Source organism: Micropterus salmoides, unplaced genomic scaffold (genome assembly GCF_014851395.1).
Source record: "Micropterus salmoides isolate LMB-PRFRI ecotype aquatic unplaced genomic scaffold, ASM1485139v1 Ms_hic_scaffold_14, whole genome shotgun sequence".
Lineage (NCBI taxonomy): Eukaryota > Metazoa > Chordata > Actinopteri > Centrarchiformes > Centrarchidae > Micropterus > Micropterus salmoides.
In genome coordinates this window covers 3,734,210-4,230,678 of record NW_024040485.1, presented here as the reverse complement: position 1 = coordinate 4,230,678, position 496,469 = coordinate 3,734,210, and the positions used below count along the sequence as shown (strand labels likewise).

Sequence of the window (496,469 nt, the reverse complement as noted above, 5' to 3'; positions counted from 1 at the left end):
GGCTAGCAGCCAACTTGAACAACATAAGGTCCGGTACCGTTGACCTGCCACACAGTCGCGCATGTTATATTACTATGCAAATGAAACACAAACAGATCCAACTCTGAATTGAGTCTGAAATTATTATTGAGTCAACAAGAATTTACTAACAATGCAAAATCTACATTGATTGCAATGGCTGATACAGCCAAAGTGATGCAGACAGTTTACAGAAGTAAAGGCTGGACTACAATCAAGCTGTTTTCAAGCGGTTCAGAGCAATGTTTTCTGTGGGAGATGCAAACTCCCTTTGGAGTGGACTTTGGGCTTTTTCACTTCACAAATCTATTACATGCACAAAAAAGATATATAGCTCAATAAAAAGAAAGAGAAAAGCCAAAAAGCTGAATATGACCTCTTTCAAATACAACAAAGCGGTTGTACATTTAAGCTATTTGGGCTGTTTAAAAAATATGTTGTTTATGATATATGGCACTAAGAGGTCTTTCACTACATAGAGCAAATAGGATTTGTTCAGTTCAAGGCAAGGCAAGTTTATTTGTATAGCACATTTCAACAACAAGGTAATTCAAAGTGCTTTACAAAAAAAAAAGCAACAGGGAAATATAAAAGAGTTTAAAAGCAACATAGGGAAATTGAAAAAATACACATTAAAATATAATAAAAGTTACAGTGCAGTGAAAAGATTTAAATGGAAAATAAAAACAGGCTGAGGGGTTGAGCAAATAATTGAGTTACAATTATTTTGAAAAGAGAATAAACAGAGAAGTACACTACTCTCTCTAGCTAGTCGGTACTCCGGTCCATAGCAATCGTTGGGTCCACTGAAACTCCAAAAACCCTCGGACACTACAGAGAAACCAGGACATGTCTCTCCGCAGGCCGCTTTGATCCAGTTATACTCTGGACCCACCTGCGCGTTTACAGGTGGACAGAGGTTCCTGCAAATCACTCAGGCGCGAGATTTAAGACCACTGTGTTCAATCTCACTCTCATTATCTTTTCACTCAATTACCTACTCATTTCTCACCGTGTAAATATTTAATTAAAAGCAATGGTAAAAAGCTAAAAACAAAGAAAAAGAAAACAGGACAGTAAAAGTTACAGTGCAGTGTAAGTTATCAATCTACTAGTTAAAGGCAGTGGTAAAAAGAAAGAGGTCTGGATGGTTCATAACGAAGCAGAAGATCGGAAATGTATTTTGGCCCTAAACCATTTAGTTCTTTATAAACTAACAGCAGGATTTTGAAATCAATTCTTTGACATACAGGAAGCCAATGTAAAGACCTCAGAATTGGAGTGATGTGATCCACCTTTTTGGTCTTAATGAGGACTCGAGCAGCAGCGTTCTGAATCAGCTGCAGCTGTCTGATGGATTTCTTGCCCTGTAAGGACACCGTTGCAGTAGTCAAGTTGACTGAAGATAAATGCATGGATTAGTTTTTCCAGGTCTTGTTGAGTCCTCTAATCCTTGATATATTCTCCAGGTGATAGTAGGCTGACTTTGTAATTGTCTTAATGTGGCTCCTCAAATTTAGGTCTGAGTCCTTGACCACACCAGTTCAATACAATCATGAGCTGTGGTGCGAACACCAACACCTGCACTCACAGTTTACCTTCTGGTAACACCTACATGAGCTGCTCACCTGAGCCGCAGTCAGGGTCAGACAAGAAGCAACATCATCAATCAAGTTGCACCTCTGTCTCAGGAGGATCAGGCCTCACAGACAGGAGAAGTATATATTTTTATGTTGGAGGGAAATAAGAGAGTGAACATGAGAATACAAGCAGTGGTAGAGAAATCCCTCATCCCTTGTGGGTAAGGTCTGTGCATCTGCTTTGTTTTTGGCAGATGTTCTGACACTTTTAGGTCACTGCTGTGACCTATCCTGTGTTTACATGTTCATAGGTTCAGTCAATGTGCAGATTACAGCTTTTGATGAAAACTGAGGGGAAATAAATGCCCCAAGAAGCTGTTTAACTGTTCAGCCATGCTACAGGGAGGAGTTTGATTATTTGGAGTATCCAATTGTGTATCTGTTTCTTTTTCTGCGTATTTAGGCTTACTTAGGGCTTTAGAGGCTTATGTTTATCTCAGAATCTATAGAAAGAAAGGACATATGGTATTAGAAAACACAGCTTGAAAAGATCTTTCATGATTTGATCTTTTTGAAAGAGGATATGGAAGTAGGATAAGCCTGGGCTGGATTGATAAATGAAATTAAATCACATTATATCTGTCTCCTTCCACAAACTTAAGTTACAGGGGAAAAAGGAGAGTATCCACACGCAAGACATTATTTGTTTTTGTGTTTTTTCTTACAGTGCAAAGACAGAACATGTGCAAGAATACAAACAATGATGCATTCCACTCTTGACCAATACAATCAGGATGTGACGATGCCCTTTCTTTGGGGCTTAAGAGATATGGGGATTTGCACACAGAAACGAGTCATTTTGATCCTCATTTTAGCAGATTTTTCAGCCACAAACTCTGGTCTGTTCAGGCCTTTTTGAAACTTAATTTTTGTCCTTTGCTTTTCTTAGTTTGAGTAAATATTTTAAAAATCACCTTTCAACTACTATTTGTACACTCCTTGCTACACTGGAGAGCAGATGGACAGCCATCAATGCCCTGTCTTCTCAGCCATTCCATCCTGTCAGCAATGCAAAGCCTGCACTTAAAAACCAGAAGCCAAGGCAGGTGGGAGCAGCATGGGACACCCACTTGAAAACCCTGAGATGTCATCGCTTCCACTTACAACAGCACGGGCTCAAGCATAGGTGTCATTTACGCTGGGGATGCTTGGGACATGTCCCCACTTTTTGAAAGCACTTGTTAAAAATGTTCTAAAAATTGCTTGCAACAAGAAATAAAAAAAATTAAATGGCTTTGAGAAAGTTTTATTTGCACAAAAGAAAACATGAAATGCAATGGAATTATTAAAGAAACATGTATTGTCCAAAAAAAGTAACATAACTGCATTATATTCTGTTATATACTGTATTTATATTTTGAAATGTCGCCTGAATTATATGTTTCCCTTTACATAAATAAATAAAGGCTGCAGCAGGCAGCGACACCGGCCTGTGCCTCCACACCACCTTCAGGAAACGCTTCAACAGCGGGTTAGTGAACACCGTCCTTCCTTCCCTTTACACAAATAAAGACCACCATAAATGCCGCCTGGGTGAGATTCACCGGCTGACACATAGGCGAGTGAGACAGGTGCTGCGCTGACAGGGGAAGTCCCTTGGACTGTTACCTGTAGTTCAACAGGCGCTGCGAATGATGCTAGGCGCGCGCACTGGGCGGAGGAAGTGGGACGTAGGTTCGTCCTCAGACCCATGGGGAGCAAAGAACCCCGAGAGTAAACACCCGTGAACGAAAGGAGCTGGTGATGCTCTTAGGCAAGAATGCAGGATTTTATGCCGCTCCCCTAGTAAGGGGAGGGAGGCAGGGGCAGACACAGTGGCCAGGAGATCCGCAGGGTGTGAGGCTGCCACACCCGTGGGCTCATCAACTTGCCGCTCCCCTGATGAGGGGAGGGAGGCAGTGGCAGACAGTATTGCCAAGGGGTCCACACTAGGCAGCTTAGCCAGACTCGTGGGCTCATCACCGCCGCCACTCAACCGGTAAGAGAAAAGGGCGGGGGACGACAGTGTTGCCGGAGATGTGGACTCCACCCAACCGTGGGAGGGGGGCAAGGAGAGAGAGGATGTGAAGCTTTGCAGCAAGTCCAGGCTGCTTGTTAGCCATTCGGCTATCACACAGCTGGCTCACAGAATGTGGGGAAGTGAGAAACAGTGGTTATAATCTCCAAAAAAAGACTGGGTCATGCAGTTTACAAGAAACATGTTTCTCCAGAGTGTCACTGTCGTCTGCCACACGCGACATCATACATGTACAGCGGACAACGCTGTCACACACCTCTGGATGCAGGAGGAGGGACTGCGCCGGTGATGCCAGCCCGCAGCTGGGCTCTGCCACAGGGGATGTGTGTAATGTGTGGAGCGGCACGCAGGGTTGCGTGTGTCCTGTCCGCACGAAGCGTAATGACCGCTTCGAAGGCTCATATGACACAGCCTGCCTTGTGTGAACCAAAGGGGGACCCCTGGACACACAGAAGGACCTGCTCGGGGAACATGAGAAGAAGAATATCTGTGTATGTGTTCTGTCCACACGAAGCGTAATGTCCGATCTCGTGGACTCATAAACAGTTTCTGTGAGGAGGTGTGTTAGTGACTGTGAACTGCTTCTTGCTTGAGCTCAAGCTGCAGATTAGCCACCTGATTAATGGCAGGTGGTACACACAGTGTGGGGAATGTGTGCTTGGTGTGCCTGACTGAGACAGGCACAGAAAGCATTTGTTCAACAACTTCCACATTAGGAGCAACTAGATTACAACACAGACCCGAACCATATCTTACCAGTTGTCTGCTCTGAGGGACGAAAGTTGGCCAGCAGATGGTCGGCTGGTCGGCTGATCCAGAGGCAGACCGCTTGTCAGCTACACATTGGCTTAAGGTTAGCTTCCTGTTAGCTCGACATTTGCCTGATATTACCATCCTGTTAGCTCAACGCTTGCTTGCCTTGCTGCAGCAACATAGCAACGTTGAGGCTACCTTCAATGGAAGTTGGAATGGGGGAATCAGGGAGCCGCTGGCAGACCCGTGAATGGAAGAAGCGGAGTCAGCAGACTCCCGCTCTTCTGGTAGAGCAGGTTGAGGGCTCCATCCAGAGAGTGGGTGGACTGCCACACTTCCTCATCCTGAATGGCAAAATTATCCTCCCCGTGCTGCCCATTCTGCGCCCTTCTCTCCCCTGAAGAGAGCCAGCGTGGGCCGGGGGGTGAGCGCTCGGTCGGCATGGTCCATGTCACGGACACCGCACACCCGTACGGATGTAATGGCGTCCCGTGCCAACTTGCTGGAAGAATTCTCTTCTTCTGATCTCCTGCTCTTTAGACAGCTCAGTGCTGAAGAAAAATGGGAGCCGAAGGCTAGGTCTTACCATTGTATTTATACAAGGTGCGGACGTAGTAGAGGCCCACACTGTAGGTGGGCGTAGCCAAACTTTTCTCAGTGAGAAAAAGAGGGTAAGACCTATACGAAATAGAACAAAACATTTCTAGTACTTTGAAATTTCAGTTTAGATCGCAATGTTGGGCTGTAAATAACATCATAGAGTACGGTCTAGACCTGCTCTTTTATGAAAAGCGCTGTGAGATAACTGTTGTTGTGATTTGGCGCTATATAAATAAAATTGAATTGAATTGAATGTTGTAGAGACACATTGAACAGAAGTTTCTCAATAAAACAATAATGATAACATTTTCCCTCTTAGCCATAAATAAACTATGTTCCCTTGTTCTTCTGTTAACTGACCCTTCACTAAGCCACGCCCCGAATTCACAGCTGGCCAATCACAGCGCAGTATAGGACTCGCACTAACTGAGGTCCGACACTTTCACGGATGTGCTCCATTGACATTAATGCAAAAAGAGTCATTTTCTAGCTTTTTTGAATGTATTTTTTTTAGATATGGTCAAACACTGTTCGTGGGGCACTAAACAATAGTTTCAGTTGCTACCCAGAGAGGTTGATAGGAGAAATACGATTTATTCTCTTTCCAAAACCAAAAATAAATCCAGAAAAATGTCGGCTGTGGATTGTTCCTAATGTAGAGTTTGCAGCAGTGAGGTAATACTCTATCTTTCCTACTCTTGAGGTGCTATTTCTTTGCACTTTTTGCACTGAGCAATACACTAGAATCTGAAGGCCGGCTGAGCGAGATCAAACAACTGGGTTTGTGTCCCACCCACTGAAACCAAGCTTTTGTCTTGTTAAACCGGAGGGGATCTCAGCTGGGTGCAGTCAGTCTTAATTCCCAACACCTGTGTGCAATTAGACCACACTACTTCAGTGAAACCTACCACTAAAGCGTCAGCGTTAGCTCCTTGTGTGAAGACCTACTTGGGTAAAGACCAGCGAGTCTACCTATGCTACAAATACACTCAGGCCATGTGCTACCACACTATTCCTGTTGTCCACCAATTACTCTTTCACTGGGTTCTTAATTTCCAACAAATGGAAATTCACACAGCTGCTACCCCCGAATCAATATGCCTCCTTCGAATACCATGCTGTCTTTGTGTTCACTCCGGTAAAGGTCTCTGTGATTGTCATATACCGTCCACCAGGACAAATGGGTAACTTTGTGGCTCTCTGGCTTCAGGAACCTTCCCAACCACTTTCAAAAGGGCTCGGGTTAAACCCTTGCTCAAAAAGCCCTCATTTGACCCAACTCAAGTTGAGAACTATCGACCAGTGTCTCTTCTACCTTTTTTATCCAAAACTATTGAACGGGCAGTATTCAAACAGGTCTCTGGTTTTAAGAGTGCCCAATCTACTGAAACGGCTCTTCTGTCTGTAACAGAAGCCCTAAGGTCAGCTAAAGCTGCAGCCCAATCTCCGGTTCTTATCCTGCTTGACCTATCAGCTGCCTTTGACACAGTCAACCACAGGATCCTGCTATCCGCTGTCTCAGCAATGGGCATCTCGAGTAAAGCACTCCTGTGGTTCGAATCCTACCTCTCAGGGTGTTCCTACAATGTTTTGTGGCACTTATCCTCCTCCCACTGCCTCTCCACAGGGGTGCCCCAAGGCTCAGTGCTTGGGCCCCTTCTCTTCTCGATGTACACCACCTCACTGAGGCTGATCATTTGCTCGCACGGCTTCTCTTACCACTGCTACGCAGACGATACGCAACTCTACCTATCCTTCCTGCCAGGCGATCCCAGTGTCTCGGCGCAGATCACGGACTGTCTATCAGACTCTTGGTCATTCCAGCCAAGCAATCTATCCACCATAACATCAAACTACTAATGACTCCGCAACCATCACTCCAACCAAGGTGGTGAGAAACTTGGGTGTCATGATTGATGACCAGCTGTCCATTTCAGACCATGTTGCTACTGTCTCTCGGTCATGCCGCTTTGCTCTATACAACATAAGGAAAATCAGGCCCTACCTCACTCAGTACGCCACCCAGCTTCTGGTACAGGCCATGGCTATCTCTCGCATCGACTATTGCAATGCCCTCCTAGCAGGTCTTCCAGCTTGTGCGGTAAAACCCTTACAAATGATTCAGAACGCAGCAGCGTGTCTGGTTTTTGCCCAAAAGGACTCATGTCACTCTATTACTCAGTGACCTCCACTGGCTCCCCGTGGCCTCCAGAATCAAATTCAAGTCACTAATGCTTGCATACAGAGTGACTACTGGGTCTACACCTATCTACCTAAACTCCATAATACAAACTTACGTTCCTTCTCAGCTGCTTCGCTCCTCCAACGAACGCCGCCTGGCTCTGCCATCCCTTCACACAAAGCAATCCCAGTCCCGGCTGTTCTCATCTGTGACACCACGATGGTGCAACAAGCTACCACACGCCATCAGAGCAGGGGCGTCCCTCTCTAACTTCAAGAAGCTCTTGAAAACTCATCTCTTCCGAGAACACTTCCTCTTATAACACCTCTAACTCCTAACCTCTAATATGCACTTCCTGTGCTCTTCTTCTTCTATCCCCTACAATGATCTTGTATTAATAGCACTTTTTGTTTTGATTGCACTTTTTGTTAACTCTTACTTGCTTCCCTAGGTATCTACCCCATTGATGTGATATGTATTGTGAGCTCTTACTAGTATTTATTGCTGCTCTTACTAGTATGTATTGTTGTTGATGCTTGTATGTTGTTCCTCAAGCCAAATGAGTAAATGTAAATGTAAATATAAGCTAACGCTAGCTAACTTTAATGTAACGTAATAGACAGAGGCAGTGCCGACAGTTTGTTGGACTTAGCAACAGTAACTAAGGGGGGCGGGGCTTAGCAAATGGTCAATTGTGTAAACTGATAATACATGTGTTTAAAAAGTTAAATCAAAAACCTGATTTCTGTCATAAAAACACAAACAAATATCCCAGCTGATGTTTTTGGATGGCAGGGGACACAGCTCCAGCAGAAGTCACCTTTTCACTACTGCCAGAGCACTCTGAGTATCTTTATTTATTTATTCTTTCTGATGTGTCCTCTACCTGTCACTTGAATGTGGTCAGATTGTGTGGCTCTGAGGGGACGTGATGGTGTGTGTTTGTGTGTATAACTGAGGGGGAATGGGTGATAAGACTGACAGCCCAGTGTGGGCAGTTGGTGGCCGTTGGAGGCTTGGCATCACTGATGTTCACAGGTCACTGGCGGAGCACGTTGTTACGGTAACAGCTAGAGGGGTCGAGAGGGTGAGCTGTCACTCTGCCTCAACCGACAACAGCCAAGATGTGTGTCTGAGACCTGCAACTATCAAGACGCTGTCAGTCATCAGGGCCAACACTTCATCTCAACACCTTGGAGGAAGTAAAAAAAATCCATCAAATGAAAGTCAAATTTATTTCCTGTGCTTTTGAGCTTTTGTTGACCTTTACTCTGTAAACAAATTGGCATGTTACGATGTTTTCTTCGAGGATTTCTTTCAGCCTTTTGCAATCTAAACAGAATTTCAAATGATCAAGCTTAGAGTTCAGCTGCTGTTAAATACATTTACTGTACACATGAGACATGAATGGTAACACCGTCAGAGTCACTTATATTTCTATTCAGTGAATCTTAAATGGTATCACAGGATTTCACATCACAGAGAGAAAAAAACTTCAGGTTGGCTTGCTTCCCACTAAAGTAAACATTACATAACTTGAATCATATAAATCTAGATCTTTTTCGACAGAATGGTTTATAAGTCAACTGTTCTCATTCATTTAAGCTTTTTCATTTTCTTAAGTTTGTATTCAAACTTTATAAGAACATGAGACTTCAAATGAGACTCCTGCTGTATTGTTAATTCTGCACTAATCAATATTTTCTTTATATGAACAATAGATCAACGAACAATGTGCAAAAAGTGGAAGTGGTGGAGACCAAACCAGAGATTATTATTCTCTTATTGTATTTGCAAAACACATCATCATCATCTAAATACATACAATAAAATGTGGATAAAACTTTTCATTGTTTCATGAAGTATAATCATAGCAAAACTATTCATTTTAAGGCATTTGTTCTCACAGTATGTATTCATTTATTTATATATTTTTTAAGTTATGGAGTGATGATTCCTGATGTGTAACAAAGCACTGATGTAAAAAATAATGCTCAAGAGTTACCTATAGGATTACTTTGACATTTTGGGAGACGCATGTATTTGAGTGAAATAAAAAGCTCGATTTGATTGGCATGTCTGTGTGTTAGCCTAGCTTAGCATAAAGATTGGAAGCAGGAGGAAACATCTAGCCTGGCTCTGTCCAGTGTTAAGAAAATGCACCTATCGTATATGCTCTGTATTTGTATTGCCTTTCTAGTCTTTGTGACCACTCAAAGCACTTTCACACCACATTGCATTCTGTTGGAATAGCCACAATTCAGGGTTCAGTATCGTTGACATGCAGTCTGAAGGAGCTGGGGATTGAACCCCTGATCTTTCTGTTAACGGGCTACCTCCTGAGCCAAAGCAACCTCTATCAGCATCTATAAAGGCGGAACTATTTCTTAACAACAGTTTATCCATCTGCCCAGCTATTCTTTTAACCTTCACAAAATCTAATTGACTATTTATTCATTTAATAGTGAAATAGTAAATGACTTTCTGGATTTCCCTGCTACATGTGAAATCCATGTCGTAACAGCAGTGAGGCCTGCTGGATTCTTTTGTCAGTGTGTGTTAGAGTCAAGTCGTCTTCAGATGACGCACACACTTACAGACACACACAAGCCTGACTGATGTCCTCAGGATAACATCACCACTCACTGTCGCTGTCACATATGAAAGAATCTTTTTTCTCCGATTATGGACGGTCCCTCAGAGCTGCCTGACAGCAAATTAGTATCCCCTGGCAGGAAGCTCTCAAAAAATTGCATTCTCTGTGGAAAGATATGCCCTATAAAGTTAATTAAAGTGCCTTTTGCGGGAGGTTTTTATTTCATAATTCACTGACACTCGCCACATGTGCAATTTAAATTTAGCTGAAGTAATACACATATTTTATGGGTACCTTCCAACCAAATAAATTTTGTCTAAAAGTTATGGGTTTTTTTTTTTACCTTGTTGGCTCCACAGGGTCCATTTTTAGTTCCATCTTACAGCTGCAAAAATATAATTTCTTGTATTTCCTGTGGATGAACGTGCCTGACTCCACCTGCAGGTGGATCACAGACTTCCTGATGGACAGGAAGCAGCACGTGAAGCTTCCGAAAACATGTCTCTTATTCCAGGACCCTCAGCACCGGTTCCCCTCAGGGCTGCGTTCTTTCCCCTCTGCTCTTCTCCCTGTAAACCAACAGCTGCACCTCCAGGCACCAGTCCGTCAAGCACCTGAAGTTTGTGGATGACACCACCCTCATTGGGCTCATCTCTGGTGGGGATGAGTCCGCCTACAGGTGGGAGATTGACCATCTGGTGACGTGGTGCAGCCAGAACCACCTGGAGCTCAACGCTCTGAAGATGGTCGTGGACTTCAGAAGAGTCCAGCCCCACCCTCCCCCATCATCCTGCGTGACTCCCCAGTCACAGCTTCTTCCCATCTGCAGCTAGCCTCATTAACAAGGCCCGGGTCCCTCACTGACACTCCGCCCCTTTCAAATATTACAAATGTCTCTGCACGTGTAAATATTATTTCATTTAATTTCGTGCACAAACCTGGCACATTGTACATATTTGTTGTCAGTTGTTGTTGTTCTACATTTTTATATTGTCAATTTACATATTTATGTATCCTGCGATGGACTGGCGACCTGTCCAGGGTGTACCCTGCCTTGCGCCCGATGTCAGCTGGGATTGGCTCCAGCCCCCCCGCGACCCTGTATGCAGGATAAGCGGTTGACGATGGATGGATGGATGGATAGATGGATATTTATGTATATTATATATTAACATTCTCTTCCGTTGGAATACGTCTGCACAACACAAACACGCAGTGATGCACATGTGTATATCTGCAATGTTGTTCTTTCTCTGCAAATAGTTCTTTAGTTCTTAAATTATTGTTATATAGCTTGCACTTGTTTATTCCATCTTTGTATATTCCTACATTTATTTATGTCAACTGTATGTTTGTTTACATGTAGCACCTTATCACCAAAGCACATTCCTCATATGTGTTAAACACTACTTGCCAATAAAGCTCCTTCTGATTGATTAATAATAATTTAGCGAGGAGAAAGCAAAGGATAAATCAGTCATTAAATGTTCCCTGTCATCCATTAAAATGCATCTTGCCTCGTCGTGCATTTACAGAAAACACACATTAAAACAATTCCTTCACACAGGAACACGCTGTGACAGTAATGACATTAATGTGCGCAGCTTTAGACACAATTAGTGATAAAACAACACTAAATGGCTGAAAAAACAAGTGTTTATTTTAGGCAGAAATTTTAGATGGAAATCTTTATCTTTCATATTGAGTGTTAATGGTGCATTTTAGCTCTATCTGCTTCAAGTTTCGTGTGTACTATGTTGGTATGCAGATAAGAGCCTCTGATGGAGCAACAGTAGAACTCAGCCAATGATTTGTTTTTCAATGTAGCACTTGAGGCAGCTCAGTACATTTGATTAAGGACTTGCATGATTTTTGTCACTTTATGTACATGGTAGAAATGCACTTATTGTAATTCGCTTTAGATAAAAGCATCAGATGAATAAATTTAATGTAATGGATGGGTGCAGCATACTTTGTTGTAGCTGAAGTAGTGTTGGTGTTAGTAGCATGTATATCAGTGCATCGTATTTTATAAGCATAATGTATCTTTTGGATGAAAAATCTGAATCTGCAAAGTAGCTGGTAACTCCATCTGTCAGATAAAGAGTAGAGGGAAAAGTAGGATACAATATTTGCCTCTGAAATGTAGTGGAGTAGAGGTAACAATTATAAAATGTACAATGTACCTTAAAACATAACTTAAGAAAAGCACTTGAATAAATGTACTTATTTTATTTGTACCACGGCAACACACTGTGAGATGGGACAAAACGCTTGCAGGAATTAGTTTTTATGATAGTTTGGGCAACAGGGTCACACAACGTGCTGCCCTTGCATGTAGGAGGTTATAGAAAAACCAACTGATGCAGCATTTAATATTCAATAATACAAAAAAATTTAGTTTTAGTTTAGTTTTTTTTAACAGTGCTCAATAAATGTCCTCATCAGATATTGTAACCCGGATTAAGGTAACTAAACATAATACGATTGGGAATGGCTATGAGGCTTGTATCCTTATAAGCTGACAGTATTAGTTTGGGTCAGAGTTTTATTTGACTTTTCTTTGCTCTTTAATTTCATATAAAGCACTGCCTGATTAATCAGATTTTATTTTATAGTTCATGATGGTTGTAGGATGATGGGATTGAAAAAATATCATCCAAAATTATTGCAGGTCAGAGGTCTGCAGCAGAGTTCACTGCAACACCTCTAGGCATGAATATAATATATATTGGGGCAGGATTCAGAAAAGTTCAATACAAAACTCCCATAGCCTAAACTCAGTAGCTATCACAGCCAGTGAATTCCAGTAACAAAGGGAGGATGACCCAAATGCAGACAACCAGATAGAGTGATAGGGTTCAGTGCTTTACTGCAGAGCTGGAAAGTGGAAACAGGAGAGCAGGAGGATGAAGAAGTCAGGTGAGTGGGGAAAGTGGTCTGAGGGCATCTGGTAGGCAGGTAGAGAATTGCAAGGAGTGGGTTTGGCGAAGAGGGAATGCGTTTTGAGATGACTGCGGCTGACTTTCGCTGACTTGATAGTCAAACGTTAGCTGCCAGTGACTGCAGGTGAAAAATATTGTCGTCAAATCAAACACAGGCAAAAGTTGGTTCCCACTTAGTGCAGCCAGAGAAAAGTGACTGCAATCGCCTTACTCACGCAAGGTTTTAATGTAATGTGACATGTATATGTTTTGCAGCACCAGCGATATTCAGACAAAATTTCTAACGAGCATGCCTTCTGTTAAGCCGTGTCAAGTCAAACACACTTATTATCTTGTGCAAATCTGATCTATAGTTGTTCCTGGATTGAACAACACGTCAAAACAAAAAATTTGGGACAATCCAACGGATTACCTTCGAGAAAAGTGTACTGTGCCATTAAAACATCCTACATTATAAGAGCATCTTGCTAGACAGTAGTCAGCAACTTAGGTATCCAGGTAATTTTTCAGTCTCTGAACCTTGTTTGAAAGGTGTCCAGGCTCCAAATAATTGTCTTTCAAAATGCATGCAATGCTCACAATACTTTTGATATGCTTCTTTCTGATTTGCATAAATACATTTGACTAACACTTTCTCCAGCTGATCTTAATGGTTAATCACTGAACCGTTTGGTGAACCTATAGATTTGAAATTGGCTTGTCAGCTGTATAAAATGTGTGTTTGCATGAACATCTAAATTACATGTAACCTTACCTAACACATGAATACTCATAATTCATGAGTGATTTCATCTCGTAACCACAATTGGTCACCCATTAAAAGGGACCTTGTATATATACACACACAACGGTGTGACCTGGCCTTCAGCTCCCATTTTTCTACAGCACTGAGCTGTCTAAAGAGCAGAAGATTTCCTGTCGGAAAAGAAGGGCCATGTCTTCTAGCAAGTCGGCCCGAGAGGGGCCAGGATGCTGCTACATCAGTACGGGTGTACAGCGTCCGTGACATGGGCTTCGTCCTGCCGGAGGACCTCCATCCTCCATGCTGGGTGCGCCTCGGACCGTAGAACGTTGGCCGAGCGATCACCCCTGGCTCATGCTGCTCGTCCTGCGACCTTCTCTCCCCTGAAGAGAAGCAGAGCCGGGCGGATCATTTTGCCGGTGAGGATGAGGTGGCGTGGCGGTCCACCCACTCTCTTGACGAAGCCCTCGACCTGTTGCTATCGGATGAGCAGGAGTCTCCCCGCTTCCCCCGTTCAAACCTCCGGTGACACTGGCCTCGACGTTACTATGTTGCCGCGGCAAGGCAAGCGATTGTTAAGCTACAAGGATGCTACTGTCAGGCTAACGTTGAGCTAACAGGTAGCTAACGGTAAGCTAACGTGTAGCTGACACAGCGGTCTGTCCCTGGATCAGCCAACCAGGGAGACCCCATTTGTCCACGTTGCACCACATTAGCTGCGGCTAATGACATCTATCAACTCGTTTCATTGCTGTCAACCCTCGTCGGTCAGAGCGGACCACTGGTAAGCTATGGGTCGAACAAAAGCTGTGTGAAATCTTGTTGTTCCTTTTGTGGAAGTTGTTGAACAAATGCTGTGTACCAGCCACACCAAGCACACATTTCCCACACTGTGAGCCAGCTGCAATTAGCTAAGTGGCTAATCTACAGCTTGAAGCTTGGGCCTTGTATGATGCTGTTCACATTACGCACATCGACGCTGGAGAGAATTGTGTTTCTTGTAAACTACATGACCTACTGTTGCACTTTACTTTCTCACTTCCCCACATTGTGTGAGCCAGCTGTGTGTTAGCCAAATGGCTAACAAGCAGGCTGGGCTTGCTGCAAAGCTGCACATCTTCTCTCCCCTTGCCCCCCTCCCTGACATGGTCAGGTGGCTGACCTGAGTCCATATGTACGCTTCCCCCACCCTCTTCCCTTGCCGGTCAAGCGGCGTGGCGATGAGCCCATGCCTCCCTCCCCTCACCAGGGGAGTGGCATAACACGGACGGGCTGCAGCTGGCCGGATCACTTTCATGCAGTCTGGCTCCGATGCCATGAGCAGAATATTTCCTCCTCGGCCCGCCACTGTCTCTACGAAGTCAGTGGTCGCCGTCACACTGCGTGGAGCCACTGCGGCGGTTGGGCATCAGGATCAGACGGCTGAGCTTGTCGCACACTTGTATCACCTGGATTTTCAAGGTGAACTGGAAGAATCGCGCTCCTCTCCCCTCCCAGAGGCTCACCTACCTGGGTGTGGTACTTGACTCCTCTCTCTGGAGAGCATGGCTCTCTCAGGGAAGGGTGGAGGCTCTGGTGGAGCTGCTCCGCCATATTGTCCCACGGGCAGTGGTGACAGCTCTGTCGATCACGAGGCTTCAGGACCTCATGTCAGCTGCTCACGCGGTGGTCCCCCTGGGCCTCCTGTACATGAGGAGGTTGCAGCGGTGGTTCAACCGCCTGCATGTCGACCCGGTGAGACAGAGACAGTGCCTGATCGCTGTTCCTCTGTCTCTCTCAAGTGGTAGGCAGTCTGTGGCAGGGCCACATGCCTCTCCACATAAACGTGCCGGAGCTCCTCACGGTGTGGAAGGTGATCCAGAGGTGACACTTCACCTCCGCTGCAACAACAACAGGACTGCAGCGGCCCACATAGGCTTGTTGAACAGAGGGGCGGACATCATATCGAGGGGGGGCCCTCGCCCAGATGAGTAGCGCCTCCATCCCGATCTGGTGGCCCAGGTCTGGCTCCGGTTCGGTGTGGCAGAGGTGGATCTGTTTTTGCCAACCGGGAAAACGCTCAGTGTGCCCTGTGGGTTTCACTGAGCCTGTGGGACATCCCCCTGCTGGGGGTGGATGCCTTCGTGCACCCCCTGTGGCCTCCCTGGCTGCTGTATGCTTTTACGCTGGTTTGGCTGATCCTGCGCCTTCTAGACCGCCCAGTTTTCAGCCTTGGCGGTGATTCTGTTGGTTCCAGAGTGCACAAGCGTGTCCTGGTTTCCCTGCCTCCAGCTGTTGCTGGTGGTACAGCCGTGGAAACTCCCCAGGAGGGGGGATGCCCTCTCTTAGGCGGGGGGCGTGATCAGGAGTTGTCCGCTTCTCGGCCAGCCTCTGTGGATCTGGCTACTGAGAGGCAGCTCCTGGAGGGTCTAGGTCTCTACCGTGAAGTGGTTTGCACCATCCAGGGGTCAAAAGCCGTCTATACTCAGTCCTCTTACTCCTCCAAGTGGTCGGCGTTCCAACGTTGGTGTTTGAACCAGGGTTGGAACCAGTGGCTTGTCTGCTGCCAGGGGTGCTTTTGTTCCTCCAGCTGCTTGTGGACAGTGGTCTGGCATTCTGCTCGGTAAAAACCAACGCTATCGCCATCTCGTCCGGTCACAAGGGTTTTAGTGACAGGACAGTGTTCGCGTTTCCTGAGAGAGGTGACACGGCCTATTGTTCCACAGTGGGATTTGGTGCTGGTCTTACACACGTAAACCCAATTTGGCTGTGCGAGGCTATTTCACAGGCCTATAATATGTCAGCTGTTTCTCGCTGACTCACTCAGTACTGAGTGTTTTGGCTGAGTGATTTTCCCTTGTGAGTGTGCGGTGCGCCCTCTCCCACATGACGGTAGGGGGGTGCGGCCACTGCTCGCGCTGGCACTGCTCTGTGCGCAGCTGACTGTTGTGATCCCGCCTACTTCTGTACAGCTGCTGGGCCACCCATCCAGTTCCGACTATTACACATGGGTCGGTCCCCTGCCTCCCGTGTCACGCCATCGGTGCTTGTGCAAACGCCGACACCAATGCTGTGGACAGCGGGTAACTGGGTGGCTCATTTATGACTCTGGGCAGGTGGGTTTTGTGCTTAGTGGTACCGTATGGGCCAGTGAGGCGTTGACTCATCCTGCTTCGCCAATAGCGATAGCCTTAGAGGGCGAAGCCTATGCGAAATAGAACTGTAGTTACGTACTGTAACTCCATCAATCCAACTGATCGATCGATATAGCGCATTGATATTGACTACCAGCTATATACAGCGTGCTAGCCTCGAAAATCCAGCTGCATTCTAACATTAACTTAGCTCTCCTTATTAGCTAGGCTCCTTGCATGCTGGCTAATGCTGGGTCTCCAACATTGACAGCGTTGTGTGATTTGTGCAGCAGGGAGAGAGAGTGATAGAGGTACGGGTGAGTGAGTGAGAGAGAGAGGGACGAGCGAGAGGAATTGCTGCGCGAATGTGCTAAGGTGCTCTGCAATCAAATACAATTTTAAATAAGCCTAGTTAAAAAAAAAATCAAAAATCAATCTGTGGCGGTCAACGTTAATATTGTGGCGGGCCGCCTCAAATAAATGAACGTATGGGAAACACTGATATATACAAGGAGAGGAGAGGCCCATGCTGTGGGTGGGCGTAGACAACTTTTCTCAGTGCCAGGGGTAAATCCAATAGCGATAGCCTTAGAGGGCTACTCACAGAATCTGGATTACAGTACATAACTACCGGTACGCCACTATATACTGTTATTACTGTTACTATTTGATGCATCGCCAACACATGTATATTAAAACTACACTGTAAAAATAATTAAATTAAATATATTTTTTAGAGGTGATGGCACTTGCTGATGTGAACCATCACATCACAGTACATTTTGTTGATGAAGCACTGATTTTGCAGGTTTTCCACACACTGCAGCAGGGATTTTGGCCCACTCCTCCATACAGACCTTCTCCAGACCCTTCAGGTTTCGGGGGTGTCGCTGGGCAATACGGACTTTCAGTTCCCTCCAAAGATTTTCTATTGGGTTCAGGTCTGGAGACTGGCTAGGCCACTCCAGGACCTTGAGATGCTTCTTATGGAGCCGCTCCTTAGTTGCCTTGGCTGTGTGTTTCGGGTTGTTGTCATGCTGGAAGACCCAGCCACGACCCATCTTCAATGCTCTTACTGAGGGAAGGAGGTTGTTGGCCAAGATCTCGCGCTACATGGCCCCATCCATCCTCCCCTCAATACGGTGCAGTTGTCCTGTCCCCTTTATGATTTCAGAAACCCCTAAAATGGACCATCCCATTTTCTGATATTGACGTTAGTTGAACGTCTTGTCTGCCCACATCATTCGCAGCGGCAGCTGCTCTAGTCCATGGCATCACACACTGATGGAGACACTGTCAGTAAGCTATCTATATTCTTAATACATTTAACTTTGCTTCATTCAGAGTTTTGCATTTATTTTACTTAAAATGAGCCATCTGATGATAGCTAGCCGATCTATCATTTCATTATCTTTATGTCATTTCATATTTTATGTAATTGTCAGCTAACACTGGTGCTTAGGCAAGAGCAGTGAAATTGAGGATTAGTTATCAAAGAGATACATTTTGACTTCAATATAGAGGGGTTTTTTTGGAAACGGAAAAACAGATAAACATAAAACAAAAACAGACATCGGTTTTTGTTTTGTTTAAAACAAAAAAAACAAAATGACTTGGTTTTTGGAAGCATCTCAGATTCATTTCAGGAGCCGAGCACATTGTTGGCTTGCTGTTATTTTGCCCTTTTTGTGCTTCTACCTATGGCTTGTACTCTGCTTACCGGCAATGGCTCTCTGCGATCCGGTTTTGTTCAGGTGTCTGCACAGCTTCATATCCCACAGGAAGCATTTCAGAATCAGAGCGTTTTGCCTGCCTGATTTTGCTGACATATTTAGATTTTGTTGATTTGATAATCAACAGAATTAATTAAGTAGGCAGTGTAGATAAATTGTACTTTTTTCTGTTTTAACTGTGTTTATTGTTGAGTATGCACAGGACGTTTTATTTTGAAAACTGACCCAAATTCTCTCTGCCGTTCTGTGTCTGACTTCCTGCCCAGTTCTGTGTGCTCTGTGCCGCTTGACCTGGCTTCCGTCAAAAATAGACTTGTGTATTCTTCACGGAGCGGAGCCGAGACCTGCATCTGGCACACTTCTTGGGATGCGCTGTGTCTGATGGTCTTCCAAGCATTGACTAGATGGACTGCGACCATCTCCAGCAGCCGCAGCGCAACGGAAAAATGCGGACACGTGGACTTAACTGTCAACTCTGAACTGTAGCAGCAGCAGGGTACGCAAATCTGCCCCTTGGCTGCAAGTTTAGGAAGCGCTTGATTTGATATGCAGCAGAGTTTTCCATAAGTGGAGCACGCATTTTAAAACGGCGATATCGTTGTCGATCATGTTCATTTAATTGTGGGAAGCTAAATGCGCCATTGTGCAGCCCTATCCAAAAGTGACCAAAACAAATCATTTGTCATTTTAATGTCAGAAACTTAAGCTGATTTCTCCAATGTCAACAAATTACACAGAAGTGTTCGCGTCAGTCTTTTCAGCAAAAGCCCCAAAACAACATTCATTCATATTGAAGCAACAAAACCTTCTAGCAGCTGTAGGAACTATGACTCTTGGCCATCGGCAGCAAAGGTGGAGGAAGTTGGGGTGGAAGCTTGGGTCAACTAAATGTCAGACATAAGCGTGTTTGTTTCCTGTTTCCTACTGACAGTCAAGGATAGTTTCTTTTAACAATTACTACCATCTTTCCTGAACCTTAACTACAATTTTATCTAACTAAAATGGAAGAATCTGTATGTCTGTACTGCGATATTCTCGACAACCGTTCATCCAATTACTTTCACACTTGGCGTGTGTATTGCACTTCTTTCATCCAACTTTTCATGAGGAAGGTTGATATTATTACTTGAGTAAAATCTTCATGTGACTTGATAGAAAGTATTTCTATTTTATTTAACTTAACATTAAGTAATAACAATATTTCATAGGGAGTTATTGTACTTTTTATTTCACTATATTTATTTCACAGCTATAGTTGGTTAATATTTACCAGATTTTACATATAAAACATATAATGATCTGATTTTACATTGTTATAGATTAACTACCCAACAGTACGTAAAGATGTTAAAACTCGCTCCACCTCAAGAAGCTACAACATTAAAATGCAGCTTACACATCCAGAATGAAAGTCAACTAAGCGCAGGGCTTGTAAAAAAGTATCTTTACATTGTGGTCATGCCACTTTTACTTAAAGAATGTGAATACTTCCTCTACCACTGCCAATGGAGAATCATATGCTAAACTTTGGATGCTGTATTGGTTTCCCACATAGTGTATGTGTAAAAATACTTCATCAACAAGCTTTGAGAATTTTAGATTGTAAAAGTCCACGTCTTCTGCATAGTGAGAACTCCTATGGCAGATCCATGCCTAAGTTCCAGTTTGGTCATAAATAATAATGATGTTCGCCTTGCTATAGAGGTCTTAACAGAGAATACTATGTTCCACTATAACTGGAGGAGGGGCCGTAATGCCAAGTGATTTTTCATTGTGTCAACAGTGTGTAAAGCCTGACTACAACATGGTTTTCTGTTGTGAAAGTCGTTGTATCCACAATGAGTGGACTTTTTACATGTTACAAATGGATGTATAGAAGCTAAGAACATGTCATTGACTTATAAAACTTACAGGTCACTTTCACCACCATATTCTGGGACACTGATTATGAAATGAACAGGACCAGTGCAGATCCTATCCAGTAGTTCAGTTCTTTGTGTGGTCTGCTGATGAGCCGATTAAAGGGGCATGCTGGGAGGCCACAAAGCCAAATGATGGACCTCCTGTGGGAATATTTGGTGCACAGCCGTGTGTCACATTAGTTTACTCATGGATTGAAGTAGAGCAATTACAAGCCCTACTGTTGCTCTCTCAATCACTGAGTCTGACAACATGGCCAAACATTATCTCCAAACAGGCTTCGCTTTGTTTCCCAGATATTTGCTTTTGGCACTGTCTGAACAAATCATACATTCAGAATAACGGAAACAGCACATACTTATCTATCCAATACAGACTGCTGAAGGGCACATCTACGACCTCGGGTTAAATTACTTTTAAATTTAAAATCGAATCAAGGCAATAATGAAGCCTTTATCTTTTCAGTCATTTCTTTGTCATGGGAAATATTGCCGGTAGAGGTGTGCGGAGTCCTTGCCATCAGAAACGCACAAGCCATCTTTCCAGCACCCTAAACAATACAATCAGGGTGTTTTTGCAACCAGCAAATTTAGTTTTTCAAAAGCCAGACATCTAAAACACCGCGTCACTGGTGACTTTCCACAAAAAATTATAGCATCTTTGTGAAGATACCTGAAAGCGACATACATTTACATTTACATGACAAGGAACTGTAGTGGCTATGTAAATAACTGTTGGCAGAAGTATGCCTTTGATTCTGTTATAGAGTCTCGAAGTCCGTAACAATTATGATTTCCATACCTTAATAAAGTGTTGTGGTGGCAGCCCAGCTGACAGTGAGTGTCCTGTTTGTTTCTCCTTTTTTCCTGCATTCTGTTTTCCCCTGTGTTTTGCGTGCCTCTCTGTGTCTCCTCCGCTCCCCTTGCTTGTGAGAGAGAGCTCTCCAGCTGACAATCCACACCTGCACCTCATCAGCAGCCTCTACTGCCTGCCACATCTGCCAGCAATCAACTCCATCCCTGCCAGTATATCAACCCTGGTTCTCCACACAATCGCAGCTTGATCGTTGTTGCTCCTGACCTGGTGCCGCAGCTTTACTCAAGCCTCTATTTCCTGCAACATCTTTGTTCCCCATTCTGCATTCCCAGTGAATAACCCTGTCTGTCTGTCTATCTGCCTTTCCCCAGGTTCACTCACCTCCATCCACCATCGTGTTAGCTGGGCTCGCCTACCTGCCCTCTCCCCTCGGGCGTCTTCCACCTCTCGGCTCCCCCCTCGCTCCTCACCAGTCTGCCTGCCACCACACTCCTTCTCCCATCCCTCCAGTCAGTTCCCCCGGGCTTCCTCTCCTCCTCGGTTCTCTGTTCCCTTTGGCTCACTCGCCTCAGCCTCCTCTGCCCTACTTGCTCCTCGGTACCCCGTGCCCGTGTTCCCCCGGCATCCACCTCTCCCTCACCTCCACTCCATCAACCCCTTTTTCTCCCTTAATAAAACCTGTTTAATCCTGAACGTTGCGTTTGGGTCTGTTCTGGCCTGACTCACAGCAATGAAGTAGTTATTTTGATCCAAACAATAATTACTATAATCATTCCGTATCCCTAACCAAGTAGTTTTTGTGCCTTACCAAGCACCTTTTGACTGATCTCATGGAATTTGTCTTTGCAAATGCCGTGAGATCAATCCTTAGGTGCAATCGAGATGACCGTGACTGACTTTTGCCAACTTGATAGTTGAACAAAATCAAAAGTTTCTACCTGCGTGAGCTTTGAGGTTTTTTTTGTATATATTGTGTGTTTATATATATATATATATATATATATATATATATAATATGTATAGCACTGTGTCATGCTGGGGCGGCGCTCCGGATTCCTCCCACCATCCAAAGACATGCGGACTCACATCATAGGACACCATGGTTTCATCTCGGTCCAGTTTCAGTCCTCAAACTTGTTTACAAAGTCAATAGAGTTTTGGATGTGGTGAGACGTGTTACCAACCAAAGGGGCTAAGATTGTAGATATGTGTTTGGCAATGTTGTAGGTGACCGAGTTGATGCTGCTGTGAAACCTCAAACCTCAAAGTTGCAATGTTGCCGTAACCAGAGCCCAGGTCAAGCTGGTAGATGACCCCTCTGTTACCCTCATTGCTCTGCCTTTTTATGATGCAGACCTTGGACACTCAACCAAGGAAGCCCCGGGAATCACGCAGGCAAAAAAGGCAGGAGAGGTTCCAGCACAGTGTCATAAAATCCCCAGTTGCAGTAGCTCCAGACTTGCCACTAGGTTTCAAGATACATTCAGACATTGTTCAGATGCAACACGATGACCCCAGCCTAGTGACTTTATTGTGTAGTGCTAAAGAGAGAGAGGGGGAGAGTGAGTTTGAGTACATTTCTGGGGAAGAGTATTTCCTGCAGAAGGGTATTCTTTATCATCAACATGGATCATCTAAGCAGCTAGTGGTTTCCAAGGTGGCCCAAGCCACCGTACTTCTCTTGGGCCACTCTGTTCCCTGGGCAGGCCACCTAGGGAAGCACAAGACCCTGGCTCGCATTAGACGGTACTTCCACTGGCCTGGTTTGCGGGCAGATGTTGCCCAGTTTTGTAGGACTTGCCGTCAGTGACAGCAGACTTCAGTTAAAGGACCGTGTAGAGCTCCACTCCAACCCCTCCCCATTGTTAGTACTCCCTTTGAGCGTCTTGGTATGGATATTGTTGGTCCCGTGGAAAGAAGCAAAAATGGAAACCGCTACATGTTGGTGATCACAGATTACTCTACTAGACACCCAGAAGTGTTTCCCCTGAAATCTGCCAAAGCAAAGATTGTGGCATTCTCCTTGGTACAGTTCTTCTCTAGTGTTGGTTTCCCTCAGGAGATTTTAACTGACTAAGGCACTAACTTCATGTCCGCACTTCTGAAACAGGTTTACCAACTTCTTGGCATCAAGGGTGTGCAAACAACCCCCTACCACCCACAGACAGACGGACTGAAGGAGCGGTTTAATCAGACCCTCAAGCAAATGCTCCGTAAGTTCGTCAATGACACTGGTTCTGATTGGGATCAATGGCTACCTTACCTCCTTTTTGTATACCGGGAAGTACCCCAGGCCTCTACTGGGTTTTCCCCATTTGAACAGTATATGGTCATGAGGTAAGGGGACCACTGACCTTGCTTAGGGAGGCCTGGGAAGGGGACCAGCTGAGGGAGGTGTTCACATCATCTCCTATGTTGTTCAGATGAGAGAGGCTACAAAAGATGGCAAAACTTGCCCAGCAGCACATGGCAGAGGCCCAGCGGTACCAGAAAGATTGGTATGATAAGTCGGCACGGCAGAGGACCTTTGTTCCAGGTCAGAAGGTCCTAGTCATGCTGCCTGCCAGTGACAGCAAACTGCTGGCAAAATGGCAGGGACCCTTCGAGGTGGAGAAACAACTTGGACCCACCACCTACCAAGTTGCTACTGCAGGCTGACCACGTTCCAGCAGGGTGGTGCATGTGAACCTCCTAAAGTAGTGGGCTGAAAGACCTGAGAGGAAGGCAGAGGTATTGCTGATCAGAGCTGTGGAGGAGGAATAGGTGGTAGATGACCTATATCTGCCCTCACCAGCCCCCACGGAATCTGACGTGGGACATCTGTCGGCTGATCAATAAAATCAGGTGAAAGCTTGATGTAATCCTCATATTTCAAGAGTACCCAGGTCGCACAAATATGGTAGAGCATGATATCGTGTTAAAAGAGGAGGCTCCAGTTAAATTAATTAATTACAAGATCCCAGAGCATTTCCTGGTGTCCCTGAAAAAAGAAGTGGGCCAGATGCTGTCGCTAGGGTTCATGGAGCGCTCAAAAAATGAGTGATGTAATCCAGTGGTGCTGGTTCCAAAAAAGGATGCTACAATACGGTTTTGTATTGATTTCAGATATCTAAACTCTGTGTCAAAGTTTGATTGCTATCCAACGGCACGTATTGATGACATGATTGAGCACCTGGGCAAAGCAAAATACCTGACCACCATTTACCTGTGCAAGGGTTACTGGCAAGTACCTCTGACTGAGAAATCCAGGGAGTTGACTGCTTTTTGCACCTCGTGGGGAGTATACCAGTTTACAGTGTTGCCATTTGGACTGCATGGGGCCCCTGTGACCTTTCAAAGGCTCATGGATCAGGTATTGTTTGGATGTTACGTGATGGGCTGCACTTTCATTTGTTTTGAGCACATTACATATTATACAAAATAAATAACTGGACACATACTTTAGTTTTAAAAACAGTTTTATTGGTTATTTGACTTAGTTTTCTATTTGGGTGCACACATTTAGTTGGCTTTGTCAATTTAGCTAATTTCAGGTTCATTATCTTTAAGTTACGTTCTGTGAAATTAATACCTTTCTTTTTTGTTACCAGTTCCTGGGGAGTTGCTGCTGGGGGTCTCTGGCTGGCTGACAGACAAAAGGATTTCCAACTGACTCTAAGCTGTTTAAGTAGGGGAATGGACAATTGGACTGCGCCATTTTTTCCTATATCATGGGTGTGGCAGAGTATTCCATTTTTGAGTTGTGTTCTTTTCTTTGCTAGTTATACTTTGTTGTTATGATTATGTGATTGATTTACCCATAGTTCATATTAGGTAGCATTGGTTTAACATGTGTTGTAGTTATTGTGGTTTGTTTATATATTATATGTTTGTCTACCCCCTTGTGTCAGAATGGCCTGATCAGCCACTATATATATATAAGTTTCCCCCATGTCTCAGTCTTGTTAGGTCTGTTTAGTTAGTTTAGGTCTATTTTGTTCAGCTTATGTTAAGGTTATGTTACCCGAGTTAAGTTCTGTTTAGTTGACCTCTTTTATGGGCCCCAGAACTTTCAATTTACTACTATCTACTTTAATAAAAATATATATTTTTTGGAAACTTACTTTCTGACTCCTCATGCCTGACAGCTTGGTCCCTCACACTGCTGATAATAGGCCTGAGTGGGGGTCCTGCTTTGTGTATTTTAGGTAGTCCATCTGCATCCCTACAATGGAGGCAGTAGAATCCATAAGGAAACGGCTACTATAAGACAACACCCTGGACAACAGAACCAGCCTCTGATCTGTAAATTACTCGACCTCTGTCTAAACACCACCTATTTCCAGTACAACGGAGGATTCTACAGACAAAATCATGGCTTTGCCATGAGCTCACCAGTGTCACATATTGTGGCTAACATCTACATGGAAGAAGTGGAGGAAAAAACCCTCAACTCCAACAAAGGAACAGCACCGAGCCATTGGTACAGCTATGTGGATGACACGGGTCAAAATTAAAAGCCAGGAAGTGCAAGCCTACACAGAACACATCAACTCCGTGGACAGTAACATCAAGTTCACACGAGAAGATGTCCACAACAACAGTTTGGCTTTCCTGGACTGTGCTGTACACATTGAAGAGGACAGGAGCCTGCAAATTGGGGTTTACAGAAAACCCACACACATGGGCCACCACCAACTGGAACACAAGCTGGGTGTCATCAGAACCCTGCACCACAGAGCGGACCACATACCAACAAGTACAAAAGCCAGAGAGAAGGAACAGAACCACCTGAAGGTGTCACAGTGAGGTGTGGTTGAGCAGGTTGGTGGATCCAAATGCAGGACACTGAATGGAGCAGGTGCAGTTCAAAAGGGTTTATTTAACAACAAAAAGCGAGCACACTTACTAAGAGCGGCTGAGTCCCAAGAAATCCAAATAAAATAATCCAAACGAAACAGGTAATCCAACAGGTACAGATCCAAGACAGACAGAGCACAAGACGAGACCAAGCAACACCTGACAGGGTAACATGAAGCTACAACAATGACCGGACAAAGACCGAGGGAAACAAGCAAGCATAGACACACACACACAAGGTTAACCAGCTGGACGGGAGCAACACAGGTGAGAGTCATAAGCGACTAATCAAGCACACAGACAATCAGAGTAATCACCAGGGAAACAGGTAGACAAGCAGGCAGAAACATCACAAGGCAAAAACCAAAACAGGACAGACAGGCAAACCAAATAACAAACTGAGAAGAGACCAAAGCGGAACAATCAAAAGAATAATAAAACCAATCAGATCAGAACCACACAACCAGACTCCCCAACAAGACACACAGATAGGATCATGACAGAAGAGGGCACTTACAGCCTGTGGATACCCTAAATGGACCTTTATGAAAACAGCCACAAAATCTATGAAGAAGACCAACACTACAGGGGATGAGGAGAAGGTCAAATGCAACAACACTGTGATTCAATATGTGTCTGGAGTATCAGAGAAACTCAGGCGGATTTTCAACAAACACCAAATCCCTGTGTTTTTTAAACCCAAGAACACGAATAGCAGGTACTGGTACACCCCAAAGACCACACACCCACTTTCATTAGTTCCCAGGAAACTGAACAAGCATTTCCTCTTGGCCTCAGGTGAAGATACCAATGATGGTCGTTCAGACTTGGCCACGGGTGGTTCTAACGACCATGACGACGGTCGTTACCACAGTCAGGAGCAACTAACTAACTAAGTACTACTAACTACAGTATCGACAATCCTAGCTAATGATCCCACAGATGTTAAATAGCTGAGTTTCCCTACCAGTCAGTCAGAACTGAAGAAGTCTCTTGGATGAGGGGTGAAATGTCTTCTACTGTTGTCAATCAAGTCCAGTTGCCCTTGACCTCAGCCTTCGTTGGATAGCTATGACCTGGATGACTGAGAACCTTCACAGACATATTTCTCTGTTATTTAGGTTGTACTACACAAGCTTTAAAATTCTTTATTGTTTTAATAAAAATATATGTGGTAATTTTCCACACTAGATTATGTAGAGACTAAATTTAATGTTACCATGAATCACCATTTATTGTGATGGCTACTGGACATTTGACAGCTGATATTACATTGTCTGTCTTTAAAGGACAACACAAAAACATTGTTGACTATTGTTATTGATTGTCATCTACATATCGAGGTGTTGCTCCCTTGTTCCATTTTCTCTCACATTTGTGACATAACAGTTCTTTCACCCAAACTGAGGCATCTTTTATAGTTAACTTTACATTTTACATTAATTACCTGCAATAATTATTACTAATTTATTTTCCTTCTCCCTTCTGTTTACTTTTACATTTAGTTTAAAATGTTGTCCTTATGTGTTTTTATGCACATTTCAAAAAATATATATAAATTATGGTTCATTACAATAAATTCTCTTTGACTTTACTATTGACTGAAAATATTAAATTTCAGATTCTGTCTATCAGTTCCAAGGACAAGTTAATCTTACCACACAGATAAAATATCAAACTTTAAAGCTGAAGAATTGCTAAGGGACATCAATCTAGTACAAGTTGAAAAGTGAAAGTGCTCCCACAAATGGTTTACATGAAATGTAGGAAAGTAATTATACAGTGTACTTCTGTGTGTGCAGGAGTATTTTCACTTTCTACCTTGTACTTTAAGATAAATAAGGAGTCAGTAGCAGAGCCTGAATAGCTTTTGAAGACTGCCTTGTTTGCCGTTCTGTTGTAAGTCTAGTTTAAACTGCGCACATCCAAACTATGACCTGAACATTTATTAATTTAGCTAAAGCTTTTATCCAAAGCGACTTACAATTGCTATATATCAGAAGTTGCACATTTCTGGAGCAACTAGGAGCTAAGTTTCTTGCTTAGGGACACATTGGTGGATGTGTAACAGTGGGGAATTGAACCCAGGTCTCTCACACCAAAGCCATGTGACTTATCCATTGTGCCATCGCCACCAAGTAATAATGAATCCAACTAGGTGGTATCATTAACTGTGATGATGCACACTTTGAGGTCTCGAATGCACCTGTGGTAAATAGGTGCATCTCTACAAATGTTAGATCACACTATATTCAATTAAAATAAGAAACTGATGAATGAAGGATGTTATTTTAAGTAAATTTAGTCAGATACATTTTATATAACAAAAATTATTTCTAATACAAAAGCAACAGTTGAACACATTAAAATATAACAAGGTTACAAATGTAAAAGTTGTTTTGTATGACTTGAAGTAATGTATTGTAACAGTAAATATAATGACCAAACCTATGTATAGGAACCCAGTGTCATAATTTGAAATCAGAAGAGTCCAGGTGTTAAAGAAAAACAAAAACAAAAGGCTGAACAAAGGATCTGGCAGGGCCACACTGGAAGCTGGGACTTCTGTGGAGCTGGACTCTGGTGCTTCACATCTGGAATGATGCTGCCATCAGCTCATTTGGCTCCTGTAAATTCAACAATGGTAGAAAGTTAATGACAGCCTCTTATATATATGCAATATTAATCTTGCTGCTGGACACCACTTTAAGTCAGCCCTTATTGTATAGTCATTATTTTGCTCTTATGTTAAATTTACTGTTGAACTGGCACTACCTGACATATTTATCGAGAACTGTAATACACCTTTGGGTTGTATCAAAAGTAATCAAAAAAAGCCTTGAATCTTGAATTTAAGCATTACATGCAGCTGGAGAGCCTAGACAAACTCAGAAGCTGCTGTCATTCAGCTCATTTCTCTACATCAGAGGTCACTAATAGGCGGACCGCGGTCCGGATCCGGACCCAGCCGCCGTCCTCTCCGGACCGCCGACCTACAGCCCATTTATTATTGAGACTTACTACCTCCTGACGGAGCGTTTCTATTTTAACCCGCGCAGCTTTTCTAGCATTTACTGTACTGGTTTAGAGGACCAGGAAACTCACAGACCAATCGCATGTGCTCCAATCCTCTCATGTGACGCTGCTCAGCCAATCAAATCTGTGCATACCGATGCTTGCGAGTCGAGTCCGCGAGATTCACCAGAGACGTTTTGGAAACACACGCGAATTGAGGAGACGAAAGATAAAAGAGATTTCACATGACTTTTAATCAAGAATGTACAGATTTTTACATGTACATTCCTCCCACGGGCAGTTCAAAACCAGAATATCTCATAGATCTCCAATATGCTAGCTGGAGCTCACGTTTCTCACTGAACAACAGAAAGTAGGAAAGTGGTAGCTCTGTAAGAGGAAATGAAAGAGAAGAGGAGGCATTACAGCTGTTCATTTGCTATGATGTGTTGAGTGTTTCTTATAAAATTGGTTAAGACTACACTTCATCACTTCAAGCTACACTTTTTATTACATTTTTTCTAAAAATTAGGCACTTTAATTTAGTTTACTTAAATTTAGAATTTATTATTTGAATAGTTATTATTTATTATCCTTCCAGTTTGATGTGAAAACTGAAATATTATTTGATTTGACAGTCCGTTGACTAAAAACGTGTTGATACAACTATAGGTTATAGTACTGAATGATAACGCAAGTTCGTCGTTTTGATGTTCCGGACCTTTGCTTCAGGAAATTTTCTCCAACTAGACCTCTTTGAAATCTAATTGAATACCCCTGCTCTACATAACTAATATTACTAACGTTACTCAACTCAGGAACATGGCCATAGTTAAGGCCCAGCTAAGTTACTTGTCTTTACCGACACGACAAGCACAACCACCGCTACTACTGTTACAGTAACTTTAATGTTACTTATCCAAATCTGACAATGCCTGTTTGGCAAGTTTACCGTTAACTTTAACGTTATATAACGTCGTAAATAAAAAGCTTAGATATAATACTTTGCATACTTATAAAATTGAAAACGATCAACTCAATCCAAACTGAAATAGGTTCTGTATCATATAACCCAACAGAAATTAATGATGCATTCAAACAGTTTTACACACATTTGTACACATCAGAACCACCGGAAAATCTTAGTAACATTGATGAATTTTTGTCCATGATTGAACTGCCCAAACATGGCCAAGAAGATCAAAATAGCCTTTATCTGCCCTTTACCCAAAAAGAAATTGAAAAAGCCCTGGGCTCATTACAAGCAAACAAATCTCCAGGAGAAGATGGGTTTCCTCCGGAATTTTACAGGGAATTTAAGGATTTACTCCTCCCACTTCTCCTGAATGTGATCAACTTGGCCTCTAAGACTCGAACACTCCCTGAATCATTCTCTACAGCCATAATTACTGTAATTTACAAAAAAATAGAGATCCATTGAAATGCTCCTCATATCGGCCAATTTCATTGTTAAATGCAGATTATAAATTAATTTCTAAAGCCCTGGCAAACAGACTTGGCCAATACCTGCCACAACTAATACATCCAGACCAGTGCAGCTTTATTTCAAAGCGCTCCTCAGCTAATAACCTATGTAGGCTCTTTAATATTATTCATTTAACAAAATCTGAAACGGAACCCAGTATAGCTGTGGCTTTAGACACTGAAAAAGCCTTTGATAGGCTAGAGTGGCCATATTTATTTAAAGTGTTAGCCAAGTTTGGGTTTGGTCCATTATTTATTAGTTGGGTTCAAACTCTATACCATAAACCTCAGGCAAAAATCAGCACCAATGGACAGGTTTCATCTACATTCCCTTTAAGCAGATCAAGTCGACTTTTTGTCTTGGCAATCGAGCCTTTAGCTGAAGCAATTAGACAAGATCCTGATATAAAGGGCTTTCAGGTGGGTCAAACAGTTCATCAAGTTAATCTTCTAGCATTGTTATTTTGTACCCTAGTAACTCTCTCTCTAAATTACAAACTGTACTAAATATATATGGTAGTATATCATGCAATAAGGTAAATTTTGAAAAAAGTGAAATTATTCCAAGTTTTGATCACTCTAAACTCCAGCGTACAAGTCAATTTAGATAGCCTTTGGACGGTATAAAAAACCTTGCAATATTTGTAGACAACAACCTCAAAAACCTATACAAATTGAATTACCTCCCACTGCTCAGTAAGATCGAAGATGATTTACGTAGATGGATGGGCTTGCCTCTCACCCTGATTGGAAGAGTTAATTGTATTAAAATGAATGTACAACCGAGATTGCAATATTTGTTTCAATCGCTACCCATTCCATTACCACAATCCTTTTTCAAAGCTCTCAATAGATATATCAGACAATTTTTATGGAATTGTAAAGTACCCCGGATATCCATGGGAAAGCTAACATGGGACTATGGCTCAGGGGAACTTCGATTACCAAATTTTCAAATCTACTACTTGGCAGCTCAAATGAGGTTCATCTCATCCCTTTATGAGGGCAGTGACGCCCCTTCCTGGACAAAAATCAGACTGCACCCCATTAAATGTATGACAGTTAGGCTTTTTTGCCAAGATATCAGCTCCACTTTAACTAGGATCACAGGAGTTAATGTTCCTGTGGACCCTGAACTTTGTTTATTGGGGAACTTTACAAGTATTCACCGTTCTCTAAACAATGCACAACTCAAATTCATTGAAATTGAAATGTGTGGCTAAGAATTGCACTGCTGTGTCATGGAAATCTGGCTCCCCTCTTCTTATTGACAGGTAGTCTGTTGAGATGAATAGCTGTATTCCCCTAGAAAAACACCTTTTTGAAAATATGGCAGCCATATTTAGACCATATCGGTACATCCCTTACTCCAAGCACTTAATGTAGTCGTTTGACCCAGCACACTGACCTTTTTTTTGTTTCTTTTTATTTGGGGTAGGGGTTTAAGGTAAACATTTTGCCTTTTGTTATGTCTTTATACTGTTGGTATAGTGACCTGTTTGTATGCATTATGTATATAAAACTGAAAAATAAAATAAAATAAAAAAGTTACAACTAACTGACGAGGTGGGCCATTAACGCTACTTTATTATTTTAATGTTACCTTCTAACAGACGCCTTCTGTTCCAATGTGTTATCACCCTAAATTCAAACACTTCTCTAATCCGTTTTGACTTTGGTGCATGATTCTTTATAAACTGCAGTTAGCAGACTCCAGTTATTTTAACATCATTACCAAAGCTGGAAGCTGGCTATTTAGCTAGTTAGGTAATGTTAGCTAAGCTAACAAGCTAACATTATGTACCCATTCCTGCTAATAATTGTAACACATAATTAAAATACTACAATTTCACTCACCAACTGGAGCACAGGCTTGTGAGGATTCTCTTTCTCTCCAGTAAATTGCACAGCCTGCCATTATTCTTCCAGTATTTGCATGAAGAAATGTCCAAAAGGCTCCAACAGAGCATAGCTGCTGAGCTCCGTGACTGATTGTATTAGCTGAGCTAACAGACAGCAGTCACTTTGCTAGCTGTGAGAGCGACAGCAGCCACCTGTCAATCAAAGCGGCCACGCCCCTAATAATGCCGAATTTTAAGGCTTAATATACTTTAAACAGGTGAGTTATAAAAAAGTCACAAAGTGCAAAATTAGCAATATACACTAAAACCATCTTTTGTACCAGGCTGTGAACATGTTTTATTCTGCTGTGAAGTTGGGCTTTTTAACATGGGGGTCAATGGAGATTGACTCTGTTTTTGAAGCCAGCCTCAAGTGGCCACTCGATGAATTGCAGTTTTAGGCATTTCTGGTTCGGCTTCACCCAGGAAAGTGGAAAGTAGCCGCTTGGGTCCCATCTGTCTGACGGCACCTGGAAGTTGCTTGACGTCCTTTTAGATCCATATTCTTTATATATCAGTAATTTTGTCATCCATGTGCAGTGGATGCAGGTGCAAGAGAGTGTTTTGTTCCAAGAGGACAGGAGATGTTTGAAACAGACAGGGTGTGTTGCTGCCACAAGACAGACATTTATATCAATCAATGTAATTGTTTCAGGTTGATTTTGTTTTGTAAGTAGATCTGATTTATTTTGCATATAGTTTGCATTGATCTGCCTGTGCCCACAGCTGATTACAAACTATCTTCACCTGTTCATCTATCTTCCACCTGAAAGCACAAATCCCTGCAGGGCCCAGGAGGCAACCACCCTATTAAGTAGTTTCCCAGACAGACATACAACAGATCAAAAGCTTGCTTGATTTTAATTTTCAGTATGAATATACTGAATAGAAAAATTACTATCAAAATATCAAAAGTTATGCTATAGTGTCAAATGCCAAAGAATACAAAATATATATTTAACTTTTCTATGTATGTAGCATGTAGGGATATATATGCATTCATTCAAGAAGATACATATAGATTTAGCATAGCTGTCTATTTATGACTTTGTCAACTTTGTGATTTTTCAGGTTTGCAATTGAGGTCCGCTTACTTCACTGGTCCACTTTAAATGAGAAATGCAAACAAGTCATGGTATGATCTGTGATAAGACCGTCTGAGTTTTTACCTCTAAATGCCTGCATTGTTCAATTTTTTATTATCCACTGTCTTACGAGACATTTATATGCATGACCCTCTAATGTCTGCTGGCATGCCCTGCAGACCAAGCCCAACATGAACCTGACAGTGCTCCATGATGATATCCAGGTAGCATGTTATTTTTTTTAACCGCTGACTGCATGATCAATAACCGAATAACATTTCCACCACATGACTTTTGTTTACAATTTTAGGACTTTTTGAGGTTTTGCTTTTGTGAGAGCAAACTGGACCAGTTGGAAAATTGAAACAACAAAGCATCCTTGCATTGGTTCTATTCAGTAATAGAACCTCTAGGTGTGAACCCGCCCTAACTGATGGTTCAGCCCTAACTGTAAGCTTTATAAAAGAGGAAAGTCTTAAATGTGGAGATGGTGCCTGCCCAGGGACAGACTGGGAGTAAAAAATTGCCCTGGAGTTTGATCCAGACTTGCCCACCAGAACAGTCAACATTGTATACTCCACCACGGCCGCCTGCTAATGCACGCACGTACAAACATGACCAGCCTCTAATAAACCACCTAATAGCATCACAGCCATTGATCACTATGGCAGTAGGCTACTACTTAAAAAAAAAAAAAACATGGCTGTAACCAGCTTTCAGGTCACCGAGGTCCGGACCTTCGTGATTATATGTAGACTAGCCTATTAATAAAACAAATTTGAATAAAAACCATTGATAACAAGCTCAACTTAAATAAAGGCTTTAGGACCATGTGGATGCAGCTGATTACACCAGGGCATCACTTTGTGTTGAAAAGTTGTGGAGACATTTAAGGCCTCATATTATAGTGGTGTGACCAAACACTTAGTCCACAAGATGTGAGAATGCACAATATTGGAGTCACGAGAACAAGACAACAAGATACTCCAATGCTATTTTGAAGAAATATTCATTAATGAAATAGGCTATTTGATTGGCGGGTCTTGTGGTCCTCCTCCAGAAGATTTTGAGCATTAAACTCTTAATTTTCTGCATTCTAGAGACATTTTCTGACATGTCTTTATATGAAGGGAAACAAAATTCATGTGGCCGATGACAAATCAGAATATAAAATATTATTGAATATGATGCAGTAATCAGTTGGTTATTTTTTTAGCCTAAGTTACTTTTGTTGGACAAGGCAGATCCGTTTCTTCTATATTTACATTGCATTTCATGCTTTTCTATTATGCAAGTAGTTCTCATAGAATTTGTATTTGTTATTTAACTTTAAATTTTCAGAAAATGTTTAGCAAATGCTTTCAAAAAGTGGTGGGGACATGTCCCCAGTGTAAATGACACCTATATGATTACACCGTCATTGATAGTCAATGTCGAGACCCGGGGAAACACATGAAGCACATGGCAACGTTGTGCACATTAACTGAGAGCACCGCTGTTTGCAGGCAGAGTTTGTGGCGATAAATACGTTTAGCGAATTTCAGGTGGGTGAAACAGGGTGAAGCTTCTCCCCATGAAGAGAGACGCTGTGCGCATTTACGCACAAGCCACAGCAGCATAACTTCATATTATCATCAGGATCTAATGTTAATATGCTGTGTTTGTCAACACATCCAAACGGTCTCACACAGGCCAGGTTCATCCACAGACACCGTTTGAGTAAAGCAGTCCTACCGATCAGTTCTGAGCTCCATCAGAGCGTCTAAACATTTCAGACGCTAAAAGTTCTGTTTCCTCTTTCAGACCTGTCAAGATTTTAACTATTTTTGTTTTGCTGCATAAATGTCCCATGATATGAACTGTGACATTACTGCGCGCATGTAAACGGGCAGAGAGAGAGAGAGAGAGAGAGAGAGATCTGCAGCAGCTCAGCAGAAATGCAATTTTTAATAGGCCTAGTAAAAATAAAAAGTCAGTGTTTATATTGAGGTGGGCCGCCACAAATAATCAATGTATGGGATAGGGCTGACCCCAAATAGTCGAAGATTCGATGGGCGGAGCCTGATTTGACTGTCAATCTCACAGTCGAAGATTCGTGGCGAAACAAGGATCATGCCAGTCTGGCAATATGGCGGAGCTCAACGTCTGATTTTACATAGAACTACTAGTTTTCTCCCAATAAGTATACAGTAAGTATACAATAATATACAGCCTATTAAAATACACATTTCAATATATAAACAAACATGTAAAAAGAATAAAACGTTCAATAAGATTTTAAAAGTGCATAAGTCAAAAATTGTAACCCTAACCCTGGGTCGTCAGTGCGCATGTGTAGGCGTAGCGTGTGTGTCTGTGTGTGTGTGGGTGTGTGTAGTGGCAGAAGAGGAACACTTGCTGAAGAGACTTACAGTAGCCCCTGCTTCACTGGTGTTGTGCCGAGTTGTCCACACCTCATGGGACTTTCGGATAATTTATCACTGTTGATAAACCACACAAATATCCATCCATCCATCCATCCATCCATCCATCCATCGTCAACCGCTTATCCTGCGTACAGGGTCACAGGGGGGCTGGAGCCAATCCCAGCTGACATCGGGCGCAAGGCCCACACAAATATATTGTTTTTAAATAGCCAGCCACTTGAAATAGACCCGCGAGGAACCGTGATGTGCACGCAGTTGTCGGCAGCAGGGCATGCATGCAAAACTCACAAGAATGACAGGCGAGAGAGAGAGAGAGAGAGAGAGAGAGAGAGAGAGAGAGAGAGAGAGAGTCTTCAAAAAGCCTCAGTTTAGCTGGAAATTTCCAGTGTAAGTTGAATGAATAGAGACTGCAGCTCTGCAGCTTCTCAAGATTAAAGCGGAGCTACCTGTTATGGCAGACTAGGTGAATGGGCTCAAAAGCAGACTCAAGTCAGGTTCAAATCCAGGAATTTAAAGTTTATTGAAACATGGCGTGAGAGCTAAGCAAAGGGCAGACCAGGGAATGGAGACCAGCGAGTGAATGAAGATAAGTGATTTCAAAAGAAACAGACAGAATATATAGCACGAGACTTGTTGCCCACAGCACAAATACCACTGAGGTAAGCTGACAATGAGTGAGTTAAAGAACCGGGTTAATATACTGTCATATCAGTTGACTATAGGCAGGACTTTACGAAACTGATTCAACTATCTGTGGCTTCGCTGTCCTCTCTGTTTAATCTTTCACCCATGAACCGGGGTGTGGCATCTTCCTCTTCCCGGTCTTAGCGTCTGTGGCCCTAAGTATAGGCTAAGGAAGGCGGTCCACCGGCCCCGAAGTTGGCCAGCCCATCTGGATTTGCCCTTCTTGACTTGTGAGCCATGGAAACAATTTGCATTTGCTGCACAGTCACACCTGACACCGCAGTGCTCTTACTACAATCCTCTCTGCATAGAGGATTCATTGTTAACATGTACAAACTTTTGCTCTGATTAATAGGATTTGAATCAGCTTGGAGCAGTACCTGTAATGCCTATGAAATGTTTCAGTCTCTCTAACATGTGATGGTCAGTGGTATCAAATTCAGCAGTAAGATCTAATAAAACCAGTACAGAGACAAGTCCTTTGTCTGATGCAATTAAGAAGTCACACAACTGATTGGTGACTGCTTTCTCAAGGATCTTAGAGAGAAAGGGAAGGTTATATATAGATGTATATAGTTAGCTAAAACCCCTGGATCAACACTGCATACATTAATACAGCTCGCAATAAAGATATCAGCTTAAGCTCACGCTGCTTGACATAATTTAAAGGCCCATATAGCCTACAGAAGTGATTCTCAAACTGTTTCATGCCCTAAACTGACACAAATTAGACCACGGACCCCCCTTTGACATGATTTTGTCTTGATGAGATTCTGGCTTTTCCATGTTTTAGTACAAAACGACATGAAAGGTTTATGAAACATGTCTGAAACCCATTTGTTATGGAATTATAGTTAAAATAAATTATTCCCCTTTTTGCTGGGGACCCCCTAGAGCCCCCTCATAGACACCTGGTCCCTGGTTCCACTTTGAGAACCACTGGCCTACAGGGACCGGTAAAGGTGGAGTGAAATGTCTATACAGGTGCAGGTCTCTAATCAGAGAAAGAAATTGCTCAGATACATGGCAGGAGGATGATGTCTGCGTACATGTGGATTCAGATTACGTAAATGCTGATTAAACACTGTGTGAGATAAAAGCTACAAATTTTCTTCAAAATCCTGGTGCAGTCCCTGCTATCAACATGCAGCTACCAGTTTTACAAAAAAAACCAACAATTATTGAGGCTCTGGCTTGATTTCTAGATTAATTTGGAAAACATTTAAATTTTATTCTTGTTTGAGAACAAAACTCAATATATTTTGATCAAAAAATGTTCACTTGTGAGCAACATTTTTCTAATGTTTTTCTTTACATAAATGTGGTATGAAGCAGTCAGGACTAAATGCAAAGCAGATTTAAACATAGACCCTACTAGTCAGTCACCATTTGTTACTTTTGAGGTTTAACTATTCATCATCGTAGCTATTTTAAAGTGATTTGATTAGTGACTTTCCAACATACTTTCTACCTCAAATTAGTTGATCTTTTCTGTCAATGATATTACCAGTGTTTAACTAAACCATTACTTAGTGTCAGTTATAAATAAATAAATGTTAGTATCCCACTTGTTTAAATATAACTGATGAAACTGATAATCAAATTATATTTTGCAGCAAATATGAATACCGTTATTATAACCAGAAGCTGAGGGAATAGATTTCTATTAGAAAGTGAAATAGCTTTTTGCACAGATGCACAGATATTTGCATGTGTTGGAGCCATGAGGCAATATGCAGGTTGACCAGAGACAATATGTAATGTTATGTTGCAGTCATTTGTGGACAAATGTAAATATTTGTCTGTAAGTGCTTTGACTACTGAAATAAAAGCTGGACTCGTGGAGTATTAACCAGGAAAGGTGACGTTGCTTGTGATAAGTGTATTTTAATGCAGGAAGCTTTCAGGGAAGGGAGATACGTTCTGATATAGTTACCAGAGGGCATCATATTAAAATCATTGTGGAGAAAGAAAAAGGTGAGTGAGGTTACTACAACTTAAATTGTAATTTCTTTAAAAGAAATTGAAAGTTTTATTTCTGATTTCAATAAATCTGTCTGTGGTCATTTGTGTAGAACATTTAGTCAGCTGATGTTGCTTTATTTTCTCCTCCACAGTAAAGATGCTGTGGAGTCTGTTGTTCATCTCTCTAATTGGTAAGCAGCTCATTTTGTGCACATGCATGTCAGCGATATTTTAATCTGTTGATAGACAGAATCAGATGTAGGGCAGAGCCAAATGTGAGTCATGAATAAAATAATAAAACAGTTAATTGTGTTTTACTACAAACTGCAAACCACCAAGTATTTAAAGATGAGATACTGAAGGATGAGTGTTCTGTGCTTACCAAGTGATATCAAAGTGATATAGCCCCCAGTGACTTCGACACGACTAAAATCGAAATATTGAAATGGGAACAGGAATTCCCATTTAATCTTCTGGCAGGAAGTGCACATAGTGACGATGGTACAAGTAGGACTAAATGCATTTCTTTATACTCATCATTTTAATTCCTCTCAAGTCATGTCAAAAAGTAGTTTTTCTGTGCTAAATATGTAAGGGCAAATGTTTTGAAGTGAATTGTTCCATTCTTTTTTTCTTCATCTACAGCTCTCTGCAACACACAATGCTTAACACTGAATGGGACAACCTACACACATAATGTCAACTTCTCCTCTGAAAGAGCTACTGATGGAAATCAAACAGAATGTTCTATCACTCTGGAACGGTCAAATAACTCCTGGTGGAGAATTGACCTACCGAGTGTCTACAACATTTCTTGTTTCACTATCTACAGCACACATGTGACAACACTGACATAAGCGGTGCTCAGATCCACATTGGGAGCTCTCAAGAGAACAACGGCACCACTAACAGCATGTAATACCTTTATGTTACTTTGAATGCCATTTCACATTATCTGGCTTTGTCCTGTCCATCCTTTAATGTATCTATGATTGGCCTCAAGGATTAGAAATGACAAACACATCTAAAGAGGTCATAAGAGAATCGAATTCTTATGCTTCCAGTGACATTTCTAACTCACAGCACCAGTGACAATAGATTAACCCATGTGGCTTGATTTTTTGCAAAAAAGATAAATGTGACAGTATCAAGCCTTAAAAATCTTGGATGTGTGGAAACTAACAAAAGGTACTTTGTGTTGGCTGTCTTTGTAGTTGCTGCATCATTTAACAACATACCAAAGACACTGGCAGAGTTTCAGGAGTGGGACCACACTTCAATGACGTCACTCCGGGCATTTCCATAAATACCCACACAACCCATCTCTTCTTCGCTCTTGCATTACACCCCCCACCCCACATTCTCCATCTGGTCTCCTCATCTCCTTCCTCTCCATGGGGTTACTCTCTGGGTGTTGGAGGTGTCTGTAGAACTTGTTTCCTTTTTTCAGCTTCCACATTTGCAAAGCAAGCACAAACATCAGTCTTCCTGCCTTAACGTACAGTATGTTTATATTTTTCTCTCTTCCAGATGTAAAAGCATCACAAACTTCAAACAAAACCATTGGAATAACTTCACATGTATTACAACCATGTCGGGGTGCTACATCACTGTCTTCTATTCAGGAAATAAACCGTTAATTCTGTGTGAAGTGATGATCTAAGTGTTCTCACCCGCAACGTTGCTTATTCACTGCAGTGCACACATACAGTAACTGTGAGAAATTAGTTAATTCTTTACTGAAATGTCTCCTTTACAGTTAAATGTGAACAAATGGGAATTAATACGCTAAGAGCAGATATAATTATGACAAACAGTAAAAATATACCCAATGCACTAAAATATTTTAGTAGAAAACAGATTTACAAAACTCTGATATTTAAATTGACATACTGTGTGTGGGCTAACTGTTCAAGCTTATCAAGGTAAAGGCACATTTTTCTGGACTATTTTTCAACAAGTGATGGCCACAGGGCTCAAGGTCTGTTGCATGATGAATTATGTGTATATAATGTAGCCTGTGTATTCTCTGGAATTTCACACCATAGAAATGAAAAACAAAATCACTTTGAAATTTGTTTATTTAAATATTTCAGTCCACATGTGCCATGTGATACAAGGAAACTGACCATGCTGTTATTCATTAATCATCATTAATCATTATGTCACATGAGGTAATTTTTATGTGCAGTTGCAGAACAACAGGTAGTGAGGACCCTGGATGCACCTTTCAGTTTTTCGCTCAAGTGTTCACTTTCTAGAAATCTTCTCATCTCATACTCTTTGTTTTTATATTCAGAAACTTAAGAAGCGTAAGAGTTGAAAGACTTGACTTGATGCCATTATCAGAGGAAAGCATTTGTCTCTTCTAAAGTGGATGACTCCTCTCTTTTTGGACCCTCTGCTCTGAAAGTCCTTGTTGTGTGTCGCCCTGTTCTCGTTTTTAGTTTCAATTCACTTGAAAAATGTAACACTGATGTTTAGTTTTTTCTAGATTCACCCTTTGTGCTGATCAATCCGTGGAAGACGTGGGAAGAGGCCCTGTACTACTGCAGGGACAATTACATGGACCTGGCTTCCATCGTTGATGAAGACACCCAGGCCTGGGCTGAGCTGGAGGCCAAGAAGGCCAACACTCCCTTTGTGTGGCTGGGCCTTCACTACACCTGCACTCTGGAGTTCTGGTTCTGGGTCGATGACCAGCGCCTAGACTTCAATCGCTGGAAACCAGAGAAGAAAAGAGGAGATTGTGGCATGAGTGGTGCCATGGAGACACGAGAGGAACATCTCTGGTTCAGCACCTCTGACCACGAGACGTTTAATTTCATCTGAGCAAAGTAAGAGAAATCAATGTTTTGTTTTTCTCAACTGCTTTAATAAAAAATTTAACGAGTGTCGGTGGTGGCATTTTTGTGTGTCACTGTAGATGCGTTCAGAAGCAGAAGTTTTTGTCTCATACAGATGACCCTGAGTACTGCAATGGATATTCTTACAACTCATGAGAGGCAATGTCGCTACTGCCACCTGCTGGTGTAGCTAATAAACTGCTCTCACATTTACAGATCTCTGTTTACAGATCTCTGTGGTACAGAGTGGACAAAATTCCACAAATGCGTAAAAAGGAAGTCACAAATGTAACGTGACCTGCAAATTGACAGGAAATGATCCGCAAATGCGCAAAAACTGTTGTGTGTAAAAATAGATCCACAAATGCATAAATAACTTTGTATGTGAAATTAAAATATGTGTGTACAGAGAAAATTGTACATAAACTCAGCAAAAAAGAAACGTCCCTTTTTCAGGACTGTGTATTTCAACAATAATGTTATAAAAATCCAAACAACTTTACAGATCTTCATTGTAAAGGGTTTAAACAATGTTTTCCATGCATGTTCAATTTACCATAATCAATTAATTAACATGCACCTGTGGAATGGTCATTAAGACCTTAACAGCTTACAGAGAGTAGGCACTTAAGGTCACAGTTCTAAAAACGCAGGACACTAAAGAGACTTGTCTACCGACTGTGAAAAACCTGCTCATCTGCGTGAACGTGCATTAGGCATGCTGCAGGGAAGCATGAGGACTGCTGATGTGGCCAGGGCAATAAATTGCCATGTCCGCACTGTGAGACGCCTACGACAGCGCTACAGGGAGACAGGAAGGACAGCTGATCATCCTCGCAGTGGAAGACCACGTGTAACAACACCTGCACAGGATCGGTATATCCGAATATCACACCTGCGTGACAGGTACAGGATGGCCACAACAACTGCCCGAGTCACACCAGGAACACACAATCCCTCCATCAGTGCTCAGACTGTCCGCAATAGGCTGAGAGAGGCTGGACTGAGGGCTTGTAGGCCTGTTGTAAGGCAGGTCCTTACCAGACATCACCAGCACCAACGCCGCCTATGGGCACAAACCCACCTTCGCTGGACCAGACAGGAATGGCAAAAAGTGCTCTTCACTGATGAGTCACGGTTTTGTCTCACCAGGGGTGATGGACGGATTCGTGTTTATCGTCGAAGGAATGAGCGTTACACCGAGGCCTGTACTCTGGAGCGGGATCGATTTGGAGGTGGGGGGTCCGTCATGGTCTGGGGCGGTATATCACATCACCATCGGACTGAGCTTGTTGTCATTGCAGGCAATCTCAATGCCTTGCGGTACAGGGAAGACATCCTCCTCCCTCATGTGGTACCCTTTATGCATGCTCATCCGGAGATGATCCTCCAGCAGGACAATGCCACCAGCCATACTGCTCGTTCTGTGCGTGAGTTTCTGCATGACAGCAATGTCAGTGTTCTGCCATGGCCAGCGAAGAGCCCGGATCTCAATCCCATTGAGCACGTCTGGGACCTGTTGGATCGCAGGGTGAGGGCTAGGGCCATTCCCCCCAGAAATGTCCAGGAACTTGCAAGTGCCTTGGTGGAAGAGTGGGGTAACATCTCACAGCAAGAACTGACAAATCTGGTCCAGTTCATGAGGAGGAGATGCACTGCAGTACTTCAAGCAGCTGGTGGCCACACCAGATACTGACTGGCACTTTTGATTTTGAGCCTCCCTTCATTCAGGGACAGATTATTCTCTTTCTGTTAGTCACATGTCTGTGAAACATTTTTCGTTTATGTCTTATGGTGTTGACTCTTTTAGTGTTCATACAAATATTTACACACATTAAGTTTACTGAAAGAAAAAACAGTTGAAAGTCAGAGGACGTTTCTTTTTTTGCTGAGTTTATTTGCTTATTGCACTGTATCTTTGTGGATATGATTTTACACAACACAAATGTGAAAGTACATGTTTTGGATAGTGAGATATTTGTGTATATTTTTTTTACAGGTCTCCGCAGTACACATTGGACAAAATTTCACAAATGTGTAAAAAGGAAGTTACAAATGTAACATGACCCACAAATTGACAGAAAGCAATCTGAAAATGTGCAAAAACTGTTTTGTGTGCAGAAGTCACTTTTTGTTGGTATGAATTTACACATTAAATATACACATTTGTGGATTGTTTTCTGTGGGTCACAGATGTTTTGTATAACTATATCACTTGCATTTGCTGCCTTCAGTATGTCTTTTGAATAGCATTTACTGTATATGTTATTTCCTCTGAATTTATAGGAAATATGTGAAAGAACTGCTTAAATTCATGTATGGGTTAACTTCTTTTGGTGGGGCACACTATGATGATGCAAACTTGCCTGTCACAATATTTGTTTTTGGAATACCAATATCAAGTCTAATTAAAAGTTTATGCATTTGAAATGAAAATGAATTCTCTTCAGGGGTGTGTCCAAGCAGTGTCTGGTGCAGCCCCATTATCCTAAACTATGACTGGTTATCTGCCTGGTCAGAGGTGGGACTCTAGTTTGAACCTACTGTTCAAAGAGCAATTTTGAATGTGCATCATCATCTTTTGTATGGAGTGAGATTGTGGAGGTAGACACTGACTGGAAAAAAGTTTGGATGATTCCTCACAGAAACCTGATGGTAAACAAGGTGAAGGAAGTGTCGTTCAGAATAATTCACAGATATTACCCTGCTAATCATTACATGGTTAAATTTAAAAGAGACATAAATACAAACTGTTCTTTATGTGATGACCACCCAGAAACGGTTGTTCCTCTTTTGGTATTGCTCACACACCAGAACATTTTGGCAAACTTCAGCAGATTCATCATTGACCATGTTTATAAAGACTTAAAGTTAAAGTAAAGAAAATATATATTTCATTATAAATGTATTAATTCTGTTGGCAAAATTCCACATTCATAAATGTAAATTCAGCAGAATTTACAAATTTTATACTTTTTATCCATGAAGTTGTGCATTATATTAATTTCCTTTCCTTTTAAAACTCCAGGGTAGCGTTTTAGTGCAGACAGACAAAAACATAGGACTTTTAGCTTTCACATTTAGCTTTCTGATTGGGTCTTATCAGTAATGCAAAATAAAAACGACAAATCTACTGACAGTGTTTCAGTTTTGGTGTTTTTATTAAAATATTTTCTACTGTGCGAATAACACCTAAAAAAACTTGTAGTGTGCATGTTGCTGAATACTACAACTCCCAGTCTGTTTTCTGCCACCACAGTGCTTCTTTCAGTAACAGTTCCACCTCGTTCTCGGTCCATGCAAAAAGATCTCTGGTGTGGTTCTTCATCTGTAGTAGTACTTTCTTCTTTCACCAAATCTTCTGTAACTGTGGAGTAGACAGTCGGCTTACCATCCTGTTAACACAGCCATACCACGACGTTAACGTTAGTCCTGCTAGTGTTTACAGCTAACAGCTTATGGGAGTTTTACTGGATCCGCTAAAGAACGCAACATAACTTTGACTTTTTATTTATCAATAGAGCCACGTTGTTGTTTCTCAGCTCTTGTCTGGTGAACAACCTGCTAGTATTTCTGAAAGCGATGTGCTTATGTTTTTTCCCCCCTCTGTCTGCAAAGGGAGTTTTTCCTTGCCACCACATGCTCATAGTGGGAATTGTTGGCTCTCTGTTAATATTATTACAAAGAGTACGGTCTAGACCTGCTCTATGAAAAGTGCAACGAGAAAATTGATTTATGACTTGGTGCATGTAAATCAAATTTAGTTGAATTAATTAAAGTAGATACGATAAATGGTAAATGTTATTCTGAGGAATGCCACTTGGAATGCTGCATTCAGATTTAATGGTGATGAATTCAGGTGAAATTAACTTCATGTGGCAGAGGCTGGTAGATTTTGAAGAAAGTCTAGTCTGTTGGAGATCTGGAGACCATCTTACATGCTTTTATCACAACATCTCATAACTTTCTTTGCGTGGGAGTCACCCTTATCTCTGGTGCAGGTATTTCAAAACGCAACATTTGATCTATACTTTTTAAATGTACTCTCTTTAAATAAATTCAGTTGATTATTAGCTTTGGTGATGTAGTGACAACTGGGCTTTTTCCTAGTCTTTCATGGGTCTTTAGAAAAACAGACTTGAATGCCCTTTACGATTTAATAAGATTCTAAATGTACAGTATAGCTGCTTTTAGATAAAATGGAGATTAGATTAAAGGTGTCCACGCTCATTTTCCCTTTTGTCCTCTGTAATCTGGTTTATCTGAAAAAGTCAGAAGGACATGAAAGCAGTTGACAAATGGTAAGAAATGAGTTGATAACTGCCTGTCAGTGTCTCTAGATAGAACATACTGTGTGGTTCATATGGTAATTGTGGCCTGAAATAGTAAAATAAATTGGGTAAAAAGGGAACTGAAAAGAAAATAACTTTATATATTTCTGTATTTCTGTCAGTGATTGAAATGTATCTTTTGGAGTTTTAAAGAAGTTGTGGAAAGTTGTGTTGCTTTGCTAAACTGAGCCTGTGAAAAGACCCATTTTATCAGATGTAGTTAAACCATTACGCCGGCTCTGCAGTTACTTCATTAACGGCAGCACGTCTGATGTAAATGTAAAGGAAACAAAGGCTGATTTACTGCCACAGTTGGTTTAGATCGAGCCTGTCTGATGTTGAAACAAAATCTAATCCATCAGTGAGCTTTTGGAAAGCAGCTCAGAGAGCATGAGAGATGCACAGTAGGTGAAGAAGAGTCAGCGCCTGCTTAGTTTAAATGAAACAAAGCCTGCGAGCCTTCAGTTCAGCAGTGGTTCTTGTTCCTGCACACAGTGTCTAGCAGAATAAGTCGAAGCTGTGGGAGAGTAGTTGTAACTTTCTCCTCCAGTCTTATCAACACACCTTCAAACTAAAACGTTATACAGCAGAGAACCATGGCTCAGACAGACGTAGGACACTGTCTTTTTTTCCAAGTTGAATATGGAACTATTTAAACTCCTCAGGTTGATCTAAGCGCTTTTGTCATTTTATATTGGCCTCTTAAGATTTTATTTCTAATAATACAATAAATTTTTACCATAAATATAAATTGTGCTTTTGATGACATATTAATCTGTATATTTTTCCAATTAATGGTTTCTTATTTCTGATACTGTCATTAGTCAATTTCACTTAGTTTATATTATTTGGACCCCTTATAGATTTTGTCATAGTAGTCGCTAATCTTCCCAAATGCCATACATTGAATATGATTTTAGATAGATAGAATTTAATTCACAGTAAGCTTTTGGGACAATACTATATGATTATTTACCACAAGCAAGTCAATTAGAACACTAAGCAACATTTCATTTGCCTCTTAAGAATATGGGTACAGTGAGGTTAATGAGCCTCACTTTTAATAAAGTACAGGATCTCCTGCAGGCTCCAGTCGCACCTTCCTGTTATGACATTCTTGACTGAAAATAGGAACCTGGAGCACTTGTTTGGCTCTGCAGGGGCAACTTGAAACACTGAACAGAAGCTGCCCACAAGCTCCGGAAACTCCACTTTGATGTGACACATGAACCAAGCTGCTCTCATGCAGAGGCAGATTATTTTGATCACTATAATCTGAATAATATTATTACTGATTTTTTAAAATATCTTTCTCATGCAGATTACTATCGAATTGAAGATCTGTATTTGTATATGTATTACATGAATATAAATCAATGACAAGGATGTCTTGGCTATTCACTGAATTTTATTGACTTTCAAACTACAGTGCAGCTGTTTCAAACGCTTTTCAAATTACTGTACAGATTAAATGACTGTACTGTGAATAATTCATACGCACTACGCAGTATTACAGAAAAGTTCTGTATATAAAATATACATGTCTGTAGTTCAAGTATAATTAGACTATAGCCTAAAACAATATTGTGTTCATAAAATATTCTTGTTTATTAGGATGTTGTGTTGTCATGTATGAAAAGACCCAAAATGAATACTGTAAGCAGACCACATGAAGCTTTTTTTAAAACAGCATTTGCATAACAATGATTCTGCCCCAAGCTTTTTGATCCATATCAGCAGTTGATCACTGAAAACCATCAGACTATTCACTAAAGTAGCACTAAATCAGCTCTACGTTGACCAGCTACAACACTAAAATGCTGCTTACACACAAAATCAGCAGACATTCAGCTGCAGTCATCATCTTACACACTCTTAGAAGGAATGTGTAAAATATTTACACAAATTATGTGTACCACTGCAGTCTACACATTTTGTGTCAATATTTAATAAAAATGTGTTGGAAGAATTCAGCTTTTTTACACAGAGTTGTGTGCAGTTATAAATCAACACAACCTGTGACTTTGTTCGCAGCATTCAACACAATATTGTGTAGACTGATCTGCTTTACACACACCCAGTGTCAGCTTTTAAAAAATAACACAATTTAAAAAAGCGTCAGCTACAGTAGCCTATTTGATTTAGCACAGCAGCCGACCCAAAGTGATTTTACTTTATTTATTTATTGAATCACTTTACTCTGTGAATTCCTAAAAAAATGCAACTCAGTGGTTATTGAACCCTCCGAACATCTCCGTTTCTCAGAGACGATATAACTAAACAACACTGATAATGCCAACCATTTAGAAGCTAGCCAGTACTTACACTATTCCTAGTATAATGTTAAATATGTTTTTGAACAGACAATTTAGCTTCACGTAGGCTAGCTAGGAAGGACGACAGACAGTGGCTGTTGCTTAGTTACGCTTAGATGCCGACTGACGACAAATGTCCACGAGCTCAAGTGCATTTCGGGAAAGAATAAAAAAGTGGACATGACGGAGAGAATTCGCGCCAGTGGTGACTGCTAGCAAGATTCTTGAGGTAAGTCGTAAGCTTATTGAAATCATTTCTTAACTTATATTTACATGTAAAATCGACATATCGTGCGGTTGTTATTTTTGCTGGTTTAATCTGGTTTCTAACAGAACTGTTGGACACTGTACTTTACTCTGTCACTCAATAATAACGTAGACGTTCGTCAATTATTAGCGTTAATAAAATGGCGCCGGGGATGGCGCAGTAAAAAAACCGAAAGGCTCAGGGATAACAACCATCATCGCTGAAGGTTTATTATTAGTTTATTTCAGACACGTTCAGACAAGTTTCCATTCCAGTAAAATAAGCACGATCTTGTCTGCATTGTTTTAATCATTTTGGTGCACTCTGTACTGATTAACGTTATGTGAAGGTAAAGTTTAGTAGCTAGCTAACCTTAGCTGATCTAAGTTAGAAGTGAGCTAAATAATGGAGAAGCCATTTGAGCAAGCTATGTAACGTCACCGTAGCGTTAACATAACTTACTTAACTTAATATTAAAATGGCACAGACACAGCAGATACGATTTATTTTAAATGAAGTGTTGTTTCTCAGCTTGCAAGATGGAAATTTAACTTTAACATTAATGTTAGTTGTGCGCCGTTTTTATGAGGGTAAGTTAAGTCGTTACTCCGTTTGGTGTGACTTGGATGTTAGAACGTTATGGCAGTACAGGTAACGTTACTGTTACTCTGGACTGTGACTGTGGACCACAAACTCTGGCATCCAAGCTCTGGCACGAGTCAGTCAGTTGTTAGGAAAGAAAACAAATCGTCTCTGACGTGCTACTAACGAGCTAACGTTAGCTCAGAATGGGCAAGTGTCTGAAATTCAGAAGGCCAGAGATACGTGTTGCGAGACGAGGCTGAGGGCAGCGGCGCTGAGGTTAGCTCAACAAGCGGACCAGTGTGCGAGTCAGTCACACTATGGCGAGCGGTAATGGAGCAGCGGCGCTGGAAGACCCGCTGCAGATTACTGGTCAGTGAATGTTACAACAGCAACAGTGAGACAGTTGTGTATGAGGCGAGGACCGTGTCTGTGTGTCGCCGTTGCGCCGCTGTTGTAGGCTAACTAACGCACATTATTAAACAAACCCATATGCGCCGATCACCAGGACTAGGAAAAAACCAAACCGGAGCCCAACTACTTATCACCGATGCTTTCAAGCCAATACATCGTGAGCAATGTACAATCCTGAATCAAATTCCTTGTATGTGTATACATGCCTGGCAATAAAGCTGATTCTGATACTATAATTTATAGTACTATATTTCAAGCAGCCTTTAGATTCTAAAACAGAACAGGATGAAAAAATAATTGGCATTTACATTAGCATATTATATTACATTACCTTATTTTAGCCAAGGTGTAACTAATGGTAACACACATACTGCACTAGTTTCATTTTTTAATATTCTATTTATTTTGTATTTTTGGCTTCATAGCATAGAGTTCGTGATGTGATTAAATATGAACGTGAGTATTAAATAATAATTTTGTCGAGCTTCAAATTCATACAGATTTGAAATTGTATGGAAGTGAAGCTGGCATTAAATTTCATCCTGGGTGGTATTAAAAAGGTCTGGTTATGATGAAGGTTATGATTGAAGAGCCTGGCTTACTATTTTTTTGCATTATGAGGCTGGAATATTTATTTTCTTCTTTCTTTCTTTTCTAACTTTGCTGTGTAAGTTAGCTAATATAGCTAATGATGTAAGTTACCTCATATAGCCATGGCTAGTTAATCTTACTTTTATTATTTACTTTTAATACATTTAAGAACATTTAGCCATCTAACGTTCATTCAGATCTGTAAGATTGTTTGTGTATGAAAGTGTAAGTTAGCTGCAGCCTCATGTTACCTAACAATAAGTGTATAGATTTTATGTTGGAAAAAAGAAATGAGCTGCTATATCAGCTAATGCTTTGTGTAAAAGTATTGTTATCAGTAAAAAGTGGCTGCTGCATTATCTGTCTAAATATTAACATTCTATTATTTCTTTATTATTCAGCAAATGGACCAATCTTTAGAGGATCCTGGGCCTCCTGGGTCTTTTGACACTGGACAACTGACCAAAACTGTACTTGTTAGTATCTATAAAGACAATACAGAAACATGCAAAAAGATCTTCCACATCAGTGATGCCCCACAACTTTTGACATTCTGTTACTCAGAATTCTCCCAACCTGTTCAGTTAGAACGGTTTTTTAAATATAACAGACTTCAATGACTACATTGACTGTGACATCACCACAGCTGTGCAAGACTATGACAAATTTCAAGTTTATGTGGCCACTGAAATCCACCTACAGATCATCAATGTTCAGCATACCCAGACTGAAAGTACTCAGGTGAGCACTGCAGTAAAACTCTCTTTAAATTATTCATTCATACTAAATCAAGCATTCTTAACAACTCTGATTTTATTTTTGCATCATAGTAATTCCTTATTAGGCCGAAGACTCACTGCCGTTACAGTCGTTCCTGACCAGGAAGGCACCTGATACAACAGCTGAATTTGAGCGCACAGGGGTGTTATCTACAGAAGGAAGGAAAAAGATAATCACTGTTTGCATTGGTGATCTCGTGGCAAAACATGGATTGTAAGTTTGTCATGTTTTAAGAACAGAAAACCTGAATCCATCTGTAACTATTACACTGTTTTGAATTTTTTTCTCAGGAGCGGGGCCTGGCATATAGGCTAAATTAAGACCCATTGAGTGAGCTAATATAAGTCAGGTTATCTGTACCTTGATTTCAAGATATAGCTATAATTAGTTGTCCATGAATATCAATAGAGATTAATGTTAATCTGGTGCGGACTGGGGCGAAAAAATGGCCCAACAATTTGTCCCACATCAGCCCACTCAGAAAGAAACATTTGTTGGTGCCTCTGGGACTTTAGAGAATTTTATTCCTTAATTCTTGAGAATTTTATGCAAGTAAAGTACACGACTCTGTTCTGCTAGCCCTCATCGCTGCTGTCTTTGAGGTCTTTCACTCATGTCAGGGCTAGTGCTGGTTTCTGAAAATCTTTACTCCAGTAAAATGAAAATTACTCCTATAAAAAAACACTGAAGTAAAAGTAAAAAATTACCATTTCACAAACCTACTCAAGTAAAAGCAGAAACGTGCAGATATCTTCTCTTTTTGGAATAAGCGTACCATCTGCTGTGCATCAGTTTCGCTTTGCTTTACTTGTTTTTTAGCCCTGCTCTAATTTTGTTATTTCTGTTTAATACAATTCTTTTACTTCTTTAAATCTACATAGAGTTATCAGTAAGATCAGTAGTAGTAGGTTAAGCCTACATATAGAGGCCAGCAGGACTGTTGTGTAATCTCTTCGTATTGGTATTAAACAAATAGCAACCAAGCAAATTAGAGAAAAATAAATAACTTCTATCAAAACAAAGCAATGCTCTGTGCAACGAGAGGATTCTGCAAATTTAGGCTATCAGTATCAATCCAGTGAGAATCTGCCTTTTTTATACAGTGCATAGCCTACATCTGCAGAGACTAAATAGGCTTTAATACGCAATTAATGGAAAAGTAAAAATGTTATCAATCATATAAAAATGTGTATACATTATGTAACTTCATGTTATTCATTTGTTTCTTATTGCCTTTCATAGTAATTTTCTTGCACATCTCATGTTTTGCCTCAAACAGCTACCCTTCCACTGCAGACAAGCTGAACGTGGCTAAATCCTTGATTGCAATCTTTCCCTCTCTGAATCTCGGAGTTTGTGGAGAGAACGAAGGATATGTACGTATTAAAATTGAATCTGGCCGTGTTTGCTGAAATAAATGAGTTTTTATTGGCAAAAGGTTGTTGCTTACAAAATTCTACTTTTCAATTAAAATGTGTTTGTAGGAGCATCTATATGACCCTGTGTCCCATAAAGGATTCATAGAAATCAAGCTTTGGAATATGAGGCGGCATCTTGAAGAGGGACAGCAACGCTATCAACGAAAACGAAAAGTTCCCTGCAGTGTTTCAGCTGGAGCATCAGTAACACAGTCACCAGCTGATGAAGACCCAATTGAATGGTTGACTATCATCAAGAGAATGAAGCCATCATCTGAGAACATCACCACCATCAAAATTGCAATGGAAAAGACCTTCAACCATCGCAGGAATTGGATAAGCACGCAGATGCCAACAGTTGGTGACATTTCCCAACAGTACCCCCGTTTCAACAGTACCCCCGTTTCATCGACATGCCATCCCTGGTAAGAATTTTATTTGACTTGCATTTGTCACCTCCTTGTCTCCTCTCTCTTCATCTCCCTCCATTTCTTTTCACAATGCTAACATCTCGCTCTCTCTCTCTCGTGTGGAACCAGGATCTCCTCGCTATGTGACACTGTTGACCAGTGAAGTGCACCAGTTTGTCATTGTTGCCAGAAACGACAAAGTTGTAATTCCATTGGAAGATGAGTGCCTTGGATAAGCTGTTCAAGTTCTACTGGGTCTACAACCTTTCGTATCCTCCCCAGCTTACTTCAGTTTTCATCTTTCTGGAGTATGTATATGACTTGCCAATGTCTAACACTGCAAGAAGATCTAAAGTCTTGGAGCTCATCAGCAAGCTTCAGGCTTTAGCCTAAATCAGCTTGTCATGTACTCTTGTCCAATATGTAAAAAGCCAGTTAGCTCTGAGATCAGGAGACTTCGCTGGCATCTTCGTGCCGTACATTCCCTATCTGACGGACAGGACTACACCATATTTTGCAGCCAAAATGGCTGTGTGTTCATACCATAACATCAATTCATATTCTAAGCATCTTGCAAGAGAGCATTCATCAGGGGATAGCTCACTAAACATGGCTACCCAGCTTTTAGAAGGAGATGTGTCAGACAACCTTACAGAGGACAATGCAGCAAATATCAGCAACAACACACATTTGATTCTTGATGCAACATCAGATTGTGAGGAGGATGCCAATTTGTGTTCTGCTAAGTCTGAGGATGCAGTGTCAGTCACCAGTCATGCTGCTACATTTGCTGCAAAGATGTACTCTTTTTCTAATGTAACATTAAGTGATGTACAAAGAAGTGTAAGTTGCACTAAAGAACTTTTGGACAGGACATCTACCACTGCTTTGCTCAAAAGCTTAGCTGTTCCAGATGACAACGAGGGGTTCGTTCATTAATGAAAGAGTTTGAGACTGCAAGAGAGTCCCTTGAGAATATAGATAACCCTTATAAAATGTCTAAATTCTTTGAAACTGAGTACTCTCTTCTTAAGCCAACCGAGATCTTCTTAGGCCACAGAGCTGAAACTATAAGAAAAAATGGTATTGCACAACAAACACTTGCAGCTGATACATTTCAGTATATTTCCATCCTTGAAATTTCAGACCCTGTATTTGCAGTCTCATAGAAGTACAGATGGAAAGATGCGTGACTATTGTGATGGTGCTCATTTTGCTAGACATGAACTATACAAAACACATCCTGATGCTCTACAGATTCAGCTATACTTTGATGATCTGGAGACAGTTAATCCTCTTGGGTCAAAAACAAAGATTCATAAAATGGGAGTGTATTTTTCATTGAGAAACCTACCCCCTGAGTATAATTCAAGCTTGGCAAACATTCACCTTTGCTTAAAGAAAGTTTTTCTGCTAACAGGTTCTGCCATATTTGCCTTGTTGATAAAACAACTTCACAAAGTGTGTTCAATGAAGATGATCTTGAAAAGAGAGACAGACACAATTACCAGCAGCATGTTGTGTTGAATGATGTCACTGTTACAGGGATCAAACAAGACTCGTGCTTGAATACTTTGGAATACTTTCATGTAACTGAAAATGTAGGGGTTGACATAATGCATGATGTGCTTGAGGGTGTTGCACCTTTGGAAGTAAAACTTTTACTTCAACACTACATTTTTGAAGAAAAGCTGTTGTGCCTGGAACAGCTGAATGAAAGGATAGCCAGCTATGACTATGGGTATTCAAACACAAAAAACAAACCAAGTGTAATCCTTAACCTGAAATCTGAGACAGCCATCAAACAAACAGCAGCACAGATGTGGTGTCTCATACAAAACTTGCCTCTTCTTTTGGGGGACATTGTTAGTCCTGAAAGTCTGCACTGGCAGTTGTTCATTTTGTTACGAGAGATATGTAGCATTATATTTGCTCCTGTTGTAACCAGAGGTCTTGCAGTGTTCCTGAAACAGCTTATCATAGATCATCATAAGAACTGAGCTGAGAACAGAGACGGTTTATGTGTCAAACACAGTTGGTGTAGGTGGACATACATACAGAACAGGGAGCATTCTGATGTTGTCAGCTAGTTCAGAAAAGGAATCAATCTTTGGAGAAGTTGTTCATTTATTCCCAAAGGTGGACAGAAACACTGTGTTGACTTTTTTAAGGATAGTTAATGTTAAATATTTTGATGATCACTTTTACTCATATGCTGTGGAAAAGATGGAGGAGTACAAACTTGTTAAAATTCCTTCTGGTGTGTCAGATTCCCACCCCCTAGATATTCAGACACATTTTTTAGATGATCAGATCTACATCAATCCAAGATACATAGTTTTGAAATAAGTGCAATGATGTAGAAGGTGTGGTTATGTCATTTTGCCCAATGAAATTGGAAAATATCTGTTCTGTCCTGTCAGATTTGTTTTACTGCTGAAATTCTATTCTATGAAATTGTATAGTTGTGTTTGCAGCTATATATTTCTGTTAATCTGGCGTAAGTTCGAATTTGTGGATCTTTTTGCCAATACGTAATAAATGTATTGATATTAAATGCGTTTGAGTCATAAATTGTGTATTCTGTTTTCATTAACTCATTTCGTGTCAAATTAACACTTTTTGTGTAGGGTTTTAGGTTTGTTTCTTTCTACACAATGTGTGTAGCCATGGACAGCACATTATGTATTAATGTTACACATGTTTACACATTTTTGTGTTCACCTTCCTGACACATTCACTGTGTTAAAATCATTAACACAGTGAATGTGTCAAAATTAACACAACAAGGGTTGTCCCAAAACTCACCCATTGATGTGTAAGAATTTAACACAGTTTGTGTAAGTTTTAACACATCCTTTCTAAGAGTGCAGATATGTACACAGAAAGAAACAGCTCTCATGTCAGTGTGTCAGCTGTGTGACTATGAGCCACATCAACACATTTCTCCACACTGGTGAAGCTTCAGTGGAACTCTTTCGCCTCCCAGTGGAGGTTCAGCTCTGACATGACACTTACATCTGCCCCCTACTACATTATAGTGTGTTGAAACCCTGTATTAAAAGTTTATGTACTGTTTATAAATTTGAAATAGAGGTTTTTAAAGTATAGTCTTACCAAACCCGTTTCTTTTCTAAAGCTTTTTCTTGATTTTCTGACTAAAAGTTGTTTGCACTCTTTGTGTCCTTACTCTATAGTATTCTGTCTCTTGTTTTCACTCTCTTTTCTCTCTCCTGCCAAAAAAATCTAACAACAGTTGTAAAAGTGTTATATAAATACATATACATTGTTGCTGATGAAGCTGGCTTTACAGTAATTTGTTTTATTCACTGTAACTGCACATTTGAATATAGAGATTATACCTATGTTGTATTATTATATCTGGAAAAATAAAAACTTTGAAAAAAAACAAATTTGACAAATGATTGTAGAGGATGTCTTCACTGATCACAACTTGATCTTGACTTATGTATCATGGAAATGATATATTCTGTAAATCTTGAGTAATGAAAGTATAATGTGAAAACTAATCTGTCTTTTACAATGCTGTAGCATACCATTTTCAGCACTTCTAAGGCGATTTGAAACATGTATCTTGCATTGTTTGTCATTGGATTCACTGATAGTTAAAACTACTAAATGTTGTGTTTTGGTGATCAAACCATATGTTCTCACATGACATTTCACGAGAAATATTTTGAATCAATGGTTTGTGTGGTGAGAGATGTTTACAATCCAAATGAATGCACAATGGCAAGTTTTGAATGAAAGACTAGCAGTGTTACAAGTGTGATGAGTTTTGAACAAAAAGTTGAAATTTTACCACATACTAGCTATAATAGTACCAACGCGATTAAAAAACTGTATCTGAGGGGAACAGAAGAGCAACAAAAATGAGTCAACAACAGTCTTGTTCTTGTCACCCAGACAGATGCACTTATCCATTTCAGGTCCTGAGTAGAGAGAGTCTGGACGGAGTTACTGGGAGGTGGAGTGGAGAGGGGGAGGAGTTTATGTAGCAGTCGCATACGAGAATATCAGCAGAGCAGGGAGGTTGAATGATTGTGAATTTGGACGAAATGACAAATCTTGGGTTTTAGAATTTTACCAAAACAGTTATAACTTTTGGTACAACAAGGTCCAAACCCTCAGGTCATCAGTCCTCCAGGTATTCTGTCCTTTCTCTCCCAAATTTCTTGTTTCTCTTCAGCTCTTCCTACCAAAGAAAAGAAAATGTCAGTTTCTCTCTGCTCTAAAGGTTTGATGAATATTTATATTGATGTATTTGTATGTAGTTCTTTCTCTTCCACTGAATGGGTCTGAAATGAACGTCACAACAGCTTTATAACTGAAATGTGAAAACTGATGCACGACACAAGAGGGCACCTTCATCCTGCTAACCAGGGATGTAGTGGAGGTTAAAGCTCCTCGGCTCACTTTGTGTGCATGTTTTAGACGTGTTTTTAAGCTGATTAGAGACTTTCTTATTGTGTCATACATCATGGTCGTTGGTGTCAAAAGCAATTATCAAGTAAAACTAATCAGAAATGACTGATATTCCTGGTGATAGATGACACCCACTACAGTTTAATGCTCAGCTCCATTTTAAATGTTTAAACATGGTTTTCTGTGTTTTCTACTACTTTCACTTTGTTCTAGCAGCTGCTGAAGTTCAGGTTGACCACGGTGTGTTTGGGTTGTGTCTCAGAAGGTTGTTCGCATTTATGCTTTTGTGTGAAGGATTATATTAACACTGATCAATAAAACTTAAATCCTTTACTGATATAATTCCTGTTAAATATTCTTTTAAATACATTCAGAAATATTTGTTTGATCCGTTTTCAGTGTGGATAAATATTCCTCCATATGTATTATACTCCCTGTTTTCCTGTCCGAGCTGCAGGGTTTTAATGAAATAGACAAACATGTAAAGTAGCTGCAGATTTCCAGCAGAAGCTCATTTCAAACTGCATGAAAATGTAACTGAATGATTATTAAAGTGTTTCTAAATATATACATTTCTAAAAAAACAACTTATAGTTGAAGGGATATTAAACATTTTATAGAAATCTCCACTTTATTTTGAGAGATATATTTGCTGTATATTTGAATTCAGTAAATACTTGTTTTCTTAATTTTACTTGGAAATGTACTTGATTTCATTTTGTTTCACAGTAACAAGTAATCTCAAATCTTTATTTGAAAACAGAAATGTGCTGCATGCTGTGGTGAGCTTGACACACTCATGCACATGTTATGGCTTTGCACTGTGTGAAGAGGTTCTGGAAGGATGTAACTGATTCTCTGTCATCAATGGTAAATGTATTCCCTATTAAATCTAGCCTACTGATTCCCTTCTGTCAAATCAGAGTTTACTCTGGAAACAAACTGTTATTTCCTCAAATGTTTTTTCCTTTTTTCTGCATTTTGAGCAGCTGTGTTTGTGTGAGAGTGAGTGATCTTTCTGCAAGGATCTTTGAGTGTGAACTTAAAAGTGTCTCTTTCACCATTTGCCATTTAAAATGCCCTGATTTCCAGTAGTCTGGCGGGAAAATAATCAACAAACTACCATTACACCTGTTTGTAACATCTGACTGCTTCTGACCAGTTTGATGTTAGCAGTCACACTGCCTCAGTTCCTCCTTTTAGGCAGAGTCAAGTGGATTCATACTTGCTTTCAGACATGTTGTAGCAATTCTCTGTCCATGTGTAGTGGAGGATTATCAAGATATCCAAAATTGTATGGGTGCCAGACAGGGGAAAAAAAACTTAATCCTAACCTGTCACTTAAAACAGTCAATTGGTAGGATAGATTAGCCCCAGTCACTAGCTACCTTTGCTACAAACACATACCAATAAAAGAAAACTACCAAACACTAATTCAGTCACTCCAAATAAAGTTGATTGTATTCAAAGTCAAACAATAACCCCCATAGTACACAAACATTTCCATTAAAGCAATAAAGAACCTGTCAGAATATATCATTCACATACAACACTAAATGTCCACAATTCAAATGATAAAGAAACAGACTAGTCCTCCAACAGACTAGTCCTCCAACTTGAGGAGGAAGAGGGTGAGTGGTGTGTGTTCAGATGTGTGTGTGTTCAGGGGAAATCAGGAAGTTAAGTCCATTGAACTCAAAACAACAGTTCAGTTTAGTTCATTTGGGTTCTGGTGTGAGAGGGACGAGTGTGTAGGTGTAGTCCAGTTCAATTCAGTTCCATTGAAGGGGGAATAAGGGTTTGGAGGTGTGTGTAGTACAGTTAAATGGGGGGCAGAAGGCAAGGTCCTGCCTATAGCTGGGCAGGAGGATAGAGTAGCCTGGAGAGTTACAATTGGGAGGATTTAGCTTTGCCGGTCCACCAGGACAAGGAAGCTCCAAGCTGCAACTGAGAAGGTTGAAGAGCACGTTAACACGGTTGTCCACACCTACACCAGGGTTCAGCACAGTTTCCCACAGTCCTTTGTTGTTCATTTATGTTCATGAAGTCTGCACAGTTCTCGGTTCCACTGCTTCTCCAACACTTCTACAGTATATGCGTCTCAATTTCACTCTAAGGCCAGGATGCCTGAAAACTGGGTTAATTCAGCAAACTTCCTCTTTCCTCTAAACTTCTCACTCCTCTGTTCTCGTCCATGCATGAAATTTTTGTCCTTCCCCCCAGCTCACAGGTGCCTAATATACCTGCACCTGCTCAAACCACACCCCTAATCAAAACCAAAAGGCCCACTCTAACACTCACCTAACTCTCTCTGCTACGTATGGCAGGGACCCTAAAAAACACCTTTATTTAATCCTGACTTGATTATTGTAACGACTTGCTGTCAGGCCTGCTGCATGCTCATACTAAAAGCCTTCAAATGGTGCAGAATACTGCAGCTAGAATCTCTGTGTGTTTTTGTTCTTTTGTCCTTCTTTTTTTTTTTTTTTTTTTTTTTTTAAACCTGTCCTACCCAGCAGCCTGGTATAGAGTATGATGAGCTGGATACCATATTGTGCCAGACAGATTTTACTTTAACAAGAGAGTGTTAATATAATCCTTTGTCTGTTTTATTATTTATTTAATTATGTATTGATTTGTCACCGGGCCGGACAGGGGGGCACAAACAGACAGCACAGAGAAAGGACAAGACCTGTAAGAGAAGGGGGATGGAAGGTGGGGACAACAGGGAAAAGCAGTGGGAAACACCAATTGCAGAAAGCAACCACCAAGCCACCCACCCGTCAAGGGCCGAGAACTCCAGGCACAAGCCCAGAACAAACCGGAGCACAGCCCTGCCCATCCACACTGCACATCCCGAAAACTAACTATATACCTCAATATCCAGAGGGGTCCAACAACTGGCCGACTGGATCTGGATCCGAGGCCAACGAAGCAAAACAGGGACGCAAACAGGTCCCTCCAAGCCAACGAGGAAATGCCTCCCCCGGACTCCAATGCACAAACTAAACGCCCAGCAGCCATTCAGAGACCCTGCCCAGGGAAAAAGCACAATGCATCAAGATGCATCGACAATCGCCCTTCAATCCCACCGCAGCCCTCCAAACCACAACCGGATCAACCCGCGCAGAGACCCCCATCCCCAGAAGCCAGGGCACCCCGCGACCCCCCAAAGCGCAAAGGACCCCAGACCGCATGTCGAATGCCGAAGAGGGCCCAGGCGAGGAGAGGTGACAACGGGCCCCCAGGCTGAGGGACACAACACCCGCCCAGAAATGAGCAAAAGCCACAAGCCTGAGTCCTCAGATCCCTATGTCAAGAGCGGGCCCCCACGCCAGGGGAGTCCAGGGGCAGGACACGAGGCCAATAAGAATCTCCCCCACTCCTTCAACCCCTCTGCCTGCCTCTGTAAATGTATTGTTTTGTGTTGGATGCATGTCATGGATTGTGAAGTGTTGTATGATGGAGTAAAGATAAGGTGTGTGGTAACTAAGGTGCAGTTAAAATTGGAGGGTAGTTGTAACACAGGCACCCCACAACTGTCAGGTAGTGGAGCCTCCCATCGTGCCCCTCCCACCCCCCAAGCCCTCTGTGTCTAATGTGTAATTAAACTTGAGGGACCCACCAAACGCCCTGCAGCCTGCCCGCCCCCCAGAGTCCTAAGGGTGTATGTTGTGAGACATGACCAAAGGGGGAAAGGTGCATGATGTGCTTGGGCTTTGCCTCTTGTGTGTTTGTTTAGTCTGTCTTTTTTCTAGGTCTCTGAGGTAGGATGGAGGTAGCGTGGCTCAGGTCCCATAAGTATGACGGCACCTGGAAGTTGCCCAACGTCCCCTCAGATCCATATTCTTCATATATCTGTAATTTTGTCATCTGTGTGCAGTGGATGCAGGTGCACGAGATGTGGTTTTGTCTTGTTCCAAGAGGACAGGAGCTGTTTGAAAGAGGCAGGGTGTGTTGCTGTCACAAGACAGTAATTTATATTAAGTTACATATTAATGTAATTGTTTCAGGCTGGTTTTGTAAGAAGATTTGATCCACTTTCAATATAGTTTGCATTGATCTGCCTGTGCCCACAGTTGATTACAAGCCATCTTCACCTGCTCCCTCCTGTGAGGGACCAGGCGGTTAGGCATGAGGAGTCAAGAGGGAAGTTCAAAAGTAAGTGTTTTTATTTACCCAAAATCATTACAACAAAATAAGTGTAAAGTTTTGGGACCATAAAAGAGGTCAAATAAACAAACAGTAACTAACACTCGGAACATAAGAAACTCGGAACATAAGAAACTCAAAAATACAACTGACCTACTACACAAGAAACAAACGGGACTTATATATTGGCTGAACAGAACAATTTTGACACACAGGGGAAGACTAACAAGAACAGCACCACTACATAACTACAAACAACAACAAAACCTACCAAAAACCTTATTCCAAAAGAAATGTATTTTTACTTAACCTTAACCCAAAATACTCAAATATAATATAAATCTAAACCCCAAAATATCTAAGGAGAGAATAAAGCCACCCCCCGGACATAACAAGCAGTGGTAGTGTCCAATTAGGCCCCCTCTCCTATAAAGCTGCTCCTGCTCCAAGCGCCAACCCTTTAAGCCAGCAGACTTCATGGATCTCTCCTGGGTGTGGCATCCAACACTGGTAAGCTCAGAAACAAAAATTAAACAAAGTGACAATCCAAAAGTAACTAATGGTGTGTGCTGCCAAAAAGATGCTTCTGTATAGTCAACAAAATAAAGCATAATGTCAAATGAACTAAGTGTCCTGTAAGTTATTTGTAACCAAAAAAATATTTGCAACTAATGTCTAATGTGTATGAGAAAGGTGTATATAAACTAATCTTAAAGAAAACCGCATAAACTCAGTGCATGAGGTTACCGCTCCCGCTCTTCAACTGGCTGTGAGGCCATGACTTTGGCCATCAGACCTCCATTTCCACCTGAAAGCACAAATCTCTGCAGGAGGCAACTATTGAGCAGTTGGGAGAAACCTCAGGAACTAAGGAGGGATCCCCGTGGTATTATCTGTGATGAGACCATCTGAGACCTTCATATTCATGACCCTCTAACGTCTACCGACCAACTCAACATGAACCTGACGCTGCTCCATGATGACTGTGCTGATCAATTATTATATAGTGTTTCCCGTAAAAGTAAATTTGGTGACCCATTTTAAAATTTTTGATTGCAGCGCATCCTCGCTCCCCACATCCTCACTCGGTCGCTCTATTGCTCTCACAAACACTGACAACAGACCCGTGTGTGAATTGAATGGTTGGTATCATAAACACTGCTGCACCAACATGTCCAACACAACGCTGTCAATGTCGGAGACCCATCTTCAAAACAGTTATTACCGAGTATGTAAGGATCCTAGCTAATAAGGATAGCTATGTTAATTTTGGAAAACAGCTGTCGAAGTTGGCACGCTGTGTAACTGGTAGTCAACAGGTGCGTTCGAGATAACTGGCTGACTTTCGGCGACTTGATAGATAGGGGAATAAAAACAGCTCCGTCAAGTCAGTGACGTTTTGCAGCACAGGTGTTCTGCCGAATTCTGCATGCCTGCCTTGAATTGCATACACCTCACCAGAGGTAAGGCTCTGTTATACTGAAAAAAGAGGTGGATGCAAAATTCTAACAATAAGGCAGCCCTTTTTTGGTTCTATTCAGGAATCGGACCTTAAGGTGTGAACCCGCCCTACGTCATGGTTCAGGACTCACCTGAGCCAGCCCTAACTATAAGCTTTATCAAAGAGGAAGGTCTTAAGCCTACTCTTAAATGTGGAGATGGTGTCTGCCTGCAGAACTGAAACCGGGGCCTGATTCCACAGGAGAGGAGCTTGATAGCTGAGGAATCTGGCTGCAATCTTACTTTTAGAGACTAGGAACCATACAGAAACCTTGCATTCTGGGAGCACCGTGCTCTGGGGGGCTAATGAGGTACTATGAGCTCTTTATGATATGATGGGGCCTGACCATTAAGGGCTTTTTAAGTAAGGAGAAGGATTTTAAATTCTATTCTGGATATTACAGGGAGGTAATACACAGAGTCAGTCCTCAACTTCCTGTGGCCCTAAAAAAAATTCTGCCATGGGGCCGTCCTACTTGACCCGTGAGCAATGTAAAAAATTTGCCATTGCTGCACAGTCACTGCAGTGCTCACTACAATACTCTCTCTGTTTTTAGCCTGAACAGAAACCAATTGTAGTAAAATACTGTGCTGGTTTGAACAGACCTCGGCGCACTAACTCAGTCCTCATGAAGTCTGATAAGACTGGGGGCCAATCTGCTGAGGCTGCCTGTGTTCCAACTGGGTCTGTGTGACTTGCTAAAGACGTCTGTGCTGGGTCTGGTACTAGCTGAAGTCTGTTTTTGAACTGGCTGATGATCCAGCATCTACTCTACTGACAAACATGCTATAGATACTAATGTTATCAGCTCTATTCAAACTGGCTCCCCCAGGTTTTCAAATGTAAAATACTATTTATACTATGACTTAGCTGAATATGTGATGCTTATAATTTACTAAAATAAGTGAATATTGCAGTCTGCCCCACTAATCAACATTTTAATAGTCAATAGTTAGTGTCAATCTCTTTCTTTCCGTCTTGCATTAGTACAGAGTTGTACTGAGAAACTAGAGAGTCATTGTCTTGGTTTAAATGATGTGCGCCTATTATGAGTGCATCATGCCATCACATCTGTGTATTGGCTTGACTGACACAGATGTTGCTGCTGGAACACTCAACGTTTTCTTTTCCGAGCTGCGGTTTATTAACTCCATTGTCCGTCTGTGTTTATCAGAAGTAATAAAAAGTTATAGAGTATACTTCACTCTAACACTGGTCAGGGACAAATTCTGGCAAGCAGCCAAGACTGAGACGACCATGAAATACTGCCCAGCTGGGTTAGCAACCCGCTTGACACTGTTCTTGATCATAAAAGTTTATTAAATCAAGGAGTTCAGCATCAATTACAAGCTCTGCAGCAGCTTGGAGAGTGACCCAACCCGATGGCCACTCTGTCTCTCTGTACATCAAACATAGCTTATATAGGATATGTTTAGTATCTGTTAGGTACCATAGAGGGGTTTGAGTCTGCAAAGTAAAAGGTCAACCCCATAGAAGGGTACAGTACTATTCTCAGGTAACAAAACAAGGGGTTAGAGGTCAAATTCTATAGAAGGGTTCAGTCCCTACCTAACCACCAATCACTGCTCTCCCCGTAGAAGGTCACTGACCCTCTGTCCTGCTGCTACAGTGCTATTTTGAACTGGTGTGAATCAAATGCATAAATATTGGATACTACAACAGACTAGAGAGAGATTGCAGGTCTCTTATCGGAGAAAATAATTTGCTCTGGTGGGAGCAGGTGGATAATTTATCCATACATGTGGATTCAGATGACATAAATGCTGATCAAACACGGTAAGTGTGAGAAAAAAGGCTAAAAAATTTTGCGGCCCCTGCATTCATCAACAAGTAGCTACCAGTGTTACAAAACACAGCCATTATAAAGGCTGTAGCTTGATTTCTAGATTAATTTAGAAAATATTTATATTTATACTTGTTTGAGAACAAAACCCAACACATTTTGATCAAAAAATGTTCACTTGTGAGCAACATTTGACATGTTTTGCTTTGAATAAATGTGGTATGAAGCAGTCAGGAGTAAATGCAAAGCAGATTCAAACATAGACCTACTAGTCAGTCACCATTTCTTACTTTTGAGGTTTAACTATTCATCATCGTAGCTATTTATTAATGAATTCATGAATGATTGTTTTGGTGAGGGCTTTATTAGAAAAATTATCTGAAATAACTTCTCAGAAAATGTACAAATAACACTACTTATAACCAGGCTGGGGTAATAGATTTCTATATGAAAATGAAATAGCGTTTAATGAATAACATCTCAGTTGAGGCAAATATCAAGGACTTGCACTGGTATTTGCATATGTTGGAGTCATGACGCATTTACTGTGAGGAATAACCAGATATAATATGTAGTGTTATATTGCAGTCATAATATGTGGACAGTGAATATTGGTCTGGAGGTGTTTTGACTACGGAAATAAAAGCTGGACTCCAACAACCAGGAAAGGTGACGTTGCTTGTGATTAGTGTATTTTCATGCAGGCAGCTTTCAGGGAAGGCAGATAAGTACGTGCAGCTGTTGCTGGCAGAGGGCATTGTTGGGGTTTTTAACACATGGTTCAGGTTTGGTTATTAGCTGAATATGAAAGATATTCTAGAAATATTAATAAAACTGTTAATACTCAAAAGTATTAATTATAATTAATAAATGCGGGGCACCACCCTGGAATCAGGGACCAATAACCAAATATGAGCCAAGTATGTTTTGTCTAAAAGATGGTTTGTCCACCTATAGATGGTAAACAGAGAAGGGTGAGCCGTGGCAACTCTAACTATAACATTATACACAAATAATCACAAGCAACGACTTCTTAAAATATAATAGAATTTATTCAACTCAAGCATAGATCAATGATCAATAATTTTAGCAAGTAAATCACTATGCAAGCGTGTGTGTGTGTTTGGGGGGTGGAGGTGAGCGATAAAGGAGGGGAAGAGACTAAAAGAGGGGGGTGGATCCGACCACGTGGGTGGTCGCAGATCCGGTTCAGAATGGTCTAGAGTACCGGCTGATTTTGGAATCAAGATGGCGGGTCAAACCATGTGATTTCAAGATCGAGAGGGCGGAAAATCTCTGTCCCCCGAGCTAAAAAATTGGAGACCTCTGATGCTACCCTGCTGTGGGTCACAGGTCTGGTTAGCTTCAGAGATCACGTGGTGTGTGCATGTGGGGTTAGTAAGCAGAAGGAGGAGAGAAAGGCACGGAGGAAAGCTATATACAATTTACCACAGTCTATCCTACAGCCACCAGCAGTGAACGTCCATTCAGCAGCAGTTGCTGGCTTTGGATTAGATAGAATGTGCAATTGTATCTGTTCTCAGACAACAGAAGCCAACACCAAAAAACATAATTTTTGTTGCAAACACTCGGCTACAACTTTATCAATGAGAGGAATGGTAGTGAACTTGCAGAGAGAGAGAGAGAGAGAGGGAGGAAGCCTACACAGTATACACACAGAGATACAGACAGTAAAGGTGATGTTGCTATAGACTGAATAGTAGTGTTAATGATAATAATTGTGATGTTAATGATTATAATAACAATAATAGGACTAGTAACAATTATTGTAGCAGAGGGTGTCGAGCAGGAACATGGGGGCAGCAGGTGACCCGCAACCACAGATCCAGACTCCACAGCTCCAGAGCCAGAAACACCTGCAGGAAGTGACAGGAGGAGAGAGGAGAGAGACGAGAAAGCACAAGACTACCGGAAAGGGGAGAAGTCGAGTTAGTAACATGCAATAATGGGATGAGTTTGCATAGAGAGGGAGAGAAAATAGAGGAGAGAGGAGCTTGGTGCATCATGGGAAATCCCCCGGCAGTCTAGGCCTATCGCAGCATAACTAAGGGATGGTTCAGGACTCACCTGAGCCAGCCCTAACTATAAGCTTTATCAAAGAGGAAAGTCTTAAGCCTACTCTTAAATGTGGAGATGGTGTCTGCCTCCTGAACCCAAACTGGAACCTGGTTCCACAGGAGAGGAGCTTGATAACTGAACGCTCTGGCTCCCATTCTACTTTTGGAGACTCTAGGAACCACAAGTAACCCTGCATTCTGGGAGCGCAGTGCTCTGGTGGGGTAGTAAGGTACTATGAGCTCTTTGAGATAAGATGGTGCCTGACCATTAAGAGCTTTGTAGGTAAGAAGAATGATTTTAAATTCTATTCTGGATTTTACTGGAAGCCAATGCAGAGAAGCTAAGACAAGAGAAATATGATCTCTTTTCCTGGTTCCTGAACAGGTGCAGCAGCATTCTGGATCAGCTGAAGAGTCTTAATGGACTTTTTCAAGGACTTTTTCAAGCAGCCTGATAATAAGGAATTGCAGTAATCCAGCCTAGAAGTAACAAATGCATGGACTAGTTTTTCTGCATCATTTTTAGACAGGATGTTCCTGATTTTCGCAATATTACGTAGGTGAAAAAAAGGCGGTCCTTGAAATTTGCTTAATGTGAGACTTAAACGACATGTCCTGATCAAAGATAACTCCAAGATTCCTCACAGTGATGCTGGAGGCCAGGGCAATGCTAACAAGGGAAACTCTATCTTTAGATAATGGATCACAGAGGTGCTTGGGCCCCAGAACAATAACTTTAGTTTTATCTGAGTTTAACATTAGAAAATTACAGGTCATCCAGGTTTTAACATCCTGAACACACATTTGAAGTTTAGCTAACTGATTAGTTTCATCTGGCTTGATCGATAGATATAACTGAGTATCATCTGCATAACAATGAAAGTTTATGGAATATTTCCTGATAATATTGTCTAAAGGAAGCATATATAAATTGAACAGGATTGGTCCGAGGACAGATCCTTGTGGAACTCCATGACTAACTTTGGCGTGCATGGAGGACTCATCGTTAACATGTACAAACTGAAATTGATCTGATAAATAGGACTTAAACCAGCGGATCCTTTAATGCCAATGAAATGTTCCAGTCTCTGTAATAGGATCTGATGGTCAATGTTATCAAATGCAGCACTAAGATCTAATAAAACCAGTACAGAAAGTCCTTTGTCTGGTGCAATAAGGAGGTCGTTTCACCAGTGCTGTCTCTGTGCTATGATGAGCTCTAAATCCTGACTGAAAATCCTCAAATAAACTATTGCTCTGTAGAAAGTCACACAGCTGTTTAGCAACTGATTTCTCCAGGATCTTAGAGAGAAATGGAAGGTTAGATCTATAGTTGGCTAAAACATCTGGATCAAGTTTGAGCTTTTTCAGAAGAGGTTTAATTACAGCTACTTTAAAGTACTGTGGTACATAGCCTGTTGACAAAGATAGCTTGATTATATCTAGTATGGAAGTGCTGACTAAGGGTAAAACTTTAAGCGACCTGTACGATGAGCTGTTCCAAACTGGCTACATCCCACCTACACCACAGCAGTCAGACGTCAGCCAAGCGTCTCAGGGGAGACGTTTGCGATCCGAGGTGAGCATACCACGGCGTCGCCAGGATCCTCGCTTCTCCAACGAAATATCCCCATCTTCCCGCAGCTCTCAGGCCTCATCCCATCAGCCAGCAAGATCAGAAATTCTCCTCTTCTACAAACCGATCCTGAAGTGGTCCGTTGCACGCCTTCAATGGTTCCTCAGAGGGAAAGGCAACTTTGTTCCATCTCTACAAATTCTACATCAATCCTCCGGCAATACCAACCACCGTGCCTCCAGTGCTTCCAGGCCTCGGCCAGCAGCGTCACGCACGACGTCACAGGGCCTCGACGGCCACAGCACGCATCTCCAGCTCCCCCTGGCAGGGATCAGGTCGTATTTCCCCATGTGCCTGCTCCCTCTGTGTCTGTGATGTCTCAGGCAATCTCTGCCTTCTTTTCATCCCTGTGCCCGCAGGCTGCACTCTCCTCCCACACACACACATCTTTTCATCCGATCATCCCTTCCTCTACCCTTCCTTTAGCCGCTCACAGCCATACAGCTTCTGCTCCTATCTCATTCCAAACAGTCGAAGCAGCATTTCAGGAGCCCAGCACAGCAACTCAAAGGGCCTCACCAATCATCGGCGGTGATCCTGAGCTTCCTACGTCTTTGACAACTGGTCTATTCTTAATCCCAAAACCCCCACCCCCCACCCCCTCCCTTACCCAACACCCGAATGTTTTTGCTTGTGTTAACAATTTTTCCCTGGCCACAGCAACTCCAGCAACTCAGCCAGCTTCAACAATCCATCAACCTTCATCTATCTCCCCCGCATTGCGCCAGCAGATTCTCGTTGGTAATTACATAGACTTAGCTCAGCTCCTACAACCATCCATAATCGACACTAGTCATCCTACGGAAATACAGACTAACCTCAGTTCAGAACAGCTCTGTCACCCTCCAGAGCTAGGGAATTAACACCTTCAGAATTTGCCCTAGCTTTTTCTCTCTTCCGCGACACAATCGAGGAGGAAGGAGTTTATGGACGATTATCTCTCTATAGTGTTAGTCATGGCTTTACAGTTCGGGGGGACAGGTTTCTATAGCTACCACGTGCATTTCACTAATCAGGCAGCCGGACTGTTCGTTAACTTTCTCATAAACGGCTACACACACGGTTTCCATCCAGGTATAGAAGTCCTCCCAGACTCTACGCACGCCTGCCACAACCTCCAGTCTGCTCTCTCAGAACCCCACATAGTCGACTCTTTACTAGCTAAAGAAGTCAAAGAGGGTTTTATGATAGGCCCATTCGACAAGCCTCCTTTTTCAGCGTTCTGAATCAGTCCTATAGGCGTCGCCACCCGGAAGTATTCCGGAAAAAAAGAATGGTTAATCACCATCACCTATCCTCCCCAAACAGCTCACTCATTCCAAGCATACACTAACATTAATCACACCATCAACTTCATCTGCATAGCAGGTCAAGGGGCTTAGCTTTCCAAAGCAGATATCACCAGCACATTCAAAGTCTTGCCCATTCACCGAGATTTCTGGCGTTTTTTCGGGGTTTGCTGTAAAGGAGCCTATAATTTTTCTCACCCCCTCGCGCAGGGCTTAATACTCTCATCAAAGCTTTTCACAAACTAGGCATCCCCCTCTCCAAAGAGAAAACCTCAGGGCCTAGCACCTCCATCGCATTCTTAGGGATCACCCTGGACTCAACATCCTTCCAGGCATCGCTGCCCGCAGAGAAAATACAGCGCATCTCTCTACTTCTCTTAAACTTTCTTCTAGCAGTCAGATGCACCAAACGTCAGCTGCTAGCCCTCTTCGGCCATCTCAATTATACCATTCGCATAATTCCACAGGCAAAATCCTTCTTGTCCAATCTCTTAACCACAGCCGCAGCTGTCCCCTCTCTCCATGATAGAGTCGTTCTGGACAAGGCATGCAAAATCGAAATGCGCCTGTGGCAACATTTCCTGGTTTCCTGGAACGGCATTTCCTTCTTCTATGAAGACTTCATCACCCAGCCTGAGCTGTACACTGACACAGCTCCTTCTGTAGGTTTCGGCGGCTACTACAGGGGGAGGTGGTTCGCCTCCGCTTTGCCCCCAGAATTCACACAATTCACACATTCCACAAACTATATCCCATCGCCGCCATTCTTTGGGGTCACAAATGGTCAAGGAAGTCCCTTCTCATTTATTCCGACAACACAGCAGTAGTTGAAATCTTAAACAATGGTTGATCTCGTTCTCCGGTCATCGCACAGTTCCTTCGCAGACTCACACTAATATCCGCCCAACATCAGTTCATCCTCAGGGCAGCTCACGTTCCCGGCTACCAAAACAGCAACGCCGATTCACTGTCTTGTTTCTCTTTCCAGAAATTCAGACACTTGGCTCCAGAATCGGACTGTCATCCCACACCAGTGCCACCGTTTTCAGCCTCAACATTCAACTAAATCCTCAGCTGAGAAACCTGTCTTACACCTCACAAGAAGCCATCATCAAGAGCCTCGTCCCCAGCACTCTCTCAGCCTACTTGACTGGCTGGAATCGCTTCAAGGCATTTCACGCCACATATCTGCTGCCATTTCCCTCTCTGGACATCATGTCCATCTTCAATTTCATCACCTATGCGCATTCCATCAAGAAAATCTGCTCCTCTACCATCCAGACCGACTTAGCAGGCATCAATTTCTTCTTCAGTATAGTCACTGGTTTCCCATGTCTGTCCACCTCTCATTCCCACATTAATTAAAGGCTTGAAGAAACAAGAATCCACTCTTGCCACTTACCTCTCACTTCAGACCTCCTCAGTCGCTGCATTCATTCTCTTCGTTCTTCGTCATCTGCCTACAATCCTTCCCGTCATCCCAGTCTGTCAGACATCACCATTCACACCTCTAACTCTCTCATTTTCACACTCCGAAGAAGTAAAACGGATCAGCTAGGAGTTTCCTTCCCCATCTACATCTTCCACCTCAGTGCTGTAGATCCTCACTTCACACAGAATTAACGGCTTTGTTCCAGGAAAGAAGACATCGATGTAGCGCCCCGACATGGTTGTATTACATGTGAAGTTATTCCACTCGTTTCGTTTGAAGTTTGTGATGTCTTTACACCTGGAAGAGAGAGAAAAATAGGAACGTACATTAAGAGGGAGAGAGGCAGAATTGATTAAAACCTGTCAAGTTAACTAATAAACGTTTTTACTTCGTCAACTAACATTAATTCGATAGTGTGAATAAATCATTTGAGTGCACAGCTCACCTTGTTTGAGAACAAAACCCAACACATTCTGATCAAAAGAAGTTCACTTCCATTAGTCAGTGTCACTTATAAATACATAGATGTTAGTATCCAACTTCTTTAAATGTAACTGATGAAAGTTATTATCCATTTAATTTTGCAGCAACACTACAGAAGCTGGAGCAATAGATTTCTAAAATGAAATAGCGTTTTGTACACAACAACTCTGTTGAGGCCAATATCAAGGAAAAGCACAGATATTTGCATTTGTTGGAGCCATGATGCACTTACAATGCGGGTTGACCAGAGACAATATGTAGTGTTATGTTGCAATAAGTTATAATATGTGGACAGATGTAAATATTGGTGTGGAGGTGCTTTGACTACTGAAATAAAAGCTGGACTCTGAGTAGCAACCAGGAAAGGTGACGTTGCTTGTGATTAGTGTATTTTAATGCAGGCAGCATTCAGGGAAGGGAGATAAGTAGGCCTACACATTCAGTTCAGTTCATTATGGAGAGAGAAATAGGCCAACAAGGTGAGTGAAGTTACTAGAACCTAAATAGCATTTTTTTTTTCACTTTTCTAATTGTATACATACATATTTTACACACACACACACATATATATATATATATATATATATATATATATACACACATATATACACATATATGTATATATATATATAGTCCTCACACAGTCTTTCTCTTAAATGTACAGTAGCCACATTTGTGCAATTTAAAAGAAACTGAAAGCATGTATCTGTCTGTGGTCATTTGTGAAAAAACTGCTGATGTTGCTTTATTTTCTCCTCCATAGTAAAGATGCTGTGGAGTCTGTTGTTCATCTCTCTGATTGGTAAGCAGATCACTTTGTGCACATGCATGTCAGCAATCTTTTAAACAGTTGATACACAGATGAGATTGTAGGGCAGAGCCACAAAAATGTGAGTCATGGATAAAATAATAAAACAGTTAATTGTGTTTAACTGCAAACTGCTCACCACCAAATATTTAAGGATAGCATTTTGAAAGATGAGTATTCTGTGCTTACTGTTGCCAGTAACTTTGACATGACTAAAATCTAAATATTGAAATGAAAGCAGGAATTCTTATATAATCTTCTGGTGTTTAACATTTCACAGGAAGTGCACAAAATGATGATGGTACAGGTAGGACTAAAAGCATTTCTTTACACTCATCAGTTTAATTTCTCTCAAGTCATGTAAAAAAAGTATAATATTTCTGTGCTAATATGTAAGGATTTATGTATGTAAGTATGCTACGTTTTGTTTTTTTTCATTTACAGCTCTCTGCAACACACAACTCCTACCACTTAATAGGACAAAAACATCCCAGAAATCAAACTACACAGACAAAAATCAACTCATCTACTCTTCTGAAAGAGCTACTGATGGGAATATGACGACATGTGCTATCACTGGGACAGAGTCAGACCCCTGGTGGAGAATTGACCTGCTGCGTGTCTACAACATTTCTTATATCACTATCTACAACACAGTTGCGTACAACACTGACATAAGCGGTGCTCAGATCCACATTGGGAGCTCAAGTGAGAACAACGGCATCACTAACAGCATGTAATACCTTCATGTTACTTTGAATTGCTTTATTTCAAATTTTTTCACAGCTCCAGTGACAAATTATTCCCAGCTGTGGCTTGGTTTCACAGAGTAAAAGATAAACCTAACAAAAGGTACTTGGTGCTGGCCGTATACTGTAAATATCTTTTTACACAGTCTGTGTGGTTTGTGCATCAATCAAAAATATACCATACAGACTGGCAGCTTAGTATACTTCATAGCCCCACAGACACTGGCAGGATTATGGGGTTTCCCTCTGGGTGTTGGAAGTGTCTGTAGAACTTCATTTTCAGCTTCTACATATCCAAAGCAAGCACAGACAACATTCTTCCTGCCCTTTCTGCCTCTTTCCTTCTTAATGTACATTCATATTTTTCTCTCTCTTCCAGATGTAAAGAAATCACAAACTTCAAACAAAACGAGTGGAATAACTTCACATGTATTACAACCATGTCAGGGCGCTACATCACTGTCTTCTATCCAGGAAATAAACCGTTAATTCTGTGTGAAGTGATGATCTACGGCACAATAACAGGTACAAGAAATGTTCTCACCCAGGTGGGCTTCTCAGCGGCACCGAGCGGTACTTACATTTTCCTCTTTAATGTACTGTGCCTTTGTCTTGCGCACAGCTGGCACTTCTCACAAGACCCAGCTCACAGCCTACTCTGTCTTGCTGACCTGGCTGGGCAGTGGATCTCTTGGTCTGTCTGTCTTGCTTGGCAGCCACTTCCAGCGCTGTGAGTGTGAAATACAGCTGTTGTGTTTATAAACATGTGTTCAGATGCACGTGCAGCAAATCAAACTCAGCTTTCCAGCAGCAACCTCTGTGGTAACTGGTCAAGATTAGTAACTCTTGACTAATGCAAAGTAGAAACCAATGGATTGACATTGATTATTGATTAGTTCAAGATCGTTTATTGTCAATCATCTATATACCGAGTAATGAACAAAATGCCTTTTCTCACGGTCCAATGTGCTAAAAACAAAGCCACAATAGCCTAATTCAACTTCCAAGACAAGACAAAACAAAAATTAGACATGCTGGCCAGCCCAAAAAAAGAAAGCCATTTATTGTTTAATGCAGCAGTCATATGTTGACTACATTAGACCAAAGTTACTGTGAATCAGTTCACTGATCACCTCACCTCCTCCTCCTCTCATCTCGCTGGAGCCTTGCACTCTGACAGAACACAGTGCGCCCACGGCATGCTCCAGGACATTGATGGTTGCAGGTCTGTGTAAAGATGTGGACGGAACGGTCTCCGATTTCCTGGTATTTGGCAGCAAGAGTCCCGTTTTCTCCAGACCGAACATTTACCGGGAACAGCCTTAAGTCCAAGCTGGGCCAGCATGGCTCTATCCCGGCTGTCTTCCCTCTCCTCTGGTGGCCACAGCACCCGCCGTGGTGCCTGGTCCTTTTTGATTAAGTAGCCTACATAAATATGCTTATTGAGCAGTAGTAGGCTACTATATCAACATAGGAAATGCTTGGTTAAAAGCAAAAATCATTAAGCATTGCATGTTAATTTAACTTGGTATTGTTTTGGACAACACTGTAAAATGTTTTTTTTAACTTTAAGAATAATTACTCTTTAAAACTTTATTGTGGAGTACATCTCTGTTATCATATAAAGGGTGATGGATATGACTACAGAATGTGACATCTGAATCCAGAAAAAAACATTCTTACTCAGTAATACATAGAATTGTTTCACTTGCTCTGTCCCTGAGATACAGTATTAGTTTGTATCTGTGTGGGGACACAAAATGACCCATCTGTAACTCTTACAGTGAACAACAACAAACATCATCACTTTTACTTTGTGTCATTTGTTAATCCACTTTTCACTGCTCTTTTTGTCTCAGCTCCTTCAAGCGCAAGAAACTTCAAATCAACAGCACAAAATGAGACCAGTATCACTCTGCAGTGGAATAAAGTGAACGACTACATCAGCTTTATTCTCCAGTTTAATGGTAGAGAGATCGACATCGCTGCACCAGATGGAGATGGACCAGTAACGTACACAGTCTCATCTCTCACTGCTGGAACTACATACACATTCGCTCTCTTCTCTGTGTTTGAGAACGTCAGAAGCAGTGGAGTCAGCATTACTGCAGTTACTGGTAAGATGTTTGACTTCATATATGTGTATTTAACCAGCCATAACTTTCCATAATTTTCATCTTGCAACTTGGGAAGCTACTGGCCAGTTAATAGTACTTACCGGCAGTAGAAGTTTTTTCCTTGTTACATTTGAACATTTTTCTTGTCCCTTGTTCATTTAATTAAGTTCATGTTGTCTTTGTTTCTTGTTTGTCCAATTTTACATTATACACTTAACATTACATTAGCTGGTTATTATTTTTACTCATTTTATTTTTATATAAATTATAAATGCACATTTCATTTTATTTTCAGTTATAATATATCATGCAACAGAAGTTTGGCTGATTTTTCAAGAACAAATTGTCATGGGGCGCTGAGTGCAGGCTGAGGACTGAGGTGTGGACCCAAATGCAGACGTAGGCGAGGTGGTTGCAGTTCAAACAAAAGATTTTATTCGAGCACAAACTAAAGTGAAACAGGCTTACATGGAGCTCAGGAAAAAAGTCCAAACAAAGGTAATCCAGAAAAATGCAAATCCAACATAAAGACAGAGTAATTCAAAACGGGGAAACAAATCAGAAATCAGAGCACAAGGCAGAACACTCAACATCAGACACAAGGACGTGACAAAGACTGAAGAAACAAGCAAGCATATATACACACACAGGAACTAACGACACAGGTGAAGGGAATTAGGACTAATCAGGCACAGCAGACTGAATAAGACAGAGTGCAACATTAAGGAAACCAGACAGGAAACTAATACAGAACAGAATAAAGAATAAACCGAAAAGACTACAAACACAAGCAGTCACAGATCCAAAAACAAAGGCAGAAGTAACAAATAAATCATCAAGACAACAATATACTAAGTAACAACAGGAACAAAGCTAGACAAAAACACCAGGCACAGAGGACTACAAAATAAAACAGGAAGTGAAGTTCACGGAACACACGAGGACAGATCTACCAAAGTAAAAATGGAAAGTAAAAATGGAACGACTGCAAAATCAGGACATGGACAGGACCAAACTAAAACATGGAGATAAAAGACTAAGGACAAAGATACAGACCATAAGTAATAAAACACAGAAGTACATCAACCAAGAAAACACTCAACATGAACTAAAGCACAGGACTAAGAACTACGATGAGAGACAAGACAGTTACTAAGAAAACTTAATGCGAATAAACAAAATAATAAACTAGACTACAAAACTCCAAACCATGACAATATCAAATAAACACAGGAAAAAAACTAACAAATAATCATTTCATCTTAAAATATTCTTCTTTCCATGTAAACAAACACCATCTTTCCAAAACATCTCTGACTCTGCGTCCTACAGCAAAACGCCCAAGTAAGTATTTGCATTACATTCATTTCATGGTCTGAGCCTTTGCTGCGAGCCCAGTTCATGAATGGATTTTCATCAGTTGATTGTAATGGATATCATTATCACCACTGTATTGTGTTTATCACGTTTCTTCTATTTGTTTTTCATTATTTACTATGTATTTACTTTGTTGCTAAAACAGAAACAAGTCTGTTATTCCTTATATTTATATTAAACCAGAAAATAATTTAAACACTGCATTACAATTGAATACATTCATAATATTATTATTATCATGTGAATTGTTCTATGTCACATGTTGTGTATTTATGTCAACAGATTATGTTCTTGTCATGAATGTGGAATTTGAGTTGTTGACTCAGCTGTCAGACTCGGACTTGCAGAGTGTGTTGGAGGAGGTGAGACTAACTGCTGTTGGGGTATTTTTTCAATGTCATGACTAGTATGTAATCACTTTTAATTTAAATAATGTACAAACTATTTTGTTCAGTATTAACATGGTTTTTCTGTGTGTGTTTGTGTGTGTGTGTGTGTGTGTGTGTGTGTGTGTGTGTGTGGCTTTTTTTAAAATAAAGGTCTTCAGACAATATGGATTGTCGCCACAGTTGTCCTTCAAAGTGTTGCGACGTGAGATCAGGAAAGACTAAATGAAATAAAGGAGGATGGATCTGCAAGTTATTTAGACTTTCCACAATTTGAATTGCTTTCCTTGAAGCGAATAATAAAAACTGATAGGAAAGACATCAGATTCCTGTGAAATGTGGTTCGACTTATTTTTTCTTACTGTATACTACTACTTAATACTTCTAATGTTATGCGGACAACTTGTTGTATGTATTGCTACTACCATTACATTGTTAAACATGTGCTCCTTCTTCGCATGAAAAAATCCAGAAACTATAAATATGCAAACTTTTTTCATTTGGAAAGTTGAACATATATTAAACTCAGATTTAAAGTTAGCACAGACAACCTTTTTCAGCAGATGAATGTAAATATGTCTTTTAGTAACAAACATCAACACATGCACCATTCTGCAGAGTGAAGCTCAAACATTCAGGTGAAGTAACAATAAAGAAAACACATTTTAGAGTGGAGGGGGACTTTAAACAATCCATTTCATTCAATTTTAATTGTTTTATGCCTTCAGGAAATCTCAAAGCGTTCCAGAAAGAGAAGACGGGCTGAGCTGGTGGAGGTGATCCAGAAGAAGCAGGCAGCTGGATTCTGCAACGGCTACTTACATTTAATGTGGTCATCGCATTTTGTGTGTGCAGTTTTGGGATTTGTGTGTATAGTTAAAAAAAACAAGCATCGTTTGTAAAATGTGTATAAGCAGTTGTGTAAAACTGTATAAAGGCAGTGAAACCACCGCTTTCCTCTTGGGAGTTTTGCTCCTCCGCTCTGCCTGGTACTCTCCAAACAACGCGCTGAAGCCTTCTGTGACATCCGGACAATCTCAACGCTGATGACGTCTTAACTGAAAACCCGCCTTGATAAGACTGAGAGATTGCATTTTCTTTTGCATTGTGTTCCACAAATATGGAGGACGGATCCTGACAGAATCAGAAATAAATACATAAATAAATAATTGCTCAATAAATAAATAAAATCCGATGCACAAACACAGTAAATAAATAAATGTAGGCAGTAATTAAATTATACAATGAGGCATAAATATATATATATATATCTTTTAATTAGCTTCATTATTAATTACCTCTCACAACTTTATTTATTGTCTGAGAAACTTATCTGAAAAGAGGCTATCAAGTCTTAATTATATGCGATGCAAGCACAACATAAAACATTACACATGTCACAATGTCCAGTTTTCAAAATAAGGTGTTAATACAACATATACAGAATGAATAATAAGATTACCGTAATTGTGTTATATTGAGTAAAAAGCATGTTACGTGTCCATTAAAAGTAATAAAAACACCAACATGTTTGAGAAATGAATTTATTCTTGAATTTTGGTTTGATGGACACACAATAGAGCAAACTACCCTAATGCTACTACCCAGTGGTCCCAAGAAATTCATTACATCAGTCTCTAGCTCTGTCGGTCTTGGTTAAATAGGTGAAATACAATTAATGGAGGTGAAATGTAATTGATGGACAGCTAAGAAATTGGAAGATAGTGAAGGCCCCTTTGGAGTCACAAACAATGGTCCCTAGCACCCTGAAGGCAAGTATGGCTGGAAAGCAGTTATATTAAAATCTAAACCTTTCTTAATCAAAAAATAGGAATTAAAACAATGTGAAGCACAAAGAGACAGGTTGGCTGAGATATCAATCATCCCATAAAACACACACTAGCTGACATGCAGTAAATATAATGACCAGCAGACACGTCAACCAATCGCAAGGGGAGCTCACAGTCAGTGGGCAAGGGGCACGTTTATCCAAAACACAGGATCAGCACTAAGCCAAACCATCAGAACTGAACAAAACAAAACAAGGAAAAGAAAACCACCAAGACAGTGACTCACTGTCTCCAACCCAAACTAAACAAAACAACTCTGTAGAGTTGTTGCATTCATATTATTTTGTACACATGGATGTAGAAAAGATAATGGAAAACAAGTTCGAATCCCACCAACTACGCAGCCGATCCCTACATGGATCTCCCCGACTAAGTTAGCCTCCCCCTAACGTTACATGGGGCTCTTCTCGTAACACTGGTCGCCACCTGCTACGCTGCGGCCAGACGCCAGCCTGACCCTGGGCTCTGTTGACAGACACACAGTGTGCCAGCTCTTCATGCAGACAGCGAAAGCATAACACACCTGGAGCTCTACAACAGGTGCCTTTCAGCCAATCACTGTGCGCACCGCTGAACTGACGGTCCGGCCAGACCAACTGCCCCACAAGGTCAGATGAACTGACACTAGCTTCCACCGGCTGCGTTTTTTTTTTCACATCTACTTTTCGTTATTTCGTCTTTGTTAATGGTAATAACCTTGGAACAGCTACATCCTGGAGGTCATTGACAATGTCTACAATAAATTAACATTCCACAGTGATCATCAACAGACGGGTTACCATTTCAGTTAAGTTCACCCTCAAAGGGACCTCCAGATGTAAAGGCAACTACTTTGGCATTAATGAAAATAAACCGACTCATAATCATCGGATTCAGCTGTCACATACTACGTTGCTTTAGGTACAGCAAATCCAGAATAAAGAGCAGTGGCACTGGTCGTGATAATGTGCAAACTATTTAAATTTCAACAAATACAACTGTTTGCGTACCTTCTCTCCTTTTAGTTGCAATATGCAAGTACTAATCTTAAAATACTTAGTAAAGTGCTGGTAAACAGAGCTGAACAACTGACAATAAACAATGACATCCTGTGGCAGCTATTCATTCATTATCGTGTATTTCTTGATTGTGATGTGCTACCAAAATAATATAGCCTTCAATATACCAGCCACATTTCATGGATTTATTTTGCATTTCTTTTACTTCATTGCATCATTTACAATAGCAAGTTGAGAAATGGGTCTATTCTACGGGTTCATCCTGCACTGTAGCAGCTATTAAAACCCAATTAATCCCGTCGGTCACAATAGTAAATGTGATTGCAATTTGAGTTTTTAACAGGCAAGTGGCTCAGGTAGTGTGTTTCTGTGAATTTTATTTAAGTCTTCTGCAGAAGGAACTCAATGGGACACACACGCATCAGAGTATCATCCAAGACACATGCCTTTGGTGTGAGAGACCAGGGTTCAAATCCCACTGTAACCCATCCACCATTGTGTCCCTGAGCAAGACACTAAACCCCTCGTTGCTCAAGAGGCGTGCAACCTCTGACCTGTATAGCAATTGTTGCTTTGGACAAAAGCGTCAGCTAAATGTAATGCAGCTTTTATCCTGTATCAGGGTAGTCCATAGGTGTAACTAGACAGTTTTTACTGGGGCATGTGCCCCTGTATCCATATGCTGTGCCCCAGTAAAATGGTCAAGGCCCCTTGGTGTCGTTTTTGGATGTGTAGGGCAAAGTCCGATCAAGTTAGCAATAAAATATATATATGCAACATCAGGTTACACCGGCTGGGCAGTGCCTTAGCAACATTAGTGGGACCCATAGGCGGAAATCATGGGGGGGGGTGTCCCCCCCTCAAAAATCGTCAGTTTAAGTAAGTTTAGAAACATTTTGAGTCCTCCCTTTCTTGCCTCACAGTGGTTTGGTCCACTGCCTGCTTTCCATCACAGGAGTCCGGTGGCAGAAAACCAGTTAAATCCTTCGGTAGTTGTGGAGCTGTTAAGCAGGCTGGCAGAGTTGTTTTATGCACTTTAAACATTGGATGAACTAATTCTTGTCTTTAATACAGTTGATGCTGAGTCATGAATAAATTAATCATGACAAAAAAGTTATGATAACCGATTATTTTCAGCCCACTCTGTTATAATAACATTACCTAGCTTATTTGGTAGCTTGTTTAACAACTTATTGGACTGGAACTCATATTCTAGAGATGCACAGATTGATCAGCTGGGGACTGAAATAGGCGGGGATTTTCTGCTTACTCGGCTCCGACAGTCACCGAGGCCGAGCAGGGTCAAATATCCAATTTTCTGCCGGTCACATTGAACGGTACAAACAGGCTGCGTGTTTCGCATGTGTGCACAGACAGTAACCTCATGTCACAGCCACACACGCAGGCTAAAACATGTCTGAGGTGCGTGGAAGTTATTCACGAGAGTCAAGAAGACGCACGCTCACTATTTACATCTGCAGAGAAACACACAGAAAGAGACGCAGTGGATATTTAAAGCAGGGAGCAGGTGAAGCAACAGTGAACACAGCTGTGGTCATTCATACCACGGCGGTCTCTATTAGTAATTAACAACAAGCCTCCTCCACAAATAAAGTCAGAGCAAAGAGAGACAGACAGGTGCAGGTGTGTGCTTCTGTGTCTGGGGAAAAGCAGGGTGAGCGGATTACTGTAGTTTGTGATTAAACACAAAAATAAATTGGAGAAATAAGAAGAATTAAAATGTTGTGCAATTTATTTTCAGCTCCTTCCAGTGAAAAAGCGAATGTTATTTAATCATTGATTATGACCAAACAACTGAGTGGACCCCAGTGAGAAAAGCTAACATTTATACTGGTGCTGATGGGGATCCTAATATAAATGAATTTTTTCAATAAATAATTTCAGGTCAGACCTTTTAAAAAATCCTTAACTGGAATGAGCCAGGAAAACTGTAATCTGTGCATCTCTTACTACAGCGACCGTAGATCCACCGCATTATGCATTATGCATTATGATGTTTAGTGGCAGATCAGTTGGCCTGCTGCTGTTAAATATTGAAAAGCCCATCTCCACCGAGGCAACAAAATCACACAAAAATTATCAATGGAAATCAAATTTATCAACCCATGGAGGTCTGGATTTGGAGTCACACTCAAAATCAAAGTGGACAACCACACTACAGGCCGATCCAACTTTGATGTAATGTCTGGCTCAGTAGTGTGTGGCCTCCACGTGCCTGTATGACCTCCCTACAACGCCTGGGCTTGGTCCTGATGAGGTGGCGGATGGTCTCCTGAGGGATCTCCTCCCAGACCTGGACTAAAGCATCCGGCAACTCGTGGACAGTCTGTGGTGCAACGTGGCGTTGGTGGATGGAGCGAGACGTGATGTCCCAGATGTGCTCAATTGGATTCAGGTCTAGGGAACGGGCGGGCCGGTGTATAGCATCAATGCCTTCCTCTTGCAGGAACTGCTGACACACTCCAGATCTCATCTCGGTACCTTATGGCAGTCAGGCTACCTCTGGCGAGCACATGGAGGGCTGTGCGGCCCCCCAGAGAAATGGCACCCCACACCATTACTGACCCACCTCCAAACCGGTCACGCTGGAGGATGTTGCAGGTAGCAGAACGTTCTCCACGGTGTCTCCAGACTCTGTCACGTCTGTCACATGTGCTCAGTGTGAACCTGCTTTCATCTGTGAAGAGCACAGGGCGCCAGTGGCGAATTTGCCAATCTTGGTGTTCTCTGGCAAATGCCAAACGTCCTGCACGGTGTTGGGCTGTAAGCACAACCCCTACCTGTGGACGTCGGGCCCTCATACCACCATCTGTTTCTGACCGTTTGAGCAGACACATGCACATTTGTGGCCTGCTGGAGGTCATTTTGCAGGGCTCTGGCAGTGCTCCTCCTGCTCCTCCTTGCACAAAGGTGGAGGTAGCGGTCCTGCTGCTGGGTTGTTGCCCTCCTACGCTCTCCTCCACGTCTCCTGATGTACTGGCCTGTCTCCTGGTAGCACCTCCATGCTCTGGACACTACGCTGACAGACACAGCAAACCTTCTTGCCACAGCTCGCATTGATGTGCCATCCTGGATGAGCTGCACTACCTGAGCCACTTGTGTGGGTTGTAGACTCCGTCTCATGCTACCACTAGAGTGAAATCACCGCCAGCATTCAAAAGTGACCAAAACATCAGCCAGGAAGCATAGGAACTGAGAAGTGGTCTGTGGTCACCACCTGCAGAACCACTCCTTTATTGGGGGTGTCTTGATAATTGCCTATAATTACTATGTAGTCTAGAGGACACAAGTTATTTATGATATAACCTATGAACTTAAGTCACACTTAAACAAATTACTTTGTGTTGTTGGCCAGAAAAATAGCAGTAAGACTTCTCTCTCTGTACACTAATCCTATACAAGTACAATTTTGGCTGTATTATTTGTGTGCCCCTCAAAAATTTCTCTTGAGAAATTTTATGTTTACTGATCCCAGCAGAAAACTGGTGAGTGAGTCGAGTCAAAGAGCTTCAGGAGAAGCTGGAGCAGGAGATCACTGAGCTGAAGAGGAAAGACGCTGAGCTGAAGCAGCTCTCACACACAGAGGATCACAACCAGTTTCTACACAACTACCCCTCAGTGTCAGCACTCAGTGAATCTACAGACTCATCCAGCATCAAGAAACGTCCTCTGCGCTACTTTGAGGATGTGACAGCGTCTGTGTCAGAAGTCAGAGACAGACTACAGGACGCTCTGAGTGAGAATTGGACAGACATCTCACTGACAGGGAGAAAAGTGGATGTTTTACTGTCACAACCAGAGCCCAAGACCAGAGCTGAGTTCTTAAAATATTCACGTGAAATCAAACTGGATCCAAACACAGCACATACATATCTGTTATTATCTGAGGGGAACCTATTCACTTATCCATTTCAGGTCCTGAGTAGAGAGAGTCTGACTGGAGAGTCAGTGGAGAGGGACAGGAGTTGATGTAGCAGTCGCATACGAGAATATCAGCAGAGCAGGGAGGTTGAATGAATGTAGATTTGGATGAAATGACAAATCTTGGGTTTTAGAATTTTACCAAAACAGTTTTTGGTACAACAAGGTCCAAACTCCCATCTCAGGTCATCAGTCCTCCGGAGTAGGAGTGTGCTGTCTTTGAAGTTAAGTTAATGGTTTAAATAAGTTATTAGTTGAATAAGTTTAAGACATTAAACACGTTAAATTAAATTACAGGGGTTCATGCCTGGTGCTGCCCTCTACTGGTCAGAGTTAATAATTCAGTGAAGCACACTTCACTTTAACACAGACAGGCAAGAAAGACAGTGCTGGATTCATGTTGCTGAATGTATTTCTGATATGCTTCTGCCTTGGAGACCATGTGCCTGTAAATGTGTAAATCATTTTCATTCACTTGCATTTGTAAGGAATGTCATGTTAGAAACATTTTTATGTTTTGGTAAAACATGTGCTCTGTTAGCTAGCAGTACAGCAGTAGCTAGCTCTGCTCTTTAATTGTTTTGTGACTTGTAGATGTTATAGTAGGCTACAGTGCTTTATACTTTGATAGGAATTGTGTAGTAAAATAGTTATGTGTATCATATGTAATCTCTGTATGCATTTGTTAATGTTTTGTGTAGCTCCCCTTCAGTTTAAATCACAAACACAAGGCGTTCCTTTGGTTACAGGCATTTATTCCGACATCGTCAAGCACGCTGTGAGAACTAGACAAAATAAAATACATAAATCATAAAATGAGTCAAATAAAATACAAAGCATTCTCATAGAGAATAATCATTAAATAAATCTTTCACAAACACAAAATAGTTTACAAACCCATCCCTTCGCAGGCTAGAAGCTGTTAAGCTTGCAGATAATTAGCTTACTTCAGATGATGCTATCACGTTATTATCACGTGAAACTCTGCTAATATATTAGCTGTAGTTAGCCTATCCACCAATGTAAACACAACGTAAAAATATACAAAGAACCCTGCATACCTCGTTGGACGCATTAACTCAAGGGGAGTAAAAAGGAACCGTCCAGCTTGATCTTCTTACTTAATAAAATCACTACACATCTCTAAACAGCAACGGAGCTACAGCCATCATCCTGCGTCGGATCGGTCAGGCGTTCTCCCTCTAATGCTAATAGAGTGCCACTAATAATGACCTGACCCCAATGTGACACAAGAATATTAGTTCCGCTATAATATGCGTTACATGTTTCTTAATTATATTCAACTTAGAAATGTGTTTTTTAAACAGAAATTATTCTTACATGAACACACTTGATCTATAGGGAACACTCAGGATCTCTCTGTAGGCATTGGTGTTCCAGTGTGGCTAGAGAGCAGGTATGTCTTCTAGAAGTTATGCGTCAAGGCTGACAATATTTTAACTGTTGTGAACATGTTTTAATTTGTCTTTATCACAGGCATTTTAAGTCACCTGTTCTCCAGACCTTGTCGGCCGAAAAGCCTGTTATGCTAAAATTCACCACAGAGAAGGCATTGGTGGTCGATAACCATGAGGTAAAAGATGCTATGGAGTACAGCTATTCTACTAGTTTGTGTGTTTATAGGTGGTCTTTGATAACATGATTTACATTGCAGTGGGCCTAAACGTCTGATCCGTAACTGGGGTGGAGTCGGAGCTGGGTTGACTATTTACTTTGCTGTTTGAGGTAAATATCATCTGTAAGGTATTTAGCAGGTATGTTTTTGTAGTATGTGTTAAATAACTGAACTAATTCAATTCTTGTAATTGTATTGTTTTGCCTGCCTGATCAACTCCTGCTATTCATGCTTGTACAGTATGTGTAATTTAGTCATCTGTGTGCAGTGGATGCAGGTGCAAGTACAACATTTCCACCACTTTACCTTTGTTTACAATTTCTGGACCGTTTGAGTTTTTGCTTTTGTGAGAGCAAACTGGAATTGGAAAATTCTAACAATAATGCCTCCCTGTTTTGGTTCTATTCAGGAATCGGACCTTAAGGTGTGAACTCATCCTACGTCATGGTTCAGGACTAACTATAAGCTTTATCAAAGAGGAAAGTCTTTGGTCTACTCTTAAATGTGGAGATGGTGTCTGCCTCCAAAACTGAAACAGGGACCTGATTCCACAGGAGAGGAGCTTGATAGCTGAGGAATCTGGCTCCCATTTTACTTTTAGAGACTAAGAACCACACAGAAACCTTGCATTCTGGGAGCACAGTGCTCTAGGGGGATAATAAGGTACTCTGGCCCAATCACAATGTTCCCCCTAAACCCTAAGAGCTGAACCCTCACAGACTTTACTGACGTCACTTGGAAAGATTGAGTGTAAGAGGCTACAAGGGCTCAAAATGCTGTAAACTGGAACGGGACAGCCCTTTGCCACTTTATCACGTTACCTTGACGACACTGAAACAAGTTGTACAATTTATTTTATGTTTTTGCCATATTTTTAAGTCCTGCAGGCTCTCGCCCTACAGAGTGGAGGAGAGGTAGCCTTCCTCGCTTCCGGGCTTCCGCTGGTAACCCCCGTGTTTCACGTCAGCCAAAGTCTGCAGAAATGCGGACTTACGAAAAGGTTCTATAAAGGGCTCAAAATGTCAGAGAGAGAGCCCTCGCACACTTGACGATTTGTCAGTGGGACAGCCCTAAGCCCTCACGGACTTCCCGGGAACATGCCTCAAAGTCTGTGAGTCTGTGAGAGGGGACATTGGGATTGGGCCTGTGAGCTCTTTATGATATGATGGGGCCTGACCATTAAGGGCTTTTTAAGTAAGGAGAAGGATTTTAAATTCTATTCTGGATATTACAGGGAGGTAATACACAGAGTCAGTCCTCAACTTCCGGGGGCCCTAAGAAAAATTCTGCCATGGGGCCGTCCTACTTGACCCGTGAGCAATGTAAAAAGTTTGCCATTGCTGCACAGTCACGGCAGTGCTCTCACTACAATACTCTCTCTGTTTTTAGCCTGAACAGCAATTGTAGTAAAATACTGTGCTGGTTTGAACAGACCTCGGCGCACTAACTCAGTCCTCATGAAGTCTGATAAGACTGGGGGCCAATCTGCTGAGGCTGCCTGTGTTCCAACTGGGTCTGTGTGACTTGCTAAAGACGTCTGTACTGGTCCAGTCAGCCAGGACTGGCTGAAGTCTTGAACTGGCTGATGATCCAGCATCTACTCTACTGACAAACATGCTATAGATACTATTGTTATCAGCTCTATTCAAACTGGCTCCCCCAGGTTATCTTTAATACATTTTCAAATGTAAAATACTATTTATACTATGACTTAGCTGAATATGTGATGCTTATAATTTACTAATTAAATAATTTAAATAATTAATTTGCTAATCAACATTTTAATAGTCAAACAAGCTAAACAATTCAATCATCTACAAGTAGCTATTAGTTTTACAAAACACAGCCATTATTAAGGCTGTAGCTTGATTTCTAGATTAATTTAGAAAATATTCATATTTATATTAGTTTGAGAACAAAACCCAATACATTTTGATCAAAAAATGTTCACTTGTGAGCAACATTTGGAATGTTTTGCTATGAATAAATGTGGTATGAAGCAGTCAGGACTAAAAAAGCAGATTCAAACATAGACCTACTAGTCAGTCACCATTTCTTACTTTTGAGGTTTAACTATTCATGACAATAGCTATTTATTAATGAATTCATGAATGATTGTTTTGGTGAGGGCTTTATCAGAAAAATGATCTGAAATAACTTCTCGTACAAATAACACTACTTATAACCAGGCTGGGGGAATAGATTTCTATATGAAAATGAAATAGCGTTTAATGAATAACATCTCAGTTGAGGCAAATATCTAGGACTTGCACTGGTATTTGCATATGTTTAAGCCATGACGCATTTACTGTGAGGAATAACCAGATATAATATGCAGTGTTATGTTGTAGTCATAATATGTGACAGATGTAAATATTGGTCTGTAGGTGTTTTGACAAATGAAATAAAAGCTGGACTCTGAGTAGCAACCAGGAAAGGTGACGTTGCTTGTGATTAGTGTATTTTCATGCAGCCAGCATTCAGGGAAGGGAGTAGCTGGCAGAGGGCATCATATTACAATTATTGTGGAGAAAGAGAAAGTTGAGTAAGTTACGATAACCTAAATTGCATTTTGGCTTTTCCAATTATATGGTGGAGCTAATTAGCAGAGTTTCAGGAGAGGGATCACACATCAATCACGTCATTCCCAGCATTTCAATAAATACCCACACATCCCATCTCCTCTTCTTCGCTCTCGCATTTTGCACCCGAACCGAGACCAAGCAACAGCGTGTCAAGCACGGTATGCTAACGCTACTATCCCACAACGTGAATTACAAGCTACTCCACCCATCCACAACTCACTGACAAAATGTTGGAGTATTGCTATTGCCATTAGACTCATACATTTTCAATGTCCATGTCAGCAGACCCTGCACCAGAAGACAAACTCTTGTCCTCCTTCTCCACGCCAGAGAGCCCGCTTTCCACAATCCTAATGCTGGCCAGGAAGTGTGTGAGTCCAGCTTTAACTCCATCTTTTCCCCGACCAGTTCTCCTCAACAATCAGGAACATTTCACCCAATGAATCCTCCGCCTCACAACAAACAGCTGATCACAGCGTTACTGGCTCCAGCGAGGTCCCAGTTTTCATAAACGATTTTGGAATGGACTATAGCCACTCTTTAGAAAAATATGAAAGAATCCTGTTTACAGAACAGACACCTGGATGCCAGCAGCCCAAGCAAGTTACTTCCACCAACCACAGTAGCCGCCTTAGTGGGGGCTTTGGCGCCGGGATGCCAGCGCCCCTGGCTGCCTACCATCAACCAACCACAGCAACCGACTTCAGTTGGGGCTCTGGGCAGATAACATTAATTTTGATCTGTCATTTTGAACCAAAGTTGTTTCGAGCGAACAGCCGTTTCGCACTAAAGTTGTTTGGTTTCACTTCTAGCAACCACAGCAGCTGGCTTCAGTAGGGGCTTAGGCACCGCAGTCATACACCTCAACAAGGATAAGTCTGCGTTATTGCTCTGCTGTTGTGGAAGTATCCCCTTCAGACCGTCTCTGAACCCCATTTGGGACTTTGGGTATGTTACCATGAGACAAGGAGGCGGAAACCAAAACTAACTGAAACACTTCTCAATTCACAATCTCACCAAAAATCCACATGTGTTAACTCCAGCATCTCTGATAAAGTGCAGCTCACAGTCCCACACAGAGCAAGGCTGGCTTCAGTTTTTACATGTTTATATAGCAAAACTCTACAAGCTACGTTACCACTCGGTCACAAACTGGCTGCCTCTCACAGTGCAACAACAGAGCTGCCTCACAGTCACATCTGACACCACAATGCTCTCACTAAAATCCTCCTTCTGTAAGAAGCCTGAATAGAAACCTCTTCTAGAAAACCCCAGACCTTGGCGCACTAACTCAGACCTCATGAAGTCTGTTAAGACTGGGGGCCAGTCTGCTGGGTCATTTGGTGGAGGAGCAACTGTTCCATTAGGGTCTGAGCTGCTTGTATCTGATGCCGGCTGTACATTTCTGGCTGTGCGCGTACTGACTGAGGCTGCCTGTACATCACTTGGGTCTGTGTGACTTGCTAAAGACGTCTGGACTGGGTCTGTGCTGGTACTGGCTGATGATTCAGCATCTACTGACAAACTAAAGCACAGCCCCTGTAAATTATAGATATTTTCTCAGCTCCATCAGGCCTATTCAAACTGGCTCCTCCGGGTTTCCTTCGAGACATTTTCAAATATAAAACACTATTTATAAAATTACTGGGCTGAATATGTGATGCTATTATTTATTGACATGTGCATCCATATTGCCCAGTCTGTCCAGCTATTCAGCATTTTAATAGTCAGTATGTGAATCCACTGCTTCCCATCATGCATTAGTCCAGAGCTGTAACTAAACTTCACTGTCTTGTTTTAAAATGATGTATGAGGAGCGCCCTCACATCCTGTCTGGACTGGTCCACAGATCTTACTTGAATGCGTGAGTTTAATTTCTCAGGCGGCTCATATGAACGCATTTCCACGTGCAACGCCGTCATCTTTCCCAGGTGCATTTTATAAACAGTCTGACAACAGGCTGCCCAGCTGGTTAGCAGCACAGACCGACAGAGAGATTCACTGCAGCTGCACATTAGGGATAAGTGCGATTCATCTGACTCGTAGAGGAGAGAACACAAGATTACCTGACAGCTGTTCACGCACTTCACTCTCATTGAGTTTTTCTGTTCTCGTGCCTAGATGGATAGTCCCTCTTCATCCTCTCATCAAATTTCTAAACATTCGCGTTCAGCTTTGACTGGAAAGTGAGGCTGGGCCATCCAGCTGCGTATGCCGGTGTCGCAAGTTGAGTCTGCTTTATCAGTTTGACATTTGTTTTTCAGTGCTGCTCCACTCAGGTGCGCTGCATAGGCTAACTAACAATGTAACAAGGTCTCGTGCAGAATGTAACAGAGTGGAAAGTTGGGTATTTGGCATTGAAATGTAGCAGAGTGAAAGAAGTTGCAAAACCTAAAAATCCTTAAGTAAATTACAGATACCGAAACAAACTTCTTAAGTACTGACCCTTCTTTAAGGGTAATTTTGGATTTATTCACGCACTTTAAAAACATTTATTAAAACCCTTTTTCTTTTCACATGTTTAGTTACAGCATTAAACTGGTAGTTCTATGTAAAATCAGACGTTGAGCTCCCCCATATCGCCAAAATGGCATGATCCTTGTTTTGCTGCAAAGCTTGACTGTGAGATTGACAGTTGAATCAGGCTCCGCCTATCGAAGAATTGAATCTTCGACTATTCAGGGTCCGCCCTACTGTACACACACACACACACACACACACACAGTATCCCGCATTCACTGATCCATCACACTAACGTTAGTTAAGTTAACTAACTCTAGATTTACAGTTATGTTAATGATAACGTTGATGCTAACTTATCTGCTACTTTCACTCACCAGGGGCCTGTACCCAGGATATCTTTTCGTTATCTGGCTTCACTAATCCTGATAATCTCCATCGGGATAAGCGGTCACACAAAGCTAGTTATCAACTCGGGAGGTCAACCCAAGGTTTCCCAATCCAGACATGAGCACATTCACATAAAACAGCCGGTGTTAGCGGCAGATGACTAATCACAGACATGAACAAGTCTACTGGCAGCAGTGCGTCATATTTTACAAACGAAGAGCAAACTGTAAAGCTGCTTGCACACTGCTCAGACAGTGCCCAACTAACACCAACATTTTAAAGTTGGCAGTAGTTGGTTTCAGTATTTAGAATGTTCAGAAAACCAACTGTCAGTTCCACACTGCCCAGACAGGAACTGACCAGACAGATTTTTGTTGCCTATTTTTTCTTGTTTAAGTCACAAGGTTGAGGCTGCAGTCACTTTTTGGCAAGTGGAAAACTACTTGTTACTTGTTGCATTGGCCCTTTAAAGGTATTCCTACAGCTTAAAAGGACTGGGTGAGCTATAATCAGCCACAACTCAAATATAACTGAAATTAAGTCATTTTGAGAACCTTTCGGTCACAATTAGTGCAGTGGAATCAGTTTTTGTGCAAAACTGTATTGGCTATATTGCTCAGTATTTCAACTGGTAATGAGTTATAATCTGTCTTTTTGGCAAGTGCAATACTACAAAACTCACTTCAACTGGTTATAAAAGGACTGGATTGGTTGGCACAGAGCAAGCAAAAATAATGTCACATGGATAAATGAGAGACACTTCCTTTATTTTATTTATAGCCAAACCAAGCTGTGAATCATGTTAATTAATGACTACAGTCTGTTTTCCAGATATAAGCAAGGGTCTGCAACAATAGGCAAATTTTATTGCCTATAATAACGTTTTGTCAGGCCTGATTACAATAAACTGGCAACACTTTAACTGTCATTAGTTTCACAAAGACATACCTTTGCTACCACGGGCAAGTAATGCTTGTTTGCACGTTATGACTGTTTGCGATAAAAGCAGCTGTAGATGTAGGCTATAGGGCGTTACAGCTTTCACATGCTGCTGTCACGGTTTGGCTCACTGCCTCCTCAGTCCTACTGTGTTCTGTCTGTTTCCCAGGCAGCTTTGCTAGTCTACCTGGTCCTTTCATCACTTTTGCCTGTCATAGATAGGCTACATGGTACTACTTAACACTTTTGGCCAGAAATTTGGCCGCTACCTCCCTATGATTTTATTTTTCTCTGTGTGTTTTGGCTTCTCTTTTTCTGTCCCTCTGACAGGCTGCAGTGTTTGCTTAAAGGCACTCGCTTTACTTGTAGGTCCTGCACACTGAATGGCCAAATGTTTCGACCATACCATTTTCACAAACAGAGGGGGGTGGGTTATCAGATCACAAGGATGAAATATGTTGTAATGATAATAATACATTTATTTATCATGTAAATACAACTAAAAAGTGTTGTTATTCATATGAGACAGTAAGTTCAGTCTTGTACTTGATTCCATTTCCAAGGGTCAACCATAGACCTTTGCATGGGCCCCCTGGGCCTTGGGCCAGGGTAATCTGTACCCTTTGACCGCCCCTGATGGCGGGCCTGCCCAAGTGAGTTTTGTGCCTAGTGTGCCTGTTGAATCTTACTTTACCTGTTTTTGCTCCTGCTACAGATACCCGCTTCAGTTCTGGAACACCAGTCTTATTTTTTTGGACCAGCCTCTCGCCTGTCTGCCCGCACTCAGCCACAGTCTCACAGAGCACCATTCCCTCCTGTTGTTCAATAAAACCCCTGTACCTGTTTCTAACTGTGGCTCCGTGTCTGCTCCTGAATCATAGACAGCCCAGCCTAACAGCTTGATGTTTGGAATCATCAGGAAAAAAGGCATTAAGCAATGTTTAACATTTTGTAAAAATACTCTCAAGACTGCTCTTAGAAATAGGCAGACATGTGCAGAAAAACAGTATTTCAAAATGTGGGATTTACTTTATTTGCGTGGCATTAAGAAACGTTATATGTTTTGTTTTAAAAGAAAAATACTCCTTGCTGCTGTTATGAGTATAATATTAGTCGGGAGTTGGGAGAGAAAGCTTTGTTTGTGGTGGGGGTAGTGAAAGTAATATAGTAATGTAACTAGTTACTTTTATCACCCACTAATAAGTAAAGTAATATTATTACTTTGTTAGGGAGTAACAACACTGCTAGTCAGTCACAATTTGTTACTTTTGAGGTTTACCTATTCACGACCATAGCTATTTATTAGTGATTTGATGAATGATTGTTTGAGACTTCCAACACACTTTTTCAGAAAGGAATTGATTTTCTCTGATTCTATTTAACACCATTAGTAAGTGTCAGTTATGAATACATAGTCAGTATACCACTGGTTTAAATGTAACTGATAAAACTGATAATCAAATTTGTTTTGCAACCCTACAAAGAACACTTCTTATAACCAGGCTGGGGGAATAGATTTCTATCAGAAAATGAAATAGCTTTTAATACACAACATCTCTGTTGAGGCAAATATCAAGGAAATGCACAGATATTTGCATCTGTCAGAGCCATGATGCACTCGACCGGAGAAAGTATGTAGTCTTATGTTGCAGTCATAATGCATGGACATTTGTAAATATTGGTCTAGGTGCTTTGACTAAAAGCTGAAAATAAAAGCTTGACTCAGAGTAGCAAAGGTGACGTTGCTTGTGATTAGTGTATCTTCATGCAGGCAGCATTCAGGGAAGGAAGTACAGGTGCAGCTGCAGCTGGCAGAGGGCATCATGTTAAAATCATTGGGGAGAGAGAAAAAGGTGAGTGAGATACTACAACCTAAATAGCATTTTCACTTTTCTAATGTTATAGAGTCACGCATTTTGTCTAAGATGTACAGAAGCAAGACATTGAAATCTTTTTTTCTGATTTCAATGCATCTGTCATTTGTGTAGAATATTTGACTTGCCTCTAATCAACTGATGTTGCTATGCTATTGTATTGCTGATGCTGTTTTCTCCTCCACAGTAAAGATGCTGTGGAGTCTGTTGTTCATCTCCCTGATTGGTAAGCAGATCACTTTGTGCACATGCATGTCAGCGATCTTTTAAACAGTTGATACACAGATGAGATTGTAGGGCAGAGCCACAAAAATGTGAGTCATGGATAAAATAATAAAACAGTTAATTGTGTTTAACTGCAAACTGCTCACCACCAAATATTTAAGGATGGCATATTTGAAAGATGAGTATTCTGTGCTTACTGTTGCCAGTAACTTTGATATGACTAAAATCTAAATATTGAAATGAAAGCAGGAATTCTTATATAATCTTCTGGTGTTTAACATTTCACAGGAAGTGCACAAAATGATGATGGTACAGGACTAAAAGCATTTCTTTACACTCATCAGTTTAATTTATCTCAAGTTATTTTAAAAAAAGGAAAGTATAATAATATTTCTATGCTAAATATGTAAGGGCCAATATTTATAATAAGAGTATTGGTCCAAGGTTTTTGTTTTCATTTACAGCTCTCTGCAACACACAACGCCTACCACTTAATGGGACAAAAACATCTCAGAAATCAAACTACACAGATGCAAATCAACTCATCTACTCTTCTGCAAGAGCTACTGATGGGAATATGACGACATGTGCTATCACTGGGAAGGAGTCAGACCCCTGGTGGAGAATTGACCTGCTGCGTGTCTGCAACATTTCTTGTATCACTATCTACAACACAGCTGAGGACAACACTGACATAAGTGGTGCTCAGATCCACATTGGGAGCTCGCGTGAAAACAACACCATCACTAACAGCATGTAATACCTTTATGTTACTTGAATGTTTCATTTCACATTTAATTTATCTAAGATTGGCTTCAAGGATTAGAAATGACAAATATATCTGAAGAGGGTTTCTGGTCATAATAGATTTGAGTTTTCATGCCTCCAGTGACATTTCTAACTCACAGCTCCAGTGACAATAGATTAACCCATGTGACTTGATTTCAGAGTAAAAATTAAATTTAAAGCCTTAAAAATCTTGGATGCGTTGAAACCTAACAAAAGGTACTTAGTGCTGGCCGTTGAACTGAGTGTGTTGTTGGTGCATCAATCAACAACATAAGATACAGACTGGCAGCTTAGTATACTTCATAGCCCCACAGACACTGGCAGAATTATGGAGTTACTCTCTGGGTGACGGAGGTGTCTGTAGAACTTGCTTCCTTTTTTCAGCTTCCACAAATCCAAAGCAAGCACAAACATCACTCTTCCTGCCCTTTCTGTTTCTCTCCCTTTTAATGTACAGTATGTTTATATTTTTCTCTCTTCCAGATGTGAAAACATCACAAACTTCAAAAAAAACAATTCGAATAACTTCACATGTAATACAACCATGTCGGGGCGCTACATCACTGTCTTCTATCCAGGAAATAAACCGTTAATTCTGTGTGAAGTGATGATCTACGGCACAATAACAGGTACAAGAAATGTTCTCACCCACAACGTGAGTTGCTTATTCACTGCAGTGCACAGATATAGTTGAGACATGAGTTAATACTTTAACTGAAGACTGAAATTTCTCCTTTACAGCTAAACAAAAAGTGAATTAATACACTAAGAGCAGATATTATTGTAAGGGCAGAAAATTGTTTTGTTCTTACACTTATCATCTTTGATGCAAGCACTTATAAGAGTGCTATTTTTCTCCTTTTATTATGTCGTATATATTGTTTTAAATCTTTAACCTGTTCCATCTTTATTATTGTTCTTCTTATTCCAGTCTGTCCACATGTGTGGGGTTTAGGTCAGGGATGTGGGGTTGTTGATTGTTTTCCTCACTAGCTGTTCTTCTCCTTCCTTGACTGGTCCCAGTCAAGGATCTTTTGTTCCCCAAAACATAGATGCTCAGACTGTGTAAGTGATCATGCAATTGTTTGCTCTGGGCCAGACGTTAGTGACTGTCTTAGGAGACAGAGCCTCTGGTCCAGCTGATTCTGTTGTAGTACCTCTCTGTTTATTCTCTTTTGTTAAATAAATTCTTCAAAGACAACGGTTGGTTGTAACTCAATTATTTGCTCAACCTCTCACCAGGAATACAATTTCCACGACAATTATTAGGACAAATAGTAAGACAAAAAAACAACGCACAAAATTATTTTAGTAGATTACAAAGCTTTAAATGAATTGAAATTGACTTGCTGTATGTAGGCTAATTGTTCAAGCTAATCATGGTGAAGGTTCAAAAGTGATGGCCACAGAGCCCAAGGTCTGATACAGGAAGGATTGCATTCTGGTCTATGTGTGTATGATGTATGCACCCGTGTTGCACCTTTTAGTTTTTCTCTCAGATGTTCACTTTCATCTCACTCATACCCTTTGTTATTATATTCTGAGCCTTAAGATGAGAAAGAGTTGAAAGCCTCCTTTATTAAGAGAATGATGCCATTATCAGAGGAAAGAATTCTAAAGTGGATGACTCCTCTGTTTTTGGACCCTCTGCTCTTAAAGTCCTTGTTGTGTGTCACCCTGTTCAATGCGCTTGAAAAATGTAACACTGATGTTTTGTTTTTCTAGATCCACCCTTTGTGCTGATCAATGAGAGTAAGACGTGGGAAGAGGCCCTGTACTACTGCAGGGACAATTACATGGACCTGGCTTCCATCGTTGATGAAGACACCCAGGCCTGGGCTGAGCTGGAGGCCAAGAAGGCCAACACTCCCTTTGTGTGGCTGGGCCTTCACTACACCTGCACCCTGGAGTTCTGGTTCTGGGTCGATGACCAGCGCCTAGACTTCAATCGCTGGAAACCAGAGAAGAAAAGAGGAGATTGTGGCATGAGTGGTGCCATGGAGACACGAGAGGAACATCTCTGGTTCAGCACCTCTGACTACGAGACGTTTTATTTCATCTGTGCAAAGTAAGAGAAATCAATGTTTTGTTTTTCTCAGCTGCTATAAAAAAATGTAACGGTGGTGACATTGTTGTGTTGTGACAACGTCTCTCATATGTGTCACAGGTGATGGGTTCAGGCCCAGAGCAGCAGCTTTCCAGATAAAAGGGATGAAGCACAGAGCATTTCCTCACTAAATGTGACTTACAACAACACATATATCACTTGCTTTTTTAGTAATTGCAACAGTTTATGGAATTAGTGTCAATGTATCCTACATTTGTAATTTATGATATTTTGATACAATGATTTTATGATGATGTTGTCAACATTTTTTATTCTCTTCTTGAAACTGGATCCTTGGGATTTAAATGGCCTGTCAATATTATGTTAAGAAATTCCTAATTTCCATTCATATTAAATAAATTTTATGTGGCCACATATGTTTTGTAAACCTACACTTGCATACTTCAATAAGTCTTTTTAAATGATATTTACTGCATATGTTATTTCCTCTGAATGTATAGGGAATATGTGGAAGAACTGCTTAATGTATGTATTAATATATGGGTTGACATTTTTTGGTGGGGCACGCTATGAAGATGCAAATTTGCCTTTCTTTATTATTGTTTTTGGAATACCAATATCAAGTCTAAATAAAAGTTGATGTGTTTGAACAATTAATTCTCTTCAGGGGCGTGTCCAAGTAGTTATCTTAGACTGTGATTGGATACCTGAATGGTCAGAGGCGGGACCTTAGTTTGTATTCGAGTATTTTTGAATATGCATCATCTTCTTTTGCATGGAGCCACATTTGTATGGTGTCACTCTGTTGGGGCCTGAGTCCAGGTTCTGCTCAAGATTTCTACCTCCTAAAAGGGAGTTTTGCATTATTGTCCTGTGTGTATACCTGTGGGTATAAGCCCATGTAGGTATAGCCTAGCCATTTAGGCAACAGCTACATATTTATTTAATTTATTACAGCCAATAAATGCAGAAAGTTAAGTTGGTCAGAATATAGCAACAACAAATGCCTATTTTTAAAGAAAACAAAACAGCCCACATTTCCTTAGATCTGTAGACCACTAACTTACTGACCTCAGAATCAGCTGCCCTGCCATTCTCCTACTTCTCTCTCTCTCTCCTAAATTATCTTCAATATCCATCTGGTCAATGAATGGAAGGATATACAACAGCATTAACTGGGACACTATGACATCTAGTTTTCACAGACAACAACATTCTATGGGGACTGATTTTTTTGAAATAGATTACTAGAGATAGGCAATATTAATGGCATTCACATTATCACACATTGACTATGTAAAGAGTTTTCCATAGTCAGTTAAAACATCCCCTTTACTTTACTTCAGTTTAACATAGCTTAAGTTCAGCAAGTAACAGTCACTAACAACAATTTACAGTTTCACTCTGTATCACTCACCATGCTGTATCAATCTTCCTTCACCATGTCTGCATGTGGCTATGTGCATGTCTCTCTCTCTGTGCAGTAACGTTGCTCAGCAGCTGGGCAGAGCAGCGACGAAAGGCAGCCTCCCTCAGGGTCCAAGTGCCCTACCATAGTAGGGATTTAAATTATGAAGCAGAGGAAACAACCAGAAGGATTATTTTAAGCCAATAAATACAAATTATATTTGTATTATTCTGTAGTATTTATCATTATTCTTGCTTCTCTTTGTTGAGTACATGTCTGCACTGTAAAAAAATAAACACAGCAAAATATACCACACACACACACACACACTACATGTAAGCAATAAACAGTTCTATGTAAATAAGTAAAGCTTGAAAAGTACAATAAATACATGATAAATAGGCAGTAAACATTAAAAATTATTATTATTAAAAGTTAAAAACAGATAAATAAAGAAATAAAATAAATCCCCAATCCACATGGGAAGCCAAAAAATCCCCAAACACACATGGACATACACATTGATAAATAACTTAATCAACCATTCATGTTTCTAATGAACGTGGGCACAAAACTTGTAATGGCTCTCCTAGTCCTGAATGTGAGAGATCTGTATCTCTGGCCTGAGGGTAGAAGACTGTAGTGCAGTGTGTGAGTGGTGTCTGAGGCTATTTGTGTTCCTTTTAGTTTAGTCCTCCTGTTGCAAATACTGATAAGTGGTTCCAGCACCTGTCTGATTATACTGCTCATTGTTATGATTTTGTTTAGTGTGTTGCAATGGATGTTTGATAGTGATCCAAACCAGGCTGATATATTGAAGGTTATTACAGATTCAATTAAGCATTTGTAAAAAGCTATCAAGACTGACTGGTTCCACTGTTTGGTTGGTAGGTAAGTTTGTGATCAATTATTGTCCAAGGTATCTATATGATTCAACGCTTTCAATTGGCTGGTTGTTGACTAACAGAGTGGGGATGATGGAAACATGTTTGCGGAAGTCAACAACCAGTTCCTTTGTTTTAGAGGGGTTGAGGTCAAGACAGTTCTGCTTGCACCACTCTGCATAGATGTCCATCTCAGTCTGTAACTCTCTTAGAGATTTTACACGCCTTCATCTCATCACGCCTGGATTATTGCAACAGCCTTTTCACCTGTTTAACCCCAAAATCTATTGATCGACTCCAGACTGTCCAGAACTCAGCTGCCAGGCTTTTAACCAGAACAAAGAAATATGACCACATTACTCCTATTTTAGCTTCATTACACTGGCTCCCAGTATGTTTTAGAATTGACTTTAAAATTCTATTGATCACTTTTAAAGCTCTTCATGGCCTCTCGCCTTGTTATATTTCTGAACTTTTAGTCCCATACACACCAGCACGTACCTTGAGATCCTTGGGCAGAGGTCTGTTGTCTGTTCCAGAGTCTCGACTGAAAACTAAAGGGGACAGAGCGTTTGCTGTCAGGGCCCCGAGGCTCTGGAACAGTCTGCCCGAGGAAATCAGGTCGGATGAATCAGTGAACTCTTTTAAGTCCCTTCTTAAAACATACTTTTATAGGAGACCTTGTCCCGATCTTATTTGACTTTATTTTATCCCTTTTATTTTATTGTATTTTACTAATTTTATATTAATTTTTCATGCTCTTATCTTGTTTTTTTTGTATTATTCTTTACACTTGTTAAAGCACTTTGTAACTTGTTTTTGAAAAGTGCTCTACAAATAAGGATTATTATTATTATTATTATTATTAGAGAGTTAGTGGTGTCGATGATCACAGTGTCGTCGGAATATTTAATGTATGTTATACCGGGGTTATTGCTCCTGCAGTTATTAGTGTATAGTGTATACAGAATCGGTGAGATTACAGAGCCTTGTGGGGCTCCAGTGGAGACTGTCTTGGAAGAACTGAGGTGACCATTAACTCTGAGTCTATCAATCAGAAAAGAGAGGATCCAGAGAATAAGGTTCACGTCCATTTGGAGCAATTTTTGTCCCATCAGGTGAGGTTGCACTGTGTTAAAATCCCTTGAGAAATCCACAAAGACCAGTGTAGTGAACCAACCAGTCTTCATTTAATTATTTTATGCCAAAAGGAAAGAACCCAGAATCTCTCTCTTTGTCTCTTCCTAATAGAAGGGGGGTGAGATATCACCCCCCAAACAGACGGGCTGACACCAGGACCTAAATACCCCAAAAGAAAGAAAGAAAGGTTTGCTACATAAAACACCGTTTGAGAAGTTTTGACCACTAAATCCACCAACTCCGGTGAAGTTGAGATAATGGACTCTACGCATGACTGTTAAATATTAACCTTGTCCAGAGACTAACTTCACCCTGAACCAGGTTGGCAGGAACCTCTATGGACAGAGGCCATAAACTAGAGGCCATAAACTAAGGGCCAAATGGCATCACACACACACACACACACACACACACACACAGGTTGCCCCCTCCTTTTCACGCCGATGTGCCACACTGATAAGAAAAGCCAGATGGCCAGGAAGCCTCAAATTCCTTTTTTTGGATCAAAGAATGTTTTTGCCTTATAAGCTGTTTTGTTGCTCTGTTTAATTAAAAAATCTTTAACAGGTACTTAGTAGTTCCCGTCAATTTTAAGTAGTTATTACCATGTCGTATTGTTAAGAAACTATGTTGAAGGAACCATAAAGAAAGTTAATTTGAAGTGCTGTTATTTTTCTCCTGATGCTCATTCACATAAGCTGCGTTTCGACCAAAGGAACTAGACCCCGGAACTAGGAACCTTTGGAGGAACTCACTGTTTTTCCACTGGAGGGACCAGAGTCTAAATGTAGGTCTTCATTTTACCCCCGAAAAACTCCCTGCTCAGGTGGTAGCACTTTTGAAAGTACCGGTACTTTGGGGGGGTGGCGCTTGCCTGAATGGGCGAGTAGAGGCTACTGGCTTTAATTGGAGAATGTCCAGTGTCTTTCTATAACTGCTCGTCTCTTTTCCACCTTTGTTTGCAAACCAATAAATCACAATCAACAGTCAAAAAATAGCCACACAAGTCTCGCCGATGTCCGTCTGAGATCGTATGTTGGCATTAAATATATAGCAGCCAGCTTGCAGCGGTGTGTTTACGCTAAATACTGGGTCCTAAGTTGTTGTTTTAAGTTTTCATCCGTCAGGAGGTTTTTACACAGAGCCGAAGTCGGTCTTCTCCTCTCCAAAACAAACGGAACAGCTGATTACAGCAGGTAATAAAGCTCGATAAACATCACGTTCTTCGCAGGTGGACACGTGAGTGCAGCAGCTGATCTACAGCTTTTGTTGGCTGGAAATGTTTTAATAACCTTCCAAAATGTCACAATTTTATTTTTGTGTTGCTCTCTCTGTGCTGGAGTTATTTTTGCATGGAGCGTTCCTCTCTCTCAGGGCGGAGTTGTGGCCTGTGCCTCTGGTGCTTTGGTGATCGTCCCAGCTGCAGACAATCTGCAATCGGCACACCTGTTTCCCGTGGCTATCAGCTCAGGCTCTTATACCCTGCCTTCTGCTCTCGTCCCCGCTGGATTATTAAGTCATGTTTGTAGGTGAAACTACCTTGTGGTTATACCAGCCTCCTGTAGACCTGGCTTTCAAAGAGAAAGCGAAAGCATCTGACAGCAACTGCCTCAGAGACCTGAAATGGCACAGCAAGGAATTCAGAGGGACCGAGTAAAGTTCAGCTGTTCCATCTGTCTGGATGTACTGAATGATCCGGTGACTACTCCCTGTGGACACAGCTACTGCATGAACTGTATTAAAACCCACTGGGATGAAGAGGAGGAGAAGAGAATCCACAGCTGTCCTCAGTGTAGGCAGACCTTCACACCGAGGCCTGTCCTGCTGAAAAACACCATGTTAGCAGATTTAGTGGAGGAACTGAAGAAGACTGGACTCCAAGCTGCTCCTGCTGATCACTGCTATGCTGGACCTGAAGATGTGGCCTGTGATCTCTGCACTGGGAGAAAACTGAAAGCCCTCAAGTCCTGTCTGGTCTCTTACTGTGAGAAACACCTCCAGCCTCACTTTGAATCTCCTGCCTTTGAGAAACACAAGCTGGTGGAGCCCCTCAAGAAGCTCCAGGAGAACATCTGCTCTCGTCATGATGAGGTGATGAAGATGCTCTGCCGTACTGATCAGCAGAGTATCTGTTATCTCTGCACTGTGGATGAACATAAAGGCCACGACACAGTCTCAGCTGCAGCAGAAAGGACTGAGAGGCAGAGAGAGCTCGAGGTGAGTCGACAAAACATCCAGCAGAGAATCCAGGACAGAGAGAAAGATGTGAAGGTGCTTCAGCAGGAGGTGGAGGCTATCAATGGCTCTGCTGATGAAGCAGTGGAGGACAGTGAGAAGATCTTCACCGAGCTGATCCGTCTCATGGAGAAAAGACGCTCTGATGTGAAGCAGCAGGTCAGATCCCAGCAGGAAACTGAAGTGAGTCGAGTCAAAGAGCTTCAGGAGAAGCTGGAGCAGGAGATCACTGAGCTGAAGAGGAAAGACGCTGAGCTGAAGCAGCTCTCACACACAGAGGATCACAACCAGTTTCTACACAACTGCCCCTCAGTGTCAGCACTCAGTGAATCTACAGACTCATCCAGCATCAAGAAACGTCCTCTGCGCTACTTTGAGGATGTGACAGCGTCTGTGTCAGAAGTCAGAGACAAACTACAGGACGCTCTGAGTGAGAAATGGACAGACATCTCACTGACAGGGAGAAAAGTGGATGTTTTACTGTCAAAGCCACAACCAGAGCCCAAGACCAGAGCTGAGTTCTTAAAATATTCACGTGAAATCACACTGGATCCAAACACAGCACATACATATCTGTTATTATCTGAGGGGAACAGAAAGGCAACATTAATTAAAAACAGTCTTATTCTCGTCACCCAGACAGATTTACTGGATGGTTGCAGGTCCTGAGTAGAGAGAGTCTGACTGGACGTTGTTACTGGGAGGTGGAGTGGAGAGAGGGAGGAGTTTATATAGCAGTCGCATACGAGAATATCTGCAGAGCAGGGAGGTCGAATGAATGTGGATTTGGATACAATAACAAATCTTGGGCGTTAGATTGTCACAACAACAGTTGTAAGTTTTGGTACAATAATGTCCAAACTCCCGTCTCAGGTCCTCGGTCCTCCAGAGTAGGAGTGTACCTGGATCACAGAGCAGGTATTCTGTCCTTCTACAGCGTCTCTGAAACCATGACTCTCCTCCACAGAGTCCAGACAACATTCACTCAGCCTCTCTATGCTGGACTTGCACTTTACTCTTCTTGTGGAAACACTGCTGAGTTCTGTAAACTGAAATAGTCAGATAAGGCACAGAGGGTTAAATTCTGTTTTAATCCTTAAACTTGTTTTGTCTTCATGTTCGTTGCTGAGAGCTGATTGTTTGGCATTTATTCACTGCACAGAGATCACCTGTCAGTCAAACATTATGGGGGGTACTTTAAGAGATAAGATTTACCTTTCTTAATCCCAACAGGGGAAATTCAGTTTGGCACAGCAGAACAGAGGAATGTAGAAGAACAAAATACAACAAAAGTAGAATAGGTAACATTTCACATAGATGTTTGAATGTATACACACTTTGACATCTTCTTGTTAGTTGCTGTGTAAATGTTTGTGTTTCTTTAGGTGGAGCTCCTTCCTGTGTCTGTTTAGCCATGGAGGCTATCACTGCTCATGATGATGAAGCAGTGAAAGACATTAAGAAGATCTTCACTGAGCTGATCCATCTCATGGAGAAAAGAAGCTCTGATGTGAGCATTTGTTCAGAAGTCAGAGACAAACTACAGGACGCTCTGAGTGAGAAATGGACAGACATCTCACTGACAGGGAGAAAATGGATGTTTTACTGCCACAACCAGAGCCCAAGACCAGAGCTGAGCTCTTAAAATATTCACATGAAATCAGACTGGATCCACACAGCACACACATATCTGTTATTATCTGAGAGGAACAGAAAAGCAACATTAATGAAAGAAGAACTGTCATATTCTAGAGACCCAGGCAGATTCAGTTTGTATAGGCAGGTCCTGAGTAGAGAGAGTTTGACTGTTATCGGGAGGTGGAGTGAAGAAGTAAATGTACAGAAGAGGGATACTGGCAGAGCATGGAATTCAAATAAATATGCATTTGGATACAATGACAAGCCCTGGGCATTAGATTGTGTCAACAACTATTTAGATTGTGTCAACAACTATTATGAATTTAGACATACTGATGTCATAACTCCAGTCTCAGGTCCTCAGTCCTCCAGAGTAGGAGTACATGGATCAGAGTGCAGGTAGGCTATCATTTTTATTCCCTAAAGGTACATTTGTCTAAAAAGTACCCTGTAAGGTACGGAAATGGTCCTTGTGTGACATCTAGTGGTGAGGGTTAGGTGCCTGAGAAAGTACAAAAGATCTATGAAAGGTCTATGAGATAGCAGAGAGTTGCGAGTCAAGAAATCAGGTTTCTTTAGATAGATATATTAAGAAATGATATTTACTTAATTATTAACTAAAACCATATGTTATTGTGAATATTATTTTTACTTGTTCATTAAACAACAGCCATATCAAGTAAAGAGTGCTACATGATGTCTCATACTCTTGCAATACATTATTTTACTGTAATGTATGCATTGTAAGGTGAGGATCAAGGCTCCTCTTGCTTTGCTTAATTAGATAAACATGCGAATATGCATGCAAAATGTCTGTTTATAATTTTTTGAAATACAACATACATAGACTTTTTAAAAGTTGCCATACAATTATGTTTTCTGCTCTCTGTTTAATTTAAAAGGTGCAATACTTAACTTTTAGCCTGGATAAATGTGACATATTTTCAGACACTACTTAAGAGTTTGACTTGAAAAATCCATGTAAATGAGCATTTGTTTCCATTTGGATCATTGCTTGCTCCTTAAATGGAGTCTTGAAGATATAATATGTAATATTTACGCATTAAAATGTCTAAAAACGACTGAATGATGAACACTGAAGTAATCCTAACAAGGTGTAGCTGACTGAAATGAAGGCAATGATGGTGAAGACAACAGCTTCCATGAGCCCACACTACTTCGTGACACCATTGCAAGTCTTTTGTCATTACTCACTGTTGTAATACGTATATCAAACAAACAATAGTATTTTAAAGATTCAGGATTGATGTTGAGGAAAAGTGTATTTTACAATAAAGAACCTGAAACCATTTGTCAATTATTTCATGTTTGTTTAGGAACCACATTATTTTGGTTAGATTTAGAATATTTCTTTAGGAAGTTGACTGGTTCAGCTATTTATGAAAAAAAAAATTTTTTTTAATGATAAAATTGAAATTGATTGTAAAGTCATAGGCTATATATTTTGAACCTCTTACATTAACTTACGCAAATGATCTAAAAAGAAACCACAAATACAACATTTCAAAATAGAAATCAAACATTATATTGAAGCATTATATAGTCTGAAGAATAGGCTAAAGCAATTAAACAGTAAAACTGTTAAAGAATTAAATATTTTTCTTTAATGCCTTTGTTTCTTGTTGTGATACAACGTATCTTTTTGTGTAGGCTACTTTTGTTTTGGCTTAAGATTTTCGTATGGGATGAATAAGATTCAATAAAAACAACAGTTATACTCTCTGTCAGACAAGAGCATTTTATAAAAACACAATATAATCTTTAGGCTATGTTGTTAACTGTGAATGGTGATGTAGAAATATTTGTGTAGTTACGGAATTTAAAACTTCTACATTACGGGCGTAGTTACACGGAACTCCATCGTGCAGCCAAGGCTGTTCCTTCAACAAGCCAGCATCGACGCTCACTCGGCACTGGAGCGTTTAATAACCCACTACCTCTCCGCGCTCAGTGGTTCTGATGGAATTCAATGTGGCGGACCTCCCGCGTGAACGCGCAGATGGAGTGGAAGTAGGTAGAGGAGGGAGTAGCAAGTAGGCCTACTTTCGGAAAAGCCCCTAGCAGCAGGAAAGTTTAAGTATCCCCTTTATTTACAGCGGAATGGTTTTTAATATAGTTATTTTGTTCCTTTTATTTTCTAAATTTAAAAAAAAGTTATACTACAAATGTTATAATTATTATCATGAATGAGGGAAGCATGTTTTTCTCTCTTCATAATCCATACAAACTCAGAGTAAAGCGTCGTTATAGTAGCCTACTCTCGCTACATGGCATGCAAATTTACATCTAAAAAATATAGGGTTGTCCCTTTAATCATCCCGGGTATCAGGTGCAGTAAGACGGATTCCACCACTAGAGTTCTCCCTCCGGTTCACCAGCTCTGCTCGGTTGTGTTGGCGCTGTCTGTGTTTACCTCCCAGCCCAGCGCTGCTTTACTGTGGCCAGCTGGTAGTAAACCGCCATCCACAGCCTCAACTAGCCCGAAAAATACTAATGTAAGCTGCCTCGCCTTCAATCCTTCGCGGATTTCCTGCAGCGCTGTGTGTTAGTGACACTGTAGCAAAGGTGAGGTTGATTTTTATTCTTACGAAAACGACATACGCTCAATGACAACACTGCGGCTAGCCAGCCAGCCAGCAACTACAGGCGCTAGCACCGTTAGCTTAGCCGTAGCTGCCATTGCTATCCCGTGATGGAGGATACTGAACATGGCGCCCTCCAAAACAAACGAGTATGTAAGCTAGTTAGCCTACTGTGTTTTGCTGTTTTGTGACGACGGGTGGAGCTTCACGTGTACTCGCAGTATCACTAACGTGTCGCTTTGACTGCGAATCGTGTCGAGGTTCGCTGACAAATTGACTAATTAGCTTAGGTTTACCAACCGACAAGCTAAAGTTAGCTACGTGACAATTTAGTAGCATCGCTAACAAAAATTAACTCCCCACGACAGCCTGCTTGCCAGCTAACCATGGATTGTACGTGCTTGTTTTGGGGTTGTATGCTATCGCTCAATATATAAGCAGCATACATTGGCTGGTTTAAGTTATTTAGAATAAGTTAACTTACATCACTCCTTTGTCTTGGCAAGCATTGGTTTTGGACCTTTGCTAGCCTGCTAGTAGTAGCTATACTCAGCTATGCCCGTGGCCTTCCACGGTTAACGCTACCTCTTTGTTGGCAAATCCACGAGTGGTGTTTAGTATGCCATTTAATTGTGAGGTCTGTTGTTGAGTTTTAAATAACAGTGTGATAATCCGGATCTTCTTTCACAGAACGGCGCATGTCAGTGTGGTTGATATTAGCTGGCTAACGGTGGACGGCAGATGCTAAAATCTATTGACAGCCCTAACTTACATCCAAACATGTGTGACAGAGTTTATTTTCTTTATCATAACTAACAGGTATGATTGTTGTGGGGTTAAGTAAGGAAAGGAGCTGTCCGGTTTTCTTAAAAGAATAACAACAACGCTATGTAGTCTCTTTATTTGTCTTAGAGGAACCACAAAACCCTCTCAACCTGTGTTGGCTGTCTTTTAATTAGCTCCAGTTTCGCACACCTTGCCTAATTGATTGGGGAGCACGTTGGCGTGCATAACCGCCCTCCTGTCAGCATGTAGTGTGAGCTCTCTGGAGACAGAGGTGCAGGCTGACAGCAGTGCGCCAGGCAGAGGTGGCCTTGTGGTGTACATGCCAGCCCAGCTGAAGCATATGGAGGAGGGAGAGCAGGAGTGGCCATGCTGCCTTGGCATCAAGGTGCAGGTGGCTCTCGTTCACACCTATTGCACTTTACACATAATCGGGGAGCTCATATTACTCACTGTCACCTTACAGCTCCCATTCCCTCTTTCTCCTTCAGCTGTGTTGTGATGCTGTAAAGTCTGCAAAACTACCTGCTTATAATCTCGAGGTTGATTTCCCCCTCACTGTTGCTCTCTCATCCAAGAGTGCTATGATATTTCAAGCCAAGATGAGTGAAAAATGTTGTTCCACCATGCCTCATTGTTCAGTGTAGCATAATGTGCACCCTAAAGTAAATGTCAGAATATTTACACACTGCTGGAAAAAAATGTTTCTAGTGTGTCTTTGTTAGCAAGTAGTCATACCACGACCAACAAGAATACCAATTCTGCTTTTGGGGCAGACACTGCAGAACTTTCTAAAGTGCCATGGATGTCAAAATCTTTACTGTGCTTACGGAGATGATAATATCACACACTACCTCAGCCTAAGAAACCACCAGTCTGACTAAAACATAAACTAGACTGTATATTTTGCCTGTTTGCTGAGAGTGACCACATGCTCTGTGTTGATTTCCGCTTGGGTGATTTCCTTATTTGCTCTGGAGACCACATTTGTAGATTTTTCTCACATGTTTTTCTTAACCCTAAACCACAGTTCATGGTCTCACGAGAAAAGTGTGAATAGGAACATTCTCTCTCAATGTCTGTCATAGCCTTCTTGTACCATAAAGCGCACTAAAGCCAAGACTCCTCCTTCATAGAAAAATGCTCTGAGCGTTATTATGGTTAGCTTTTGGCTGAGATTTATGAAAGTGACATCTTTAGTTTCACGGATGGTTAAGAGGAGGACCGCATAAAATTGGATTTTAATTCCTTAAGATATTCGGAGAAGGCCAGGCCTGTGCACCACATTAAAGACGCAAAGCAGCTGTATTCAGAACCTTTGAAGCTATCTAAGACTTGTCCTTGTCAGATTCCCTCTGACATGTTCTGAGCATCTATCACCAGCAGTATTTGTTGTGATGTCCTCATGGCATGGAGGGACATGGTCTGAGGTATTAAGAATGTCTTTTTAATGACAGCAAGGCATAATATACATATTTGATGTAATTTGTGCTTGTCAGGAGGAATAAGGAAGACATAAGAGATTCAAATAAATGTTGCCTGGATAGGAGAGAGGAGACGGTGAGCATAATATTAAATTTATCTCTGCAACACAAAGGTGTTTGCAGCTTTAGTTTGACACATCGAACACCTGGCCTGTGAAGAGTGATGATCAAGGTCACAACAAATATTTCTTGGACTTGTCATTGCTTCAAAGCTACACGTGCCATTTCCCAACAAGTTTAGTTCAAAGCATCTGAAACTATTGTGATTGCCTTTACTTCTGAAATAAAATACCTCAATACCTCAATAACATGTCAAATATTTTGTGAAGGAGTCTGCTTAAAAATGATTCAGTTGTTGCTCAGTTTAAAAATGATAAACTCAAAGGATGTGTTAAGTATCCACTTGACATTCAGTCAGTAAGAAAGACACATAGCAATGTTAATTACAACTAAATTCCACTTATTCCATTCTGTCACCCGACCTTACCCATATTCCCTGTGTGTTGTTTACTCATATTTGTATGATACTGAGAAATATTACAAAGTTTGTGTTTTAAAGTATAATGACTCTTCTCTAAATGTAAGTTAAGTCATCCATCCACATTTTAATGGTTTCTTCCACTATGTGAGTATTTTTATTTATTTATTTTAGCCATGGAAAAAATACACCTAGGCCTAGAGCTGAATTAGGATGACGTTGGAAGGAGTTTTTGTTTTGGGTAAGCCATCCGCAGCAAGTGTGGTCAGACAGTAACCAGTTGTAGGGGTGGGTGGGTATTGTTAGGATTATACTTTTAGCTTATCCATACTAGGGCTGTATGATTATGGCCAAAATGACAATCACGTTTATTTTGATCTATATTGAGATCACGATTATTTATTGATTTTTAGGGATAACATATTTTTATTGCATTTTCAGCTACTTTCACATCCATGTTGTGCTGCATTTCTGCTAAAGTCTAAAAACAAGACTGGTCCTTAAAGTGCATAATTTCGTAGAAGCAAAATATAGGCTAAATAACATTTTTACGACATGACATGTTTAGATTTTGTTGATCTGGTAATCAGTGCTTGCTTTTTGGGCTTTTCTATCATTAAGTTGGCTATGTAGATAAATGGTTCTTTTTTTTGTCTGTTTTATTTTGAAAATCGACCCAGATTCTCTCTGCTGTTCTGTCTGACTTCCTGCCCAGTTCTATGTGCTCTGTGCACAATTGTGGGAAGCTAAAATCGTAATCGCGATCAATATTCAATTAATTGTACAGCCCTAATCTAATCGGCTGTGTTCTTTATAAAGGCTTTTAGTGTTTTTTTTTATTTTTTTATTACTATGTAATTATTTTTTTAGTTATCATTTTCAAAAAAGAATATATTCAGAACAGGTTTAAAATTCATTTATATTTGAAACATAACTACATTTTAGGGCTGTGCAATTAATCAAATTTTAATCACAATTTTAGCTTCCAAAACAAGTTAATTGAATTAAAATGATTATTGTGCAGCATGCTGTTTAGCAACAACACTCGTTTTGTCTTGCGTTATAAATCAAGCGCACCATTTCGTTTACAGCGCCGCCCCTATGTAAAAGTCACTATTCCCTCTCAGCCAGGCTGTGATGTTTTTCAGCTCGAACCACCATGACGGGTTATAACTGCTACGACCTGCTAGTCTCCGTTATTAACTTGAGCCTATGGCATTTTACACTGCAGAAAAGTAGTCTAGCGGCCAGCTGACCTTCTTTCTACTCGTAGCTTAACAATTTACATATTATTTATGCTTTTAGTAAAGCAGGTGTGTTAAACCTTGCTTTACCTGGTTCATGCTTGTAAAATATTCACCGTATCCCCGTCTGTATTAGTGGAATTATACTTTTCTCACATCAGTTTAAGTAGGCTAACTGCATCTCCTGACTGGACACCATGGTTGAATTTCACCGTTGTAGCGTAACGATTTGTCGTCAACTCGAGTATTTTGTGCACACACACTAGGTTCCACCGGCTATGGCCCCCCCGCCCCCCAGCAAAAAATATCTCACATTTTCACATTATACCACCCTGTGAAAGCAGGTTTTAATTACCACAAATTCTTATCATTGTTTTAAAGTATGCTTTGCACCTGCCTCAGAATTCTCTTCTCCCTACACTCTGACACACTCACACATACCTACATGTCAGGTAAACACCCCCGGCTTGCCCTGCCTCTCTCTGTCACTCTCTCTCCCCCTGTCTGCTCCATTTTCTCCATCAGCAGTATGTTTTATAGTCACCTAAATGACCGAGAACTCGTCTTTTTCCGTATATTTTCACCCGTGATCTGTTATGACAGCAGGGGAGCCGCACTAATGACTTGGCTTACTAATGACGCAGCCTATCAAACAACTGAAACCAACATCTGAACTGTGTGTTCCCTGCTGCTTTACCTGGTCCGTCCGGGAAAAATCCACTGCGACTTGTGACGTAAGTTAATAGTCTACCATTTTTTAACGAGTGAAGTCTGCGCGAGAACACATGCAAGACGACTGCTGCCTCCCTCGTCCATGCACGCACGAGCACCTGATCCCGATGTTGCATTGTAGACATCGTCCGATGGAAATTTTGCAGACATCGCCCAACCCTAACACACACACACACACACACACACACACAGGAGCTTGTCTATGGCGACACCATGCAGTCCCCTCCAAAAGTATTGGAACAGTAAGGCAAATTCCTTTGTTTTTGTTGTTCACTGAAGACATTTGGGTTTAAGATCAAAAGATGAGTATGAGACAAGAGTTCAGAATTTCAGCTCTCATTTCCTGGTATTCACATCTAGATGTGTTAAACAACTCAGGACATACCACCCTATGTTGGAACCCAGCCATTTTTCAAGTGAGCAAAACTATTGGAACGTGATTGCCAGATGTTTCTTGTTGCCCAGGTGTTGTCTTTTAGGTTGATTGGTTGATCCAAACATTAAATAGCTCTGCATGACTAGTCTAAGTTTTCATCCTTGGTTCAAACCTATAAAGACTGCATTTCCTGTTAAAGAGGTTAAACCAACATGAAGACCAGAGAGCTGTCTATGGGAGAAAAGCAAGCCATTGTCAAGCTGAGAAAAGAAGGAAAATTGACCAGAGCCATTGGGCATAGCAAGCACAACAATTTGGAATGTCCTGAAAAAGAAAGAAACTACTGGTGTACTGAGCAACAGACGACGAACAGGTCGGCCAAGGAAAACAACCGTAGTTGATGACAGAAATATCGTGAGAACTGTGAAGAAACCCCCAAAACATCAGTAAGTGACAACAGCAATGACCTCCACAGTGCAGGGTGAAGGTATCACAATCCATTGTTGGAAGAAGACTCAGAGAGCAGAAATATAGAGGCCACACCACAAGATGCAAACCACTCATCAGCAGCAAGAATCGGAAGGCCAGATTGAAATTTGCAAAGAAGTACAGAGATGAGCCGCAAAAGTTCTGGATCACAATCTTATGGACTGATGAGACCAAGATTAGCTAAGTGATGGAAAGGCCAAAGTGTGGAGAAAGAAAGGAATGCTTATGATCTGAAGCATACAATCTCATCTGTGAAGCATGGTGGAGGTCATGTCATGTCATGGCTTGGGCGTGCATGGCTGCTTCTGGAACAGGCTCATTAATATTTATCGATGATGTAACTGATGATGGTCGCAGCAGAATGAATTCAGAAGTGGACAGAAACATTTTGTCTGCCAATTTACGGAGAAATGCATTGAAACTAATCGAGAGGAAGTTTATCATGCAGCAGGACAATGAGCCAAAGCACACTGCCAACAAAACAAAGGACTTCATCAGGGGGAAAAGTTGAAGGTTTTAGACTAGCCAAGTCAATCAGCTGACCTTAACCCAGTAGAGCTGCATTTCACCTCCTTAAGAGGAGACTGAAGGGAGAAACACCCCGAAACAAACAAGAACTGAAAGAAGCTGCGCTAAAAGCCTGGAATAGCATCACAAATGAAGAATGCAACAGTTTGGTGATTTCGATGGGTCGCAGGCTTGAGACAGTTATTGCAAGCAAGGGTTCTGCCACCAAATATTAAATGTTATTTACTTTAAGATTATTTGTTCCTTTACTTTTGCTCACCTAAGAATGCTGTGGTCTAATATAAACAGTGTGACACATCTAGATGTGAATACCAGGAAATGAGAGATGAAATTCTGAATACTTGTCTCATCTTTTGATCTTAAACCCAAATGTCTTCAGTGAACAACAAAAACAAAGGAATTTGCCTGTAAGGATATATATCCATAATACCGCCCACTGTGCAACACTAGTAGTTTTGGGGGGGAATTACATTTAGGAGGCCGTGGGTAGCCAGTGGAGATCACCGAGAGATGGAGTGACATGAGTCCTTTTGGATCGGTTTGAAAACTAGACATGGTGCTGTGGTCTGAACCATTTGTAGGGGTTTTGCTGCACAAGCTGGGAGACGTGCTGGGAGGGCATTGCAATAGTCGAGGTGAGAAATAACAAAGTCCTTATGGGCAAGTCATGCCACTCGGCAGCCATCTTGGCATCACCTTCGGGCAGCTATTTCGTACTAACAAGACCAGGCACCCATCTGAATGAATGGGGAGAGAGCCTGAACTGCACTTTTATTGGTCCCTGGGACATCAAAACGACATGAATAGAATCACCAGTAAAGTCTAATAAAAGTCGCTGAAAAAGTTTGACAACTTTGCCCCAAAATGATCCCGACCGGTTATACAAAAAAACAGACCCTCATGTCAATGGAACCACACGAGTGGCTGAAATATGTTTCCCACTTTGGATGTTAAAAGCAGACGATTGGCTTTCTAGCGGGAGGGGGATGATAACGGCCATCTTTCCCCATAGAGTAGAGCGGTATCAGTATAATGAGGTACACAGTTATAATTTATTAGACAATACCGTTTATACCGATATAGAGTGATGTTGAGTTAATTAGCAATGTTTCCGTAAAGTCCTGCCAGCGTTTGCTCCTCTCTCTCAGCCCCGTCCCTCCCTCTGCACCAGTCTATGGTCTGCACGCAGCAGTCTACTCTCAAACTCACTAACAACATGGAGGCAGTGAGAGGTGAGAGTGAAGAGAACTGAAAGAGGCAGATTCAATAAGTGAGTGACACTTAAAGAAGGAGGAGAATCAAGTATAATTAAATGGTGAAATAACAAACAAACTACTACAAATAGTAAAAACATGCCCTGCTTAAGTACGCCATTGCTTTCGGACAATCGTTTGGTGGACTGTGGGGTGCGTGCAGTCGATGTTGACTACTAGCTATGTACAGTGCAGCGGTGCTCGAGAGAGAGAGAGAGAGAGAGCAAGCGAGGGGGGGTACTGAGCAAATATATGCACTGCGTGCAGCTCTGCGATCTAATTCGATTTTAAATGGACCTAGTACAAAAAATAGAAAATTAATATGTGGCGGTCAGCGTTGATATTATGGCGGGCCGCCACAAATAAATCAGTGTATGGGTAACACTGTATTAGCTTAACAAGCATGCTGTGGTTGAGTAAAACAACACTTGCGAACAAAGCAGGTAGAAAGTTTCTTCTTTCTATTACGCTTTCTACTTTTTACTCATCAACTGAAGAAAAACATTACCTTCATTACCAACCGCAGAGGATGGGACAGAGAAGCTAGCATGGCCATGAATGACATGCCTAAGTACATGATTTGTAAACAAGAGAACAGATTTACACATGGCTCTTTTTTTTTTCTCAGCTGACCCCAGGGGGCTCCGTATTTATGAGAAGTGTAGAAAAGTTTTCGGTTCCTTATGAATCTGTTGCAGGACAAGGTGCCGCCCACCTGATCATACTTAATGGTCAGTAATGTCTTTAAAGACAGTCAGATGTCATTCGTAAGGTTCTGCACAGTCTAGTCTTTGTGTTCACTTGTCGTCTTTTGTTTCCCACAGTTGTGATGAATAAGGAAATCATGTCACGCGTGGTGAAGAAGAGGCAGGCGGACCCCAAGGTGGTTCAGTATGTGTGGGCGGCCATTGAGGTTATCCGCAACCAGAAACAAATTGCAAACATGGACAGGATCTCCAAGTAAGTTCACCACAGATACGATGATGTGTATCTTTCATGGTGTGTCTGTACGATCCATTACAGTCCTTTCACATCATTCTGTTAAAGGATACTTTAAAGGGTTACCTAAATGACCCAAATCATGCAGATAGCTCTGATTTTATCTGCTGTCCCTTGAGTTTTAATTAACCTGTCCAGTACAGATGAGGTCAATGGGATTAGAAGAGTGAGAGAGTTAATAGACTTCATTATGAGTAAATGGCATGTGCCTTTGCCCACTTACCCGTGAGGATGTGCATTTTTGAGAATTAGAGGTGAAAATGTAATGTCCTTTTGCAAAGAATTTGTCTGGAAGGGATCCTCAACCTGTAAAAGACTTCAATAACCCTCAAACTTCTCAACCAGAAACCTGTTTTTGAGCCGCCAGTTCATGGTTTGGCCTTCACTAACAGCTGACCATTCAAAGGTTTCAGATGATTCAAATCAGCATGGTGGCGACTGAGAAGAGAAAACTTACTTTTTACTTAATTTAATTAAAATTCTGTTCTCAGGGCTATGAGTGAAGGCAGCTGAATAACCCACAAATACATTTAGTTTTTCTTGTAATTGTGTAGGGCTGCATATAACTATTTTCATTGTCAGCCTGTTGATTAGTTTTTTATTTAGTTTATAAAATGACAGGAAGTAGTGGGGAAAAACATCCTTGAGCCCAGATTATTCCCCAGACTTTAGAGTACAAACAATATATTAAATTTACATTGATACAAAACAAAGAAAAGCAGTGAAAACTCAAGATTGAGAAGCTGGAACCATCATCTTTGTTTGATAAACAGCTTAACAAATCATTGGTTGCCTTTTGGCTTATTTGTCTGTTCCAATGGACAAAATAGGTTCTGTACATGGGGGGGAAGCTGGTGAAGGATTGTTTAATCGACCCGTAGTCACACAGAAATTATTTTCAGTACTGATACTTTTTTCATTTAATCGATTATTCGATTTCTCTGTTAAATGTTATTAAAATACTTCTCGGAGCCCAAATTGAAGTCTTCAAATTGCTTTTTTTGTCCAACCAGCCTTCCAAAAAGATTCAAAAAGGGAAAGTCACATTGTTCAAACTGGCTGCTCAGTTCCTTTCCTTTCAGTCGGCGGATGGAGCAGAGACTAAATGAAACACTTAACACATCTCACACGGCAAGTTGGCGAGCACCTTGGAGCTGGCTGCTTGCCAAATGAATACTGGCGGCGAGCGGCTGTTGTCATGGCAACAGTACGCAGCGGCATGCAACGGATAGCCCCTGCTCTCCCGCACAACCACCCCCTCCACACACACCTCCCCCCCATCCAGTCCCACTGTGGCTTAATTTCACCAAGCAAGCTTTGTGGCTAAGAGGGTGATTACTTTGGTTTTGTGGGAATAGAGGAGACTGAAGTCAGCGAGACAGGGGCAAATAATTAACTGCCCTCTCACAGAAATGTAATCTCCTCGTAAGGCAGGGTCATCACCACAGCAGCCAGGCTGCACAAAATCAATTCGTTAATCGTTTACAAAGCTAACTACTAATTTACCAAATCTGGTATGTGTTTAACCAGCTGTAAAATGTATGGAATTTTTGAGTCTTGACGTAGGCTCTTTTCCTATGATATTTTTCTTTAACATTTTATAGTCAAATCAGTTAATAAACACCTAATCACTCACAACATACTACAAAATAACTCCGTACAGCATCCATAAAAATGAACCACAAGGAGAGACTGACTTCACCTCACAGACATACTATAGGCCTGCCCGTTGTAACTCGGGTATAAATACAGACTCTCGCCTGATTCCCCACTGACATATTCTGTTCATTGGCTTTCCGCCACACTAGAGGATACATGACCTTGCTCAGAGAGGTTCACTGCCAGTCAGCAGGCAGCTGCAGGAACCAACCAGGTTGTTATTTGAATCTTATGTGCTCTCGAACTGGAAAATGTGGGAGTGTTAGAGGAGGAAATAGATGAGAAAGACTGTCTCTGCCTGTAATTTGAAACCACATGTATCTCTAATCTGTTTCTTGAGTAGTGAAAACCTAATTTATGGAGCGTTGGGGTAATGTTGGTGGAAAATTACAAATCTTAGAGGTAAATAATTTTAAGACAGTAGAAAAACTGTGTGTAATGTACAGTTATTAGAGCAGGTTTAAAGGGTGTTATGGGTCTTGGCTTCACCTGTTAAACTTTCAATTTTATGACGGCAGCCCACATCCAAGAAGTTGTCTGCCAAGGTCTACTACCTACCTATTAGGATTTTAAATGTTTATGTTTGGCTTCCATGGAAAAGTGACTACCATCAGCTAGGGATGCAGCGATGAACTGATTTCACTATTAAGCGCGCTGTGGCTCAGGAGGTAGAGCGGGTTGGCTGTTAATTGGAAGGTCGTGCATGTCGAAGTGTCCTTGGGCAAGATACTGAACCCCGATTTGCCCCTGGCGGCTGTTCCGCCAGTGTATGAATGAGTGTGAATGTTAGTTTCCGTTTGAGCACTTAGGCTCAGTGTATGAATGTGTATGACTGGTGAATGCAGATGTAGTGTAAAAGCGCTTTGAGTGGTCGAAAAGACTAGAAAGGCGCTATACAAGTACAGAGCATTTACATTTAAATCGTCACGGTTAAATAATCCAGACTGGTTCTAGAGTGTATCTGTTGCACGGGACGAAGACAAAGTTACGCAAGCGGGGCACCAGCTTAAAGTGCTGTTCTTATCAGAGACATGGAGGCAGTGTGGGAGCATTTCAGGTACACCAAATACTGAACTGAATATGACGGATCACCTGTTCAAAAACTGGCTGTTAAAAGTTTGCTGCTAAAGGAGCCTACCTACATCAAATCTGATGCAGCCCCTGCGGGATAACCACCCAGGTAAAGGAAATACATAACAACTGAATTAAATAACGTGGCAAGTTGGTAGAGAATTAAATATAAACGTGTCACTTACAATCAATGCCGTAGCGGTGAGAGTCGAGCTTTCAGTGCAACGTAAACAACCAAAGCAGCATGTAAGCTTTCAGACCCACCGCAACCACAGCACCGCTGCTTTATGAGGCCCATTGTTTTCAATGGCTTGTGCCACGCCAGGGCGGTTTGTTGCTGCATCGAGCACGCCGTGGTCAAAGTTCAACATAGCTGAACCCAGCTTCCAGCACAGCGCAAATTGCTTCCTATCTGAAAGGGCATTTAGTCCAAGAACTTCAGTCACCGAACATTTAACGTTACATCCTGTTGCCTCCTCCCGTCTGTGTTGGAGAAATGTTTGGCTTTGTATGTTAAAAGGTGTAAAACGCTAACATAACATCAGGAGCTTATAAACTTCCAGGACCAATCAACTGCATTTCAGTTATTAATAACACTGTCTGAGCGATCATTTTTACTAAAACTTTGAACAAACAAACCAAAATAATAGACATGGTTTTCTAAGGCCACCTCTAAAATTGGATGACGATTACTAAAATAATTTTTTTTAAATATGCGTGGATGAGAGTTGATGACAATAACAGTTCAGTTTATTCCCCTCTTTAATAACAATTTTCCCTGGAAAATGAATAAAGTTAAAATTCGTCTTATATTAATAATAATTCTTAAATATTATAGATGGCACAGCTGCCATTGCACATTGCTCAATTACTTCTCAACCTCCACCTGCCCAGGTACCTGAGCCGTGTGTTTGGCATGCACCCTAAGGAGACTGCCAGACAGCTGAGCTTGGCCGTTAAGGACGGCCTGGTGGTGGAGACCCTGACTGTCGGCTGCAAAGGCTCCAAGGCCGGCATCGAGCAGGAGGGATACTGGCTGCCCGGGGATGAGATGGTAAGTTTGTCAGGTTCCTAACACCAAAAACAAGCAAATTGATCCTTTTTTTATTTGAGGTATTTATCTGGTGTGTAATCACTATAACAACAACAATAATGAGTGTATAACAATAGAATTCTGTTGGTGCCTCTGTGTTCACATTGTGAGCAACACGTTTTAAGAAATCACTGGATGTCCAACATTTCCCAAAAAGCTGAATGTTGAAGTAAACTAAAGTTTAATAAATAAATAACTTTTTGCTTTCACGAGCCTCTAAAGGCATACTGATGGGCCTTTTTTATTATGTAGTTTTAGCTGTCAAGTGCAAAATGAACAAGACATTTAATTCTAGCCAGTCAAGAATTGACCATTCTTAATGAGAACACTAAGGCTGCAACTAATGCTTATTTCATTATCAGTTAACCTGCTTATAATTGGTTTGATTGATCTATTTATAACTTGGTCTAATGAAATGTCAGAAAGTGATGAAAAGATGCATCACAGTTTCCAAGAGCCCAAATTTCTTTTTTTTGACGAACAGTCCAAAACCCAAAATTGTTTAGTTTGCCAGAAAAGGGAAAAGCAGAAAGTTCTGACATTTGTTGAGCAGGAACCAGAGAAAGTTTTAGGGTGAAAATATTACTCAAATGTAAATCAGTCATTAAACTAAAACTTAAACACTTCTAAACTTAACTGCAAATTAATTTAGCATAATTAAGTAATTGCTTTATAAAAGTTGTAATAAGTCTCTCAAAGCAACACCTGTAGCATGTGTCAATATCAATTTTTTATTTTATTAATAGATTTAAATTTTTTTTGGTTAAGTTTCCTGATTCCAGATTACTGCTCCAGTTTATAACTGAGATATAAAAATACAAAAAATACAATACATAAAAATAGATACAAAAACCCCCTAAATGCAGTAAATATTGTCTATTAATGGTATGCGGTGCATCCTTAAAAAAATCCTCTCCACCTAGGTAACTTGACACATTTGCAGTGAAGTTACCGCAGGAGCCCTACAGATAGTGTCAGGATAAAGCCATCCACCTGTCAAGTTGCTCACAGTGTTAACAGAGTCACAGCACGCAGACATTAAATGGAGCAAACATTATGTTACAGTGATCAAGGAGGATGAAAAAGTACTCTAAGAAACAAGAGCCAAACAGGAGATGTAGTGATATTCTGGCCAAATCAATGGCTTCATATTTAGTTCTGTGTGTGTGTATATGAAATGTGCAAACAACTGTTAAACATGTCAAACCACACACAACGTTCACTTTATTTTTTAATAGTCTCTATCATGTTTCGACAGCCCACTGCTATGTAGTGTTGTAATATTAATATTTTATGGTCCTTGTTTTTATCTTCCGTTATTTCCCTTGTTAGTTGTGAGGAACAGTTGAGTGTAGCGGTGTTGTCACTTTTTCTAATGCAAAGAGCATTTAATGGATTACCGTGCAAGTGGCATTAACATGTATTTAGTGGCTGCTCTAATCCCAGTAGTTTTTGCACCAGGGTACTAACACTCTGGCAGAATGTATTATGCATTACCATTAAACTACATGAGCACCCTTTGTGATTTGTGAGCAAGAAATTTCATGCAGGAAAATGAAAATAACTGCTCTATTTGTATAAGACTAGTAATAATCTGATTGGAAACTAATGCCGTTTTTCCATTACCAGTACCAGCTCAACTCGCCTCGCCTCACCTCGATTCTACTCGACTCAGTTTTGGCCCGCCGTCCTCCGTTTTCCATTGCAGATAGCACCCCTCAGTGTAGCTGGTCATCATAGCAACGCCACGAATAACTGCTGCTACGTAATGTTCAATGTGACACACGCAACCTACAAAGAGCTGTCTCTTATTTGAAATCTACAGAGTTAATTCCTCACCTTAAAACTTCTCAGAAGTGGATTTAGTGATGAAATGACATGAAAATTGTAAAATATAAAACTTTCTGCTGCTGGCCTCTGTCCGCAATGATGATTCAGTGAATAGTGATGATTCTATCTGGCCAATCAGTAGCCTGCTGTGTTTTCAACCTCGACGGAGGTGATACGAAAAAAAGTAGCAGGTACAGGTACAACTTTTCCACAATGGAAAACCAAAAAAGGCGAGGAGAGTCGAGGCGAGTTGGTACCATTCGGTGGAAAAGGGGCTAAAGCTTCTTGTCTTAGTTCTAATGTAAACTAGTCAGCCCCTTTTTTTTTTTGAAAATTTGCACATGTAGAAATCATGTTTATGTTTACTCAAGGTACATTTTGTAGATGAAACCTTTGCATCGAAGGTTATTTGGTGTGATTGCAGGTCTGTAGAAACTGAACAGAAGCATGGGAGATTGGTGAATGTAACTGTTTTGGAGTCTGTCTGTACTGTGTGCTGTCATTACAAAATTACATGATTGAAGAAAAATCTGTTGGTCTCACAAGGCATGACTCTGTTGTCCTGCGGAGCCCAGGTGATTTTAGTAGCAGGTCTTTTAAACACTACTCTCTGAATCACTTGCAACCACAGGAGCCGAAAGCCGAGGGAAGCAAGGTAAGGGCTGCATTGTTATTTTCAAATTCAGGATTTGTTCTTCATTTGATCACTTCATTTTCCCCCCTCTCAACTAACATCATTCTGTGAGAAATCAGTTCTGCCACATGCAGTGCAGTCAGGGATTTGAATGAATCTTTTTATGCAGGTTGCAGAAAAACAGCGTAGTGGATTCTGGTTAATGCAAAAGGTGCATGCTGTATTAAAATTATAAGGGAAGCCTTCAATGCCAGCGGTGAGAAATTCAGATTCATGCACAATGTAATGCTTGTGATTGAGTCTGCTCGCTGCACTTTTTAAATAATTATTGCACAAGGTGAAAGCCAAAAGCATATCAGGCTTCAATTTGGAAATTGCCCTGCATGCTGGCCTTCAGTATGAAACACTGCCAGAAGCTACTTGCTGTCATTGTACTGTAAAAAGCTTCATGAAAGTCCATTGCAGCGCTGTGTCGACGTGGCCAAATTTCTTGCGGAAGTGATCCGTGATCTTGATGAAATACCTGCTCGCTACTTATCTACAGATGTGCCGTTGCTTGATTTAAAAACACTCACTCAGTCCTTGGCATTGAGCCACTGCCAACCAGTGTCAAATATAAAGTGTAAATTACAGCTTAAACAGTAATCAGGTTTTGCTGAATTGAATCATATTTTAATGTGAGATGACAAGCAATGTTAGCATAGCCGCAGGTTGGTAGCAAGCATCTGTGCGTTTGTAGTACTTTGGTCTTGGTAGTTGTAGTTCTCCTCAGAGGGGGTGTGTTCTGCTGTGTTCTTAACTTCTGTCTGGCATGCTTATGTCCTTTTTTTCTTCTTCATTTTTAATTGATGAAACACGGTGGAGGCAGGGAGAGGGGAGGTTGTGCTTTTTAGTTTTCTCAATGCCTGCTGCCAGTAACACAGCCGACTGGTTCTTTCAGGTTAGCAGTCACTCAGTGGACAGAGTTTGGATGTGAGAAGCACTGTAAAGCAGATTCTAAATGGAGGCAGTTCTCCCTCCACAGGTGCCTGGATTCAATCCAGCTGGCATGTGCTGGATCCTTGTGTTGACCTCAGGAATATTTACTTCTCAAACAGATAACCGCACATTTACACACTGATCATACCATTTAAAAAGTCTAATTCTTGAAAACAACTTTTAAATGCACCGCCTTAAGTCAGATTGGATTAAATCCAGGTTTACCTTTTATCCTGATTTCTCCATATTTAAGGCTGAATTCCATTTTTAAAAAACAGTTGGATGCTTTATTGATAGTTTGGCGATTAAACTGGTTTGAATCTGTGCACTTGTGCATGATAATGAAGATGATATGATGTGTTGATACACTTAGACAGTAACGACATATACACTGTAAAAGAACGCGAATACACGTTATTTCATTTAAGTTAGATTATTTTGACAGAGTTTAGTGAATTTCCTTGTGCGAACAGTGTATTCATCTTTATACCCTCCTCAATGATTTAGCTTTCTTTTTGAGACTTTTAATGCTTTACAAGCTTCTAAATGGGTGAAGCTCTCAGATTTGTCTTAATTGTGTGATGTTATTGAGGTCCACTTTGTTTGAAACAAAGATGAACTATGCTAACATCAAACAATTTATACACGGTAAATGCTATTATTGAATGTGTGTGGCCATCGTGCATCAGGATCTGGGTTGCTTTGCATCTCGGTTACACAGTTTCCTGGAGGATATCCTGAAAAAGGAACGGGTGATATGATGATACATGCCACAAGACAATGAGTAAATACATTTGATGTGCTGTCAGATATTTTACCGTACTGTTTTTATACTGAGGTGTATTTTCATTTAACATCATAGGCAGTGTTCCAAATCACTGAGCAGGACTACTTTATAGAAATATTGAAGTTGATATGAAATTAATGTGACTAAGTATTTTGATTTGTCAGGTATTTCATTTGCTAAATAAGCCAAAACAGTGATGTTTTGTTCTTTAATTTTGTAAAATTAAATTACAATATAGATGGATATTTTAAATAACAATTGCTTCTACATTAATAGAGATTTTTATCCATATTGTCCACCGCTACCATCAAGTGGTATGTAGCATCAGTGCTTTGTCGTAATACACAGAAAAGATTGGATATAGAGGGGGAAAAAAGTGTAAATACACATTTGTTAAATTGATTTCCACACCACCTTAACTTTCTTTACCGTGTTACTTCTGTTGGTAGAACTATATTTTTAAGCCCAATGTGATTATGGCTCACATGATCGAAATTCACTCTTACAAGGAATTTTTTGCTAAAATGCAGACTAAGGGCGTACTCACAGGAGGCCTGGTTGCCTTGTACCATGCTCTCCACTCCCCCGCTGGCCTGCGCTCACACTGCGCCTAACAATCCGAGCCAGAACACGTTTACGTCATCACTCAGTCGGTGCTTCCCATACATTTATTTGTTTGTGGCGGCCCGCCACAGTATCAATGCCGACCTCCACATATTGATTGGTGATTTTTTAAAAATGTATTTATTTTTTACTAGGCCTATTTAAAATGGTAGTTGATTGCAGAGTGCTGCACATTGGGGTTGGGCAATGACTGCAAAATTTCCATCAGACGATCGAACGCGGGGTTAGCAGACTTCACTAGGTAAAAAAAAAAAAGTAGGCTATTAACAACACACAGGGTGCAGACAGACGGTGTTTGACAGGCTGCGTCATTAATAAGCCGACGTGCCGCTCACCTGCTGCCGTGATAACGGATCGCGGGAGGAAATATACGGAAAAAAGACGTTCTCAGTCTTTTAGGCCACTTTATAAAACATACTGCTGATGGAGAAAATGGAGCAGACGAGGGGAGAGAGGGACAGAGAGAGGCGGGGCAAGCCGGGGTGTTTACCTGAGGTGTAGGTGTGTGTCAGAGTGTGGGGAGAAGAGAATGCTGTTGAAAGAATTCTGTTGCTGAGGAGGGGTTTACAATCACGACACCGGCTCAACGTTGTGATGTATGTCAGCCATCGGCGGTCTGCCCAACCCTACTCCCACGTATATACGCGTCTCTCTGCCTGTCTCTTTGTCATGAACACCTCTGCACACAAATCTGTCCAATGCGACTGTCAATATCATCTTTAAAAAAAAAAAATAGTTATTAGCAAACATGTAAGCAGAGCTATGTAAAAGTTAGATAACAGCTGGGTTGTGGACGTAAGCACTCTGCATATAGCTGGAAGTCAATTTCAACTGTCAGTCTGGGAAACACTGCACTCTTTTGGGGGGGAAAGCACTCTCTCTCTCACACGGCACAGTAGAGTAGGTGTCAGGGTTCCGTGCTCGGGCATGGTTAGCAATCACACTAGATGCGTACTGTGCCAGAGTCCAGCTTAACAAGGAGCGATCTCACTGGTCAAACGAACCGGTTAAACGTGCTCGCGCACGTGTGAATACACCCTAAGTTACGGTGAAGTGCATTTATGTGGATCTTAAGTATCTGTCAGACTACAAGTGAAGCAGTTTACTTCTGAAAGAGGCAGGAGGTGGAGAGGAACCCTGGAGTTGTTTTGTGCAGGTCATTAGAAGGCATGCTAACCCTGCTGCTCTGCCTGGCTTGGCTCTCTGGCGTGTCCCAGCTTGACACCGACAGTGCAGAGCAGTTAACCAGAGTAAGAAAGCAGCGGGAAGATGGCTAAAGGTGGCCAAGCCTCTGGCTGCCTCAACTCCTCCTTTATCACTATTCAAGCCCCTGCCTTTGTTTGCAGCTTTTAGTCAAGGCCCATTTCTCCCTCCAAAAAGCGCAGAGGTATTTCACAGATGTTTAGAGAAGTCTCTGATTTGAACACCAAAACATGTTAACTCATTCACCTGCTGCATTTGAGGGCTTAAATATTCAACTCCCAGTTTTATCAGAAAATCTTACATTTGCATGGAAAAATATTCTTATGTTTTGCTATTGTTACATCATTGTCTTTTGCCTCAGTGGTACTCAAACATTATGTCGCTGTTATAATATCTGTTTTGCTTGGGCCCAATTCTATCCACGCTCCTGCCGAAACTCACTTTGCTGGATCCACAGACACGGCAGCCTTTTGAAGTCAGCTACTTGTCTTTCATCAGATAGTCCAACAACAGTGAAGTGCCTCTTGATATTCGACAGAACTCAAGGACCATTTCTATATTGGCAAGTGTTTGTGTGGGTGAAGAGATGACTCTGTGGATGGATTATCAGAGTACATTCACACCTAGATGGGCTTTAATTGTGAACCCTGGAGAAATTTCCCTCCTTCAGATCTGTTCACTTGGTAATGTGTGAACACAGCAGTTTCACTAAATGTTCACTTGTTCCCAGATGAACCCAGGGAGTAAGAATGTGATCTAGCCATTATCACTCCTACATACTGTATTTCATTATGTAGGAGGTTCAGTATGTACATTTGCTGCCACAAGTATGTGTTTAAAAAACAGAAAATGCAACAATCCAAAAACCTAGCTGATTATACTGACTCATGTTTGTTTGTACGGGAAGAAAATTTAGTCTGCTCGTGAATACAAAGTACAGCAAAGAGGATCTTCAATAAGTTTTTCCTGATGCTATTTCTGCTAAATTGTATCCTAAATATTTAGTCTCTTTTAGGACTGAGTGATTTGAGGAAAAAAGCTAATTGCGATTTTTCTGCTAGATATTGCAATTATGATTCAATTTGAGATCTTATGTTTTAAGTGAAAACAGAGCAGATCGTGGCCATTTTTGTCAATGCTTGTGCTGAAACCAGAAAAAAAAGTGCTTCAGTGCGTCCCAGAAGCAGCTCTTCGTTCTCTGCTTTACTCTGCAGAGAATAATAGTCTACTTTTTAATGGAAGCTTCATTAAGTGGCAGACACAGAAACTGCATAGAAAATCCAGTTGATTGTCAACATAAAACACCCAGTGCAGACTCCTGTATATCAAATATCAACACTAAACACAGTTAAAACAGACAAAAAAATAAACAATTTAACTATTTAGCCTACTTAACCATGGTAGAAGAACGAAAGGACAACTGAACAAATCTACAAAATCTGAACAAGTCAGCAAAATCCGGCAGGCAAAACACTCTTATTCTGAAATGTTCCATGGGGGCTATGGACCCATGCAGAGTACAAAACCGGTTGGGTAGTAGAAGCACACAAAATGACAAATTAACAACACGTCAACCACATGCGGCAGGCTAAACTCTCCTCTGCTACTTCCAGTGCGAGTTGACGCCGGGCTGATGACGGCCTACAACGCAGAGCAGCCGCCGTCTGTGTCTGTTCGGCTGACACCATTACCCCACACAATTTCCTTTGTTTCATTTGTTGTTGTAAAATGTACACGCCCTGTGCCGGCTCTGATTGGTGAGTAGGACTGTAACAGGAAGCGCATGGCGCTTGTGATTGGCGCTAGTCTGTCACACGAGGATCCCAGTGGAATGACTTTTTAATGACACAACTCTTGGAAACGGGTCAGATACGCTGTATAACTAACCTGCATATTTAATAGCTGTCTTCACGATTAGCTAATCGCATTCTTTCAAATCGCAGTTTCGATTTGAAAACGGTGAATAGTTATGTGCTAGTCTTATTTGTTTAGGAATTTTTGACAATAGGAGGATAATGTCCAATAAATTAATTGATTTATCACGTTTGACATTATCGGCTTTAAATGGTAAATGTGCCCTTCTTAGCGCTTTATACGTCATGTCACATTTACCACATTCACACACTGACGGCAGAGGCTGCTATGCAAGGTGCCAACTGCTCATCAGAAACAGAAGCTAATCCATTCACATACGCTCACAATTTGGGATTCTCTGTCTTGCCCAAGGACAAGCGGCTCAGCCTTACTCAGCTATACACGCTATATTTCTTGCGGATGGTAAGACGTTAAGAAATAATTGAGTATCCGGAGAGGTTGTAGATTATCCTGTAAAAGAGCCCCGAAGGAGCCCTGGATTTCAGAGTGTGGAGTGCTTCCTCCTGGCAGGCCCTGGCAGTGTGAATGTCAGAGCTGTCTTCACTCCTTTTGTCCTCATGACTATTTATGGTTGTGTTTGAGCTCGTTTCACCCCTACCCTTCCCTCCAGTACAAGTTGGTTTAAATCTGCATGTGTGTAAGACAGAAGAACGTGCTGCAGTGTGCATTCTTGTTTCATTCTTCTGTGTAAAGATTCATCATGGTTAATTAGGATAATGCATTCCCAGTAAGATGTTCTTCATCAGCCAAACAGACTTCCTCAGAAAGTTCTGAGCATTACTGCAATAATAAGCTAAATCTAATGTGCGTCCTCCAGCTCAAACCCAACCTCCAGCACATGAACATAGAGAGATCAAGAGAGAGACTTCAGTGTTGGTTTTTTTCCCCCTAGTTTTTAATGAGCGGCACTCAGTCACGACTCTCCTGCTCTCCCCTACTGAGTCGGTCCAGACTGTGAGTGGGAGGAGTTGGACTCTTGACAGGTTGATGAGTAGCATTTTTAGCAGTTCATACATCCCGTCTCTGTGCCCTTCACTTGAACCCCTTAATGAAAATTAGTGTAAAACAGGATTACTGCAACAAATGTGAATTAAATAAGTTGTCATTTTTGCCACTCTCTCATCCATTCAGTGCCTTCCAGCCACAAACACTCCAGACTTTACATGAAGTTATCACAGAATAAAGGCAGGTTTTGATGTTGTTTTTATGATTAACATCACGACAGGGAGGCGGGTATGGTTATTGCTTTAAATTTTAGTACGATAGCCACGTTTTGGTGCAATATGGTTTTATGATAAAATCACTTAACAGAAGAAGCCACAGTTCTAAATGTTGTCAAGAACTTCGCCTTAAGAAAGTAGTCTGAAAATTGACATTGTTTGTTGAAATCAGGAACTATCTCAATTAAGATAAAAAAGAAAACCAAACTACGAATCTGACTAAGAATTCAGTGCTAGTGTTTGGTACAGTTTTTGATATTTGGTGCTTCAGACACACTTGCCGTCTGTACCACAAGTATTGAGGTTTGATGATCCAGCCGTCGGCAAGCCAGTAATTACCCAAAGAGGTACCAGACATTTCATTTGAATACACAAAACACTGTTTGGTTTTAGCTAAGTGTAAAGTGAAGATGTATTAAAGCAAAGTGATAAGAAACAAGTGTTTGCAAAGAAAAAGCAAAATGAAATGAATTTTATATAGGTGAGATAAAACCTTCATTTACAGTGGTTCGAGCCTGTATGTAGTACTGTTTGTAGGACTACATTTACTGCTACATAGCAGATGGATTGTGGGTATTGGTCAGTGAAATCCACCTTCTTCCCTGTGGCAGTCGTATTACTACTTAATTATTAAAATAAGTAGTAAATAATTTTAATTGAAAGGATTTATTCAATCTTCTTTTAATCAAAGCAGTGTTTGGCAATAATACATTTCCACATATTCACACTTAGAGGTAACATAGTATAACAGGTTTTCTTTGGTTGCTATTGGCACCCAGCAGCTCCACAAGAAAAAAGGCTAGTCTCTTGCTGAAAAGCTAAAAACATTTTTATGGAAGAGAAGATTAATTATTTTTCCACCCACATCTTCTTAGCCGATTCACAATTGTTGACCTTTTGGCACAATGCTGTGAACTCCCTGCTGTCACCACCTGCTGTTGCTAAGGCTAGTGTGTCTAAATTAGCTTTACAAAAATCACATCCGTTTCTTTACCCCACCTTCATGGAATACTGTTACACACAGTATATTACAGTATTCACATTCAGGAGGAAAGTTGGAAAGGAATTAAATATTTAGAATTTTCCCATGGACTGTGTAAAAGTTGTTTTTAAATATTAAAATTGCATTTAGAGTGCTTTTGTGTAGAATTTCAATGAAATAGTGTATTTTGAAGTTGCTGGTGAAAAACACTTGAAGTTGCTGGTGAAAAACACTGAGTGTGTGCCTAGATATAACAATGCTACCGGAACTCAGTCACCCTAGCTGGGATTTATTAACCCACATTTTCTATGTGGTACCGGGATTTAGTGCATTTAGAAACCTTAGAAATGAAGAAAAGTAGGAACATTTTTGTATATCTTGCAGCCACTTTCACAGGGTGCTAACCGATGTTCTTTATGTGTAGCTTTAAAGTAGCCTGGTACTTTTAACTTTTAAATCATCATAAATCTGTAAAACTGAGAGCTAGTTTTAATTAAGGATGGAGGATGAAGAAGGTTGTTTCCTCCCCTGCTGTGGTTGGCGGGTTGGAGGGGGGGGTCACCCAAACTTGTGCTCTGCTGTGTCTTTCGTACAGGAGTGGGAGGCAGAGAGCCACGACTGGTACTGCTTCGAGTGTCACCTACCGGGCGACATCCTCACGTGTGACAACTGCTTCCGGGTTTACCATCTCAAGTGTCTGTCGGAGGAGTTCAAACCCAGAGATGGAGGATCCCACTGGCAGTGTGTCGCCTGCAGGGTAGGTGGTCAGACTTGGAATTGTACGTACTTAAATGGCTATATTATTTCTATTTTTACTGACTAACTGCGGCCCACTGCCTGATGTTAAATGGCCTGAGGTGCATTTTTAAAAATAAACTAGAATATAACTTGAGCTTATGTCTGACACATTGCACCATATATTGCACATCCTACTTTAAATACTAGGTATTGCTGTAATCTTGAACAACTATTTGACCTACAGTGATTGATTACTAGTCGATTAAAACATTTATCTCAATTGAATAAACCTGGCGGAACCAAAAAGACGGCGAGTGACTTCTGAAGATTTCAGAATTTGGCTCGTGACTTTGTTTATTTTTCTGTCCACAATCAAAAGTTTGGCCACCTCTGATTAATGTTATGTTGGAGGACGTTGCATTTCTGTCATGGACCATTATATATTTTAAAGTGAAGTGCGTCTGTGTATTACAGAATTTGAATTGCAGAACCTGCTGTGATTCTAAACTTTCCCTTTCTTTTCTGTTTCAGGGCAGTAAAAAGAAGAACCTGAACAAACAGGAGATGAGTAAATACCTGCGCTTCATCGTCCAGCGTATGAAGGAGAGGGTGAGAACAACCATAAGATATTTCTACCTATTACCTTTGCTGTTATCCACTTTCAACTCAAACTCAAATCAAACCTCCCTATGGCTACACAGCTGATGGTTGTCCATCATGTCGTTCGCGTACATGGGGATGTTGTTCAGCATGCCTTCCTAACAAGCTTTTACCCAGCTTAAAAACAACCATGCTGTTTTCAAACTCACCCTGAGGCGTTTATTAAGGTTTAGATGTGGTCTAAATTTATGATTTGAAGTCTTTTAATCGGTTTCTGCTCTTATCGAATACCGTGGCTCTTATTTCTTGATGAAGATATGTATTATGTATAGTATGTTTATCTATTATTAACAAAAACCACCTTTATTTTCAGCAGATTTAGGTTGTATTCTGCCGCTCGCAATGTGAATGTTTGCTGTTTTCCGCTTGGTTTTACTAGAGTTGGACTAGTTTTAATGATGCATTATTCTGACGCTGCAAGAAGTTTCGGTCATATCAGGTGAATTTCCTTCATTGCATAAAAAGCCAGTGATTCCGTGCAGTGAATACAAATTGCTGTATCACTTAGCCATGCTTTAGACGACTCGCACTGGGCCTTATTCTTTTATGCCACAGTTACGGCACAAGTTTGTTTACATTGTGTCTTGGTGCCCCTGGTGGCTCAGCTGTCACTCAGACAGGAGCTTGGAAGCTAAAGGAGCGTTTTTGAAATATCAAAGATTTGCTTATCATTCTTTAAATAACTCTAATTGACATCACTTTTTTGGAAAAAGATTAAAGAAAAAGAAAATTAAGACTTGAATGTCTTATTTCTACACTTTTTTAATTTTTTATATTCCACTGGTGTAACAACCCACAATAACCCTCACTCCTCCATTAATAAACACCCTCCTCTTTTGTCCATTATGTCCCAACCTGCTTACTCATTTCCTGTATCCCTTCTTCAATCTCCCCCTCCCCCCTTTCCCTCACTCTAACCTGTACTCTATGAAAGTTATGTTAAATCTCATTACTTTTCCTCCACATCTCTTGTTCTCTGCTTCTGCCTCCCTGCATCCCTCCTTCATCCCACTGCTCTTTGTAATAATGGTATTAAATCTCATCATTTACCCTCAATGTGGTCTTTATCTCTTCAGGCCTCTCATGTGTCCCTGTTCATTACTCCGTCTCTTCCCTCGATCACCCCCCCCACCCCCTCTCTATAAAGTGGTATTAAATCATTATACCTCTTCTACCTTGCAGGCAGTGGACCTGAACAAGAAAGGCAAAGACACTAAACATCCCATGTACAAACGTCTGATCCACACTGCACTGGACGTCTCAAACATACAGGAGGTAACAATCATGCCCAGTGCCATTCTATGAAACTTTCTTTTTACCTTTAGTTTGTAAGCTTTTGTTCTTAACACGTATGCAAATCCCCACAGACTGTTGGACTGAAACGCCCCCCCTCTTCCCCCATGACTTCCATGTGGATTAATTGGTGTTAATTCACTATGGACATGTGATAATGATGATCAACTTTATTGGCAATTTTTATGCATGTGGAATTCCTCTGCATTTAACCCACTCTAATTAGGAGCAGTGGGCAGCCGTTGTGCAGCGCCCGAGGACCTAGTCCCTATGGTCTGAGCTAACGCCGCTCTGTCAAATCCCAATGAAATAATAAAAGTGTTAAGTCACACTGAATCTAAAACTGTGTATCATGCCCATTTTTTCAGATTGAACTGAGTTATGACTAGAAGGAGTAAGAAGTTTTATGCAAATTGCTGCAGTTGGGCTGCTAAGGCTTTTTGAAGTCCCTCAGTTGTCTCTGTGACTTTTGTGCCACTGCTGCAGCTGCTGACCGTGTTCACAAGTGGGCCAAACCACAACAACTAACTTCCTGTTGTTGTTCTCACTTGTCCCTTTTACCTCATGCAGTATATTTGCCTTTAAAAACGTCCAGTTCATGATTTTATGTAGAGATACATTTATTGCGATTTAGATTTTAGGTCCAGTCTCTACCAGACACAATGGAGCACTGTCCAGACCTGGGTGGGTGTTAGTATTAGTGTTAATAAGTACACTGCCCTCTCCTGGACCTTTCGCATGTCGGTCACCAAACACACTCACACCCAGCATGTGAATAGACCTCTTTGTTCTCGCTCTCGCTCTCTCTCTCTTTCTCTCTCTTTCTCTTTCTCTTTCTCTCTCTTTCTCTCTCTCTTTCTCTCTGTTCTCTCTCTCTCTGTCAGAACCTGTCTGAAGGAAAATATAAAAGCTTCGAGGAGTTCAAAGCAGACGCTCAGCTGATTGTTCACAACACCGCCATCTTGTATGGAGGTAGGTTTTTAAAAATAAATCAAGAACAGTCTGATCATAGAAAAAGTAAACCAGATGATAAACTGCACATTCAGTACTTTGATTCTCTGCTACATATACTTTTCAGCCAAAATAAAAAGTATTATGGAATTATTATTATTATGTTGAATGAATGAAATATTAGATATTAATAATAATAATTAATGAGAACATAAACTTCATTAAAATGAACTTGTGATTTAAGGGGGATCTTTCCCTGTTTTTGTTTGTTGCAGTTCACAGCGACCAGGCAGAGATCGCACGCCTGCTGTTCAGTGACACATGCCATGAGGTACCATTGCTTGAGGGCTTTTTTCCCCACAGTTCAGAGCAGTGAGACGTATCTTTAGTTTAGTGCTTAGGTTAAAAGCTTATTAGCATATGTGTCCTTGATTTTTCTTTAATTTTTGTTGTTCAGATTTGTTCAAAAAGTTCACTTAAGTTCAACATTTCTTTTGTTCCTCTCTTCCCGTATCTGTTCTCTTCCAGTTAAATGAGTTGTTGCTGTGTAAGAACTGTTTCTACTTGTCGAACGCCCGTCCAGACAACTGGTTCTGTTATCCCTGTGTGAGTATAAGCACCTCACCTGCTCCAGCTGGCTGAACTACAGCTTCTTTGGGACCAAACCGTATTTCGGAACTGATGCAGGAACACACAGTTTTATCAGCGATGTTTTTTGTTTCTTTAACATCAGATGCATTACTTTTATACAACTATTTAATATTATTGCCAGCAGTTGTAAGATGCAATAATATTATTGTAATTAATTGATACACCTCTCCCTCTTCAATCCATTTAATTTAATGAAACAACTCATATTTCAAGAGGAGTGGTTTGATCTGAGAGATGGCTGGGATCTGAGCGTGGCAAATGTGACTCTTTCATGGCAGGTGTATTTGCCCAGCCAACGTCACTGTTAGTTTAACTGCTCTGGGAGACTGCTACTGACAATTATTTAATTTTTGTCTGACAATTTTACTCTAAAAGGATTGATTTAACAAAGAATAATATAGGGATTAATTGATATAAATCAATGTATATACAAGTAACGCACATAAGATAAGATATACCTTTATGACCTCCAGATGTATGCATAGTTCAGTCAAACCACCACAAATGAATCTAGTGTGGCTGAGTGTCGCTTGTTGGAAATATTAGGTTTCTTTTTGTGTGTGTTGCCTCCACAGAGCCCTAGCCATGACTTGGTGTGGGCCAAGATGAAAGGATTTGGTTACTGGCCAGCCAAAGTGCTTCAGAGAGAGGACAACCAGGTGGACGTACGCTTCTTTGGCCACCAGCACCAGAGGTTAGCACAGCTCGTGTCCTTATTACTTTGATATCTTTATTTTTGAATTATTTATGATTCTTCAGAACACTTCTCCCAGGTGAACACACTATTTCTAAAGCAACTTTATGCTTCAGATTCAAGCTTATTATAGTGAAAGAAAAAGTCCACTTTCTTAATTTCAAAACTAAAACTAAACTTAAATTTCATTCAGGTCATCCAAAACTAACTGAAACACTATTAAAATACATTGAAGCCAATTAAAACGCAGTGTCTTTGTAAATCTCGACCATTGTTTTCCTTCTCTTCCCCAGAGCGTGGATCCCTGCAGACAACATCCAGGACATCAAGGTGAGCGTCCAGCAGCTGCAGGTGAAGCGCAGTAACGGTTGGAAGAAGGCGTGCGAGGAACTGGAGCTTTATCAGCGCTTTCTGAGGGAAGGTCGCTTCTGGAAAACAAAGATGGAGGAAAGCAGCATGCCTGCTTCTCTTCAGCTTCTCCAGCAAAACCAGAGCCAACGGCAGCAACAGCAGCAACAGGAGGGCAGCGGGAGGACGGACAGGCTGGAGCGGACAGACGAAGCCGAGTCCAGCATCTCCTCCACCAGCAATGAGCAGGTCCGACATGTAAGTGGGGTCAGTTCAGTTAATGCCCACTTTTTTAAAATCTTTTTCAAATTTACTGTACAAACTTTACTGTTTTACATAAGATTTTAGTTTAAATGCAACCCATACGGCAGTATTAAACTACTCCTGTAAGAAGCTGATAGGTGTGTTCTGTCAGAGATGTAATATCAATCAATTTAATTCATGCAATGTTTAACACTGCTTCCTGAAAAGAAGTGCTGGATGTCCAAGTCTTCTTTTTACTACTTAAAACTGGCTAAACTCAGTAGAGCAGTCAATACTTCATGTGGTGGGTTTATAATGAAGGCCTTACTACTGTCTTCACATTAAGACGCATTTATTATGAAATGCCTGCAGGAAATGTTTACAAATTATCATTAGCTGACTGCGGTACATGACTGGAGAAGAACAGATGCTGTTGAGCTCCTGCCGTGACAACGTGCTGGTAAATAGTTATAAGCCATTTTATGCACAGAGGATTCCTGTGGCACTGCTAGGCCTGTCATGATTACTACTATATTACTTTTGTAATCAGGTCTTCACTCTGGTCTGATCCAGAAGCTGCAGCCTGCAGAGTTATAACACAGACCTAAGGCAAGGGAGCAGACTCCACATTTGACTTTAAGGCTCTTAAGCACTGAATGTCTCCAGCTAAAGCCCCACCTGACTCTGGTATTCTGACACTGGCAGGCGAAACAGCCTTGCTGAGAACCTCAGACATCTTTTGATATGAGTCTCTAAACATCTTTCAGTGTTGGGTTTTTCCTGAGGATGCTTTTTGTGTGCTGCTTGTGAGTGGGTTAATGTGAAATACATTGATAAATACAACAATTGGTGCCATCTGGTGGCTGAAGTACACATTGTCAGTCAGACAATGGTCTAACGTGGTATGTGCATTTACTAGTATTCAGAGTGTTCAGCTGAAAACTTTATTTTATTATTTTATTTTATTATTAATTATTCATGAGTCACCCTTAATTATCATGATGAACACATCAGAGCAAAGTAGATGAACAATAGCAAAGTAGAAATAATAAGGCTTTGGGGAGAATTATTTTATTTTAAAAGTTACCTGGTGCCTTTACAAAGACACAGATGTAATAAACAACCGGCAGTAAATGAATAATAAAAAACTGTTTGCTGAAACTTTTAGTTTGTTTATATTCCCATCTTAGTCTCTATGCCATGGTAGACAGTATTTATTATTTCAAGTAGCTCTGTGGTAAATCTAAATGATAAAAGTATAAAATAAATAAATAAAATATGAATTCATAAAGAGCTTTAATATTTCGTATTGAGCCAAATGCTGCAATTCCTCTATATCTTAATTTTTTTATATTTAATCTTGAATTTGCTCTAGTGGTCCAAGACTTTTGGCACTCTACCACATCTTTCAGAAATACAGATGGTTAAAAGCTTTTGTAACTGTTGTTTTTAAATTATAAATGTATAATAATAATAATAAATGTATAAATTTATATATAATAAGCTTTCAGCTTTCCTCCTTAATACTAAATGCTTTTTCGGTGTATATTGGAGCAACAGTGGAAAGACCAAGAGACTTAATATTTTACCAGATGTTTGTTTTATAACATGTTGTTCTTTTTCCCCTTTCCCAGCTCAAAGGCAGCCAGGAGCCCAAAGCTAAGAAAAGCCGTCGTTCTCAAATGGTCGAGCCCAAAGAAGAAGCCAGTGTAAGTTAGACTGTTATCACACTAAAATGATCTACTAACAAAGGCGCCCGGCCGATAAATTGGCGAGCGGATACGTTAACTGATACTAGCTTGTTGCTGATATATATCGTATATATCGTACAATACAAGATATTACAGATACTTTTTAGGTTTTTATATGTTCTCGCTTCACATGATGTTTCATGTGATAATGTCAAATTAAATAAAATGAATATAATGCCAAAAAGATTGGACTCAAAAAAACATTGTCAGCTGAGCTAAAATCTTGGTCTCTTTGGAGGATTGTGATGATACTAAAAAGACCAAATAGCACTGGTGTTGAACAAAATGTGGTGAAGTTTCAGGGCAGTGTTGAGATAAACAATATGTTACCAAATGGGCCATTAACATACAAATATTATGTTACCCGGAAGCTCATGTGCTGCATCTCCAAAAAGTTGAATATTCATTTTCTGTAATTTAATTCAGAAAGTGAAACTTTCATGAATTTTAGAATCATTACACATGTATTGAAATATTTCTAGAAATGAAAACTCAAGTATCTCAAAACTTTTAGAATAAAGAATTTATAATACAGAAATGTCGATCTTTTTAACTAAAAACAGCTGCACAGGTTTCCCGAGCCTTTAATCTCAATGTGGTTCTGATGCTAACTTTGTCACGATATTCAAATTTTTGAGGTGCAAATAGTATCCAGGGTATCCACAGGTTTTGAAAAGTCTTAAAAAACATGTAATTCAGTTTCTTTAAAAAGAGCATAAGAACGTATTAAAAGGTGTTAAATTTAATTTACAGAAAAGTCTCAAATATTGTCTCTTGCCTGCTGCAGGCAGGGATGTTAATTTGAACTTTTTAGTTTGTAAATCTGATTCTTGGCTGTCGGGAGACGTTAAACATTGAAAACATAACAGTTGGATTGTTGTGACAGTGGAGACTGCTTCAGCCAGCACCATTAGACCAGAAGCAAACACTATCACTACTGCTAGCTACAGTTGCTAGGAAGCTTATCACCTCACAATGACCACGAGTCACTTTTAGCAGAAACTTGAATGAATTAATAATTTTTTTATTGGTTAATACATTCATCCATTTTATGTCACTTATATCATTAGGAATTGTTGTTATAAACTGCTGGGAAGTTCTGAAAACATTTGGTGTAATAAATAATTCTAGTCCACATCATCGCTACTGATGTTCCTTTAAACTTTTTATTAAAGTTTTTGGCTGGTTTGGACTGGGAAATGGGTATTAAATGGTATTTTAACACCCTTCCTCTCCTCTCTTCCAGGACCCGGAGCCAGAGATGGAGGCGGTCAGCTCCAGCCAGGAGATCCCAGTGTCCTCGGCGCCCCAGCAGCCCGAGAAGCTGTCGGTGTCCACGCAGACCAAAAAGGCCAACGGAGGGTCGCCACGCACACTGCACCGCGGCACCCAGACCAACAGTGACGGCGCCTGCCAGAACATGTGCCACGAGAAGTACACCAAGGTCTTCAATGACGTCAAAGAGATGATGAAGGCCGACAACAAGAGGGAGACGGAGCGGGTCGTCAGAGAGGCTTTGGAGAAGGTGGGTTTGTGTTCGATGGTTGGTGGTCTTTGAGAACTTTGAGAGATTGAGCATGCGTTGGACTCCAAACCTGATTTGTGTCCCATCTTTGTGTCTCTTTCCTTTCAGCTCCGTGCGGAGATGGAGGAGGAAAAGCGTCAGGCGGTGACTAAAGCGGTGGCTGGAGCTCAGGCGGAGATGGAGAGGAAGTGTAAGCAGGTGAAAGAGAAGTGTAAAGAGGAGCTGGTGGAGGAGGTGAAGAAGCTGGTGGCCCAAAACAAACAGCTCATCTCCCAGACCAAGAAGAAGCAGTGGGTGAGTTCTGGACAGATGAGCTGTCTGTTACAGTTTGTTTTTAACTGAACAAGATGAAGTCGTGACATTTATTTTCCACTCTGTAGTTCAGTCTGTCTAAAGTTTGAATGTTTGTTTTATTAAGCTGAAACCAGTGTCTTGTTTTTTCTTGTGACCGTTTCCGGCTTTGTTGGTTTCCTAAAATCATATTTTATACTAGGGCTGGGCGGTATGTCAGTATAATTTCAAAAGAAATATGAAATTAGACAATACCGTTAATACCGATATAGTTTGATGTTGAGTTAATTAATAGGTTTCCAGCATTTGGTCCTCTCTCTCTCCCTCACCTCGCAGCCCCGTCCCTCCCTCTGCGCCTGCTCACAAACTCTCTAACAACATTTAGGCAGACTCGGTGCCGGTCGACCTTGCTGAAGACCTGGCTTGTAAAAAGGAAAAAAAAAAAAAAACAGTTCAGTCAGTGGTTCCCACACATACACTTTGGCGGTGTGCTCAGGTTAGGCGACACATTGTAGCAATTATCCGAGAAACGGTTATTAAGTTGCGACACGCTGGATATTTTACAAGCACAGACCAGGTAAAGCTGTCAGATGTCATTCATTGTCGCTAGTGTGGCATGTCCTCACGGGTAGAGAAACACACGGAGCTTCAGCACACACAGTGACAAGAGTTTGGATCGCACAATTTGTCAGGACCCGTCCTGCTCTCCTTCTGATTAACTAGTAATCCTTAACTAGGTACTGTGCATGTGCAACTCGCAACAAAGATCAAAAAGAAGTGAGATGCTTCACTCTGCAGCTAAAACGGACAGGGTGAAAAGAGGAGCTGCAGAAATGTACAGTATAACGAAAATATGGTGTTTTTAAAAAATGAAACCATGTGAACCTGTTCTAGTACAACCTCTAAACCTGAAAATGAGCATAATATGACCACTTTAGAATATTGCCGAAATAAACTCAAAATTACCATTACAGAGTTTGGAAACAGTCCCTGAGGGTTAAATGAGTCAGACAGGGTGCAATGGTTCACAATAAAGTCGTGCCCAAAAGTGAATTAGGTTTTATACAGCTGATATTTATTAATTAAAAATCGAGCATGATGCCAAAAATGATGCTTGATTGTATTTTACTAATTTGTGGTGAAAGTAGATGAGTTTGTGTAGTGTATGTGTGACAGTATTTGTGAGGTGTAACACAGCAGCTCAAGATATAGTGTAATTTACAGTTTTCAGTGTACACACATACTGTTTACAGTAATTAGAAAAATTGTGTTACTGTCAGTATTTACTTAATTTGAAGTGTTAGAACAGATCTGATGCTGTCTGTGCTGTAGCTGACCTCTCTCTTGAATTTACATGTTTTTGGTTTTTCTTTAGTGTTGCAACGGAGTTAGTTTATCTTGTTGTCTGTGCTGATACTTGACTTTGTTCTCTCTTCTTCTAGTGCTAAATAAAAGAAAGGCGTTAGTGACTCGTTTGTCTTGTTTTCAGTGTTATAACTGTGAGGAGGAGGCCATGTACCACTGCTGCTGGAACACCTCGTACTGCTCCATCAAGTGTCAGCAGGAGCACTGGCACGCCGACCACAAACGAACCTGCCGCAGGAAGAGATGAACAAGCCCTGCCCCTTCTGACCTTTCACAGCACGCCGTTGGCTCTCACCCTCTCCTCCTCCTGTCAGTCAGTGTCTACAACACACACACACACACACACACACACACACACACACACGCCTCCCGCCTCCTTCTCTACTTGCCTTTCTGAAAACTTTGTGGACCCGATGTTTTCTGCGTGAAAAGAGCAATTTGATCTCTTTTAAATTTTATTTTTTGTTTCTATTATTTAATATACCCATTGTATTGATTTTTCTTTCTATATTTTTTTTATATTTTTCCTCTGAATCGTGAACAGATTGCTTGAGAGCATGGCTCGAATGCAGAGTTATGGTATGATTTTTTTATTTTTTATTTTTTTCCTTTGTGTGTTTCTTTCGATTTTTGTTTTTTTCTTTACTGAAGTGCTAATTTTGAGCTTGTGTCAGAGAATGTGTTATTTAAGTGTTTAGTAACAGATGAGCATTAACTGAATACATTTTATTACCTGAATTTTTAAAAAGCAAATCACTTTTCTTACTGTAAATGCAACAAATACACACGCCGATCTTACAAAAGAAATCAAACATTCACCGTATGTACCATCGCGGCATTGAACTAGCTCTGATTTCATAGAGAAAATGTTTTAAAAAAACAACAAAAAACTGCATAACATCTTAAATAGTGGACGACATGGCTCACAGACGTTAATATATATTTTATTTTATGGAACTCTTGCGGTGGATGGCACTTTTATCATTTCTACCATTGGGAACAGGGTCATGAGGTTGGCCTTAAAAGGCACCAACAAAATAAATCTTCCATTTATTATTATTATTATAATCGTGCACATTTTTGGGGTCTTTTTTTCTTAAATAGACTGTAATTTTTATGAGTAAAAAAGAAATATCAAGTTTTTAATTTGTTCCGAATTGGAGAAATGTATAGCAATCTTTACTGAGCTGGATCTTAGAGAGGTTCCATCATTTGACAGTTTTTCCACTTTTTTGCACACTTCGTTTTCTTAACAACCCAAATGCTTGTAATATTGCCAAAAACATTTTGTTGAACCTACCTGAGAAGATTTTGTGAGACCTCCCTCCCCTGCGCCCTCCTAAAACCTAAACAATTATGTATATTTTTCCAAGCTTCGTTAGTGTCATTTTTACAGTGATGTGACACTCGAAAGTCATTCTCTTCTTTTCGATATTTTTTTTTAAGCTGAAGTGAGTCAAGTAGCTATGAGACTTTTTCACTGCTCATGTTGTAGTTGGTGGTCAGTGCCTGTTTCTCTTCTTTTCTCATCCTCTTACTCCGAGTAAGGCTACATGCATGTTGATAGTTTGCCTTTTTTAAAATAATTATGGTAAAATAAAAATAAATAGAAGAGAAGACAAGACGCTCACTGGTGTCTAATAAGCAGTGACGACGGATGGACCAATATAAAACATTATGCAAATGTGAATGATCAAATTAATCTGTTCTATACTTTTTTCTGCGCTGGATGTCGAGTGTCAATGGTGTATAAATATGGTGCTTGGAATCTTTTTTTTCTTCTTCAAGGGGCAATAAAATTGCCAGCTTTTGCTTTTCTTTGAGGAGTGTGACACTTTTAAAGTTTGTTGACTGTTTCCTCAGTTATGAAGATTGACTGAACGGAGGAAAAGAATTCAGTTACTCTGTACAGACACATCACTTTCTACACACAGATTGCTGTTTAACAGTTTGTGCTTCTGTTAACATGTGACAAATAAAATACCGTAAATTCTCACATAGTGGGCAGGACCTTTTTATTCACCTCACGGATGGAGCAAGACAGGCTTTATATCTAACTCCCTTTATTTCATCCTGTTGCGTGTTTAAGCCCCGCTGCTTCTTGAAAGTAGGTTTTGTTTCCTAATGTCTGGTGGGGTGGTGATGGCCCAGTGGATAAGTGCATGCCTTTGGTGTGAGGGACCCAGGTTCAAGTCCCCACTGTCACACATCCTGAGCAAGATACTTAACCCCTCGTTGCTCCTGACATGGACAGCAATTGTAAGTCGGACAGCAATTGTAAGTCGCTTTGGATAAAAGCATTAGCTAAATGAAAAAATGTAATGTGCACTAGAGGACTTTCAAATCTTAATAGAATAAAAAAATGAGGGATACCCCAGACATAACGACAAAATTAACCCATTTTTTATATTTTAATCTTGACACACAAACCAGACAATTCATTTGAGACGCAGGACCACACACTGAGCCTTTATGCTAAACGGTTTCAGGGACGGTGGTGGTTCCAGGGACTTGGGATCTCCCAGAAACTCACGTGATCAAATGTGACTTCAAACAGAAACAAACATGGAGGCAGACTGTCGTTGTCAGCTAGTTGCACTTGTATGTTGTAAGTTTTGCACAGAAGAAGGAAAAACAGAGATTAAAACTGTGGATGAACTCAAAGGCTGAGAAGAGGGAATCAGCAGGTTTATCTTATAGCGTGAGCAAATACACAACACACTGGTGATGCTTCCTGGTCAGCTCGCTCACATTATCTGTTCAAAACCATACTTACCTGAAAGGCCTTTTTATTCTGAAATATGTACAGGAAGTTTGGAGTTGCGTAAACAACAGCCTGAAGCAATGTTTTTCTTATCGTCAGCAAATCCCATCAGAAAAGGACCAAAACCAACAACGTGTTAGTCGGTCTCTCCAATACTTTGACTTGCTGTCTGTGGCTCTCAGCTCCACACATTGGTTCCTACTAAAGACATGGATCTTAAAACAACAACTCACAGGCATAAAGTTGAATTTTTTGAAAAGACTCAGTCATTTCCTAAAACAGCAGCTCATGGTAGTTTTTAGCTACTCAACCGAGTAAAAAGTGTATTTGTGAGGCACTATTTTCAGCGGCGGATGAATCCACGTGTGGTGCTCTAGTGAGTATTTGGGGCAGTGGGAAGGTGTATGTGGGACTGAACATGTTAGTGCAGCAGTGAGGCTGACTCGTGTTTTAATAGTTTTTAACAGTAGAGCTCTGTAGAGGATAAACAGGCTTTGATACACAGATAATACTTGTTAGTAGATACATTCAGTGTTGGTTTGGGTCTTTTATTGGGATTTCATGACCATAAGAGAAACTTACTATTGTATAAGAACAAACAACATGATTATTATTGTTTGAAAAGAGTCGACCATTAGAGAATTTACGGTAACTGTTGTTCCAGTCTTTTCACTCACTCGTCTCCGAGTCTCTTTGTAAACTCATTTAAGTGTATCACTTTAAGATGTAACATGTTATTGTACAGTTCAGCTACTGTTTGACCCCTCTCTTCTTATCCAGTGTGTGTTAGGATTTTTAGTTCCCCCGCTCACGTTCATTTCTGGAAAGAGTTGTTTAATGTTCTGTTGTGTTTTCTCACAGTTCTCCTCTGCAGGCTAATAAGGTCAAACATGCCGTCATCTTCTCTTTTTTTTTTTTTTAAATCATCATTGCACTACATGTAAATAAAATGTCATTTTGTCAATATCACCTCCCTCATATTATATATACATTGTAAATGAATTCACAAATATTAGACATTTCTTCTCCTGTGTTCACAGCGATCCTGATGACTGTTCTAGTTTTGTACAATGTACAACTGTTATATCAGCTCCGGCTTCTGTTGTTACCATGGCGCTCTGAAGTTGTCATTTTCAACATGTGTGTTTCTGGTTTGGTTCTTTGCTTTGGCTTTTTTTTTAAACTCAGTGACAGCTGCACTGCACATTCAACATATCTGAATATTTCAATGTGTTTTTAACATTGTGTCAAAAACCACAACTAATAAATGCATGTTCTCCCAAACCGACACACTTGTTGAAGGTGACGCATATTTTATGTTACACGTTTTCTTTGACTGTTTTTATATTCGTCCATCCGGCCGTAAAGTTTCAGTGTGAAAAGGTGTTTTTATTGTTGTCCCCCCCCCCCTGATGTCGAAATTTTTTTAATGTCATTCCACTTTTTATCAGTTTTTTTTTGTTTTTTAAACTGCATGAGTAAAGGTGTGCGCATCTCCGGCTCCTTTTCTTGTTTTTCTCATGTAAGAAAAGACACAGCTGCACTCCCTCAGAGTAATGCAATATGACAATGATGTTTTTTTTTTATTTTCTGGAACTTCAGTTCAGCTAAATCACATCTTTGAAGCCGTTTTCAGCTTGAAAAAGTGAGTAAATCAATCAGATTGTCGCCCATAACCACACTTTTAACTGTTCTTATTCCAGAGTATTTTAGTACATAATACTATGGGAGTACTAGATGAAATCCTGCTTGGACTTGCAAAGTATTTATGTACTTCTAACTGGAATACAGCCAGCGTAAAGTTTCCTTTGTTCTCTCCTCCTGTGGGTCATCTGTTCTGTCCATATGTAAACTATTAATTGTGGTTTAACATTTCCAATGTCCTGACTTTTTTATGCTTTAGCTAGCAATATGTATATAAATATATTCTATGTGCTAACATGGAGGAAATAAATGTATCAACAAGTTCCTGTTTCTGTTGTTTTAAGTTTAGTTTAATTTCAGCTGAAATATGTCTAATAATAATAATTTTAACTAATACGTAACTTTAATAATGTACAACTGCAGTGGACAGTAAAATGTGAACACTTGTCATTTTAAGGGTCTGTTCACCCAAATAGCAACAAAAAAAAAATCAATTCTCTCATTTTATCCTTGCAGATGGTTTTATTGGTCCAGATTCTTAAAAATATTCCAATTGAATTTTGTTTGTTTGGTCATAATCTTGAAAAAATAAAGATTTAACAGTAACATCTCTTTCAAGAAGCAATATTCCAGTTACTCTGATCATTGAATGAAACTTCTTTCTATTGAAGAATTACAGTAGTTCCTATAAACACTTGATAGCTGTAACTAGGACTGTTTCTGGAAAGACTGCTGAAGTTTTTCAATCTCAAAGATAGATGTCTCGAAACCTAGGTGAAGGAAAAACCAAAACTATCTTCCTGACAAGGCATCTGTGCAAATAACAAGGTAACTTTATTATTAGTTTTTGACAACTGCATATCCCATCAGCCTTAGCCATTGTGAAACTTTTCATGGGAGTTATTGACGAGAAGAAATTACCCAAACCAACAGAGTGATGAATCTGCCCTGCATTTACTCCTGTTTGAGTAACATTTGCTTAACACCACAGTGACCTGCTGTTTTAGGAGCTCACTGGAGCCTTTGTCAAAAATGAAACTATCGATTTTTTTAGAAGATTTGTCATCATTAGGAACCAATAGGCTTAAAGCTGAGAGCAACAGAGTAAGGAGACAAACCAACACATTGTCAACAAAGACAAAAGCCAATGAGAAATATGTTATTCTTTAAAAGTTCAAAATGTAAAATATTTACAAAGATGAAAGTTTAGCATTTATGCTTGATAATTTACCTGAACCTCAATCGTTTTAGCTTGAATATGGTTTAAGTGTTCATTGACTTTTTCTATTACCACAATAGTTTGATCAGTAATGGACTGACTCCATTGTTCCAGCTCTAAGCAACAACAAATGTTCAGCTTATTTCACTAGTTTTTTCCCTTTTGTAAATTACAAGTTTTGTTCACAAATGTGTTACAATTTGTTGACAATTTGTGGCATTTTCCATCGGGGACATTTTGGGAACTCAATATAAAATATTTGTAATATTAAATTACAATGCTATACAGTATGTGTTGATTGCCAAAAGACAAAGTAGGACACCCCTTAAATGAAAATGCATTACACTTTTTAAACATTATTTCAGACCCATGTGTTCTGTTTGCTAAAACCTGCATAACCTAATAATCATAAATAAATAAATTCCAACATCCCACGTTTTGTCAAAATTGTTGAAATATTTATTTAATTGAAAGACTATGTCAACTCAAATAAGACATTTTTTAAAACCTTAAAAAAAACATACTGGGGGACGTACATTTTGCTGATAAAAAGAGAAACAAACAGTGAAGAAAGTGCTTTTTTTTCCTTTTCAAAAACCCTCTTGTGTTGAAACTAGAACATTATCTGCCAAGAAGCTTCAACCTCAAATCACGTTTCACTGACTGAACGTCGTATTCCATTGACCTCTCCACAGCTCCTTAATGAGTTAAAGGGTCTCTGGTAAAATGCCGTCAGCTTCTGCTTCCTGTTTCAGTCTTTATTCCTGTCGTGACATCACTGTATGAGCCCTGATTGATCGTCCCATGTAAAAATATGAAGGACTTCTGACTCTGATATTTACAATAGTAGCGGCAGCTCGCCTACCTGCCATTTTCAGGACACTCAAAGGTATTGATGAGGATTCACCTTTTCCCAGCCGGAGGTGTTAAAAGAAAATAATCCAGTACTGCTGTTGGTCTGTTTTGAATTAAGGAGTTTCATTCTAGTAAGGACAGTTGGAAAAATTATAGAGAAATTAAACTCTAATCCAATTTATTAGATTTAAATGTCAGAAAACACGTTTGTTCCCTGATAAAACATGTTATATGAAGAGTTCTGATGCACTGATCCACTTAAAACAAACTTGTTCTCTACAATGTTCCCCCTCGTCACCACTAGAGGTCAGCAAAGCTGAATAAATGACATTCACATTTTCTTATCGCCTTAAAACCCTTAAACTTGACTCAGGCTAAAGTTTGTTTTACTGTAAAAACTGTCAGGATATTATACATTTCCAGATCCAATTTATAACAAATTAAATAAAAATCTGAATGAAGCGAGGTCTTACTGCTGCCCTCCACAAGGGAGAGGAAAGGGGACAAATTATACAATTTTAGGTGTATTATTCAATAAAGCACTTGCTATGAAAAACATTGAGTGCACCAATTACACATTTGAGGTAATTATTCATAATTTAAGGAATTACTTATCCTAATGCCTCTATTAGATTAAGTCAGTAAAGGTTTGACCTTTTTTCTCCAAACTGGACATTTTGCTTCAGAACTCTTCACATGGAAGCTGGAATAAAACTCTTCAAAGCTTCACTTATAATCTTCCAGCTGACTGACTGAAACATTTCAGACCAACGTGCAGATTAAAAGCCTCCTGTGTCAAACTGCTGAACCCTTTACTCATCTTTTAATATAATCTATAATCATATAGTTCTATTTTCCATAATATGCTTGTTGCGAGTGTGTTTCACTCAAGATAATACAATGCTTTTTTGTTTTTTATATTAGCAAATATTCAAGAGCAAAACATTCTTGAACGTCTCGTCATATACTTCTAAAAGAGAAACAAAATAAATTAAATCGGTTTCTTTTTGTACATACTTACATGATATGAATTTGTGTGTTCTGTTCGAAGCAAAGTTTGTACGCAAAAATAAACAGAGTTAAAGGCTGCAGCTGTTTATGAAGTTTATGACAATTAGCACACTGATTTCCCGCTGAGATGGGACGGACGGTTTAGAAAATAATGCTAAATAAAAAAGAACAGCAAGCTAACAAAACAAACTTGTAGTACCTCATCATAAAATTGAAGGACAGCTGCGATTCGCCTCTTCAGACCCCACCCTCTATCAAAACATAGCTCACTCTTTTGTTATGGTTGACATCGTAAAAACGTAAAATAGCATTTTTTGCCACGGTTTGTTTTTGTGTAAATATCCTTTTCAAAAAATAGCCTAAACTTTTTCGAGAACATGTTAAAAAACAATGACAAAAAAAAAAAAAAACAACACACAAAAAACAAGCGACTTCAGCAAATAACGTTACTTAACAGGAAAGCAGAGTGAGCCACACGCAATTTAAAAGCACAAATCTTTGCTACGTTAACGATTGTCCTGTACCGGCCCCGGCCCCGGCCGCACAATTGCCACTTTCCGGGAAACAATCGGCACAAATGGGGACTTGGTTGCTCTGGATTGGGGCGGCTGCACTTCCTCTCAGGCTGAGTACAGCTGTACAGGCTGAGCCTCCTCGTTGATTTTGGGAGCTGGCTGGCAGAAGTACATAGCCTGGGAGTAAGTGCTGCCAGAGAGACAAAATTCAGGGCAAAAAAAGTCAACTATTTCTCCCCTAGTGCCTAAAACTCGGCCTCTTGACTCCGGTTTTATTGTTTTTAGTCAGGAGCAGACTGTCTTTGCTTCATCCACCTCCATATTGGCCAATGGGGGGCGCTACATGTTGTAGGCCACGTAGATGGGGTCCAACTGGTCGGCCAGGAAGCCGTCGCGCAGGTGCATGCGCTGCTTCTCACCGCGGGAATTGATGGGGATGACGCCGATGTCCACCACCACCACCACGCCCACGATCAGGTAGTGCTCCTCCAGCACCACGTTGGTGACCAGAGGGACCAGATCCAGGGCCTCCTGCTCTGAGCCGTCCAGCTCCACCACCACCACCAGCAGGTTGGTCCACGTGAACACCGCGCTGGAGGCACGGAAGAAGAAGAAGAAGGGTTTTTGTCATAATTGAGCCCAAAATCCCTCAATTTCCAGCAGCAGTTCAACTAAATAGCACTGATTTTTGGCAATTTTGTAGTTATGAAGTGAGTTATGTTGTGACATTTAAGGTAATGTTTCATAACTGTAGGCCTGTAACTAAAATAAATTCTGAAATCTATGGCGTCAGAATGCCTTTTCTAAATCTGATCTAAATTGTTTTCTCTCTGGTGTTTATGACTTAAGAACAGGTGGAAGGAAAAAAAACAGACAAGCATTCATGCTCACATCCTCACCTACCACACCAGGTTTGCATTGAAACAAGCACATGCTGGTGGCTCGAGGATCCATCCTCCTCAGGTCTTATGCAAATTTTAAATATGGAAAGGACTGCAGAAATCTACACTTGGCCGAGGTTGAAATGTTGGTTTAGTAATACAAAAAATAATAATAGGAGTGGGGGCGTCAAATAATCCGGTGACTATGTAACAGCATTCCTTGTTTCAAGTCCAGACAATGACTCTTGTTGCAGATCAGCCCCCCTGCTATCTCTGTAGTAGCAACTAAAAACACCACGGGGTACTGGTGCCCCATTGTTTATGTAAATACACATAAAGAGGATGATCACCTTTTAGAAATGTGCTTAAAACTTGTGTCACAGGATTAGAAATTGGTGAAACTATCAGTTTTGTTGTAGTACTGAAGTCATGTTCAGCCTCTCAGTCCTGGCTCCTGGTGGGTCGTGTTAGCTTGCTGTTGTTGCTCACCACTCTGTGATGCTCTTGTGCGTCCTGATGACGGAGGTCTCGATGTCGATGGGGTGGTAACGCATCCCTCTCAGCTCCATGGCTTCCTCCAGAGCACCGACCACGTACAGGGCATCATGGCGCTCTACACACACACAAACTTTGTTTTCTGACAATAACTTCATGACAGATTTACTCTGAGGGGAATCTCAAGTGTCTTTTGTTAGGAAATGTTTCTATATCTCTATCTATCTCTCTATATATCTCTATAGATAGAGATAGATATGGTGAATAAAACAGATCGATAAATGTCTGTTAATAAATCATCTAATAAAGAATACTACTAGAAAGTGTGTTGTGCTGCCATTTTGGACAGAACATTCAACACATCCTGGTTAAAGGGCAAATAATAAAATAAAGCATAGACAGAATCTGCCTGCTCTGAAGTTAAGACCATCCAGTGGTTACAGGTGTAGTTTAGTCACCTCTTGTGTATCTGGTGTCTTTAAACCTGGAAATCTAACAGGTTCTACCTGCACAGGTTAAAGTCCTCCTCACAGTGATTTATGGGTATTAAAGATTCTGTTCACTGCAATCAAAAATCATGAACTGGGTTGGTTTAGGAGTCTTAATGGCCGTATCTTTATAATCATCAGTTCAGTCCCCTCATGGAAAAAATTCATGTAGATTTTTGAAACCTAACAATGATATTGTTGGATTCAAGCAACTAATTTTCTCACAATAGTCTTATATATACATATATATATATATATAATATACAGCATTCAGCATTTCATCCATCAGCTGATGCTGTGATTCCTCCAAGGCCGGCAGCCCTGAAGCTGTTTATTTAACAAACTGCCCACATCATTTTGCTCATGTCCTCACCTCCGCTGGCGTCGGTCAGTTCGGTCCTGCGGAGGAAGCCCAGGTATCCGGTTCGAGCCCAGATTGTTTGCGTGTCTCCGAAGCTGAGTCTGGAGTTGAAATGGTCCGACTGCAGCGCCTCGTCTCCGTAGACGGTGAAGTAGCCGCTGGCGTTGTGGCTGCTGTGCACCCAGATCTACAAACAAACGACAACAGCTGTTAACAGCAGGTGGAGCTGTCGTTCTCTTTTAGTTCTGCTTTTATGCGTTTGCTGGCTCAAATGCTTAAAAAGGGGAAACTCCTATAAAAAGCACATGCTGGGAAGACAATAAAGCTGCTGCAACAACTGATTATACTTTCAATTAGTCAATGACTTGCGTCTATAAAATGTCCCATCCCAAGTTCCCAGAGCCCGTCTTCCACTGCTTGTTTAGTTTCATTTTTAACAATATAAGATCATCTGAGAAACGGGGACCAACAAATGTTTGGCAAATACTGATTTAATAAACTCCTTAAAGTGATTACCGGATGATTAAAATCGTTTGAAATGTTGTCATCCACAAAGTCAATAAATGCTGAATCCAACATATGGTTTAAGCGTAGTACAAAAACAGAGTATATTAAACTCAGTTTGCCCACATTAATGTCAGATATCAAGGTTTCAGGTAGGGAGGTATCTTCTCCTCTGACAGGAAGAGGTGAGTCCAAACTAAACAGAGAAGTACAAAACTTTCTTCCAAACGAATGGCCGCTCTGTTAGAAACAAAGCTTCCTGCTGTGGCCTCACAGTCGGCTGTCTTTAGTTTGGGTAAAAAGGGATTTCTAGTTGAAAGTCAGACAAACCTCGCCCAGATGCGACTCTCCCATTGGTCCCTTGGTTTCTGGGTTGGCGATGATGATTCGGACACCCGGCAGTATCTGTTCAGAAACCAGAGACAAAACATTAACGCCAACATTTAAAAGATTTAAGCATTTGAACTACAGGGAGTGAAAAAAAAAGTTACCTTCCCAGACTCCATCAGTGGCAGGCTGTGTGGCGACCCCCTCTCCACTAGTCTGACCCTGCGGAGATGCAGCATTACAAAAATTAACAAATAATACATGTGTTAACTACACTATCTTTAAACAACATTAAAATAAAAATAATCTTTAAACAACATTAACACAGATTCAAGGAAACAAGATTTATTCATTTTTTTCGATTTAGTTTTTGCATTTTTTAACCCTGTGGTTCAAAAAGGACATGGAGGAACAAATGTGTAAAATTGGTTAATTAACCATATAGTTGTTCTCCTTATGTAATAAAATGTTTGATATTTCCCTGTTTGCAGTTTTGGAGGATTTGAGTTCCATATTAAACATTATAAGCACAAGAGCACGTTGACAGGCTGCTGCAGGGAACAAACATGGGAAATTTTAGAATCTCTGTTGCCGTACATCTCTGCGAGAGAGTTGATCTGCAAATTCGTCATTCGAGATAAAATAACGGATGTTGGGCAAAAACAATAATTATACTTTTGTCCTAACAACTAAAAATAAAAAAAATGAGTTGGTCAAATTATAAACCAGAAACACAGAGCGCCTCTGGTAAAAACAGACCAGCTTAAATCAACAGTGATTACATGTAATCATGCACACTGACAGTTATATTTATACACAGCAGGACTGAGCAGCCTCGCTGCTTCATGTACTGTGACTTGTCTGGAGGAAAATGACAGCAGACGCAGGCTGAAGGCCATAATGATCTGCTGGATCACAGAACAGGAAACTGAAGTTTCCCAGACACACTGGGAAGCCTTTGCGACTGGTGACAGCTCCCAACATGTTTAAATGTACATTTTACAGTTTCAACTAGGAGCTGAGAAGTGGTCTCGAGATTATGTCCTTTAATCCCACCAGACCACCTTGTCAGGAGATATTTGAATACATTTAAGTCTAGCTTGTCATCCCCGGAGGTATTGTCCATCTCTGCTGCCTGGAAACTGACAGTGTCTCACCACCTTAAGACATGAAATCTGACACTAATGTTGGGCCCTCGCAGCGATTTTCAACTCTCCGGTTGGTTCATAAAGTCAGACTTCTCCCGTGAAAGCCAAAACTCTGGCACAAGAAATTCTGGAGACTCCCGAGCTGCTATTTATGGTGTCACCCAGCATGAAATGTGACTCAGACTGGGTTTGATGGGTTTTAAGTGCATCTTTCTCAAACTAGAAGTGTTTCAGGGGAAGTGAGGGTGACAGTCGGGGCGTCAAGCTGACATGCCTGAAATTGTCACTGTGTTGAAGAAACTTTTAGCTGCTCATTATATTCAAACTTTTTACAATCCAGCCAGGAGCGATGGTTCACAAGCCGTGCATTAGAATAAGGATCTTCACTGAGCGCTTTATTTATTCTGGAGTGTTTGCTGAGCTGCATGTTCTCATTCACAAACACCCTGCTGCTTCACGGAAACTTCACCACATTCACACTGAAGCTGCCCAGTGGAGGCTGGACTGAGATCCCACAGGAGCAAATGCAAAATGTTGTGGGTACAGGATATATTTAATGTGAGAGTGAGAGGATGGAAACTGATTCACTGTTGGGAGGAAATTTCACATGAGAAAATACAGGAGGATGTTGTTACTGAGCGTACCCAAGCACATACAAAAATATTAATTAAGCAATTTAATAAGGCTTGTTTTCAGTTCTTCTAAAAGTGGCTTGTTAGACACTTAAATTATTTATTCCTGTAGTTTCCTATAATTTCCTAGAAAAAAAGTTGAATATAAATGTATGTAAATTTATAGGAAGGTTCCAGGAAAACAATGTCATTTTGTAGTAATTACAGGGGAAATGGAAGCCGCGTTCAGCTGAATTATTTCCAATTTACTAACCCTATGCTTACATTTAACACAGCAGTGTGCTTACATTAGCATGTTAACATAAATGTGAATAGCTATTGAATGTTATTATGCTGAAATGTGCATACTGGCATGCTAAGACCCATATACTAACATTTTAACATGTTAGCTAACATTAGCATGTATTTCATTAACAATAACAAGTTAATGCTGGGCCCTTTTTTAACAATCTATGCGCACAGCACGAGGCGCGAGGGGCTGCTGCATTTAGGGTGTGTCCGAAACCACTTCTGCTAGTTAAACAGCAGAAAGAATGGTTCAAAATGGTTGTACTGAATTAGTCATGGGTTTGTTTTGGGTGTAACATGCAATAAACCAGTGTGTCATCTCCCATTGCCTATAAAAGCCAGGTTTGTTTCTACCTTGGTACATTGCTATTATAATAGCGGAGAAATGGTAGTATAAAAACCATAATAAAATATAAATAAATAAATCAGTGTGACGCAGAGTCCAGCATGACAGACTCAAATAGAAACTAACATTCACACATTTCAAGCGCAATTCGGGGTTCAGTATCTTGCCCAAGGACTCTTCGACGTGCAGCCTGGGGGAGCCGGGGATTGAACCGTCGACCTTAATAAATAACACTCAACCTGCTCTACCTCCTGAGCTACAGCCGCCCAGTGGAGCGTATGAATTACACTGCAGACTGGAGTCTCTATGAAATGTCTGGATCCTCACTGCGCTGCATTATTATAAACTATGATAAGCTGGTCACGGGTCACATCTCTGGCTTCAAGGTGATTTCGGTATGAGTGTGTTCTTTAATGATAGAGAGGCTGCTGTCGGTGCATCCTGACCCATCCTGTCCGAGTGTCTGGAGATTTGCTGTGCCTCGTGCGTAAAGGCGCACAGTGTGTCTCTTTATGGGAAGCCTCTTACTATCAGAATAATGAGCCCTATAAACAGCAGGGAAATACTGCACCATTGACTTTAGACCTGTTTTTTTTGGTCAATGGTGCTATCGCTTTCTGCTGCCTCAAGATAGAAATGCGCCTAACCACACCCCATTTTACACCCACCACTCCCATAGCGCACAGATGGGCACATGTGCATTTGCTATTCAAACGACGTGGGCGCTGGACAGGAAAATGACAACTGTGTCAGTTGGAAGCTAGCAATGACACTGCTGTGCTTTGTGCCACTCTGCGCCTGATGCATGATAAGGCCTGCCGTGTTAAAGTCAGCATTAATCTCGAAGTGGAGCTGTGGCTGACAGTAACTTGGTTATTAGGCTTAGAGGTATTCTGCAATTTTGACCTGTCGGTGGCGCTAGATTAAAAATCAAGAGATTACCAACGTCATTTGGAATCACCTGCTGTGAACCATTTATGTCTGTAAACAGTTTCAAGAAAGTTGTTGAGATATTTTAGTCTGGACCAACACAACCATCCCAAAACTAAAGGTGAAGAATAATGTTTGCTGTGAATGTTGGAAGGTTCTGGGCGGGGATCTTGTACAACATCTAGTAGTGTGTTTACAGCCGAATAAGTTAAGACAAGATGTGTGGTTTGTTTAACTCACCTGTCATGCCGTAGCGCTCTCATATCAACATACACAGTCGTGGGGTCGGGTCCTGAGGTGCCCTGAGAAACACGGCAAACACTGTAGGGTCACACAATGTCCTTTCGTACAATTACTACCATTGTACAACTGCATGACAAAAACCTCTACTACTACTACTACTACTACTGCTAATACTTCTACTACTACCAGGCCACTGTGGATGCTACTGCTCGTGCATTAGTGTTCACAGAGACAAGCTTTTCCTTCACAGCAGAGGTAAAAGCTTTGGGTTTGAGAGCAAAGACGGGATCCCACAAAACCTCGACAACATGATGGGGAGAACAATGTGGGAGCCACAGCAGTGGGAGGGTTTCAGAAGGAAATCAGCAAAACAAAACACAGATTAGAATACAAACAAAGATATCTCAGCATAAAACATCTAAAATTAGATGTTCATGCAAACAAAAGTCAGAAAAAGAGGGAAGAAAAGAGGGGAAAGTGATGCCAGCCAAGCCGGGGAAAAAAAAAGATGACTGAGAGTGATGATGACATATTTGGGTGATTACATCCTGGTACATAAAAATGTTTTAGTGGCAAAGCCTGTAAAAATATACACAAATATAAAATCTATGAAGAATGTTGCAGATATGATTTGGCCTCCGTCGGGCCAACGTAGCTCGTAGATGTCAGCTAAATGTCTTAGTTCTGTGTTGACTGCTGTGCTCCGACATGTGAGTGAGAGTTAATGTTGTGAAGCAAAACCAAGACAGAGAAAAAGCAGAGAAAAGGACCCCCGTTCCGACCTCTCTCTTCCTCCACCACCTTTTCTCTCTCAGAGGTGATTCAGGGCAAAAACCTTTGCAGGGGGAAACTGTACACAGAGCGCACCACTGGACACACAGCGGCATGCTGGGAGTCAGAAGCCCACACTCAAGAGAACAAAATGGCAGATAACGTCTTCTCCACAAGGGAGGTAAATAGATTAGTTTGAAACTCCACCAGAAGAAGAATATTTAGCGACAACTGGACGAATGGTGGAGAAGTGGTTTGAGAAGTTTCCGTGGGCTTTTGAAACCTTTAAACCCCGTTTTACAGGTAATGGCTCTGAGTCACCATTGGAATCCATTGTAAGTGCCCGGTCACAACAGAAATGGACAACTACAAAAATAATTTTGACGTGCTTGCAGGTGGTGCTGAAAGTTTACGACCATAGCCTGCCAATATACCTTCCAGTCAGCAGTCAAAGTTTAATTTAAAATACAATTTAAAATTAGATGGTACAACACAGATCATATGATCGCTACTTTGGTTTTTGTACCCTTTGGCACTCCGTTTCCTGGAAGCATCAAACTCCTATAACATTGTAGGAATCTACACAGCAGAACCAGGAACAACAGCTTTTTTATTACACACATTCTCCTTCCTTGTCAAAACCTGGCACCTACATTTCCCACAATGCAACTGAACCACAGACAGTTTGTTCAGAGATTGGGGTGTGTTCCGCGAGTAGCGGCTCATGTAGCCTGCAGCAGAGATGAGGAGCGGGCTACAGAGGAAGCTGACTTCTTTCTCTCCACAGCCACAGGTTTTTCTAACTTACAGTCTTCAACCCCAACTGACTCAAGGGACTTGAGGACATTATCTTCACACAGCTCCCTCTAGAGACACCAAAGGCTTTATATAACCTTTTTAAAAAAAACCTATGCAGAAATACACCCCAACACCTGCAAACAGACTGTTTAAAATCAGTGGAGTTCCTCTATAAGATGTTTTGGTTTAAACTGGTCAGTGGTGCAGATTTACATGTCAGAAAACATTTACTTCACCTCTGTGGGCAAACCCACACAGTGCAGAGACTCCACTAAAATCTGTTGATTTTGGTCCTAATTTCATCATAAATGCTCACGTGAGCATGACGTTTGTAAATCCAAGCTGACTACAGCTGCTGTCGTCATTTCTCAGACACCTTTCAACCCTGCAGTGGGTACTGGAAACTCAAAATCCAGATTTTCAGAGGGGCAATCCTTAAAAACTTTGATCTACAGCCAGCTGATGAGTGATGTGCTGACAAGCAGTGGGGTGGAGATGGTGGTGGTCGGGGGGAATGATGGTGGTTCCCTACCTGGTCGGCAAGCTTTCCCAGCCTGTGAGGCTACAGCAGCAAAGGGGGCGGAGGAGGAGGAGGAGGAGGAGGAGGAGGAGGAGGAGGAGAAGGACGTAAGGAGGGAGGGCGGGCGGAGACAAAACCAAGTATGAGATTTGTGGACGGGGTTATGATTAAAACAAGGAAGGAGGAGGGAAGCAAGAAAAATGTCAAAATGGAAAACTCAAAGAAACAAAAGAAGCAGTCAGGACTGAAAAACTTTATCAGCCAAATGTTAGTTTTGTCTTTTAAAGCTGCTAGAAATTGTTTTGTTAATTAAGGTCCCGGAGTTGTCATTCAATATATTGTGTAATATTAGTGGTTTAGCTGTAATATTAGTGTATATTGACTCTGTTAATTCAAGTTATGAGCCATGCAGTTAGAAATCACTGTTCTGTACAACAACATACTGCTTATTAAATTATGGCAAAATGTATAATATGGCAAAATTCTTTATAGGCTTGAATTTGCATAGTATCTTACCATCTAGAAAATGGTCAGCAATGTTTTCATGTAATAAAAACTTGGAAAAGTTCAGTAGAAGTATCTAGAGCAGATCACAAAAGTTTCTTTTATTCCATTCAAGAAAGCAATGGGGAAACTTTGTGACACTGACATATGAACTTGGGGAATAGCCTGATTTAACCCACTTAAGGTAGCAAATCATAGCTGAAATGTAAGAGCAACGATCTGCTTGAGATGGAAGGATGACGCTGAACACGAGCGACTGACAGAGGAAAAGCTGAATGTCACGCACCCTGGACATATACTGTATCTCTGCACTGGAGGCATGAGATACTGATGTCCACTTGTTCGTCTGACTCTGGATAAGAAAGCAAGCTATTTCTTGTATCTTGTAAACTCCATAATGTACTCGACAACAAAAGGGAAACTACAAAGAACTGGATGCACAGGTATAAACACAATCACAAACTCATTTATAAGCTCAGCAGTTAAGTAAAGCTAATGCTAACTTCTGCAAAAAAAAACAAAAAAACAAGCAGCTATGGGCAACATCCGCTGACATCTCCCTCGCCATCAAGAACAAAAGCAGCAAGTTTCTCAAATGTGAACGCACAATTTCAATAGTGTATCCAGCCACAATCTCACACCATGACCCGGAACAAAGAGGTGAAAGTCTGACTGACCTGCAGGCAGATTGCCAGGTTGACCCTGCAGCCGAAGGAGGTGCTGACGGCTCGAGGGTGGAGTCCCAGGTCCTTAAAGAGTTTGGAGAAGGACTGCGTCAGGGCTGTCCTGGGACGCTCCTCTGCTACAACCACACAGGTCCTCACCCGAGACAAGTCCAATCCTCGAGACTGAAGGGGTAAGGAGGACGCAGAATGAGAAGTTGTTGTGTGTGTTTGGTGACATTTAGCATCAGTGATCCACTCCCTTTCATCTTTGCATGACACTTTCATTTGTTTCCTTTCAGATAATTGTTTCTGAGCCTCAATAGGTTTCTTGTCAGTTCAATTCATAAAATGTCAAGCCTACAATACAAATTCTCCTCGAGACAGTGCGCCTCCTTTACCTTCAGAGAGTCTGTCTGCAGGCCGAGGCCTTTGGTGCAGAGCTCCATGACGCTGTAGGAGCAGAAAGTGTCACGGACTTTGTACTGACTGACGGCCGACAGCCAGAGTGCGGGGTTCACCTCCAGCTCGGATGGAGGGATCAGGATGGACTGGTGACCTGAGTACACACTGCAGAGAGAAACCAGAGCGAGAGTGTAGAGTAATTTTGTTGTGGTATTGATGGAAATTATTCTTCCAAACAACCCCGAGTTTTATTGACTTTCACTGTGACTAATGGATTATTATTTGTGATGTTTCTGTTATTCACATACACACCAAGTGTAAACCCATACAGCCCTCTAATAAAGAACCAGAATCCTCTGTAGCGTCTTCTAGTGTACTCTAATAGATACACCACAGTGATTACAGACTCCACAGCCCGTGACATTTATTAAGAGATCCTAAACACCGTCACAAAATGGATATGTGAAGGGTACAGTTAAGATCCTCTTCAAAACGTTGCCTGCCTTTACCCCATCTTCTGCATCTACCGTCCCTGACTGGACAGGACTTTTAACATTTGGATTCTGTTTGTTTATCTGACCTGCAAAGGCACCAGAGGACGAAGCCCAGGCCGCAGTACGGGTCCAGGCAGATGGCGACCTCTCTGGACGGGTAAAGCTCACACTGCAGCTTGATGGAGCGGCAGAAGGCACTGGTGGCTGTGTGAGACATCTAAACAGCAGACAGGCATGAGCCACTCAGTAGAGGTACCGGCATTAATACACTTATCCAGTCCGAAAATCAATATTTTCTTTAAGAAAATGTACATATCCTGCATGCAGTAGATCCATTTTCAACTTCTTAAAACACAATTAGGTTACTAGTGTCAGGAAACTGCCATTTCTAACAGCCATAGCAAACAAATGGGTATATTCTTATTGTTCTATGTAATTTTTTAAAGCAGAAATGAAAACACAAACAGAAAACATTGTTTCTTCACACAAACGAAGGACCTCCCTCCCTGGTGGAGCTAAAAATGATTAATTACCAGAAATATGTCCACAGTGCACTGAGTAGCGTAACAAAATTTCAGATATGAAGCCTCTGGTGCAGCATTGACCAGATGAACTGACCGCCTTGTTGCGTTTCAACACCAGCGCTGCCCGATGCAGTGTTAATATTCCAGCATTGACTGATTTGCTCATTAAGCTGCCATTGTTTCCTCCTGCCCTGCTTTTCTTTTTGGCTGATTAGTGTGTGTTTCTCAAAGTGTTCATTAATCAGGCTTTTGTGGTTGTGATTGTAATGCACTGACAGAACAAATATTTTGGGGCATACAGGGTATGATACAATGACTCGAAAAGTAGAATAATTTTACATTTGCCTGTTTAAAAGATCCCTCCATGCAACAAGTGAGGTTTCAACTGTCCCGTAATGTAAAACGTAGCTGTGAGAGGTCACCAGTGATGTAACGCTGATCATGGTGATTACTTTCTCCGATCTCCGATCTGGTTGGGGGAAAATAAGTTGATTCAAAGCTGTTTATTTCTTATGTTGCATTCCTGACAGGAACCCTGGTGTTCTCTGCTATGGCTTTAAAAGCACTCCATCCATTCCATCCATTAGCTATACCAGCTTATCCTTCAGAGGGTTGCGGGGGACCAGAGCTGATCTCAGCTGACAGCCCACAACAGAAGCACCAGAAGGAAACCCACAGGGAAAAAGTGCAAGGCCCCAGAAGTAGAAGAAGAACTTATTGAATAGAAACTGTCTAAAACTATTAGCCTCCAATTTGATTCTCACTACACTGTTACTAAAAGGTCAAGATAAATTTGTCGAGCTGATGTCGCAGGTATCGGCATATATGTCGGTCGACAAGTAACAGTAGCAGTTAGGGATTCAGAAAGTGTTGCCATTACATTGAGTTTACAAGTTTATTTGACAGTTAATAAGAGTTCCTGCTCAGTACTGCTGTCTCATGTACCAAACAATCGCTGGTTGAGATTTCTGGTTTTCCAAAAATCTCTTCTCAGCCTGGGCTGTTTTACATAACACACCCTCGTCAGGTAGGCTACAACATGGCTATACTAATCTAATCTAATTCTGTCTACATTTTATGGATTTACCCAGTGGTCTCATTCTGAAGGGTTTATAGTAGAATACCAGCGACTAATGAATCAGCTTACAATCCAGTTCCAACATAAAAAGCAGGCAAAAGGAGTGTCGAGAGCTGATTTACACTGACAAGAGCTGAACAGATATTCCCATTTCCCTCATGTAGAACAGAGAAATGGATATTTTAACATTAGCTGAGATGTACAGACTCTTCTCTGTCTACAGACATCTTCACTCTTCTCTAATGTACAGTGTTATATCAGGTTGCTAAAGGTGAGACAAACAGCTGATAAAATGTCATCCTGGGAAAATGAACACATCACAGACAAAGTGCCATGACATGACGAGTCAGGACCCAATTAACTGAGGGGTCTCATTTTAAAATGATTATTATTTAATATTTTGTCAGCTGAGGGTTTACATTTCTTCAATCATTTTCAGAGAATAACAGACCTTTAAAACGTTGGTATTACCCTTTCTAACAAATCTTGTCAATTATACCTTAAAAACATGCCCACAAAATAATTTCTGATTCTGCTATTGTGTTTCTTTTTATTGTCTGGAAACAGATGAATCTTCTCTGTCTGCTCTCTGTGAGCATCTGTAAGCAGAGAAACATAAGGCTTCAACACGGATTAGAGACAGAACAAGAAAGGTCTAATTTAATAGAAGTTCACTTCAGTGGATTCAAACCCACGCACACACACACTTGTACCAGATGAATAGTGGCAGGAAAACAATGAGCTGAGTACAGGATGCAGGTTTGTTTTGCTGCAGCAGGAATCAATAGAAGCTTTAATCTTCAAAATGTCACCACCATGTAACTCCACACTCTACACTCTGCAAGGGTTATCTGAATATACAAAGAAACATGTCGGCACTCATGATGATGATGTGGGTGCCTCCTGGGCCACAATTACAGTATTATAGCTTTGACATTTTGACCTTTATTCAGTGTTAATCAAGCCAATCAGTCTTTTTCAAACATCAAAACATAAATGGGCTGATTTTCTCAAAATAGGACCAGTGATGATATTTCACTAACAATGTGACAAATATCCAGTCATATTTCTGCTCACTACTCAATATCTCCAGCAGAAACTGCAAGTTACGTTCTTGCAAATTCATTAGTATAAAGTCCGCACCTCCGGCCGTTACTCATTTGAGTTTGCTGCTCCTGGTGACTGGATCAAGTTCACACCTTCATTCTGTTACCCAGCTTTAATAACTCATTACAGGTATCTGATCACTGCACCTGCTTTTGAATTTGCATCTCTGGAACAGTACATAGGTCTCTGTATATTGTGATATCTGATACTGTTTTCCTGCACTAGCTGCTTCTATGCTTCTATGTTTTAAGGTCTTGTATCGACCTCCTGTCGCTGACTCATTGTAAATGAGAATTCTCAACTGACAGATGAAAAAATGAAAGACGACTTTAAAACAATAGCGGGGGGAAAACATGTTTATGTTTTGCCTAAAGATGGTGCTAAGCAATGATACAGAAAAATGTTCTTTGAGCTAAATGTTAATGTTACAATGCATGCTAATATTACAGTTAGAAAGTTAGCCTGCAGGCTTAGATGCCACATGCTAATGTATAACATGTAGCATTAAGAATGCTAAAGGGTAGGTGCTACATGTGAGCATGTTTATCCTATTCAATTCCTTCTGGGGAACATATATGCTAATGTTAGCAATATGAATATCTTAGCATATTAGCAAGTATGTTAGCACTATGCATTTTAAATTAGAACTACAGTAATTCCCAGTCTGGTGGTAAACAACCACAAGTCATAAACATGGGGACATTTCCCAAACAGTGTCAATACAACATTAATCTCAGTATTTAGCTGTAGCTGACAGGAAGGGCATCATTACATTCAGAATGAACACGAGAAGAAGAAGAATGAGAAACAATTAAATATTTAGCTTGTTGTCTACTTTGACAGCCATATATACAAAAAAGGAGAAAATTTGAATAGGACAATACAAAAGGGACACTGAAGTGTTAGTTAGTGCATATTTCAACTCGTTGGTGGTGCTAGATGAAAAGTCAGCGCATCAACACAGTCAAGATTTAACTAGAGAGGCTAAAAACGTGTGTGTGTGTGTTGTGTTACCTTGACTCCAGCGAGCATGCCAGTGGTGGAGACACTGAAGTCCAGGTAGGCCAGGGTGTCGGGGTTGGACGGTTTATACAGCAGAGGGGGTTTCTTCTTTGGCAAATCATCTAAAAAGGAAATCAACCTGTTCCCATCAGTGCTGCTTTAATATACAGCACATCCACAGCCATGCCTATTATTTGTTTGTTATTCTTTATTTCATTTCTTCTTATTCTTTTTCCACATTTGTCTCTATTTTTTGTTTTAATTGTTAAGGCACATCTGCACTCTACTTCTCACAGATCACCTGTCTATGTGGTGGTGCTCTCTGTCACAAGACATCTCTTTGAAACAGGGATTCAAACCGTGCAAGGGTTTGTAGAAACAGCATAGCATAGTCTTCCTCATTAGTAAGAGACTGACAAAGGCAATGTACAACATAACTGTTTATCAGAAATAATGCATGTGTGTGTGTACCTGTGTCCAGGACAGGGGGCCAGGTCCGGACATCCACGGCGGCCGAGGCTTCCTTCGACCTCAGCAGTTTACAGATGAGCTGTGTGGTCATCACACACACTGACCGGCTCACCTGCACGATACAGTGCAGACAAACTTGAATCTGATCAGACGCATCAGCAGGAACCAGTGAAGAAAACCCCACATTTCATCACACCATGTCCTCTCCAACAGTGTGGATAAGTAAGCCTCACTTTAAATCGCCCCCTGAAACCAAACTGCTCAATTCAACTGCTTGTGAGATTTATAGCAAAGTAACTGCAGCCCGTGCCCTCCTGCCTCCTGCCAGCTCGCTTTATTCTCTCGTTATTCACATTACATTTATTCTTTCACTTATTTTTCCAGAGCGCTGGCTAGTTTCCCAGCTTCTACAAGCTGTTGAATGCTTTGCCCCTTTTTATGAGTTAAACATGAGCGACTTCTATTTTTATGTGATTTCATCACTATGAGGCTGATTTGTAAAGAACTGTTTGACACAGGTGTTTCTACAAGGCAGGATCATCCACTTTAAATGGTGGCTGTGAGCTTAAATGTGTCTTAAAACAGAGAAAAGTAGAATAAGGATGATGATTAAACTGATTACACTATTTTGTTTCCCAGATGGCACTTGTGTGATGCGACACAGCATCAGTGTTACTTTGATGAATTTCCTTTGAATAAACTGTGTTGAGAAAACAAATCTATTTGTGGTGCACAAGATGATTTTTTCATTTGAAATTATTTTTGTGTGGGAGGATCTGCATCCTTTGTGTATAGTTTTGGTTTTTCTTAAAATTTCTGGTATTTCCATTCAGCTTTTTTGAAGCTCACATTCAGGATGAGAAATTAAAAAAGGTGATTATAAACTTACTTTTAGTTTTCTCTGCTGTGAATTTAGGATTTCTTACTCTCAAGCTCAGTGTGACATAGCGAGTGATTAGTTTCATTAATTATTCATTTGAACTGTTACAAAATGAGACAACAACAATACAGATACAGGTTTTTACCTCCACAATCATTTTGACAGTGGGCAGCGTGGTGGCGATGTTCTGTGGGTGAGGCGGTCGCACTGTGATCGGCACGCAACCGGCGTAAAGGCAGCCGTAAAACGCCACAATGAGGTCGATACCTAGAGGAGAGGGAGGAGGAGGGAGAAGGGAAGAGGAGGGAATTGTGTGAGGGGAAGGGAGGAGATGAAGAGGGAGGTACAAGGAGGGAGGAGAGAAGGTAAGATGATTGAAATAAGTGAAAACAAGAAAGACAAAGAAGAAGACAGATGGAGGAAGGAAGAAGAGGAAAAGTGAGGTGAGATGGGGAGAGGAGAAAAAGAGGGAAAGAGGATGGAGCATGTGACAGATGAAGAGGAGAAGGCAGGAAAGATAGGAAGATGGGAGGATGGGAAAGAGGAGGAAGGAAAAGAGAGGGACACAGAAATGCATGGGGGGGGGATGAAAGGGAGACAAGGAAAAGAAAGGCAAGAAAGAAAAAAGAACACACATTCACAGAGGTGAGGAGGTTAAGTATTGAGCGGCGGACTCTGGAGGCGATTAATTGAATGCTGCTTTAGGAGAATCTGGTCCTGTAAGGCTGCATCCGTCCTGCTGATGGACACGAGGCTCTGAGGGAAATTATAATTCTTTCCGTTCGCTTTAATTTTCCCCGCGGCGCTCTCTTCGATCTAACTGAAATGTCTTTGTCGTGCCCTTCCTCATTAAAAACAGACAGTTTGTCCTTGTTAACATGCCAGCACACAAGTTAAAGGATCATTACAAAGTTTTGGCATGTTATAGTCAATTTAGAATGAATCAGGTATTTTTCATAATACTGACCATTTTCCACAAAAGACTTTTACTATTTTACTTTCACTTCACAACAGAATGACAGCAAATCAATGTGAACTTATATCTTTCCGTATTTACAGAAACAAAAAACTGTAAAACAACACTATAATGATATAAAAACTATATGGAAAGCTTTGGAAACTGGGTTATATAAAGAGTATATGATTTGTAGTAAATATGCTAAAAATATAAAACTATTAATTATTAGAAAAAACACATAAAATATGGAAACGTTACATTATAAAACATACAAATCTAACATGAGACCTTACTGAAATATTATAATGTTCTATTAAAAGCATAACAAAACTTAATGTTTTAAGCAATCTGAACACTTGATTGCTGGTTAAGCAGGTCTGTTTAGAATGATAGCAGTGGACAGCAAATCATTTTTTATTGGTTTTACCTGATCAGGTCCAGCTCACAGTTGGTGTGAACCTTGTATGTACGATTCTCATTTATTGGAACTAATAGGCCCATACCATGAAAAACAGACCCACACCATAAGTTCACCTAATGTGTGTCCACATACTTTTAGTGCAATAATATGGGTTCAGAAAAGTTTCCAATGTTGTTTTACTGCCTTGTGAATATTCAGCTAGCAATGTTTTCTGGGTAGGATCTGCTTTTACTTTTGAATGAATTTCAAAGGTGTGTTTTTTCTCCAATTTGAAGCATTTTGGACGTAACGCCTTCACATCTGGTACTGTCACTATGAAACTGATGTCAACATGCAAAACATCAGGACACTGAGGTGCAGCTAGTGCTTACCTGGAGGGTAGACCAGTGCGACGTGGTCTCCGTCCTGTAGGTGGCCCCGTTCAGCCAGCATGCCGGCGATCTTCTCTGCCCTCTTATGCAACTGAACACAAGTCAGAGAGCTGGCTATAGTACCCTGGAGGAGGTCACACACACACACACACACACACACACACACACACACAGAAAGATGATTGACACATTCAATCAGCGGAGTGTATCAGCAGATGTCAAATCATATTTTCCGTTGCAGCATCTTGGTGCCGAACAGCTGTAAACAAACCAGTGGATCATATTGCCATTATGCAAACTAACAGAACCGTCATACAGAGTCACTTCACACACAATCGTATATACAAACTGCATAATAATAATAATAATAATGATGATAATAATAATGGATATTATTTTTCATGAACAAATCAATAAATCATTCTTTGTCTGCCATTCTGTCTTTTGCGTCATGCTGCACACACTAGACCATAAAGTGCTGTAACATAAAGCAAATGTTGCAACATAAGGTACATTTTTCTTGTTTATAACTCATAGTACAGTCACATAAACACGGAAAAACTGTACTTGAACTGTTAACTTTTCCAGACGTCAGGTCCAAAAACCATCAATATGTGTGTTGTGAGGTCTTACCCTGGAGTTGAGCAGTGTGTACAGGACGTGGTCTGGAGTGGTCTGGGCTCTCCACTGTAAAACCTCTGACAGGAAGAGGAACTAAAAGCACAAATACGGGAACAGTGAAATTGAGTGACGACAAACACACATATTTACAAATAAACACACGCACACACATCCATCCTAAACACATGAATAAGGCAACAAGGCAGCTAACACTCAGCGTTGTAAAACTGTAAAACATCAGAATTTAGTGGAGAATAGATACATTTCACTGATTTTAAGGAGTTTTAAGTATTTCTAAACTTGCAAACAGGAGAATGAATCCAAATGTATCCTATCTGAGCTTCTCCTGCAAAGAAAAACTTCATCAAACTGACAGAATACTTGGCAATTTCACCAATCACCACAGTTTGCCACATAAAATGAATCAGACTCTGAACCTTCATAAACAATTTCCTTGTAATTACGATGGGACAGACTTTGTTAAACCCTCAGGTAGCACTTTTCCCAAGGCTATATACTCAACTGGTTAAACTTCTCATCTTGTTTCAGCATTGTACAGCTGTACTCCAGGACCCTGTGACATCACTGTTACGTGTGGTTACAGGTACGACAGAGCACACTTCTGACCACACCCGACCACACCAGTCAGTGATGCTGGCTGCGGGGAGGTGAAATTTCAACTAGAGAGACGTTGCTTTTCAGTCCCTCTTTGAATACACAGAAACCGAAACATTACCACTGACCATTTTGTTTATGGATGTTAATGAGTAATAATAAAATGTGTAAATTACTGCGCCCAACACTGACTGTCAGTAAGTTAATATGGATGAAAGTAAGTGAGTAAGGTAAGGCAACAGGGCTTCCTACTAGCAGAGACAAGAGAAGAGAGATGGGAATTGGCTATGGGAGGAGAGAACAAATAAGAGAGTGAGTTTGTTTCTGGCCTCATAAATTTTTCAAGATTTGATGCAGAGGGGTGAATCGCAGGGAGTGTAATTCATGTTATGTTTTGCAACAGAAAGTCCGTTTTATTTGTGTGTGTGTGTGTGTGTGTGTGTGCTGCCAGCCTGTTTGAGGATTCAGCTGTCAGAGTCTTAACCTGCCAACCGCAAAGCAAATGGACCTCTGCTCTGCGCAACACAGCGTTCGTCACCTCTGGGAAGACTCTGGGCGCGCTTGATTTGTACTGCAAATTTCACTGACTGAAACGTCAGTGAATTATTATGCTAGAGGAGCTCAAATGTGAACCTTTGTTCCTCCAGCTGAGGGTTGAAATGAGCTTTTCTTATTTCACATTCATGCAGCTGCAGAACAAATAGAGTAAAGGTGACAGTGACGGTTTTCTGATCAACAGAACTAACGGGGGTTTGATACTTTGCTTAACAGTACTTTGGCAGATGTCATGACTCGAACGTAACCACGAAGCTGCCTTATGAAGAGTACGGTGTGTAATGGAATGACATGGGGGACATTACTAATTTAGGTATTCATATCATACATACTGATCTGTTTATGGGTTGCCTGTTCAAGATGTTTAACATCTTTCTTGGTACTTGGTACTAACAATATATATATAAAAACTCACCATGCTTCCTCCTTTCAAGTAAAAATATATCAGAATTAAGAGAACCGCTAAAACAAAATAAAGTAATACATTCTAAAATAATATAATTTAAGGCCCAGTCCTTGTTAAAGAAACAGACTTTTTACACAAGGTCTGTTAATAATGTCAATAAACTGAAAATTACTTTTCTTGTTTGGTAAAGTAATTAACTTCATTTTATGTACTAGTATTAGTATGTATGTACTGTAGTGGCTTATTTACCCATCTAGCAGATACAAGAGTCGTGTTTGTGTCCACCTGATGACTGTGAAGTTCACTCTGCTTTTAGCTCTGTTTTTGTCTCCTCCAACTCCTGAGAAAAATATTTGACCCTTCAGCTGCTTAATGTTCCACTTCTATCACCAGCTAGTCTCTAACTGTGTCTGACGGTTGTTTGGTGCTGGGTAGGTCGTGTCCAGCGGGTTTATCACATTTTACTTGCTGAAAAAAGAAACCATGATCCAAAATAGACTAAAATGCTGCATAGAGCTGAGGGGAACTGCAGAGTTTGGTGACAATCCTGTGGATTTGTCACAAAGGACACCTTTAAACCCTCCACATCCAGAAGGATGTTTAAAGTATAACAAGTGAAGTATTATGTCCATACTCTGTCTCATACTGTGATCACTGTACTGTGTGTTTCATATAAGCTGTCACCAGACTAATGCCTCATGATTGTTCATTTAAGAGATTCTGTCGTGTTGTGGTGTTCTCCTGCTGAAAACCTAACTCAGCTCCTCAACGGCCAAAGTTTCCTGTTTCACAGTTTGAACTCATGTAGTCGACACTCTCTCATTCACTCACCACCAGTTTCATGCATCGCATATCTCTCGGGGGGGATTTTAAGAAGGTTTTCTCCCCCCGATGAAAACATCACTCAGCTGCTAGTCAGCCCAACTCCGAGCTTTCATAAAACTTTCATAACAGCAAATGAAGGTCTGCTTCCTCTCCCGTTCCCTCAGTTTCCTCCCTCATACATTAACATTTAGGCGTTTATCTAAAATGCCCTAAAGCACCACGCCTGCACACATGTGAGCCACTGAGTCAGAAATAATCTCCTGTCAAACATGTGATGCACATCTTCCAAATGTAACAATTCAATCCTTCAAAACCTCCCCAAAAAATCTTACATATATAAAATCAACAGTCATGTCTTTAAAAGTCACAAACAGTAACTACCTGAGTCACCATCTACACACCTTTCAATGTCACATTTATTCATTTAGCTGACGCTTTTATCCAAAGCGACTTACAATTGCTTTATGTGTCAGAGGTCGCACATCTCTGGAGCAACGAGGGGTTAAGCGTCTTGCTTAGGGACACATTGGTGTCTCATAGTGGATTCGAACCTGCGTCTCTCACACCAAAGGCATGTGTCTTATCCAATGCGCCATGAGTTGGTGTCACTTGATACAGAGCCATTGCTATAATTCAGTGTTTAATTCGACAATTATGGTTTTGGAATGATTTTGTCAATCAAGCTCTTTGCCCTCTATTAACTTGAAAAATGGTTTCGATTTGGTGAAAAAACACATTTCTGACTTCTGCAGAAAATGCTAAAAGTCCTCCAGAAACCACAAAATGTGTTGCTCATCATTTCCGAAGTAACACATGGATGTGCCTATCAGCAGGACACATGACAAAGGACCCTAATAAAAAGGTTTCAGGTGGCTGCTTGCTGATCTGCCACTGCTGTGTTTAAGGTAAAATAATGAACATGTGTTAAGGAGGAGTGGCTTTGGACAGAGGCATGAAGGAGGAGGTGGGATTTTTCAGGTGGATACTTTAAAACCTAGGTGTCTCTTGCTAGTTCTCCAGTGTTACAGACGTGCTCAAATTTGTTGGTACCCTTACAGCTCATTGAAATAATGCTTCATTCCTCCTGAGAAGTGATGAAATTAAAAGCTATTTTATCATGTATACTTGCATGCCTTTGGTATGTCATAGAATAAAGCAAAGAAGCTGTGAAAAGAAATGAATTATTGCTTATTCTACAAAGATATTCTAAAATGGCCTGGACACATTTGTTGGTACCCCTTAGAAAAGATAATAAATAATTGGATTATAGTGATATTTCAAACTAATTAGTTTCTTTAATTAGTATCACACATGTCTCCAATCTTGTAATCAGTCATTCAGCCTATTTAAATGGAGAAAAGTAGTCACTGTGCTGTTTGGTATCATTGTGTGCACCACACTGAACATGGACCAGAGAAAGCAAAGGAGAGAGTAAAGAAAATAATAGACAAGCATGGTAAAGGTAAAGGCTACAAGACCATCTCCAAGCAGCTTGATGTTCCTGTGACAACAGTTGCAAATATTATTAAGAAGTTTAAGGTTCATGGAACTGTAGCCAACCTCCCTGGGCGCGGCCGCAAGAGGAAAATCGACCCCAGATTGAACAGAAGGATAGTGCGAATGGTAGAAAAAGAACCAAGGATAACTGCCAAAGAGATACAAGCTGAACTCCAAGGTGAAGGTACGTCAGTTTCTGATCGCACCATCCGTCGCTTTTTGAGCGAAAGTGGGCTCCATGGAAGACCCAGGAGGACTCCACTTCTGAAAGAAAAACAGAAAAAAGCCAGACTGGAAATTTGCTAAAATGCATATTGGCAAGCCACAATCCTTCTGGGAGAATGTCCTTTGGACAGATGAGTCAAAACTGGAGCTTTTTGGCAAGTCACATCAGCTCTATGTTCACAGACGAAAAAATGAAGCTTTCAAAGAAAAGAACATCATACCTACAGTGAAACATGGAGGAGGCTCGGTTATGTTTTGGGGCTGCTTTGCTGCGCCTGGCACAGGGTGCCTTGAATCTGTGCAGGGCACAATGAAATCTCAAGACTATCAAGACATTCTGGAGCGAAACGTACTGCCCAGTGTCAGAAAGCTCTGTCTCAGTCGCAGGTCATGGGTCCTCCAACAGGATAATGACCCAAAACACACAGCTAAAAGCACCCAAGAATGGATAAGAACAAAACGTTGGACTATTCTGAAGTGGCCTTCTATGAGTCCTGATCTGAATCCTATCGAACATCTATGGAAAGAGCTGAAACTTGCAGTCTGGAGAAGGCACCCATCAAACCTGAGACAGCTGGAGCAGTTTGCTCAGGAAGAGTGGGCCAAACTACCTATTAACAGGTGCAGAGGTGTCATTGAGAGCTACAGAAAACGTTTGATTGCAGTGATTGCCTCTAAAGGTTGTGCAACAAAATATTAGGTTAGCGGTCCCATCATTTTTGTCCATGCCATTTTCATTTGTTTTATTATTTACAATATTATGTTGAATAAACAATCAAAAGAAAAGTCTGATTTCTATTAAATGTTGAATAAACAATGGTGGATGCCAATTACTTTTGTCAGTTTCAAGTTATTTCAGAGAAAATTGTGCATTCTTCGTTTTTTGTGGAGGGGTACCAACAAATTTGAGCACGTCTGTACCTACCCCAGCTTTAACTGCTGGTAGAAAATGGGTTGAGAGGAGTCTCCCAGCGAAATTCACCCCGACCTCTTCCCTACAAACTTTTGTGGCACTCATGACATTGTCACACAATGCACACACCAAAGGTCCTTCTCAGGAAACAGTTGTTTTAGACATTCAAACAAACAAGAAATGCTGTCATTTTTCTTAAGAGAAAAAAATCGACCCTCACATACACTTACCCTCTCAGACATCATTATTCTGTCAGGTCTGATTTCCAAAAATGTCTTTCCAAACCTCCCCAGAAAAGAAGGAGTTTCCATGACAGCATTAATTCTGCATCTACATTATTTTGTGTGCATGTGGGTTTGAAATTGATCAGTCTTGATTGATTGATCATAACTGCTGGACATTGGTGAAACATGGCAGCTCTAAGAAGAAGTCATTGCTTCTTAATTCAAGATTCAACAATTAATTCAAGCAAGATTTGGGAATCTTTGCTTATTCTGAACTGATCTGTAACCAGAAATGACTGTTTAATAATAATAAAGTTTATCCTAGTTAAATATAACATACTATGTTTACATTTTTAAAATTTAAAACAAAATGTTTTAAAGCAGGATACTGCTTTATGCAAACAGCAGTTAGTAAAAGAAAATTTTCCACTAGCTAAACAATGTGTTTAAAAGTCAATGTGTAGCAGTGCAGGGCTCAGTGAACCTTCTCTGGATAAATAAGTGTTAAATCACATTTCATCCTACAAGATTACACTGATGCACACACACAGAACATTTCAATAAACACAGGAACTGCAAAGCAGCACCAACAGTCTGAAGAGTAACAGGAGCTCATTCACACAGAGGGCATGGTTTTCAGAGAGATGGACCTTGGAGGAGGTTATACAAACAGTAGTGGATGAATGAAGAGATAGATGAAGGAATTAACCAATGAGCTCGTGGACATTATGATGAGAAGCAGCAGCAGGGGCCAAAAGCAGACTAAGAGCAAGCAGAAATCTTAGAGCTCATCCTCCAAACCTGATTAACATTCAGCAGACAAACAGCAGAGGCAGATTTAGCATTTTCACACAACATCCCCAAATCACACATTTCATTTTGAATGAAGCGTACCCTTCTGACCTTGTGAAAAATAACAACATGGCCCTTGCCTTCCAGAGGAAATAAACCAAATTTACAATCATTCCCAAATCACAAACTCATTTTGCAGCACTGATCCACTGATTCATCTGCTGTGAAAAGTTGCCAAAAGTCAATTAAACTGCATTTCAACAAGGACGAGTAAACATATCACTCTGCACAAATGATGCAGCCCACGTCTGAGCTAACAATTACCAATATGATCATCCTGTTTAGATTTATAGTTATGGCATGAAGCCGCAGGACTATCAGTTTCATTTTAGTTTAATTTTGAAAATGGCAGAGCAGATTTGTCAGAGTTTGTGTCCAAATAAGTGATACTGAGGGTTTTTCCAAGATTTCCAAGGTTTGTACTCTCACAGCACAGCTGGTATACTGTGCAAATATAACATGTAACGTCATAATTTAAGCATCAGGCCCCTCAGTGTTCAAGCTAAATTTGATCCAGAAAAAGCAAAAGAGCAAAGATAAAACAGAGCTCAGATTCATCACTGCACACATTTTCCTTCAGGTTTCCTTCATCTTTAAATTGCCTTTACACAACGGCAGGAATGGTTTCCCAGGATGCTTCATCCTTCCCCTGCCTTCCTTTTTTATAGACGCCTGTATTGATCCTAATGTCAGTAAGATGTGATTTACTGTTCCACCCAGTGACAGCATGTAAATCAGCGCTGTGGGCTCATTTCTTGGGTTCAAATCGGTTCAACTTTTCTTTTTATCCAACTTTGGACACAGCAAAGCTAGCTGTTTCCAGTCTTTGTACTAAGCTAAGCTTTAACTGTCAAATAAAGGCAGGAATACACCCTAAATGCCTTTAAACAGACAGGGAGGCATCCTGGGTCAGACATTATGTTTGCTGTCACCTACTTGGTCTAACATGTGCTGGCCACATTGTATTTTGAGGGGCCAGAAGTTGCGGTTTTAAGGCAGCTTGGCAAGTTTCGTTTGGAAGATTTTGAAAACACCAGAATTAAAAAAGGTTTATCAACATCTGTTTGGTGACATCCAAACAAACAGCCAGACGAGCAGCAGTGAGGCTGATGGCACAGGCTGCCGCAGCCTCACAGTGTGCTGCAGTGGAGGTCGGGGTTGTTATTATTTGGGGCCTGTCTCTTCTCGTTAGAGTCTACAGAGTATGTGCAGCCGCTGGCTGCCTGACGCTGTAACTGATGACATTTTCAGGCGAGACAAGGGAGGAAAATCAGCTCTGTCAGTAACACAGACCGCATGTTGCTCTCGATCACTCCTGGTCTTGCTCTCTTAAATTCTTCTTTGTTTTCTCTTTATTTCCCTTTCCTCTTGTCCACATGCTCTCTCTCTTCATGTCTGCTGTTCTTATGACCTCTATTTCTTATTTTCATTCTGGTTCTCTGGTTTTATTTCTTCACAGACTTGCCTCTCCTGTCTCATTCTCTTTCATTGGCATAAATATAACATGAACAGAGCTGCCAAAGCATCTAATCACACCCCTGCTTTTGGTCTGTTGCCATCACCTCCTGGCATCAGACTTTCCTTTTTGCTTAACTTTGGTGATGAACCAAAGCAACACACAAAAGCTGCTTTGCTGCCTCAGATGATGATGTTATGATACGATGAATACTATAATAAAACCACAGCATAACAAACTGCAGGCCAAGTGACTGATAAGAGATGATTCAAACAAATGAATAAAAATGACGAGTATGAACAAACCATGATGGTGTGAAACATGAAATGGATCCAAAGGCCTCATTATATGTATGTGTGTGTGCATGTGTGTGATGACGATGATGATGATGATGATAATAATGATGGTGGTGGTGAAAACCAGCAGCCCTCCTCTCACACACACCTTCCTTGCCTGGTCATTGTCTTCAATCTGACCCAGATCCCTGCCGCTGGCCTGAGCAATCCTCTTCCCTGACACCAGATTCCCGACCATCACAGATGCAGGACCAATCTCTGAGGTTACAGATGAGGAGGAAGTAAACGGCGGGGGGGGGGAGACAAAGGGAAACAATATGTGAGATTAGAGAAGACAGCAAACCTTTGTTACTTACTTCAACAAAAGTTGTCTTACATAATTTAGGATTGTGCATAAGATGTCACCGGTAGTTTTAGTTTTGAGAAACTAACTGCATGTTTACCTATTATAAAGAAAGAAATTTCCCCAAGTTACATCAAACCCTTAAAATTAGCTTTACCCATCAGAAAAACTGCAGCCCTGTGGCTCCAACTCCAATGAGCTCCGAGGAATGTTTCCCACCCATATACTCCAGCACCATACCCTCACATAATCATTCTTCCTGTACCTGGCTGTTTCTGCCGGGGTTTGGGCAGGTTGGTGACGCAGGTGTGCGGACACATGAGCACGTTGCAGGGGTGCAGCGACCCCTCCAAGAAGAGCTGCTTGGTCTCTGACAGGTGGATGCCACCCAGGGGAGTCTTGGGCAGAGTGTTGGAGGGCACCAGAGCCAGGCAGTACACCCCCACCTGATGGATGCTGTCTATCGCCTGGAAAGTCGTTACGTGTTTAGAAAAACACTTTATTCATATTTTTAAGATGATGTCATTCCTGTTGAAAAGGTTGTTGGGGTGAGACAGCACAGTGCGAGGTGTAAGCATAAACCTTCAGTTAAGGGGATTATCTGAATAATGTGATGGCTTTAGTGGTTAGATTTTATATTCACACTTACTAGCACAGGTTAAGATCATCATTTAAGATTCACTGTTTTCCAGGAAATTAAAGTGTTAATTTCTGTGTCTTTAAGGACGTATGTGCAATTTCAAATTAAATGACAGAAGTTTTAACAAATGACGTGTGTGTGTGTGTGTGTGTTTGTAAATCTGCATGTGCATAGAAATCTAACAAAACAAGACCTCCTAAAAAGAAAAAGACAAAAACTATTTGACGACTGCCCTTTGAAACATTATATATAACTGTTAATCTATTTTCCTACTGTACAATTTGAACTATATATTTTCCATCAGATACAGCATTTTTCAATATTTTGACCAAAAACGAATGCTTAACAGCAGCCCAGAGGGCCCATCGCGCACATCTTTCCCCAGTGCTGTCACAAAATATTACACCACACTCTGTCATCTCAGCCTCGATCTAAATGCCGAGTTTGTCTATAGCCAGACAAACTAAATGGAAAAACAGCCAGGCAGTATCTGTGGTGGTAAAGGAATAAAGAGATTTGGTTTTATAGCAGCCGTAAAAATGCAGACGGCTTTTATAGTGTCACCGCAGTCGCCACGCCGGCTTAGGGAGATGTAGAGCTGGAGGTCGGACTGAGATTTTATCTGTTCATGCACAGTATGAATGTACAGCACAGTATCATACTGTATGTGTGTGTGAGTGTGAGAGAGAGTCTGACCAAAGAGCCAAAGAGACAGAAATGTGGTGTGAAAGAATGTGTGTGAGCTGTGTGTCTTTTTGAGGTGGCTGTTAAAATGTGGCTCTCTGGCGTGCATCCTAGGTGACCGTTTTCCTGAGCTGGGTTGTGTTAAAGGAGAAGGCTGGTGTTATTCAATAGTTTTCTTATAGTCAACAAATCCCATGAAAAGACCAAAACCAACAATGTGTTAGTACATCTCTCAATGCTTTCTATCTTCTCCACCCTGTCTGTGGCATTAAGCTAGTAACCCATTGGTTCCTACTAAAGATGTAAATCTTTAATAAACACCTCACAAACATATAGTTTCATTTAAAAAGACAAAATAAATAATTTCCTAAAGCAGCTGCTCACAGCAGTTTTTAGAAAATGTTACCCAAAGGTGCTACTGTAAGGCACTATCTTCAGTGGCGGATTAATCCACATGCGGTGCTCTAGTGAGTATTTGGGGCAGCGGGACGGAATATGTGGGACTTAAAGTACAGTGTGTGTTCATGGGGATAAAGGAACATGTGGCTCACTGATGTGTTTAAATAGTTTTTGAACACACAACGTACTTGTTAGTAATACGTCACTGTTCCCTTTTGTCTGTTATTTGCTGAGAAAATACAGACTGCTGCCAGACTCATGATTCAAGTTGTGCCTGTGTAGTTATTATAGCCATTAGTCTCTGATGTCTTTATACTGTGTGACTGGGTCTGTACTGTGTATATGCTGAGCGTAAAATGTGTGAATGCGTGTGTGTACCTGCAGAACTCGGCTCATCCACTGGAAGCTGTCTTCCTCTGTGGAGTCGGGCCGCTGCTCTGCCACGACCACAATCCTCTCATCATGAAGCACTGTGATGGAGAACACTGCTATCCTGAAACACAAACACACAGTGTCAACACGCTTCTTAGCTAGATAACATTATGAACTGGGGACACTTCGGTGGTTTATCAGCGTCACAGAACAGACAATCCAGGGAACAAAGGCTCCTCTTGGCTCTGCTGTCTCTGCAACAGTCTAACACACAGTGTATCCACACAATGGATGGTTGTGTGGATGGTTAATCCTCCATTATTCAGTCTGATGTAGCCTTCTTAGTCATTTTCGAGGCAGGGGTGTTAAATAAGCAGTCTATAGTTTACAAAGAACAATAGTCAATACTGAGAAATACTTTCGGTTTATACAAAAATAAGTGCTGGCCAGGTGTCCTGACGCAGGAGAACAATAGGAAAAACATTTCCAATACATGATATATGAGTTCTCTCCAACAATTATATTGTTTTGCTTAAGTAGACCTCAGAGAACAAATCACAATCTGGATTTACGGAGGAGCTAAGTTAGCTATCTTAAAGCTACCATTAGTCCTGCTCACACCGTGAGTCCAGTATTTTTCATGTTTCAAGAGAAACATGAGACATTTTAAATGAAGTGGTGGTACATGTACTCAATTTTAAAGAGGTGGTATTCTGCTCATTTTCTGGTTCCTATTTCCTATCCTATTTAGTGGTTGTCCCAGAACAGGTTTACATGGTTTCATTTTCAAAAAACACCATATTTTTGTCATACTGCACATTGCTGCAGCTCCTCTTTTCACCCTGTGTTGAAGGCTTCGTTTTAGCTATGGAGTGATGCATCTTGTCTCTAAATGATCTTTGTTGGGAGTTGCACATGCGCAGTTCCTAGTTAAGAACTACTAGCCAATCCGGTAAACACGGCTTCAGTTCAGCTGTATATTTCTTTACCAGCTTGGCAACATGGACTGGAGCGAGAGTTTCAGAGTGGTGAGTTATTAATCTGTAGCAAAAGTATCTTTCATCCATAAAGTTTTAACTGAGCTCTGTCTCTACATCACAGGAACATCTTTATGTCCACTGACTGCCTGGAGGGTAGCTAGTGTTTGGAAGGGAGAGGAGAGCTGTGTGCTGCAGCTCACTGTTTTTCCACCGCTGTTTTTGAGGGCGTGTCAGACTAGCTGTTTGGCGAGCGTTATATGAGGCACATTTAGCTTTCATCTCTGTGACGTCACATCAAGCTGTTTTCAGGCAGTTCAGAGCAGAGTTTTCTGTGGGAGATGGGAACTCCCTTTGGGCTGGACTTTGGGCTTTTTCACTTTGCAAACCTGTTACAGGCACAAAAAAGATATATAACTCCATAAAGGAGAGGGGAAAAGCCAAAAAGCAGAATACCACTTCGCACAATTAATCTTGAAGATACAAAACATGATCAGCTTATTGAATATGATGTATTGTAATAACTTAAACTATTCAGTGGTATAAAGTAGTGAAAAAGTAGCTCCATAGACCAACCACAACACTAAAACACTGGCTACACTTAAAATGCAAACATTTTTACTCTGAGCACAGCTATAAGAACAGAACAGCAGAGATATGGATCAAAAACAAACAGGACTAACGTTGCACCAACCACCTACCTGCCCCTGTAGACAAACTTCATGGGCTCCACGGCAAGCGCCGTCGCAACGATGTCGTCAGCATTGTGCCGACGCCCCCCGACCACCATCAGACCGTCCATCTTCCCTGCCACAAAGATCAGGCCCGCAGGTCCGATGAATCCCAGCAGGCCGGTCCTGGTGAAGGGAAACTCACTGATGGGAGCCCCGTTGTTGGACGTGGGGAAGACCTGGGTAGTTTTTTTTTAAGACAGAAGGTGATAAAAGGTTTATAATTAAACAGGAGAACCAAGTGATCATTTAACCAAACTATTCACACACTCACCTCAAAGGTGTTCTTGGTCATGCCGGACAGACCGTAGTACGAGGTTCCCGTGGCAACAGTACAAATGCACAACTCTCCAATCTCATCAGTTTTACAGAGCTGAGGAACACCTTCAGGCTTCACCACACACATCATAGCTACACACAGAGAGAACAGGGGAAGAACCGCTGTGATTTTAGGAATAAGTAATTATTACAATGTTAAGGATTTGAGTAATTTTACATGAAATTTCCTTTGTTAAATACCACAAAATAATTAGGAAATGAATGTTTTCAAGTTACTCGAGTAACTTGAGTAAAATGTACTCAAGTATCCAAATAAAAGGTTCTGCTTTCATGTTTTCAGATCAGTTGAAAAAAGGATTGATCAATTGACAAAAAGAGAAAATAGGAGAAGGGAAAAAAGAAAAGCAAAGCAAAAGAAAGAATTTAAGAAAGAAATAATGAGTGACAGGAGAACAGACATACAGTAAAAGTTTGGTACCGGTTGACAAAATTCTCAGTTTTTGTTGCATCACTTTGATTCATCAACATAAGTCAAGATTTTGGAATAATTTACCCAACAGCAGTCACATTTATCTTATGATGAATGAATGAATCTACAAAGTAACTCCAGTTAATGGATAAATAGCAGAAAGTACAAGCTTCTCGCTCTAAATAGTAGTGCAGGAAAAGTAGAAAGTCTTCCAAAAAACAAAATACTTAAGTCAAGAAACCAGAACCTCCAACTGTAGCTATGTTCAAAACCTTCTGGGAGTTATCATTTTGGGAGGTCCAGGTCCAGGTACAGTATTAGCACCTGCAACATCCGCCTCACCTCCGGGCATGACGGATCCGACATCCTGCAGCGTGAGGACAGACAGCTTCTCCTCTGAGTCGACCCGGATCACGCCATGACTCAGACCCTGCATGGACAGCACGCCACGACCAGGAGGGGTGCTGCCCTCTTCCACAGGTCTGCAGGAGGGATCAGATGACATGGAGGCTATTGGAGTGCTGTTTATCTTTGTGAGAATACATTTTCTATCCTGAGTGTGGACAGTTTATGGGAAGTGACAATATCTTGGATGGTAACCGAACATTTGTGGGAAGGTGAAAACAGTTTTGTAAAGGGAGAACATTCTCGCTAGGTGAGTTTTTGTTTTTTAAACTGAGGATATTATTGGAAAGTGAGGACATTTTTGGAAAGTTCAGAAACTTCTAGCTGTACTGTTATTGCAGCCTGCTGCATATCAACAAGGGTCCTCACAAGTACAGTTGTGGGCATGTGTGAGTCCTGTTTTTGTGAGTTTAAAAGCAGCTCTTTAATAAAATAAAGTCAGTTCATTACTACCACACCCGCTGAGGCAAAGTGCTATTTATTAGCCTGTGTGTGGGGCAAACACACACGCACACACACACACAACTTTGAAAACACACACACAGGGATTTTACAACATGGAACAAAAATTACAACGGAGGCGTGAAAGAAAGTCGCCCTGGTTTGACTGTAATGTGGATTTTAGATGTTGAACTACAGCGTGGACGATGAAAGAGGCAGAAAGTTCTAAGTTTAACATTTCAAAAGCCAGAAAACTGTAAAGGTTTAATGGGTTAAATTAAGAACAGGATATAGTGGAGGGAGAGTGAATATACTAATCTAACTCATTTACTGAGGAAAGTAATTAAACATATCACGTAAAATAACAGCAAAAATCATTTCAGTATCAAACTGTAAAATAAAGTGAAAAGTGGTTTGCAGGGGATAAGGACATAAAATACATTTTATGACGTGTTATAATGATTTTTGTTCCATCGATCCCTAATTATGGTGACAACCTGACCGTATATTAATTAAGTACATTTGGAATTGTACACTGAACTTCTCTACAGTCAAAGACAGATGATTTGGGTCTGTGTGTGTCTTGTGATGTTTAAAGTGTGCACCAATAAAAAGACACATGTTTTTGAGATGAAACATCCATCCAGTGTGTGTGTGTGTGTGTGTGTGTGTGTACGCACCTCCTTATAGCTACAGTCAGAGCCTCGGGGGAGCTGGCACAGGGACATATGACCTCCGGCTTTAAACCTTTAGACTGGAAGACGTTGAGGAAGGCGTCACAGGATGAGATCGACCCTGAGAGACACAATTAAAAAGTCAGCGCTTCAGTGAACGTGCACCGCAGCAGAAGGCACAGGGGAAACAGCTCAGTACAGCTATTCTTGATGTTATTACTGTAATTTAAGTTTTAGTTGGGATGAGCAGATTTTGTGGGCTTCCCAAATCTTTTTAGAACTTTGTCATAAAATGTTCAAATGTGAGGCTGTCATAGAGAACTTTCTGAAGTAATCTGGGTTTATTTCTTCTTTTTGAGCACTAGTGATGTTGGTAATTCTGACCCAAGGAGGTGGTTTCCACTGGGTATGGGGCAGAACTTAACTGTCCTGGGTTTTACCTCTTAGGCTTTGTTGCTTAACAGATGACACTGTATAGTTAGGATACTGTCTTAAAATTACAATAAAAATGACCGACAATCAAAGCTGAGACAATAAAGGACATGCTCTGTTTACATAAATATTCAAAAAAAAATTAAATACACTCCTCCACACACTCCTGAACCCAGACCAGTATCATTGGTGCTGGTCAAACTGGGTTGAATATCCATGGTCCTCAGAGGATGAACCCATTTGTTATTAATCAGTCTTGATAAGCTTTACTAAATCGCCATCCACAGTGCACCCTTTACATTTTTAGAGTGTGAGCTCTTACAGGGATTTGAACCGTCAGCCACAACCAGCATGCGCAGGGAGCTCAGGTTTACATCTCGCTGGTCCCGGTGGGCCACCAGAGCCCAGTGCATATCCCGCGACTTCACACACGCCACCTTGGCTACACAGAAAACACACACCAACATCCCACATAAATTTATACTCATTTAGTCACTAGAAACTCACATTATCATAAAATGGCTTAACACACAGCTTGTGATATTGCTTAAGTAGCTCCGTGGATTTCAGGATGTTAGCGGTCACACACAACAAATGGCAATTCATTGTAATAAAAATCTATTAACGTGACAAGAACCTTAAATGTTGCGATAGTGTTGTTGTCAATGTGGGTCTGAAATACTGTAGTTTGTCCTAAACACTTACATCACTTAAGAGTTTGTGTCTGCTTTATACACTCAGCGAGACCGTTTGATTTCTGTTCAACAGTTACGTCACATTTAATTCTCAGTGATTGGAAACATACAGTATAATAAAATCCAATTTACGACTCTGTGGCAGAGAGGAGAAAATTCATCTCTGAGCCATGTAATAAGTTTTTGGTGCTGTTGTATTGGATCATACTGAGTAACAATGTACTAAGAGGTGTTTCTAGTATTTGTTTGTAAATTGGGGTTATGAAAATATCAGAAACTCCTTTAAATAAAATAAAGTCCACAATCAAACCAAATCTGCTCAAAATCTGATCTGCTGGACATAAACCCAACATAAAATACAAAACGACAGAAAAAGAGGCTGAGCGACATTTCTCAGTTTGGGTTGATTTTGTTACCTTTGTACTGGCAGGCTTTTTGGATCCAGGACAGAGGGTTGACCTTCATGAGGGCGTAGGGAATACTGATGACATGCATCATATTCATTACACTCTGGCAGACAGAGGCAGAAGAAAAGACAGTGACGGATGCTGCAAGACAACTTGTTTTTGTACCTTTTGAAGTTGAAATTTGTATGACTTGTTTTAAAGATGGACAAATTCTGTTTCTATCAATATTTAACTCTACGCTTGCTAACTTTGGGATTCAAGTAGTTTTGATGACAGCATTAAAATAATTTTCTATGTGTGTCAGTTTAATTTGCTTTCATTTTCTCATTCATTGTTTGAAACGATGAAGCAGGACAGTGAAATGTTAAAGAGTGTTTTGCTTACTGTCAGGACAGCGTGCCACAGTCCTACATCCTTCTTGAAGTCTAATACATTCACTATGGTCTCAGCTGGACAGCGAGAGACAGACAGAGAGTGAGAAACAACACATAATTGTTGTACAATTCTACAGTTTCATTGTCTCAGAAATATTAAGAAAAGTATTCTGCACTCCTGACAGCCATCGGTGGTGGAAGGAACTTCAAAAGTGTAAATGTGCGTGTTACCTTCTGTGTATGAGCAGGACTGTGTGAGGGCCTGGCAGTGTGTGAGCATGGCTATCCTCATCACCGTCACACCGAGGACGCTGCCGTCCTTACAGGTCTTATACTGGACGGACAGAGACAGACAGTAAATGGGCAAGTGTACATAAGAGTAGTGGTCAACCGATATGTGTTTTTCAATGCAGATATCACAACCAAGAAAAATAACGTATAAGTCCATTATTCCCCGCACAGAACAATCTCATATAAATGTCATCTTAGCCAGTAACATGTTTAGATGGATTTTATTAAGAAATATAAGAAATAGAAAAATACATTAGGTTCTGATGTATATTTTAGAACGTGAGAGTGTTTAGTGAGTGGGGTACAGTTCAGTTCAGTGACGTCATTCAGCTACATTATTCTATACAGTATAACAATACATACATTTAACACAATATATATTTAACGCTAGCCAGTAATAACTTTAGATTAGATCTGCAGTCATTTAGGATGACACATTATATATACATAAATAAATGCCAGATATCAGCCTGTTTTATCGGTCTATCACTACTTACGGTGTGTCTCAAGCTCAGTGATTGTTTTGGTTTTTTGATTATTACTGAAATACATATGGGAAAAGGAGGACACAAAGAAAACACTGCTGACTGCAGTTTACAGTTAATGAGGTCCTCTTGTGATGGGGACAGCTCTGTAGCTTTGCTTTAATAAGGTTAAGCCAAACTGTTTTTTGGAATGGAATTTTTTAAACCCAATTGAAATGTCATTATTAGGAACAATATTAACATTGGACGTTAACACTGAAAAACCCTAGGATTGTTTTTTAATGGAATAAAAAAAATGTAATTTCAAATTTGTGAATCTAACTTTGTATTACCAATCCAGGCGACTTTCATGCTGTTTTCAAGTTTACAATTGTTATTGGTGTACTGTACATTGGCAGGGTTCTTATAAGTATAGGACAAGCAATCACACATTTCCATCATTATTTCATATTTTGTTGAGCCGTTAGCAACAGCCCACTTACATCTAAAACATTCAACACATCCAAACACAGGCGTCTGTGTTTGTAAGTAGACAGCTGCTAACAGCTTAATAAAAAGAAAAAAATGTGAGCAAAACGACTGAGAATGCCCACCCCTCTACCTATATGTGAATTCAGTGATCTTGTCTTTTGGCAGGTACATCCCTGAGAAACTTCAAGAGATAAAATATAATGATGACCTCTTTTGTTTCTGGTGGTGCCAGAGCTAAACTCCTGTTATGTGAAATTATACATTCATCTTGAGACATTGCGATAACAATATTAATATGTTGTTGAGTCCGAAAAACTAAAATGTGCTGCAGAGTCGACAGGAGATTCTTTCGAAAATAAGATCTCTGTCTGAAAAGTCTTTCTGACAAATATCTGCTGGCATGAAAACATAACCCATAACGGGCTGCTATTAAAGTTGTCAATCATGTTGAGACATCTTACAAAAAAATTTAAAGACTTTTATAAAAAAAAACAAAAAAAAACAAAGAGAAATTTCTTTGAGTCACAGTAATTTCATCTGTCTTGGCTGTCTGGGGCCTCTGTTACAAACAAAAGGTCGAACATTTTATCAATCACCCTTCTTCTTTCATCATTTTCCTTTCGGCCTTTTTTCAATCTTCGGTGCAATCAAGGAGACATTTCACCTTGCTGACGGTGTAATTACTGCCCGGGGGCTTAAAGGGACATCAAATTCAAATCAACCAGACGAGATAAATGCATTAACCGGCAGAGAAACAGTGAAACCGCCATTCGGCTGCAGTGTAATTCAAATCCTAAAGACATTGAGCACTGCTGATTTCCATTCATAAGGAAGGAATGCCTGGAACTACATGACTGGAAATGTGTTAGTGCTTGTGTTTGTATTAGTGTGTGGGTGTGTTTTACCTCGATGTAGGCAGTGTCCTGGTTAGCGTCTTTGATATGTGGGAACCAGTCTCGGGGAGGTTTGGAAAGGTGTTTGGATTCTGTGACGAACCACAGCACCTTGGGCCAGCCTGGACACACAGGGACACAAAACAAACATCCTAATGACTCCAATGTCTAGAAAAGATTCCTGCCATGACCCTGCCTGCTCCAATACTGTGGCCAGTTGTTGTATTTTGGGGTTCTGGGATATTTTTCAATATCAACATTCATGGTTGAAATTCACAGGCTAGTGCCAGGATTTGGTTTGGATTTAAGATCAGGGGTCTGATCAGATTTACCAAGTAATCCAAGTCTCAAGTTGGCTGAGGTTACATGAATCTATAAAGAGTTCTGACATTTATGACACACGAAATCCAGCCAGCTCCACCTTAGACAACCTAACATTACATTTATGCATTTGGCAGACGCTGTTATCTAAAGCGACTTACATTTGAGCTACAACATACAAGAATCAATAAAGAATCAATAGAGTAAGAGATCTACAAGTGACAATAAATACTTGTAAGAGCAGCAATAAATACTAGTAAGAGCTGTTAGCATGAATGGCATCAAGGGGGTAAATACCTAGGGAAAGAAGTAAGAGTTAACGAATAGTGCACTCAATTGAGAGAATTGTATGGAGCTTGGTAGGCTTGTTCCACCATCGTGGAGTTACAGCCCAACTGAGATTGCGTTGTGTGTAGGGATGGCAGAACCAGGCGGTATTCGTTGGAGGAGTGGCCGAGAAGGAACGTCAGGGTGGCTTACTGTGTAATTTAGGGCCTGATTTTTCTTATGTTGTGAAGAGCAAAGCGGAACGACCGAGAGACAGCAGCAACATGGTCCAAGAAGGACAGCTGGTCATCAATCACGACACCCAAGTTTCTCACCACCCTGGTTGGAGTGATGGTTGAGGAGTCAATCTGTAGTTTGATGTTATGGTGTATAGATTGCTAGGCTGGAATGACCAAGAGTTCAGTCTTAAAGGGATTTAGTTGAAGGTGGCAAGCCTTCATCCATGCAGATATGCCACAGAGGCGGTGGGGTCGTCTAGCGTGAAGGATAGGTAGAGTGTCATATCGTCTGCGTAGCAGTGGTAAGACAAGCCATGTAAGCGAGATATCTGTCCCAGCGAGGTGGTCCATTGTAAAAAAGAAAATGGACTTGCTTCACATTTAACATGACACCTGCAAACAAGCTGTCGTGGCTCGGTGTCTCCAGCAGCACCAAAGATGGTTCTGTTGGGAATAACTACTATGAAAAGAATAACTAATTGTGCTTGGATAAAAGACAAAACCATTGGATGTGTAATAGGGCATCTTATTTATTGAGCACTGTAGTACTTTTAGCACAGCTTTAAGAGTATGACACATGTATGACTGCAATTCACAGCACAAATTATTTGAGCTGTTGCAAATAAAACCTTTGAATCTTACAAGTTTTCTGGGTAAAATCTTTAAAATTCAAGTGGCATGCACAGAAAACGTGGATGTTTTGACAAAATAAAGCAATAGTGCAGAACAAATTACAAGGCTTCCATTTTATTCTTAAGAAGGCTTTCCATGTGGCATTTAAATTCAAATGTGTCTGTTGTTCTCATTAATAGGGAATTAAACTTTGTGTTGTTTCTGCAGTAAGTGGTTAATTTAGGTCAACATTGCCCAGTTTTACAAAGCATTAATTTGGCAGACTCTTTTGTCCAAAGCATCTTACCTTGGGAGGCATTTAGGGGTTCAGTGATTTATACAGCAGAACACGAGTGAATGTAAAATCCTGAGTATGTGAGGGCTGTTAATGTCTGAATTAATATTGCTGCTCCTTCCCAGGCAGTGAGACAGAAGAGACAATCAGCCATGTGAATGTGATGAGTCTAAAGCCTGCTGATCAATAAGCGGAGCACTCCACCTTAATAAGACACACACACACACACACACACACTCCTAAATCCATGCTGAGTGAGGAGCAGTAAAGCTGGCGGCATCATGTTGCTATTTATACATCCATTACTGAAAGCAAACAGTCGTTATTAATCACTAGGAGATTCTCTCTCTTTCTCTCTGTCACTCTCTGTGTTCACTGCTAATGTCTCCCTGTTCTCAATGCATCGGGTCTCCTTCCATCCATTCGCAATTCTGCTTCACGGATTCCCTCTCTTTCGGTTTCTCCTCTCCCTCTATGTCTCTCTATTCCCCTGCCCTCCATTACTCAGACTAGCTGTCTGCTGCCATCAGTCTGTCCATTCATCCTACTGAGAGAGACAGGAAAGCTGTGCTGAAGCAAGTGAGGCACGGCTATACATTGACCTTTGACCTCTGTACTCCAACTGTGTGTGTGTGTGTGTGTGTGTGTGTTTTGAGTATTCAGTGTGTTTGTCACATGTATTTACTGAGTTAGGGTGTATTATTACTGCCACGTAAAGTCATTATTAAAGTATTTCTGGTCCATTCTTTTTTGCCCATTTATCTTTAATTTTATCAAATTCTATGTATTTATGTAAATCATTTTGAATCACTTTTTTCAATTGTGTGTTGTTTCGATGGACTTTAATTCTTGGATGTTTAGTTGGAACATTTCTGCACTAGATGCTCCACTTCTGTACGCTCCAGATTTAGGGTTGGAAGCCCGTCATGTCTGATTTAGGCCACTTGATGATCCGTCTGCATCATTTTAATTTACATTTTGCACTTCTTTTATTCTTTAAAATATTCTGCCACACGGGTGTACTGTATACTGCTATTTTTTGAAAAGTAACACAGAGAAATGGCTGCAGCAGAAAAGTTGATCCACTTATTTTACAGTTATAACAACATTCTAAGGTTGGACTTAAGTATTTAGCTATGACAGCTGCCTGATAGTGATAATATGATTTGCATGAGGTGTCTTTGTTTCAGTTCATATGATGGTATTGACTGTATGGTATTTTTATAAGGGAAAAAGGAGTAGATTTTGGCAAGAATTCCCACAAATACTAGGATCTTGATTCTTGATATTTGATACTACTGTGTCTTTGAACACAGAAGTTGTCACTCCATGCCAGTATGTGTGATGATAGGCAGTGTGTGTGTGTGTGTGTGTGTGTGTGTGTGTGTGTGTGTGTGTGTGTGTGTGTGTGTGTGTGTGTGAGACCTTTGAACTGTGGGATCTCTCCAGTGGGACTCTTGGGTAACCCTTTATGGCAGGCGTCACTGGTCAGAGCCACTGTAACTCCACAGCTCCCCAACAGAAACCCGATCTGCTGACTGCCGGCATCCTGGAGAGAGACAGAGTGATCAAATGTGATTAATCAACTGGATTGGATCGTAATTCATCAATAACTGCTTCTTTGTCCTGCTCAGCTCCTCCGTTCTATGCAGATATGAAGTAGGAGTCGTTACCTTGCATGTCCAGGGATCTGAAAGTAAAAGTCCTGTTCATTTTCTCATAGAAGAGGTTGGGTGACCGACAGTTGCAGCACATTAAGGCTGACTGTGTTAGAAACTATCTTTAAAACCAAGTCAGTGGACATAAATATGTCAACTACAACTCCAACAATTCATTTCTATACAAAACATCCAATCACAGAGCCTAAAATTCTATTGTGTGCATCGGTGATAAAAACTGATAAAAATGTTTAAAACGATTCACGTTTCAGATGAAGTCAGCAAATACGGTGCAGTGTTTTGTACATTGAGTATATTTTTTTATTATTTTATGTGGAAAATCTGAAAGCGACTCATTTATAGTGCAAGGTGTAAACATACGATATTCCTTATCTGGTATATGTGTTACTGAAACAAGATTACACCAACATATGGATGACCACTTGATATGGTCAATATACCAGCAGGATCTACAAATACATGCTCATATGGCTAAAATCTAAAACAAAATGAGTGTAAGTAAGGAGATAGAACCTTCATTAACAGTATAAAATATGTTTTTGCTATAACAACAGATAATACATGTGGAAAACCAGTAATTCCCCGTTCTGTGTCAGTGTGGTTCAATGAGTCGTTCGCATATGAAACAAGGATGCATAGTTTAAGAAAAACTTTAGAGAAATTCTAAAGTTTAGGGTCTCAATATTTTTCATTTATTTATTTATGTACTTCTACATTTAATTTAATTAATTTATCTTTCTGTTATTTACAGTTTTTTAACTTTATTAATTAATTTCACATGAATTAATAAAAGATTGCAAAGAAAATGTATTAAAAAAAACTTCACAAGGCCACACTCCGACCTCCACTGACTCTGACGCACCCTTTGGCCCTCCTGAGTCCTTCCCAGGGGACGTTACAGTTCAGTGTGATAGCCAATCCAAACTATGACTCAAACAAACCTACAACAACAACAGCAGAGATGTTTCCTCAGAGACATTTGGCTCTGATTACTCCTCTGCAGAGCTCATTGTCCTCTGTACTGCACCATGATTCAAGCCACGGCGCCTTCTGATGACTCATGTTTTTAATACAATCCCCTGGTGAAGAATTAGCTCCATTGACTGGAGTGAATTAGCGCTGTTTGACTCTGCTGCGTGTCTTCTTTTCAACTCACTAATGCTGTTTGACATGAAGAAAAAGAAGAAATGGTCAAAAAACTTCTCTGACTGCCCGAGGTCCAACTAAAGCAACTGAAAACAGACAAGCCCTCCGTCACTTTCTCTCTTTCTCCATCTATCATGTTTGCTTAATTAGATAAACCATGTCATTTAGACAGCATGCTTTACGTTTTGTACAAAAGCTATTCTAATGCAAATTAGCCATGAACATAATGTTCAGTAGATAGGATTGGGTAGACCTAGAAAGATAAAACTTTGCACAAGTAAAGCAAGAATGTTGAATACCAGTTTATGGCCTAGGGACATTTGCACAATGCAACAAAACTAGCAGCAACAATTCCTTTTTTGTAAAGCTGATAAGGTTCAGGTCTGGTTGATGCAGCAACAGAGAGGAGATCATCAGACTCATCAGACTCTTTGCTCTGTCTTGAGTTTGAAAGACAGTCAATGGTACGTGTACTTTAACACACATACACCTAATTTCCTAACAAGTGGTTTGCTGTTTTACTATTGTTATTCATCGTTTTTTCTTCCTTAGTTTCTCTGTAAAAACAGCATGCATGGGCAGAACTCTTGTATTTGGAAGTATGCTTTGTATTGAGACTACTGTGACCACCAATACATTTACATCACTGAATTGTATAACACTGACATATGTTTTGCACAATCTAATTTATTTATATGAGGGGGGCAGAATATTAGAAAACGCCTCTCATTATAAAATCGGAATAAATTAACATCACATAATTTTGATAAGATACACATGACACATCTGTTCAAATGCCCACTGACACACAAACTGGTCTAAATACGTCAGTATTTGATTGAAGTTCTGCATCGTGAAAACTTACCTTCTTAGTCAGTGGTACTTCTATTGGCACAGGGACAACTTCGGCCAGCAGGCAGCCGTAAAAAGCCGTCATAAAGGCTGCAGGGTCGTTGTTTGGGAAGACCAGCGCCACCTAAAAGCAGAAGGAGACAGGAGAGACAAGTTAGAGTTGGGAGGTAAGAGAAGGTAAGAGATTACAGAGTTACAGAGCTTTGTTGTTTTTTACAGATGTGTGAGGAACGAAAAGAAGAACCATCACAGAGTGTGTCATTAAGCTGTCATTCCACCTCGAGACACCAGAACAGGGAGCTGCATCAGCATCATTAGGTTTCTATACTCATATATTCAGATTTCTGATTTAATTTGTCACCCATCTGTGCTAACACAGAGGCATTTTGTCGAGTTTGCCTACAGAGTGAAAAGTGGCAAAGAAGTCAAAAATCTAAATCTAAATAAAATGAAAAACTGTGTGTGTGTGTGTGTGTGTGTGTGTGTGTGTGTGTGTGTGTGTGTGTGTGTGTGTGTGTGTGTGTGTGTGTGAGAGATGCTAAAAGATGATCACTGATATGGACTGTCGCCAGAGAGCCAGACGTTCAGCAGAGCAGCCGATGGATCTTATCAGAGAAGAATAAAGCAAAATCTTTCGGGGGGCATCTGGTCAATGTCTCTCGCTTGCTCTCTTCAAATTCTTTTCCTCATAACTTCCTTTTTCCAATTTTGTTATGCTATTCAGTCAGTCTACCTACCAACCGTCACACTGTATACCTTCTCTTCAGTATCTCTCCCTCTCCTGGCTGAGTATCTCTTTGTTTATCCCCCTTCAGCATCTTCCTCTGTGTTTCAGCTCATTTCACTTCAGTTCAAACTGGTTTACTACCCACTGAAGTTAGGTTAAACTGCTGTTATAACAGCAGCAAATATGACAACAAACCTCTCAAAAATCAGAAGAAAACCAGAACAATAAAACTTTGAAAAGTACAAAGTGAAAGGCACAAAAATGAACCAATAATTAATTAATTAAAAATCTCCTTCTTTCACTTTCTGTATACATGAACTACACATTATCAGTGTATCTTTTCCCTACGGGCGGCTGAGGCTCAGCAGGTAGAACAGGTTTGCCACTGATCACAGAGTTGGTCGTTCAATCCCAAACTCCTCCTGTCCACATGTCAAAGCCTCTTTGGGCAAGACACTGAACACCAAATTGCTCCCGATGGTTACCCAGCACCCTGTAATGTAGCCAATTATCCTGCATGCAGGGTTTGGCACTGAGAACTGGGGAACCTGCTTTTTGTGTTAATGCACATACAGAGTGACAATGTGGAGATATGCTGGCAAAAAAAAAATTACAATTAGAAAAAGTACAAGAATGGAGCTTGTCCCCTCATCTTAAACATATTATTTCTCATCTTACACCCAGGACATGAACATAACAACCAGATGCAACATGGTTCTATAACGTCACAGCAGAGCCTTTATCTCCTGCTCGGCCATGTTGGATCCAGTTTGGCTTCAGCTGCATGTTGTGATGATAACGGTGAATCCCAGTAAGTGCTGCGTAATAGCTTCCATATACAGTACTGGACAGGAGGTGAGTGTGTGTGTGTGGTATGGGGTTGAAGCTATAAGCTAAGTGCACCTGAGTGAATGAGAGCGGTGTAATGACGCTTTAACAGGGCTAATGTTGACATGTGCAGGTCTCATTGGAGCCGTTCAGGTTTCATCTGTAGAGTAGAGTGGGGGGGGAAATGACTCTGTTACTGTGTGTGCATGAGGCTGCAGAGACTTAACAATGTCATACTGTATAAAACTGCAAAGGTAAGGCTCGTTGTTAAAGCTTTTAACCACCGAGGGGCAGACTGCTTTATTGATTTTCACCTGGTTTTTATGTCACTATGACCCTAAAATGCGTTGTGTGCTGAAGTAGTGTCAGTGTGAAGTGTTTTCAGCACACACTGATGTGTTAGTTATCTATTGCTGTTTCTCTCTCACCCATACCTCTCCCCATCTCTTTATTTTCTGTGCGGTTCCGGTCTCATGTCCTCTCCACTTTTCTCAGACTCAGATTACCAGCTTCATTGCAGCTAACATCCTCTCTTCTATCGATTTCTCGTATACCCATTTGGGTGTCCAGATTCACGCAAATATCAGATATGTTTGACATTAAATTAGCATCTAGCTTCTAACTATGCAGCCACTGTGCAGCCTGGAAAACAGAAACCAGGACCTCCTTGCTGTTAATCAACAATGCTAACTACTGACGCCTGCATAACAGCTGTCTGGGCATACTGTCCGGCTACAAAAAGTTACTTCACACCTTCTAGCCAAACAAAATTGAGAGAATTTTGCTTTATAGGCAAAGAAAGCAAAGGTTCTGCGGGGACTCCCCTTCTGCTTGGTGGCTGAGGTAAGATTACTAGTATTGTTGCAAGATTTTGTCCCATATTTTCATGACTGATGACTCTGTGCTACACTGGCGAAAATTCTAACGTGTAATTTTAAACCAATTTCATATTATCGAGTGGATGATAACGTAAGAGGCTGTCAAATCTTATGAAAAGCAATCACATGCACAAACCATTCCAGATTCCTCACCAGTCTCATTTCCCACAACTGTTGTGAGTTTGTTCTTCCACAAGGAATTACACAACCTCTAATGTATTTTCATAAAATAACAACTTCTTTCTCATCTCTTGGTGTTACTAAATCTCCTCAGCCTTCTAAACGCTCGCAGCAAAACTCATTTCTGTAATTCATCCTGCAGGACACTTTCCTCCTTCAAAAAAAACACTGTAATTTCTGTTTGTAATTTATTATATCTTCAGTAAAACAGTGAAAAAGACCAGTGTGTAATTCACCCCGAGTGGGAAGAAAAAGGATTTGTACAGTAATTAAAACACACACCCTTCAGGCTGATGTACATGAAATAAGCACACACACAGGCATCATGCCAGTCTTGATTTATCCATCCGTCTGGGAAATCGAGCTTAAAATATAGATGAAAGAGGGACAAGAAGAACCTTTTTCCACTTTATTATGATCGAGGAAAGGAAGGACGTAACATATGTCTCCATATTTAAAACATTGAGTAATGGCCATGTGATTTTTGGCCAGTACCCAAGAATCTTGAGAGGTAAACTGCTCATTTTTTCCCGTCCAGCTTCTCTGTGATGTTTTAATACCAAAGGAAACCAAAGAGACAACAGAGGAAACGGTCTGATGTTTTCGAGTCCAGCTGTCTCTGGGCAGAGTACTGACTCTTGTTAAAGGATAATTTCAGTATTTTTAATCCTGGCCCCTATTTTAGCATATTTTGGTACAAACATTTTTGGAATCCGTGCAGCAGATGGCTTCAGCTGGCAGCCGCAAATCAACTGCAGAGGATGCAACGTATTCCTTTGGGGCAAAATTACAAATTTTTTAAATTGCAAAGTTGAAGTAACCTTAGGAAATGAAGTCTTGCTAGTAGCTCCTTTCTGTAAAAAAAAACCTCCTCTCCTTTGTTTCAGCCGCTCGCCTCAACTTATAAATATCATCTTTTGTGAGTATGTGTATGTACTTGTTTTGGTTTTCTTATACTTACCCGATCTCCAGGCCTGACAAGTGGTTCCTGCTTGGTTCCCAATTTGTGCAGCAGATTGTAAGCCACCTTCACACTTCTAGACCACAGTTTTCCTATAGGCAGATACAAACAATAGAAGGTTTAAAATGATGAAATCCAGGAGCATGGCTAATTTATGAAAAAACGTAATAAGGAGATCAAAGTGTTTATTGTCAGACAACTTTTGGGTGCCCTATTTAAAGATTCTGTTAAAAGAACACATTTCTTTGACTTTTTCTCATAGCTGTATGGCGGGAAAAAAGGATGACATCATGAGTCCCCATATGCAAGAAATTACGGCCCTGACATGACACTCAATGTTAAAACACCTTTGAACTTTCACATATTTCACCTCGCGGGAGATAATCACACAGACTTCTTAACATCCAGCAAACCAAACCCGCCTCATGACTGTGGTGTAATTGGATCCATGTACAGTGATGCTTTACACACAAGAACACAACCACAGTACATTAGAGGAAGTCATATAGGCCACATAAGTATATAATTACAGTCATAAAGCATTTTGGTATCTTGACATATGTATTTAGTTTTAATGTCAGTGCTCACGCAACTTTATCCAATGTGTTCAAACCCTTTACCTCTTGTTAAAAACAAACAACTTAAAACATTTAAGATGCAATTTGGGAAATATTTTAGATTTTACAGAACAATGTCAAAATAACTGCTGCTTTTAATATCACCCTGTGCATATTAAGTTGAATAATATTTTCAAATCTTTCCGATCAGTTTGATCTCCCTGCCAGGCGTAGTTGGCTCAGTTCATTAACACTGTTACTCACAACAATAGAATCAATTTCCATCCCCCCCCCCCCCCTAATTCAGACTGGCAGACGCAGATATTATGCATGAGCAATCCAGCGTGAATTCCTCATTGTTTTTCAGACTAAATGAGGTGTTTCTGATGTTTGTCAGAGCTAATGAATTGGAGAAAAGCAGAGCTTTGGGATCCCACACGGAAAATAGACAGGAGAGGAAAATACAGTCAATTGCAAACAAAGGCAGAGCAACAGTGACTCAGTTACAGGAGGTGTGACTACCGTTTATAGAAAATGGAATTAAAAAATAATTTAATTAATGAATTCAGAATTAAGGGCCAACAAAAAAACAGCCATTTGTGTTTTTGAGGAGTAAACTAAATTTTTCCTTTACAATTATTAGGGATGCCAGGAGAGCTTAGAAAGAAGTAACTGCCTAAAATCTGCCTAGCAGCGGCGTCCACGCTTTGATGTGGTGTTTGGGGGGAGAAAGCCTAGCAGTTATGATGCTTATAGTCACTCATGATGCTTTCTTAGATCCATTATAATGCACATACTTAACAGTATAATACAAAGGATATGTATGATCCTGGTGACTATTTGAAAATATACTGATTATAGCAAATATGCAACACTGCAACATTGTGCATGTGTACTTGGAGACTTTTTTAATAGTTTGGTTATGAGGATAATATCTCCTTCAGGGGAGGTGTTTATCTGTTAAGTTTGAGAAAGAAAGTTAAGCTTTGAGCAGTAATAATTAATTTCATTGGCTACTTGGAGGCAGCACAAAAAAATAAAATATATTTATAAGAAAATTGGCATATTATTACTTACTAACGCTGTACAGTATATGTTTTGGCAAACAGGAGACTCTGAGCAACATTAGAATTTTTTTGTCTTTGTATCCACCAGATGAATCCTGTCCAACATTGACTCTCCTTTTAGCTCTGTTTGTGGTCTCTATCTATCCCTGAAAATAATTGCCTACTAGCTAAAAAATCTATGGCTGTGTCCAAAATCCCACAACCATTCACTACTCCCTACCCTCTATGTAGGGAGTTGTATGTAAAGGACTACATAGTGAGCTCACTCGCATTATTAAAACAACACTTTCAGACACTACTCAGCAGCGTTAATGACGTCATTGCCGTCGGACAATCACTTTTTTTCTATCAGCGCAATGCATGATGGTATGTAGGGCTTGGTTAGTGACCAGCGGTTGTACACTACTTTTCAAAATGCATTCTGGGATACATCGAGTGGACTATATAGAGTATAATAACTCTCACTATACATTCGGACAGCACCACAAAATAGCGAGCTAACTATATAGTGAGTAGTAGGTGATTTTGGACACAGCCTATGTGTACATTTTTTGCCAGATGGTGGGAATACTTGAATTTGGAACAACACTCTTCACGTGTTGTTTTTCATTCACACCACGGTCCATGCAGGCATGAGTTGCTGACTTGTAGCTTGATTCATTCAAACCTGCTGGCAGAGAAATGAGTAAGGCAGTGACGCAACATAGATGTATCCAGAGCATCTGGTCCCGCCCACAGTCTCACAACAGATCCAGCGAATTATCTGATCTGAAAAATGTTTTTTTTAAAGTGTGAAACTCTTCTCGTTAATATTGTATTGCTCCAGGTTTACATGAGTGTCATACAATGCTGTAATGTGACTGGACCTGCAAAACGGGTCAGTTTAGAGTTTTGGAGTGGTGCTTTACATTGGTTCACAATAATTTCGACTTGTGACCCTTTAAAGTGAAGCGACGTCTACCCATGCCCCCTTAAACACATGATGCCCATGTCCATGTTAGCTACTCACGATTGTTTCATTTGAATCATTTTCAGAGGCCTGAATAGGTGAAACTCTCCATTATTTCACCATGAAAAGCAGAGATTGGACAACATTTTGAAAAATAAAATCATAGTTTGTGTAGCCTCTGCCTTAGCAATTACCTCATGACCCCTCAGATTTATCTCTGGAATGGTCCTGACAGCCAGGTTGTGAACCACTGCTCTCCACCTTTTTTCACTAACCACGAGTAATTTCCCACAGTTGAGTATTAAAGAAAAGGTATAAACCCACAATAGTTTAATGCAGGATATCCATGAATTGCAGGAAAACCTACTTTTTCTGTAACTGTAGGAACTATTGCAGTGACCCTGAATCACTTTTGTGATAAGATGGGGTGCCCAGTTCAAGGGCACTACATCAGTAATAGTGGGCACCCTAGGGATGACAACTAGCCATCCTCCAGCTGGAAAACATGTTCAACAATCAGAGAAGAGGATTCCTGCTGCCAGAAGAGTCCAAATCAGAGAGCAGCAGCTCCAGATGTAATCAGAATGTTTCTGTGTGGAGCTGGGGTCTGCTTTTTTAGGATGACATTACTCAGCTTACCCATGAAATACTCATCCAGCAGCCTTTTGTCCTCTGAAACCGAGGAGATGGAAAGGAAACTGTCCAATCATCTAGTTTAATTTAATTGAAAAGGGCACTTTTGTTCTGAAATTACCATTTGAGAGCAGCAGCTACTCTCCGAAAACGACTTCAAGACCAAAACTAAGACAAAACCGGTTCTTTCACAAACTGAGGCCTTGGTTGACAAAAGGATAACACATCTCTGCACTGGAACAATATTTCACACATACTGAGTGATGACTTTCTATTGAGTTTTTTTTTCTCCAAATCATATACCATTTCATACCTCACAATATCATATCACATTAAAATACATCGTAATATATCATGTTGTACATTATTGTACTGTGTCATTTGTATAGAACACAGTATCATATAACACTGCATAGTGTCATATTGTATTGTATCATTCTATATGGTATGGCATTGTACTGCATAGTATCCCGTTGTGTTTTATTGCATGGTACATTATTTTATTGCATTATTTAGAATCACAAATCATACACATACAATAATATACTGTACCACACTGCTTTAAAATCATATTGTGCAGTATTATATTATACCACATTATATTTTATGGTTGTTATGACCTGGCTCAAAAAGGCCACAACTAAAGGGAGACACACCATGGTAAACAGTTAGCATATGTTTATTTAATGAAAATAAGCCAAATCAATAGTTACTTCAATTAACATAATAAAAGTATGAGGTATGTAGTCTGTGGTTTCAGTAGTGTCTGTGTAGGATGATGGTTGCATGAATGTATGTGTGAAGCTGTTGTAATATGCAAAAACAAGATAAATACCACAAAGCAATAGTCCAAACTCTCAGAGAGAGAGAGAGAGAGAGAGAGAGAGAGAGAGAGAGAGAGAGAGAGAGAGAGAGAGAGAGAGACCACACTCACTCATGACCCCACAGGGCGTCACAGGTATATCGCACCGTACAGTCAACTATCATATCATATCAGATGTCTTGCCTTTTGAGACTCATGGTACATAGTCTCAGGAAGTTAGGGAAAATCAAAACTACTGGTTTGGCTACAGAAGTCATCAGTATGCGGTTCACCAAGTAAAGTTTTTTCTACACTAGAAAGACCAGCGAAGAGGCGGTCAAGAAGCTGAAGTGGGTAAGGCTCTTACATGGTGTAAAACATTTTAACAGTGTTGGTCAAGCTACTTGGAAAATGTAGTGAGCTAAGCTACAAGCTACTCTACATTAAATGAAGCTTCAGTACACAGAAGCTACACTGCAGTGAAATGGAGCAAACTATATATGTATCCTACTTACTGCCATCATTGCAGCAAAATGCAACAAACTGACATTTTGTGTTTTGAGTTTGTTTTGTGGTTGTTTTTTCCTCTTTCCTTAGTTTTTATAATGTTATTTCATTGTATCTTAATTATATAATTTTTTTCATTGTGTATATGTGAATTTGTGTTCTGGCAACATTCTTTACCTAAACGCTCATGGCAATAGGCCTGAGAGAAAGAGAAAGAGACCTCTTATCTCATGGAAACAAGTTTCCTCCTCACTAGAGGAAGAGCTGTCCAGGCTGGACCCTGATCCTTCTCACAAGAGGTGTTACAATAACTATCACAATAGAAAGTAAACTCAATCGCGTGTCTTTATTCCCCTGCAGCAAAGTCGCAGGTATCAGCCCAAGGGTCGATACGTGATGTCACTGTCACAAGGAAGTACTTCCTCCGGCTGCACATACAGGTCCGTGTGTGGCGGTGGCGTCACTTACTGATCCTTCAGAAATGCTTGGGAAAATGTAGCGTGTGTGGAAGCTACCGCGCTACTTGGTCAATAAAAGAGCTTCGATAGTGAAAAGCTATATGATTCAAAAAACAGCGAAATTACCACCAAGCCACTGAGAAATGTAGTTACACACTGCTGTGTGTTCAGAGTCGAAGTGGAGAAATGCATAAGGCAAACACATATATAGTCAATCTAGAATAGGTCTACAAGTCATTGTATAATTGGTTTAACTTGATCTAAAATCTTCTGGATAATGGATCCAAGGGTGGGAGTTGCCATAATCATAGTGTTAGGCCGCAGCTGGCTAGAGTATATTAATTGTTGTGTTTCTATGAGTGAGTCTGACTGTCATGCAAACCCACCCGTGTGATTCCCTGTCGAGGATTGGCTCCTCTGGAGCCGAGACCGCCTACTTCCTGGTTGCTGTACGCTGCCATGTGTGATTGGTGTGGCTGTGATCCGACCGAACCTACCAATCAGGACTCTGCAATCAATGCCAGCTGGACTATAATTAGCTTGTGCCCCCACAGTTTGGGGCGACAGTGAGCCAGTGATCAGTCAGCCTTGCTGTTGGTTGCATACCCTGTTAGTTTAGAGAATATTTAGTGTTTGTTTTTCTTGATATTGCCTGTCTGAGTGGCTTCAGTCAGCAGTTTGAATCATTGTCAATCACACAGTGTGATTTAGTGCACCAAGCGCTGGGGAACCTTTTGTTTGAGCATTTTAAGTTGTAGAATAACTGCTCATTTGTTTACTTTGTACCTCTTTTTGTTCTGTAGTGTGTTTTTTGAGCTGAGTCTTTGGATAAGATCCCCTTTGTTTCGTTTTCTGTATTTGTCAGCACCTGTATAGCCTCTTTTTGTTGTATTTTCTTGTGCGAGCACAGGAATTAAATCCTTGACTTTAACCGGAATAGTTCAGTTGTCTGATTCCACCTCATTTCAATCCCAATCACTTGTTGCTGCCCTGCCTTAACGAGCTGGGTTATAACAATAGTCATGTTGAAATGTTTTGCACAATTAAAGGCTTCAAATCAATCTGTGTGCCCCAGACCCTTTTGCTCCACTTGCAAGTTTGCTGTCCTCAAACTGAGAAGCACCTGATTCAGCTGCATACTGAAAACCACATCTCATGTATTAACAAGAGTTTGTAAGTAAAACTGATGCTGGAAATTTTATTGATGGACATTATAAAAAATGAAGTTCTGTTCACAGTTGGCATTTCTAGATACAAAACAAGGATTTGTAGTTAACAGAAAACACTCCAAACAAAAGCAGATGTGGACACAAAGGATAACCAAAGAAAGATCAAAACACAACAGAGAGACTAAAAAGTTTAGGAGCCCTTCCCATGTACAGAAATCCAAACTTCTTTATCGATAATGTGATTTGCTGGTAGATAACATCAGCCGTGCTGTTTACAGAGGATCAAAGCTCCCTGAGAAGTTTAAAACTTTATATGACTAGAAATGTGTTTCTCTCCTGCCAATTACGTGGGGTTATCTGCAGTGCAGCGTGGTGAGCGTTGAGTTTAGGGACAGCGGGTTCAGTATCATGAATTCTTTCTGTTCTTGGGGGGATGGAGAACGACTCGACAGGAAGAAACAAAACAAGTTTGTCCTTGTCGGCCGACATCAAAGGGAAGACACCACAGGAATAAAAGATAAAGGGAGATAGAGAGAGAAGATTGAGATTTAGATTCAGCACCCCACACACACTCCCACACAGCCTCACCGTGTTGCTGTCTCTCTGGTGGAGGACTCCTGTGTGCTGGGTGAAGACATTTCACAGTCTGGTGAGCGCTCATATCGCCTCATCATTGGCTGCAAGCTCACTCCTCACAAATCAGTTTGTTCGCTTACACACACACATACACACACACACACACACAAACTGCAGGCCTATTTGAAGAAAGTTGATGCACTAAGTTACAGCCTATGATAAGTTAATCATCTGGGTTAATGATTGTGTGTGTGTGTGTGTGGGGGGGGGGGTGTATGATGCAGATATTCTACCAACCCTAACAGAGGAGGGAAACAGCAAAGTACTTTACAAAGTACTGAACTTCAAACACAATTGTTGGTCCGAATGTTCATTTTTGGAAACTTTCCATATTTCATCCACTGCATTAGAAAGGGAAATATTTTCATTGCAGCTGGAGATACTCGACACATGTGCAACATGTAAGCTACAGTTTCAGTAATCAGTAATTTGATAACTGAACACCTCCGCGCTGTAGGCCTCACAGATTTATCTGCAGTTTGCAAGTAACGACCCTTTGTGAAATGATACACTGCAACCATTTGTGATCTGCATGTAACAGGCCTATGGTTGATTTTACAGTCACCATGAGATAAAATCATAAAGAAATGTCATGTCAGCTGTCTTCTTTCTTTCTTTCCATTTTTCCATTAATATTAAATTAATTAATGTTAAAATATATTAAATATTAATATATATTTAATCTTTTCTCTTTTATACCTTTTCCTTTCTTCATTATTTTCATCTACTTTCTCCCTTTACCCACCCTTCCTGGTTTGTACTTGTATTAGTGTACTAGTATTTTCTCGGACATACTGTAGTTTTAGGTAAAAGATGCGAGTACTTCTTTAAACTCTGAGCCTCAAGATGTGAGTCTGTATTCATGTGCATAACTATGTGAGTAGCCTGTGTATGTTTGCATATCTGCAGCCCTCTTGGTATCACTTCATTCTCTCCACTGTTCAGCAGGGAGGTCCAACTCTAAATTCACAAGGACCTGAGAGAAGCAGCTCTGTTCACCTCAGCGAAATCTCTTTACACGCTATGGACCTGAAACCATTTTCTCCGCTGCTGTTTGGGAGATGAATAACTGGGATCTGCAGCCCTCAGCTGCTGAACAAAAGAGTTTGTTTCAATTTGGGTGTAGACTTAAACTGTGGCACTGACCCGGGGGTTAAGACGTGATGTGATTCAGCTGCAGTAAATGTGTGCAGGGAGCTGGGACGATGGCGGTGCTGCAGGCGAGACGACTGATACGTGTTTTGGATCATTTCTTATTTCCTTTTACCATGCTGTGTGTTTGTCTTCTCACTTCGGCTGCTACGCTTACTTTGTTTTCGGAGGCAGTACTGCAGAAGTTGCCTCTCACTTAGGAATTTATAGCTCTGTGTCAGATTTGACTTGTTGATACCACAACCACAAGACTACACGGATGCGTCATGCTTTAATTACATAACTAACCACAGCTGTGTTCACATTTTCACTTACTTGCTAATAAGAAGTGATGATTTAGGCGAGTAGGTGGTTTACAGTGTAAATGGCTTTGCTAGATCACCACATATGCCTGGTGTTACTGAAAAGTCAACTATTATTTAGACTTTCTTTTGCTGGCGTGGTGGTGTCTTTATGTTAAAGTCTCTGGTGGCAACAGAAACTTGTAGTACAGGTCTTTACAGGTCCACTTGGTTCCCGATAACCAAGACCCTACCTTGGAATCAGGCTGGGTCTAATTTGGTCGGGTAGGGTCCCACCTCGGGGTGTGTTGCTGCCTTCAAATGGTACTTGTGAGCTTGTGGTTACGAGATGGACAGTTGTGTACATGATATGCTTTGTGTTCAAGTGTTAAGTCATGAGAACACAGCTGCTTTTTTACTTACTTTGTATCTGAGGAAGGTTAAAATCTAGGGCAACTGGACTTGGTTGAAGAAACTCGAAAAACCATAGGTGGTCCAGTTGCCCTTGATTTTAACCTTCCTTGGTTGACCTGGATGACTGAGAACCTTCACAGACACTATTTCAACGCCATGTGGAGGAACAAGAAATGAGACGACAAAGGTGTCGCATTTTTATATATATAAACTAACCTTTCACCGTAAAGTTAACTTCCATGGCCTCCGCCATTTGTGAAAAACATCAGCAAACACGTCACAACTCGTAAACTCTAAGCTTTCCAAACGTTTCCACTTCCAAGGTCGAGAAAACCACAAGATGGGAACATTCATATTTTGGGGAGAAAAACTAAATGTTGAAAGTAGTCCAGAGGTTGCTGCTCCAAACACACTTGGTGTGAAAAAAAATATTTAGGATAAAAATAATCTAAAAGCTTTGTACATGTTATTTTAGGCACAACAAGCAGATGACTAAATCATAAAGTAAGGAGTGAATTCATCCAGTCCTTTCAGCGCAACAGTATAAGTCACTCAGAATATATTCCTAAGAAAAAAAGTATAAAACATAAAACATATTTGGGATGAAAAACTTTCCCTCCCTCTGTAGCAGAGCAGCTTTCTTGAAAGCATCTTTTTCACACTTTGCTAATATGCTTAGCGCTCTGTCTGGCTGCCATTAGTGGAATTATGCTCACACAGCGGGTGTTAAACATTGTTTGGTGCTTCAGTTAATCTGCTTGTGAAAGCCTCCATATGTGCAGAAAAAATAGGAAGCAATTCAGAGGAAAGTCCTGCTGTATACACATACTACAAATTTTTTTTTTACTATTGATCGTTATATGTTTTCATGATGCATAAAGTTCAATGTGGCACCAAAAACTACAGAAAACATTAATGCTGACTAAAAATCTGTTCAACTTTGGTCATAGATCATAACATTGACATTGGAGACTAATGATCAAACACAGTCCCGATTTATTTAAAGAGGTGGTATTATCCTTATTTTCAGGTTCAAAATCTTATTTAGTGGTTGTACCAGAACAGGTTTACATGGTTTAATTTTCAAAAAACACCATATTTTTGTCATACTGCACATTGCTGCAGCTCCTCTTTTCACCCTGCATGTGGAAACCTTTGTTTTAGCTATGGAGTGATACATCTTTTCTTGGGAGTTGCGCAAAGTTCCTAGTTAAGGAGTACTAGCCAATCAGAAGCAGAGAAGGGCGGGCCAATGAGAAGGCTTTGGTTCAGCTGTACATGTTGCCGACCAGCTTGGCAACATGGACTGGAGCGAGAGTTTCAGAGTGGTGAGTTATTAATCTGTAACAAAAGTCTCTTTCATCCATAAAGTTTTAACTGAGCTCTGTCTCTACATCACAGGAACAACTTTATGTCCACTGACTGCCTGGAGGGTAGCTAGTGTTTGGAAGGGAGAGGAGAGGTATGTGCTGCAGCTCACTGTTTTTCCACCGGTGTTTTTGAGGGCGTGTTGGACTAGCTGCTTGGCGAGCATTATGATGCGCATTTTGCTTTCATCCCTGTGTTGCCACAGAGTTTTCTGTGGGAGATGGGAACTCACTTTGGGCTTTTTCACTTTGCAAACTAGTGTGGTGTCCAAACAATAATGCTGTGATGATGTGTTGAGAAGAAACCCGCTTGACACTGTTCTTGATCCCATAGAAGGGTACAGTACTAATCTGAGGTAACAAAACAAGGGGTTAGAGGTCAAATTCTATAGAAGGGTTCAGTCCCTACATAACCACCAATCACTGCTCTCCCCGTAGGAGGTCACTGACCCTCTGTCCTGCTGCTTCAGTGCTATTTTGAACTGTTATGAGTCAAATGCACATATATTGGACACCACACTAGTGTTGTAGTACTCGAGACCGGTCTTGGTCTTAAGACCACTTTTTGATGGTCTTGGTCTTGTCTCGGTCTCGGACACTGAGGACTTTATTGAGAATATTAATTCAAGACCAGTCAAGACCATAACTTTGGGAATATCAATAAATTGCTTTTGCGTTGTCTGATTTGTTAACATCTTAACTTTGATTGGAAGTAAAACATGTTGCTTCAAATGCAACCAATAACCCTAATTAACAACTGTCACCCCTCCCTGCGATGCTTACGTAGATTTCAGCTATTCAGTGTTTGTATGTTGGTGTTTTAATGGGAATGTGGATCTTTCAGATCAATTTGAAAAGTACCTATGATCTCGTTCCACATTTTATTGCATGCTATGCAATGCAGGGAACTGGTCTTGGTCTTGTCTCTGTCTCGATAAACTCTGGTCTTGGTCTTGACTTGGTCTCGGTTTGGGCGGTCTTGACTACAACACTATTGCAAACCTATTACATGCACAAAAAAGGAATATAACTCAAAAAAGGAGAGGGAAAAAGCCAAAAAGCATAATACCACCTCTTTAAGACAAGAGAAGCTGACACCATTTTTCAACATCAATGCTTTTACTCTCTCTCTCTCTCACACACACACACACACACACACACACCATTATAAAAAACTTACAAGTACTGAAAGCTATATAATATTGTTTACTTATTTTCTGATCAGATACCCTGTACTTACTAATTCCAATCAAATTGTGGTCATTTTTATTTAGATAAAATCCTTGTATGCTTGTGTTTTGGTCTTCAACATTTGGGATATTTGGTTTCTTTCTAAAGTGAAATTTCTTTGTCAAAGACAAGTTTTTAAAACTCAGGTATCCAAATTCAGGTAACATATTGGCACTAGTATTGATGTAATACCCAGCTTTAAATTAAAGCTTTTAAAAAAAAGACTGGAACACTTATTTAACAAGAAATGCCTAAAGCTAAAGAGAAACAATGTACAAATAAATGTCAATTGATTTCTTAGCTGAAAAATGTTTCTCTTCTATCTCGTAAAAAAATCTTGTACCACTCCCACAGTGACCCCGCATGGTTTCCCACCCTGACTGGTGTGAACCGAGGCTTTGCTTACCGTATGTGAGCACGTAGAGCGGCTTGCCGTTGGTGTCCATGGTGGTGAGACAGGGGGCCTTAGGAGAGATAGTGCCCCACCTCTGTAGGGCCGCCTCCAGAGACGGTGGCCAGTTGGTTACCACGCCCAACTGCTCACCCTGCATGGCCACCATCTGAGCCCCCTCTGCCTTGGGCTGATTGGGATCTGGCTGCTGGACTGGAGGAAGATATAGAAGAGGAGAGCAAGAACGTTAATGGTTTATACATTTTAGATTTGTTGACAAGTTCAAAAATTAATTCCAACATTCACTATAATACATCACATACTCCAAAAATCTGTTCATAGTAGAGATAGCAGTTTGCATGTAAACACACTTATGAATGGAGTTACACTCTAGTGTGTAGTCTGGAGTTTTTACGAGGCTTTATCAACTTTTTCACCCTCATTTCAAACAGTCTTTAAAGATTTAATTACCAGGTTTAACCAACTTAACAACTACTATCCTCACAGTTAATAACAATCATTTCAGATGATGCTTAAAAGTTAAAAAATAAATGATTTTCTGGCATACGCTTTCAGCTGCACAGAAAAAAAATCTTTCACCATTATAAGTCAAATCATAGAATGTGGGCAGTTTCACTGTGTATTGTGTTCACTGCTCTAGTCATTTATCTGTGTGCATTATTGTCCAGCTTTTCAACATTTGAAAAGCATGGTTAGGAAAATGTAAAGTACACATGATATACTGTTTAGTTCAAGAGCTAAAACTTGCAAACACTCTTTGCAATCTATGGTCCTGTTTTAAAACCATACTTTTCTTCAGCTGCTTCTGAGTTAATTGATTGTATTGGGTATAACCATAATGATGTAATGTAGTATGACACAAAATACAAACAGATGACAAAAAACAGCACAAGCACAAGCCATGAATAGTTTGCTGAAAATGTTTTTTTAAGGCCCATCAGACCCAACTTCAAATATTTTTCAAAACAAAGAAAGAGATTTATTACCCTCCAGGAGCTCCTCAAAGTCGTCAACAAAGAACTCTCTTAACGGCGGCCGCTTGGGTCTCTTCAGAGTGTTGACGAGTTGCTGAATTTTGGCTGAAACTCTGCTGCTGACTGGAACACCTGCGGAGGACGAACACACAAACAAACAGACACACATTAATGTAAGTCCAAGACTAAACTCCTGATTGTGCTCGCACAGGTGCACCGGTGAAGTAGTCGTCGCTTTCACATTCCACTGAGTGCATCCTGCTACTTCATCTAAGATAAACAAAAACATCCCCAAGTTATAAATCTACATTTAAATGGCACATGTCCTCGAGTGAGCAATCAACAGAACCGCAGCTGAACATGACACTGATGACAGAAAATGGCACACGACATAAGGTATGGGTACAAATTGCTATTTCATTAAGGCTGATTTTAAACCCAACTATCTCAGTGTGGAGCTTTAACATGGAGAGGTGGGATGGAAGCCTAAGTCCTGAGATCTGGAAGCAAAAAGATGTTTTGGCAGATTTTGTTGTGGTGGCTGTGTGAGCCAAAGACATGCAGTAGCTGAGCTTGGCAAAATCATCATGAAGAAGTTGGTTTGCTGTACGTTAATGAAGAGTAAATAAAGGCTTGGAATAAACACACATTTTCACTTAGCTGAAACGTTTTCAACTTACATGGACATGTCTCTGCCTCATTTCTCACCACCTAATTCATATGCATCGAGATTCTGCAAAAGCAGCTGGGTCAGATAGAACAGAAACCGGTGCAAAATGAGTGTGGATTATACATCATAAATTTATTTTTTTACAGGCCAGTTTTAGTAGTGAAATGCCTCCAAAGACCAGATAGACAGGGCAAATATTATTCCTTAAAGAAGTTCCGATTTTAAGATGTAAAAACTACTGAAGGAACAACCAGAGGGAAAGCCACTAAAGTGAAATATCGGCTCCTACTCAATGAATCAAAGGTTAAATCCTCAAATATACAGAATCTAAAAATCCAAATCTCTGAAAAAAGAAACATACCCAGTGCAAGCAACATAATACAAAGATTTATAATTTCTGATCATATCCTCTCTGTGTTTTGAAAAAGAGCCTCAGCTTTGTTGTGTCTCTTTCAGCCAAACACCCCCAATAAGCTCCCATCTGTAAACTCTGGCACCTGATCTGTCAAGCTGCTTCGCTGTGAGCTGCGTTCAACATCTACGTCCTGGGCGGCATCGATCACAGTGACTGATGAATAACTCCGTCTGCTGCAGCTTCATGGTCCTCCAGAGAAGGAATTATGAAACACGCAAACAGGGGTCCTTGGTCCTCTCTGAGGAGTGTACAGAACTCTGGATCTGTCCTTTCTAATGCTAAACAGCATTGTTTTGATGTTAAAAGAGCTGGCTGATGCAGCTCTGAATGATGACAAATTAGGCGACAAAGGGAGATGCGAAAACTTTAACAGATCATCGTGTAAAAATTACACACCAACTGTGATCAGAATATGTGTCTGATTTTTCTGAATAAAAATAAACTGTACATATAGGTCATTTTATACTTGGGTGCAATAAAATGAGCATCACAAGACATTTTAAATAAACTTGTGCTATATATAAGATGAGCAAAATGAGGAAGCATTTTTAAAACAAGTAAAACAAATAATATAGTAAATAATAACTGTAATAAAAATAAATAAATAAAATAAATTTCCTCAAGCACAAAAGACAGTCTGGCCATTTAACAGACCTGCTTTGTCTTTAGAATCACATCTCCTGGGTACATCTGAAGACAAACATCCCAGAAATGTTCTTGGACTGATTTTGATGCAGTGTTTTTGGTTATGAAGCTGTGATGCAGACTTGAATGGATATCGTACAACAAAAAATCCAAAGGTAGGATTCACCTGTTGAACACTGGCATTGTGTCCCTGAATTTATTAATTAGCATAAAACCTACTTCAAGTTCACAAAACAGCTTTTTATGATATTATCTGCTTCAAGTACTAGGACTCAATACGATTTAACCACACCCACCTGCTGCCTCTTTAGATCTATGAATAGCTCATATTTATTTGTCCCCCAAGTAAGTCTGAAAGTCTGCGTTAATCCAATAAACTCAGGTCCCTGTTATACTGATTTCCCCTTTAGGAGCTGCTGTTTGTCATGACAGCTGTTAACTATGCTAGAAATATATAATTATTGTCATGTGGACCTCAAGACATAAACAAGGTCATAATGAATGAATACTGGTCTTTCTTTATGGTGGCCAAACTATTAGAGGAGCTTCTGTTTCATATTGTTACTATAATTATTTCTGCCACCCTTAAACTCTTCTCCCCTGATCATTTTCCCAGCCCTGACTCACCATCTCCGGTCTCCATCAGCTCAGCGTTACCATACTTGGGCGCCTGTCTCTGGGCCGCGGTGCCGGCGCCCGGGGCTCTCTCCACCTGGATCCCGTCGGTGGTGGTCGCATTGGCGGTGTTGTTGGTGTAGCCGGTGACATCTGGAGGGGCAGAGTGGTTCTCTGGGATGTGAGAAAACAGGGGGGGGGGGTTAGAGAGGGAAGGGAGGCCTGGTTAGTTTCCCCCACACATCCTGCTGTTAAAACATTTTCAATGGAGGCTCTTACAATCAGACCAGTTAGAGAGTGTAGATATATGACAGAGTTTGGCCTTAATTATATAGTTAATTCATATAGATATCCCACTGTTATAATACATAAGCATAGTAAAGGGTTTTTACATGACCTAGCGTACAACATAGAGGACATGCTCACTAAAAGACGTAGAGGCTTCAGTAGTATTGTCATTGCTAAAACCATCTGAAATGTCCTTTGACATGTGAGTGCTAACCTGTGGAAATCTTAGTTGATGTTGTCATTGAACTTGAGTATCTTTTTTTAACATGACGCTTCTGTCTTGCTTGTTGTGTAAAGGCCATGGCCAATATACGGTTTATTAGGGAGGAAATTAGGAGTCTAGGCAGGGTTTAAATACTGAAGCAAGTTGAGCTGGCTGTACTCAAACATGAGTAGTAGAGGAACATTTAAGACTCTTCAGCAAACTAGTGTGAGGGAAAAAACACGTCGCTAGTAAATAACCTGATATGCTCAGTAACTTCAAATACACTCTATAATGGACAGCAAGTTATCTGATGATGGATTCCATGTTCTGTAACATTATTATAGCAAAGTATTTATACATGCAGCATTTAGAAATGTACTGCTAAAAACATGCAGACGAAACAGCAAGAAAAAGAAAATTAACAAGAAAGTGAAAAACCTCCATGAGCGTCTGAGCTTGGATGATCTAACACTAACTCACCCTGCAAAGAAACTTTCAGGAAAATGATGTTTGGGCCTTGGTGATTTGACACACTTCACAAATATATAGTGAAAAGCCACCAGAACCAGCACCACAACTCCCTCCAGAATCCTGCAGTCATTTCCTCACGGATCACCGTTCCTCCGCACACCTCTCGTTTCAAACAACCCACCACCACATACTGCGACTCATGCCTTTCTATGAGGGAAAAAAAAACACTCCATTTCCATCAACACCCACACCGTAACATTGGTTTTTAGGTTGTTTCTCTCCTTATTTTGTGCCACATTTAGATTTTGTTTCAGCATATCTGGTGCGCCTGATGTTTCAAAGCTCCCACCGTGCCTCAAATTCTTTCACATTTACCTCTTTCATGAGGCTGAGCTGCTGTTCAACAACATCAAACGGTGTTTACTGTTCTGCCCGGAGGATTCTTCACTTTGAGTGGTCGGAGCATGAAATGATGCAGGGAGAAAGATGTGTGGTGAATCTAAATAGGGATGTGTGTTGGTGCAGCCTGCTGTGTCGTTTACTGTCCTTTTGCTCTCAGTCTGAATACTCAATCAATTCAATAGAAGTTTATCCCTATAAAGGCAATAGTGCAATATATATATATTCTGTTTGCAGTTGTAAGTTCTGCTGTTTATGCGTTATGTCTGCTGTATTAATATCATTACCCTGTAAAGATTTATCTTATAGTCTCAGGTCCCAGGGCTGAATTATTCCCTGTGGTCCACCACGGATAATTATGGATAGTTGGGAAATCCTTTCTAACTGCTGCTTAATTGATCCCTGGAGGTCAGAGTTCAGGTTCAGACAGAGAACCACAGAGCTCACAGGGATAAAAACTGCCTTCAAATAGAAAAATGTAGGTTTTATTTTGCATGGACGTGGGAAGTGGAGCAGATGAAATGTTTGAAATCCAAGTGGTTTAAGTCAGGAGGAACCCTGTTGCTGCTACAGGAGTCTGACAACAAAAATGGATCTCGCCATGTTCAGTTTTCAAAAATGTTGCATGATATTATTTGTTATGTCCACATGTTAAGTCATGTAAAAAAAAAAAGGTCCTAAATAGTAGTCAAAAAACTATATTTCTTCAGCTCCAAGCGCTTGACATTCTGAAAAACATTTGTTTGTAAAGCCAAAACTATTTGAAAATGACCACTTGCAAAATTGTGATAACCACATTTGGTTTGTTCAAATGGTCTCTTCCCCTGAGCATGGTAAAACCATTCCGATTTGAAGACGCCATTGGTGTTTTCCTGAAGGGAACCAGCAGGGTCGGGGTTTGAAATGAATTTGTCTGGTAACAATGGGCTGCTGTACTACCCTGAAAATCAAAATAACACACATGATAATTACCACAATTTTCAAAGATGATATAAAGAAAAGTTCACAAAAGATAGCATGAACCTGATTACAGCAGAAGGAAAAGTATGGAGCAGAACATACTACGAATCTTTCAAAATAAGAAATACAACAGAGATACAACTATAATAAAGCATATCAAGCATATGAGGATGTACTTCTGCTTTACATTACTTTTAATACCTCAGGGAAATGGGTACTGAGAGAGGTTGCCACTTTATGATGATGCTTAACACCAGTGGTCGACAGTAGGTGGCCCGCGGGCCAAAACTGGCGCGCTGGCAACAAAATCTGGTCAGTGGCCAGATTACTTTAATAGCAGCAAAAGAAAAAACATTATAGACGCTGGTGCTAAAACAGATCTCAGTCATGACAGCAAAAGTTACTCACATAATCACTTCCTCTTAAGTGACTGTGCCTATAAAATGAAAGCACGAGAACATCTTTTCAGCGGTACTTTATGTGGTGTTTAATTGAGAGCTTTTACTTTGAAAAGTTCTGAAGGATGAGAGTCTCTGGCTTGCTTGAAATACCTCTGAAAAAGCCATCAAAACACATGAGATCACGGATTCCCCTGAATGAGAAACGCAGGAATTTCCTCTGCCTGGAGATACTGGGGAAATGAAAATAAGAATTAGCCTATTTGTGGACCAATGACCGGGAGGCACACACTAAAACGCACATGTAAAACAATCTCTTCATAATCAATTTGTTGGAAAGGAAGAAAAATAATACTAGCAGCAAGTGGGAACACACAACCCGTCAAACGGGAGTCCTGTGTACTGCCGACTGAGATAAATAGGCAACCAGCAAATGACGGATTATAAACGATGAATTGACTATGTTCTGGCCCGCCATCTATTGAATTGAAAAAAATCTGGTCAGATGCCAGACTTATTTGCCGAACACACGCAAGCTCTCGTCTCCCCGCTTCCATTTTTCCTCTCAGCTTCCCACATGAAGCTCCGCTGTTTAAGTGAAGGACAAGAAGACAAAGGAGATCAAACTACATCAGTCCAACACGCTTCACAGCAGGAAGGTTCCCGCTTTGAGCAAAGCAAGTTACATTTGAAAGCTTCAATTCAAGTGCTGCTCATGTATACAAAGAAACCAATCTTTCATCAGCTTCTAACTGAATCCACTGCTGATTATTTCTTTAAAAACCCAGCTTTCTGAGTCAGGGCTGTTACATTGCTTTATGGACCTGGCGCTGTGCACTGAAGCATTCTCATGTTGAAACTGGAAAGGGACAAACACAAACTGCTGACAAAAAGTTGTCAGAAAACTATGGTCAATACATTATAGTATGATTGATTGATTTGTCTTCTTTTATAGTGATCAGCCCAAAACATGAAAAGCAGCCCCAGACAAAAGGCACAAAAATGAAGGGAAACGGTGTCCACATACATGGCCATGTAGTGTATTATTAAGAGACAGTGATGCATATTTGATACACACTGTATACAGAGCTGAACTGAATTAAAGATGTGTTGCTGAGTATTTAAAGACACAGAAACCAGAGTTACAGAACGAAGATGGATTTTTACTGCTATCTCAGTCTCGCCCTCTTACTTAATATTTCATCGCTTGTTCTCTCTGGGAGATGGAGTGCTTGCATAAGAACAGTTAGCAGGCTGTTTTTTTAAATTAACGAGTTTTCCTGATAAAAAAAAGATTTTGCTATGTTTTTCAGAATTAACGAGATTATTTCAAGGAAGCAAACATCCTGCCGGTTTAGTTTAATCCAGTATTATTTTAGTCTGGGTTTGAGACATTGTCTTTAAGTTGTAGACAACACTGTTATTGGTTTATTGACCCCCTACCTGAAATCATACAGGCCTAGTACTGTTTTTGTTGGAAGATCAGGCTGAGTAGCATCAACACCCGCAGCCTGCTCCAGGATTTTGAGGCATCTTGTTAATTAAAAAAAACACTTCTCAAATGAATGCATTACGCTTCTGTAAATATGCACTGACATGTTTTTGGAAAAACAAAATTCTCTTATATTCATCCCATGGCTCTTCAGTTCAATTATGCCACTAAAAATGACAAAAAGTGAATATGATTTGAAAGGCTGAGAAAGATATGTGGCGAGGGAAAAGCAGAGGGACGGAGAAACAAGAGAAGAGAGGAGGAGATGATTCCCTAGGAAAGCACCGAGCCAAAGCCAGCGAGACCAAACAGAATTCTTTATCCAGACATGGACTGCATATCAATACAGCAGCACACAGCACAGGCATGCTAATTACTGTGGCACACTGTACATTCTGTCTCTGCAACATCTGGGCTGTCCGCTACAGTGAACCAGACATGCACTCTCTGAAGTCGCATGTTGTTTATTTGTCGTGTGTGTGTGTGTGTGTGTGTGTGTGTGTGACCTCATCGGAATATATATGATGATGTGTGACGGGGACATCTGAGGATGATGATGATGAATGCCTCCCTCACAGCTGGAAAAACGAATCAGGCTGTCTAAGGGAGCTCATTCAGGGACGGGACACTTCCATCTCCCCACATGGGTCAAGGAGCGTTTAAAGGTGGCTTGATGGTTAAAGTTACTGTGGCTGAAAGGTCACATGTTCAAGACCCACAAGGGCAAATGTCTTCCACCTGCCAAAACTCTCGGTGAACTGTTTCTGTGGATCAGTCAGCCAATCAAGAAACATTTTACGTCTTGTTGACATGCGACATAGTGAGTGTAATCTCCAGCTTAATGTCAGCATAGGTCATTTATTGAAAAAAACATGTTTACGTTTAGTAGAAACGTAGTTAGTAGTGTGACAATACTAACCTACAGCAAAAAGTGGCAGGGAGTAATTGGGGTACGGGGCTCACGGTTCAAAGTGTGTGACTTTGAAACTGGAGGTTTGCATCCTATTTCCTTCTAAATGTCAACATAAGTAACCAAGAATGAGGTATTTTCTGAAGTGTAATACAGACTGAAAGTTCATTCTAAAACAAGGTCTAGAATGAATTTGCAGTTTTAAGTCAGAACGGACAAGATGTCCTTAAAGTGCTTAAAAGACTGACTACACTTCTAGTAGTAGGACATAAGGGGAAACTTCATTTGCAGATGGAGACTGTGTTCTAAAACTGAAAGTTCCAGAACAGCTACTGATAGACCTTGTGCTGACATTGTTTTGTCAACTTAATCAAGTGCTTTTCATGCCAAATGAGTTTTTCCTTATCCAAAACAAGAGTCCAAGGACGTCGCATGATGTCATACTGTATTTGTAGCTTGGGCTCTAACCCTAACTGAGATACTGGTAGAGTAAACTAGATACTATACTTAGTATGATTGTTTTTCAGCTATTGATCATGTAAACACAAATCCTCACATACAGCGTGTGAGTGCAGGGATTATTCCTGATCAACACACAAAAAAATGCGTCCTGCTTTAGTAACTTGAAATGTCAGCTGTCAGGACTAAACTTTGCCTTTTTATTTTCCCTTGTAGCGCTGATGATGCAGGATAACATTCACCAAAGCAGTTCGCAGAACTTCACTGTTACACCTCTTAGTTAGTTTGCAATAAGTTCATGTGAAAAAAGCAGACTGTAACTAACAGATAAAAACATTTCACAGAGGTGTAACTTGCCTAAACTTAACCACACCTTAATGATGGAAGGGGCAGAAAACTCATATGGGTAATTTTGGCATGCAATCTTATCATTGAATGATTAACTTATTTAATTGAAAACTTAAACCTACTGTGTTTGTAGATATTTACTTTACTGTCCAATATCCCTGGCAAGTTACCGGAAAAGTTAATATCTACAAACACAGAGCTTTTTGGACAACTTTCTGGAAATGGCTCAATGAGGCATCAGTGACCGTCTCTGTGAATCTGCACATGTTTTCTTTGAGATATTTCATCCAGGTTCTTAATGTAGGAAAACGTGTTTATTTTGTAGTGAAGTAACACTGACTGCTCACATACCATCCATTTTTCACTGTCTGGGAAGCAGCTCCAGGACTGACATCACCACTTCAGTCAGTGTCTCAGCGGTTGAGTCACAAGCTAATATTGAGATGTACAATAGCTATAGTACTCAGGGGTTTGCAGAAATGTAGAAAATATTGCCCTTTGTATATGAGGAGAAGTAATGTATTTCTGATACTATTGTCTTTTGCTTTGCTGAAAAAATACCTCAACTTCTCAAGGCTATTTCACACATTCAGTAGCATCCAAGTGTTTACTTAGCAAAGTGTAGCCTTTAGAAGTTTCTGGTGAATAGGTGTTTTGAAGGAAATATATTCCTGAGGAGTGAGATACGAGTCGAAATCTTCTTCGGACATCTTCACAGCAGAAACAGACTAAAGAGACCAAATCATCTGTCAAACAGCCAAGAGTTACTGTCACAGTTGGTGAGGACCTCAAAAAATTCAAAAAGACAGTCTAAAAAATGCTATCAGTATAAGAGTGGTAGACAAGCTACATACAGTATGTTTAGCGCTTTAGATTGCCTTGCTGTTGAAAGATGTGTTTGCCTTGCCTTTAAATTAGACTTTATCGAAACTGTATGTCAAGAGAAAGAAAACAGGATTTATAAAACTACAACAAATCAAGGTGTAGGAGAAAACCTCAATCAGTTTTCCATCTCATTCACGATAGTCCTGCAGTGAAAACTTCTTTCACGTCAGCCTTACAAGACACCTGATGAATAGCATCCAGGAACCGTCTGTTGCTCTCAAAGTGCCGAAATGTTATTTCTCAGAGACCATACAGTATTCCCCTGGCAGATATACTGCAGTGACAGCAAGGCTAAGCTAAAGCGCATTCCCAACGGGCCTCACCCAGACGGCAGCCTTAATTACATTGAATATGGGAAGGCTTCCAGAACGGTGTTAATGGATTCAGGGTAATTTCTTTTCTCACAATGATGAGTGGCTGATTAAAGGTCTGGTCTTAGGCCTTTTCTTTAAGTGTATGCTCATTCTTCACTCCAGTGTTGATGGCTTTGTATTCTTTAGCAATCTAAGAGAAACAGAGGGAGTCACTTCAGTAGATGAGTGTGTCAGCCGCTGCTTTTTCACATGCCAAGTGTTGTGCCAAGCATCCAGTCAGCTGATGGAGTCTTCAGGTTCTCTTAAAATGCAGATTGCAGGAGTCAGATTTTAAGAATACTGCATAAATTACAGACTAACACAAAACTAAAAAGCGGAAGCAGGCAGACAGCCTACATTCCACTACCATCTGCTTTCTGGCTTAGATGAAAAGCAGTTTTGAAAGCAGATTGCCTTGGGCTGAGCAAACAACTAAAAACATGCTGCATAATTAGCCAAATCAATAAACAACACCAAACAGAGTAACCTTGACAAGACGGAGGACTCATTCACACAAGCTGCTATCTAGCCCCTTCAAAAGCATTGTTGATTTTCCTCATCAACAATTCAAGACAGCCTAAAAAGCTGTAAGCACCAGCTTTTTGTTTTAATCCACACAAAAACACATCGTTTTCATGCATTTACGACAACGTTCAATGCTATTCCTAGTGATGTTAGCATTGAAATATTTTCTTCTGGACTAATTAGCAGGGAATAACTTGAACAGCAAGCATATGACGGAGGACACTGCGGGAAAGAGTCCCTGAAAATGATGAGGGAAAGATACAACATCCCTGCCTTGAGCCAAGGGATGGCAGGAGACTGGCCCTGCTTCTCGGCTCTCTGCCAGCCATGCTCCGATCTCAACTTACCGGAGCGCCGTGGCCCAGAGTTTCCCTTCTCTACCATACCAGCTGGCACTTCCCTCCTCCTCCTCCTCAAGGAGAGGTGGGTTAAAAGGCCTGCATGTGAGGAACAAGAAGGGAGGGGGAATCTTGAAAAGGGCTGTGAAGTTGTATCTCATTCAGGAACCTCACTTCAGAGAGCAAACACTTCACTCTTGGCAACTACTAAACTTTTGAAAATCAGCACCTGTTTCTTTACCAGCTATTCTCCTTCGGCTCTGAAATGCCCAAGGATTGAAATGGCCTAAAAATGTAATTACACACCATCACAGGTCAGAATTAGTTTTTTTTATACACATATAAAAAACAGGTTTCATAGCTTTAGTTAGAATTATGTTCTCTCTCTTTTCATGGAAGGAAACACCTCACATTGGCAACTTTTTCAAGAATGCACCTATCCAGAGTCTAAAAATGTTGAATACCATAAATGTGCTCTATGTTTTATCACTGGGTGCAGCTAACATGTGCACCACTGTAGCTTTTATGCTAGCATCAAGTGTCCATCACGATATGTGTGTGGGTGTACCCACTGGTTGACCTTTATATCATTATATATATTATATTGACTGACTCCGTTATGGAAAAAAATACATCGTTCCCTCATCCTGGATCAATGTAAAGGTGGTTACTCTGTTATTTACTCTAGGTGAATTGACGTCAGTTTTAAAAGATATGGAAAATAGCAGCCAGTTTGGATGGTTATACCTCTTATCTTAAAATCTTTTACCTCTTTGCACCTTATCTGGAAATTTTCATAACCTTTTACAGTTGTCTTAGCTTGTTTGTTTTGTATGTATTGTCTTCTTGCCCAAATTTTATGGGGCTTTTATGTGACTATATAAAGAAAGAGAAAGAAAGTTATTGTTGTATTCTGAAGATTGAATAATCCCAGGTTCATTAAATCATTTGACTTGATTAGAGATGTATTAGGAGGATGTATGTAATCTGTACTTGCCCTCAAGAAAAAGCTGCTGAGAGTTTATTTTAGTGCTCAGTAGTGATTAAGATTAAAAATATTTAAACTTTCATCAAAAGAGCAGCAAATGTCTCTAAAGGGTTTTCAATAATTGCATAGCAACAGCAGCAGCACAAATAAGCACTTAGCGCTGTTATCTGAACCCAGTGACACAAACACAATGTTCTCTATTGAACCTAAACTCTGCCAAAAGTCAACCATAACAACAGATTGTCTGCAATGACCCCATAAAAGGGATCTGCAACCTGCAGGAGTTGTGGATGGATGAAAGGAGTCAGGACAAATTGGGGAGAGGGAACAAAAAGTTATCTGCACGAGCAAGCAGAGCTGATAAGAGCTGAATGAAAAGCAAGCCTGGAATGAAGCCATACGGAAAACGATCTCCCTTAAGTATTTACACACACACACACACACACACACTGAAAACACTGAGACCTGAGCTGCTTTGGCCTTGAACAAGGAAAAGAAAAACAGAGCTGTAACCCACACGTGTGCACAACGCGGAGGATTTCCTCTGTGATAAACATGACCTCAGTAAAACAATGAAACTTTATGTCAATTGAAAAAATGTACAACATCATGTGATGTATCTATTATACTTTTCTGTGAAAAATCTATGAACCAAACTATAAACTCTAACCAAAGAGGCTGCCCAGGGCCGTGGACGAAAGACCGTGACTGAACACCAAATGTACATTTTGTCTGCTTAGAGTGCAAATGACTTGGTTAGTTAGTGAACACCAAACCAAAACCTTCTTCGATCAGGAGTCAGTGGACATCAGCCCCATGATATTTGTTTTACATTTAAGATGGCCACTGTGTCAGATTACGTAATCATAGGATTATAAAGTAAATTAGTTTTCATTGCAAAAAAATGTTTCACACTTGGCTTAGGTCATTGCAGCATTGTGTCACTGAAGTTATTATAAGACTGATATTCAGTAGTCTGGTGGCATTAGGCTCAGGAAGCCTTGTAGACCTTTGAGCTTATACTCTTCCCCAAAAGTCAAGAATGAGATTCCAGGATTATCGCTCAGGTTTCTTATTGCAGCTATATATGCAATATATGAAGTCATTTTAAGATGCACATGGGTAGATTTCAGCTCAAAATGCCAAATAGAGACAGCTCCATTTAACTTTTCACCTACCTATGACTGCTGAAATAAACAAGTTTCCTTCCAATATCTCTCTCTGTCTTTGAACCAGGTTGAATGCCGTTTTGCCGAGGCCCACATACCTTTAGCGGCTGCTCGCCCCAGAAACATCCTTCTGACTTTGCTCATTTCAGACTGCAGGGAACAGTGACACAGGCAAATCAGTGGAAGCGGGCCCAAAAAACAGCTAACCAACAGCGTGCACAGAACCTCTCCTGTCAAATCTGAGCAGCGAAGGAGCTGAACGCTGGCTGGGAGGAGCTGGCAGGGGCTCTCTCTGTGTCTGTCCATGCATTATCTTCAGAGCTGGATACCAACAGTGCCAGCATGAAAACAAACCTGTCGCCACCGGAGCATTTAGTCACGACGCTACCTCAGCAAACAGTGGGGAAAGGCACAAACAGGATTCTGTGACAGCAGCAGGCCAGTTTTTCACTTTTATGTGTGTACTGTATGTTTAGAACCAGTTGGTAAAAAACTTCCACCCTGCTGTAGTGTTGGTGCCGCGCTCTGCCCATTGAGCCTCGCAGGAAGACGGTGTGTGGTAAGGAGTTCATAAGCTGTCCTCTGGTTAGTTTTAATGAATTTTTAAAAATCCTCCAGACTATAGTTTAAAGGGAACTGGTGCAAGACAAATATCTCACAATCACCACATGCATTAACTGTCACGATATGTGCAGTGTTGTTACCTTATTTTTTCTGTGACTGAGTGAAAATGTCTTGTTTTTATAATACGATTATAAATAAGCTCTGCTATAAAGTGTGTTTTAACGATGAACTGCGAGATACATTACTGTTTTTCTCAATGGAGCCTACTTGTTTGGGTCTGAGATGCTGGTGCTCTAGTGCAACATTTAGTGGCAGTGAATGTCGCATACAGCTCTTTAAAAAATCCATGGTTTTCACAGGAAAGTGACAAAATATCATAAATAAGATTGTAGATTGCAGATTGCAGAGAACAATATATAATATTGTCATGACAAAACAAAAAAAGGCAATGGTTTTTTTGAAGAGGAAAGAAATGGACAAATTGCATATAGCATTGTTAAAAAGGTAGTCCTTCTTCAAACTCAAAAAAAAGAAAAGAACTTACAATAAATTACATTTGTGAAACATAGTTTCAGTTTCAATAAATGTAAAAATAGAAATAAAAATAGAAAATGCCAAAAAATTGAGCAGCAGCAAAAAGCAACATTACGTTTTTGGTGATAGCAGAGATACTTTCAGAATTACTTTAGTAATTTTAGACATGTCAGACATATAAGAGATAGTAGGACAGATAGAACACACAGACCACAGTTATCACAGGAAGCAGACACACGTTAAAATTTAGGCTACGACCCTGCAGCTAAACACACTTTACAACCAAACCCCAGTTCACATATTTAAACTTCAAAGATCCCCCCTCCTATTCACACACACACACACACACACACACACACACAGTCCTCCCAGCCACATACACCTTCATTAGAAACCTCTAAAAGCAAACTAACTAATAACCACAACTAAATAAACTCAAGGATAGTTGCTTTATTTAAAGGCCAAATCAGACAAGCTTTGAAGTTCTGCTGCAGTTTTTCAGCCTTGTTTCCAAACTGGGATTCAGGGACCTCCACGTGGTCTTATGAGGAAACAAAATTTGGAATATTTTAAGTGCACAGTATATATTCTTAAGAAGCTGAAAGTAGCACACATAAATGTACAGTATATGAAAGGTTTTACTCATAAGAGATCCTTTTGGATGATGATCCCTGATACAAAAACGTTATCAGCTGGTGGTCTGTGGTGTTAAAAATCAGGGGCTTTTCAGTCAATACGGTATATTATTACACACTTTGTCAAAGGAATCCAAAGGAATAATTCAGAAAAATGTTCATGGAGGACTGCAATAACACTCCATATTTGAGATAGATAGTATTCATACTAGATAATTTTTTATTTAAACATATATTTTCTTTTAATGTTGTCTTCTCACAAAATTTGAGGTGGAGCACCTTGACACTGAGTAATTAACTTTAACAATCTTCTTTATGCAAAACTGCCTTTGATTATTTTGTGACATAATTCTTTAAAATTTAAAGTGGATGTAAAGCACTTTAAAACTGCCTCAGTGTTTGAATTGTGCTACGAATAAACCTTCTCCTACTCCACTTTTCCTCTCCCCTTAATGTTTGTCCATTTTAGTTAGTTTTGATTCAACTTAAACCTCCTAAAACTTAGCACATAACTTGTGCTCACAAATATACAATGAGCTGTCAGTAACCTTAAGTCAGAACGCACAACTGTCAACTCCACACGTCATCTCTAACTGTAACAGTAACAAAATCTGAACACCTTCAACAGCCTTCAGATAACTCAGAACAGATATGAAAGTTTGGTTAAGTTGTCTAGAGTTTGCTAAGGAGCTCAAGTTGACTGAAGGATTTGGCTAAATGCGGCAAGCCTTTGCTAAGAGTCTCTGGCATTTGCTAAAAGAGTCTGTATTATGCTAAGGAAGTTGTATTTGGCTGAGAATGACTGTTCTTTGCCAAATCTAGATACAGATCTGGCTTAGGGTCTTAAGAGATGTCAACGGATGTTGGGACTTTGCTAAGATATTCAGAAGTTGCTTTCTTTTTGCTCAAGTTTTCTGGAGTTTGCAAAAAGTAAATGATGGTCCTGATTAGCGTTGGAAATGTTAAAATATTTCCGATACCAGTACCAAACCCAGTATCCTTAAAGTGATACCGATACCAATAGAGTACTTCATTCGATACCTTGCATAAAATGCCACCTGTTGAAGCCATAGCAGTTGATTGGTAGCCTATTTTTTTTTTTTTATTGTTATGGACAAGCAAGGTGATCTATTGTTTGTTTATTTTTTTACATAAAAGTATTGGGATCATCCTAATTAGTCCATCCTCACAGGTATTATTATACGGGGAAAGACAGGAGCTTGCAATTTTTTTATATTTAAAAGAGAGAAGAGGAGTGAAATAGTTTAGTCAACAAATATGTTGTGGTAATTTTTTGACACGTGTGTTGAAAGTAAACAACGTAAAAATATTTTGTGAACTTTCAATCAATAAACTGAATTGAAATCTCCGCGAGTGCTTTTTCCTTTATTGAGTCGCAAACCTCCTCCTACAGTCACAAGTATAAAACGAGTAAGGAGTCTGTCACTAGACTACACTAAAGACTCACAAACAGAGGAAAAGAGAGGCTGCACGTCCAGCCGATCAAACCAGCTACACCTGAAGCAGCCGGAGGCTCTGTGAGTAAAATCAGCTGATCGCTGCTGCGCCACACAAGCGTTTAATTGAGGTGATGAAACGCAGTGAGTGATCTTGATCTTGATGATCTTGCAACAGTGACGAACATGCCAGAGACCACAGCCGAAGGTGAGCGGCTGTTAGAATCAGGCATGGACTCGACGCTGCAGCCTTTTTAATACATTTTATTGTGCAGGCACATAAGGACAAAAAAGCGTGCTCTTCTCTTTCTTTCAGTGTGTTGCTTGTGTGTTTGGCTGCAAGCAAAACCATACAAATATTTTTTTTGCCGCAATCTGATTACAAAAAGTATCGATTGAAGTACTAGTTTGACAGGAGACATTTCGATACTTCTTGATACTGGGCTGTTTCGGTAGATAAGAGTCTCTGGCTTTTCTTAACAACCTCAGCATTTTGCTAAAGTAATCTGGAGTTTGCTTAGGGTGAATAGATTTGAATGGGTGAATAGAATAGAAGGTGAATAGAAGAGTGTCTGTATTTGGCTAAGGGTGCTTTACGTTGGACACCCTTGTCCTTTGCTAAAGGAATATGTATTTTATTAAAAGGTGTATGTATTTTACAGAGGGAGGCTGGACTTTTCTAAATATGTCTGTATTTGACAAAAAGTGTCACAATTTGGTTAAAGGTGTGATGGTTCACTCTATAATTAGGGACATCCAGGCAGTTATGTCACTGCTCAGTCCTAAGCTAATCCTTACCCGTCTTGTGGTGGTGGTGACGGTGGTGGTGGCGGAGGTGGTGGTGGGCGGAAATGTGGACGTGTTGGGCCAGGACGTCAGCCAGCCTGCCACCCGCTGCCCCGCTCCCTCCGCTGCGTGTGGAGGAAGAGGAGGAGGAGGCCGTGGAGGAGGTGGTAGTGGTGGTGGAGGAGGTGCCGTGGATGGCCCTGCTTATCCAGTGATCCATGCTGATGCTCCCCTCCCGGCTGGACGAAGTTCCCCCGCCACCTCCTCCATCCTCTTCTTCGCCGTCACCTCCTCCCTCCTCATCGCCGTCGCCCTGACCCTCACCCTCTGAGCCTGAAGAGGTATCTGAGGGAGAAAATAGATGGATGTGGAAGAGAAGAATAAATAAATATGATAAAGACTTGAAAGACAACAATAACATAAGCAACAATGGTGAACTCTTTTTAGGACAATGAAAGATTTAATTAAACCGCAGACAAAATGATTGATGTTTTTATACTATATTTAGAGACAGAAAGAAAAGTAGGTTCTATGTATGACCTAGTCTATTGTCTGCCGCCTGGAAGTTCCCTTCTGTTTAGAGCTGCCACGGGGGTTGGGGGGGGGGGGGGGGGGGGGGGGGGGGGTATCTGTGCATGTGTGAGAGTGTGTGTGTGTATGCACATGTTTTGCATGTGATTTTCATAATGCTCATGGCATTGTGAGCCTGATAGTGGTGATACGAATAACAACAGAAGCTGACCCAGTTCCCACACACACACACACACACACACACACACACACACACAGACTGAATACTGGACACTTAGCTCACTGCAATTAAAAAAAACAAATGAGGTCATATAGCTGATATGGGAAGATGAGTATACAATTTGGCCTTGGCGTTCAACTAGTTTTAATCATTAGAACCCTGTTGCAATCCAACTAACTATTTTTGCCATTTAAAGAGTAATGAAACAATGAAACACCCCCAATCAGGATGTCCCCACCTAGTACACACATCTGAAAATGAACCAAAATGGTGGTGGAGGTGGTCAGAGGGTGTGGCTCTGTGCCAAGCTGGCTCAGAAATACCATCACTTGGCTTTGTAATACTATGGAAGGTACCAGAGGGATAAGAACGTGCTGTCCATTTGGGGTTGTTGATGGTGAAGTTTTCTAACAATAGTATACTCTATATAAACTGTTCACAACTGCGTTAACAGCTCAAAGATTAATGTATTCATTTAATTGCATTCATTAAAATGTTTTGGCCACTTTGAGGCAACGTAACAAGCTGTAAACTACACTGACCTAATATCACCCTATAAAGTTGATATGGTGAACATCTCCTTTACATTATACAGCAGGTGTCCTGAAGTAAAGATGAGTTTCTTAAGTATATCGAGAATCAACAACTGTGTTTTTATGACAAAATGAGAAGGCGTCTCTTTTCTGCTGTGAAGCATCAGAGGCAATGATCTGTGCATGTGGATCAATTTGACTCAACTTTACTCTTTTATTCAAAAAGTCCATTTACAAAATAAACATGAAAACAGGACAATCCCCAGCCCCCAATGCAAACAGGCTTCCTCTTCCTAAGAGACAAAGTTTTAAAAAGCTTGTTCCTTGTTTAACTGTAAAAGGTGACACTTCTCGTTAGCCATAGATCAAAACTGACATTTGCATGTTAGTTTAAAATGCCATGGGACCAGAAGCGGCCGTGACATGTTAACTACCATAGTGGTCTGCTGACATGCTTGATTGGCAAATGTGTGTCTCGTTATCAGCAGGACTCTGTGGAGTCTACCAGTGACAAAACACAAACATGTTGACGAAAATGAGATGCTGCCAGGCAACCTGGCAATCTCATGAAATAAACACGCACAAACATACAATGAGATGAGAGAGAGAGAGAGAGATAGTCCCTGATGCAAAGCAGCTCTTCATAAAGCTGAAATATATTTGATTTATTGAGAAATTGAGAAAATGCAGCTGTAAAAATCTTTCAAAATCCAATAAGGGCTCATCAGAGTTTTTACTTGCTTGTCATCTCTGCACGATACTGTATGCTGCTCGGCAACACGCAACTCTGCTGTCCTCCGATGAACCTCACTGGCACACAGACAGCCGTGTGTGTGTGTGTGTGTGTGCGGCTGCTTTTACCGCTCCCTGAGGACACGTGCTTTCTAAATCTGACGGACTGTGTGCCTTTCTGTGTGTCATGTGTGAGTGTGTGATTCCCTCGCAGCTTATGTATTTTGCTTTGTGTAAAATAGCAAAAAAAAGTCTTATATCATGTAAATACATGTACATGCAGTACTACTCTGTCTAATGTGCCTTTACAGTATACATTTAAGCTGCATATGAATGCGTTGTGTGTGTAGAATGAATATCTACAATAAATGTTTAAGTACATTTATGAATGATTTAAGTTGGTGGTTATTACTAATTGTATGTTTGTCTATAAATAGATTATTTATTTAGTTATATTTATGAACTATATTTACACATTCTGCTCACTGCAGAGGTGATTAGAGGTGGACAAAATAGCAGAGACACTTAACGTGATAATTATCTGACAAGAGCTCCAATTTGATAGCCAGTTTGATTTTGGATTTGGTTCTGAATTGCTAAAATACTCGGATTTGTTAAAGACTAAGTCTATATCAGGAAAAGACCAAAATCAACGCTGAATGTATATACTAACAAGTATTGTGTGTGTATCACAGCCTGATCCTCTGTGCCATGGAGCTCCACTGTTGATCAAAAAATATTTAAAGCACATCAGTGAGCCTCATTGATGCACTGGGTGGCATGTTCCTACTTACACTGTTCTGCTGCCCCAAATACTCACTCCACAGCAACAAATGTGGATTAATCCGCCGCTGAATATAGTCCCCAACAAATGCTTAATTTCTTCCAGTTTGAGCAACGTTTATGATTGAAATAAACAAGATTCAGGTAAATAAAGAGCCTTGCTAGCATCACAGCATTTTCTGTTTGTTTATGTCACCATATGAATCATATTCATGCAACTTTGGTCCTCAACATCCACAAACGCCGTGAAGTGGCTCTACACCCCTCAGTTTGAGAAACACCGAATCAGAATAATCAGAATTATTACTCTACGTATACATGTATAGGTAAATATGTAAATAACAGTATATATTGTTTTATTTTACGGTATTCTAAATTGTGATTTGTATTGGGCTATACATGTTCTTTGTGTGTAGCATGAACGGGCTACAAATTACAATTCATTGAGCATAACTGTGATTCCTTTGAAGTACATGTTTGAGTTTCTGTTCTTACATTTTACATAATATTACAAATTGGAAATTCTTGAGAGCTACACGGTCAGAGATTTGGAAAGATTTGAGTTTCAGTTTCAATACTGATGCAGGTTTGATCAAACACACAACCCCTATTTCTGAGGTTATTCTCCAGTAATAACTGAATAAAATGTCACTTAGATTGCAATGTGGTGAAAATCAGAGCACAGCCATCTCCCTCTAGTTTTGTTTGAATTGAAGCAGGTTTAGAAGGAAGGAGAGTGAAAATGCGACGACAGATGGAAGAAGAGTAGGAGAGAGGGAAAGGGATTGACAGAAAAAGTGGGATGAAGGTAAGATTGAGGGAAGGCAAATGAGAAGAAGATTGTCCTAAAATATGACACCGAACATATGTTTTCCAGGCGTTCATGAGAAAATCTTACAATTTGAAAAAGTATCATGAGGGAGCGGCGTTTGCACAGATTGATCCATTAAAAGACTCATATCTAATCTTTGGCTGCTGCACACTTGTTCTCTGTGCCATTATTCTAAATCATGCCTAGTTCAGTGAAGCTCTGTGAAGCTCGACCCTTCAGCCAGAGAAATAATGGCCTCATTAACACCCTCATTAAACGACGCCAGCGCCATAAAGACACGCATGACTGCCACCGCCACCCGCCCCGGACAGATCCTGCTTCACACACAACAGGGATGAAATCAACTGCGTGATGTGTCCGGTGCACATTTTAGCAGAAGTGATAACTATCTTAGGCATTTCAAATGTTCATCAGAGAGGTCAGAGGAGCAGGCAGCAGGTTTTGGTTCAGAAGTGGAGATCCGATCTGTGACTACAGAGTTACAAGAATGAATCCTGCAGTTTCATTTTTATAGCTCTATAACTTCAAAAATGTGATCGTATAGATGTGGAAAGAGGTCAGGGTTGTTGCCACGACATGTTAAGTGTCAGCAATGTTGCCAGGTCAGGAGAAATTGTAGATTTTCAGTCCTTTAGTGTCTAAAGCATTGTCACAGACTGAGCTGTTCTTGGAGCCAGTACTTGGTACTTTTATCAAGTGCCTGACAGAATAACTTGACATTAGTTAGATATTTTGTTTTAGTGTTTCTGATCCTTTTAACCTCCCTTTCTTTCTGACGTCTGAGTTTAACACAGCATGCCTTGGTTAGGCACCATGAAGATAAAATAATTCTATCTAATAAGTGTAAATGAGTGTTCACAGTAAATAAGACAATAAAACATCATTATAGTGAGTGATAACATTAACGATAAGTGTATAATGGTTTTAATTGACTGTATAAAAATTGTTTTATTCATGTCATGTACTTTTTGAGGCTTGCAAAGTACTTTGTACTTTCACATCACTCTGTGGTAATGTACTCCAGAAAGATGTTCATAAAGGATTTAAAGATTAAATTGAACCACAAAGAATCTGTTACGGCTTTATATTGTAAGTTTTCAAAGCATCAGAGCTGTATAACCAAATGTAATAAAAAGAAAAGAAAAAGTTTTACTGTCTAGCCAAAAATCCCCACATATCAGAGCAGAACAAAAAATATTTTTTTTATCAGTGTCACCCAGAATGAACAATCTCTGCCTCATGTATCACTAAACCTTAGCGTTTCGAACATGAATAACTTGTGGCTGACCGAACTGATGACAGAAATGAGAGGAATGTACTCCCCAAGGTTTCCAACATAATCTGCTTAAAATGCCAAAGTAGTGATTACAGCAAGTTTAATAAAGTAATTCCACTTTTCTTGCAGTATTGACACTCTTTTGATCTATTGATGATCTATTTCCACAGTGCCTATCAATCTCCAGGTTTGACAGAGAAAACAATCTTTTCAGTCACTGAAGGCTCATCCAAGTCCGTCATCGGTCAAAACCACTGACACAAGGAGGAAATCAATACTGCAGCTACATCACCTGCTGCAGCAGCTTCACAATCATACAGACTGATCTCTTGCTCTCTTTATGGTTAAATAATTACTGTAAGAAACGCTAAAAAATTTGGCATACATAAAAATTTAAAATGTGCTTCTGAATGTGGCTGAAAGCTGCTTAGACTGAATAAAATGATAACATATCTGTTAATGTAGAGCTGAGCCTGACGGTTGTCTCTCCATTTTTCATCCGACCGATGCATTTAATTCCCGGTGTGTAATGAACATTGTGCTGCCAGACTTAATATTCATCATATTTGGCAGAACACTGTATCATTCAACACATTCAGCACATTCAACACATTCAGCACATTCAACACATTCAACACTTTAGTTAGAAATCTGGCACAACATTTTTATATGATACAAAAATTTCAAAAAGGGTTATAATTTTGGCTGTGCTTGTTGCAGAACTTGAGTTTGGTTCTGTACCTGGTGGGGTGTAGGCATCCATTGAAGTCTGGACCACCAGCGACCGCCGCTTCGAAGGCATCGGCACCGCCATCTTCCTCTCTTTGTGCTTAGCCAGGGCCGCCTGCACCGCCTCTGTGTGCACATCTAGAGACACACGTACAGCAGATTTAACGGGTCACGTCAGATTCATCTTTCGGAAAACTTTCGATCTAAACAGTAAATGATCACACAACAAAAAAAAAACCCACACAGTTTGCTCTGAGGCTGGATCCAGTTTGTGAAAGGCTGAAACGACAGTATCATGACTTTGATTTGGCCATGCACCTTTTTATTATTAAAACTACGTTTTGCAGTATATTTTATGTCAGTGTTGGCTATTCCTAAGCCATGCCACAGTATCTTACATTTTTGAATGAGTTTTTCCTGCCTGTCAGAAAGCCATTGATTTCTTTTCATTTCTGTGCAGTCAGAAAATGATCTGGTAGGTGCTTAAAACGTGCTTGACATTAATAGTCCATCATTTCTGCATTTGACATTGGGGAAATACACATCTGAAAACTTAAAACTTAAAACATTGAGGTTCGCCTGAGGAAATGGTAACCATTGATGTATTTTATCGCTGATATTTAGTACATGGGTTAAAACACACTGCTGCGGTCCTAATATTGGTCTAATGAAATAAAATTGTCAGAAATGTAATTCATGTTTGCTCTAAAACTTCTTCACACTTCTGCATATAATGTAAACAAGTGACTCCTACATTTTTCTAATTTCATTTTTCTAAACATCAGCGGTGTAGTACTGTATTCAAGTGCAATTCTGAGGTGTGTGTCACTTTTTGTACTTTTTCATTTGATGCTACAGTACATATACATATAGTACATTTCAGAGGCAAATATTGTACTTTTTATTCCACTATGTTTAAAAATGTACAAATGCTTCTTACACATTGATGTTTCAACAATTTAATGACATACAGTATCAGTCACAGGGGATATTTGTCTGCAGAACAAATACTTTCATTTTTGATACTTGATGGCACTTAGCTAATAATACTTCTGTTCTTGTAGTTCAGAAGCATTTTGATTGCAGATCTTTTACTTGTATTGGAGCATTTTTACGTTGTGGTACTTTTACTTAAGTAAAAGGTCTGAGTACTTTTTTCACCACTGATAATCATAAACATGGCAGGGCTGACCAAATCAGTAAGGAAAGAAGTTTACTTTTCAGGCAGCAGTAATGGCTGAGGCGTCCAGTGTAAATATTGAGCAAGGGTGTTAAATAATACAGAAATCAGAAAGCCCATTTAGCCGAAGCACGAACACTAAGGGACAGAGAAGAAAAACAGGAGCAGGACTGTCAGCTGGCCTCTATATTTCTGCCGCAGTGTTCTTGTTACAATGAAAGCCGTGTTCCCATTTATTCACATTCAGTTTACGAACACAATCACTCCTAGCTTGACAGCGGCTCCCATGAGGCCCTGTGGTTTCCAACTGGATTATGTTCAGGGAGTGTCGGCGAAGACGTTTTGCAAATTAGTGTTTCTAAGAGCGAGATAAAGCGTTGCGATATAGCCACAGCTGGGTTTGTTTGAATGGTGTCCATTGCTGTCAGAAGGCAAACACACAGAGCCTGGCGGTACAGAGACGGCAGGCTGTTGGCCAGATAATGACATAAGTAAGACTTCTGTCAGAATGAATGGGGCTCACAGATGTACGTTTGTTTGGCTTGTATGTGTGCTTATGTAGGGGGACGGAGGTCATTTAAATTTCAAGTGCACATTTATTGTCTTATGGTTGACTGAGTGTGACTGTACAGTGTGTCAAAGTGAGTGTGTGTGTGTAGTGTTTAAAGGCGCTCACAGCTTTTCTTTCTCAATGTAATGGGTTAAAAGGTTTTTACAGGATTTACTTTCCGTCAGATCAAACTCAAACAAACTGAACCCCTCCAAAAGCACGTGGGAACTTTGTAATAAAGTAAGCTAGGTTATCCCACTGGGCCAAGAATTCAAACTTTCAAATAACAGCTTGTCTCTTTTCTTATTGGACTACTGCATACCTTTACTGCCCGGAATGTAAGCACAGCAACTTCTTACAGATTAATTTTGTATAAAATGCCACTGAAAATAATTTACCCAAGTTCAAATCCCCAAGTTAATCCTATATTAAGCTTTACTGGACACCAGATGGAACAAAACCAAACAATACATGTTGCGAGAGCTGTGACAGATTTGTTAAAAGCTTGTTCTGCAGATCTATGCCAAACATAGGATTTACTGAGAGAGGCTGAGAATATCAAACAGTACACTGTGTCATGATAACGCCCAGGGTGACTGTTCTCAGAGGGGACTGGGATTAAGAGTGGAGGGCTTCACAGGTCCAAAATATTGGATCTGATGCAAAACAGATCGTGGAAAACCTCTGAAAACAATGTGCACAAATGGATTTTTGACCCGAAAAGGAACTAAGGATTAGAGCTAAACTGATAAATCTGCCAGCCGGCATATGAGAAAGAGAAATGTAATTTAGAAATGTCACCACTGCATCCAGCAATTTATCTAACAGAGAACCACTGTAGAATTTTCATCTATCCTGCTTAGTAAGTATCATTCTAGTGTGTTTCTCCATCTTATGTGTTTATGTTAGTGCTGGGCAGCGATTCAAATTTTTAATCGCATAGTGCATTGCGCACTTGTAATTTAAATGCACTGCTATATACACAAAACATGTGGTTTGCAAACACTTTAAACAAACAAGGTGCTTTTTACCAGCAGTATTCCGTTTACACAGCAGCAATAAAATATTTCTTGTAAATCTCAACTTAAACATTAATGTAATCAAACCAAATATAAAACCAAAGCTGTTTGCCACTGCCAGGGTATTACCTTTTATCTATCTTGTTAAAACAAGTTACGAACACGTGAACGAACACAACATCATAACAGGCAACTTCTGAGCAACAGGTTAACATGGAGGGAATTCGCATGGCAGAGCATCCCCGCAAAACTAGATGAAGGCCTATCAGGTAAAGTTATGTATACTTTTAACTTAAGTTAAATAGGCTACAGCTTTGTAGCGCACAGAAGCCGTTGCCATGGTTACTATCCATCTTCCCTAATACTAATCAGAATGCAATGTGTAGCTATCCACTTCACTGTGGCGTTTGATCGCTTGTCTTGATTTTGTTCATCTACTTCTCCCACACGCTGCATCCGGCGTAGTCTGCTGAAGCCTCCCTCCGCTGCTTGTTTGGGTGGCTGATTTGCAGGCTGATCAACATCCCGCCCCTCCTGTGACCCATGGTTTGACTGGATGTGTATTCAGAGCCAGTGAGCAGTGAACTTTCAAAATAATAATAATATAAACTGCATGAAAGTGCGATAAAATAATTAATTAATTAATTAATGAACGTGATAATAATGCGTTAACGTGCCCAGCCCTAGTTTCTATTAAAAGAAAATACTATCGGCCAACATATCTTTATCAAATAGCCATCTTGGCCACAACAATCCGGTATCGATCAGGCTATAATGAGGACAATCAGCTGTTTTACATGAAAGAGCACCAAACAGCAGATGTAGTTTTATCTGTTAACCCATTGTGTTCCTTGTTCCCCACAACCTCTTCCAAGTGTGGGCAAGCAACTCTACTGTGATGATTATTATGACACACCACGTGTCCAGAGCTGCAAACAAATCCTCGGGTGTTAGACATATGACATACTGACACCACACAGACCCAAAACCCACAGTGAAAGAATGGGACCCAACCCAGACTCAATACTACTCAATTAAATTCTCTTCAGTCTCTGATACTAGGAACTGAGAGTACCCATTAAGACAAGATCTGGAAAGAGATCAGGAGCACAGAGCAATGATTCAACGTGAAGCCAAACCAAATATTTATTTCTTTATTTAATCCATATAGTTCAGCATTTAATATATAAGATAGCTTTTCCTGCACATCAGTTTGTTCCCAGCATCCCCTCTACTGTGGGGTGGGGAAATATTTTCATCACCCTAGAATTTCAGGGTGTAGGCCAATCCATGATCTGCATTGACATAAACGACGTGCCATCACATCCTTTATCCTGAACCCATCGAGATCCCAGTTAGCAGATATTTGGATATATGTAACTTCGTAGCGGCACCATACAAACACATACTAGATACAACTTTACAAGATGAGTAAACCAATTTTGATGGGGTTGATTGGGTGACCCTTTAAGCTAGTTAATACAGTATTTCTATCTGCTTCTCTACATATAATACATGGGTGATAAAATGAACTCCATGTATTAGTATTAAAGAGTATTAAAGAGTTATACCAGTTATAAAGCTTGTTTCTTTATTGATATGCAAATGTATTCAGCAAAGACCTCCAAAACATAATCACATCACAATCTTTATTAGGAGAACTTAAATTAAAAAATGTTAAGTTATCACACATAACCCACAATGCTAATGAGATGACTAAAGAAAGCTAATTAGCATAGTGATTAGCAAAGATTTCTTTGCCAGCATCACCTCTGTGTTTTATGTTGATGCATCTGGTCTGTGTGACGCGAATGTGGGAGTAAGCCATGTCTTTGTTTCAGAGACACACATACAGATGCCACCATGATGGCCATCCTGCAGTGTAATTGGTTTCCCTCCCTCTCCACCTCAAGCTGATGTGTGGGGAGCATTCTGGCGCAAATGGTGGGTGCTACACATTGGTCGTGGTTGAGATGAGTCCCCACCCCAAGAAGCGGTTTGATTATCTATCATAAAGCGCTATAAAAATGTTATTATTATTATTATGAAGACACAATGTCCATAATGACCCTGCTTTTTACCTGATCTGTAACGTTCGTCTCTGGAGCCAGAAGACCGCCGGCGGTGGTAGCGGGAGGACGAGGACGGAGTGACCGGGGTTCTCCTCTCCTGGCCCATGGGCGGATCCATTCCTGGAGCAGAAACATTCAGATTGAAATCCCTGCCTTGTCATATCTTTCCAATGTAAAATCAATTCCATAGAATAACCCAACAAAAAGTTGTGCTTTTGTATTTTTGTTTATTTCATGAGTATTGTGTATTGTGTAAGTATTTTAAACCACCTTTACTTGGAGTAACTCAGTCAAATCTGAACGCATGATAAACACATTTGTAGATTCCTGGCTGAGGATCTTTCTCTCCGATGTCATCGTAAGTAAAAAACAAAAAGAAACTATCTGCTCAGAAACCATAAAAGAAGAAGCTCCTTATAACTCCAGAGCCTGCCTGAGAAGTTTTCCAGGTAATCCACTGACAGTTGGGGTCGGGGTGCAGTCGGCTCAGTTTTGTCTGAGGAGAGGACCATAGTGTCAGAGTCTGAACTCCTGATCTATGACACAATAAAACCGAACAGCCTGACTCAGCAAAAAGAGTGATCACAAACCAGCCCACACACAGACACACACACACACACAGTCTAAGAATCCACTTCTTTCAAGGAAATTCAGTTAGTGTTGAAAACAACTGCAATCTTATAACTGCAATGTATTTTCCAGATATCTGAGACAGCTATGAACCAATTTGTAAACTTGATTTTGTTTTTGTTTTTTTACAGTGTCTATTCAATTCAAGGGGCAGCTCGCCAATCAGATCATCAAATACAAGCACATAGTACACAGAAAAACAATGTCCAACACAAAACTAAAAAAAATAAGGCTAAAGCTAATATACACTATATTGCCAAAAGTTTTGGGTCGCCTGCCTTTACGTGTACATGAAGGTTAGTGACATCCCATACTTAATCTGTAGGGGTTAATATGGTGTTGGTCCACCCTTTGCAGCTATAACAGCTTCAACTCTTCTGGGAAGGGTGTCCATAAGGTTTAGGAGAGTGTTCATGGGAAGAATGAAGCGCATTTGTAAGGTCAGGCACAGATGTTGGACAAGAAGGACTGGCTCGCAGTCTCCACTCTGATTCATCCCAAAGGTCTTCTATCGGGTTGGGGTCAGGACTCTGTGGGGGCCAGTCAAGTTCCTCCACACCAAACTCGCTCATCCATGTCTTTATCGCCACATGAGATGCAGCAACTGGGATAGATACAAACACCCGTATGCCTGCACAAAAACACAGACACGCCAACAGAGAAAACAGCCTCCCTACACACCAATCAATAAGTCTGATGATTACAACCTCCCTGTTACCGACAGCTACGACCGCTCCGGAGCTGCTGATCTATGAGCATCCATCTCAGCTTTACACTTCCACCCTCATCTGTCTTCATTAGAGCTCTCAGCGAGGCTCAGAGTATCGCTGCTGCTCACCAGAAAAGCTAAAAGTTGATTAGCCGACCATATAACGACTACCAGCCAGCGCTGGACTATATGACAGGTCTGGGAAATACCTCGCTTTGCTATTTCCTCTGGGGAGTCTGGATGGATGGATGGATTTCCCCTCCTGACTAGCTCTGCTTGCTCTTCTTTCCCTCTCATTTCTTACTCACATTCTTTTCTCTGCATCTTTTTCACAGTCCACAATAAATCAATTATGGAATATGTTATGGTACATTTACATTCAGTTTGTCTTTCATACTGAGACTGAATTATCTCAACAGCTGTTACATGGAATGACAGGACATTTACTACACATAACCACGGTGTGCAAAGGATAAATCCTACTGACTTTGGAGATTCCCTGACTTCCTGTAGCACCACCAGCAGGTCAAAGTTTTCATTTTCCTGTGAACTATCTCAACATCTACTGGATCAATTGGCACAAAAAGAGGTTTATGGTTCCAAGAAGAAAAATCCTATTTACTTTGGTGATCCTCTGAGTTTTGAGGTAGTGCCATCATCAGGTCAAATTTTTACTTTGTCCACTTTATGGCAAAATACTAGCAAAACTAATGACATTCCCATCACCCTCAGCTGTACTGCGTTTATTGCTCATTTGCAAATGTTAACACGCTAACATCCTCAAGTATGACGGTGAACATAAACATTATACAGTACCTGTTTAATATGATCATGTTAACATTGTCTTTGTCAACATGTTAGCATGCTGACATTAGCTTTTAGTTTAAAGCATCACTGTGTCCAAGCCTTCTACAAAATGAGCAGAATTGGACATGGTCAGATTTTTACAATGAAGGGTGCTACAAAGCTCTGACACTCTCATGTTGAGTTTAATTGCTCTTCAGCTTTAAAAGCTAAATAATTTCACAAAAATCATGATTCTGTTATAAATCTCAATTATTGTGAAACTGGACATATGTGACTTAGCCTGATTTCCACTTCCACAGTTAGCCACAGAAGGACGTAAACATGTCCTTAATCAAGTGTTTGCAAATCAGTACTTCTGCTCTAGACCTGTCAATAAAAAGAACGACAAGGAAGAAGTTTTCATCAATTGTGCATTATCATTATGGAAGAAAAGCATTTTAACAGATGTGTTTAGATAAAAAAAGTCAGCCAGTAAGTGAAATTATTCAACAAACTTAAAGCTTTTTTCACCCCCCATCACACGCATTTTTTTTCCTATCGTCTCATGATTATATCCCTCTCAGACTGCTCTAGAAAACCACGTTTACTCCGCAATGTCTACGTGCAAAAATCCTTCATAAAAGTACACTTGATTTAAACCTGCAGGTATAATACAAAAAAATTCAAATAGGTAGCTGATATTCAAGAAATAAATCAATGCATTTGACATTACTGGAATTCCCTAGTTACCCCCCATTCATCTGACACTTCTTACAACAAAAACTCTAAACACTATTTGACCCAGATGTGATAAGATGTCACAGGCATACAGTGAAACCTTAAAGGAAATCAATGCAGGACTCTTCCATTCCCCTCCTGTCAACCACTGCCTGTAGAAAGACACTAAATTCAATACAGAACTGAGACGGATGAAGAGGACAACACTGACACCAACCAAGAGCACCCCAACTACCCTAAAATGTAACAGCAACCAAACACAGAATGTGTTACTACACTCATGCTTCAGACAACACACCCTATTCAACACAAATAGGAAGGAATTTATTGCTACAAAAAACAAATAAGATGCTAAAAATACAATACAAAAATATAAAATCTATACAGTAATTAGGGAATATATTTTGAAAAGTAATATGAAAATATACTGCACATATAATATATAATACATATCCACAGTACAGGATGTAATCATATTCACATAACCAGCTCTTCATAAACCATTCATCTTAACAAATAGGTTAGAGATGGTACTAAAAAAAGTAAAAATCTTCATCTCAATCTTGCAGTTCCTTAAAAGTTTTCCCAACAGTATAAATATCATTTTAAAACATGAAACAAAATCTCCAGAGCCACTGTTCTTGGTGTATAATTTAAGGTTTCTAGTGTGTTCCTAGATCAAAGACAGAAAAGCTAACAAAGGCCTGAATAAATCATTAAAAAAGTTCACATGCCATGGCTCACACTTGGTTCTGAATAAGAGATGAACAGTGTGCAAGTGTTCTCAGAGGGAAAGTACATTAATGCTGAACAGTCTAAGAGATTGGTGGATCTCATTTGAGTCATTTACACGCAACACTTATTTCACACACAAACAAACCAAGCATTACAAGCATGTCATCAGTGGGACTGACAGGTAACTCATTCCTAGGTTTGGCCATTTGTTAGTCTACACAGTCATGCTTGCATAAGGCTGAGTATCAGTACAAACAAAATGTTCATCAATATCTTAATAGCTATATGGGCTTTTTTTTTTTGGCCCGTTTGTTGTTGTTGCTGTGAAACTACTGTAAAAGCCCAGAACACACATTTTGGACAAAACCCAGCTGAAGTCCCCTGCTCTGCTGATATCCTTGTATGCAACTGCAACTAAAACTCCTCTTCCACTCCTCTCCACCTCCCAGTAGCAACGTCCAGTCAGACTCTCTCTACTCAGTACCTGCCAGGAATAAGCAAATCTTTCTGGATGAAAGGAATACTTCTGTTCTTCTCTTGTGAATGCTGCATTTCTGCCCTCCTTAGATATTGACAGATATGAATTTGCAGTGTTTGGATCCAGTGTGATTTGGCATGCATACTGTAAGAAATTAGTTCTTGTCTTGGGCTCTGCTTGCAGATTTAACGGTAAAACATCAGCTTCAGTCACTGTCACTGAGATGTTTTCATATTCTTCACCAAGAACCTCCTGTAGTCTGTCTCTGGCATCTAAAAGAGCCCCTGCAACCTTCTCAAAGTACCGCAGACGGCGGACTCTGACACTGGGTGGGTCCTTAGATTCACTGAGATGTGACAGTGTGAGGTAACATAATAGAAAACGAGCATGATCCTCTGTGTGTGACAGCTTCTCCAGCTCAGCATCTTTCCTCTTCAGCTCAGTGATCTCCTGCTCCAGCTTCTCCTGAAGCTCTTTGACTCGACTCACTTCAGTTTCCTGCTGGGATCTGACCTGCTGCTTCACATCGGAGCGTCTTTTCTCCATGAGACGGATCAGCTCGGTGAAGATCTTCTCACTGTCCTCCACTGCTTCATCAGCAGAGCCATTGATAGCCTCCACCTCCTGCTGAAGCACCTTCACATCTTTCTCTCTGTCCTGGATTCTCTGCTGGATGTTTTGTCGACTCACCTCGAGCTGTCTCTGCCTCTCAGTCCTTTCTGCTGCAGCTGAGACTGTGTCGTGGCCTTTATGTTCATCCACAGAGCAGAGATAACAGATACTCTGCTGATCAGTGCGACAGAACATCTTCATCACCTCTTGATGACGAGAGCAGATGTTCTCCTGGAGCTTTGCAGATGCTTCCACCAGCTTGTGTTTCCTTAAGGGAGCTACAACATAGTGATGTTGGAGGTGTTTCTCACAGTAAGAAGCCAGACAGAACAGACAGGACTTGAGGGCTTTCAGTTTTCTCCCAGTGCAGACATCACAGGCCACATCTTCAGGTCCAGCATAGCAGTGATCAGCAGGAGCAGCTTGGAGTCCAGTCTTCTTCAGTTCCTCCACTAAAACTGCTAACATGGTGTTTTTCAGCAGGACAGGCCTCGGTGTGAAGGTCTGCCTACACTGAGGACAGCTGTGGATTTTCTTCTCCTCCTCTTCATCCCAGTGGGTTTTAATACAGTTCATGCAGTAGCTGTGTCCACAGGGAGTAGTCACCGGATCCTTCAGTAGATCCAGACAGATTGAGCAGCTGAGTTTTGCTTGTTGAAGTTGAATCCCTTGTGCCATGTTGCTTTCTGACAAGTGCAGGTGTCTGTTGACTGGAAGATGAGAAATGACTGAAGGAGTTGCACTTCAACTGAACATGTAAGAGAGGGAGGGGCTTTGCAGGCTTTGTTTCATTCCAGAAAAAGGAGCAGCTTTGAAAAGGAAGTCTGTTCTTGGTTCTTGTAAAGTTTGACTATTCTGGTTTTAGGAGTTATGGGAATAGTGGAAATAATAGTAGATTCATTCCAGAACATGAAAAAAAATTTTTAGAGAACATATTAGACCTTATGTGCATCTAGATGGATATCAAGAATCCTTGTCTCATTGGGTAGGCACTGTGTGCTTTTAAGAGAAGAATGTTTTGGTTATGTTTGCCTTTCCCACTAAGGCTTCCTTCACCTTTTCCCAAAATTTAGATTTTGTGTACCCAGTTCCTTCCAAAGGTAAGTCAGTCACTGGTGTTCAGGCATATGCCAGAGGGGCCGGACTATTTGTTTCGGGGTGGGCCTGTCAGATTGATATTAATATCAGTGTTTCCCACACATCAGCTTTACTTGGGCGGCCGCTCAGGTACATTAAGGGCCGCCCAAAATATTTGGCGACCCATTTAAGCATTTTGCAGAGAAACACTGAGAGAAATGATCATCCATTACGTTATAAGACTCAGAAGGTGGATATTTTACAAGCATGGACGAGGTAAAGCAACAGAGAACACTTTGGTGCAGGTGCAACTGCAATGTCGGTTTCGGCTTTGATTGGCTTCCTCATTAACAAGCCTGCTCCACACACCCGCTGGTGAAAACGCTATCGCGGGTCATTTCGGCCACTTCATAAAACAGCCCACTGCTGATGGAGAAAGTCAAGAGGGCCGACAAAGAGAAAAAGAAAGAGGTAGGGCGAGCCGCTGTGTTTGCAGCAGAGGTGTATGTTCCGTGGTTGTGTGGAAATATTAGAAGTGAAGGCAAGGAGAGCAGAATTAAGCAGGCTAGTGAGTAATATTTTTATTCATGTGTATTCCAATGTTGAGAGCAGTGTGTGAGAAAACTATTTTCTGCAATGTTCTATAGGCTACTGTGTTCATGGATGTTGCTGGAATCGGTGCAGCCAGAGAGCCCTGGTCTTCTTGTAGGCTAGTGCTGGGAGGAAGGATGCTGCTGTAGGCCTAGCAGAGACAGGGAGGAGGGTGGTAGAGGTAGGAAGAAAACAGTCGCACAAAAATGTTCGCGTTGGAATTGACTCTGCAGGAGAGAAAGACAGTAACAGCAGACAAACAGACAGAGAGCACAGACTCTACAACATACTCAGATGGACATCCATTGTTTGAACTGCATGTGCAAATTTGTTTTGTGCTCTTAAAAAACTATTGAGCATTGTGTGCCAGTCACAAACATAAACTGTTACAAATCTGTAGGACCCCCAGACCCCCCCACTCATACATTTTATCATCAAATACTTATTCAAAATAGTGTTAAAATATCTTCTCGTCTTGTTCTTGTGACCAAAGTCTTTCATCACACCCCTATTTTCAGACCTTATGTCACCTCTTTTCAACACAAAGTGACGCACTTGCTGTTACATACAGTCGGCCTACTGCTTATATTATTTCACCATCTGTAAACAAATGTAGCCTAAGTAGTAAATTTGTGTTCGTGGGGATACGTGGTAAGGTGTGCTTGCGTGGCTACAGTGCCAGGGCTGAATTTTAGTTTTGAGTTTCAGCATCTCCCTACTACATTCATGTTCTTTTTGTCTATGACTAAAAACACCTAGTTTACTAGTAAATAATTGCAACAAGTGAAAATCATTTTATCTAAAATTGAATGCAATTGAGAGTGCTGGATATCACGTCCCCTCTGAGTAAACTAAGCCTAATCTATAAGGTGAGATTGTGTAAATCTGGGTAACTGAGGGAAAATCCATTACAGTGAACACTGTAAAATGCTTTAATCAAACGATATCAGGCTGACTGTGTACCAGGCAGTGCAGATTAACGGGCCTTAAATACATCACAGGGAAGGAAACTGTTACTAGGGTGTATGTGTATGTGTATGTGTGTGTGTGTGTGTGTGTGTGTGTGTGTGTGTGTGTGTGTGTGTGTAAGTGTCTGATATAGACAAAGGGAGTATTGTGCTGCTCGGTGTGTGTGTGTGTGTGTGGGGGGGGGGTTAAGATAAAGGGGGGTATTGTGTGTATGCATATGCGCACTAATGTGCATTACTGATAAAAGCGCATACAGGACTGAAAGGAATGAACAGTATAAGGTCAGTGTGTCATCCGGTCCCCCATAATGAACTAGGGACGACCCCCCACTGGGCCTGGATGTGAATACCACACATTTTCTCCATCCCACACCCCTCATTCCCTCCCATAATGTACTTCCTGACATCCCCCACCCTACGAAGACACACACACACACACACACACACATACACAAAGTATATTCCAGTTATAGCTTTGGCAGTGCCAGTGTGTCTGCTGGTCTCCAGTGACACTCCAGTCCCACCCTCAGCAGTCAGTCTGAGGCAGTGTGTCAGCCACTCTCCGCAACTTGCAAACTAGACTTTTAGATCATATGTGGTCGGACTCAATAACATCCTCCAGTGGTGTGTTACCAAAAACAACTCAACTGGTGATGATTTATTAAATGTATGACATCAAACGTTCCAGTTTCCTTTTAGTAAAACAATGAACCCTAACCGTGCATCTTGGAAGTCTTGGACAAAAACATCTAAATAAATAAATGGGTATTCTTGGAAATCAAGTTTTCTTTATAGTGAGAGTCCAGCATGTACAAAAACATTATGCACACCCATTTCAGCTATGAGCTCTTCACTTTGCCATAGGCCTGTTAGGATTAAAACACACATAGCTGAAACTCCACTGTGAGAGGGTCATGACCCCGTTTGGGATGTCAAACTCATTGTCATACATGATTGTGACACTTCAGTGGTAAAAAGATTTGTGAGTTGTTAAGACAGAAATTTCGCCGTGTAATGTGGCAAAACAACTAAGTGACTGAGCATTTTCATTTGCCTTTTATGTGACTATTCTGACTTTGTTTATCATTTACTAGCAACTTTTTCACATTTTCTCATTTATTATTTGGTGTAATTTTTTTATATTTTTATATATTGCTCTGATAGCACATGCCGACACATTTTTTCATGAACTGACTGATAAAAATTCGGCCAAATGAAAATGTAGGTAGGAAGCAAGTAAAAGCCAGTTTTACCTGGTGCAGGTGGGAAAAAGGCTCCAATCAGCTTGGACCGCTTCTTCTCATAGCCCTTCTGTGTAATGTCACCTGCCAGAGAAACACAGAGAGACATTAACTTTCCATATTCTTTTATATGCAATACTGAAGCCCGGAAAGTCACAGCATAGAATCAAGCACATTCATCGCTACTGTAAATGCAGGTTGACCCAAAAACCTCGAAGAACGATGTTTCAAAGTATGTCTAAGATATTAAAGCTAGATCGAATTAAGGCTAGAACTGTATAAACATATGGAAAAGAAATGTAATTCCATCTGTGTTTTATCTGCAGATAAAACAGTTACCAGCTGAGTTATTGGAAACAAATGAGAAAGCAACAACAAGGCTGACAGAAACGCACAAAAAGCTGCAATCTAAGACATCATAACACAAAGCAGTCAGAGAGAAAGCTGTTTGACTGATCACATTATGCTTAGTCATTCTCTCCAGTCAACCAAGACCAGATGGTACAGTTTGGGTGTATGGGTGAGTGTATGTGCATAAATTTGGAGCTCAAAGTACTGCAGATGCACTTAATTCACCTTTCACAGTGCGACAAACCACCTCAAAACCTGCTGACCAATCTGCCCGTGTGAAGTGATAAATCAAGCCTACCTAAGGTACCATCAGCAGATTTGCATGCAGCACAAAGCAAAATCCGAATCCAATAGCTCTTTCATAATGAATCTTGGCGCTTTGTTTTAACCACCAGGGAATACCAGACGGGAGGAGTTTGCTATATTTACAAAGAAAGTTCTGGGAAAGACAGCCAGAAAAGTTTGGGAAATCACCGGGAAGTTAATGAATGTCAGCTTGCTTTTAATTTGCATTGTCTTAGTGCATTTAATCCCACCCAACCTGTATTTCAAGTGAAGAAAACAAATATTATAAGTCACTGAAAAATACTTTCTGTGTGAAATAAGGCAACAATTTTAGAGGAAAGCAGAAAGCCAAAGAGAGAGGTATCATGGGAATTAGAGTTAAAGAGCTAATAGAAGTACCAGAGGCATATTCTTTGAAGGCATATGATATGTGATATGTGGGTAAATCAGTTTGTAATGTGCACGTTAACTACTCGTCTATCAAACTGGTAATGGCAGGTGGATGAAAGAGACGGAGGTGCAGTCAATTCGGCTCTTATAAGAGAAAAAATATATAAAAATGCAAAAGTGTGTGAAGTCTAAAGATTAAAAGAAAAGAAGTTGAATGATGCTGTACATGTCTTAATAGTGATGGCAAATGCACTGACCAACAGACATTCTATGCTTTTCAGTAGTATAGTACTAATGTTCTGCAATTAAGTGACCTCTTATTTTACTTTCTTATTATTTATTTCCACATTACATATTTTTCACTTAATGTGACATTCTTTTTTTCTCCCTGACACAGGTGGACAGAATAAGATGAACATCTGAAGCCTTTATACACAAATTCTTAGTCATAGTTTGTGTTATTTCATTTGTCCATGTTCCATGTGTTCCAGGCAACTGTTAGTTTTGTCTGTAACTAGAATTAGTACAGTCTGTGTATTATTTTTTTATAAATTAAACTCTCAAAAATGCTAAATACTCCTTCTTCTTTTTTTTAATTCACACTCAGAAGGCCAAAGTGTGCTTAGAGATGTTGTGACAAACTGTAGACAATGTCTGGCGAGCTGTGGAACAAGCTGTGGAACAATTTCAGGATTTCTCTGATCTGTAGGAGGACTAAGTAAAAAGAATTTTCAAAATTCAGAGAAAATCAGAGTGAAGAGCGTCGCCTGACTCAGGCAGTGAGAGATGCATGAAACAGACCCGAGTGACGCTAAACCTGCAGCGGATTTGTCGAACACGGAAAAAGCTGTTTGCGCGGCTGACTTGACAAATCCTTCTTAAACACACATACATGTGACTAACTCGCTTGGATCAAGAAACCGACTGTGGGCACAGACGTCATCAGTGACAATGTCAGCACAGTGTGTGTGTGTGTGTTTCTGCTAGCGTGAAGGCAGAACACATGGCAATAATTTGCATCTCTGGTAGGGGATCTGACTACCCCGCAGAGAGAAAGAAAAGACTGGCAAATGTTTCAGTTTGACAAGAGAAAAAGAGACACTGAGGGAGGTTGAGACACATGGGATAAATGGGGGGAGGTCTGACCTTGCCTTCAAGATACTAACTTCTTAAAACACACACACAGAGTTACCAACCATCCCCTTGACTTAAATAGGATTTTATCAGGGAAGAGGAGTCAAAGTCAAATGAACATGTCAGTCAGCGAGCTGTTCTGTTACATCCTATAACAGCTCTTATTAGTAATCTCCATCCAGACAGATAGCGAGACAGGCAGTCAGTCAGTCTGTCAGTCAAACAGTCAGTCGGCGGACAGGCAGTCAATCAGGCTGGTCAGGAGCTACCATATGGAAAACTACAAAATCAACACTGTCAAGGTTTTTAAGTCTTTATTCCCCATCCAATGTTAGCAACAAGGTACGGTAAGGCTTTATTATTCCATGGGGGCCATTTGTTGCACAGCCAGCAGTACAATCAACCCGCTAAACAACACAAACCATTAACTCGATGCTGTTTTGAAGGCTGATAGCCGCAGGGACAATTCAGTTTTTAAATCTATTGGTCTAGCACTTTGTTAGGTTCCATCTACAACAAGATGGGAGCAGCCTGAACTCACTGAACAAGGCTCAGGATTGACTGGTCCTTCATTCTGATTCTGCCTTTGTATATTTGGGAAAGGTCATTCAGATTCATGTATTAAAGACTGACCCAAACCAGCAGGTAAAAGAGAAGGTTAGAACACACTCAATGAAACAAGAATTAAACGTTTTCATATCATTAAAACCCCTTAGCCTCTCATAAAAATGCATGCTGATGGGTCTTTGCACAAAGAGCATCAGTATTTGGTTCAAAAGTTAACTTGTTATCAATAATAGTTCCCAGATACTTATATTACTGAACAACTTCAACACCCTAGCCATAAATATGGGGAAGCTTCTTCCTAAAGTCAATCAAAAAAAGACACATTTCTGTCCAAGAAGAGTTTTGCACCACTCACTGACACTCATTTGTATACAAAACAAATACAAGTCTTAGGTTGTCTGTTTGAAGGGCACACACAGAAGAGTCTTCTGATCTGATGCCCCCTTTTGGCAGGACAATATTATTTGTCTGTGCCTTCCAAAACCTGTTCAAATCACTGCTGAAAAAAAATCTAATTTATGATCTGACATGGTCGGATTGGTCAAAAACAACGTGGTTAGGCTTAGGGAAAGATCATGGTTTGGGTTAAAATAAGTATTTAGTTAACGTTAGAGCCGTGTGTAACCGTGTGGTTTGGGTAATAATTACAAATTTATTGAGGTTAGGGGACTTTCATCGTCATGGTTACAATAATAAACATGGGTATAGTTATGAAGCGACAGCTGGGATCCTTTAAAAAAAATTGACTTAAATCCTTAAAATGAAACGATCCTGGAAGAAAACAAGTATTCAGTTGAACTCTTGTCATGAGGTCACAAGTAGAAATGGCTTCATTTTGAGTGTCCACAAGCCAATTTGCTGGGACCACTTTAGAAGTAAACGCACAAGTTGCTAATAAGCTGCCACTAATGATTATCTTTATAATCGATAATGGTTTAGAGGCAAAATATCATAAAATAGTGAAGTGAGTTCATAGTGGAGTCACTGTACATACTGTACATCTCAGTAATTAATTTGGTGAGTACAATTTTGTGATTTTGCGGATAAAACACACCTTGAAACTACAAAAATAAGTTTTAGTATAAGTATAAGTTGTAATAAATGTAAATATTTTTTAAAGAAGCAAGACATATCCTGAACTCTTCCACCAGGGACAGGAGTGAACAATCAGCTGATGAGGAGTGATGAAGACCTTTAAATAGAGACAAAGGAAGGAAGGATGACTCAGGCTCTGCTTTTCCTCTACTGCCTGCCTGTTTTCTTTGTGTAAAAAACTGTGTTCTGGATGACACACACACACACACACACACACACACACACATTTCACATCAAAGTAGTTTAGCGAAAAGCTAAAATGAAACTTTTGACTTCAAACTCACTGAATCACACATACAAAGTTAAACAAATTGTCAGTATGACCCAGACAAGAGATAAAAACTTTTCATTTGAAATACTGTCAAAAACAAGAGCTACAAACAGATAGAGAAACACTCCTGTAAAACATAAGATACGCTAAGGCGCTAGAGAACAGCCACTAATTGTAAAAAACAAAAACAAATATCTTGTTCCAGTACATCCAGTATGGACCACACCACGTGCACTCATATTGGAACAACTTCCTGTTTAATGGCAAAACATCCAAATGCTCCAACGAAATCTCAAACTTTTCATTGTGAAGGTATTTTGATTGCACAGCCCAAATTTGAAGTTGATCCAATTAATCCTCTCGGAGGAGTTACAGTACGGAGCCTGTAAGCCGTAACAGTGCACAGGAAAATCCAAATGGCTGACTTCCTGTTGGGTTTAGGCTATGGCTCTGAAAGGCTTTTTTGTGTGTCTTGAGATGATACATATGCATCCCAAATGCAAATCTAGATGAAACGAATGGTGGGGGCTGCTTCATTGAAATTTGGGGGCACTGTTGGGCCATTTTGCTACACCCACGTGTGAGACCCATATCAGCTGTAAAATGTTTGCCAGTTTTCAAGCCCTTAATACATATGATTTACTTGGAAGGGGGACAATAATAATAATTCCTTGCATTACAATAATGACTGGAATTAAAGTGAAGTATAGTAAAACAAAAACAAAGGCAGATAATTACAAGTAAAAGTAGAAACAAAATGAGAGCATAAAGGCTTTAGGTCAGAATGATCTCAGTAAGAATAAGAACCATCCCTGCAACCACAGTGCTGCATTCATCTCCATCTAAAGTGCATTAGATTGTTTTGAAATATGCATGCAGCAGCCTCATGACAGCTGTCTGACTGTACGATAAGCTTCCGATGAATTATTGACAATCAGACATACACATTTGCTACGCCCTTTGTGACTCCCTGCATTGATGTCAAGCTCGTTTGCTCTTACACTTGACCTTGAAATCAAGCCGTGTGGGTAGTCTGGGTAGTCGATATATAAATCCCTCCTTCATGCAATGTGGGTGCTACTGAAGTCACTATAGCAACTGACGATGTAATGTCTGAATGAGCAAAAAGTCTCACACCTTTTAAGTTAGATTTCAGAAATTTGTGAAAAATTATTACATTCTAATGGGTGTAAATGTTTTTTATGATAGTCAATTAAACTATAAGGCCATAAGTATGTGGACACCCTACTTTTGGTATGTTACAACAGTGTACAACAACAGTGTTAACAGTGTACTACCCCCAACCAACTCTGTGTCAACACGTGTTCGACCCTTTCCAGTTTTAACATGACAATGCCCCCATGAACAAAGCCAGCTCCGTAAAGACATGGTTTTCCCAGTTTGGTTGGAAGAACTTGACTGGCCTGCACAGATCGCGGACGTCAACTGCATCCAACACCTTTGTGATTAACTGAACAGCAACAGTGACTGTGAGCTAGACCTGATCTGAACATCAATTATGGAGCTCACTGATGCTCTGTTGGCTGAATGGGAGCAAACCTCCAGCCAGGATCCAAAATGTGATGGACTGACTGAGACCAGAGGAGTGGAGACTTCAGATTAGTGGACATGTTTTTTGGAATGAGATGATCTACAATCACATAGGTGGAATGTCCACATACATTTGGCCATGCAATGCACAACTCTGTTCTGCTAAATCACCTTCCCAGTGAGAGAGAATGTGTGTGGAGTCAGTTTGTACAGGACTGAGCCTCTATGACCATATACAGTAAGAGAGAGAGAGAGACTAGGTGGATAGCAAAGACTATCACAGAGAAAGAGGGTGGAAGAGACATAAATATGAAGAAAAGAGTGAGTAGGATGAAAAAAGAGAAGGAAGAAACAAGAAAGAAAGAGCAAGGGAAAGAGTGACATTGATAAAAAAGAAGCAGAGAGAAAGGGAGAGACGGAGAGAGAGAGAGAGGAGTGTTGCATCTATCCAGCACCTAAAAAGGAAACAGAGTTGATTTTATTATTTCCACACTGCAACACTAGAGATAGAGAGAAAGAGAGAGAGGACAAAGATGGAGAACTAAGAGCATAAAGAGGAGTTGTGGTGTTTAATGACAAGAGGGAGAGGAAGGACTGCAGAAGAAAGAGAGATTGTGACAAACAGAAGAAGTGAGAAAAAGAGGAAGAAACAGGAGAGAGATAGAGGTTTCTGTGAGTCAGGGCTACTAGAAGCTAAACATAACAAGAGCATAACATTCCTCTCTCTCTCTCTCTCTCTCTCTCTCTCTCTCTCTCTGTAGACTACAGTCATGCTAGCAGCTCTGTGAGATATAATAACAATACTGTTGACCTTGCTCACCATCTTAGTTTAGCATGTTAGCATTCTCACATTTGTTAATTAGCACAATTACTACAAAGTGCAGCTAAGACTGATGGGAATGGCATTAGTTGGCACTAACCCTAACCCTATTGGATTGACCTCATGATTAGGAAAAGTTAGTCAGGGGATCACCAAAGTTATTCATCTGACAAAAATCCATAAAGCTGGTGTTAAGATTTGACATTAATATTCCTAGAGCCATTTAGGGTTAGGGTCTATTTTCATATCATCTAATCATGGCTACTTGAGATCCCTGATTGCCGATCTAATCGGCAGTTGGCGGTGTTACTGTGCAGCATACCAGTGAAATGCCAGCATAGAAGAAACAGGCTTATTGGCTTTAAGAGAAACTACCAGAAACATCTGCAAATGCACAGAACAATGTTTCCCACAGAATTACCGTCTAACTGTGGCGCCGCGTGCGGGTGGGGGGTGTAATCGATACTGCCTAGCAGCTATGTACAGTGTGCGACCTCGATAACAGCTGTATTCTAACGTTAACATAGCTATCCATATTAGCTAGGCTCCTTACATGCTTGCGTATAAATTATTTGAAGGTGGGTCTGTTAAGAAAATAGATAGACTGATTTCTTAAAGTTAAAGCATTTAAGTAAACAGACCGGCTCCGTTTCCGTTTGTGCTCCGCAATGAGTTATGATTTTACTCCTATTTAATGGTATATGTGGCGGTCAGTTTTGATATTGAGGAGTGTTGTGTCGCCAAAAATAAATCAGCGAATGTGAAACACTGCAGTGTGGTGCAGATTCTAGAAACTTTTTATGTCGTCTTAGTTCTGATAGTGAGTTAGTTAAAATCGCCTTAATGCCTTTGCATGAAAAACCACTTGCTGATCATCCCTTCAATCTGGATAGCTGATCCAGAGCCAAGCAGCTAGCATGGTGAAACATCCAGTAACGTAATGTGTAATTACCCACCACCTACCCAAAACTATTAAATAGCCCCCTACATCCAGAGGGAAGAAGAGTAAAGGTGCTCGATTTTGAAGACGGTCCTTCTTCTTTTAAGTGGAGGAGGCTAAAAGCCATGGGTACTGGCATTGGTCACCAGTGCGTCTCTTAAGGTGTCAGGGAGTGAGGTTTACTCATTGCACAGCCTTGCCGGCTTCCGTTACACTACTTCAAATCCCATAATGGTAAAAACACATCAGTGCAGGGAAAAAGATTAGAAAAAAGCTTTCTCCTTCAGAAACTACTGCCAAGAAGCTGTTGAGCCGGGCAACTAAACCCTGAAATGTGAACCAGTGGAGCAATTCATTGGGTTTTTTTTTGCACATAAAAATAGTGTGAGAGTGTTAAGTCCAGAAGAAAAAAGTAAACATATATTTAGACTTGTCTGGAGAGGAAAGATTTGTTTATTCATAAAGAGAAAACAAAATCTGACAAAAAGGGTCTTATGGGAAATGCAGTTCTAGTCTGGTGTGAAAATCGTCTCAAACATGGTCTCAAATTGATTGTCATTATACCAATTAATGCCTTTAATTTTACAAAAATATCATGCTGGTGTCATAATTATCATCATCATTACTATCATTTCAATGATTTGCCTGCTACATTCATGCTAACTGAGCTTTAGTTGGTGAATCACCAAAATTTCAAACATAAAACAAACGTTTGACTTTTTGGTCAGATTGAAGTAAATTAAAAGGTCTATATGCTTTTATTCAACTAGTAAATGTATAATTAGCAATAAATATGGGCTATTATAAGTGACTAGTTCTCATAACTGAGATAATAAGAGCCAGGAAGCCAAATACACACAGAGCTTTGCATCCATAAATATAAATACACATACAAGCATACACTAACACACAGTTAAGCCAAGAGGAAAACGCCCAAGGACTCCCCTGGGAATAAAAACACACGGAAAACACACACACACGCACATACACACACCTGAGTGACTGTACTGTGTGCTGTTGGAGGCTGCAGGTGTTTACTGTAACAACATGCTGACTCACGACTTAACACAGGTAAACACACACACACACACACACACACACACACACACACACACACTAGAAGAAGCTCATATACAGCCACATCAAGCTTGTGTGTCACTATACGTTTGGACTTTGCATTACATGGTTTTGAATTTCATCATAAGTCCAGTGTTAACCTTCACTAAGATTTTCTGTGTGCTGAGAAAATGGTAGGAAGAAAACTAAACTGGTTGTCAAGCTGAAAAATGGCTGTTCCCCTTTGATTCCTGAGAGGACGACATTTTGGAGTTATGACATTTTCCCTGGACCACAAAACTATGAGAGTTTTTTGGCCTATTTTGTCTACTTGATGTTTAGCAGTGCCGGTTTTCCCCTCCTACTAAAAATGTCCAACTGTAGAAGGAAAAAAGAAAACTGCAAATGCTAACGCTAACACCATCTCCCATCTGAGCGATAGACAAAGTACACATGGCTAGAAAGGAGCACACGACTTGTCAAAAGGTGTTAAAATAACACGTTTCCTCCTCTGGTTGTCATAAAATTCAACAGAGGAGCATGAAACCGTTTAAACCGTTTGTCCTCATGGCACATCCAGTACATACCAATTACATATTTATGTAAGTTGGATTTCAAGACGCAGTTTAAATGATTTATGGCCATCCTGTGCACTTCTGGAAAAACAGAGCTAACTGTGCTGGCTTTAGTTCCAGTAAAAAGCATTACATGCACAATAAGAAGGTCTGGATGGAAAGTCCCAATCACAGTTTATGTTCGACCGCAAGAAACATTCGAGGAAATTAATTTGTCTGCAACGTGTGGCTTCATTAGTGCAATGCCGTAAAGTGCAGACTGAATGAACCCAGTTCATCAGAGCAAAGTGCGTCAGTAAATTATTAATAATAAAACACTGTTTAATGCTTAAACTACTGATAATACTATAAGACTGCTGCTTTTATCACCATCACCGGTAATACTGCTGGTGTGTCTGATACTCAAGCTATTGTTTCTATCCCCAGCATTACTGCAACTACAGCTGCTTTTACTACGTCTGTCAAATCTACTATTTGCCTCTAAAATAAAGTTTAGTAAAAGTATAAAATTTACTGTAGAATTACTCAAGGAAAGTACATACAAAAATAGTACCTCACCAAATTTACAGAGCTGCTTTCAACAACTGACTAATACAGCTGTTTTTAGTACTACTAATGCTGATGCTAGAACCACTAATACTGATGATACTAACCACACTGCTACTACAGACTGTATTAATAGTGCTGCTGCTGCTACATCTGCTACTTAAGTTTATTTATATAAGACCTTTTTGGAACTGGTATCTCAAAGTACTTAATAAAAGAAACATAGCAACAGACATAAAAAACATAACTTAAGTCCAAAGCTAGGCACAGCTACTACAGTTACTGCATACTACAAGAGTAGATGCTTCAGTTGCAAAGCATGATTAGCATCAACCTCGTCTGAGACCACAACATGTTTTTGACCATGAACTGTGTGTTTCTAAATGTGCTGGGTGAATGGAATATGTTTATAACTCTTACGGTCAAATCATGTCTTTCAGCAAACTCAAAAAAACCCCGCAATAAAACAGCTGTAAACATGTTTCGTTTTCATCACCTTTCATCCTTTGTGTCCCCGTCTTGTGCTTGGTTAGCCAGCAGGAAACAAGGCATGAAGCCGTGTTTACATCACATGAGAAGGACAGTACTGATGGAAAAGATTCCCGTGTTAACGATATGCAAGCGTCAAGTCGGAAACTCATAATTACAATAACTCTGATATGACATGAACGCAGCATTATAGCATGGCCACAGACCATTCTTGTATCCGATTGGCCGGCAGTGTCTTTTAAAACAACATTCACTGTTATCACTGAAATAGAGAAAATGTGCTATAACGCTCTTTGTGGTGTTTTTATATTGAATAATGATAATGCACCTGTTCCTCACTTGCACCTGTACTTAGTAGTTTGTTATAACAGCACACCATTTTGGGGATTTTCACTTATGTACAATCTAATCAATTTATCCTGAAGCAGCTGCAAATCATATGCAAAGCATATCGTACTTCATAACCCACTTCACTTAATTTAATGGCCACAGAACGAGGGTCAGCAGAATTTATCTTTAGTACAGCACGGCTCATCATCAACATCATATATATATATACACACACACGCACACACAATAAACAGTGTTCACACAGCAACAAAAGCTGCAAGTAGCACACGTCACAGCACTGAGAAGTACAGTGACATTTTATATTACACCCAATGTCCTACTGCTATTACACAACTACCAAAGATATTACTGTTAGTAAGTCATGGTACTACTGATATTTTCAGTGCTACTAGAACAACTAGTTAACAAGATAAAACACACACAAACACACCTGAAAACACAGCAGATTGTCCTTCTACTCACCGAGCATAATGCTAACAGGCAGGAATAACAAACTGACACAGCATTCAAACTCAGCCCCATGCTCCTCTCAGCCCTCGTCTGTGGTCCTTCCCACCACTCAGTGTGTGAAAACACTGGTTGCTTATTCCCCTTTGGCAGGACACACACACACACACACACACACACACACACACACACTCAATTAACACGCACACACAAAGGCAAGCAACTTATTAGTTTCAAAGAGGAGCAGGTCAGCCTCCTCTACACAGACAAAGGGCTGAAGGTGTCTGCTGACATTAAGCTACTGATGCTGCCTTTGCTGTTAAGACGCACACACACACACACACACACACACACACACACACACACACACTCAGCTGTGGATTGGTTGGCAATTATTTGACCATTTACATGCCTCTTTTAGTCTAAGCGTAAAGTACATTTCACCTCAGTTTAGTCTGTGCGTGTGTGTGTGTGTGTGTGTGCGTGTGCGTGCGTGTGCGTGCGACTCCACAGTCCAACCTGCCTTCCCAAACAGGCAAGCCCAGCGACATCAACAAAACAAACAAATTGGTTTATTTGCCAGCCAACTTCACAGTGAGGTGAGAGAGCCAACACACAAACAGGCTTGCCCTCACATCCCCAGCCTCCGACCCTTGGGACATGTAACACCCATCTCTAGCGGTTACTATGGCGATAACTGCCAACAAAAGGGATGGATGAAATCCTTTTTTTCTGTTTTTTTCTTTTTTTTTTTTACTTTAACTGGCTGAGATAACAAAAATTGTGCCTTCTGAAGACTGTGAAGCAGAAATATTTGCATTTAATTTGACAGTAATGGAACAGTTGCTCTCAAATGAAAGGTCATATTTTCATAATGACAAATACGAGACATGATTGTAAGAACGGGTTGCTAAGATGGACAATCCCTTGAAGGGCAGTTTAAAAAAAAAAGTTGTACCAAAGATATCTGATATCTTCTTGCTTGTCAAAACCTGGCGCCTACATTGCCCACAATGCAACATGCAGCAGAGATGAGGAGTGGGCTGCAGAGGTCTGGTGAGCTCACTTCTTTCTAACCCCACACAAGCAGATTTTTTCCTTGTCAAACTTGTAGTCTTGAGCCTGACCAAGGCTGAAGTAAGTGACATTTATATGTATATAGTGTGTTTCTACAAATGCGGTATATCAAATTTCACACAGGCTTTATACAACTTTTACATATGCAGTAGTACTCCCTGACATCTGTAAACACGCCTGGATGTGTAAACTGGGTGAAGCTGCCCTTTTACAAAAGTGAGACATCAGAAAGAGTGATACACTTAGCTACACGTAACTACAGTGGGCTCTCCACAACTCTGCACTATCACAACATTTCCACTTCAGTTTCATAAATTTCTGGAACATGGCAAATACAATCCCACTTTCAAGCACCAACAAATCCGTTTGCAACATTTCATTTAATGCCTTCAACATTTCAAATAAAAATACCACTGTTTTATGTAAAAATCAGTTTTTCTTTTTCTTCTACAGCAGATTGCTATTGCAAAATGATCAACTTCACAAGCTGGTTGGTTTGGACTAAAAAAAAACTAAAAACTGTGTTAAAAGAAAAGAGCACCACCAACAGAAACAACTTCTCTGTGAAGTGCACAGACACCACAGTGAAGAACACTCAGTACCAACATGTCACCAGGATCAAGAATTCTCACTTTAATTTGTAGTGACCGCAACTTCTTCACATCAGCCGAAAATACATGTGTCGCATCTTTGCATGCCTCTTTAAATCTCTTTCTACCCAGGGGATCCCTGTTGTAATGACAATCATTTCTTGATGGTCTAACATATGATATTCCCACGATCAAATTCAAAACTGAGGCTGTTAGTCTGCCCGCATTTATACTAAATCTGCATTTCATTACCCAGGTATCAGGCACACATACGCGCTGCTCAAAATGACAATTTTAAATTCTGAAGCTCAGGGGAAGTGGACCATAATCATAACGTCATCCTGCAGCAAAATAAATAGTCCAGAGTGATTTAATTTCCTGCAGACACTGAGGGATACAGAGGGTTGAGAGAGAGAGATTGATGTTTACAGCAGCGGTTCGGTCTCTGCGCTCCCAAGGGCAGTTTTCTCACGACGCCAGGCTTCAACAACCTGACCTACATGGCCGAGGAAAGTCCCCTCGTCTAGTTGGTCGTCTTGTGATTTGAGCGGACTGACTCGCGGTCTGGGATTTTGGGTCACAGGGTCACTTTTTCCAGCAGATAACCCAGGCTGTGTCATGCGACTGTTACTATGCGGTTTAGATTAAAAACACATTTAACTCTGACACTAACAAATGTCTTATCAAAGATTTTATCTCTCATCTCTGGTTTTCATTAGCATAGAGTAATGTTTAAAAACAACCAGGTCGCAGGCTTCTTCTCTGAACGTCACTTTTGATGTTTAAAATAACAAATACTGCTGGTGGCAGCTAAAGCTACTTACCGTTACTTTACATTTATTTATCATTCTACGCTTGTAGAACTGCGCTCTCGGCAATACCATGTCTGTCCTCAACCAAAGAGTTACTAAACATTATACTCACCGTCCGCAAGCATACTGTTTTACTGTTTTCTTATGTAAAGAAACTGCTCAACATTAGTTTCTGGACCCAGTTAAAAGTTCATGTATATCAATGACTTTAAATTCTACCCAGTAGTTCTTCATCTGGACCTAATGGATTTGAAGTAGCCTGTGAAAAACATTGCTATTCACCTTATTTTTAGTTGTAGCTGTAGGTATAGAACATTAATTAGGGTACCACTAAAAAACTGACATGTATTTGTCTTGTCAGCCAACAAAAAGGTGATTTTACATCTAAATAGAAAGTTTTTGTTATTTATAACATGGAAAGCTTAACCCAGTAGTTCTCAAACTTTTTTTTTCAGGCTCCCAATTCGAGCCAGAAAAAAGGTGGTGCATCCCCAACCCAGCAAAAGTGGATTTCATTTTTATCAAATTTGCCTGCTGTAATTATTCCAAAAATAGAACAGACACAGATAGATAATAAAGTATCCACTTATAGGTTAACATCATACTTTCATCTTACATTACATTTATTTATTTAGCTGACGCTTTTCTCCAAAGCAATTGCTACATATGTCAGAGGTCACAATGACACATTGGTGGATGGGTCACAGTGGGGGATTGAACCTGGGTCTCTCACACCGAAGGCATGCGTCTTATCCACGACACCAATTAGGTCAATTTTCTTCATACGAGAAAAATATACAGAAGGTGAGGAACACAACGTGTGTGTGTGTGTGTGTCACCAACAGACAAGATCCTGCAGCCAGTTGAAATTTGCCTACAGAGGAGCCTCTCAAAATAGAACAAGATAACCTTTGATACTCAATACTGCTGCAGTCCCACTGCCAACATGCACACACTCAAACACATTTGCACCTGGAATTGGCTGTCAGTCAGATGATATTTACCTTGAGGGCTGAAATGGTGACAGTTAGACCTCTGACAAAACAGCTCTCTCTCTCTCTCTCTCTCCTCGACGGTTTGTCCACAGTAATAACACCAAAGCAAAACAACAAAATGCTGGCTCTTCACTTGACTCCAGCTGACCTCGACCTTTGACCTCTCTAAGGGATGCGTTTCAAATGGCAACTTTAAATGTCTCCTTTAGGGATCTAAAATTTGTAGTTTGTGGTTTTCTTGATATGTCTTGAAAGGTTTGATGATAATAATCACCTGCTTTTTAATCGCAATCAACCTGCAGTTTGCAATGCAGCTGCTTGTCACATTGTAGTTGTTACGCTCTGGCGTGTTGTTTTGTCTTACCCAAAATAAATGAAAAACCACAAACCACAGATTCTGATAATCACCTTCATCCTTTGATCAAGCATTAGAACCAAAACTTCATGCAACAGTTTCAATTTCAATTGTAATCTGGCAGGTCGCCCTGGTAAAGCAGCCGGAGCGCCCCCCTCAGGTATAAGTAGGCCTGAGCACAGCCAGCACATTGTCTTTCCACAGCTGCGCGAGCGGTGGTAGGAGACAACTTTCTCAGCACTGAACTTTCTTTGTTCTGAATAGACTTCACTCGCTGGATGAGCAACTCTTTTTTTTTTCTACCTCTAATAATTTTGGATCCCTAAAGAAACTGTCACAGAAGATAACATTTCCTTCCTGCAGAAGAACACGGATAAACTCTGTGCTTAACTGAGAAGATCACGTCCGTGCTCTACCTTCTCAAACTAAGTCCACTTCGCTGAGTCCTGTTGCTGCCGCCGAAAAATCAGCTGTGCCTTGAAACTACCGGCACCATCAGAACCAAGCCGAGAGAAAACTCCGCTGGATTTCCTAAAAGAACTGACGCATCTACTCGCTACCAAAAGCAACAGGTAAGAGGCTTTAGTATGTCTAGGCAGCAGATAGTTCTATAAATTTGTTACTGTAACTTACTTATACAAGCTTCATGCGGTGAGTTTCTGTTCTCCAAGGGATATTTAAAGCCCGCGGCGTCTTGTTTTATTGCTGTGTTTTCTATGCTACGCACGTTGTTTGTGTCCGGTACCACTCGCTGGGCCGTGACTGCTGTGTTCCTATTACTGTGTGAAATCATATCCGTATTTTTATCAAGCCAGGGAACACGGTTACTGAATGCAAGTTCACTACCATTCCTCTCATTGATAAAGTTGTAGCCGAGTGTTTGCAACAAAAATTATGTTTTTTGGTGTTGGCTTCTGTTGTCTGAGAACAGATACAATTGCACATTCTATCTAATCCAAAGCCAGCAACTGCTGCTGAATGGACGTTCACTGCTGGTGGCTGTAGGATAGACTGTGGTAAATTGTATATAGCTTTCCTCCGTGCCTTTCTCTCCTCCTTCTGCTTACTAACCCCACATGCACACACCACGTGATCTCTGAAGCTAACCAGACCTGTGACCCACAGCAGGGTAGCATCAGAGGTCTCCAATTTTTTAGTTCGGTGGAGAGAGATTTTCTGCCCTCTCGATCTTGAAATCACATGGTTTGACCCGCCATCTTGATTCCAAAATCAGCCGGTACTCTAGACCATTCTGAACCGGATCTGCGACCACCCACGTGGTCGGATCCACCCCCCTCTTTTAGTCTCTTCCCCTCCTTTATCGCTCACCTGTGTCCGCTGGCAGAACACCGGCTGCTTTCTGATCAGGCACCGCCGTGCTGTTGCCCAGGCGACAAAAGTTTCATTTTACGGTGGACGGACCGTAACATTACAGAGTTGTTTTCTTTAGCTTAAAATAATCCCAGATTTTGGACACTTTCTTCTTTGTCCCTCGCTATTTTCTCTCTCTTCCTCCACTTCGCAAACGGCTCCATCATAACACGTCGTGTTCACAGCGTAAGCGCGATGTGCGACAGTAATAAATGTCCTTGCGAAACACTGTGCTTTAAATTTATATGGATTAAATGAAGCATTGATGCAAAGAATTTGCGTCGATGCATTTTAGTAATTGATACACGTCACTGATTTGTACTTGTGTATAAACTGTTGATTACTGCTTTCTATTAAATTCACCCAGCTTTCTCTTGCACTACTCCACAGGGAGGTAACAGGTCAACAGCAGAGCCAAAGCCCAGAAGCTGGCAAGGATCCTGTTTTTTCGCACATTTGACTCTTCAGCGGGGCAGATAATGGCAGAAAAGTGGGCAGTGAAAGTAAAATCCAGCTTGTCCAGATAAAAGATGATCTCTGTCCTCCCTCCTAACCTGCCTGCTCCTCCATGCGGCTCTTTCCCTTTTCCTTTAGCCTAAATGATGACAAATAATCTCCAAATCCATCGTCAGCCATCTACAATAAAGAAAGAAACCACTTGAAAGCTCTTTAGGTGAAAAAAGATTAATGATATTGCCCAATACAAGCTGGCATGTGAGAAAGTATGCACCCCCTCAGAGTAAAGATCCGATAGAGATCACTTCAGTGCAGACCTCTACCAGTCGATAACCTACAAAGTGCGGTGTTATCAGGGGAGCCTTGTGCATTTCACAGGCCTTCAAACAAAAGCTGCTTTAGAGAAAATGAAAATGGGGGTTTAATGCCCTGTAAGACTAGTGGGTTTAAGAGAGTGAGTGTGAGTGTGGAAGCCTTATCAAACCCTGCTAAAAGCTACTTAGAGGGAACCCACAGGAGCGACCACACAGACTCAAAATAGACGCACACTTCCCAAAATGCACCATGTGTGAATGGAGCCCACACGCTCTCGCCTGGGTCATTTAGAGGAACATGATGCCGCCTTGTAAGTCAGTGCAATATTCTATTCAAGGAACTAAAAGGTTGGGTTTAATTTGCTTTATGTGACAAATCTGCCTTGTTGTACGTCTGCCACAAACAGCAACAACAACCTTTTAACATGTTTGCTTGTTTTCCCAAAACAGACCAAGCCATCTAAGCAACACTATAGAATGCGGCCACCTGTTATCACGTAACCATACGTAGGTCACATGAAAATAACTAAGCTATCTGTATGACAACTGAGCAATCTTTAACCACTGATAAACACCATGGGATGCAGTTAAAAGCTCTGGAAAAACATTTGCTGCTTTATTAACTTACAATATACATTAATCATTAGCTGACCTGACTGAGGGAGGTATAAGGGACAGCCGAAAATGGCAGTTTGGTTTCTGATTAATAGAAAGGGATTAGATCCAAAAGGAGGCAGTAATTCAAGTTTATGGATGCCAGCTACCAAAAAACTTTAAAGAAGACCTGACTGAGAGAAACCGTAGTGAGGTACAGTGTGTTTGCTTTTTCTTTGTTGTTATTTTTTTTTACTTCTGACATAAAATACTTGAAACACCAGTTACATGGTAAAACACACTAACAGTAGCACAACTACAGAAGAGTAAGACCATTAATTCTGATTAGTAATGTCAGTCATATCTACTTAAAGTCTGCTAGCGTTAGTCACCATGAGCTACCTGTTCCAAACATCCATACATTTAATATCGCCTACTCACAGCTCAGACTCTCTGCTGGGAGTAGAGAAAGCCAAAACATCTTTCGAGACACTTCACAGGAGCATTTTCCTAGATTGAGAGACAACCCAGTGTGCAAAAAAAAAAACAACACACAAGCTAACAAACCTTTCAAAAGACATCTTTCAAGCCAACGGGTGCTGAGAATATGATGAATGAAATGAAAAGTGGATTATCAGTGAAGCTTTTATTTTTTTTTTTTTTTTTTTTTTTACTGACAAAAAAGAAACTACAAGGAAGCACATGTTTACAGGGCCCCAAAAATAAAACTGACTCTAAACCGAAGTGACAGGAGTGATGTCTTTGGTGTGACATCAGTGTTGGCAGAAGGGTTTTTTTGCACTTCAGTGCCAGAGAGTTTGGCCTTGAGGTAAAAGACTGAAAGGTTTTGGACAGAAGAACTAAAAAAGAAGCACTCTCCATTGCCTAAAGAAAAACTAAAATCCTCTTTGAGCAAAACACTTGAACTGCTGATTGCTTTGGCAGACATGTTAAGTTGGCTGACAGACAGCTGTTGTACTGGGCAGCTCCCAGAGGTGTATATCTATACTGTATGAGTGTGAGGCTGAAAAACAGTGTGAACGTTCAGCAAATCCTTTTCCTAGCATACATCAAAACTATTAGAGAGAAAGAGATAAAATGCTTTATGAAATTTTACAATTCCTGAGTGTGCACTAAATCAAAAGCAAATTAAAAACACCAATAGGAACCTGCTCCTGCAGTATGTACATGCATCACATCCATCTCTTTACTGCATCCACAGCCAAAAAAACAAGGCTTCCTCTTTAATTCAATTACATCCGCCAGCTGCAATCTGGAGAAAAGGAGTAGGAAGAAGGAAGTGGTGACCCAGACTTTGGCTCTCAGTGTAGCTAGCTGTGATCTCAGGGGGGAAAACGGAGCGGCTGAGCAGCTGCGTTAGCCAGGAAATGTATAACACAGCACAGAGAGGTGCAGTGCAGCAGTTCCACTCTTCTCTCACTGGCTATATTTGATGCTTGAGTGTATGTTTATGTTTTCAGAGTGGTTGCAGAGGCGACAGAATTAAGAATTAGCTTGTTAAACCCTTGGCTGTATCTTGCTTGATTTTCACTCTCTTGATTTCCACTCTTATGGCAAAATCCCTACATGTAGGCAAGACCTTTCATACATTGTTGTTTTCAGGATAAGTTCAGCTCCTCAGAGGTATCATTAATTGGCCTGTGAGTTGTACTCTACATATTCTAAAACTAAACGTTTTTCACTAGTTTTTGGCTGTATGTGAAGTTTTTAACATATCCCAAATATTTACATGAACTAAAGCCCCTTTCACACTGGACAAAAAGCCCACTAACAACCACTAACATCTGACTTTTTTCTTCAGTGTGAAAGGGACAATCGGCATTCACTCCCGTGTCAAATTACTCTGCAGCTCCAGCTCCGGTTGGCATTGATGGAAACATGACTCCCTGGCGGACACGCAAATTTTCACCCCTTTCCTGGTCAACTCATCCATATGTTTATGTAGTGTTAGCTGTGTGACTTTATGTCCACACTGTGACGTCTTTAGAGCCCACAAACACCTGTCACCTGGCCAGCACGGTGCTGTTAACCAGAAACACTGCGGCTACTCCTTCTTTTTATACAGTCTATGGGTTACAAACAGCAACTATACAGTCTTTGTAGAATGGTCAAATAGTTCCCAGTGACAATCAAATAGTATTTTTGCTTGAAATGCCCATCCCTGGTTGGATCCTGGGTCAGGTCTCAGTTACTAGGAACCAAATGGACCCATGAAGACTTGTGATCTAGGGCTGTACTGCATGATAGGAAATTCTAAGCTGTACAAAAAAGCAAAGCTTGTCACTGTTTTTCTTTCTTACTTCTGAGCCACACGTAATATTAATTTACATTTTGGCAAATCTGCACCATGAAAAGTCTACCTGCATTATCTACGTGTTTCAACTCTAATCACTGATGTACAAGATTCACCTGCTTAACTTTTGATACTTAAGAAAATGTCAAGATCTGAAGTTATCAGAACATTTTTATATGATTTTTTGTTGGACAGAAAAACTGCCATCACAATCAAGTTCCACTGATTCCAGTGTCTTCTGATTTCACTGAGTCATGACATAACGGGTGATACTTTTGATGCAAAATGTGCCAATCGCGTGCTACGAGTTTAGGAAGCCAAAGTTTTTAAATATGTAGAAGTGGTCAGGAACGTTGGGTGAGGAAAGAGACTATTGAGACTGTCAGCAGCTAACGTCCCTAATGGAGCCCTTTCACAATAAACAGAACCCTCTTAGCTCCAGCAAAGAAGCTCAGTGGCCACCAGCAGACAAGTGGCTGTGTAAATGTGTGAGCTAGGAAGCAGGGCTTTGCTGTAAAAGAACGTATGTGCTGAGTTAGCTTTCACTGGATAGATAAAGCTTCAATAAGTACAGGTTAAACCAATCATAAGCTCTTTAGCAGGGGGTTGTGTTAACAGTTAACAGAGCTTGTGAGAAGACTGTAGCCAGTTTTCTTCCATTTTATCTCCTGTTTCTGTTTTACTGTGAATCCTTGGGTTGGAAACATCACTGTCTGCTATCTGCTAACACACAGTTGTCCAGCATCACATAAACTCTTTTGCTGTGGCCTAGCTACAGTGCATAATTCCAGCAGATTATATACTGCATGGTACAACACATACACACACACACAGATTAGTACATAATCCAGTGGCTATGTAAAACCATCACACAGTATTAGCCTTTCACACCCAGATCCCAGATATGACTAGCTTCTCCTTACTGCTCACTGGGAATAAAGTATCTCGAGCCAAAAATCACGGGGCCAATGCCATGCTGCTCACTGCCAAATGGCATTCTGGGTAGTAATATGAACTGTGACTCTTCCTGTCACTCATCTTTGTGTGCCATTTTTTTTTTTTTGCCTTTAGAAGTGGAAAATGGCTGCAAATCTGGCACCTAGATCAAGGTTTTGGGTATGAATGCTCAATAAAAAACGGGATAAAAAAGCTGTTACTTGATTGGATGGTGTGCACACTGCATCACCGCACAGTCCTTGGTTTAAACTTGATATGAAGCATAGCATTCGTTCAGGCAGGCAATGAAACCAAGCTCAGTTTACAATTTATGTATTTACTTCTAGTTTATGTTACAGGGACAAATGCGTGAGAGATTGCTTTATAAAGTACACAAAGTAGATGACTTGCATTCATTTACTTCTAATTTACAACCCATGTTACTTTAAAAGTTAAAAAGGAAATTACAGAGCATCTCAGCACATCAGCTGATAGCAGCCATCTTAAAGTCAGCTACATCAGCATACAAGCCATATTTAAGCTGCTGTAGCCTGCCTGGCCTTGCTGCTTCCTCTGCAAGCACCTTGTAACCCGCCGCCACCCCAGCTCCTCCTTTCAGGCTGTATTTGAGTAATCATGCCATGCCGTTACTAATGCCTGCTCTGTTCTGTACCCTGGGGGGTCTTTACTGCTGCTCTCTGCCTTTCCATGGATGGGCAGGGAGGGACTCCCCCTACCATATAGCTTTTTCACGTAAGCATGTGGAAGGGCAAATGAGTGAGCTCTCCTTACCTTATGGCTTTACTCGTATGCGCGTGGAAGACCAGGGAGATCCCAGAACAGAGCCATACTGCCAAACTTAACTTACTGCGGCACAAATATCAGTTTCTATAATGAAAGTTGTCCTGACTGAACTACATTTTTTGTGGAATTTAATTTTTCCTCTCCAATAAAACAACAAAAGACGAACAAACTAATCTATGAGAAATGTCAAATGTCAAAGATGTCAGATCCCATAAAAATATAAAAGCAATCCACAATCTCTGGTCTCACAATCTCTCTGACAAAATATAACTGTTGTTTCAACCGCTTTAAAAATTATTTCAATCTGTACTGCAGATAAAATATAACCGTTTAAATGGAACCTAGATACAGATGGAGTCTGCTTAGTTCGCTCCGGAAAAAACGCTTGTAAGTGGAACTTAAGTTAAACAAATTTTTGGACACTACTCTTTTGAATGTCAAGGCTGAACTGTCTTAATTAACTGGGGTCCGGTTTTAACCCAGATGCACCTTTTCATTAGCAAATCCACAAACTGTGTGTTTAACTGCAAACCATTGCAGCTAAAGAGTTTTTAAACTAGATGTCTAGACATGTTCTGACCTTTAAATCACCAAATCAGACCTGAGAAGTTTAGAGAGATGAGACAAGTTTTCACATGGCTGCAGTGTTAAACCGCTTTGATGCTACTGAAACCTTTTTTATCCAAAGCAGCGCCACAAACGAGCCTGAAGTTGCCAAAACGATACTTGTACTTTATTCCAGTTGACAGACGGAGCATGAGAAAGTCGACCAGTGCACCCTTCAATCCTCCAGGACCTAACGACTAGCAATGACTTTCTCTCTAAAATATGCCGGCCCTCTCTTGCCTGGCACGGTTTGAGGAGCAGAGGTAATTCCATGTGCTGCCGAGAGTCAGCTGCAGTGCTGCTTGGCAAGGCACTCGCGTTCCCCTGGAGCTCCACCCAGCAGCCCCGAGCAGTCCGACCGAGAGGAAATACCAGCGTGTGCTGCTAAAACAATGTGGTTTTAATCTGAGAGGAGTGCGGGCCTTTAAAAGTGCGACTCAGTTTCTCCCTCAGGAGCTCTCTCACTTTCACTCTTGAGGTTTAGTCAGAAGAAGATTGTTCAGAAGCCTCTTTACCATCTCTCTTCTCCCTTCTTTCTCCCTTTGTTCTTCTGTTTCCTCCTTTTCTTTCCCTTCTTACTCATCTCCCTCCCTGCCTCTTCAGTTCGTTTGATAGTCATCATGTGACTGTCGCTAATGGACTCCTAACACCATGTGTGGATGAGCGCTGAAGTGTGGGAACACAGAAACTCCCTTAACATTGATGCCTCGCCATTCACACTCCAGGCCTCGGCCCAAATCAAACATGGCTGTAAACATTCATATTATAGACCACCGGAAAAGTAGAAAGCCTTGCGTTAGGCTCAGAGTGTGGTGCAACAATAGCTGAGAGGACATCAAAGTGGGCAGATGAATAAAAAACACGACTGAAGGACACTTTAGACGTCTTTTTCTTTCAGTTTTGAAACGGTCTGTGTTTAATAATTGGGCAGCTGAGACATCACACTGACCGTCCTGAGACTTGAGAGCCTTCTCAAGAACGAGAGATGTGAACTTTGGTCTAAAAGAGTTTTCTTTTCCACTCCTCACCACAGCATAATGAGTGAGGGTGGTGGCAGAGTTCTCCATCATTTTGTGGCTCAAGGAGAAGCCGTCTGGGTGGAAGACTTTCTTTTTCTTCCAAAATGTCATCTTCCATAAACAGAAATCACAATGACACTGAGAAAGCAGAGAAATATACCCCGACTCCCACACACTTCCCCTCTACAACGCAACCTACTGTATATCCCACTTAATACTGAAGCTATGAAGGAAAAACACTCTAATTTCCTAAAGTTTGGAGCAGATATAAAGCACCAGAAATGTGAAATCCAAGGGCGTTACAACGAAAACAGCCTGACCACAGAAACTGGGTGTGAAACAGCCACTCTGGTTTACTCAGTGATGCCTGAGAGCTGCAGCGGGGTGAGCTGATGGTGAATAAGATTTTAAAAAATGATCTCGTAAAGGGACGGCAACCGGGTTAACAGTTTTGACAAGTGTCTATCAAATCCTTGAGCAAGAAAGCAGCAAGAAATTCAGCAGTCTCCTCCCTCATTTGTAAATGACTCTGTAAGAATGGGATCTCCCTCAAAATGTCTATAGTATTAGAACTTGGTATCCAACCTCAATACTTTTTTGGTTCCAAATGAAATATATCTTTGGCATGGAGTATCAAAAAGTGTGAAAACCAGATAAACAGATTCTTATTTAAACCAACTTTAGGCTATTTTATTTAAGTTCTTTTATGGCTGCTTGTGTGCAGACAAAATTTGACAATTTTGGCTTCTTTTGTTAAATGAAATAACCACACAATGTATCAAAAAAACTATTATTTCGCACAGACACAGTTCATGTAATCACAACCCCCTGAATTTAATTCAGGCTGGGTTCCAAGTCACCCTCTGTGCTCTTCTTCCATATTCCTTGTCATTTTCACTGCCTGCCACTTCGGCAGGAACATTTCTTTTTTCAATTCACCACTTTGGAAATGTATGCACTAAATGAAGGAATAACATTTAGGCATCATTGAATGTAACAAATGTTGTAGTTCAAGGTAAGTATATTAAAATGCATTTAAAAAGGACACATCTTTCAGTACATGACAATCACTCCAACTTACTTAAAGGAGACCTATTAAACTGCTTTTCCAGACCTATAATGATTGCATGATTCAAAGTTCAAAAAAATATTTTATTTTCTTATACTGACTCTTCATTTAGGGCTTTATTTCAGCCTCTATGTGAAACAAGCTGTAGATGCTCCTGTCTCTGTAAGCAGCCGCCGCCTTTAAAAACCAGGTATTTGAAAGGTACCTACAGATTACAAGAAACACAATGTTCACCACAGGGTGTTATCCAGTCAGCGCTTAATACAAAACCCACAGCTCAAACACCAATGAATGAGTCCTTATCTCAGTTCAAATCTCCACAAGAGTCCATACCTCAACAGAAACCTCCTCTTCTGGATCCCAGCAAGTAAACAAAAATGCTCAGCTTCAATACAAAGATTGGTCATAGAAAATAAAACCAAGTGACGCCTTAGCGTTTCTCCGACAACACCAAAGTTACCTCCCATAATTTTAGACCCTGTCTGACAATCGTCAAATTAAAGCAAAACGCCACAAAAAAATGTAAAAAGTATAATTTTCCTACAGTACCAAAAACAAATAACTTCAGACTATAGCCAACACCACTTATATTAATATATTTAATCAATTTGCATGTAGAGAAAATACAAAAGGGAGCACAAAACCAAATCAGTGTTTACTGCGCATTTGGTCAGTGAGGTAAGGTGAAAAAAAATATTTTCAGTTTGCGATCGTCAGCGGGAATATTGACGAAGTTGAGTCTATTTGTGCTACTCTGATTTTAACTGCTAAACTCTAAAGCACGTGTTAAACTCAAGGCCCGTGGGCCGAATCCACCCGCCACGTCATTTTATGTGGCCCGGTAAAGCTTTAAAGATTCATGATTGTCCTAAAATAAAAGTCTATGCTGCCATAAACTACATCTCCCACAATGCATGTCGATTTTGTGACTCGAGAAGTGACGGCATCCCGCCACTAGGTAACACTACAGTAGTTTTCCGACAAGTGGAGATGAGAAACATATACAACCAATCCCTAAATGTCCAAGTGAGTCTTGAAGTCGTTGTGGCGTTCACACTACGTGACTGATCGGTGACAGGGGGTCACAGACTACATGAGCTGACCACGACTCTGTCATCCGACACTGGTCTCCAAACCACATTTTGTCAAGAAAACACGATTGAAATGTGAAACTTGAAATGACGCGAACCTACAGACAAAACAGCTGTTGTTTGTAATGATAAAGATAGCAATTGGGATGTCGAGACAATTAGAATTAATGATGGCTTAGTCGGCCGACTTCTCCAGATATTTGGCATGCTAGATATCTGACAGACGTCGGTGATGTGTCAGAAATGTGTCGGGGAGCCGCTTTGATGCGTTGTTGAGTAGTTCACACATAACGACTGCCGACTACAGATCGACCGCTGATTTATTCCCGATCACAGCCTGACGGTCGCCGAGCTCGCTGAGCGGCAAATCGGGCTAAAAATCGTGTAGTGTGAACCAGGCTTAGGCTACAGTAGCCTATACGTCTGCCTTTTTCCAGGTAATCGAACTATCTCTCATTAGTTGGTTGTATGCTCTCTGCAAGGCTGTGTGCAGCTGGACTAGCCTGTTTGTTTTATCAAATGCCACATCTGTCCCTCATTTGTTTTACCATGGTTCTGCACCTCTGGACTGTGAAAAAGTGAAGTTACTATAAAAGATTATGTTTGATGATATTTGTCTTAGTTATTTATTTGAAATGTTTGATCTTTGATTGATGGAGGGTTTTAAATCTGATAAATGTATTTATTTATGTTATAATAACATACATTTTCTTACTAAAGGCTATATTTTATTATTTACATCTGATAAATGTCCTTAACTTGAATACATAATCAAATAAAGAGACAGTTATTTACAATATGTTAAAGAGTGGTTATATAGTTATATATAGTACTTACAGTTGCAACTGGCCCTTTGAGGGTAACCGTAATGCTTAAGTGGCCCTTGGTGAAAATGAGTTTGACACCCCTGCTCTAAAGAAACCTTTCCTTCAGTGAAAACATTCCAAACTATGTTAGCTGAAATGATGAAACATCATCATTATCCTGAAGAGCGCAGAAGTCTTTGCTTCGGCTTCTATCAACTGGAAACCCTGTTCTACTGCACAAATACAGGTGGATGGTAAAGTGACACAAATTAGGGTCAATACAAATATTTAATTTCATGACAGATTTGACATTTATCAAGTTAAAGGCCCAATCAGTGATCATATAACGCCTATAAAATCCATTGCATTTGTTGTCATCAGTATAAAAAAAACTTGTATCTTATTGTATCTCACTGTGCCTTGTTACCATGGCTGACATTTATCTTTACTCTCCTTATTTTTACATGTGTAATTTAGTTCAGTGCCATACCGCACAAGCAGTAAATCACCTGGAACAAATAAGGAGAAAAGCTTAAAATAATTAAACAAAGTTTGAATGTTTAAGGAGTTGTGGCATTTAAAGTGGTACAAAATAAAGCTCAGTGCCCTTTTCCAATCCCCTTTAATTCTGCTAACAAAACAATGGCTGAAGCTGGACGTCATCCTGCAACCCTGAATTCCTGAGACTGGATCAGGGCCATGGTATCGGGAGCCAAGAAGCCTTAGCTTTGCCTTAGTTATACCAGCAGGTCCCACACAGCTGGTGCTTAACCACCTCTGGTGACCCCAATCGTTCCAACTGTACAGATTAAGTTTCCACAGCATCTGTGCCGGCCACATGTGTGTATCTAACATGGCTAATATGGCTAATCCCCCGGCCCACAGACACACACACATTGAGACCATGGGTGGTTGTATCTGCAGTGGTGGGTGGATATCAACAAACCAAATCCCTGTTTGACCTGCTAACAGAGCAGCTGGTGACTGCAGACTCTCATTTGACAAAACACTCAAACTATAAGGTATTTGAAAGCAGATAGACAGAGCAACAACTACATTTCACAGCAATATATTCTATTGAAACCGGTATTCAATTAGTACACAGCAAACTATATAGAAACACATAAAAACTGTGAAAACAAGACAATTTCCTCACCAGCTCGAGTTGCCGATCATTCAAAATTTTCTCACTTGGATCCACCTGTCCAGAAAGTACCAAGTCTCTTTTGCCCAGTGGAGGCTTCAGCCAAGCTGTGATGATAGGGTGAACTTATGTAGAAAATATAAGGCTAGATTTAGAGCTGCAACAAATTGTTATTTTTATTCAACTGATCAACTGTTTAGTCCATAAAACAGAACAGAAAATAGTGAAAGATCCTTTACAATTTCTCCAAACCCAAAGTGATCATCATACACATATTGAAAACTAAGAAAAACAGCATATATCTTTGGAATATTTGCTTAATCAACAACAATCACCTCTTGTTGTCGATTAATTTCCTGTTAACTGACTAATGGGGGCAGTGCGGTGGTGCAGTGGTTAGCACTGTCGCCTCACAGCAAGAAGGTCGTGGGTTCCGCGTGGGTTCTCTCCAGGTGCTCTGGCTTCCTCCCACCGTCCAAAGACATGCAGGTTAGGTGAATTGGTGTTTCCTTAATTGTCCTTAGGTGTGAATGTGACTGGTTGTTTGTCTATGTGTGGCGACCTGTCCAGGGTGTACCCCGCCTTTTGCCTGATATCAGCTGGGATTGGCTCCAGCCCCCCGCAACCCTGTACGCAGGATAAGCGGTTGACGATGGATAGATGGATGGATTGACTAATGGAAGAATCAACTATTACAACAATTTCAACTGGATCCCAATCCAACCGATCTGACAGTTTTTACCCTCATGGTCTCATTTTTACTGTAATTTCACTTAAGTTCCCAAACCGATTACTGATTACAAGCCGGCTTACTGATGTTAAAATGATGCACAGAGCTCCTTCTTGTGAATACCGTTCCTCTAGCTTGATACTTGTTTGCCATTAAAGCACACTGAAGTGAACTGAGGTGAACTTAAATGAACAAATTTTTAAATATTGTGCTTTCCCAGCAGCCGACAGACAGACAGATAGATAGACACCCAGTCTCCACCTCAGTGCTCATTTACATTTAGATGAGCCCATTAAGATCCATAAACAACCACCACCACTAACCCCTCCTCCTCCCCGCAGGATTTCCACGACCTTCTCATTCATCTCAGTTTTTAAGAAAACCGGCGGAAAAAAATCAAAAAGCAGCCAAATAATTTGCAGTTTTGGTGTGATGAAGGGAAATAAGGGGGAGAGTGAAGAATGACAAAAAAACAAAAACCTCTACTCCTCTTTCCTATTCCTCCACTTTCAGCTCACCTCCTTGTTCCTGTCTTCCCTCCATCACTCCTTCTCTATCACTCCTTCTCTCTCCTGTTCCCCATCTCTCCATCTGCTCCTCCTCCTCCTCACCCATTGCCAGCTGCTCTTTCAGAAAGTGGCAGCTGGAATCCCACCTTCACAAACACCTCATTTCAGGAGTGTGTGTTTATGTGATTATGGTTGCACAAAAGTAATAATGTGCTAATAAAGATGGACAGAGAACATAAATAGAAGGGGGGGGGGGTTGTCCCTTGAAACAAGACAAAACAAAACAAAAAAAAAAGTGAAAGATATTTAGAATGTTTAGCATAAAATAGCATAAATTATGTAAACGTCTTGTACTTCGTGCCACCACTGCATTCCATAATCAATGCACCAGAATTCTCGTTAGAGACTGTTGAATGCCACATACAGTAAGTAAAGTACAAGATGGACAGAGCTTCGATGGGGAGAAAAAGAAAAACTGTGTGACGCTTATCAAGCAAAGATGTCAAAACTGACATCACAAAAATTTGACAAATCCCGTCTATTTCAAGGATTCATTGTCAATGTCAATAGGGAGGAGGAGCGATCATTAAAATCTTTTGTGTCTCCATGCCAAATCTCCAATCCAATAGGCTTTCACACCTACCTCGTCCCCAGTTTGGTCCAAAATAGCAGGTGTGACCACAGTCCGGACCAAACTAAATTTGGTTCTACGAAAAGAGGTAGTCTCGGTCCGCATCAAACTGAACCGCAGTTTGGTTCGTTTCTGGTGTGAAAGCATTTTTTGGATTGTTTGGACTTTCAGAATATTTACAAGAAGTTCAGCGGTTCTCGTGTGAACTGGAAACAAACAAATGCACGGGGAAATGGTTTGAAATAAGGACACAATTATAAATCTCCTGTGACAGATCATCTTTTCAAACAGACATTTGATTGCGAATTTGAACTAACCTTCAGTATAGTTGGTGATATATGCATATGTTAATTTTTTATTCATTCATTGTTGTCAAAGATACTCGCTGAACTGTTTAATAAATCAATCAATGTGAAGTACAGGGAGATGCAGCCCACATAGAGGATGACGAAATAGGATGCAAGTGTGCCATGTTAAGTCCTTTAGTGCAGTCGCAGATTTGCAGTGTGAAACCAAACCAAATCTGACCGAATGTATCAAAATACAGACCTTGGTGCGGACTTTCAGGTGTGAAAGGCCCCTTAATCTTGATGTTAATTTAGTATTGTAGATCTAGATTCCACAGATTCAGGAAAAGAAAAATCATCACCTTCTGACCATTTCTTAAAGGGGCTATATGTATAAATGTTTTCTCTATTGCTTCCATCAGCCGCTATTCTGCTTTTAATGTGAGGTCTCCCGGTCGGATTCAGCCCTGTTCGCGCTCCCGAGCCTCTCAGACAGCTAACGACATGCAGTCCACTAACACCATAAAACAACCGGCTCACAGCAAAACACAGGCTCCACGTAAGGATACAAAACAACAACAAAGGTTTATGTGCTGAAGCCCCTCAGATCAAACAGGTTCAGATGATGTTGAGTAAGAACAAAGTGAGCATTAGTAAAGCTGGAGAAACACAGAGAAAGCCACGTTAGCTCGCCGGCTAACACCGAGCAGTTGCTAATGTTATCCGGTGCAAAGTTGTATCACTTTCCACATTACTTCACCAACTAACGTCACCCATGTTACTTTCAGAGTGTCAAAGCCTGCAAGAAGAAACGGTAAAAAGCAAATGTGGAGCGATTTGTTTACTATCCTATAGTGATGCTGCCAGGAGCAGCCAGTTAATGCTACATTAGCTCGGACCTGCCGCTGTTTGCTTCGTAACGTTCAATCTAAATTTTATTGCCTTTTACCAATACTCAGGTACACAGCTTCTCCACCTCTCAGTCGCTGTAACTAACATGACCCACATAATATACAACCCAGAGGAAGAGCCATCCACTGACACTAGTTACAGTAAAGTTTCTTACTGCGGTCTAACTGTTATAAAGTGTGACACAATCTCGTTAATATTCAGTCCAGCTCACTACCCGTTTCGTTATCATCCAATACATGTAGCTGTGCTGACATTGCTGAGCCTCCGGTGAAAGATACACAGATAATAAAGTTAGTTACTGAAAGCAGCAGGAGAGCTAACGATGTAGCACGTCGGCTAAATGCAGTCACTGTACCGTTATCATGTAACGAGCATGGATTAGTTCAACATTATGCTGAACTAATATGTTCATGTACTATAATGTTGCAGTGGGAGTTTACCTTAGTTACCTGATGCCGGTGTCTCACTGCGCTGAATGAAAGGTACGGCACCGGTGTTGATCTGCCTCTGAGACGGGAACGTTGAAGTAACAGAGCCATATCTGGAGAAAAGCCACAGCCTGCATGCTGGTGGTTCTGCGTTTATTGCAGGATTTCTGCATGAAAGCGGTTGTGTTTCAGATTATGCTCGCTCATGAGTTCAAGCGAGCACGCGTACGAGCACACGCCTGGTTGCAATCTTAAAACCGCACCGCTAGTGGCCGCTGAAAACTCCATAATGCCCCTTTAAGGAGACTTAAGCCATCATTAACTCTAATTGTCTTATTGATGTAAGTGTACGCAATCAATAAATGCCTGCATTAGGTATCACAGCACCTGATTTTCTATGAAAACTCCAACTCCCAGAGACTGATTAGCTCTGCCTGCCAGTCTTAATACACACAAAGATTCATTATTGGGCTGGCAAGCCAGTCACCTGGAAGACCAGGTAACACAGGGTGATTCACACCTGGAAAGATGTGTTGGAGTGAATGGGCATCCTTCGCATTACCTAAAATGTTATTTCATGGGGGTCACTTGTGGGATTGATTAGAACCAACAAAAGAAATATATTCTTTATTTATATCCTAACAACTACGCTCCCTTCCCAAAAAGGTTAAAACTGCTCAAGAGAAAAACAGATTAGCTTATCGATGTGTTGTTCTTCATTTCAGTATTTGCACTCGGGAGATGATTAAAAAAAAATAAATCACAGTTTTCCACCAAAAGGAAACAAACTCACAAAACCATCTCCTTGCATGTCAGTACAACCAATTCCCAACCCGGGCTTCTCTTGATATCAAAAGGAAGAGAGAAAGAGAGGAGTCCTACTCGATATTTGGCAGAAATCACCAAAGGGAAGAGAAAAGCACTGTAAACACGCGTTATAAGGTCCAGTTTCCTCACAGGCAGGAAACAAGTTCTGGTTTGATTGAGGAGGAAGGCATAAAGCCTGAAGGAGACCCCAGACATAAAGGCCAAGAGTCTGAGGCAAAAATTAAAGCCTGAAAGGAGAGTGGGAGGCTGAGAGATTTACTGCAGACTATACTTTATATAAAGGCCAATATCAATCCAGTGTATCAATTTAAGTCATTGAGAGGAAGGTTTCCTTGTTCATTTCTATACCAACAAAGCTTGAAGGGGATCTCCACATATTGCACACATCAAAGTGTGTTTACAGGTCTCGGGGAGTACTAATGCACAAGTAAATTAAATTGCAAAAAAAAGAAAGTCTTTTGTGCTTCCTTGCTACATTAGCCGCTACTAGCATAACAGCAAAAGTTGCATTGTGGGTAATGCCAGGTTATGACGAGGAAGAAAAATGCCTGGAATAAAAATTGAGATCTCTGGTTCTGCAGCATTTTTATCCTTTATCCCAGTCCACCGTCAGTCCGATGGTCTAATAACAGTGCAATGCTAAACCGGTGGGGGACTCTTTTAATTAAGAAGTTATCCTGCCTAATTATAAGAGGCAACATGCATTAATTAGTATTTCAAAAGGGCAATAACTTCCAGATGTGTTAGCAAGATTGTAATTCTACATACTGAATTGTAAAACCAATAATGTCTGAATCCTAAGCAACTCAACAGGCATAACACTAGAGCTGTCGCAATAACTGCAAAATTGAAATACCACGCTATTGGTCAAGCCTTCGGCGGAGGATGGCAAGCACCGCAACAACTGCAATGTTCGTACTGTACACTTTAGGGCGTGTTAAATTAATAAATGAGTGCTTTAAAAGTTCCACAACAGTAACAAGCTCTGTAACGGTTCAAGGATGGATCGCCATGGGCTGTACGTGACCCGACTTCAAACTTGGAAGCTGTAAGTGTTGCTGTGTTTTGTGTTGTTTAACTGTTTATTTGAAAGGTTAGCTAACTTGGCATTAGCATATTGCGCGGCTAATGTGGCTAGCACGCTCGGCGATGTTGGACTAACATTGTAATTCTGAGGGACAGTCCAGAGAAACTGAACGGTTAGCCTCATTTGAAGCTCACTAACTAACAAGCGTAGTGTGTCAGACGCCTGCAGCTGTTTTTCACGTTGCTTTCTGTGGAAATTTAGTTAGAACTTTACTACAGCGCAGTGGTTAGTTGCGGACAGCCATTCTGCTCCACACCGGTCAAACTACAAAAGGAGTTTGCTTGGCAATGTTGTTGACTAGCAAGCAGCAGCTAGTTTGCTCTGGCCATAAAGCTGCTGTTAGCGGCACGCTGTGCAGTGAGGTGAGAGATACAGACACTCTTACTCTGCAATATGGCACCAAATTACTTCATTGATGAAAAATGCGATAATACTGTTGAGCCCCAACATACAGCCCCTAACACACATGTTTCTGTTTGTCCCCGAATACAACTACATCAAATCATTGATTTATGAAGGACATTGGTAAAAGTATGGTTTCCTTGGAATATTGTCAATTAAAATGCAACCAAATCAACGTAAAAATTCAAATCAAAATTCAGACTTTGTTTCAGATTCAACACACACTGCTGGGCTCTGTGGTTTCCAATTCGAGCTTTCAACTGTCTTTTACAAAGTCTCAAGGATTTGGGAGTACAAGTTTGAAATGTGACAGAAGCCAATCAAACAGGTTGTCCTCTAATTGGACGTTCAAACATTTGTATCTTTAAAGCCTTTTGAAACCTAGAAAGTGCGTCTGACCAACACCATTCAGTTGAATGAGCCCTGATCAGCACCTTGTGGGTCAATCACCGCAAAATCCACCCATTTCAAGGGTAATTCACAAAAAGGTATTGTTAAGTAAACGTAAACATAGTTTGTTTTTTACATTTGAACAGCCAGTGCTTTTGTTCTTGACAGCCAACGTTTTTCAACCTTAAAGCAACTCGAAAAAGTAGCGCTAGAGTACAACTTGACAGCAGAAACGCAAATGACAGAAATGAAATTAACAGGTGCAATGAGGCAACTGCAAATACTCCAAAAGTTCATACTGACCAACATATTTCAGGTTGAACGAGTTTTATCACTTTAAGGAGTCCCTGCGATCGTCGTCATCACATCTGCAATCAAGAATCCCAGCTTTCATCCTCTGTCTACTATTTTCTGCTGCCAGACATGTGGCGCATGGGGAAGAGGAGGAAGATGAGGTGAAACAGAGAGGAGGAGGAGGAAGAGCGGCTCAGATTTCATTACATTCTCTACATGAGTAAAATGCCTCTGAGGCTCCTGCCTGCTTCCCTCCATGCTCCCTGCCAAGTGTGTGTGTGTGTGTGTGTGTGTGTGTGTGTGTGTGTGTTTGCGTATGTGCGCACACTCTGTCTTTTTCTTTCCCTCCCTCGCTCTCTTCTTCTCATACAGAAAAAAAATGGTATCTGTCAAGATTTTGAGTTTCTAAAATGGATTTATCCCACAGGGTCGCTCGGGGCTGCTCCCATGAGCCACTGCTGCACCGAGAGATGGAGAGAAGTATCAGGAAATAAAAAGAAGAGAAGAGAGAGAGAAGGGGGAGAGGCTGTGTAACACATGAGGCAGATATTTACAGTAATTTCTCTGTTTTTTTCATGATAAACTGCTATATTCAGGATCTTTCGGCAGCTCGGCTCATGTAACATTCATGCCAATAAACACTAATGAATTGAATTCAACTGAGAGGGAGAAGGCGAATGATGCAGCAAAAGACAGACACACACACACACACACCAGTACTCACACACCATGACACCCCACCTTAACAACTTGGCTCACAGCTGCTGGTCCATTTCATGCTCAGACAAAAATCGGACCGATCGATCGAGCGGATGGGGGAAGGAGAGAGAGAGAGTGCAGCAGTCATGATTTGAGATGCATTCACCACAGCAACATGTTCCAGCCTCGTCTAACAAACCCAGACGCATACTGATGAGACGCGGTTGCAAACTGTTTCCATCTGGGAGGAGAAAGCTTTTTTATTGCAAAGACACTCAGAAGAAGCAGACCATTGCCATCGTCGCTGTGGTCTCAACAGGTGGTGCTCCGACAATCCTCCATGAGGTTGAGACTTTATATACACACGACACACTCTGAAAAGGTTATTATCATAATACTTATACGATATTATTGTGCCTCCGGGCAGCTATTTTAGACTAACAAGACCAGGCTCCTATCTTATCCTACCAGGCTTCACTGGTCACCAGGACATAAACACTACATGAACAGAATCAGCAGTAACGTCTAATAAAAATCGCTGAAAAAGTCTGACAACTTTGCCCCAAAATAAAGTTTAAAAAGCGCTTTTCACGACCGGTTATAAATCTACTACGCATGCGTCACTACTACCACACAAGCGCAGTCGAAGTAAAACAGACCCTTACGTCAGTGGAACCACACGATTGGCTGAAATATGTTTCTCACTTTAACAGTTAAAAGCAGACGATTGGCTTTCTAGCGGGAGGGGTGTGATAACTGCCATCTGCTGTTACGGGCTTTCCCCATAGAGTTGTGTTGGGGATGTGATTGAGTGGCATGTCTTCTCTATAAAATGTCTCTGATTATATTCACAGAAAGTATAAAACGTTTACATGTGTAAATTAAAAGTAAATGGACACGTAATCTACTTTACCGGACCCTCGGACCCACCCACCATAGTCTCTCCAAATCCTGTGGGAAACAGTAAAAAGCACATTTTGACTATTTAATTTATGCAAAGCTAAAAAAAAATTAAAACATAAATGTAAAACATTTGAGTGTACTTGTTCGGTGTTCTGCAAATTTTGTCATTAATTTCGGTTTCAGCTTCGGCCAAGAATTTCCAGTTGGGTGCGTCCCTAGTCCTTTTTGGAAGTCAATGATAAAAAACTTGTTCTGCCATGACTTGTGGTTTTCTCCATTTTATGACAATGAGTCGTGGATCACGGCGCTTCAGGGGCATCAAAACTACTGTGGGTTACCGTCCTATGAGAAGGATAAACAGCTGAACCCTTTTGTAACAGGACACTGCTTTATTTATTTAGCCCACAGGCACAGGCAGGTGAAAGGGGACACGCCCCAAACCGCCCAGATTGACATGGAAAACCAGTCGACACAGCGACCTTCTGACTGTACTCATGTAGATTTATAAACTGCCTCACACCTGATAGTACAAATAATACCACTACCAGTGCTACCACTAGCACAATCATTTCTGCCATAAGAGTTACCACTACCACCACTACTAGTACTACTATAGTCAAGTCAATACTATTTATAATATGTTACTATTTATGAGTACCACCACAACCACTGCAACCAATACAAGGCTGCAATTAATGAATAGTTTTAATATGGAATTATTCACTAATTGTCTAAAAATCAATTATATAATAATATAAATTCCAAAGAATAATGACTAATGTCCATCAAAACATAAAAAAGCAAAAGTCTGACATCTGAAAAACGGGAACCCGCAAATATATCGATACTGTATTTTTAATTAATAAATCAGCCACACAATATAAAGTTATGACTTTCTGAGGCTCCTAGAGCAACAACAGCATGATGATCATGCTGCTACCTGTACCACTGCCACAGCTACTACAGTATGATTACTACAGCTACCACTCCCACTACTGAACACATACAATCAAAGGGATAAGGTCCATTGTCAGTGATGTAATAAGGACATTGTGCTGAATGTAACTGGAGTAGAAATAGACTTTCACAGCGCATAGTTCACTAATCAGCACTGAAGCGACGTCAAATTAACAGAGACGAACTTAAGTAGTGACAGCAAATCATATTCTATTACTCTGAGATGTGACTGGACAAGAAGCGTTGACATCAGATTTTAATGCTGAGGAAATTCTCTACTGTGGAATAGATCTGTAATACAAATGTAATCCCAGAGTTTTCTGCCTAAAAATTCTTTTTTTCTTTTCCAAAACATCCTTTCCTTGATATAGAGTGCTATGTTGGTACCATTTACGCTATTTAAGATGGAGACACACTTTATCGTTACTGTTCTCATTTGGCATCACTGGCTGGTTACACAAAGAATCAGTTCCAGTCTAGACCAGTTGGTTCTGATAGTCAGGAGATAAAAAACACACAGGTGTTTGAGGTTTACAGCTGCTATCAGGACCATCAACATCAGATGTGTGATGGGGGAGGTCATTTTAAAATGTCAGAACAATGACCAAACAGAAAAATAGTGGCATGTGGCACAAGTTTTCATAATGTTAATAATGTATATGCTGTTCACGCCTCTCCGTCCACCATCTCACCCAAATGTGGCTGTTATTCTCTGCCTTTACCGTTATTTTTGCAAAGTGCTGTGTAAATGGTTAAGACAAACTGCTTATTGATGCATATCCATTTCCGTTTTGGTACGAGACTTTCCTTACAAGAACAAGTACAGCATTCATTTATTCAAAAGCCTAAAACTATGCATGATTATGTTTTCCAAAAAAGGGCTAAAGCTGAAGCAGCATGACATTACAGCACCACTACACGTGTGATTTGTGTGACCACAGTTTCTCTGTAACCGTGAGCAAGTGGTTTTTGTGTCTAAACCAGAGGTGTGTGTGTCTGGGCGTTCCCTCGGATCGGTGGATGTGGCGCTGCTGGTTTCTAGATCCCAGCCAAGTTTTAAATCCCTTTTTTAAACTACTTTTTTTCTTATAGGGAAGTGTTTATGAATATTTAATATGTTGCTGGGTTTTAGCCTGTCAGTCTTGCCAGTGTGTTTTTATGATCCCTCTGTTGTTTTTATTGTTACTGTTTGGTTCTTATCTGCTGTTTTTCCCTCCCTTTTTTATAAAGCACTCTGTAACCTTGTGTGCTATATAAATACATAATTATGAATATTATTATCTTGCAGAGAAGGCCTATAGTCAATCATGTTAATCTTACATGTCATCTGTTGAACCATATCCTGCAAGCTTTATAGCTCACACAAAAACAAATGTGACTCGAACACACCTTGGTACTTAAAACCAAGCTGCCAACGATTACAGCGATGAAGACTGACCTCCTTAAGGAGAAGATGCGATGGACATGACGTTAGATAACACTGTTACACTTGTGTGCATGGGGGAGGAAGTATTCAGATCCTGAAAGCAGCAACACTGCAATAATAAAACACTCCATTACAAGTAAGATGTGTGCAGTGAAACTGCACAAAATGTATTAATTGTATAATCTCTTAATTTAGTACAGTAGTTCCAAGACATCAAAAAAATGTTTTTTAAAAATGCATATTGGCCATTGGAAAGGCAGTGACAAACAACATATTTCATCTTTAATTTGTTTTATTTCAGATTGGCGGACTTGGGGGGACTTCCCTAGCGACACTACTCTAGTTATTCAGTATGTGCTTCTTTCTTACTGTTAAGACTAGAAAAATCTGTCGTTACGCGAGGCCTCATGTGACCTCGATACTCTTCATGTCTCATGTTTCCAGCTTCAGAGGAATGAGGACCCAGGTGTGTGTGTGTGTGTGTGTGTGTGTGTGTGTTACATATGTGTGAAAACAGGATGTTGGGAAAAGGCAGAGGGGAACTGAGAAGCTGACCCAGTCAGGACACAGACATCCTGCTGAGATACAAACAACACACACACACACACACACACACACACACTCGGGCAGGCTCAAACACACACTTTCTCATGCTAAGACAAACACACACACACACACAAACTTCTACATGAAGGTGTTGACATGTTAACACAGAGAACATACTTACAGTACAGCACAAACATAGAGGAAAGGAAACCAACACACACACACACACACACACACACACTGACCTCAGCCCTCCTCCACGTCACTTAACTGGGAAGTTAAATGCAGGTCGAACAACTTTAACAATAGCCTACAATTCCCAGAATCCCACAGGGAGAAAGACAATTTGAAGCTACTTGACATTGCTGAGCGGCAGAGCAGCCTCTCATGTTACTCTGAAGCACCATAAAAACTTTATTTTGACATCCTGCGGTTCAGACAGTAACAACAGGCCGCCGAGCATCAAATTAAGACCAACCACCGTCTAGTTTAGATTTGGCTGAACATTTTCACAAACACACACACACACACACACACACACACACACACACACACACACACACACACACTATAAGAGGCTCCTAACCTGACTGTGACAGTGCAGGTTATTATTGCTGGCTGATTTATCACAATGGTGCCTTTCTTTCTGTATTTATTTTGCTTTATTATCATCATTCTGCTGCTCTGGTTTCACAATTCCTTTTGTTCGTCTGCTGCCTAATTATTGTCCTTGGTCTTAAATTGAAAGTTAGATATTTTTCTCAGGGTTTGAACATTTATATGTTCGAATGTTCTGCTGTACAATTAAATATAAAAATAAAATGAATGAAAACAGAGCACACATATACAAATATGTATTTGTTGGGCTCTTATCCAACACATTGTCTATTGATTTCAAATGAGTTTAATTGATGTTCATTTACACTGATTGTATTACACATGTACATTTAGCAATTTCACTGGCCTCTCAAAATTATCAGCAATTTCAAAACCTGTTGTTCTTAAAATAAAGTAAAATAAATGTTTACATGCTCACTTGAAACATAAAAGAAAAATCATGCTTCAGTGGAGTGGAGTGGATTTCTGAAATATTCAGTGTGAAAGTTCAGTCCAGTGTGATAGCCCACATTTCTTCAAGAAACGTCTTCATATTAAACATTAATTGTGGGTGACATTAACTGAAACTCAACAGACATCTACAGTCTGATACGAATCCCCTTTTATGACATTCAAGACAAAGATATTTTTTTAACCTTCAGCAGGCTGATTTATTCACCTCAACACTGCTGCTGTAAACTCATCTCCTTCACTGCACTTCTTTAAAAGACATTTCATTTTAAATGGCAGTTAACGGGACAGGAAAACATTCCTGCTCATAATCACTCTTTACATTTAACATCCCTTGACTGGAAAAGCCAATAACCCGTGTTTTAGCAGGTTTTTTAAAGAACGTTTCATTCAAGCCCTTGCCAAACAAGTTCATACAATGCTGATTATGCCTATCACCGCGGTAATGATGTGTTTTATGTCAACCAGCAATTATTGTTTTGCCAGAGCTAAAGTAAGTAGCAAACCAGAGCCACGCAGAGAGCTCCATGATCCACTATTGCTGTGGAAAAAAAAAAAACATTGAAGAGGATGTTGAAATGTCAGGTTTGTTCATTTTGGTATTATGATTGGAGAGTTTGTGTTGATATGCTCAGGCAACGTACTTATATGCAGTCATGCCAATGAAGCTACTTGATTTGAAACTGAACAGACAAGATCCAACTCTCTCTCTACATGGCTCTGGAGCAACAGTAGCTGCAAGTAGCTACAGCAACTAGGAGTGTGACAGAGCCTGTAGTGGAAAAACCAAAACCAAGAACGGATTCTGATGCTCTATATTAAAAACATCTTGTATCTTGTAACAAAAAACAGAGCGCTCAATGGTGAGGACAAACATGGATTGGTGTATATTTTTCTTGATGGACAGCGCTGAGAGAAGAGAAAGACTGAGGGCCGACAGATGTCACATTACTGCTCTTGGACAGGTCGGTATTGGTAAAATATTTGGAGTGGGCTGTATAGCTATTACATTTACTTTAATGATGGATTATTGTCTTAGAAGTGGACATTTCTCTGTATTTCTGCTATTTCTGAACACGAGTCTGGGCCGAGCTCACCTGTACCTATCATGAGCAGGACAGCATGACAGTGTTTGTGTAATAACTCTCACTGCCTGCGTAGACAAAAGTTCTGTCCTGCAGCTTTAAAACCAACAAAAATTTCAACAACAAATGTAGTGTAGCTCAGAGTGTCAGGAAGGTAGCAGAGGATTCAGAATAAGTCTGTGAACGGGAAGTCTTTAGTCCATAAAGATGAGCTTAAACTGTGTGGGGTGAGAGAGAATTGCAAGTTACTAATGCAAACACACACAGAGGCTTATTACAGATTAACAATTCATTGAAATCTAACAAAATGACTTGTTGGAATGCAGAACAGAGGAACACACTTGCTTTTAACATTAATATCAATATCAAACATATATAAGACATATTTACTACATTGTGACATTCATTTCTGTCACTTTGCACAGTTCTAGCTTCTACTTTTATTACAAGTTCTGCTACCAGTCCTGGTTTGACTTTTATCTTTATTACAGGTGCTGGTCATGTAATTAGAATATCATCAAAAAGTTGATTTATTTCAGTAATTCCATTCAAAAAGTGAAACTTGGATATTATATTCATTCATTACACACAGACTGATATATTTAAAATTTTTATTTCATTTAATTGTGATGATTAAAAATGACAACTACTGAAAATCCCAAATTCAGTATCTCCAAAAATTAGAATATAACTTAATACAAAAAAAAGGATTTTTAGAAATGTTGGCCAACTGAAAAGTATGAGCATGTACAGCACTCAATACTTAGTTGGGGCTCCTTTTGCCTGAATTACTGCAGCAATGCGGTGTGGCATGGAGTCCATCAGTCTGTGGCACTGCTCAGGTGTTATGAGAGCCCAGGTTGCTCTGATAGTGGCCTTCAGCTCTTCTGCATTGTTGGGTCTGGCGTATCGCATCTTCCTCTTCACAGTACCCCATAGATTTTCTATAGGGTTAAGGTCAGGCGAGTTTGCTGGCCTATTAAGAACAGGGATACCATGGTCCTTAAACCAGGTACTGGTAGCTTTGGCACTGTGTGCAGGTGCCAAGTCCTGTTGGAAAATGAAATCTGCATCTCCATAAAGTTGGTCAGCAGCAGGAAGCATGAAGTGCTCTAAAACTTCCTGGTAGACGGCTGCGTTGACCTTGGACCTCAGAAAACACAGTGGACCAACACCAGCAGATGACATGGCACCCCAAACCATCACTGGCTGTGGAAACTTTACACTGGACTTCAAGCAACGTGGATTCTGTGCCTCTCCACTCTTTCTCCAGACTCTGGGACCTTGATTTCCAAAGGAAATTCAAAATTTACTTTCATCAGAGAACATAACTTTGGACCACTCAGCAGCAGTCCAGTCCTTTTTGTCTTTAGCCCAGGCGAGACGCTTCTGACGCTGTGTCTTCAAGAGTTCAAGAGTGGCTTGACACAAGGAATGCGACAGCTGAAACCCATGTCTTGCATACGTCTGTGCGTGGTGGTTCTTGAAGCACTGACTCCAGTTGCAGTCCACTCTTTGTGAATCTCCTCCACATTTTTGAATGGCTTTTGTTTCACAATCCTCTCCAGGGTGCGGTTATCTCTATTGCTTGTACACTTTTTTCTACCACATCTTTTCCTTCCCTTCGCCTCTCTATTAATGTGCTTGGACACAGAGCTCTGTGAACAGCAAGCCTCTTTAGCAATGACCTTTTATGTCTTGCCCTCCTTGTGCAAGGTGTCAATGGTCGTCTTTTGGACAGCTGTCAAGTCAGCAGTCTTCCCCATGATTGTGTAGCCTACAGAACTAGACTGAGAGACCATTTAAAGGCCTTTGCAGGTGTTTTGAATTAATTAGCTGATTAGAGTGTGGCACCAGGTGACTTCAATATTGAACCTTTTCACAATATTCTAATTTTCTGAGATACTGATTTTGGGGTTCTCATTAGTTGTCAGTTACAATCATTAAAATTTAAGGAATGAACACTTGAAATATATCAGTCTGTGTGGAATGAGTGTATTCATTATACAAGTTTCACTTTTTGAATGGAATTACTGAAATAAATCAACTTTTTGATGATATTCTAATCAGATGACCAGCACCTGTATTACTGACGACTGCTGTTATTGTTTAGGTGTGTTGAGACTGACTGCATAGTGAATTTCATGAGTCAGCACAACCGCAAACAATGTCAAGGTTAGGGATAGGGCACACGTCAGCATCATCAGAAAATGTTTGATATTGAGTGACAAACTTGCACTCATCTGAATCTGTGCGACTCCACTCTCAAATGTACAGACTAAAGAGGAAAAACAACTACACGCACGTGATGCACACTGTTAGCTAGCTGACACTACTGGTAATGTATTTACATTTAAATAGAAATTTGAGCCTGGCCACTCCTTTCCAACTACAACAAAACACATTATAAATCTGTTAACCATGCAAATGGACACAAGGCATATATAGTATCGTATCCAAACACATGGATGAGTGATCACTCATGCTTAACCCAGCACACATACACATACACACAGTCTCCCTTCTCCCATTTAGCAGGGCCAAGAGGCTAAAAGAGCTGAGCCAGGGAGATCCCAGGCGAACTCAGCCTGAACAACAATATATCAAAAAAAGAAAGAAAAAAAAACAGCTATCTCACCACTTCATCTGCAGCCCAACTGATCCACAGCAACAGAGGGAGCCGGGCAATGTGAACTGTATATTACATGTAAGAGTGTACATGACCTGGAAGGGAAAATGAACTTGGGAGGGTCTGGACTGAGCAATGGCAGGACAGCCTCTGTTAGGAAAGTTCATAAATGTTCTGTGTGTCTGTGGGATTTTACAAATCAACTCTCTGGGCTGCAAAAACAGATGCAATTTCTGTTTGACTTTGGATTCAATTACTTTGGATACAAGGACATACTGTGCCACTAAGTTATGAACTTACCTTTTATCCCTCTGCACTGCTGCCACAGTGATATTTTGTTTTTGTCATGCTCGTGTTACACATGTGAAAACCCTGTTAGAAACCAATTTACACAAAATCTAGTTGTGTTAATTAGATTTCCTGTAATCTCTTACCCCATTTAAACCAACCAAATTTCTAGCCTGCGTGCTTTTAAAGAAATCAGATTACTGCAGAAAACTGTAACCACATTACTGTAAACACACTATTTAAGCTGTGGCAGATAAGTTAGTGTATTCCTCAGGTGACCAGCCATCATGTTTTTAGGTGTTGGTGCTGCAGCGAGGAAAGAGCTTTATCATGCAATGTGTTCTGTTTTAATTAAAGAAATGTGTCATTGTCATTTGTTGTTATTTTGATTTGTAGTTTAATTCACTAAGCTAACTATGTTGTCACTGATCTCATACAAGTGAAACCATTTCAAATCCAACCATTTATTGTCCAAGAGGCACAGCAAAAAGTATTATTATCAGTTCTTAAAAAGCAGGCTGCTCTGCATTATGACAGAGGCAGAGGCATTCCCTGCCCTCTCAGCATATCTGAAACTAGACCCTGAGGGGGTTTGACCCTTCCGGGGCGATGGGAGAAACACAGCAAAGGCAGAACGGTGTTCAGCTCCGTCAGCAGCTCCCGTCAGTGTTTGTCGCAGGACTCAAGGGAAGTGAAGCGATCTGTGGTTAACGTACTCCAGGACAAAAGAGCAGGAAACTGTCTGCGTTGTTCTGCCATAATCCCTGTCTTACATTACATCTATCCATTACACTCCACCAAATCCCTACAGTCCTTAAACATGAAGACACCTTCAAAGATGATACCTCACACACTAACAGTTGAAGGGTTATGACTATGAAAGGTAAAGAGGAGACCACTTTACTCCATTTATCTCACTCTGTTTGTTGTAAATATCTCAAACAGCAGGGAAAGCACAGCACTCCTCTCCAGCTGTAATCACATGGATGCAAAGAAGACTGAAGAAACAAGGGAAAAGTGACCACTGACATGACTCACACTGGGGACATTGTGATTACAGTCTTAACTCACAAGGCCACCAGGATGCCCAGTGTAAATATTATCTCGCACCTTGATTGTCCAATTCTGTCCAGGTCTTTTTAAGCAATATGTCAATTTTGAGGAGGGAAAGCATCCCTGCTCTCGGCTTTGCCACCAAGCCAATGAAAAAGAAATATCTGAACTAAAATCACAGACTGTGTATTCTCACAGTTTGGACTGATTACTTCAATCACCCATATGTAAGGCACATAAAGTAATCTGTATTCTACTAAATGGATGATACAGTGATATAAGTCTATATGTAATACTATTTATAATCTACTTTTCGCTGTATGTTTTGTGCTGACTCATTTACATACTAAAAGGCAAAGTGATATTATCCATAAAGCATAAAGCATAAACCAGACACCAGTGTTGATAATATTTACTTCTCCACTATCTGAGCATCCTGTCATGTCTACAGCACTTTGACAAATCAGACTGTGACCCGGGCAAAGAGCTGCAACGCTTCAAAAATTAACAGAGGCAACGGGATAGAGGGACGGACAGAATCAGAGAAGATTTTAAATGATTAGTGGGTGTTTTCAGGCAGAAATGCAGAATATGAAAGGGAGAGTCAAGACGGTGATTCCCTGGTGTCTGAAACGCAGCAGGAATAAAATTAACACTCTCAGGCTCTACCCACTGTCCTCGTCTGCCCTTATAGCTTAACAACCTAGCTACCGCTCTGCTCCTCATGATCAACTCTAATAACACTCTCTCATTTTACCGTTAAACGATTTCGAGTTCATGCGGCGAGGACAACACCTTGGCAGCTCGGTAGCACCAAATGCCGTAATGAGTCTTGTAAAATCTGTAATAGGAAGCAGCTCTGTCTGAGTCTAAAGTCAGCAGAACAATTTCAACAATTTTTTTCCCCCCCTGAATTAACTTCTCACTACAGCTCATTTCTATTATCTAGTTTGTAATTTGAAAATCACTGTGAAACGTCATTTTTATTGATGTGGTGATAAGCATAAGAAAGGTGCTTCTAACTGCCAGTCGATGATAAAGAAGAAGGAAATTCACCACCAATGCAAACAAAAAAGCAATGATATTTTCAAAGGAGCGTTAAGTTAAATCAGGTTTTCTATTCCCTGCTCTCATAAATTAAAACAGTGAAATTAATCTGATCATTTATTTTAGAAGGTCAGTTTATTAAGCACTACTGACATTGGACAAAACTGTAAAACATGTTTGGTCACCATAAAGTCAATATTGAGTACCATAAATCTCTTTGGGCCCATTAGAGGTATCGATGAGACTGTTTTAGCCTAACTGGGTGGGTTAACTATCCTGCAAATCAAAAAAGGTTGAAGTTTGTTTACTGTAACTGTAAAATAAACCCCTGATACCCTCACCTTTATTTCTCCTTCAGCTGCAGTAGCATGAAACAGCAAAAAACAGCAAAGAGGTGTACCTGCTGCATTATGACGACTGGCTGTGGCTGAGGGGGGAGATTAGCCTTGCTAGCTGCCGTTAGCAGCTAAATCTGTCCATCTAAAACCATCTACCATCAGACGGGAATGAAGCGGAGCAGAAAATCAATTTACAACGGCCCCCAGCAAGGTCGCCTTCTTGCATCCGCACTGAGAAACCACCTGAAGGCTATACCCCATGCACGAACGACAGCCTTGTTGGCATGAATGACTGTTTGGTATCTGATGTGATTTTATTTTTCCTTTGGTTTGGTTATACTTAATTCCTCTCATTACCATTGTTTATAAAGATAGAGCATTAAGTTGTTGTACTCACCAATAAGGTATGAAACAACCAAATTTTGCTGCTATATACACAAGCTCATATGCATTACCAAGGACGGCAAAATTGCATGTTACGGTGTACGGTGACTTGACAAAAAGTTAATCATGTTCATTTTCTGCACTGACAATGTCAGGTGACTGACTCCTGGAGCATTAGGATGGACATCCAACTTAGTCATCATCAACACAAAAGATGAAAAACTGATTAAAAAGTCAAAAGATACGGGCATGTGGACAATTCTGTTGCATCACACTTGCTTTCAAAACATGCTTATCCAATTTAGCATACATTAGCAAGTGCAGCAATAGCATGCTAGCATGTAGTCTAATATTTAAAACTTTGCTAAACTTTAGGTTTTATGAGGTAATTTCATTCCAACCATAGCTTATGAATGTTTGGGAGACCCTATAAATGTGGTCATGGTTGGTTAAACATTTTATTATTTGTTTAGTTGTTCTGTCAGTTTTCTTTACATAGTTTACTATATTATATAAATCTCAAAGTGTAGGCTCTCCAAGTTTAAGTATAAACTAAGCCTAGCTGTTATTTCCTAAAAAAATAAAGAAAGAGCAGAATTCCTCCCAGAAACACACTGCACACATCTAAAACTGGCTACACTAGCTTGTGGAGTAGGTGTGGCGCTGATCCTGAAAGTTAGCCTAGCTTATCTATTTTAAAGCTCAACGATGGCGGCTGGTTATTCTTGGCCAGATAAGAAGCCACGGCTTGCTGTGGAGGAGCAGGCCAGAGGTGGAGGTGTTATCATGGTAGGAGGACCCCTCCTTCAACAGGGATCTGTATCTCCTCTCTCCGACGAGATTAGCGGGCACTGCAGCACTGAGGCCATTAGATATAACAGAGAGCGCAAAAAAGAAGTGGCAACACAGACATCGGAAGCTTCATGGCCAAAAGTATGTGGACACATTTATTGCAGCCATATGTGATAAGTGAACATCTTATTCCAAAACCACAAGCATTAACGCATTACACAGCCTCCACTCTTCTTCTTTCAGGCTTTGCACCAGAGCATTAGTGAGCTCCAACACTGTTGGTGATCAGGTCTGGCTCACAGTCTGCTTTCCAGTTCATCCTAAAGGTGTTGGATGGCGTACATGTCAGGCCTCTGTGCAGCCCAGTTAAGTTATTTAACTGCAAACTTGGAAAACTATTTCTCTACATCCCCCTGTGTAAAAGGCTCGATGTTTCCCTCCCTCTCCACCTCAAGCTGATGTGTGGCGAGTGTTTTGGAGCAAAATAGCTGGGTGCTACGCATTGGTGGTGGTTGAGATGAGTTTATATAGAAATGTAATCCATCATTATTATTATTTATTCTTTGTGCCCAGGGGCATTGTCATGTCAAAACAGAAAGGGCTTCCCCAAAAATTTGAAGCAAACTATCATCTAAAATATAAACTCAATTTTGATCCAGATTGTAAGGATTTGGTTGAAGAGATAGCCCAGAGAATTAGTAGTTTTGAAAAATTTTACTGTTCTTTCCACTTATCCAGAGTCAGAAACTAACACATGCCTTAAGACAGATCTTTTTTAAGTATTGGGTGTAGTCTGAAGTTATATCAAACAGCAATATTTGGCTATCTTGGCTCAACTGTTAAATGTTTATGGCAGGGGTCGGCAAATAACGTCTGGTATCGGGCCAAATTTTTTTCAAGCCGTTACATGGCGGGCCAGAACAAAGTCAAATTATTTCAAATCCTAGTATACTCATATGCACGTTTAGCTCAGTCGGTACTGTGCGGGACTCTGGTTAGGAAGGTTGAAAGATCGGTTCTAACTAACTTCAGATATTTATTTTTTCTCCCTTGTTAAATAAATTGATTATAAGGACACTTCTGCGCACACAGGTTTATGATAAATGCTCACAATAAAAAAAAGAAATCACGGGGAGAACATGCAAACTCCACACAGAAAGGCATGGGAAACCGGGGTTTGAACCCACCACCTTCTTGCTGTGAAGCGACAGTGCTAACCACTGCACCACCGTGCCGCCCTTCCAGTCACTATCAATTTATATATTTTTATTTTTCTGCTATCAAAGCAATCTGGCCAGATTTTATTGCTGGTGGGCCTGTTCTGGCCCGCAGGCCGCCTATTGCCGACCACTAACATAATCATGATGCCATAGACATCCAGATAATAGCAAGTAAACTGAGCTTTTCCAAGCTGTCTGATGGGAGGTCCACAGTCTCAGACTCTGAAAACTCCTGGTCTTGAGTTTAGATGGACAAATGGTAACCCTGCCGTTTACTGTCCCGTCTCTGAACCCGTTGTCATGTTCAACTAATGTTGATCATAACAGCAACAACAACATGAGCTGCTCCAGTGAAAGACGAATGGATCAAACCGTAGATGGAGGAGTCAGCCGCATTCCTTCAGCATGGGTCCCCTCTCAGCAGGTGGTCCTCTGAGGGGAATGTGATGACAGTCTGACAGAGGAACTTCTGGTATGCTGATAATGCAGCGCTCTGCTTACTACTGTAAAACACTGGGGCAAATCCTCCTCTGCTGTCCACCTCGAGGAACAGCTGGGCCTGTTCTCTCGACTACAGCTCTGTAAACAGTCTCTACTCACTCACAAACATTTTTCTGCAATCATTTAATTGTTGATGCAAGGACAGGCATCGGATTGATGCATAGCTGCAACCGGAGCCAAAAGCAGTCAAAACAATTGTTCTAGAAAGTCGGGTGTTTATTCAGACTGTTGACAGAACCAAGATGCAGCAGATCCACATCTAAATCTCTGGAAAACTGAGTGAATTTACCGTGACCCTAAGAAACTTTAAGCATTACATCTGGTTTCATTCTGAATATAACAAAGTATAACTGATTTAAATTCTCACACCTTACACCTCCCTACAAAGAAGTCCACATTCCAGAATGAGGAGACAGTCAAGAGAATTTACTTTTTCTGACTTTTCTCCAATACTTGCTTTTTACTAGGGAAATACTACATATGTTTACTCAAATTAAAGATATTAGTCAGTGGTTCCCAATGTTGAAAGTCATTTAGAAATATATGTATTTTGGAACCTGCTTTGTTGATAGCCATGTTTGCTAATTAGCATTTTTCTTCTTCCCGGCCTTTAGCTGACAAGCTGCTACATTTCATGGTCACCAACTGTCAACAACCAATGAGGAATGCGTCAACCATGTGCACGTGTGTGTACGTGAGAGTCCTTATGTGTGCTAGCAGACCACGAAATACAAACAAAACCTCTGGGGAAAATATTGCTCTGTAGCGCCACAAGAGGTCAAAAACTCCACAGGGTACACTTGAAAAGATTTGACTTCTTCCACAACTGCTAGTTTCAATCAAGTGACAATAGAGGAAGAGACAAAACATTGTTAGTGTAAATTGTGGCTTATCAACCTCTGTGGGGAAACTAAACCACTGCAGCAGCAAGATGTAACAGGATACTATAAAGAACAACTTGTAAAAGTAACCAGACACAGGTCATGCACTTCAAGGCTTTTCAAGCCTCTTTTATCATACCTTCCTGAATGTGCTGTATATCTGTCAGTCTGTTGATGTGGACCACTTCAGCTCCTCCCTGCTTTTTCCTGCACCACCAACGTCTCCATCGGTGTCCTACCCAGACGACCCGAAAAGAGCCAGCCTTTTCATCTCCATGAATCTTTCATGCCGTCTAAAACAGCACTAACACACGTTGCAACAAATCCCTTCCAGAAACCCTTCCCCTCCTCCTGCTGGGGAAGCGGGTTCATCCACGCACCAGGGACCTCTCACCGCTCTCTCTCTCTCGCTCGCTCGCTCCCTGACAGCCTGACCTACTGTGTGTTTCCTCCTCCTCTGTCTTCTGTGTCTCTACCTTTATGCTGCTGTCTCTTTCATCCTTTATTTGATCTCCAGAGTATTCCCTTTTCGCTTTCTCCGTCTGGCCTCAATATCCGACAGATACTGTCCACGCCCATCCAGACTGTACACAGGATAAGCTGCAGAGCACACAGACAATAAACTCTAGGAGCACTCAAGTGCTTGTTATTTAGCACACATATTTAAAAATCAAAATAAAAGCATGCAGAAATTCATGCATATGCCTTTGTGATACTGACAAAAAAAATTTATTTTCAATTCAAGCATTGACCTAAAAACATTCTTATCTTGTCAAATTAATGTATTTCATATAATCTTATAAGGTTTGGCCATAGTAAGCTATGATGCCATGTATGCTGCTGAGTGGCACTTAGCTATAAGCTGCAAGCACAGATAAATTTCAAATATTTTACATATTTACTAACATAGCATTTTCTGCACTTTCTTCCTGTGTTTCTGAACCAATTATGGGTCCAAAGTCTGGATCCTGTCCTGTCCCCCGTCATCATGTGCTGCATTTCAAGCGGATGATACACTTTAAGGAAGTCAAATTGCCAAAACCTCTCTGTTCCCAGTTACGTCTAAGTAACAAGTGGATTGCTGATGTTATTTCAAATGAATCTGTCCTTACTGAACTAACTTTATGCCAAGCATTGTCAAGAGCAAAGTTGAATGATATTACGTCAAACAGCCTTATTTCCCTCTTTTTCAAAGGCAGTGAATGATAAATACCAATAAATCTGACCGCTCCTTCAATACTGTTACTAAAATCTAAAGTGAGCCAATGTGACACGGACCATGAACTCAAAAGCCACAACTGCAAGTGAGGAAGGACACACTTCTTTAATCGGGTGTTAGCTGAAATAAGTCAGTCTCATACACACACACACAGCAAAACACTCGCACAAGACCTTTAAGAGTTCTTATCTTTGACTGTCAGTTTGTGAATGTGTGAAAGGAGGAAAGGGCAGCCATAAGCGTGCGAGGCTGGAGGTGCTGCATGTCCCTGTGTATGAGAGTTTCCTATCCAGCCTCCTGCAGTTTAAATAACAGCCATTATTACTGTCAAGGAGGATGCCGTCTAATTATACGGCAAACAGATAAACACACACACCTGGTGTTACTCCATTCCTAAATATTACTTTTATCTCAACATGCTCCTGAGTTAAAATTGTTGTCTGCCCATAAGTGCAAACTATTCTCACTATTCACAGAGCATTCTGAATCACTCAAATTACTGGTAATATTACTGCTGGAGTTTATCCAAATACAACATTTCCCTTAACCCTTTAACTTGCAAAAAAGCAACATTATTAGCAAAGGTCTGTTATATATAATATACTAATATCTTTATTTACCATGCTGTCGGTATATTGATGTAATGATTCCATCCATTTACCTCCGGAGTAACCAGCGCGTTGTTAAAGGTCTCTCCGTCAGCTCGACGTCTCTCCCTGACTGACCTCCAGACTGTCTGAAGGGCTGCTGTCTCTGCTGGGTGTCTGGCCTGAAGTCCTCAGACGCAGACTGAAAAACGCGCCCTAGAAACAGGCTGGCTCTGTCTCCATAATTCAGGTGTGTGAATTAGATCGGCTGCATTATTTAACCGTGGCACAGTTGCAGTGGCCGGTCCCCCCGCTGATCCAAATGTGTCACTTCACCTCGCAATCCTCTCAGGGTGACAGGGCCCTTCTGGCCAAACACACACACACAGACACACACCCACAGATATGTGTGCACATACACCTAGCGCAAGAAATGTCCCCAAGCAGAAATGTGTCTCCCATTGCACAAAAACACACAAAGAAGCAGCTTCAGCAGTCATTTATGAGCACACACACACAGGCAGACCCATATGCTATATTATATATAATATGCATATATCACTTGCACTCGCATACTTAATTGCAACACACACATGCTTTCTAGAACATTCCCCACCTACAGGCAGGCTATAACCCAGTTAAGTTGTTCAGTTGAAATGTTAATATTAAAACCTCAGCTGACCTGAGTTCAGTGTTTCACATGCAAAGAGTTATTAAGCACATGTACACTGTTTATGAAGTTTCTGTGGTAGAAATATTGTCAGCAATGCAGATAAAAACGGCTGCCTGCCTGTGCGCACTCCGCCGTGCACTCAGTGAATGTTAAAATGTGCTTTTGGGGAGAGGCTTTGGATTGAGATATTTTTTGGTAAGATAATTTCAAAATGTAGTTGTCCCTTGCTAGTTCACCAGTTTTGCAAACCCTAGCTTTAAGGAGGGTGTTTGGAGGCTGGCAGTGTTAGCGGATCTCAGTTTAAAGATGTTTTTTACTCCGGCGTTTCCTGTGTTTGGGTTGGCAAACGGATCACTTTTGCCCCTCACTCACTCTTCTTCTCTTTCGTTTCCTTTGGCATTCCTTCCTCTCCTATTTTTGTCTTTCTAAAAACTCTCTCTGTTTGATTTGCCTCTTTATGTTTTCTTCCCTCATCTTGCACTCTTTATACACCTCTTTCCCTTTTTTCTTCTTATCTGTTCCCCCTTTCTTTCTCCGTGTCCATTTATGGGCAGCGTGCTCAGAGCTAAGTCTCCTTCAGGCAAACCAACACAGAGTCAATGTTTCCCTGGATTTGAGGTGGAATAGAGTCCTGCAGGCTTCTTCAGCAGAGCAGGTTTGATACTAAACAACAGACTGTCAGAATGTCTTTTAAAAAAGCAAATAAACAGCTTACAAATCACGTGTTGATAAAACAAGAGCTACATACAGTACAATCCCCATGTCAAGAAATGTTAAGGCAAGCTGCAGTGTTCCAGACCACAAATGCTCAGAACTAGTGTTTGACATCCTAAATGTAGCTTCAGCAGTCTTAAACAAGTTAATGTGGTGTTCCTGTGATCTAAATGAATGACAAAAGTCCTTGCTGTGTCCTTGTAGCTTTGTGGTCCAAGATGCACACCAAGGAATCACTAAGCCTCTGGTTCAGCCATGGAGCTTAGTTTCTGTCGAGTTAAGGAAAAGGACTTATTTTACATATAGGAGAAGATGCAGATATTTATAAATGAAATAATGAATCGATTAGTCATGCGTAATAGGCAACTATTTTGATAATCAGTGCTCTAAATTATTCTTAATAAATGTGAATGAGTTGGAATATAATCTAAAAATTAAGCATACAGTGTGTGTGTGTGTGCATATCTACCTGTATATCATAGTATACCACTGATCTGTAAAAAAATCTGCAAAATTTCTGTGCAGCAGACTGTTCAGTTGATTCAATGTAGAATATTATCACCAAAGTATGGAGAACTACAAACTATGTGAGTTACAGTGTGTGTGTGTGTACTTGACAATAAACTGAGTAAGAACCCAAGGGACAATGAGTTGGAGGGGAATGGATGAGATGGATATTTGTAAATGGACTGTACTTACATAGCACCTTCCTAGTCTTCTGACCAACTAAAGCGCTTATAAGCTTCATCACATTCACACACAGACGGCAGAGGCTAAGGTGCCAACTGCTCATCAGAAACAGAAACTAACATTCACACAACCATCGGGAGCAATCTGGGGTTCAGTGTGGAGACTGGAGGAGCCAGGGATTGAACTGCTGATCTTCTGATTAGTGGGCAACCCACTCTACCTCCTGAGCCACTGCTGTCACCCGAGACCCCCCCCCACCTCTTGGCATGCCAGCAGGCCCGACCGTGCCACAATCTGCAATCACTTCCTGCATCCACTGTGTGTGTGTGTGTGTGTGTGTGTGTGTGTGTGTGTGTGTGTGTGTGTGTGTGTGTGTGTGTGTGTGTGTGTGTGTGTCCACCCAGCTGAAGGCTGACTAACAAGCTCCTGGTGGGACTGGCAGGTGAGGAAGAGGAGGGAAAAGGAAGAAGCGCTGATTTTTTGTAAAGCAAGTGGACACCAGCTCATAAAATGGTTTGCTGGATCAACCAAACCTGTAAATGTTTTAGAAGATTCCTGAAACTTGCTTCAGGTGTGTGATCCCTCACAGTGGACATCATGTCTGCATTTATTATTGGTCACACGATGCAGTGAGGACACTTCCAATCAATCTGCCCTTACAACTAAATTACTACACAATAATACAGACTTGATGTTCACTGTGATTGATTATCTACCTGTGGTGAGTTCTAAGACTCTAGTAATAGGTTTTCATATCATATGGAAATGACTGGAAAACAAATAGCTGGCTGGACGTAAGAGAAAATACATTTTACAAGCATTAGAATTAGAATGCATTTAAGAATGCATTAGAAAATCAACAGCAGTAACGGACAAGTGCAAGAATGAGATTTTGTCATGTGCTTTGACACCAACAAGACTGGGCTTAGAGTTGAATCCCTCTTATCTTGAAATCCTGATCTGAAGTGCAGCAATTTCCAAACTAACCGTAGCCAACAACAATATTATCACCAATGGCATCCAGCTCTAAGAAGTTAAATTCAAAATCCACAGGTCTGACACATCAAAGGCAGCGTAACATTCAGTCTGACACCCAAAATTGGCAACACAACGAGAGCGACATCTGAGCAAGTGAATGAGCAGCAGGTGAGTTGGAAGTCAAAGAAACAGCACCTTTTGTACGTGACACTTAAGTTGACACTGAACTCACACAGATGCAAGACGATAACTAAAGTGCTACTGAAGCATCTGTCGGTTCAGTCCACACCGACACAGAAATACAGATCTTCAGGGAACAGAGTAGTTTTGAAGTCGACATTTAACATAATTATACAGGGAGAAAACAACAAGTGTTGTGTCATCATTATACAGTGTAGTTAATAAGTTCATTTGACAGCAGGAAATTTGTACAGCTGCACGAAGAGATTGCGCTTTTCCCGCGCCGCTGCCCCAAAACAAAAAGACTGAGCATACATAAGCGCTCCAGAAACACTCAAAAAACACTGTGGTGGCGTGGCGTCAACCTCAAGAGGCGGCACCACAAACCTCCGTCAACATCAGTCAGAACAACCATCCAACCTGCCCAGTTAACCACACCTGTCATCACAGAGCCTATATTTTTGTACATTGTCGATTTAAAAATATATGTGGTTTAAAGTCAGTAAGATGTGTAAAATTACACGTGTATTTACAAGTGTGCTTGTGCCACACGGCTACACACACACACACACACACACACACACTAACATTACTTACACATTGGGGGGGGGTTAACATATGGCTTCCTGTGTATGAGGCGACAGTTAGGAGGCATGTGTTGTTGACAGCATGCAATAAATAATGCAAGGTTTTTTCCACAAGCATATGTTTCTGTGTATGTGTACCATGTGAAATGAGGGGCCCTGGGAATATCTCTGATATGTATCCTAACATGTACCCTGCATGCTTGCTTGCTGATTGGCTGAAAGGCGTTGTAACTGGAGAATCACTCTTATCTTCGTGTTACTGTCTGCGGAACTTAAAGATTTAGAAATCTGTTCAGTAGAAATTCAGCCACAAGTAGTTTTGCTTAAAAAAAGTCATTTCCATTTGAGCCATTTCACAGATGCATTCTTCCCGTAAAGGAAAAACTCTGTAGCTGTGAAGCTCCATCTATATCTGACAGCCTGCTCGGTCTCTGTCACCTTCACCAAAAACCTCCATCAACAAACCTATGCTAAATAAGATGCAAAAATAAGATGCAGTGCATAGAAAACCCCTCTTCTCTCACCCCTCTTGGACATTTTCATGTTTTATTGTTTCACAAAAAGTTGAATAAATGTGTTAAACAAAGTGTCGCGACTTGATTTGCGAAGACACATCATTAGTAAATGGCGATAACCTCTGTTTAGTCACACAGTGTTTCAATTAGAGGTCTGCAAGGCCATCGTGTCCTGACGGGGCCCAACACGCTGGGTCTATCCGGGCCGGGCTCAGGTCACTTTCAGAGGCAAATATTGTACTTTTAACTCTACGCTATATTTATCTGACAGCAATAGTTACTAGTTCCTTTTCAGATTCATATTTACATTAAAAAAACATGTGATAGGCTTAAAAATACAACACATTGTTTGATGTTAAACAAGTGGTTCCAAACCTTTTAAGCGTATGACCCCTTTAAAAAAAATTCCGATGTCTGAGTTTTTAGCAAGCGATTTTCCATCTAAACTTGAAATAAACTGGATAAATTATCCAATATTCTACAATTAAAGCAAAGATCAGAGAAAAGTCTAAAAAGTGAAAACCGATTTGTGTAAAAGAACTTATTTAACAATATAATTATGCAGAACACGTTTGTGCAGAATGACTACTTTTACTTTAATTCCATTCTGTTTTCTGTACTTTTTAGTTAATTAAGATTTTGAATACAGAGCATTTACTTGCAACATAGTATTTTTACATGGTTGTATTAATAGGATCTGAGGACTTCTTCCACATAATCATATGAATGTACCCCTCTGTGATAAATAAAGACATGTCTCATTTCATTAATAGTTGCAGCACAGTTCTGCAGCTTCCTGTTGTTCTCCATCCACCACCGGTATACCAATGCCATCAGCGCGGCTCAAAGAGAAGCTGATTACACAAGGACAAGTTGTAATTAAGTCTAGTGTCTTGGGGCTCCTCTCACCTGCTGCCTCACTAAACACTGCTGACACTCACTGAGGCTGACCAATACTTCATTATGGCTTAAGTGAAAAAGAATCAATAGAAGCTAGCAGAGCAGTCAAGTCTGTATGGCCTCCGTCTGGCTTCTCTGTCAGGCATCAATCACAGACAGGGAGCGAGAGAGACAGAAGATCCGGAGAAAAACAGCTGAACAGCAAAGCTCCGAAAAGAAGAGAAAGCAAGTCCTGCAGAATGCTGAGAGGAGCGAAACGTGCAGCTAGCAGCTTTTGTGATGACATTAACAAAAGAGGAGTTTCATTGCGAGATGAGATATCCAGCATATGAAAAAGCAACACTGAGCACTTAAACTGCCTGGATCCTGTATGTGGTAGAGATAACATCATAAATCTCTGTCAGACATCAAAATATGGGCAAAAGCTGAGGTAGGAAAGAGCTGTACTACAGAACAAAATGATACAGAGAATTGTGCGTAATTGCTATGCAAAGACTGTGCAGGCTTTCCCTCAAATATACAACAAAATCATTCAACGCAAAGACAGACAGGCTTTCAAAGGCTGCGGTATTGTTTGCAATCTTAATTAAAGACACTTTTTCCATTCCACTGAATCTAATCAAAAAATACAGGGTTACGAAATCCACCAAGCTAACATACAAACGTTCAACTCTCACACTTGAACCAAACAAGTGGCTAAAAGACTCACATCACTGAGTCAACAAACCATGTGACTTTTCAAACAGGTGAAAGGCAAACAGAGGCCAGGCACCAGGCTCTCCTGTTGAACACGTCGCTCAGTTGAGTTTATAGCTTTATTTTTCTTGTACCACGTGGCTGTAAAATAAAACTGTGAGCACAGACCTGTGAAATTTGAATTTTTTCACACGGAAACTGAGTCAATGAAGCAGCCTTTAGTAATACTGCTTGTGAAATGAAATGCAACAGGAGGATGGGCAGGAGGACAGGGAGTTCTATAAACATCTGCAACACACTGAGGCAACAGAAAATGAAAGACACACTATATGTGGATAAGGAAACAAAACAATCAGGAGAATAATTATTATTTTAAAAAAGTAATGATCACACCTTTACACCTGTCCAAACATACAAACACATGAGATTTAATCAACTGTATTTATGGGGTTCTGGTACTGTTAAAGGCAGTAGATTATCTTGTTCTAATAAAGCAGTTAATTTCAATGTATTTTAGGGTGCCATGGATGTTTAATGAACACATCTCTAGCAGACCCAACACTAACGGAACTTCAGGACCTTCACAAGAACAACACTTGTTGCGGGGTAGCCACTGGATCTGGTTATACAGGGCTTCAAAATTGCCAGTCAATGCTTGGTCAGATTCATTGGCTTGTTTACTTATTCTTTGAGATCTTGTATGGTGCTAAAACTGTACACATTTGAGCAGTTAAAAAATACTTCCTGGACTGGAAATGAACAGAATCCCGGCAGTAAATTAAGTTTCCTCCAAAACGCTTTTGGCAAAAACCATTTAGAAAAATATAAAGTTAAGTTGCTAAAACTTTAAGGCCCTAACAGATAAATGAAGGATAAAAAACGCATTAGGTGGTGGAGGTGTCTTATAAAGTTTAACATATTCATATAACCATTATTTTGTGTGTTTAAACTTAGTGTGATTCTGATAGCAGTGGACAGCAATGGAAAGAGGTGGCTATCATGAACTATCTTTCATGTGCATGTCACTGGGTTCAGAGTAGTACAACTGGAATTAAACTGCACTCCTGCAACAACACATCAAATAATATTTCCACCAGACTCTGGAGAAACACTCCCAGACAACAGTCCAGACTCCCCAGGTGTAAATGAAACAGAAGGCCAACTGAAACTTTTCAGAGGAAAGGTACTGAAGAAAGCATCCGTTCACCTAGGAAGATCCTAGAAATATCTGATAACTCTTGAAAGACAGACACTGACAAGTGAGGCTAAATATCAAATTTTCAATCAAGTGAGCAGCTTCCAGAGACTTTCAAACTCATTCAGTCATGATGTGAAGCAACAACACAATCTCACCTCTTCTCTTTCCAATGTGATTACCTGAGCCGACACTGAGGCCTCAAAGGTTTTTACATCAATGAGGTGAATGAGGCCCCGCCACGCTGAACCAGTGCTAATCCAGATTAATGCCAGCTTGGGTTTTTTTTCTCCACGGTGGTCATTCCCAGTGATGGAAATCCTATTAATACAAAAGCTTGTTTCAGCCATGAAATTGCAAACAAAGAGTTGCTTCAAAAAGGAAGAAATTACTTATTTGGTGGAGTTACCCCCAAGAAAAAGAAGAACAGAGGAGGGATTTGTTACAAACTGTTACACTGAAGCAAAGACTTCACCATTGGAAATGTTTTTTTTGTTTAACCAAAATGAGATGACATTAAACTAATGAGATGTGATACTTTTCAGTGGGTTTATCACTACAAAAGGACCCATTTCACATTACACAAAGCCATTTGTCTCAAAGTTAATTTAAAATATACTGACTGATGTAGATTTTAAGAACTGCATTTTTTAAGAGAAGGTTTGTCAGCACATGTATCCAACCATGAGCCCCCTTGCTTCATTTGTACTGGTTGCAGTTTGGGTCCTAGTGTAGCTGCCTCAGTTATATCAGTTTTGTGCTGTTGCAGGCAGCAGAGACTCCCCAGACAGCCTATAAACCAGCTGACCCTAGTCCAAAAATGGCTACCCTGTAATGGAGAAAAGAAGCATTCCTGAAATACTAAAGTACACTTAGCACAATGATGCATTTGTCCAAAGATAGCCCTGCAGCGCTGCCTTGGATTTCATTGAAAAAGAGGAGGTATGTTCCAGATGGTTTGTGCTGTTGGGATTATGTAAGAGCATTCAGAAGGGGGAAAACTCTGAATCCCCATCATTTGGTCAAATAAAAGCACATGGCCTCGTCTGTGTGACATTGTTGACACGGCGATGCCCAGTAGTGGCAATAGCGGCTGAATAATTGCTCTCCATGGAGTTTTGTGGCCATTAAACATGCCTACAAGCGGTGACACATCAATCACGGCACCAACTGAGGCAGCATTAATTAAAAATATGAATTTGAAATAAATTATCACTGCTTTGGGTCACAGCATAACCCATATAGCTCACACTGAGGCCGCCAGAGAGGGAATTAGTGCTCAGTTAATTATGATACACTGATATGCATGTTTCCTGTGGGGGGAGAAAAATCAACAAAGTGCACTACAGTGAAATATCCCTCGAGGTCTACGAGCTCTACATGGCTATTTGGCCAACAATGTTTTGGTGTCACCAACAAATTTACTTATCAACTGTAATTTACATTCTGGTAATTTGTTTTTTAACCCATATTTAACCACAAGAGGTATGTTTGCAGAACGTGTAGATGAGTACACAAATCATCTTGTCCTTCTGAATTGGGGATTGGCATATTTTAATAGAAAGGCAAAAGTCTCCATTAAAAACACCATATGGGAGTGATCATGAAAGCCCTGACATATGATTATGGTGGTTCAGAATCATTTTTCCATTTACTGGGGAGAACCCTGAGTGAACATGCCAAACCTTTTAAAAAAAGAGTCACCAGCTCACTGAAACGCTTTCATCAAAACTGTGTTCTACCAGACACATAGTTCCTTTAACCGGTGCATTCAGCCGTTATTATTTTTCAGCTACATAATGACTCAGGCAGCTCTTGTAAGCAGCTGGTTTTGGGACCAAAGACTTATTATCTCTGACCGTTATTATTCTTTTATCCATCTGTTTATCTATTCTAGTTCTAGTTCCAATGTGATTACCTTTTTCTGACTTGGGAGCAATCACACATTACTCAAAGATTATTTCCCAAATGCAAGTCCTGTAGTCACACCTGATAGAGAAATAAGCCCAAACCGTAGTCATTTTTAGCATGTGATATATTTAGTTAGTTCAAAAGTGAAGCCAAATACAAACAGAGTATAGCTACTGTTAGTTAAATTGATTGTTTTAGTATAAATGTTTTTACTACTTAATTTTACTCGGACATTAAAAATTTTACTCAGACGCTGACATTAATTCCCCCCCCCACATGCCTGTAAACATGGTCAAACTTCAATAGACACACAAATGGACAGATTGTAGCCATAATGTAACATGGTTAGCAAGTTTCATACAAACTACACAACTACACCACAGATAACTGTTCCATTAAAAGAGAACATCTGTCGTGATGTGAATGGCTAGACCTCCAATATATAACCACTCCAAGTTCTCAACTATAATTGGCAGGAAGAAATTGTCTTATATTAAAGCCATTAATGCTAATAATAAGAGCAGAAAGCACACAGTATGGAGGTTGTGGTTCTCTGCTACCTCCAGGTTCACAGAAACCCAGCCACACACACACACACACACACACACACAGTCTCACCATGCCGATGGACAACTGGTGTTCTCTGCAGTGCACACATGGCCGGGTGCAGAAAGACAAGCATGTCAGTAGAAGACGTGAACCGTGTGTCATTTCTCGTTCTGATGGTGAGTGTCGAACACGACCCACCATGTTTTGAACCAGTCTGTGAAAAACTGGTCAGCTAAACCGGCGCCAGGAATGAAATAGAAAATTGTCTCGCTGTCACTTGGAGCAAAATTCAAAGCTGATAAAGTTGCCAGGCAAGTCAGGTGTGAAACACATGATTTTATACAAACATTACCAACCAAATCTGGTCTGAATAAAACCAGAAAAAATAATAACAAAATGCCCAGTTTTTTCCTGTTTAAGACACTTTTCTTATATTTTTATTCTATTCAATTAATTTCACTTCAATTAAAATATGTTCATTTACATATTGTAGAATAATCTCTAAATGTTATTTTTCTTAGTGGGTGAAAATCTTTGTTTTGAGATTATAACCCAGTGTGTGTTACTCAGGTCCTGGCTATGCAATGTGTCGCTCCCCGAGGCTGCTGGGAGAACAGAGAGCCGGCTCTGATGAGTCGCTGAGTCACATGCTTCATTCTCTGCCAGCGTCCAGAATATCGCCAGAACCCTGCAGCTACAAACTGTGTCAGTCCCAAGAACAGTCAGGAGTCTGGTCCTATGAATCCACTGTGTGTGTGTGTGTGTGTGTGTGTGTGTGTGTGTGTGTGTGTGTGTGTGTGATCATTGAGTGTGTGTTTGTTCTTTTGGAAATCACAGCTTGGTGTCCCAGCTGAAGAGCATCTCTGACTCCCATGGTTTGGCTTACCCATTAATTCATGAGCATGCGGTGTGATCAGCCAGTAAACCAGTCTAAAGGTAAACCAGTATGCAGTCATGTTGTCAACACAGGAGCAAATTAGGTGAAGCAAGCAAAGTTACTTTGGTTGTCCAAAGTCCCTGAAGTAAAAGTCTAATTCCTTTTCTCACAGACAATGTTAGGTTTAGATGAACATAAAACTCCAAATATGAACAACTGTGTTAGAAAATATGTTAGTAATTTTCTAAATGATCATCATGAAATATTGAAGACCTGAAACTAGTAATTAAGTGAATTTGCTCCTAACTGTTCTGATTCATGCATCTGGTTGGTGTCTTCTCCATAGCAATGCCCACTGAGGATCATGGGAACTGTAGTATGTAGCCAAAACAGTTTTTTTCTTTCAAAAATGCCTGTGGTTGGTTCAAACCATCCATTTCATTTCTGTGTTTAAACCATTAAACTCTGGTCACAGACGTTCACACCAGGAAAAAATACATTCAGGCTGGTGATGTTTCTCTGTGTTAAAGTACTAATAAACCAGTTAATAAACCAGTCAATTTGACTGGTTTAAATAGAGGTAATTGAGGTATCTTAAGTACACACACACACACACACTGTTCTCTCTCTGTAAAGGGCTGAGTTTAAGTGTGTGTGTGCTGATATCAGAGAGGAGGAATGCCATTTGGGATTATAGTGTCACCCTGACACTTCTATTAATAACACAGCCTGTATGTGTGTGTGTGTGTGTGTGTGTGTGTGTGTGTGTGTGTGTGTGTGTGTGTATACATATATTTGTCTATGTGGGTCTGCAAACTACAACTGGGCCAGAAACAGACTTGTAACCTCAAAGTTTGAATCCCCAGATTGTCTACTCTTCCTTCCTTCCGTAGACTACTAACCACGTGCCACTGAGCAAGGCATACAACCTCCAGGTGTAAGCACCAGGACAGCTGGCAGAAATTGTGTTTGTCCACTAACACACACACACACACACCACTTGACTCCCACGCCACAGGCAATTTGTACGTGTGTCTTTGAATGATTATGTAAATTTGAACAGCTGAATGAGTGTGTATACAGATTCTTTCCCACTGACTGACTGCGTCCCTGACCAACAACTGCAATGTCAATGCGCGCATACACACACACCCACACACACACACACGAGAAAGAGCTATGTGATCTGATTCACCTCTGCTCACATACTGCAAAGTCAGACACTTGTGTTCAGAAAGACAAGTGCTCTTACTCAGAGGTTGCGGGTTCAACAGCTCACAAATAACCCTTTAACCCGAACACCTGCCCCTGAGCAAGGCAACTGTTTTGAGTAAACTGATCGAAGGGCATGAATGACTAAAGGCTTGTAAGAGAGAAATGGGTAAGGATGGATGGAAACATCTAAGAATAAGGGAATGAAAAGGTTTGGGTGTAAAGTGAGAAGGGAGCATTAAGTAATGCAAAGCAAGATGGGAAGAAAGATGGAACAAATCGAAATTAAAATGAAATTGTGAGATACTGAAAGGAATTTTACTGAGAGGGAAGAAGGAAGATGGACAGCAGTGAAAAGGATGAGGGAAGAAAGGAAGGATGAACAAAGATGAAATGGTTAGTGTAAGAAAGGATATAAAGTCAGCAAAATGTGGATAAGACGATGGAGGTCAGAAAAGAAGAAAGGTTTGAAAATAAATGTGAGGGATAAAGCAGGGATGCATTCATCTTCCCTTCTTCACCACCTTACTTTTCATTACTTACTTTTCTTCCATCATTATATTTATTTATTTTATTTAAAAGGGACAGCGTACAGTAAAACATAAACGTTACATTTGATGCACTGTACCAGATTACTGCTTCAAGCTAATTCGCATCTGCATATTCCCATCCTTGTCCTTGCTTTATGTTCATCTATTTATTGAAATTTGTAGACAGACTTCTCCCCATTTTCTTTCAGTGTTTCCCACCTTGCTTCCTTGCTCCGTTCCCTTCTTGTCTCCTCATTGGGTCAGCCAGGTCGCTCTGCCACGACAAATGATCATTACAGCTCTGTAACAGCAGCAGCCCTCTCCATGTCAAAATGTCACATCTGATTATACTGCACTGCCTTTAACGTGGCAGTCATAGTCTCTCTCACACACATAAACACGCTGACTTTTCCAGTATCAGCTGAGCTGGTGGAGAGCAGCAGAGCCTGTAAATAGCTGTGAACTAGGGAAGGATTGGGCTGTGGGGAGGGGTGCGAGAGGGGGTTAATCACCAGCTCATTCATTAATAATGAAGCTAATTAGCTAAGTGTGAAGACGAGTGCTGTATGTGCTGCGGAGGGGGTAAAAAATAAAAACTGCAATTAGCAAATATGTCTATCAGTATGAATTCTGCTAATAACCTGACAGTCTTGTCTGTTCTTCCCAAAGTCTCTCAGTGTTGAAGAGGTTGATTTGGACAGTACAATACAGCAAGAATGTGTGACTGCAGGGTTGTTGCTTTAAATCCCTGAGACAGCTCTGATAATCTTTTTCATGACGTTGGCTAATGTTTAACAGAATTAATCTATTTTTCATTGTTGTGAATCAGTTTCTCTTTTTAAACACACATGTTGTATGAAGCATATCTACCTGTACATACAGTATCTCACAAAAGTGAGTTCACCCCTCACAATTTTGTAAATATTTGATTATATCTTTTCATGTGACAACACTGAAGAAATGACACTTTGCTACAGTGTAAAGTAGTGAATGTACAGCGTGTATGTGTAAATTTACTGTCCCCTCAAAATAACACATCACATTAACCTCTTACCATTCCTGTAAAATTCCAGAAGTGTTTTATTGCTGGTAGATCATGAACTTCCTACTTAAAGCTGGATATCGTTATTTTCAGAATTTTATTGGCTACAGGAAGTGCCAGTCATCGGCAGGCTCTCCTTGGCTACTGTAGGCCGTGGACGTGACATGTGGGCTCCTATTGGGTCGAATTCGGGGTCAGTCGAAAGGTCAGAGTTCAGCGGCTAATTTGAATACAAGATATCGTAGTTGTTTACATCCAAATCTGAGTTATTATGTTATAATGACAAACCTGCCATGTCTGCCGGCAAATATGAAATGATGCAGCAGCAGTCCCTGGGGATTTATTGATGGAATTATGTGTTTTGGACTACATGTTTTTACTGGATTGGATCGTCTGGACCTTTCACAACGTAATAAGTGAATAGTAATCGTTGGATTACTATGAGGCTTCATAGGTGAGTCGCGTCAATTTTGATTGTACTGGTTGGTCTGACAGAGGCGCTGATTGTACCCGCTGCGCTGATCGTATCTTGAAATGGTCGAATCACAAGGATTTTAGCTTTCAAATGTGTATCATATGAATATGAATTTAACATAGCAGATGTGTGCACATTCCGAAAGCTGCTGCCAGGACCTGATGGCCCGCGGGCGAACCATTGGATTATTAAGAGGTTAATGTCTAAACCGCTGGCAATAAAAGTGAGTTCACCTCTTATTGAAAATGTCCAAATTGGGCGAGTGTCAATATTGTGTGGCCACCATTATTTTACACCAATGCCTTAACCCTCCAGGGCATGGAGTTCACCTGAGCTTCACAGGTTGCTCCTCCATGACGACATCACAGAGCTGGTGGATGTCAGAGACCTTGCACTCCTCCACCTTCCGTTTGAGGAGCCCCACAGATGCTCAATAGGGTTTAGGTCTGGAGACATGCTTGGTCAGCCCATCACCTTCTTCTCCACTCAACTTATTTGACCTGCACAGAAATAATTATTCCAGCATCCTTTGCACTCTGTGTCATTGCCTTGCTGTCTACCAACATAGTTTCTCTTGTTTGTGTCTGTTTTTTGTTGAGCTTGTTGTCCTGTTTGTTTACGTGTGTTTATGTATGTGTGTATGTACAGTGAGAGCAATGTAAGACCAGAGTCATATTCCATGTGTCCACCAATAAAAGTGATTGAAAGAATTAAGAGGCAGATTCCTTAATATGTAAATGTTTTGAATTGAATTGTGAAGCTGACTCAAAATTACTCTTTCGAATGTGAGCTCACAATGCTTACCTCCTTCTGTCTTATCTATGTGTTGTTGTTTTTTTTATTTATCCTGCTGCCTCTTTTGATTTTTAACCCCAATGGGACTCTCCTGGTAACATAAAGGTTTAAATAATTATTAAATTCTGATTCTGAAGTAACAATCTTTATTACGTAGAATCCTGGATTAAGTCACGATGCTGGCACAATATTATCTGTCAGCCACTGGTGATGGACAACGGCATCGTCTATCAGCCCAACCCTAAACAGTATATTCTGTATTTACATTTTAAAAAATCTGGTTTAATTGTGACCTCATACTCCTTTAAATTGACTCTTTGGACGATTTTAATTCCTCATGTGATCATTTAAACTGAGAATGCAATGACATCTGAGTGTTCCCTTGAGAAGAGCAATTAACGCCTGTGAATCAACCTAACTGCTCATTTCCAACCTTGCCGTGATATAAAAAATGTTTTAAAACTATTTAATAAAGCCAAGTAAAAAGTCCTTCCAGTCGCCTGCTGGAGAACTGATTTACATGTGTGTTTTCTGGGCAATTAGCCAGTGCTCTTACTCAGATTAACTGGAAATGAATGGGAGGGTTTAGTGTATTGGGGATTGAACCGGTGACCCATTCCATGTGCAGTCCAGCTTCTCTAAGCTCAAACCTATCCCACCATCCAAAAGAGGCCTGGGGGATGAAGCTGAATGTCTGAATGCACATGTAAAATGAATCCAGAGATTCAGTGCTTACTTACAGCCCAGCGAGAGAGATTTACATAGAAAATGTCTTAATGACGGCGTCTGTCAAACGCCACTCAGCATCCCTTCACCCTGAAGCTACATTTTCAGTTCACCGGCAGGGAAATCATCTTACTTTCACTGTCACCTTGTTGGCTGGGAGCGCAGGTGACACCAGGATTTCTGTTTGAAAACACTGCTTCTCTGCTGTTTAAATGTCATATCTGCCAGAAGAGGGAAATGGACGCATATAGATCCTGGAGATGATTGACAGTGAGCTGTGACCTCGTGTTGGCATGGGCCCAACTGACAGAATCCCTGAGGGAGGCTGTATTGTATAGTTTAAGCTAAAGATGAAAGGTTTTCCCCTGTAATCAGCTATACAATGAAGGGAAATTGAGCTTAAAATTACGATTGACTTAGTTTAGAGCTTTATCATTATATGACATCTCACATGGTTACATTAATAATTATCATATATTTAATATTTTCTTTAAATATAATTGATCTTTTCTTTATTTTGAGTCATACACCTCAGTATGATCCTAACAAAATCATTTATTAGCAGTTATAGCTATGATTGAAAGGCCGGACAAAAAAATGTTACTTAGATATTTGTCGAACACATGCATAATCCTAAATAATTAAATTGATTTTCATTGCACTGAGATCAAAAGTAGTGTAATAAAACTGTTCCAGGCTTAACTTTGTGAGAGATTTTATTTTTTTGCTTTGTATAGAAAAAGTCTACACACCCCTGTTAAAATGCCGGGTTCTTATGATGTAAAATAATGAGACAAAGATAAATCATGTCAGCCACCTTTAATGTGAACAGTTCAATAGAAAAACAAAGTCACGAACAAAGTCATTACACACCTGCCATCATTTAAAGTGACTCTGATTAATCACAAATAAAGTTCAGCTGTTCTAGGAGGATTTTCCTGATATTTTCTTAGTTGCATCTCCGAGCAAAAGCCACGGTCCGCAGAGAGCTTTCAAAGCATCAGAGACATCTCATTGTTGAAAGACATAAGTCAGGAGACGGGTACAAAAGAATTTCCAAAGCATCAGAATTACCACGGAACACAGTGAAGACAGTCATCATCAAGTGGAGAAAATATGGCACAACTGTGACTTTACCAAGAACTGGACGTCTCTCCAAAATTGAGGAAAAGACAAAAAGAAAACTGGTCAGGGAGGCTTCCAAGAGGCCTACAGCAACATTAAAGGAACTGCAGGAATTTCTGGCAAGTACTGGCTGTGTGGTACATGTGACAACTATCTCCCGTGTTCTTCATATGAATGGGCTATGGGGTAGGGTGGCAAGACGGAAGCCTTTTCTTACAAAAGAAAAACATCCAAGCACGGCTGAAGTTTGCAAAAACAAACATCAAGTCCCCCCAAAAGCATGTGGGGAAAATGTGTTATGGTCTGATGAAACCAAGGTAATTCCAAAAGCTTTGTTTGGCGCAAAAACAACACTGCACATCACCCAAGGAACAGCATAGCCACAGTGAAGCATGGTGAGGGCAGCATCATGCTTTGGGGCTGTTTTTCTTCAGCTGGAACCGGGACCTTAGTCAGGGTGGAGGGAATTATGAACAGTTCCAAATACCAGGCAGTTTTGGCCAAAAACCTTCAGGTGTCGGTTAGAAAGCTGAAGATGAAGAGGAAGTTCATCTTTCAGCACGACAACGACCCAAAGCACACATCCAAATCCACAAAAGCATGGCTTCACCAGAAGAAGATCAATGTTTTGGAATGGCCCAGCCAGAGCCCAGACCTGAATCCAACTGAACATCTGTGGGGTGATCTGAAGAGGGCCGTGCACAGGCCATGTCCTCGCAATCTGACAGATTTGGAGCGCTTTTGCAAAGAAGAGTGGGCAAATATTGCCACGTCAAGATGTGCCATGCTAACAGACTCCTACCCAAAAAGACTGACTGCTGTAATAAAATAAAAAGTATTAGTCTAAGGGTGTGCACACTTATGCAACCAGGTTATTTGAGGGGTTTTGTTTGACATTTTTCCCCCTCAAAGATTTCAATTTGTTTTTCAATCGAATCAAACCTGGCATTTTAACAGGGGTGTGTAGACATTTTCTATCCACTGTAACATCATTAGTAACTGAAATTATTTTTTGTTCAGGCTCACAGCACCTGAAATCTGCTGCTCTGATCATCCCCGGATCAGACATCAGCTAAGTGATGTAGTACTGTAGGGTAGGACTTCAGCATTTAGGGTTTTGAAAAGCAGCTGTGTGGGAGGGAGACTAATGAACGTGACCATCCAGTGTTGGATTTTGTTTAATTTCAGATATGATTTGAAGCGAGGATACTGTTACATTTGGCAGTTGGCCAGGAATTGAGCCAGCAACCCTACAATTAAATACTGAGCCACTCTACAACATGACCTACAGCCTTATTATCATGGAGCACTGAAAAAACATGTTTTTTCTTGTTACTGAGTCATCTTACTTTAAAAAACAGATGTTGAACCTATGTTAAACAACTAGTGAAAATGACCTGTCCATGACATTTTTAAATATGTATTTAACCAGGGAAGCCGTAGAGATAAAAATACTGATCAACACAGATTTGTATATTTTATATTTGGAGGGTCATGCCAACTTTTCACTCGCCGCCTCAGTAGTAGAGATAGAACACATACTGTTGTAGAGTTAATACAATTATGAGAATAATCAGGTTGAAAAATAATAAATAAATAACTTTTTATTTGTCAATTTCTCTATAAAAACTGCTGTGGCAGTTACCTGTTACCCTACATGAAAATGAATTGAATTTGTGAAAAAAAGAGAGCTGGTGTTGGATCACTATTCTGTATTGACCAAAACACTGAGTGCTGAAACTTGTACCAGGAAAGAAAGAGCTGAACAGGGAGAAAACATCTACTCTGCTAATGAACTCTGGGAAGTCCAGAGACTGTACCAGCCAATTTGCTTAAAACGAGGACAAAACAAATGACAAATGGAGTCAGCGAGAGCATTTATGAGGACGAAGAAGATAAAGCTGGCAATAATGTTCTGCAGCAGAGGATGTAATGAGGGCTGGACGCAGGATTGCTGAGGGAAACGGTGAATAGGAAAGCTTAGTAAAGCTTTAATTTTGTAGTTTCTGCAACTCTGAGGCACTAAAGGTCCCTTTAAATTCAATTAATTTTTTTTATACATGTAATAGTTCAATTTTTATTTTATCATCTGCTTTATGCAAGTTCATAATATTGTTTACTGCAAGTAGCATCAAACTTTAACCGGCAGTGTTGTGGGTTTGATCCCTGATGATGACGCCTGTACTTTAAATGTACGCAGTCATTGTCACTACAAGCAGCTCTGGAACAAAGCCTTTAGCTAATGGCATAAATATTCAGTTTCAATATTCGACCCGACAAAACAGCCTCACACTCAACCCCACCTCCGTCATCTACCCAGCCACTGTGCTGCGATTGGTGTAATTGCCCAGATTTATCAGGTCAACAACGCTTTTGGGTGGAGAGTCAGAGCCCTTGACCCCCTCGACCCCACAAGAATGATTCAGATAATCCTCTTTAAAAAACGCTGTGTGTGTGTCTAAGTGTGTGTTAAAACCACTTACAACCTGCCCCTTTTGTTTCGGTTTCAGTACTTCCGATGCACGGCATCTGCCAGTATGTTCTATTGATTTATAAACCTCAGGATGGTTTTGACCTTTTTATTGAGTCATTGTTAAAGGGGAGGATTCTTCCCATAAAGCTGTCTGTGTGTCTTAAACTGTAAGTAAATATATAGGCTAACACAATTAATGCTTCATAACAAGAGATTAACACTGCTGGTCTGTCTGTTATCACTGATGAGACTCACTATAGGTAGATGCATGCTTCATAAGAAAAGATTTATTGTCATTTTACCAAACATGCCACCGTAGTACAGGTGGTGGACACAGGGAAAATCCACCTAGGGCTGGCCTATATGGCCAAAGATTTTATCACGATAAAAAATTTCATAGCATTCGATATTGATAATTATCACGATAAATGTCAAATCACTTTTTCTTTCAAGTTAAAATGGTGATTTTTGTTTTTTGTAGAAACCAGATGGTTAATTGTGGTTTTAATGATCAGAACATGACAAAAACTAGCCAAACAGTGGATCACTTAACACATCTGAGGAAGAACATTCGAAACAATTAAGATAAAATCTTTTCTTTATATGCTTGAGTAAAAATAAGTAAATTCTTTTTTTTCCCCTCAACAAAATAAATATCTTAATAGGAAAATGAAGTGCTACTTTGTTGTTAAATTAATTAAATCTAAGTTTTTAGCGGCAATATATTGAACATTTGTTATATTGTTGTCATTTCAGGGCCCAAATTCAGACTAAGTAAATGTATCCACTATAAAAGTGACAAAAAACATGTCCAATCGTGTCTATGGTAGGTATACTACCAAACAATCCTACAATGCAACGTGCAGTATTTTATGGATGCAATGACCCAAAAATGATGATAATTTACTTCTCACTGTGAGTGAACTGAGTGTGTGTTATATAGAGAGTAGTGGTTTGTAGTAGTGATAGAGTGAATCAGGGAGTGATTTTGGACACAGCCAGTGAAAAATCTTTCCAAAAGGTGGAAAAAGGACCACATTTTTAAATGCTACAGAAGTAAGAAATAGACCTCAATAAAACACACACAGAGTAATATATGCAGTCATTTTTCCTCTCTCCACCAACCCAAAGGCATTCTGGGAAATGCCTAACATCAATACACCAAAACTTTTTCCTACATGAAGGAACTTCAACTTAAACTCAGTGTATCAAACCCATGTGGTGGAAAGTAAGTACATTTACTCAAGCACTGTACTTTGAGGAAGTCATATTTACTTGAGTAATTCTATTTTAAGCTACTTTATAGTTCTACTCAAGCTTTTTGATCCATATAAGCAGTTGATTACTATATATAATAATCTGAAATGAGTCGTTTTTCAAAATGAGTACTTTTACTTTACTTAAGTAAAATTTCTGCGTATTTATACTTAGAACTTAAAACTTTGCTCACCAATATGGGATGTATGCAAATCATTTCCATTTTAAAGTTATATTATGAGAAGCAGCAGATGAACCTTGTCTGGAAGAGTCTGGACTGTTTTCAGAAACAGACAAAAGATGAAGACAAACGACCTGATAGATGAGCAGTTCTGGTAAATACTCGGGACAAAGCTGGCGATCATCCAGCTTACGGGATGAGCGGCGATTGGAAAATCACTCCTAATTGCCAAATTGAATCAAGAACTAACAAACCGTATTATGAGGTTAAAGACCTCAACAGCGCCAGTTAAACTCAGTCAGAAGAGACAATGTCTGCAAAAAACTATCAGGGATTGTCTTCTCGTTTCCACTCATGTTTGTGTCTGCTGGTTGTGCCGGTTTTCCATTTGAATTCTGCATTTATTCAAGCAAAAATGATTGGAAACTCTGCTTCAAGTTGATATGAATAAATCATGGAAGCTTTGACAGATGACCCTTTACTTTTTACAATAAATACAATAAAGTCAGTTATTTTTAACGGTACTTCAGCTTCAAACATACCAACTAGTATTACCCATCTTGTTTCAATAATTTTCCAAAACAAATGCGATCACCTTCTACCATCCTCTCAAATATTCCACCTTCCCACAACAGCAGACTGTCCATCAACAGTCACTGAGCCTCTTTCCTGCTCACGAAAATTCATTTTGGATCAGAGCATCAACTGAAAGACTAAAATATAAATGAGCTACAAGCTTGTAACACTTGCAGGTCCAATCTAACCTGTGTTTCATGTCATCTCCTCTTAAATAATTAAGGTAAAACAATGCTGCCAAGCAAGCATGTAAAGCATGAAGTTTAATGTATGAGCATAAATGATATAAAAGCCGCAGGTCCTTCTGTAATCTGCAGTTTAGTTTTGTAACTGTTATACTCACCGAGGATTTCAATTATAGACTGATTTTAAAAAACAAATAATTGTTCATCTGATACAATATATCACACAGCAGATGGTTCAGAAGGAACACATTCATCAGGGCAGACATGCAAACAAAAGGGGGAAAAGTTTGTTATTGCCCCTTCCCTTCCCCTGTGTTTTTGGTCAAGTTTGGGGATAAATCTTTTTTTTTTTTTACTTTACAGGAAGTCTATTAGGTCAAACATCATAGCACAACAACAAAACCATAGATTTCATCTACATGAAATCATAAGTGTGATAAATGAATATGAGATGAGATCACAAGGCCAGAAACAGTTGGAGTGTGTGTCATACAGACATTCGTGTATTCATCTGACACTGACTTCATTAAGTGACAAAGATGGTGACTAACCGTAAAAACAACACAAATAACACTAAACCCCATTGGAGCAGATGTGGGACATGCAAACAGCAATTGAGGCCATATCCAATTATATATACAGATTAGGGCTGGGCGGTATATCGGTATAACCTTACACCTCATCACCACAGCAAATTCCTCGTATGTGTAAAACACTACTTATAAAGCAATAAAGCTCCTTCTGATAATGAGGTATACGGATATAATTTCAGAAGAGATGTAAAATTAGACAATAGCGTTTATACCAATATAGTTTGATGTATGGCTGTCGCGATAACCGCAAAATGGAAATACCGCGCTATTGGTGTAGCCTACAGCGGAGGATGGCAAGCACCGCAACAACCGTAGTGTTCATACTGTACACTTCAGGGCGTGTTAAATTAACAAATGAGTGCTTCAAAATTTCCACAACCGTAACAAACTCTGTAACAATTCAAGGATGGATCGCCATGGGCTGTACGTGACCTGAGTTAAAACTCTGAAGCTGTAAGTGTTGCCGTGTTTTGTGTTGATTTACTGTTTATTTTAAAGGTTAGCTAACTTGCCGTTAGCATATTGCGCGGCTAATGTGGCTAGCATGCTCGGCAATTTTGGACTAATGTTGTGATCCTGAGGGACAGTCCAGAGAAACTGTGGACAGTAGGCCTCATTTGAATCTCACTAACTAACGAGTGCAGTGTGTAGGAGGCCTGTGTGTTCGACGCTTCAATGGTAATTAACAGCAAATAACTGAAGCTTGTTTTCCCTTTGATGTGAACTGGAGCATTACGTTCACTACTGTCAGCAGAGGTCAGGCGCACAAAAACAAATCCTCAATAATTGAATCTCAAAATTTAAAATCCAATGTGTACCGAATGATCGAATATTCGAATATTCGGGTCTAGCCCTACCATCTACTTACAAACTCCCAACAACATGGAGGGAGACTCCGTGCCAGTCGACCCTGCTGACAACCTGGCTTATAAAAAGAGAAACAACTGTTCTCTCAGTGTTTCCCACACATACACTTTACATTGGCGGGCCGCCAAAGTATATTACATGCTGCTCAGGTATATCTGGCGACACATTGTAGCATTTTGCAGAGAAGCACATAGTGATTATGTTAAATGTTGCGACACGGTGGATATTTTATAAGCACAGACCAGGTAAAGCGACAGGGAACACATCAGCCACATGTCGTTCATTAACTACCATGTTGGTTTTGTTTTGATAGGCTACGTCAACACGCCTCCTCAACATGCAGCTCAGCTACTGCCTGTAAAGTAATCACAGGAGGAAGTCCAGAAGTTCTGGGGGGGTCTAATGGGGTACTTTAAATAACGTAGCCTACTAATCAGTGGAGCGTACAGGGAGAGAGATGGAAAGAAGCGAGAAACGCTGATCTGTTTGCAACAGAGGTACGTTAGGTCTGTGAGAGTGGGGAAAAGAGAACTGAAGGAGGCAGATTCAATGAGTGAGTGAAGAAAATCAGGTGAAGAATGAAGTATAATTAAAACAGTGAAATAACAAACAAGCTACTGCAAATAGTAAGAACACGCCTGCTAACACCAACAAAAGACCATTTAGCCGAAAATACAGATGTACATGTTATATTAGTAATCAGCCTAACAGTTCCGGGATATGACTTTTTGGTCCATATCGCCCGGCCCTAATACAGATTATGGACTTAGTATTTCAAAAGTGAAGTCTTAAAGGCTTCTACAATAGTGCCTTTTGCTGCCTTCATTGGTTAATGCTTGAATTAAATAACCTAAACCCTAAAGATTTTATATTTGATGCTAGACACACAGGAGATTACGGTCTGTGTTTTCAGTTTCTAGTATGACTTTTTTTAAAGCTGAAGATTTTTGGGGGGAGGAGTTTGACTTACAGGTGCTCTCAGTGCTGAAATTAAATATAAATGGAAAGACAAGTGAAGTGTGGTAGATTAGAAGTAGACTGAATAGACTAGCTCCTGCAGCAGAGAGCGTATTTAGTGTGTCAGAGGTCACAGAGGTCAGCTGGAGGGTCAACTCTCATGAGGCAGGGTCTACGTTTACCCGCCTAAAAAAAGACCAAAGAGCTGAACTATATAAGAGGAGGAGGTGAAGCTGGGGACACACACCCACACGGACATAAGCTACATCTTAAAGAACACATAAAAAATAAAGTAGAAACACACTGACACGCTCCCACATGAGGGTTTCCTAACATCAAAACCAACAACGTCATGAATGAACCATTCAGACTGAAGAGACGGATATGAATTACAGCAGTAATGTTTCTTTTGTTAAACGACACCCACCCATTTACCATATTTAACACACTGGGGCATAACAGGTCACCTATATAAGGCGCCTGGAGGTCATGAGAAGCAGCAGAGTGGCGGCTACCATGGCAGCTAAATAAACCTCTGACAGCTGATCACACACATCTCCCTCTTTCGGTTTGCTACAGAGTAAACTGCTCATGTTGCACGACACACTTTAACCACTTCTGCCTGGATTTGAACTTTCAAAGTCACACAAACAAACCAAGACAGAGAGCAGAACAGTATTAATTATAGACTGAACATAACTCATAAAAACAAACATTCAATGGGCAGAATGATGGGGACAGGAAATTAACTAAAAGTAACTATACTAAAGCCGGCATTGCACGGTGGAAAATAATCATTCAGACTCTTTAAGGACATCTGCCTGCAAGCGAAGACAAATGCACAAAAACATGGGCATAAAGTCACCTGTCCCTGTTTCACACACAGACACACAATTTTTTAGCACTACATTACATTCAAATGTTACTTCAACAACAGCATTTTAATGACTATATCTCCTTATCTACATGTTGAAATACTGAAATTTTTGAGACAGCAGTTATGACTATGCTAGATGTAAAAACAAAAATACAAACACCTTTCCTAAACTAATTTAGATGCAAGATCCAATCTTAACAGATGAGGAAAGTGTTATTCTTCATACTCACTGTTGTGTGACTGTGTCTGAATGAAAGCAAAGGGACTTTTTGGGCCCAGAAACTATGGCTGAGGAACCTAATTTAGAGCCTGGCTCCTCCAGTCCAAGTATTATTCCAAAGTTCCTTAAAAAAGAGCCTGGACGCCTGGAAAAGTTGCTGTAATGGAAAGGCGCATCGTGTTACTGGCTATCAACAGTCCTACTTCAGGAGCAAAGACTTTTAGAGAGGGCAGGAAGAACATTTTGTCCCCAAAGACCTGAACTGGGGCCGCATTCATGTGGTCAAATGATAGGAAGGTTTGTAAGTTCTTACTAGATATCTCATATGCAGATATCTTCAATATATAAACTGAATACTCAACTGAAAATCTATGTTTTGAGTTTAAACAGTACATTTCCTCCCTCATAGGTCATTGCAGTTAATGCTGCGTCACCCCTCCACCCACTATTCACTCCACTATTTACTAAATAAAGCAAATACATTTTTGTACATTTGTCTTTCAAGACTTTTTATAACTAGGACGGGCACATTTTTACTCGATTCTAGCGATTAATTATGTCTATAAGTTATGGCAATAATGCGCGGTATAATTTACAAGCCAAGGTGACACATGAAAATAGCTTGTTTTACCAAACAAACAGTTCAAGACTATGAAGATATTCAGTTTATTATCATATAAGACAAAGAAAAGCATTCTTTGAGAGGCTGGAACCAGTGAATAATAATAAGAATGTTTTTGATTGGAAATAAATTATATATTATCTAAATAGATGACTTTCATTTTCAAAAACAAGTAATTGACTATAGCTCCATTTGGAACACACCAATAACAGAGATGAAAAGTGCAAAGGTGGATCATGCCGCAGAAGTTGTTGGAGAAGCCTCTATGGATATTTATTGACATGACAGCCGACAGCTGCCGTTCCCAATGTCGGACCACACTACAAACTCTTCAGAGCCACATCTTAAGCTGCTGGTCTTTGATACTAAAAAGATTTTCAGTTGAGCAATCCTTTTTAAAAAGGTTCTTGGAAAAGTACCTGTGGTCAAAAAAGGGCTATTAGAGTTCTCCCAAAGTCCCTAACAGATCAACAAACACTCACTCTGCTCCCAACAAACAGCTTAAAAGACAATTAGAGCAAACAGCTCGAGCTGCAGCGTGACAAGCAGCAGCAAGGAGGACAAAAGAGCCGAGAGCCAACGCTCAAATATTTGGGTTAGATACATTTGAAACCAAGTTTTAATTCAATATGATGTGGGAACTGGTGCTGTATTGTCCTAAACCACACACACACAAACGCACATATACAAATACGCTCACACACACTCACAATACATAACACAATAGCCTGTTTCACAGGGTTTCAACCAGGCGCCCCTGAACAAACACATTAAATATGAATCAATATACAGAGGAACATGAACACTGTCCCAGTTACATTAATGAAACCCACTGTGACTGTCAGAGAGAGTGTGCGTGTGCAGTTTTTCTTCTTTTCTACAGGAGACCTGTGTTTATCCGTGTGTGTGTATGTGCGTGTGTTCATGGTGACCTTCAGGCACAGCTGAGGGTCTGACTGCCAGCGCTGTAGTTCATGTAACTGGAATGCATGATTAAATACCATCCACTGCAACGTGTGCGTGCATGCGTGTATAGGTGTGATTAGCTGTAAAACTGTCATTCACAGTCCAAACAGGAGATGCCTGTTTGCATGTTTCTCAGTACATGAAGTTCAAAGTCTGTGTGTGTCCTGTATGCTATGTGACTGACAATGACCACTGTGTCTATGTCTGAAGTTAAGTGTGTTGATGAGGTAGTCATAGACACACACACACACACACACACACACACACACATTAAGAAGTACAAAGCGAGCTGTATTCACCCACCCACCCACACTCCAACTGTTGCTGGCTTTGTGATCTCATCTCATACTCCGTCATTTAGCTAATCCATGCTGAAAAAACACAAAGAAAGACAAAAGATGGCTGTTTACTATAGCTGGTTTGGGGCACCACATTCAAAGTGCTCTTCAGTCGGATAATGACATGCCTCATTGCTTCATGGGAACTCCAAGTGGCCAACAGTTCAGAGTTCAGTTTGAAGTGTGAGGGAACAAAAGTCAGTTAACATGTTAACTTAAGGCATGTTGACATATTAATGATCATACGCCACAAAAGCCTATAGAGTTTTTAGCAGAGTTATTTAGTCCTTTAGGTCAAGTCCAACTCATAAGAAAACTGAAGGCCAAGATGAAGATCTTTTACATCTGTAGTTCCAGGAAGTCTGAAAATGTATGAAAAATGACACAGCTCCTCCAAATATATTACATGAAGCTGCTTAAGTTAGCGTTTCAAACGTATTGTGAAAGCCTAGGTTTCGAACACTCGACTTTTCCTCAATCACTGTCCCTTTCAGCAAGGCATGTCAGCGATGCCCCGTGTTGAGCAGGCAGTTGCATCCGGGACAGAGCAGGAATAAGTGAGTGCTACGTCAAAATGGACAGTCTTCATGTCATTTCTCCATCAGCCAATTCCAAAAGCGGCTGAGCTTTCTGTTTCAAGCTACAGTCTTTCTACAGCACATCTTTATTCATAACCGCCCAGAAATCAGCCTGAATAGACCGAGAGAGAATAGCACAGAAGAAGACAATTACACCACATCAATAAGTGCGGAGCGTCGCCGCTCTCAGCCATTCAAAGCTTTTTGCCTGCTGCCAAAAGGGCGTCCATCTCAGCGCCTGAAATCAAACTCTCAAGGGCCCGACTGGGATGATGCGTGATAATGCAGAAATAAAAGATGAGGGCTGGAAATAGCCTCAGTAGAGAGAAAAGGGGAGAAGGACACACAGAGAGAGGAGGACCGGGGAGGACAGGCTGTCTTTATAACGTCAGCAGAGAGAAACAGGACAAAATTATATATTTAAGGTGCTGCAACAGACATGAAAACAACTCCATGTGGATAGAATAAGACAAATCAGATTACATTTTCTACTAATTGCCTACACTAGAGAATGAAACTACACAAGCTAATATTGCTGACAGTCTTTTCTGACAATAATATTTACTTGCTGTTGTAGCTACTGTTGTTTTTCTAACTACATCCAAGATTATATTTACATATATCTCAACGGACAATAAATAAATGCATTTTTTTTACCACTGGAGAATCACCAAAGCAGCAATAAGGCAACATTAGGAGCAAATTGGCGCAACTTTAAGCGTACAAGTACTTTTCAGATACATTTTATTCAGTTTTTCTCATTGTTAAATTAAAATGTGGACACTACCTCTTTGTGTATTTTTGTGTTTTTGGCAATCAGCTGTGAGTAGTTATATTTTAGCTATACCACACATGTAGCCAATACTGAGCTACTAACAAAACATTCTCACTTCAAGGTCCATTTTACAAGCTGGAGCTTTCAATCACACTTTGAAACTCAACTTTTAGGTCACGATGAACCACAAGTAAAGAGTTCTAACAAAAATCTGGAAATTTTAAAATCAATAATTCAGCCTCGATCGGCAGCTCCAGAACAGCTACTGAATGCACCTTAAGGTGAGGCTGTTTTGTCAACTGCATTTTCCAAGGACATGAATGAGCTTTCAATGCTGAGCTAGTTTGGCATTTTAACTAACGTGGCTCCATAGACGCACTTCCATCAGTGTCCACTACAACATTCAAATTGTGATTATACTCTGTGAAACACTTATTATATTGTTAAATGTTCTAAATGCAGGACTTGTGATGAAGAGTTTCTATTTTGTGGTACTGCTGCTTTTATTTAAGACTGTTTGAGCTCTATTTCCAGTACTGATATAAAGGAGACTCCATCACTCACTCACTCATTCCGTCCTCTACTTTTACGAGCGGTGCCCCTGCTCCCACGCAACCCATATTTCCTTGTGGGCATGTCAACACACACACACACACACACACACACACACGCACAGTAGCCATTTTGTACTGACCCTTGGAGGCTGCTGGCACACACATTCATGCACACACACGCATACACACAGATATACTCGAGCAGGGCATTGGTCACTGGTCATCAGAGAAGGAGAGAGCATTTTGTTTGAGTGCATGAGAGCAACACAGAAACACATCAAAGTTGCACACACAGCAAGTAACAGCTACATCCACATTCCCTGTAACTGAAAACTACCTTTCTGTCACACACACACACACACACACACACGCAGCAGATAGAGAATTGAAAACAGCCTGAATGCAAAATGCTCCAATACTTTTTTCCCATTTTGACTTCCTGCAGCTTTCGGGTGTGTGTTCATGTGCTCTTAAGTCGGAATGTGGAGTCAACATTGACGCTACTACAAAGATGTGTTGGATTAGCATATAAACAACAGGCAGACATCTACTTCACTCTACATTGACAGCAAACTAATCATTATAACCACTTTACAAATTACATGTTTGCAAAATATGTTTACAGTATGCAATATGTGATTTTGCACGAATCAAAGTTCTGTATACTTCTTTATGTCCCATGTACACTTTATCTCTCTTTTCGCAAGAAAGATTTAAGGAGTAAAAAAGATTGTGATCATTCCTACACTACATGAATGCACCATCAGTCACCGCTCACTCCTCCCTTTCCAAGCGTGCAGGAGAAGCTAATGTGGCCGACACACTCTGTCGGCTCTTGTACTAAATAATATGTGCGGGCCTCCATTTGTCCAGATTTGTCTTTGTTTCTTACTTCTAACAAACTGGTCAACTACTACTACTGACATTAGTTGTTGTTCTTCTTCTTCTTTGTATGTATTACACTTAGTGACGAAACGTGCTCTGTAGTGCCGTTTGTCCGTTTGGGCTTCTGTAGAAACATGGCGGCGCAACACAGCGACGTCCATGTAAGAGGATCTGCGGTGTGTGTAGATAGAAATGGCTCATTCTAAGGTAATAAAAACATAATAGGCTTGGGCGATCTTGGGCGGTGTTACGATGCAGCTTGAGAGTGAAATGACAGCATGAAACAAACAGGCTTACTGGCTTTAAGAGAAACCACCAGAAACATCTGTAAATGCACAGTACAGTGTTTCCTACAGAATTACAGTGTAACTGTGGCGCCACGCAATCGATATTGACTAGCAGCTATGTACAGCGTCCTAACCTCGACAACACAGCTGTATTCTAACGTTAACATAGCTCTCCAGGCTCCTTACATGCTTGCGTATAACTTATTTGAAGGTGGGTCTCCAACACTGACAGCGTTGTGTTAAGAAAATAGATAGACTGACTTCTCAGAGTTAACTTGAATGCTTTAGTTTTTCTATATACACACAGCATTTCAGTGTGTTTGTGCGAGCGAGCGAGCGAGCGAGCGGAGGTGCTGAGTGAACCTATGTACTGCGCACAGCTCCACAATGAATTGTGATTTTACTCTTATTCAATGTAGCCTATATAGAATGTGGCAGTCAGTGTTGATATTGTGGCGTGTCGTGTCGCCACAAATAAATCAATGAATGAGAAACCAATCGCTGATTATCCCTTCAATCGTCAATAGCTGATCAAATCACCAATCGGAACGAGCCTAAACAATTCATTATGTAAGGGCTCTATACATCACTGAAAACATAGTTATGTATATTATATTGCATTTATGTCAATAGATCCTCCTGAATAGTACACACCTTTAAAGAAAGTCTAAATTTGGATAACTTTCTGTGATTGACACCTTAATGATCATTTGCAATGAAGCGTTTCATTTTCATATAAGCTAACAGATTTATAAACCTTAAACTGATGACACAATAATAACCATGATTTGTGTCCCCCTTTGTTCTGGTGAGGGTTGCACCCATTCAACCAGCCAGGTGTTACAACATGTTGTTTCCACTGCCGACACTTTTCCTCCTCAGTGTGCAGGAGGAAGTGACCTGGACAAAAAGCTCCAGCCACACACACAGAATGTGTTAATACCTTTATGTTTCCCTTCTGTTTCCTACACTATTAAAACAGGACACTAAAGTCTTGAAATTCCTTTGTCTGCTAATTCTGCTAATGTTAATGCCTTTTATTAGGCTAAAGGCCAGTTTCTGAGGCCGTGCTTAGAGAAAGCCTACAAAATGGTAAATTATTTATTTAAATCCTACATCTTAAACAATAACCACAGTATTTGACAAGTTTGCAGTCTTATTTTCTTAAGCCATCTGACATTTTGTCATTGGGTCGCCGGGTTCCCACTTCTCAGCTTTCCACTTGTGAGTACAATGTTTTGATATTTCTTTGAGATTAGGGCTACCCGCGGACCTTTTCTCCTGTAACACAGATGTCACGGCTCTGCTGCTAACTCCAGCTGATATTAGCATTGTTTTGAACAATGAGTCATGCGTGATGTTACACCGTGTTGAAATAAATTGTTCAAAACATGTTCAGTCCCCTTCTGACACATTCAGGATCAATAGCGTTTGTCAGGTGATTCATTGTCAGCGCTTTAAAAATGTATATTTTAAAGGCTCGTCATTACAGTTTTGTATCTCTTTGTAATGTAGCACAGTGTTGACAATGTTACTAACAGCAACCCTGAAATTCAAACCATTTTGTGATGCCACCAAAAAATATTTATTTAAAATATTAAATTAATATCATAAGCATGAAAAAAAATGAAACTATGAAAGTAAGAAAGTTGTAATAATAAACCAAATTAAATACAGATAGAAAATGTGTATAATACTAATACATTTGACAACATATTGAAGTTTTTTAGTAAGTAAGTGCACAAATGAACTACTGAGTTACAGAGTAGAGTGATACTGCAACGCATTTCTTCCACACTCCTTATTTTCTTTGTCCTACATGAACAAAAGCAGCTCTGTTCGTCTTCAGATGACCACACAACGTTTCTTTTATCACAGCAAAGCTCCATGAGTTCAGTACAATGAACATAAGATTCAGGAACTGCTGGACTGAAACAGCCTCAGAATAAAGTCCTGAGGATTAACACTATCACATATACAGTCTGTTTTTGTCTTTAAAGGCACATTCTGTGCGTTTCTCAGCAGAATCTAGCTACGCCCATTTTTCCATCAGAGAGGTAAACATGTGTGGGGACGAGTGTGTTACTGCATGAGTGTGCTTGGAGTCCAGGGCACAAGACTGCATTCCTGACAGAGAGAGGGATGAAAGGAGGAGGAAGGGAATAAAGCACAGAAGAGAAATGGAGGGAGAGGGAGGATGAAGCAGAGGAAAGAGAAAAGAAAGAAGAAAATGAGACAAGGAGGTGAGGGGAAGGCAAAGGGAGGAAGTTAAGAGCAGAACAGAGGAAAGACTGATGAAGGAGAGAAGGTGGAAAGAGAAAAAGGATGAGGAGAGAAGGAGGGAGGAAGGGAAGAGGAGTGAGACAAAAAAAGGGAGGGGAGAGGAAAAAAGGAGATGAGAATGAGAGGAAAGAGAAGAAAGAAAGAAAAAGAGAAAGGGAGGGAGCAGAGAAACAATAAAGGGAAGAAAGAGGAAAGAAGGAAAAAATATAAAAGAATCAGAGGAAGTAAGGAAGAGAGGGAAGGAGTTATGGAGGGCAGAAAAGGAGAGATGATTAAAGGAAGTAAGATATAAGAGAGGATTAAGCAGAAGAGGAAGGAGAGAGGACAAACGGGAAAGAGGAAAAAAGAAGGGAGTGAAACGGGAGGAGTAGAGGGAAGGAGTAAAAGCAGGAGAAAAGAAGTATTTGAGAGAAGAGAGAAGACGAAAAAAGGATGGACTGGAGAGTATGGAAGACTGGAGAGTATGGAAGATAAGGGGAAGAGGTCAAATGACTGCAGCACCCAGAATGCACTGCACACCCCCTGCAGCACTAACATAACCTCAATGTTAAAGTTTTTAAGGAAATTTAAACCTAAACTTTTGACCTGACTTTTAACAAGACAGTAAAATGAAGGAAAACAAAGTCCTGGCAGGACGAAGCAGATTGTGTTGAAAGACAATATAATGAAAGGTCAAGACTGATCTCCAAGGCAACCAACCATAAGCTTGGTGATGGACTTCTTAAGTTGCCATTGAGAGGAATCACCCTTATTTCGTCGTTTAAGTAAACTTTCAAGCCAAAATGCCAAAATATTTGATGTTTCCAGCTTCACGTTACATTATTATTCCAACTTTTGTTTCAGAGTGGTGACACTTGGATGTTTGACAAATAAGCAGTAACTCTGGATCTAAAATGTACTGAAACATCCCCCCACAGCACCATTTTGGGTTTTTAACATGTTCATATTGTAACACGAGTCGAGCACCCTTTGTTTTAGTCCACAAAAGAGGCATTTTTCATCACGGACTGGGAGGCAGACGGTCATGTAGGATCTTATGGTTAAGTCTGTGTTGGTGTCAGCACTGAGGGCTTTTTGCTTGCTTTCTTTCCTATAACATTTAATAGAGGAAAGAACACGTTCATAAGTTTATTTGGATTTCTTTGCAGTGCTGTGTTCATTTGTATTACTTCTTGTCTGTTACAGTTTCCAATGGCTTCTGTTGGTTTCTGGAGAATGTTGAAAAGCTGCTTCACTGACGTTTTCCTCCCTATGTTTAATCTGCTTTTTTTGTGCGAGAGTGCGGGTTCTTAATCAACCACCCGTTGTTGGAGAATTTCAAACAGGCCCTAACTGTTCTGCTGGCTGCTGAGTGTTGCAGCTGACAGAGGAGCGGAGATCACATGGCTGCACATTCAGCCCAACAGCATTTAAACTGGATTCAGGGCCAGGAGTTCAGACAGCCCAGTGTCACAGCCTTCCTGCTGACGTTAGCGTGACAAACATGAATAAATAGGGAAAAGGCTCATGTTTGAAGTATGCATGGCACATGACTGCGAGAACGCACCCTGCTAGACTGATATAAAATCAAAGAATCTGCAATGAAAATCACTTTAAAGTGATCATTCAAGATGATTTCAGACTACAAAACAAATCAACTGCAGTTCAATTTTTTTTTTCAAATAATTTAACAGCAATGGAAAAGCCTACTCACCCTTAAGCATTAGCAAATGTACATTTTGAATTTTTTTACATTTTGTGGGATCAAGGACATATCCTCAAAATAATCCCAAACACATGGTATCCACAGGGAGTCTACAACCATGAGCTACGATTAATGAGCAGGCCTGAGCATCTTTCCTACAGGGAGATGACCTCTGACCTCAACAGGGGGGTGAGGGGGGGGTATCATGGGAACTGGAGTCCCAAAGGGGCTGTATAGAAGCTTCAGGGGGCTGTTAACGTTTTTAAGGGGGCGGGGTAGTTAACAAGCAGTTAGCCTGCTAGCCCACAGAGCGAGCATGACAGTCATGATGTGTGTTCATGAGTGTGTTGAGAAGGAACTAAGTATGACTGCAGCTAATTCAAAATTAGAAAGCTTAAACTTTTGTTAAATGTCTTCTTTGTAAAATGGGGTCTCAGAGAATGACAACTTTCCACATAATTTCCATCTTACTGATCAGTTCTGACTTTCTTGCTTGGATGCAAGCACTCATTGTAGTTAGTTAAATGTTACAAAATGTTACTAAAATGTTGTACATTACTTATTGCAGATATTCAACCTGACACAGAAAAATGCGAGAAAGGTAATTGATATCATATCATTTAAATAAACTAGAGAAGTAATTATATGGCATTATTATATTTCATAGTTTTTAGTGTAATCGAGATTTGTCTTATAATAATGTGCTTGTTTTCTCGTAATGAGATCTCATCTCATAACTGAAAAACTGATACAAGTATGGTTTATAAGATACAGAAATCGTAATTACAAGATGACCTTCCCAAAATATTTACTGCTTGGTCTATAAGGTACTTATGAATAACTAATAAAATATATTTTGGACAGAAATGATCAGTATAATAAAGACAACATCAAGGTCCAGTGTTGTTATATTCAAAACTCTTTGGTGTTAAAGGTTTAATGTGTAAAAAGAATACCCATATCTCACATTCTTCTTTAACCGTGTTTCGACCAAAAGTACCGGGGACTTTTAAGTCCCCAAATCTCTTTTCAAGGAACTAAAAGGTTCCTTCAGCCCACTGTTTATAAATTCACAAATTTATTGAAGGAATATAATTTTAGACTGGAATATAATGAAAAACTATAGGCTATGCTTGACCACTAAAAACAGCTTTTTCTGTGTGGGAGTATAATGAAGAGACACACAATATAAATTGTTACAAATTTAATAACACACCGGATAAAGCCATCACGTTCATAAAATAACTCCAGCACAGAGAAAGAATATAAAATAATATAAAATCGCAACAGTTTGGAAGGTTATTAAAACATTTCCAGCCAACAAGAGCTACAGGACTCACATCTGTGTCGGAGGAAAGTAATGTTTATCGAGCTTTATTACCTGCTGTAATCAGCTGTTCCGCTTGTTTTGGAGAGGAGGAGACCGACTTCGGCTCTGTGTAGAAACCTCCTGGCTGATTAAAACTTAAAACAATAACTCAGGACCCATTTTGTTTTCCTTGTTTCTGCTTCCCCTTGGACATATTATCCATAAACATGGCATTTCTTTTCATATTTATGCTGATGACACACAAATGTACTTGCCCGTCAGATCCACAGACCCTGGAATGCTGAGTTCACTTAACAACTGCCTTTGTGAAGTTAAAAAATGGATGTCAAATAATTTCCTCCAGCTGAACTCAGACAAAACAGAAATCCTGGTCATCGGGTCCCAGCAGATGGCAAATCAAATACTGCCATCTGCTGGTTCCCTAGTAAATCACATTAAGCCTGTGGCAAAGAACCTTGGTGTTTGGTTTGATAGTAATTTAAATTTCGAGCAGCACACCACAAAGCTTGTTCAATCATGTTTTTATCAACTTAGAAATATAGCTAAAATTCGATCTATGTTAACTTAAGGACACCGAGACCATTTTACACACCTTCATCTCATCACGCCTGGATTATTGCTGCAACAGCCTTTTCAACCGTTTAACCCAAAAATCTATTGATCGACTCCAGACTGTCCAGAACTCAGCTGCCAGGCTTTTAACCAGAACAAAGAAAATATGACCACATTACTCCTATTTTAGCTTCATTACACTGGCTCCCAGTATGTTTTAGAATTGACTTTAAAATTCTATTGATCACTTTTAAAGCTCTTCATGGCCTCTCGCCTTGTTATATTTCTGAACTTTTAGTCACATACACACCAGCACATACCTTGAGATCTTTAGGCAGAGGTCTGTTGTCTGTTCCAGAGTCTCGACTGAAAACTAAAGGGGACAGAGCGTTTGCTGTCAGGGCCCCGAGGCTCTGGAACAGCCTGCCCGAGGAAATCAGGTCGGCTGAGTCAGTGAACTCTTTTAAGTCCCTTCCTAAAACATACTATCCCAATCTTATTTGACTTTATTTTATCCCTTTTTTATTTTATTTTACTAATTTTATATTTATCTTAAACGTGTATTTTAGTCTTTTCAATGTTTTCATGCTTTTATCTTGTATTGTTTTTGTATTATTGTCTTTATACTTGTTAAAGCACGTTGTAACTTGTTTTTGAAAAGTGCTCTACAAATAAAGATTATTATTATTATATTATTTAGAGTAACTACATCAGCTGTTCGCTGTAAACACACCGCTGCACGCTGGCTGCTTTTTCCAAGGCAGACATAGGCGAGACTTGTGTGTATTTGACTGTTGATTGTGATTTATTGGTTTGCAAACAATGTTGGAAAAGAGAGGAGTAGTAGCAGAAAAACACCAGACATTCTCCAGTTAAAACCAGTAGCCTCTACTCGCGCATTCAGAAATTCACTTCAAGGCAAGCCCCACCCCCCCAAAGTACCGGTACTTTCGGAAAGTACTACCCCCCAAGCAGGGACTCTTTGGGGGGTAAAATAAAGACCCTAGAACTATATTTAGACCCTGGTCCCTTCGGTGGAAATGCAGAGTCCTTCCAAAGGTCCCTAGTATCTGGGTATAGTTCCTTTGTGACGAAAACGTCCAAAGATTTCTCTAAATATGGACAATTTTCCACGATTTTAAGACAACTATCTCCTTTAGGAAGAAAAAGTCCTCACATCACAGCTCCCAACACCACTCATTTAAAAATTATGGAGATTTTGAACGTAGATGCTGCAGTGTTTGACCTGTTTGTGATGTGTCATCACATTCCCCACTGAGAAGGTTACTAAGCATCGTCACAGAGTGTGTGTACGTTCATGTGAGTAGATCAGATAAAAAACTAATTGTACCGACAGTGAATTGAGTCAAATGCACATATTCTGCCAAACCAACTCAAAGCTGTGTGTGTGTGTGTGTGTGTGTGTGTGTGTGTGTGTGTGTGTGTGTGTGTGTGTGTGTGTGTGTGTGTGAGTGTGTGTTGGGACTGGGAAGCAGCCTGTAGTGCTTCCAGTGTTTCAAAGAACCTCACTTACCAGCTAACACACATTTCTGGGTTTGGGCTGTGTTCAAAAATTCATTAGGAGGAAAATTAGCATGGCAGATCCAGAGCTTGACCGAGTTTTACCCTCCAAACCCAGAGGCGAACCAGCGAGCCATGACGCTTTTAGCAAGCACACAAACTACAAATAACCGTGGAGAGAGCGCTGAAAACAGCAGAATTCAAGGAGCAACATGCATGTTAAATGACACAGTGCACCACTTAATACTGGGAGCTAATTCATAAAGCGATTAATGTCAATATTTTGAAACAGTTTTACTATTTTCTTGAACCTTTTTTAAAGTCAAGACTGAATGAAAAAAGGCCTTTTTTAACCCTTTTAGATCAAATTGTGCACATGGGAAATAAAATTACTTCATTGTATTGTCATATACAATATGACGTGTGCTTACATTAGCTTAAACCAGTCAATTTTCAACCAATCATGACATCCCTTCAGTAAAGCTTGAACTTTTAGCAGCACAGAGCTAAGATTAGCTAGCTAGCAACAGCATGGTATGTCGGTGTGTCTTTGGGTGTTCGCCACCTCAAAACTTGTTCCAGTGCTTCTAGGGGCATAATCTTATTCACTGTTTTGGGTGAAACTGGATCTTATTTTATGGAGAAAATATTTTCTGGTTTTCATTCTTATGTCCTCTGGCTGCTCTGCTTCAACTCTCTGGGATTTATGGAGTTTCCTGATGGACAGCTAATTGCTAACAGCTACTAACTGTAGGTTGTGACTTTAGTGTAGAAAATATTTCTGAGCAGTTAAACCACAGCAAGGACCTCATTTAAATAATTTTTAAAGAGCTCAAGAGGTAAACGTATTCTGTGTTTCACAAGAAAAGTAGAAAGGTTTGAAAACATAAAATAATTTTGTGAAAGACAAATGTTTTCTTTCATATACTTTTAATTCTTGAGATCCCACAGATTTATCTTGGGACTCCTTTGGGGACCCGGACCCCAAGTTTGAGAATCGCTGCTCCCAGTTTTAAGCTCCGTTAAAGTTTTAGCTGAATGCTAATTTTAGCATGTTAACAGCGGCTGAGTCTCAACGTGATAATGTTTAGTATGTTTGTGCGCTAATTTTGTTGCATTTTGTAAGTACTGTCGAATATGTTATGCTATATTATATGCTAATGTTAAGCACATAATATTACTGTGTATTCATTTTAGCTGATTAGATTAGCTGTTTCAGAAGTATTCTGTCATGAACTGATATGCATATTTACCTGTTGGGGGCGCTACATTAAAATGTGCATCAAAAGGTGAGCATCAAAGCCATTCTTCCTCTAAGGTTTATGAATGCCTGTCCCAAAATTCATGACAATACTTCAAGAAGCTGTTGAGATATTTCACTGTAGACCAACCGAGTGTTGAACCAACATTGTCATTACTAGAGCCTCTGACTTCTGACCTCACTTACATCACCTCCACTCTGAAGGTTAGAGAAAATCAGTTAGACATAATGGCTTTCACCTGGCTTCACCTTTACAACAACAAGAACTGTCCCTGCACTGCTGAGCTGCATCACCCAATCAGACGAAGCTGCTGGTTGTGTAACAGCAGTTTAATCTGCAACGATCCTGGAGATCAGCTGGTCTCGGACAGACATCGTCTCTGGGCTCCATCCAATAAGAAGCAATAACTGGGTTTCTAGACCAAGGCTCTGGCAACCTGCTGCCAAGATCTGCCAAGAGCCAATCCCTCACCACGCTCAGTGTAATAGCTCCATTATGCAATCTTTAATTTAAAAAAAAGAATTCCTTTCTTTCCTTTATCTTTTTTCATGTTTTTCATTTTATTTAAGATGACTGTAAAAACTGTGTGCAGTAACTTCGCCTAACTGCCATTACTGTGGAAGTGGAGGAGACAATGGCTGCAAGGGGAAGAGCTTTGGGAGTTAAGAGCAGTGTGGGGGTGTTGGGGGAGGCGAGGTGGGAGGGGACACATCAGCAGTGCTTCCTCTGGTCGGAAATGTCACCTTGGTGACCCCTGTCGACCTCAATCACCTCGCTGTCTGGACAGGGGCAATGTCACGGAGCTGACACTGCGATGACAAGAGGGCGTGTGGGCAATCTCTCTCTCTCTCTCCGTATAAGTCTATGTCTCTCCCTCATTGTGTAGATTTTTCAGTTTCCTGATATATTTCAAGTATAAACTAAAATTTTCTTTCACACTTAATCAACTTTAATAGCAATTTAAAGATGAAACATCTCCAACATGGTCATATTCTTAAAAATCTAAAAGTCAAACAACATACATTTGTCAGGATTTTTAGTTTTATATTGATGGCCAACTTAAGAGTCAACAGGTAACGAGTATAACTATCAAGGTCACAGAGAAAGTCACACACTGAGGTATGACCTTTTTGACCTGTAATTTTAGCTTCCTACAATCTGATTAGAAGTGAATGAAATATACACAATCAAGCAAATGAACAGAAACTGCTGTGAAATACTTTAAATCAGATTCCCATCTGCTGAAGAAACACAAGAAATCAACATCCTGCATGTAATTTGCGTTGCTGTTCTTTAGTCTCAAGCATTGGCCATAAGTCATGCTTTCATTTGAAAACAAGCTCTTATAAAATTAAGTAAATGGTCGAGATTTCTGTTCAGCTTTTATACTAGATCGGGACGCCCTTGTTCATATAAAAATCTTGAAAGAAAACAAGATTTTGATCCCCCTCCCACACCTCTCACCAGCTCTGATCCATGCATCTCGTTATTGTCGTCGTGGAGGATGTTTAAAGCTAAAATGTAGGTCAGAGGTGATAGTGGAGGTGGGTGTTGAGTGGGTGCAGGAGATAGTTTAGGTGGCCAGTGTTTCACATATGTTCATTTATTTGTGGCGGCCCGCCACAATATCAACGCTGACCGCCACATATAGATCTTCAATTTCTTTTACTAGGCCTGTTTAAAATCATATTTGATTGCAGAGCACCGTAGCGCATTTGCACAGCACATCCTCCCGTCCCTCTAGCGCTGATACACTGATATTGAAGTTACTTGTTCTTTTTTTCCAGCCAAAAAATTAAAAAAAATAATTTTATAAAGGATCTGTATTTATGTCCGTTTGCATCAAAAATGTATTGTTTCCACCTCCAAGAAAACACTGTTCACTGCCACTTACATTCAATGAGGTCCTCTTGTGGCAAGGACAGCTCAGAAATATGCTTCCACACTGATGATTACATGCTGCTGATAATGCACAGTCTTGCGTGTGATTTCATGACCAGTCATTAATATCCTAACAACAGCCTGTAGTATAGATGATATGACGAGATTCAGATATAGAGGACTATTTGTTTGATTCTGAGGAGAAAGGAGTGGGAGTTTGTCCCGATTCACATTTAGTTTAGTTAAATCAGGAGGCAGATTTCTAAAATTAGAAATCTTAAATAAAATGTGAAGTGATGTTTCAATGTTAGATGTTAACTGAAGGAGCTGCTCTCATAAACTGCCCTGACACACCAGTTAGAGCAACAGACGCCATGGTTTTCTGTGGCATGGCAACGACAACATACAGTGGGGTTGGTGATGACCTAATTCACAAGCCAACCACCATCCCTTAAGGGCAGAACAATAAGACAGACTGCCCCATGTCTTGGTCTGATGTGGCTGGCAGCAACATTTCACACAGTGTGGGACTCATGACTGACCTGAATGTCCACCAAAGTTACTGTAATCTCCGGTCGTGACACTGCTGATATATTTTGAGATGTGGATTGTTTCAGTTAGACCATCAGAGGGTCACAGGTTTGACTCCCTGATGAAGTGTCACTGAGCAAATCTCTACTTGTTAAGATGCTCTGGATGAGATTTGACAACAAGCGTCATCCACCGTTTTGGGTTTATAGAATCAGCGAGCTGAACTTGTGGTTTGACCGACTGTTTTGCAGCTTGATGATCTAGAGTCCAACCAAATGGATTTTTATGGTCAGTATTTCAGATAAGATTTACCAGCCTGAACAGCCACGGTAATAATGTATTCCGATCCAACCCACTTACCAGACAGAACAGTGATTAATTCTTCCAAACTGCAATACAAAAATGGCTGGTAAAGGTTACAGAAACATTGTGGTCATGGTTAAAAAAAAAAACAACAACTTAAATTGATGGTCTAAAACAGAACTCAAAACTGGGGATTCGTGAAGTGTCTACCTGCGTAATCAATATCCAAATTCCTGAAAATCAAAGTCAGTAATTTCCCCTTAGTGTGACTGAAATGCAGGATCTGTCGTGATGACACTAGTGCAGCTGACATCTCGAAACTAATAAATTATGGATTTTTACATATCAGTAACATATGGTACAAGGGTGACAGGAAGTCACTTTCAGTACCACAGGGACAGTGTGGGACATAAAGCAGACTACACATGACTATGACTGCCATCCAAAGCCACAGTGACCATCTGCTCAGGAGTATTTTCCACACCGGTTGAAAAGAAGGGAGTGATGAAGACTGGAGCGGTGAGGTTTCACTTCCTAAACAAGGCGAAGCACTTTCGCAGACGTTCAGAGTGAAGCGTTTTTTTTCTGTCGTCTGGTTCACACACACTGACCCCGAGGCAATAAAGTGAAGCAGAGAGGCTCAGCCTGCTGTGTCAGGAACATTAAATATTTAGCAAAAACCGGCTGGATTAAGACATGATTTCAAAAGAAGGTCGAACGGCGAGGGGAAAAGAGATGGAGATAAAGCAGTGCTCGGGTTATAAATAATTAGAGCTCAGATTTCTAAATCTCTTGACAATCCAGGGGGAAAAAAGGATGACCAAAAAGGGAGAAAAGGGATTTCCGTCCCTGAGAAATCTGAGGAAACAAAGTAATAAAGGAACAACACTGTCTTCATCATACAGCTGCTGGTTTTGAACAGAGAGAGAAAATAGAAAAATAAAAGACGACAAGAGTCCCACAGGGCTAATGATTGAGAGGAAGAGAGAGAAAAACATGTGAGAGGATAGAGGCAGAGAAGTGAGCAGAAAATAATAACCAGGAGGAAAAGGGAATACCGGAAAAAGAAACCCCCGTTGAAAAAACAGAGATATAATAGAGATGTAAAGGGTAGGTACAGTATATCTGTGGGTAATGGTCATCAGCCGCCAACTCATTGCTGACCTTTATAAAGGTCAATGATCAACATCTCTCTTCATCTTCCTTAGATCCAAAACCACAGCGCTTAATTAGGTAAATCAAATCAAACCAAACTACTTTATTTGCAAGGGGTCTTTAGCTTTATTCTTTAGCTAAACACCAACACCTGTAACTACACTTCAGAATAAGTTTTGAGGCATAACCTTCAGAGTGGAGTGTTTTATACATCTAACTGGGGAAAGAGCAGCTTCAACCAAATTTGGTGTTGGAGGAAGTGAGGAACAGATGGAGGCATTTTACCCTCAGTCATACATAAACATGGGTGATGCTATTTTTAGAGACAAAAACATCTGAAAGCACATCATCTCCATGAGGACGGGGAGCACTGAGTCTAAATAAGCATTCATGCAATGGAATTTTGAAATGAAAATACATTATCATAAATATTTTAACTAATCTACTGCTGGAAAACCTATGCATCTAGAAAGTTATTAACAGGTAAAACACTGAACTTCAGGATGTCTTAAACAAAGAAAGGTTAAACATGGAGGTTCATTTTTGACCCTGGGAAGACTCAAACCTCAAAGCTGCGCCTGGATCAAGACCTATGCATGAATGATTAAAATTAAATTAAATGGCAATTCAGTCTCCATCAACCTACCTAAAGTTCCACGTACACGGGATTTTGTTTCAACACCATAACTTTGGGAATACCAAGAAATTGCTTTTGCATTGTTTGATTTATTTGTTAACATCCTAACTTTGATTATATGTAAAACTTATTGCTTCAAATGCAACCAATAACCCTTAAATGTTTTGTTCCAGTTAACGACTGTCCCCCCTCCCCGCGATGCTTACGTTGATTTCTGCTCTTAGCGTTTATATGTGGTTGTTTTAAGGATCTTTCAGATCAATTTGAGAAGTACCTATGATCTCGTTCCATATTTTAATGTGTGTCATGTAATGTGGGGAACTGGTCTTGGTCTCGACTTGGTCTCAGCCCCTAAAAGTTTTAGTCTTGTCTTGGTCTCTGTTTGGGTGGTCTTGACTACAACACTAATCTTGAGTGTTCATAATGACTCCGCTGGTTCCTCAAAGCAGTAAAAAAAAACATTATACAGCGTTCCATCATCCTAAAACCACTTCTGCATGGTTTTTATATAATTTTATTTAGCACGCAAGCTTCCTCCGCTGCAGCGTGTGACCGGACCACTAGCAGGTTAATCCTCTCATCTCTGCCTGGCAGCTCAGTACATCCTGGATTTACACAAATGCCTCCTGTGTGTGTGTACATTCACCCTCCTGTATGCCATACTCCGTGTGGAATCAGCAGTCGTCCTGTAAATTTACATATCACTGCATTTCCATGATGTCTACATTACACCATCTGGGGGGAAACGATATTTATTATCTTGCAGGGGGAAAACTGCAAAATGTATCTATTCTTCTTATACAGGTAAAAACACACAAAACCCAGTTGAAAATCAGTAAAAGAGAGAGAAAATGTAAGCTTCTAGTATTAGATAAGATAAGTAGGCTACATTATAAAAATTTATTTCTGATTTTTTCTTTAAATTCATAAATTTCTTACTGCATTATTATAATGCCAATGTTAAAAATGTGGGGAAATAAGATTTGTATGAATGGAAGTTGCAATGTATATTTATGCACAAGAAATTATGCAGCAATACACACACCAATAACACACCCTCTGGCAGCTATGTTTACCGCCAGTTTACAAAAACCACAATGCACTTCCTTCAAGTCTGAGTAAAAAGTCATTAAACTCCCTTAAAAATTCTGCAAATTTAAATTTGCCTTGCAAGTTGCAAAAACCACATGCATTGTAAAATACTGGCTGCAACTCATTATGAATGGTTTGTGTCTTCTGGTGCATTCGGCAAAAAACTTATTCATGCTTCAGGCTTTTTGGGATAAATCCGCCTGCAAATTGTTATTGCTACTTGTTACTTTCATTCCATTACTTTCATTCCTGCTTCAGAAGTGTACCTGAAGGTCGTGTCAGTGGCACCTCCATATCTAAACAAACACTGTACCTGAATGCAGCATAGCATCAATTCCAAACCTTACTGAAGGATTTGACTTACCTACTAAAAGTCTCTGAGTAAAAAAAGAGAATGTCCTAAATAAAGGAACAAAAATAGCCTGTCACAAAATGCTGGGAATTACAAACCGGCCCATCAGAATGTGTTTACATGCTAGGGAAGACATATAAACACTGTGTGGGCGCTTCACAGCGTCCTCAGTGTGTTTGTGAAGTGTTTATATGTTTTCTCTCGGCAGCAGCCCAAACCAAAGTGACCTGAGGTTCCCAAACCCATTCTCACAGAGCCGTGAATCCACCTTTGACCTGAAGAACTCAACACTGCTTCAGGGTTTAGTTTACAGAGTTTGACTCTTCTTCACTCAGTTCTTCTATTTCTATCAGTGCCTGTCTCTGCCTGTCTGAATTTCTGTTTATTTGTCTACCTCTCTATTAGTCTGGCATGACTGTCTTTCATTCTGTCAGCTCAATTTCATTCAGTTCATCATTTATTTGATATTACAGGAAAGAAAAGTTGCGAAAGAACCGCATTTAGCACAATGTGGGCTTATCTTATCTATTGAGATTATATGTGATGATGTCTACTTAGGTGTTTCCTATAATGGTTGCTGATTCATCACCGGGATATTACTCTCTGTAGAAGAAACATGTTAACAAGCTGCTAAATTGCTCCTTAATTGAATCACATTTTGCACAATGTTTACCTCATTTTTTGTGTTGTTTAAAGGTAGATTTCACTACATTCTGACATGTTATTTCATTACCCAGCAGTTATTAAATTACCACTTGCAGAGCCAGGCTGAGCCAAAAGCAAACTGAGCATCCGCAACATCATATTACACCTTGTTCTTGTTAGATGAAAACCTTGTCTCCAAAATCTCAAACTGTGCAAGAAAAACATCACATGCTGTGAAGACCAGACAGTCTAAAGATTTTCATTCCAACCAATCAGCTTTTGAAACATTTACAACTGTAATGGACTCGTCTTTCCCTCAATTCCTCATCATGTCTAGATTGTAACCCCAGATTTGCAAAACTCTCACGACATTTGTGCTGTTTCTGCATGTGGGTGAGGTTTGCCTTCATTGCTTTCTGCCAGCTCGATTTTGTTATATTTATCAGTTTTTCCAAACAAAATGTAGCTCTTTAAAACAACAAACTTAGTCTTGGTTTTCAAGTCGTAAGACTGCAGATGCGATTCAAACTCGGCAGGACAAGAATATTTCAAAGCATCTTCTGATATATCTGCCATTGCACAATCAAGTGAGCATGTGCAAGACTTCACAAATCTAGGGTTACCATCTAGACACGATTCAATTCATGGCAGCTGTGGCAAGTCTTTTTGCACCCACTTACGTATTTTTGTGCAATCATACCGCCTCTAATATTCGCTTCATGCCCTTTCAGAAAACACTTTAAAGATGCCATAGAATGCTCATTTTCATACTTATATTTAGTGTTCCTACTAGAAAATGCTTTAATGTTCAAAAACACATATTTCTCATATTGCCCACTGCTTCAGCTCCTCTTTTCTCCCTCTTTCAGAACACCTTTTATGTTTTATCTCCTGTCTCTTTAAGGCCTCCTTCACTGAAAGCCAACTTGCTTCTTTCTGATTGGCCAACTTCCCTTCATAACTGCACTTTCTGTGAGACACACCGCACAACCTACAGCTCTAGCTCTATGAGCTTGTATGACCGCTAACTCTGGAACGTGGGCTGGTCTATGTAACTTTGGGGGCGTAAACCTCCCAGATGTTACGTAACATCTAGTGCTTGTTGGCATTTGCCTGTTTTTCAGGGGTAATTTGGGTACAAGAAATATTTCATTGCTACTGTGTAAAGGGAATACTGCTGGTAAAAACTTTGCAAACCACATGTTATTGCACTTTTGTGTATATAGCAGAACATTTAAATTAAAAGTGCGCAATACACTACTTTAGAATTCATGATTCAATTTTGTGCATAACAATGCCATTAATTGCAATTAATCGCAGGAAATTAATCACGATTCAAAATTTTAATCGTTGCCCAGCACTAGTATCTAAGTAATTATATGAATAGTTATCATTTGCTCACAGATTAAGGAACAATATTTAGTTCAACATCCCTATTTATTACATGTCACATTTAACTTTTTGCCCCTCACCTTCAGATATTTTATAAACTTCATCTCTATGTCTTCTAATTCACATGAAACCTAAACACTTCGCTTTATGATCTACAATATTCAAGGATTTGCTGAAGGATTTGCTGACCTTATTATACTCATTATAGCCTACATGTATTTTGGCCATTGCTATTTAGCTAGCTGCATCAGTGACTTCCTGTTACAATGAAACAACGTCTGGGCGCAATGAACTTACTTCACACGCACATACTTAGATAAACACGCACAAGCAGTCTGTATCCTACTCTGTGTCACGTTTGTGTGGTGTGAACATTTTCAGTGTGTATGTCTGATCAGTTGATAAGACCATTGGCTCATCCCGATGAAAAGCACCTCTATGTGATTCACACACGCACACATACACACACACACATTCCTGATTCTACCTGGCCAACAGAACTACACCCATACACACTCATCCTCTCTCCTGCCTACAGCGCAACTGTTTTGTCTGGGAGATAATAAAAAAAAAATAAAAACTTGGAGCCAGGCTGAACAACATGTCATAACCCAGAGGCAGAGAGTGGGAGTGATTCTCTGGATGAGACGCTGTCAGACAGAAACATGTAGATAAAATAAAAAATACACACACAAAAAGCTCCCACCACTCACAGCTCAAGCTCGGCCAAACGCTTAACACAGATAACACTGACAACATTGGCTAAAACAGCCTCTCATTACTGGAGCGATGCCACGATGAGGCCAGAGCATGGCAGAGCATCCTGCAACTGAAAGATTGTAGCTCTGATCCCTGCAACAGTTGCTTCACAGCGACACTCACTGTATCGTAGATATCTCGAGATTATAGTGTCAGCCAAATGTCAGACATTCGAATGTGTAAATGTGCCAAAGAAACAAAAAATGAGACTTGTGGTTTTGAAATGTTACAGATGTTTGGAAAGATATTAACACACTTAAACGCAGCAAACACTGATGTGATGATTTACAGGTCAAAGATGCTAGTCATCTACTGTAAAACTGGGCTTCATTTTGTTGAAGAGTTGAGTTTTCTTACATCTAGGTTACATATGACATTTGTTTCAATGACTACGTTCCAATGTGTTAACTACGATCATCATGTAACTACTGTCAATACATATTAGCCCAGTTTTAACCTAGTTTCTAAGATTTCTTTTGACCTGTAAATAACAAAAATCAGCACCAGATTTGAAAACCTCAGCCTTTTATGACTTTGCATTACAAGAATTTCAGGTATCAAAGCTCAGATTTCTTAAACAGGACCAACAACGTGCAAAGCTGCCCAGAGTGCTACACAATTCCCCATAAATTTCTGGTTTAGTGTAATACAGTAGCTTCATACCAACAGCAGACCTGTGTTCTACACTTTCAAAGACTGTCCTCGAAAGAAAAACAACAGAACTATATGGTTGTTACGGTGACTATACGTCCTCTTTTTCCCCAGACATGTCTGTTTGGGACTTTAAAAAATGTGTCTGGCGGGGATTTCTAAATCGCCCAAAATGTCTAGGATTCGGTTTTTGCTTTCTATGGTTGACATTCATTATGTGCGTTTTTTCATTGCTTTGACCAGTACCGGCACTATTACACTTTACTCTTTGGTGTACTGGGTCATCTCACAAGCTGCAGGTGCTCTTGTCTGCCCTAGTCCTGGCTAGTTTCACACAATGACCAGCATGCGGTGAGAAGCTAACAGCATCCACTTACATTCTGTATATTTTGTTTAAATGTTGTTCCTTATTAGCTAGCAAGCTAGCCACCAATAAATTCATGAGACAGCTAGATTTTAAGCTGGCGACTTCTGAAAACAAACCTTCTTTCACCGTTTGTGCTAAGCTAAGCTAAACAAGCCTCTGTGCTGAAAACACAGATGAAACTAATACTGATACTGGCATATTTCCCAAAACGCAAACGGAGTACTCCTTTTAGCCTTTAGCTGCCACAGTAAAATAAGCAGTATGTCCTAGATCAGCATTAAAAGCAACCAGTAATAATGAGGTTACGGTTCAAAGCCTTATATATGTGATGATAGATGCTACAACACATTGCTGTAACCACAGACTAATCAGATGGATCCCTACAGAGCCTTATTAGCATGACATAATACTTTAGATAATACTTTCATGGCCCTCATCATATTAAAAGTAGGCTAGTGTTGTGTAACTCTGAAAGCATGTCTGTTATTGGCTTAAACAGTCAAATTCACTTTCACATAACAATTTGAAGTAATCTGTCATTTGGTGGACACTTTTATCCAAATCTTCCTAAAAAGTATCTTTAGCATAGGGCTTAAGCCTCCAACTCTGGACACCCTGAACACACACCAGGAATAAGCACTTTCACAGTCTCATTCACCGATTCCAAGCTCCCCCAGTCGCCTGGTTTTGTGAGAAAACAAACCAAAGGGGCCTGTGTAACATAAGACACCGTTCACTCTTTTCCCAAAACCGTACAATGGCTCATTTGAAGCAGCACAGAAAAGTCACATTGTTGAGGATTACACAACAGGGTGAGGAGTGAGGAGGAGGTAATTTGACGCTATTGATGAGCAAATTGGGGGCGCGGGTGAGCTCCGGTTCGCAGAAGTGAATATGGAAAACCTTTTTGTTTTTAGCCTGAAAGGAGCAAAAGACGAAATCTCCATCCTTCCTTCCTGCAGAGAGAGAAAATCAGCTCAGATGTGAAGCGGAACATCATATGTGAGCTGGAGGCTTTTGCCTCCAAGCGTCTGTGAGGGAGGGAGGACGTCTACAAATCATCCATCTCCATCATGATCCAGTAAGTTTAGATAATCATTTCAAAGCTTAGCAGGAAAGACATTGACACCCCCCACCTCCCCATTCACATACATACTCCATCTTCTGCATTTAGACAGGCCATGTGTGCACATTAACAGATGACATGGGTGAAAAAAGTTTCTGACCCTTTTTTAAGGGTCAAAAGCTACAGCTCTCAGCAAAGAATGGCTGTCACTCAATAAACTTGAGCGCTTTCTACTCTTATAAGTGCTGCAGCGCTTATTGTTTCTTCACTGTTTTCCCACCATGGAAGTAAGTAAAGTTATTTGTATGGCGGCATTCAAAGCAAGATCAACAGGTACAAAGTGCTTCATATTGAAGCCCATTTCTGCCAGGAAAACAAATAAAAAGATTTAAAATAATAATTGTTAGGAAGTAATAAACAGTTGCAGCCCTAATACTAAGTCAAAACTGTGACTTGTTATCTTGACTACTATCTCACACCTTTGACCAACTGTTAGTATTTTCATTTTTATCATTCCTAATATTTTATCTATATTCTCATTTTACTTGCATAGATGGATTGCTTGCATTTCATAAACTACTAGGGGTTTTAAAAGTTTACCAGCACAAATGAGTTGAATCACTGTGCAGATAAAGTGCATTACAAGTCTATTGGCATGTCAGAGAAGTTGTTGATAAAGCAGTTATGAAGTGTAAATATTAGCTGTTGCAGAACATGAGGTTGAACGGTTTGGATTCAGGTTGCAACTCATTTTCCAAATTAAGCAAATCCTTAGACCTGTGTACTGTCACTATGTTAACAAGGGTTTGGAGTTCAATTCCCTCTGTCAATAGTTCAGTCCCAGTACCAACACTGTCTCCATAATGATACCTTTTTAACCTGTTGCTGCAGGACTTCAAGAAGAGAAAAAGTCCAAAAGCAATGTGCAATCATCAATTTTTATCATTTTATTGAGGAGTTTATTTCGTGACAAATGTGAAAGGTATCATGTTTTATTGCCTAGTTCTTCTTTTGTGTTATACATTTTTTAAGCTATTAATTTACATCATAATCCAGAGTAGTGCAGTAGGTTGAGATTCAGTGTTTTTCACTTTGACAGGACAAAGTGCAGCTGATGGACGTGTTCACTGTTGCAGGAATTGAACTTGTCACCTTTCACTTACGAGACATTTTCCACGCTGCAACCCCTCGCTTTATTAATACAACACAGCTACTCTTCTTTGGTGTTTAGGCTGAATTGTAAACTAGCAGCTTTTTCCACATGAGCAGTTGGCGCAAAGTCATTTTCATGAATCCATAATCATCCAGAGACTGTTTCTCTTTGTTCATGTCAGTGTTGATTACACCAAGATAAATCCGCCCCTGGTCATGGAGCTCAGCCAACAGCATAAAAATGCAAATGAGGTTCATTCTCTGTTCACAAACCATCGATGGTAAAAAGGTGTGGCTGCTTCTCTACACAGTAAGATTTCAAGATTTAAACTCTGGATTGAAAATTACACAGAGAGGGGAAGGAGAGGAAAGGAACTGCTGTAAAAGATTAATACATGATATCAAAATATATCAGCAAAAATGCATTTCCGTCATACATAGTGCCAACAGCTTCTAGCATCGTTGGCAAAACTGAGCCCCTGAAATATGTCTGTTCCTTTAGAAGCCATGGCCTAAAACAATTATTTCCAGCTGTGAAGCATTGATTTTGCTTTACATTCACATGTAGCGCACTGACCAGCGATTTCACATGATCATCATCTGCTTTTCAGCCTGCAGACCTCTGAGGGAAAATCATGAAAACATAATCATGAAAAGTCTCACATCATCAAGTCAGTGCAAAAAGCAGGAATTGCAATTGTGATTAATTTATTTAAAGCTGCACTGATCAAAAAAATAATAATAGAAGAACCTAATATCATCTCTTCGTGACTGTGTCCACCTAAAGACTCTTAGTCCAAATTTCACTCTCCCGTTTGTTGCTGGACTGCCGTTTGGTGTTGGATAAGTAGAAAACACTCTGCTTGTCTGAGCTTATTTTCTGGAAATGGTTGCTTACGGTTTTATATGGGAGAGCTGGTGAGACCTGAGGGACACAAGCATACAGTATATGTGGTGCAGACAAACCAAAATACTGAGCTCAATGGGCTAAAAGACACATAGAGCTGCACTGTTGGTGTTGCTTCTCAGTAGGCTCAGCACTATCACCGATATTTACTATTGATATAAACAATATGACTTAATTGAGCTTTACGTTATCCTTGCTGCACCAGCTACCAAGAATGATTGTAGCAAATAGCTGCAATGACATGTTTAGTTAAAGCTAATTAGGAATAAGCAATAGGGTTGGGCGATCTTCTCTATTCTCATATCGTCTAATCATGACTACAAGAGATCACCGATTGGCAATCTGATCGCCAGGGGGCGGTGTTACGTTGCAGCATGCCATCAAAATGCCAGCATGAAAGAGAGAGGTTTATTAGCTTTAACAGTAACCACCAGAAACATCTGTAAATGCACAGTGCAGTGTTTCCCTCTGGCACTGCGCGCAGGTGGGGGGTTCAATTGATATTGAACAGCAGCTACAGCATGCTAACACCAACAATCCAGGTGTATTCTATCGTTAACATTGCTATGCTTTGGGATGAAAGGGTTATCGGTTTAATGATAAACCATGGTAAAATTCCTGACATTTATTATTACCGTACACATTTTAATTACCATGATAACCGGGTTGGGATACCGTGCTACTATAAACTCAAGGCAAATACTATCCAACATCAACCAAAGTTAGCGACAGTCTTCCAGAAGCAAGCGCGCATGCACAGTATGCAACGTGGGTTTGTTTGGGTCATTGACAACACTGCGGAAGACTGCGCTGCTGAGATTTTTCAGTCACTCTGAAGTCTAAGTCTAAGAGAGCGCTGAGGGAAACTTGACAGAAATGATCTTATAGTGAATGCAGGGTAAGTTAACTTTTAGCTTGCTAACAGCTTATAAACTGAAGCTTTAGCTGCTCTAGTAAAAACTCTACATGTTGTTCTGCTGCTATGTGTCTCTGCAGAATATTCATCCACTGCACATGATAAGACGTTACGTAGTTTAGTCAACCGACCAGTACATATTGTTCATTTTAAATCCAGCAGCTATCAAATTAGTTGTAAAAGTGTCAGAACAGGAGAAACGCTACAGACTCCTCTATATTTAAATCAGTTGTTGGGCTCATTGGAGTTACTGTCACTGTTTTCAAAAGACTTATTTGTTTTCATGTAATTGTGCACGGGGTCATTCTATTACATATAATATAAAATACAAAATCTTGATAATGATAATGCACAGATGGGCTTTCATATGTTTACTAAATGTATTGGCTGTTATTTTAAAGAGGTGGTATTCTGCTTTTTGGCTTTTCCCCCTCTCCTTTATTGAATCTCTTTTTTGTGCATGTAACAGGTTTGCTGGGTGAAAAAGTCCAAAGTCCAGCCCAAAGGGAGTTCCCATCTCCCACAGAAAGCTCTGCTCTGAACCGCTTCACTTCCTTTACTTGTGACATCACAATGAAAACGCGTCATAAAGCTTGCCAAGCGGCTAGCGGGTCAGGCACGTCCTCAAACCAAGCTAGTCTGAGCGGAGGCCCTTTGGCTCGACTCGCCTTTGTTTGGTTTGTAGAAATGTTGGACCTTCCAGGTACTTTTTTTCGTATCACCTCACCTCCGTCGAGGTTCCAAGCGAGCTGAGGAATATTAAAATGTGACGTGAAAACAGACAGACTGCTGATTGGTCAGAGAGAATTTTCACTATTCACTGTATCATCACTGCTGCACCAGACAGAGGCCAGCAACAGAAAGTTTAATATTTTACAGTTTTCGTTTGGAATTTCATCACTAAATCCACTTCTGAGAAGTTTTGAGGTGAGAAATCAGCTTTACAAAATATTGACAGCTTTACGAGAAGTGATGGCGGAACACAGACCGCTGCAGCAACAACGGCAGAGGAAAACACAGCTGGAAGGTTTTCTTACCGCTTATCTGTCTTTACATTCTGAGGAAGGTTGAAACGTTTTAACTTAAAAAAGAGAAAGCTGTGTGGATTGCTGGTGTGTGTGTCGCACTGAACATTACGTCGTGGCAGTTGTGTGTGGCGTCGCTATGACGACAAATACGTACTATCTCTGGGTGCTACCTGCAATGGAAAACAGAGCAGGGCGAGTAGAGTCGAGTCTATCGATTTGCGACAAGGCAGCATAGATCGTCAGAACGGCAACAGTTCAACGTTTAGTCCTGATGGTGAGATGTGGAACAATGATGTTGTGTGTGGTTGTGGACTGGTAATAACTTCTACCATCTGCTAGGTTACGGTCGCAGTCTGAAGCGGCTTTGATTTGGATCACACTACCTTGTTTCATACGACCCGCCCTCCTCTGCTTCTGATTGGCTAGTAGTCCTTACCTGGGAACTGCGCATGTGCAACTCCCAACAAAGATTTTGTACAAGTAGGATGCATCACTCTGTAGCTCAAGAGCGGAGCGTAACACACACAGGGTGAAAAGAGGAGCTGCAGCAATGTGCAGTATGAGAAAAATATGGTGTTTTTTGAAAATTAGACCATGTAAACCTGTTCTGATACAACCCCTAATTAAGATTTTGAACCTGAAAATGAGCATAATACCACCTCTTTAATGTTTATGCAAACAAAATGGCCATTTTATTTGTAGTTTTCAATATAAGAGTTGTTGAAATGTTTTCAGTGTGCCTATCAGTACATTTTAATCTTTTTCGGCACATTTTTACAATACTGTGACAATACAATGATAACTGTGATAATTTTGGTCACTATTCCTATTCTAATCCTAATACTTTCTTAAAGTTGATATTAATATCAACATTTGAAAGACAATTAACTTTTTTGTCAACTATTCCTAAAATTTGGGGAATTTCTTTGGTCTAGGGTTGGGCTGATAGATGCCATCGTCCCTCCGACAGGCTTTGCACCTGCCTCGGAATTGTCTTCTTCCCACACTCACACACACACCTACACCTCAGGTAAACACCCCGTCTTGCCCCGCCTCTCTCTCCCCCATCTGCTCCATTTTCTCCATCAGCATTATGTTTTATAAAGTCGCCTAAAAGACTGAGAACTCGTCTTTTTTCCGTATATTTTCACCCGCGATCCGTTATCACGGCAGCGTTAAGGCAACATTATGATAATTTTGGAGGCTGCAGTTTGAGCTGCTGTTGCATTACACTGACAGGTGTTGCTATTATTTTGTCCACCACATTTCTTTCAATGAGGGTAAGCTAAATAACAGAAACAACTCTTGTTTTTACTGCCAGGAAATATAAAAGAAATATCTTTGATGATCCATTAATATCATCCTTCTGCTAAATCAGTATACCTTTACAGGTTACCTCTCACCCTGTTGGTTTGAGTGCCACTGAGCACCTGGCTGCCTCAGAAGGGAGTCGCCAAACGATGTGAGGGACGAGGGGGTTTGCATTTGTCAAGTTCAGAGGCAATATTATTTACATATGTAAAAGACACCATCTGGAGTTCTGTAAACCTCCAACGCCCTGCCGAGCCACACTTGGCGGCGTTCCAGACTCCAAACAGTCAGGCCCGAGGTTGGATCCCATCATTTAGAGGGAAAGGGACGTAGTTTGTATACAAAGAGGGAGGCAGAGGTCAAAGTCCTCCAGCGGTTCCTCCTCTGTCAGTTTGGGAAGAGGCTGCCTCTCCCCATTGAGTACAGACTTAGTCTAAGCATAGTGTCTCGTCTCTAGGATGAGTTGGAGGCTGGACATTTTTGGGCAGATGTAATGCCACCAGTTTTAGGAGGTTTTCAAGGTCATATGGGAGCCACTGCCATCGCAGGAGAATGTACAGTTAGAGATTCAGGTAATTCAGCTGCAGCATTTGACTCCAACATCACGCCCTGCTTCTCCAGTTTAGTGAACCAGTATAAAAGCATCATCAGTTTATTCAGTTATTTACATTCTGGTTTGTGGGACATTACCATTCTCACCTCTCCCTCATGTTATATTCACTTTCTTGTCCGTCTTCCAACATGGTGGCATGTGTGTCGCTGCCACTTTTAAACTTTCCACGACAGTTGCTGTGCAGATCACTCCAGCTGTTTCAGGCCTCTTGGCCTTTAAGACAACTCCAGCTGCTCTAGAAACAACTGGTATTGTTCAGATGTCTTTTTATTTTTGCAGATTTTAAGGCTGAACACAACACTGCATGACCTGTTACAATAGTCTTTGTATGTGTGATGTGTGAGTGTGGTCTTGTTTTGGAAGGCGCTCAAAGAAACGTTGTCCACGTAGTACTGCAGTTAATCTGCCAGGCAGATTTTCCTGGCAGGCTCTCTGGATCTGCGCTGCTCAAAAGCTTTATCACCCCAACATACCGAGAGACAAACAAGCAGCCAAAGCTCCAACTGCCCGGGCCTCAGTTCCAGCAGGCCATGGCATTGTTAACGTTCACAGCACAATGCTTCTCTTATTCCTCCTCTCCTCTTTTACTTCTCTCGTCTCTTAAAGCCAACAACGTTGTAATCTCCAAAGTGGTTTGAACCAGTCTGAAGAATGTCTTTAAGGATGAGGGCAATTTTAGGCAAATTCCAGGGATAAGAAGAAGAGAGTGTTTTTTATATAGTGACACAGATGGAATTCATCACTTGTACTCTGCAGACCAGGCTGCCTCCTCACGTGACCCACACGTGCTGTGTTAAAAACCTGCTCTAGAATGTTAAAAACTGGCTTAAGGACAATAAGTTCAGCTTGATCTTCGCAAAGTGGTGAGTGACTATAGATTTCATGTCATTTGGTCTTGGCAGTGCATTAACGGGACAATAAGTTAGGATTTCACAAGCCAATAGCTCAAAACACCCACAATATATGTACCTGCAGTGGGGGATGATAGGGCTGGACGATTTGATCTAAAATCTAAATGACATATAGTTGTACATTTTAATATTTTTTTTGATTCACAAATGTCAAAAATTGATCATCTACATGTTAATTGATAAAAGTCTGTCTGTTTCCCCAACTGCTGAAAAGTGAAGGTGTTTAGAGCTAGCTAACATCTCCCTGTACTACGAAGCTGAGCAGGACTGGACGGGGCGGAGTCACGCGAACACACACAATGGGCAAAGTATTAATAGGATTAAAAAAATCTGTGACTGAAGCTGTTTTTAGGTCTTCTGAGGCAGGCAAGTCTCGAGTCTTCAATTGCAAGTGATGCAAGATAAAGTCCTTTAATAGGCCTAAACATTTCAAATTCAAGGGTCTTCCACTGTATTTATCTTAAAGGTGGGAAACTTTACCTGACAAAAACAAAACAGCCTCCACTCAACACACTTTTATGACATAAAAATTTACTTTAAAGCTGCACTAAAGAATATTTTTATCACAGCAGTCACGTGTCAAGTTGTTATTTTTGTGACCTAAGACCGACTCAAGTCCAAGTCTCAAGTCTACGTCTCTGTCAGTGACCCAACCGTGGTATGGAGTGATGGAGGATGAAGCTAACAGTGAGCAACTGGTGTCAATGTTTAGCTTCAAAAGCTAAAATGCCTTATTCTTAAGCCAAAAAAGAAAAAATTCAGTGTTTAATAGAGTAATACACCTCAGTTTCCAGTTTATTGATATAAACCTCATTGATATAAATAGGGTGGAAACCCCTGTCAATATAATGCAACACCTCTCGTTATTATAACCTTAATGAGGAATTTATTACAAGACAGTTGTATTAGACCACATTAGTTTTAACTAGGTGTACCTAATAAACTGGCAACTGAGTTTATCTTACAAAAGTACCACAGGCCTACACTTTAGTTTATCCATTTAACATATGTTACTGTAGAGACTGTTCACACAGAGAGAGGAGAAAGTGTGTCAGTATCTTGCTTAAGGACACTTCAACAGGCTCCGCCGGTTGTTTATTTATCTTACTAATAGCATAAAAAAACAAAACACCATTCCCAAGATCCCAAGGAACGCTATCTCCTGCTATGACCAAACCTGTTTTCAGACTACAACTGTATGAGACCTTTGTTTTTGTTGTCTTTTTACATTATCTAGTCTGCAAAGAATGGCGGGGGGTGAGTCACAGCGCAGCAGTGTTTGAAGGGGAGTGTTTTCATACAGCGAGAGGAAGACTGAGGAGAGTCCACAGGACAGAGCAGCATAAAGGCGAGCATAGCTCTTTGACAGAAACTGTTCGACAAAGCTGCAGTGTTCCCCTGCAGAGACGAACGTGATCAACCAGGCGGGGAAAGAATGTCAAACACAGAGCCTCTATCGACCCGGCGGTGCTACAAGAGGAGGTGGTGGGATTGATTAGTTTTTATTTAACTACACAAATGATTAAAAACGCTGGACAGAGAGAATAAAAACTTCTGAGGAGAAAAAGAAATAAAGTTACAGCACACTGTAAACAGCATCACAGAGAGCCCAGCAAGGACACGGGAAGGCACTAAAAGATGCAGAAATACCATGTGAGGAGGATGAAATAAACTGTGAGAGTGAACGCCGATGTTGCTGTTGCCAAGGCCGAAAAACAAAACAGGAATCTAGCGCCCTCGGCCAACCACATCAATCACGCGGGAGCTCCATATCTCGTTCCTCTGCAGAGAATCTAATAACAGCTGTAGTATTTAAACGGATTAAGTGCCTCATTGTCCAACTCTGGCTGACTACTGTCTGTGCAAGCCCTAAAGCCCGACTTGCCCCCCCCCTCGTCTGGTGCAGGAACTGTGTCACCCTTAGGATCATTAATTGTGAGTATGGAGAGCACTCTCCAAGGAGTTCCAGACACAACAGTTGGCTTAAATATTATGAGTAAATGAGCTGGGAGGAAGTTTTGGGCACTAACGTAACCTAACTAGCCAAGTAGTCAAACATAAAACGTGTTTTTAAGAATTAAAACAGCAGCATCTGGCACAGCTGGTGGTAATTACCCACCATCAACAGCATAGAAAGCAAAGTATTCATCACAGCATCCAGGCCAGTCGAGGTTATAGGGATCAGGGGATCAAAGCTAAAACCATAAACTACCTGTTACAGTGAACATAAGCAGCGTGGAGAGCAGCGAGCAGAGGAAACGCATCATCTAAGGCAAATATTTGTGGCGTGTGTTTGAGAAGAAAGGGGGAAAAAATCAGAGTGTGTTTCCCTATCAGTTTCATTTGTTTTCCCAGTGAGGGGGCAGAGGAGGTGCTGCTTTGCTTTTTTTGTTCCCTTCACCCCTCGAGACCTCACATTCTGAACGGTGCATGCCCACCGCCCTCCCCCTCGCAGCACGCCAGCTTCAGCTACAGGCGGGAAGTGGCAAAGAGGGAAGAAAACAGGCAAGAGAGGGCTGAAAGTGCCTGTCTGAGCGGCTTAATGATGCAATCTGCCAGAAACAACCCCCCTTTACTCTCCCCAAATCTCCCTCACCCTCCCTCCCTGCTCCAGCAATGACATCACCTCCCCGAGAAGCAGCATGGCAGAGAACAGTTGCAGGGCTGCAAGCGGAGGTTGGAAATTCTTTCCAACAGCAGTTACATTACCTCAAGCTGTCACACCAGCAACAGAGTGAATTAAGCAGTGACCTAATGTGTTGTAATTCCCTAATTTTAGTAGAAGATGTGGGACTGATTAAAATGAAAATCCAGTCATTAAAGCTTGATGTACAGGAGGGTAAATCTAATCTAAAAACATCTGTTTGTATTTTGTCATGATGTAGATTTATTGTGTATTATAGCAATAGAAAATTATATTTTTTAAGAACAAATGTCTTTTGCTTAAAATCTTGGTTTGAGCCTCATGGCAACCAACTGGAGATCATAATAGATCCACATTTTATTTACCTTTATGTTACACGGTAAAAAAAACAGTTATCTTAAATTTAACAACAAAAAAAAAAGTACAACAATAAGGCAGACCACTGCAGTCAAATAGAAAAACATAACTCTGGAATTCAAGATAATCCTTGAAACAAGTTAATTTATCAGTAATGGGTGGAAATAAAAAAATTATAATAATTAGATAAAAATATTAGAACTCAAATAGACAAAAGTTACTTGATACATTTTTGCATTTGTTTTTATTTAGTATCTTAAAAACAAAGAATGCATGAAGACAATCTGCGTAGTATTGACGAGTGTAATCCTGTAGTCAAAAGCAGTGATGTGTTCACAAGCTGCCTTGGAAGACAGATGGGGAGTTGGGAGTTACAAGTTTGAATGTTGTCGTTGCAGCAGAGAGTGAACTCTCCCGGTCTGTGTGACAGGATTAACACTACACGGCCTTTCACGGGCGAGCTGGAGTCTGGACGCTGTCTGTCAGAGTCACCGCTGACAAAACCAAACTCCCATTCAAATAACAACAGAAAAGGAATCATTCGCTTGTTTGCTGCACATATTGAGATTCATTAAATGTTAAAAAACTAAAAATCAACCATCCAGTGAACTGAATGTACAGGAGAAGATTTACTTGACATTTGCAACTAACTAAAAGTTAAAAATATCTACAACTTTTTGTTGGCTGAGAAAGTAGAAACACCAACGCTTTAAGTGGCGGTCTAATCAATGTTCACAGCACGTAGCTACAACCTGAAAATGAGCTGAGCGGCAGAAGATAGGAAATGTTGATTTAATATGTCTCTGACATATTGAAATAACAGCTGTACTTTTACACCTTGCTTTTTACGAGCCACTTCCTCAAATTACTAGAGGTCTATTACACTGTTATCTTAAATTATTGATAAGATATGAATGAAGGTTTTAACTGGTAGACTTTCTTGAAACGACACCGTCAGCTAGATCTATGGTTAAAATATAGCCGGATGAGTTGGGAGCAGTTCAACAAAAGTGTGATTTTCCTCTCCTTCACTTTCATCTGTTTCATGTCAATAATTAGAGGCGTAAAGTGGTAAAATGATCCAATATTTCTAAAGGAAAAGGAAAAGTTTAGAGGAAAGTCAGAATTTTGGTAGCAAGACAATATTTTTTGCCATTAATCATCTAGCCGTGACCCCTCAGACGTGTCCTGGGACCCCTTGCAGCCAAACCATCTTTCTGGAGAAGACTCATCATCACTGGGTTTGTCCTGTTGAACTAACATTTAGCTGGTTGCAGCTTCTCAAATGTGACTGTTAGCTGTTTTTAAAGCTTTCTATGATATTTTGGGGTTTGGGACAAAACAAGACATTTGACTGTGTAACTTGAGCTTTGGGGAACTGTTTTGCTATTTTTAGACACTTATACACATAGATCAAACGACAAATCAAAAATGAATGAAAGTTATCATTATGTGCAGCCCTAATTTCTAAAGAACCATGTAAATGTGTGTGTGATCTAGGGCTGGGCAATAAAACATTATCTAGTCAGCAAAGAATGGCGGGGGGTGAGTCACAGCGCAGCAGTGTTATGATAATCATCACAGTATAATTTTCCTCAATAACAATAAAACAAATTCAATATATCGTCAATAAATGATTTAATTCTTTGAATCACAAATTAATTTTTCTTTTAAGATATTTATTTTGTTGAGGAAAAGGGACAGAAAAAAACTAATCATACTTTTTGAACAAAGATTTTATCATAACTGTTTTGAATGTTCTACCTCAGATTAGTTAAATGATCTGCTGTTTGGCAACAAGTTGTCAGGTTGTGACCATAAATCAAAGTTTAACCAAACAATTTCCGATCTGATTTCTTCAATTTCCACTCAGGAGCAAAAATCAGCCATGCAACCATACATCCTTTCCTACTCACCACATAACAAACTGTATATATGCGAGATGACATTTCACCCAGAAACCCCTTCTCTGCACCCCTTCACAAAGCCAAAGAATCAGCTGCCAACAAATACAGGCCAGCGCTCCGAATAAACACTCACAACTCAGCTGCAGTGGTGCCTCAAAGCAACCCGCATAACCACCGCAGTCTGGGAATTGTAAACTCAGCTCATTAATTGTTGATTCTGCAGGAAAATACAACTTTTTATGATCAGTGCCCTCTTGCTGAAGCCAGTTAGGTGATTGAGGGGCTTTTGCATCAGAAGCTGCTGTACCTTGATCAGACTGACACAGGAGGTTGAACAAATGAAAATGCTGATTGGGGATCTTCTGATTGCTCTAATGGCAGATGGAGCAGCCGAAGCCCATTACACCGAGCTTCCAAAGGGTTTTTCCAAAACGCCTGAGCAAGCACAATTGCCATCTCCGTTCACGTCACGTTCAGGAGGAGGATCAACTCTGAGCGTTCATGTCCAACCTCAGATATGTTGAGAGGAGCGTTAAAATCTGAAAGGTTAAGTGCTTTTTCCCGTTGGGGTAAAGATGAAAGCAACAGCTGCAGAAAGATCTCATCAACATACTTCTGTTTAGAGTTGAAACAAAAGGTAATTTCAATATCAGAGGGGGTCATATACAGTCTACGGGTCAGAGAGGCACTGTCTGAACAGTCGTTAACACTGAACTTAAAGGTCTTTCTGTTATTTTGTCCACCACCTGCTCTGCTTGGCTGACAAGCAACTGTTAAAGTGATAAAGTGAATAAGGCCATTTTCACACTGTTGACTTCTTCTGTCTGTTAAAGTGACGACATTGTGTCACTCAGACCTTGGTGGCTTTTATTAAAAATGTTATGTTAGCGAGGGAGAGTGGGTTCTGTTCTCTCACAGGCTGCATCATGGAAGGATTATTAAAATTATGTTGCAGTTGGAGCCTAATTAACGACCGTGAGCTCAAGTGATGCTCACCTTTCTTCTCACAGTGAATCCACCAATCAAGTCAACATTTAACGCTTTAAGAGAGCAAATTCTAATATTTGATTTGAAGTCTGACATGTACAAGCATTGAATGACTAATCTGATAGGAGTAGAATCTCCTCACTGACTTAAAATGGCCTCTTTCACTTTGTTTCCTACTTTATTTAACTGATTCTGTGTATAAGAAATGAAGATTGAGATAATAATTTGGTAACGCTATACTGCACGCCCCCCTCTTTAGCATGTATAAGCAGTACATTTATGTGTGAAAGGCACTTTAGCCAGTGACTCTAACTGTACTCAAAACAAATACAACTAATTACCTGATGGTGACTCCCAGCTTAAACCGCACGGCTTTTTTATTTTATTTATATATTTTTTGGGAGTTTTTGTTTCCTGACTGGACGTCAACCTGTCCTCTGCCTGCTGGGAACTGACAGCCTTAAGCAGGCTGAAACAAACGCCTGTTGGACCCGCTGACATTTCCAGCCCTCAGATTTGTTGTGCTGCGAGGATGACAGCGAGGGCAGATGAATATTTATGCTGCTCTCTCCTGCAAGGAGCCACCCGGCTCTCACAGAGGATGACAGCTGATGACAAACATGTGGACTGACTGCAGACTAAGAGTTGCTCCTGTCTGCATCTAAACCTCATGATGGGTGTACACATAAATTTTTAAGCTTTATTAATCCAGTGAATGTTGGTGTGTTTGTGTTTGCATGACTTGTAGCTGCTCAGGACAGAATGATCCTCCTGGCTGTATGTTGTCAATTGTCAGCCAATTATTGTCTGAGATAAATGCATTAAAGCTTAAAATGATGGATTCTTAAAAAGAGTGACAATTGTTTTCTGTCTTTTAGTGCAGTGAGCTGCCCTATTATTTTTGGTTTCAAGACACAAACAGTATTTAAGAAACAAGAAAAACTTTAGTTCAACTAATTGGTAATCATAGTGTGCAAGGCTACTGTATTGTCAGTGTTACTATTAGTTTCTTCACGTCTTGTGTATGGTTTGGAAGTGTAAGTATCTCTGTGGCCTTGTCGACCAACAGCAAAGTGTTTCATAAAGAAGAAGAGGCCACTCAGAGCTGCAGCAGCAGGATGATTTGCATTCAACTGAAAAAGTGTTTGTGCATAAAGGCGCCCTGGGGAATTGATAAAGCTCCTATTTCGTAAAGAAATCATAACTTTCATGTTGTTTTTCTTCTTTGAGTGGAAAGTTTTACATGCTCTTCTGTGTGCTGAGTGGGTTTTATGACCCTGCGGGTTTTGGAAACCCTGTTAAAAAAAGTGAGAAAGTAACCAATTTTGTCTTTCCCTCCTGAAAAACCTTGTTGCCCAGGGGAGGATTCCACCCCACTCCACAGCTGCACGTTTGGTGTTTGTTCAGCTCGAGAGGCTGATCATCTCAGGCTGATGTCCCCTCGATGGATCTGAAGTGTTGCTCACCTCAGATTGAGACTGTATTTAACAACAGCCGTGTCTGCAATAAAGCGACAATTTCCGCGGATATTTCCGCTGCGGGTGTCAAGTGAGGACAGCGGTCGATTTACGTCAATCGACTGCACGTCTGGAGTCTTGAATCACTGTTGGTATCGCTCGAGGGAGCCAACAAAGACACCAAATATGAATTTATGGCCCTGCTGTGTGATAGAAGCTCTGTGCCACTAAAGTAGAACAAGCCTCTCTCTCTCTCCATCCCCGCAGGTCATAATCTCCCAGGAAGGAAGAGAGAAAATAACATCTCTATGGCAACTGCCAGTCTAAAGGTGATGAGATGTTACGACACAGGAGAAGACACAGCAAGCACCGACATCACATTTATCCAGAACCTTTATTATATATCCTAAACATAACGTTTTGAGTAGACTGACCTTTAAATAAAACACTGTAATACTTTGAGAGAGAAAATGCTTGCCAAAGAAGCAAAAACAACAGCAGAGAAGTGCAAACAGTAAAGATTTGTTCACCTGTTGGTCTGTAATGTCACTTTACAGCGCACAACAATCAGGGGATGTTGCTCTTCCACAGTGAACTGATCTAAAATATTTATAGTTTCTGCTGATTGAACATCCAAAATGAGAGAAAAGTCTATGTGAAAATTATTTTTAATGAATCTGTAATACAATATTGTAAACTCAAGGTAAACTAGCTAGCTTTTTCCAAAGCTTTCAAGCTATGTTCACGCTCACTTTTAACAGATATTTTCTTTGAAAAGGATGCAAAGGTGACCAGGAATGTCAGGGGCTGATGAGAAATGTGGTCCAACTTTACAGAAATGGTAGAACTAGCAATACGACAGAACACAGACAGAAGTAATCGCTAATTCCCAGTATGATTTTATGGGTTTCTAACAATGTAAAGTGTCCGCTCTGTTTAAAATGTGTTCTTAAGTTAAGTTAAACTGGTTAATTTTACTACAGATAGAAATTCCAGCATTGGTTTACCAATCTTGTTTCTTTTTAATTTCAGCATATATTAAAGAAACATTTGGAGCTATGGATCTTTTTTTAGTACTACTTTCAGTTAAGATCAAGCTAATTGCTGAGACCTGGAAATGTGAAAACTACATTCAAAAGAAGTGGGACTAAACACAGACAGTCGATCATACAGACAGTAGACAAACAGTTTAAATCCAGATGATCTAAACCTCTTTAGGTGGTCAAACTGAAAGTGAGCAAATGTTTGTAATAATGCCTCCTTGAACAGGGAAACTGCACTAAACTACAGGAAGTCAGTCTGTAAACTGTGATGGATGTTTACAACAGACAGTGTGGGTTTTAATTTTACCTTTCACATTTTACTTTTTCTCTTACTAATAAGTTTGGTTAACCTAGGTGGATTGTCCAACCCGTCTCATCGTCTGACTGCTCGTGTTTCGTAACCCGTCGGTTTTTTCCAGATGTCAGCTATTCTCTTGGTGATTAAAATGTGATTATTACTGCTAGAAATTACAGAAAAAGCTATGAAAATAAAACAAAAGCTAAACTAAAATCAGATTTCGCTTTAATCAGCTTCACGGGCCAAAATAACAGTTTTAACTGATGGGGTTATGGGAATTTTGGTACCTAAAATTAGGATGAAAAACTTGAGGAACCTCCACAGGGAGACTTGAGAGTCTCAGCTGGTCTGCAGAGATCTGGACTCCACCACTGATGAAACACACTGAAACATTTTCTATTTACACCGCTGAGTCACAGGCAATCATCGAGTATTTTCCAGTCAGTGTCACTGATAAGGTAAGTGTGTGTGTGTGTGTGTGTGTGTGTGTGTGTGTGTTCAGATAACCATATCTTCAGCATGTTACACTACAGAATCTGTTACATGTTTATATCCAAAGGTCGGGGACACACCCGGTTTCAAGTGCCTGCCAACCAATAAAAGCCTCGACAAAGTGACTTCAGGCATCACTTGTTGCCGTGGCACCCACCTGTCACTGACACCTGTCTTTTTAACTGACTGTCACTGTCACCATCATCTGTTGACTGAACATTTAGATTACACTTTTCTTGCAGCTGATTTTTTATTTTTTTTGTGTTGGATTTCGAAAAATTAGATTTTTGTTTTAATGCAGCAGGTGATGATTTGAACATTTGTTGAATAATCAATGCGGTTGGGTATTACTGCCATGCCATGATGCATGAAATACAGCCAATGATTACAGACATCACAAAATAAGAAGTTTATCATTTGTCTGAACATTTCTGTTGGAAATAATTTGTTCTCAATGTTTTCATTTTTTCCAAATGTCAAGTCTGCAAAATTCACGACAATTTGGCAAAGCAGTTGCATTTTTGAAAGAAAGGAAATGAAAGATGTTTAAAAAAGAAAAGGAACAGAAGACACAAGACAGAAACATAATATAAAAAGATTTAATTTTTTAGGCCATAACTTGTAACGGATTCAGTGAAATGTCACTGTCTGAATAAATTGAACTGTAGAACAGGAGGCTTAATGAGTTTGGCTTTTTATCAACAGTAAGAAATCCCACAGCTCAGTTCAGACTATTAAGAGAGGAAAATGGCATCTTTGTTGGCGTTTCAGTCCTGAGTAAGTGAAAAATGAATCAGCCTGTCAAAAATCACAATGAAGGATACATTTATCTGAACTGGGTAACAATTTTTAGATAACTTTCTGCTGTACAAAAGGTCAAAGGTCACAGTCAATCCCATGGAACTACACATGAATTATGTACACCTGTAACCAATTAGTTAAATGTGGAACACTTGTTGACATTTATTCAAGCTGTTTTTTGTTTGAAAAGGAAGATGCATTTGTGATGGCTATTATTTATTTACAAATTTTTATAGTTTTCAGTGTTTCATAAAAACACACATTTGTCAACAATACTGAGAAAATAACAGTACTCAGAGGATGTTAAGAGTTTTAAAACTCTTTCAAATAAATGTAACAAAAGTCCACATGTCAGGTTAACAGTGCACACACGTAGTCATCTTTAATTGAAAGCAAGGAATGTATAAATGTGGAATACTTTACGTGTTCAAGATGGGTGATATTTGTTTCTAGATTGTGTTTCCTTAAACACACATTTGACTCCAATATTAAGACTTATTTCTCTCTGTGCAGGTTGTAAATCCACAATAAAATGTTGTCTTTTTAGGTAGTTATCTCTTAAAATATAAAGAAAATAAAAGGGTCAGTGATACTGTAGAAGCAGTGTACCATGTTTTCTTTAATTCTACATTAGCTGAGTACAAACTGCAGCTTAAACATCGAGCAGCTGAGCTCAGCAGTGAGATGGGATAAGAGCTTTTAAAGATGCTGTCACTCTACTGAGTGAGAATCTCCTGAATAACTGTCAGAGATGCCACATCACATCCTGTCCCGGTGAGGAGTGTGAAGCTAATTCAACAGACTAAACTGCAAAAGCACCAGAAGACCTGTCCTTTTCCACTACAACATCCCCTTCATGGTTCATAGAAGCTGAAGCTGGTCTTAATTCACCGGGCACAAAATAAAAGTCTATAGTTGAAATCAGTTAGTTGATGGTTTATGTACTATTTTATGACATTTTATAGACTTAACTATTATTAAATTTATCAATAATAAAACAAATTCTTAGTTACAGCCTCCAGCATAGCCCTCTGGAAATAAAGCTACATGATATCAAACAAGTAGAGTTTTGTTTTCCCTGAAAAGTCTCTCTGAGCTCAGATCAGCTGGAAACCGCGTGAACCGAGACGACACAAGTTTAGAGAGATGCATTCTGGGAGCCGACCTTACAGATCCAGGAGACGGCCTGAGCTTAGATTCACGTTTACAGCTACTCTCAAAGCAAAGCACAGCCTGTCTGTGTGCCAGAACAAGGCCGATCAATCATACACAGACACTGGAGCGGGTTTTCAAACAGGCTGGGCTCTGCTGTAATTATTTCTGCTCTGCCACGAGCAGAAAGGTCTTTCATGGAAAGAGAAAGAAAGAGAACAGAGCGAGAGCTTTAAAATAACAGACTGCTGAAGTCTCACACAGGAATCTTCATCAAGACCAGATGTGAGTGAAGGAAGAAAGAAGGAAATGTACAGTGTTATAAAAGAGGTGCTCCATTCCAACACCAGTCCAACTGAGCATGAGATTTCACTTTATGACAGGATGAAACAATAAAACTTGATACTAAAGTCACTTTTTACACTGTTCCAAAGTAGCTTCAACAATCACAACCTGTGTTCACAACCCCCGTTCGGTCTGAAGCAAACACATTTCCGTCACATGGCTCATCATGTGTCTCAAGCGTGTTGACCGAACAGATACGCTTCAGTTTTAAAACAATCCAGCTGTTGATACCAGCTGCGAATAGGCTCACATTTCACCCACACTTACTGCAACCCGAAATGTCTTATTTTTACCCAACATGGCCGGCAGTACAGTTAGCCCGCCTCTGAACCGACATATGCAACTGAAATAGAGCTGCAGCGCTTAGTCATCAATTAACTGAGTAGACGACTGACAGAAAATTAAATCTGCAGCTGCTTTGATAATCAGTTAACTGTTTCAGTCATTTTCCAAACAAAAAAGCCAAACATTTCATGGTTCCAGCTTCTCAAATGAAAATGTGCTGCTTTACTCTCTCTGGGTATTTGTTTGTCTCTGCTTCTTGTGTGAATGCTGTTGTCCTCTCAGCAGTCTCTGGTGGAGAGGAGGTGTGGAATACCTATGATACAAAATTGTTATGTATCCATCCCCAGGCCGGGACTCTTATCACACATGATATTTGGAAAAAATCTGATGATGTGGTGCAGAGGTAGCACAGATACAAATTGTAAGAACATCTTAATTCAACACCTCGCCACGGAAACGCCGTTTAAAGGAAACTCAAAAGCTTCACAATTTAACCTTTCACAGGTCTTTAAATTACACTGCCCGAATTTGAAGTCGATTCGATTAATTCTCTGGGAGTACGGAGCCTGTAAATGGTCCAAAATACACTCAAATTGCACAGTAAATTCAAAATGGGTGACCTGCTGTTGGATTTAGCGGCTGCTAAAGGCTTTTTTTAGAAAGATCTAGAGATGATGCATCTGCCTCCCAAATTCTACCTAGGTGCAATGCACGGCTGGGGCTGCTTCATTAAGTAAATAAAAATTTGGTCTGATAAAGCAAGACATTCAAAGACATGGATAGTGGGAATTGTGATTGGTTTTTTTTTTCCACTGCCATCTGGTGTATTACATAGACCAAACAAAAAAAAAGAACAATTGGCAGATTAATTAGGTCGGCTGAGTCAGTGAACTCTTTTAAGTCCCTTCTTAAAACATACTTTTATAGGAGGGCTTTTCCTGATCTTATTTGACTTTATTTTATCCATTTTATTTTACTAATTTTATATTAATTTTTCATGCTCTTATCTTGTTTTTTTGTATTATTCTTTACACTTGTTAAAGCACTTTGTAACTTGTTTTTGAAAAGTGCTCTACAAATAAGGATTATTATTATTATTATTATTATTATTATTATTATTATTATTAATTAACAATTAATGTACTATAATCTGCTAGCCGAATACTATTGTTGGGCTAGTGCTTTCTATCACTTTAAATTAAAATCCCATCTCCAAACTCTCCACACAGCCAAGTAGATTTCTGTTTTACATCTTAATAGGAGGATTAAACATGATCAGATTAAGCCTGGCAGTCAAGTAGGGATGCAACAATATGAAGCACCTATCCAATACAACATGCACTCTTTGGTCCCAAATTTAAAACGTATTTCATCCATCCCTGTGTACAGCTCACTGGAATCATGTTGTTATAAGGTCACACAAGGCCGGGGATCACTGTGGTGCTCAAAAACTGACTGACTGAATGGATCGATATGTCATGGACGATACCTAATCTACTTAATGAGGTCAATAACAGTGTCGATACCAAACCAGCATATCAGATAACTAGGAACAAAGCAACATCATACATTTTTTGGGACAGAATAACTGGACTTTCTCAGAAAAGAGGCAAATTAACCTGCCGTTGTAATAAACACTACAGACTGGGGCTATTCTATACATGCACATTTCACTGCACAAAGCAGGCACCGGCTGCGGGCCACTACTGGCGTCATGTGAACTTTCAGAGGTCTTAAACACAACTGCAGGACGATAAATTAACATTCAAAGTGAGATGATTCAGAGAAAAGAAAGTAGAAAGGTTTGGGACGATGAGCACCAGAGCATCAGTGTTTCTCATCCAATCGCAGCGTCACTTTGCTGATGAACAAACAGCCCTCGCCTTCCTGCTAAAGCAACTTAGCTTGATAACAATGATGAGAATGATTCTTCAACTGTAAATACATGCGGCCAGGAAATTATGTTTTACCTAAATACTCCTTTAATTTCCAGTAAGCTCCATTAAGTGTGACTCTCTATGGTTTGCTACAAGTGACTCAAAAAGCCTGGAAGCAAAACGTCTGAACAGCTCGTGTCGCTTTCTAAAAAGACAACTGGTGGTGATTTAAGTATGAACAGGATTGAACCCTTTAAATGTCTGATTCATTGATCTCCTCTTTCTAAAGCATTTGTCACATGGGAAAAGGACACTTGACTTAACTGGTTTTGCTTCTCTCTTGCAAAAGATGTGCAGTATTCTGAATTTCCAGTCAATAGATGATTCGTTTAACTTTAGCTGGATTGTTATTGGGGGGTAAAAAAAAACTGAAACCGAGCTGCAGAAATGAGTGACACCTACAGAATCTGTAACCGACAATGTAAATAAGACAACACAGCCCCAACCTGCACAGTTTGACTGACAGGCGGGCTATGGGAAGGAAACTCATCTAAATTTACAAGAAACATACAACAGATACAAAAACTCACGGCAGGTCAGGTGGGGCTAGCTGGGTGTGTGTTTGACTGTGTGTGTGTGTGTGTGTGTGTGTGTGTAAGCTGCAGTGTGTTGAGGTGGACAGCTTGTTATCTGGGCTGAACTGCGGAGCTTAATATTCAGCCAGCAGCCAGATTAGTTCAGGACAGCCTGTCAGTGTGCAGCTGCAGGGGAACTGATGGAGAGACAGTGAAGGGGAGAGGGTTTTGTACCGCAGTGTGTACCAACCAACATGTGCTTCTATGTTTGTGAGGACCAATTTCAGTTTTGGACCTTTAGATCAAGAGAGGACGTTTTTGGAAACTGGGGACATGTTTAGCAGCCCCTACTTCCTCAAAGGGCTGTCTCAGGGTTAGCACTTCATTTTTGGGATACAGTTAGATTAATATTAAGTTTAAGGGCTTGGACGTCTGCACCAGTATACTGTAGTTATCACATTGTAGTGACAAATACTCATTCGCACAGTAACATTACGGGGACTCACCTCTTATCTGGGGACAAAAAGCTAGTTCCCACAAAGCTAACCAATGCTTTTAGGGTTAAGACTTGGCATTAGTAGTACACACCAGAGTCTGCATATAGACAGAAGAAGGACCAATCAAGGTTCAGCAGCCAGGTTGTGTCCATCCACAAAATAAATAATAATAATAAGGTATTCTGGTGAGTTAACAGAAGTAGGACAGTTGCAAGTAACAAGTATCAGCGTCTTGACACATGTTGCGGGTTGAACTGTGGGGTTACACAGAGAAGAAAAGGTACGAGTATTTTCATGTGCATCATACACCTCTGGTGTATCCCTCAATTTCACACATGCTCTTCAGGTTGCCTAAGGGAATTCTGGGATATCTAGGAACTTAATTTCTTGAGCAGTAACAGAGAGGGAGGTTGGTTTGAAAAGTCAAACCAGCACTTGACCATCCCTTATTACTACCATCTAGGTGCCCTTGAGCAAGGCAGTTAAACCCCAGCTGCTGCTACAGTGGAGCGGCTCAGTAGCCAAAAAGGGCAGAATGAAGAGGAATAAGTTTAGGTAAACATTTGATCTAAAAATAACTCTTGGAATGCACCGAGGTATCTGATTTATAATTTTTTTCTTTATAAGACAAAGCTGTGATATTTCCTCTGCGTTAGCCTGGTCGTGCACCAAAGGAGAGTTTATTTCTGTTTGGACACTCAGTGCATCCCGTCCCACCACTCCTCCCCCTGTGAAATAAACCTGCAATTTCACATCTGACAACCTCAGAGGAGCCAAGACGTGCAGCACTGGGAGGATGTTTTCTACCTCAAGACAAAAATTCAGTATGACCCTACATGGGGGGGGTAAGGAGTTAAATGTCTCGCTCAAGGGCTCCTCAACAGGACACGTGGTCCCTGTGAAGCTTGTGACACCTGACTGTTGGTAATATCTTTTTCTGCTGCTGTTTCCCCCACAGCAAGGGGCTCCACAGGAGGAAGGGGTGATGCGCGGAAATCAAAAAATTAGGTCAAAGTCTGCGTGATGCGAGGAAGCTTTGCATTTGCTGCCGGCGTACATTTACAACGTCAGCTGAGCATGTAAATAATGCAATGGGGCATCTGACCCCATTTCCCCCAGACGCACTTGTTTACATTGGAGCAACTCCGAACTGGCTGTTCACATAAAAAACAAAAAGACAAAAGGAATGTGTGTCACCTTTTCCCCATCCTTCTTTCATTTCCCTCTCAGCTTTGATGCAGACCCCTCTGAAACCTGCATTTGCAGCAGCAGCAGTGGAAACATTAAAATGCGATGGGTGCATTAGCAGTCAGCTGTTAAAATCACTTCCTCTCTCTCCCTCTGTGTCCTTTCTTTCTTTCTCCATACATGGCTGAGCTCCGCGAAGCCTCCAGACTCCATGAGAAACAGGCAAAACACTGCTCTCAGGCAGCTGAAATATGACACTATGATACTCTCCAGGCAGAGAGTGAGTCTGCAGCAATGTGACATATCAATCTGAAAAAGCAGAGGGAGGGGGTGGGGGGGCGCGCTAATGAGAAAATCAATACCAAGGCTGCATTACAGAGTCATGCAAAAGAAACCAATAAATGCTCCGGTGTTATGGAAAGAAACTGGAATATAATGGAAATCATTCATCCCCTCCAAATGCTGCCTGGCTGCAGTGTGTCATGTGAAAACTGTGTCTGCTAACAGCTGCACACTCTGTGCACATAATCTAAACAGCATGCAGAGTTCTGCTGAACAGGATTTTCCAATATGACTGCGAAAAAAACCCTCTCTGTCAACAACTTCTTATTGACAAACGCATCGATACGTGTCTATGGCATTCCTGTGATATTCCCACTGGGGACTAGAACGTCTCTCTGGTGCTCAATAGAGACTTTTAAATGCACTTTATGGTGCTGCTGATCTGCTATGATATCTGACAATAGAAATATTAGTCAACTAATCAACAAAAGATGCATCTGCAACTATTTTAACAACCAATTCTTAAAAGACCAAATATTATCTAGCTCCAGCTTGTGAGTATTTGCTGTTTGTCTCAGTTTAAATGATTGTAAACTGAATATATTGGGGTTTGGGACTGTTGGTAGGACAAAACAAGACATCCAAAGACACCACCTTTGGCTCTAGGAACTCATGATGGCCATTTTTCACTATTTGTAACACTTTAGCGAAACGCTTTTGCTGCTTTTCTGTTGCATATGAATGTAACCTGAGTCTTTTGGTTTTGCAATTGGCAAAAAGCAATTTGAAGTTGTTAAATTGAGCTGGGGACACTTCTTTATCATCAATTAATAAATTGGAAAGGATCAATCATGAAAATAATCAATAGCTGCAGCACATTTACTTCTGTAGTTTAGTTTGATGCATAGTAAGGACTTTATGTTAATATAGACTGGTGCTTTATGCCATTTTTCTGTATCTGTGTGAAGTGTACAGTAAAGCTTATGGCTCAAATGTGATTTTTGGGTACTTTCTGATTAGTTATCTTTCATGACATAGGCTACCATGAGAACATCACAAGAATAGCCTACTATAGTGCTTCCACAGCAAGCCAAGTCTGTACACCACCAAACACCACCAAACACCACATCCCCTGCATCCAAATCACAGCCAGATAAACCTAAGCAGTCATTAAGGCAGCGTGTGCGCGCGTGTGCGTGCGTGTGTGTTTCACAAATATGGACTTGAACTAGTGGCAGTTGGAGCTCAACACTTTTCCTCCTCGCAGCACAAACTCTGCACCGGTTTGTCCTCTCAGCAGAGACCGACCAGCAGCGACTCAAACACCCCACAGAGCAGCAGCAGAGCCCGGCAGAGCCGCCGAGCTCAAGTACTCACCCTCGGATAACTCCAGCTCCAGCTCGGCCAGTTTGGCCCGCACCTCCGCAGGAAGCGGCACCGGGTCCCGGTCCGCCATTCCGCCGTGAGAAACCGACTTAAATCTCTGTTTCCCGTCTCTTTCTCCCTCTTTTCTGCCTCCCCGCTTCTCCTCAAACGCACAAAATATCCAAAGTCAGTCAGGCTGCGAGTCTCCGTGTGTCGCACTCTGTGCGGCAGCAGCGCTGTTAGCCCTCTGCAGACCAGTGGCAAGAGCTCCAAAACATGACGGTTCTGCTTCCGGTGTTTTTATTTTACAAATAAGAGCCTACGCACTATTTTGTGGCTCATGCCCACATGCGACTACTGCAGCTCATATAGGCTACCATATGTATATATGTTGTCTTTTTCTCTCTCCCAACCCTACTTTCTTTCTTTCTTTCTTTCTCTTCACATCCCTTGTTTTCTTCTTCTTCTTAATCTCATGTAGGCCCAGCTCTCCCATTAACATAGTAACATTCTGTATCTATAGCCTATACTGTATTTATTCTAAATTCAATGGATAACCTTTGTTTTGTGACATCAGTAGCTATCTGTTTTGTCTTGTAGTCTGAATGTTTTGCTGTCCGTCTAATATTTGGCTCCTGTTGTGTTAAAAAAGTAGCCTACTCAAAAATATGAGTTGGCAAAGTCAAAATGTTGAGATAGTAAGTCAGAGTTTTAAGCCAAAATACTCAGTCCAAATTTTGACTTTTTATCTCAATATTTAATAAAGGTCCCAAGCTTGAGGACTAAATGGGGACAACCATTATTTCATGATTGTGACTTAAAATTACTTATATGACTTTTCTAATAATTTTTAAATGCCAAACATGAAACAATGGATATACATGCATGAACTGAATAAAGTAGTTTCACAAAAAAAGTGCAGACCCTGATGCTTCCTTTTTTCCCTCAACGAGGTGCCCTATGCCTTTATTTTGTAGGCAAAATCATCCATTTTCCTGTTTGACGCTTGTTAATTATGGCTGACTTAATGCACCTGACAGGTAGATTATACTGTAGGTGACTTTGGACAGAATGAAAACGGTCATAACTGAACACACAAACATTTTCAATTTATCAACTGCAGACAAAGTAGTTTTTCTGTTTTGAGGGGAAAAAGTCACATCTCCTGCTGATTTTTTTTTTTAATCAAACTGATAAAATAAACGTCTGAGGGCGCCAGACAAAATCTATCTATCTATCTATCTATATTAGTGCATGAATTAACCCACAAAGTAAGTCCTTAAAAACGAATAAGAATCACCTGACTCCACCCGACTCAGGTATGTTGTATATTAAGATATCATTCAGATTACTGTTTAAGTTTGACAGATGGATCAGGTGTAAACATAAAGACTTTTGTCTGAGCTAACATGCATTCATTTGTAGCAACACGTTACTCATTTGTAAAATTGTTAGTTACGTGCTATTTATATTTATTAACTTTTTCTCTCTTCTAACTCTGTTTTTGGTCTCCACCAGCTCCTGAGGGAAATGTATGTCCCAGCTGCTAAATGCTCCACTATGTTGACCAGACTCTAAACCGTGTGGCTGTTTGCTGCAGAGCAGGTAGCCTATTGTGTACAGTGGCAATGGTGCTATGAGAGCAACGTACTTTATTATTGTCCATCATAGATAGATGGATACTTTATTTGATTCTTCACAGGAAATTGAATTTGCTACAGTAGCAGCAACCACATACAGGCAACACCATCTATATGGTTGATTTTATTAAATAAAAAGTTTACAATAAGTAAAGAGAAATAATTTCATAAGTGAAAAAATAATACAAATAAGCTAGAATATATTGGAGTCTATGATAATTGTCATAAAAAACATAGATAAAAATGAATAAAAGATAAAAGAAGCCCATTTGTAAAAGTTATTGCACCTCAAGGACACATTTGTAAAGTGTACAATGTACAGAGTACAATGAAATACCCATACAGTTATTTCCTATTGAATAGCCTAATAGGAGGCAGGCAGGAAATACTTGAATGGTGAAATTGAGTTTTGTAACTCCCTTCTGCTACATAGCAGACACTTTACATTAATACAGAAGCAATTATGAAAATGGTAAACATTAATAAACTATAATCAGTGGAGCAGTGCTGAGGATGAATTAGAGTTTAACAGTCTGATAGTTTGGGGGGAAAGCTGCTCTGCAGTCTGGTGGTGTGGCAGCTGAAACTTCTATATCTCTTCCCAGAAGGCAGCAGGGTGAACAGGCTGTGGCTGGGTGGGTATCGTCCTTTAGTATCCTTTGGGCTCTGCAGGATCTTCTGAGCCGTTTGAATCCCCCGCTGCAGAGCCCTCCGGTCCTGGGCCGTGCACATCCCATGCCAGTTAGTGATGTTTCCAGTCAGGATGCTTTCTATTGCTCCTCTGTAAAACCTGACAAGAACTTGGCATGGGAATTTGGCCTTCTTAAGCTTCCTCAAGAAATACAGTCGATTCTGAGCTTTCTTCACCAGCATGGAGATGTGAGACGACCATGTCAGGTTCTCTGTGATGCTGATTCCCAGAAACTATTCACTTGCTCCACCTCAGCACCACTGATGTAGACAGGAGTGTGTGTTATCTCCTTTTTCCTAGTGGGTGCACATCATTGTTCATGATACTGTTCATTTTTCTTAGCATCCTCACCTCTGCCACGGGCTTAACATGGTCCTGCATGATGCCAATAATGGAGTTCGCCTTCTTAATCAATTTATTTAGTCCGTTAGTCCTGTCAGATGTGTGAGCGTCCGCCTCCCAGCACACAACACTGGCCACAACAGTCTTTTTGAAGGTGCACGGTTGGCAATGGTTGGCAGATGTTCAAAGACTGCAGCCTCTTCAAGAAAATATAGCCTGCTCTGACCCTTTTTATATACCGCCTCCATGTGGCTGGACCAGTCAACTTTGTTGTCCAGCTGTGCTCCTAGGTACTTAGTTAGTTGGATACAAGCTCCACATCTGTTCCCTGCATGGAGATTGGATGTGGTTTGTGCCTCTTTCTCCAACAATCAAGGACCATTTCTTTGGTCTTTGAGATATTGAGCCTTAGGTGGTTATTGTTACACCAGTCCACAAAGTCACTAACTGTGCCCCTATATTCACCCTCACATCCTCCCCCGATGCAGCCCACAAGAGCTGAACCATCTGAATATTTCTGAAGAAAACAGGTGCCAAGTCAGATGTGTACAGACTAAACAGTAAAATGTGACAGAACTGTTCCCTGTGGGGCACGTGTATGGCAACCAACATCTTAGAAACACAGTTTTGGAGCCGCACCTACTGAGGTCTGGCAGATAAATAGTCACCAGGAAACAAGCTCCGACTCCATCTGCATTCTCCTCATCTTTTCACCCAGCAACTCTGACTGGATGGTATTGAATGCACTTGAGAAGTTGTATACATTTATTTTTTTTATTTCTTTCTTTCAAGCAAAATAGTGTGACAACAGAAAAGATACACAATAATAATAACTTATACACTTATGCTTGAAATAGAGTGGGAAGAAGTAAAACTTATTAAACCCCACCCTAGTCTATCAAAGAATTTATACATACAAAAAATAACTGCTTCCTTCATCAATAATCTCAAAGAAAAAATATTAATAATTAAAATAATAATAATAATAATAATAACTCATTTAGAAACAGTGGATGCACAAGTCAAAACCACACATTCATACCATACATACTAATAATATACAAATATTTCCACAGGTAACAATGATAATCAAATACCAACAATGGTAGATGGAATACCACAAAAGTACATAGTGACGAACAACTACCAACAATGGTAGACGAAATACCACAAGGGTAAATAACTGACAACTAATCCAACAATCTGCACAACATGAATACAATCAAACCTCATTGTCATTGTAATGGAACCAGACCTTTCGTTTGTAAAGACGTTTGAAATTGTGAATGCCTTGACACTGCTTTAATTCAAGCCCCAGATTATTCCACAAAGTAACCCCACAAACAGACATAGAATAACTCCTCCTGGTGGAACTCGCCATTGGTACCGCAAAGTTTCCAAAACCTCTCAAACTGTACGACTGCTCCTTATGAGAAAACATATTTTGAATGTTCACAGGTAATAAATAGTGATACGCTTTGAACATGAACTGTGCATTATAAAATTTTACAAGATCCTGCATTTTTAATAGCTTTGATTTGAGAAAGAGAGGATTTGTGTGTTCAAAATAGGCGGCCTTGTGTATAATTCGTATAGCTCTTTTCTGTAGCAAAAAAAGTGACTGTATTACATATTTGTAATTATTGCCCCATACCTCTATACAGTAGGTTAGATATGGCTGTATTAAAGCACAATACAGGGTATGGAGTGCCTTGATGTCAAGGATATGCTTAACTCTACTTATTATAGCAAGGCTTTTGGAGACTTTTGTTGTTATATGTCTGATGTGGGCATTCCAACTTAGCTTGGTGTCTATTGTTACACCTAAAATTTTATTTCCTGAACATTTTCAATGTGTACTCCGTCTATGTCAACCAGTTTCTGCGAATCAGCTTGATACTTTCCAAAAAACATCACTTTGGATTTATCTAGGTTTAAGGATAATTTGTTACTTTCCATCCATTTTTTAAATTTACTTATTTCTTTGTTTGTAACGCTAATCAGTCGCTCCAAACTATCGTTACTATAAAAATATTTGTATCATCAGCGTACAATACACATTTAACCAATAGAGAAACATTGAAAATATCATCAATATATAAGTTAAATAATTTGGGGCCCAATACTGACCCCTGCGGGACACCACAAGCAATGTCAAGACATCCAGAAGAGAGCTCACCCATTTGGACAAACTGTACTCTGTCGCTCAAATAACTTTTCACCCATTTCCCAGCAACCCCCCGTATTCCATATCGTTCTAATTTCTTAAGTAATATATCATGATTAATGGTATCAAAAGCTTTTTTAAGATCTATAAAAATTCCTATTGCAAGTTTTTTGTTTGTTAGAGCCTTCGATATTTCTTCTGTAGCGTCAATTATGGCCATCGAAGTTGATCTGTTGGGTCTGAACCCATATTGTCCTTCATTAATTATCTTATGCTTATCTGTAAAAATTTCTAACCGTTTGTCAAAAACCTTTTCAAGGATTTTTGAAAACTGGGGAAGGAGAGAAATGGGTTGTAATTAGTAAAGTGATTCCTATTTCCATTTTTGAACAAAGGTATGACCTTAGCAATTTTCATTTTTCTTGGCACACAGCCGTTTTTAAGCGACAGGTTACAGATATGTGTTAGAGGCTTTAAGATACTTTTAATTGTCTTTTTTATTAGTACCATATCGATGGAGTGACAGTCTGTAGATAACTTGTTTTTGGATTTTTGAACAATATTCATTATTTCACACTCACTGACAGGAGAGAGAAAAATAGAACAATCATTTCTTTCAGTGTTCAACTTCAATTCTTGGTTAGGAATTTTAGCTGCTAAGTCAGGACCAACATTTACAAAGAAATTATTGAAATCATTTACTAATTTATTCATGTCATTGTTTTCTCCATTAGAGTCAGCAAAATAATCCGGATAATCCGTTATATTCGATCCTTGCTTAATAACACTATTTAATACTGCCCAGGTTCTTTGTATTTATTAGCAATTAATAGTTTTTCATAGTAATGTTTTTTCGCCATTCTCATTATAGCTGTCAATTTATTTTTGTACAGCTTGTATCTGTCCTCAGCTTCTTTGGTTTTTGATTTAACAAACAATTTATAGAGGTTATTTTTTTTCTTACATGAATTCTGCAGGCCTTTGGAAATCCAAGGGCATTTTAGATTTCTTTTCGGTTTACTAAATACTCTGATGGGACAGTGCTTATTGTACAAGGAAGTGAATATTTCTATAAAATTATTGTAAGCCACTTCAGTCTGCATCTCTCCATAAATAGTATTCCAATCTTGTAACCTTAATTCTTCATTAAATACATTAATAGCTTCCTCAGTTCGTACTCGTCTATAGTTCACATTGCAAGTTTTAATATGTTTAGAAACATTACAGTCATATATAGTAAAGACTGGTAAGTGGTCAGTGATATCACAGATCAATAGACCATTAACTGTTTTGCTTAAAAGGTTGTTAGTAAAGATGTTATCAATTAAAGTTGCACTGTGAGAGGTAATCCTACTAGGCTTTGTGATGGATGGAAATAACGACATACTATACATCCTATCAACAAATTCACAGGTAGGTTTATGGTTGTTTGAGTTCAAAAGGTCAATATTGAAGTCCCCACATACAAATAAGGGCTTATTTATATCTTCAGAAAACAATTTCACCATCCATTCATTGAATAAGTCTACACTTGATCCCGGTGACTTATAGACACAGCTTATAATAATATTCTTTTGCCTTTCATTTTTTAGTTCAATAGTTACACACTCCAGGACATTATCAAGTGCTATTGACAGGTTATTTACTATTGAAAAATTTATTGTTTTATGGACATACAGTGCAACGCCACCTCCCATCTTGTTTTGTCTTTGTACATAATTCTTACAGTTGCATCAGAAATGTCAAGATGTGTATAAACCCTCTGGAGCATGTAGAAAAGAGTGACACCTACACTGATGTTAGGCTGGTAAGCAAACCGTAAAGGGTCAATGAATGTGCGCACTTTGGTCCTGATGTAGAAGACCAGTTTCTGAGTGTCTTTATAATATAACATGAGAGGTGAGGGCTATAGGTCTATAATGCTTGGATTCTGTTGGATGTTTCCCTTTTGGAACATGAACCAGGTACAATGTTTTCCACAGAGAAGGAATCCTCTGCAACCTCAGGCTCAGATTGAACAGGTGAGTAAAAATTTCACACAGCTGACTGGAGCAGGATTTTAAAAGTTTGGGTCTGATCCCAATCAGGCCCCGTCATTTTGCAATGCAAGGGTTAAAACAAACAACAGAGATATATTTTAGCAAATAAACCACATTTCCCATAAGTCCAGTTGCTTCCTGTGACTCCACTCCCAGCCTGAAGAGGATAAACACTCTCCTTCACTCCCTCCACCATCTATTGGAACCACAAGCTTTAGCTCAGGATGTTCAAATATCCCACATAACACCCTTATATCTGCTTATTGACTCCACCCAGGTGTGCTGCTACCTGGCCTCATCCATAAGGAAAACTTCATAAAAAACTGCATCTTAGAAATCAGTGTTTTTATCACTTCAGGGCATTTGTTAACATCATCATCATCTCTCTGCTCCTGGCAGTAGCAGCAGTCCCATCATCATTACTTTCACATTACTGGCCCAGACGGTTAGTTTCTCCAGTGCTGCCAGGTCAGACTTTCTGCTGCAGGTCTGAGACTGAAACTACACTCACATTCAAAACAGCAGCATCACAGAGCTGCATGTATACAGCAAGTTTAGACTTGACCCTTTCAAGATGGTACAATATACGGGCATACAGTGGTTACACATGTTAACAAAAACTAAATAAACAGAAATGAAGGCTCATGCAAATATTGGAGCCTAAGCTTTTCAACAAGTGACATTTTATTTGCAGGTAAAATAAAAATTTAAAAAAAGAATTAATTACAATGAAATTCAGCCTGAGGGTTTATTCTAGATCTTGGAGGTAATAATTTGACAAAATAATCTTTAGGGAATAGTTTTTACTTGTATATAGTTTTCACATTTTTAGAAAACTGATTTTTTACTTCCATCTAGAGCAAGATGAGAGGTCGCTTTCAGAGCGTGTATGTGTGGAGAACTGCAATGTAGTTCAAGTGGTAATAAGCCTGGGGGTTAAACAAGGAATACGAGCTGGCTGAGAAAATGAGAGGAAAGTAAAACATCAAGTGTTTTACTTCAAAATCAACACAAGTCACTTCATGGTCACTGATCAACATTTAAAACGACTGATTCTGTCAACAGATGTTTTGTAACTCAATTTATAAAGTACAGTAAAAGTAGTCTATCACCAACAGTTTTATTTTATTCTGTTCAGAGATTAGTTTCTATTGCCTTTGTTTGAGTTGCTCTTCTTTCTTCAGCAGCATCAGCACCAGACAGAGCAGCTATAATCAGTATTTTTATAATGAAAGTAATACTGAATGACAATGTGAAGGCCAAGGGCGTTGCTTGTAGTGACCTACAGAGAATTCAGTTGAATCTGCTGCTCCCCTCGGCTTTATGGAGTTTTATGCTGAGTTCGAGCTCATTGTTTAGCAGTCCAGCCCACAACTTCAGTGTTTTCAGATCAGAAGCTGCAAAAACCCAAGACCTGCTCCGCACCGAACAGACACAGTTAGAGGCTATAGCTGGTGAACATATTGGCACATTTAGCAGCTAAAGAGCCACATTTTTCCTGAGGAGCTGGGGGAGACCAAAAACAGAGCTACAAGAGAGAGATTATCGGACTTGCGTGTTGCTCCATGTTGTCCATGGATGTGTAAATTAGCAAATGATTTGCTAACAAGTTCACCATATCCAAAGTGATATTTCAATGATGGTGTCCACAACTTGCCCCCAAATAGCAAGAAATAAATAAAAAATAAGTTATTGCAGCTTTAAAACATGTCTCTGTAAATATGTGGGTACTTTTTTTTATGTCAGTATGGGATTTGAGAATTTTATTGTTTTACTGAAAATGTTTCTTGAAAACTGAAAAGTGACTTTCTATTCCTTTACAATGAGTATAATAGAAGCTGAATATCAAGAGAGCCAGCAGTGCACTTGGTAATTTTAATAGTGGTAGCCTTGTTGTCCTAAATAATGTTACACCATTGGCAAAATAATGGGAACACACTGCCATCTTGTGGCTGTTCACTCTCATCAGGACCAACTGAAGCTGAAATCAGAGGTTTGAGAATGAAATGTCATCTTGAAGATTTTATTTCCACTGGCATGACTTTTTTGTTCAACTAAAGCTCTATTCATGATAATGACGTTTTGCAATAAAATCTGTTTAATTAAAATACCTTAACCCTTCAAAAGTAACACATTGCAAAATGTGTTGAAACCAGGAAGAAATATGTTGAAACAAATATTAGAGAGATTTTGGGAAACCATTTTCAACCATTTTTGGCATTCCAAGGGTGCAGTTTACTTGATGTCAAACAGTGCATGCAATGAATGATCTCCTGTATAAGTAAATATAATTGTGAGTTTAATAACTGTGTGAATACATGTAAATACTACATACAGTTTATAATATGTATTACAGAACTCAGATACAACAATAGTGAGTACACTGTACACTGTACTGACTGTGTCCCATGTTACTCTGTTGTAGAGAATAAATTACTCTGGATTCTGGTGTGAATGGTGTTCTTCAGCCTGTATGCGTCCATCTTACAGCTGCTATACAGGGAGAATAACATGGCAGAGATCCCTTTCACAGCTAAGTGGGAAGATATCCAGAAATCTATAATACAGGTGTAGAACTGTGTCAAATGTATGATTTAGTGGATAGTGATAAACAGAGCGTATCTAACACCATGTAGATTAAAGAAAAGGAAGCAGACTGTATCAGAATGTGGTGCACATAGCTGTGGTAAGGTGAACCTGGGACCTGTCACTTGTTTTGGGCTTGTTTATTGGTTTATTTTGATTTGTACCTGCTCCTTTTGGATTTGTTTGCCTGTTTGGACTGTCATCTCTGGTTTTGACTCTTGCCTGCTTCACCATCCCATTTACGACCTTGTACCTATTTGTGTTCACTGAACTGCATCAAGTTGGTCTGAATATGATGGCCTGAGATCTGAGATCTGGAATACATATACCAGAATTCAAAATAAATATCTCAAAACGATTATCAGATAGGCTATACAGCAGAAATAGTGGCGGTCATTATAGCATTACAGTGGGTTGAAGAGGTCAGACCTGATAGGGTGATATTATGTACAGACTCCTTAGCAGTTATTAAAAGCATTCAGTCAATGGCATCTGTCAGAGAAGACCTGCTGATAGAAATGTTTCACAGCTTATTAAGATTACATTGGGGAGGGATAGATATTCAGTTTTGCTGGGTGCCAGCTCATGAGGGAGTAAATGGAAATGAGATTGCAGACAAACTAGCAAAAGAGGCATTACAAAAGGAAATAACAGTTCAAATACCTCTAGGAAAAGGAGAAGGAAAAACAGCCATTAAGAAGAAAGGTACTGAAAAATGGCAGAAATGGTGGGAGGAAGACAGGAAAGGAAGGAGTTACTTTAAAATACAAAAGTCTGTCAGTAATAAAAATTATAGCGAAAGGAGCAGGCGGGAGGAAATTATTATGACAAGACTGAGAGTAGATCACACAGGACTGAATGGCACCTTGGTTTTATTGGAGAAAAGGAAGAGTGAAAAGTGTGGAAAGTGTGGGGTTAAAGAAAAATGTTGAACATATAATTTTGCACTGCATATTGTTTGAGTTGGAAAGACAGATATTTCAAGATAGGGTTCGGGAAGCAGGGCGGGGATGGAATCTGATGGGGGTTTTGGGAACAGAAGGAGAAGAAAATGGTATAAGAATCACCAGGAAGGCATTATTTAAATTTCTTAAAGACACTGGGTGGGTGAACAGAATATGAGAGCACCTTATTGAGGTTGATAGCTGAGTGATATGATGTTACACACTCCAGTACAGTAGGTGGCGGTATGCACTTAAAAGTTGTTTGCAATCCGCCATTAACTAAGAAGAAGAAGAAGAAGAAGAAGAAGAAGAAGAAGAAGAGCTCTGAGATCGATTGCTTCTGTCTCCACCAACACAGCTGGAGGGACCGCGGCTAACATCGTCTCATCACTCTCCTGATTTTTCTCCACATTTTCAGGTAAGTTGTGGATTTTACACAGAGTTAACGGGGCTGTAATAACTCGCTAACATCCCAAGAGTGTAAAAACAATGTTATTGTTATATTTATAGTGAGTTAGAGTTCAGTTATACGGAGAGTAGAAACTGATAAATGTGTGTGAGTACCCGCGAGGGGAAAAAAGCCCTGCATCCAAAACCTTTATGTTAATTAAGTAAAAGTATGCAAGTATTATCAGCAAAATATACCAAAGTATCATAAGTAAGTATTGTTATGGAAGGGTATATTGGTTCTAAATTGGCTGGATATTGATAAGTTCCTGGACAAACGGTGCTGCTATCTGTATTTATGTAACCATGTATCCAACCAATTTAGAACCAGTATAACCTTCCATAACAATACTTTTACTTTTGATACTTTGTACATTTTGCTGATAATACTTGAATACTTTTACTTAGTTAACATAAAGGTTTTGAATACAGGAGTACTCGCTCACATTCCAAATTTCTAACCGTCCCCTGATGATGACGATGCTGCGTCAGGCGACTACGTTTGACGTTGCGTGTTTACACTCCGTGCTCTCCAGCCACGGTTGTCAGTGTGGGCTAACTTTACTACATTAAATGAAAATACGGCTTAATGCGTTATATTTAAACATTGCTGCGTGTAAAGAAGGTAAGTTACCAACCCCATGAAACACTTACAAATAGAAACAGTCTAAACAGAGCTCAGACTTCTAACGTTAGGCTAAAACAGGGCCGAATTTGGGCTGTCAGTGAAAGTTGGGTAGACGTCTATGCACAGACCAAGAATAGACCAAATACACAGCTTTTGAATGACTACCTATCTACCTCTAATAGACAACAGAATAGTGGTTAAAGGTTTGTTTTTACTCAAACATGACAGGTTCTCATAAATGGTAATCCGTCCAAACAAAATAAATATAAAGATTTTATTAAGAAAAAGGATTACAACATAGACAACTTAAGATAATACAACATGATGAAATACAAAGGACTTATTGATACAAACAATTTTAACAACATGCAGTCATAAAAACATAAATAATGAGAAAATAAATGGGTTGCTACATCCAAATCTACATCTTCATCTAAGCTGATGCAGCAAGAGCATCAGTTGGGTCTCTCAGGTGGCGCCAGTCTCTCGGGTAAATGGGATCCATAACTGTTGAATACGTAAGAATATGAATATAAGTAAACATTATAATTGACTATGTTCACTGTTTTCCCATAAGACATGACTACTATCAACAAATGATTTTAAATGAAAACATACAGTATGAATCTAATTACTTTTTAATTTAATAGCCCTTAACGTTACTGATCCATTTATCTCTATGGAAAATATAAAGATGCTTGAACAGGGTACATGTTTTAGCCATCATGTTGCATTACAACAACCAAATAGACAATTGGGAAAGCTGTGAGAGCTATGTGCTGTGAATGTAAGTGTTCTGTTCTGAATATTTATTGTTGTGCTTTGCTGACTGCATGCTGGATAATTTGCAATAAATATTTACTGTCAAAAGTCAAAAACTCATATTTTCATATCATAATGATCTAGTGAGTAAAATATGTGTGGCTTTCATAACAAATTATAATAGGTAAGGTTGCACATGTTTCATGTTCACCCCCTTTGAATTCAACAGTTTTTAAGGGCACGAGGAAACCCCTGGGTATCATGGAGTTACAGTAAGGTTAACGTTAAGTTACACTTGCATGCAGCATGTTAAGCTAACCACAACATGCCTTACTCTACACCGTTACCTGCTGAAATGTCCCAGTTCCTACACGTTAACAAATGATTTAGATAAATAATGAAGACATGTCAAACAAAGACACAGATATTTACAAGACCAAAGTAAATGTCTTTTTGCTTCCAGTGTTCTTAAACTGTCGCCCGTTGCTCGCTAAAAGGCCGAAATTGTAACGTATCCCTCGTTTAAAAATGGCGGATGTGTTTATCTTGAGATCTGGCAAATTTGATGTATACTAACTTTCAAGTCTCGCGCTGCCAGTAGTCATGTGTCAGTAGGGCTACAGCTGCCGCCTAGCGGTTGAAAATAGTAATTGCATCTTGTTTTAAATTAAAATGAAAGTTAATGTAGTGAACGTTACAGCGAAAATAAATATAATTTAAATGTGTCAAACGTTTACTTGCATTTGATGATATGATGTCACGCACCTCAACAGCTGCATCGGGTGAAAACTACATGTAACCTATTTGGTCTGAAACAGGGCTGCAGCCAAGCCAAGTTGATTTTAGACCACTGATTGCCACTGTGGGCTAAAAGCAGACTACACGTAGCCTGACCAAATAAGAGCTAAATCGTGGCTACAGATAGACCATGTCAATAATAAATAAAAATAATTATTATATAATATAAATAGTCAATTTAATGACAGTTAATATCTTGTAGATATTATTGACATTGCAAAAATAATGGGCTATCAACCATCTCACGTGCTGCCTGGGCAAAAAAACACTATTAATCATTTTTGACTTTTTTTGACTAAAAGTGGGCTACAAATAGCCGGTCTGTCGATGAGCTAAATCGTGGCGACGCACAGGCTGCACGTAAAACATGTGAAAGAAATGAAACAAAACAACTTGTAATCTCTGTTGACTTTGCTTACATTATTGGATATCACACACCGTGCAAGTGATTTTTGCAAAAACACCATGTAACCAAATGTACAGTTATTGTGGCTAGAAGTGGGCTACTCATAACTGGACTAAATCAGGTCTATAGTAAACCTAGATGGTGAAATGATGGCTATTGCTTGCTGGGTATGCTCGTTAGCTAATGCTGCGTTCCAGATCGCTCAGAATTTGGATATTTACAACCTCCAACTAAGGCCGGGCAATAAAACAAAAATGATAATTATTGCTTAATATAATAATTTAATTTTAAAATTTGAATCACAAACGAATTAGCACTTTTTCTATTAAGATATTAATTTTGTTGAGTAAAGGACTGGAAAAAAAAGATTTAACTTAATTTTACTCAATGTCTTTCACATAGACTGCTCTTTCATCATAACAGTTTTGAATGTTCTGCCTCAGATTTGTTAAAGAGGTGGTATTATGCTCATTTTCAGGTTCAAAATCTTATCTAGGGGTTGTACCAGAACAGGTTTACATGGTTATATTTTCAAAAAACACATATTTTTCGTCATACTGCACATTACTGCAGCTCTTCTTTTCACCCTGCATGTTGAATGCTTTATCTAGGGAGTGATGCATCTTCAGTGTTTCCCACAGAATTTAACTGTGGCGCAGGGGAGGCGTGCAGTCTATATTAACCAGTTATATACAGTTATACCCAGCTGTATTCTAACATTAACTTAGCTCTCCTTATTAGCTAGGCTCCTTACATGCTTGCTAGTACCTTTTTTTTAATCTGGGTCTTTGACATTGACAGCTTTGTGTTGGACAGATTTGTGCAGCTGTGTTCATGAGAGAGAGAGAGAGGGACGAACAAGAGGATGTACTGCAGTAATGTGCTACAGCGCTCTGCAATCAAATGCAATTTTAAATAGGACTAGTAAAAAAAATCTAAAATCAATATGTGGCGGGCCACCACAGATAAATGAGCGTATGGGAAACACTGATCTTGCCTCTACAAGATCTTTGTTGGACATGTGCAGTACCTAGTTAAGGACTACTAGCCGAGAGAGAGAGAGAGAGAGAGAGAGAGAGAGAGAGAGAGAGAGAGAGAGAGAGAGAGAGAGAGAGAGAGAGAGAGAGAGAGAGAGAGAGAGAGAGAGAGAGAGAGAGAGAGAGAGAGAGAGAGAGAGAGAGAGAGAGAGAGAGAGAGAGAGAGAGAGAGAGAGAGAGAGAGAGAGAGAGAGAGAGAGAGAGAGAGAGAGAGAGAGAGAGAGAGAGAGAGAGAGAGAGAGAGAGAGAGAGAGAGAGAGAGAGAGAGAGAGAGAGAGAGAGAGAGAGAGAGAGAGAGAGAGAGAGAGAGAGAGAGAGAGAGAGAGAGAGAGAGAGAGAGAGAGATTTTTAAATTCCTTTAAAAAAATTCAAATGTCACTTTTAAAGGTGTGTGGCTGATTTAATCGGTTACAGCTCAAAGTGGTGTGGCTTTCTCTTGATTTAAGTTAAAATGTTTCAACATTAGTCAGAATGGAAAGACAGATAAGACGGAGGTGATACGGAAAAAGTACTTGGTAGCAGGTACAACTTTTACACAATGGAAAACCAAAAGAAGGCGAGTAGAGTTGAGGCGAGTCGAGCTGGTACCGTGCAGTGGAAAATGGGCTTTGCCGTCAGTCTCTCCCTGTATATCCGCTTCGGTGACTTTCTCCATCAGTGGTAGGCTAGGCTGTATAAAGTCACAGAAAAAAAACAGAACTTGTCTTCTGGACTTTTCGTCCGGTGATTCCGTTCACAGCAGCAGCTGAGCTGCATGTTGAGGAGGCGTGTTGATGATGTAGCCTTTCAAAACAAAACCAATGTGGTAGCTAACGAATAACATCTGACTGGTGTGTTCACTGTCGCTTTACCTGGTCCGCTCTTATCCACAGTGTCGCGACTTGTAACGTAATCACCGTCTTTCTCTGATAAATGCTACAGTGTGTCGCCTAACCTGAGCGGCCCGCCGAAGTAAAGTGAACATATGGGAAACACTCTTTTGAAAATTATATTGGTATACATTATATACCGATATACCGCCCAGCCCTGCTCACTGTCAAAACTAAGATGACATAAAAAGTTTCTAGAATCTGCACCACACTGCAGTGTTTCCCATTCAGTGATTTATTTGTGGCGACATGCCTCAGTATCAACGCTGACCTCCACATGTACTATTAATAGAATAGGAGTAAAATCATTAATTGCGGAGCAAACACAAATGGAAAAGGAGCCGTCTGTTTAATGAAAAACTAAAGCATTCAAGTGAGCTGTGAGAAGTCAGTCTATCTATCTATTTTCTTAACACAGCGCTGTCAATGTCGGAGACCCACCTTCAAAGAAGTTATACGCAGGCATGTAAGGAGCCTAGCTAAAGGCCCATTTATACTCCTGCATAGGGTCTACCTGCGTACCTTAGCTATAGGCTACGCACGTAGCCATGCATTTATACTTGTGTGTAGGTGTGTCCGTCATTCTGCAATTACACCCCCAAACGCTAGTCGGCAGTAGTGCTACAGCGTCCACTGTGTTAACTTTTGCCGGCCGAACAGGCTAACTTCCGGTTTAGCGCTCCGCTAATGTAAATGGGGGGTAAAATTGTAAACGTGCGGCTGGTGTAGCCTTTTCAAATGTTATCGACCGAATGGATCACATTCTGATAGTGAAACGAGTCATTTCGCTCAGGTTGCGACGGTCAAATATATTGATTCACTGTGTTACAGCCGTTATTTTGGCCGCTAGTAAATGTTACCGGTCGGCTCGGAGGCATTGTGAGGCTACCCAGCTGACCAGTCACAGAGCTTACTGTCCGCGTCGACTCGACGTGTAGTTACATTTTTGAGGTGCACGTCAGGCATTTATACTTCTGCGTCAAATCGACGGCGTAGCCTCTGCGTAGCCTACGTTGTCGATTTGATGCAGAAGTATAAATTGCCCTTAAAAGGATAGCTATGTTAACGTTAAATTCAGCTGTGTTGTCAAGTTGTCTGTAAAGATTCTCAGTCATCCAGGTCATAGTTACCCAAAGAAGGTTAAAGTCAAGGGCAGCTGGACTTGGTTGAAGATACTGGAAGATGTTTCGTCCCTCATCCAAAGGACTTCTTCAGTTCTGACTGACTGGCAGGGAAACTCAGCTATTTAACCTCAGTGGGGTTGTTTTCCAGGATCGTCGATACCGCTGGTTCGTTAGTGTTCCTGGTTGCTGTAACGACAGTCGTTACAGTCATTGGGACTACTGGAGGCCAAGACTGAACGACCATCGTTGGTATCTTCACCTGAGGCCAATGGGTTACGTTTGTTGAGTTTCCTGGGAAGTAATGAAAGGACAGCATTGTAAGTGGGGGATAAGTGGTGGCGTAGACCCCCTCCCCTGTTCAATGACGGCTTCTCAACCCTGGTGTAGATGCTTCCTTGACACCTCTTTCAAACCATCCATCTTCTCTGTCTAAAATGTGCACCTGGTGGTCCTCAAACGAGTGTCCTCTGTCCTTCAGATGTAAGTAGACTGCAGAGTCTTGACCTGAGGAGTTGGCCCTTCTGTGTTGAGCCATGCATTTGTGTAGTTTGCCCAATATACAGGCCTGTGCATTCCTCACTGCATTAGACCGCATACCGCATACACTAGATTGCTTTTCTTGTGTTTGTGTGCGGTCTTTTGGGGTGTACCAGTTTCTGTCTTCGTGTTCTTGGGTTTAAAAAACACAGCATTATGTTTGTTGAAAATCCTCCTGAGTTTCTCTGATACTCCAGACACGTATGGAATCACAATGTTGTTGCGTTTGACCTTCTTTTCCTCCTCCCCTGTAGTGTTGGTCTTCCTGGATCTTGTGGCTGTTTTCACAAAGGTCCATTTAGGGTATCCACAGGCTGTAAGTGCCCCCTTCAGGTGGTTCTGTTCCTTCTCTCTGGCTTGGGCGCTTGTTGGTATGTTTTCCGCTCTGTGGTGCAGTGTTCTCATGAGCCCTAGCTTGTGCTCCAGTGAGTGGTGTGAATCGAAGAGTAGGTATTGGTCTGTGTGTGTGGGTTTTCTGTAAACACCAATCTGCAGACTCCTGTCCTCTTCAATGTGTACAGCGCAGTCCAGGAAGGCCAAACTGTTGTTGTGAACATCTTCTCGTGTGAACCTGATGTTACTGTCCACAGAGTTGATGTGTTCTGTGAAGGCTTGCACTTCCTGGCTTTTAATTTTGACCCAGGTGTCGTCCACATATCTGTACCAGTGGCTCGGTGCTGTTCCTCTGAAGGAGTTGAGGGCTTTATTCTCCACTTCTTCCATGTAGATGTTTGCCACAATCGGGGATACCGGTGAGCCCATGGCACAGCCATGCTTCTGTCTGTAGAATCCACCGTTGTACTGGAAGTAGGTGGTGTTTAGACAGAGGTCGAGTAATTTACAGATTTGGTCAGGGCTGAGTCTGGTTCTGTTGTCCACGGTGTGGTCTTGTGTTAGCCGTTTCCTAACGGTTTCTACTGCCTCTATGGTGGGGATGCAGGTGAACAAAGAAGTCACGTCATAGGATACCATGGTTTCATCTGGGTCCAGTTTCAGTCCTTGAACCTTGTTGACAAAGTCAATGGAGTTTTGGATGTGGTGTGGCGTGCTACCCACCAAGGGAGCTAAGATGGTAGAAATATGTTTGGCAATGTTGTAGGTGACCGAGTTGATGCTGCTGATAATTGGCCTGAGTAGGGCTCCTTCTTTGTGTATCTTGGGTAGTCCATATATGCATGGAATGGCTTCTCCAGGATACAGTAATATTGTTCACGGGAGATGGTGCTGTCTTTCTATAGCTGTTGTAGACATTCTATGGCCTTTTTCTTGTATCTGCTGGTTGGATCTCACCTCAGTGTCTCATATGTGTTTGTGTCCATTAGTAGTGTGTTGACCTTGTTCTGGTAAAGGACTACCGTGCATCTTCCTTTGTCAGCAGGTAGGATAGTGATGTTTTGGTCCTTGCTCAGGGATGTCACAGCCTTCCTTTCTTGGATGGTGCAGTTGGAAGGGGGAGCCTTCGCATTAGAAAGGGTCGCAGATACCTTTAGTCTGAGCTGTTCTGGTCCACTATAGGTAGCTGCTGTGGTGTCGAGGTTAGCACACTGTACATAGCTGCTAGTCAATATTGATTGCACCCCCCACCTGCACGCGGCGCCACAGTTAGACGGTAATTCTGTGGGAAACATTGTTCTGTGCATTTGCAGATGTTTCTGGTGGTTTCTCTTAAAGCCAATAAGCCTGTTTCTTCCATGCTGGCATTTCACTGGTATGCTTCACAGTAACACCGCCAACTGCCGATTAGATTGGCAATCAGGGATCTCAAGTAGCCATGATTAGATGATATGAAAGTTCGGCCAACCCTGACCAACAATACCCATCCCTACTCATTGTGCAGTAAAATAGTGTTTCTGGATTAATTATTGCATTGTGTATGTTGCATTTTACTACCGTAGATTTTTTTTAGGTAGAGCTAGTTTGAAAAAACTACTAACTAAAACTGTCAAATGTAGTGGTGTATAAAGTATAAAGTTGCATAAAATGCTTAAGTAAAGTTAAAGTATCATAAATTTGTACTTAAATGTTGTGTAAATGTGTTCTTGATAGTAAAATGAGAGAAAGTGAGTAATTTCAGCTAAATATTGTGAATGTTACTGTAACTTTAATGGGTGTTTATCCTGTACTTTTCCATTTATCCTGTAGATATCAGTTATTTGTAAATTGTTGTATTTCTATATATGTGTTAGACAAAATTTCTTGCTGAGGTGATTGTCTCGTGCTCCCATGATTATTTCTCCCCATTTTTAAAGACGTTAAAACTATCCAACACAACAAGCTCCACTCTGTCCATAACTTATATTTCCTTGTTCCCTCCCCTTCAGATCTACAGTTTGAGGATGGTGTAACCATCATGTGGTGAAGTGCAGGAGCTGACAGACCCCATTCACTGCAGAAACACATGCTGTTTGGATCAGAGCTCAAAAGAGTCTGAGTTCTAAGAAAGTGAAACTCAGACAGTCGTTGCCACTGAGAGGTGAGATGGCAGAGAAAAGAATGAAGCTGGGCCTGGAAGCAATTACTTGTTCCATCTGTCTGGATGTACTGAATGATCCGGTGACTATTCCCTGTGGACACAGCTACTGCATGAACTGTATTAAAACCCACTGGGATGAAGAGGAGGAGAAGAAAATCCACAGCTGTCCTCAGTGTAGGCAGACCTTCACACCGAGGCCTGTCCTGGTGAAAAACACCATGTTAGCAGTTTTAGTGGAGGAACTGAAGAAGACTGGACTCCAAGCTGCTCCTGCTGATCACTGCTATGCTGGACCTGAAGATGTGGCCTGTGATGTCTGCACTGGGAGAAAACTGAAAGCCCTCAAGTCCTGTCTGGTCTGTCTGGTCTCTTACTGTGAGAAACACCTCCAGCCTCACTTTGAATCTCCTGCCTTTGAGAAACACAAGCTGGTGGAGCCCCTCAAGAAGCTCCAGGAGAACATCTGCTCTCGTCATGATGAGATGATGAAGATGTTCTCAGCTGCAGCAGAAAGGACCGAGAGGCAGAGAGAGCTCGAGGTGAGTCGACAAAACATCCAGCAGAGAATCCAGGACAGAGAGAAAGATGTGAAGGTGCTTCAGCAGGAGGTGGAGGCTATCAATCACTCTGCTGATGAAGCAGTGGAGGACAGTGAGAAGATCTTCACCGAGCTGATCCGTCTCATGGAGAAAAGACGCTCTGATGTGAAGCAGCAGGTCAGATCCCAGCAGGAAACTGAAGTGAGTCGAGTCAAAGAGCTTCAGGAGAAGCTGGAGCAGGAGATCACTGAGCTGAAGAGGAAAGACGCTGAGCTGAAGCAGCTCTCACACACAGAGGATCACAACCAGTTTCTACACAACTACCCCTCAGTGTCAGCACTCAGTGAATCTACAGACTCATCCAGCATCAAGAAACGTCCTCTGCGCTACTTTGAGGATGTGACAGCGGCTGTGTCAGAAGTCAGAGACAAACTACAGGACGCTCTGAGTGACATCTCACTGACTGTGACTGAAGTGGATGTTTTACTGTCAAAGCCACGACCAGAGCCCAAGACCAGGGCTGGATTTTTAAAATATTCACGTGAAATCACACTGGATCCAAACACAGCACACAGAAGTCTGCTTTTATTTGAGAACAGAAAAGTAAGGACAACAAGCGGAACACAGTTGTTTTTGTCTAATCACCCAGACAGATTCACTGAATGTTCTCAGGTCCTGAGTAGAGAGAGTCTCACCGGACGTTGTTACTGGGAGGTGGAGTGGGATGCCAGTGGAATGTATGTTGCAGTCGCGTACAAGAATATCAGCAGAACAGGGGGAATTAATAAATGTAGATTTGGATGGAATGACAAATCTTGGGCGTTATATTGTGACCAACACAAGTATGAATTTAGACATAACAAGGTCCTAACTCCCGTCTCAGGTCTTCAGTCCTCCAGAGTAGGAGTGTACCTGGATCACAGTGCAGGTATTCTGTCCTTCTACAGCGTCTCTGAAACCATGACTCTCATCCACAGAGTCCAGACCACATTCACTCAGCCTCTCTATGCTGGACTTTGGCCGTTTGGTCCTGGAGCCACAGCCCTGTTCTGTAGACTCAAATACTCACTGTAATTATCTTCATCAATATGGAGGTCATTCATTATCATCTTTAACATAGATTCTGGTCAAACATACAGAACACAGAAATGATTGAACAAGAGTCATTTAACAGACTTTACTGATGGATGTGTGAACACACTGAAGGTTTATGATGAATAAACAAACATGATCAGAGTCTTTTCTTCTTGTCTTCTTTCCAGGGTATCAGACAAAGCTGATGGAGAAAATGTGAAACTAATTTGAGAGTATAACAGAGGCAGTCTTCCTCCTGAAACACCAAAAAGTACAGAGTTGATGTTTAGAGCAGAAGAGCATTTTTCAGTCAGTCTCTGTCCTTTCAGCTTTCCTCACTAAAACAGCTCTGACACAGAGAAATGAGCACAGTTTTCTGTCACTTGTTGCTTTTTACAAATAACATTTTGTTTGTGCTCTTAGTCACTAAAAAGGATTTATCACACAGACTTAAGAACTGGAGCTCGTTTAATTTATTGTTGTGTTGATTTTCATGAAGATGAAACTTCAGAATGAAGCTGTCATGTTGGTTCAGTGTTTAGCACTGTCACCTCCCAGCCAGACGACCCTGGGCTGTAAAGTTTGAATCAAGAGTTTATTTATGCATTCTAATTTACCTTCTTGTGGTCTTGGTGACCAGCAATAGCTTTACTATTTGTATGGATACACCTTCACCGACAAGAACAGTTTCTCTAGACAGTCTTCCTCTTCCATACATGTAAATTGTGTGTTCAGCTCTGACAACTGTGACAACAATCTCAATTGTTTGTGCAAGATCGCAGGTAGTGGCAGAATGTAGAGAATATGAGGGAACCAAGCCCACAACTCTCCAACAGCAGATACCCCCTTAAATCCTGCTAAATTGGGTAACAGTGAGTGGTAAAAATACAAATTTCAAAACACAGTTGTCTCGTAATAAGAGCACAATCCAGTTTAACACAGTAAGAAACTTTCCATTTGGGATTAAGTCAGCAAGGGATTGGCTAAGACCATACCAACATAGAAACAAAAGATGCCATTGACACCTCTGATGTTGTAAACATAGCTCAATAACAGATAACAGTGAATAACTGCCAAGCAGCCTGGTATAGAGTATGATGACCTGGATACCATATTGTGTCAGACAGATTTTACTTTAACAAGAGAATCAATATACTCCTTTGTCTGTTTTATTATTTATTTAATTATGTATTGATTTGTCACCGGGCCGGACAGGGGGGCAGACACGGGGATGGGGGGGCACACACAGACAGCACAGAGAAAGGACAACAGGATAACAGGGAATAGCAGAGGGAAACACCAATTGCAGAAAGCAACGAAACCTGCAATAGAACAGAGAGGTGGGCTTGGGGAAGAGAAAAACAACAACAAACAATAAAAATAATAATAATAGTAAAAGACAACCAGCCAAACAGCAGCAATAAACAGCTGACATAGTATGACAACTAAGAGAAAAATGAAAACAAGAAACAGTCCAGCACACTAAATAAGCAACACAGCACAGCAACGAGAGCTGGAATAATAACAATTAATTTAAATGAGTAACTGAAAGAAAAGCATCAGGAATAATTCTACCAGGGACAACCTAAATTTGTTTGTGTCTATGTGTAAGACTGTGTGTATCTGTGTGCATGTGTGTGAATGTGTCTGTATGTGTGTGTGCATAAGCCTGTTAAAGAATGTAGTTGATAGTGAGAGTGGGACACCATGACTGTGCCACACCTACCCCAGCAACAGGTAGGCAAGAACCCCAGTAGCCAATAGGGGTGGGAGAAATAAATAAATAAATAAATAAAATCAAAAAAACAGACTCCCAGATGCACCGCGATGCAAACGCGGAAGACCCTGACCCAAATGCCAGTTGACACCGTAATGGCGATGGAACGCAAGAAGCGTAACCCACGGAAGAGCAGCGCCCGGGCCGACCGCGGCGTGCACACAACATAGACTAGTGCTCCCCACCACCGCCGCGCAGCGAACAACCAAAACGCCCAAATGCCACACAATCATCAACACCAATGCACAAGTGACGAGCCCAACGCGCACACTGCACGAGCATAGCAACACCCAATGCCCAGAAGCCCCCCGCGAATCCCGCGTACGAGGTCAGGCAAATGAGAGAGAGCAAGCGGAATAACACGACAGCGAAAGCCAGCGGAGAGAAACACCAGCAGCAAGTCACAGCCCGGCAGCAAAGCGCCGCACCGGTCACCGTGCACCTGCAAATAAAAGTCCGCCGTCCCCCCAACCGCCAGAAAAAACTAAGGCCGCTGGCGCCAGCCAATATCCCCCATGCCCAGCACGCCCCCTGGCCACCATGCAACACCAGCAACGAGGCAAAATCAACCAGCTCAGCTGCACGCCACCAACAACCCACCCACCCGTCAAGGGCCGAGAACTCCAGGCACAAGCCCAGAACAAATCGGAGCACAGCCCTGCCCCACACCCACACTGCACATCCCGAAAACTAACTATATGCCTCAGTATCCAGAGTGGTCAAACAACTGACAGAGAAATGGGGAAGCATGGATCCGAGGCCAGCGAAGCAAAACAGGGATGCAAACTGGTCCCTCCAAGCTAACGAGGAAATGCCTCCCCCAGACTCCAATGCACAAACTAAACGCCCAGCAGCCATTCAGAAACCCTGCATCGACAATCGCCCCACAATCCCACTGCAGCCCTCCAAACCGCAACCGGATCAACCCGAGCAGAGACCCCCATCCCCAGAAGCCAGGGCACCCCGCGACCCACCAAAGCGCAAAGGACCCCAGACTGCATGTCCCGGGGGAAGCTGTACCCCGCCCCAAGGAAGAACAGCAGAAAGCCTTGCCGGAAAGCTCCCTGCCGCAAGGGAGCGATAACGCGGGAGAACCAGGCCAATGGTCCCCCAGCCCAGCCAGAGGCATCCCTCCGCGTGCAGGCAGTGCCAGCTGCCCCCGAGGCCGATCTCATCCCTGGACGGGGGCCCAGCCCCCCCAGTCAAGCACCCCCAAGGAGGAGCACGTGGGATTGTTTTGTGTTGGATGCATGTCATGGATTGTGAAGTGTTGTATGGTGGAGTAAAGATAAGGTGTGTGGTAACTAAGGTGCAGTTAAAATTGGAGGGTAGTTGTAACACAGGCACCCCACAACTTGTGTCTAATGTGTAATTAAAATTGAGGGGTGGCCAGTGGGGGAGGAAGAAGAGCGAGGCCGCAATAAAGCAGCCCCACCCACCAAACGCCCTGCAGCCTGCCCGCCCCCAGAGCCCTAAGGGTGTATGTTGTGAGACATGACCAAAGGGGGAAAGGTGAAGGAGGTCATAGGGAGGCTAGAATGGTCCTTCTCACTGGGACCAGATTCCTGATAGCAAGAGCCCCTCTAGCACCGGTAGCACCCCAGAGTCAGCGACAACCCCGCCCAGCCCCAGGGCAGGTCCCACCCCAGACCCCCACACACCCCTGAGGCAGGTCAGTGCAGCCCCAACCCAAAGTCCAACAATCCCTCCGGCAGCCCCACTGCCATCCCCCCACCTCACCGCTCCCACACAATCAGGAGCACTCCAAGCACCACCAGGCCATCAGAGCTGGCACAACCAGCTGGACCCCGCCCAAGGATAGAATGGCCCAACGGCCCAGACCCAAAGGTCCACCCATACCCAGGACGCAATGTCACTCAGGCCAGGTCAGGCCAGAAGACACCCACCCCCGCGCTCTTCCCTCCCTAGCAGCGAAGCATCCCACACACACACCCCCACCGTCCCCAAAGAAAAAGACAGCATTCACTCCGCGACAGCAGCAACAGCCCCTCAGCCCTAGGGAGTCAGCAGATGCACCCAGCCCCTAGGACTCAACACGACCACAATCCAGAGGGCCGCGACGCGACCGCAAAGCAACCATCGACACACCCCAAAGCACAATCCCTCCCCACACAGGATCCCCGCACAACCACAAGCATCCAGTCCGGGCACTAAAATCCAGAGGAGACACCCCGCAACCAGCTCAAAAAGGACCAGCCCGCACCCCCAACCCACCCCGTCAACCCCTTCTTCCTGGTCCCCCACCCCTCCAACAACCAGTCGCCAGACCTTCATCCTATCCTGATGAACAGGTTGCCATGGTACCGACCTGTCAATAACAAGGTATTCCCGTCCAAAAGCATACGCTGCATTATCGTCTATTTTGCGTTAAATAGGACCATAATATACTAAATGAACATCATGATGTGTTGAAGAAGACTTGAAACTAGCGACTGAGACTATAAAATCATTTAAAACTGTTTACTGAGATAATGAATCAGCTGAGAAGTAGCAACATTTTACCATTATATCTAATGGAAGTCGCCCCCTGCTGGCCATTAGAGAGAATACAGCTTTAAGTTCCATCTGCATGGATTTACTTTCGACCCAGAGGTTACCGCATGATTGAGATTAGAGAAATAAAATTTGACAACCTCTCGTCACGCAACTACAACTCTGGATTGGACATCGATGCGCGCCAAGAGCTGCAAAACAACTGCAGGATGTTGAGTTTCATTTTGTTTCTTTTTTTGCTAGTTCAACTGTCCCGATGTTACGTTTTACTGGCCCCGGGCCATCAGGCCACCGTTATTGTCGAGCCCTGCTCCAGCTACCGGTTTTTATGGGGGCCAGTTAGGGTTGCCTCCCTCCTCATAAAAACCTCCTTCTGTGTCCCTGGGAGTACCTCATCTTTAAGGATGACGTGCTGCAAGCCTTCTATTTTGTCTGCTCTGGGTGCTGAAAGATATGATGGTGCTGGTCCTGAAACAGACTAGGTCATCAAGACCAATGCTGATGTGAAGCCATTGACATACTGTCACATTCAGTATATTAGAGTGCGTGACCTGAAAGATGTGCTGGTACTCTACCACGAGTATGCCAGTTTGTTTGCCTCAGACATCCACGACAACCTCACCTACAATCTGCGTGAGGACAGCCAGGACGAGGGCCTCAGCGGGTTTTCAAGGTCACCCAGGCTTACCCACGAACGCAGGCTCCCCTCTGTTGTGCAAACAACTCTTGTTGTCAACTCTTAATCACTGTGATTGGATGCTCTTGAGTCCTACCTTTCACTCTTCGACCAATCTGCCATAGAGTCTGGAGTGCCTACTTGGGAATGGGGGCTCTACGGAGAGCAGGGTCGGTGAAAGCATATCATCATGAAATTCCAGACTTGGAGCACAGAGCACAGAGTACAGTTGTGCTAGTACAGAGGATGACATTATGAAGCCAATGTCATCCTCTGTACTAGCACAAACCCAATTGAATGATGGGTTTGGTGAAAGGTCACGGTTCAACTAAAAAGTCAAAGTAGTGTTTTTTGCTTTATAACTTAGTTTTTTTGTTTGCGTTTGTGAGTATATAGTTGTACAATATCAGCCAGAACATGTTAAATATGGCCTCACAGACCTGACTGACGTCCCGAGAAGACGCAGCGTTGACAGCCTGTTTTTAATAATTCAATTCAATTTAAATTCAATTTTATTTATATAGCGCCAAATCACAACAACAGTTATCTCACAGCGCTTTTCATAAAAGAGCAGGTCTAGACCGTACTCTATGATGCTATTTTCAGAAGCCCAACAGTTCCCACCAAGAGCAAGCACTAGGCGACAGAGTCAAGGAAAAACTTCCTTTTAAGAGGCAGAAACCTCGAGCAGAACCATGGCTCAGGGTGGGCGGCCATCTGCCTCAACCGGTTGGGGTGAAGGAGAGAGAGAGAGAGAGAGAGAGAGCGAGAGAGAGAGGGCAGGAGAGGAAGAGAGAGAAAAAGAGAGGGATGGAAGGAGAGAGAGAGGGGAGGGAGGCAGCCTACACAATATACACAGAGGTACAGACAGTAAAGGTGATGTTGCTATAGACTAAATGAAAAATGGTACAGATATTTATAGTAGTGTTAATGGTAACAGTCGTGATGTTAATTATAATAATAACAATAATAACAATAATAACAATAGGGCTAGTAACAATCGTCGTTGCAGCAGAGGGTGTCGAGCAGGAACACGGGGGCAGCAGGTGACCCGCAGCCACAGATCCAGACTCCACAGCTCCAGAGCCAGAAACACCTGCAGGAAGTGATAGGAGGAGAGAGGAGAGGGACGAGAAAGCACAAGACTAACAGAAAGGGGAGAAGTTGTGTTAGTAACATGCAATAATGGGATGAGGTTGCATACAGAGGGAGAGAAAGTAGAGGAGAGAGGAGCTCAGTGCATCATAGGAAATCCCCCGGCAGTCTAGGCCTATAGCAGCATAACTAAGGGATGGTTCAGGACTCACCTGAGCCAGCCCTAACTATAAGCTTTATCAAAGAGGAAAGTCTTAAGCCTACTCTTAAATGTGGAGATGGTGTCTGCCTCTTGAACCCAAACTGGAACCTGGTTCCACAGGAGAGGAGCTTGATAGCTGAACGCTCTGGCTCCTAGTCTACTTTTGGAGACTCTAGGAACCACAAGTAACCCTGCATTCTGGGAGCGCAGTGCTCTGGTGGGGTAGTAAGGTACTATGAGCTCTTTAAGATAAGATGGTGTCTGACCATTGAGAGCTTTGTAGGTAAGAAGAATGATTTTAAATTCTATTCTGGATTTTACTGGAAGCCAATACAAAGAAGCTAAAACAGGAGAAATATGATCTCTTTTCCTGGTTCCTGTCAGAACACGTGCTGCAGCATTCTGGATCAGCTGAAGAGTCTTAACAGACTTTTTCGAGCAGCCTGATAATAAGGAATTGCAGTAATCCAGCCTAGAAGTAACAAATGCATGGACTAGTTTTTCTGCATCATTTTTAGACAGGATGTTCCTGATTTTCAAAAATATTACGTAAGTGATAAAAGGCGGTCCTTGAAATTTGCTTAATGTGAGACTTAAACGACATGTCCTGATCAAAGATAACTCCAAGATTCCTCACAGTGGTGCTGGAGGCCAGGGTGATGCCATCCAGGGAAACTATATCTTTAGATAATGTGTCACGGAGGTGCTTAGGCCCCAGAGCAATAACTTCAGTTTTATCTGAGTTTAACATTAGAAAATTACAGGTCATCCAGGTTTTAACATCCTGAAGGCACATTTGAAGTTTTGCTAACTGATGAGTTTCATCTGGCTTGATCGATAGATATAACTGAGTATCATCTGCATAACAATGAAAGCTTATGGTATATTTCCTGATAACATTGCCTAAAGGAAGCATATATAAAGTGAAGAGGATTGGTCCGCGGACAGATCCTTGAGGAACTCCATGACTAACTTTGGCATGCATGGAGGACTCATCGTTAACATGTACAAACTGAAATCGATCTGATTAATAGGACTTAAACCAGCTTAGAGCGGTTCCTTTAATGCCAATGAAATGTTCCAGTCTCTGCAATAGGATCTGTTGGTCAATGGTATCAAATGCAGCACTAAGATCTAATAAAGCCAGTACAGAGACAAGTCCTTTGTCTGATGCAATAAGGAGGTCGTTAGTAATTTTCACCAGTGCTGTCTCTGTGCAATGATGAGCTCTAAATCCTGACTGAAAATCCTCAAATAAACTATTGCTCTGTAGAAAGTCACACAGCTGTTTAGCAACTGCTTTCTCCAGAACCTTAGAGAGAAATGGAAGGTTAGATATAGGTCTATAGTTGGCTAAAACATCTGGATCAAGTTTGGGCTTTTTCAGAAGAGGTTTAATTACAGCTACTTTAAAGTACTGTGGTACATAGCCTGTTGATAAAGGTAGATTGATCATATCTATTAGAGAAGTGCTGACTAAGGGTAAAACATCTTTAAGCAACCTAGTCGGGATGGGGTCTAAGAGGCAGGTTGATGGTTTAGATGAAGAAATTATTGAAGTTAGTTGGTAAAGATTGAGGGAAGCAAAAATAATGTAATTATGTTTTTGGACTTTCTTTTGTGAACCTGTGAAAATGTACTTACCTTATGGCTTCACAGTCAATGTTCTGCAGCCATAGATTTTACGTTCAATGCCATTGAAAGTATGTATGTGCTATATATGTTCAATAAATGTTTAAGACTTGTATGGATTATCTTCACTTGCATGACACAATGGGAGTGTTGTATGTTATACACACTGGAGTGTGTACGGAGAAGAAAGATTCACACAGTATAAAGCGCACTGGTAAATGATTCTTTTGGCCAGATGGCCTACATTAGGACATTTCTGATGTGAGTTTGTTGTCAGAGCTGCTAAGAAGCTGACAGCAGTGTTAACACCAGGTTAGAAGAAGAGCATGCAGTTTTAACTCTGGGTGATAACTAAGTTTCAAATAAAACATAAATATCAAAAACCAAATTTAATGAACAACAAAAAACACATTTAGATTACACAGTAATCTGGATTCAAAACATTTAATAAAGACAAAAAACATACCTTCACTTAAATCCTGCCACCTGCTGTTAGAAAGGGGAAACAGCATGGTTCATTATGGTGGAAACCACATTAAATATTAATTTAATATTGAAAATATAGCGCTGACAGTAACAACTCTGTATACACAATCATTTCTTAGGTTAACCTATATTAGCCTACCAACTGTATTGCACCAAACAATGCGTGACTCTTGCTGTTAACATGAATAAATACACAATATTATAGTGCATGTAATCAGCTAGGCTACTGTTGGTTTTTTGAAATTCCTATTTTTATTTCTCCGTTTGATGATAAACATTAAGAAAAGAAAGACAGGTGGGCCGGTGACCTGGAAGTAAGAGTATTTTAAAATAAAAAGCCAAGCTTGTAGAACGGTCAGATCTGTAGCATTATGCAGCACTAACGTTATACCAGGGTGATTTTAGATGAAAATAAATAAATAAATAAACCTGGACTGAGAGAAATACGTTAGTAACAGTAGTTGATTATGCACTATAATATTGCGCATTTATTCAAACAGCAAGAGTCACGTTTTTTTAAGCGCATTGTTTGGTGCAATACAGTTGGTAGGTTAATGTAGGTAAACCTAACAAATGATTGTGTATGCAGAGTTGTTACTGTCAGCGCTAAAGTTTAAATATTAAATTAATGTTTAACGTGTTATCCAACGAAGGTTAAAATGAAGGGCAACTGGACTTGGTTGAAGCTACTGGAAGACGTTTCGTCCCTTATCCAAAGGACTTCTTCAGTTCTGACTGACTGGCAGGGAAACTCAGCTATTTAACCTCAGTGGGGTCATTATCTCGGGTCATCGATACCGCTGGTTCGTTAGTGTTCCTTGTTGCTGTGACGACAGTCGTTACAGTCGTTGAGACTACCTGTGGCCAAGACTGAACGACCATCGTTGGTATCTTCACCTGAGGCCAAGACTGAACGACCATCGTTGGATTCTTCACCTGAGGTCAAAAGGTTACGTTTGTTGAGTTTCCTGGGAAGTGATGAAAGGACAGCATTGTAAGTGGGGGATAAGTGGTGGCGTAGACCCCCTCCCCTGTTCAATGACGGCTTCTCAACCCTGGTGTAGATGGCTTCCTTGACACCTCTTTCAAACCATCCATCTTCTCTGTCTAAAATGTGCACCTGGTGGTCCTCAAACGAGTGTCCTCTGTCCTTCAGATGTAAGTAGACAGCAGAGTCTTGACCTGAGGAGTTGGCCCTTCTGTGTTGAGCCATGCGTTTGTGTAGTGGTTGTTTAGTCTCCCCAATATACAATATGTCTGTGCATTCCTCACTGCATTGGACCGCATACACTAGATTGCTTTTCTTGTGTTTGGGTGTGCGGTCTTTGGGGTGTACCAGTATCTGTCTTAGTGTGTTCTTGGGTTTAAAAAACACAGGGATGTTATGTTTGTTAAAAATCCTCCTGAGTTTCTCTGATACTCCAGACACATATGGAATCACAATGTTGTTGCGTTTGACCTTCTTTTCCTCCTCCCCTGTAGTTTTGTTGTCCTTTGGATAAGGGACGAAACGTCTTCCAGTAGCTTCAACCAAGTCCAGTTGCCCTTCATTTTAACCTTCGTTGGATAACTATGACCTGGATGACTGAGAATCTTCATAGACACAATGTTTAACGTGGTTTCCACCGTAACGAACCAAGCCTTTCTACCAGCAGGTGGCAGGATTTAAGTGAAGGCCTGTAGTGTGTCTTTATTAAATGTTTTTTAATTTCTTAAATACACTAGGATACACATAAGATGACTTACATACAAAAAAATTCTCAGATGTTTAATTGAGTTTAATTTAAACAAATTGTCGTGATTGGTTTACAAAATTAACCATGTACAGTAGAATTTGCCCTTTAGACAAATTTAAATAAATAACATACCATCATGCGCCGGTCGTTCTCCGTCAAATAAATGATGTTCTTCTGTAATACAGCTTATGAGAGGTTACATTGTCTTTTATTAATACACATTAGGCCTATTAGTCAACATTGCATAAATATGAAACCCTTTTACCTAGAAAATGAGCTATCCGCTGTCTCCTGCCTTCCACATCACCACAGGTGATGAAACATCCACACAGTTCAGAGCTGTTTCAAAGAAACTTCTTTTATAATAAAAAGAAAATCAGATAGAGCAGCCAGTACGAGTAATACACCAATGTAATTAATTTGAGGGTTTTAACTCACCAGCAACAAGAGCCATCTTGGATAGGATCTGAAGTGAAATAGCAGCAACAGCAAAAATGCACCAGAGGTTCCGACTAAAAAGTGAAGTCTTGCAGGGATGTCTTTATCCCCATCTTATACCCCCAAAACACATCCTATTTTCACACATACGTCTTATTTATGACCTTTTATTAACTCAAACCACCCCATTCGCATCGAGACATCTCTGATGGGGGAAAGGGGAGTCCTTAGAATTAGTATGATAGACTATATACAGTATACATAGTGTTGTAATTATACATAGTGTCATAATTCACTGAATTAGAATTTATCTATCAACATTTATAAGAAATAGATCAAATCTGTTCAATCTCATAGTAACCCCTTTTATATAAACATTGTGAAAAACGATACACTTGATCCGCAGACTAGTCGAGGCATGTCACCGAAGGGGCTGTGTCACCGGGGACACGTCCCCAGACAACTTTTTAGATAAAGGATAGATTTAAATAATCACCATTTGTTTTCAGAAACCACACTAGATGTGTTACAACCTATATTATAATAATAATAGTTCACATTTGTTGACCTGAAGATTGAACTTAAAATAAATAAACTCACTGTATATCAATTTTTAAACAGCCCACACCTGCGACGACACACAGACAATTGTCTGTAACATGTGTACAATCGGCATCAGGACACACTACGTGCTACAGCAGATGTGTAGGACTAGATAAAAAAACATTTTGTGTAATCTGATGTTACACTAGATCACCAGATATCCGACTTTTGACAGAAGAAGGTAGCGATCTCATATGTATGCATCACACCTACAGGTTGTCTATCCAGGGTCCTGGCGATTGATACATGCAACATCTGAAACCGGACTTAGCGACATGTAGACTAGAGACCATAGTACCTTACATTGATCAGACAGATGTTTTCTACATCCAAGGTTATCTCTTTTATCTTAAGCCGACAGAAGCCTGCTTTTGACAGGTTGATGGGATCATTTCTCCCTCCCTCCATGAGAAAGTTTGCAGAATCATACATAGCAAGTTCACAATGGCTCGCCAGAAAACCTGTCTATATGGTGTGGGGTGATGTATCCTATTCTCCCAACCATCAAATCTAAAAAGCGGATCTACCGCATAATAATATTCATATCGATGACTGTCACCTCTCTGTGAGAACCATCTGTTTTGTGTTCTCACGCGTAAATCCACCCCTATCACTAACTCTACCCTCTGCTCTTCGCAATACGTAGTTCCTGATAACAACACTGCATCACATAGACCAATGTACCCTATATTACAATGATAAAGATAAAACATCAACGCTCCACATTCACAGTTTTATCACGCAATAACTGTTAGTCTGACATTATGGTCTATGCAGAGATATAATGCTGTGAATATACAACTGCGTCAAACCGACAGCTAGCTGTGACCCCATCCTATTCTAGCACATACAACTGAATCATTTTTGTTACTGAGAGTTTAACACAAGAACAATAAATAATCACTCATTTGCATTTGAAACAACTTGTTACTGAGAAAGTTTAATTGTCACTATTATATGCTATAAGACAGTTTAGCCACAGTTAAGAAAAAAAGCATACATAAAATCCACACTGAATCTCAACACACCCTCCTGACTCTACATCACATTTTCACAAATACATGTTACTGCATGTAAGAGACAGAGGCTCACACACCCGCAACGCAGTCATTCAACACAAGAGGGAGTAAGATTTCCATGGCTTCCAGTGGAATTTGAGGACCTTAGCCTATAGCCTATCAGCTTTAAAGGCCGTCCCTCAGACATCCCGTTATGCAAAGCGGTGACAGGAGGTTTGATAAAAATTACTGAAAAACCTCCTATTTGTATGAAATACATAAGATGCTTTGTAATTTATGTTTTTTTTTAAATGTTTCTGGTTAGAATATAATGGGTTTTGCCGGTAATTGTCATTCCTATGACAGTTTACTATTGAAACCATGAGTGAAGGGACAGTTTAATTTTACTGCATATAACTTTTATGGTTGGTTGTTCAGTTGGTTTGTTAAAGTGCAGTTAGTTAGTGCAGGATAAACTGTCAAAAACTCAGATAAATCTATTTGGTTAGAGGTGTTTTGTTGATACAGAATTGTTATTGCAGTACTGCAGCCCCTATGGCGGACGATGTTGAAAGAAATACCCTAGCAAACAGCACTGGTCACATCAAACTCTCCGAAACTTTGATCAACTAATAGAGCTTAAGTTGTTCTGTTGAAATAGGCTTGTGACTGCACCGATGTGGTCCCATGGTGGGCGATGTCAAAAGATTGACTCCAGAAAACAGTTCAAGACTCACACAATCAACAAGTTACCTCCAAGGAAGCAAGATTATCTGCATGATCTGCTTTCCAATCTAGATATTTGTCCCATCATATTAGCAAGGCATAAGGATTATAATATGCTATACTTTAATTTATTTATTTGTATACAGATAACTGTGATATCATGAATTTCATAGGGTTCTTAAATGTTTGTGATGCGCATAAGGATTATAATATGCTATACTTTAATTTATTTATTTGTATACAGATAATTGTAATATCATGAATTTCATAGGGTTCTTAAATGTTTGTGATACGCATAAGGATTATAATACACTATAATTAATATAGTTGTATATAGCCTCAGAGTCCTGGAGGCATGAAGGTCCTGAAGTGATGGAAGATTGCAGCCAATCACCTTCTCTGCAGAGCGAATGATACGGAGCAGCGTACCAGATGGTGATGGAGGAGGTGAGGATGGACTCAATGATGGCGGTGTAGAAGTGCACAATCATTGCCTTTGGCAGGCTGAACTTCTTGGTGAGGGAGGAGATGTTCAGTTCCAACTTGAGGTCCTGGGAGAAGATGGTGCCCGGAAGCGGAAGGAGTCCACAGTGGTGACGGAGGAGTAATAGGGAGGGTGCGGCTGGGCTCTTCCTGTAGTCCACGACCATCTCCACTGTCTTCAGAGCGTTGAGCTCCAGACTGTTCTGGCCGCACCAGGTCACCAGACGGTCAATCTCCCACCTGTAGACAGACTCATCCCCACCAGAGATGAGCCCAATGAGGGTGGTGCCATCCGCAAAGAGCAGAAGAAGAGCAGAGGGGAAAGAACGCAGCCTTGAGGGGAACCGGTGCTGATGGTCTTGGAGTCAGAGACATGTTTTCCCATCTTCATGTGCTGCTTCCTGTCTGTCAGGAAGTCTGTTATCCACCTGCCGGTGGAGTCAGGCACATTCAGCTGGGAGAGCTTGTCCTGCAGCAGGGCCGGGATGATGGTGTTGAAAGCAGAGTTGAAGTCCAAAAACAGGATCCTGGCGTAGGTTCCTGGGGAGTCCAGGTGCTGGAGGATGTAGTGAAGGGCCATGTTTACTGCATCATCTACAGTCCTGGTGGCTCTGTAGGCGAACTGCAGGGGGTCCAGTAGTGGGTCAGTGATGGATTTAAGGTGGGACAACACAAGGCGCTCAAAAGACTTCATTACCACAGAGGTCAGGGCGACGGGTCTGTAGTCGTTTAGTCCCGTGGTCCTTGGTCCTAGGTTTTTGGGGGACAGGGATGATGGTGGAGGCTTAGAAGCAGGCTGGCACACGGCATTTCTCCAGTGAGGTGTTAAAAATGTCTGTGAACACCGGAGACAGCTGATCAGCACAGTGCTTCAGGGTGGATGGGGAGACAGAGGTTTCTGCCTCCTGAACAGTCTGTTGACGTCCCTCTCTAGGATGGTAAGAGAGGGGGAGGAGGTGGGGGATGAGATGGCGGACTGTGGTCGGTCAGTGATGTGACGGGGGATGATGTCAGGTCTGTCCCGACCGTGCGTCTCTGAAGGTGTCGAGGAGTGAGGTTTACTCACTGCAAAGCTTTGCTGGCTTCCGTCACACAATGACATTTGCTAAATGGTGAATGATCTGTACTTTTAAACTACGTCACATTCACAGCAATTGTAACTGGGTGTTCCAGAGAACGTACTGCACTGTCCTGACTCGAACCAGCAACCTCGGGTACAGGAGGCGGACACACTCATGAGGAGGCTTAAACCCATGGGCACTAGCATCGGTCGACCGTGCGTCTCTTAAGGTGTCGGGGAGTGAGGTTTACTCACTGCAAAGCCTTGCTGGCTTCCGTCACACAATGACATTTGCTAAATGGTGAATGTTCTGTACTTGTACAATGCCTTCCTAGTCTTCCGACCACTCAAAGCTCCTTTACACTACGCCACATTCACAGCATTTGCATCCGGCTCCTCCCGAGAACGTACTGCACGGTCTTGTCTCAAACTGGCGACGGTACATCACATTCACAGCGATGACATATCCTTAATAGTGAAGTTCTGTTCTTGTATCAAACTTTGGAGTCATCCGTCAATTAAAGTGCTTTTACACTACTAGTTGTTGCCAGTGATTACTCTTGGCGGCCGGCCACATCTGAAGAAGGCTGAGAATGGCTTGAAAACACAACTGAAGAACCGGGTAACACAGCTCCTCTTTTTTGGTGTCACCAGCCGTTGGTGGTTGCTGTGTTGTGACAAGCAGTTGCAGACAGAGTGAAACAGCAAGGTAACCAGGCAGAAAACTAATACAGAACAGAATAAAGAATAAACCGAAATGACTACAAACACAAGCAGACACAGATCCATAAACAAAAGTACAGAAACAAAGGCAGTTGTAACAAACTAATAATCATCACGGGAATATGCTAAACTAACAACAGGCACAGAAGATTACAAAATAAAACAGGAAGTAAAGAACACAAGAACAAAAAAGGACAGATCTACCAAAGTAAAACACAAACATGGAAGGACAGGACCAAACAGGAGGCAGGACTACATGGAGACACAGGACTGCGAACTAAGATAAAAGACAGGACTTATTCAGATTGCGATTCACATCTGCCATCTTCCCCTCAATGCTTGTTACGGTGTTGGTGGGTGTAACCACAAGGTTTTCCCCAGAAGACACTTTTTCTTGATCATCCTCTTTCAGATCAGTAAAGGTTTCATACCACACCTCCTCAGACATCTCCTGGTCCTGCTCTGTCTTCAATTTTTCTTTGTCCCACTCTTGGACTGGGTGTGCTGTTGCCTGGGAGATGATCTTAACGGCGTTGGTGGTTGCTGTGCTGTGACAAGCAGGTTCATCAGCTTCCGCTGCCTTGACTGCATCCTTGGAGGGGCTGGGCTGATTCAGATTGCGTTTGTCATCCGCCATCTTCTCCTCAATGCTCGTTACGGCGTTGGTGGGTGTAACCACAATGTTTTCCCCAGAAGACACTTTTTCTGATTCATCCTCTTTCAGATCAGTATAGATTTCATACCATACCTTCTCCTCAGACTCCTGGTGCTGTTCTGTCTTCATTTTTTTACACATTTGAAGAAAAGTAAAGACCTCTCTTACTAGTAACTCTAATATGTGGTCTTGCATGATAGACTCTGGGCCCAGCAGTTCGCTCTCCCCAGTACTGCCACTGCTGCTTCCACAGATTTTGAACTGAGTATTTATCATGTCTTGTACTTCATTCACCATAATCAATGTTATATGATTTGTGCAAGGGTTGTTCAATACCCTATTGGCATCTTTAATACCCATCACGTCCAGAAGAATCCGTGGAATGATCTTACCCAGATTGTGGGATATGAAGATTTTACAGCCTACCGCATCAGAACTAGCAGCGCTTCTGCTTGATGTGGAATGTCTTTGAGTCAAATGCAAGTGACCCTCCTGTGCCCGACTTTGTTTTAATTTCTTATAAACATGTATAAATACAGTGTTTATAATCACCACACACATGTCCTGTAGGATATTTTTTGTGTCCTTCGTAATGCACTCGAATGGCACCATGGTACAGTTATCGGACACCAGCTTGACCAGGTGCAATTCGATGATTGGACGAAGCAGCTCCTTTATGGGCTGATGCATGATCTTATGTCTGCGTATTTTATTCATAGTATCGGCTTGTCTATAGAATTATAAAGTCTTTCTGAATGTACAAAATATACAACTAAATTAGGAGTGCTACTCCTTATCAGTGCAAACCACAGAAAAACTAGAAATAGTCAAAACAAACAAACAAAAGGCACTAAATAAAATTGCTCTAAGAAACTTGAATGTAATAAGTAAAAAAAATGAAAAGAAATGGGATGTGCCCAAGATAAATTCCCGTCTTGGACAATAAAGTGTATATTCTATTCTATTCTATTCTATCTAAAGTTTACAGAATTTAGAGTTCTGATTACCCAGGGAAAGAAAATGTATGTAAAATGAGTATGTATGTTTGTCTGACTTGTGATGCAGCTGTACAGTCTACCACAGTGCAGGAGAATAAACAGGTTTCTCATCAAGATGGGAGGGAATTATATTTTACGACACGACAGCAAAGCAATTTTGATGTTGTCATGACATCATCAAAGGAATACGACCTTTGATGTTGTGTGACATTCAAAATTCAAAGTAAAAAAAAAGAATTTAAAAGAAAACATTCTAACCTTCCTCACATTAATTCAACTTTTTTTCACATTGTTCATACTTTTTAAACAATCGCAAGTCAAGTTTCATGCAATTTTGAGTGCTTTTCTGACTTTATATTGAATATGTATGGAACATTTGTGCCTAGACTGGGAGAACTAAAAACATAAATAAGTCCATATTTTTGTATTGTTCAAACTTTCTGCACATTCAGAATCTCTCCCACATATCTGTGTTCTCCTTCTGTAAAGAAAAAAGTCGTAATATTATGTGACAAACGTCAGCATTTAATGAGAATTTGGCTTCACTCGTAGTCCCCTGGACCATCTGACAGACACTGAATTGGATGAGACGAGGAGGTGCTCATGCCTTGGGAAAATGAAACTAACTGACAGCACCTGTGATCAGGCAGAATTCTCACCACAAATCCACACACGTTAACTTCAGCAGCTGTAATAATGTCCGAAAATGCAAGGGCTATTTATGCAAATCATATTCTGCTATTATACTAAAAAGATTCAATGCTTTTTTCATTTCCATGACATTAAGGGCTTATGTATACAAAATACTAACTAACTGCGAAATACACAACACTTAGGATTCACTTTCAAAAACTTTGATTTGTGAATATAAAATTTCCCAAGAATTACAAGGCTATTAATCAGAAAGTGTTATCCATGACAGAACCATAGATGGTGTTTTTCAGAGAAAAATTCTCGAGATGAAAACCTTTGGATAAAGTCAGTCATGTATATCAAGTCATAACGCTTTCAGGAAAAATAAATGATCAGTAGTTTCATGTCACAAAATACACAATTATTGGTTTCCATTCACTGGATAGATCCACTACACAAAATTTTAAAATGGATTTCTTTTGCTTTGGGAAATATGGGGAATTTTAAATATTTAGTTATACATTTACATTTACATTTACATTACTGTCTACTGAATGAATAACCGACAAAAGACGTTTTTCGCTCCAGTCCTTGTTGTACAGTGATTTATTTATTTTTTTATTGTATTATTTATTTATTTAATCTTTTTTAGAAAAAATGTTTTTGATTGACCATTGATTCAGTATTTAGAAAGTCAATCTTTTAAAGCTTTTGTCAATAAAAAAAGAGTTGTTTTAAATTAATAACCTGTGGCTCAGTAACGTAAACAGCTAGCTTATAACCTTAACGTTACCTGCCCATCACAACATGACAACCCAGAGTTGAGACCGGGTGGCAGAGTCGCAGTCTAACACACTTATCTGCCCTTCTATTTCAGTAGTTACCCACCCAACACCCTACGCAGAGTCGCAGTCTAACACACTTCTCCGCTCCTCCATGCCAGGAGTTACTTAGTGAAAACCCTATAGTGACAGTGTCTGTCCCCCGACCATTGAAATTATTTAAATCAAAGGTAAACAGAAGAGGAGCTGTGCATGAAAACCTCATAAAAATTAAAACCACAAGAGCAATAATGCAAACAAATAGGAAAATTAAATGTGGACTCTTAAACATCAGATCTCTCTCTTCTAAAGGTGTACTAGTAAATGAACTAATATCAGATTATGATATTGATTTATTTTGTCTTACTGAAACCTGGCTGGGGGGTGGAGAATATGTTAGCCTAAATGAATCCACCCCCCCCAGTCATATTAATACTCACATTCCTCGAGGCACAGGCCGAGGAGGTGGAGTTGCAGCTATCTTCGACTCTAGCCTACTAATCAGCTCTAAACCTAAACTAAATTATAACTCATTTGAAAGCCTTGTTCTAAGTCTTGCTTCGGCGCGTTATACACACACACGATTAGTGTGTCTCTAACTATAGAGCACCTGGTGTTTACTCACAGAACGCTTGTCTGCCTGTCTGTTCACATGTGAAGCGCAAAGCGACCACACAGGGCAAAGCGACTACGCAGGCGGAGTGTCGCTTCCTGTGTGAAAAGACCTTTAAGAACTGTACACCTTTTAATGTGCCTGATTTGTTTGTGTCAAACCCTGAGGCTATGGAAACACATTAAAGCAGAAATGCAATTTGAAAATGCTGGAATAATAATTATATGAATACTGAAATATTTAGAATGATTGGAATCTTGCTAAATTTGGGTGGAAATTTGAGTTGGCTTTGAATACTGGACACTGCGCTTATCGAATGTGAAGTGTGGAAAAGATGTGACAATGTGTGGTCGAGTTATACAGTTACTTATGTCGAAACATTTAATCTATTAGCACGATTACTTATTTTGGAACATCGAAAGTCTCCATTTGGCCACAAAACCTCAAAAGCTTTGCAAATTACCACAGCAGGGTCTTTAAATAAATGGTGAAGGATTTCATATTCAATTCAAAATGGCTGACTTCCTGTTGGGTTTGGGTGTGACTGGTTACTACACATGTAGGAAAACACTGGATGAAGGTTTGTGGGTTGGTCGGCTCAGGTTGAAGCATACTGAATGAAAGTGTTGCGAGTTAGGAATCAGGGGAAAGAGTTTTCTGTCACAGGTTTACTGTTGGGAGAAATGGAATCCTACAGTAAGTCAACACCAGTTTTCTGTGTGTGAGAGTATATTTAGTACCTGGTCCTGGCTGCCCTCACACAGGTTGTAGGTGAGGTTGTTGCGGATGCCTGAGACGAAAACACTGGCATACTCGGGGCAGAGTCCCAGCACCTCTTTCAGGTGACGCAGATTGATATACTGAAGGTGAGTGTGTGTCAGCACTTTCACATCAGCATTGGTCCTGATCACATGTTGCCAGCACAGTGGTGTCGTTCAGCACCTCCAGAGACCCGGAGCAGACATAGTAGTTGGCATGCAGCACGTCGCCCTGACGGATGAGGTACTCCCGGGGATGCAGAAGGAGGCTGTCAGTGCTCAAATGTAATCATCATGTGTCATCTAAACATTGCCCTGAAGTTTCTTTAGGGCAGACAGCACAATGTACAAAAGCATGACATGTCAACAACAATGAAAGGGATTCCTACCTCATTGACATCTATGCCACTGTTGACAGACCATGTGTTCTGGAAGTACTCCAGCATGCGATTTTCGAGCTGCTCAGGCAGATGGTGGAGACGGATGAAGTCCTTCAGGTCCTCCATGCTTGTGTCGTAGAGAGAACGGCGTGAGTACATACGCTGGATGACGGTGGTCACGTTACTGAACACCAGGGTGTTCATCAGCGCACTGGTTCCCAAACGTTTTCAGCTCAAGACCCAAAAGAGAAATCTGGTGTCTCCCTGGGACCCAAATTTACAAAAATACTGCTGTTTGAATTGCTGTAACAGCTACGTTTATAAACAACGGATAAAGGAAAAAACATGAATTAAAAATGCATATAAAATGTATTTATTTCATCATAAAAGTAAAGAAAAACAACAGTTTTCCTTTCTGTGTCTCACCCCTTTCTCATCATCCCTCAGCACCGACATGTCTTTTTAAATGATGCCGACCTGAAAGTAAGTGGCCGGTTGAAGTTTTCAGCCAGCTGGTCTATACTCTGGGCTCGGTTTTTCAAAGTGTTGTTCTGAGGTCATGCCGAGCATTTAGTTTGTTCCTGTATTTGTTTGTCAAGGGATGCTGAAGTCAAAATGCCAGATTCACATAAGTATGTGTTGCCTAATTGAATCAACACATCTTGAAGGGCAGGGAAAAATGTCTGAACTTTCCCCAATACTGCAAATGTTTCGTTTGGAACATTTGCCTGTGCAATTTATTTGTTTTAAAACTTTCATTACTGAGCACTTCCCCACATTTTACACACTGAGGCATCTCCTCTCCCTTCTGAATGGCTTTGGTAAAGCCAACTTTAATAAACTCGTCCTTGTACTTTTGTTTGGACATCATAGGATCGACAGTGACAGATTACAGACTACGCACATAGAGATTCTGTATGAATGTGGACAGCAGATCAGGTTAGGGAGAGGTGAGAGAGAAAACCTCACTCAGCATCTGAGCTGAACAGACCAGAGCAGCAAAGAAGAATGCTTATTCACATACCTGTATTTACATGTTGCAACATTGTTATGCATTTTACTCATTTTGGGTCCTAACCCTAAGTTTGGGAAACATGTTTTTAGGTTATTACAGTTTATACTGGCAACGAGAGAAAAATGACTTTTCTTTACTTTCAAACTTTTTCTGCTTTAAAATAAAATATAGTTTTATATTGATCACTACCCAATTATCTAGACATGTTACTGTTTACTTACTTAATGATCCACACAGGGGCCACAGTAATTTACATCTTTGTTCTGACATGAATAAAAATGAACACAGTAATTATCCTCTGTGTTGTTGCACTAATAATTGCCTCCTCAGCTAAAATACTTTAGTTTAATTGGTATGTAAAGCCGGCAACAAACTGAATCTTAAAGACCATCCAACCCACTTCCTGCTGAATTTCCTGCACTGGCGTGCTGAACAGAGGCCCTGTTACGCCAGAGGGACAGTGTACCCTGGTGTCAGACATACCGCCAACAAGCATGGTGCAGATGCAGAAGATCTTCTCAGCAGGGGTGTTGGCACTGATATTGCCAAAGCCCAAACTGGTCAGGCTGCTGAGGGAAAAATGAAGGGCAGCGACGTAGGAGCTGTACATCGACGGGCCCCCCGCCGTGCTGTTGAAGAAGGGCATATCCCGCTGTTTGCTCAGTTGAAAGAGCCACCCTTGAAGGAGGAGGTAAAGGATGAGACAATAATGGTTCTGTTTGTTTGTGTGTGTCAGAAAGAGATTTTCAGCTGTGTCAGGAGTGTTAATTATTATGAAGTTATGATCTAACCTCCCTATAGACACATATAATATACTGACACAAAAGTATACAATCACACACACACAAACACACACGTTGCATAGGCGACTGGACCAGAAATGGGCTGCACCAGCTGTGTGTAAGTTCTCTCCTAAGTTAGGACATGAAGTTGACACTAGATGCTTAGTAACTGCTAATTAGTTTGTAACTTGGAGCAGAAAAATGGCTGTTTACCATTAGTGAGTTTAATTCTGTGACATTTTATGGTTTACTCCTACGTTGGGGCCTGTGTAACTATTTAGTTGCTACATAGAATTATGTTGTAACTTATCTCTGTGGTGCAACCACTTTTCTTCTAGTAATGCATAAATCACAACTTCATATCAATTTATGTTCTAACTAGGTTAAGTTTGAACTTACATACAGCTGCTGCGACAGGCTGCAGATGTTTCATTTTGGGTTTTTATTGTACTCCATGTTTTAACACACAAACAAGACATTTTGTGTTGTTTTCTTGCAGCCATCTTATACATATATATATTTAAGACACTCCTCATTCAAGTGCCAGAGTATGGTGTTTGCCACCATCTCATGAGGGGGGACACAATAAATGTCTCCTCGCTGTATTGGTTGAATCTAGTCTGTGGTGTTATTTGTTGGATTTTTCACGTATGGTAACTGAATCAAGTCTGCAAAGTCAGCACTGTGCATTTATTTCCTGTCAGAAGGCACAGTGAAGACATTTTACACATGATGGCACATGGTTCTGGTGGTTCTGCTGGAACTGTTACTTCATTTATCCTTTACAGAGAAATCCTTGCTGCATGAAACACCAAACCTGACCTTCATACTTCAACAGCTTAAATCAGACTTACCGTTGTGCCAAGTCTTTTCGTTTGCCATCTCCATGCGTCCAATCACGTACCAGATACAGGCCATCCAGTGTGCCAGCAGAGTAGAGACTGACATTAGTAAGGTCAGCGCCGAGGCGTTGTACTGAGTGTAGCGTTCCAGTTTCTGAAACAGGCGAAGGAAATGCAGCAGGCGTATAGTCTTGAGCAGGTGGACGAAGGAGCTCTGAAGAGGAGAGGCAAGCATGGGGGGCATAGTGAGAAAAGGAGAAAGAAAGCAAATCCCTCTGCCCTGTTTTGAAACACACTTTGACTGTATATACTTCACAGCAGCCACTTGTTTTGTTCAAACAAATCACAATTTTGGGAGTACTTGTCACACAGACAGGCAGCAGCAGCTCTGTGTAATACAAGGTACGTACTCTCACCCGCTATACATTTCTGGAGTCTGGAAGTTGCTATGTATTATAAGTCATCAGCTGTTGCAGAGGGCAGTGACAACATATTATCATCTAGTTGTACTCACCACTGGGATGTGCGCAGCATACAGCAGGTCAATGGGCAGGGCTGCAACCAGGTCCACAAAGAACCAGGTGGTGACGTAGTGAATGCAAATGGAGCGCGGGTCATACACCACCTTCCCTGACTTGTCCACATAGGTGGTGCTGAAGTTCAACACAATGTCTGGAAATACAGATGTTAAAGGTAAGTTCCCCCCCCCCCGGGATTAAAAGACAAATACAATGAAACAGATTGTAAACAGTGAGGATAAATGACAAGTGTCCCAAGCTCAGATTCAATCCTACTGGGTCACTTGTATGTGATGATGTTTGTCATTCACACTGAAAATATAAAAGAATAACATGGAATAGCAACAGGGTAGTGTACCAGCTTTAGTCATGTTAATGTCAGCTTAAAATAATTACAACATAAATGACAAGAAATGACTTGATGCCTGGGTTGCTATGATTGTCCTGTTACTATAGCTGGCAAGGAATGGCAAGAAAATCAATAGATATAGGATGAAAATCTCATGTCACCACATACAAACCTTTTTGAAATCACCACAATATTATTATAATTCAGATCAGTAATTAGTTGTGCTACAGCACAAGAACTTTAGGTAAAATCAGGAGGCCATGTCTTTCACAGTAACACCTTTCAACACTCACCTGCAATAAAGAGCAATTCCACTACAACGTCTGCGATGACAGTCAAGGGTGCATCTATAGCGGTGTGATCGGCGGCCGTGAAACTGACGTTGTAGGGCACGGTGACAGCCAGGTAGAAAGTGCCAAAAATAATTAGCCAGTCCTACAGGGCTTTCGGCACACTGTAGTGGAGCAGAATGAAGCGCGACTTCGGCGCTGCTGCCACCTCCAGTCTCAGAGGCTTTTCAATAAAGCTCTGTAAGTGAACAGGTAGAGTAAGTGTAAGTGCAACAATATCTTGGAAAAAAACACAAAACATATCTTTTTTATACACACAAATACACACACACACACACACACACACAAACATTCTCTTTCATATCAAGCTTACACTAATGAATCTACATAAACACACAAAGCACATTAGAGAAGCTGCATGAATGAATAACCTGATAACCAGATAGGGTGCTGTGAAAATAAATCATGGCAGTGCCAAGATTTTGCAGAGAGACAAAATCTCTTGTGTTCTGACTGCAGATGATTCAGTAGAGTGGGCAACTGACAGCTTCCTATAAAGAGAGGCAGATATTTTAAATGCCCATGGATTAACAATGCAAAATGACAGAGATAGGACTGTGGTCAGTGAGGGGAAACTTATTACCAACAATGACGCCTGATAATTTCATACATGACTTGGCCTTGGCTTGACTTCATCCCTACAAATGCCACTGGTGCTTTAAGTCTCAGGTGGTGCGCTACAATGATAGCTGAGTCATTATAAGGGGAGCTAGGACCATCAGCTGCTTTTATTCTTTAAAAACCTGCTTATTCATTCCACTCATTACATTTTTTATTGAGAAAATCCAATTGCAGAATTGAATTGCTATATTACTGATGAGGTGGGGTCCATTTGGCACATATTGAGACTGTAGCTCTCCAACTGGGGCAGAGCACTTGGCACATAATAGCCTTAAGCATGTTTAGGAGACAGGAGGAGAAGCTATTACATTTGAAAAGTTGTGAGAGGGAAACATTAATGAGCACTAATCCATCCAAAAACAATGTAGCTACTTCATAAACAGGTGTTGGCATGCAACAGGTGGCTGGTTAATGAAGTCTTAACCTAAGAAGGGCTCTGAAGATGCCTGGTTGACTTGGAGGGAATAGACTGAATATGTGATGACAATGGACAACCTTTTCTTGTACTTCAAAAAGAAGAGAAATGACACAACAGTGACACATCTTACTAAAATTATTATAATAGAAATTATAAAGTAAAACTGTCAGGATATGATATGATATGATATATATTATGTTTCAGAGAAAAAGTGTTTAAATTGTCCCAGTGAAACAACTTTCCACACTATATTGATCATGGCTGCTTGAAACTGGACAATTTCTGGTCCCCTGATCAGTGTTTCATCACCCATCTGTCAGTGGGTTTTCATTGCTTTCATGAAGTTTGTAACCACAGTGGAAAATCCAGAAGAAAGACCTTGCTGACTGCCATCAACAGCTTCGGCCACTTTAACGATAGTTCAAGCTACGTCAGCCAAAGCTTTTTACTTAATTTGCCACATCACAAACAACGCCGAGGTCAGGACTCGCAGCTCATCCAAGTGATTAGAAAACACAGCTACAACTGCTCTTCACAATTCACTCACTTACTGCTTCCAACCACATCTCCCAGCATGCTTTAGGCTTTAGCAATGATAAAAGCTTCTTTGAATGTGAGTTTAACTTAGCGTTGTTGTTGAGCTAGGTTCATGTTTACAACCTAGAGAGAAATGGCCTGAAGTGCAGGTGCTGTTCCTCCTCCTGAGGACCCCAGCGCCACGGCCATGGCTGACGAGGTAATATTGGTGGACGCATCTCCACAGGTAGCACCTCTGCCTCCTGCTCCAAAAACTGCTTTTGGGCCTGTTCAAAGACAGCTGAGCTTTGGCCCACCTGCAGCCGCAACAGCAGCAAACACACCGGTACGTCGCCCCACACGACACATTAACACCACCAGGAAGATGAAAGAATGGTGCCTGTCAGCTAGAAGCAAGTGGCTCGTCATTGGGGACTCGAATGTTGCCAGGTTTCCCCCTTTCCAGTGCCATGACATGCAAATAGACAGCTTCCCTGGAGCCACGTTCAGGCATGCAGAAGCCATTTTGGCTAGAACCAATGTATCTGCCAACATTGACAAACTGGTTCTCTCCTTTGGGGTCAACAACAGGGCACAAAAACCAATGACCACTGTTAAACAAGTTCAGAGAGCAATCAGGATGGCGAAGCTGGCTTTTCCCCAGGCCACAGTCATGGTGCCGGAGATTAATTTCTCCAGACACCTACCTCACACAGAGCGGAGGAGAACCTAAGACAGTTGAACTAATACATAACTAACAATCAGCTGTTTCTCCAAATAATTAGATTTGACTTACAACAGTACACAGATGACTGAAATTAGCAACCTACTTTGAGCACAAGCCTGACACACAGTCCCAGTGGGTCCCCCCTAAAGGTAAACTACCTCCAGACATTGACACACTCATCCAGACAGACTTACACCACTTCCAAGACCAATTTAGACTCGGCTGGGTTAAGCAAAATTTGAATAAATATGAATTTGAGGCACTACAACAATTAAGACTGAATAAGGACATTGTGATTAAACCAGCGGTAAAGGGAAGCGCAGTAATTATTTTGGACAGGGAACAGTACCTCCACCACTCCACTGACTGACAAGATTATACAATCACTCCAAAAAATTCATCAACCACAAACATCAATTTGACCAGAAACGATTTTGAATTCAATGGACATTTTTTCCTCCAAATTAAGCTGCTATCAAGCTGAAATACTGTAACAGCGCCACTTCTTTTGATTTTTTGGATACCACTACCTTTTAAGGATCCCACATTCACCCAGACTGCTAGACTTGACCTCAAGGTGATTTACAAGGAAACTGACACAGATGCTCTTCTGCAGTCTCAGTCTCAGCTGCTGAGGTTTCACAGAATCTGCACTAGACCTGAGAATTTTAGAGGCGACAAAGGAGCTGTTCTCCGCTCTGGCCAGCAGAGGGTACTGCAGGGCCTTTATTTTACGAAGAGCTTTTAAAACCTTTATTCACACAAAACCTCTCACCACAGATTCCTTACTCCCAGTCATCACCACCTATTCTCCCTCAGCAGTACAATTAGTTAAGACACTCAAACACAACTTTCAAAATTTTATTTCCACAACTCAGCTGTTACAGGACCACAGACTCATAGCTGCATTTAGGAAGAATAAAAACCTGCAGGATACTCTGGTTAAGGCCAAGCTGGCAACACCTGTGAACTCTAGACCCACCGGGCACGGATAATTTTTTAAGCACCAACCTTGGGTGTGCAATCCAAACAACCACAATGTTTTTGTTACACATAGGCATGGCAGTGTTCATTCTAAAAATTGTGTATATTTGATCAGATGCAGACGGTGTGGGAGAAACAGGGAACACTTTGTTGGTTAGATTCACACAACACAGATACAAAATACAGAGGAAAAAAGACACACATATCCCCTTGGTTAAGCACTTTATTGAGCATGGCTGGCCCCAGCTCGCTGCACTGATCCCCCAATGTAATCCCAGGTGGTCCACAGCCCAGAGACGACGGGAGGAGAGGCTCTGGATACACCGACTGGGCACTTTGATTCCAGGGGGCCTCAATGAGAGGTGAGTGCTCGGGACTGGCGACAGCTGATGGCCTGTGCATTCAATGTCGCTGCCTTCGGCGTCGACATTTCAAAAATTCTTCCCTAACCAGCCCGCGACTCGTTGTCTGCTGTCCTGATGCCCTCCTCTCGGTGGGGCTCCCTCACTTCATGCACTTGTCTCACAGAAGACTTGTAAATATGTATATACTGTATGCATGTGTATATGTGTGTGCAATACTCACCACCTCAGGGCACATCATTTACTGTCATTTCATGGTGTCCTCTTGCTGATTTATGTATGGTTTATTTGGCTCCAACACATCAGCTACTGCTACCTCAGCCTTTCTTTGCCTGCCCAAGTTTATACAGGAAACACTGTTTTGGGTTCAAGGTGAATTTCTTAACATTCGTGCTCCTTTGGTTCTCTGGGCCCTCATGCTGAAGGTTTTTGCAGCCTCTTTAATTTCATGGTGTTTACAAAAATATGTATACGTTGACCCACCTTGTGGTTACGACACTGTGCCTTATATCAGTGTCCTTTTTAGTTTCTGTTAGATTTATTCTCAGAGATCTATGTGATAGTTTGTGTGAGTGTCTGGCAGAGTTTGACAGTGTGGGACATGGTTAACAATTTCATACAGCCTGACCAGGTGAATTTGGCTCTAACCTCAACCATTTGACCCTCTGACCTAAACCCAACCAACCGGGAAATTATAATTCTTGCAATTGATACACACTGGATGTTTATTTCAATTTTATTAAAAGAAAACTACAAAAATGGCTCCCGACTACACTACGTCATTGGGAACCCCCCCACCACCACCACCTCACAGGAAGTGGGAGGTCTCACCGTGACCGGCACACTCACACATCTGCAGTCACAGAAAGATTCACCTCACCACACAGTTGTGACAGCCGAGCTACACATCCCACCTAGGGACGATCTCCTACTGCCGGACCCTGCAACACTCCCCGAGCCGCGGCGCTCCACCAAGGCCACCGTGAGGGATCAGGTAACGGGCTGGTCCCCAGAACCACAGCCAGAGACACAGAGGGAAAACTTTCCCATGTTCTCTTCCTCTCCGTCCTCCGCTCTTGGACATCCTCCTCTCTCTCCTGACTTCCTCTCCACTCCAGTCCCTGATCAGACTGCTGCTCCTCTCTCTCCTTCGCTCTCCCCATCCTCTCAGGTCATACCTGAGCCTCCAGCTCCTCTGCCAACGGGGGTGACGGCGACTTCTGGGAAACCCATCACCGTGGACAACACGGTAATACTGTCTGACTCATCTCCCCAGGTAACTAAGCTCTTCCCCCCCTCCCCCCTGTTCCAAAGACTGGACAAGGTCCAGTCCAGAGACAACTGACCTTTGGCCCACTCGCCTCCCCACTAGACACATCAACACTCAGAGGAAAATGAAGGAGAGGTGCCTGACAGCCAGAAGGAAATGGCTCATTATTGGTGACTCAAATGTGGCCAGATTTCCACCTTTTCAGTACCCAGACTTACAGGTGGACAGCTTTCCTGGAGCCACCTTCAGGCATGCAGAAGCCATCCTGGCCAGAACCACCATCTGCACCACAGTCCAAAAACTAATCCTCTCTTTTGGTATCAATAACAGGGCCCAAAACATACAAACACCACCATCAAGCAGCTACAGCCCGGTTTGCTCTACTCAGCAGGGGACTGAACTTCATTCCAACAACCAGCGGCAACCCAAATTTCCAAAACCAAATTCGATTTGACATACAGCAGTATCCCAGACGACTTAAACTAGCGACCTACTTTGAACACACACCTGACACACAACCACCACTTTTCACTCCCAAGTCCCAGTGGGTCCCCCCTAAGGGTAAGTTACCTCCAGACATTGACAGACTTACAATACCTCCAAAACCAATTGAGATTCGGCTGGGTTAAACAAAATTTGAACAAATATGAATTTGAAGGACTAGACCAATTAAGACAGAACAAGGACATCATCAAACCAGCCGACAAAGGAAGCGCAGTGGTGATGATGGACAGGGAACAGTACCTATGGGAGGGCTACAGACAGCTACACGACACGACCTACTACTCCAAGCTAAAAAAGCCCATTTACAAGGACACTATTCCACTCATTGACAAGATCATACAATCACTCTACAACAAAAAACTCATCAACCACAAACAGACTCTATACTTGAAGGGTGACAGCAAACCTCGAACCAGACTGGTCTACATGCTACCCAAAATTCATAAGGACCCTGCTGGGTGGAGCAAACTTCATGAGATCCCTCTAGGACGTCCTATTGTGTCTGACTGTAGCAGCGAGACCTACTATACAGCTGAGTTCATTGACCATTTTCTCAATCCCCTCTCGATCAGGCATGCCAGTTATATCAAGGACACCTATGATTTTGTGGAAGGAATTAAGCAGATTAACATCCCCCTAAATGCATTCCTCTTCACCATGGACATTGATATTCTCTACACAAACATTGTAATCTCAGAAGGCATTCAAGCAGTCAAAAACATATTCCAAAAATACCCAAACGCCAGAACACCTGACAGAGAACGTCTCGGGTTACGTATGTAACCCTTGTTCCCCGAGAAGGGTCGGTGACGACACTATGTGAACGCCTCTGGGCGTGGCAGGGCTGAAATCATGAATGAAACTACTCCAATCCTATTGGCGTTGCTAGAACAGTAGCGTGTGACGGCGTAACTGGAGGCGTATATAAGCACGCCGGACACATTAGCTCTTTGCTATGAAGCATGGCACTCCAGGCGGGGTGAGGTGTGGCGGACCGACGCAGTGTCTTGTTCCCCTTCTCGGGGAACAAGGGATACATACATAACCCGAGACGTTCCCCTTCGAGGGAACTCGAACTGCGTCGGTGACGACACTGTGGGAACGAGAATACCCACTATGCCACGCCAAAGCCTCTGCCTGCCCCCCAGCATGCCGTGCCTTCCTTCCTAAACGCTCGTCTCTCATTGAAAATTAATTTCTGTGTGGAAAGGCCTTAATTCTGCACACTGTATTTGCTGTTTACAGGAACCCAGGCACCCCTCTGTCGTGGAAACACACAAGTCCTTCCACCTCATTCCAGCAACCCGCTCCCGTCACAATCTCCAGCTGGCCAGCTTCAGCAGCCCTGTTCGCCGTATCTCACAGGGGAACCTCCTGGGTATTGAGTTGCAGCAATTCAGCACCCTGCGAGGCTGCCGTTTACCAAACCTCAGCCATGGCCTCCACAGGCAGAGCTCATCTCCTACAGCCACCAGAGCCTCAGCCTCAGCTGAGGGAGAGTCAGGGGCTCAGCAAAAGCCTTCAGGTCTCAGGTAATGTCTCAGGTATTGTGAAAGCTGTCATCAAATTCAATCAGACGTCAGAAGTTCAAACATCAAGTTTTCCAGCATCCCAAGATCGTTAAAAGTATGTGTCAAAGTTTTAATGTTAAATAAATGTAACTTTACCCCACACTGTCTGTTGTCTGGAGTGTTTCCCACAGACAGACTTTACTTGGGCGGGTCGCCCAGGTATATGAACGGCTGTCCAGCTAACATAACATTATATTTCACAACACATTTTAGCATTTTTCCGAACGACACAGAGCGAGGTGTTATCTATTATGTTGCAAGATGCAAGATTTTACAAGCATAGACCAGGAAGAGAGAGACAGAAACGGCCAGGGCATACCGGTGTGTTTGCAGTAAGAGTGTGGGGAGAAGATAAGTGTAGGGAAAATGGATTCAATAAGGTGGAGAATTGAGTAGAACTGAAATTGGTGGAATAAGCTGCTACAAACAGAAAATATAGCCCGCTAACACCGACCACGACCCGCCGCCCAAGTTGTCTGTCATTCTGTGGGAAAGATTGCAAGAAGTAGTTGTCATCCTGGACCTATTTTTTCATTCTCTAGAACCAACAAGTAGTTTTGTTACTCTGATCAAACTGCCATTAAGAACATTAACTGAAAAAACAATCACTTGCCTCATTGAAACAATGTACTGCAGTCTTTATCTAGCTAGGTATTTTTTTTCAAGGGAAATAAGGTGTGATTGCTTTAATATGCATCTTAAAGGGGCGTTTCAGTAGGTTTTAAGACTGCTACCAGGCGTGTGCTCGTATGCGTGCTCGCTTGAAGTCATGAGCAAGCATAATCCAAAACACAACCACTTTCATACAGAAATACCACAATAAACGCAGAACCACCGGCATGCAGGCTGTGGCTTTTCTCCAGACATGTTCAGGCTCTGTTACTTCAACGTTCCCGTCTCAGAGGCAGATCAACACCGGCGCCGTACCTTTCATTCAGCGCAGTGAGACGCGTATCGGTACAATCCTCACGGAAAAATAGCAGAATGACAGCGGCTATAGACAGGCAGGGAGAACAGACAGAGCTGGAAATTCAGATTTGAGGTTGAACTAATCCATGTTCGTTACATGATCACGGCAACGTAACGTTACATTTACTGCATTTAGCCGATGTGCTACATCGTTAACTCGCCCACTCCTTTAAGTAACTATCTTTATTATCTGTGTATCTGTCACCGGAGGCTCAGCAATGTGAGCACAGCTAAATGTATTGGATGATAACGAAACAGGTAGTGAGCTGGAATGGATATTATAATGAGATTGTGTCACACTTTATACTTAGATTTACTGTAGTGTCAGTGGATGGCTCTTCCTCTGGGTTGTATATTATGTGGGTCATGTTAGTTACAGCCACTGAGAGGTGGAGAAGTTTGTACCTGAGTATTGGTAAAAGCAATAAATCTAAAATGAACGTTACGAAGCAAACAGCGGCAGGTCCGAGCTACTGTAGCGTTAGCTGGCTGCATCGCTACAGGTTAACATTAGTAAACAAATATGCTTTTTACCGTTATATCCTTTCCTGCAGACTAAATCACAAGTACATAGGATAGTAACATGGGTTGTGTTAGTTGGTGAAGTAATGTGGAAATGTAAATGCTCTGTACTTGTATAGCACCTTTCTAGTCTTTTCGACCACTCAAAGCGCTTTTACACTACATCCACCCACATTCATACACTGAGCCTAAGTGCTAAAACAGAAACTAACATTCACACACATTCATACACTGGCGGAATTCGGGGTTCAGGACCCAAGGACACTTCGACATGCAGCCTGGGGGAGCCGGGATTGAACCGCTGACCTTCCGATTAACGGCCAACCCTACCTCGTGAGCCACAGCTGCCCCAAAGCGATACAACTTTGCACCAGATAACATTAGCAACTGCGCGGTGTTAGCCGGCGAGCTAAGGTGGCTTTCTCTGTGTTTAATTTAAAACTAATTTTTTAGTTTAATTTTAAACTAATGCTCACTTTGTTCTTACTCGACATCATCTGGACCTGTTTGATCTGAGGGGCTTCAGCACATAAACCTTTATTGTTGTTTTTATCCTTATGTGGAGCCTGTGTTTTGCTGTTAACTGGTTGTTTCATGGTGTTAGTGGACTGCATGTCGTAAGCTGCGGTGTTATCGCTGCAGTCTGACAGCCTCTGGAGCACGCACAGGGCTGAACCCGACCTGGTGTCCTCACATTAAAAGCAGAATAGTGGCTGATTCTAGCAACGGAGAAAACAGTCATGTGCTTTGAGCCCATTGATATTAAGGGCAATGAAAAATTAGTAATTTCATTGAAAAACTTACATATAGCCAGCCCCTTTAACAAGCCAATTTTGTAGATTGAATTTTTGTCAATATTAAAATCCTGTTTGCCCAAAGAGTTTGTCTGCTAAAAGTGCAAATGAATGCATTTCACACTTGGTCGCCCCAAAAAATAGATCCCTGCGACCTGTAACACAGTTGTACAGTCAGTGGACTGTTAATGTATGTAGTAGTAGTTAATGTAGTGTGTGTGCGTTGTTGGAGTGTGTGTGCGTTCTTTAGTGTGTGTGCGCGTTATACACACACACACACTAATCGTATGTGTGTATAACGCGCCGAAGCAAGACTTAGAACAAGGCTTTCAAATGAGTTATAATTTAGTTTAGGTTTAGAGCTGATTAGTAGGCTAGAGTCGAAGATAGCTGCAACTCCACCTCCTCGGCCTGTGCCTCGAGGAATGTGAGTATTAATATGACTGGGAGGGGTGGATTCATTTAGGCTAACATATTCTCCATCCCCCAGCCAGGTTTCAGTAAGACAAAATAAATCAATATCATAATCTGATATTAGTTCATTTACTAGTACACCTTTAGAAGAGAGAGATCTGATGTTTAAGAGTCCACATTTAATTTTCCTATTCGTTTGCATTATTGCTCTTGTGGTTTTAATTTTTATGAGGTTTTCATGCACAGCTCCTCTTCTGTTTACCTTTGATTTAAATAATTTCAATGGTCGGGGGACAGACACTGTCACTATAGGGTTTTCACTAAGTAACTCCTGGCATGGAGGAGCGGAGAAGTGTGTTAGACTGCGACTAAAACAACTCTTTTTTTATTGACAAAAGCTTTAAAAGATTGACTTTCTAAATACTGAATCAATGGTCAATCAAAAACATTTTTTCTAAAAAAGATTAAATAAATAAATAATACAATAAAAAAATTAATAAATCACTGTACAACAAGGACTGGATCGGTTATTCATTCAGTAGACAGTAGCGGCTGTGTCCTGTCATTTGAGATCATCTGCATAAGACATGACCTAACTGGAAATTGTAATCTATTCAAATCCATAACTAATGCCATGCTCAACTCTATTACATGTTTAGGGAAAGTGCTCAAACAGGAGACTGAACCGCCGACCTTCCGATTAACGGGCAGCCTGCTCTACCTCCTGAGCCACAGCCGCCCTTTCTGCAGAAACTCCCTTTCACAATTCTATTTAAAATGTACTAATCACTTGTTATGAACTAAATATTTAAAATTTCCCAAAGCAAAAGAAATCCATTTTAAAATTTTGTGTAGTGTATCTATCCAGTGAATGGAAACCAATAATTGTGTATTTTGTGACATGAAACTACTGATCATTTATTTTTCCTGAAAGCGTTATGACTTGATATACATGACTGACTTTATCCAAAGGTTTTTCATCTCGAGAATTTTTCTCTGAAAAACACCATCTATGGTTCTGTCATGGATAACACTTTCTGATTAATAGCCTTGTAATTCTTGGGAAATTTTATATTCACAAATCAAAGTTTTTGAAAGTGAATCCTAAGTGTTGTGTATTTCGCAGTTAGTTAGTATTTTGTATACATAAGCCCTTAATGTCATGGAAATGAAAAAAGCATTGAATCTTTTTAGTATAATAGCAGAATATGATTTGCATAAATAGCCCTTGCCTTTTCCGACATTATTACAGCTGCTGAAGTTAACGTGTGTGGATTTGTGGTGAGAATTCTGCCTGATCACAGGTGCTGTCAGTTAGTTTCATTTTCCCAAGGCATGAGCACCTCCTCGTCTCATCCAATTCAGTGTCTGTCAGATGGTCCAGGGGACTACGAGTGAAGCCAAATTCTCATTAAATGCTGACGTTTGTCACATAATATTACGACTTTTTTCTTTACAGAAGGAGAACACAGATATGTGGGAGAGATTCTGAATGTGCAGAAAGTTTGAACAATACAAAAATATGGACTTATTTATGTTTTTAGTTCTCCCAGTCTAGGCACAAATGTTCCATACATATTCAATATAAAGTCAGAAAAGCACTCAAAATTGCATGAAACTTGACTTGCGATTGTTTAAAAAGTATGAACAATGTGAAAAAAAGTTGAATTAATGTGAGGAAGGTTAGAATGTTTTCTTTTAAATTCTTTTTTTTTACTTTGAATTTTGAATGTCACACAACATCAAAGGTCGTATTCCTTTGATGATGTCATGACAACATCAAAATTGCTTTGCTGTCGTGTCGTAAAATATAATTCCCTCCCATCTTGATGAGAAACCTGTTTATTCTCCTGCACTGTGGTAGACTGTACAGCTGCATCACAAGTCAGACAAACATACATACTCATTTTACATACATTTTCTTTCCCTGGGTAATCAGAACTCTAAATTCTGTAAACTTTAGATAGAATAGAATAGAATAGAATATACACTTTATTGTCCAAGACGGGAATTTATCTTGGGCACATCCCATTTCTTTTCATTTTTTTACTTATTACATTCAAGTTTCTTAGAGCAATTTTATTTAGTGCCTTTTGTTTGTTTGTTTTGACTATTTCTAGTTTTTCTGTGGTTTGCACTGATAAGGAGTAGCACTCCTAATTTAGTTGTATATTTTGTACATTCAGAAAGACTTTATAATTCTATAGACAAGCCGATACTATGAATAAAATACGCAGACATAAGATCATGCATCAGCCCATAAAGGAGCTGCTTCGTCCAATCATCGAATTGCACCTGGTCAAGCTGGTGTCCGATAACTGTACCATGGTGCCATTCGAGTGCATTACGAAGGACACAAAAAATATCCTACAGGACATGTGTGTGGTGATTATAAACACTGTATTTATACATGTTTATAAGAAATTAAAACAAAGTCGGGCACAGGAGGGTCACTTGCATTTGACTCAAAGACATTCCACATCAAGCAGAAGCGCTGCTAGTTCTGATGCAGTAGGCTGTAAATTCATCATATCCCAAAATCTGGGTAAGATCTTTCCACGGATTCTTCTGGACGTGATGGGTATTAAAGATGCCAATAGGGTATTGAACAACCCTTGCACAAATCATATAACATTGATTATGGTGAATGAAGTACAAGACATGATAAATACTCAGTTCAAAATCTGTGGAAGCAGCAGTGGCAGTACTGGGGAGAGCGAACTGCTGGGCCCAGAGTCTATCATGCAAGACCACATATTAGAGTTACTAGTAAGAGAGGTCTTTACTTTTCTTCAAATGTGTAAAAAAATGAAGACAGAACAGCACCAGGAGTCTGAGGAGAAGGTATGGTATGAAATCTATACTGATCTGAAAGAGGATGAATCAGAAAAAGTGTCTTCTGGGGAAAACATTGTGGTTACACCCACCAACGCCGTAACGAGCATTGAGGAGAAGATGGCGGATGACAAACACAATCTGAATCAGCCCAGCTCCTCCAAGGATGCAGTCAAGGCAGCGGAAGCTGATGAACCTGCTTGTCACAGCACAGCAACCACCAACGCCGTTAAGATCATCTCCCAGGCAACAGCACACCCAGTCCAAGAGTGGGACAAAGAAAAATTGAAGACAGAGCAGGACCAGGAGATGTCTGAGGAGGTGTGGTATGAAACCTTTACTGATCTGAAAGAGGATGATCAAGAAAAAGTGTCTTCTGGGGAAAACCTTGTGGTTACACCCACCAACACCGTAACGAGCATTGAGGGGAAGATGGCAGATGTGAATCGCAATCTGAATAAGTCCTGTCTTTTATCTTAGTTCTCAGTCCTGTGTCTCCATGTAGTCCTGCCTCCTGTTTGGTCCTGTCCTTCCATGTTTGTGTTTTACTTTGGTAGATCTGTCCTTTTTTGTTCTTGTGTTCTTTACTTCCTGTTTTATTTTGTAATCTTCTGTGCCTGTTGTTAGTTTAGCATATTCCCGTGATGATTATTAGTTTGTTACAACTGCCTTTGTTTCTGTACTTTTGTTTATGGATCTGTGTCTGCTTGTGTTTGTAGTCATTTCGGTTTATTCTTTATTCTGTTCTGTATTAGTTTTCTGCCTGGTTACCTTGCTGTTTCACTCTGTCTCGTTTCACTGTGTGTCTGCTGTGCCTAATTAGCTGCTCATGTCGTTCACCTATTTTGTTCACCTTTTCAATTCCAAGATGGCGCTGTCTATAGCTGTCTGCAACTGCTTGTCACAACACAGCAACCACCAACGGCTGGTGACACCAAAAAAGAGGAGCTGTGTTACCCGGTTCTTCAGTTGTGTTTTCAAGCCATTCTCAGCCTTCTTCAGATGTGGCCGGCCGCCAAGAGTAATCACTGGCAACAACTAGTAGTGTAAAAGCACTTTAATTGACGGATGACTCCAAAGTTTGATACAAGAACAGAACTTCACTATTAAGGATATGTCATCGCTGTGAATGTGATGTACCGTCGCCAGTTTGAGACAAGACAGTGCAGTACTTTCTCGGGAGGAGCCGGATGCAAATGCTGTGAATGTGGCGTAGTGTAAAGGCGCTTTGAGTGGTCGGAAGACTAGGAAGGCATTGTACAAGTACAGAACATTCACCATTTAGCAAATGTCATTGTGTGACAGAAGCCAGCAAGGCTTTGCAGTGAGTAAACCTCACTCTCCGACACCTTAAGAGACGCACGGTCGACCGACGCTAGTGCCCATGGGTTTAAGCCTCCTCATGAGTGTGTCCGCCTCCTGTACCCGAGTCAGGACAGTGCAGTACGTTCTCTGGAACACCCAGTTACAATTGCTGTGAATGTAACGTAGCTTAAAAGCGCTTTGAGTGGTTGGATGACTACAAAAGTGCAATTCAAGTACAGATCATTCACCATTTAGCAAATGTCATTGTGTGACGGAAGCCAGCAAAGCTTTGCAGTGAGTAAACCTCACTCCTCGACACCTTCAGAGACGCACGGTCGGGACAGACCTGACATCATCCCCCGTCACATCACTGACCGACCACAGTCCGCCATCTCATCCCCCACCTCCTCCCCCTCTCTTACCATCCTAGAGAGGGACGTCAACAGACTGTTCAGGAGGCAGAAACCTCTGTCTCCCCATCCACCCTGAAGCACTGTGCTGATCAGCTGTCTCCGGTGTTCACAGACATTTTTAACACCTCACTGGAGAAATGCCGTGTGCCAGCCTGCTTCTAAGCCTCCACCATCATCCCTGTCCCCCAAAAACCAAGGACCAAGGACCACGGGACTAAACGACTACAGACCCGTCGCCCTGACCTCTGTGGTAATGAAGTCTTTTGAGCGCCTTGTGTTGTCCCACCTTAAATCCATCACTGACCCACTACTGGACCCCCTGCAGTTCGCCTACAGAGCCACCAGGACTGTAGATGATGCAGTAAACATGGCCCTTCACTACATCCTCCAGCACCTGGACTCCCCAGGAACCTACGCCAGGATCCTGTTTTTGGACTTCAACTCTGCTTTCAACACCATCATCCCGGCCCTGCTGCAGGACAAGCTCTCCCAGCTGAATGTGCCTGACTCCACCGGCAGGTGGATAACAGACTTCAGACAGACAGGAAGCAGCACATGAAGATGGGAAAACATGTCTCTGACTCCAAGACCATCAGCACCGGTTCCCCTCAAGGCTGCGTTCTTTCCCCTCTGCTCTTCTTCTGCTCTTTGCGGATGGCACCACCCTCATTGGGCTCATCTCTGGTGGGGATGAGTCTGTCTACAGGTGGGAGATTGACCGTCTGGTGACCTGGTGCGGCCAGAACAGTCTGGAGCTCAACGCTCTGAAGACAGTGGAGATGGTCGTGGACTACAGGAAGAGCCCAGCCGCACCCTCCCTATTACTCCTCCGTCACCACTGTGGACTCCTTCCGCTTCCGGGCACCATCTTCTCCCAGGACCTCAAGTTGGAACTGAACATCTCCTCCCTCACCAAGAAGTTCAGCCTGCCAAAGGCAATGATTGTGCACTTCTACACCGCCATCATTGAGTCCATCCTCACCTCCTCCATCACCATCTGGTACGCTGCTCCGTATCATTCGCTCTGCAGAGAAGGTGATTGGCTGCAATCTTCCATCACTTCAGGACCTTCACGCCTCCAGGACTCTGAGGCGAGCAGGAAAGATTGCAGCTGACGCCTCCCATCCTGGTCACAAACTGTTTCAGACTCCGGCAAGAGGCTTCGGTCCATCAGTAACAAAGTTTTTCAATGCGCAAGTGATTATTTATTGTTCTTGTTTTAAACTCTCGGTAAAAAAAATGAATAAATGTTTGAGCGATTATTTTTTCGTTCTTGTGTTAAACTCTCAGTGACAAAAATGATTCAGTTGTATGTGCTAGAATAGGATGGGATCACAGCTAGCTGTTGGTTTGATGCAGTTGTATATTCACAGCATTATATCTCTGCATAGACCATAATGTCAGACTAACAGGTATCGTGGGATAAAATGGTGAATGTGGAGTGTTGATGTTTTATCTTTATCATTGTAATATAGGGTACACCGATTGTACACGTTACAGACAATTGTCTGTGTGTCGTCACAGGTGTGGGCCGTTTAAGATTGATATACAGTGAGTTTATTTATTTTAAGTTCAATCTTCAGGTCAACAAATGTGAACTATTATAATTATAATATAGGTTGTAACACATCTAGTGTGGTTTCTGAAAACAAATGGTGATTATTTAAATCTATCCTTTATCTAAAAAGTTGTCTGGGGACGTGTCCCCGGTGACACAGCCCCTTCGGTGACATGCCTCGACTAGTCTGCGGATCAAGTGTTGTTGTGAATTATTTTGGAGCATTATAGCCTAAATTGTTATCATTAATTACTAGAGCAATGGTGGTCTACATTGTCATCATGTAAAGTGTTATTTTATAGTGTAAAGTTAGGATCACAGTGTGAAAACTCTACAGCTCTGAGTGTATGTGCTCCTTTCTGCCCAGGCTCAGCAGTAGCACATGTGTGTGTGTGTGTGTGTGTGTGTGTGTGTGTGTGAGCAAGATCGTGTGCTTTGGGAGAAAAGGGAGGGGGCAGTGAGGCAGCATCAAAAACACCTTGCAAAGGAAAATATAGAAGCAGATTTTGTATTACAAAACATACATCAATATAGTCCATCACAGTAAGAATGTTTCTGTTTCTAGCACAGAGCACAAACACCACCAGTTTATTCCATAAAAGTCAGGTTATGGAAGAAATAGCATGATCAAGCAGAGTGCATGCAGAGGACACAGAGAGGAGGAGCAGGCAGTCAGGGAATTTCCCAGACTCAGGTGCAGCAGGAAAGAGAGCCTAGAGATGATGTGAAGCCAAGAAACAGAGCTATAAAAGGAGGTCCAAAAGGAGGTGAAAGTCAGTCGTTACATGGTTTTCATGTCGACTCGGGTCTCTGTTCTGGTAACAGAATGGGGCTCTATTTTGCACCGATCTCTGACACACTCCGGTGGAACTTTTGTATTCTAATTGGTGTCTGTTTTTGTTGATAATAAAAATGTTGGTAAAAGTTCAAGCTTTCTTATCTGGCCCAAGTCTGTCGAGCCGTGCCAGGAGAGTTGAACAGGGGCAGGATGACCTTGACCAAGGACGGACAACCTGTATCTCAGAGACACATACGCGTACTTAAAAAGGTAAGCAGAAAACCTTTTTTTTTTTCATTTCTGCATAATAGTGTGTCTGAGTACAGGATTCTCCGCCCAGGTGAAGTTTCTGAAAGCTTCCTCATTCTTGAACCTAGTTAAAGTACAAAAATTAACGAAAATTGTTAAAAATTTTACTGAATTCACTAAAAATGAACTCAATTTACTAAAAAAAACAAAGCACATACAGATTGAGAACCGCTGATGTGTCAGAGATGGGTGCAAATCTAAAGGCAAAAAAGCAGTGTGTCAAAGTGCTTGCAAAGCTGGTAGATTAGATGCGCTTTTTATGTTTAATTGTTGGCTTTTAAGTGTAAATAAGTATGTAAATAAGATTTGTAAATAAGATAAGAGTTTTCCAACCATTATTGTGAATACCGCTGTTTACTTACATCGCAGACTTATATCGCAGGATTTCAACTGAGTGTTGGGGCTCTTCGATGGTAGGTCCGGACTGAACGGGCGGATGTACTATAGCACGTTACCGCTAGGAGCCTAAAATAGGACGGTGGCAGGATAGGAGGATAAAACGTGCTCAAAAGATAAAAGAAGTTTACGCTCTCATGGATTGAGTAGCGATTTGTAAAGACAGAATTTGTGTTGAGCAAGTGTATCATTTCTGTCTAAGCCCTCATGTCGAGGAAGTGGATTGAGAGGCTATTTGTGTGTAAACAGGGTCTGTGTTGAGGAAGTGCATCAGACCAGCCAATTTGAAAATAAACCTAGGCAGTGTAAATTAAGTCTGTGTTGAGGAAGTGCATGAGACAAGTCCATTTGAAAACCTAGGTAGTGTAAATTAAGTCAGGGACCGGCAGGAGATAGGAGTCAGAGACGTACGTGCATGTAAATATTGCTGAAAATATATAGCTGTGTGTTAACAAAAAGTGCATATAAATGTCACCAAGGCCTAAAATAATAATACTAAGAGTTTGAGTCTTGAAGCCTTGTGTTTAAGACCATTAGATAAAAAGTATAAAATAATGACAGTTGAATAACTGATATTAAACTAACATAAAGCTTAAGGATAACAGATGAATAGAGTTGATATGGTGATATAAAAAGTATAAGAAGTTGATGGAAGGAGTTATAAAGTAATAGATATATGAATATATATTGATGAAATAGTTAATGTGGACTAGTATAGTGTAAAAGACGGCTTTGATGCAGAAAAGGGAAAAAAAGGAGTTTGCTCATGCTAGCAGAGAGGCACAGAGCAGGAGCTGAGGTGCAGCTGTGTCTGTGTGAGTGTGAGTGAGTGTGTCCATGTGGGGGAGGACAGCAGGCTGAGAGAGAGAAAAAGAGAGCAGTTCAGCCCTAAACCAAAACTTATGAGAGTTTTGTGATCTGTTGCACCTTTCTAGGATAACAACAGCACGTTATAGCAAGTTACTCATGAGTTAATAATAACAGAAGTTATAAAAGTTTTTTGAACCAATAACAGCTTGACAGTAAGCAGATTAGTAAAAGAACGGCAATGACTGCTGGATACGAAAAAGAAAAGTGTAGTTGAAACAGCCTACTAAAGTATTATGATAATAAAGGAAATTTAGTTCAGAATAACAGGCTGAAGACACTTTTTGGTCGAGGAGAAGGAACAAAACTAGAAAAATGATGACATCTGATAAAGTTTGCACATTTATTGAAACATAGAAGTACAGATTGATAGGCAGCAATGTGAGGTATTATCTATGAAGGATTTAAGTTGGGATTGAGAGCCATCAATTTTCTATTAGATGTGAGAAAATGAATTTGATATTTTAATAGTTGTTAGTTTCACTGAAGTTAGTCATTTTTAGTAAACTCTACTTTGATGGTTTTTCAGTTGAATAGCTCTTTGATATAGAAACAAGGGGAGCTGCCTGAGTTTCTTTCAATGAATTGTTTCATTCTAGTTTCTTGGTTGTGTGGCTTTACAATTAAATGTCTTTTTCTTTTTCGAGGCATGAAGGCCGTCCAAATTCCAAAGTTTCCAGAGAGTAAGTGTTTGCTCGCAGTGAGTGTGCGATGGCTGTCCTGGGAGGCACACAGCAGGTGAAATTAAATGGTAAAGAGCAGAAAAAAGACAAATTAACTGCAAAAGGTGGTCAAAGGAGGGAGCTGTGGCAGCAACATATGTGGTAACAGCACAACTAAGTAGTTAAAGATAAAATAAAAGATGTCAGATAAGAGATAGAGAAAAAAGATCTGCCTACAGACCAAGGCACCTGCAGAGCACAAGGAACCATGAGACATGACGACAGCGAGACAGAGCTGCACTGGACACGATGACAGCTCTGGAGTTTCATGATGGAAGAAGAAGGCGAGAGAGCAGCTTCAAAATGGACACAGCAGAATCTGACTGTGAGGAAGAGAGGGAGGGCCACAAACGAGCAGTGATACAGGAGGCGTTCCACACAGAGTGTGTCAACCTGATGCATCACAGGCCCAAGCCCACCTCCACTGACGTCAGCATCTTCCCAACGCTGAGGACGCAGCCAGTCAGACCACATCTACCATCTACAGTCGAATCATAAAGAGGACAACACCACCTTAAAGACTGCGAACCTAACAGCACAAAGTTTAAAAGGTCAAGAAGGCTTTACAGTGAAAATGAACTTCAGCCAAAATGCTCTCACATGTGACCGAGTGCTGACAGAAACTTCACCAAGGAAGCGCTTTCTGTCTCACCATGATCAACATTACAAATGGTCAGACTGTCAGAGGCCTTGAAAACTGCAACATCTGCTGAAAAAGATCTGTTTGAAGACTGACCTCAAAAGAGTTTGGGAGTAGGAGTGTTGATAATTTGTAGGAGAAGAAAAAATAGAAAGATAGGGGAAGAAAAAAGAAAATAGGGACTGATGTTAAATCCAAAGAATAAGGTTAGCTCAGGAGATATAAAATAGCAAGATATGTCATTAATAATTGATTCATTAACACAAATATACTGAGTTAATAACTTTGCTGTCCTGCTCTCCTCCAGCAGCCACCTGATACTAAATTTCAGCAAAAAGGGATCAGATCATCAAGCATTCCTTGTGTTTTTAAACAGAGTTTTTAGAAAAAAGGGATCTACTGGGATTATTTTTATATTATAACTGTAACAGCGCAGAACTCCTCGGCGTAGCAAATACAATGACAGGCAACCGAGGCCGAAAGGAGAAGCCTCATTGCCTTTATAAAGCAATTTCAGCAGCACATTGCTACTGCATGCTTAAATTTGATGATTGTGAGTCTTAAATCATGATCGACCTTTGTCATGTATTTCACAGGAACAACCAAGCAACTGTAATGATAACCTGAGACACATGTGTGATGCTGAACACCTGAGTTAATTTATGTTTTCTTTCTGTTTTTGGAGGTAGTATTAGTAAACTAGTTTGAAGTATGGAAGAATTGTAGTGCACTAATGAATAATGGGGTGTTATTTCAAGATTTCATTACGTTCAATAGCAATGTAAGTCAATACACAGATATACAGGAGGTTAGAAGGGTTAAATTGCAAGCAAATGGAATATCTAGGAAGCATCATGTTGAAAAAGATTGATATTTTCCTCAAAGATAGTAAAGTTTCCAAACTACAAACAGTAGTGTAGTAGTGCCCCGCTCCGTCCTCAGAGCCAGATCTCCTTGGCTCCCCTGCTCCGCCCTCGGGCGGCACAGCTCTGTCCTCGGGCTGCCCACCGGACCTCCCTGGCTCCCCTGCTCTGTCCTCGGGCTGCCCACCGGACCTCCCTGGCTCCCCTGCTCTGTCCTCGGGCTGCCCGCCGGACCTCCCTCTGCTTTGCCCCCGGGACGTCCGCTCAGACCCTCAGGTCCCTCTGCTCCGCCCTCGGGACCCCCTGGTCTCCCAGCTCTACCCTCTGGCACCCTGTCTAGCCCTATGTCTTCAGTTCAGCCCTGCCCGTTCCCCTAACCCTTCCCAGTCCTGAAGCCCTCCCTGAATTCCCTGTGTTTTGTTTTGGACCCTGGACCCCCACCAGCCGGACCCCAGTGCGACTTCCTCCCCCCGACATTCGTCTGCCAGTCCAGTGGGAAGGCCGCCGGGAGGCGTCCATTGAGGAGGGGGCCCTGTTGTGGTGGCAGCCCGGCTGACGGTGAGTGTCCTGGTTTTTATCTCCTTTTTATCAGTTATTCTGCTTTTTCCTTGGTTTTCTGTTCCCTGCCTGCCTCCCTGTGTTTTCTCCCCTGTGTGCTCTCCCTCTGCTCCTGAGCCCAGCCAACGACCCGCACCTGCACCTCATCAGCCACCTCGTCAGCCTGCCACACCTGCCAGTAATCAACCTCATCCCTGCCTGTTCTCCACACCATCCTAAAATCACCCTGGTATAACGTTAGTGCTGCATAATGCTACAGATCTGACCGTTCTACAAGCTTGGCTTTTATTTTAAATTCTTTACTCTTACTTCCAGGTCACCTGGCCCACCTGTCTTTCTTTTCTTAATGTTTATCATCAAACGGAGAAATAAAAATAGGAATTTCAAAAAACCAACAGTAGCCTAGCTGATTACATGCACTATAATATTGTGTATTTATTCATGTTAACAGCAAGAGTCATGTTTTTTTAAGCGCATTGTTTGGTGCAATACAGTTGGTAGGCTAATATAGGTTAACCTAAGAAATGTTAGAAAAGAGTTGTTACTGTCAGCGCTATATTTTCAATATTAAATTAATATTTAATGTGGTTTCCACCGTAATGAACCATGCTGTTTCCCCTTTCTAACAGCAGGTGGCAGGATTTAAATGAAGGTATGGTTTTTGTCTTTATTAAATGTTTTGAATCCAGATTACTGATACAGATGTGTTTATTGTTGTTCATTAGATTTGGTTTTGGATATTTATGTTGCAACCTAGTTATCACCCAGAGTTAAACCTGCATGCTCTTCTTCTAACCTGGTTCTAACACTGCTGTCAGCTTCTTAGCAGCTCTGACAACAAACTCACATCAGAAATGTCCTAATGTAGGCCATCTGGCCAAAAGAATCATTTACCAGTGCGCTTTATACTGTGTGAATCTTTCTTCTCTATACACACTCCAGTGTGTATAACATACAACACTCCCATTGTGTCATGCAAGTGAAGATAATCCATACAAGTCTTAAACATTTATTGAACATATATAGCACATACATACTTTCAATGGCATTGAACGTAAAATCTATGGCTGCAGAACATTGACTGTGAAGCCATAAGGTAAGTCCATTTTCACAGGTTCACAAAAGAAAGTCCAAAAACGTAATTACATTATTAAAAACAGGCTGTCAACAGGCTTGCACTGTCGTGGCTCCTAGGATCGTTGTGGAGATGGTAGTTTGAAGCTATGTTAAAGGACATGCCTGTGTTGGGGGCTGTGGGAGGGCTGGACACCATTTGGACCCCATTTGGGTTGGAGTTGAAGGAGGCTCTGTAGTGATGCACAGATCTTTGGTTGTGGAGGAGATGCATCAGGTGGTGCAGGCCTCTGGTGAGCTCAAATACTTCCTGGTTGAGTATTTCAATCTTGTTGAGTTGATTAATGATCTGTCTGACCTCCTCCGTCTCCAGCAGCAGAGTTACATTAGCCTGAGTGGACTCGTGGGTGCTGCCTCCTGTACTGGCTCTAGGCCCGTGTGCTCCACGTTGAAATGGACCAAGGGTCCATGGTCTTCAGTTCCCTCTACAACCCTGGGACTAAGATCTGGGGGTCCTAAGCAGGGGACAGTTGGGATAAGCAGCTTTAACGGCTTTTGCTCAGCCGCTCTCTCTCCCTGGTTGAGACTCGGGTGGCTGTAGGCGTGCTCTGCTCTTTTAGCGACAGTGGCTGAGGGGTTGAGCTCTGCCCGTGAAGGCCAACAAGGTTGCTGAAGCTGGTCAGCAGCAGATTGCAAAGGGAGCGTGTTGCTGGAAGGAGGTGGACGGAGTTGTCAGACTCATCCCCCTTTGTTTGCACAACAGAGGGGAGCCTGCGTTCGTGGGTAAGCCTGGGTGACCTTGAAAACCCGCTGAGGCCCTCGTCCTGGCTGTCCTCACGCAGATTGTAGGTGAGGTTGTCGTGGATGTCTGAGGCAAACAAACTGGTGTACTCGTGGTAGAGTACCAGCACATCTTTCAGGTCACGCACTCTAATATACTGAATGTGACAGTATGTCAATGGCTTCACATCAGCATTGGTCTTGATGACCTAGTCTGTTTCAGGACCAGCACCATCATATCTTTCAGCACCCAGAGCAGACAAAATAGAAGGCTTGCAGCACGTCATCCTTAAAGATGAGGTACTCCCAGGGACACAGAAGGAGGTTTTTATGAGGAGGGAGGCAACCCTGACTGGCCCCCATAAAAACCGGCAGCTGGAGCAGGGCTCGACAATAACGGTGGCCTGATGGCCCGGGGCCAGTAAAACGTAACGTCGGGACATTAAAAACATTAGTATTTTTTAAAAAAAGAAAAAAAAAATCTAATTCAACATGCAGTTGTTTTGCAGCTCTTTCAGCTCTCTGTCCAATCCAGAGTTGTAGTTACGTGACGAGAGGTTGTCAAATTTTATTTCTCTAATCTCAATCATGCGGTAACCTCTGGGTCAAAAGTGAATCCATGCAGACGGAACTTAAAGCTGCATTCTCTCTAACGGCCAGCAGGGGGCGACTTCCATTAGATAGAATGGTAAAATGTTGCTACTTCTCAGCTGATTCATTATCTCAGTAAACAGTTTTAAATGATTTTATAGTCTCAGTCACTAGTTTCAAGTCTTCTTCAACACAGCATGATGTTCATTTAGTATATTATGGTCCTATTTAATGCAAAATAGACGATAATGCAGCGTATGCTTTTGGACGGGACTACCTTGTTACTGACAGGTCGGTACCATGGCAACCTGTTCATCAGGATAGAGGCGACTCGTGTCCGCTGCTCTGTGTACATTTTTCATAAATGACTGTCAGCAGGAGAGCACGTCATGTTTGAGTCTGAGTATGTTTTGTTTTAAAAGTAAATTGTTTTGTTAACCTTTTTATTTATTTATTTTTATAACCAGGATGTATTTAAAAGACGATTTAACACTTTTGGAAGGAGGGACGGTAAAAATTGTCTCCAGGCTAGTAAGTTTCAAACCCACTGGCCCGGTGGGGCCAGTTGCAAAAACGTTTAATATACCGGCGAGTTTGCTCGACTGTATCATTTATATACAGTGGGTACGGAAAGTATTCAGACCCTTTTAAATTTTTCACTCTGTTTCATTGCAGCCATTTTCCAAAAATCAAAAAAGTTCATTTTATTTCTCAGTAATGTACACTCAGCACCCCATCTTGACAGAAACAAACAGAAATGTAGAAATTTTTGCAAATTTATTAAAAAAGAAAAACTGAAATATCAGATGGTCATAAGTATTCAGACCCTTTGCCGTGACACTGATATTTAACTCGGGTGCTGTCTATTTCTTCTGATCATCATTTGAGTCCAGCTGTGTTTGATTATACTGATTGGACTTGATTAGGAAAGCCACACACCTGTCTATATAAGACCTTACAGCTCACAGTGCATGTCAGAGCAAATGAGAATCATGAGGTCAAAGGAACTGCCTGAAGAGCTCAGAGACAGAATTGTGGCAAGGCACAGATCTGGCCAAGGTTATAAAAAAATTTCTGCTGCACTTAAGGTTCCTAAGAGCACAGTGGCCTCCATAATCCTCAAATGGAAGACGTTTGGGACGACCAGAACCCTTCCTAGAGCTGGCCGTCCGGCCAAACTGAGCTATCGGGGGAGAAGAGCCTTGGTGAGAGAGGTAAAGAAGAACCCAAAGGTCACTGTGGCTGAGCTCCAGAGATGCAGTCGGGAGATGGGAGAAAGTTGTAGTAAGTCAACCATCACTGCAGCAATCCACCAGTTGGGGCTTTATGGCAGAGTGGCCTGACGGAAGCCTCTCCTCAGTGCAAGACACATGAAAGCCCGCATGGAGTTTGCTAAAAAACACCTGAAGGACTCCAAGATGGTGATAAATAAGATCCTCTGGTCTGATGAGACCAAGATAGAACTTTTTGGCCTTAATTCTAAGCGGTATGTGTGGAGAAAACCAGGTACTGCTCATCACCTGTCCAATACAGTCTCAACAGTGAAGCATGGTGGTGGCAGCATCATGCTGTGGGGGTGTTTTTCAGCTGCAGGGACAGGACGACTGGTTGCAATCGAGGGAAAGATGAATGCGGCCAAGTACAGGGATATCCTGGACGAAAACCTTTTCCAGAGTGCTCTGGACCTCAGACTGGGCCGAAGGTTTACCTTCCAACAAGACAATGACCCTAAGCACACCGCTAAAATAACGAAGGAGTGGCTTCACAACAACTCCGTGGCTGTTCTTGAATGGCCCAGCCAGAGCCCTGACTTAAACCCAATTGAGCATCTCTGGAGAGACCTGAAAATGGCTGTCCACCAACGTTTACCATCCAACCTGACAGAACTGGAGAGGATCTGCAAGGAGGAATGGCAGAGGATACCCAAATCCAGATGTGAAAAACTTGTTGCATCTTTCCCAAAACGACTCATGGCTGTATTAGATCAAAAGGGTGCTTCTACTAAATACTGAGCAAAGGGTCTGAATACTTATGACCATGTGATATTTCAGTTTTTTCTTTTTTAATAAATTTGCAAAAATTTCTACATTTCTGTTTTTTTCTGTCAAGATGGGGTGCTGAGTGTACATTACTGAGAAATAAAATGAACTTTTTTGATTTTTGGAAAATGGCTGCAATGAAACAAAGAGTGAAAAATTTAAAGGGGTCTGAATACTTTCCGTACCCACTGTATATATAACTTTACGCAATAGAAAAGCGATTCAACCGCTGTTGGGGCAAAGGAGTGTAAATTAGCACTCGCTGTGGTGGTGTAAATAGTCAATACTGCCGACGTTGTCTTTGCTGTAATCAAATCAGTATATATTTATGTTTATCATGAAGTGTACTACTGCTTGAGTGCAGTAAATCTATGGGAAACATCCATATGTAAAGTTACAGACAAGGCTAGCAGCAGCAGCGCCGCGTCAGACACGTTTCTGGTGTGCAAAGACAAAACACCACGAAGCTGACACATGCCGGTTTTCTCTGTAAAACAGGCGTCGTTTCGGTTCTATTACCTTATAGTATTTAACAGTGACATTGTTGAACTGATTCGTTGAGCTAAACGTTTTCTTGTTTTCTATTTTTACAGATCCTGTGGTTAGGATGCTGTGGAAGTGTAAGTACTGTGAGTTTGTGTGAGAAAAGGGGTTACCTTTTAAAACATTATCGTTTAAAACACGGAAACTTTCCCATTTCTGTCCCATTTCCCTGCTTACGCCAACAATGTGTGTGCACATTCAACTCCATTAATGCACTTAAGGTCCACTTAGCAAAGATTCACCAGAAAACCCAGGGTGCACAACTGAGTGAAACTGCCCAAGTAACCTTTCACTGTCAGTCATGTGATTTTTCTGCACCATGCACAGAAGCAGTCTTTCTCACTCACCTGCGCAGTACACATTTAAAGGTAAATCACAGAGTCCAGTGCCCATATAATGGCTGTAACTTTCACACAAATGTGTATTCTACATTTAATGCACACAGAAGTAAGGAGCACAGAACACACAACTGGAGGATGTTTAGGCCAGAAATAGTCTCTAGTAGTGTAACTAATGAAATGGCCCAAGAAGAACATGAGCCTCCAAATGACACCCTTGAATCAGAAGACAGTGAGGATTCTACCAATGAAGATCTTAATGATCTAGAGAAACAGCTGGAGCACAACCTAGCAGCTCTTTTTTTAAAGATGCAAACAGTCCTACACATTCCAGAAAGTACGGTACAAGAAGTCATACAACAGCTGTTACAGATGTGTGAACTATCCCAGCCACTGCTGCATAATGCACTCAAGGACATTCTGAAACAACAGACAGATGTAGATGATTCAGTTGTGGAAGAGTTAGTAAGGGCTGCCGCAAAGGGCAATGTGATCATGAAATTCTGTGGCAAGGATGGCCCCTTATCAACAACAAAAAGGAGAGCAGCATATGTGAATAAAAACTTCACAGAGGTTAAACCAGTGGAGTACATTATTGAAAGAGGAAAAAAATCTAGTGCTGTATATGTTCCTTTGCATCCAATGCTACAGAAGATGTTGAATAGGGCAGATATTTTGGACAAAGCTCTTCCCGTCCAAAAGCATGTGCAACATGAGTACAGTTCATACAGAGATGGCTCGTACTGTAATGACAATGTCCTCCTTAAAGGGGAGGAATTCAAAATCGCTGTTGGACTTTATACTTTTGAAGTGTCCAATCCTTTAGGAACATCAAGAAAGAAACACAAAATGAGTGCAGTTTATTGGGTGATAGCTAATGTGCCATCAAAATACAGATCCACACTCCACTCCATTCAGCTTGCTGTTTTGTGTAAATCCTCTCATGTAAAAGAATTTGGCTACGCTAAAATTCTCCGCCCTCTCATTCATGATCTGGCTTCTTTGGAGCAACATGGTGTATATGTTGAGAAGTTGGGAGAATCTGTCAAAGGTACAGTTTTATATGTGGCTGCTGATAACCTGGCTGCTCATTCTCTGGCAGGATTCTTCGAAAGCTTTATGGTGGACAGATTCTGCAGGTTCTGTAGGGCGACGAGAGGCGAGATGCAAGGCAAGGAGGTAAATTCAGGTGCTTTTGAACACCGCACTATAGACACTCACAACCAGCAGGAGCAGGAGGTAAAGCATGATCCCACTGTGGCAAAACAGTATGGTGTGAAAGGAGAGTGTGTATTGACTGACGGCCTGGAGCACTTTCATGTTGTCCGTGGGTACCCCGCTGACATCCTCCATGACCTTTTGGAAGGCATTGTTCCTGTTGAGTTATCCCTCTGCATTTCAGACATGATTTCTAAGAAATATTTCACCATAGAAACATTGAACCATGCCATGAAAACCTTTGAATATGCTTTTCATGACAAAACTGACCAGCCTCAGCCAATTGCCCATGGCTTCTCTACCAAAGGGACCATAGGTGGCAATGGCCATGAGAACTGGGCCCTAATCAGACTGCTCCCACTTATCATTGGTCATAAAGTCCCTGAAGGAGACAATGCATGGAACATTCTGCTGCTCCTAAAAGACATTGTTGAGTTGGCTGTCGCAACAAAGCACACTGAAGAGTCGGTGCATTTCCTTGACTGCAAAGTGTCAGAACATAGAGACTTGTTGCAAACAACTTTCCCAAATTTTAGATTACGGCCAAAACACCACTATATTGAGCATTACCCTGAGATGATCAAAGCTTTTGGTCCCCTTTCAAATGTTTGGACAATGCGGTTTGAGGGAAAACACAAATTCTTCAAACGGGTCATTCGTAATGCCCACAACTTCAAAAATGTAGCTCTTACATTGGTTGTTAAGCATCAGAAAATGATGGCGTACTATTTGGACACAAGTTCATTTTTCAAACCTTCAATTGAAATGGACAAGGTCACTACAGCATCGATCACATCTTATCCTGAGAATGTCCAACAGGTTTTCTGCCAGAGAGTTCCTCAGCTTACAGTTCTTGTTGCATCATCAGTCTATGTAGATGGAATTAGATATTGTGCTGACATGATAGTCTCTGTTGGTTCATGTGCTGGCCTCCCTTCATTTAGACAGATCAAACAGATAGTGGCACTGAGATCCTGTTTGTTTGCAATGAGATGACTGCATGGTACCATGAGCATTTGAGATCTTTCGAACTCATCTGTGACAGCAGTAACCCCTCTCTGTGTGTGGTGCAGCTGAAAGAGCTGAATGATGTTTTCCCTCTTTCAGCGTACAGATATGGCGATAATTTGGTAGTGACCCTCAGGCGTTATATTCTCTGTTAAGAAGCCACAGTGTGATCTCTGCAATAAATCTAGGCTGTAATGGAACATTTTGTAGCTTATTTTAGAGCTCATGTTGAAATGTATAATGATAGAGTCTCTGAGAAGTTTTTATTTTTCCCTAAATTTGTGACTTTTTTTGTAAATGTTTTTCTTATACATTTAAGTGGGGATTTCTTGTGAATTAGAAGTTTTTTAATGGATTTACCACTTTAATCTAAAAGGACAGTCACTATTTTCTATGCTCAGCAATTGAATGGCCTTTTGGATATTTATATTTCTAATGACCTAATTATTGTTTCTATTCCCAAGATGACTGCAAACCAGAAGATGACCTTGAGGGTCATTCTAACAGAGGCGGATATAGTCATCCTAACCACAAGGCCCTCTACAGTCGAAGATTTGATAAGCAAGCTTAAAGAATCACTGGGACTTCATTATAACTTCAGTCTCCAATACCAAGACCCTGAATTCAATAATGAACTATGCAATCTGACAGATACTGAAGAACTTCCAGAAAAACCAACAGTTAAAGTCATGCCTGTCTCATCTGATGAAGTCTTCAGTGACACACCCAGTACAGCAGATACAGACATACTCTCACACTCATCTCAGGAGTGACAGAAACAGTGGCCAGAATTTTTTGATATCCCTACCATGTCTGTGGATGTAGAGTATAGACTTAGGCAAGCAGATCTGCTGTTTGAGTGAGGGTACATACCTTAAAGTATCAAAAGAACTAAAACACGAGATACTTGAAAGATTGGCAGAGAGCATGTATAGCTACACAGCATACCCAACTGCTGCTCAGTTCGAAAGTGTTGCAGCAGCACTGACAAACAAGCACCCTTGTCTCCAGGAGCGAGGCTCAACCACTCGCTGTTGTGGTTGGAAAAATAGCCTTAAGCATAAAATGGGTAATTATCGAACAAAGCGTAGGCAATCAGGATGCCTTGATGTTTCAGTAAATGCAGGTAAGCGGGGAAGGCATTCAGCAGGACAACCAGCTAACAAGCGCATCAAGAAGGCAAACAAAGGTGAAATCAACTACTTGCCCAGGATGGATTTGATCAGGCAGCACTGGAGGGGGCCTGTAAAGACTTGGTTGATGAAATGCAGAAGAGAACACCAAATGGACCTCTTGTGAAACAGAAGATGGATCAGACCTTTTCTCTGAGAAGAAAAGAGGTAGTGGAGTCGGAACCCGCTATAAACACAATGGTGAAACGCTGGCCTGCCCTTTTCACTGAAGATCAAGTATGTTTAAGAAAGAACATGACAAATAACTATCTTTCTATTATATATATTGTGTCTAGATGTATATTTCTCTTGTCCTCTTTAAGGAAAACATTGGTATTTTTAATTTAGGGCATGATGTTTTTCATCAACATTGCAAATCATATAAAAAGGACATTCATGATGTTTTTCAGCACTACTTTGCAGATGGCTTAGCTGCCTTGTATAGTTCAGTTGATCTAAGTTCAGTTTATCTGTATTTTTCAGGTGTTCATGGAGTTCAGCAGGATTTTGGGCAAGAACCTCAAACAGGAGTTCTATGAGAGCATCGACCGGCACAGTCCTCGTCTCCTCGAGTTATTTCAATCCAAGAGAGGGAATGTTGGACAGTTGTTGACACAGATTTCACAACAGACCAATGTAAGTATATACACATTCTGTACTTGGTGTTGTTTATCTCAGGTTTTGTATAAACATATCACAATGCTACTCTATTAGTTGTATAATTCAATCAAAACATTGCTTGTTTTTTTTAAGCTTTCTTATAGATCATTATTATCCGGACACAAGTGCTCAGAGGGCTTCCTATTATCCTTGGGGACAACCCCACAAACTTCTTCAAAGCAGGCTTTGTAAGTAAGCTCTTGCTTTCTTATAATTTTTACCATTATTTATTTTTCACCATGACACTCTTATATTGATTAAAGTTGTTTTTCAAATGAGAAATATAATGTAATGATTGTGCTCTTCTGTTATTCTTTATTTAGGAATCTGATGATGATTATTTTCGTGATCTTGACGTTGGGAAGCTTCTTATTGAGCGTGAAGGTGCTGTGCTCACGTCTTCCCAGCATCTCAGTCCAGCTTTGTTGAAAATCGTCATTGAGGGAGAAGTTGTAATGGAGAACATTCAAGATCTGCCAAAAGCAATGTGCATTCTGTTTGGACTCATGTATGCACTCCATCTTAACTACCCCAAGACCATGAAGCTCACATTTCAGTTCATCCAACAGGTATTGCTATTGTTAGGCCAGACTGACCTAAAGCCAAAGCTACAGAGTTTGAAAAATCAGCTCGCAATGTAAAAAGAGAGGTCAAGTCTACTGTAAGAGGCAGTTGACTACATTTTTCTTTTTGCCACACTAGTAAAATACTTTCTTACCTGTGGGGTAAACCTTTTATTTTCTGTAAAACAAGCGGACGAACAGACACACGTAAAACGCAGACACACACGTACAACACCCACACACAAACACTGACACACACTTAAATGCTGTAGGAATCATGCTGAAGGATGTGACTTGTGTGAAAATTAAAACTGAGAGGACTTGTAGCAGAAAGACATAGGCCTAAGACATTATTGTTCTAGTTCAACACACACGGACAACACCCAGACACACGGCAACACCCACACACACTGCAACACGGGCAACACCCACACACACTGCAACACAGACACGGGCAACACACACGGACAACACCCACACACACACAAACACCCACACACAATTGTTTCAATGATTTGAAATGACTTTTAAGATTAATCATTTTAGATTGGATAATTGATGTTTTGATTGTTGATGTTTGGCTGTGTTTTGCCATTTAAAAATAAAATAAGATGCATGGAAGCATTAAGAGGTGTTTCTTTTTTTCCCATCCAATTTAATTGAAAATGTTTTAACTTATTTTTGTTTTAAAAATCAAAAGCTAATTAATTTAGAGGAAAATACAGTAATTGTGTTAAATGATGAGTAGCAATAACAAGTCATAATAGCTAGTTTTATCTAATGATTTTGAGAACATACTACTAATAAATATAAATACTAAACTTAAGGTTCCATGTTAATACAACGCAACATGTTTAGTTTCATCCTGTGTAAAAACTAAAGTGGTATAAGGCAACAGGTTTCCACGCGATTTGCGGGTAAAGTCAACTAATTCTGGTTAAGAGTGTATGCTTTACGTTAGCATTACAAATTATTAGCATGTTTTACGTGACTGCTTTTAACTGGTATATTAAATTAGCTTCAACTTTAGCCTGTAAAAATGACTTTTCCACACTGTAAGATTGTAAGTTAGACATATTTGGCATCTTTGGAAACCGTGGGCTCTTGACTAGAATGTAAAATAAAGTTCACGAGGAACATGCTTAATCGCGCTGCTCCTCTTCTAGCACACCTGTCACAATCACATTCATGCAAAAGAGGAACCCTGCCAATTTATTAGAAATACCTTAGCTTGTTTACTTATGTGGTAATATCAGGGCTGTGGTTTCTCAGTTGTGTATTTGTAAGTGAGCAGTGAGGTAGGCTAATATAAACGAGTTTGTTTTTTCGTTTGAAGCACAAATGAACCAACGGGAAAAACAACATTTTTCGTTTGTCATTTCAAACCAACAACGAAGAAATGGAAAAAAAAGAGCCGTCGTTGTTGTTGGTTTGAAATGACAATGAAAAAAAGTTGGTTTTCCCTGTATGGAAGGATTCTCTTCACTTGCATGACACAATGGGAGTGTTGTATGTTACCAGTGTTACGGCCGCCACTGGCTGCAGTTTGACTGAATGTGGGACCCTTGAATGTAGTGGTATCTAAGAAGTCAACAGTGGTAGGACTTCTACAGTATTTCAGCTTGATAGCAGGGTTATGGTGATTCAAAATGTTCACAAATTGGTCAAAATCGTCTCTCGAAAAGGGCCAGACCCCCCATATATCATCCAGAAACCTGTAATGGTGGAGTGGTTTTTTGGGACAGGAATTTAGTGCAGTCGTTTCCCACAAATTATTAGCATATGCGGGCGCAAATTAGCTCTGACAACAAATTCACCTCAGAAATGTCCTAATGTCACCGTCTGGCCAAAAGAATGATTTACCAGTGTGCTTTATACTGTGTGAATCTTTCTTCTCCGTACACATTCCAGTGTGTATAACATGACACTCCCATTGTGTCATGCAAGTGAAGAGAATCCATACAAGTATTTCCATACAACATTTATACAACATATATAGCACATACATGATTAGAACAGAAGGGCATGCAGATTTAACTCTGGGCTGAGTGTGAATGTAGTTACTAAGGTATTTCTCTCAGTCCAGGTTTATTTATTTATTTTCACCTAACATCTCCCTGGTATAACGTTAGCGCTGCATAATGTTACAGATCTGACCGTTTTACAAGCTTGGCTTTTATTTTAACATGTTTACCATTACTTCGGGGTAACCTGGCCCGCCTGTCTCTCTTTTCTCAACGTCTATCTTAAAACGGAGAAATAAAAATAGGAATTTCAAAAACCAAAATCGGACCGTTATTTGAATTTGGTGTAGTCGTTTTTTCGTTTTTGGATTCAGAAAACAAACTATCAAAACGTACACGGACCCACCTGGGTTCATCACCAAAGGTGATGGTCATATAATTAGAATATCATCAAAAAATTGATTTATTTATTTCAGTAATTCCATTCAAAAAGTGAAACTTGGATGTTTATATTCATTCATTCCACACAGACTGATATATTTCAAATGTATATTTCATTTAATTGTGATGAGTAAAACTGATAACTAATGAAAATCCCAAATTCAGTATCTCTGAAAATTAGAATATTACATCAGACCAATAAAAGGATTTTTAGAAATGTTGGCCGACTGAAAAATATGAACATGAAAAGTATGAGCATGTACAGCACTCAATACTTAGCTGGGGCTCCTTTTGCCTGAATTACTGCAGCAATGCGGCATGGAGTCCATCAGTCTGTGGCACTGCTCAGGTGTTATGAGAGCCCAGGTTGCTCTGATAGTGGCCTTCAGCTCTTCTGCATTGTTGGGTCTGGCGTATCTCATCTTCCTCTTCACAATACCCCATAGATTTTCTATAGGGTTAAGGTCAGGCAAGTTTGATGGCCAATTAAGAACAGGGATACCATGGTCCTTAAACCAGGTACTGGTAGCTTTGGCACTGTGTGCAGGTGCCAAGTCCTGTTGGAAAATGAAATCTGCATCTCCATAAAGTTGGTCAGCAGCAGGAAGCATGAAGTGCTCTAAAACTTCCTGGTAGACGGCTGCGTTGACCTTGGACCTCAGAAAACACAGTGGACCAACACCAGCAGATGACATGGCACCCCAAACCATCACTGACTGTGACAGACTGAGAGGCCATTTAAAGGCCTTTGCAGGTGTTTTGAGTTAATTGGCTGATCAGAGTGTGGCACCTGGTGACTTCAATATTGAACCTTTTCACAATATTCAAATTTTCTGAGATACTGATTTTGGGGTTTTCATTAGTTGTCAGTTATAATCATCAAAATGAAAAGGAATGAACACTTGAAATATATCAGTCTGTGTGGAATGAATGTATACATTATACAAGTTTCACTTTTTTTTTTATACTTTACCATCTATAAACACAAGAAAGAAAATCGGATAACGCGATTATTTTTTGTTTTACATTTTTTAATATCAAAACGAAAAACGGGTTTCGGGTTTTTTGTTTCCCTATTTACTAATGGTAATTGGTAAACAAGCTGTATGATCCTGCTTTATTTCCCTTTTGCTACGGGTGTGTGTGTGTTTGTTTGTGTGTGTGTTTGACACAGAGAAAGAGAGAGAGTGTGAGAACAAACATGTAGTGAAATGCACACCACCTCTAGAGTATGTCCCGCGTTTCTATGTCTTAAATTTGACTGGCATCTTTTATGCCCGTTTATCACGAATAGTAAATAAATCCCAATAGCCTCAGCCCAACACTGATAAATTCCACAAAAACACAAACTGCAGTGTCTTATTTCATGATACACATATAGACATCGGCTGGTATGATTTTGGAACGTGGAAATCATTTTCTAGACTGGACCTACATATGGAAGAAGGATGAAGGGGTATCTCGCAAAGGAAAGGAGTACATGCTGCAGAGACGCGAATTGGATCAGCGCTCAGAACTATGCATCAGGCTTACCATGAAGCAAGACGTCAGGTATCTTACGTCTCATCTCTAATATTTTATATAATCAAAAATGTGGAATTTATGTGCAACTATGAGCTAATGTGTGTATGGTTTTTAATTGTTTGTTTAGCTGCAGCTTGTACAAGATTAAAAACTTAAAGATATTTCTAGTAAGCCTATAATCAGAACAAACTGCCCTCATTTTCATTTTATTTTTTTTGACAGACACACAAATAGACATTAGGTTAACGTTATATTTGGAAAATCTGCAACTGATGCAGTGTATATGGGAGAAATGGGATTTTTTGTGTGTTACATTGTTTTCCTATCTCTCTTAGGGTGCCCGAAATCTCCACCCCATACCATATCAAGCTTGGGTCACAAGGTTCATATGGACCAAAATGAAAAACTGGCTATGTTTGGGGTCACCCATGTTTTAGCCATTGATGGCTTCAGCAAAAAGGTTGTTGCTCATTTTACAATGCCTATAAAAAAACAACCTTGTCATCTATGAAGATGTTTTCAGTTCATAGCCAATGTATTATTGTGGACACTATCAGAATCAGCTTTATTGCCAGGTATGTGTACACATACGAGGAAAGGAATAAAAGGACTGCATACTTGAGTTTGAAAAGTTTTGCACACACAAAAAAAGACTTTTTCAGCCTGCAGCCTGCAGTACTTGCCTATGGTATGTGGGACCAGGTGCGAGTAGATCATGGCAAGGAGTTTTATTTGACGCATAATCAGGAGCGAAGGGATTATTTACAGACTTTATCCACAAGGTTACAGTTCAATAGTTTGTTTGGTTGCTTCAGCATAACACGTGTATGCCTGCTTTTATTATTATTACTATTATTATATTTGCTTCAGCAGCATACTGTTTTCTTGCATGAGACAAATTGTCATTACTATGTTTTTCGAATTTTTAGGGTAATTAAACATAAAATTAACCATGGCCGAGAACAGTTTAAAAAAAAAATCTGGTTACCGCTTAACAGTAAACAACTGCAGAAACAGCTGGACTTAATTCAACTTTTATATTCTAGTTATGTGATGAGCATTGTGATCTTTATGTTACAGTGTATTTGGGAAAATGGTCCTTAAGCAGAAAACCTCCTGGTAAAACTATAAATTTACTCCAAAATTGCATTCCCCTGCGCATCAGTCAATACCATGGGGTCATGACTTCCAATGGCATCTTGCACTTTTCCGATGATCCCCTGAAGGGTAGCCTCACATTCCAAAAAACGGACCATCACCAACCACGATCGATCTGGAACAATATCGTTGTTATCGTTATGACAATCACACAGCATTCAGAATCCTAGTCAAAGTTAATAGTCTTGTGTGTTTTGAACAATAGCTATAAAATGCGTTCAGCTTATTCTTATAGTATCTTTGGGTTGGCTCAGGACCAAACAATATACAAAGTTCCATGTAAATATTTTCATAATGTTTTGCATAAGCTTGCTAGCAAACAGACACTGCAAAAACACTGCCAAGAGAGTGGCAGAGGTTATGAAAGTCCGGGGAAAATGTTAAAATGTGCATAATAATGTAAATGAAATGTACATCAAGTAGTATGAACTATTACACTACAACTACAAAGGAGGCAAAGAATGGCAACTGGAGTTAATATCATCAAATGTGAAGTAGGTGTTTTGCAATTATATCTAATTATATATTATTTCCCATCCTGTAATTGGTACATTTAAAATTATAAATCATATCACCGTCATTTAAGAAGTTACCATTGAAATGTTTTAGAGGCAGTGGCTCTGGGGAGCACCCCTGTGCAGCTGGAATGTAAAACGTTGAGCTGTGGTATTTGAAGCTGATGAGATGTCCTCCTCCTCACCTTGAACCTCAGTGAGTTATTGGCGTAAGGTCCCATGTGCAGAAAACACCAGAGGCTCCAGGGAAAATGGCCACATTTGCGTCGTCAGTCATGTATAGACTATGAGTTGAGACCTGTCACGATATATATGGAGTATTTTACGTGGGATAATCCATGACGAGGCGGACTTCTGACTGTTCACTCAAGTTAACGTTAGACACCACCTCCACTAACTTTAATGGGGTTAACGTTAGGATAGCCTCACTAGTCTTTGTGTGATTTTTGTGTGTGGCGTGTTTGCCTTTTACGGCTGCAGCATAACTTAGGTGAACGCCCATGTTAAACAAGAAAGATGATCTTAATCTTGATGTATCTGATCTACTAGTTAGCTAGCTGGCGTTAGTAGCTATAGCTCGTTGCTAGCTAACTTATATCTTAAAGTATTTTTTACCAGGAAAATGCGACTTACTTTTTCTGCAGTCATGTCTTCTTCCCTGAACTAAACTGCACATATAGGTAAGATGAACCATTGTTGTCTCATCCTGCAGGAGACGCCCTTCATTAACAGCATGGCAGTGGGCCTGACGGCATACAGCTCCTAGATCGCTACCTTTTATTTTACCCTCAGCAGCCTGACCAGTGTGGGCTTTGGCAATGTCAGTTCCAACACGATGCTGAGAAGATCATCTGCATCTGCACCATGCTTGTTGGCGGTATGTCAGGGTACACTGTCCCTCTGGCACAACAGGGCCTCTGTTCAGCACGCCAGTGCAGGAAATTCAGCAGGAAGTGAGTTGGATGGCCTTTAAGATTATGTTTTTTGCCGGCTTTACATACCAATAAACTAAAGTAATGTAACTGAGGAGGCAATTATATATGCAACAACCCAGAAGATAATTACTGTGTTTATTTTTATTCAGACTGCGTGTCAGAACAAAGCCCTATGATCAAGATAAAATTATATTTTTATTTTAAAGCAGAAATTTGTTTTCTCTCATTTCCAGTTCAAGTAAAATGCATAACAATGTTGCAATATTAAATATCAATACCGGTATGTGGATAAGCGTTCTTCTTTGCTACTCTGGTCTGTTCAGCTCAGACGCTGAGTGAGGTTTTCTCTCTCACCTCTCCCTAACCTCATCTGCTGCCCACATTCATACAGAATTTCTATGACCGTAGTCTGTAATCTGTCACTGTCGACCCTATGATGTCCAAATAAAAAAGGATGAGTTAATTATTGTTGGCTTTACCAAAGCCATTCAGAATGTGTAAAATGTGGGGAAGTGCTCAACATAAATACACCATTGTTGTTTTTGTTTACTTTTATAATGAATTAAATACATTGCATATACATTTTAAATTCATGGTTTGTTGTGTCCTTTATCCGTAGTTCATAAAGTTAGATTTGGCCCTGGTGTTCAGTAATGTGACTGCCATCATACAGCGTATGTACTCATGCCGATCTCTCTACCACAAAAGCATAAAGGACCTGAAGGACTTCATCCGTTTCCACCATCTGAGCAACTGGAACATCGCATGCTGGAGTACTTCCAGACCTGGTCTGTAAACAATGGTATAGATGTCAACGAGGTAGGAATCCCTTTAATTTATGTTGACATGTCAAACTTTTGTACATTGTGCTGTCTGCCCAAAAGAAACAGGGAATTTTTTTATGTTGTTTTTGTTTTATTTTTATTTTAAACCTGTCCTGCCCAGCAGCCTGGTATAGAGGATGATGACCTGGATACCATATTGTGCCAGACAGATTTTACTTTAACAAGAGAGAATCAATATACTTCTTTTCGCTGGTCACTTCTGTCGAAATGACCAGCCCGCAACAAGACCCTCCCAGCACTTTCCCCTGGGACAGGAACCAAGTTTCCTACCAAACTGATAGGGAACGAAGACACTTGCGCGTAACCCAAATCAGACGGAAAGGATTTCCCCTTGGGGAAAAACCGTTGGTCCTTAGCCACCACTGCAGGGGTCTCATGTGCAGCAGTCCAGATGGTATTACGCTGGACGCAGCCACCAGGAGACCCAACAGTCGTTGAAAGTGTTTTATAGTGATGGCGTGGCCTAACTTCACCCCTTTCACGGCAGCCAATATGATGTCGACACGTGCCGGAGACAATTGTGCCCGCATCTTGTCGAATCCCATACTGCCCCTAGGAACGTAGTCCGTTGGGTGGGCGCCAGCACACTCTTCTTTGCGTTGAGCCTAAGCCCTAAACGCCGCAGATGAGCCAGAACGACATCTCGATGCCGAACCGGCAACTTTCGAGACTGGGCTAGGATGAGCAAGTCGTCGATGTAGTTGAAAATCCGGATGCCCTGGAGCCTCAGCGGGGCCAGTGCTGCATCCATACACTTGGTGAATGTGCGAGGGGAAAGTGCCAGGCCGAATGGAAGAACCCGATACTGGTAAGCCACACCCCCGAAGGCGAACCTCAGGAACTTCCTGTGAGAAGGACGGATGGAGACGTGGAAATAGGCGTCCTTTAGATCTATCGTGACGAACCAATCCTCAGATTGGATGTGCGTCACAATGGCGGGGATGATGAGCATCTTGAACCTGAATCTCCTCAGAGAGCTTAGCCACGGCTCTAGTCACCACCTCCAGCAGCACGTCATAGTCGGGCGCCGCCTGATGACGCCGCCCCGACACCCGGAAGTCATCGTCCACTACGCTGAGCACGTCCGCCTCGTCGGAGTCGGATTGCTTCAGTGTCTCCGGATCCAAACCGCGAGCGGGAGAAGCAGAGAACGGGCTCCTGAACGAGGAATGGAAGCGTCGGAGCCAGCGGATGAAGGTCAGGAAAAAGCCTCAGCCGTCCTAAAATCCTCCGACAGATCACGCTGTGAACCCCATGAGTGAAGCCGCTGGGCCGCCTCAGCGGCCGCAGGGCCCCCCCCCACAGGGAGAACACATCCGGCCATCCTCGGGGAAAAGAGAGCCATGCTGTACCTCAGTACCCGCACGGAAAGGGCTTCGTAACGGGCGCAGGCAGCCCCCTCGAGAGCTGCCCGGGCGTGCTCCATCCCCAAACATGAGACACACATCTCATGAGAATCTCCATCCGTGATGTACCGAGGGCAAGAAAAAACACACCTTCTGTACATCTGGTTGCCGGACATGCTGGTAGACTTCTTCTTCAGGTAAGACACACTGCTTGTAGGACTGGAGCTTTCTTCAAACAACATACAGAGCGCCTGCTGAATAGAAAAAAGCTAATGATGAGTGTGTACAGGTGTGCTTTATACTCCTCCGGTTATTCCGTCACACCTTACCGTTCTAGCAACAAGCCAATAGGATTGGAGTGATTTCATTCACGTTCAGACCTGCTACGCCTAGAGGCGTTCCCATAGTGTCGTAACCGACGCAGTTCGAGTTCCCTCGAAGGGGAACTGTCACGACACAAGAGTTTTATTTCATTCTCCTCAGATTAGCAATATAAAACCCCAGCTGTACTCTTGCACCGTTGTGCAGTGAAAGAGAATTTAAAGCATTTATTGGTTGGGTATCTTAAAAATTTATTTGCACCAAAACCAGTACCCTAAAGTGATACTGATACCAATAGAGTACTTCATTCAATACCTTGCATAAAATGCCAAGTGTTGAAGCCATAGTAGTTGATTGGTAGCCTAAAATTATGTTATTGTTGTTATGGAAAACCAAGGTGATCTATTTCTTTTTTCAAATAACTCCTTTGTAACATATTGGGAAATTGTATCAGATCACTTCTCATCCTACTTGGGCCATCCTCAGAGGAAGGACGACAGCTTGGGAGTCCCCTTCTCTTTCTCTCAGTGTGTTACTTGCATGTTACACCAAATAGTTTTGTGGTGATCTGGCTATCAAACAGCAGATCAAATCAATTCAATTCAATTTTATTTATACAGCGCCAAATCACAACAGTTATCTCACAGCGCTTTTCATAAAAGAGCAGGTCTAGACCGTACTCTGTGATGTTATTTACAGAAGCCCAACAATTCCCACCAAGAGCAGCACTAGGCGACAGAGGCAAGGAAAAACTTCCTTTTAAGAGGCAGAAACCTAGAGCAGAACCATGGCTCAGGGTGGGCGGCCATCTGCCTCGACCGGTTGGGGGTGAAGGAGAGAGAGATGGAGAGAGAAATGAAGTACTGGTTTGACTGGAGACGTTTCGATACTACTTGATACTGGACTGTTTCATTCAATACCATAACGGTATCGAGTAGCGACTCTCTCCGACTGCAGCAACAACACGGCAGCTAGCTACATGCCAGTCCCCTAACACCGTAAAACAACCGGATCACAGCAAAACACAGGCCCCACATAAGGATACTAAACAACAATAAAGGTTTATGTGCTGAAGCAAGTAAAGCTGGAGAAACACAGAGAAAGTCACGTTAGCTTGCCGGCTAACACTGAGTAGTTGCTAATGTTATCCGGTGCAAAGTTATTATCGCTTTCCACATTACTTTACCAACTAACAACACCCATGTTACTATCCTGTGTACCACTGTTGATTTAGCCTACAAGAAAGGAAATAATGGAATAATAAATGGAAATAATCAAGTGAAGTACCTTGAATTTGTACTTAAGAACAGTACTTGTACAAATGTACTTAGTTACTTTGCATTCCCTCTCCTCTGTGTCCATAACTTATATTTCCTTGTTCCATCCCCTTCAGATCTACAGTTTAAAGACAGGTGTAACCAACCTGTGGTGAAGTGCAGGAGCTGACAGACCCCATTCACTGCAGAAACATGAACAACCTGTCAAACACAAATGAACCTCGATGAATGCAAAGAAATAGGTCGGTAACTCCTGTCCAGGTTTTCAGAGGCTTTCACACAAATATCTGAGTATCTGTGTTTGTTGCTGAGCTTATATCCGAGTTAGTCAGTGAGTATTGATTTCTGACTAACAAGAGAAGCGACATTGCAACTAAGCAGTCATTCATACAATCTTTTGTAAATAAATGAAAGCAGTAAATATTTCATGGGGCCCACTTTCCAGCTGAATACACTCATTTCTGTTTAACTTGTCGTGTTTATAGCATTGTAGATCCTTGAGAAAGTGTTTTTGTGGAGAGAGAAATTAAACCTACAGTATTTCACAGCGTAATCTTTAATGGTGAGGAAAACATAGGAAACATTCAACTCTCCCGAAGGATCTTTAGGACAAAATACAACTAGAGATGTTCAGTGGGATTCTAAATAAAAAATGCAGAACAATAAAATACTTTACATCTATTCTATTCCTTGTATGCACGGTGAAGCATGTATCATTTGTCCTTCAGTAAATTAAAACATATCTGTGTACACAATCAACAGGTTTCCATGGAGGCACTCCAGACTGGTGTGTCCTATGGCAGATGGGTCACAGAGTGGAAGGTGGGGCTCGAGAGCATCTGATCCCGATCATCCTGAATCCAGGGAGGATCCAAGAGGATGGTCTGGCAACATGGATGGAGAGGCAGACGCAGGGTGGAGGAAGAGCTGTGCGTCCTCCCAGGAGCCACCGGCATTTCGACGCCATACGCGTATGAGGCATCCATCAGGTGGTGCAGGCCCGTGGTGAGCTCAGATACTTCCTGGTTTAGTGTTGTCATCTGGGTAGAGAGCGTACACAGTTTAGTCGTACTATTAGGAGAAAATGTGGTCAATTACAGTACAGCTTGCTCTATTCTGCCCAATTTAAATCCCCGCACAGAGATTAGACAAATGAATCAGCTTCTGTCTTTAAAGTTTAATCTGAGACTCATGTCCACATATCATTTTCTGATGACTTCCCAAAAGAGAACCAAAGCATGTTAAAATCTCCTCTGCAGTGGCAGCTGGTGGCAGTTTGGCTTACCTTGGGTGCTGCCCCCTGTACTGGCTCTAGGCTCGGTGTGCTCTGCGTACAAATGGAACATGTCTCCATGCACTTCGACGTCTACAACCCTGTGTGAGGTGTGAAGAGGAAGGAAGCTGGGGTTAATATAAAACCAAATAAGATGTTTATCAGGTTGAAACTGGGTATCCAGAAAGAAAGATATGAAGTAGAAGGGGGTTGTTTGAGGGGGGGGACCACAGCGTTTAAGAGGAAGGAAAGACACTACCATGCTACTCATAACACTTAGAATGTTGCAGATTATATGATTGTAATTACTAATAAAATAAAAAAATATTTATTTTCAAGTAATGAGTTGCACAGAGAATAAATATAAAAAAACTTTACACTGTAATGCAATCCAACACAACCATTTAAAAAAAGTCTGTTTCTTCTGTTTGCTGTTGAGACTGAGCCAATGTACTGTATCATAAACTACAGAGGGTGTAACTGAGGGGGGGGAATTATTAGAAACACTGGTTAATATACTGAAATGTAATATAGCACCACCACAAAGTACAGACTCAAACTGCACCATCAAACTGAATCAAACAGTGCTGTCAACGCCAAATAGATGTTCTCTTTAAGGTACATTGTTGTCATATTGCAATTCTTGTGTTTTATGAACTGAATATGATGACAGCTTTCACAATACCTGAGACCTGAATTTTGCTGAGCCCCGGACTCTCCCTCACCTGAGGCTGAGGCTTGTGTGGCTGTAGGAGATAAGTTCTGCCCGCGGAGGCCACCGCTGAGGTTTGGTAAACAGCAGCCTCGCAGGGCGCTGAACTGCTGCAACTCAATCCCCAGGAGGTTCCCCTGGGAGATACGGCGAACGGGGCTGCTGAAGCTGTGTAGCTGGAGAGGGCGACGAGAGCGGGTTGCTGGAGTCCCCTTGTGTTTCCAAAATAGAGGGGCGCCTGGGTTCCTGGAAACAGCAAGCACACAGGAATTCATTTTCAATGGGGGGTGCGGACATGCTTGTCTCACGAACACGCCCGCTACCTTGAACTTTTATGTACACGACGCGAGAGACTGACCCTCGGCATTTGAGAGTTTCCAGAAATCGACAAATGGCCACGGCAACGGCGTTTGACAAAACCTCGAAAGCTTTGCAAATTACCACAGCATTAAGCAATTAGCTTTAAATAAATGGTGAAGGATTTCATATTCAATTCAAAATGGCTGACTTCCTGTTGGGTTTGGGTGTGACTGGTTACTACACATGTAGGAAAACACTGGATGAAGGTTTGTGGGTTGGTCGGCTCAGGTTGAAGCATACTGAATGAAAGTGTTGCGAGTTAGGAATCAGGGGAAAGAGTTTTCTGTCACAGGTTTACTGTTGGGAGAAATGGAATCCTACAGTAAGTCAACACCAGTTTTCTGTGTGTGAGAGTATATTTAGTACCTGGTCCTGGCTGCCCTCACACAGGTTGTAGGTGAGGTTGTTGCGGATGCCTGAGACGAAAACCAGCACCTCTTTCAGGTGACGCAGATTGATATACTGAAGGTGAGTGTGTGTCAGCACTTTCACATCAGCATTGGTCTTGATCACCTGGTCTGGTCCAGGCAGGTCAGCCCCAAACAGGTCCCCTTCTCCTAAAATCAAAACAATAACAAAATTTCTTTCTCCATGGTGTACCACATAAACACCTTAAACATGAGGTTAAAAAACAGTCACTTGACCCAGTTCTCTGAGCCAATGGGGTTTTGTTCTAGGTTCAGTTTGCTATCCAAACTGTCACTATTTTCTCCTTGGCAGTCTACCAAAATCTGCTTCTTAACACATTAGAGGTGAGAAATAAGTAGTCCAGTTGCTGAATCTTCACTTGTATTAGATCGACAAGGCCTAATTTAGTTTGTTCCAACTTTCGTAGGCAAGGGCACTACTGCTCTGCTGCTTGAGAAATTTCCTTCAGACAAATCTTGGGAAAAGGCACCTCCTCACCTGCCTGCTTGTCTCCCTATCTGTAAGCCCTCAAACCACTAAAAGCATCCCGCTGCCTCTGGGTCCTTCTGATGTTGCTACTCTCTTGCATCCCTGTGACAAATCCAGACTTTGTTTGTTTCAGTTTGCCTTTCATTGTACTCCACGGGTCAGCAATACTGCTCTCTTTTGCATATAAATCTGCAAAAGGTGCAAATTATACAATGAACTGAGAAGACATTCCTTGTTACAAAATATGGACCAAAATGAGCAACCACCTTTGATAACTACTTACAGCGTACACACATTAACCACCAGTAAATATAAATGTGTCAGATTCTTTTAATGTCGTGTAAAAATTCAATAGAGTCCCATTCTGTTACCAGAACAGAGACCCGAGTCGACATGAAAACCATGTAACGACTGACTTTCACCTCCTTTTGGACCTCCTTTTATAGCTCTGTTTCTTGGCTTCACATCATCTCTAGGCTCTCTTTCCTGCTGCACCTGAGTCTGGGAAATTCCCTGACTGCCTGCTCCTCCTCTCTGTGTCCTCTGCATGCACTCTGCTTGATCATGCTATTTCTTCCATAACCTGACTTTTATGGAATAAACTGGTGGTGTTTGTGCCCTGTGCTAGAAACAGGACATTCTTACTGTGATGGACTATATTGATGTATGTTTTGTTATACAATTTGCACAAAATCTGCTTCTATATTTTACTTTGCAGGTGTTTTTGATGCTGCCTCACTGTGCTCCCTCCCTTTTCTCCCAAAGCACACGAACTTACTCACACACACACATGTGCCTGGGCAGTTAGATACAGAAAGGAGCACATACACTCAGAGCTGTAGAGTTTTAACACTGTGATCCTAACTTTACACTATAAAATAACACTTTACATGATGACAATGTAGACCACCATTGCTCTAGTAATAAATGATAACAATTTAGGCTATAATGCTCCAAAATAATTCACAACACTCCCTCCTCTGAGGCTGTAAAGCCTCACACTTCATACACCAACACTGTGACCACTGAAAATAGGCGGCCTATTGTATTTGGCATATGAAACCTATTTCTCAGACTTGTAGACCTTCAAGAAAATACCCAAATTAGTGTTTACACGTTGTGAAATAATCAATAATCATGCGGTGGGATGTTCCTGTTTCTAACACATTTGAGCAAGTTATAATGAAAGGATTTCCATTACTCCTCTCTCCTTATTACCCTTTAAATGAGTTTCCCTTTAAATGAGCTTAACATATTAAACTACCTATACGTGCTATAATATAGTGAGATATACCTTAATAATAATATCTTATGCAGTGAGCTGTTCTTTCGTTATATACTTTAGCAAGCTAACAATTATAACAACACCTAATGTGTTGAAAGGCACATATCATCAAAACAATCACATGGTGCATAGTGAACTTTCTGTGTAACAATACAGTGACAGTCATTTTGAAAGTTTAGTCCATGGTACTGTGGAACTCTTTTTTGGGTTTCAGGTTTCTTGGGGAATAGACTGGGTACCAATTTGAGGGCACTCAGTCGTTTGTAGTTTCAGTCTTGTTCTTCCTTCTGCTGGTTCACTTGGACTCATAGCTGGTGATAGTCAAAGTCGTCTCTGTGGTGGTGCAGGTCACGCTTGATCTTGCCTGCTGCTGTGTCTGCCTCACGAGGCCTCATAGGAGAGTGGCCTCCTCTGGTCTTTGACTGGCTGTGAAGAATTATTAAGCTTGCTTGCAACTGTACTTGTTACAATTACCAATAAGTGAGCTTTATCCTACTGTTTGTAGTTTGGAGACTTTAACTATTGTTTCTATCTGTCTAATCTTTTTCAACATGAGTTTGCTTCCTAGATATTATATTTGCTTGCAATTTAACCCCTCTTCATCCTGTATATCTGTGTATTGAATTACATTGCTATTGTACGTACAAATAGTAAATCTTGAAACACTTCATTATTCATTAGTGCACTACAATTCTTCCATACTTCAAACTAGTTTACTAATACTACCTCCAAAAACAGAAAGAAAACATAAATTAACTCAGGTGTTCAGCATCACACGTGTCTCAGGTTATCATTACAGTTGCTTGGTTGTTCCTGTGAAATACATGACAAAGGTCGATCATGATTTAAGACTCACAATCATCAAATTTAAGCATGCAGTAGCAATGTGCTGCTGAAATTGCTTTATAAAGGCAATGAGGCTTCTCCTTTCGGCCTCTTTAAAATCAAGCCTGAAAGGTTGCCTGTCATTGTATTTGCTACATCGAGGAGTTCTGCGCTGGCTGTTCATCTGCACAAATCCAGAGCAGACAGTGATCTCTAACAATTACAATATAAAAATAACCCCACTAGATTCCCTTTTTCTAAAAACTCTGTTTAAAAACACAAGGAATGCTTGATGTTCTGATCCCTTTTTGCTGAAATTTAGTATCAGGTGGCTGCTGGAGGAGAGCAGGACAGCAAAGTTATTAACTCAGTATATTTGTGTTAATGAATCAATTATTAATGACATATCTTGCTATTTTATATCTCCTGAGCTAACCTTATTCTTTGGATTTAACATCAGTCCCTATTTTCTTTTTTCTTCCCCTATCTTTCTATTTTTTCTTCTCCTACAAATTATCAACACTCCTACTCCTACTCCCAAACTCTTTTGAGGTCAGTCTTCAAACAGATCTTTTTCAGCAGATGTTGCAGTTTTCAAGGCCTCTGACAGTCTGACCATTTGTAATGTTGATCATGGTGAGACAGAAAGCGCTTCCTTGGTGAAGTTTCTGTCAGCACTCGGTCACATGTGAGAGCATTTTGGCTGAAGTTCATTTTCACAGTGAAGCCTTCTTGACCTTCTTGACCTTTTAAACTTTGTGCTGTTAGGTTCACAGTCTTTAAGATGGTGGGGTTCTCTTTATGATTCGACTGTAGATGGTAGATGTGGTCTGACTGGCTGCATCCTCAGCGTTGGAAAGATGCTGACGTCAGTGGAGGTGGGCTTGGGCCTGTGATGCATCAGGTTGACACACTCTGTGTGGAACGCCTCCTGTATCACCGCTCGTTTGTGGCCCTCCCTTTCTTCCCTTTTCTTCTTCCTCTTTCTAGTCCTATCTAGCTCTCGTCTCCTCCCTATCTAATATAGCCTCTCTTTTTCCATCTCTCCTTTATATCTTAACTCAACCCTTTAAAGACCCTAATTCTTTTTTCTTCTTCTTCTGCCTGTACTGGCTCTTAAATGCACTTACTTATATCTTCCTTCAACTTGCTCTGTACGTTTCTGATGCACTTCCTCAACACAGGCCCAGTTTACACACAAATAGCCTCTCAATCCACTTCCTCAACATGAGGGCTTAGACAGAAATTATACACTTCCTCAACACAAAATCTGTCTTTATAAATCGCTACTCAATCCACTTCCTCAACATGAGAGCGTAAACCTCTTTTAACTTTAAGCACGCTTTATCCTCCTATCCTGCCGCTGTCCTATTTTAGGCTCCTAGCGGTAACGTGCTATAGTACATCCGCCCGTTCAGTCCGAAGCTACCATCGAAGAGCCTCAACACTCAGTTGAAATCCTGCGATATAAGTCCGCGGTAGCCACGTGATGACTATTTTATTAGCCAACTTGCCCATTTCAGCCCAGACCTAGTGAGTGAAGCACCCCAGCACTCAGCTGTGATTCTGCAATCTCCAAATCCGCGGTATCCGCAAGAGGTTAAATTCTTATCTCTTCATCAGCTCACTTCGCCTATGCAGTCCTGTTCTGATTGGATCGAAGCTCCCCGACACTCAGTCGAAGCGTTGCGATTCTTAAAAACAGCGGTATTCACGATAATGGCTGGAAAACTCTTATCTTATTTACAAATCTTATTTACATACTTATTTACACTTAAAAGCCAACAATTAAACATAAAAAGCGCATCTAATCTACCAGCTTTGCAAGCACTTTGACACACTGCTTTTTTGCCTTTAGATTTGCACCCATCTCTGACACCCTAGTTGTTCTCAATCTGTATCTGCTCTGTCTTTTTTAGTGAATTTAGTTCATTTTTAGTGAATTCAGTTACATTTTTAACAATTTTCCTTAATTTTTTGTACTTTTCCCCTACATGCACTGACACGCTGCCCTTCTTTTATATCAAAGGACATAAGAGAGAAATTACGCAGAAGCTTTTTAACAAATGCTGATGCTCAAAAGTATGTACTACGCGGTCTTGGGTTGGTGCCAACGTGTGAGTGCAGTATTTGAGAAATTGCAGCAGCTGCTCTACAGATTTGGCTGAGGAACCCTTTTCTCATTGCTTCGCTTAAACGGGTAGTTAGAGTGGAGGACAGTGTGAGCACAGTAGTTAAGGAATCTCTGGATATCTGGAAGGGGGAACAACACTAAAAACAATGGGGAATGTGTCTAGTCTACTAAACTATGTCAAAAAGAGATACAGTGAGGCCAAAAAGTATTTAGTCAGCCACTGATTGTGCAGGTTCTCCTACTTAGAAAGGAGAGAGGTCTATCATTATCATAGTTACACTTCAACTATGAGAGACAAAATGAGAAAAAAAAATCCAGGAAATCACATTGTAGAATTTTTAAAGAATTTGTAAATTATATAAGTATTTGTCAGTAACAAAAGTTCATACTTCGTAACATAACCTTTGTTGGCAATGACAGAGGTCAAACGTTTCCGTAAGTCTTCACTGGGTTTGCACACACTGTAGCTGGTATTTTGGCCCATTCCTCCATGCAGATCTCCTCTAGAGCAGTGATATTTTGGGGCTGTCGCTGGGCAACACGGACTTTCAACTCCTTCCACAAATTTTCTATTGGGTTCAGGTCTGGAGACTGGCTAGCCCACTCCAGGACCTTGAAATGCTTTTTACGGAGCCACTCCTTCGTTGCCCGAGCGGTGTGTTTGGGATCATTGTCATGCTGGAAGACCCAGCCATGTTCCATCTTCAAGGCTCTCACTGATGGAAGGAGGTTTTGGCTTAAAATCTCACAATACATGGCCCCATTCATTCTTCCCTTAACAAGGATCAGTTTTCCTGTCCCCTTTGCAGAAAAACAGCCCCAAGCATGATGTTTCCTCCCCCATGCTTCACAGTAGGTATGGTGTTCTTAGGATGCAACTCTCCATTCTTCTTCCTCCAAACATGACGAGTTGAGCTTTTACCAAAAAGTTCTATATTGGTTTCATCTGACCACCTGATATTCTCCCAATCCTCTTCTGGATCATCCATATGCTCTCTGGCAAACTTCAGACGGGCCTGGACATGTACTGGCTTAAGCAGGGGGACACGCCTGGCACTGCAGGATTTGAGTCCCTCTTGGCGTAGTGTGTTACTGATAGTAGCCTTTGTTACTTTGGTCCCAGCTCTCTGCAGGTCATTCATCAGGTCCCCCATGTAGTTCTGGGATTTTTGCTCACCATTCTCATGATCATTTTGACCCCACGGGATGAGATCTTGCAGGGAGCCCCAGATCAATCGGAGATTATCAATGGTCTTGTATGTCTTCCATTTTCTTACAGTTGCACCCACAGTTGATTTATTCACACCAACCTGCTTGCCTATTGTAGATTCACTCTTCCCAGCCTGGTGCAGGTCTACAATTTTCTTCCTGGTGTCCTTTGAAAGCTCTTTGGTCTTGGCCATGGTTGAGTTTGGCGTCTGACTGTTTGAGGCTGTGGACAGGTGTCCTTTATACATCATCTTTCTAAGTAGGAGAACTTGCACAATCAATGGCTGACTAAATACTTTTTGGCCGCACTGTATATCGTGTATAAGATGAGAGCACTGTTGTGTGAAGCTGTTAACTATGCGATATGTGACACAGATAGGACACTATGTTGTTCTAGATTTGACAAACAGACAGAATGTGTTAGATGAATGACCTCTGGATGGCGTACCATGGTGCAAATGACAGCGGATAAATATGCAGATGTGAAATCTACTCTACTCGATATAGCAAATGTTTTTCCTGTGAACGATAATGAGTTCCATACGGGTCATGTGCTTTGTTTTTGTACTTTTTGCATTGATTTGTGTGTTTTAATGCTAACCAGAAAACAACATGTCGATGTTGCTGATGTGATGTATTCCTTAACTGAATCTTTGGTTTGTAAAAACATTTTGTTTTTCTGAAAAGTGTATACTTGTAATCACTGCTGACGGACATGTTGCATATGTCGTTGGAAATAAAATACTTGAACACAGACGTTGAAGCGTCAGTCTTTGTAACAAAGATCATGGAGGAGGTGATGAGAAATATATACTATGCGACAGAAAACGCAGGGGGTTACGGAGGCAAACAAAAACTACTGGAGTTCGGTATGCAGATTCAGACGTAGAAAACTGGCTCATGAAGCAAGACGCCTATACTCTACACAAGACGGCTCCGGTGCATTTTAAGAGAAAAAAGGTTTTAGTGAATTCAAAAGATTCCAGCTAGATCTAGTTGACATATACGCTTATTCTACTGAAAATGATGGGGTACGCTATTTATTAACGTGTATAGATTTGTTTTCAAAATACACATGGGTACGTTGTTTAAAAAATAAGAGTGGTAAATGCGTCACAGCGTCCTTTAAAGATATCTTAGCTGAAGGTAGAATACCGCATAAAATTCAAACAGACGAGGGAAAAGAGTTCCTAAACAAAGATTTCGATGCGTTAATGAAAATCAATAATATCGTACACTTTACCACATCAAATGAGACTAAGGCATCTGTAGTAGAGCGCTTTAACAGGACTCTGAAATCTAAAATGTGGCGTTATTTAACAGCCAATAATTCTAAACGATACGTAGATATATTGCAGGATTTAGTCACCTCCTACAATCATAGTTTGAATCAAACCGATTGATGTAACAAAAGACAATGAAGATATCGTATTTAATAACTTGTATAAAACAAAAGATAAAAGAGTAATTCGTTTTAAATATGAGGTGGGCTATACTGTAAGAATTTCAAAACTACGTGGCCCTTTTAAAAAAGGTTATGAGCAAAATTATACAGATGAATATTTCACTGTAAAGGAATGTGTGTCAAGGGACCCTCCTGTTTACAGGTTAAAAGACTATGACGGCGAAATATTACAGGCGACATTTTATATGCAAGAGATGCAAAAAGTTATTATAGATAAAAACAAAACATTTAAAATAGAAAAGATTTTATCTAGAAAGAAAAGACAAGGCCGGGACATGGTGTTAGTCAAATGGGTCGGATGGCCAGATAAATTTAACTTGTGGATTTTGGAAAAACAGGTCCTACAGCTACCTTAGCAGATTACAAACACTCGTATTAACGGATACAGAGGATTCTTTGTCACCCTGCCCAGCAACTCGTCTGCATTATTTTACCCGAGCAACACAATAGAAACTTTAGAACAAAACTCTCTTTACACTTTAAATCAGCATACGAGGTGGGTTTGATAGAAATACAATATCCAAAAACATGGAAATCGTTTTCATCAGAAGACTGAAGAAGTGTTTGATAAAAAATCCAACAAGAGGATAGTTCTATCAGCGACACAGGGATTCTATACAACAGTGTCACAGATAATAGCTGAACTAAACAGTTGTTTATCTGAAAATGACATGGGTCATATTGAGCTTGATTACAACAACATTACCAACAGAGTAAGCATTTTACCAACGAGAGACGTAAAATTAACGTTTCAAGGAAAACATGCATAAATGTTGGGATTTATCCCCGGAACGGCTTTTAAAACTCACGAGGGAATTGCAACATTTAGATCTCAGCCGCGAACTAATACAGTGTTGACACAGATGTCGTATTTGGCGCCACATCCTGCCGATGTTAACGTAGGGATATATAATATATTTGTTTATACCGATATTGTTGATCATCAAACGGTAGGGGATAGTTACGTCCCTCTTTTAAGAATAGTACATATATTGGGGCCAAACAACCATATGATCACAAATACTTATGGCAGACCACACTATCTCTCTGCAAAACACACATTGATAGTATCGAGATTTCTCTCAAGACAGATCAGAATCAACATATCCCTTTTATGTACGGCAAAGTGATAATAAAGCTACACTTTCGACCCGTAAAATATCAGTGCTAGACAAGGAGCAAACATGTACTATCCATATGCTCACAATGCGGACAAGTACGTTGCATATTATACAGCCCAAGCGGGTGGTGATTTACCAGGATACAGCGGGCTTGGTGCTCAGTATGGTGCAGGGTTAGGGGGTATCTTTAGGGGTTTGTTTAGATTAGCATTCCCCTTATTCAAGAAAGGATTTACATTTGTTGCCCCTCATTTAAAGACAGCCGCTAAAACCATAGCAAAGGATGTTATTACTAACGTCATGAACAGGCGTCAAGAGGGTATAGTGGCCGTGGTCCCCCGACCAATAAAACGAGCTCCTGGGAAAAGAGGGAGTTCCCCACCATAGAGGCGTAGCCGAACAACAAATAAGAAGACCCATACTAAGACTAGAAAAAATAAACAAGCAAGGAGAAGCAAGTCGACAAAACGTCAACCGACAAGAGACATTTTGTAACGAGAGTGTCGTTGGTACATAGCCTGTCAAGAGTGCGTCAAGTCAGAGCTAGACCTGTTTATGGTGCCATTAACACAAACAAGTATTGAGAAATGCATCTACATCGAATTCCTTCCTCTAGTGGCGGTATCAGACTCTGCACCCCTTGAATTTTTCATTCCAGCTAGTACAGAGGACTACCTGGATCTAAACAATACGTTTCTGTACACACGCGTAAAAATCACCTAAGCTAACGGTGAAAACCTGGATCAAGCAGACGAAGTGGGCTTTATCAACTACCCTGGATGTACAATATTTTCACAGGTCGACATCGTTGGGGGGCCGACTCATAACGCAATCGTCAAACACATATCCTTACAGGGGTATAATAGAGTGCCTTTTGAACTACGGAAAGGACGCTCTGCAGACACAGTTTGGATCCGGACTATTTTGCATGGATACAGCAGGTCATATGGACAACGCAATGGCTGGAGGACGCAATGAGGGACTAGTTAAAAGAATGGAATACACACAAGGCGGCCGCGTAGTGGAGCTAATATCCCCTTTACATTCTGACTTGTTTTTTCAAGACAAGTTAATGATAAATGGCGTAGACCTCACGCCTGTTTGTAAAGAAAGTCACCGTATCTTCGCTGTTAAGCTAGCGCACGCTAAGGCATTAACGCAAGGGAACGTTAAATATCCCATAGACAGAGTCTGTCTTAAAGATTTTAGCGTCCCATTGGGCACTCGTGTTTGTAATCAAGAAAATGCATTCTTGGGACAAATACCTAAATTTATTGTAGTAGGATTTGTACATCATGAGGCATTTACAGGTAGTTATGCGCGTAATCCATTTACATTTGACCATTATGACATGGAGTTTTTATGTTTATACGGTGACGGCCAGCAATATCCTTCAAAACCCTTTCAACCCAACTTTACCAGAGGGAATGCCATCAGGGAGTATCATCAATTGTACTTGGCAACTGGAAAGTATCTTAAAAATAACGCCATGGCCATAACCCGCAACGAGTTTTGTAATGGATATAGTCTGTTCTGTTTTAACCTGAGCCCTGATGAAGGATGCGGAGACCATACGTCGCTCATTAAAAACGGTAGCATTAGATTAGAGGCTCGTTTTAGAAATCCGCTTCAACGCACAATAAATGCGGTTATTTACGCCACATATGATTCTATAATTGAGATATCATCAAGAAGAGAGGTTCTCATTGACTTTTTCTAACTTTAACAAACGATAGTATGAATACGATAGAACTGTCAAAAGTACTTGATAAGGTAGTGAACAAGGCGTCTTTCTTGGAGTATTTGCTAGTGACCAGCTTCCTAAATCAGTTATTAAAAAGAGACCCGCCATTCAATTCAATTCAATTCAATTTTATTTATATAGCGCCAAATCACAACAACAGTTATCTCACAGCGCTTTTCATAAAAGAGCAGGTCTAGACCGTACTCTATGATGCTATTTAAAGAAGCCCAACAATTCCCACCAAGAGCAGCACTAGGCGACAGAGGCAAGGAAAAACTTCCTTTTAAGAGGCAGAAACCTCGAGCAGAACCATGGCTCAGGGTGGGCGGCCATCTGCCTCGACCGGTTGGGGTGAAGGAGAGAGAGAGAGAGAGAGTGGAGAGAGAGAGAGGGGGGGGGTTTAAGGAGAGAGAGGGGAGGGAGGCAGCCTACACAATATACACACAGAGGTACAGACAGTAAAGGTAATGTTGATATAAACTAAATGAAAAATGGTACAGATATTTATAATAGTGTTAATGGTAACCATCGTAATGTTAATGATTATAATAACAATAATAACAATAAGACTAGCAACAATAGTCGTTGCAGTAGAGGGTGTCGAGCAGGAACACGGGGGCAGCAGGTGACCCGCAGCCACAGATCCAGACTCCACAGCTCCAGAGCCAGAAAACCTGCAGGAAGTGATAGGAGGAGAGAGGAGAGAGACGAGAAAGCACAAGACTACCAGAAAGGGGAGAAGTTGAGTTAGTAACATGCAATAATGGGATAAGGTTGCATACAGATGGAGAGAATGTAGAGGAGAGAGGAGCTCAGTGCATCATGGGAAATCCCCCGGCAGTCTAGGCCTATAGCAGCATAACTAAGGGATGGTATGCCATGTTGGTGGTAAACACAGACCCCTCCCACCTGGGAGGACAACACTGGGTCGCTATCTATATTGACAAGCAGGGTGTGGGATCATTCTTTGACAGTTTTGGGAAACTCTCCGGTATACTCACATTTTCCAGAATCCTTTTCTGTCTTTCTCAACAGTAATTGTAAGTCCACGCAACATTCTGTTAGACAAGTGCAAGATGTAGAGGATTATCTTATGACAATCTAATGACTATATATAGTAATAAACGGTCATGCAATGATTTTATGGTGTGCAAATTTGTGAAAAAAATACGACCCTTGGTTGTATGTGGTCAAAATAATTATGCAGAATGTAACCAGTGTGTCCAAGTATCAGATTCTTTTAAATGTGTATAATAATATTAGTAGTTGTGTGCCATTCATGATCAAAGTGATTTATAGATGGAAACGTGTAAGTGTAAATAAAAACACTTTGAAATGATAAAGTTGTCTCTATGCATTTATTTAAAACCAATAACGATATACAATTAAAAAGTTATCCAATCACTCAATCGCATTGTAGGAGATACAAAGGGACTTGTTTCATTGTTTGCTAATCCATGCCCTCTGGTAACAAGAGGTGTAGATGGCGGTCCAGTAATAAGAGGAGAAGATTCTCCAAAAGTCTTTCTCTTAATCTCGTCAACTTTTCTTTTGACCTGTAGAGTTGGTACAACTGATAAAGGTATATTCAGTATAGCCAACGAATGCAGATATTCATCCCAACCTGTAGGTCTCTGGCTGTCAGGCACGTTGTGAGAAGCAGTTACTCCTCTTATCAAATCATACACGAGACCATTTAATAACATTACCATTAAACACAAACTCTCCACGTTCAGTCCATGCAGATATGTTTTTTGAGGAGGACATTTTATCCAAAATATGCTGGGCCAAAAAACAGCAGGAATAAATTCCTGCTGTTCTTTGGCATGTTTTTTAAAGCTTCTCCAAAAACAAAGTCTCTTCCTTCTTGATTCTTCTGCTCTGAAGAGTGAAAATCCTCAGCGACCGGCATTGACAAAGTTAGTGTGTTCTGGTCTTTTTCTCCTTGTTTTACCATGGTCAGAAATCTCTGCAATGCGATGGAATATTTTTTTGCTTTTTCATGAAGATCTTCAGTCTTTTGATCCAGAATGTCTTTTATAGTACGATATAGTACAAACTCGTTTAAGACATTAAAAATGTGCATCCTGTAAGTAGCCTAAACTCTGAACCACGTGTACGCACATAAAGAGGACAAATTAGAAATGGCGACTCACATGGCAGAAGGATGAAACTGTTTGAAGTGAATAGTCCTACAACTGTGTAAAATATATCGAAATATTACCTCTGAGTAGTATAGCTTAAAGCCTAAAGCCTTTCTAAATAATCAGACACTTGTTTGATTGATTCTCACTGAAGTTCGCTATAAAAAATAAAACAAACAAAAAAACATAATTTAAGATAATTTGCGGGTGTGTGTGCGAGTGTCCCCCTTCGGTCAGTGATGTCACTACTCAGGAGGAATGCCCCGTTCCTGCAGATCGGTTATAAAGGGAGGGGAACCCTGGCGCCCCTTTTCCTTTGGTGCACGAGCGTTGCATGAAAGTGCGTTTGTGGTGTATAACATATGTGCATTTGACCATTACAGTTTAAAATAATACTCTGCAGCTGGAGAGAGGCACAGTGAACTCTTAAGGGGGAGTAATGATTGATGGGTGTGCAAAGAGTGAACCCTCCTATGGAATTTGACCTCTGACCCAGTGTTAGGGGGAGTAGAGAGTAGTGTGTATGAAGGGACTGAACCCTTCTATGGTGTCTAACAGATGTTTTCACTTATCCTACAGCACTGTGCCCTTATATGGTATTTAGCAGATACCTAAACATGTCCTATATAAGCTGTGTCTTCGATGTACAGAGAGACAGAGTGGTTATTGGGCTGGGTCACCCTCCAAGCTGTTGCAGAGAATTCCTTGATGTAATAAACTTTTATGATCAAGAACAGTATCAAGCGGATTTCTTCTCAACACATCATCGCAGCATTATTGTTCGGACACCACACGTTTGTTACCCACCAAACAACTTCAGCTTCACCAAAAGGAATGTCAGTGTCAAATCTCAGAGTTAAATCTCGTTTTGTAGATCCTCTTTCAGAGTTTGCCTCCAATTCTTCCTGCAGTCAGTACGTATTAATAATAATTCCACTAACCATTTATAGACAGTTGTAAGCGTTTGAAGGGATCGGATATGGCGCTTCCTCACATAGGCCACATTTCAAGTTGATTGTGATTTATAAAGGGAACAAGCTTACAAGTGTGCATATGCACGGTTTTATAAGTCTGAATTTTTTTTTTTTGGTGTAAGCCATTTTGTCTTTTGGACGCACGTACACTTTTAGTGAGGTTTCTGGGTACGTTTTTATAATTGAGACCCCTGTTCTGCATCCCCCACAGGTCTTTCCAGCCCCCTACTGGGGATAATTCCTTCAAAAACTTATTTATAATAGCCTAATGATAATAATAAAGCAATGTTTCAATTCATACCACTGTTGTATATTTTATTTCTTCCAAAGTGATTTTAAGATTCACAAACCAAGAATATTCTGTAATGTTACATCACGAGCCAGATGTGTCTCGATTTAGGTTCAAACTTAACAACATTACTGAGAATTTATTGACAGAATAACAGTGGTACGAACATTATAGCGTACTGGTCCCTGCACTGGAGTTCTTCAAAAAGTTCCTAGTTCCTGGGTAAGTCACAAGATCGCTGACGTAATTGCTGACGTAATCTGCACTCTGCGCATGCGTTGGCGTCTGTAGCTACCTGTCGGAAGCTTAGTGATGGCGAAATTAAGCTTTATGAAGCACTGAAGCTTTCCATCCAATTGGTTCACTCATGGGCCGAAGCTTCACGGTGCTTCATTTGCTCTACTGTGCCATCAAGTGGACACTAAATGTAAAACACGCAGAGTGATTATAAAGGGAACACGGCTTTTGTGTGTGTAGCTTTGAATTGAATAAATGAATGAATGATGTTCGTGATGCATGACTGATTAGCTTTTTAATAAGGTGTCTGTCTTTATGATACAATGACAGGGTCAAAAGGAAAGTGGAAACCAGGGAGAGGGTTATGATAACTTGGTTTGTGACTTTAGATAATAGAGACAACATTTTATTCATCTTTATTTAAAAATAACACTTCCACAGTGCTTCAGGCTGTTTCTTTTTTGGAGATGATTTTACCTGCTTTAGAAAATTATTATTAGGGTAATATGGGGTAAGAGTTTAATTCTTACCAAAGCCACAAAATGTCAACACTTTCTTTTCCTCTGTTTCATCACAATTTTTGAAGTTATTGATGAAAGCAATTCTGACATAAGTTGATAAACTTTTTTAGTCATTTAAAATGAGCTGTAGATAAAATCTAATTGTGTTCAAGTTCAAAAGTCCACTAAATGTTGAGGAGGGTGCGTTTTGCTGCTCCTTTCGAATCGCACGCGAAACCCGCAAACCATCTCCTGAATCGGTCACGTACAGCCAGCTCGTGAGGCTTCGAACGTCACCACATATGTCATCAACACAAGCCTCGATACGCGCTTCACAAAAATCATCCTGTATTACTCGACACACACTTCGAAGCCTCGATACAGACGGATACATCACTACGGAAGCTCTGTCTTAAACCGGACTCTTATCCAGTTTTAATCCACACTTTTTTGTGAAATTTTTTATATCCTTTTTATTTAACTTAAGTTTTTAACTTAAGTTTTTAACTTAAGTTTTTAACTTAAGTTTTTAACTTAAGTTTTACGTGGGTTAAGGATTTTAGTCATCCAACATGGATTTTAAGACCGTAAAAACGTCATCAACGCTACTGATCACAACAAAGCTCCATAGCCGCCGAGATAACTCCATGCCCCATGAGGACTGCACACTCCTGAAGAAAGCGAACAAAAAGATTGCTGACCTTATGGAAGACATCCAACGACTTTCAGAAGAACTCAAAGAGAAAGATTCCCTGCCGACTGGCTTTATGGATGTGGCTTCAGTACAAGCTGAACAGATTGTTTCTCTTAGCGCAACCGCTAACATCCAGGACACCGTGTTATGGGACGCCTCTAGCCTTCCCAGGCTTTCCTCCTGCTCGACTCCGAATCGTCAAGCTGGGCTGAAGTGGTGGTCCGTGGCTGCAAGAAAGGCTCGGATGGGGCTGCCTCTCCTCCGCACATTGGCCTCTCCAACCGCTATGCAGCCCTGTCTGACAACGCTCCGGTCCATCCAGCGGATGCACCTGCAGCTTCGAGTCTCCCTGATACGGATCTCTTTCGGCGGACAGTGCCTGCTGACACTGTTGCATCTCCTTCACCGGCTACATCTCCCGCCCTGGGCCTGATCAGCGGCCGTCATCCCGGTCAAAAACCTCCGCTTCCTGACGTAGGATCCTGAAGGAGGCTGTGCTCAGACGCTCCGGAGGCCGTCTCTACCCTGCACTGTCGGGTAGCCCTTCTCTCAGGTCTGTTACTGCTACTCCAACACAACACTCGGCAGCTCACACACTCCATCCTCAGTCCGCACGCAGTGTTGAAGCAGATTCTGCTCAGTCCTGCTCTGGAACCCCACAACCGGCATCTCCTCGTCCCCTTTTCTCCCCAACCACACTAACAATTGGTGACTCCATAACCAGAAACATCCGTTTCTTTAACGCTACCACTCACTGCTTCCCCGGTGCTAATGCCATCGCTCCCGTCCTCCATCTCAAGAGTGATAGTCCATGTGGGAACAAATCAGCTTTTCAGCAGTCTGAGCTGACAAAATCAGCAGTGTGGAAAGTCCGTTTTTATCTCTGGTCCCATTCCCACAGTTGGTCGCGGTGATGGCCGCTTCAGTAGACTCCTTGGCCTCCACGACTGGCTCCAGTCCGCCTGCAGGGCTCACGGTGTGAGTTATGTGGATAATTTTAATATTTTCTGGCAAAGAATGTCTCTTTTTCAGACAGACGGACTTCACCCAAACAAACGGGGCTCAGAAATGTTAGCTGCTCAAATCCTAGCTGAAATCAAACTTAGGAAACAACACTGATTGACAATCAATTTCAATGCTGTGCAAATGGAATAGACAACAAGTGGAAATTATAGGCAATTAGCAAGACACCCCCAATAAAGGAGTGGTTCTGCAGGTGGTGACCACAGACCACTTCTCAGTTCCTATGCTTCCTGGCTGATGTTTTGGTCACTTTTGAATGCTGGCGGTGCTTTCACTCTAGTGGTAGCATGAGACGGAGTCTACAACCCACACAAGTGGCTCAGGTAGTGCAGCTCATCCAGGATGGCACATCAATGCGAGCTGTGGCAAGAAGGTTTGCTGTGTCTGTCAGCGTAGTGTCCAGAGCACGGAGGCGCTACCAGGAGACAGCCCAGTACATCAGGAGACGTGGAGGAGGCCGTAGGAGGGCAACAACCCAGCAGCAGGACCGCTACCTCCGCCTTTGTGCAAGGAGGAGCAGGAGGAGCACTGCCAGAGCCCTGCAAAATGACCTCCAGCAGGCCACAAATGTGCATGTGTCTGCTCAAACGGTCAGAAACAGATGGTGGTATGAGGGCCCGACGTCCCAGCCCAACACCGTGCAGGACGTTTGGCATTTGCCAGAGAACACCAAGATTGGCAAATTCGCCACTGGCGCCCTGTGCTCTTCACAGATGAAAGCAGGTTCACACTGAGCACATGTGACAGACGTGACAGAGTCTGGAGACGCCGTGGAGAACGTTCTACTGCCGTCAACATCTTCCAGCATGACCGGTTTGGCGGTGGGTCAGTAATGGTGTGGGGTGGCATTCCTTTGGGGGGCCGCACAGCCCTCCATGTGCTCGCCAGAGGTAGCCTGACTGCCATTAGGTACCGAGATGAGATCCTCAGACCCCTTGTGAGACCATATGCTGGTGCGGTTGGCCCTGGGTTCCTCCTAATGCAAGACAATGCTAGACCTCATGTGGCTGGAGTGTGTTAGCAGTTCCTGCAAGAGGAAGGCATTGATGCTATGGACTGGCCCGCCCGTTCCCCAGACCTGAATCCAATTGAGCACATCTGGGACATCACGTCTCGCTCCATCCACCAACGCCACGTTGCACCACAGACTGTCCAGGGGTTGGCGGATGCTTTAGTCCATGTCTGGGAGGAGCTCCCTCAGGAGACCATCCGCCACCTCATCAGGAGCAAGCCCAGGCGTTGTAGGGAGGTCATACAGGCACATGGAGGCCACACACACTACTGAGCCTCATTTTGACTTGTTTTAAGGACATTACATCAAAGTTGGATCGGCCTGTAGTGTGGTTTTCCACTTTGATTTTGAGTGTGACTCCAAATCCAGACCTCCATGGGTTGATAAATTTGATTTCTATTGAAAATTTTTGTGTGATTTTGTTGTCAGCACATTCAACTATGTAAAGAAAGGAGTATTTAATGAGATTATTTCATTCATTCAGATCTAGGATGTGTTATTTTAGTGTTCCCTTTACTTTTTTGAGCAGTGTAGTAATCTCTTAAGGATTAGGACAACTGCACCAACTCCAGCACCCAGAACAAACTCATTTAAAATGTCTCTCTTCAATGTGAGGTCACTTTCAAGTAAGACTTTTATCTTAAATGATTTTATCTTGTCTGCAAATCTAGATTTTATGTTTTTAACTGAATCATGGTTGCAAATGAATGACTATAGCCAGCTAGCTGAACTGTGTCCACCTCAATATGATTGTTTTAGTCAACCGAGGGTCAGTGGTCGTGGTGGTGGGCTAGTGAGCGTGTATAAGAAAAATTTAAAATGTCATCAAGTATGCTGTGATGAATTTAACTCCTTTTGAAGTTCTCACTCTTAAAGTTGGAGGGCTGCAACCTATCATATTTGTTATAATTTATCGCCCCCCAAAACCACCTGGAGGATTTTTATCAGAACTTCCTGAATTTTTATCTACTCTGGTTTTAAATTTTCAACAGAATTGTTCTTTGTGGCGATTTTAATATTCATGTTGATGACCCCACCAATGTTAATGCAACTGACTTTTAACTTCAAACAACATGTCAAAGGGCAAACACATAACCGTGGTCATACACTGGACTTGGTTTTTACCCTGGGTGTCAGCATTTCCTCTGCGGAATTAGTGGACATGACCATATCTGACCACAGATGTATGGTTTTTAGCTGCGATTCGCCTGTTACTCATGCCGCCTCACCAAGCTCCGTGTGTTCTCGCTTTTTAATGAACAAAGTGTTTCAAAGTTTTGCACATTCTTTCAGAGCCAAAGCCAACACCTGTCTGATTCCAACACCAACAATCTGGTCGATCACTTCACTTCATATCTGCTTGTCATCACTAAATATTACTGCTCCTTTAAAGGTTAGGCCTTCGTCTAAAGCTAGTAAGCAATCCTGGATAAATGACAGCATTTGCAGCCTAAAAGGGAACGCAGGAAAGCAGAGCGCAGATGGAAAAAATCCAGTCTCCAAGTCCATTACCTCAGTCTGAAGGATTTATTAATTAACTACAATAACATGGTTAAGGATGCGAGAACACACTATTTTTCTGAACTCATTACTACACATAAACACAATCCCAGGTTTCTGTTTAAGACTGTGGATCAGCTGGTAAACCCAACCCCTCCTTGTGCCTCAGCTGGAAGTAATGATGACTGTGAATTGTTTTTATCTTATTTTACCAATAAGGTGGTGTCAATCAGAGCCTCTACCCCCCACGGCCTCTTACTCAGAGGTTCCTCACCAGCAACAAGAGAGTTTTAACCAGTTTTATCCCATCGACTTGTCTGAGCTTTTAAAAACAGTATCACAAATGAGAGTGTCCTCCAGCCCACTTGAGGTAATACCTACAAAGTTTTTACTGAAAGTAATAGATTCTGTTGGGCCCCATTTGATCTCTGTTTTCAACAGCTCCCTATCTACTGGTTGTGTCCCTGATTATTTTAAAACGGCTTGTGTGAACCCACTTTTAAGGAAACCTGGTTTAGATCCCTCCCTCCCACATAATTTTAGACCAATTTCAAAACTGCCTTTTATTGCAAAGATTCTAGAAATAATTGTGTCCAAACAGCTGCTCACTGTACTGGAAAATAACAAATTATTTGAAAAAATTCAATCTGGTTTCAGGAAGTACCACAGCACTGACACTGCCCTGCTTAAAGTCACCAATGACCTTTTAATGTCTGCTGATGAAGGCATGTGCTCAGTCCTGGTACTCCTGGGCCTTAGCGCTGCTTTTGACACCATGGACACCACAACATCATGTTAGACAGACTGAGGCACTGGGTGGGGATCTCTGGTACTGCCTTAGAATGGTTTTCATCCTACCTGTCAAATAGGAAGTTTTGCGTGTCTGTAAACAACTATGTCTCTTCGTTCTGTCCAGTTAAATATGGTGTGCCTCAGGGGTTGGTCTTAGGACCCATTTTGTTTTCCTTGTATCTGCTTCCCCTCGGACAAATTATCCATAAACATGGCATTTCTTTTCATATTTATGCTGATGACACACAAATATACTTGCCCGTCAGATCCACAGACCCTGAAATGCTGAGTTCACTTAACAACTGCCTTTGTGAAGTTAAAAAATGGATGTCAAATCATTTACCCCAGCTGAACTCAGACAAAACAGAAATCCTGGTCATTGGGTCCCAGCAGATGGCAAAACAAATACTGCCATCTGCTGGTTCCCTAGTAAATCACATTAAGCCTGTGGCAAAGAACCTTGGTGTTTGGTTTGATAGTAATTTAAATTTCGAGCAGCACACCACAAAGCTTGTTCAATCATGTTTTTATCAACTTAGAAATATAGCAAAAATTCGATCTATGTTAACTTTTAAGGACACAGACCATTTTACACACCTTCATCTCATCACGGCTGGATTATAACAGCCTTTTCAACCGTTTAACCCAAAAATCTATTGATCGACTCCAGACTGTCCAGAACTCAGCTGCCAGGCTTTTAACCAAAACAAAGAAATATAACCACATTACTCCTATTTTAGCTTCATTACACTGGCTCCCAGTATGTTTTAGAATTGACTTTAAAATTCTATTGATCACTTTTAAAGCTCTTCATGGCCTCTCGCCTTGTTATATTTCTGAACTTTTAGTCCCATACACACCGGCATGTACCTTGAGATCTTTGGGCAGAGGTCTGCTGTCTGTTCCAGAGTCTCGACTGAAAACTAAAGGGGACAGAGCGTTTGCTGTCAGGGCCCCGAGGCTCTGGAACAGCCTGCCCGAGGAAATCAGGTCAGCTGAGTCAGTGAACTCTTTTAAGTCCCTTCTTAAAACCTACTTTTATAGGAGAGCCTTTCCCGATCTTATTTGACTTTATTTTATCCCTTTTATTTTATTCTATTTTACTAATTTTATATTTATCTTAAACGTGTTTTTTAGTCTTGTGAATGGCGGTGACGAGAGCTTTGTTAAAAATTACTGAAAAACCTCCTACTTGCATGAAATACAAAAGATACTTTGTAATTTATGTTTTCTTAAGTGTTTCTGGTTAGAATATAATGTTTTTTATTGGTAATTGTCATTCCTATGACAGTTTACTATTGAAACCATGAGTGAAGGGACTGTTTTATTTAATAGCCTTGTCACCGGACAAATGGATAACCTACTGCATACAACTCTTACGGTTGATTGTTTAGCTGATCTGTTAGCAAATAATCGTTGTAATGCTAGCAAACTTGTGCCGTTGTCAAACACTCTGGGCCTCTATTTACTACTCATGACAACAACAGCAATGGATGATGATCACAGGTAAAGTTACTCCACCTTTACCAGCACAGAAGTACTTTAAAATTGATTTTATAATCATGATAATATCCAAATGGACTGCTGCATTCAGTTCATCAGAAGGACGTCATTTCTGAAAGCAACATGTTCAGTCTCAGTTTAAGTCAGGAGTCAGTCATCTCTGCTTGGTGCAGATTTATGTTACTCCTGAGGAGCTTTAACCTCCACTACATCCCTGGTTAGCAGGATGAAGGCGCCCTCTTGTGTTGTGCATCAGTTTTCACATTTCAATTGTGAATCTGTTGTGATGTTCACTGCAGGAAGACAAGTAAAAACTACTGAGCCTTTGGCAGTTTCAAACAAACATCAAGCATCAGTAAAGAGAGATTTAAACAAGTGTAGTCCTATGTTAAAATATGGTAACATATAAAACAAAATAAAACAATATAGTTATTTATATACATATATACATACATGTATGGACCAAAACATTCTGCAGTGCATTTTTTGAATTTGCATCTGGGGTGAATGTAAACAGCAGCTACCAGATGATAACATGATTTCATCTTCACAGTCCGACACCCGGGAAACCACCTCCTCTTATTATTATTATATTATAGGAGATCATAGAATAGTCTAAATGTGTGTGCTTCAGTTAAAGAGATCCAGCAATTTGGGTAATATAATATATAATTTTTATATTTTTAATAAATCACTAAAATCCGTTTGTTTGACAACATTTAGATTTAACTGTAGGTAACCATAGCAACAGCAGCTGCACCTGCACTTCAGACCATTTCTCTCTGGTTGTAAAACTGAATATAGCTCAACACTTTAACACTAAACTGAACTCACTCTCAAGAAAAGAAAAATGGAACAAGTGGCTGACCAATGGACAGTTTGGTTTCGGGTAAGTAAAACTATATAATACTGCACTTTCAGAGTTATCCTGACATGAAATAAGTTAGTGTTAGCTAAGTTAGTTAGCCTAATTGACTCAGAGCTGAGCAAACTGGGAAACCTGCCATGTCATTAGCATTCATAAAGTTGTTTATAATTGTTGTTGTTAAATAATTTCAGAATTTGCACATTTCCACAGCACTTTGTGTTTATTATTTTCAGACACTGAGGTTGCATACTTTGGAAAAACACTGAGTTGTTCTTTTGTCTGTTGATGCAGTTTTGATGCTGTATCAGCTGCTGTTACCAAGGCACACTGACATAGCATTTCACTTTAAAGGTTCAGTGTGTAAGATTTAGTGACATCTAGTGGTGAGATTGCGAATTGCACCCAACTGTCTTGTCTACTGCTCCCCCTCCTCCCCTTTCAAGGAGTTTAGGAAAGCTACGGTGGCTGACACAGGAAAAAAGGTGTCGTCTTCTGACACAACAAAGAGTAATCAGTCAAGATATGTGGTTTCTTTAGGTAGATTAGAAGATAAAACCATGCTATCATCTGGTTGTTTACATTCACCCCAGATGCAAATTCAAAAAATGCCCTGCGGAATGTTCTTGGTGTATACCTGTATGTATAATTGTAGGCTATATAAATAACTGTATATATTTTATTTTATATGTTACCACATTTTAATCATAGACTCTATATGAAAATATTTTAATATACACTTAATTATATGTTGTGAGTGTAGCATGAAGGAACTACAGAATTTATTTCGATGTGCAGCCTTGTGCTTTATAATGAAAAATAAACAGCCCTGTACTTTGTGCCTTGATTTATTAAGAAATGACTTAATTATTCAGTAAAATCACATGTTATTGTGACTTGGCCACTGACAGATAACATGGAAAATGTTAGCCAAGAGTGTGAAACACCGTCACTGTTTCTGCACCACAGTCCATTCTAAACCACATATTGAATGAAGTTTATACAAACACTGACAATGGAAACATGTTAATTCTCTCTAGCAATGGATCTTATTGCATTTGTGTCACTAGATCCTCAGAAATATTACACACTGAACCTTTAATAAGGTCAAAGGACTGAGAAAGAAAACCTGGTGCTGTCTGGAGACGCTTTTAACTTAACAGATAGTGAGTCAGATTCCAAAGTTACACAGAACAGCAGATTATGATTTACATGTTCAGAAAATCTGCAATATATAATTCAGAAACTGTTTGATCATTTTTTATTCAACTGTAGGTAACCATGGCAACAGCACCTGCACTTCAGGCCATTTCTCTCTAGGTTGTAAACATGAACCTAGCTCAACAACAACGCTAAGTTAAACTCACATTCAAAGAAGCTTTTATCATTTGCTAAAGCCTAAAGCATGCTGGGAGATGTGGTTGGAAGCAATAATAAGTGAGTGAATTGTGAAGAGCAGTTGTAGCTGTGTTTTCTAATCACTTGGATGAGCTGCGAGTCCTGACCTCTGCGTTGTTTGTGATGTGGCAAATTAAGTAAAAAGCTTTGGCTGACGTAGCTTGAACTATCGTTAAAGTGGCCGAAGCTGTTGATGGCAGTCAGCAAGGTCTTTCTTCTGGATTTTCCACTGTGGTTACAAACTTCATGAAAGCAATGAAAACCCACTGACAGATGGGTGATGAAACACTGATCAGGGGACCAGAAATTGTCCAGTTTCAAGCAGCCATGATCAATATAGTGTGGAAAGTTGTTTCACTGGGACAATTTAAACACTTTTTCTCTGAAACATAATATAATATAATATCATATCATATCCTGACAGTTTTACTTTATAATTTCTATTATAATAATTTCAGTAAGATGTGTCACTGTTGTGTCATTTCTCTTCTTTTTGAAGTACAAGAAAAGGTTGTCCATTGTCATCACATATTCAGTCTATTCCCTCCAAGTCAACCAGGCATCTTCAGAGCCCTTCTTAGGTTAAGACTTCATTAACCAGCCACCTTGTTGCATGCCAACACCTGTTTATGAAGTAGCTACATTGTTTTTGGATGGATTAGTGCTCATTAATGTTTCCCTCTCACAACTTTTCAAATGTAATAGCTTCTCCTCCTGTCTCCTAAACATGCTTAAGGCTATTATGTGCCAAGTGCTCGGCCCCAGTTGGAGAGCTACAGTCTCAATATGTGCCAAATGGACCCCACCTCATCAGTAATATAGCAATTCAATTCTGCAATTGGATTTTCTCAAAAAAGCAGGTTTTTAAAGATTTGAAGGGATGAAGTCAAGCCAAGGCCAAGTCATGTATGAAATTATCAGGCGTCATTGTTGGTAATAAGTTTCCCCTCACTGACCACAGTCCTATCTCTGTCATTTTGCATTGTTAATCCATGGGCATTTAAAATATCTGCCTCTCTTTATAGGAAGCTGTCAGGATTAGATAACTAGCAGCATCTGTTTTATTTGAGTTGCCCACTCTACTGAATCATCTGCTGTCAGAACACAAGAGATTTTGTCTCTCTGCAAAATCTTGGCACTGCCATGATTTATTTTCACAGCACCCTATCTGGTTATCAGGTTATTCATTCATGCAGCTTCTCTAATGTGCTTTGTGTGTTTATGTAGATTCATTAGTGTAAGCTTGATATGAAAGAGAATGTTTGTGTGTGTGTATTTGTGTGTGTGTGTGTGTGTATAAAAAAGATATGTGTTTGTGTTTTTTTCCAAGATATTGTTGCACTTACACTTACTCTACCTGTTCACTTACAGAGCTTTATTGAAAAGCCTCTGAGACTGGAGGTGGCAGCAGCGCCGAAGTCGCGCTTCATTCTGCTCCACTACAGTGTGCCGAAAGCCCTGTAGGACTGGCTAATTATTTTTGGCACTTTCTACCTGGCTGTCACCGTGCCCTACAACGTCAGTTTCACGGCCGCCGATCACACCGCTATAGATGCACCCTTGACTGTCATCGCAGACGTTGTAGTGGAATTGCTCTTTATTGCAGGTGAGTGTTGAAAGGTGTTACTGTGAAAGACATGGCCTCCTGATTTTACCTAAAGTTCTTGTGCTGTAGCACAACTAATTACTGATCTGAATTATAATAATATTGTGGTGATTTCAAAAAGGTTTGTATGTGGTGACATGAGATTTTCATCCTATATCTATTGATTTTCTTGCCATTCCTTGCCAGCTATAGTAACAGGACAATCATAGCAACCCAGGCATCAAGTCATTTCTTGTCATTTATGTTGTAATTATTTTAAGCTGACATTAACATGACTAAAGCTGGTACACTACCCTGTTGCTATTCCATGTTATTCTTTCATATTTTCAGTGTGAATGACAAACATCATCACATACAAGTGACCCAGTAGGATTGAATCTGAGCTTGGGACACTTGTCATTTATCCTCACTGTTTACAATCTGTTTCATTGTATTTGTCTTTTAATCCCGGGGGGGGGGGGAAACTTACCTTTAACATCTGTATTTCCAGACATTGTGTTGAACTTCAGCACCACCTATGTGGACAAGTCAGGGAAGGTGGTGTATGACCCGCGCTCCATTTGCATTCACTACGTCACCACCTGGTTCTTTGTGGACCTGGTTGCAGCCCTGCCCATTGACCTGCTGTATGCTGCGCACATCCCAGTGGTGAGTACAACTAGATGATAATATGTTGTCACTGCCCTCTGCAACAGCTGATGACTTATAATACATAGCAACTTCCAGACTCCAGAAATGTATAGCGGGTGAGAGTACGTACCTTGTATTACACAGAGCTGCTGCTGCCTGTCTGTGTGACAAGTACTCCCAAAATTGTGATTTGTTTGAACAAAACAAGTGGCTGCTGTGAAGTATATACAGTCAAAGTGTGTTTCAAAACAGGGCAGAGGGATTTGCTTTCTTTCTCCTTTTCTCACTATGCCCCCCATGCTTGCCTCTCCTCTTCAGAGCTCCTTCGTCCACCTGCTCAAGACTATACGCCTGCTGCATTTCCTTCGCCTGTTTCAGAAACTGGAACGCTACAGTCAGTACAATAGTACTATGCAGACTTGATTCAGTTACCATACGTGAAAAATCCAACAAATAACACCACAGACTAGATTCAACCAATACAGCGAGGAGACATTTATTGTGTCCCCCCTCATGAGATGGTGGCAAACACCATACTCTGGCACTTGAATGAGGAGTGTCTTAAATATATATATATATGTATAAGATGGCTGCAAGAAAACAACACAAAATGTCTTGTTTGTGTGTTAAAACATGGAGTACAATAAAAACCCAAAATGAAACATCTGCAGCCTGTCGCAGCAGCTGTATGTAAGTTCAAACTTAACCTAGTTAGAACATAAATTAATATGAAGTTGTGATTTATGCATTACTAGAAGAAAAGTGGTTGCACCACAGAGATAAGTTACAACATAATTCTATGTAGCAACTAAATAGTTACACAGGCCCCAACGTAGGAGTAAACCATAAAATGTCACAGAATTAAACTCACTAATGGTAAACAGCCATTTTTCTGCTCCAAGTTACAAACTAATTAGCAGTTACTAAGCATCTAGTGTCAACTTCATGTCCTAACTTAGGAGAGAACTTACACACAGCTGGTGCAGCCCATTTCTGGTCCAGTCGCCTATGCAACGTGTGTGTTTGTGTGTGTGTGATTGTATACTTTTGTGTCAGTATATTATATGTGTCTATAGGGAGGTTAGATCATAACTTCATAATAATTAACACTCCTGACACAGCTGAAAATCTCTTTCTGACACACACAAACAAACAGAACCATTATTGTCTCATCCTTTACCTCCTCCTTCAAGGGTGGCTCTTTCAACTGAGCAAACAGCGGGATATGCCCTTCTTCAACAGCACGGCGGGGGGCCCGTCGATGTACAGCTCCTACGTCGCTGCCCTTCATTTTTCCCTCAGCAGCCTGACCAGTTTGGGCTTTGGCAATATCAGTGCCAACACCCCTGCTGAGAAGATCTTCTGCATCTGCACCATGCTTGTTGGCGGTATGTCTGACACCAGGGTACACTGTCCCTCTGGCGTAACAGGGCCTCTGTTCAGCACGCCAGTGCAGGAAATTCAGCAGGAAGTGGGTTGGATGGTCTTTAAGATTCAGTTTGTTGCCGGCTTTACGTACCAATAAACTAAAGTATTTTAGCTGAGGAGGCAATTATTAGTGCAACAACACAGAGGATAATTACTGTGTTCATTTTTATTCATGTCAGAACAAAGATGTAAATTACTGTTGCCCCTGTGTGGATCATTAAGTAAGTAAACAGTAACATGTCTAGATAATTGGGTAGTGATCAATATAAAACTATATTTTATTTTAAAGCAGAAAGAGTTTGAAAGTAAAGAAAAGTCATTTTTCTCTCGTTGCCAGTATAAACTGTAATAACCTAAAAACATGTTTCCCAAACTTAGGGTTAGGACCCAAAATGAGTAAAATGCATAACAATGTTGCAACATGTAAATACAGGTATGTGAATAAGCATTCTTCTTTGCTGCTCTGGTCTGTTCAGCTCAGATGCTGAGTGAGGTTTTCTCTCTCACCTCTCCCTAACCTGATCTGCTGTCCACATTCATACAGAATCTCTATGTGCGTAGTCTGTAATCTGTCACTGTCGATCCTATGATGTCCAAACAAAAGTACAAGGACGAGTTTATTAAAGTTGGCTTTACCAAAGCCATTCAGAAGGGAGAGGAGATGCCTCAGTGTGTAAAATGTGGGGAAGTGCTCAGTAATGAAAGTTTTAAAACAAATAAATTGCACAGGCAAATGTCCCAAACGAAACATTTGCAGTATTGGGGAAAGTTCAGACATTTTTCCCTGCCCTTCAAGATGTGTTGATTCAATTAGGCAACACATACTTATGTGAATCTGGCATTTTGACTTCAGCATCCCTTGACAAACAAATACAGGAACAAACTAAATGCTCGGCATGACCTCAGAACAACACTTTGGAAAACCGAGCCCAGAGTATAGACCAGCTGGCTGAAAACTTCAACCGGCCACTTACTTTCAGGTCGGCATCATTTAAAAAGACATGTCGGTGCTGAGGGATGATGGGAGTTGAGAAAGGGGTGAGACACAGAAAGGAAAACTGTTGTTTTTCTTTACTTTTATGATGAAATAAATACATTTTATATGCATTTTTAATTCATGGTTTTTCCTTTATCCGTTGTTTATAAACGTAGCTGTTACAGCAATTCATACAGCAGTATTTTTGTAAATTTTGGTCCCAGGGAGACACCAGATTTCTCTTTTGGGTCTTGAGCTGAAAACGTTTGGGAACCAGTGGCCTAAAATAAACAGCATTCAGAATAAAACTTTATCTAGAAATATAAATATTCAGCCTTTATAGCAACATTTATTGTCTTTTATGCTGTTTGTTTCCTTCTCTCACACAGCGCTGATGAACACCCTGGTGTTCAGTAACGTGACCACCGTCATCCAGCGTATGTACTCACGCCGTTCTCTCTACGACACAAGCATGGAGGACCTGAAGGACTTCATCCGTCTCCACCATCTGCCTGAGCAGCTCGAAAATCGCATGCTGGAGTACTTCCAGAACACATGGTCTGTCAACAGTGGCATAGATGTCAATGAGGTAGGAATCCCTTTCATTGTTGTTGACATGTCATGCTTTTGTACATTGTGCTGTCTGCCCTAAAGAAACTTCAGGGCAATGTTTAGATGACACATGATGATTACATTTGAGCACTGACAGCCGTTGTACAGTCCATGATCAATATATGCTGCTGTAACTGTCAATGATCTTTCACAGCACGTGGCCAGTTGACATCCTATTGAAATTTAAAAAGGGTAACTGGAGTCCATTCCTTAATTATCAATCAATGTCACAGCTCATTACATCTGTCACACATCCCCAGCTCCTGCACGACTTCCCTGATGAGCTGCGGGCCGACATCGCCATGCATCGGAATAGGGACATCCTCCAGCTGCCGGTCTTTGCGGGGGCCAGTCGTGGCTGCCAGCGCTCACTCTCCCTCCATATAAAATCCTCCTTCTGCATCCCCGGGGAGTACCTCATCCGTCAGGGCGACGTGCTGCATGCCAACTACTATGTCTGCTCCGGGTCTCTGGAGGTGCTGAACGACACCACAGTGCTGGCAACATTAGGTTTGTCTTGTGGTCAAGTGACTTTTAACCTTTTAAACCTCATGTTTAAGGTGTTTATGTGGTACACCATGGAGAAAGAAATTGTGTTATTGTTTTGATTTTAGGAGAAGGGAACCTGTTTGGGGCTGACCTGCCTGGACCAGACCAGGTGATCAAGACCAATGCTGATGTGAAAGTGCTGACACACACTCACCTTCAGTATATCAATCTGCGTCACCTGAAAGAGGTGCTGGGACTCTGCCCCGAGTATGCCAGTGTTTTCGTCTCAGGCATCCGCAACAACCTCACCTACAACCTGTGTGAGGGCAGCCAGGACCAGGTACTAAATATACTCTCACACACAGAAAACTGGTGTTGATTTACTGTAGGATTCCATTTCTCCCAACAGTAAACCTGTGACAGAAAACTCTTTCCCCTGATTCCTAACTCGCAACACTTTCATTCAGTATGCTTCAACCTGAGCCGACCAACCCACAAACCTTCATCCAGTGTTTTCCTACATGTGTAGTAACCAGTCACACCCAAACCCAACAGGAAGTCAGCCATTTTGAATTGAATATGAAATCCTTCACCATTTATTTAAAGCTAATTGCTTAATGCTGTGGTAATTTGCAAAGCTTTCGAGGTTTTGTCAAACGCCGTTGCCGTGGCCATGTGTCGATTTCTGGAAACTCTCAAATGCCGAGGGTCAGTCTCTCCTTCATTAATTTGTGCTGCGCGTCGTGTACATAAAAGTTCAAGACAAGTACAAGACATTAAAGTTCAAGGTAGCTGGCGTGTTCGTGAGACGAGCATGTCCGCACCCCCCATTGAAAATGAATTCCTGTGTGAAAAGGCCCTAATGCTGCACATTATATTTGCTGTTTCCAGGATACCAGGCGCCCCTCTATTTTGAAACACAAGGGGACTCTGATAACTCCGTCCACCTCACTCCAGCAACCCGCTCTCGTCGCCCTCTCCAGCTACACAGCTTCAGCAGCCCCGTTCGCCGTATCTCCCAGGGGAACCTCCTGGGGATTGAGTTGCAGCAGTTCAGCGCCCTGCGAGGCTGCTGTTTACCAAACCTCAGCGGTGGCCTCCGCGGGCAGAACTTATCTCCTACAGCCACACAAGCCTCAGCCTCAGGTGAGGGAGAGTCCGGGGCTCAGCAAAATTCAGGTCTTCTTAAAGAGAACATCTATTTGGTGTTGACAGCACTGTTTGATTCAGTCTGTACTTTGTGGTGGTGCTATATTACATTTCAGTATATTAACCAGTGTTTCTAATAATTCCCCCCCCTCAGTTACACCCTCTGTAGTTTATGATACAGTACATTGGCTCAGTCTCAACAGCAAACAGAAGAAACAGACTTTTTTTAAATGGTTGTGTTGGATTGCATTACAGTGTAAAGTTTTTTTATATTTATTCTCTGTGCATCTCATTACTTTTTGCAACAATTACTTTTATTTTATTAGTAATTACCATCATATAATCTGCAACATTCTAAGTGTTATGAGTAGCATGGTAGTGTCTTTCCTTCCTCTTAAATGCTGTGGTCCCCCCCCCAAACAACCCCCTTCTACTTCATATCTTTCTTTCTGGATACCCAGTTTCAACCTGATAAACATCTTATTTGGTTTTATATTAACCCCAGCTTCCTTCCTCTTCACACCTCACACAGGGTTGTAGACGTCGAAGTGCATGGAGACATGTTCCATTTGTACGCAGAGCACACCGAGCCTAGAGCCAGTACAGGGGGCAGCACCCAAGGTAAGCCAAACTGCCACCAGCTGCCACTGCAGAGGAGATTTTAACATGCTTTGGTTCTCTTTTGGGAAGTAATCAGAAAATGATATGTGGACATGAGTCTCAGATTAAACTTTAAAGACAGAAGCTGATTCATTTGTCTAATCTCTGTGCGGGGATTTAAATTGGGCAGAATAGAGCAAGCTGTACTGTAATTGACCACATTTTCTCCTAATAGTACGACTAAACTGTGTACGCTCTCTACCCAGATGACAACACTAAACCAGGAAGTATCTGAGCTCACCACGGGCCTGCACCACCTGATGGATGCCTCATACCCGTATGGCGTCGAAATGCCGGTGGCTCCTGGGAGCCGTGATGGCCACATCCACCAAATTGTCCCACCTGCTGGCCACTGGAGCCACAGTGGAGCTGCTGAAACCCAAACAGAGACCCACCTAAGGCCTGATGGTGATGAATCCTCTTGCCTTTTGTCCTGTTCCCCTAGAAGCACATCCACACACAGCCGGCTGGACTCGTCTTCCAGTTCGTACAGCTCCATCTTAGAAATGGAGGACGCACAGCTCTTCCTCCACCCTGCGTCTGCCTCTCCATCCATGTTGCCAGACCATCCTCTTGGATCCTCCCTGGATTCAGGATGATCGTGATCAGATGCTCTCGAGCCCCACCTTCCACTCTGTGACCCATCTGCCATAGGACACACCAGTCTGGAGTGCCTCCATGGAAACCTGTTGATTGTGTACACAGATATGTTTTAATTTACTGAAGGACAAATGACACATGCTTCACCGTGCATACAAGGAATAGAATAGATGTAAAGTATTTTATTGTTCTGCATTTTTTATTTAGAATCCCACTGAACATCTCTAGTTGTATTTTGTCCTAAAGATCCTTCGGGAGAGTTGAATGTTTCCTATGTTTTCCTCACCATTAAAGATTACGCTGTGAAATACTGTAGGTTTAATTTCTCTCTCCACAAAAACACTTTCTCAAGGATCTACAATGCTATAAACACGACAAGTTAAACAGAAATGAGTGTATTCAGCTGGAAAGTGGGCCCCATGAAATATTTACTGCTTTCATTTATTTACAAAAGATTGTATGAATGACTGCTTAGTTGCAATGACGCTTCTCTTGTTAGTCAGAAATCAATACTCACTGACTAACTCGGATATAAGCTCATGTAGTGAACAACGGTGTGGATTTGTGCATTTTATATTGAATAAATTTGGAGCTACTCTAAATTCCTTTCTCCTCCCCAGAGAAGAAGGGGAGGGGTCAAAGTTGCTTTCTCTAAGTGCTAGCCCGACCATAAAACTGGCACCTTTTTGATTCCGAAGCTGATAACGCGGGGCCTGACTGTTAAACTGACAAAGGGACACGAACCAGCCATTGGCATCTCCCTGAACAGCCTATCAAAACTGGCCCCCCACACATGTTTCTGTGGCAACTGACCTTATTCTTTGTTTTATTACCACATCAAAAAGGAAAACCCCTGTCTCACCCAAGTGTGACATGGTCCAGACACTGAACTTTGGATGGCCAAAGACTGCAGTCTCCAAAGACTTAAAGCATTTAATTAAGTTTAATTAAATCTTTAGTTACCTGATTACGTTTGCCTCTATTTGAGTAGTTATGTTAACTGTTGTTGCTATCTGTTGTTGATATTAGTGCTGAAAAGAAAGTTACTTGTGCAGTGTTTTTATTTTCAGCAAGACACTCCTTCATCTGATGTAATCAATGCTTGTTCATAATACTTTCCTACAAAATTCCTTTAGAAATGATGACAAAGGAAGGTTTTACTATACTCTTAATCGCCAGCTTGAATTTAAGGATGAATCAACAATATTCCCAGTTCCTAAGGAGATATGATCTTTGATTTAATCTAAGCTTTCCTCATGTAACCTGAGCTCCCCCAGGTGGACGAAATAAGTATTACATGCCCTCATCGGAAATGCCGTTAAATGTATAAATATCCTGACCAATAATGTGACAATTGTTTCTTGTTACCAAATGCTTAGAACAGTACAACCGTTCAAGCATTGAGGTTCGATTGTGGAAAATATTTGCTTATAAGATGTGCAAATAGATTTCTTTTTAGACATTAAGTTTAGAAAGGCAGTCCCGTGGGAAACCTGAGACGCCCCCCGGGGAACCACGCCCCAGGCAACAAAAGAGCGACACGCGACCTCGCTTCGCTCTCTTCTCTTCGCTGTTGGCTCTTCCACTCTGCTCGGCTCTCTGGACGCTTCGGCACGCGTGTGGCGTGCCTCGCCAGGCAACGCCCAGACTCGGCCAGCGAGACAGGCCTTTGTTCACCTGAAGCTACACACCTGAAGTGCCGCGACATCGATCTGCCTTCAGTTTGTTTTATTTTCTTTATTTCTTTTGTTTGTTAAAGTTATCAGTTCGTTAAGTTACACTGGACTAATTCAGGAACGACCAAGTTCCATTTTAAGCCTTTTTCGTCGAGCCAACTTCACCGAGGTCAGACCAAGCCACGTGGTCTCGCCAGCTGCAACAAAGGAAACCTGAAAACAGCCGAATTGCCAGACGGAGGAAGCGTTTTCAATCAGACACGGAGAACACCGGAGAATCCCTAGCAAAAAGCCAGGATCGGCAGCTAGCGTGGGACCCGTGCAACAGGCCAAAAGCAGGCTGTCGACAAGCAGTAAGACTTAACACACGTTCTGTGATCAGATGTCCATTTTAACTCCTAAACTATAGCATTAGTTTACTTTCATTAGCTCTTCTATGCCGTATGAGTCAAATGCTTCCCACAATCGAACCTCCAGGCTCATTGTTCAGCAAATGTTTGTTCCCTGTATCCAACCATCTTTTTATCACCAGAGAATAAATTCACTGTAATATAATCAAGAGCTGTGTGTGTTGCCTATTTCTAGTTCCTGCCAAGAGAATTGACCCTTTAGATATGAGACTGACTGACTGATTTAAGATAATTGAGCGATTATTAACTAACTGATCACTAGTAATAATTGTATAATTATTCAAAACTACCTAGAGGTCCGGAGACTCTAGGATTATAACAACTCCGGTGGTGCCCTGAAAGGAGGAATAAATTTTGATTTTATTAATCTTAAAAATTCATAATTGGGTATCAATTCTCATAAATTTATTAAATTGCATGACAAAAATTTAGGTCTGCTACACTCAGCAACAAACACAGATACTCAGATATTTGTATGAAAGCCTCTGAAAACCTGGACAGGAGTTACCAACCTATTTCTTTGCATTCATCGAGGTTCATTTGTGTTTGACAGGTTGTTCATGTTTCTGCAGTGAATGGGGTCTGTCAGCTCCTGCACTTCACCACAGGTTGGTTACACCTGTCTTTAAACTGTAGATCTGAAGGGGATGGAACAAGGAAATATAAGTTATGGACACAGAGGAGAGGGAATGCAAAGTAACTAAGTACATTTGTACAAGTACTGTTCTTAAGTACAAATTCAAGGTACTTCACTTGATTATTTCCATTTTATGCAACTTTACTTCTACTCCACCACATCTCAGAGGCAAATCTACTGTACTTTTACTCCACTACATTTTTGATACAATTTCCCAATATGTTACAAAGGAGTTATTTGAAAAAAGAAATAGATCAATTTTATGCAAGGTATTGAATGAAGTACTCTATTGGTATCAGTATCACTTTAGGGTACTGGTTTTGGTGCAAATAAATTTTTAAGATACTCAATCAATAAATGCTTTAAATTCTCTTTCACTGCACAACGGTGCAAGAGTACAGCTGGGGTTTTATATTGCTAATCTGAGGAGAATGAAATAGAACTCTTGTGTCGTGACAGTTTGTTTACACACAAGAATCTGATTCTCAAAATTTAATGTGTGAAATATTGTACCTTGCTCCTAATTTCCATTCTTTGTTTCCTCAACAGCTTTTAAGTTCAAGATCCATATCTCATATGCATTGCATGTTTGATATCAACCTTCTTTTACATTTCTTTTTGAATTAAACTACCTTCTTTCCTGGGCTCATTTTGTCTTTGTGGTGTTAGTGAAATGGCTCTAGCTGTCCCTGGGATAGCCAGTGCGAGCTGATATAGCAGGAGGTTTTTAGGTTTTATTGTATCTTCACACTGCCTCTTGAATGAAAACACTTTCCCATCCTGTCTGTAAAAGGAATGATGGGTCCAGTTTTCTGTACAATAGCTCCCTATTTCTTTTATAGATGTGACAATAGCAAACCTGGATGAGTACAGGAGCAATCTACTGGTTGGCATAATTTTGTAACGTTGCTCATCATATTAAGATTGACAGGTGAAGTTTCCTAACAATATAATGGAACGGAAGTTTGTGATTTCAGATATGTTATGTAAAAGATAAAAAAAACTTTTAAGGGACAATGTCAGAAAATGTAAATTCTAATATAAAAAGGTATGGATGACAGTGAAGACTACGTCTAAAGTACTGACATGTTGGTTTTATTAATCAGCGTCAGCTTTACTGCCAAATAGAGCTGTATGTGTGAGAAAATCTTACACATTCAGGGAATTTGCTCTGATGACTTTCAGCATAACAAACAAACTTATATAATATATATAAGTATATATTACATGAGATTTATAAGGGGAAACAATTTACATTTTAAGGTGAATAACAAAGCAGCGTGAATTTATCCTCTAGCTGTTTTTGCAGTTTGAAGGACCATTTGATTGTAAAATTTCCAGATCCAAGATGTGACGACAGGCAAGTCCAATGAAGCTACACATGTGAGGCTTAAGACGTCAATCTATTTTTATTTTAGCTTTGTTGACAGTAAAATGTCCAGTAAAAGCCCGTAAACTACATGCGTTGGCGCAGGTTTACTCATTGACTTAATAATCATAGTTATTATAACAAAGTTTTTAACCTGCAGTTAACTTGCTTCGGCGCGTTATTTATTTTCAGCAGTCCGGCAGTTTTCCAAGCACTCCATTGGATGATAAGTACATATACATCATGTATATCGGACACCAAATATAGAAACCTGCTCAAATTGCCGGAAAAAGTAAGTTGGATAAAATTACTGATAAACAAAAAGTATGCCAGAGTGGCAACACATTTAGTTTCATTTGTTGAAAACTGTAGAAGTTGTTGGCAAAAGAACTAGGTCCTCCCTCGACTGGGATCGTCTAAATACACGAAAACTGCCGTTGGCCCACCACCTATATGGCTTCCAGGGAGGAAATCTAAAAAAAACACAACCTTTTTTAAAGTACAAAAAATATCCAATAAAAAATAAATTATCAGATGGGATAAATCCAATGTTAATTCGATTTTTTTCTTACCAAGACTGTGGTAACCTAAACCTAAGGCTTATTTATGTAATGTACAACCAACAGTTTCAGTAGTAAAATATATATTATACACACACGAAATATATATTATACACACACACGATTGTTTTTTGGGAGATTCGGAATACTGAAACAGACATGACACGATCAACTGATGGTTTTACTAGTAGAGAAATGTGGAGCTACATTAACTACAATGCGTCCTCATCTCACTGCACCTCCCCCCTCTCCCCCCTCATTATTGACTACACAGTCGATAATGAGGGGGCATTATTGCTACGTCGGAGCAACGCAAAGGAGGCTAACCCTACACCTGTGCACATCGGCCTCACAGCAGGTTTTCTCAGACAGGTTAACGTTCATGTTTTTTTCTGTGATTTATGGGAGTAAATTGGTGATTTACATTGGAGATGTTATTTACACTGAAGTTACTCACACTGAAAGATACACTGTAGATCTTCAATTTCTTTCAGATTATTAATGTTAAATTGTATTAAACATCTGAGCAAAATTACCTAAACCCTAAGTAACATTTGCTAACTTAAGTGATGTCAGTTCATGTTTTTTTTAACACTTCACATTTCCTGCCAAACTGACAACTTACTAAGGCCTAGTTCACACCGACACGGGTATTTTTATAACCGGATTTTTTTTCTCCTTCATTTAAAAAAAAATCTCCATCTACATGAAAACGCAAACACGCGCTATCAAGAGCCTGCTGGCAAAATGACACTAACCGTAAAGCCGTGTTGGCCAATTGGGGCTTAATATAATTGTAAACAAAGCAGGCAGTAGCGCACTATCTGACATCTAACACAGCAGATAGTGCCGCACACACTGACCTCGCAAGGCAAAAACACCGGTTTTACTGTCTACACAACAAAACACTGCAACCAGCATTTCTTAAAATCCTCACCCTCGCAGGGGTTTCCAAAAATGTTTGTTGTTTTGGGGTTTTATGGCTGCAATGTAACATTAGCTAAATTAGTACTGAGTAATGTTAATTAGTTGCGTGTCATTACTACCTAACTTGTCGAGGAATAAGAACACCAGGTCCAAGCTTGTGTCCTGTACACATACTGTACATCCTGATCATTAAACTATGTTTCAGTTTCGAGAGGAGTCTGACAACTGGTTGTTAAAGGAAAGACGCTGTGAGGATAGTAAAGTAAATTAGGGTAATGTAAACTAGTCCTTTTAAGCAATTGAGAAGATTTTTCTTTTGGATTTTAATGTGCAAATTAAATGCTTAGTTATTATGCAGAAATCACATAGAAAAAAAGATGCATAAAGACGGATCGCCGCCCTCTGAATTGTAATGAAATTGAATTGTGAGGTGCCAAGAGATTCTCATCCCTACTGCCCAACTGGTATTCCCAGTCAATTACATTAAAATGTTATTTAAAGAGTTTTGGGAAGCGGTTGCAACGATGGTTTTAAAAAGTCTTAAAGGTAATAAATCAATTTTGCGAAAATTGAGGCCATTAAAAAGTATTAAAAAGTCTTCATTGGCATTTAACAAGGTATTAAATGCAGATATTTTTGTCAATTTGAAAATCCTTTCTGCCCAAAGAGTGAACGTATTTATATATTGCATAGCCAAAAACACTTGATAGGCATGACGTAACTTTAGCGGCTGTGCGATTGTTCTGTGTAACAGTTAATTTCCCACACCGCTAACTTTATGTTGAGTAACGCTGCTGCTGTCGGCAGGACTGTGTGGGATTATCGTCTAGAATAGGACACCTGAAAGAGAAAGGTACTTTTTATATGTGTCACAAGATTTTAGTGATTAGTTGTAGTTGAGGATCTGATGCCTCCACTTCTGCTACTCAAAGCTTAAACTGTATGTAATGTTACTAGGACAACTTGGCTACTGGACAATTGACACCTGATATAAAACTGTCTGTCTTTAACACAAGGACAACACAAAAACATTTAAAGACTGTCTCCCTTGTTCCATTTTCTCCCACGTATGTGTGTGACATAATAGTGTTTTCAACATTAAAACACTGAGGAATCTTTTAGAGGAGCATCTCAAAAAATTTTAATACTATGGAAAAGTTTATTGTGAGCACCAGAACCACTCAGAGATTAAAGACTTAGTCAGGCAGAGTTAATTAGCTGATTAGAGAGCTCTTCTCCAGTTGACATTTTTGTACAATTTATAATTCAGGTATTTAGGCTACTCTAAAATTTTTATTCCCATGAGCTGTAAATCATAATCAAGATGAAAACAAGAAGGGCTTGAGGTGCTTCACTTTGTGTAATGAGACTCACTTTTTGAATTAAATTTCGTTAGAAAATTAACTTCTCCACAATATTCTACTTTGTAAATACTTATATTTTTTTATCGCCTGAAGCATTTATTACACATTTTCCTCCAAGAGTCACAATGTTGATCAGATGTCAAATCTAGTGCCAGACAGCTGCAGAGACCTGGGAAGCCTAGTCATTGTGCTGTTAGTGTGGACTGATGTGGAAAGGCGTTCTCTCCTTCTGTTTACTTTGAGTTTTAAATATTGTCCATATTTGTATTATAGGTCCAAAAAAAAAAAGATATGGTTTATGGTTCACACTGTAATAGATTCTATATATTAGCACTCACTGTCTTTACTACGCCCTGCGATGGACAGGCGACCTGTCCAGGGTGTACCCCGCCTATCGCCCGATGTCAGCTGGGATTGGCTCCAGCCCACCGACCCTCAACGCAGAATATGCGGTTGACGATGGATGGATGTCTTTACTACTTGCTGAAAAGCTAATTTTATACCTCAGATAAAACATGAAAAATTAAAGCGGGACTCTTGTCAAAGAACATCAGTCTAGTAATAAGTTGAAAAGTGAAAATACTCCCAACATGATTCACATGAAATGTTGAAAAGTAATTATGCAGTGTATTTCTGTGTGTGCAGGAGTATTTTTACTTTCTACATTATACTAAATAAGGATCCATACACCCAGTAACAAAGCCTTAAGTTTTCAAAGATTGCCTTGTTTGCTGCTCTGATACAAGAAGAATCACAGAAGAATATGCACACATCCAAACCAAACTGTGGGTAAGCGCTGAAACAAAGAATAATCTGCACAGTGTAATTATGAATCCCATTAGGTTGTATGCATTGTGTTACGTTGCAAACTCTGAGGTCTCAGAGCTGATTGAATGGACTTTTGAATTTTACACATGTAAGCCACTTAAGACCTCATACAGTGCCACTCAAATTGCAGGTTTTTGGTCTTCCAAAATGGCCTCAGCCCGGAGACTGGAAGTTTGGGCTAAATAAACACTTCGACATATTATTGGTGGTACTCAGGATAGCAACACGAGTCGCGTTAGTTGGTGAAGTAATGTGGAAAGTGATACAACTTTGCACCGGATAACATTAGCAACTGCGCGGCGTTAGCCGGCAAGCTAACGTGGCTTTCTCTGTGTTTCTCCAGCTTTACTAATGCTCACTTTGTTCTTACTCGACGTCATCTGAACCTGTTAGATCTGAGGGGCTTCAGCACATAAACCTTTGTTGTTGTTTTGTATCCTTACGGAGCCTGTGTTTTGCAGTGAACTGGTTGTTTTATGGTGTTAGTGGACTGCATGTCGTTAGCTGTCGTGTTGCTGCTGTAGTCTGGGAGGCTCGGGAGCGCGAACAGGGCTGAATCCGACCGGGAGACCTCACATTAAAAGCAGAATAGCGGCTGATGCAAGCAACGGAGAAAACAGGCGTGTGCTTCATTTCTAAGTGAGTTTTGAGCCCGTTGACAATAAGGCAATGACAATGTGATTTATTAAAATCAGAAACTTACATATAACCCCTTTAAAATGTATTTTAAGTGTTGTTTAAAAATAAGTTGTTTTACTGTAGTATTTTTTTTGTTTGTTTTGTATTTATTTATTGACGTCTTCTACAAGGTAAACCAGCATATGAAATGGATGAGTCCAATCCTGAATGGTCGATTACAGCAACAAATGACTGTGCCAGTAGCACGAGACAACGGTGAATCCCAAATGCCAGGAGAAAACAATGCAGAAGATGCGGAAGAAATAAAAGAGGTGGGAGCATCACAAGAAAATGAAGGTGATGACCGGGCAGAGGCAGAAGTGGCAGCAGATGCTTGGAGTGGTGACCAGGCAGAGGGAGCTGTAGAAGATGAATGTGGAGAATGGGTGGATGTGGAAGCAGCAGAGGATGAGGAAGGTGGAAACCAGGCAGAAGATGAACCAACAGCTAAGACCAAAGTACAGAATGTCAGTTCAGTGAGGGCAACAGTGCAGAAAAACCAACTGTCCGTTGCGGGAGAACAGGGAACTTAGGTATGAGCAGAACAAGAGAAAGATGGATGAGGACTTCTTACAGGGCGACACAAATAAGGTCAGGTACTACAAAGGAACTCCATGCTTTACCATTTCATTTTGTTGTCATTGTTCACCAACGTTAAGGCTTTCCTGCCAGTTACACAAAAGGTTGTCATCCTTTCAAAGGCTTTTGCTGACACTCAATACGTCTGACACTTGATCATCCTGTACAGCACCTTCTCCATCGCTTTAATGTTTCACATACAACTATTTCCACAGCCTTTACTGACACCATAGATGTTTTGAATGCACGGCTTAATCCACTGTTGTACTGGCCAGAGAGGCATTGCTTACAAGCCACAATGCCACATCAATTCTTGGAAGCTTTTGGGAAACATGTTGCTATTATAGTCGACTGCTTTGAAATATGCACCAAAAGGCCGTCAAATCTTAAGAATCTAGAGAATACCAATTAGTTTGTTACTGCCATGTGAGGGGGAGGAGTCTGTGTCCCTTTAGATTTCACTACTGCAGAGGATAGAGGAGATTATAACTGGTTTGGTTCTCTTTTGGGAAGTCATCAGAAAATGATATCTTAACATGAGTCTCAAACTAAACCTTAAAGACAGAAGCTGATTATTTGTCTAATCTCTGTATGGGGGTTTAAATTGGGCAGAACAGAACAAGCTGTACTGTAATTTACCACATTTTCTCTTAATGGTACGACTAAATTGTGTGCACTCTCTACCCAGATTGGAACACTAAACCAGGAAGTATCAGAGCTCACCAGTGGCCTGCACCACCTGATACATGTCCTCCATGCTAACGGATCTGTGCATCACTACAAAGCGTCCATTGCCTCATACCCGTATGGCATCAAAATGCCGATGGATCCTAGGAGCCATTACGGCCACGTTAACCAAAGAGTCCCACCCGCTGGCCACTGGAGGTACAGTGGAGCTGCTGAAACCCAAACAGAGACCCACCTAAGGCCTCAATACTCTAGTCTGCCCCTCTCTAGAAACTCTTAGATCCGTGTCATGGCTCAGAAAGTGTGACCACACATCTGTAGACCAACCCAACTATTGTTAACACTGTCAGCCCAGGCTTCCAGGGTGGAAGAAGTCCAGGCGTTGCACCTCGTGCTGACCACAACAGACCTCTCAGTGGTAGCCTGACCACCACTGGTACAAACATCCAACCGCCTTACAAATATAGTATCCGTGTACACAATCAACAAGGTGCCCCCCCTTCTCCGTAGGCACTCCAGATTCTCTCTCTCTCTCTCTCTCTCTCTATATATATATATATATATATATATATATATATATATATATATATATATATATAAAGAAAATTGTAATCATTTGACAGCCCTAATATATATATATATATATATATTAGGGCTGTCAAATGATTACAATTTTTAATCAAATTAATCAGAATTTTCAGTGGATTAATCAGGATTAATCACTATTTGCAATTACACCTGAATCCTAACCTTTTTTTTTTCTGAAATGCATACCAAAAGATAAATAAAAAGACACAGATACATAGTTTTCATATTATGTCTGTTTATTAACACAGCCAAATAATGG

The 496,469-nt window shown here is 40.8% G+C and overlaps 8 protein-coding genes, 4 long non-coding RNA genes and 3 pseudogenes across 24 annotated transcripts; 11 read left to right on the top strand and 4 right to left on the bottom strand.

Moving 5' to 3' along the window:
- The first annotated feature begins 38,973 nt into the window (after nt 1-38,973).
- LOC119902955 (C-type lectin lectoxin-Phi1-like) lies at nt 38,974-41,500 on the top strand. The gene is made up of 2 exons (XM_038719358.1): nt 38,974-38,982; nt 40,960-41,500. Exons 1-2 carry the CDS (start codon nt 38,974-38,976, stop codon nt 41,305-41,307), a joined length of 357 nt encoding a protein of 118 aa, XP_038575286.1. The 3' UTR covers nt 41,308-41,500.
- Nucleotides 41,501-67,837: 26,337 nt separating this feature from the next.
- On the top strand, nt 67,838-70,381 carry LOC119902954 (annotated as a pseudogene).
- Nucleotides 70,382-71,972: 1,591 nt separating this feature from the next.
- On the top strand, nt 71,973-78,193 carry LOC119901694 (fucolectin-4-like). 4 transcript variants are annotated; one of them, XR_005444235.1, is made up of 9 exons: nt 71,980-72,032; nt 72,319-72,345; nt 72,483-72,774; nt 73,167-73,312; nt 74,647-74,904; nt 76,237-76,248; nt 76,564-76,643; nt 76,821-77,305; nt 77,396-78,193. XR_005444235.1 is itself a non-coding variant. In XM_038717280.1 (8 exons), the coding sequence occupies exons 1-8, from the start codon at nt 71,999-72,001 to the stop codon at nt 76,890-76,892; spliced, it is 921 nt and encodes a 306-aa protein (XP_038573208.1). In that variant the 5' UTR covers nt 71,980-71,998; the 3' UTR covers nt 76,893-78,193. The 4 variants fall into 4 exon arrangements, 1 of the variants encoding a protein (XP_038573208.1); XR_005444237.1 differs by lacking the exon at nt 72,319-72,345 and having other exon boundaries at nt 71,973-72,032; XR_005444236.1 differs by lacking the exon at nt 76,237-76,248.
- A 14,977-nt stretch (nt 78,194-93,170) lies between these two features.
- Nucleotides 93,171-97,080, top strand: LOC119901691 (fucolectin-1-like). 3 transcript variants are annotated; one of them, XM_038717277.1, is made up of 7 exons: nt 93,200-93,320; nt 93,529-93,567; nt 93,855-93,881; nt 94,031-94,322; nt 94,839-94,984; nt 96,081-96,423; nt 96,523-97,080. In XM_038717277.1, exons 1-7 carry the CDS (start codon nt 93,233-93,235, stop codon nt 96,524-96,526), a joined length of 939 nt encoding a protein of 312 aa, XP_038573205.1. In that variant the 5' UTR covers nt 93,200-93,232; the 3' UTR covers nt 96,527-97,080. The 3 variants fall into 3 exon arrangements, with proteins under 3 accessions (XP_038573207.1, XP_038573206.1, XP_038573205.1); XM_038717278.1 differs by lacking the exon at nt 93,855-93,881 and having other exon boundaries at nt 93,196-93,320; XM_038717279.1 differs by lacking the exons at nt 93,529-93,567; nt 93,855-93,881 and having other exon boundaries at nt 93,171-93,320.
- On the bottom strand, nt 96,187-108,037 carry LOC119901693. Its single transcript, XR_005444234.1, has 4 exons — nt 106,816-108,037; nt 97,841-97,971; nt 97,495-97,562; nt 96,187-96,306 (listed from the first exon to the last, which is right to left on the bottom strand). It is a non-coding gene; the product is annotated as an uncharacterized LOC119901693 (long non-coding RNA).
- Nucleotides 101,464-103,958, top strand: LOC119901689 (annotated as a pseudogene).
- On the top strand, nt 106,132-141,159 carry zmynd11 (zinc finger, MYND-type containing 11). 5 transcript variants are annotated; one of them, XM_038717273.1, is made up of 16 exons: nt 106,133-106,314; nt 114,523-114,658; nt 118,322-118,481; nt 120,982-121,005; nt 129,249-129,410; nt 129,923-130,000; nt 131,234-131,326; nt 132,229-132,316; nt 132,571-132,626; nt 132,824-132,901; nt 133,522-133,640; nt 133,934-134,237; nt 135,866-135,940; nt 137,229-137,507; nt 137,616-137,801; nt 139,288-141,159. In XM_038717273.1, the coding sequence occupies exons 2-16, from the start codon at nt 114,528-114,530 to the stop codon at nt 139,408-139,410; spliced, it is 1,956 nt and encodes a 651-aa protein (XP_038573201.1). In that variant the 5' UTR covers nt 106,133-106,314; nt 114,523-114,527; the 3' UTR covers nt 139,411-141,159. The 5 variants fall into 5 exon arrangements, with proteins under 5 accessions (XP_038573203.1, XP_038573202.1, XP_038573201.1 ...); XM_038717271.1 differs by having other exon boundaries at nt 133,934-134,255; XM_038717272.1 differs by having other exon boundaries at nt 106,134-106,314; nt 133,934-134,246.
- A 4,067-nt stretch (nt 141,160-145,226) lies between these two features.
- Nucleotides 145,227-365,989, bottom strand: LOC119901686 (disco-interacting protein 2 homolog C). 3 transcript variants are annotated; one of them, XM_038717267.1, is made up of 37 exons: nt 365,620-365,698; nt 240,864-240,935; nt 232,296-232,406; nt 227,478-227,603; nt 221,842-222,174; nt 207,678-207,839; nt 205,333-205,452; nt 204,341-204,538; nt 192,713-192,804; nt 189,152-189,262; nt 186,887-187,010; nt 183,740-183,849; nt 181,819-181,921; nt 181,598-181,662; nt 181,223-181,316; nt 180,434-180,553; nt 179,686-179,800; nt 178,502-178,641; nt 177,686-177,822; nt 177,382-177,590; nt 175,710-175,824; nt 173,874-174,075; nt 173,414-173,523; nt 165,414-165,494; nt 164,781-164,904; nt 163,176-163,297; nt 162,151-162,262; nt 161,692-161,801; nt 158,055-158,185; nt 157,471-157,639; nt 157,085-157,255; nt 153,812-153,873; nt 150,392-150,449; nt 150,231-150,305; nt 149,409-149,583; nt 148,542-148,665; nt 145,227-147,763 (listed from the first exon to the last, which is right to left on the bottom strand). In XM_038717267.1, exons 1-37 carry the CDS (start codon nt 365,696-365,698, stop codon nt 147,511-147,513), a joined length of 4,815 nt encoding a protein of 1,604 aa, XP_038573195.1. In that variant the 3' UTR covers nt 145,227-147,510. The 3 variants fall into 3 exon arrangements, with proteins under 3 accessions (XP_038573195.1, XP_038573196.1, XP_038573197.1); XM_038717268.1 differs by having other exon boundaries at nt 147,511-147,763; nt 173,423-173,523; nt 365,620-365,987; XM_038717269.1 differs by lacking the exons at nt 145,227-147,763; nt 148,542-148,665; nt 149,409-149,583; ... (1 more) ...; nt 150,392-150,449; nt 153,812-153,873 and adding an exon at nt 155,716-155,945 and having other exon boundaries at nt 365,620-365,989.
- On the bottom strand, nt 236,144-237,667 carry LOC119901690 (tripartite motif-containing protein 16-like). The gene has a single exon (XM_038717276.1). It carries the CDS (start codon nt 237,650-237,652, stop codon nt 236,159-236,161), a length of 1,494 nt encoding a protein of 497 aa, XP_038573204.1. The 5' UTR covers nt 237,653-237,667; the 3' UTR covers nt 236,144-236,158.
- A 10,312-nt stretch (nt 365,990-376,301) lies between the features above and the next one.
- LOC119901685 (tripartite motif-containing protein 16-like) lies at nt 376,302-386,872 on the top strand. Of its 2 annotated transcripts, none has more exons than XM_038717265.1 (2): nt 376,302-376,434; nt 384,946-386,872. In XM_038717265.1, the coding sequence occupies exon 2, from the start codon at nt 385,103-385,105 to the stop codon at nt 386,708-386,710; it is 1,608 nt and encodes a 535-aa protein (XP_038573193.1). In that variant the 5' UTR covers nt 376,302-376,434; nt 384,946-385,102; the 3' UTR covers nt 386,711-386,872. The 2 variants fall into 2 exon arrangements, with proteins under 2 accessions (XP_038573193.1, XP_038573194.1); XM_038717266.1 differs by lacking the exon at nt 376,302-376,434 and adding an exon at nt 376,951-377,088.
- Nucleotides 386,873-405,787: 18,915 nt separating this feature from the next.
- On the bottom strand, nt 405,788-412,178 carry LOC119902953 (annotated as a pseudogene).
- Nucleotides 412,179-427,260: 15,082 nt separating this feature from the next.
- Nucleotides 427,261-430,222, top strand: LOC119901684. The gene is made up of 2 exons (XR_005444233.1): nt 427,261-427,404; nt 429,354-430,222. It is a non-coding gene; the product is annotated as an uncharacterized LOC119901684 (long non-coding RNA).
- A 6,073-nt stretch (nt 430,223-436,295) lies between these two features.
- LOC119901682 lies at nt 436,296-441,891 on the top strand. Its single transcript, XR_005444231.1, has 6 exons — nt 436,296-436,593; nt 437,957-438,033; nt 439,545-440,489; nt 440,736-440,888; nt 441,006-441,100; nt 441,236-441,891. It is a non-coding gene; the product is annotated as an uncharacterized LOC119901682 (long non-coding RNA).
- Nucleotides 441,892-476,235: 34,344 nt separating this feature from the next.
- LOC119902952 (potassium voltage-gated channel subfamily H member 8-like) lies at nt 476,236-484,349 on the top strand. The gene is given in 8 exon segments (XM_038719357.1): nt 476,236-476,383; nt 479,129-479,363; nt 479,854-480,011; nt 480,312-480,399; nt 481,187-481,381; nt 482,787-482,986; nt 483,270-483,519; nt 483,624-484,349. Coding segments are annotated over 8 exon segments (1,419 nt in total). The 5' UTR covers nt 476,236-476,344; the 3' UTR covers nt 483,878-484,349.
- Nucleotides 484,350-484,420: 71 nt separating this feature from the next.
- Nucleotides 484,421-485,599, top strand: LOC119901683. The gene is made up of 3 exons (XR_005444232.1): nt 484,421-484,644; nt 485,180-485,268; nt 485,514-485,599. It is a non-coding gene; the product is annotated as an uncharacterized LOC119901683 (long non-coding RNA).
- Nucleotides 485,600-496,469: the final 10,870 nt, after the last annotated feature.

Excerpts from the sequence above, each read along its gene's own strand:
- LOC119901694 (XM_038717280.1), top strand. The coding sequence starts at position 71,999 with ATGCTGTGGAGTCTGTTGTTCATCTCTCTGATTG. Across the intron at positions 72,033-72,318 it reads GTTGTTCATCTCTCTGATTG|GAAGTGCACAAAATGATGAT; the intron begins GTAAGCAGATCA and ends AACATTTCACAG. Across the intron at positions 76,644-76,820 it reads TGCAGAGTGTGTTGGAGGAG|GTCTTCAGACAATATGGATT; the intron begins GTGAGACTAACT and ends TTTAAAATAAAG.
- LOC119901691 (XM_038717277.1), top strand. The coding sequence starts at position 93,233 with ATGCAGGCAGCATTCAGGGAAGGAAGTACAGGTGCAGCTGCAGCTGGC. Across the intron at positions 93,321-93,528 it reads CATTGGGGAGAGAGAAAAAG|TAAAGATGCTGTGGAGTCTG; the intron begins GTGAGTGAGATA and ends TCTCCTCCACAG. Across the intron at positions 93,568-93,854 it reads GTTGTTCATCTCCCTGATTG|GAAGTGCACAAAATGATGAT; the intron begins GTAAGCAGATCA and ends AACATTTCACAG.
- zmynd11 (XM_038717271.1), top strand. The coding sequence starts at position 114,528 with ATGAATAAGGAAATCATGTCACGCGTGGTGAAGAAGAGGCAGGCGGAC. Across the intron at positions 130,001-131,233 it reads TCCAGCGTATGAAGGAGAGG|GCAGTGGACCTGAACAAGAA; the intron begins GTGAGAACAACC and ends TCTACCTTGCAG. Across the intron at positions 134,256-135,865 it reads AGGTCCGACATGTAAGTGGG|CTCAAAGGCAGCCAGGAGCC; the intron begins GTCAGTTCAGTT and ends CCCCTTTCCCAG.
- LOC119901690 (XM_038717276.1), bottom strand. The coding sequence starts at position 237,652 with ATGGCACAAGGGATTCAACTTCAACAAGCAAAACTCAGCTGCTCAATC.
- LOC119901686 (XM_038717267.1), bottom strand. The coding sequence starts at position 365,698 with ATGGCGGACCGGGACCCGGTGCCGCTTCCTGCGGAGGTGCGGGCCAAA. Across the intron at positions 164,905-165,413 it reads ACACACTGCTCAACTCCAGG|GGTACTATAGCCAGCTCTCT; the intron begins GTAAGACCTCAC and ends GACCTCCTCCAG. Across the intron at positions 158,186-161,691 it reads GCATGCTCGCTGGAGTCAAG|ATGTCTCACACAGCCACCAG; the intron begins GTAACACAACAC and ends TCTGCTGTTTAG.
- LOC119901685 (XM_038717265.1), top strand. The coding sequence starts at position 385,103 with ATGGCAGAGAAAAGAATGAAGCTGGGCCTGGAAGCAATTACTTGTTCC.